General features: G+C 47.5%; 20 protein-coding genes, 10 long non-coding RNA genes, 1 other non-coding gene and 1 pseudogene across 79 annotated transcripts; 16 read left to right on the top strand and 16 right to left on the bottom strand.

The window, feature by feature from the left end:
* Window positions 1-17,531: 17,531 nt before the first annotated feature.
* Window positions 17,532-30,578, top strand: EPS8L3 (EPS8 signaling adaptor L3). 5 transcript variants are annotated; one of them, XM_072834894.1, is made up of 20 exons: window positions 17,532-17,662; window positions 18,190-18,433; window positions 20,988-21,051; window positions 21,195-21,259; window positions 22,615-22,773; window positions 23,019-23,168; window positions 23,290-23,345; window positions 23,738-23,880; window positions 23,962-24,077; window positions 24,305-24,425; window positions 24,516-24,577; window positions 24,828-24,902; window positions 25,239-25,387; window positions 27,610-27,691; window positions 27,944-27,978; window positions 28,588-28,687; window positions 28,878-29,006; window positions 29,303-29,376; window positions 29,845-29,977; window positions 30,252-30,578. In XM_072834894.1, exons 3-20 carry the CDS (start codon window positions 21,021-21,023, stop codon window positions 30,261-30,263), a joined length of 1,692 nt encoding a protein of 563 aa, XP_072690995.1. In that variant the 5' UTR covers window positions 17,532-17,662; window positions 18,190-18,433; window positions 20,988-21,020; the 3' UTR covers window positions 30,264-30,578. The 5 variants fall into 5 exon arrangements, with proteins under 5 accessions (XP_072690995.1, XP_072690993.1, XP_072690992.1 ...); XM_072834892.1 differs by having other exon boundaries at window positions 17,533-17,662; window positions 20,993-21,051; window positions 28,498-28,687; XM_072834891.1 differs by having other exon boundaries at window positions 17,533-17,662; window positions 28,498-28,687.
* Window positions 30,579-42,121: 11,543 nt separating this feature from the next.
* LOC140638126 (glutathione S-transferase Mu 3) lies at window positions 42,122-45,239 on the top strand. 2 transcript variants are annotated; one of them, XM_072834888.1, is made up of 8 exons: window positions 42,296-42,456; window positions 42,697-42,772; window positions 43,054-43,118; window positions 43,823-43,904; window positions 43,998-44,098; window positions 44,442-44,537; window positions 44,625-44,735; window positions 45,042-45,239. In XM_072834888.1, exons 1-8 carry the CDS (start codon window positions 42,406-42,408, stop codon window positions 45,138-45,140), a joined length of 681 nt encoding a protein of 226 aa, XP_072690989.1. In that variant the 5' UTR covers window positions 42,296-42,405; the 3' UTR covers window positions 45,141-45,239. The 2 variants fall into 2 exon arrangements, with proteins under 2 accessions (XP_072690988.1, XP_072690989.1); XM_072834887.1 differs by lacking the exon at window positions 43,054-43,118 and having other exon boundaries at window positions 42,122-42,456.
* Window positions 45,240-47,101: 1,862 nt separating this feature from the next.
* Window positions 47,102-61,872, bottom strand: LOC140638127 (glutathione S-transferase Mu 1). Of its 6 annotated transcripts, XR_012035309.1 has the most exons (12): window positions 61,713-61,871; window positions 61,358-61,433; window positions 60,847-60,911; window positions 60,479-60,560; window positions 60,278-60,378; window positions 59,336-59,431; window positions 59,139-59,249; window positions 56,954-57,107; window positions 55,744-55,933; window positions 50,297-50,380; window positions 48,349-48,563; window positions 47,102-47,319 (listed from the first exon to the last, which is right to left on the bottom strand). XR_012035309.1 is itself a non-coding variant. In XM_072834890.1 (8 exons), exons 1-8 carry the CDS (start codon window positions 61,746-61,748, stop codon window positions 55,889-55,891), a joined length of 612 nt encoding a protein of 203 aa, XP_072690991.1. In that variant the 5' UTR covers window positions 61,749-61,872; the 3' UTR covers window positions 55,674-55,888. The 6 variants fall into 6 exon arrangements, 2 of the variants coding, with proteins under 2 accessions (XP_072690991.1, XP_072690990.1); XR_012035308.1 differs by lacking the exon at window positions 50,297-50,380; XR_012035310.1 differs by lacking the exons at window positions 50,297-50,380; window positions 56,954-57,107 and having other exon boundaries at window positions 61,713-61,872.
* LOC140638129 (uncharacterized) lies at window positions 48,972-50,617 on the top strand. Its single transcript, XR_012035311.1, has 2 exons — window positions 48,972-50,058; window positions 50,159-50,617. It is a non-coding gene; the product is annotated as an uncharacterized lncRNA (long non-coding RNA).
* A 1,495-nt stretch (window positions 61,873-63,367) lies between the features above and the next one.
* LOC140638125 (uncharacterized) lies at window positions 63,368-78,685 on the bottom strand. Of its 4 annotated transcripts, none has more exons than XR_012035304.1 (6): window positions 78,551-78,685; window positions 73,998-75,492; window positions 73,351-73,528; window positions 69,194-69,262; window positions 65,553-65,712; window positions 63,368-64,743 (listed from the first exon to the last, which is right to left on the bottom strand). It is a non-coding gene; the product is annotated as an uncharacterized lncRNA (long non-coding RNA). The 4 variants fall into 4 exon arrangements; XR_012035306.1 differs by lacking the exon at window positions 63,368-64,743 and having other exon boundaries at window positions 65,012-65,712; window positions 73,998-74,081; window positions 74,662-75,492; XR_012035305.1 differs by lacking the exon at window positions 63,368-64,743 and having other exon boundaries at window positions 65,012-65,712; window positions 73,351-73,576.
* Window positions 78,686-78,753: 68 nt separating this feature from the next.
* On the top strand, window positions 78,754-80,623 carry LOC140637595 (uncharacterized). Its single transcript, XR_012034679.1, has 2 exons — window positions 78,754-78,904; window positions 79,903-80,623. It is a non-coding gene; the product is annotated as an uncharacterized lncRNA (long non-coding RNA).
* A 12,910-nt stretch (window positions 80,624-93,533) lies between these two features.
* Window positions 93,534-105,433, bottom strand: AMPD2 (adenosine monophosphate deaminase 2). 5 transcript variants are annotated; one of them, XM_072834884.1, is made up of 18 exons: window positions 105,017-105,433; window positions 99,903-100,033; window positions 99,539-99,669; window positions 98,895-98,963; window positions 98,686-98,797; window positions 98,262-98,448; window positions 97,884-98,025; window positions 97,665-97,754; window positions 97,310-97,439; window positions 96,974-97,168; window positions 96,750-96,881; window positions 96,456-96,619; window positions 96,076-96,202; window positions 95,812-95,975; window positions 95,448-95,568; window positions 95,005-95,178; window positions 94,670-94,780; window positions 93,534-94,541 (listed from the first exon to the last, which is right to left on the bottom strand). In XM_072834884.1, exons 1-18 carry the CDS (start codon window positions 105,024-105,026, stop codon window positions 94,332-94,334), a joined length of 2,400 nt encoding a protein of 799 aa, XP_072690985.1. In that variant the 5' UTR covers window positions 105,027-105,433; the 3' UTR covers window positions 93,534-94,331. The 5 variants fall into 5 exon arrangements, 4 of the variants coding, with proteins under 4 accessions (XP_072690985.1, XP_072690987.1, XP_072690986.1 ...); XM_072834886.1 differs by lacking the exon at window positions 105,017-105,433 and adding an exon at window positions 104,063-104,249; XM_072834885.1 differs by lacking the exon at window positions 105,017-105,433 and adding an exon at window positions 101,294-101,543.
* A 7,911-nt stretch (window positions 105,434-113,344) lies between these two features.
* GNAT2 (G protein subunit alpha transducin 2) lies at window positions 113,345-124,413 on the top strand. Its single transcript, XM_072834882.1, has 8 exons — window positions 113,345-113,523; window positions 115,167-115,209; window positions 115,501-115,642; window positions 116,540-116,697; window positions 118,611-118,739; window positions 118,946-119,075; window positions 120,902-121,055; window positions 121,601-124,413. Exons 1-8 carry the CDS (start codon window positions 113,406-113,408, stop codon window positions 121,789-121,791), a joined length of 1,065 nt encoding a protein of 354 aa, XP_072690983.1. The 5' UTR covers window positions 113,345-113,405; the 3' UTR covers window positions 121,792-124,413.
* Window positions 124,414-129,964: 5,551 nt separating this feature from the next.
* Window positions 129,965-170,297, bottom strand: GNAI3 (G protein subunit alpha i3). 3 transcript variants are annotated; one of them, XM_072834880.1, is made up of 9 exons: window positions 170,252-170,297; window positions 147,071-147,113; window positions 146,816-146,957; window positions 142,753-142,910; window positions 139,910-140,038; window positions 136,697-136,826; window positions 136,142-136,295; window positions 131,214-131,427; window positions 129,965-131,124 (listed from the first exon to the last, which is right to left on the bottom strand). In XM_072834880.1, the coding sequence occupies exons 1-8, from the start codon at window positions 170,280-170,282 to the stop codon at window positions 131,237-131,239; spliced, it is 978 nt and encodes a 325-aa protein (XP_072690981.1). In that variant the 5' UTR covers window positions 170,283-170,297; the 3' UTR covers window positions 129,965-131,124; window positions 131,214-131,236. The 3 variants fall into 3 exon arrangements, with proteins under 3 accessions (XP_072690981.1, XP_072690980.1, XP_072690982.1); XM_072834879.1 differs by lacking the exon at window positions 170,252-170,297 and adding an exon at window positions 168,611-168,871; XM_072834881.1 differs by lacking the exon at window positions 170,252-170,297 and adding an exon at window positions 168,323-168,393.
* A 1,102-nt stretch (window positions 170,298-171,399) lies between these two features.
* On the bottom strand, window positions 171,400-178,124 carry GPR61 (G protein-coupled receptor 61). Of its 3 annotated transcripts, none has more exons than XR_012035298.1 (4): window positions 177,967-178,124; window positions 175,065-175,248; window positions 172,585-174,825; window positions 171,400-171,922 (listed from the first exon to the last, which is right to left on the bottom strand). XR_012035298.1 is itself a non-coding variant. In XM_072834878.1 (3 exons), the coding sequence occupies exon 3, from the start codon at window positions 174,194-174,196 to the stop codon at window positions 172,841-172,843; it is 1,356 nt and encodes a 451-aa protein (XP_072690979.1). In that variant the 5' UTR covers window positions 174,197-174,825; window positions 175,065-175,248; window positions 177,967-178,124; the 3' UTR covers window positions 172,566-172,840. The 3 variants fall into 3 exon arrangements, 1 of the variants encoding a protein (XP_072690979.1); XR_012035299.1 differs by having other exon boundaries at window positions 175,065-175,151; window positions 177,967-178,075; XM_072834878.1 differs by lacking the exon at window positions 171,400-171,922 and having other exon boundaries at window positions 172,566-174,825.
* Window positions 178,125-186,297: 8,173 nt separating this feature from the next.
* LOC140637594 (uncharacterized) lies at window positions 186,298-192,103 on the top strand. The gene is made up of 3 exons (XR_012034678.1): window positions 186,298-186,977; window positions 187,309-187,380; window positions 191,615-192,103. It is a non-coding gene; the product is annotated as an uncharacterized lncRNA (long non-coding RNA).
* Window positions 192,104-204,628: 12,525 nt separating this feature from the next.
* Window positions 204,629-210,000, top strand: AMIGO1 (adhesion molecule with Ig like domain 1). The gene is made up of 2 exons (XM_072834875.1): window positions 204,629-204,781; window positions 205,180-210,000. The coding sequence occupies exon 2, from the start codon at window positions 205,243-205,245 to the stop codon at window positions 206,722-206,724; it is 1,482 nt and encodes a 493-aa protein (XP_072690976.1). The 5' UTR covers window positions 204,629-204,781; window positions 205,180-205,242; the 3' UTR covers window positions 206,725-210,000.
* Window positions 210,001-213,440: 3,440 nt separating this feature from the next.
* CYB561D1 (cytochrome b561 family member D1) lies at window positions 213,441-218,972 on the bottom strand. The gene is made up of 3 exons (XM_072834876.1): window positions 218,729-218,972; window positions 218,215-218,252; window positions 213,441-217,655 (listed from the first exon to the last, which is right to left on the bottom strand). The coding sequence occupies exons 1-3, from the start codon at window positions 218,874-218,876 to the stop codon at window positions 217,152-217,154; spliced, it is 690 nt and encodes a 229-aa protein (XP_072690977.1). The 5' UTR covers window positions 218,877-218,972; the 3' UTR covers window positions 213,441-217,151.
* Window positions 218,973-220,369: 1,397 nt separating this feature from the next.
* ATXN7L2 (ataxin 7 like 2) lies at window positions 220,370-229,279 on the bottom strand. 7 transcript variants are annotated; one of them, XM_072834872.1, is made up of 12 exons: window positions 229,118-229,279; window positions 227,102-227,167; window positions 226,625-226,729; window positions 225,965-226,175; window positions 225,376-225,662; window positions 224,681-224,763; window positions 224,084-224,334; window positions 223,061-223,259; window positions 222,796-222,917; window positions 221,519-222,314; window positions 221,132-221,195; window positions 220,370-220,517 (listed from the first exon to the last, which is right to left on the bottom strand). In XM_072834872.1, the coding sequence occupies exons 1-12, from the start codon at window positions 229,242-229,244 to the stop codon at window positions 220,513-220,515; spliced, it is 2,316 nt and encodes a 771-aa protein (XP_072690973.1). In that variant the 5' UTR covers window positions 229,245-229,279; the 3' UTR covers window positions 220,370-220,512. The 7 variants fall into 7 exon arrangements, 2 of the variants coding, with proteins under 2 accessions (XP_072690973.1, XP_072690975.1); XR_012035292.1 differs by having other exon boundaries at window positions 221,132-222,314; XR_012035293.1 differs by lacking the exon at window positions 221,132-221,195 and having other exon boundaries at window positions 221,352-222,314.
* Window positions 223,825-227,498, top strand: LOC140638119 (uncharacterized). Its single transcript, XR_012035297.1, has 2 exons — window positions 223,825-225,651; window positions 225,993-227,498. It is a non-coding gene; the product is annotated as an uncharacterized lncRNA (long non-coding RNA).
* Window positions 229,280-229,348: 69 nt separating the features above from the next.
* On the top strand, window positions 229,349-243,961 carry LOC140638114 (uncharacterized). 2 transcript variants are annotated; one of them, XR_012035290.1, is made up of 5 exons: window positions 229,349-229,699; window positions 230,218-233,736; window positions 237,830-237,915; window positions 242,393-242,662; window positions 242,974-243,961. It is a non-coding gene; the product is annotated as an uncharacterized lncRNA (long non-coding RNA). The 2 variants fall into 2 exon arrangements; XR_012035289.1 differs by having other exon boundaries at window positions 229,358-229,699; window positions 233,681-233,736.
* Window positions 230,925-244,759, bottom strand: SYPL2 (synaptophysin like 2). Of its 3 annotated transcripts, none has more exons than XM_072834867.1 (6): window positions 244,682-244,759; window positions 244,531-244,605; window positions 237,740-237,864; window positions 236,360-236,561; window positions 235,058-235,249; window positions 230,925-233,704 (listed from the first exon to the last, which is right to left on the bottom strand). In XM_072834867.1, exons 1-6 carry the CDS (start codon window positions 244,733-244,735, stop codon window positions 233,546-233,548), a joined length of 807 nt encoding a protein of 268 aa, XP_072690968.1. In that variant the 5' UTR covers window positions 244,736-244,759; the 3' UTR covers window positions 230,925-233,545. The 3 variants fall into 3 exon arrangements, with proteins under 3 accessions (XP_072690968.1, XP_072690971.1, XP_072690969.1); XM_072834870.1 differs by lacking the exons at window positions 244,531-244,605; window positions 244,682-244,759 and adding exons at window positions 238,586-238,792; window positions 238,874-244,362 and having other exon boundaries at window positions 237,778-237,864; XM_072834868.1 differs by lacking the exons at window positions 244,531-244,605; window positions 244,682-244,759 and adding an exon at window positions 238,586-244,362 and having other exon boundaries at window positions 237,778-237,864.
* Window positions 244,760-267,880: 23,121 nt separating this feature from the next.
* LOC140638115 (uncharacterized) lies at window positions 267,881-278,724 on the bottom strand. Its single transcript, XR_012035291.1, has 3 exons — window positions 278,487-278,724; window positions 274,190-274,298; window positions 267,881-273,833 (listed from the first exon to the last, which is right to left on the bottom strand). It is a non-coding gene; the product is annotated as an uncharacterized lncRNA (long non-coding RNA).
* LOC140638110 (farnesyl pyrophosphate synthase pseudogene) lies at window positions 274,692-279,009 on the bottom strand (annotated as a pseudogene).
* Window positions 279,010-279,039: 30 nt separating this feature from the next.
* On the top strand, window positions 279,040-302,882 carry PSMA5 (proteasome 20S subunit alpha 5). The gene is made up of 9 exons (XM_072834871.1): window positions 279,040-279,198; window positions 283,729-283,795; window positions 288,701-288,827; window positions 291,078-291,145; window positions 292,486-292,593; window positions 292,735-292,793; window positions 293,341-293,443; window positions 294,463-294,549; window positions 302,634-302,882. Exons 1-9 carry the CDS (start codon window positions 279,170-279,172, stop codon window positions 302,709-302,711), a joined length of 726 nt encoding a protein of 241 aa, XP_072690972.1. The 5' UTR covers window positions 279,040-279,169; the 3' UTR covers window positions 302,712-302,882.
* Window positions 302,751-306,585, bottom strand: LOC140638113 (uncharacterized). Of its 3 annotated transcripts, none has more exons than XR_012035286.1 (3): window positions 304,675-306,585; window positions 303,655-303,803; window positions 302,751-302,849 (listed from the first exon to the last, which is right to left on the bottom strand). It is a non-coding gene; the product is annotated as an uncharacterized lncRNA (long non-coding RNA). The 3 variants fall into 3 exon arrangements; XR_012035288.1 differs by having other exon boundaries at window positions 305,260-306,585; XR_012035287.1 differs by having other exon boundaries at window positions 305,872-306,584.
* Window positions 306,586-306,924: 339 nt separating this feature from the next.
* On the top strand, window positions 306,925-373,734 carry SORT1 (sortilin 1). 5 transcript variants are annotated; one of them, XM_072834863.1, is made up of 21 exons: window positions 306,925-307,230; window positions 329,293-329,352; window positions 331,000-331,073; window positions 337,802-337,867; window positions 340,121-340,223; window positions 340,743-340,907; window positions 344,507-344,580; window positions 347,959-348,008; window positions 349,222-349,349; window positions 352,324-352,468; window positions 353,658-353,813; window positions 355,785-355,891; window positions 358,499-358,601; window positions 358,927-359,095; window positions 359,658-359,848; window positions 362,408-362,597; window positions 366,082-366,198; window positions 366,791-366,899; window positions 368,374-368,480; window positions 368,767-368,890; window positions 369,107-373,734. In XM_072834863.1, exons 1-21 carry the CDS (start codon window positions 306,940-306,942, stop codon window positions 369,119-369,121), a joined length of 2,544 nt encoding a protein of 847 aa, XP_072690964.1. In that variant the 5' UTR covers window positions 306,925-306,939; the 3' UTR covers window positions 369,122-373,734. The 5 variants fall into 5 exon arrangements, with proteins under 5 accessions (XP_072690964.1, XP_072690963.1, XP_072690966.1 ...); XM_072834862.1 differs by having other exon boundaries at window positions 349,219-349,349; XM_072834866.1 differs by lacking the exon at window positions 306,925-307,230 and adding an exon at window positions 307,539-307,597 and having other exon boundaries at window positions 349,219-349,349.
* Window positions 373,735-376,037: 2,303 nt separating this feature from the next.
* On the top strand, window positions 376,038-390,378 carry MYBPHL (myosin binding protein H like). The gene is made up of 7 exons (XM_072834861.1): window positions 376,038-376,383; window positions 384,630-384,718; window positions 385,276-385,471; window positions 385,703-385,842; window positions 385,985-386,144; window positions 386,248-386,384; window positions 387,617-390,378. The coding sequence occupies exons 1-7, from the start codon at window positions 376,257-376,259 to the stop codon at window positions 387,986-387,988; spliced, it is 1,221 nt and encodes a 406-aa protein (XP_072690962.1). The 5' UTR covers window positions 376,038-376,256; the 3' UTR covers window positions 387,989-390,378.
* Window positions 390,379-393,991: 3,613 nt separating this feature from the next.
* Window positions 393,992-397,684, top strand: PSRC1 (proline and serine rich coiled-coil 1). 3 transcript variants are annotated; one of them, XM_072834857.1, is made up of 8 exons: window positions 393,994-394,120; window positions 394,483-394,540; window positions 394,632-394,689; window positions 395,159-395,603; window positions 395,981-396,095; window positions 396,186-396,434; window positions 396,731-396,824; window positions 397,023-397,684. In XM_072834857.1, exons 2-8 carry the CDS (start codon window positions 394,522-394,524, stop codon window positions 397,024-397,026), a joined length of 984 nt encoding a protein of 327 aa, XP_072690958.1. In that variant the 5' UTR covers window positions 393,994-394,120; window positions 394,483-394,521; the 3' UTR covers window positions 397,027-397,684. The 3 variants fall into 3 exon arrangements, with proteins under 3 accessions (XP_072690960.1, XP_072690958.1, XP_072690959.1); XM_072834858.1 differs by having other exon boundaries at window positions 394,087-394,196; window positions 397,023-397,162; XM_072834859.1 differs by lacking the exon at window positions 397,023-397,684 and having other exon boundaries at window positions 393,992-394,120; window positions 396,731-396,828.
* A 2,686-nt stretch (window positions 397,685-400,370) lies between these two features.
* On the bottom strand, window positions 400,371-426,130 carry CELSR2 (cadherin EGF LAG seven-pass G-type receptor 2). 5 transcript variants are annotated; one of them, XM_072834841.1, is made up of 34 exons: window positions 422,794-426,130; window positions 417,136-417,783; window positions 414,767-414,989; window positions 414,229-414,344; window positions 413,957-414,045; window positions 413,392-413,549; window positions 412,825-412,988; window positions 412,548-412,673; window positions 412,020-412,186; window positions 411,430-411,717; window positions 411,172-411,346; window positions 410,609-410,750; window positions 410,315-410,435; window positions 409,695-409,878; window positions 409,431-409,532; window positions 408,617-408,711; window positions 408,174-408,383; window positions 407,536-407,719; window positions 407,300-407,428; window positions 407,034-407,214; window positions 406,699-406,866; window positions 406,472-406,598; window positions 406,149-406,349; window positions 405,676-405,850; window positions 405,270-405,382; window positions 405,074-405,153; window positions 404,858-404,984; window positions 404,637-404,759; window positions 403,906-404,033; window positions 403,416-403,504; window positions 403,116-403,310; window positions 402,818-402,988; window positions 402,433-402,667; window positions 400,371-402,112 (listed from the first exon to the last, which is right to left on the bottom strand). In XM_072834841.1, exons 1-34 carry the CDS (start codon window positions 426,113-426,115, stop codon window positions 402,085-402,087), a joined length of 8,784 nt encoding a protein of 2,927 aa, XP_072690942.1. In that variant the 5' UTR covers window positions 426,116-426,130; the 3' UTR covers window positions 400,371-402,084. The 5 variants fall into 5 exon arrangements, with proteins under 5 accessions (XP_072690942.1, XP_072690943.1, XP_072690944.1 ...); XM_072834842.1 differs by having other exon boundaries at window positions 400,371-401,968; XM_072834843.1 differs by having other exon boundaries at window positions 400,371-401,965.
* On the top strand, window positions 414,213-418,164 carry LOC140638106 (uncharacterized). The gene is made up of 3 exons (XR_012035285.1): window positions 414,213-415,932; window positions 416,289-416,348; window positions 417,378-418,164. It is a non-coding gene; the product is annotated as an uncharacterized lncRNA (long non-coding RNA).
* Window positions 426,131-437,506: 11,376 nt separating the features above from the next.
* On the bottom strand, window positions 437,507-457,925 carry SARS1 (seryl-tRNA synthetase 1). 2 transcript variants are annotated; one of them, XM_072834854.1, is made up of 12 exons: window positions 457,688-457,891; window positions 454,588-454,723; window positions 450,403-450,473; window positions 446,925-447,002; window positions 445,595-445,753; window positions 444,472-444,615; window positions 443,569-443,724; window positions 440,461-440,682; window positions 439,760-439,889; window positions 439,298-439,455; window positions 438,485-438,614; window positions 437,507-437,895 (listed from the first exon to the last, which is right to left on the bottom strand). In XM_072834854.1, the coding sequence occupies exons 3-12, from the start codon at window positions 450,406-450,408 to the stop codon at window positions 437,738-437,740; spliced, it is 1,341 nt and encodes a 446-aa protein (XP_072690955.1). In that variant the 5' UTR covers window positions 450,409-450,473; window positions 454,588-454,723; window positions 457,688-457,891; the 3' UTR covers window positions 437,507-437,737. The 2 variants fall into 2 exon arrangements, with proteins under 2 accessions (XP_072690955.1, XP_072690953.1); XM_072834852.1 differs by lacking the exon at window positions 454,588-454,723 and having other exon boundaries at window positions 457,688-457,925.
* On the top strand, window positions 456,931-472,693 carry LOC140638105 (uncharacterized). Its single transcript, XR_012035284.1, has 2 exons — window positions 456,931-457,163; window positions 465,914-472,693. It is a non-coding gene; the product is annotated as an uncharacterized lncRNA (long non-coding RNA).
* Window positions 463,689-533,806, bottom strand: ELAPOR1 (endosome-lysosome associated apoptosis and autophagy regulator 1). Of its 6 annotated transcripts, none has more exons than XR_012035283.1 (24): window positions 533,446-533,806; window positions 499,666-499,786; window positions 496,762-496,954; window positions 490,955-491,102; window positions 490,390-490,470; window positions 489,714-489,819; window positions 489,431-489,580; window positions 482,855-482,943; window positions 479,273-479,450; window positions 478,188-478,316; window positions 477,721-477,811; window positions 475,669-475,774; window positions 475,260-475,397; window positions 474,445-474,708; window positions 472,575-472,748; window positions 470,849-471,029; window positions 470,446-470,542; window positions 469,872-469,973; window positions 468,626-468,752; window positions 468,369-468,547; window positions 467,645-467,810; window positions 467,338-467,393; window positions 465,925-466,560; window positions 463,689-465,793 (listed from the first exon to the last, which is right to left on the bottom strand). XR_012035283.1 is itself a non-coding variant. In XM_072834848.1 (24 exons), the coding sequence occupies exons 1-24, from the start codon at window positions 533,596-533,598 to the stop codon at window positions 466,496-466,498; spliced, it is 3,126 nt and encodes a 1,041-aa protein (XP_072690949.1). In that variant the 5' UTR covers window positions 533,599-533,806; the 3' UTR covers window positions 463,689-466,495. The 6 variants fall into 6 exon arrangements, 5 of the variants coding, with proteins under 5 accessions (XP_072690949.1, XP_072690948.1, XP_072690950.1 ...); XM_072834848.1 differs by adding an exon at window positions 466,628-466,690 and having other exon boundaries at window positions 463,689-466,529; XM_072834847.1 differs by having other exon boundaries at window positions 463,689-466,560.
* Window positions 533,807-533,934: 128 nt separating this feature from the next.
* CFAP276 (cilia and flagella associated protein 276) lies at window positions 533,935-544,532 on the top strand. Its single transcript, XM_072834855.1, has 5 exons — window positions 533,935-534,829; window positions 542,717-542,833; window positions 543,350-543,465; window positions 543,816-543,946; window positions 544,381-544,532. Exons 1-5 carry the CDS (start codon window positions 534,749-534,751, stop codon window positions 544,449-544,451), a joined length of 516 nt encoding a protein of 171 aa, XP_072690956.1. The 5' UTR covers window positions 533,935-534,748; the 3' UTR covers window positions 544,452-544,532.
* Window positions 544,533-546,233: 1,701 nt separating this feature from the next.
* Window positions 546,234-546,661, bottom strand: LOC140639251 (small Cajal body-specific RNA 2). Its single transcript, XR_012036043.1, has one exon.
* A 2,021-nt stretch (window positions 546,662-548,682) lies between these two features.
* TMEM167B (transmembrane protein 167B) lies at window positions 548,683-554,552 on the bottom strand. Its single transcript, XM_072834856.1, has 3 exons — window positions 554,416-554,552; window positions 552,042-552,173; window positions 548,683-551,149 (listed from the first exon to the last, which is right to left on the bottom strand). The coding sequence occupies exons 1-3, from the start codon at window positions 554,423-554,425 to the stop codon at window positions 551,067-551,069; spliced, it is 225 nt and encodes a 74-aa protein (XP_072690957.1). The 5' UTR covers window positions 554,426-554,552; the 3' UTR covers window positions 548,683-551,066.
* Between the last annotated feature and the right edge of the window lie 6,719 nt (window positions 554,553-561,271).

Here is a 561,271-nt window from a genome sequence, read left to right as displayed (position 1 = left end):
GTACTCACACTACAGCTTGAATACTCACACCACAGCCTGAGTACTCACACCACAGCCTGGGGACTCACAACACAGCCTGAGTACTCACACTACAGCTTGAATACTCACACCATAGCCTAGGGATTCACACCACAGCCTGGGGACCCAATGACAGCCTGAGTACTCACACCACAGCTTGAGAACTCACACCATAGACTAAGTAGTCACATCATAACCTGGGTACTCACATCATAGCCTGGGGACTTACACCACAGCCTGCATACGCACACCACAGCTTGAGGAATCCCGCCACAGCCTGGGGACCTGCACCCCTACTCATGCTTTCTGCACTGTGCTGCCAGGCCAAAGGTTCAGAGCCGTGGGAATCACACTTTGTGCTCCCTTTATCTCTGGGAGGGCCAGTCCCAACATAGAGAACAATCTTCTGGGCTGAGCTCAGCACATGCCTAAACGAATGAATCAAATAGAAGCCTTTCATTTCATGTGCAGCAGGAACATAAAAAAAATCCCCAATCACCGAAGAAATTGAGAAACCTTTCGATGGTGCCTTATCAAGAGCTGCGTTTGTCACATCTACCCCCAACACACACACACACACACACACACACACACACACACACACTGCCTTGGCAGTTCCAGGACACACACTGCCCCAATCAGGCCGGCTCTTGAAAAATAAGAGCCTTTTTGGACAAATGTTGTGTATGCACAACAGCGACTACTAGACACACACACACACACGCACACACACGCACACACAGGCACACCATTGACTTCAGCCACAAGTACATGTATCACAGACATATCCCATGTCAACTACAGTTAAGCGCCTCCTGTTTCACCTCCACCTGAGCCCCCTGCCTCCCTCATGGCCCAAGCCTTTCCTGCCTCCTCTCCCACCAAAACAGCTCTGTCCCAAGTCCTTGGCCTTGGCTTGCTCTTGAAACCCAGCTTGCTGAATGAAGCCCGGAGCCTGAGAGCTCAGGCGTGCTGCCAGTGGTAGAGACTATCACACTGGAGAGCCAGCAACTTCGTCTAATACGTGGGGGCGCTCAGTCTAGAATCAGACTCCGAGGGGCCCCGTGGGCAGGGCCTGGCTGGGGGAGGCAGAAGGGTGCGCCAGGGGTGACCTAATCCTCATGACTGACAGAGTCCTGGGTCCTGCTGGCCCTGGTTGAGATGTGGAACCAGCCCACAGAGCCAGCGCCAGGGCGCCAGGGCCAGGTTTGCTCCTGTCTGGCTCTGGGCCTGAAGACTTGCTCTTCACCAAGAGGTTCCACATGTCGTCGGTGGCTGTGACAGGAAGGACGGGGACAGAGATAGAGGAGATGGAAACTCATATACCCGTGCTGTACAAGGGAGTGCATTCAAACGTTGTCCCGGCACATGTGTGTTTGGAGAGAATCCTCTGGCAGACAGAAGCAGAAGCGTTGGAAGGAGGGGCAGCTCCTCCTCAGTGCCCCTGAGCTGTGGGATGACACTGAAGGAGGCCGTCACCCCCACCCCCTGCCATCTGCCTCTAAGTTGCCTCCCAGCCTGTTTCTAAGAGGAAGCCCAGCTGAGCAAGGTGTCGCCCCAGGGCCCCAGGTGCATTTCCCACCCCGAAACCAAGTGGCCTGTTCCCAGCCCCTGCTCCCAGCCCCTGCTCCTGGCCCTTGCTCCTGGCCCTTGCTCCTGGCCCTTGCTCCTGGCCCTTGCTTTGGCCCTTGCTCAGGCCCTTGCTCCAGCCCCTGCTCCAGCCCTTGCTCCAGCTCCCTCCTGCCTCATTGAGAGCAGCCCAGCCCTCACTCCCTGGAAGTCTGGAAGGCATTAGCTTCTCCGCACCTAAGCCCCGGGGGCGGCAGAGGGGAGTCCTCCTGGGCACCCACCACAGCATGGGGACCCTCAGGCATCGACCGAGAGCTCCTGCTGGCTCCCCCATCTCCCCTGGGGCTGTCCAGCTACCAGAGCCCATCCCAGAGCTGACCCAATCCCCCAGGAATGCCGCGGTCTCATAAAGTGGGCCCTGGGTTAAACAAACAACCAACCTGGCTTCTAAGTCAGCTGCTCTGCCCGGTTTCTGGCCTTTCTTCCTCTGCTCTGCTCACCGCCCTCCTGCCCCAACACACCTCAGAAGTACCAGGACACGAGGGCACCATGTCACCCATGTGAAACCACCTTTAGATTGGGGGGGTGCCCAGAAACCTGAGAACTACCTCCCCTTGCCCAGGCCTCCCCTCTCGACCTACTCCCACCCCCCACCCCCTGTCTCCCACTCCTCAGAACACAGAGGAGTACTTGGGGTCTCACTCTCCAACCTGAGACTCTGCAAGCCACCTCTCATTCTGCCCTGGGACCCTATACCCGTCCCCCCTCCCCCAATGGAATAGGACATTGTACTGGAGACATCTCCCCTAAGGAAGTAAGAGACCAGAGGGGTTGGGCCAGCAAGGAGGCTCTGGGAGCCCCAACCTGCCTGACTCCATCCCCTCTTCAATTCCCAGGACTCAGCACCAGCAAAGTCTCCCTGGGCCTGGCCTGAGGGTAGTAGATTCAGTCCAGCCTCAGGGACTTTTTGGTGAAGGGAAGGTGGAACCACATCCCTAAGTGCCTATAAACAAAGGAGAAAAAATGCATCCACTCCACCCACTCACCAGAAGAAAAGAATCCACAGCTGGACAGGAATGCACACAGGTGCAGACCACACTGCTGCTCTAGTGAACTGCATTAAAGGGGCCAAATCTGGAGCTGCTGCTCCCATTCTAGGGCCCCAAACTTCTAGAGTTTCTTAAGCCACTTAAAATATTTCAGAAAGCCAACGGACATCCTACATTTAGCCATGGAGAAGCTTCTAGGATTAACAAAAATTCCAAGGCTTTGCTTTTGGCTTGGGTTACACCAGCTGAATACAGAAATTCTGGCCATCTTGGGCTGTTAAACATTCTGAGGGTCCATGTACAAGGATCAGATTGAGAGAATGCAGTACGAAATAATAACAACTGCTGTTTAACAAATTTTCCCAAACATGGAGTTTGTAGTGGAGGAAATAATAAAATGGCCCTTAGATGCTCATTTCCTTAATATACAAAGAGCCCCTACAAATCAATGAGAAAAAAGTGAATAGCTTCCCCCCAAATAGTTGAAGGTCAATAACATGATATTCACCAAAAAAAAAAAAAAAGAAAGAAAGAAAGAAAGAAAGAAAGAAAGGAAGGAAGAAATTCATATAGCTAATAAAGATAGGAAAATATATCCAGCCTCCCTCCTAAAGGCATCTAAATTTTTGAAGTGAGATGTAATTTTTCACCTATCAAATCAGCAAAGACTTAAAAGATTGATAATACTGTATTGGTGCAGATGTAAGGGTATGAGAAATCCCATACATTGGCAGAACTGTAAATTGATACAGTGTTTTTGGAAGGCAATTTGGGAACATATATTCAAATTTAAACACACACTATATTAGTTAGCTGGCAACTAATCTACAAATACAGCTGTTTATCCCAGCACTGTTTGAAATGGCAAAAACCAGAAGCAGCCTAAATGTCAAGAAGAAACATCATCAAAGAAGAAACTGGTACCTCGTCTATAGAAAGAACTCTGTAGTCATTAAAAATATGATGGGTACATGGCACGGAGAAGATGTCAAAGATATGATGTGAGGTAAAAAAAAAAAAAGGAAGCTATAAGACAATATGGTTATAATATGGTCCCATTTGTATTTTCTTAAGATTTTATTTATTTGAGAGAAAGCCAGCATGCGGGAGGGGGCCTGGGGGTGCAGAGGGAGAGGCAGAAACAGGCTCCCCGCTGAATGCAGAGTCACTCCACACGGAGCTCGATCTCAGGACCCCGAGATCATGACCTGAGACAAACTTAGCTGCTTAACCGACTGAGCCACCCAGGCGCCCACCATTCATACTTTTTTTAAAGCGTATACAGGGACTTGCACTCTCTCTGTTTGCCTATAGAAAGACATGTCTTGGGGATAAACAAGAGCTCACTGGCTCCCTGCCGCAAAGGCCGCAGCGAGGGCCAAGAGGCGCAGAATGCCTTTAATTTGGATGTGCCCTTCTCTGTCATATTATTTACCATAATTTTTTTCTCGATTTTTTAAAAGCGATCCCTGGCAAGGACAGGATGAGAGTTCCAGTTTATAAGGACTGGACGCATCCCGAGGAGGGTGTGGGGATGGCTGCACTGAGGCCCAGAATGGGGAGGCTTGGAGGGTCCTCCGCAGAGAAAGGGAGCCCCGCAGGAGCAGGCTTCTCTCGCTGGAAGAGGAGGTCCCCTTGCACCTCCATCGCATCAGACAGGGGAGACAAACAGCGCGGGGAAGGAAGCCAAGGAGCATTGCCTGGCAGGCTGACTTGCCCTGACTTGAGCAGCCCTATCCCTTTCACCCCTCCTCAGGCCTCTTTCTCTTTCTCTTTCAACTGGGCCTGGACAAAATCTGTGACCCACAGAATGAAATCTGCACAGGATTTTTTCCCATAGGAAAAGAAAAAGTGACAAGTCTGACAGATAGATCGCTGTTCGAGAAGAGTCTTCTGAAGAGCCTAAGAGTCTGGCCAGAGATGCTGGGGCCAGCGGTGAGGTCCTAGAACAGAGGAGGACTTTTCTGGTTTTTGTGCGACCCTTCCTACCTACACACCCACCACCTTAACTCCAGTCCTCTGGAGACAGTGGGGTCACACCATCCTGACCGGGACATCAGCTTCTGAGCTTCTTACCAGGGCTGTCACTTTGCTTCCCTGACCTTCAGTTTCTTATCTGTAAAGTGTGGATCATGGTACCTTGAGGATTGACATGACAATTAGAAATGATATAAATAGGGGCAGCTGGGTGGTTCAGTGGTTGACTGTCTGCCCTCCACTCAGGTCAGGATCCTGGGTTCCCATAATCGAGTCCCACATCAGCGCCCCATAGTCCCACATCGGCCTCCCTGTGTGGAGTCTGCTTCTCCCTTTGCCTCTGTCTCTGCCTCTCTCTGTGTCTCTCATGAATAAATAAATAAAAATCTTTTTAAAAAAGGAATAATATAAATAAGTATGATAGTATGATGTCTGCCATACATCAAGCGGTCATTCAAAAGCAGATAGTTAAGGAACCTCACTGTGGTCATCATTTTGCAATATGCACACATGTCCATTCACTATGTTGTACACCTTAAATTTACACGGCGTTCCACATCAAACAGCTGGTGGAGGGTGGAAAGCAAATCTAACCATATCTGTTCATCGATATTCTCTAGACACAGCCTCGCTTCTGCACCTTTGCTCATGCTGGGTCCCTCTGTCCAGGATGGCTCTCCTCCTCCACCTGGCAGAACTTTACTCCTGTTCACAAGCCTGGCTGTGATGTCCTCTCCTTTGTCAAAACTCCTGCAGTGCCTGGCTGAGCGGAAGCTGCTCGGGTCCTCAGAGCTTCCGGGCACTCTGTTCATAGCCCTTGCGGCCCTGCAGGCTGAGTCACTGGAGGCCTGAATTCACCCTGTGCACTTGGGGTCCCAGCGCTGGGATACCCGCTCTCCCATCTTTAGCCCCCGGCCCTAGCAACAGCGGCCACGGGATAAATCTTTGTCAAACGCCCACATGAGTGGCTTCTCCTCAAACTGACAGCCTTCCCTCCTCCTCTTGAGGCACAGGAATGAGCCGAGAGGAATGGGACTTCTTTCTCCTCAAATTCCTGGATTAGGGTTGATTCCCAAGGAGCTAGGGTACCCTGAGGGCCCAATTCAGACCCCCCTTGACGCTGGGGCGCTCGCTGGGAAGGAGCAGCTGAGCATACGAAAGGCAAAGGGGCACAGTTGGAGAGCTAGGCTGGGGTTGGGGTCTACGCCCAGGAAGAGTGGGTGCCATCCCAGGGCTATCCTGTCAAGTCACCCGACCTGGCATTTTCAGTGACCATAAGCTGGCCTTTTGAGGCCTGCCCCTCCCGCCGCAGCTGTGCACAGCTGGCCTGTTCTCCCAGGGCCTGGTGTTGCTCCCTACCGCCAGAAGGGCCAACCCACTCCAGACCCGGACTAAGGGAATGTTGTGGATCGGTCCTGCCCCCTGCTGGCCACCATGGGGATGGCCCCTCAACTGGTGAAGTGGGGCGGGGTGCAGAGGGAGTTGGGCAGGAGGAGTGCCGGGGGGCTACCTGGCCGCTCTGCAAGAGACCATTCTAGAAGACAAAACCACCCCGGCCCCATTGTCCTGAGGGCCTCACCATTGGCCTTTACTAGCTCAAGTGGGTGTTACACAGAAAAGACACAAAATCCTGTCCTCAACATCTAGTGGAAGAAAAAAATCGCAATCTTCACCAATATCCTGCATGAAGGCTTCTGACAAGAGATGAAAAAAGAAGTGTGCCCTCTCAGCTCAGAACCCTGGACCAGCTGAGGGGAAGGCGAGTCCGGGAGGTTCCAGGCAAGAAAGGTGGGGAGACAGAAGGTGCAGCAAGGTCAAGGCTCTGGGTACCTCTGCGGCCAGGTCTGGGGTGGGAAGGGCGTGAAGCGGAGAGGAGGCCGAAGGCAGATCTCCAGTGCCATGGACGAATCTAGAGTTTGCTTTTTTCCTTAAAGCAGCGGGAGCAACTGGAGGATTTACAAGCAGAGGAGTGACTTGTGTAGATCTCAATTACAAAGATCGTGGGACAGAGGTGGGAGGGATCAGAAGGGGAATCCCAGGGGAGGACACCCTACATGAGAGGTTTGCAGGCTGTGGTGGACTAAGGGAGGAGCAATCTGAGTCAAGGCAGAACAGCAGAGAAGGGAGATCATGAAGAGATTCTGGAGAGCTGAAGAAGAAAAACCCAGGACTCTGTGGCCACCTGTGGGGAGTAGATGGTGGGACCACAGCCGGGATGGGGGCCAGGGGGAGGAGCAGGTGGGAGCTGGGGGAGGAGCTGGCTCAGTGTGAGGCACACCGAGCCTGAAATGTTTGAGGCTCAAATGTTTGAGGCTCAAATGTTTGAGGCTCACTGGCTGAGGGTGACCGAGACGGGCGTTAGCTGGGTCAGAGGTGCAAAGGGACTGGGGCTCAAGCCGTTGGCAGAGGCCTTTTCAGCTCTCGGACTGTGGCTAAAACTATGGGAGTGGACACGCTCATCCAGGAAGGGAGGTTGAGAGGCAACGATGTGCTCATTTTAGGGCTTGTGTAATTAATCTCTGGGGAGATGGGGAGGCTAGCACAACTGGAGGCAGAGCAGTTAGAGGCACTCACACCGCAGAACATGGGCTCGTATCCCAGCCCCTCCGGATGTGTAACCATATCTTTACCTTTTTTTTCCAGCTTCAGTTTTTCCATTCATGAAATGGCCCCAACAATACCTACTTTATTGTATCATTGAAAGCCCGTCACACAGCTCCTTACCCAGGGGAATGCAATAAATAAGAGCCACTATCATGACCGGCAAACTCAGAGAGGCTACAGAAGCTTCCAGAATTGTCCAAGTGTGCTAGTGTTATGGGCCAAAAGCTCCTTTGGGCCTCCACCTGAGAATTTTGTCACCAGCCGGATGAGCGAATCCAGGCAGGACATGGATGCCCCTGAAAGTGCCACTTATGTCCCTGAGAGGCACAGACTGGGACACCGGCTGCCTGTGCCTGTCTCTTTCCCCGGGATGGTGTTCTCTGCACGGATGGAGGACCTGGGAGGGGGGGGCGGGGAGGTCCCAACCCAGCGGCAACGCAGACAAGCTTCACCCCGTGAGCCGCCGCCCTCGGAGGCTTCCCCCGTGGAACAGCGGGCTCCCTCCTCCTCCTCCAGGCAGGCGCTTCGGGGCTCCCCCCTCCTCTGGGCAGGCCCCTCGGGGCTCCTCCCTCCTCCGGCAGGTGGGAGTGGGGTGCTCCTCCTCCGGGCAGTCCCCCGGCCTGGCCTTTCCCGTTTGCGATTCACCTGCCGTCCAGCAGAGGGAGCCGGCACCTCCCCGCAGCCTGGAGCCCGGGGGGCCAGAGCGCTCCTGGGGCAGCCGATGCCCCCCCCCCGCCCCCGCCCGGACCCCGCGTGCGGTCAGTGAGCAGCAGCCAGTTGTCTCCACTTCACAGATGAAGAAACTGAGGTGCCAAGAGTTCGCTCGAACCCGGCGGCTCGGGCGTTAGTGACGGCGTGGGCGGCTCTCAGGGTACCGTACTATTTCTAGGTATCTGAGCGACTTGCCTGAAAGGGGGGGCGCACACTGGGTAGATGCGGGCCTGACACGGGGGAGAATGTGATGGTCCGAGCGGGCGGCTGGGACGGGCCTTGGCTCCCCGGGGGGTCAGGACGCTAAGTCTAAGGCCACCTCCAGCCGAGGACCACATTCTGAGAGGAGGAGGGGCCAGGCACAGTGGGTGCCTGCCGAGTGACAGAGGCCACCGGCCCTCGGGGTCTCGGCCCTACTGGGGCCTCACTGCTGTCTGCACTCTCCCTGGAACTGTTCACCTCGGGGCTAGATAGGCCTGGTATTTTCTCTGGATCCCTGCCTCGGACCAAGGGGCACACCCCATTGGCTATGTCTCTCACCAAAGGCTTCCCAGGTAGGCCTCTAGGTGGCCGGGGCGGGGGGGGGGGGGGGGGGGGGGGGGGGGGGGGGCGGTCTTCGGTGGCCTGAATTCTGTGCTTGCTGTGTTCATGGGGCTAGTGATTCAGGAATGAGTTAGGGGCAGACTGGGCCAGGCAGGGAAAGGCCCCAAAGTCAGGCTCCTGCCCATCCCAAGGGAACAGAGATAAGACAGTAAAATCGGAAAAACAAACCTGGCTCCCTAACTCCAAATTGTTAGGGAGTAACCCCCTTTAATGGTTATTAGGCTCCCAGAAACCCCAGATGTAGAGAAATATTATGGAGGAGTATTAACCAGAGAGAAGGGAACCCGTGGTTTGTGCTCCTGATATTCACAAAAACATCTTGTTTGTTTCAAGTCCACCGAGTTCCTTCCAAGTATAGACAGGAAACTTACAAATCCCCCCCTGATACTGATGAGAAATTCCCCAAGGTCTCTGGTCTGTTTCCTAGAAAGATGGTTAAAGCCCTCCTGGGGAACCTTGGGTGGCGCAGCGGTTTGGCGCCTGCCTTTGGCCCAGGGGCGATCCTGGAGACCCTGGATCGAATCCCACGTCGGGCTCCCAGTGCATGGAGCCTGCTTCTCCCTCTGCCTGTGTCTCTGCCTCTCTCTCTCTCTCTCTCTCTCTCTCTCTGTGACTATCATAAATAAATTAAAAAATAAAATAAAATAAGTTAAAAAAAAAAAGCCCTCCTTAGCCACCGTTCCGATCCCTCTCAGGTTGAGAGCTTTCTCTGCTTAACAAATGTCTGTCTGTGGCTGTGGCTGTGCTCACTCTGTTGCCTGTGAGATTGGGTCTTCGGCTCTGTGAGACGAGAACCAAGCTGTCCCGTGTCACCATGGCCCCTCCAGCCTAAGGGCGTGGGCAGCGGAGCCGCAGGCAGGACCACCACTCGGGATCCAAGTTGGGGGCCCCCGGGCTCCTGGCCGCAGCTGCTGTCCACGTCCGAGCAGAGCACGCCGGACGGGCTTCTCTGAGGCGAGTCTGGCGCGAGCACGGCCCATGGGGCACACCCAGGGAGCCGAACAGGGAGACTGAGGGAGCCCAACGGAGTCTCTCGGGTTCAGGCTGGTCAGGCAGCAGCAGATCGGGGTGACACGCAGGGCAGAACAGGACCAACTGGAGGAAGGTAGAGCACTGCTCCCGTTGGAACCCCTGGGGAGAGTGTAAAAAACTGGATTCTGGGACTCCCTTCATGGAGTCTCCATTCTCAACCCAGTTTCCCAGGGATTCCCATGGAGCCAGCATCTGAGAAACTCCAGAGTGACCCACACGGCAGCCTGTGTGGCACCCTGCCCTCCTGGGGTGGCGGAGGGTACTGAGGAAAGCTTGCCGCATGGGGAGACACCTAGGAGGGATCCAGTCTAGTCCCAGCGGTTCTGCCAGGGTGCTGGGGGCAGCAGGAAGCACTTGTAGGAGGCCAACTTTGGGGAGCATTCATGGAGCTCCTCCCCTGCTCAGACATGTGACCCTGCTATTGCATAACCCTCACTGCCCTCCTTAGCCCCCTGGACAAATGATGAACCCGAAGCTCAGAGAGCTCAGATTCCAAGGCCACGCAGCTGCGAGCCAGGCCTGGGTTCAAACCAATTCTTTCTGACTCCAAGGTCCTTGCTCTGTCCTGTGTAGAGTCTCACACCACCTGCCCTGCTGGCAAGGTAACAAGCGCCTGGTCACCAAGAGAGTCCCAACGGCAGCGGGGAACCCGGCTTTAGGTGTAAACCAAACAGTGTGGGTTGGGAATGTGTGTGGTGGGCGTGTGAGGGCCCAGAAGTCAAGGGGAGGTTTTCAGACTCCTTGGCTGATTCTGTGCTCCCCCCCACCGACCTCCTCCCCCCCCCCCCACACACACACACCTCCCCGAGCCTCAAAGAAGCCTGACAGCCAGTCCAGTGCTAAACAGAGGAGGCCTGGCGCCAGCCCAAGACCTCAGTGGCCTTGGTGGGGTGGCCTGAGATTCTCAGGGGTACAGCACAGGTCTTTGGGACCCTCAACGGCCATGTGGGACAAAGGGGAAATCTGAGCCCTTCCACTGGCCTTCTCACTGGCTTTCCCAGGCTTCAGGCCACTGATCACACCCTTTAGCAGCCACCCCGGGGTGGACAGAGGTCCCAGGGCCCCAGGAGTGGCTTCCTGGGATTTGTTTGTCTTGTTTTGTTACTTTTTAAATTCCCAATTACTTTGTGTGTGGTGGAATGGGAGCAGAGAGGCATTGGTTACAAAAATAGCATGTTCTTTGGGAAGAAGTTGGAAAATGTATAAAAGCACAAAAAAGAGAGTGAAGCCACATAGAAGCACCCACACAGCTGGAGATAACTGATCTTGTTTCTTGTGGTGTCTTCTCAAGACCAGCCTCCTAGGTTCAGATCACAGGCCTATTGCTTGGTGCTGGGTGACCTGGGACTAATTACTTAACCTCTTTGACTGTTGGGCCTCAGTCTCTTTTTATGTAAATCGAAATGCAAATAACAGACTCTACCTTCCTGGGTTGCAGCAAGTGCTGCCTAAGTGTTCAGATTCACAGGGTGACCATTTTTTTCCTTGCTCAAGATTTCGTGATTACAATTTTTTTTTTTTTTACAAAATTGAGTGTTGCCATTTTGTAAGTAGGCTTTTTCATCTAGAGCTACGTGAACTTCCTTCCTTTCCTTTCCTTTCCTTTCCTTTCCTTTCCTTTCCTTTCCTTTCCTTTCCTTTCTTTCTTTCTTTCTTTCTTTCTTTCTTTCTTTCTTTCTTTCTTTCTTTCTTTCTTTCTTTCTTTTAGTTTTAGGTAATCTCCACATCCAACATGGGGCTCAAACTCAACAACCCTGAGGTGGAGTCACAAGCTCTACTGACTGAGCCAACCAGGCGCCCCTATCCTGAAGATTTTCTATGTGTAGACTTACATGATTGCACTGTTTTCTGTTTAGATTTACAGGATTCTAGGTTTTGTTGAGGTTCTTTCTGTTTCCATTGATAGGATTTCAGTTTATGTATTTGTTCATTGGTTTGTTTCATAAAATGAGATCACACAAAACTAGGATCTGCCATTCTGTAGCCTACCCTTTTCAGCTTATCCCCATCATGAACTTTCCCCCACATCCCGACCGGTCTTTTACACGCTGTTCTGAATGGCTGCATTGTAATCATCTTGGGCATCGAGCTGAAGTAGAGGCCAGAGCAGAAGTACACACTGGAAATGCTGGGGGGAGGCCCCTCCCAGCGCAGCCAGGGCAGCCGCTCCCCACAGGGCTGACTCAGGACACTGACCCCCTCCCAGAGGCAAGGCCTGAGCTGGGCCGGCCAGACCCCTCCCTTGAGATCGCAGAGGACACGCATGCCCTCCCCCACCTCCCAAGCCGCCCTTCCAGGCCTGCTTTCCTGAAACCCTGCTCTAAATCACAGTGCAAAGTCCAAGCCTCTGGTGAAGGGCTTTCCAGACAGAGGGCCTTTCCTCAGGGCTGTCAGGTGAAGGGTGCTGGGTGAATCCGGGCCTCTGGGACCACCTACACTCCTACCCCCTGGATGAGGGATAGGCCCCAGAATGCAAGGGAGGGAGGAGGAGACATGTGTGGGAGTGACCCAGTGGATGGAAGGCTGGAGAGAGGCGGCACCAAGTGAGCAGAAGCAGGGAGAGGAGTGCTGAGAAACCCCTAGAATGGCATCCTGCTGCCAGGGACATGTAGAGAAAGTAGGAGAAGTAAGACCTGAGTGCTGGCTTTGGGTTTGGGGGTTCAGGAGATTGAGGGACTGAGGGCAAGCTAGGTGAAGGGGGCTGGTCTGAGATTCCAATCCTGGTCTCCCAGTCCCTGGATGGGGAAGTTTCCTGGGGCACCTGGGGCCTGGCCTTCTCTCTGGAAAATTCAAGGCCGGGACACCACACTGCCTCTGGAGAATGGACCACATGCCCTGAAGTCACCCCTTCTCCCAGCCTCCTCCTGCTCCAGCCTCCTTGCCTTCCTCTGCCTGTCTGGGGAGTGGGGAGCACGGCGGAGTCTCCCCCAGCAACACCAGCCCCTCCATCTACGCTGGACCTCCTTCTTCCGCAGCTTCCTAAAGCTCCAGGCCTTTGCTGTCTCTGTTCTCTCACCAGTAGCTTCTCCCCAGCAGCAAGTATGCCAGAGTACCTCCCCCCTTAAACACATTTCTTTTTTAAGATTTTATTTAGTCATGAGACACACACGGAGAGGCAATGACACAGGCAGAGGGAGAAGCAGGCTCCTTGCGGGGAGCCCCATGCGGGACTCGATCTGGGTCTCCAGGATCACGCCCTGGGCCGAAGGCAGAGCTCAACCACTGAGCCACCCGGGTTCCCCGCCTCCTGAACACGTTTGAAAAGGTTACCATATGTCATCCCCTGACCCCACCACCCCATTCCCAGCAGAGCCTCTTGGAGGCGCCCACACTAACCCTCTCCAGCCAGCTCCGTCCACCATGGCTCCAGAGAACTGCCCTCCCCTCCCCCCCCCACCATGGCCTCCATGTGGACAAGGACACAGATTCTTCTCTCAGCACTTTTCCCCACCTGTGGGTCACACCTCAGCCAGGTGTCTACTCCTTCCTTCTAGAACCTCTGTCCCCTCCCAGCTCCCCTGAGAGCTCAAGGGCTCCTTAGAAGGCTCCTCTTCACCTTCCAGTCTCCTCATGTTGAGTGCCAGGGCTCAGCCTGAGGCCACTGCCCTTCATTCACAGTGGCCTTCTGTGGCCTCCTCCCCTGAGAACACTGGGCATCTGTGCACAACTGCCAGGTACCGGCCACCCTGCAGCAGCTCTTCCATCGAAGGCCGCGCCGCCAACGGCGCCCCAACACGGCTGAATGGTCTTGCCACCCAGTCTTGAATCAGGGTGCATCAGGGTCATCCCACCGTGCTTCCTACCTTCTCGATGCTTCCAGCAGAAGTCACAAAAGCCCTCCAAACTGTAGCCACCCAGCAGAACTGAATCTCCTCCCTCTGTGGGCTCCTCCTCCCCTGCGCCTTCCCCACCTCACCAAGAGCCACCACAGCCTCTCTGTCCAGCCCCCACCTGGAGTCCCCCCAGGCCCTCTCCTCCTCAACCCATCTCATCCCTAGTGCGCGTGGCCAGCCCCCCACGGCCCCGCGTCCTCCCTGTCACCGCAGAGCTGCCCCCACCGCAGCCTGCTCTCCCGGCCAGGGGAAGGTTGCACCTGAAACACAAATCAGATCACACCAGTCCACTCCAGACCCCCAGTGTCTCCCAATTGCCCTCGAAGTAAAAGCCACACTCCTGGCTGTGGTCCGCTGAGGCTGGTGCTCTGTGACTGCGGCCCATGCCTGCCTGTCCCGCCTCAGGCCACTTGGCAACACCTCTCTCTGCACTCCTTAGACTTCAGTCTCCCGGCTGCCTTTCCAGCTGCCACATCTCCGTCTTGCTGCTCCCTCCCATGGGCACTTCGTCCCACTGGCTCCTTCTGAACCCCTTATCGAAGCTCAAAGCTCCCGTCCTAGTCCTCGGAGATGTCTTCTCTGATAACATGCACCCAAAGTATCCTCCCACACCCATGCCCTCAGTTACACCACCCCTGCTGGTTTCCTTCCTGTCGCTTATCAGTGCTTGAGGTATCTGCTCATTTCTTCTACCTCTGGAATGTAAACTCCAAATGCAGGGATGAGATCTCTCATACACGCCTCTACCTGGCTCATAGAAGCCAACTGCCCGCCCCCCAGCCTCATGTGCCAGGACCAGATGCAGCAGTGGCACAGAGGAGGTCTGTTTCTGTGGCTCCCCGTAGCCCCAGGACCAGGCACCAGCGCCCAGCCAAGGCCATGACTCAGGCCCTGGCTCCTGATCCGAATCATCCATGCAGCCCACCAGCAAGAGCTCTGGCTCGACCCACCCTGGCAGCTGGCTCCATGAGCCTGAGGCGCTCTTAGCTGGCACTCTACCCCTTTCAGCCACAAGCAGGCCTCTGTCCCCAAATACCAGAGTCCTGCCCTACCTCCCTTACTGCCCTCTGTGAAAGTGGACCTCTTTCCTCCAGAGTTCCTCAGCACTGAGTAGGGCCTGGGACCTGCTCTGGAGTTTCTGAGAGGCCCAGGCCAGGGGAGCCTGGAGGGACTCCTTGGCCTCTTCGGCCCTAAACCTGTGCACCTAGGTCTGTCCCTACCCCCCCCCCCAACTCCTCAGCCACTGCTCTCTATGCCCTGAGAATCAGCAAATGGCAGGGCCTTCTGAGGAGGCAGCAGACCAGCAACATCGTCGCCACACCTTTGTCCAAAGCCACTCAGTGATTCCACTCACCACCAGGTGATGAGGACACACATATCCTCTGTCACCTGCCACCACCTCCCTGTTACACACGCACATACGTAGACACACACGGAGTTCATGCTCTGGCCATACACCACTTCTCACCACACCATTTCACCCACTTGTTCAGCAGGATTGCTACTCCCTCCACCTGGCATTCCCTTCCCACTTCACCCCGTGGCCAGACTCCTATTTGATTTTTAAAAGCCCACCCCAGCGTTCCCTCCTTTGGGAAGCCTTCCCTGATGCCCCAAACAGAGTATGGTCCTTTGTGCCTGGGATGCCACAGTCCATATATTTGTTGACAAAGTCCTTCTTTCCTCTAGACTGTGGCAAAAACTACCCTGGGTCCTCAGGAATCCTAGTCTGATGGGGACATGCCCCTCAGTGTGACATGTACAGTGATGGAGGGTCGTGTGTACCAGGGACCTGGGAGCCGAGGACCAGAGTCGCCACCAGTCCTGCGCAGTGGAAAACCTTCCAAAGGAGGCACAGCTTGGGTGTTGGCCTAAAGGCATAAAGGGATGAATGTTCCCAGCTGAGAAAGGCGAGGAGCCAGCTATAAAGGTGTGACTCCTCCAGATTCCCGGGTCACTCCAAGCTGAGTGTAAAGTGCAAGGGGCAGCGAGGTGGGGGATAAGACCGGGCTCAGAGGCAGGAGCCTCAAGTCTATGAAGCTTCTACTCTGTTCAGTAGGAAATGTGGCACCATCTGCATGCTTGGAGAAGAGTGAATACACATCTTTCGCCTGGCCTTGATTTCAGGTTCTACTGTGGACTAATTTATCAAGATAATAATTCAGGGGTGAAATGATGCCCAAAGTGCCCCCAAGCCCCAGTTTAATAAGGAATGTGATATTGAAAGCTTTTTAAGGGATTCTTTCTAAATCTTTTGAAATCTAATTCCCGAGACTTCTGGGTTTCCTAGAGTCCATCAGAATTTACCAATAAATTGTCAAATACCTTCAAAGTTTTAATTAATGTATGCATCTTTTCATGTAGGTGCATGATCAGGAGTTTGGATTGTATCCTGAGAGCATCAGGGAGCCAGTGATGGGTTTTAGACACAGAAGGATGGTCACCTTTCTGGGTGAGGATCATCCCCTATGTGCAGGGAGGAGGGAGGATGAATAAGAATATGTCTGGAACCAGGCATGGTCACAGGTGGCCAGTTTGATGCATCTGAGCTCAGGCCACAGCAGTGAGGTGGGGGGACAGGTGGATCTATCTGTGGAGACTCACAGGGTGGGGGAGGGGCTGGGTGTGGGGGCCAGGAGAAGATGGCCCTGGTCCCTGCTTGGATGCTTGGCTGGGTGTTGGTGGCTCCACTGAGCTGGGGACGTGGGTGGAGAGCCTGGGTTGTTTGGAGGGAGACACCGAAGTCAGGCTGAGTCCCAAGGTGTCTCCTAGCATCTAGCACAGGGCCAGGCCGATGGGAAGCCTTCCTTTTAGAGCCAGGGAGTGCATGAGTGAGTGGATGAGGTCCCAAGCCCACGTAGCCTCACAGTTCAAGGAGATGCCCTTTGAGTCCCAGCTCTCGATGCCCCAGCCAGGATTGCTTCGCTAAAGCACTTACTTTGTGGGATGCCCAGGTGGCTCACGGTTGAGCGCCTGCCTTCGGCCCAGGGTGTGATCCCGGTCCTGGGATTGAGTCCCACATCAGGCTCCCTGCATGGAGCCTGCTTCTCCCTCTGCCTGTGTCTCTGCCTCTGTGTGTGTGTGTGTGTGTGTCTCTCATGAATAAATAAATACAATCTTAAAAAAAGAAAAGAAAAGAAAAAAATAAAGAACTACTTTGGCACCGGGAGCTTTCTCTGTGTAGAATCCTCAGTTACGGCCCCCACATCCCCAGGGGTGTGTGGCCTGGCCTCTCCATCCCTCCTAATGCCCCCTCTTCCCTGGAGTGGCTCCACCCTGGCGGGTGTCCACAATGTCCGGCCCGGAAGAATCCCTGAGTCCAGCCTCCACCCCCCAGGGCACAAAGGGCTCCTGTCTGAGGACAGCCTTGCTGCTCCCAAGGGCACCCCTACAGGGACTGTGGAGTGCAAGAGCCCATCGTGCCAAGGGCTGCTCCGTATCTTTCTGCCCTGAGGTTCACGTGCATCTCTGCAGTGGGCTGTGCCCCCCCGCCCCCCCGCCCACTGTCTGCTGTGCGAGAGCCCACTGTGCTTGCGCTGATGTCAGGGGAGGCCTACGGCCTGTCCTGAGCTGGGTAGGAGCACAGGCTTAGGTGGGCCCCCGGCCTGAGCCAGAGGTGGAATGTGCCCACAGCCTTGATGAAGCTAGGCTGGGACTGGAGGAGGCAAGGTGACAGGCTGTCCTATCGGGAAAGAAGTGAGAAGCAAGAGGCCCCCTGGGAGGCCATGGCTAGAGGCTGGCCCAGCTGGCACCTCATCCCTGGGCCTCTAAAGCTGGCAGCCCTACAGACTCTCGCAGGGGGGCTGGCCGTGGCCAGGATGCAAACCCTGGCCTCCAGACCCTCAAGGGCAGTGGTGGCTGGGCCGGGGGCTGGGAGTCAACCAAGACCTCCCAGGATGGCCCCAGGAAGCCGAGGATGGACGTGCAGACGCAGGCCCCGCTCCCAGACCACGGGCCTCCCCGTGGATCCTAACACCTAGCAGGTCCTGACCTCCGCCCAGGAGATCTGCCACCAAATTGGACTCCCCTCCCCTCCCCTCCCCTCCCCTCCCCTCCCCTCCCCTCCTCTCCTCTCCTCTCCCCTGCTGCCTTGTTCCCTTTGATCTGTTTCCATGACCCCCTTGGACTTCAAGCTCCCAGAGGGCAGGCTGCCCAGCCCAGCCTGGGTGCCAAAGAAGTTTTTTAAGTAAAAGGAAGCAGAGGGACTGGGACATGAACAGGGACAAAGGCAACCTCCAGTCTCTCATCTTTCTCGAAGCCCGCCAGGTATGGAGCAGAGGTCCGAGGGCATAGGGCAGTGGGGAAGGAAAGTGAGTGGGGCACAAGAACTGGGGCTGACAGGTCCCCTGCGGGGTGGGAGGAGACAAGAAAGGACAGAATGGTGTGGCCCTGCCAGGAAGAGTCTCCACCCTCTGTAATGCCCGTGGTGGTCCCAGCCCCTGGTCCCCATCTGCTTTTCCGAGATCCAGGTCCTGCTCACAGGCACCACTGGGCACACGTAATCATGCATCCACACGTGCCGCACTACACCCGCTCGGGCACACGTGCCAGTCCATGGCCTCCCCAAAGCCTGGGGTCCACCTCTAGCCACCTGTCCCCGGACCACAGAAGCCAGACCTCCCTGGGCCAAGACAGTCCTCTCCTTTCGGCCCCAGCCTAGTGCCTGATGTGGACCTGGGGCCTCAGAGGGGGCACCAGGCGGCAGAGGGAGGAGAGGCCACGCCCTAAGCTGGAGGAAGGCAGAGGAGGAGGCTGCGCAGCAGGGTCCCTGGCTAAGCCTGGCGCTGCCACAGGTCCAGCTTCCTTGCTGAGCGGGTGGTGGCCTCCGAAGCCTCCACGCCCACCGGAGTCCAAAGAGCACAGGTGTGGCTGCCTCGTGGCCTCATCATCATAAGGCCCGCCTGCTCCCCAGGGCCCACGGCTCAAGGGCCCCTGTTCACAGCCGCTAACAGAGAAGCGCTGCCTTCCCACCCCCAGCACCAGACCACCAGCTCAAGCACCGGCCCCCTCAGGGGGACAAGCGCCTCTGGAACACAGGTAAGGGCCTGGCCCACAGGAAAATCGGGGCTCCGCCAGCTGCAGGTGATCCCAGGCCCAGGTCTCCAGCTCATTCCCTGCCGGGAAGAGCATGCCCCAGCAAGGCTTGGCACTTGGCTGCAGCTAGCTGGCTAGGAAGCAGGGGAGGGGGAGCCAGGGCTCCAGAAGAAACTCTGGGCTCCTTCTCCCAGTGTCTGCGATGCAGACACCCCTTCCCTGCTCCAAGCCCCTAAGTTAGGAGGATACATCTGGGAAACCAGCCTGCCACAGCTCTACTCCCCCAAGGGCAAGGCAGGCCAAAGCCAGCCGCCTCCCCTCTCCTGCTGTTTGGGATCTTGACAGTTCCCTGGACGTACCCACAGGAATCATGCTGGCATGGGGGAGGGCAGTAGGGCCAACCAAGGCAGAGTTCATTTTCTCTTCTTTCTCTTCCGGATCTAGAAGCAGGAAGTGTTGCAGCCTTGGGGGGTAGAGTAGGGAGGAGCAGGCTTCCAGCATCCTCCTCCCCTTGGAGGGGACAGAGCCAAATTCCCCTTAATTCAAGCTCCCAAACAAGGAAAATAGAGCCAACCATCTCCTCCACAATCCCTCAGTTGTTTCCTAGCAACTGATCTCCTCATCACTGACTCATCTTATCAGACCCACTGTTATTTTCATAACAGTCCTAATAAATGGGTGTGGGCTGCCTTCTTACACTTTGCCCGGGCTATTTCAGGGTTTCTGTATGACGCAGGCACATCATGGGGATGCATGGCACCCACAAACTTGACACCCTATTCATGAAGCATACACACGTCATTCAAATGACACTTACCCCCTGACTCACATGTTCAAGTCACTCCCACCCCACCCTGCACCTGTACACGCACTGCACTTACCTCCATTCCATTTCAACATGTGTGTGCATTCTGGACACACACATACACACACACACACACCCTGTGCCGGGAAGGCACTGGGGAGACAGTGGTAGCAAGACAAGTCTGTCCTTAGCATGTTGCAGCCCCGTAACAGAGACACATATACACAATTAAAGCATGGGGTTTGCAGCCAGACTGGGCTAGGCTCATTTTCCAGGAAATCCTCTCCGGTGACCTCAGGCTTGTTACCCTCTTTGAGCCTCAGAGGCCCCATCTGGTTAATGGAGCAATAACAGCACCCACTGGGTGAGGTTGTTTTGAGGATTAAATGAGCTGATGAGGGTGAAGTCCATAGAACAGTGTTCAACGTGTAGAGCCAAAGAAGTACGAGCAATGGTAGTGAAAATTAAATAGGATGTTTGTAAGGGGCACAGCCCCAGGCTCACACGCTAACCAGAGGGGCTATCTTTGTTAGAGATAAAACTACAAGGCTGGGTGTAGCATCAGGAAGGCACTCTGGGCAGGGGAGAGTGTGGTGGTCAAGGGGGGGCTTCACTGAAGAGGTGATCCTTGAGCTGGATTTAAAGAGCTGGGTAAGGGGCACCTGGGTGGCTCAGTGATTGAGCATCTACCTTTGACTCAGGTCATGATCCCAGGGTCCCGGGATCAAGTCCTACATCAGGCTCCCCTCAGGGAGCCTGCTTCTCCCTCTGCCTATGTCTCTGCCTTTCTCTGTGTCTCTCATAAATAAATAAATAAAATCTTTTAAAAATAATAAAACTTTAAAAAAGGCTGGGCAAGGGGGACCTGGGTGGCTCAGTCAGTTAGGTGTTTGCCTTCAGCTCAGGTCATAATTCCAGAGCCCTGGGATCGAGCCCCACATCAGGCTCCCTGCACAGTGGGAAGCCTGCTTCTCCTTCTTCCTCTGCTTGCCACTCCCCCTGCTTGTGTGCTCTCATTCTCTCTCTCTCTCTCTCTCTCTCTCTTTTTCTCAAATAAATAAATAGAACCTTTAAAAAAATAAAATAAAGGGCTGGGTAGAAAAGGGCTCTGAACAGAGGGTTCAGTGTATGGACAGATGAAGAGACAGGAGTCTTGATAAGACATTCAGGGAAGTGTAGATCATTGACAAACCCTATAGAGCCACATCATAAACATGCATTAACACGTGCATGCAAACAGATACACACACACAACACACACCCCTCCTGGGTAGGTCTGCAGCTTAAGAGGCAACATGGACCTCCTCCCAATTTGCAGAACTGAAACAGGCTTGGACAAAAGGTTTGCTTTGGCAAGAAAGGCTGTTGTACCTGACACTTTTCCTCCAGAAGCGAGGCATCTTCACATCCAGGCCCAAGACAGGATGTTTCCAGGTGCCTGTCCACAGAACTTTCCTAAGTCCACAGGAATGGGCTTTACTGAACAAATAATAATAAAATAAAGGAGGCCAGGAGCCTGCCTTGAGGCCTCCCAGGCCCAGCCAAAATGGGGCTCCTCAGAGGAAGGCAAGGCTGAATATGGTTCCAGAAAGGCCCCTGGAGCCAGGTTTGGGTTTGGTCCTGGAGGCCCCAAGTCAGAGTCTGGCCCAAGCCTCCGGCCTGGGTGAGTGATGAGCTGCAAGAGCAGTTCTCCTGCCAGGGTCTGTCCTGGTATTTTTCTCCCCAGCCCTGATGGCTGTCTCTTTGGTTCAGTGTAGATTCTCAGAGTCATCTAACAGTGCCAACATGTCCCGGCCCAGCAGCAGAGCCATTTACCGTAAGCTCCCCTTCTGGTCCCCTCTCCCCTTCCCTTCCTGAACCCCTTGCCAACGGGCATCTCCCTCCCCTCGCTGACCACCCCCTGTAATTGTGTCTCCCCGGCCTGTTCTGTCTCCATCCCCTTGCTCCGCACCCCTACAGTGCAGCGGAAGGAGTACTTGCAGAACATCTCCTCCGAGCCCACCTGTCTGCAGCACAGGGTGGAGGTGAGTGGGTCCAGCATGGCAGGAGGAAGGAACGTGTGAGGATAACCTTCCCTGCAAGCACTTGAACAGACCACTGTCTCAGAGGTGTCTGGGCTTGAGTTCCCAGGGCAGGCACGGGGCCGCTTGGGGGCTGGAATGAAGGCTCTGGCCCTGCCTGGGCAGACAACACCGCGAGCTCTGGTTGCCCAAAGGGCTGCTGACACCCCAGGGGAAGCACAGGCCGGAAGGGTGTTGTGGGGAAGAGCAGACACCTGATCAGGCTGGCACATCCAGGGTAGACACCAGCCCTGGGCAGCAGCCGATCCAGGCTCTCAGGGAGAAGAAGCAGAGGAGGACACAGGGCCAGTGGTCTGGAGGCTCACGGGGCAGCGGAGGCCAGGTTCCTCCAGCCAGCCGGCTTGGGGCCAGGAGTCCTGGGCCTCGCGGTAGAGGTGGGCGTGGGAGCCGGCTCCGTTTAGGCCTGGCAGGTGAAGTCAGGAGGAGATGTGTCCAGGATGCCAGGCATTTGCTCATGAGATCAGGGGCCCCTGAATATGTAAGCAGCGTGAACTCCCAGAGAGGCACTGAGGGCTGGGCTGAGAGCAGGGCAGGGGATCAAGGAGCAGGAGACAATGGGAGCCCCCCAACAAGGGCCTGGAGGGGGGGCAAGGGGGACTGTGGTGTGTGGGGGTGGAGTTTGGATGGGAAGAGGGAAGGGTCTTCTCAAGGAAGGAGAATAACAGCAAAAACCTGCCAGGGCGATGGGACTAGCAGCGGGCAAGGCTCTGAGCAAGACCGAGATGACCGTGGACCTCATCGGGCAAGAATCAGGGGCAGGGGGTTCTGGATCTTCCTGGGAGACTGGGAAGGGACAGACTAGCAGAAGTGGGAAAAGCATTCAGGGTATAGGGAACAGCATGAGCAAAGGCAAGGAGGCAGGAGTGCTGAGTCAGAGAAGAGAAGGACCAGGCTGGGGTGGTAGATTCCCAAAGGGGGCAAAGGCAGCCAGGGACAGAATTGGAGGGTCCTATATCCCGCCCAGAGGAGTTCAGACCATTTGTTGGGTTATTAGAACCCACATCTACCACCATCCAGCCCTGTCTAGTGACCTGGACTGTTAAGGGCCATGACATCCTTCCTCCAGGGTTCTAAACCCTCTAGTGCAGCTCATCAGACTCTGCCTCCAGGGCTCTATCCCAGCCCAACTGCTTCCAGCCCTCCCACTGGCCCAGAAAGGCTGCTGTGTGGGGATGGCCTGGGACCTCCTGAGCAACAAGGCTAAGAACGTGCCTTCCCCCTCTGCTGCTTTTCCCCCCACCCCTACCCCATCCCGCCACCACCTGTGGGCCCCTGATCCAAACCTCCTTTCCCCTCAGCACCTAATGACATGTAAGCTAGGATCTCAGAAGATCCAAGAACCCAAGGATGCGCTGAAGAAGCTGCAGGAGATGGATGCTCAGGGCCGGGTGTGGAGTCAGGACCTGTTCCTGCAGGTCAGAGACGGCTGGTTCCAACTGCTGGACATCGAGACGAAGGTCAGCCCCCCCTGAACTTGGCAATGGATAACAGCTAACGTGGGGTGTAGAAAAGCAAGCACCTGGCATGGGCTTCACCCTCCCTGCCCCAAAGAACAGCCTGTCCCAGTATACAATATACATTCAGGCCTAGGAAGAGAGGGGAGACAGAGGCACTGGGTCAGAGAAGGTGACACCCCTGCCCGAGGCCATGAGGAGCCACCATGACTCTCAGGGACCTCACCGCCAAACTCTGTGTGGCGCAGGAGGAGCTGGACTCTTACCGCCTGGACAGCATCCAGGCCATGGACGTGGTGCTCAGCATCGGCTCCTACAACGCTATCCTGTCCATCACGGTGCAGGAGTCCAGCCTGCCAGCCACCAGCACTCTGCTCTTCCACTGCCAGGAAGTGAGGGTGAGTGACTAGGGGTAGGGCTGGGAGCGAGAGAGGGTCCAACGCCCATCACTTCCCCCTAACATCCCTCACCCCCCAACATAAACACACACACAGCCTGCCTGACTCCTGCTTCCTCCAGGCAGAGCAGCTAAGGAACAGCCTGAAGAAGGCCCTGGAGGAGGAGCAACAGCAAAGGTAGGCAGTCTCTGCCCCAGCCCACCTGCAGGACCTCTGACCTGGGGCCTGGGTGGGCAAGGCCCTGGCCCCACTTCTGGGGGAGCCCAGAAGCATGTGACCCAACCAACCTGGGCCTGGAACTGGGGAGGGACCAGCCTGGGGCTAGGGTGCAGATGAGCGTGGGGGAGGAGCGGGGGCCAGGCCCAGGGAACACTGGAGACTGTCCCTGGAAACTAATATCGGACTGAGAGGGCCTACAGGGCAGGCACATGCGGTGGGGTGGAGTCCAGATGGAGACCAGGGAGCAGGGCAGGTGGATCTTCTAGAGAGGGATGGTAATACCCTTTGATCTGGGGCAGAGCCTCTGTCCCAAGAACCCTGTCAAAGCTGTGTCCCCATCATGTGCTCAGCAGACCCCACTCTAGAGCCCGTCACCCCAGCCAAGACAGATGGAGGGGGCCTTCTCCAGAGAGGTCATTCTCTAAGGAGCAAGTACCCCCACCAGAGCAGGGGCTCCCTCCAGAGCAGTCCTACTGGATGACCCCAGAGCACAGTAAGTTTGGGGCACGAGGGCAGGTGGAAAGGAAGGTTTGAATCAAAGATCAGAAAGGCTCATGGTCCCCCTACATTGTAGGTACACCGCCATCCCCAAGGCCCCTGCTATGCAACTCCAGTACCCAAGAATCAAGCACCCTCACTTTGCCTCCTCCAAGGCGGACCCCATCTCCCGAGAGCCCAGAGAGGGATGAGGTAACTGTAGATCATCCTAAGCTGGCTGAAGCTTTCCAGCCCAAGGGAAGACCGGGTCCCAGGATGGCCAAGGCAGGCCCGGGACTGAGGAGGGACAGGGAGGCTTGGTCAGACCCTGGGCTGGGCCTGAGGCTCTGGCTGGAGGTAGGGAAGGGTCGGGGGCAGGGTTGGGAGTTCCAGGGTGGACCCAACTGCCCACTCAAGGGCACGGGTTGTTTGGGGTCCAGGAGATACTAAGCCACATCCTTAGGGATATCGAGCTGTTTGTGGGCAAGCTGAAGGAGGCCCAGGCAAAGAGCAGTCATAAGAAGAAGAAACTAGGGAAGAAAAAAGGCAAGGATCAGTGGGGTGAGTGCTGAGGGCTGGGGGGGAGGGGGAGGATGTGGGGGTGTGGTCTTGGGATGATGAACAACCCCCCACTGTCCCCCTCCCCTATAGGAATGACACAGGCACAGTACATTGATTGCTTCCAGAAGATCAAGTACAGCTTCAACCTCCTAGTATGTGACTCCTCACCAGTTCACAGTCTTCCCCTCACCCCTCCCCAGCCACCGCTTCCTCTCTGGTCTCCTAGAACCCCAAGTCCTTTTCTTCTCCAGCTTCTCCCCCTGGAACCTCCCCTCCTCCACTTAGCACTTTTGGAGATCTCCAGGCTCCCAGCCAAGGCCCTGAACAATTATAGGGTCCTGGGGTCCTGGTGAAGGTGGGGAAGAATGATGGGTAGTAGCACATAATGCCCTGTGTCCCCAGGGCAAGCTGGCCATCTGGCTGCAGGAGAAGAACGCTCCCGAATTTGTGCACATCCTCTTCCAACTTCTAGACTCTGTGAGTTTGGGGTCGAGAGGGTGATAAAGAGGGACAGGCTGGAGTGAAGATGGAGCAGAGGCCAGGGTGGAAGGCAGGGGACAGGGAAGGTTGTGGGGTCTGCCCCTTGCTCATCACAATACAGCCTCCTCATTGACCCCAAGACACCATCCTTGCTGTCTACAGCACCTCTCAACAGACTAGAGGGGCTGGGGTTGGTCCGAGGACCCCAGGGATCTGAGGGAGACAGGAATGTGGCATTACAAGAGTTGGAAGCTCAGAATTCCGGGCCCCTTCCCACTCCTGTTTGGCCCTGGGAGACCTAGGTTGCCTGACGCCTTGCATTCCCTCCCCTAGATCCTGGCCCAGTGCCCTGAGCCTGGTCTAGCAGCCCGAGTGATTTCACCCCTCCTCACCCCCAAAGCCATCGACCTGCTGCAGTCCTGTCTCAGCCCGGCTGAGAGCAACTTCTGGAAGAGACTGGGTGCGGCCTGGACCACCAGCCGGTGAGTGAGGACAAGGCCTGAACTGCCCTGGGTCAGGACATTAGAGATGGTAGGCTCTGTTGTTGTCACAGACCAGAAATATCTCAAAACAAATTTCGGGGGGACCTCTCCGTGGAGTTCCCAACTTTTTATTAGACTAAGTACAAACAATTAAAAAACATTTTTTTAATTAAAAACCCCACCAGTCACCATCACTCACCACTGAAGGAAAAAAAGGACAGCTCTTTCCAAGAAAGTAGAGTTGGCTGCCTGCTATGAGAAATGTTCACATTTTGGTCAAGGACAAAGTGAAAACATTGTCTCACTCCAGCCAGAATTTAAGAATTACTGACATAAGAGATGCCGATGTAACATCAGTAAGACTTGGCAACCGGTCAAGGGGTTGAGGGAGAAAGAGATATTCCACGCAGTGTGATGGTGAGATAGGCCACAGCTGAGCTGGCTGATGGGAGCTGTGGGGAGCAAGTGAGGTGGGGTGGGGGGTGTGGACCAGTGGGGGTCGGCTGAGCTGAGGCGTCAGTGAGACGGTCCCCAGGTACAGGGGGACCCAGAACTCGGGAGAGAGTTCTGGCCTGCGGGTCTGAGAGAAGTGGGCACAGAAGTGGAGCACTCCAGAGGGAGCCCCAAGGACCCGCTTAACCAGCGAGGCCCCCTTGAGCCCACGGGATAGGAAGGGACACTTTCACGTGTAGGTAGCAAAGGGAGCAGAGGGTCAAGGAGGCAAAGAGGAATTCCAGAGAGTTCAAAGGAGCAACCAAAAAGCAAAGGCATGAAAACCAAGAGAGAAGAGGGTTTTAGGAAGAGAGAGAGGAGTCAACCAGGAAACAAGCCAGTTGGGCTAGCGAGTCCCTTGCCTACCGGGGTGCTCTTCTCAGTACAGACTCATTAAAATAATTTTTGTCCAATCCACCTGAAGATGTGGATTATGGTTCAATGTAATCTATTTATTTTGTTGTGGTAAAACATGCATAAGATAAAATTTGCCATTTTAAAGAGTAGAATTCCACAGCGTTAGGTACGTTCTCAGCGTTGTGCAACCGTCTCTACTGTTCATCTTCAGAACCTTTTTCATCGTGCCAAACAGAAACTCTGTACCCATGAAACAATGAACTAAACAGAACTCTGTACCCATTCCTCCCTCTCCCCAGCCCCTGATAATTTCTCTTCTCTTTTCTGTCCTAGTTTATTATTATTATTATTAAAGATTTTTTTTTATTTATTCATGAGAGACAGAGAGAGGCAGAGACACAGGCAGAGGGAGAAGCAGGCTCCCCACGGGGCCTGATGTGGGACTCGATCCCAGGACCCTGGGAGTACGCCCTGAGCCAAAGGCAGATGCCCAACCACTGAGCCCCCCAGGTGCCCCCTTGAGCATATTTTTAAGGTAAAGAAAGGGAACCAATTAAAAAGGTTCAGAAACGGAATGATTTCTTCGTTCCTGTTGAATAGATATTTATTAGCTGCTTCCAATATCCCACCCACTGCACTCAGGCTGCTGCTCTCAAGGGGCTCCCTAGAGTTAGAAATACAGACTCATGGGAAGCATGTGGGATACAGTGGGGGAGGAAAGTAATTGGGGTGATCCAAGAGGAAGGAAATGCCCCAGTGAAGAAAGAAAGGAACTTGCTCAAGGTGAGCAGGGGTTCCCTGGGACAGGCAAGCGGAGAAGATTCCCAGCAGAACAAGCCTGGACGCCACAAACAGCACTGCCCCTCCTGCAATAGGGGTGCAGCGGGCGATAGGGCGGGAGGCTGGGGAGCCAGGAGCAGCCCCCACTCCGGAGTCAACCACAACAGCTGCTGTGACCTCAAGCCGAGTTCCACCCATTAGTTAACTCAAAAGAAAGAGAGCTGCTGCCAAGAAGTGAAAATCAGGTCAGAAAAGCCCAGCCTGAGCCCCGGGAGGGTCTTCCAGCACTGACACTCTGTGCTTCCATCCTTTCGATCCAAACTCCCAGGGAGTGCAATAAAGTGTCCAACGTGTTCTTAGGGAGTGGATGCATCTTCACCTCACGCGCAGAGGTGAGGCTGGGCTCTAGAGACCCACGTGGACACATGCATTCTGCTTAACTGGGTGCCCCAGTAAGGGTGTCTGGGGCCTTTCATCTTTGCTCACGGGCCATGTCCTCCCTTGTAAGACGTCGAGGCCAGGGCCTGCCATCTCCTCCCTCTCCACATCCGACAGCCTGGCACCAAGTAGACTCAGCTTTGTTCTCTCCCCAGGGCCAACTGGACAGGCAGTGAGCCCCCACCGTACCAACCCACATTCTATGATGGTTGGCAGCTTCCAGAACCCTCCAACCAGGTAAGGGATGCTTAGCAAAGAGCCCTGCTCAAAGCCCTGGGCTCTGGCTATTTTCTGCCCTCCCCATCCACCATGGTCACATGACAGCTCTAAGTGGTAGGTGGGTTCAGGTAGGTCCCAGATCTGCGAGCTGGGCAGGCAGGGAGGGCGTGTGAGGCAGGCATGTGTGAGTGGGGCTGTGGTCTGATACGCCAGCTCCCATACCAGGCTGGCTGACTCCCTGCTCTTGCTCTCTCTGCTCTTTCCCCCCAGGCACCCTCGGGATACCAGAGCTCTACCTCTCTACGGTATGCCCTGGGCTTAGTCAGGACTCTATGATGGCGGGGGGGGGGGGGGGGGAGACTGACCCTATGGATCTGTGGATTCTACAACTCAGAGACCCTCTGAGCTCACTTTTGGCCAGTCACATGCCTGTACAGCACCTCCTCACCCCTACCTTGAATCGAAAAGTGGTTTTTTACCTTCCCAGTCTCCCATCCTGCTTCCTGTGATATGACCTACCATGCCTCTGATTTCCCAGAGCTCAGGTATAAAGCACTCAGAGGAGAGCTCAGACAGAGAAGAGTCCATTGCTAGCAGAGTCTTCAGAAATCAGTGACATTTCAGCCCCCTCCTGCCTACAGAAACCCCCACCCCAAGCCCTGCCTTACACTGACCTGCCATTAAATCCCAGTGGCAGCCGAAGGGTCACCACCAGATTCCAGGCAGGAGATCTCTGGGTCTCTGGGGCTGGGACAGGGACTCAGTCTCTGAGACTCCATTCTCCAGCCCTCCTGACTCTGTGTATGGTCGGGGTGGGGGGGAAGCCCTGGATTAGGGAGCACCTCCTACCTTGCCCAAGAGGAGACACACAACCATGGCCCTCAACCTGGGGACCCCAACCACGTGCCCTCCAGCTCCAGACCCATGAAGCCAGCCCTGAAAATGCAAGTCCTATACGAGTTTGAAGCCAGGAACCCACAGGAACTGACTGTAGCCCAGGGAGAGGTGCTGGAGGTGAGACTCGGGCTTGAGCCTAGAAAAAGAGGTGGTGGTGGGTGGGAGCTGTAGGCAGCCTGGCATTGGTGGTCTGGGTGTGGGGCTGCCTAGAGAGAAGGAGGGTGGGGAAGGGCAGGAAGGAAGAAAGCCGTGTTGGGGATTGGGCGTGGATAGAGGCTCCGGTGACTGAAGTAGGGACTCTTGGCAGGTCCTGGACCAGAGCAAGCGGTGGTGGCTGGTGAAGAATGAGAAGGGACAGAGTGGCTACATTCCCAGCAACATCCTAGAGCCCCTACAGTCAAGGGCCCCGGGGGACCAGAGCCAGTCGCCTTCTTGGGTACTATCCATCCTAGACCGTCCAGAAGCTACAGGCCGAGGGTGGGAGCAGGAGGGATTCAATGACAAGTGGAGGAGATAGTCTTGGTTCTATTTAATCGGCATCATCACAGGCTCCCTGTGTGCCAAGTTTATCCTGGGGCCTGAGCAGAGAACAAGGCCTTGTCTCCACCAGACAAGCAAACCGCAGAGTGAGATAAGTGATTTGATGGGAGTCCAGAGAAAGGGCCCAGATGTTGGGGACCGTGGGTAGAAATGAGATGAGACGGCCTCTTACCCGGGCTCCCCTGGTTCCAGGCTCCAGTGCTTCGACCTAGCTCGACGCCTGAGGAGGTGGCGGCCTGGCTACAGGCACAGAACTTCTCCACCACGTGAGTGTCCCGCCCTGCTGTGCTGGGAGCACTTGGGAGGGAGTCAGGTTACAGCCAAGGCAGCCCGGAGCCCCAGAACACCCAGAACATGCACCGCACAGAAGAGACCCGCAGGTGCCACCCTCTGCTGAGTTAGAGAGAGCGTGCTAGAGCACTGAATGGGGAGCCTCTGCCTCGGGGGGACAGTAGGATTCCAGGAAGCCCGAAAGAACTTCAGGTGCCAACCATCCCTTCCTGCCGCAAAATTCTCTTCCAGGGCATTCCTCTATTCAAACCCAAGAGTTCTGAAGTCGGTTTAAGCCAACATGCGTATCTTACTCCGTCACCTCCAGATACACTTTTCCCCAAATTCTGTAACCCCAGCGCCCAAGCCCAACAGCCCCTCATACTCCAAAATGTACCACGCCTCCAACACACAGGCCCCCGCCCTCCACTCCACCTGCCGACACCTCCTGTTTTTGTTCCCAGCACCGTGAAGAGCCTCAGGTTCCTCACAGGGAGCCAGCTGCTTCGCATGAGACCCGGGGAGCTCCAGATGCTGTGTCCACAGGAGGCCCCACGGGTCCTGGCGCAGTTAGAAAATGTCAGAAGGACGTTGGGGGTGAGGACACCCTGTGGCCCTGACCCTCACAGGGAGTGTGGGATGCTCCCTGGGTAGGAGGGAGAGTGCCAGGTGGACAAGCCCGCAGGCCCAGCCCTGGGCTAGGAGCGAGTGTGGCGGGTGCTGGGCACAGGACAGTCCCCTCAGAGGCCCGACTTCCCACGCGCAGCCAGGGTGCTCAAGCCTGCCATGAGGCTCCAAGCTGAGTGTTGACGTGAGCCCTGGGGATCCCTGGCCTGCCACCTTCCTCACCTCGATCCTTTTCTTTCCTCAGATGAGCCTTTAGGCACCAACCCAGACACCTCTGAGACCAAGACCCTCTCGCAAGCAGGATGGCAGATCTGATACTTTTTGGCATCCTGAGAAATCCACACTCACGTCCCCAGTTTGCAGTGAACCCCACGCCCCAGCTCACACAGCAAAGAGGATGAGCAAGCCCGGAGGCTGAGACAAACGGTGCCCCTTCTCGCTGTGTTGAGAGCCCTCCCCAGTGACCACCTATTTATTGTGTGTCTTTCCTAAGACTGGAGCACTTTGTGCTTGATTTGTCAGGACTCTCATTCAGCCCCCCTCCTCCCCAGTAAAAGCATCTGCGAGCTTAGCATGTGCCTCCCAGTGGCTTCTTCTGGGCCTGATGGGAGCCAAAGGCAGGGAGGCTGGAAGCAGTGGGATGCTGGCCGTGAAACAGTGGTAGCCCCACACCCACCACTGGGCCAGACTGTTTGAAGGTGAGTGGGAATTCCCGCCGCAAACCTGGAGCTGAGAGAATTTGAGAATAATGGCCCAAGCTCTCCTTAGTCTCTTTATAAACAAATTCTAAAATAAGGTGATGCCCACCACCTTCTACCTTCTGTGCACACTTCTCCCAGTATGTCCCAAGGCACCCAGGGCAGCTGAGGGTACAGCTCCTCAGAGAAGGAAAGAGTACTCAGGCTGACAGTAGTTGGTGTGGATCACACTGGCTGATGAGCCAGAGAAGCACTAGCAAGTGTGTCAGCTGCTCTAGGCTCTACTTGGCAACTTCCTATTTTATTTTAGTTTTCTAAAGATTTTATTTATTTATTGGACAGAGTCAAAGAGCACAAGCAGGGAGAGAAGCAGGCTGAGGGAGGGGGAGAGGCAGGCTCCCCACAGCCAGGGAGCTGGATGCCGGATCAGGAACCTGATGTGGGGCTGGATCCAAGGACCTGGGATCAGGACCTGAGCCAAAGGCAGACGTTTAACCATTTAACCGGTTAACTGACTGAGCACCACCCCCCCACCCCGCATCCCCGGGCCCCTGCAACTTTCACTTTCAATGCAACTGTTGTCCCCTCCTGTTGGGGGAGCCAACCATGAGCTCCCTCCTCAGCTTGTCTTTTAGTGGCAGAGCATAAGGAACATTGGACTAAAAGTTGACAGTCCACCAACTGGCTGTTGGAACCATAGCAAGTCACTTCACAGTCTGAATCCCTATTTTCTCAAAGGTGAAATGAGAAGTTTGGACTGTTTGTGGCTTCTAATATTTAGTATCCACAGCCTTTTCAAGTTTCATAAGCTGCCCTAGACTCTCCTCCCTACAGAACAGAGGTTATACTTTTATTGATTTTGTCTCCGAGAAGTGTTGTGCCTATGGATCAATGGCCCTGGAGGGTTCTTAAGATGTTCCCTTGAGTATCTCTTCTGTCTGGGCCCCAGATTACCCTATTTTTGGACTGCCTGTGCCATTCCCTTGAGTGCCTGGCCTCCAAAAATCACCTCTCTTAGCTGGTAACGCTGAATAGGGAAGTAAAAGCTTTTCTTCACAAAAGAGATAAATGGTGAGACTCTTAGAATCTGACTGTCAAGGGTCAGAGCCAACCCAGCAAAGTTAATTTCTTAGATGCGGAGAGACGATAGTAACCCACTGCCCTTTGGGGATTCAGAGAGCTGAAGGGGTCCTAGACACAGGAAAAGACTTCAGGGCCAGAAGGAAAAAAGGTGTTTTAGCCCAGGGCTCATCAGATTTCCCAGCAAAGACTGAGATAAGGTGAGGAGCTGCGGGGACACCCAAGCTTAGTGAACTGGCACAAGCTGTGCTGCCCGACAGACCTCGGTTTGGACCCCCGGCCACCCGTGGGAACTGAAGCTTAGAAAGGCAACTTAACCTCGCCAGGCATTGCTTATCTTCTAAAAAGTGGGCATAAAACCTATTTCACAAAATTGTTGTGAAGCTTAAAATGGAATTAATCAGCCAACCTATGGGAAACAGTTTTTTTTCTTTAAGATTTTATTTATTTGTTTGAGATAGAGAGAGAATGAGCAGGGGGAGGCGTAGAGGGAGAGGGAGAAGCAGGCTCCCCGCTCAGCAGGAGCCGAGCATGGGGCTCTTCCTGGGACCCTGGGATCATGACCTGAGCCAAAGGCAGACACTCAACTGACTGAGCCACCCAAGCACTGCAAAATACCTAGATTCTTGTCTGACATATCATAGGTGTTCAAAACATGTTTGCCTTTTTCCTCCGGTTAATTTGTGACTGGCCTTTTGTTACCTTGGAAGAGAAATGCAGGCATTTTAAGTCATCTGTCCCTATGCATTTGTACTTTTTTCCTTCTTCCTTTTAGTAAGGTGGCCTTTTAAGAAGTCTCAACCTTGGGGCACCTGGTCAGTGCGTGAGTGTCTGCCTTTGACTCAGGTGGTGATCCCAGGGTCCTAGGATCAAGTCCCACATCAAGCTTCCTGCTGGGAGCCTGCTTCTTCCTTTGCCTATGTCTCTGCCTCTTTTTCTCTGTGTCTCTTATGAATAAATAATATCTTAAAAGAAAGAAGAGAAATCCCAACCTTGCTTCAGCAAACTAAGGGGGAAATGTGATTTCCCACACCAGGGCTAGAGGGTTGGGAGCTCAGTGTCCTGACGAGCCACGCTGTGGAGGCCGGGCCAGAACCTTCTGCGTAAGCTGCCTTTCTACCATCCTCAATAACAATTCCTTGGTGGTCAGAGTCTCAGTCCCTCTGCCCATGACAACATGAACAAACTTTTTAGAATTGCAAAAAAAAAAAGTGGGGGGGGGCCTGGGTGGCCTCAGTTGGTTGAGATCATGACCTCAGGGTCCTGGGATGGAGCCCTGCATCAGGCTCCCTGCTCAGAGGGAAATCTGCTTCTCTCTCTCCCTCTGTCCCTCCCTCTGCTCATTCTCATCTTAGGCTTATTTACTTATTTTTAAAGATTTGATTTTATTTATTCTCAAGAGACAGAGAGAGAGAGGCAGAGACACAGGCAGAGGGAGAAGCAGGCTCCCCCTGCAGGGAGCCCGATCCTGGACCCCAGGATCACGCCCTGAGCTGAAGGCAGATGCTCAACTGCTCAGCCACTCAGCTGCCCCAATATCTTAGGCTTTTTACTATGTGCAAGGCTGCAGGATTCAGAGGTATGAGACAGAACTTAGGGAGACTTTTACTCTTATCTGTAGTTTGAAATATTTTTTTAGGTTATTTGCTAACGGACAACGTTTACTCAGGGCAGAGAGAGAACCCATGCTTTGAAGTTTGGTGAAGTCATTCTGACCTTGGTAAGAGTAGAGTTTCCCTGGGAGCCCAGGAGTAGGGCCACTGACACTGAAAGTTGAAAATTTCCTTTATCATTTCCCCCTTTTGATCACTAGTTTTTCCTCAGAAAACATTGAAAATCAACCTTATTTTATGTCTCTTGGTGCAAGGGTGACTGGCTCGTCTGCCCTGGGTGCATCAAGTCCCTCGTTGTTAGGTACGAAAATATATTTTTTTTCTCTCATGAAATAAATGAATAAAATCTTTTTTAAAAAAGGCAAAATTAAGTCCCTGATATCAGGAGGTTTTTTCTTAGGATAAAGAGAGGGGGCTATGGGCATGCTCCAAGAGCTGATGATATGGATGAGGTCTCTGGAAAGGAATGCAGAGCCTTGTTCATTCAGAGGCTGGAACCATATCAACTAACCTTGAGTCCAGGCTTCTACAGGAACAGCTAGTGAATTAGTGGGGTCTGAAAAGACACAATAGGGGGTTGGGAGAAATGGTTGTTTAAAAAACAAGTTTCAAACTTTTTGTTAGTTTTAACTTCATTAACCCCATGGGGCACAGTTGCAATTCTCCTGGGTTATGATCATTTCTCCATCTTGAAGAACTGAAATGATGAGCACTCTGGCCACTTCTTTTTCTTCAGGTGAAGTAGGTTTAGGGTAAAGAGCAGTCTTGGCAGATCTTATCTGTAACACGCCTATGTGCCGGGCTAAGCAGAAGTTTTTAACTTAAAAGCCATCGCAGCAAGGGAAATAGAAGCAACACGGGGTCGGGCATACTAAATTTTTTTCCAGTTGTAATTTCCCATTGTCAGTCTTTTGCTACATTTCTGTGGGATATGGGCAAAGATCCGTCTCCTGTAACTGCTTCAAGCTGAATCAGGGTGCAGTAGAGGCTTTGCAATGGAAGGAGTTGCCATGGTATAGGATGCCGCTCTCAGTCCCTTGTGGTAACAGAAACCAACTACCAGAAATAGTTCCTTATCTAAGAACTTGGATATTTTCCCACATAATTTGGTACTATATGACATCATTAATTTTATCCCCAGTATATTTTAAGGGAAAGTAATAGTACAGTTAAACCTACCCGTCCCTCTAAAATTGATAACAATGGGTATCCAAGAGAATAGATCAGTAAACCAGTCCCAGCCACCTTGGAGAGGGCTTCTTATAGCCAAGTGGCTTGGGCCTGCTTCTATCTATATGGACTCTTATTTCCCAGGAGGAGTTCATATAGGGGCAGCAAGTGGTATTAGCCATCATATAGACTCTGCCTTAGTTAGCAAGCAATCAAGTAATCAGGAAGAGGCATTTTTATGAAAACAAAAGTAAAAGGTTAATGGTTGGAGCAAATGATAAACCCAGCCTCTGAGTCTCAAATGCTGCCAGTGAGATTTTCAGATGTCAAGCTTGAAGCATCCTCAGATGGAGTGGGAATAGGCAGTGGAAATCAAATGGGTTTTTCCAGTTTATAATTCAAATGTCTCCCATGATCTTTTTTTTTTTTTTTTTTCTAAGATTTTATTTATTGGGCAGTCCGGGTGGCTCAGCCGTTTAGTGCCGCCTTCCGCCCAGGACCTGGTCCCAGAGACCAGGGATCAAGTCCCACGTTGGGCTCCCTGCATGGAGCCTGCTTCTCCCTCTGCCTGTGTCTCTGCCTCTCTCTCTTTTTAACTTAGTTAACTCTCTCTCTTTTTAACTAAGTTAAAAAAAAAAAAAGATTTTATTTATTTAATTGACAGAGCAAGAGCACAAACGGGGAGTGGCAGAGGGAGAAGCAGGCTCCCCGCTGAGCAGGAGTCTCCATCCCAGGACCCCAGGACCAAGCCAAAGGCAAACACTTAACAGACTGAGTCACGCAGGCGCCCCCTCATGATCTTTTTGAATGACCCATAGAGCAACAGGCACAAAGATTGTCTATGAATGAGTTTTGTGGCAGTTACTCTGAAGCTGACTTCAAGTTGTCCAGCATCAATTTTTAGGGCTTTAGGAAAAAAAGGCAGTTTTAGTTAGGAGAATGGAAGCAGACTAGAAACCTTAGCTTGGAGAGCCATAGCCAGATATTTGAGGAAACCAGAATTCAGGACTAGTCTAGTTTATAATAAATAGTATTAATATCTAATATCTACAAAGATGTGTTACTGAAACGCATTTTCTCTATATAGTCACCCTCAGTTTTAAACATAGCCAAATCAAAACTAATTTGTTTGTAATAAATTTTTTAATAAACTTGGCCTAATTATTTACTCAACAAGAGCAGTGACTGACCATGCAGATTCTTTTAAACTTGTGTTACTAGAACTTTTTTTTTTTTTTTTTTTTTTTTAACCAGGCTCCATGCCTAACGTAGGGCTTGTACTCATGATTTCCTTCGAAGGATCAAAAGTTGCATGCTTGGGACGCTTGGGTGGCTTCTCCTTCCCTCTGCTGCTCCCCCTGCTTGTGTTCTTTCTCTCTCTCTCTCTCTCTCTCAAATAAATAAATACAATCTTTTAAAATTTTTAAAAAGAAAAGGAGGGTTACGTGCTTTACTGACTAAGCCAACCAGATACTCCTAGAACTTTTCATAAGGCATCTCTAGATTGAACTTTAAGTAGCCTCTTGAGGCCAAAAGCCAAGCCAAATATTGCCATCAGACTTGCCTTGTGATACCTGTAGATTTGAGTGGATTCCTCTTCTCAAGGTCCCCAAAATATCCTGAGGTTCTTGCACCTGCTGGGAAGCAATATTCTTTACTTACCTGGTAAGACTGCTGAGAACCCTATAAACAAGGGAATCAGACCAACATTTCCAAGGGGCTGTATTGGCTGGCTTCAAAAAGTCAACCTTAATTCCTTAAAATTATCTGGTCGTATGAGTCTATGCATGTCTCTCTCAAATATGATATTTCTGTCAAAGCGTTGAAAATACAACCAGTGTTTCCAAGGTGTCCTCTTATACGGAGAACAGATTTTTATTGAACTTATGTAAATAATTATAGATGCCATGAAAGAAAGAACACTCACTGAGAGTTTCTGAATTTCAGAGGTTTCAGGTAGGGAGAAAAGTTAAATGTCTCAATTTGTTCTCAAAGGAATATTTTATTATATTTCTGTAGATCACGGATATAATTAAGAGAAGGCTTCCTTAATCTGAAAGAGCAAACATTAGAGAATCAACAATGTTTTAAATAAGAGTCATAAAAAACTATAATCATCTTTTTTGATCCATTTAGCCTCATGTTATTAATTCTTATTTTGTTTGAATGCAATTTTTTCTATTAGTTCTGGAAATTTTTATTCAGCTTACATTTATGATCTTAAAAATATTAAACAACTGTATTTGCCAAAAATTCCTTTTGTGAATCTCCTTGAAGACAAAACACATTTTGTAAGAGCATGAGAACAATAACTAGAAATGACAAAAGACTCAAAAATGAACATGAGGGATCCCTGGGTGGCGCAGCGGTTTGGCCCCTGCCTTTGGCCCAGGGCGCGATCCTGGAGACCCGGGATCAATTCCCACGTCGGGCTCCCGGTGCATGGAGCCTGCTTCTCTCTCTGCCTGTGTCTCTGCCTCTCTCTCTCTCTCTCACTGTGTGCCTATCATAAATAAACAAAAATTTAAAAAAAAATGAACATGATTAAAAATCTGATATGAGTTCATTATAATATAGCTGGCAAGGAAATCCAGTTATTTCTGATATATAACATTTCAAAAATCATAATATCAAGTGATGATCTAACCCAGGACATAGTAAAACTTTAGGAATTTCATATATCTTCTAGAACAGTTATAGCATTTATCCATAAACTATAACCTAAGATTTATCATTATTTGTTTGACAGTGCTTTCTAAGTAACTTAACATACCAAAAAGACTTCATTTAGGATTTGAATTTCTGGGAAGTGTATTTAAAAAAAAAAAAAAAACTAACCTCAGAATGTTTTAAAGCATGTGGCTTCATAGGATCATAGGTTATTACAAAATTTAATATTTAATTACTGCTTAACTAAGGTGGCCATAAGAGATTTTATGGAAGGATATATAGTTCTTTTTTTTTTTTTTTTAGGATATATAGTTCTTAGCAAAACTTAGCTCCTTTAATATTGAGAAGATTTAGTTTTGGGATTTTTTTTGTTTGGTTAGTTTTTTTTTTTTTTTTTTTTAGAAGATTTAGTTTTTTTTTTTTTAAATAAGCAAAGACCTGATAAAAACAACTATGGAAACCTTGTTTTTCTGGGCAAATAGGGAAGAAAAACCACCACCTTGTTTATAATTTCTTATCAAGAGCAGACCAATAATCCAAGAAACTTTTGTCTTTTTATTAACAGAGAGAAAAGCCAAATTTTAATTTTATATCAGGGTTTTTTTTAAGACTTTATTTTCTGACAAGGAGAGAGAGAGAGAGAGAGCGCGCGCGCGCATATACAAGCAGGCTCTACACTGAGCAGAGAGCCTTACTCAGGGCTTGATCCCAGGACCCCAGGATCATGACCTGACCTGAAGGCAGACACTTAACCGACTGAACCACCCAGGCTCCCCTTATCAGTATACTTTTAAAATTACTTTATTCCAATCTTAGTCCTGACCACACATAAAATTTTTTTTCAAGGATTCACCTTCACAAATCTTCTACAACTTTCTTTTTTATTTAGATTTCATCCTACATTTTACCTCTCTAAATAACCAGTCTCATTTCAGGATAAAATTATTTTCTTTTCCATCAACAAAAATGTTTTTTCATTCCTTATATATTCTAATATACCTCATATTTTCCTACATACAGAGTTGCTTTTTAAAATCATTTTCTAGTAGTCTCAGGCATATTTATCAGAATCCTAATTCTGGAAAACTTATTCTTCTGTGAAAACTAATTAGTAACAAATTGTGAGTCATGATCTCAGAATTCTTTAGATTGGCAAATTTATGAATATATTTTATAATTTCTCTAAACATTTTTTCTTTTCATAGTACAATCTTTCAATAAGGCACAAAGCATGTTTACCAACTAACTCGAATATCTTTAATTTCTCTAAATAAGAAGCCAAAAGCAGACAAACATATTCAGTGGTATTAGTATTTCATCTTATTTGGATAAGATTAGATATTCAACGAATTTAAACTTATCATTTAACTTAGCAAAACTTCAAAGTTTTGGGTAACCAATGATTTTTTGGAAGCTATTTTTTTTTAATGTTTTGTTTGGAAGCTATTTAAAAGTTTATCTGTAAACCTTTTTATTTATTTGACCTACTTATTCTTAACAATTAACCATAAAAACTTCATGACAAATACAAAATTAACAACATTTTAAGTCCTCTCCAGCTAAGAGATTGAAACAGAGATAACACAAACTTTAAAAAGTCAGGTAGAGGGCTCCTGGGTGACTGAGCAGTTGAGCATCTGTCTTTGGCTCAGGGTGTGATCCCAGAGTTCTGGGATCAAGTCCCACATTAGGCTCCCTGGGAGTAGCCTGCTTCTCCCTCTCCCTATGTCTCTGCTTTGTCTCTGTGTCTCTCATGAATAAATAAATAAAATCCTTTAAAATAAATAAATAAATAAATAAATAAATAAATAAATAAATAATAAATAAATTCAAGTAGAACAAAAGTGAGTTATATGTGTAATATTTGACATTGGTAACTCTAAAGGCATGTTTATTTTAGTTAAACCAACAGCCTTGGTTTAGCTTTAATACTGAATATATTACATCTGTATCCCCTGAAAAGTCAGTTTGTTTCCCAATGGTCAATTTCCTTTGGACTTCTGTGGGGAAATCTGAAGTGAGTGGTTTAGTTCAAGGGAGTCCTTGGGCTCCTTCATGTTGATTTGGGAGGTGTTTCAGTTTATTTTAGAATAGGAATCTTAGAATAAAACCCTTAAGGAGGTAGCCCAATAGCTTGGGATGCCTTTTCCTCCTTGATAGTGAGGGTAGGAGGAGAAGGTGGTAGAGGCACCAGGGATGGCATAGGAGCTGGCCAGGTGGGGTCCAGGGAACAGGAGGAGGCAGAGACAAAGGAAGCAGGGGTGCTGCTGGCAAGGCTGGAGGCAAATTTAAAGTTTTGGAATAACATTAAAAAAACAAATCTCCATCTCCTGCCTCGTTGCATTTCAGCCCTCTAGAAGAGATGGAGGAGCAGGCAGTGGATTGGGCACTGACGCTTGTGCTTGGAGAGCAGGGGTGGATTTAGAATGTCTAGTGGTGGCCTGTCTTCGTCCTCCTCATCCTCATTCAGAGAGGGGTCGTCTCACATTTTTGTTCATCCGTATGTCTTTGGATCATCAGTTAGGTCCCTTCCTGTGATGTGTCTTTATTGTGGAATAACATAAAAATTTGAATTTGGAGAATTTTATCCCAGATCATGTGAACTTGAAAAGCATTTGGGTGAGTTTTTATCCTTTGAGTTTTAGCATGCCCAATCTTTACAAGTGCTAGCCTTTAAACCAATTAAATCGAGCTCTTCCACAAATTAATTTTAGCAAACCATTGGAAGGTAGAGCAAATATCTTATGTTTACAATGCACATGGAAACCTGTACACAAACAATGATTCAAATGCTTTTAGTCTATGTTTCATTATTATTTGTGGAGAGGACATTAGAGACCCAATTTCCAAATATTCCCCTTTTATTAAAACCAACCTAATTATAAGGTGGCATTAAAACTTACAGATCTATTAATTAGTTATTTTCCACTTCCAATTAGAACAAGGTCGGTTGTGTACAAAGATACCAAAAGTTGTAACAACAGACAAACCAAATGAAGCCAGAGCACCTCTGTAATTGTTGGTTCCTCCCCAAAAGCCAGGGACTTCATTGACTGAACCAAATGACTTCCTAATTTCTGGTTATTAGTCTTATAGCTGGCTTTCTCTGTGCACACAAGAAACTAATTCAGACATGTCGAAAGAACCCTATTTGGGCCATGTGAGACTCAGATTATCCTTAAATTTTCCCTTTTAAGTACATACTTGCAAGTATAGGCTCATGTGTACTATACATATAGCCTGCCAGAGTTTCTGTGGGTGGCTGCTGGTTCTCTGGGAGTTGTTCTATCCTTTGAAGCACGGTTCTCCTATTTCTTTTAGTTTCAGCTTTATTGTTAGAATAAGGCTTGAATAAAATCTAAGGATATTAAGTGTGGTGGATCAAGAGGGTACTATTCATGGGGGGCACTTTCCCAACAGCTGTGATACACTCTTAGGTGTCTCAGTTTTTCCCAGCAAGCTCTAAGACCACCAAGAGGGATCTGGAGCAGTGGATGAGCAATCCTTCTGTCTGCTACCCCAGAGGAGCCATTACCTTACCAGATGGATGGGACCCTAACAGGGCTTGAGGAATATCCTCAGACACTTCTTCTAGTTATTCAGTCACCTGAAAGCAGGACTGGCTTTGGCTGGAAGGGACAAGTGTCCCTTCTCTTCAGAACTGAACGGTTTAGTCTCTCCTACTTCTAGCCAGAAAATTTATTCAAACTTTAATGATATTAGTATAAAGCCAAAGTGAAACAACCAACGCATGAACTCCCCCCCCACCCCGGGCTATTCCCGGCTACAGAACATTACCAGGTAGACTTTATTTTTTTTTATGATTTTATTTATTCAGAGAGAGAGAGAGGCAGACACAGGCAGAGGAAGAAGCAGGCTCCACGCAGGGAGCCCGACGTGGGACCCGATCTATGGTCTCCAGGATCACGCCCCCCCCCCCCCCCCCCCCCCCCCGGGCTGCAGGCGGCGCTAAACCGCTGCGCCACCGGGGCTGCCCTCCAGGTAGTCTTTAGCCACTAGAATAAAAGTCAGGAGCTTCAACTGATTGACGAGTCCGGATACCAGGAGACCTCGGCAGATACACCTGTGAGCACTGAAAAGTCAGAGGGGCAAGAGGGGCACAGGGGTCCGAGCATCGAGTTCCAGGAGGCCCCCACTGTTCTCAGATAAGTTTCTCTGATACTGTGCCTGCTACGCCAGGAACTGCCAACGCCTAACAACAAACCTTTTAGAACTGCTTAAAAAAAGAGAAAGGAAGGAAAGGAAAGGAAAGGAAAGGAAAGGAAAGGAAAGGAAAGGAAAGGAAAGGAAAGGAAAGGAAAGGAAAAGGGAAAGGAAAAAGGAAAGGAAAAAGGAAAGGAAAAAGGAAAGGGAAAAGGAAAGGGAAAGGAAAGGAAAGAGAAAAGGGGGCGGGGGGAGAGAGTTTTATTGGAGCCCAAGTCGGGACAGCGGCCCGGGATACACTATCTGCAGAGAGAAGAGAGTGCCCCTGAGAAGGAATGCTTACTACAGGGTTAGATGTGGTTTCTTGTTACATCAAGAGTCACAAAATCACCACGATGAAGGACATTTCAGAAAATCACAAACTTTATCTCAGGCTTTTACTGTGTGCAAGGTTGCAGGCTTCAGAGGTGTGAGAACAGAACGTAGGGAGATCCTTACTCTTATCTGTAGTTTGAAATGTTTCTTTTAGGTCACTTGCTAACAGACGGACAACGTGTGCTCGGGCGGAGAGGGAACCCGTGCTTCCAAGGCTGCTGAAGCCATCGTGACCCCGGTAAGAGCAGAGCTTCCCTGGGAGCGCGGAGCGGGGCCACCGACGCTGCAAGCTGAACCGTTCCTTTATCACCTCTCGGTGCTTGTCTACAGCGCCGAGCCCTCCGGCTGGAGGAGTGCTTATGGCCAGGCCGTCACCGTCCGGGGTTCACCAGGGCCCTCAGCCGGGCCGCCGGCCGCCCGCGCAGTCCCAGTCCGCGGAGCGCAGAGCCCGCTCCGGGGCGGCCCGCGGGCTCGCGGACCGAGCGGAGGCCGGCGGCGGAGGCGGGGTCAGAGCCGGCGGGGGCGGGGTCAGAGCCGCGGCGTTGGCCCCGCCCACTGGCGTCGGGTATAAAGCTCCGCCCGTTCGCTGGCGACTCCCAGTCGTCGAAGGAGTGGAGGCGCCGTCGCCATGTCGTTGTCCAAGTCGAACATGGTTCTGGGGTACTGGGATATTCGCGGGGTGAGTGCCGGCTCGACGGCCGAGCCGCTGGGTCGCGGAGGCAGGGGCCCCGCGACCGGACCTCAGGGTGGCGGCCCCCGAGCGGAGCTGAGGCAGCCGGCCGCCGAGGCGATGTCGGGACGGCGGCGGGCGGCCTAACGAGCGCCGCGGCGGCGTGCGAGGCGGGATGCCAGGCGGGCAGGGGACGTTGGGGGCGGGGCGGGGGCGCCGCGCAGGCGCTGACGGGGTCTTCTGCCCCAGCTGGCGCACGCCATCCGCATGCTCCTGGAGTTCACGGATACCTGCTATGAGGAGAGACGGTACACGTGCGGGGAAGGTAATGCGGCCCGCGCGAGCCCCCGCCCCCCGTCGCTGTGCCCAGAGGGGCCCCACGCCTGAGGCGGGTGCGAGGCGGCCCCAGTCACCCGGGAGCGCCGAGCCCCCCGCCGGACGCACAGATGCAGCCTCTTCCAAGCCGCGGTCCCACCGTGTGAGCGGCCCACCGAGTGGGCCCGGAGAGCAGAGGCCACCCTTGGGGGCCCAGGGTGCGAGGTGCTAGATCTCTCCACTCCCCTCAGGCGGGCTGCTAAGGAGGTTGGGCCCCGCATTCTCTTTCAGCTCCGGACTATGATAAAAGCCAATGGCTGGATGTGAAATTCAAGCTCGACCTGGACTTTCCTAACGTAGGTGGCCTCAGGAGAAGAGGGGTCAGACGGCAAGGCCGTCCAGTATAGCCGTGCCGCTTTCCTCTCTGGGCTAGGGACACCGAGAATGGGGGCTCGGAAGCTGGCTAAGAGAAGTAGAAAGCAAGGGTGCCCGAACTCGAATGGAGAGAAAAAGTTTTCATTAACAGTAACCACTAAAAAAGTTAACAATCCCTTCTATTGTGAATCTAGGTAATAAGTGACGATGCTGATTAGCCATGGCTGTGACTTTGTCACTAGTAGAAATTGAGTATTTTCATATCACATATGTGGCAGATACTGTGCAAAAATATTATTTACACGCATCATACTTTGAAATTATGATAGTTGTATGCCTTGCCTTGTTATTTAATGCAATAGGCACATATTACTTGATTATGATTTTGTTGCTTTGATGTTTTATAAATTTCGAAAGCATGTAATTTGCTTTATGCATTTAAAAATCTTATTCTGACAAAGGGTCTGTGGTATGCCCGTACACATGCACAGAGAGATTAAGAACTCTGGTCTAGAATCAGGTGGGGACCCAATTGCTACATTCCACATATTTTCTTCTTCCTCCTAGCACAGCATCTTCTCTCTACTTTTCACTTCCTGCAAGTCTCATGTTCCCCGAGAGAGAGAGAGAGGCAGGGAGGCAAGAGAGAGTTGGTTGTTCATCTGACATGTCATTTTCCTTCCAGCTGCCCTACCTCATGGATGGTAAGAACAAGATCACCCAGAGTAATGCTATCCTGCGCTACATCGCTCGCAAGCACAATATGTGTGAGTGGCGTAGGGCCAGGGAGGGAGGCCAGGCTGGCAGTTTTCCTGGAAGTGGATCATTCCAAATGTGATTTCTCATCTTTTGGCGTACAGGTGGTGAGACTGAAGAAGAAAGAATTCGAGTGGACATCATGGAGAACCAAATAATGGATTTCCGCATACAGCTGGTACAACTGTGCTACAGTCCTGACCTTGTGAGTTTCCTTAGCAAGCAGGCATTGAGGAGAAGGAGTGTTGAGAACCCAGGGGTTCATCCGCTGCTTCCTGCCACTTCTGCTTTCCCACCAACCCAGTCTGCAGATCTGCAGAATAGGAAAGAACTGTTTTATGGCAGGGAGGGGGGGGCTGGGGGGGTCCATTTGTTATAGGACTCTGGTGTTGGCCCCTCCCCCTTTCTGTCCTGCCACCCCTACTGCAGGCAGTAAGAGGGAGGCACACGGAGAAGGGACCACTGAGTGTCCCCCACTGGCCCATGCCCTGACTAGCTCTGAAGACGCTGACAGCTGTGCTCTTACTCTCTTTATCCTTCTCTCCCAGGAAAAACTGAAGCCTCGGTACTTGGAACAGCTACCTGGACAACTGAAACAGTTCTCCTTGTTCCTGGGGAAATTCTCCTGGTTTGCAGGAGAAAAGGTAGGAAGAAAGGAAAGAGGAAAGATGCCTTTCTATCTCCCAGGATTAAGGATCTCTGCAGACCTGACCATCTTACTGTTCTTCTAGCTCACCTTTGTGGATTTCCTCACTTATGATGTCTTGGATCAGAACCGTATGTTTGAGCCCAAGTGCCTGGATGAATTTCCAAATCTGAAGGCTTTCATGTGCCGTTTTGAGGTGATGCTCCCTACACTTTTCCTGTACAGAAACACTCGCAGGCTCTCCTGATTCCCAAGGGACCCCACTGTGGTAGATTCTCAACACCAGCGTTTGTGTAAAGGGATCAGTGGTGGTACACTTCTAAACCTACGAGTCTTGAGAAAAGGCCTCGGCTTCTACACCCTAAAGCACTGTCTACATGAAATGGTAGTGGAGGGAGGAAGGGGGGATGGTATAGAGGCAGGCAGTATGTGAGTGTCACTGGTTCGGCATGGGTCTTTTGGACTGGGTTAGAGTATCAGGTTTGGTGTGCTTTCCCTTCAGGCTTTGGAGAAGATAGCTAACTACATGCAGTCTGACCGCTTCCTGAAGATGCCCATCAACAACAAGATGGCCCTGTGGGGCAATAAGAGAATATGCTGAGCAGGAGGTGGACTTGATCTGCTTGTTTTATTCCATCCTGTGCCTAGGGAGCCTGTACTCTCTCTTCTCTGCTCTTTTCAATAAATAGCGTTTAGGCTACTGGTGTCTAGCTGGATTTCTCTTGGGACTAAAGGCCAGGGGAGAGTAAGGATATATGGAAAATGTCCAAGATGTGAATACAGTCACTGTAACACTGACAATCCCCCTATATCTCAGCTGTGTTCAAAGCTAGAGGTTCTTGTCCAAGCACTAAAAACAAATGTGATATTGTACAGTTGTAGAGGACAGATACATTAAATGGGACTGAAGCCCTATGAAGAGGTGGTGTAGATACCAAGCAAAACTATATGGAACTGTCGATTTTACAGAACTGAGTTCAGAAATGGATATTTTTACACGGGAATGTAGTATGATAAAGATGGACTTTCAAACTGGTGGACTAACCAATAAATGGGATTGTATCAGTTACCAATTAAAAATAATAGTGGGGAAAAAAATAATAATGGGGCATTGGGCTCCTGCATGGAGCCTGCTTCTCCCTCTTCCTGTGTCTCTGCCCGTCTCTCTGTGTGTCTCTCAGGAATAAATAAAATCTTTAAAAAAAAAAAAAGAGGGGGGGGATCCCTGGGTGGCTCAGCAGTTGAGCATCTCCTTTTGGCCCAGGGCCTGATCCTGGAGTCCTGGAATCAAGTCCCACGTCGGGCTCCTGCATGGAGCCTACTTCTCCCTCTGCCTGGGTCTCTGCCTCTCTCCCTCTGTCTGTGTCTCTCATGAATAAATAAAATCTTTTAAAAAAACAATAATGGGGCACCTGGGTGGCTCAGTTGGTTAGGCATCCAACTCTTGTTTTGACTCAGGTCATGATCTCCAGGTCATGGGATTGAGCCATATGTTGGGGCTTGTGCACTCTCGCTCGCTCACTAAAAATCTATAATAATAGAACCTTACCTCACACTATTCACTAAAACTAGCTCATCTACAACTTAAGGCCCAATATTAAAGCTGTAGAAGTATTAATGAAAACAGAATATTTGTGATTTTATGATAGGTTTCTCTAAATGAGACCTAAAAACAAAAAGCCATAGGTATACCTGGGTAGCTCAGTGGTTGAGCATCTGCCTTTGGCTCAGGTCGTGATCCGGGGTCCTGGGGTCGAGTCCTGCATCAGGCTCCCTATAGGGAGCCTGCTTCTCCCTCTGCCTATGTCTCTGCCTTTATATGTCTCTCATGAATAAATATTTTTTTAAAAGCCATGAAGGGAAAGATTTATAAGTTGAACAGTTAATCAGATTTAAGAATTTTCTAGTACAAAGGCACAAATACACAAAATTGAATGGCAAGATGGCAAACGAGACAAAAGGACAAAACTGACAAGAAGTCCCAACATAAAGACTATAGAAAGAACTCCCATAAATAATTAAGACTTATGGACAAACAAAAAGGAAAAAAAGAAAATGGACATGAACACATGATTTAGAGAAATAGTTATGGCCAAAAAAAATGTTAAACAGATGTTTATAATCCAAAAACTGCAGATTACAACAGCAAAAGACCATTTTCTATCTAGCAGGTGAACAAAAAGAAGTTTGTGAAGTGTTGGCATTTCCTGCCAGTGAGCTTATAAATCGGTATACTTACATTGGAGGACAGTTTGCTAATATCTTCTAAAAATCAAATCATGTCCTTTAACCCAACAATTTCTGTCCTGGTGAAAACTACCCCATGTACCTAAGCTATATAACTAAGATTGTGGTATTGTTTGTGAGACCAGGTGAAAATCCTGTCCGTGCCCATCAGTACTGTGGAATACCATAAAGCAACAAAAGAATGAGATTTAACTGTGTGAACTAATGTGGAAAGATCCAAGACACATTGGTGAATTTTCTGCAAATTAGATTGCAGATGAGCATGTACAGTAAAATACCTTTTATGTTTTAAAGAAGGAAACCACGAGGTAGGCATTTTCATCAGATACATTTATGTATTGAATGGCTAGAAAAACAACTGGAGGAGGTCTCCTGGGTGACACAGTTGATTAAGCATCCAATTTGTGGTTTCAGCTCAAGTTGTGACCTCGGGGTTGTGAGATCAAGCTCCGCATCCGGCTGTGCACCCAGCATAGAGTCTGCTTGAGATTTTCTCTCCCTCTCCCTCTGCCCCTCCTGCTTGTGCTCACTCTCTAGAAAGAAAAAAAGAGAAAGAAAAGAAAGAAAAAAAAGGAAAAGAAGAAAAAGAAAGAAACATCGATCAGTCGATCTGGGAGGACACACTGAACCATGCTTATTCAGGCAAATGGGAGAGAGGCCCAGGCTTCAGGATGAATGGGGATTTTAGAGATAGGGCTAAGGATTTCTCTCTATTTTTCTAGAACCATTGTGCACTGGGGACCATCTGTACTGAAATGTCCATTTTAAAAGGCTGAATTTCAGGGCGTCTGGGTGGCTCAGTGGTTGAATGTCTGCCTTTGGCTCAGGTTGTGATCCTGGGGTCCCAGATTGAGTCCCATATCAGGCTTCCCATAGGGAAGTCCACCTCCCTCTGTCTCTCACGAATAAATAAAATCTTTTTTAAAAAATGAGGGGAGTGTATTCAAGTATTTCTGTGTAAGAGAAACTAGCTTTAAGAAAAAGCAAACCAAAAAAAAAAAGAAAAGAAAAGAAAAAGCAAACCAAAAAAAAAAGAAAAGAAAAAGAAAAAGCAAACCAAGAGGAAGTGAACTCCTATGACTGAATTGGCACCAGCTCCATTTGCAGAGCTCCATTTGAGTAGTTTCCAGCCTTAAACAGGGACTTGAGGGCCAGATTGCTTTCCCCGGTAGACCAGAAGGCAAAGATCTCTCTAGGGAGGGAAAGACAGAGGATCTAAATGGCCAGGTGATATCAGGAGGACGACCTCAGAAGATATTAGACACAAAGTTTTAAGCAGGTGGTTCACCTGCCACGTGTTGCCACCCCTCGTGACAGTAGTTAGATATCTAGGGCCATATTTTGGGTATGGGGAGGCAACGGCCAGAAGAGGTACAAAGCTAGAGATTGTTTATTGCATGAATTTCAATAGTGTGAGTGAGTAAAGTGTGCCCTAGGGGAAGGAAAGGCTTTGTGGATTTAGGGAAGGCCAGAGGAGCTGAGAATGCCTCTCTAACTAGACAGAGGATGTGGCCAGAAGTCAGAAAGGGAATGTATGAGTTATTGCTGTGTAACAATCTTACCACCAATTTAGCAGCTTAAAACCACACACACTATCCCATAGTTTCTGTGGGTTAGGAGTCTGGGCACATCTCTTACAGGGTCTTCTGCTTCAGGGGCTCATCTGAAACCCACAGTCCATGTGTCAGCCAGGGCTATGATCTCATCCTAAGGCTCAACTGGAGAAAGATCTGCTTCTGAGACACAAGACTGCCAATAGAATTTAGTTCCTTGTGACCTGTTGGACAGAGAGAAGGCTTTAGGTTCTTGCTGGCTGTCAGCTGGGGCCACCCTCGGTTCCTTGAAAAGGGGGCTTCTTGCTTCATCAATACCAACAAAGGGGAAAGTCTCCTGGGGAGTCAGATACTACAGCCCTATGTAATGTAATCATGGAAAAACATCCCACCACCTTTGGGGTCCTCTATTAGAAGCAAATCACCAGTCCCACCCACACTCAAGGGGAGAGGATGGGATTATGGGGGACTGTCTGTTCACCACAGGGAAGAAGGCAAGAAAACAGGAAATTGGCCCTGCAGTCCTCTGAGAGAAAATTCCTGGGACAGAGAGATGACAGAAGACAGCAACGAGGAAGTCAGAAGGGAGGGATTTTTTTTTTCTAAAGATTGTATTTATTCATGAGAGACATGGAGAGAGACAGAGACCCAGGCAGAGGGAGAAGCAGGGTCCATGCAGGAAGTGCCATGCGGGACACGATCCCAGAACCCCAGGATCATGACCTGAGCCAAAGGCAGGCGCTCAGCTGCTGAGCCACTCAGGTGCCCCAGTCCGTGCTTTTTAAATCTCTCCCTTCTGGGGCCCCGGGTGGCTCAGCGGTTGAGTGCCTGCCTTCAGCTCAGGTCATGATCCTTGGAGTCCTGGGATCGAGTCCCGCATCGGGTTCCCTGCATGGACCCTGCTTCTCCCTCTGCCTGGGTCTCTGCCTCTCTCCGTGTCTCTCATGAATGAATAAATAAAATCTTAAAAAAAGAAAATAGAAGGAAATAGCTTATGTGATTAAAGAAAAATGAGTCATAGAATCATTTCATTGTTGGGCCGAGTGGACTAGGGGACATTGATGGGTATGGACATGGATCTGCCTTCAAAGCTAGCTTGAGGGCCTGTGAGAATGTCTGGACTTTGCACAGAAATTGCACATTCCTTATCCTTCATCTGCAGGACTGGGTGGATCAATGAGCCCCACGAACAACATGGATTTAGGGAGTTCAGATGGACAGTAAGGAAGAGAAAAGGAATTGACCATTAGCCAGTGATTTCTCTAATGCGGAAATGTGCTCACATCCCTCCCCTCCTTTAATTATCCTTCATAATCTCACCTCTGTTTCCTTTCCAGTGACATCTCTGGGCTTGTGCCTGCCCCTGCCCTGGAGCCCTGGGTGCCAGCCTTGCTGAATTCCCTAGGAAGTAGCACACCCTCTGGAGTCTGGAGGCTGCTTGGGTAGAGATCCTGGCTCTGCCCCAGTGCACTCTGGCCTCCTGTGCCTCAGTGCCTTCTCCCATCAATGAACCCTCCCTCACTGGGTTGTTATGAGAATTAACCCAATATTTCTAGAGCACTCAGAACAGACCAATGTTATATAAATGTGTAAATATGAATTATCCAAAAGTACCGTGTTCTCTTTTATCTTCATGCCTTTATACTTGCTGTTCCCTCTCTGCCTAGACTGCTTTTGCTCCAGCCCTGCCTGCCTAATCATGCCCATGCGTCTTCTAAGGTAAGCTCACAAGTCACTGCCTCTGGGAGGCCACAACTGATAACCCCCATGAAAATGGTTAGTGATGGTCACCAAAGATTTGTGATCATTTTCCTTTTAGGAAAGTTTCACCACCCTCTTGAAATTAAGTGCAGCTCCATGACTTGCTTTGGTCAATGAAACATGAGGAGAAATTACACCCATTTTCCAGGCAGAAGCGTTAAGAGCCAGGATGTGAGTTTCCATACCCACTTCCTACCATTGTGATGACTGTGAGCAGGTGTCAACCTGAGTCTCCACCAGTCAGACAGACTGCAAAACGCAGGGCTCCTGTTGACCACATCTGACATGAAGCATGAGTAAGAAATAAACATGTATAAACCACTGAGATTTAGCTTAGAACTGACATTTGTCCATCTCCCCCCAGGCAAATTTAAATGCATTTATTTTAAATCTTTATTCCCTTAGGATTAAATGTTTTCTTCCAAAAAAAAAAAATGTTTTCTTCCATCAACTTACTGCACTGAACTATTTGCTTGTTTAAATGTCTGTCTCTGCCACTAAACTATAAGTTGTCTGAGAGCAGGGACTGTGTCTTTTTTTTTTTTTTTTAAGATTTTATTTATTCATGAGAGACACAGAGAAAGAGGCAGAGACTCAGAAGTGGCAGTTCCCTACTCGGACCCCAGGATCATGCCCTGAGCCAAAGGCAGATGCTCAACCCCTGAGCCACCCAGGTGCCCCATCAGGAACTGTGTCTTTAAAAAAAAAAAAAAAAGATTTTATTTATTTATTCATGATATATTTATTTATATCAGAGAGAGAGGCAGAGACACAGGCAGAGGGGGGAACAGGCTCCATGCAGGGAGCCTGACATGGGACTCAATCCCGGGTCACCCTGGACTGAAGGCTGCCCAGGGATGGAGTCTTAAGCAAATTTTTATATCTAGTGCTTGTATAGAGCCCAGCACAAAGCAGGTACTCACTATTGCATTGATTCCACTTTGTTCTGATGAGAATTGGAAGGAGAAAAAGGGTTTGCTTCAAATAAGCGCTTAATGCTCTCGGAAAACTTTCTCAAATTCTCCTCTGTTTGGGAGATGGTTCAGGTAGAAGTGCTTAAAGTCAGGACAGAAGTTCAGGTTCAGGTCCAGGGAGGTCCTGAGGACCAACAAAGAACTCCGAGCATGCGGAGTGGGTTTTAGGATTTCGGAGTCTCGCTTGTTCCTTGCTTAGGCCAGTTTGGAATGGAACATTTCTAAAAGCCAACAGGGAGAGGCTGTCAGCATTCTTTTGGCATTTTCAATGGAAAGAATTACAGGTGGCTCACATGGGATTTAATCCAGAAGAAAAGATTAACTGAATATGTGTTTATTTGAATTTCAAGTGAATAGGTGCTGCCATGTTGCCCCACATGGAGACAGAGGGCCAACTGAAGGTTATTAGCAGGGAGTGTTTTCAGTGGTGCGGAGGATAGGATTAAAGGAAACAGGGTAACGTTCCGGTTGGTAGAGGCCTGAAGGACAATTAGAACAGGCCTGTATTTCATCTTCTATGGTATAATGTTTCCAAATTGCACTAACAGATTAAAAAAACAAAAAACAAAAAACTGTGACTGAAGGGGCACCCAGGTGGCTCAGTGGTTGAGCTTCTGCCTTCGGCTTAGGGCGTGATCCCAAGGTCCTGGGATCGAGTCCAGCATCAGGCTCCCCGCAGGGAACCTGGGTCTCTGCCTTTCTCTGTGTGTTGCGAATGAATGAATGAATGAATGAATGAATAAATAAATAAATAAATAAATAAAACCTTTAAAAAAAAGAAGAAAAAAAAAAAAAACTATGGCTGAAGCCATATCTGCTTCCTTCCAAAATTATGTTTCAAATGGGAAGAGAATGGGGAAGAACGTGGGAAACACAGGGTATGCGGACTCTGGGTGTTTTGGATGGAACTGTGCTTTTTTGGGAAATTGTTGGGGCTACCTCACAAAGTGAAGTCTGTTGGGAAAAGCCAGATCTGGTTAACTAGGAATGTAGCAATTAGCACTACAGGAAGAGTTGTTCTGGAACCCACAAGGATTGGCCCTTCTTATCCTCTGCTTCCCAGGTCTTGAGTCATGATGTAGCAGCCGGCTGGTCTCTGTGTATCTATCTGCCTTCAATAAAGATTTTGTTCATCATGTCACCTGAGTTAGGAAAATGTAGGCTAACAAAGTGGGATGACAGTGAACCTGGAAGTGTGGTTATCAGAGGGATGGAGACAGAAAAAGCCAATCGGGAATACCTCTACGCTGCTGATACCCAAGTATAAAAGCCTTATTATGCAACATCTCTTTGGAATCTCAACAAAGAAGGGCAATTAAATAAATGCAAGATATAAATAAGTGCAAAATGGCTTATCTGCAGATCTGAGTGCAGGTTACTTTCTACTACATTATTGAGTTCATCTCATTTCCCTTTTTCCTGCCTCCCATTCCTTTACTATTTTACATAGGGCGAATTGGAGGTCATTGGCATTACACTTCCGACCGTCATTTTCAAAATATCAGTGAACATTTCTCAGAGATCTCCAGCTTGGAACTGGATGCAGTACTTGATGATCCTGAGTTGTTCCTGTTTGGGGTAAAATGTGTTTTTGTTTGTATCAGGGATGGTTGCATTACGTTAGGCAGGAGCATTTTATGGTGGTGGCTATTGCTTGGAAATGCACATATGGAAAAGAAAGTGTTTATCTGGGACACCTGGGTGGCTCAGTGGTTGAGCATCTGCCTTCAGCTCAGGGTGTGATTCCAGGTTCCTGGGATCGAGTCCCTGCAAGGGGCTCCCCGCGGAGAGCCTGCTTCTCCCTCTGCCTGTGTCTCTGCCTCTCCCTCTGTGTCTCTCATGAATAAATGAATAAAATCTAAAAAAAAAAAAAAAAAGAGAAGAAGAAGAAAGAAGAAAGAAGGTGTTTATCTTAGGCACCTAGAGGTGGGGAATTTCTTATGTTTTAAGCCCTACCTCCCCAAAGTCGTGACTGCTAGTTCACTCTTGAGATCCATCTCCCCAGCTTCTGCTGTCACGACCCTCCGTGACTGCCGGGCACATTACTTCTCAGGCAAAAGATGTCATTTCCAATCTGATTAAATTCTGGCCAAGGAGGTATAAATGGAAGTGTTCTACTTTACTTCCATAAAGTTTCCTCAAGACGAAAAGAGAAACCCCCATTCCTCGTTCTTTCCCTTGCTGTTTGGAATGCAGATGTGATGGGGCTCTAGCAGTCACTTGGGGCCATGGTGACATAAAGAATGGGTACCGCATACTGAGAATGATGGAGCATAAAGTTAAACTAGGTCACTAAGGCTACCATGAAGCCAACGTTAACGAGTGTTTACCTCCAGGTCTTTTTTTCAATGAGAAATAAACATCTGCCCATTTAAGCCACTGTTACTATTTAGTTACATCCAGCAGAACTTAATCCTAATTAATCCAATTGTTTTTCCAGCCCCCTGAGGCTGAGGCACAGGCCTGTGACCCGGGCTCTGGTCATTGTGCACAGGAGTGCAAGACTTCAATTCTAAAAATCAGGCTCTGGGATTCCTGGGTGGCTCAGCGAGCGGTTGAGCTGTTGAGCGTCTGTCTCTGGCTCAGGGCATTATCCTGGAGTCCTGGGATCGAGGCCCACATTGGACTCAGCCTGCTTCTGTCTCTGTCTCTCTCTGTTTCTCATGAATAAACAAATAAAATCTTTTTTAAAATAAATAAAAAATAAAGAAGCAGGCTCTGAAAATTCCTTTTCTGGCAAGGACAGGAGTGGAAGGGATCGGGGTTTCGAGGCAGCAATGGTGAGAGGCATTGGCATCTGGTGCCACGTGGCAGGGGTAGGAGCTGTGGAGTCTGCGGCCCACAATGGCTGTGGGGCTTTCTCTAGAATGTTCTCACATGTGGTTAGCCACACCTCCTGGCCGCCCAGCTTCCAAGGCCAACTCACTGCTCCTCTCAGGGATTCCGTGAGCAACCTGATACCTCTAATAAATCATTTTCCTGTTTCTGCGGCAAGGAGCCTCAGGTTTATCAAAAATAAAGATTTTTTTTTTTTTTTTTTAAATAAAGATCTTGTGTTTCTTAGGACCTCAGCTAGATCCTAGTCACAGGAAGATCATCTTTTCTGGTTGCCTCAGTTTGAAGTACATACATTCTACTACTTCTACCCCCAGACTTTAAAATATACTATTTTACCTTTTATGATTTTGGCTACACGTTTAGAAAATTGTTTTTGTTTGCAATTATCTCTATCACATCGTCCCTCTATTCTTTGCTAATCACCCCTCTGTCCTTTCCTCCTCCCTCCCTCCCCATTCCCTCCCTCTATCCCTCCCTTCCTTCTTTCCTTCCTTTTCTTTCTAAACTCTGCCCCCAAAATGGGGCTTGGACTCATGACCCTGATATCAAGAGTCACATTTTCTTCCCACTAAGCTAGCCAGGTGCCCTGGTAATCACCTTTCTTATTTCAAATTTCACATTTAAACTTCCATATAGCTAATTTAAGCTTCTGGATCAGGAGTCAACTGTTTCTATAGAGAAGTTTGGAAACTATAGCCACCTGTTTTTGAATTTTCTTGGACTACATCCCCACTCACTCATTTCTGTATTGCCCATGGCTGCTTTTACACAGGGTTGGGGCAGTCATCCAGAAAATGTGGCCTCTGGTTGGCCCCTGACCTGGACCCCAGCAATCAGAATCTCCTCATTCCCTGTCCCTGGAAGGTACATTCCGTTGCTTTCCCTGCTCCCAAAAGCTGTCGCAAGGACAGAGTCTTCAGATAGTGATGTGATGTTGAGACCATCTGGACAGTACACATGACTGAACCCAGTTAAGGCCTCTATATAAACTTATGATTTGCCAGGCGGGTGTGCAGATCTACTCATCTTGCGGCCACCCAAGACAAGCCTCGTATGATCCGTTCCCATGCTTGGGTAACCTCCCACCTACCAAACTGGAGAGACCTGCCTCTTCTGTCCCTCCCTGCCCTCCTAGTACAGGGAAAGGGCTCAGATTACACCCAGGAAGCTTCCAAGGAGCTCGCAAACAGACTACAAAAGAACTGAGGTTAACTGTGACTGAGATGTGGCCCACAAAGCCAAAACTATGCACTATTTAGCACCTTACAGAAAACATGTGCCAACTCCTGTTCTAGATCTATTTTACTATGATCTAATATTTTTGTTCTGCTTATCTTTTAACTTAACGCCCCTCCTAGTTTCTATTACATCTTTCCTTTTTATTCTTAGCCCTTCTTATTCTATTGAGATATGTACGTTGACCACTGGCAGAGCTGAAATAAAGCAAAAGCACATATTTAGGGTCTCAGAATTGTAACTGAGGGAGCACAGATTTGGGTAGCAACCCAAACTGTGTTCCCCTAGAGAACAAAAGTCAAAGGTTTTAAAAGACACTTGTATCAGGGTGCCTGGGTGACTCAGTCGGTTGAGTATCTAGCTCCTGATTTTGGCTCAGGTCAAGATCTCATAGTGGTGAGATTGACCCCCTGTGGTTATGGGACCACACATGCTCAGCAGGGAGTCTGCTGCCCCTCTGCCCCTGCCCCAACTCGCACACGCACTCGTGCACACAAGCACACACACTCTACAATAAATAAATCATTAAAAAAGAAAAGATTTGTATGTATTGTTTACAAAGAATTGTGATTGGTGTTGGTGGCAGAAAACTAACCTTGGCCGAAAATAATTGGTTTGCTAAGGCTAATACTGAGCAAGATTTCTTAATTCAAGAAAGTTGCAGGTATTTCGGCAGAGTTCTTGGAATAGTTGCAATTTGTCCGGTTCAAAGTTCACGGTTTCATTAATGAGGATGAGCATTAGGTCCATCTCCTTAATAGCCTCCCGGCTGCTTTTGAAAACCCCTGAAAAGAAGTCATTACATTTCATTTCACTTTCCACAGTTATCTGAGCATGAAGGAAAGGTAGCCAAAGCAGGGAAAGCACCCAGGAAGGGGTGACAGTATGTCCTCTGCAGTGGACTCCTCAAGCCCCCAGGGCCCCCAGATCACGACACAGAGTGCTTTCTGCAAGCTTATAGGCGGCACCCCATGAATGCTGCATTAAGGAGGGACTCAGGCACAAAAGGGCCTCCCTCTTTCTATAAGACCCCAGGCTGAGGCTCAGCAGTGTATGAAGTGGGTAGAAATGAGCAAGAATCCTTAAAATCCTATGTGTCCCGGGCAGCCCCGGTGGCGCAGCGGTTTAGTGCCGCCTGCAGCCCAGGGCGTGATCCTGGAGACCCTGGATCGAGTCCCATGTCAGGCTCTCTGCACGGAGCCTGCTTCTCCCTCTGCCTGTGTCTCTGCCTCTCTCTCTCTCTCTCTCTCTCTCTCTCTCTGTGTCTCTATGAATAAATAAATTAAATCTTTAAAAAAAAAAAAAACCTATGTGTCCCCTTTCTTGGCACCACACACACATCCCAATCCACTGAGCTGATACAACAGACGCCAGAAAAGGGAACTCTCATGTTCCCAAACATGGTCAGTCCTGAATCCAAAGGCCAGAAAGGAAGAACACAAGCCAGGTCATAGTGCTCAAGGCTTTACTGGGGATTAGCAGGGCTGGGCAGGGACCACCCCAGGGGAGCAACATGGGCACACCAGGTCACACCAGGCTTCAGGGCAGTGCTCCAGAGCTCAGGGGCAGGCTCTGCAGGCCAGAAGTCCAGGCCAGTTCCTGCAAGTGGCACAAGCACCGAGGGAAGAATGATCTGGTTGGCTTTAGCGTAGGAGGGGTAACACTGGGGGAGGAGGAAAATTGCTGAAGTGGATAGCTGACGTCAAGGGCCATTGATGAAAATAGGGTTGGGAAGGAGAAAAAGGAGTCAATAGGTATTTCATGGGGACAAAAAAAAATGTAACAAAGGGGAAAAAGCAGGACACCTGTTCTGGTACATGGAGCAAGCACAGCTCCAGCTCCTTGCTGGCATCTCCTCCTATGCCCCCCCTACTTGTTGCCCCACATGGCAATCTTTAGAAACAGAGGGCCTGGGACGAAGCGGCTGGACTTCATGTAGGCAGATATGTTCTTCAAGCCCTGAGGGTGGAGAAAGACATGTCAGATTTCAGGTCTGCTGACCTACTGAGCAACCTGAGGTGAGGAATATTCCTTGTGACATCCGGTATTGAGATTACAGACAATCAACCTGGGGTCTGCAGATCTCCTAATTCACCTCTCCAGCAACCTCTAACTACTGTGACATCTCAAAGAGTTACCACATCTGGAGACTGTCCCTGCACTGGGTGCTTTCAATCCACCAGAGATGACAGTACAGGTAAAGGACCCCCATCAACCACCCTACAAGACAGGTCCTACTATCTCCCTACAGCAGAAGGCAAACAGGCACAGGGGCTGCAGCGGCCTCCTCAGGCTCCCAAGGCTAGCAGGTGGGAAGGGCTGGAGGGCAGCTGGCTCTCTTTCCAGAGCTGAGCTCTTTCTGCCTCCCCCCTCCTCCTCTCCCTCCTCCACCCTCTCAGGAGGCCCTATCCCTCCCTGTCATACAAACATCCCCAAGTGCAGAGGGAGGATCCTGGCATCTCAGGGTTTGACACACACGGAATCCCAGCAGAACAGGGGCGCTCAGAATGTGCCACACAGCTTGCAGGAGAGCCCAGACCTCACCCAGTGACTCAGCAAAATCTGGAGCAAAGAGGAGAGGCTGGGGAGCATGAAAACCAGCCCAGGCCAGACTCTATTTACGCCTCAGAAAGAAGAAGATCCAACTGCTTGGCCTGGTAGCTGAGGCCAATGTCATGGGCACCACTACCTCCTCCCTAGTGCTGCTGCAGCCAGTGGGCACAGGACACTCAGGGCTGTCTGAGGCCCTCCTTCCCAGCACACGGAGGGCCCAGTGGGTTCTAAAGGACTCAAGATCCTGGGACTGCCTGTACCCAGCAGGCCACACACTGCAGCCCATGGATGTCCTCTGTCCCTCCTGCCAGCCAGTCCCTGGAGCTCTGGCACAGTCCCCAAGGCCAGTCACCCAAGCCCAAGCCAGGGCTGATAAGGACCAGCTGAGAAAGCAGATCTCTGGATGAGGAATGGGGAAGAGACTCAGACTGCAGGCTGAAAGTCCTGCTGGACAAATGCCTCAAAGCCGCCCATGGCTCACAAAGCACACCCGAAGCCCTCCAGCCAGTGACATCGGGTGAGGTCCAGGCTGTGCTCCTCCAGCACCCAGCTGGCAGCACAGCACACACACCACACGGCGGGGTGCTCCTCTAGCTCTCCAAGTGCTCTGAGCCCCAGGATGGTGGCCCCAGGCCCGGCTCACCCTTGCATCCCCACTGTGCCTGGCACGGTGCCTCACACCCCAGGGGAAGATTGGATCGGCCAACAGGACTTAAAATAAACGGACTGCCCGCCTCTGACACGGAAGCTTCACTAATGGAAAAGAAGGGAAGGGAGTCAGGGAGGGAAGGAAGGTGCCCACCACAGAAGACGCAAGGTGGTCTCCTTCCACGGGGGCACCCACCTAGGCCTGCACATCCAGGACCAACTACATTCCTGGGGATCTCAGGGTGGCCCCCGACAGGGATCAGGTGGCTGCAAAGCTGCCTGGAGATGCAGAGTAAATGCCGTCTGTGTCCTTCCTACATAGTATCATCCCCACCATGGCTCTGCTCTACTAATGCCAGCTCCGTACACACCCCCGAACATCGGCTTCATTCAGGCCATCCTGAGCCGCAGAGCCCAGCATAAATAGATCCAAGGTGTACCAACTGGCCCAGGAAAGGGAAAGCCACTCACTGCTGCCCACCCCAACCAGCCGCTACCTGGGAGCCCAGGACAGCCTCACTGCCCCTGACACACTCTGCAAATGACTTAGCCTTTCTGCCTCATTGCTCTAATCTGTAGTATGCAGGCAATAATTCCTCTGCCGTGTAGAAATGTTGTAAAGACTGCATTTCATACACTATATGTAAGATGTGAGCATGGGTCCTGGCATAACCAAATCCTCTATAAATCCTACTTCTTTTTCTTTATTTTAGCTGTAAAGCTAAGAAAGCCTTAGAGAAAAGAGAGAAGACAAGAGACCCATAACTAGTAAAGAGGGTTGAGAATCACCTCAAAGCGAGCCATGAACTCCTTCAGGTTCGGGAACGCGTCCAGGGAAGTGGGCTCAAATATGCGGTGCAGGTCAAGGATGTCGTAAACCAGGAAATCCACGTAGGTGAGCTAAAGAAAGGCAAAGAAGGAATGAGCACCTAACTCTGAACCTGGGCAAAATGACGGCCTCCCATCGCCCATAGCCTTCCCCTTACCTTCTCCCCTGCAAACCAAGGCCTCTTCCCCAGAAACTGTGAGTAGAGCTTCATCTTGTCAGGGATTGCCTTCACGTACTCAGGCTTCAGTTTCTCCTGAGACACAGAACAGCCGTCACCACCTCAGACACAGGCCCCCCGGGCAGACAGGCCGGTCTCCCCTGGGCCGTGCATGACCCCAGCTGCCGGGGGTGAGCAGCTGTGTCCCCCCCACCAGAGCCGAGTCACTGTCCAGGCTATGATTTAGCGAAGCTGTGCTCAGCAGAGTCCTCCTGGGTCCCACCGCCCACCTGTGAGAGACTGTGGAAGGCAGAGAGCACCACCTCACTGTCCCTGAATCTGCCACAGCTCCTCTCCAAACGCCCTCCCAGAGGTCACACCCAGGTGTCTGTGAGAACCCAGCAGCGCTCTGCACTCAGATGGCGGGCAGAGGCAAAGAAGCACACAACTGAAATGGCCTAGGGAGACACGGTCTATCGCCTTCTACTTGGCAGGTGATAGGTAGGAGTGGACACTCGAGTAGTTTCTGGAAAGATGTAGAATTTGAGAGACTGAGAGGAAGGAGAGGGAGTACAAAGCCCTGGGTCTGCCCCTGTGCTGCCTGCTGGGCAAATGTGCTCAGGTCTGGGGGTGTCAGGAAGACATTGCTGAGCTAACAAGGTAAACACACTATCTAGGAACTGAATTTCCACCCTGGATACTGAGTCACAGTACTCATCTGATGCATTAAATTATATGGGTCAAAAAATAAGTAAATAAATAAAAATAAAAATAAATAAAAAATATATTATAAGGGTCATTCTGGTGAAAGTACAGAGAATGATTTGCAGAATCAGCAGCGCCTTGGGATTCAAATGGCAAAGGAGACCAAGGTAGATGGCACAAAAAGTCCACTCTCCCTAAAACACCCTGTCCATCTCAGCCCACAGGTAGGAGACTCACAAAATCAGGGCTGTAGCAGATCCTGGCAAAGTATATGCGGGTGTCCATAACCTCATTCTCCAAAATGTCCACACGAATCTTCTCCTCTTCCGTCTCCCCACCTGAGGCCCACATAACAAGAGACTCACCCTCTGCATCCCACCCAGGCATCCCCAGGGGCATGTCACCTGTTCCCCTGCATCCCCACCCAGCCCCACTCACAGAGGTTGTGTTTGCGAGCAATGTAGCGAAGGATGGCGTTGCTCTGGGTGATCTTGTGAGCCCCATCAATTAAGTAGGGCAGCTGCAGGGCAACAGGGGCAGGTGGGTAGGCCAGGGGCTCCCCTGCAACCCCTCCCCCCTTGAACAAGGGCACTTCCAGAGTCTGGCTCGTGTAGCCACTCAATCAGTACACTGTAAAATGACTGAATGAACTAGAACGTAGAGCATGGGGGACAGGCAGTGACAAGAACTAGAAGGCTGAGAGGCTGAGCAAAAGGCAGCAAATCCTGAAACCTCTGAGCTGGGAAAGCAGGTGGAGTAGACACCCCCCCACTTGCCCCCACATCACCCCCACCCCCTGCACCTACATTGGGGAAGTCCAGACCCAGCTTGAATTTTTCATTCAGCCACTGGCTTCTGTCATAGTCGGGAGCTGTGGTGGAGAAGATGGAGTGAAACAAACCTCCCCAGAGCCCACCCTCACTGGGCCTGGGGCGGAGGTAGGGCCGGGAACACCCCCCACCCCCCAAAGATCAGTGGCAAACCCCTGTACCAGTTGCATCTAGAATCTGGACCACCGAGTCTCACGTTCCAGGTCAGGGGACAGTGTAGGCTTACAGGGCTCTGGGACTTGCGTGAGTAAGCTTACAAAACGTTTAGAGCAGCCCTAAGGGGAACCCATCCCAGTTCCTGACGCCAACGTCCAGCAACTCCCTCTCCCGTCCCGCCTGGGGACCCTAAAAGGCGTTAGGGTAGCGCAGGCCCTGCTCCAGGTGGTGGTGGGTGACGGAGTCAAGCCGCATGTGGCTAAGGCAATGGCTGCTGGGGGACAAATCAGCAGCAGGTGGGCCAAAGCCAGAGGGCACGGGGCTGCGTTACCGTCCCCCATCGTGTACTTCTTCTCCTCGTAGTGCGAGTCCGTGTACTCCAGGAGCAGGCGGACGGCGTGCGCCAGCTGCAGGACGGGGTTCTGGCTTGGTGCTCGCCCGCGCGGGGAGCCTCGGCGGCCCCGGGACCCCGGCCGCGCGCGCGCCCACCTGCCCCCGCCGCACCCCCGCCCGCTCACACACACGCATGCGCGCGCGGAGTCAAGAACACGCCCCATGAGGACAGACTACGAGGAAGGACTGAGCTGCAGAAGCCCTGAAGCGGACTCTGGTACACACGGTCCCCAGGACGCAAGATTTCTCCCCAGGAGCCTCCATCCACCCAACCCGGCAGCCCCAGCGCTCACCCCGCGAATGTCCCAGTAACCGAAGATCATGACCATGGTGCCGGATTTTTGCGCTGAGTGGAGGGACTGGGCACAGCCGAGCTCGCAATTTATTGAGCTGATCTGCGGCGGGCCAGCCCCCGCCCCCGGCTCCGTCCCCGGCCCCTCCTCTCGGCTCCGCCCCCTCGGCTCCGGCCCGGCCCATCCTCTCGGCTCCGCCCCGCCCCGCCCCCTCGGCTCCGGCCCCCTCGGCTCCGGCCCCCTCGGCTCCGGCCCCCTCGGCTCCGGCCCCCTCGGCTCCGGCCCGGCCCATCCTCTCGGCTCCGCCCCCGCCCCGCCCCTCAGTCCCGCCCTCTCGGCTCCGCTCCGCCCCGCCCCCTCGGCTCCGGCCCGGCCCCTCCCCTCGGCTCCGCCCCCGCCCCGCCCCGCCCCCTCGGCTCCGGCCCCCTCGGCTCCGGCCCCCTCGGCTCCGGCCCCCTCGGCTCCGGCCCCCTCGGCTCCGGCCCCCTCGGCTCCGGCCCCCTCGGCTCCGGCCCCGGCCTGTCCGAGCCCCGCCCCAGCCTGCCGCGGAGGCGCGACGACCCGGCCGAGGTACGGCCCCGGGCCACTCGGGCTCTAGGTCCCCCAGCCGCCGGGGCCGGGCCGCCTCTGAAGGCGGGGGGCTGCGGGCGTCTGTGCTCCGGCTCCCCGCGGCTCCCCGCGCAAACCAGGGCTCTGTTTCTAGGTCTAGGACCTGACGGAACCCTCGGGACGCGCGGGGCCCCGGGATGCGCCCCCGCCCCCGCCCTGCACTTGGCTCCGCCCCGCGCTGCCCGGATCCCACCTGCGCTGCGCTCTCCGCCCAGGTGCAGAGCCGGGAGGGCGTCCTCCGTCGGGGTGCAGAGCGGCCCGGGGCGGGGGCCCAGGACTCAGACCCGCCCCAACGGCCCCCCCGGGACGGGTCTCCGGAACACGCGGTCCCTGCGTGGGAACTGCCGCCAGGACGACGTGGTCTCCGTGTTTGCTCCTTGGCCTGCGGAGGCCCCGGCCCTTCGGGCACGTGCCTGAGGGCCCTTGGCTCAGCTGGCAACGGAGCCATTACCATTAGGACCCAGGCTGCGAGTCGGAACCCAGAACCCAGCCGTCCCAGCAAAGGGCGGGGCTGTGGGGTGCAGCCCCAGAGATGTCGTCCATGTCCAGCACAGCGACAGGGAGTGTGGTGCTCACACACAGCACGGGGCTGAAGCGGCACGGGAGCCCTGACGGCCACAGAGGGCAGCGGGGGTGGGGGGGTGGGGGGGGAGGATGGGGGGAGAGCAGGAGGGTGGAGGGCGCCCCACAGGATGGCAGTCGGGCCGGCTGCGCTCCTCGGCTATGTGGGCCCACGCATTCCAGCCTGACCCTAGCTGGCGTCCACGTGTGCTCCCCTGTATGTCAGGGTGGCTCAGATGGCCTTTGAGGCTCTTCTGTGACCTCTGGCACGTGTGTGGCACGACGTCTACAACCACGGTGTCCTCCCTGCCACCTTTCTTCTTTGGAGGCAGAAGACTATTTCAGAACTAGGTGAGTAGGCCAGAGCTTGGCCTGTGCTCGTTTCCCTTTGGATAAAGGATATTGCAAGGTCTGGTGGGTATGTGAAAACAGAAGCAGGGACCTCTTTTTTTTTTTTAAGATTTTATGTATTTATTTGAGAGAGAGTGAGAGCAAGAGCAAGCACACGCAGGAGGTGCAGAGGGAGGGAGGTGCAGAATCCACACTGACGAAGAGCTGGCCCCGGGGCTCCATCCCAGGACCCTGAGATCATGACCTGAGCCCAAACCAAGACTGGACGCTTAACCAACTGCATCACCCAGAAGAAGGGAGCCTTAAAAAACAAATGGGGGGCACCTGGGTGGCTCAGTTGGTTAAGCATCTGCCTTTGGCTCAGGTCATGATCCCAGGGTCCCGGGATCGAGCCCTGCATCGGGGTCCTTGGTCACCGGTAGCTTGCTTCTCCCTCTGCCGCTGCCTGTGCTCCCCCTGCTTGTGTGCTCTCTCTGTCAAATACATAAATAAAATATTTAAAAAATAAATAAATAAAAATTTAAAACAACAAATGACTTCTTTTTTAAGATTTTATTTATTTACTCATGAGAGAGAGAGAGAGAGAGAGAGGCAGAGACACAGGCAGAGGGAGAAGCAGGCTCCACGCAGGGAGCCCGACTTGGGACTCCATCTCGAGGTCCAGGATCAGGCCCTGGCCTGAAGGCGGCGCTAAACCGCTGAGCCACCCGGGCGGCCCAACGAATGACTTTAAAACTCATTTAAAGCACAGAAAAATGCACTACAGAAAAATAAGCCCGAAATGACTTAACACTGTGTTAGGACAGCAAAGTGCGAACCCGGTGTTTGATAAGGATTTCAAAGCACCATGATCAAGTGTGGAGTGGGGAAAGAGGAGGACACAGAGGCTTCCCCTAGGGGCGCCTGGGTGGCTCAGTCAGTTAAGCATCTGCCTTCAGCTCAGGTCCTTATCACAGGTCCTGGGATCCAGCTGCGAGTTGGGGTCTCTGCTCTGTGGGGAGTCGGCTTGTCCCTCTCCCTCTGTCCCACCCCGGCTCATGCTCCTGCATGCTCTCTCCCTCTCAAATAAATAAATAAAATCTTTAAAAATAAATTAATTTTAAACATTTAACAGACAAAAACACCCACAGGCTTCCCCTGATTGATCAGCTATCGCAGAAGTCAGAGGTCTGTCCATCTGTGCTAGGCTGGGGAGCTGGGAGGGTGTGTCGCCTGAGGCCAGCAGAGCTCAGTCCCTGTTGCACGTGCTGCCCACCCATCCACCCCCAGCCAGTCCTCAGTGCTCCAGGGCTGGGTCCAGGCTCAGGAAGTAGCCCTTGGGGTCAAGGTGAATTCCAGGTAAGTCTGGCCACGGGGAGGTGATGGGGGCCAAGTGCAAACACACATGAGTGGCCCTCGACGTGGCTACACGTTCATCATACATTAAGGAGTTGTCCCTTTGACTTTTACACATCCTCAGCCTGGAACGGCAACATCACAAGATTCCACTGAGAAAGTTCTATTTTTGAAGCTAAGGATAAGCAGAGTAAGAACATGTAAGAGTGGGACAGATGTTGGTCCACTGGCACTCATCCCTGAGGTCACTCCTGTAGTGACCAAGAGTCACTGAGATGCTGTCACCAGGTGGGCACCGTGAATAAGATGATCCTGGCTGCGAATGCTGGGAGTCCCAGGGCACTGCCAGGGAGAGAGGTTTTCAACTGGGGGACACATTTCCCCTGTAAACACCAAGAGGCAGTGAGAGGCAGAGAGGAATCCAGGGAGGGATTCCTGGGGGGGGGGGGGGGGGGGCAGTGTGTGGCAGGAAAGGACACCGAGGCAGGCAACAACTGGAGATGGGCCCAGAGCTCCCATGGCGCCTCAGAAGAAACAGGGCAGTTCTGCAGGGGTGCAGGAGGAGGGCTGGCCTGGGTGCAGGGGCCCAGAGGGTCAGGGCGGGGATGCAGTGGGTGCAAGGAGAGGGGAGCAGAGGGCCGGGGAAGCGGGAGGCTGGGCTGAGGGGCGCCAGTGTGGCCAGCGGGTGCCAGGGCTTCCAGATTCATCCGGGTTCTCTCCTGTTTTTAGACCATTGACCAGTTCATATTGAAAAGCAAATTGTGTCAGATTTTGGCTAAGGGACTTTAATCTGACCTCTGGCTTGTATTCCATAACTCCTCCCAGCTCTATATTCTAAACCCTCAAGGTAAAAAATTTTAAATCTATGTAAAATATCCTCAGGATATAAAATGACATGTTAGAAATAAATACCAACAGTATAGTATTAAAGTTCCCATGTCCTGGTGATTTTTAAAATTCTTTTGAATATTATTTGAGGGGCACCTGGGAGACTCAGTGGTTGAGCATCTGCGTTCAGCTCAGGTCGTGACCCAGGTGTCCTGTGATCGAGTCCCACATCGGGGTCCCTGTGAGGAGCCTGCTTCTCCTGCTGCCTTTGTCTCTGCCTCTCTCTGTGGGATTCTCATGAATAAATAAATGACACCTTTAAAAAAAAAAAAAAAAAAAACAGACTTTCAGAAAATGACTCTTTAGATCCCCTTAAAAACATATTGTGGTAAAATACACAGAACATAAAATTCTCCATCTCTACCTAGACCACACTTTTGGGGGCCCCCATAGAATGGCTTTAAGAGAGCAGGGCTTAAAAAAAAAAAAAAAAAAAAAAAGAGAGCAGGGCTTTGGTATTTTGACAACCTGCCTGCTATGCTGGGAGACCTGGGGAAAATCTCTATGGGACTTGAGCCTTGAGCCCCTCTGACGTCAAAGCGAGCAAGCAGAAGGGATCAACAGCCCCTGGCTACTGTTTATTGCTCTTACAATAGGAACTCAAATGCCTGTGTGACCCTTCCCTTGGGCAAAAAAAGAATATCAAGTGTTTTAAGTCCTCCTGGCCTTTTTTGCGTTCCCATCAGAGAAGCAGGAGGAAGCTGTGGCTCTGAGGTCAGGAATAAGAGAGAACCAGGCCTCGCTGGCACCTGCGGCCCACAGGACCTGTGCTGAGGAAAGCACTAGGTCCTTCACCTCAGTGAGCTGCCCACAGGGTTCCAGGGAGGCCCAGAAACAGGTAACGGGCATTCCTCAAAGCCCGGGATGGATGGATCCCGGGATCATCCATGTTCCAGAAGATCTGCAACTTCAGGAGAGAGCAGGGCAGCAGGGCAGTGCACGCAGTAAAGGGGGCGGAGCCCTTGTGGCAGGGAGCCCCGTGATGTCCTCACATGGTCATTATGAGGCTCCAAGTACAGCTTGGTCCAGGAATGGAGTGGGGTAGGGGCCAGTCCTTATTGTGGTGGATCCTGAAACACTTCCTTGGAAGGATGTTGCAGTCCCTTGAAACCTGTCATGGGGTTTTCCCTTGTGGGCGGTATGGTTTGTATTCAGTACATTTAACCGGGATCCTGCAGGAAACATTCTTCTAAGGGGTCATTCCTGGAACAGGGCTGCTTTCTCCAAGCCACTGGTTCACATTTTTAATTTTTATAGGCACAGAGGTACATAACAAATTGTAATTCATTCTCGCCTTGAGCTCTAGACAAATCACAGCCAAATTTTATCATGTGGAAAGAACACGGGATCTCATGATATTCATTCTGTGTAAATCTGGCCTCTGACTCAGTGCTATTTCTTGTCTTTTTATTTCAGTTTTCCTCTGATTAACTCACTTTTTACAATTTTGAATATATTTTTATAAGACTTTTGTGGGGAGGGTGAGGAAACCAGAGTAGAAGACAGACAGTCATGGGCTCATGGACATCTGAGAAGTACAGTTATCGTAAAAGAAAGCAACAACCTTAACAATCACTGTCAGACCCGGCATTGCTTTAATATATGGATTTCCAAGAATCTTATTTTTTTAATTTAAATTCAACTAGCCAATATAAAGTGCACAGTTTCAGATGTAGTGTTCAATAACTCATCAGTTGCATGTAACACCCAGTGCTCATTCCAGCAGTGCCCTCCTTAATGCCCATCATCCAGTTACCGCATCCCACACCCTCTTCCCCTCCAGCAACTCTCAGTTTGTGTCCTAGAGTCAAGAGTCTCTCATGGTTTGTCTCCCTCTCTGATGATTTCCCATTCCATTTTCCCTCCCATCCCATGTGATCCTCTGCACTACTTCTTATATTCCACATATGAGCAAACCATATGATAACTGTCTTTCTCTGATTGACTTATTTCACTCAGCATAGGGCCAAGAATTTTAAATAACCGTGATGGACTCTGTCACTGTCCTCCAGCCAAAGACCACCAGGAACACAGAGAAGTAGAAATTGGGTTTGTTGGTCCTTGCAGCCAGGGAGAGTACACAGAGAACCAGAGTGTCTCAGGAACAGGGTGTGAGAAACACACTATCAGAGGGTTACAGTTCTGCTTGGGTGATTTGGGGGAGGGCCCCAGGAAGGGGGGCTCACTCTAGAATGGACGCTGTCAGAAAGCTGGGGAGAATTCTGTGGTTGGGTGTTTTTGTCACAGTGACCTTTTGTCTGTGATTAGGTAAAAGCATGAAGTGGTTTTGTTTTGTTTTGTTGTGGTCTCAGAGTAACTGGGAGATTGTTATTATGTGGGATTGCTTGTCCAATAGGGGAACAGAATGAAGAGGTACAAATTCCAGTTATAAAATAAGTATGTCGCAAGAATGAAAAGTACAGCATGGGGGAACACAGTAACATAATGATGTATGGTGACAGTTGGCAACTACGCTTATCATGGTGGACATTTCCTGATTGTGTTAAATGTCAAATCATTATGTTGTACCCCTGAAACTAATGTACTCTTGTATGTTGACTATACTTTAATTTTTAAAAATAAACAAACAAATAAGAGAACAGAGTCCAGCTGTATCAAAGGAACTTGCAGCAACACTGAAGCCTACACTCCATGCACTCTCTTCTGAGCCACCAGGGGCTACTTTCTCAGTCCCCCACACCCCACCTTTGGGCCAATGACAAAGTCAGACCCCAAGACAATAATTCATGAAATCCAGATTTCTTCTCCCAATGCTGAGATTTTCCTAAGGTCAGAAGAGTGTGCACGGAGCATAGTTTATACTTAAACCAGAGTTCATTTTTTCTTTTCCCTCAATTATGGGATGAGTCATTGAACTATCGAAGTGACAGTGGCTGTGCCAGTAACATTTAAGGGTACGATACACTGGCCAAGTGTAAAATAGGCAATTAACAGAAATAAAATGACTATTAGTCATGGTAATAGGTCTCCAAGTCAAAAGGTAAAGTGACAATTTCTTTTTCATGGAAATAATTTTTTAAAAGATTTTATTTATTTATTTATTTATTTCAGAGGGGGACATAGTGAGAGAGCACAAGCAGGGGAGAGGGAGAAGCAGGGATCCCTGGGATGATGACCTGAGCTAAAGGCAGATGCTTAAACCACTGAGCTACCCAGGCACCCCTGAAACGAAGTAATTAAGTTATCCTCTTTTTAATAGGATTGATGAGATTTCATTTTTCAATTGACATAAATTGAAACAGAATGTTAATCTCAATCTGAAGTCTTGAGCAGAAGCTGTTCACTTCTGAAATAGCATCTTCTAGAAGACTCCTAAGAATCTCAGTTTCAGGGATCCCTGGGTGGCGCAGTGATTTGGTGCCTGCCTTTGGCCCAGGGTGTGATCCTGGAGACCCAGGATTGAATCCCACATCGGGCTCCCGGTGCATGGAGCCTGCTTCTCCCTCTGCCTATGTCTCTGCCTCTCTCTCTCTCTCTCTCTCTCTCTCTCTCTGTGACTATCATAAATAAATAAAATTTTTTTTAAAAATCTTTAAAAAAAAAGAATCTCAGTTTCAGATTTCCAATAGCATGAACATCCAGTCCTCAGGAGGAAATGTTGTATATCTTTTGAGCTGGTATATATTACCCTAAGGATCAATACTTTACAATTCTGATGTTGGGTCAGTTAACAGGATATGTAAGCTCCTTTTCATCCAAGCTCAAGGGTAATTTACCTCAGGTGTCTTTTCCAGAGCATGAAATCTCCTCTTGTTAAGTGAGTGGTTTGGAAAGGCAGCTCAGACCTGTTAATGATAAAGCTAGAGTTATTGTATGAGTTCCTTGTAGAATATAATCATATTTCAATCATATCCTGTAATAGAATAGAATCTAACATTGGGGGTGGGATTTTCAAACACATGGACCAGCCTCTTATTAATTGATAAGAATATAACATTTGAGTCCCGGAGGGAATTCATCTTATATATGTTAAAACTAATGGTAATATTTTAGGCCATGGAAGTTTAAGGAAGCTTTGTTAATTTCAGCTTTTAGGATTCTACTAGTTTTTTGGTTTTTTTAGATTTTATTTATTCATGAGAGACACAGAGACAGAGAGGCAGAGACATAGGCAGAGGGAGAAGCAGGCTCCATGTGGGGAGCCCAGTGCAGGACTCCAGGAGCACGCCCTGAGCTGAAGGCAGATGCTCAACCACTGAGCCACCCAGGCATTTTTCCTAAAGGACTACAAAAATAAGTTAATGATAAAAGGATGACAATAATAGCAAAAGTTTGGGGGTAAAAGACAAACTTTATAGAGTTCCTTAATAACAGCACCAGTATAATGAGTGTTGTTATTAGAGAGACAAGCGGAAATTTCCTAGGATAGGAGATGAAATCAAGCAGATTTATTTTTTTCTTTTCCTACAATTAGAACCGTAGCTTCCTGGTAAGGAAAATCTTTAATATTCTCCGAGAAGAAAACAGAAAATAACCAAAACACATTTATAATCCATTGCAAGAGGCAACTGTATAAAGTCCATTAGCAAGTATGAAAGGCTCTCAAGACTTCAGTTCTTGTCCATATCCTACCTTTATGTTACACCAGGATCACATCATCAGCAGTGTGACATGTTTTAAAAACATCCTTGGCAATGCTTCTAAAGTATCCTACTGGGCAGCCCAGGTGGCTCAGCGGTTTAGCGCCGCCTTCAGCCCAGGGCATGATCCTGGAGACCCGGGATCCAGTCCCACGTCAGGCTCCCTGCATGGAGCCTGCTTCTTCCTCTGCCTGTGTCTCTGCCTCTCTCTCTCTCTGTCGTTTCTCCCTCTGCCTGTGTCTCTGCCTCTCTCTCTCTCTCTGTGTGTCTCTTGTGAATAAATAAATAAAATCTTAAAAAAAAAAATAAATAAAGTATCCTACTGATGTTGGCTCAAGATTGCTGCCGGTGTATCTCTGCTATTATGAGTAATAAGACGAAGCATCTCTGCTAAACTTCATTTAACATTATTTGAGGTTACGCATCAGCCACTGTGAGAACGCAAAATTCCTCTTTATGCAACTTCTGCTTCTGAATTTTTCCACTTTCCGGTTTTCCAAATCAGGGATTTGTCTATGACAGTTTAAAAATAGCCTCTTTGTGTTCTTCCAAGAGTTTCTTTTCACTGTGATTACTGGAACACTGTCTTGGGCAATGCTACTTGCAGAGCAAGAAGGTCAGCCACAGCACTACCGTGAGATCCCCGGTCTTAGTGTTGTGAATGATGTTCTACTTTTATTATAACTATTTCCTTAGGTAACAGCAAATCAGCTAATCACCCCCCCCCCTTTTTTTAACTTATCCAATCTTTATGGTTTTGTCAAAGTTAGAAAGCTCTTCCTAAAGCATTCCAAATTTGCAGGCTACCCCAAAAACATATCTGCTAATAGCACTGGTGCTTGCTCTTTTCCTTTTTAGCAGCTGGGAGGCCCAGGTAAGGATAATTATCTTAATCTTTGGAACTGATTTGGTTTCTGGAGAAGTCTATATTTCAAGTGTGAATTTAGGTCTGTGCTAGCATTTTTAAATATGAGCAAATACAGTGAGGTCAGGGCTATTCAAGGGAATTTCTAACAAAATGATTTAAGAGTGTGGGGAAAGCAGTAAAGGTTCTGAGAATCATTTGGTGAAGAAAAGGAACCTCTACTTATCTGTGTGTAGAAGCACATAAGCATTTTACATGAAGGACCCCAATATTAACTTTACTCATTAAGTGCATTATTTTTGTAAGAGATTATAGTAAAGGATCTACTAATATTTCATTTGTATGTATTCAGATACACAGGTACATAAACATACAATAAATATTACTTTAAAGATTTTGGCTATTGCTTTAAGTATCATTAACTTATCAGCATATTAAATAAAATAATAGGGATCCCTGGGTGGCGCAGCGGTTTGGCGCAGGCCTTTGGCCCAGGGCGCGATCCTGGAGACCCCGGATCGAATCCCACGTCGGGCTCCCGGTGCATGGAGCCTGCTTCTCCCTCTGCCTATGTCTCTGCCTCTCTCTCTCTGTGACTATCATAAATAAATAAATAAATAAAATAATATGTATCATATTAAATTCATCATTTGAATTAACTGTAATAATTTTTCTACATAAACAGAAAATCACATCCTATTTTATATAGATATATATACCTGTATCTCCGCCGTTACTATATCCAATACAATTAATCATCCACGCTAATTATTATCTTTAGAGTAACCAATCTTTTCTTTCTTTCTGCAGACACAAGAGAAACTCAAAGGGAAATAAGTTTAAAAACCATCCAGCAATTTTTTATGCATGTTTATCTCACATTATGTAAACCTTTTAAGAAGGCCAAAACAAATATACATGCATTATCATCCAAAGGCATTTTCATGTTTTGTTACTCTGCTGGCATTTTTAAAATAAGGACAAATTAAAATTAACTTTAGTAAACAGTGTTTTGTATCCACACCTTAAAAATCAACTTAGTTCAGTCTACCTGGAATCAGGAGATCCTGATGAATGATCCTTGGTCTTTGACCAAATCCCAGAGACACATGTCACATAGATGGTCACACTACAGGTCTCAACGGCACCCATCCCGGCCAAACACCTGCTTCCTTCGCTCTTGCTCCTATAATGTTAACACCTGTATATATCTTTCTAACTGGCAGAGTTCACCAGTGACAATTTGAAATTATACGGGCCACTTTGGGGGGACTTTGAGGTGGGCAAATTGTTCGTTTGAGCGGCAACTTAAAATGAAACAAAAGACTCCAAGTGTCCAAAAGCTGGCTTTCTTTCATTGGGTTTAGGAGGCACAGTTCAGACTCTGAAATTGCCTGAAATTTCTTTAGCATAAGTAATTACAAAACGTGAGAAACTGTCTCTCTAATCATCCACTTCACATGTGAGTCAGACCCTTTCTGCTTTTATTGTAGATGGTTTAATGCCAAAGCAAACAGAAAGTGACTGGCTTATCACTCCATTGCATGAAGTTCAGCATTCGATGAAGCATTTCCAAGAGAATTTGAGGCCCAAAAACAAAAGAAATGTCACCAGGAATTGTTCGTCCTGTTTGTCTGAAGATATCGTTTTGTATAACTACAGAAGCATCTTCTTCGTTTGCCTACTTCGGGGATTATTAAGTGCTCGCTTTTTAATCTTAGGGCTTTTTTTTAATTTTATTTATTTATTCATAGAGAGAGAGAGAGAGAGGGGCAGAGACACAGGCAGAGGGAGAGAGAGAAGCAGGCATCATACAGAGAGCCTGACACGGGACTCGATCCAGGGTCTCCAGGATCACGCCCCGGGCTGCAGGCGGCGCTAAACCGCTGCGCCACTGGGGCTGCCCAATCTTAGGGCTTTTGTATGTGCGTGTCCCAGGCTGGGTGAGGGCTTCAGAGCTAGGTGGGAATATTGCTCTCCAGTGCCTGCTTAGGTTCCCAACCTGAAACCTTGAGAAAAGTAATGGTGGACTGTCTGTCACACCTGCCCAATCTGACTCTTCTGGATCATACCTCCCTTGAAGGGGGGGAGTGGTAGAAGCTCTACAAGGGGGATATTCTCACTAACAGAGAGGATTGTCTCAGACTGGAAGAGAAGGATGGGGGATAGATGAAGTGAGGAGGGAGGGAGTTTGACCTGGAGTCTGAGGTTCAGGGAGCCCCCAAATCCATACTGATAAAGGCTGGATTCACATTTCCCATTCAGGGTCCTTTGGGAGTAATTGCCTGGGACCTTCAGCACCATTTTCACCTGTGGCTGTGGCTACTAACAGTAAACCCTGCCAGGAACACACGAGCTTTGTTAGCTTTGGTGCCTGGTACTGGGAAATTTGTTTCCTCATCTACAAAATGGAGATAACTGTACCTACCTCCCAGCATCACTGTGAGGATGAGGTGTGATGGAGCAATTGGAGGGGCCTGGCACACAGAGTTTGCTGTGAAGATGATAATGGTGATGGTGATGACGGTGATGATAATACCTTCCATCAGTCTCTCACTGGGAGGAAAGTCTTGTCAACTGCGTTCTACGGCTTTCAGTTCCAGGTGCTGAGGTAGAAACACAAGGCTGTCGACAATTGTCACCACAGAAGACAGCTGGGGAGCAGGGGGCACAGGTGAGACCAATACTCTGGGCAACAGCAGAAACAGTATAAATGATCTGGCCCTTGGGTCAAAGAGGGCTCCTGCTATGCAAACATTGGCATAAAAATGAAGTGTTATCAGAATGGGAATGGTATCTCAAGTAGTTTCGCACAGCAAAAGAAACAATCAACAAAATAAAAAGGCAACCTATGGAATGGAGAAAGTATTTGCAAATCATATAACTGATAAGAAGACAATATCCAAAATACATAGGAAACTCATACAATTCAAAGGGGTGGGACTTAATAATCTGATTTTTAAATGGGCAGAGGACCTGAATAGACCTTTTCTAGGGGCACCTGGGTGGCCCAGTTGGGTAGACATCTGCCTTTGGTTCAGGTCATGATTCTGGGGTCCTGGGGTTGAGACCTACCTTGGGCTGAGCTGGGAGCCTGCTTCTCCCTCTGCCTCTGCCCCTGCTTGTGCGCGCGCTCTCTCTCTCTCTCTCTTTCTCTGTCTCAAATAAGTAAATAGGTAAAATCTTTTTTTTAAACAAGACATTTTTCCAAAGAAGATATACAGATGGACAGCAGGTAAATGAAAAGATCACTCATCATCAGGAAAATGCAACTCAAAACCACAATGAACTATCACTTCATACCTGTCAGAATGGCTCATATCAAGAAGACAAGAAATAACAAGTGTTGGTGAGGATGTGGGGAGAAGGGAATCCTAGTGCACTACTGGAGGGGATGTAAATTGGTGCAGATACTGTGGACAATAGTATGGAGGTTCCTCAAAAAGTTAAATGTAGAGCTACTATATGATCCAGCAATCCCACTTCTGGTTATATATCTGAAGGAAATGAAATTTCTATCTCAAAGAGATGTCTACACTCCCATGTTTACTGCAGCATTATTCACAATAGCCAAGATATGGAAGCAACCTGTGTCTGTGGATGGATGAAGACATAAAGAAAATGTGGTGTATTTATATAATGGACTATTACTTAGTCATAAAAAAGAAGGAAATCTTGCCATTTGCAACAACATGGATGGACCCCGACCATTACACAAAATGAAATGTCAGACAAATACCATCTGATCTCATTCATGTGGAATCTGAAAACGCCACACTTGCAAGAATAGAGAACATACTGGAGGCTGCCAGGGGCTAGAAGGTGGGGGAAATGAGGAGATATTGGTTAAAGGATACAAACTTACAGCTCTATGATGAATAAATTCTAGGGGTGAGTGCACAGCATAGAGACTACAGTTAGCAAGAGAGCATTGTGCACTTGAAAATGGTTGGAGCTCCTGGGTGAGCTCAGTCAGCTGAGCATCTGACTCTTGATCTCAGCTCAGGTCTTGATCTCAGGGTCGTGAGTTTAAGCCCCACGTTGGGTTCCATGCTGGGCATGGAACCTACTTGAATAAATAAACAGTTTTTAAAAACTGCTAAAAGAGTGGATCTTAAATGTCACCAGGGGGCACCTAGGTGCCTCAGTCGGTTGTGTCTGACTCTTGATTTTGTCTCAGGTCATGATCTCAGGGTCATGGGATCAAGCCCTGAATCGGGCTCCATGCTTGGCATAGACCCTGCTTCTCCTTGTCCCTCTGCTCCTCATCCCCCACCCCACCTCCTGCCAAAATGTTCTCAGCATACACACAATAAAAATGGTAATACATGAGATGATGGAGGTGTTCATTTACCTTATTGTGGCAGCCATTTCACAATAAATACCTGTATCGAACCATCATGTTGTACACCTTTAAAGTCCACAATGTTTTACATCAATTACGTGGTGAAGCTGAGGGAAGAATCCCAAGTAGGCCTCCTGAGTGCATTAGTTCTTTCCACGGTATCAGCACTGTGATTCTAGACGCATCCTTTTATTTCTTCTTCATATAGCCCTAAGTTAAGGAAACCTAGCAACATCAGAGAGCAGCCCATCAACCAAGGCCATGCATCAGTAGTACCACTGGCTGTTACTGCAGATTCCTGGACTCGCCCAGACCTGCATCTTAGGTGCACGCAGTACAGGGCACTCGCACTTATTTCTTTCCAGCCCCAGAAGCACTGCCAATGGTGCAACCAGGGTGGAGAGCCTCAGACTGCAGCAAGTGTCCTGGGCTGGGCCAGGCACTGCCCAAGTCCTCCAGGTCTGGAATCTGGAAAGGAGCCTTTGGGGGTGAGGTGGGAGGGGAAATAGTGAGAAACAGGTGGAGGGGGAGGAGGGAAGATGGGGGAAGGGGGAAGCAGAGAGCAGAAGAGGACCTTAACTGAGGCAGAGACCAACACACTGGTGGCTTGTTCTTTTTCATTTCCTTCCAAATTTCTTGGACTTGGGGGCGGGCGGGGGGAGGGTGGGGTGGGAAGAACATGTTCAGACACCATCACCTCCTTCCTCACATCCTCACTAAACATGCAGAACATGCCTGGACAGCCTAGAAGGAGGACTTGAGCCTGCGTGTAAAGGCTTCCACCCACGAAACTGAGTTCCCTTTAACACCCTGGTCTTCATGAAGAACTAGAGTCTGAAGTACTTATAAACCAGACCCTTGAGGCACCTGAGTGGCTCAGTGGTTGAGCGTCTGCCTTTGGCTCAGGTCATGATCCCGGGGTCCTGAGATCGAGTCCCGCATCAGGTTCCCCGCAGGAAGCCTGCTTCTCCCTCTGCCTGTGTCTCTGCCTCTGTGTGTCTCTTACGAATAAATAAATAAAACCTTTTAAAAAATAACAGACCAGACCCTTTATTGCTATACTTTTTGTGAAATTGGGAACTTGATAGCAGATGGAGCCAAGGGCCCCAAAGGTATTTTGTCGGAGTTACACAAATGTCTACAGACAGCCAAGGTAGGAAGAACACACAAGAAGGAAAAGAAACTGGTCAAGCATTCAGTGAGAAGAGGTAGGAGGAAGACGGGCAATCTGGAGGCGGCTTCTCACTGTGGCCCGGGTTCGAATGCTGGCTTTGCCCTTTACCCTCCGGGGACTCTGGGGCGAGTTACTGAATCTCTGTGCACCAGAATCGCCTCCTCGGATTACAGTAGCCCATACATGCCCCTTAGGGTTTCAAATTTTTCTCAGGAATCTCACTAATGGGCTGGGCACTCTTGTGAAATTCAGTAGTGACCAAAATAGACAAAGTTCAGACTTTACAGAGCTTTCATTTAGTGGGAGTTGATCTACTAAGACGAGAGAAGCACTTGGAAGCGGTGCCTTGCACACAGTACATGGCCAACAAATGTGCAGCACCTCCCGTCCACGTGGGACTCCGCTGCCCTCCTGCTGGGGGGTCTCCAGCAGCTGTCAGCAGATTTGGGTGCATGGGTTCTCATCCAAGGTCCCATGAGGCTCCATTGTTCTCTGAGATTTGATCCCGCATTTGGCTCTGGGCCTTATATCTAATACCTCTGAGAACAACATCGCCTCGGCCCAGACAGAGGGCTCCACTTCTCAAACCAGCAGAGGTTGGAAATGGTCTTTCTCCTGCTTTTTGCCTTTAGTCCAGGACACTAGCACCACATGGCGGCCCCCTGTCCCCTGCCCCGTGCAATAGCCCCTTCCCCGCCTCTGCTTCCAGACGCCTCGAGGAGTGATAACTTTCTGGCAGCCAATTCAAGTGTGACAACGTTGTTTAGGAAAGAGCACTGTTTTCCTCTTTCAAGAAGTGGCACGTCTGCATTTACTAATAATCCCGGTCAATAGCCATTGAGCACCCATTGCACATCTACTACATATACTTTCTCATCGAATTCTTGAAACATCTCTTTGAATTACATATTTCTTCTCCCCTTTAATAGATGAGGAAGCTAAGGCCCAGATAAAGTAAGTAACCTGCCCAAAGACACACAGTAAATCAGAGAGGAGCATTTGGACGGCCTCTCCCGGGACACCACACTGCCTACAAGAGGCCGCAGAGTGAAACCACCGGACCGGAGGACCCAGCAACAATCCAGGACTATTTCCAAACCCTGTGCAAGCTGACACTAGACAAACTTGGCAAGTAAGCCAAAAGGTCCTCACATGCCAAGCACAGTGGATGTTTCTTAGATGGCTTTGTGTCCTTTGTATTCATTATCAGCAAGAAACTCAACTGCACTGGCCAGAATATTTCATTCTAATGTAGATCTTTTTATTTTTTTTTAAGATTTTATTTATTCTTGAGAGAGAGAGAGGCAGAGACACAGGCAGAGGGAGAAGCAGGCACTATGCAGGAGCCCGAGGTGGGACTCGATCCCAGGTCTCCAGGATCACGCCCTGGGCCAAAGGCAGGCGCCAAACCGCTGACCCACCCCGGGATCCCAATGTAGATCTTATAATCACTTCAAAGTGGTGTCAACACAGCAACAGATATGGCCAGAGAGAGACCATAAGCCAGAAAGCATGTGCTGGAAAGCTTCAGAACAGTTCACTGGGGATCAAAACCTCATTGAGCTACAAGAAGCCTCTTGTATTAAAACCTCTGGGCTTGGGCCCCTGAGTAGCTCAGTGGTGGAGTGTCTGCCTTTGGCTCACATCGTGATGCTGGGGTCCTGGGATCGAGTCCTGCATCAAACTCCCTGCAAGGAGCCTGCTTCTCCCTCTGCCTGTGTCTCTGTCTCTCTCTCTGTGTCTCTCATGAATAAATAAAATATTAAAAAAAAGAAAACCACACACACAACAAAAACCTCTGGGCTTTTGGATAACATGAGAAGATTAGTGGAGTTCTAAATACAAAGAAAGTATGCAGAGAAAGGGTGGGGCCAGGTGAGGGTGGCAATGAGCTGGATCCGGCCGGAGCCAGGCAGGTTACAGGCTGGGCCCCAGGACACTGGGGATGGCCTTGTGTGTGCTCACGAGGTCTGGCCTAGAGCAGGGAAGAAGCCGGGATCCCCGGGCACCGCGGTGGTGCTGGTGGTGTGGTCCAGGAGGTGCCGACCCTGTGGAGCATCGGGGCTTGGGGACTGCCCCGGAGTGGGGGCCAAGAGGGCTGGGTCTCACCGGGCAACGTGGGATTCCAGGCCGACCCCAGCCTGGCTGAGCAGAGCCCGTTAAACCGGAAGCCGAGGTCACGAGCTCTTGCCAAAGTGCGTGGGGGGTAAGGAAGGGCTGTGGCTTCGCAGCACAGAGGGATCAGGCCACACCTCGGATCCAGCCTGGGAGACCAGCCCCCCCCCCCCCCCCCCCGCCCCCCGGCTGCTGGCTCCGGAAGCTTCTCACGCTGGGCCTGCGTCTCGCGCTGGGCCGCTCGGAAGGCGAGGCAAGGCGAGGCCCTTGGTGCACTAGCGGGGGTGGCTGAGCCCAGTCGTCCGGTCGCCTGCTCGCCTCGGGAGCTCACCCCGTTCACCGCAGAAGGTGCAGTAACCCATTTACTCGGGAGGGGGTGCAGCCTGGAGAAGGATGGGAGAGGGGCGTGGAGGCATCGTCTGGCTTCGGGTAAGCGACGCGGAAGGCTGGGGGACCCCGCACATCCCCTGTGCAGCAGGCCCCACGGCCACCAAGAGGTTGCAAGTTGAAGTCTCCGCGTCCTCTGTAAGGCCAAGTCGTCCCGGGCCCGGGCCGCACGGGTCGGGCGGCGCCCCCTGCTGGCCGAACGCGCAGCTCCCGCGCAGAGAAAGGCCCGATTTGGCCCCGCGGCCCCGAACCTCCGACCGCTTGCTTGTCGGCGCCCCCGCCGCCCCCGCGCCCCCCCGCACACCCGCCGCCCCCGCACACCCGTGCCCCCGCCGCTCCCGCCGCCCCCGCACCCCCCGCACGGCCCCGCACACCCGCGCCCCCGCACGCCCCCGCACACCCACCGCCCCCGCACACACCCGCGCCCCCGCCGCCCCCGCACACCCTCCGCCCCCGCACACCCGCCGCCCCCGCCGCCCCCGCACACCCGCACGCCCCCCGCACACCCGCCGCCCCCGCCGCCCCCGCACACCCGCAACCCCCGCACACCCGCGCCCCCGCACACCCGCACGCCCCCCGCACACTCGCCGCCCCCGCACACCCGCACGCCCCCCGCACACCCGCCGCCCCCGCCGCCCCCGCACACCCGCAACCCCGCCGCCCCCGCACGCCCCCGCCGCCCCCGCACACCCGCCGCCCCCGCACACCCGCACGCCCCCCGCACACCCGCCGCCCCCGCCGCCCCCGCACACCCGCACGCCCCCCGCACACCCGCCGCCCCCGCACACCCGCGCCCCCGCACGTCCCCGCCGCCCCCGCACACCCGCCGCTCCCGCATAACTGGCGCGACCCGAGCCCGCGGCACCGCCGGTTCCCTCCCTGCCGACCCCACGAGCTGCGGGCAGGAGAACTGCTGGTTTCTCCTCACTCACTTGTTTTTTTTTCTGTTGCGGCGAAAGTGACATGAGTAAGAAGTTCATAACGTGAAACTTTTTGAAGTGAGCGATTCAGTGACAGCGAGTGAGCGCATTTACAGCGCTGTGCGACCGCCACCTCTAAGTAGTTCCAAAACATTTTCATTGCCCCAACAGGAACCCCCTAAAGGGGTTCACATCCATTAAAGGGTGAGTTGTTCCTCATTATCCCCCTTCCTGGCAACCCTGGCCACCCCCAACCTGCACTTCGTCTGTTTGAAGTCCCACATCTGGCTACTTCCTGCAGGTGGAGGCTGTGTGACCCGCCAGCCCGGCTTCTGCGCTTACACAGCGCGTTTGCGGTTCCTCCGCGGCGTGACCTGTGTCCGGGCTCCTCGTGGCGGAGTAATGTTCCCTGGTGTGGATGTACCGCGTTTTGTTTCTCCATCTGTTGACCGGCGTTTGGGCTATTTTCGCTTTCGGTTATTGTAAACAGTGCTGCTATGAACACTCACACTCATCTATTTATTTGAATAACAATTCTCACTTCTTTTCTTTTGTATCATAGGACTGGAATTGCTGGGTCAGATGGCAATCCTGTGTCTCACTTCCTGAGAAACCATCAAACCATTTCCCCACTGGTTGCACCATTTCACATGACCCCAGCACTGTATACGGGTTTCAGTTTCTCCGTGTCCTGGCTAGCGCCTGCGATTTTTTCTGTATCTTTTTAAAAAAATATTATTTTAAAAATTATGAAGTTGTACCATGGCTAATTTTTCAAAGCGAATTAACTTAATATTTAAAGAAAATATTAAGAAAATAATAGCATGGCATATACGGATAGGGCAGGTAAGACTGGCAAACCCAAAGCCTGCAGTTTGGAGGCAGGAAAACAGATGTAGGCCAGTGTGTCACTTTTCTCTGGCCCACACTACCTCCCCTCCAGCAACCCAAGCCAAACCCAAACCTGACTCTACAGGAGGCCGGCAAACATCCTCTATCTCCTTCATCAAGGTGAGCTCAGGATGAGGCAAATCTCTTCCAGGTCAGAGGGCCTTCCTTGGGTCTCCCATCTTCTTGCTGCAGAGCCCAAACCACCTCTGGAGGCCCTACTGTGGTCCTGTGCACCAGAACGCCCAGATTTGGATCACCAGAGCCCCCAGGCCAGGTCTGTGGGCTACCTGACTTCTCCCCATGATTTTGGTTTTTAACTTCATTTTAAAGTATAAAGTACAGGAGTTTTAAGCCTGCAATTTGTGTCGTTTCACAAAATCGACACTCTGGGTAGCCAGCCCCCAGATGAAACAGAACATTATCAATACCCCTGAGCATCCCCAGAGGTTCATACTAACCCAAGAGTAAGCACTAGTTCGGCTTTTTTCTTTTAAGATTTTATTTATTTATTCGTGAGAGACACAGAGAGAGAGGCAGAGACCCAGGCAGAGGGAGAAGCTAGGCCTTCTGTAAGGGGAACCCAATGTGGGACTCAATCCCAGGACCCCAGGATCACGACCTGAGCCAAAGGCAGACACTCAACCACTGAGCCACCCAGGTGCCCCCACTAGTCTAACTTTTAATGCCACAGCTGAGCTTTGCTTGCTTTGAAGCGTATATAAACGGGCTTACAGAGTGGATACTTTTGCGTCTGGCTTCTGCTGGTGGGAGAAGTGTTGCTGTCTGTGCAACACTTCTTCACTGGAGTGTGTGACCGCCCTTTGTTCATGTCCACTGCAGTCTGGCATCCCCATTGTGTGGCTGTGCCACATGTCTTTATGTGGTCTGCAGGGGGCATTGAGTGGTCTACAGCTTTGAGCTCTGTGCCCAGTGCTCCTGTGACATTCCACCTATGACCAGGGTACACAGGCCACCGTCCACCCATGTTCTGCTTTGACAGATGCAACCAGTTGTCTGTAGCTGTGCCAACTTACACTCTCACCAGATTGCACGAGAGCTCCAACTGCATGTCCTCACCAGCACTGGGCGTTATCAAGCTTTTTCCTTTGGATTATTTTGATGGGTTGTGTGGTCATAGTTGTTTGAGGTCTTAGTTAATATTTCCCTGATAGCAAATACAAATGAGCTCCTCTTCATGTGTGTACGGGTCGTTTGGATTTCCTTTGTGAAATGCCTGATCAAGCCTTCTGTTTTCTGTCAGTTGTCTCTTTCTTACTGATCTGTAGTTCTTTATTCTGCTCATAAGCCCTTTATTATCCACTCTCATTCTGTGGCTTTTGAGAAATAGAATTTCTTAATCTTAATACAATCTTTTGTTAAAAGATTTTATTTATTTATTCATGAGAGACCCAGAGAGAGAGGCAGAGACACAGGCAGAGGAAGAAGCAGGCTCCTTGTGAGGAGCCCGATGTGGGACTCGATCCCAGGACCCCAGGATCACGCCCTGAGCCAGAGGCAGATGCTCAACCACTGAGCCACCGAGGTGCCCCTTAATACAATCTAATTTATCATTTTTCCCCCATCATGCTTCGTGCTTTAAAAAAAAAAAAAAAAAAGATTTGTTTATTTACTCATGAGAGAAAGAGGCAGAGGCACAGGCAGAGGGAGAAGCAGGCTCCATGAAGGATCCCGGGTCTCCAGGATCGTGCTCTGGGCCAAAGGCAGGCGCTAAACCACTGAGCCACCCAGGGATCCCCGGAATACAGAGCTTTCTTAAACAGGATACAAAAAGCACTAAGTGGGCAGCCCCGGTGGCACAGCGGTTTAGTGCCGCCTGCAGCCCAGGGTGTGGTCCTGGCGACCTGGGATCGAGTCCCACAACGGGCTCCCTGCATGGAGCCTGCTTCTCCCTCTGCCCCCTCTCTCTCTCTCTCTGTCTATCGTGAATAAATAGATAAAATTAAAAAAAAAAGCTCTGGGAAAAAAAAAAAAAAAGCTCTGTATTCCAAGTTCATCAAGGTGTTCTTTTACATTGTCATCTAAAAGCAGATCTTTAAGACATTTGAAATTAACTTTTGTAATTGGTGTGAGGTTGGGCCTGGCATTATTTCCATGTGCATATCCAGTTGCCCCAGCACTAGTTATTGAAAAGGCTGTCCTTTCCTGACCCCATTTTGGGGTGAGTGATGATAGCAATTTCTCTTCGAGTGAAGGCAGGCGTGGATGTAAGGCATTTTGCTTTCTCTAAGTCTGGGAAGAGGGTTGCACTTAGGACTGTATCTGTCACAGCCACACAAATAGCAAATAGGCCCTAGGAGAAAAAGAGTCCTGCCCAGGAGCCAGGAGGCTGTCAGGAAATGAAGGAAAAGCCCCAGGGACTGACAGAGGTATATAAATGGGACATTCACAGGGAGTTCAGGGGATGGGGTTTTGGCTTGGCAAGTGCAAGACGGAAAATGCGGGCAAAGAATTGATTAACTTTGACCGGGTCCCAGAACCAGGGCTGCCCTAGAGTGCAGGAGCTGTGGACCAGGGCCCAGGGCTGCAATCACCATCAGGATGTCCCACCCATGGAAATCTACTGAGAGGAGCTGGTAAGGCCCAGGACATAGGCCAGCCTTCCCTTGTAGTGTGAGGGGTCAGCCCCCATCCTGCGCAACCATGATGGGCCCCAGACCACCTCATCCACAGAACCCAAAGGAAGAAGGTTGGGGCACAACCCGTGGAGCATTGCCTCTGGAGACAGACCTCCTGGATTGACATCCTGGATCCACCACTTGCTAGCTGTGTAAACATGGGAAGATGACTAAACCTCTCTGTGCCTTTGTTTCATTTTCTGTGAATGGCAGTAACAATAGTGCCTACTTCCCAGGGCTGATCTGAGGATTAAATTGGGCCTACTTGCATCTGCAAGTGCTCAATAAATGTCAGCCACTGTTATTACCTTGGACGGCTAAATTCAGCCTCCCCGCTGGTGCTTTTCCCTGAAAAAGGATCTTGAACAGCACGACCTAAGGGCCAGAATGTACGTCTCCAGCCTTGTCCAGGAGAAAGCGTGTCCACATCAGCTGGCCCCTGGGCACCTCTCCTGCCGGAGTCCTGGCTCAGGCTAAGGACTAACTGGGAGGACTCCTATGTGAGCCAGCCTGTGTACTGAGCCGGCCGGCCAGCCGGGGCCCCACTGGAGCCCAGCGCATGAGTTAGCAGGTGTGGGCGCCTGGAGAGGGTGCCCAGCCCCAGAGCCAGAAGCTGCAGCCTGCAGCCGAGGCCGGTGGAGGGTCTCAGTACCGCCACCCTGTGGGAAGGTGGACACTGCAAAGAGCTACCAGGCGGGAGCAAGTTCAGCAAGAAGCGGAGATCTGCCTGCGTTCTGCTCACCAAGGAACCGGCCCTGGCCCCGCCAGGACACCTGGACGGAGGGACACTCCCTTGGCTATCCAAAGATATCAGCAGTTCTGTGAGCTGTCAGGGTCATGTCTGCCCAGAGGGCCCACCTGTTCCTAACTCAAAGGTGACATTTCGGTGAGCATCAGTCCCGGGTTTGTGCATGACCCGGTTGCCCAGGCAGCCACAGCAGCTATCTGGCGCACAGGGACAGGACAGAGGGGGAGGGAGAGAGCCGTGCACCTGGATTATTCACAGTGGGGGCTTCAACCACACCTCCGGCAGGCTTCCCCAGGGACACGTTGGCATGATCTATGTACTCCCACAGCAGCGCTGAGGCCCCCACACAACTCTGTGGGCCCTGAGCCCACAGCTCCAGAACAGGATTGGAGGCGGAGCAGAGGTGGCTGGAGCCTCACCTAACATGTAAGCTTGTGCAGGGGGCTGCTCAAGTCCCAGACCCAGCTGGGGGACGTCTACCAGGAGCAGGTGCAAGAGCCGGAGGCCTCAGTGGTAATACAGCTGCATGCACACCCGCAGGCTGCAGGGGCCCAGGGACTTCAGGGCCAGGCTGCCACCTATGTCAGACAGGGTATGCATGGATAAGAGCCCGTGGTGCTTGGGGAGCCAAAGTAGCCTGTCCTCTGCTCACCAACCTGTGCTCCCCAGCATGAGGCTGTGTTGACCCAAGGAAGGGGCATCTTTTACACAAAGCCACTCAAGAAGCCAACACGGCTCTGCCCAGGGCACATGGGTGCAGACAAGGAGGCCCAAGGCCAACGAGCTATTCAAAACCCTGGTTCCAATTCACTGTTCACTGACTTTTGGGAAAAAAAGCTTATGCTTGGTGTTTTGATTCCCCTGTTGCAAGCTGGAAAGTAGCTTGCCTGGTCTGGTGTACATTTCCTGTGAGCTGGGTTAGTTCCTGTAGACTAGAGTCGGTTCCTGTGGACTGATCATCTCTAGGTGCTCAGACGGATTGAGCATCTAACCTGCAGGACCACCCCCCACCAGCAGCCTCTTGAATCCCGTGTCCATCTCCATCTTGACCTCTGCTAATATATTTATCCTCCTAAGGCCCTCAGTGAGTACCGTAAAGGATTCTCTCCTCCCTTCTCCTCCCCTCTTTCCACCACTTTCCCAGCACCAGCCTCCCTCCCAAGCAAATGTCTTTCCTGGGATGCCTGGGTGGTTCAGTGGTTAGCATCTGCCTTTGGCTGAGGGCATGATCCTGGGGTCCTGAGATCGAGTCCCACGTTAGGCTCCCTGCCTGGAGCCTGCTTCTCCTTCTGCCTAAGTTTCTGCCTCTCTGTGTGTCTCTCATGAATACATAAATAAAATCTTTTTAAAAAACAAAAATAAAATGTCTTTCCTGAGTCTGAGATGTGATGGTAATGGATACTATCCATTCTCCACCATGGATATGTAACATTTTTTTACTTCTATTTGGATCCTACCTTATTTCAAAATAATTTTAGGCTGCTGGTAGGAGTAAGCACACCCCTGTCCAAGTCATAAGACTGTTGTAAAAATTAAATGTGGAACATTATCAAACACAATACAAGTGTGATGTTGTTGCTATTTTCTCCAAAAGGACTTAGCCCACCCTAGTCTGCCCCCCTCCACTAGTAGAGTTGCCAATGGTAACCCCAAAACTTTCCAAGTTCTCTGAGCTGAACTCAGGCCTGATGCATGATTGCCTCCTCCTCCACCACCTTCCACTATGGCTTCAAAAGTTCCATAGATGCATTGAGGGTTTTCTGTGTGTTGGTCAATGTGCTAAGAGCTTTAAATGTAGCATTGAATGTCAACTTAGTAGACTTTTGTTGTCCCCATTTTTTTAAAAAAGATTTTATTATTTATTTGAGGGAGGGAGGCAGAGAGAGAGTGTGCACAGGCATAAGTCGGGGGAGGGGCAGAAGGAGAGAGAGGAGCAGACTCCCCACTAAGCAGGGAGCTCCATACGGGGCTCGAACCCAGGGCCCCTAGATCATAACCCAAGCCAAAGTCAGATGCTTAAGCAACTGAGCCACCCAGGTGCCCCATTCCTATTTTATAAATAAGAGGACTGAAGCTCATAATTCATATAATTTACCCATGATCTCGCAGGTAATAAGTGAAAGGGCTATCCCACGAAATGGTGATTTTATCCCCAGGAACACAACTCAGATGCCTCCCTGGCAATGTGTGGATTGGGCCAGGTGTAAGGCAAAAGGGAATGGGGGGTGCTCTAGGTGGCAACTGGAGCACACACCCACCTGGGGACATTCCCACTCTCGGTCTTTTGTCCAGCCATCTGACCATGACACTGTGGCCAGTTCTGCCCCCCTGTACCAAGGCTTATGCAAGTCCTGACTGCACCCTGCAAAAGCTGCTCTCTCCCTCCCCGCTGCCACCACCCAGGTCCTCATCACTCACACCTGGGATGCTGCAAAAGCCTCCTCCGTGGCCTTCCTGCCTCCAGCTTCTCCAGAGCCAGACAGCAGCCTTTCCCTGGGTACCCACTCCTACAGACACCAGCCCCACAAACACCCAGCACTCACTGGCCCACCCCACGGACCGTCATAGAATGGAAGGAACAAAGACTTTGCAGCCAGACGTTCAGGGTTCCAATATCAGCTCTGCTATTTGCTAGCTGGGTCACCTTGGATAAGTTCCTTAACCTCCCTGGCCCTCAATTTTCTCTAAGAGGAGCGTGAGGACAGTGGCATGCAGGTGCACTGACTGTGCTGCAGGAGAATGCATGGTGGACACAAAGCTGCCAACGGGTTGGTGCTCTCTCCCCTGGGAGCGTGGCTGCCCTCCCTGGGAAGTCAGAGGACTGCGGATTGGCCGCCTAACAGAGGAGCACTCAGCTCCCCACCCAGGGCAGCGTCCCACCTGTGAGACGGAGACCAAAACTCCAGCTACACGCAGTCTTGCGTTGACACAGAGAAGGTGTGCGTGTGGCAGGAGCAGGTGCTCTGGATCTGCGCGGCTTCCTCAGGGAGGCAGGAGGGCCCCCCAGCCCCCAGGCCCTGGGGAGGAGGGCTTTGCTCGCGGGCCGGTGCGCAGGGGGGCCCCCTCCAGACCCACAGGCCGCCCCACACAATACCCACCCCAGACTGCCCAGGGCTGCCCAATCTGGGCAGCTTTATTCTCATCTTTTTTTTTTTTTTTTTTAAGATTTTACTATTTATTTATTTACTTACTTATTTATTTATGAGCGAGAATGCAGGAGGGACAGGAACGGGCGGACACCATGGTGCGCTTGGAGCCCAGCACTGGGCTGGATCCCATGGCCCCAAGACCATGACCTGAGCCAAAATCAAGAGTAGGAGGCTCAACCAAGCCACCCAGGTGCCCCAACCTTATTCTCATCTTGAAAACAAAACGATTTGCCCAAAATTAGGTTAAATGTGATTTAATACTTAAGCCTTTTTTTTTTTTTAAGATTTTATTTATTTATTCATGAGAGACACAGAGAGGCAGAGGCACAGGCAGAGGGAGAAGCAGGCTCCATGTGGGGAGCCCGATGTGGGACTCCATCCCCTGAACCCAGGGATCATGACCTGAGCCAAAGGCAGATGCTAACCACTGAACCACCCAGGTGTCCCAATACTTAATGCTTTATTGGAGTTTCTGAGAAATGAATTTACAAATGAAGCAATACTTTGATGGAACGAATGTTCTGTTCTGATGTAGGGTTTGGAAATTAGGATGACTGTCATCCTAACCAAACCATACCACCCCATCCCATGTGGGGGCACAGCCAGGACCCTCCCCTCCCCTCCCAGAGGAGCCACAGGGAAGGTGAAAGTTCTGTGACTGGTCAGGAACAGTCTCCTGGTGAAGAATTCATTGAGGGCCTGCTCTGCAGGGCAGACTGGACAAGGTGGGGTATTGCACTGTGGGATATTTATTATTTTGGTGGGAGCCTTTTTAAAAACATTTTATTCATTCATGAGAGACACAGAGACATAGGCAGAGGGAGAAGAAGCAGGCTCCCCATGAGGAGCCCAATGCGGACTCGATCCTAGGACCCCAGGATCATGATGTAAGCCAAAGGCAGATGCTCAACCACTAAGCCACCAAGTGCTCCTAGTGGGAGCCTTTTAAAGCAGATCAGGTTTTTTTTCTTTTTTATATGCCCATCATGGGGCTCAAACTCATAACCCCGAGATCAAGAGTCACATGCTCTACCAACTGAGCCAGCAGCCATCCCTAAAGCATATATAATACATTTTTACTTAATAATTTATAAAATCTTGGATCCGATCATTTCATTCATGGGCATCTAGACTGACGGACTATCTATAAAGCATGTAAAGGTAATACTAGCTACTACTTATTGAGCACTTAGTATTTTATATCCAGAGATGGGATTGACTGAATGATTCCAAAATCAACCCTTGAAGACAGTGCTATTATCATCCCCATGAAATGGGTGAGGACCTAGACGCACAGAGAGGGGTATTAACTTGCCCAAGGTCACACAGCCAGAATAGCAGTGGAGCCAAAATGCAATCCCTGGGCGGTCTAACTCCAGAGTGAACACCATTAGCCATGACGTTAGGCCACAGTCATTCTCAAGAGAAGAGCTGTGATGATGAATTACGGTGAAGCATACCATGGGACGGTGAATAGTAATTAATATGTATACAGGCATACCTCGTTTTATTGTGTTTTGCTTAATTGCTCTTCACAGATCATGCGTTTTTTAAATAAACTAAGGGTCTGTGGTGACCGTGCCTCGAACAAGTCTATCAGTGCCATTTTTCCAAAAGCTTTTGCTCACTGGTGTCTGTGTCACATTTTGATATCTCTCGCAATTTTTCAGTTTTTTTTTTAAGAGAGAGCACGTATGACAGCAAGCGAGTACATCTGCAAAAGCCGGTGGGGAGGGACAGAGGGAGAGGGAGAGAGAGAATCTTAAGCAAGCTCTATGCACACCACAGAGCCCAACTCGGTCGATCTCAGGGCCCTGAGATCATGACCTGAGCTGAAACCAAGAGTCAACGCTTAACTGACTGCACCACCCAGGCATCCCTCAATTTTTTCATTATTTGTCATGGTGACCTGTGACCAGTGATTTTATGTCACTATTGTAATTGAGGGGCATCACAAACTGCATCCATATAAGGTGGCAAACTTAATAAATGTGCACACTCCGACTACTCCACCCACCAGCCTTTCCCATGGCTCTCCCTGGGCCTCCCTCCTCCGAGACACAACAATGTTGAAATGAGGCCAATTAATAACTCTACAAGGGCCTCTAAGTGTTCAAGTGAAAGAGTCTCACACTTTAAAGAAAAAGAAAGAGAGAGAGAGAGAGGGAGGGAGGGAGGGAGGAGGGGAGGAGAGGGGAGGGGAGGGGAGAGGAGAGGAGAACAGCCTTACTGCTGATATGGAGAAAGTTTTGGTGATCTGGATAGATGATCAAACCAGCCACCACGTTCGCTTCGGCCAAAGCCTCTTGTAGGGGCTAATGCAGCTGGCGACTTCACCTGGAAGTCGGTACGCCTGCACAGTGCAAAGGTCCTAGGGCCCTTGAGAATTGGGTTAAATCTACTCTGCCCGCGCTTTGTCAGTGGAGCAATGAAGCCTGGAGGACAGCACATCTGTTTACAACATGGTTTACTAAGTATTTTAAGCCCACATTTGAGACCTGCTGCTCAGGGAAAAAAAAAAAAATCCTTTCATAATATGACTGCTGACAATACACCTGGTCGCCCAAGAGCTCTGATGTCAAGATGTGCAAGGAGATGAATGCTGTTTCGTGCCTGCCAACACATCGACCCTGCAGCCCACAGATCAAGGAGTCATTTCAATTTTCATGTCCTACGACTTAATGAGAATTGCATGTCGTCAGGCTGTAGCTGCCTTGGCCAGTGACTCCTCTGATGGATCTAGGTAAAGCAAACTGAGAAGCTTCTGGAAAGGATTCACTCTTCTAGACGCCATCAAGAATATTTGTGACTTGTGGGAAGAGGTCAAAGATCATGAACAGGAGTTTGGAAGAAGTGGATTCCAGCCCTGATGGCTGACTTTGAGGGATTCCAGACCTCAGCGGAGGAAGTAACTGCAGATAAGGTGGACACAGCAAGAGAGCTAGAACTAGAAGAGGAGCCTGGCGATGAGGCTGAACTGCTGCAGATTCAGGAGACAGATGAGCTGCTTCTTAGGGAGTAAAGACAGTGGCTTCTTGCAGTGGCATCGACTCCTGAAGATGAGGTGACGGTTATTGAACTAACATCAGAGGATTTTGAACAGCATATAAACTTAGTTAATAAAGCAGCAGGAGGGGAGGGGGCACCTGGGTGGCTCAGTTGGTTAAGCGGTGGTGGACTCTTTATCTCAGCTCCAGTCATGATCCCGGGGTGGAGGCCTCAGGGCCAAGAGATCAAGCCCAGCATCGGGCTCTGGGCTCCGTGCTTGGCGTGGAGTCTGCTTGGGATTCTCTCCCTCCCTGCCCCTCCCCCTGCTCGTGCTCCCTCTCAATAAATACATTAAATTTTAAAAATAAGGGGATCCCTGGGTGGCGCAGCGGTTTAGCACCTGCCTTTGGCCCAGGGCGCGATCCTGGAGACCCGGGATCGAATCCCATGTCGGGCTCCTGGCGCATGGAGCCTGCTTCTCCCTCTGCCTATGTCTCTGCCTCTCTCTCTCTCTCTCTCTCTGTGTGTGTGACTATCATAAATAAATAAAAATTAAAAAAATTAAATTAAATTAAATTAAAAAGTAGCAGGGCTTGAGAGGACTGACTCCCAATTTTGTTTTTAGATATTTTATTTATTTGACAGAGAGAGAGAAAGCACAAGTAGGCAGAGTAGCAGGCGGAGGGAGAGGGAGAAGCAGGCTCCCGGCTCAGCGGGGCTCCATCCCAGGACCCTGGGATCAGACGCTTACCAACTGAGCCACCCTGGCGCCCCTTGACTCCCATTTCTGAAAGAAGTTCAACTGTAGGTAAAATGCTATCAAACAGCATCGCTAGCTACAGAGAAATTGTGAACTGCCACCGCCACCGGCCTTCAGTAAATACGAGCAGGATCAGTCGGCAGGCCTCAACACCCAGGCAGGACCCTCCACCAGGAAAGAGATTAGGACCTGCTGACAAGTTCAGGTGATGGCAAGCATTTTTGCAATAAGGCACTTTTCAATCAAGGTATGCATTGTTTTCTTATACATATGCCATTGTATTTTTTACATATTCTCTACATATGCTGCATTTTAGACAAAATGCTATTGCACACTTTACTACAGTATAGTGTAAACATAAGTTTTGTACACATTGGGAAATGAAAAATTAACTCCTCACTTTATTGTGATATTTGCTTTCTTGCAGTGGTCTGGAACCCAGCCTGCAACCTCCCTGAGGTATGCCTGTATTTATAAAGGGTATCTTAATGACATGTGGAAGGACTTATGTCAAAGTATCTTAGGAACGCAAAATTACACATATATGATCTCAACTCTAAAATGTCTTCTTAGAAAAGAGCTGAAAGGAATTTATACATGCATATTTAAGATATATAAAAGGGCACCTGGGTGGCTCAGCCAGGCACTGGACTCTTGATTTCAGCTCAGGTCATGATCTCAGGGTCATGGGATCCAGCCCCACATCAGGCTCCATTGCCGAGCGTGGATCCTGCTTAAAATTCTCTCTCTGGGTGACAAAGCATGAGAGACTCCTAACTCTGGGAATCGAACAAGGAATAGCGGAAGGGGAGGTGGGCGGGGGGATGGGGTGACTGGGTGGCAGGCACAGAGGGGAGCCCTTGACATGATGAGCCCTGGGTGTTATATGTTGGCAAATCGAACTCTAATAAAAAAATAAAAACGAAAAAAAAAAGCTTCTCTTCTTCTCCTTCTGCCCCTCCCCCAACCCCATTCTTGCATGTGCGCTTTTTCTAAAGAAAAAATACATAAGTAAAAATAAAATACTTAAATATATCTCAGACATGCAGATGATCAGCAAATAGTTATTGAACGTGGTAGACTCTTGAGTGGGCTTTTTTTTTTCCTTCTTCCCATTTTTCTCTAGTCTCCAAATTTCTCCAAAGAAAAACTATTTTCTTTTCAGAGAAAACTATTATGGCCTTGTGGTTTTGAAATTATTTGCTCTCAGTAAATGCTTAAAAGAAAAATTTCAGAGAAACTAAAAATCCAGAAGCGTTTTTTAAAAAGATTGAGAGGTTGTGAAGAAACTCTTCAAATTGGGAACACTAGGCCTTAGCACACCCCGAGAACATACAGAGAACGTGGAATGGATGGTTGGGCACACGAGGCCCAGGCGGGGCTGGGGGCCCTGGACCAGAAGCTCATGGCCTCCGACCCACGGCCTGCCACTCAGACCTCCCGGGCCTGTTTCACCAACCAGGAACCAGCCAGGGTGGCACAATCTCCGGGTTAGCGTTCTGCTCTCGGGTTTGGTTTTAGTATCTATCCACGAGTGGAACGAATTAGTACGTGATGCCTTCTGGAGGCCGACGGACCCCTGGTCTTGGCCAGGAGTGAGCCTGGTGGCCAGCGGCCCTCGGGAGAACTGCCCAGAGGTGCCTGGTGAGACGCAGAGGCGCTGTGCCCGGGAGAGGCCCGGGAGAGGCCAGTGCACAGGAGGGGACGAAGCCTGCCTCCTGCTGCCTCACCAGGCCAATTCCTCACGCTCCTGCTGTTCCAGGGCTAACAGCTGGTGAAGCGCCAGCCCACCTACCTCCCCACTCAGCAGCTGCAGCAGCATCCACAGGCTTCTGTCACCAACCCCAGACCGCAGACAGCACAGGGCACATTCCACTCTTCTTCTTTACTCGGGCAACACACCCCAGCAACTTCTAGGCCCAAGGAGGTAGTCGGAGACCGTGCATCAAACACGAAGCGAAGCTAAGCTGCTTAAGCCTGGATTCCAAAGGCACAGGGTTGCTCCAACCCTCGTAAGAGAGCGTGCAGGTGGAACTTGCGGGTGTCCACACCACACCTTCTGCCTCCGTCAGAACCTCTGAGAGGAGGACCCGGAAATGGCATCTTAAGCAAGTTCCCCGGAAAAGCCTGATGTCCCAAGTTTGAGAACCACTGGCCTCAGGTCTGCTTGTGAGGGCAGACTCCCACGGTTACCCGAGGCTGGCAGTGAGGAAGCAGGAGGCGGAAGGAGATGCTAGCCGACACGTGGGTCTGACGGCCGTGTGCCCCAGACCGGGGGCCAAGTGTCCACTTCAGAGGGCCTGGGGAGCAGACGCATCCCCCGCGGGCTTCTCCGCCCTCCCAGCTTCCTGAGTGAGTCTCCTGCGTGCACACTCCTCAGCCAAGCCCCGTCACCCCCAGAGCGGCTCTGCCTCTGTCCACATCGCTCCTGGATCCACCCTCAGCCACCCCCACTGCCAATGGCTCCCTCTCTCCCGACAGAGATCCCACCTGCCTCATTACTTAAATAATCTTTATTTCTCATGCACTAGAAAGATGGGATCGTATGAAACACTGCATTTCACAGCAAAGGCCTCTGACCAGAACACAACACAGGGGACCAGGTGGACTCAGGTCTGGTCAAAACTCGGGACCAGAGTGGGGATACCGCCCTCAGGGCTGCTGGCAGCTTCAGATGCCCCAGCTGCAGCGGCCCCGGACACAACACAGGGCAGCCGCCCCTCCCACAGAGGCACAGGGAGCTGACACCAGAGGAGCATGTGGACCAAAGAAGGGACAGGGGGGGCTGCTAGGCAGTGACTTGGTCAAGGCGGGGGTCTGGCACCTCCACGGCCCGAGTCGAGGGAGCCAGGGCTCTGCGCCCAGCTGTGCTCACCGCAGAGCCGCCGAAGGAGCTGTAGAGACCCCCCCGGCCCGTCTGCTCCTCAGCCACATACACAAGACAACATCTGCCCAGGCGGGACCCCAAAGGCTAGAGGGGCCAGCCCCCCTCAACCATCCCTAGCCCCTGCAGACACACTGACGCCCACAGGACAGCCAGACTTCGGAGGTTCCTGGGACAGGGCCACCGGTGTGGCAGCCAGCAGACCGGAGGCCATCGAGTAGCCGAACCAAGACCAGGGCAGGGCAGATTCGGGGCACCATTTTCACTGAGGTGGCATGGGAACAGAAACAGGTCGGAGACGTGCAGGACAGAACAGAGTAGAAAGGACACATGCAGACACAACAGGGTGGGAGGGGCCGGAGGCTAAAACGTGGTCAAGGTGCCGAGAGGCAGGGGACACGGTGGGCCGGCCTCACTGAGGCCCCGGGCTGGTGGTGACCCCGGCCTCCTCTGGGATGGTCTCCAGCATCTCACTCTGGACAGCCTGTGTGATGAGCGCCAGCTCCTGGCACAGAGTCTCGTAGCGGTAGCCCACACGGATGTCCGGCACGTTGGTACGGCGGATGTCATTGCCCTCGGGGCCCTCCTTGGTATAGTTGGGTCCCAGCCAGTGGCTCTTCACCTGCAGTGAGCACGGGTATCAGGCAGGGCTGCCGCTAGCTTTGAGGGGCCAGGGCCAGCATCCCTGGGACCCCCCCCGGATGCAGAGGGGAAGGCGGGCACCAGGCTGCAGGCAGGTGGGTGCAGTACCTTGTGGGAGAAGCCGCTCATGAGCACACTGTTGCGTGCCAGCTCACACATGTCGCAGGAGCTGAGCTTCCACACCTGGGTGGCAATGCTATACTCCTCCATCAGTGGTTCCTGCACAGGCCAGGTTCCCTCAGACAGTGCACGCGGACCTGCCACCCAGTCCCCACCTCGCATCCTGGTACCCATGCCTCCCCGCCGCCCCCTCCACCATGGGATTTGCCACAAGACTGCTGCCCTCCACCAGCAGGGGGCAGCACCAGCCCTGTGACCCAGGTGCCAGTGTGGCCTTAGAGTCCCAGAACCATCACGGACCTGGCCACCCTCTGAATTCTGACCTTGGTGAAGTGGAACTGCAGGGGATCATCCGTGGACAGCGAGACCATGAGACCACGGGACAGGTACTCAGGTAGTGGGTTCCGGTGGTAGCTGAGGAAAAGGCTGTTGTTGCTGAGCGGAGACATGGCGATGCCAATCTGGGCCAGGTAATACAGGTACTGCAGGACCGGGGCCTGTGTGGACGACAGTAGGGGAGGGCCTGTCAGGCAGCCTCAAGGCTGGGGAGGACACCTGGTTCTGGAGGGCACAGGATGCCGGGGGTGGGCAGGGAGTCTGGGCTCATGTACAGCCAAAATCAAGCTGAGGCCTCAGGGTGGAGGCTGGCGTGTGGCGGGACCCAAACTGGAGGTTTGGGGAGGAGAAGATAAGTTGCTGAAGAGGCTCAAAGGGTTGAGAGGAAGGTGAGCGATCGGGAGGGGAAGCTGTGGGTGCAGACCCTGACCTTGCGCAGAAGTAGCCCATGAGAAATGTTCTCCGCCAGCATGAAGGCTGACACCAGGTGGTGGATGGGCCCGGCTTCCCCACAGTGCGGCCTCAGTACAAACGTGTGGAAGCCCCTCTGCCTGGGGGCATAAAGACGGCCTTAGCTCCCGTGCCCGGGCTTCTCAGCCCCCCGCCCCCAGTGATTGTGCAGACCTGGGACAAAGGGCCAGGAGTGGACTCTTGGCTGTGAGGGGGTGAGCCGTGGAGCCCTGAGGGCACAGAAAGAACTTGCTGGGTCAGGGAGTGGGGGACAAGAGGTGGGTCAGGGCTCTGGGGCCCCCAGGGCAAGGTGGGTAGAGACATCACACTGATGGAACAGGCACCTGCGCAGGTGGTTCAGCATGGCCATGTTGGCAAAGGTGTAGTATAGGTAGTAGGCGTAGGGTGGGTTGTCCTCCTCCACCCAAGCCTCGGGGAGAGGGCTCTCCAGGTTGAAGACGTGATTCTCGGGCTTAGACTCATCATCCACGCTGTCAAAGCCATCCACCTGGCACAGGTCCCTGGGGTCAGGCCCAGAGCTGTGGCTGCGCCTGAGGCAGGCCACCCCTTCCCCCTGCCCCCCCTGGCCTGGTGCTAGCCCCCCTCACGTGTTCCAAGAAGAGGTGCAGCTCTGGGTGGCTGGCAGGGTGCACGGTGGCCTCAAACAGTGGCAGGAAGATGTTCTCCAGCATCTCCTGGAAGTTGGCCAGCTGGCCCTTGGTGCGGTACACGTCGCTGCAGCAAGATGTGTGCACATAGTATGTACAGGTCAGTTGGCGTGGGAGCTTGGCCCGAAATCACGGAGGGCACTGGACACTGGGTGGGCCAGGCTGGGCAGGTTCCACACGTGGAACCAGGGGGTTCTCGTCTACTCGGAGGGCTCGGCTGGGACCGGGGAGGATCCGCCACCCCAGGTGGGCAGAAGGTGGGGCTCTCCCCTCGAATTCCCCCCCGCCCCACGGGCACCCCTGCTCCAAGGGACACTCACAAGAGGCGGGGCACTTGCACGAGCCAGCGCACATTGGGAGAGTGTACTCGGTGCTTCACGGCCCAGCAGGCCAGCTTGTCCCACTCATCCCTAGAGCGCCCGTAGATGGAGAGCCGCAGCTCCGCATTCTGGTATTTGCTCTCCTCCAAATCTGACATCACCTCCTGAAAGACACACAGGGGGTGATGTCACACCCACCCAGCCACAGCACCAGACTCCCGTGCGGCCAGGGGGAGGGCTGCTCACGGCTCACGCTTCCCCTGCACGCGGGCCTGGGCAGTGACTCCTCCTCACCTTGATAATGTGGGCAAAGTACTTTCCAGAAACCCTGTTGTCAGTCTTGATGAAGATCTCTCGGAGGACAGACTCCCCAATGGGGTTGTATTTGGCATTGAACTTGTCAAAACGATGGAAGGTGTTCCTGTCCTGGGGAAGACGGACAAGCCCAGGTCACCCCTGCCCCCGGTGTACCCAATGACCCAGTCCCTCGGCCCCTCCCCTGTGCCACCAGGACAGACCGCGTGCATGTCCAGCGTGTCCACACTCAGGTCATAAGCAGTGAGATTCATGCTCTCGAACACCTCCCGCAACGTCTGCTCGCGGCCCTGCTCCACATGCACGATCTCCTCCAGGTGTCGCTTCATTGCCCGTTTGATGAAGCGCAGCAGGTGCTTCTGGTTCATGCAGGACGAGGCATGGATGTGTGTGTCCACCTGGGGCAGGACAGGGTGGGCGGTTGCTGGGTTCCCTGGAGACTGGGAGGGCCCAGGGCTCGGGCAGTGGGACGAGAGAGGAACCTTCCACAAGGGAGGCCAGGCAGGGGCGCAGGGCCGGATGCAAGAGAGAGGACCCACCTTCCGGATGTTGTAGAAATCTCGGTGTGGCACCTTCTTCTGGGCGGCCAGCTCCTTCATCTCGTTGAGCAGCACGTGCATCTGGAATTTGGAGCTCAGGTACTGTAGCCGGCGGTAGCAGAAGGACTTTCTGGGCAGGGAGAGAACAAAGGGGGGGGGGGCTCTGGGCCACACAGACACGCCTTGGGAGGGCCTGGGTAGCAAAGCAGAGGGGGGCAGGAGAGGGGTACACTGAGGCAACAGATGGAGGGAAAGTCTAGGACTTGGTGACCATGAAGGTGGTAGGAGGTGTCTGTGGCAGGGCTGGGGCTGGATGGGCCAGGAAGCCAAGTGTCTGGGACAGGCGGGGACTCACATAGGGCCATTGATTATCAGGGCCATCAACACATTGACATCTGCCACGAATTCCTGCAGGTCAGGGTACGGCAGCTCCACCTCTGAGCAACTGGCAGGTAAGCAGAGCTCGGTGAGGAGAGCAAGTCACGTCCCACAGACCCTGCTCAGCCAGTGCAGTCCCCACACAGCTCCCCTCTACACACCCTCCCAAGCCAGGGTACTCCCCACACCCGCTTACTGCTCATCGGCTTCCCTGCGGGTGTAGACATGCACCACGCCCTGCACCATGCGCAGACCCAAGCCCAGGTCCCCAGGCATGGTGCTTGGCTCACAGTACTCGTATGGGTGCTGCTCCAGCGCAGGGGGGTGCACCGGGGCATCTGCAGGATGGGGAGGGTGGAGTCAGGGCCAGGGATCTTCCAGGCCACCTGTTGCCTGGCCCAGAGGCCCCACGGAGGGTGGGAGTTCCTGCCCGTTTCCACCCACCATGTGCCGAGAGAGGTGGGAATAAGCCTGGGTGGGAAGCCGCAGGCACGGTGGAGGCTCCTGGGCACCAAAGCTCGGGGAGTCTGGGACAGCAGGGTACTTGGAGTAGGGCAAGGATGGGGGGTCCCACCAGCGGACACAGGGGTGTCAGGGCCCTGCTCGTAGGTCCGCGTCTCCAGGGGCTTCTCAGCCAGCTGCTGCAGGTACCGGCGGGTCGTGGGGCAGAAGCTCTGCAGCGACAGGGCCATGTACTTCTCCCGGATGAAGAGCGCCCGCACCACACTCTTGGCTGCGTCCAGCAGGTCAGTGAACGGCACCTGGAGACAAGGACACGGGGCTGCTTTCCTTGGTCTCAGCCCCAGACTAGGCTCACTTCTTCCCCCAAAGCCTGACCCTAGAAACCGTGTATCAACCAGTTCCCAGCCAGACCCTGTGCCCCTCCAGTTTTTGGAAAGAGAAATGCCTCCTCATTTAGCTGCACCCCATTCCCAGGCTAGGGGAGCCCACTGGTACACCGAGTCAAGGGGTGGTGGAGACCCAAGGCCCACACTGACCCCACACTTCTCCTCGCCAGAGATGGTGACCCGCTGAAATTCTCGCTCTAGCACCACGTCTCTTTCCCGTAGGCCCCGGTCGCCTTGCCCCTCACCCTTCTCCTTGTAGAGCCTATAGGAGGACAGTCCAAGGGAGGGGGCTGGAGCCAGCAGCAGGACAGGCCCCAACCCATCCCCCACCCCCCTCCGTGCCCCTCCGCCCTCCTCACTGGAGGTCTGAGTCACTGTCTGTCTTCAGGAAATCTTGCTTGGCCCGAAGCAGGATGTCTGGCTCCAGCCTAGAATTGAGAGGGGCAAGACGTCAGTCAGGTGACAAGGGATGGCCCCTATTCTCGGGGTCCTGCACCGTGCTGGCTGCTGAGCACATGTTGGTCCTCGTGGCTGCATGGGGTCACAGAACCCTGCACCCACCCTGCACTGTGGGTGCTCTCTTGCTCTACCTTAGAGATGAGAAAGCACATCCAGAAGGTGAGTGACATGTTTTAGGCCACACTGGTGGGTAGAAGACAGAACTGGAACTCAACAGCCTGACTCCAAAGCCTGCACTTCACACGACTGTTCTATGCTACCCAAAAGAGGGGGCAGGATGGGACAGGGACAGAGACACGGCTCTCAAAGTGCCCAGACAGAGACAGGCACTGGGCACTGTTCTGTGCCTCCTACCTGCCCCGCAGCCATCTGGCTGTGCCCCCTCCGTCCCACAGCTGCCCGGCCGTGCCCCCCCACCCCGCAGCCCTCTGGGTGCGCCCCCTCCGTCCCACGGCTGCCCGGCCGTGCCCCCCCACCCCGCAGCCGTCTGGCTGTGCCCCCTCCGTCCCACGGCTGCCTGTGGACTCGGGGGCTGGGGCCTTACTTGACATCCTGGCTGATCTGCCTCTCCAGGCGCTGCCTCCGCTCCTCCAGCTGCTCAATGGGGCTCTCCTCAGGGAACTCGTACGGGGCGCTGCGGAGCTCGCTCTCAGCCAGGGAGCGGCTGAACAGCTCCTGGGGGGGAGAAGGAAGGGTCAGTGTGCCAGGCACTCGGCCGCCAGGCCCTCCCTCGCAGAGTCTAGGGATGGGGTGAGGGCAGCAGGAGCCAGAGGTACCTGGGAGAGGCTAGGGATGAGGGCACAGCCAAGCGTGAAGTAAGGGGACGGCTGAGATGGAGGGGTGTGGGGAGCAGAGACAGGGCATGGGGACAGCAGTGGAGGGACACAGGGTGAGGTGTCAGGCGATACCTCAGCGATCTCCTTGCATTTGCCATCCATTGACGTGCGTAGGTCGAGTGGGAAGTGCTTGAGGCAGGGGGCAGGGCCTGGCAGGGACCGGGCAGACTGCAGCGGAGGGGCCCCCAGCCCACCCCGAGCCTCTGTGGAGACAGCGATGCCAGGGTCAAAGGGTGGAGGGCAGGGCCTGTGTGCACTGGGAGCCCTGGGCCCCTGCGTGCCCCAGGCCTGTCCCAGACAGAGGCTAGGGCCTAGAGAGTGGGCAGTCCCTCCTCGGAGGCTGAGGAGTGGGCCTGCACGTGGCTCCCAAAGGACCTCACCCTCACTGTCTGGCAAGGGGCCCCTCACCCCCTGCAGGCTCAGGAGTGGGGGTCCTGAGTCAGCCTCGAGGGCCAGTGGATTTGCTCACTCCAGAAGTAAGAATCTGAATCCTGGACTAGGGGCGCTGCCTCAGTGAGCAGGAGACCTCCTACAGGCAGACCCACGTGTACATGTTCGGGTGTGCGCACACACCGCACACACACCTTAGTGCTCACTAAGGACCTGGTGGCTGTGCCAGCAATGCCTAGGCCGCAGCTTCCAGGGCAGGCAGGCTGGCCGGCCAGGATTAGACCTGCTTCTGGCCCCAGCAAGCCTCCTCTCAGAAACCCAAGGCCTGTGCCCGACATCCCAGACCTGCAGAGACCTACACTGGCTGCCACTCGGCTCTGAGCTGAGTGCCAGCCCCCTGGGGCAGAGGAGGAGAGGAAGTGCAGGACCTGCCTGGCAGCAGGACGGCGACCTCCTCCCCAGGGGCGTGCCTCTCCCCCAGGACCCCAGGGCTGCCAACACCGGCCTGGCCCCAGCCTGCCCCTCCCACTGCTGGCTGCCCCTCCGAAGGGAGCTGCCACAAACAGTCTGCGCCACTCAGAGGCCCCAGGATCTGGGCCGGAGGCCCCAGGGAGGGCCTGGGGAAGGCAGGCAGTTTCGAAGCCAGGGTGTCCCCACAAGGAGGGCGGCACTCCTCAGCGGCACGACCAGGAGGCTGGCAGTAAAGGCCGTGCGGGTGAGGGTGCTAGTCTCGGCCGGTCCTGAGCTCCCAGCCACCGCAGACCCTCCCTGGGCTCCAGCCCCACCCTCCGGGCTAGGAAGCTCTCCACACCCAACTGGGCTCTCCCAGACTGCTCTGAAGGTACTCCCTTCCAGCACCCTCCTTTCCCCTCTCCGCCGGGTCTCGGGGCCAGGACTGGAGGCTCTGCCCAGGTGGCGTGCACCTTAAAGTCTGTGGGCTCACTTCACGACCCCCCCACCCCCGAGTTGGGTTACAAAGCTGGACAAAGGGAGGAGGAGGGGCCTGCCCTGGATCTAGGATCCAGGACCCAGCTCCCCCCACCCACTCTCCCTAGTGCCTGTCTGGATCCTACCTGCAGAGTTCGGGCGGCCCCAGCCAGCAGCCCAGGGCCCCCTGCCCTCCGGTTTGCTGAGTGAAGCTGTAGCCAGTCCCCCAGGACAGCTCAGGGGCCGGCACGGGCTGTACCAAGTGCAGCTGCATGCAGGGGAGACCCTAGGATGGCAGTGAGCAGGGGGCTAGGGAAGCCCAGGGGAGCCAGAAATCAAGGCAAGGAGTATCAGAGTTGGGAAATGAAAGGAATCTCAGAAGGGAACAGGGCCTTAACCTCTCCAGTACCAGAGTGGAGCCCCCAAGGGGGTGGAGCAGGGTAGGCCAATAAGGCCAGGGCAGTCTGGGGGGGGGTCAGGCCTCCTCCAAAAGCACTACCCTGGGGACTGGTGAGCGGGTAGGGCCAGGGTGGCCAAAGGATGGCGGGGAAGGAGGGGGGTGAGCAGCCCTCCTGTGTGTGCACAACACTCCCAGGCCAGCTTCCCCTGCCCGGGGGCCTTGTTTTGCTCACCACTGTCCCCTGGGGCTCGGACTACGGGGTCCCCTGGGACAAAGCATCTTCCAGGGTGAGAAGTTGGCTGGCAGTGAGGAAAGTGAGTCGGTCCAGATAGAGACCAGTTGCTGAGCTCCTCTGCTGCCCATGGGGGCTGACTCACGGCTCCCCAGGCCTCCAACCTCCTTTCTAAGCCTATCGCCAGGAACAAACTGTCCAGGAGGAGAAGTGTGGGAGATAAGGGACTAGAATTTGGAGGACTTGAGTCTGAGTCGGACTCTATACCCACCTACTAACGGGTCCCTGCCTCCCGGAGGCTTCAAGTCCTGTCTAGAGTAGGGTGATAAGCAGGTCCTGCCCTGCCTAGCCACAAACTGCCGTAAGGCTAATGGAGATACGGTCTCCAAGTGGTCCGTGAAACACCATATTCTGGGATTGTGAACTCCTGAGACCCTCCAAACACCACCTATAGTGCCACCTACCAGGGAGGATGGGAGGTTCTGCACCCCGTGCCGGCCAGCACAAGCCAGCAGTGAAGGGCAGGAAAGAGAACTTGACACAGGCAGAGATGGGGGGAGGAAGGTGACACTATCTCATACTCAGAAGAGGGCAGAGCAGGAAGAGAAAAGAAAGATGGGCACCTACTCCACACCCAGGGTATAAGCCAGAGCCCAAGGTCCTCACCTGCCCAAGAACCTTGACCCTACACAACTCCTGGCTGCTTCTAGACCCCGGCGGGGCGGGGGGGGGGGGGGGGGGGCATGGCCCACAGACTTCCATGGCTGGTCTCAGTCAGGTCAGCAGGAGTTGAATTGAGGGTCCTATTTTCAACCTCCTCTCTTAGCAGAGTGACCCAAGATCACAGAAACGCTGGGGTGACCTGGACAGGTTCCAGCAGCTGGAGCCATTCCTCCAGGCCCCTGCAAAGGGCTGCCGGGTTTCACTAGAGGTGATAGTAGTAGTAGTAGATAGGCAGTAGTCTCCACACTCCCTGAGGCCAGGCCTAGAACACCCAGCTTCCTGCCTGCTGCTCCCTTCCCCAGAATCTATGCCACTGCAACACACGCACGCACACACACGCACACACACACACACACAGGAGCCAGGGGAGACTGCTCCCTCCAACCAAGGTCTTGCCACCCCATCTACCCTCTCCCCAGGAGCCCCCCTCACCCACTGCCAGGACCACCTCAGGAGAGAGGCAGGGACGTGCCCAAGGCTTTGACCCATAAGTCTCAGATGCTCTCACTGGGTGACCACCCAAAGATGTACAGACCTAGCCCCAGGGGACACACTCTGGAGGGCTCAGACCTGGCACAGAAAACAGACCCTCAGGACAGTACTGACCTCTGGTCAGTATTTTCAACAGCAGAAGAAAATACAGGAGGAGGAGGATCTGGCTATAGGTATAGACAGCTGCTGAGGAGAGGGGGAGAAGACACTGGCTTGACCTGGTCACCAGAATGGAGGCGGTCCTTCCTTAGCCACGAGGCCTGGGGACAGCAGACAGCAGGTAGCTGGCCCTCAGCAAGCACACACTCCAGCACCCACCAGGCCCTCAGGCGGATGGACACAGCCCCACCATGCTGCCTGCTCCAAATGATGCAGACATGCCTCCCAGAGTGGGAGCCAAACCGAAGGGTGCAGGAGCACACACAGGCAGGCAGCCCACGGCCCGGCCTGAGCCCCTAAAGCAGGCCTGGCCCAAGGACACCCCGTACTGAGGAAGCCCACAAGCAAAACCATGAATAGCCAAACAGCAGATGATGGATACAGTTGAGCCCCCAGCCCCTGGATGCCTGGCAGCGGTGAGTGTGCCCTAACAGCAGACGCCCACCCCACCCCAGGAAGGGTTTTGGAGATCTGGGGTCTTAGGAAGAACGAAGCACAGGAGGACGCCTGAGCCTGCTGGGCAAAGACACAGCCGCCAGCAGTGTGACCAGCCCACGAGCCAGTCAGTCCCACACATCTCCCTCTCCATTCACACACGCTCCACATGCAAACAGTCTTAGCACATCCACACGCTGACACGTGTGCAAACACACCTCTTGCGGCACCCACACCTGCGCTCATTCCTCTCAGAGGCCAGCAGCCGCGTCGCTGAACCTGTCACCTCCCACTGTACCTCCGTGTCCAGAGCACCTCCCTAGCCAGCTGTCCCGGGCAGAGGACTAGGAGGGGCGCCGCCCCAGGCAGGGTGCCCCAGGCAGGGTGCAGGACAGGGGCGGCCCCTCCGTCAGGACCAGCGGCCCGGGGCCAGCCGCGGGGGGAGACCGGTGCCTGGGGCTGGGCAGCACTCACCTGGCACTGCAGAGGCGGCCTGCACGCTGGCCAGCTTCTTAAAGGGATATTTGGCCTTGGGGCTGCCGGGGCCGGGTGGGTTGGATGCCATGGCTCGCGCCGCGGGGACGGCGGGGGCACTCGGAGGCGCACGAGCGGGGCCCGGCCCTGCCACATCCAACCCCTTCCTCCGCCCCGCCCCCAGCGGGCCGACCGGTGCAGGAAGCAGAAGCCCCGCAGGCGGAAGAGGCCCTGGCCACGATTCCTGAGGTTGTCTAGGCAACCTCGGGAGGGGGCCTCCGTCGCCTCCCTGCGCCCTCCCTCGGCTCCGCAGAGCCCGGCGCGCCGCGACTGCCGGCAGGCGGGCGGGGGAGGCGGGGTGGAGAGGGGCAAACCGGGAGGGGCGGGCCGGCGCCCAGCACCGCCCCGAGCCCTCCGGGGCCCTTGCCCCTCGCCAGGCCCTGGCGCCCCGGGGTCCGAGTCCAGCTAGCTGGTCCGGCCGGCCTGGGAGAAGGAAGACCATAAACGGGAGGCCAGCGCGCGCCCCAAGCTCGGAGCGCACCGCTCGGAGCGGCGGGCCCGGGAAGCCAGGCCCTCGGGGGCGCCGGGCCCCTCGCTCCGCCAGCCTCCGGGCCCCAGGGCTGGTCCAGCTCCGCGGGAGGGGGAGAAGGGAGAGCCCCGGCCCCGTAGGGAGGAGCCTGTCTTGGGAAATTCCACTGGCCGGCAGAAGCTCGCCTCCAGGAGGGCAGGGAGGCCAGGGGCAGGGGCTCCTGGGGCGCTTGGAAACGGACCCCGGCGACGGCGACTCGCCCGTGTCTCGGCGCTCGGGCTCGGCTCTCCCAGGCCCGCCCGGGAGAGGGCGGCCGCCTTCCCCAGGCCCGCAGGCCGTGCGGAGACCCCCACCCCCGCGGCACCCAGGCCCGGCACTTCTCGGAGCCTGAGCCCCTCCCCCGACGCACGCGCGCGGACACTCACCTGAGGCCATGCTGCCCGGGGCCCGCGGGGTCGGGGGGCTGCCCCGGGGGGGCCGCGGTCGCCGGGGAGCGGGGCGGGCCCGGGACCCAGACCCCGGCCAGGTCGCTCCGAGGACCTCTGCCCTGGCGCCGAGATGGATGGACTAAGAGGGTCTCCCCAGATTGCCCGGAGGCGGGACGCAGACCCGGGCCCACCCGGCCTCGAAGACCCCCGACCCCCGCTCTGTTCTCAGAGGCGAGCAGCCCACGTGCTCCACAGAGAGCAGGACCCGGAACTCGTCTGGGCTTCGCCGCACGCTGCGGGTGTTCAGGGTCGGACGGCCGTCGCCGGGCCCTGGGGGAGGCACGCAACAGGTGCGACCCCACCGCGGGCTCTCGGCGCCCCGAGCCTCCCGCCGCCCCGGGCCTCGCCGCTCGGCAGCCCCGCCCCCACCGGGCAGGCCCCGCCCCGAAGGCCCCGCCCCCGCCGGGCAGGCCCCGCCCCCGCCGCGTTCCGCTTCCCCGCGCCACGTGGGCGTCCGCCCCTCCGCAGTTGGCCCCGCGGGTCTGGGCGAGTCCTGGGCGTCAGCTTCCTCCTCGGCGACCTGGGTGGGGCCATCGCGCTCCAGGGAGTCACTGTGAACGTGAAGTGTCAAGCACCTTTGCTCCGTGCCTGGCACAAAGTCGGTGGGCAATGAAAGAACTAGAATTGTCGCAAGATTCATTCACTTTTAGAAATCCTACCCTGGCATTCTCACTCTAGTTCCTGTTTTCTTCCGGCGGGAGCTGATAAGCAGGGTGTGCCCTGAACTCTGGCTCCCCTTCCCGCATTTACTTCTGTATTTATTGGTTAAAAGCTTAGACTCTATACCCAGAATGCCTGGGTTCAATTCCGTACTCCGCCTACTTTGTGATTGACTTGGGAAAGTTAACTGGACTCTGTGCTCTATCTCTTTTGGAAAATGACTGTAAGAGACCCTGCTTTGTATGGTGTTCGTTAAGACAAATGAGTTCATGTAAGTCTAGTGCTTACTGGGTATCTACCCCAAGGATACAAATATAGTGATCCGAAGGGGCACCTGCACCCCAATGTTTATAGCAGCAATGTTCTCAATAGCTAACTATGGAAAGAGCCCAGATCTCCATCAACAGATGAATGGATAAAGAACATGTGATACATATATATACACAATGGAATATTACTCAGCAAAAAAAAAAAGAAAAGAAAAGAAAAAAGAAATCTTGCCCATTCCCAATGAAGTGGCTGGAACTAGAGGATATCATGCTAAGCAAAATAAGTCAATCAGAGAAAGATAATTATCATATGATCGCACTCATGTGGAATTTAATAAATAAAGCAGGATCACGGGGAAGAGAGGAAAAAATAAAAGAAGATGAAATCAGAGAGGGAGACAAACGATAAGAGATAAGAGACTCTTAATCAACGGAAACAAACTGAGGGCTGCTGGAGGGGTGGGGGTGTGGGGTGATTGGGGTAACTGTGTGATGGGCTTTAAGGAGGCCTGACTATAATGAGCACTAGGTGTTATATAAGACTGATGATTATATACCTCTGAAACCAGTAACACATTATATGTTAATCAAATTTAAATAAAAATTTAAATGTAAGTGCTTAGAACAGTGCCCGGCCTGTAGTTACTACTCAGTTAATAATATCTGTGTCTTATTCTTGCTATGACCTTGGCCTTGGTTCCCTGCTGACAGCCTCCCGTGGTGATGATCCTCCTAGCACTTATAAAGAAGTGGAGCTGGGCTGTTTGGGGAGACTGTAGACACCCCACCCAGGCAGCACCCCCATTTCCAGGTGACAGTGAATCCTACCTAAAGGGAACTTGCAGGGGAGCCCTAAGACTTCCCTGAACATAATTAAGTGTATTAACAGCAATTAATCTTTTTTCTATTCCTCCACCTTGTGGGAGCCTTTTGTCCCCCACACCCAGTTGTACTAATGCTGTTTGTCCAGTTCCTCCCAGTTCTCACCACCCCCACAGCCAGATTCCTCCCCAAACTCTGCCTCCCCCACCTTTCCCCAAGCTGGATTCTGGACCCTGAACCCAATGATCCATGCGTATCTGGTGTCACCTCTATTGATCTCTGTTCCTCAGCTCTGGGCAAACTCAAAAAACCATGGCCTCCATACACATGGGGGTGGAGGAGTTCACCTCACAAAGAAGCAATAAAACCAGTCAGAGACCATGTTTACCCATCAAATTAGCAAAGATTAAAGGGAAAAAAATCCTAATGCAGGCAAGAGTGCGGTGAGATGGGACACATACACTACTGTTGGACACCAACAGCGACATAATCTTTCTGAAAGCCATTTGCTTCATAACTAATCAAGAGTCTTTAAAAAGTTCTTATTATTTGATCCTGTAATTCCACTTTCAGGAAACTGTTCTGCTAAAAAGAGCTGCCAGAAAAATATGCACAAATTTGTTCATTACTGCAATGTTTATCACATAGAAAGACTGGAAACATAAAGGTCCAACAATAGGAGGATGTTTAAATTTTGTCATATGCATGCAATGAAATACAACCATTAAAAATTGTTCTTGGAGAATTTCATGAGGTGGAAATGTTTACAATGTAAAGTTGGGTTTAAAAAAATGAATGTAAAAATCTGTACATACAGTATGGGCCTAAATATGTGACATATATGCATAGAAAACAAACACACCAAAAAGTTTACAAATGATTATCTGTGGGTGGTAGAATTGAGAATTATTATTATTTTATTTTTTAAAAAGATTTTATTTATTTATTTATTCATTCATGAGAGACACACAGAAAGAGAGACAGAGACATAGGCAGAGGGAGAAGCAGGCTCCATGCAGGAAGCCCGATGTGGGACTCGAACCTGGGTCTCCAGGATCACACCCTAGGCTGAAGGCAGAAGCTTAACCGCTGAGCCACCCAGGCGTCCCTTATTATTTTTTTTTAAAGATTTTAATTTATTTATTCATACAGACCGAGGGAGAGAGGCAGAGACACAGGCAGAGGGAGAAGCAGGCATCATATGGAAAGCCCCACGTGGGACTCGATCCAGAGCCTCCAGGATCACGCCCTGGGCTGCAGGCGGCGCTAAACCGCTGCGCCACGGGGGCTGCCTGAGAATTATTTTTTCTAAAGATTTTATTTATTTATTGGAGAGAGAGAGAGAGAGAGCACGCACACACACTCGAGAGACCACAAACAATGGAGAGGGAGAAGCAGGCTGCTCATTGTGCAGGAAGCCTGATGTGGGGCTCAATCCCAGGACCCTGGGATCATGACCTGAGTTGAAGGCAGTCACTTAACCCACTGAGCCACCCAGGTGGCCCAGAATTGGGAATTATATTTATTTCCTTCTTTATACTTATCTGCATTTTAAAAATTGCCTACAATCATATCCATTACTTTTATAATCAAGAGAATAGAAAAAAAAAAAAAACATCTGTAATAGGCTCCACCCCCCACCCCCAACAGACTCTCCTAGGTCTTAACCCCAAATTAAATGTCTTGGGATCTTTAGGAGTTTTGAAGCCATTGGGCTCTCAACAATGAATAACAGAAAATTAAAAATCAGGCAGTAGGTAACCATGTAGAATGTCATCTGCGTCCCGACAAAATGCAAATTTTGACATAGTTTTAAGGGGTGGTATTTAAGCACTGAGCCAAGTCTCATTAGGATTCCCCCATTCAGACCTACATACCTAACCAGCCCATAGGTGGCAATCCCTGCCCTCCACCTTACCCAGGCAAACCGGTTCACAAGTCCCTTCAAGCTCCTCCCTAGTCCCATCTGCAACACACCCTCCACCCAGTAACCCTCCCCTATTTCAGGCCACTTGGTACACCCTCCCTGCTAGGAAGTGTGTCCTGATTACAACAGCTACGCATCGATCTCCCCACCTACACAACACCAGCAAAAAAATCTCAGTGGGGTTCACTGTCGAGTAGAACAGTTTGGGAAATGAAAGAGTGAGTCATCCCCCTTGGCCTCCAGCGTCTTTCATGTTGGGTTCTAAATGTTTTCTTTGAGCCTCTGGGATCTTCCCTAGCTCTAAACTCAGCTTCCTCTCCTCCTACCATATTCACCAGATGGTTCCTTAAATGGCCCTCCCTGAACCCCAGGGCCCCAGTCAAGTGTGCTCCTTAATTCTCTGAAGAACGCTTGCTTCTATTAGCCTCTGGCCTGCAGCCCACGCTGAGGTCAGCCTCCCCCCCTGGGCCAGACTACTCTGCCCACACCGGACTGGGGAGGGAAGGCCGGCAGCCTCACCCAGATCCTCGGCCACAAGTTTCCCAAAGCATCCCCTATGCCTAGATCCTTCTGGAACCACACTGCCCAGCTCCCGTGCCTCAGCTCTTCCAAGCAGCCGCCCCGTCACCCCCGACCTATCTGCCAACTGTCTAGTCACACGCAGCTGTATCCACCTGTACTTATGTCTTCAAATGGTTTTAGCCACGCCGCCACCGAGGCCCTGGCTGGCTAGCCTCAATGCATTTGCTGTCCTCTCCCCGGGGCTCGGCTCGCATCCCGCATCCCGTTTCTCAGTCTTCCCTGAGCAGTTTGCGCCTCGGGCCTCCAAGCCTTCTCTCGGGCTTTCCTCTCCCCAAAATGCCTTACCCCCGTTTCTATTGTTGTTCTGCTTCTCTGTTGAAAGTCTGTTCATTTTAGTCGCTCCCTCCTTTCTTGTACAGAATTTTTCAGTCTGACAGTTAAATGTGTGTGTAATTGTCTTTTCTACCAGGGGTGGAGGTTAGGTTCTAAACAGCTCAGAATTCTCCAGCACAGTGTTCCTTTAATTAAACATTCTCTGTGAATTTGCCCCTCCTCTTCCTTTGCACTGGAAGGTCCTGAAGGCAGTTCCTCATTCATTTCACCCCCACTGCAGCCGGGATGAGGCATGAGGCGTTACCCACAGTCTCCAGCACTGAGGGGAGAACAGATCCTGAGATCTCCCCTCAGCTAGGCAGGCAGGACCAAATTTGTTGGGAAATGGTGAGTCTTCTGTCAAGCTGATTTGGCTATCAGGATTCCTGAGCTCTGGCTGATTCTGATACTAACCTGTTTCTTAGTGGGAGGATCATCTTTCTGAGCTGCTAAATGGGAACAGGACCTACATGTCTTCCCTATTCCACCAGGAACTCAAATGCAGTAACAAGGTACAACAGCTCAGGAAAAGCACAGGAGTTGAAGATGGAAGGCAAGAGGTCACTGGTGTCAAGATGGGTCAGCACACTTAGGGGCCAGGCGAGGGTCAGGAGCTCCCTTACTCAGCTTTAGTAGTGGGAGGGGGAGCCCAGCAAACTAGGAAACAAGTAGAAGCAGCCCTGAAGCTTGCAGAGGTGGTGGCTGAAAAAGGAACAGCTTGGGATCCCTGGGTGGCTTAGCGGTTTAGCGCCTGCCTTCGGCCCAGGGCATGATCCTGGAGTCCTGGGATCGAGTTCCGCATCGAGTCCCGCATCGGGCTCCCTGCATGGAGCCTGCTTCTCCCTCTGCCTGTGTCTCTGCCCCCCACCTCTCATTCTGTATCTCTCATGAATAAACAAATAAAATCTTAAAAAAAAAAAAAAAAAAAGGAACAGCTTGAACATTTTCCCCGTGTGTGGAACAAGTTAGTGGTTCCTTTAACAACGCAAGGGCTACTGTTAGCAAGGTCATGCATTTGACTTTTTTTGTCCAAGTATTCTTTACTGGCTGCTTATGTCCAGGTGAGAGAAAGAGCACCTGACTTGTCTGCTTATTATACTACATGACCTCGAACAAATTTCTGAACCCTCAAGTCTCAAGTTATCTGGTCTGTAAACTGGGGACAGAGTAGTTACCTTGAAGTTAGTGTGAGAATGAACTGAGAGGAGCCACATAACTTGTCTAGCAGTTCCTGGCAGTCCCCTGCTCTGAACAGAGGCAGCTTCGGCATAGCTCTGGCCTGCGTGTAGGCTACCAATATTGTGGGTAGGCTAGGGCAGGGCTGGGGAGGTATGATTACTCAAACTTTATAACGAAGATTCCAAGACAGTCACAATTTCAAAGACACTCTCCTGTTTTCTCTTAAGTCGAGAAGCACTTGCCAAGTTCTGATTGGGAAAAACATGATCACTATGGAAGGCACCTTGGTGGCTACCTATTTCTCCATCAGCCCTGAGAGGCTGGGCTCCAAGCCCAGAGGTTCTCAGCCAGATACTCAGATATGCAACTGAAAGGTGGTGGAAGGAAGAAGATGCTCAGCAGTGGCTCAGGCCACCTAGAAGGTAGGAGATCCAGGTGCTACTGCCCCCTTTCTCCATCCGAGTGTATATGGGCCACTGCAGCACATTTCTACTCGAAAAGGAAAGGAGCACATTAAACCCTTCGAACTCAAGTTAAATCCTCAAGTCTTTGGATACACATTAGAATCACCTGGGGAAATTTGGCTATCTTCATGTCCAGACTATATTCCAGACCAATTAGATCAGTAGGCTTTTTAAAGCTCCCTAGGTAAATTCCAAGTTACACCAAAAGTTGAGAACCACTATTCAAGATCTTTTCTTTTTTCAAACTTGCCACATGATGATAATCACCTATATTGGCTTAAAATAGCTTCTCAGTCTCTGAAATTAGCACCATTACCAGAACATAGTATTTCTAAAACACACCTCATTTTTTTTAAAGATTTTTATTTATTTATTCATGAGAGACAGAGAGAGAGAGAGAGAGAGAGAGGCAGAGGGAGAAGCAGGCTCCCTACAGGGAGCCCAACATGGGACTTGATCCTGGGTCTCCAGGATCACGCCCTGGGCTGCAGGCGGCACTAAACCGCTGAGCCACCCGGGCTGCCCTAAAACACACCTCTTTAAAAATATACAGGGTATCTTAGTATCTTTGAAATCTGAGTGATCTTCCAATCAGTGATATTGAAGATTTTATGACACACAGAAATCAGCATCTCAGGTGATCCTCACAATTAGGCAGGTTTGAGTAAAAAACAGTTCCCTCTACTTTCTAGAGAAGCACTTTGCAAATGTTAACATCCTTAGAGTCACCTGCAATCCTGTTACAACACAGGTTCTGAATCAGAAGGTCTAGGTTAAGGCTTAAGATCTTGCATTTCTAAGAAGTTCCTAGTTGATCTGTGCTGGGCCAAGACCATTTTGTGTCACATTTTGGGTAGCAAAGTTCTGAAATGTCTTCTTCTGAGGAGGCTCCACCAGCAACTCATTTAATTAAACTGAAATAACTGGTATAGAGAAATACGACCAATGGAGAGAGTCTTCGATAGGTCTGAGAGGCAACTGCTGGACTGCACTCTAGCATTTCTCCCCAGGAAGGGACAGCTGGGATGAGGACCAGAGCGAGGGCCATCCCGACGTTTGCAAAGCCAGAGTCCAAGTTCCCAAGGAAGCAGTTTGTTATATGAGGCAACATAGATCCCCACTCTAAATGCCAGCAGAAGTTCACTCACCAACTGAAATTGGGCCTTTAGGTGGCTTTAGTGGATTAAGGGGACGCAGCCCCATTCTCTGTACACATACCCCTTTTCCTTCATTTAGTCACCAAACCTTTACTGATGGTTCACTAACAAACTACAAGGTCTGAAGCATTCAAAGATGAATCAGATTTGGTCCCAGACCCGCAGGGGGAGGAATTCACCCTGGGGGAAACCCATTTGTAAAGTAAAGTACAGTATGAAGTTATAAGTGCTATTAACAGAAGAAGCACATACAAAGAGATGAGCCAAGAGAAAGGATGATAAGAGCTTCCTGGTGCAGCAGTCACTGGAGGAAACATTTATAATCTTTCCAGATAGGGCACCACCTTTAACAAAACCACCTTTGCCAGAACCAGCCTGGTATGATGGAGAGGGTGCTCTGATGCCTTGAAGCCCTTGAAACCAAGACCCTAAAATCTGGAATCTCAGGATGGGCAGAGCTTCCTGCATTTATGTCTTTAATCTCTAGTGCTAAGATGCAAGTGAATCCCAGGAAGGGATTTTTAGGGGATCAGCCCCTCAAAAGGATGGGTCAACTGTGATCTCATTCCAGAGAGCTTCAGTTTCCCGCATCCTATCCTCCTGTGTGAGAATCCAGCAGATCATTTTCCTAGTTACATAAATACAAGTCTCTGCCCTTTGTCATACTGAGCTCTTAATTGGCTTTGCTCCGTCACATTGCTAGATATAAAGCCTACAATCCCTAGACTAAGTAGACCTCCAGCTGGATAGGGAGTCTCGGCCAAGACAGGCAGGGTATAAGAACCTAGAGCCTGCTTCCTCACCGAGGCCCCTATAGACCAGCTTTTTAGGAGGACTACAAAAGGGATACTCATCCCATTTTATTTTTTCCTTATCTTCCATCTCACAGACAGGAAGCTCTAGAGAAGAAGCTTAAGGGCCAGAAGAAACAGCTGAGGAGGAGACAGCAAAAAGATGGGGAGTGGAGTCAGTGCTGAGGACAAAGAACTGGCCAAGAGGTCCAAGGAGTTAGAAAAGAAGCTGCAGGAGGATGCTGACAAGGAAGCCAAGACTGTCAAGCTGCTATTGCTGGGTGAGCAAGATGGGAAGATGAGCCAGAGAAGGAGAAGGTACTGCTCCTTCCTGCTTATCCTGGATGGTAGGTGGGTCTTAGCCCACCCATGGAGAGGGGAGGGATGGCAGGTCATTTTTCCTTTCCCCATCGGGTCTTGGTCTAGGGAATCAGGGCTCTAGGGCTGAGCACAGCCACCCCAAAGAGGTGCAGAATGCCAAAGCTACCCTGGAATTGTTCTGCTCTTCCTTGAACCAGAATTAGTGCAAGGGCTGGGGCAGACCTATCCATCTCTAAATCTAACCAAACCTAACAATTCACAGCTTGGCAAATACCGTGAACCCTAGGCTTGCAGACAGTTACTGAATCTCCAGTCAGAGCTCTGAGTCAAGGACTCAGAAGTCCTACCATATAATCAGTGCCATGTAGTCCCAGGGACAGGCCTACTGCTTCGTGCCAAGCAAACTGGTTCCTTCTCTTTGCTTCCAGTACACAATTCATATACATTTTAGAACTAAGGAGCCTGAGGGAGGAGGAATGGAGTCTTTACGGCGGTCCTTTCCTGGCTTTCTGTTGAGTAGTTGCCCTCAGAGCCCCTGCCAGATGGGAGGTCCATCAACATGATGAGCTCCTAAGCAGATCACAGGTCTGTGCTGAAAAAAGAAAAACACTTCTATTGGTCAGAGTAAGTGGTCACAGCTGTAAATAGAACCAAGACAATGAAGAGTTTGGGACACCTGGCTTAGAGGTAAAAACTCCAATGGTAGTACAAAGGTAGGCAAGTTGGAGCAGGTGGGGTCTGTGCAGCAGCAGATTAGCTGGCTCGGCTATTTTGAACCCATTGCACCTCCTCTTCCCCAGCTGATCTGTGAGCATACCACTATAAGCTGGAACCAGACTCCAAGGAGCCCAAGAACCTACAGAAGGGGAAAGAGATGGCAAGGCCACTGAGAGATCTTTTAAGCCTAAGCAGCTTTCTTCCACATACAGGATAAGCAGCTTAGAGGGAACAAGCAAGCACAGGTTAAGTGGGAGGGGGTTAACGTATCAGGGCAGTGCAGACAGGGGGAGAGGGTTGAAGGGCATATGGAGGGGGAGCGGAGTGTGAATGAGAGGATGGTAGGGCATTTTAGCCAATAAAGGAAAAAGCAAGATGATAAAAAAATAATATTTCAGTGAAATCTGCAATACTGCCCCAAGATCACTCTCCTGAGTAAAAATAGAAGAAAGGTATTAAAGGAATTCCCTTGAATCTATCAGTGGTTCTCAATGAAATTTTGCCATCACTCCCTGCACCTCCTTGGGACACTGGGAAATGTCTAGAGACGTTTTTAGTTGTCACAACTGGAAGGGAAGAGTGCTGCTAGCCTCCAGAGGCCGGGGAATGCTTGCTAAACACCCTACGATTCACAGGACAGTCCCCCACAAAAAAGAATTGCCCAGCCCAAAATGTCAACAGTCCCGAGGCTGAGAAACTCTGCTCTAAATCCATACTGAATGGCCTGAGCTCAAGGTGGTCAGAAATTGAGGGCAGCAATCAACCCTATGTGTTCTCCCCTAACAAGGCTCCCAAACAAGTTCTAGCTTGGACTTCTTACAGGCCGTCTACTGGAGGGTTGGGGAGAACTGGTGGAAATCTGAAGCATAAGCATTTCTCCCTGCAGGTGCTGGTGAGTCAGGAAAGAGCACTATCGTCAAACAGATGAAGTGAGTAGGAAAAAAGCCCCAGAGGACTGAGGTAGGGTGAAGTCAGAAGAGCCCATAGAAGCATGGAGGATGAAGGGCTCTTCGGCCTCAAGGAACCCAGATGTAAAGGATATAAAGAACCTGATCTCCAATGTCCCTCATCTATATGCCCTTTTCTCCTCACTCTTTACTTTGGGACAGCCATAGGCATAGAAATTGGGTTCTCATGACACTTTAAATCCTTCCAGATTCTCAATCCCTTAGGTCTGGTTATTCAGGTCCACTTAAGGGCTGGGTGTCTACTCCTTGCAGGATCATCCATCAGGATGGCTATTCACCAGAGGAGTGCCTGGAGTATAAGGCCATTATCTATGGGAATGTGCTGCAGTCCATTCTGGCTATCATCCGGGCCATGTCCACACTGGGTATTGACTATGCTGAACCAAGCTGTGCGGTAGGTGGTTAACAGTATGTGGTTAAGGGTGGGAGGAAAAGCTAATGAGAAGAAACAGCAGCCAACAAGCTATGAGGAAACATGGGCCAAAAAAAGTTTCATGTAACTAAATCCCACCTACTGAGCTTCCAGTTTTTACTTCAGTTCTGGAAAAGTGTGCAATCCCTACCTTACAACAAATTACAAAAATCTGCTTTCAGCTTCCTCTGCCTTTTTGTCTTATTTTACCATTTAAATTGCTCTCCTTGGGCTCCCTACCCTGGCCATGGAACTTTTACAAGCTAAATCCCTAGTTCCAGTATTGGCCTTTTCCTAAATTGGAACCACAGAGAGACCAAAGGTGGTTTCCTGTCTCCCATGTTGTCTATTTCATGGTCAATCTGGTTTTTATTTTTTATTTTTATTTATTTTTTTTATTTATGATAGTCACAGAGAGAGAGAGAGAGGCAGAGCCACAGGCAGAGGGAGAAGCAGGCTCCATGCACCGGGAGCCCGACGTGGGACTCGATCCCGGGTCTCCAGGATCGCGCCCTGGGCCAAAGGCAGGCGCCAAACCGCTGCGCCACCCAGGGATCCCTCAATCTGGTTTTTAAATTCCAACCTTACTGTAGCGGAAGACCCACTAAAGTGGCAGTACCCTTTTAGACTAAGGCTGGAAGGTAGAAACACCAAAGAGGAAGCCCCTGGAACCTCTGTTTTCCCCTAAGCATCCCAGGACTGGATAAATTACCACCTTCTATATACCCGAAGCACATTCAAAATTATCAGTGTTTTCTTAGCATCTCCATCTTAGGCTTCAGTAGCAATGCAAAATGCGTTCCTTTCAGCAGTAGTCCCAGGAGTCTCCTGGAAAGCCATTACTCCTGTGCAGTTCTCAGCCAGGTCTTTGCCTTACAGGATTCTGGGCGACAGCTCAACAACCTGGCTGACTCTATTGAGGAAGGCACCATGCCTCCCGAGCTGGTGGAGGTCATCGGGAAGTTGTGGAAGGATGGTGGGGTGCAAGCCTGCTTCGACCGAGCTGCAGAGTACCAGCTCAATGATTCAGCATCTTAGTAAGACTCTGGGGAAGGGGTGGGATGAGGCGTAAGCAACCAGGATTTTCAAGAGAAATCACACCCAGCCTAAAATTTCAGGCACTGAAAGCTGGAGTCCCAAGGACTGAATTCAGCCTGGACTCCTGTTTAGGCTTGAGCAGTGTTCTACTATGCTTTGAATGTGATGCCCTTAGATGGACACTGCCATAGCTGTCACACTCTGTATTGCTTTACGCTGGCTCACTGCAGCCTACAGAGCTGAAGACCCCCAAAATTCAATCGAAGGTGCTCTGTTTAGTAGCCGTCAGACTGCTGTCCTCTTCATTAATTCATACACATAGCCTGTCCTTTAGAACCATGAATGCGAAGACCGACCTGCAGTCCTGCCACATGTTCTCCCAGGAGGCGCATGATTCGTGATGGTCTTTCCAGGGTGGAATTTTCTAGCTGGTAATCTAGGCTCTACTTAGGCCACTAACCAGAAACTAAAGCCTCCTTCACCCACAGCATCTCATGTCAGGGGGCCAGGGCACGGGACAGACATTTTCCGGGCAAATGAAAGGAAGTCGGTCAGGGGATTGAAAAGAAGCAACTTTGCAAGGCTGGTTCCAAAATGATAAGGTACACAGATGCACGTCAAGTCTACCTCTAACAACGTGGTCTCTATCCTAGATGGGCAGGAACTTTGCAGTCAAACAGACTTGGATTCAACCCCTCTTCTGTCACCTAATTCTGTAGTACAGTGATCATCTACCACCCACAGAGCACTACTCACCAAGGCCAAGGCACCACCAGGTGCACTAGGTACACCATCTCATTTGGTCTGCACAGTGAACCTTTGAGATACAGTAATTATTAGTCCCATTTATAGATGAAAAACTGAGGTTCAGAGAGATTAATTAATTTGCCCAAAGTCATATTGATAGATGGCAGCAGCTGGATTTGAATCCAGTTCTATTTGACCACTAAGCTGAAGGCTTTTTACAATATATCACATTGCCTCTTGACCTTGGACAAGTCATTTAACTGTTCTGAATTTTCCTTCATCTGTAAAAGGGGATATGAAATTAGGAAAGTGTATGAGGTTAAATGACCATTTAAAGGTGCAAAAGCCTGACATACAGTAGGCACTTGTCAGTTTTCCTTCCCTTTTTCTGTCATCTCACTTCATATCTGCCTTCCTGTCTTTTTAAAATTTTTTATGGTAACTGTCAAACATATATGAAAGCAGAATATAGTGAATCACCTGGCTTCAACGGTTAACAACTCATGGCCATGCTTGTTTCATTGTACTTTCATCTCCCACTGGATTATTTTGAACGAAGTCCCAGATATCCTCTCATTACACCCTAAAAATTTCATTATGCATCTCAAAAAAAAAAAAAAAAAAAAAGAGGCCCGTTTAAAAAAAAAAACTGTAACATAATCATCACACCTGAATATTTAATAATTCCTTAATATCATCAAATATCCAAGCAAGTGCTAATTTAAGTTTCCCCAGTTATCTCAAATGTTTGCTCCCCAACTTGATTCAGGATATAAATTATGTTGATACATTGCACCAATTGACACCTCTTAATGTCTCTGATGTCTTTTAGTCTATTCTTAGGTCTTCACGGAACTTTTGGCACCCATTTAAACCACCAAATCTCACTGAGGGTCTAGAAAACCTTGTAGTCATGCAAAACTTAAGGAAAATTTACCTGAGTTGACTTATATGGGCTAGAACCCCATGCCTCTCAGCCCATCCCACACTCCCTTTTGTAAGGACACAAGGGGATCTGAAGGGAAGAACCCTAGGTTTAACAATATGGATTCTAGTCTTGATTCTATCACCAAGTTAGTTGTGTAGCTTTGGGTAAGACCCTCTACCTTTCTTGGCAGTGGCTGTGGAAAGTTTAATGTCATCAATTCCAAGCTCTCTTCTCTAGCTACCTGAACCAATTAGACCGGATTACAGCCCCTGACTACCTCCCTAATGAGCAAGATGTGCTTCGATCCAGAGTCAAAACAACAGGCATCATTGAGACCAAGTTTTCTGTCAAAGACTTGAATTTCAGGTGAGTACACAGTTCCCTAGGGCACTGCAGATACACACTTGGCTCCTGGGGACACCTCAGATACCAAAAAAGGGCAAGGGCATGCTTCCTGGCCTTCACTAAAGCCCAATCTGAATGACTATCCTATTTCTCCTCCTTTCCCATCTCACTGCCAAATGGCCCCAAAGTAGCCACCTCTCTAGAGCATGTGCTGTTTTTTCCCTCAGGATGTTTGACGTGGGAGGGCAAAGATCAGAGAGAAAGAAGTGGATACACTGCTTTGAGGGAGTCACTTGCATCATTTTCTGTGCAGCCCTCAGTGCCTATGATATGGTGCTAGTGGAAGACGACGAAGTAGTAAGTGGCCTTTGTACCAAGCAACTTTTGAGAGCTCCCCCGTGATCCTTCCTCTAAGCTTTATGTCACCAATTCTTCAACTTGGCTGCTTTCAAGACAGTCTAGCAGTCCTCTAGCACACAAATCAACGTCTCAGGCAGTAATTCTAGAAAAAACTCCTTTACAGGTTCCAGGTTAGCACTTTAGAGCTCCAAATTTACTGAGAGTGAGCTTGGTCTCAGATTTAGACATCCAAGAATAACTTGGACATCACAGAGCTTACAAGAGGAACTGAGTATTAAGGGGACAAGGAAACACAACTGGATTCGCAAAGCACAGGAGTTACACTTAGGACTTTCTCAGGCTGCCTACGGAAATAAAGGATAGGAGGTGAAAATGATAGAGCAGAAAAATAACGTATGATGTGTATCTTTGTGCAACAGGATAGAGGGGTTGGACTAACCTCACTTGGAAGCCTAAATATGTACTGTCAACAGGACTAAGGAGAAACTGGCAAACCAGATTTCTTACATGCCACTTAAATTGGCAGCTGGAAGACTACCTGAGACTGAGTCTCTTGAGCCTGCAGAGCTTAATCTGCATGCCAAGTGTCAGCCCAGCCAATTACCTTTGGAGTTTGAGACAGGGTATCAGGCATGGAAAAATGCTAATGGAGGCCCACAGCTCACCCACATCAAACAAAGCTACTACACTCCCATCTCTTGCTTCAGTTCTCCCTTCTCCCTGGTAGTTCAAGTTCACATTAGAGCTCTAAGAATATCTTCTAGCCAAATTTGATTTTTTCAAGATCTCTTCTGTCTTTAACCCCAAAGTCTACGAGGTTTTAAGGGGTTCTGCAGGAGTATTAGCAATGACAAAAGCCACAAAAAGTTGATTTCTTTCTTCATTAGATGAAAAGATTGAGCACAAGTCAACTAACAGAATACTTCAAACCCTCAAGGCCTGCTCCTTTTTTTTTTTTTAATTTTTTTTAAATTTATTTATTTATTTATGATAGTCACAGAGAGAGAAAGAGAGAGAGGCAGAGACACAGGCAGAGGGAGAAGCAGGCTCCATGCACCGGGAGCCCGATGTGGGATTCGATCCCGGGTCTCCAGGATCGCGCCCTGGGCCAAAGGCAGGCGCCAAACCGCTGCGCCACCCAGGGATCCCTCAAGGCCTGCTCCTTGAAAATAGGCTGGTCTGGGGCACTTGGCAACACCTAGACTCTCAGATACACAGCACCACTCCTCACTCACTCAAAAGTTCCAATCACATGAGGAAATAAGGCAGAAGTACTTGTGGTGCGGCACTGAGAAATTCTCTGGCCCTTACCATTTGACACCAAGGCAATAGTCCCTATTATGTTCCTGCCCAAACTGAGATCCAGGACTCTTTAACAGAAGCCTATCAAAATCATCCTGGAGACACATATGGGGACATGATAACTCAGGCCTAGTTTCAACCCTGTATCAGCAGGACTTACAGATGTCGAAGTCCCTCACAGTACCCCAGCAGCCTAAGATCAGCATAACAGTTACTGTACACCTATATGCCAACCACTGTCATGGACACTACATACTTGATCTCATTGAACTTCCATAATAACCCTAAGAGATAGGGAAACTGAAATTCAGAAAAGCTCAGTTATCTGTCCCAATGACAGAAAGAGGATTAGAAGAGCAGCTGTATCTCTTTGGTTCTATCCCACCCACCAAAAGGAGATAAGCTGTTCCCCAACATCCCTCTTACATTCAGAGCACTAATCTCTCCAAGGAGAAGAACAGGAAGTAGACACTACCCTGTTAGCTCAGTCTGAAATCTCTAATGGTGTTTCCTCCTACTAGAATCGTATGCATGAGTCATTGCACCTCTTCAACAGCATATGTAACCACAAGTTCTTTGCCGCCACTTCTATTGTCCTCTTTCTCAACAAGAAGGACCTCTTTGAGGAAAAAATCAAGAAAGTCCATCTCAGCATTTGTTTTCCAGAGTATGATGGTAAGTCTCAAGCCCCGGAGACAACGGTAATGCTTGCTTGGTAATGACTGGTGATTGCCTCATTTCCTATACCAAAGATACATAAAGGAACCTGTCTTTAAGAAGTACTAAGTGTATAACTCCTTTGCTTGGCTGGGTTGATGATCCCTTATCCCTTAATACTCAGTTCCTCTTATGAGCTTTGTGATGTCCAAGTGATACTTGGATGTCTAATCTGAGAAACCTGGGTATTTGGTCATAGGTTTAAATTCAGATGCCCCTGGAACAGAACAGATGTCAGATGCAGGAGAGCCACTGACTGTTCAAAGGATATCTACCAGAAATCAAGGGTGGGGACACAAAGATCCCTCTCCTCAATTTTGTCGCTCAACTCAAGTGATAAACACTGGAGTGCAAAAGAGGAGAGGATCCTCCCTCCAAAAACAGGCCCCGAACTGCAGCTGTCCAATACATTTTGAGGGTCAAAGTGGTCACCCAAAAAGTAAGTACGTAGCTAAGAAGGGTTAATTTATCCCACTTCTTCACTATTTTTTCTGGAAAACCAGGAAACAACTCTTTTGAAGATGCAGGGAATTACATCAAGAGTCAGTTCCTTGACCTCAACATGCGAAAAGATGTCAAAGAAATCTACAGTCACATGACCTGTGCTACAGACACACAGAATGTCAAATTTGTATTTGATGCAGTTACAGATATTATCATCAAAGAAAATCTCAAGGACTGCGGGCTCTTCTAATCCTCATCACTCCTCTTGTAAACATTCCATAAACAGGCTTGGAATCTGGCTAATTTCAAGCAGAAAAATCATAGGTCAGCATACCATGGCAGAAGAAAGATTCCATTCTCCCTTAGAGATGGACTTCTACATGATTGCAACTGTGTCCCATACATTCTTTTCAGAGTGGGATAGCTAGTGCAGTTTAAAGAACACAAGGCCAGAAGTCAAAGACCCAGTATAACTTACTAAAAGGTATAAATATTTCATTTCTCTGAGCCTTGAGTCACTCATCTATAAATGAAGATAACTTCTCTACTACTTCACAGGGTTACTCTAATGATCACAAACATAAACTGAAGGGAAGGAACATAAAAGCTGTGTGGTTAGAGTCACAGAAAGAAATCCTATATAAAAGCAGCCATTTATGAAATTCAAGACTAAGTTTTTAGATGAACTATCCTAAAGAAAGCAACAAACCTTCACGTTCTGCAAAAGAAAACAATTAAAAACAAGACCTCAGTAAATCTACCACTGTTTTTTACTAACAAACCTTAGCTCAGAGATCTGAATCACTGGATAGGAGATGTGAGTTTATGTTAATTTCTAAGGTACACATCCAAAACTGATCATCTTTATTAAGCAGACTATCGCTTTGCCCCCACAATTGCCATAAAGACTGAGTTTCCTAATTTATCTCTGTAAGTAACTGTATCAGGTATATAAGGCACTTTTTTTTTTAAGTAGGCTCCATGCCATGCATGGAGCCCAGTGTGGGGCTTGAACTCATGACCCTGAGATCCAGACCTGAGCTGAGATCAAGAGTCAGACACTTAACAGACTGAGCCACTCAGGTGCCCTTCAGATATATGACACTTTCTGAATAAACTTAAAGATTTCAACACACTTTCACTTGGAGTATTAATGATTTTATTGCTACCACTTCTCAATCACAGAATTTTTTTTTTGTTAAGTGTATTTATTTAAGCAATCTCTACACTTAACATGGGACTCAAACTCACAACCCCGAGATCGAGAGCTGCATGCTCTACCAACTGAGCCAGCCAGATACCCCTCAATCACAAAATTTAGAATAAGCAAAGCTAAAATTTGCATTTTAACTGCTACATGTTTCAGAACAAAAAAGGCAGCTGATCTTGCTTTAGGCACTAAAAATCTTTGCAGTTGAATCCATGGGAAGCCTGGCTGAAAACAACATCTCCCCCATACAGACAACAAGTAAAAATTATTTCTTTTAACTACTCTGAGGGGAAAAGAAGCTTCCATTTATCTTGACAGGAAGTGGTGAAGTCAAGTACAGATTTAGCACTTACAACTACTATGAGGAAACCTCGTGGCATCCAAGATTTAGTATTTAAAAGAAAGTGTCAATTAAAATGAAAATCTGTTCTTTGCCAGAAACGCACATTCACACTTAGGCTGCTACTAGCAATATTGATACTAGAGAGCCATATGAGCTTGAAATACACTTAAGAACAAATTTGCAGCTGTTAAAATTGGATTCATTTAATAGTCTTTGTGATTCCATGAAAAGAAATCAACTTGAGAGAATTACCAGAGAAATAAGGGAAAGTACTCTGACTACTGCTCATTAAAAATCTTCACCAAAGAAAAAACCTGGGCAAGATTTCATGCATCCAAGAGCTGTTCAGGGACTACATTCTAAATGGCATATTCCAATTACCACTAACCTGCTTGTTTAACTCACTATACAGGGGTTATAATTCTTTTTTTATCATGGATCCCTCTAACAGTCTGACAAAACCTATGGACCTCTTCTCAGAATATTTAAAAATGCATAAAATAAAATTCAGAGAATTACAAGGGAAACCAACATACAGGAATACAGCTTTATCTTTGGAGCCCGAAAGCCCCAGGTTAAGAATCCTCACTATAGCTAAGATCTTGTCTGTTCAGGCCCCAAAACTAACGTATCCACTTATTCCATCTTCTAATAGGATAACCCAACCTCCCCACAAATTGTACCAGATTGTTTGCTTTTTTCATTATCTTTTCCTTGATCTTTGACTCCAGGCAGGACTTGGTGATAGGCCAAAATATAAAAGCCCATCCCAGGCTTCTTGGTTATGGATGTTCATATAGAACCAGCCTTACAATCCTAGCACAAAAACAGTCAGCAAGTGGACCTGGTCTTCTGGCATTCTACTCACTCTTTTATTTTGTGCTTTTGTTTCATTTTAAATTTATACTATAGTGTCAATCTTATGCATCATCAGAAATTCTTTTTTGTAACAAGGTAGGTTAAGAAGCAGTTCAACCCTATTTTCATGAACCATAATCTTAATTCTTAGAATGATAAAACTCAAAGGAATTTTAAAATAGTTCAGACGCTGGACTATTCACTAGCAATTTATAGGTAAGAAACTGAGGCCCACGGAGGTGGAACGTCTTCATCAAGATCAAACTACTAGAGGGCAGCCCAGGTGGCTCAGCGGTTTAGTGCTGCCTTCAGCCCAGGGTGTGATCCTGGAGTCCTGGGATTGAGTCCCACATCGGGCTCCCTGCATGGAGCCTGCTTCTCCCTCTCCCTGTGTCTCTGCTTCTGCTGTGTGTGTGTGTGTGTCTCTCATGAATAAATAAATAAAATCTTAAAAAAAAAAATCAATATCAAACTGCTAGAAAGTAGGAGAATTAGAACTCCAAAACAGGTCTTCCAAATCGCACACCAGTGTTCTATATATGCACCATGCTACTTTAAGTCCACCATATACTATATAAAGTCCAAGTCAATTTTCTCATTTCCCTAAGCTCCTCCCATTCCCAAATTCTTGTTTTTAAATTATGCCATCTCTAAATCATAGATATTTAACAGTATTATCTCCAAAATGAATACAAATCAGTCTCAAATTTGAATGTGAATTTAGCATAAAACAAAAACATAAGCTTTAAGTTTGTTTGTTGAAGGTGTAATTAATTTTCTGTTCATATCTTCAGAGGGCAGAGATCTGAATGCAGTTCCCTTACAGTACATTAGACACTGATGACAGTATGCCAGATGTGAATTATGTTACACTTGTGAATCTGGTGACAATTATTCTTTTTTTTACAAAAGTACAGTATGATTAACACAAAAGGACAAATATTGTATGATTCTACTTATATGAGGTATCATATCACAGTAGTCAAATTTATGAAGACAAAGTAGAGTGATGGTTATCAGGACCGGGAGGAGGCGGAATGGGGAGTTAGTGTTTAATGGGTAGAGTTTCAGTTTGGAAAGGTGAAAAAAAGTTCTGGAGATAGATGGTGGGTGACGGCTGTGCCACAATGTGAATATACTTCAGACCACTGAACTATGTACTAAAAAATTATTAAGATGGTAAAGTTTATGTTATGTATGGTTTACCACAATAAAAAAAATAGTGGAGAAATACAATATAATTGGAAATGTGCTTTTATGTTCTGTTGATAAAAGCAGCAAAAAAAATTTAGTCTTAAAAGCAATATAAAAGACATTTACTTGTAACAGTTCCTACTTGGATAAAAATTTCACTTACATGTACCCCAAATAGTCCAAATCAGGGTAGCCCAATCCCCAAGGTAAAAAATAACAGCATTCAAAACCCACTCTATAATTGGAGATGTGCCGTAGACCATAGTGTGCCGGCCATGCTGGGTGGAGAAGGTGGTGAAGGGTGAAGAGCTCTTACCTCCCACTGCCCTCTCTACCCGGCACAGCCCCCGGAGCACAGATTCCAGTAGGACTTCAGTGTTGGCCCAGAGACTGCAAGTGTGCCACAGCCACTGGTGTTCCTGCTAGGTAAAAGGATGAGGACATTTCTGTGAGGTCAAACAGACGAAGTGCAGACTGCAGAAGGGAAAGTTTCTGCCTTTTGGTCAAACGAGAAAGTAAGCACTGGTATGAACAGAAATAACTGGATTTAAACACAAAACAAAGCAAAGACCTTTCTTTTCACCCAGCTTGACAAAATTTAGAGCCACTTATAGTTAAACTTCATTTCAGGTGTTCAAAATGAGTATGGGAAAAGTGATGCTGAGAACACAGCCCCCTACGATGAATACATCTCCTGGTATTATCTTAAAAGATGACTTGTTTTGCTGTAAAGTATAATCTTGAGTATCATAAAGGATATCTACAAAGCACTTTTAAATGTTATTTCAATTGGATCAGAACCAAAGCACATCATAGCTGGAAGGAATAATTTAGTGCACCTCTAGGTAACAGATGAGGATTTTAGAAGAAAAAGATTTCATAGCTGTTTGGAAGCAAGGAAAAGACGAGAACAAGGTGTGACAACTAGCTCTCCATAAGATTCTAAAAGGTCTCAGGACCTTTATACCCCATGAGCAAAGACGAAGAGTTAAAAAGAACAGGTAATTTCTCGTGTTTTGTTATGTCTGCTAGGAATCACTCTTACATTTAAACCAGCCTCTACGTAAAAAATATTTGGATAATCCAAAGGAATATGGGGGCAAGAGCCAGGTAGTAGAGAATAGGAGATAGATAAACCACATTGTACAGAATTTAATATTCCATCTGTCAAAGATCTTAAATCTGGATGCTAAAACATTGAGATGGTGTATCCCAACAGCGTATTTACTAGTACTGGATTATTTCTGCTACTACCTTGTTGATTCCCACTAAATTTCAGGAAAACATTAGCAGAGAGCACACAAAGATTTTTCTATTCAACTCCTCATTTGCCTTCCATACCCCTTCCCCAGCCTTTTCTCAAAAAGACTTCCCAGTCTGCTCTTTACCCACCAACTGTAAATGAATATTCATATTATTACATATATATAGTTAGACCTCTGTCACAGGATTTTATCTTTACTTTGATGTATCTTTCAATTTTCACTGAATAAATGCAGTAACACAAATGAACCAAATGTTTGGAAACTCTAAGTTTCTTGTTTTGTCTTAATTTATATAAAAACTAAATACTCTGTATCAGAAGCGTAGGAATGTTCTTTGACTAGACAGTTCTCATACTAATTTTTTTGGTGAAAGGCACTCTAAGGTCACATACAAAAGATGCTTCTTCTTTATTGGTAAATAAAATATGCCTCATTCACTAGTGACTTTATGGTTACATGTCTGTGTTGATCTTTTTTCTCTCAAAGATTTATTTATTTATTTATTTTCATTTATTTATTAAGGGGGGGGAGTATGAGTGGGAGGAGCAAAGGGGGTGAGAGAATCTCAGGCAGACTGAGAAGGGCTCAATCTCTGGACCCTGAGACCATGACCTGAGCTGAAACCAAGAGTCAGACACTTAAGACTGAGCCACCCAGGTGCCCCTATTTGTGTTGATTTTTAACACTAGGTCCTATTCAGTCATCTGCAAATGTTGGCCCAGGTTGGCTTCATCAGAACCACATAGGGAATTTATCTAAAATACATGTTCCCAGGATCTGTCTTCAACATCTCCATTTAGTACAGTTTAGCCAGGGGATCTATACATGTTAATCTTGCACCTCAGGTCTCTGCTGTTATTATAACCTACTGTATTCTCTCTCATTCCTAAGAAAACTTCAGTCAAGCCAGGTAGGTAAGCCTGACACAGTATCAGAAAAAAAACTGTCCTGTCCTAACTTTTCTGGAGTATGTTCTCCTAGCAGAGGTAACTCATATAAGTTATGAGGAAATGGGGGGAGGATAGTTAAAAACTAACCAAAGGTAAAGGAACAAAGATCTTGACCATCCAGGAAGTCTGTTCCCCAGTGCCTCACCTACACCTTTTACTTCCTGATAGATGACAGTAAAGCTAACTTTCAATTTCAGGCCTCAATGCAGCCTGGTGTTCTCTTGTGCTTAGATGACAATACAGCTATGTGGAGAGCCATGACTGGTCCAGGTGAGAACTCTGGCTTGTACTATGAAGCATGAAGAACACAAAGATGACCTAGTAGTACTGGGAAACTGAAGTTACTTTGTTCTTAAAATCGGTATAAGATATGAAAGATTTCACAAGCAGTAAGAATGAAGAAAATTTGTGCTTTGCTAGGTATGTTTAAATGAGTAGAAGATTGGTTTTTTGAACATCTGGAAAGGGAAAAAGATCAACCAAAGGGATGTTTTTAATTGGACTGAAAGACTAACTTTACCTTATATGTAGCAGCCAATACAGCAACTAGCTCTGCAAAAGGACACTCCAGAACTATGCTAAACAAATGTGTATATATATATATGAAGTAACTAGTCAGGCTAGGCAAGCAATGTCCAAATAGAGTCACAGCTACAAATCAGAGAACAGTGGCCAGGATATAAGAATATAAGGTGGGCAAATAAATTAGAAGAACCAGCAGTTATTTTTAAATGCTCTAAAATGTGCATGTAATAAAACACAAATAGAAGAACACATAAGAGTAAGAAACAAGGCAAGAAGATAGTTTTTTTAAATTTGGTCGATCTATTCTTAGAATGCAGCACCTTGTAAAAAATAACAATCCATTACTGGAAATAATAATAAAATGATACACTGAACTAAAGATTTAGAATTCAAACTATCCAAAATGAAACGTCACCCCAAAATCCACTATATAACTGTAAAAGTCCTTGGAATTTTCATACCAGGAGGTGAAATCTGTTACAAGTCTTGAACTTATATGCATAGTTGAGGAAGACTGGCTATTAAGAATACTTCCTCTTTACCTTTAGCCTAATGAATGGTATTTTTTTACGGCCCAAGATTTTAATCAGGTGGATGTGACTGTCAACAAAATAAAGCTATTGCTGCAGTCCTTCATGCTGGGGTCTATTTACTGTTCTTTATTCATTAAAATTTATTTTTCTTATATATGCTGGTTTCTTAGATGGTCCAGAGCCTGGCCACATGAATACTGAAATGTGGTCCATCACAAACCTCCAGCATTCTCCACAGAAAACACACAAGGCAAGTTTTAATTTCTTTGATTACAAATATCAATCCTTTTTCTCCAGGCTAGTACACGTTTCTTCACCCCCGCACGCTGACTCTCCTATTAGAAAACATCTTTTATTTCAAAATACAACAATGATTTGCAAAGCCGATAACCAGAATCACTTTTTAAAAATTATAGATCACTAGCCCACCAGCCAAGAGTTAATCGCTGAGATGGATCCTGATGATTTTGACTTAAGGCATATTTGAAAACCACTGACTTGAATTGTGTTCCTGTATCCTCAAAGACTGTGCATTTAAATAAGTTATATGGACTGTAGGGTAGAGGGTGATCTTCATGTAAATATAGAACAAAGGTAAATGGTATAAAGGCAGAATAGTGGAGAACTATTTTTCATTAACATTAAAAGCTAAAAAATGAACATATCAGACAGATGTATTCAAATGAAATTACAAAGTACATTTCAAAGTATAATTAACTTAGATTATTTGTTATTTTGGATTATCAAAACACCATCCTATTAGCCCTGACTATATAAAGACTATGGTTAAAACAATATTCCACTAGTTCTCATTTCCAGATGATCTTCTATCACAGGATACAGTAGGAAAAGATATATTCAAAGTGAACAGGAACTATCAACTTATGTGTGCATAAGTTAATCACCAATTGGAGCTGATCATTTTTAGATCCAATTTTCCCAACCCTAAAAAAAAAAGAACTGTTTAGATAATAACAGTTATACCATCTACATAGTTATACTTTCCCAAAAAAGAATAAAAATTCCAATAAAGGCACTGAACTGCTGTGGCTTGCTTTCTGAACCAGCTTTGATGATCAACTTTTTTTTTTTTTTTTAAACTAGTAAAAGGTCACTCAAAGAGGACACAGAATCCAATCCAAAAAGACTGGACCCCAAAAGGCACTGCTCAAACTGCTGATTTGGAATGTTCAAAATACATTCTCTTCATCTGCCATCCCCCAAAGGCCCATTCAATATTTAAGGACATTTGCTGTACATTATACAAAAGGACCTGCAGGCTGATGTGAATAAAAGCTCTCCACAAAACCAAAATGTAAACCTGGAAAATGGATTATGACTACATGTCACTTACACAGATGGGACATAAGACCCTCAGTCAGGCCATGATTCAACAATACTATTACACCAAAGACTAGCCTAGCCCTTCAGGGAACCCTCCACCTACACCCATTCTGAGACAAAGGCCAAAGCACATTTAGCAGGGACAAAAAGAAACAAGAAAATATTTCCAGAAAGGACTAGTTACAAACAGGAACAAACCTGGACTCTTTACTCACCATTTTAATACTGCTGCCAACTATAACAGATTAAAATCTGTATACACAACATAGTGGAAAAAGTCCCAAAATGCAATCATTTCGGCAAAAGAAGGTACTAAGGATTACTACAATTAACATTGCTACAATAAAAACAATGGCAAACAGGGATTTGGCACCACATTTACAAAGTAAAAGCATGCACTGTTAATACACTTTAGATGTTTCCCAACAAAAAAGGCCATGGAAGATGGAAAACAAGGGGCATCTTTTACAGAACTCCCTATGACTGAGACAAACAAGCAAGAACCAAAGTGGTCAATTTAGTAGATCTGTAGCAGCAAAGTCACTGTTTCTGTTTGGAATTTAGCAATTTGCATTTCTAATCAACAGCTGCCCTGGGTGTGTCTGTATCCAAGAAACTAACTTTACATACTACATCAGCATTTACCTAGTAATTTGGTAATCAGCATAAACCAGGTTAACCTTAAACCATAAGCTTAAACAAAACTTAGCTAGAATCTTATAGAACTCTCCAATGTGATTACCATTTAGAAAACATAATGGTACTTTGAGCAGGAGAGTAACATAAATTTCATCCAAAAAAGCTAAAATCATAGCCCCAATAACCATAAAGAATTAATTATGGAAGTATTATGTTCTGACCATACCAAAGTTAGAAACAAAGAGTTCCTACTAAGAGGAATATTTTCAAGATGATCTGGCCACATCATGTGCATAGTTAAGGTTGTGTTTTAATAAAGATTCTTTTGCAAACAAAGAAATAAAATTTAGTCACATTATTCTCTTGGATGAAAAAAAAAACCTTTAAAAATGAACTACTGGTGGTTTGTTAAGAAGGAAAAAAAGAGTAAGCTACATATTAAAGTTCTGGAATGCAGCACCTCAACTTCACATCGGCCCTAAACTTTTGAGATTATGAAATCCAAGTGATGTCTTGATGATCAAATCATACTTTACAGTTGCTCCAATTCCAATGTCTGACTTTAGCATCTCATGTCAATTAAGAGTTCCCTAATACAGAAGATTGTGCTAAAGAGTGCTAATATTCTGCATGCTGCTGCCATTCCCTGGTCCCGTTCATGCTTGTAGCTGCCCACTGAGACAGCAAAAGAAGTCTGGTCTCAACACTCCACACTGTAATAACTAGAAAAGAAGAACATTCTTAATTAGAAAAGCTTACAATGTCAAGAGACATCACTATAGAACTAGAACTAAATTGTCTCAAGTTTTACCTTTTATTAACATCCAACCCTCTTCAGTAAAGTCCACATTCCTTTAAGTTGTTTTTAATGATGACATCTGTAACAGCATCAAAAACAAACTGCACATTCTTGGTGTCTGTGGCACAGGTGAAGTGGGTATAGATCTCCTTGGTATCTTTTCTTCTGTTCAGATCTTCAAACTGGCACTGAATATAAGCAGCTGCTTCTTCATATGTATTGGAACCTGAAGCAGACAACCAATATTCTCAGTTCAAATCCTAACAGCTGCCTGAATTCAACTAAGTCAGGCCATCACCTAAGGGAATATAACCCAAATGAATATAAGACAGATTTCTTTATTTCTGTAATCATTAGGTTATTCTACAATCATCAGACTTTTCTTGAGAGCGGACTAAGTAAAACAAAATTATCACAAAAAAAGATCTTGGGAAACAAAACCTTTTCTTTTCCTCCTTTCATTTAGATTTTTCAGCTAAAAAACCTAGAATGCATAAAGGAGACTAGGGAAGTAGGAGGACACATTGCTAGAACACAATTGTTTAAAAGGTCAGAGAGGGATCCCTGGGTGGCGCAGCGGTTTAGCGCCTGCCTTTGGCCCAGGGCGCGATCCTGGAGACCCCAGGATCGAATCCCACATCGGGCTCCCGGTGCATGGAGCCTGCTTCTCCCTCTGCCTGTGTCTCTGCCTCTCTCTCTCTGTGTGTGTGACTATCATAAGTAAATAAAAAAAATTTTAAGAAAAAAATAATAAAAAAAAATAAAAGGTCAGAGAGCCCGTGCTCCTCCGAGTGATCTTCAAACAATTCAAAACAGTTAATCATGCTTCTTTTCAAAATCATACCAGTTTTAAGGGGGCTTTAAAAAAGGGGGCCAGGGCTTAGCTTCAGAGCCTTTCAGCAATAACTTAATGAAAGGTAAACCAGTACATGTAAAAGCGAAAGGGGCTTGAATTTACACACTTTAAAATGTATTTTTGTGACATATAAGTTACATCTCAATAAAGCTATTATTTTTTTATAAAGGGGGGAGAGACTCAAAAGTAAACTTTATTTTCAACATTTGTAATTAACACTCATTACCACATGCTTCCTACACCATCTCATCTACCTGTGAACCTTTAGAATAGCCCTAGAAACTGACTAGAACAGGAAACCTCAACAAATACAAGTCTTCACTCCTGTAAACTAGAGGCTGTTTTCAACAAATAACATCTATGAAATTAAGTGATATTAAGCATGACAACAAATGCCAAAAGCGAAGTGTTTAAAAAAAGACTAAACAAAGAAAAACTTAAGAAAGAAAGGAGTGTTATTTAAACAGAATACTTAGAGAAACAAAGGAAGATAGGTTGGTAGGTGCTTGAAATAGGTTTCTTGAGATGAGCAGAACTTCTGTAAATTCAAGGAAAAACAGCACTGAGAAGCGAATTCTGTCTGGCAGGAACAGACAGTGATCCTTGGGCAATGAGGACTGTTAAGACTTCTTAAAAGAAAAATGAAGTCAATGGAAAACAGGCTTGGAAGGTCGCCCCCTCTACTCCAAAAAAGGATATGACACTGAGGGCTCTTTGCTTTGTGGAAGATTCTCAGTCAGAACACTGGCAATCCTCTTAAGTAAGATTTCTCTCCGCTTTAAAACTTGGCTACTTTCTATGAACTCCCCTAATTCTCCCCTCCCTCCAGATTCTGGCCACACTGCCAACTTCCCTGAGAAAACAAGGGCCAGGGGCTTAAACTATACCTCGACTCTTGAGCCGACCACCTCACTTAGAAGTCACCTATATCCCCACATATTTCTACCTTTGGTCTTACAGTGGTCTTCCTTCCAGTTCAAAATTTAACTCCTCTACCAAGATTCTTTTAAGCTGAGGTGAAATTAATATAACATACAATTTTAACATGTACAATACAGTGGCATTTAGTGTATTCACAATGTTCTGCAACCACCACCTTTCTCTAGTTTCAAAACTTTTTCACCAACCCAGAAAAACACTCCATTCCCATTAAGTAATCATTCTTCATTCCTCTAATTCTATGCTCCCCCATCTCCCGCTAACCACCAACCAATCTGCTTTGTCTATGGATTTGCCTATTTGAGGTATATCATATAAAAGGAATCACATAAATGTGACCTTTTGTGTTTGGCTTCTTTTCACTTGGCATAATATTTATGAGGTTCATACAATGTATCAGTACTTTATTCCTTTTTATTATTCTATTGTATGGAATTCCACCTACTTACAAATCTTGCTCCATTAATTACATCTACTTTTTACAACTTCTCTTGTTATAAAATCTTACCTCTAAGCATATGAACATTCTTTTTTTTTTTTTTTAAATTCATAGAGACAGAGACAGAGAGAGAGAGGCAGAGGGAGAAGCAGGCATCATACAGAGAGCCTGACGTGGGACTGGATCCGGAGTCTCCAGGATCACGCCCTGGGCTGCAGGCGGCACTAAACCGCTGCGCCACCGGGGATGCTCACATATGAACATTCTTAAATCTTTCCTTCTCCTGTAATCCAAGCTGCTCAAGAGTAGGCTACACCGGTCTTCATTTCTTTACTTCCTACTCAAAAACTCACTGCCCTGGCTCTGCTCTCACTGACACTGCTCTCAATAACACTCACCATCTCCTGGACCACTAACTTCAGAGGGCATTTTTCAATGTGTATCTTACTTTGTCTGCACTAAACATTACTGACCACACTTCGCTTCTTAGTTTCTCAGTTTTTGATAATTTGGCTCTCCTGGTTCTTCTCTTTGTATCCAATATAAACCTTTCTTTCTCTCCTGCCAATAGTCTGGTATTCTCATTCTTTCTGTGGTCTTTTCTGTCCTCATTCTGTATCATCACCCCATGTCATTTCATCCATTTCCATGTTGTAGTTATACATGATCTCCAATCAATATATCTAAACCCCAATCTCTCATAAAAGCTCCAAGGCCACGTATGTATCTACCTATTAGATACCCCCATCTGGATTTTCCACAGATGCTTCAAAATCAAGATTCCTAAATATCAATTCAGATCATAGCACCAGCAGCCAATCAAGGCAGAATTCTACGAGTACTCTTCCCACTTCCTTACCCTAGTGACACTCTTCTACTTCATTACAGAAAGCCTTTACAGGGTCTGCTCAGCCAACATATGTTCTCCTTCCCTGAAAACACCCAACTCTGATCTAAAGGTTATAGTGGTGCAGCCCGGCATTCATATTTGTGTCCCTAACTTTGATTGAATGACTGGGCTAAGGATTTTTGCCTAAATTAATACTGGCCAGAATCTCTCTTCTAGAAATTTGAACTTGGGGCCAGCCACTATCAGTGTACCCTGGTCTTCTTTTTTTTTTTCTTTTTAAGATTTTATTTCCACATAATCTCTACACTCAATGTGCAGGGCTCAAATTTACAACATGAGACCAAGAGTCGCATGCTCTACTGATTAAGCCAGCCAAGTGCCCCTAACCTGGTGTTTTGAATACAGGAGAGATACTGTGGCAGGGCCATCTTGTATCACATAAAGTGAGTAGCACAGAAGGCTGGTAAACAGAGAGAAGAATAAAGATACACAGAGAGAAGGAGAAAAAAAAGAGACAGGGAAAAGGTGCTTCCAGAGTCCTTGACAGCTTTCTATTTCTTAGTTCTAAATGCATTCCTCTTTTTTAAAGGAAGAACTCCCTTTAAAAAAAAAAATTCATTTATTTGAGAGAGAGAACACACAGGAATAAGGGAGAGGGGCAGAGGGAGAAGCAGACTCCCCACTGAACAGGGAGCCCAAAATTGGGCTCAATCCCAGAATCCTGGAATCATGATCTGAGCTGAAGGCAGACACTTAACCAACTGAACTGCCCAGGTGCCCTCTAAATGATTTTTTTTTTAACATTTTATTTATTTATTCATGAAAGACACAGAGAGACAGAGACACAAGCAGAGGGAGAAGCAGGTTCCATGCAGGGAGCCCCATGTGGGACTCGATCCCAGGACTCCAGGATTACACCCTGGGCCGAAGGCAGGTGCTAAACTGCTGAGCCACCCAGGCATCCCCCTCTAAATGTATTCTTTTTTTTCCTAAATGTATTCTTAAGGTATGTCTGCATTCTTGCCCTTGGCTTCTAGGATATATCCCTGTATCTTCACCTAAAGTTTTTATTTGCATCCTAAGAGACTCCTTACTAATTCAACTCCCTACTATCTTTATTGCTATTTACTGCTTATCTTTCTAAAGCACAGTTTCCACTATATCATGTACCCCAATCAAAATCCTTCAATAGCGCCCCACCATCTCCATATGAGATACAAGGCCCTCCATGAGCATCTCTGCCTATCACTCTAATGACTCTTTCCCATCACATTAAACTCTGGCAATATCAAATTCTTTCTAGGTTCCAAAAACAAAAATTTTTTTTAACAAATTTACTTACTTTTATTAATAAATGCAGGGCCTGAACTCATGACCCTGAGATCAAGAACTGAGCTGAAATCAAGAGTCGGATGGTCAACCAACTGAGCCACCCAGGCACCCCTCATGACATTTTTTTTTACCTCCCTATTTTCATATACACTATTCCTTCTTCCTAAAAAGCTTTTAATTCTCTGTCTGCCTAGTGGTCTCTAATTCATCCTCTCATTATCTCACTCCAAATGTCATTTCCTCTAGAAAAAAGGAAACACACCAAATTTTTATTTTTATCTTTCTCTATTTTCTTCAAAAACTGAGGACAGAAATGTAATATACATAGTAAACTCAATTATATCTGGAATAGCACTTTAGACTTAAAGGGTCTTAATCACATGCTTAATGCTAATATCACTACCAGTGAACACTCTCCATAAGGACATACATACATTGTTCAAAATAAAAGACAAATTTAACAATGTCACTGAAGTGTTGATCTAAGATGTGTACCTCCAACAAAATCATTCAGGATCCCTTACCTGTGTATTCTGGATAACAGATAGTTAATGGACTCCTCTTTATTTTTTCCTCAAAAAGGTCTTTCTTGTTGAGGAAGAGAATGATTGAAGTGTCTGTAAACCATTTGTTGTTACAAATGCTGTCAAACAGTTTCATACTTTCATGCATTCGGTTCTGAGGGGGGAAAATGATGTCAGTAGCAAAAGGTAAAAGTGCATGAACTGTTCATGAAAAAAACAGACCAATAAGTTTTAGAAGAACTGAATGGCACTCATGGAAATAAGCTAGACACTGATAACACAAAAGCTAAGTCAATCCTCATTTTCGTAATCCCTGGAAGTTGGGAAGTGGGAAGAAGACTGGCTAACAAGAGGCCTTAATCCTGCCCACATACTCAATGTGCTGTCCTACCTCTTAAAGAATAAGAAGGGCATGGATCAATATTTTAAGTCTAATCTCACTGACAGGAAAAAAAAATTAAGGAATCAAGATTTGGTTCAATGAGCAAATGAATGCACATCTTCCTACGAATTATTTTCTACTTCCTGGCTACATTAAACAGAAGATCCACATACCATCTCCTCATCCTCAGCCAGAACAAGGTCATAATCACTGAGGGCCACACAGAAGATAATTGCTGTCACTCCCTCAAAACAGTGAATCCACTTTTTTCGTTCTGATCTTTGGCCACCTACATCAAACATCCTGAGTAAAGGGAAAGAATGCACAAATTCAGCAAGGTCACAAATACACCTCTCCCTAAACTGAAGTGGTTAGAGAACTTCCCACTAATGTATATTCAAAACTCCATTTATAATAGAAAAGACAAACAAGGAGCAGATAAAATGCAGTCAAACTAATACTGTGGTTAAAAGTAAAAGAGAACAACATGAGAAAATAAAATCTAGGAACAATCAAAATCCTCGTTTTAGGTAACTAGTTGCACTTCCTTTAAGTTTGTTATCAGGAGTGCCAAAAGTCAGCAGAAAAAGCACTGAAATGGACTAAAGGAAGGAGGGGGGAAAAGGACAGGAAAAATAAAGAGCTAAATAATACAACTTAAGATAATAGTAACAAAATATTAACATTTATTGTTTACCATGGTACCAAACATGATCCTAAACATCTTAAGTACACTAACTCCTTTGACCCTCACAACACTGCTGCTAGTACTATTGTTTCCAGTGCACAGATGAAGAAATTGAGGCACAGGTATGGTAAATAACTGGGTCTAGGGCACACTACTAGCAAATGGGGACTGGGACTCTGAACCCAGGCACTCTAACTGCAGCACCCAGGCTCTTAGCCGTAACACCATTCGACTCCCCAAAATGGTTTACCTCTTCAGTCAAAGAGAACAATAAAAAATAGAAATATCCAACTTGCATTCTGCTTCCAGAAAGTTTGTTTTCCTTACTTTTTAACTTTCTTTTTTTTTAACTGAGGTATGGCTGAGGTATGTTTTCCTTACTTTAAGGAAAAAATATTTCAGAGATTAATTACGGGGGGAAAGTAAACTGTTTTTCAGGGTAGGACTCTTAAGAGCCCAATATAACCACTATTTCCCAACTCTATGTCCTAGTTGAATCTAATCAATAATAACAAAGCCTCAGCTGTTCACAGATTTTATGTTCCACTCCTGATTAGTTTCAGTCCACCACTCCCTTCTGGGGGGCTTACTTGACATCCTGTCCCACCTACTGCACTTCTGTCAACAGTGTCCTCATCTACCTCCTACAGTAAGAGGAACACCTGCAGTGCTCTACCTCTAGCTAGTACCAGCATCTGAGGAGGTATGTATACAAATGATTAGATGCTCTGAAGATAGATGTTTAATGACAAGGACAAAATTTTAAAAGGTAAACTTTGCCAAGCTGGTTTAGTATGCCAGATCTAAAGTGACTCAATGTCTATTTCCAAAGACTTTTCCCCTGAAGATCAAGAGAAATAAGACATAACTGAGTTTACAACCCAGTCTTTTCTTGTGGTTGATCTAGCATAGGTTTTTTTCAGCCTTTGGACATGACACTTGGAATGATGCAATCACAAGTTGGCTTTAATACAAGATCATATAATAGGTTTTAGGAAAGCAAACATCACATATGCCACAGAAATCTTTCAAGGAGAGACACATGCTGGTACAGCAATAATTTCAGTTTATCCCTCTGTTGTCTTCTACAAAGTCCATAAAAGTTGCAGAATACCATGACGTCCCAAGGGTGGGCTTTTAGCACATATAACATTTACAATATAATTCACTAACAGATCAACATGTTATAAACATTACCTCATAACTGAGAGGCAAGTAAGCAATTACACAATGCCTTGCATATAGCAGATGCTCAATAAGTGTTTGAATAAATGGATAGTGGTTTTGCCTAGAGAGAAGAGGAAAAGGAAGAAGTGATAGTACTTCATAACAAGATCTCTATGCCAATAATAAAGTGGGTGTGGCATCTTAACTAGAGCTGGCTACTGATTCTGACACAAGACCAACAGGATTTACCCAACTAAAGATCAACCCATGTCAACATCAACAAGAATGTTTCCCACACTAAATAAAGTTCACCACATTTAATTATAAATGGATTACTGATCTTGTAGTACACAAAAAGACATCTCATTCTTATAGGTTGCACAGGTGATAAATTCATATGGCCTTTGCTACTCTAGTTAAATATATCAGTCCTAAAAAAATAAGCAGCTCTTCTATTCTACTAATATTCAGCTGAACTATTTTCCTGCACCATGTTTCAGATCTGTTTTGGTTTATTAAGATTTCAAGACCTCAAATGGTATCTAGTAATACCTGAACTCTGTAGATTTCACAAATCCTGTGAAGTAACTGTTTTCAGAGAGAAGAACATGGAGAAGCTCTCAGCTAGAAATTACAATTTTGTGCAAAAGTGATGATTATCACAGACTACATACAAGCATAATGAGGTAGCTGGAACAAACATCATATATTGAAGAGAAGTTTATTCCTAATCTTAAAGGTCACAAAAGCAGAAAACGGGAACCAAAAAGACAGTTATTTACAAAAGACCATTAACACAGAGACAAGATGAAGCCTATTTTAGAAAGACTAATGCTAATGAGAAAGTCCTTTGTATTCATGTACTAGAATTCTCTCTCTCTAAAACCACTTTTTATGTTATCATACTTTACCAAAATACCTCTATGTCTATATCAATTTTCCATTCATACTACATTAAGAACTTAGTTGTACATGACATTATGCACAAATCAGTCCAAGAGCCATGACAATATTAGCTCCATTCCATTAAACTTAAAGGGAAATGTGCTTTGGTAAGGAAAGATCAACACTGGTGAGTAAAGCATTTCTATTTTAATATCAAAATGGCAGAACAAAGCCACATCACTAAGTATCTATACTTAGTATTATTGTTACCCCTTCTAAACAACAAACATTCAATACCTGTTTTGACGATTCCAACAAAAAAGCAGCTGAAAAGACTAAAATTAAAAATAAAATAAATAGATAACCATGTGATTACTTTTATTGATATTTACAACTTAATTTTGAATTTAAATTTCTCAAATAGACAAAGGTATTTGATGCTATTTGGAGAAAGAAGAAAGGTTTGGGCCCTCATTCAGTTAAAATTCAAATACTGGCTGATGAATATGATGGTTGGTTAGTTGGTTGTTTTGATGATAGGTTTTTAAAGCAAAGAATATGGCCTGGAGAAATTTTACCCTGATTAAAGATACAAACTAAAGGAAAGATATTTGTAATTCGCACATCTAGCAAAATAATGACTTACTTGAAGTATAGGTCTTTGAAGGTGAAATGAGTTTCCACAATGCCTGTGGTCTTCACTCTTGTCCGCAAGACATCTTGCTGAGTTGGAATGTAGTTGGTTTGGGATATCCTATCCAAATCATTTAGGTAACTAAATAAAACACACATTTATTTTAACTTGGTGAAGCTAACCATGTACACACCAAATCAACAACCTAAACTAGTTCCTTGCCAAAAGTAGATTCTAAACCTGTCACTAAAGTGGCAGAACAAGGGATCCCTGGGTGGCTTAGCGGTTTGGTGCCGCCTTCGGCTCAGGGCATGACCCTGGAGATCTGGGATCGAGTCCCATGTCGGGCTCCCTGCATGGAGCCTGCTTCTCCCCCTGCCTGTGTCTCTGCCTCTCTCTCTCTCTCCCTCTCTCTCTGTCTCTCATGAATAAATAAATAAATAAAATCGTTTAAAAACATACAAAATAAAAAATAAAGTGGCAGAACAAAATCAGAGCTTCGGTATCACAGAAATGATGAGGAAAAAAATGTGAATCTAGCATAGGACAATTAATGTAGGTTTTATAAATGCCACACAAAGGGGGTTTTAATTCTACCACAATTAAGCTGTGAAGGCCAATTAGAAGGAAACAAATATGGAAATGTCATTCTTATTAAAAAAGATTTCTGGGGTGCCTGACTGGTTCAGTCAGTAGAGCATGTGACTCTTGATCTCAGGGTTTTAAGTTCAAGCCCCAATGTTGGGTGAAAAGATTACTTAAAAATAAAAAATTTTGGAAAAAAAAAATCGAGAAAAACCAAAACAAAAGCCTTCAGACATTTAAAGTTAATAGGTCATTTGTATGTTCTGACATTTGATGGGACATTAGAGAATGGTGTTTGAATTACTAAAATTAAAATGAGAACTATGTTCAATAAGAATATTTTCTGGTTTTATTCAGGAAAAAAAAAAGTTGTGGGTTTTTTAAAATCTAAGTCAAAAATATTGTAAATACTTCCAAGAAATTTATTCAGGGAATTAATTAAAAGACGGCTTCAAAGCTAAGTTAATTTTTTTTAAAGCTAAGTTAAATTTTTGGTAATTTCAGATTCCTAAAGAGTTTTTAGCTAGAAAACTAAAGAACAGGTAGCACTATTATAAGTGAATCATTAATGAGCCTCTATAAAACTAAGTACTACCATCAATGTTAAGGAATCAGGCAAGTCTCAATCAAATATTATGGAAAAAAAATTATTTACTTTTATATTTTTATTTAAAAGATTTTATTTATTCATTCATGAGAGACAGAGAGAGAGAGAGAGAGAGAGAGAGAGGAAGAGACACAGGCAGAGAGAGGGAGAAGCAGGCTCCATGCAGGGAGCCCCACGTGGGACTCGATCCCGGAACTCCAGGATCATGCCCTGGGCCGAAGGCAGGCGCCAAACCGCTGAGCCACCCAGGGATCCCCAGGAAAAAAAATTTATAAATCACATGTTCTCTGGTGTAGTTGAAGGATTTAGAGCTTAATGAACGTATGATAAAAAATAATAACAATCTAGCTTTCATGACTACTGGGAGAATTATTGAAACTACCAACATATGCAACTAAAAAATATTAAAAGGTGGGCAAGATTAGAAATGACAAATACCCACCATTTCTTCGACATGGATGGAATTGGAGGGTATTATGCTGAGTGAAATAATTCAATCAGAGAAGGACAAACATTATATGGTCCCATTCATTTGGGGAATATAAAAAATAGTGAAAGGGAATAAAAGGGAAAGGAGAGAAAATGAGTGAAAATATCAGTGAGGATGACAGAACATGAGAGACTCCTAACTCTGGGAAACGAACAAGGGGTGGTGGAAAGGTAGGTGGGGGGGGGGGGGGTGACTGGGTGACGGGCACTGAGGGGGGCACTTGCCGGGATGAACACTGGGTGATATGCTGTATATTGGCAAATTGAACTCCAATTTAAAAAAAAAAAAAAGAAAAAGAAAAACGAAGACAAAAACAAAAAAAAGGTGGGCAAGAATCCTGAAATTTTTCTAAGGTTAAGTTTTCATTTCAAGATAACTAAGTTTTTCAAATATAATTTAACTTCTTCCTACAACAACTTAAATAAGAATGAAAGATAGGAAAATGTGAATATTGGAGAAAATACCTTAATACTTAAAAGTGCCTCCAATTAGAACAGAGATAGATACAGGTACAAAGAACTCACCAAGTTCCCAAAAGGCACATTAAAAACCTACATTCAGAATATAGATCTTATATATACACATGTTGTATAAGAGGCAAAATCAAAGCCTCACACAAGTATTAATTACACATTCTCTCAAACTATTTAACACTTAACAGAATTCCCTTGACAAACAGATGCTTTGACTTCTTACTAAGACTCAACATTCTCTGTACAAAGTCTACTATTGTGATCTGGCCAAAGATTTATTAGTGGTGACTAGTACCAGAGAAATCCATAGTGCAGGCCAGCCACAGAGTTGGATGCATAAAAAGGGATATCACATTTCTAATTTCCCTCACTAGCTGGCAATTAATGCAAAGTCCTTATGCAGAAGGAACTGCATTGGAAGAGATCCAGGATCCAGCTGCAAAAGATTTCTCTCCTCTTTCACTTACTTATTATAAACTACCATGGAGCTACTTTTCATGGTACTAATTCTCCCATTTACATTCCAAGAGGCAATGTTGTTCTCCAAGTCATACAAAATGACAAAGGGCTTGTAATTACCCTAACCTGAAATCATGCAACAGACTTCTAAAAGTGTCTGTTACTTAAGGTTTTGTCAAGGACAGACTCTGAACTTTCTTAGTGTCACCAAATTATTTTCTATTATGGAAAAATTACTCACTATGAAGCAGAATCATTGAGCTGATACTCCCTGGATCTGCTGAAACAAGCTTGCACGCCACCGTCTCGCCATAACCGTTTAATCACTCCTGCTAGTTCTAGAGTCATGACTCCTTCTTCGGCACTGCCAGCCAAAACAAATAATTGCCGGGCATCATCCTGAAGAAAGAAGTTAAGAGACAGAATGCTTCTCCGCTCCTTAAAGAACTTGACACGCACATTATATGTTTCATTATTTTAAGAGAAGTATTGAAGAGATCTTTCCAGGCAGGGCTGTCTGAGAGAATTTACAATGAAGTCACTCCCCCTACTCATTCCACTGTAGTTAGAAGTGCAGAGCTGAGCTGAGGAATGATTTCAGTCCCCCCACCACATACCACTATCTCCTAAAAAGATCTCTTCTGAGTGGCTTACATATCTCCACCCTGCTTACTCATAGCTTTTTGACAGAAAAAACCTGGTCTGTGATATAAACACATGTAACACATTACCATTTTGTTAACAAACCTACAATAAAAATAGAAACAAAAAAACTAGCATGTAAGAGGTAAAGTCTAAACACTTCAGAGCGAGTAAAACATTAATGGAGTTTAAGGAAAGTGTTCTCTTCTTCCTCAGCTCAGACAGAGGAACAGGAAGAGGAGACTGAATTATTTAAGAAGTCTAGAAGCCTAGGGGGGAAAATAAATCCCTGGGGGCAAAATTCAGTTTGTAGATTCCCCAAGGAATAATAATCCTTCAAATAAGAGGGGGGGGGGAAAGAGCAAGAGGAAAAGAAAGTTACAAAGAGATGTGATCAAAACTCAGGAGTCAAAAAGCTTTATAAGTGGCTAACGTTTTTAAACCTAAAACATGAACTGTAAAGAGGACAGAAAAGGGCTATGAGAACTCTGATTATTTTGCTTTATTCTACCTACCCTTACTTGTCAAATAGTTTAAAAACAAACCCAGGTCTCAATCTTTAAAAACAAGATAGAAGAGAAAGGAACAGAACAGAACCTGGCGCCTGGCTGGCTCATTCAGAGCATGCGGCTTCTGATCTCAGGGTTGTGAGTTTCAGCCCAACACTGGAGATAGAGATTACTAAAATAAATAAATAAAATCTTTAAAAAACCCCATATACTGAAATCTCATGGGATGCTCTCCCCACCTCAAATCTCATATTTATCTGCCTTAGGAGAGTTCCAAATAACTATTAAGATGCAGATACTAAAAAAATACCCATACTTACTGGGTAAAGGAAAAGTAAAGAGGGAAAAGGAGCAATTGGTTGTATCGTAAGTGGTCATTAGGACAATAAACTAGCAAGCAAAAAGCATTTCAGACCAGAGGTGAAATCACAACCCAAAACTCCTAATACTTGTGTGTTTCCAAAACTCATGCACCCAAAAGTATGCAAAAAACAAGACTAACCATTGTGAACTCCAGTTAATACTGTCAAACTCAAGATCTTCAGCCAAGTAATAGCCCTCCTCTAGAAGCTGCCTTTCTTAATAATAACACTTTATGCCCATCCTTCTCTGAAACTTCATCTAACATCTATATTCCCCTCTTCTCTTTTCAAAGATAAAAATTTTAAATAAAGGAACAAATGACAGAGGAAAGTTGAAAAATTACACAAATTGGCAAACATACTCAATATTGAACATGTCCTTCTATGTCTAATGCTTTAACATGTGAAGACTTTACAGTCCATTCTGAAATTTGAACTATGCTCATACAGCTATTCAAAACCTCAATAAGCATTACATTTTACTAGTGCAATTCTAATTATAAAAACTTTAAAAGAGAGAGAGCTATTGCTACATATTTCTGCTGTCCTGCCTTTGTAAGGACAATTTTGAGCAGAATCACTTTCCCCTTACCACTTACATCTCCTCCACTGACCTACTCTTGCTTCTCCACAATAAACCCTCTTTAGGCCTTTAAGGAGGCCCCTCTTTACAATGAACTTCAAACCTCCACCTTTAAGCAGATATGAAAAAGCAACCTACCCCTCACCTGGCTCTATTCTTGTCCATTCACTCTCTAAACAGCCGTAAGAAACTAGATAAAGAGAAACTTCAAAAAATTACATAGGGTTGCAGATTAGGATGGGTAGATGGTGGAAAACTAAGTGATTCAGGAGGCCTAACAGGAATGAAGGAGATGTTGACCGCATCTGGTGACATAGGAGTGTTAGGACCCAAAGAGGAATGACACTCATTTGATAAAGGGAAGGAACGAAAGGAGAACAGATGCTGTGGTCTGAATGTTTGTGTCCTTCCAAAATTCATATGTTAAATTCCAATGCCCAAAGTCATAGTATTAGATGATGGGGCTTTGGGGAAGTACAACTACAGTCATGAGGGTGGAGGTCCCATGAATGGAATTAGTGCTCTGATAAAAGGGACTCCAGAGAGCTCCTTTCTCCTGCCATGTGAGGACATAGTGAGAAGTCTGCAACTGAAGAGGACCCTCACCAGACTTCCCATCTGACCTCAGACTTCCTGCCTCCCGAAGTGTGCGCAATAAATGACTGTTGTTGATAAGCTACTAAGTCTGTGGTGTTTTGTTACAACAGGACAAAGACAGAAAATGTCAACTGTATTGGTGACAAAGTAGTGTGAGGACCCAAACATTAATAACAACCAATTTGACAAGGGAGAGACAAGAAGGGAGAGGTTCATCAAGAGATATAAAAGAAGACAGTGAAAAATTAAAAAGGAAGGAATGAAGAGAAGACATAAAGAACTGAGATGGAGAAAAAGCCAACAAAGTGAGGGAAAGGACTAAATACAGTAGCATCGACCAGTTATAACGGATCTGGCAAACAAAACAGACACGCAGAGCTGGGTGACAGGAAGGGATAAGAAAAGGGAAGAAAATAATACTGGGGGGGGGGGGGTAGTGGCCAGAGGGAAGAAAAGAAAAGCAGGAGGCAGAGAAGGGACAGAAAGATGTAAGACAAAAATGCATTGTTCATTCTTACATTCACAATCCCATTTTCCCCTCAGATGCTTAGAAAAAGTCTCAGGATGTTATGCTATGACATCTTTTGTTACAAAAACATAAAAGTTGTGCCTCACATATTTCCTTGTCCCCTCTTCTGCTACTCTTCTTTCCAGTCATTTTACAAACTTAGCCCAGCTCCTCTTCCCTTAGGTCCACTTCTAGTATCCCTAATCGAATACCAACCAATTACAACTATCCTTTAGTGATTTTTTCCCATCAACAATTTCTCCACTTATTTACTGAATATTAATTTGCATTTATAATAGCTTGTTAATGGATAAATCAAGAGCAGCTAAGAGTTCCTAAGCTACTTCACGGACACACAGGCTTTGCCTTTCCAGGCAGCCTCCCCAAGTCACCCCCTTTTGTTGTCTATAGCACTCTGAACACAGCTGATGAGTCCTTTAGTTCTAGGAAATCATTCTTAGGATCAGCGTTCTCTCAGTGCAACTAGATATAAAAGATCTCCTGCCTTCATTTTGGCCCTCTTCCCATTGCAGCAAACATCCTAATTCACAAATGAGAACTTCATGGTGCACCACGTATTATGATTCATCAACACAACTTTTGAGTATCTGACATGTGCAAGAATTGTCCTAGGACATGCAATAATCCAATTGTATAGGTTACAGTCCAACATAGTACAGTGATATAGTATTTTTGAATACCTAAAAATTGTACCTAAAATTTTGACTTAGCATTCATGTCCTTCTCAAGTCTGATATTTGCCTTTTATCTTTACGCCACAGAAAGCAGATCTACCTCTTTTAGATTATTTTAATTTACTAGTATTTACTACTTTAATAAAACAGTGCTATAAAGAAGCAAATAAAAAAGATCTGTCACAGAAACCTACAGTATATCCACACAATTACATTTCTTCAATTCTTCTTTCTGGTGGTAATCTAGTATCTCCTAAAACAGATTGCTAATACTTTTCAAATGGGCACACAGTACTTTGCTCCATCTTATCTTGTTGCTTAAATTCATTTCCCTAAAACACGAAGAAAATTTTCCTTAACTGAATCTACTAAAAGAAAGCAAGTGAAGAGGAAATGAGAAACACTTACTGCTCTGGCAGCTTCCCCAAAGTCAATCTTTAGCCGTCCCATGGCTCTTATGATCGCAATGATGGACTGTATAGTATTGCTGTAGACAACTACTTTATATTGTTTACATTCTTCCTCTGAATAGCCATCCTCATGAATGATTCTTTAAAAAGAAAACCACAAATCATTACCACAGACCTAAAAAGAAAAAGATACTATGGGCTTTTGTGCATTACGAGGAACTGTAGTTTTACAAAAGGCCATGTTCCAACTTACTTCATCTGTTTCACAATGGTGCTTTTACCAGATTCTCCAGCACCTGAAAGAAAAGAAAATCAGACTTTGAATTCACCTGTAATCAAACACAAAGTATGAAATCAATGTGAGTGCTAATTCTAGATTAATGGAAACCAAGGTCCCAGGGAAAACTTAAGTGAGGCTATCTAGCAAGAAAAATTACTAAGCTTTGTTATCAGAGTTTTTCACTTTAGCGTAATTCAGCGACCAAATATAATTCCCTAAAAGTAGCCCAGACGCTACTTGATATCATTTGTGTCAAGCAGGCATACTTAAGGAGATATGGCAACATAAACACCTCTAGGAACTCATCCTCTACATGGAATACCATGATACAGAAACTGAACATAGGCAAAAATGAAATTATTTGTTCCTGGCCTATTTGCTTTTATTAATTCCTCTGTCAGTATCTTGTGGATCTGAGGAAATATTCCAAGAGTGATCCATCCTCTCAACCATGTGACTAGAATTCAAAATAGAAGCAGAGGAGGCGTCGTCCCCACTTTTTAACTATATATGCTCTCAGGACCACATTTCCCTTGTCTGTCAACTGGAATCACTTTAGTGGTCACCCATGTCAGATCAGCCCTCTAAGAATTCCTTAACATTTCACTGGCATTTCCTTAGTCAATTCCTTCTCCCACATTACAAGATGCCTATTTCACACCATTTCCTTTCTCTCTCAAACCTTACAAACTCCTTCGCACTTCTGACTTTCACCAGATCATCTTGCCTCTTTTATTGGAAAAATTAAAGCACTCAAAAAATGATCTCATTTTCCCATAACCAAATCTACCAATCTAACTGTACTCCCACTAATATTCTCTACCTTCATCAATGGGTGAAGGGTTCCTGCCAGCATCTAAGACTAATCTTTTCAATTGTGTCCTAAACCCACTGATTTTACCTATTCAAGGTCTTGGCTACTGCCACTATCCATGTCACTCACATATGAAGTTTTCTCTTCCCACTGGGGCACTCCCATCAGTATACAAACCTGTTGCACTTTTTTCCATTTTAAATCAACATATACTCCTACTCCAACCTTTCCTTGACTCCACACATATTCCTCTGCCACTCTAATTTCTCTCTTCCTCCAAGTAGAAAAACCCCTCTAGGTTGTTGATACTCATATTCTCCAGTTCTGTACCTCCAATTCTTCTCCTTAACCCACTCTTATCCACCACTCTAACTGAAACCACTTCTCATGTTTTCCAGCAACTTCCAATTTAACAAGCCCACTGATCAATTCTAGGTCTTTGAGCAGAAATGATCCAATGATGACTTCTCCCCTTGAAATATTTTCTTCACTAGGCAGGCTTCCAGACCCCACATCCTCCTGGTTTGACCCCTATGCTCACTCCTCAGTCTCCTCCCTCCTGTCTCTGAGTCTTAAGGTTTGTACAATTTGAGTACTCCTTCCCTGGGACCTTTTCTCCACCTACATTCATTCCCTAGGTCATCTCATCTAATCTCCTGGTCTTAAACACTATTCATAAACTGATAGTAATAGTTAATACCTAATGTGTACTGTGTGCCAGATGCTGTTCTAAGCACTTTGCTTTTATTAATTCATTTAATCCTCACAATAACCCAGTGAGGCAGACACTTATTACCTCCATTTTATAGATGAGGTAAATGAAACAGAGAGATGCCAAGTTAACTTGTCCACAATTAGTAACTGGCAAAGCTGAAATCTGCATTCACACAGTTTGGCTCCAAAGTTGTTATATACTGCCTGTATGCAAATGATTTCCAAATTTGTATCTCTAACTTTGGCTCCAGAGTCATGCATCTAAACCACCTACCTGATAACTCTCTTTAGATTTCTAACAGTCATCTCAAACTTAAAATGCCCAAAAGTGAGTTACTGTTTCCCCACTGTAAGGGTGGGGAAAACAAAACCTGCTCCACCCTGTTTTCTCATCTCAGTAAATACCAGCACTCACCTAGCTGCTTAGGCCAAAAATGGCAGGTCACAAACAAAATGTGGGTGCCAGTACCAATATATACATCAAATATTAGTAAAACTTAATTTTTAAAAAATAAGTATAAATATAGTTGTAACAGTTTCTTCCTGGATCATCATGAACACACTAAAAACCATAAGCCTAGATTACTATTAAAGCTTCCTGAATGGTCCACTGCTTGAGACCTTGCCTTTCCTACAGCCAGTTTTCCACTAATAGCTGGACTGAATTTTGTGAGATGTAAATCAAATTATTTCACAACTCTGCCCCCAGGTTTGGACTACATAGGTCCACTTATACATGATTATTAAAAAAAAAAAAAAACACAGTACAGTACTATAATATTTTTTCATAAATAGTTTCTTTTCTCTAGCTTACTTAACTGAAAAAATGCAGTATATAATATATATGGCAAAGTATGTGCTAAGTGACTATGTATTTTATCAGTAAGACTTCCAACCAACGGTAGGCTATTAATAGTAAATAGGTTATTAGTAGTTAAATTTTGGGAGGAGTCAAAAAGTTATATGTGGATTTTCAAGTATGTGGGGTGGGAGGGGGTGCTGGCACCCTTAACTCTATACTGTATGTCAACTGTACACTCAAAATAAAAATCCATGGGCAATAAAGGTCAAACATACTCCGGCCCCTGATGCTTACCACTTCCTACCACTTTACCCTCAATTCCTATCATTCTCCACTTCATTCTCTCCACTCTTGTCAGACCAGCTTTCTTGCCTTTTCTTCCAACATATCAAACTGGTTCTCAATGAGCTAGATCCTGACTCATGCTCTTTGCCATTTACTATTCCTTCTGCCTGGAGTAAGTTTTTACAAAATTTTCTTATTCCCTTAGAACAGCCTTCCCTGACTAATCTATTCCATCTTATTCTCTCTCCTCACTCTAGGTTATATTTTCACAAAGCACTTATCACTTCTTCACATTACAGATTTGTTCATTTCCTATCTCACTAAAATATAAACCCCATAAAGGATTATTCATCCCTGTATTCCCAGGGCCTACAACTGGGCGTGTCATAAATTAGCTAGGCAAATAAGTACTGTTGAACAGATACATTACTAATGCTTAGTTAAGCATGATCCCTTACTAAATATTTCTCAACTCTATCAACCAAAGCTGTTAGTTAAAATTCAAATAATTTAAAAATCCAGACAACTACATTTTTACACACTCAAAGAGGACATTTCTATTTGACTTTATTTCTGCACTTATCATCTAATGATAATCAGGAGTAGCACTAAATATTTACATAACACACAAGGAACTTTTAATGATATTGTTTCTCCAGGGGAGCCTGTGTAGCTCACCAGTTAGCTGAGTGGCCGACTCTTAATTTTAGCTCAAGTTCATGATCTCAGGGTCCTGGGACTGAGCCCTGCATCCCGTCAGGCTCTGTGCTCAGCAAGGAGTCTGCTTGAGGATTCTCTCCCTCTTCCTCTATCCCATCCTGCCACTGTCCCCCCAATCTCCTCACTTGCCTGCCTGTCTGCCTGCTTTCTCTCAAATAAACCTTCAAAACAAGAAGTGCTTTCTCCCATGCATATCTACAAAAAAAAAAAAAACCTTTTTTTATTCTGAAGGAAAGAATACAGAAATATAATACTAGCTTAAGTACTAGTTTAAAACAGAATTCCCAGATGATTCCATGTTAGCACCAGTTACTAAATTAACCAGGAAAAGCAAAGATTAATGAAGTAATGTGCACCATTCTTCTACATATTGCAAACAGGATTTCTACCACTTACATTGGACTAAATGAAATAATCAACGAGTCCATTATCCTCAGAATCAATTTCTACTCATCTCATCAAGTTCCATCCTATGAAGGTGATTTCAAAGGAGTATGTTGCCCTGTGTCTCTCAAGTTTTTTCAAGGTTCCCTGATAAGATGTCCTTCTCTTTATTTTCAACTACATCTATTTACCCAAGGTTTTACTAAGCATCCAGTTCCTCTCCTTACAAGCACCTCTTACGGACTACAGAACTAAATACAAATATAAGATTTATCTTATTAAGTGTTCCAGGGCATTGTACAGAAATAAAGAATGAAAAAAAGAAAAAAGAAAAAAGAAATAAAGAATTGGAAAAAAAAAAAAAAAAGAACTGCTTTATACCAAAAGTCTTTGACCCATTCAGCTTCCAGATCAGAAGAAAAGTGCCACCATCTTACCTTTCTTCCAAGTACGAAATCTAAGAATCATCTGGAACCCACTCACTCTTCTCTCCTTACATTAAGCTGTAACAAAATCTTTCTTCTTATTCTTTTCTCAAAGTAATCCTTTCTATTCCTCAAATGGCTGATGTTGTGCCTACTGTATGTTACTGCTGTAATTTTCTCAACTTATAGCTCAAAGCCCCTCTTCTTTCTTATCATTTCTAAATGGCACTAATAATTCTCTACCATTTTCTATAATCTTTTCTTATTAGGTCTGAATTCTTCATTTTTACTTCAATCCTATGTTTCATCTCCCACCCCCAATATATGTGATGTTTGGAACTTCCTAGTTTTGTTTACATCTTCTAAACTATCTTCCTTCAAAATTTATCACAAATTTAAGGAGAGATTCATTTGTCCATCTTCAATCTACCAGGGTAATAATACTAAGGAAACAAATAATGTAATGGATATAAAGGAATTGCAAAGAAACAACCTATGGTTAGGAGAGGAAGAAACTGAAGGTGACTCTAGGCAGGAGGGAAGGAAATGGGTGGGGGATAGGATTTTGAGAGGAAAAAAGTCTGAAAGTTCCCAACAACAGGAGGGGATGGAATCATCCCTAAAACAATATACATCTAAAGGATGTCTTATATAAAGAGGAAGAAAGGACTAAAGGGAAGCCACAGAGATTTTTGAGAGAAAAAGGAGAGAAAGAGCCAAGGCAGGCAATCTGCAGAGGATAAACAGGTAGAATTAATTTTGAAAATCTCTTATTAACAATCAAATAAAATGAGTAAGAAGTATGTGTGGCAGTTAAGTTTGATCAACCAACAAGGTCAGATGAAAAGTAATTCACCAGCACATACTCTACTGTAAAATCAGTATATTTACCTAAAAACATCCTAAGTTTTATTTTTAAGGAGCTCCTGGAAAGCAGGCACCATCACATGTTCCCTCTATTTCTTCCCATAACATATACTATATTATGGGTATGTAAAACGAGAGATGATGATAACGTCTTTGCAAAATTTTTATAGGCCAGTGAATTGGTAATCAAATAATTATCATGAGTAAACACATTCAACTCACACGATTTTAAGAATTAACTCTAAAAGATGGCTGATACTCAAAAACATTGTATCATCCAATAGTCTTCTCTTTTCTTTCACTTTGATTAAAAGAAAACTTAAAGCCAGTCTAAGGAAGTACATTATACCTGCGCCTTCAGGTACAATGAATTTCCTTATCTGCAAAAACAAGGGTCAACAGGAGATGCTTAGAACAATAGCTGGCATATAGTAGATATTCAATAAATGTTAACCAGCTGGCTATTATTTGGGAATGCTGTTTTCACTGTTTGGAATACCAACAAGTCATGTTAGGTCCCCCAAAGTTGGGGTACCTGGATGGCTCAGTGGTTGAGCATCTGCCTGAAGCTCAGGTCATGGTCCCTGGGATCAAGTCCCCCATCCAGCTCCCCACAGGGAGCCTGCTTCTCCCTCTGCCTGTGTCTCTACCTCTCTGTGTCTCTCATGAATAAATTTTTTTTAAATCTTTTTTTTTTTCCTAAATCTCTTTTTTTTTTAATTTTATTTATTATTTATGATAGTCACACAGAGAGAGAGAGAGAGAGGCAGAGACACAGGCAGAGGGAGAAGCAGGCTCCATGCACCGGGAGCCCGACGTGGGATTCGATCCCGGGTCTCCAGGATCACGCCCTGGGCCAAAGGCAGGCGCCAAACCGCTGCGCCACCCAGGGATCCCAATTTTTTTAAAATCTTAAAAAAAAGAAAAAGTCCCAAAAAGTTTAATAAAAACTCTTTGGATATTGATGTTGGTTCAAAATCCCAGCAGAAATGGTATAAATACTTATCAGCTAGTTCACAATAACAAAAATCTAGATGGAGTCTGGATTCACACACTAAAACAGCAACTTAGAACCTAAATGCCACAGCAAACTATGTCAAAGCATTAATCATTTTTTCCACCCCACCATGAGGAACAAAAACACTCTCTTCCTCAAATATATTTTCAGCCCCTAGATACTCCTAACTACCTCCTCTCCCACACTTCTCACCCATCTGTACGTTCCTTGAATGTTCTTCAAAGGTTTTTGTACCACTATCATGTATACTAGCAGTTATTCCAGTAGCAACTGAAACGTCTCCTTTTCCTTTTAAATACTAATTTCTGTGGAGAAATCTTGAAACTTGTAAAAGTGCACATTATAACTAGGACAAAGCCCTCTTTCTAGAGGTCTGCATAACTTAAGTCCCAGTTTAGCACTATTTTTAGATAATGCTCTAGCCAGGGTTAGACCAAAACACTCTTCTTGGTCTTTCTACAGCCCATCCTTCTCCCCCCACCCCTTCTCAGACACTTGGGCACATATGACTAAAACAGGCATAGACAGCCTTCCTCTCACAGCAGGTTAAAAGTTTGATCAGCATATATATTTGATTTTTCTAACTTCACTTAAAAAGATTTTCTTAGTTAATGATACCATATAGTAATAAATTCAATGGAAGAGTAGATTTTATTCCTAGCTTTACCATGACTAGCTGTGTGACTTGGGCAAGTCACCTAACTTCACAATGCCAACCCCCTAAATATAAAATATGAAAGACTTTGGCCTAGATGTGCTCTTTAACATCTCAGTTGCTAACATTCTATGACTACAATTATAAGGCTAAAAGCAGATTAAATCTCTACTCCTGACACACAGAGGCTTCAAATCAAACCATGAATCCGTATCTTCCTACTAACCCATTCATTCAAAATAGCTACCATAATATAATGACCAGCATGCTCTCCAATCATGCACTCCTGATCAACACAGAGAAGACAAAGAAGTAAAGAGTACCACACTGTAAGGAAGTAAGAGTTGTCAGGAAGCCAACCTTCTATATTCATGCTTGAGGGTATTCTATAATTACACAGTCTCAAACTAACAGAACATTCAAGTTAGATTGCTATTTTTTTTTTTTTTTTTTTTTTTAATTTATTTATGATAGGCACACAGTGAGAGAGAGAGAGGCAGACACACACACAGGCAGAGGGAGAAGCAGGCTCCATGCACCGGGAGCCCGATGTGGGATTCGATCCCGGGTCTCCAAGATCGTGCCCTGGGCCAAAGGCAGGCGCCAAACCGCTGCGCCACCCAGGGATCCCTAGATTGCTATTTTTAAGAAAAAATGTATCTCTAACAAAAGGTCACAGCAGCACAGTTTATGCTATTTCCAATAATAAGCTTATCTATTGCTCCTATTGATTTGTTTACTGACAGGCATAACTAACAGAGTAAAAATTCAGATTAAAGTTAAAATGACATTTCAAAAAAAAAAAATGACATTTCATTCAAAATGCTTTTCAAAGTACCAGACTTAATACAAAACCAGTTGCTCCCTAATTCAGTAAAAGAAAAGGTTAGCAGAATTATAGATGTGAAACACATATGGAGCAAATTAAAATTGTTATTAAAAAAAAAAGTCTCTTGTATGTATCTGGAACCGCTAGACACAAATACAAATAAGGAATGTGTGGTCTAATGATGATGTTAGATCTATTTTATGTGTGAAATTATCAAGTTTCCATAGCCTAAAATATCAGAACAATTGCTTCACCCAGCCCACTGCCTCTTTAAGCATGCCAAGTCTCTACATATGAACATCCTTGAAAACCTTATTTAACTCAAACATCAACTTCTTGCTGAAGCCTTCTTCATTTCCTCTCAGCGGAGATATTACTGCCACTCTGATGGCTAATACAGATTCTTCCCTTTCAGCCTAAATCCTAGAGATTAATTTCCAAAACTAAGTCCCAAATTGTCCTTCCCAGGCTCTTTTTATCTCTAGCCAGGTGTGGCTACTCTAAAAAGAACTTATTTGACTGTCTTCCAGATCCTAATCTTGCTTTACATAAACTGCTAACTGGTTTTCTTGATTTTGATTAAAATGGTAATGAAACTCTTTCTAGTATGATCTGAAAACCCTTCCACATCTGTGTACTTCTCCCTCAAGGGCATCCTGACAAGACTCAACTTGGCCCTATAGTTTAGTGTCAAACACCATCACACTAATACTTAGTCAAATTACTGTAATTACTTGGGTTTATACCTGTTTAGGACTCCATTAGTCCTAAACTCAAAAAAGCACACTCCTCGAAAGCACAAAACAGTGCCTTCTTTTTGTGTTTCTACTACCCCCACCCCCCGCCATATCTAGGACAGAGTGCCAAGCACATAATAACTGTGGGATGAATGATTTGAGTTTCTATGAGATTCAGTAGTTGCCTAATCACATTTTGTAAATGCCAGCTGCAATGAATGGAATTTTCAATGTGGGCAGTTAATAGATTTCCATTCCTCTGCTATCTTTACTCAGCCCCACATCCATTCCTGGCTAGGCCTTCAGCTCTCAACCCACAACCATACCTGTAAATTTGGACTCATTCACAAGTCTCCTATTCACCTTATTCCCCTCTAAACCTCTCAAACCCTGTCACAGCTCCCATGCAATTGCACCCACCACCTACTTCAGTGAAATAAACTACAAATTTGTCCTGAACATCCTGTATCCTAAAAGAGTACATGAAACATAATGAGTACTCAAATACCTGTTCAGTGAATGAATAAATGAATGAATATATTAAAGGTAAAAGATGGCAGTTAGTTGTGATTGACAGATTATGGGTCTCTTCTGTGAAAGAGTTTTCTTCTTTGGGGGGAGGAGCGGAGCAGGGGAGAGGAAGAGAGAGATCTCAAGCAGGCTACAGGCCATGTGGAGCCTGACTTGGGGCTGAATCTTACAATCTTGGTATCATGACCTGAGCCAAAACCAAGAGTTGGATGCTTAACCGACTAAGCCAATCAGATGCCCCTGAAAAAGATTTTTCTAGGAAGCAATCACATACCAACAACCAAAAAGGCTTAAGACACATATAACAAGTTTTTGATAAAACTTTGCTGATATACAGGTGCCTAGGTGGCTCAGTCAGTTAAGAGTCTGACTTTAGGGCAGCCCTGGTGGCACAGCGGTTTAGCACCGCCTGCAGCCCAGGGCATGATCCTGGAGACCCTGGATCAAGTCCCACGTCAGGCTCTCTGCATGGTGCCGGCTTCTCCCTCTGCCTGTGTCTCTGCCTCTCTCTCTCTCTGTGTGTCTCTATGAATAAATAAATAAAAAATATTAAAAAAAAAAAGACTGACTTTAGCTCATGCCATGATCTTGGGGGTCTGTGCTTAGAGGGGAGTCAGCGTCTCCCTCTGCCCCTCCCCCAGCTAGTGCTCTCACTCTCGCTGTCTCCCCTTCTCTAATAAATAAACAGAATCTTAAAAAATTATATTACACTGATACATTAAAATAATTAACTGATATATTAACTGTTTATATTAGACATAATTTCAGAATATATGTCTGCCCATAACCTCTAGAGAAATCCCTACTTCCTTTCCTCAGGGCAACTGCCTACTGAGCCACGCCCCTCTCTGTGATTGGATCAGGATACCTGACACAGGAATCACCCAGTCACAGGCTGACAGGGCCTACACCCTGTGTGACCTAGCTCCAAAAGATGGGTAAAAACATGCAGATTATCGAGGAATCTCCACTAGAAGATACAGAAAAAGTCTTAATAATTACAAGATCAAAATGTTTTAAATCCTAGATTAAGAGGGGGAGGGGGGAAGAGCAACTCACTTAGCCTCCTCCAAATGTTATCACTTGAGAATATGAAAAAGGTAACTTGAGTGTTGCTAAAGATCATGTGTACTCTTCTGGCAACTGGCCAATTAAGAGGGAGAAGCAGGGTTTCTTCTTCACCTTTGTGGAATATAAAAAGAATGCTTAAGGGAGCAGTCATTTGTGAGCAAGGAGGGAGATTATCCTCTGGGGGCCTCAATGTTCTAATTTTGGCCCCTGGTAAGTTTGCTTTTATGTCTTCAAAAGCAGGGCAACAAATAGCCATTTTGATGCTAACACTAAATTATATAGTATGTACATAGAACATGACTGAACACTATTTTTGCAAAGATGTGTTTCTTTCTAGCTCTGCCTCAAAATTTTCTTGTGAGACAGAAATGTAAAATACTCAGTTTTAACCCATACAAATAAATTTTTATATGCAACGGAGATGTCCTCCAAAGGTAACTGTAATGTTACATCCATTCACCAAAATCCATATATCCCCAAATTTTACACTTAAAGATGTTAGAAACAGGGCAGTCCCGGTGGCCCAGCGGTTTAGTGCCGCCTTCAGCCTGGGGTGTGATCCTGGAGACCCAGGATCGAGTCCTGCGTCGGGCTCTCTGCATGGAGCCTGCTTCTCCCTCTGCCTGTGCCTCTGCCTCTCTCTTTCTCTGTGTCTGTCATGAATAAATAAAATCTTAAAAAAAAAAAAGTTAAAATCATATCCCTAAGTCTCCCAAACACTGATGGCAGCACATAGCACTTTTCCACAGGTCTATTTAATTAAATGCAAATACCACATTTTGAAAATTCACAAATAGCAAAACATTATAAATTGAGTTGCCAGATCATAAGGATACCTACAATTTCAACTTCCCTTACCTTAGATATTCATCAATGCTGTAAGTCAAAACCCAGAAAGTTTGGGGTTCATACCTATATTTACTTTTACTAACCTTTTGTGACAGCATAAATTAGTATAGCAACTTAAAAAAGGCAGTTAAATACGAGGGAGGAGAATACAAAGTCCCCAGATGATTTCCCCCAAATTATATCTATATTTATCTCTGTCTGTAAACTAAAATAGGGCTGAAAAGACAGCTACTAAAAATTCAAATCAACACTCTCCAAATCCCGTGCACACCTTTCCAGCCTTATCTCCCACAGTCCTCCTATACCAACTCTTCATTTTAGGCCAATCTATTTGTTCATATTCCTGAGCCTTTATTCCCTGCCTGGATGCACTTTCTTTGTCTTTGTCTTAAGAGTTCTATTTATCCTTCAAGGTCCATCTCAAATGTTGTCTTCTCTGGGAAGACTTCCTGAGGTATTTCTTTCTCCTCCTCAAATTGGCTACTCCTGTAACCACATTCCACATACATTAGAATGCACCAATATTGTGCAGTGTTGACAAATATACCATAGCTATGTAAGATGTCAACACTAAGGGAAACCAGGTGAAGACTATACAGATACTCTATGTACTATCTCTGCAACTTTCTTATAAATGTGAAATTATTACAAAATAAAAAGCTTATCAAAAAACCTTGTAGGGGCACCTAGGTGGCTCAGGTCGTTAAAAGTCTGCCTTCGGCTCAGGTCATGATCCTGGGGTCCTTGGTTCAAGCCCTTTATCAGGTTCCCAGCTCAGCAAGGAGCCTGCTTCTCCCTCTCCCTCTGATGCTCCCCCTACTTGTACTCTCTTGTGCTGTCAAATAAATAAAATCTTTAAAAACAAAACATACGGGATCCCTGGGTGGCTCAGCGGGTTAGCGCCTGCCTTCAGCCCAGGGTGTGATCCTGGAGTCCCGGGATCGAGTCCCACGTCGGGCTCCCTGCATGGAGCCTGCTTCTCCCTCTGCCTGTGACTCTGCCTCTCTCTCTCTCTGTGTCTCTCATAAATAAATAAATCTCAAAACACACACACACACACACACACACACACACAAACTTGTAGGTAGTCTAGAAAAACTCAAAAAACTACAAATACTGAAGAGGATGTAAATTTTAGTTATAACCATAACAACAAAAATGCAAGGATAAGAAACATACTTCTCAGGGTGGCTGTGGCTCAGTTCCTTAAGCATCTGCCTCAGGCTCAGGTCATGATCCCAGATCCCTGGGATGGAGTCCCGCATGGAGCTCCCTGCTCAGTGGGGACTCTACTTCTCCCTCTCCCTCTGCCCCTCCCCCCACTTGTGTGCTCTCACTCACTCTCTCAAATAAATAAAATCATAAAAAAAAAAAAAGAAAAAAGAAATATACTTCTCCTCTGAGAAGTTGAGGAAGAGGGGTACCTGGGTGGCTCAGTTGGTTAAATGTCTGCCTTCAGCTCAAGTTATGATCCCAGAATCCTAGGATCAAGCCCCATACAGCGTGTCCTTGCTCAGCAGGGAGTCTGTTTTTCCCTCTGCTCTCCCTCAACTTTTGTTCTCTCTCTCAAATAAATAAATAAAATCTTAAAGAAAAAAAGGAACAGAGGAATGAAGGAAATTAGTTTTTAACAACCTGAAATGAACCAAAATATGTAAGTAATGCTGAAAAATGGTGAGAGAAATTTATGTTATTAAACTGAAGAATTCGGGATCCCTGGGTGGCGCAGCGGTTTGGCGCTTGCCCTTGACCCAGGATCGAATCCCACATCGGGCTCCCGGTGCATGGAGCCTGCTTCTCCCTCTGCCTGTGTCTCTGCCTCTCTCTCTCTGTGTGACTATCATAAATAAATAAATAAATAATTTAAAAAAAAAGTTTAAACTGAAGAATTCAATTTCTATTTTCAAAAATAGAGAACACTGAAATAACTTCCATGGAAAGTTTAAAACTGCATTATCCTAACACATACATCAGAACTACATTACATGTGTAAATCATGGTAGTGATTTTATCATTACATCAAACAGAACCTGGTTTGTTTGTTTGTTTGTTTTTTAAGATTTTATTTATTCATGACAGAGAGAGAGGCAGAGACACAGGCAGAGGGAGAAGCAGGCTTCCTGCATGGAGCCCAACATGGGACTCAATCCTGGGTCTCCAGGATCAGGCCCGGGGCCGAAGGCGGCACTAAACCGTTGAGCCACCGGGCAGCCCCCAAACCCTGTGTTGAAGTTACCAATTCTGATGTTCTAACTTCAGGAAATAGAGGGGAAAATGTTCTATCAGAAGTATGTCACTGTAAAACAATCCTATAATTTACAGTAATCTGTAATATGTAATTTCCAAGGTCCTAGGCAAAATCCATTTCCATACAACATTCTCCATTTAATAAAAAAGTATAAAAAATAGGGATATCAATACATGACTAAAACAAATCCAGATACAGTGTACCATTTCCATAATAAGCTCTTAGAGTTCTTTTTTTTTTTTTTTAAGATTTTATTTATTCATTCCTGAGACACAGAGAGAGAGAGAGGCAGACGCACAGGGAGAGGGAGAAGCAGGCTCCATGCAGGGAGCCCGATGTGGGACTCGATCCTGGGACTCCAGGATCATGCCCTGGGCCGAAGGCAGGAGCTAAACCGCTGAGCCATCCAGGGATCCCTAATAGTTGGATTTTAAAATTAAAATAGTATTCCATTAAACTCTAATAGCTTGGGCAGCCCGGGTGGCTCAGCGGTTTAGCTCCTGCCTTCAGCCCAGGGCATGATCCTGGAGTCCCGGGATCGAGTCCCACATCGGGCTCCCTGCATGGAGCCTGCTTCTCCCTCTCCCTGTGTCTCTGCCTCTCTCTCTCTCTCTCTCTCTGTGTGTGTGTGTGTGTCTCTGGAATGAATGAATAAAATCTTTAAAAAAATAAAATAAAATCCAACTATTACAGGAAATTATAAAATGACAAGAATCAAACTACCTTGCTAATTAATTTTAAAGAAGTCTTATTTATATGGTCCCCATATCACCAGAGTAATAACTATAAACAGCAGGCCACATAAACAAAAACAAGAGAGGAGCGCCTGGGTGGCTCAGTTGGTTAAGTATCTGCCTTTGGCTCAGGTCAAGATCTTGGGATCCTAGGATCAAGCCCCACATAGGGCTCCCTGTTCAGTGCAGAGGCTGCTTCTCTCTCCCCCTCTCCCCCACCCCCTGCTGTGCTCTAATAAATGAATATAATCTTAAAAAACAACAACAAAAAACAAAGTCACAAGATACAAGCACAATTTAAACACAAGAGTATGTTTTAATCATGATGAGACACACCTGACTAGACAGCTGTAGATTTAAACAAGCAACTAGAAAAAAATTTAGATTATCTACTTCAACAAAAATTTTTCAAGGTGTAAAACATTAACAATTACCAAAAAAACTCAGTCTTTTTATACAAATATTAAAAACATTTACCCATTGTGAATTAGACTTGGTGACAAAAAAAAAAAGACTTGGTGACAAAAAGAAGCCCATAACAGCAAAACAGTAATGGAACAATGAACATACTAATGTCTTCAATAGCCCTTAACAAATCTTAGACTTTTAAGTATCTTCCAAGTCCAACTTGAAAAATCAAAGGAAATCCACTAAAGACTATACCCTCTTGAAACTTGTTTCTAAGATTACCAGGCCGTTATTCAGGTACAAGTCAAACAAATTTGGTCATTCTAGTTCTTCTTATTCATTTGTTACAACTTACTAAATATCAAGACATGAAAAATAGGGAGAGCACTGTATCAAAACTGGGACAATTAAACAGTGCTCCAAAGACAATGTTATTCAGCTCAAGCAGCTTGAATTACAGATATGACACAGATGATTGCTAAGCAGGTAACAGAATAGCCTGGAGAGATAAAGGTTTAAAGATAAACTCTAACTTGCTAAACACTGAAAAAGAATTTTACTAAAATGAAGACAGTTGAAAATCAAACACTACAACAGTTTCTTTTCTTTTTATTCTCTTGAACATTTACATTATGGGCACTTTACAAATTTATGTCTTTCAAGCCTTTTAACTATCTTCCTAAACAGTTTTATTACATTACACTAATTTCAGCCAAACTAAAGAATAAGAGAAATAACAACACAAAAGCAGCCCTCTTTATAAACCCTGCTAAAATATTTCATCTGGTTGATAATATTAACATCATAGACAAGAGACCCCTGAAATCAGACTTCATTGTACAGATACACAAAAAATGAAGCTCAGAGATTAGAACAAATCCCCCAAGTTTCAGCATCTTTGCTCTTTAATCCTATACTACATGGGATCTCCTATTTACGAATTAAGTTACCAGTTCAAAGAACTGTCTTTCATTAGTGCTAGTCTACTACATTCTTTGACTAGAAAACAAGTTTTTTGTTGTTGTTGCTTTTTTTTTGTTTTGAGTTTTTTTTTTTTTTTAAGATTGTTTATTTATTCATGAGAGACAGAGAGGCAGAGACATAAGCAGAGGGAGAAGCAGGCTCCATGCAAGGAGCCTGATGGGGGACTCGATCCTGGGATTCCAGGATTGTACCCTGGGCCGAAGGGAGGAGCTAAACCGCTGAGCCACCCAGGAATCCCAGAAAACAAGTTTTAAAACAAACTTCAGTTACCTGAACAAATTTAGTATCCACTGCTCTAAATAATTCTTATAAGACCCATATTTTGGGGGATCCCTGGGTGGCTCAGCGGTTTAGCGCCGCCTTCAGCCCAGGGCGTGATCCTGGAGACCTGAGATCGAGTCCTGCCTCGGGCTCCCTGCATGGAGCCTGCTTCTCCATCTGTCTCTGCCTCTCTCTCTCTCTGTGTCTCTATGAATAAATAAAATCTTAAAAGAAAAAAAAAAAGACCCATATTTTTATTCTTTGGTCTTTACTGCTAATATTCTAGTTCCTGAGGACTTAAAACATCTTTTCCTCCCCACCTTCCCTGACAAGCCCATTCCCCAATAAAATAAAACTAAGCTAAACTAAGCTAACTAAATATAAGACAGAACATGGACAGCCGTAGGAATAATTAAAAGGTCACATGCTGGGCAGCCCAGGTGGCTCAGTGGTTTAGCGCCACCTTCAGCCCAGGGCCTGATCCTGGAGACCCGGGATCGAGTCCCATGTCAGGTTCCCTGCATGGAGTCTGCTTGTGTGTCTCTGCTGCTCTCTCTCTCTGTCTCATGAATAAATAAATAAAAATAAAAAAAAAAAAGGTCACATGCTTGTCAAATCTATTAATTACGAAGACCCTATTCTATGGTCATCTCTGTACTTCAGAATTAGCATACTTAGGGAAAATCGCAATATTGTAATTCCTGAAAAGGACCATATTTTCAGACTAAACAAGTAATGACATATATACATTTAAGAACAAAGAACAGTTAAGTGCAAATAAAAAACAAATCTATCTTTGAACTGTGACTTATTTTTTATGCCAGTTCATTTTCCCCCCAGACACAAGATGCATCTTCACAAGAAATCTAATAACTGCTTATGAATCTTCTGCCAAATAAATGGCAAACCTTAAAGAATATCATCCTATAAGAATTTAATTTAATCAATATAATAACAGTATTATTGTTATTACTAAGGCAAAATGAAAGCAATAGATTATAGGTATTATAAAAAAATCAAATTAAGAAGCTAGTATGGGCTAAATTAAAGGAAAAGTTAGGTATTATAACTCTAATTATCAAAAACTCTTATTTTTTTTTTAATTTTTATTTATTTATGATAGTCACAGAGAGAGAGAGAGAGAGGCAGAGACATAGGCAGAGGGAGAAGCAGGCTCCATGCACCGGGAGCCCAACATGGGATTCGATCCCGGGTCTCCAGGATCGCGCCCTGGGCCAAAGGCAGGCGCTAAACCACTGCGCCACCCCAGGGATCCCAAAAACTCTTATTTTCAATAATAAGCATATTCAGCCGGTAAATACTGATATTTATATATGAGTAATAAATTGTATAAGATTTTTTTTTTTAAGATTTTATTTATTCATTCATAGAGACAGAGAGAGGCAGAGACACAGGCAGAGGGAGAAGCAGGTTCCATGCAGGGAGCCCGACACAGGACCCGATCCCGGGTCTCAATCCCAGGTCTCCAGGACCACACCCCGGGCTGCAGGCGGTGCCAAACCGCTGCGCCATCAGAGCTACCCAAATAGTATAAGGTTTAAGTGAATTAGAGGATTCCAATCCTCTGCATGCAACTTAATTTTTGCCATACCACCACCACAAAATCCTAAAGAACAAAGCGTTAAAATTATTTTGTATAATAATGTTTTCTCAAGATCTCCTAAGGGGAATTATCAAGAAATAAAAATCTAAATATAGGGATCCCTATATCCCTATATAGATGTGGCGCAGCGGTTTGGCGCCTGCCTTTGGCCCAGGGCGCAATCCTGGAGACCCGGGATCGAATCCCACGTCGGGCTCCCGGTGCATGGAGCCTGCTTCTCCCTCTGCCTGTGTCTCTGCCTTTCTCTCTCTCTCTCTGTGAGACTATCATAAATAAATAAAAATTAAAAAAAAAATCTAAATATAGCACAGGAGTAAATCAATAACTTATAAAATTAAATTATAATATTTAATTCCTTGAGAATCTCTGAAAAGAATATATTATTTTATTTTTAAAGATTTTATTTATTTAAAAAAAAAAGATTTTATTTATTTGAGAGAGAAAGTATGAGTACACCTGCAAGCAGGAGGAAAGGAAAACACAGGCTCCCCGCTGAGCAGGCAGCCTGACATGGGGTTCCTCCACCCAAGGACCTTGAGATCATGACCTGAGCCTAAGGTAGATGCTTAATTGAGCTGCCCAGGATCCCCAAGAATATACTATTTTAAAAAATCAAATTACTGGTCAGCCCGGGTGGCTCAGCGGTTTAGCACCACCTTCGGCCCAGGGCATGATCCTGGAGACCGGGGATTGAGTCCCACGTTGGGCTCCATGCATGGAGCCTGCTTCTCCCTCTGCCGGTGTCTGCCTCTGTCTCTCTGTGTCTCTCATGAATAAATAAAGTCTTTAAAAAAAAATCAAATTACCTGTCTGAAACACCCTTGAAAAAAGTAGCTAAATGATAAGCTTTCACAGACATTATCATAATAAAAGAAATTACCAATACTGAATACTTGTTTGCTAAGCATTTTACATGTATTTTCTTATTGCAATATTATAAAATAAGCATCATCATGCCCACCTTATATATATGAAAAATTAAGATTCACTGGCTTAGTTATATGCTCTGGGTCTCACAGCTAGTAAGTGAAAGGGAACTGAATCTAGTTCTATGAGACTCTGAAAGCAGTGCTCTTATCCATTCATTAAACCAATGCTTCCCAATTTCTGTCACATGATGGCCACACTGAAAAATGATATTTGTAAGGCTTACTAAGGGAAGCTGGCAGGCTTGGTAAAAATAATATATATTTTCTTTATATCACAAAATTATGACATGAAAATAAGATACAAAGTATTGCAGATGATATTAAATACTAACTGGCATAAACCTTCCTAATAAAATATTTTCAACTACCATCTTCCCAAAGTTTAAAGAAATCGTACTAAAAGTGTTCAAATATCATTTCAACTGTTGCAAAATTTTGAAAAGTTATGAAAATGATTTAAAATCTCAAAAATATAGGGGTGCCTGGGTGGCTCAGTCAGTAAGCACCTGCCTTCAGCTTGTATCACAATCCCAGCGTCCTGGGATGGAACCCCTGCACCGACATCAGGCTCCCTGCTCAGTAAGGAGCCTGCTTCTCCCTCTCCCTCTGCAGCAACCCCTGCTTACGCTCTCTTGCTCTCTCTCAAATAAATAAATAAAAATCTTTAAAAAATAATAAAATTTCAAAACTACAAAAAAAATTTACAAACAGCATACTTGTATGCCATCCTATGCACTGCATTCTGGTTGGGAAGCTTTGCAATAATATAACTTTGTCTTTCCACCTACTATTGTGACTAAACATTACTTTGGCATTTTCAAGATCTTCTCAAAAACATACCTAAAGGAAATTCAAACCAAAGGTAATCAAAAAATTGTAACACATAAGTATTCCTTAACTAATTTATTTTTTTTAATGATTTTATTTATTTATTCATGAGAGAGAGAAAGGGGGGGGGGCAGAGACACAGGCAGAGGGAGAAGCAGGCTCCACGCAGGGAGCCCCATGCGGGACTCGATCCTGGGTCTCCAGGATCCCGCCCTGGGCTGAAGGCAGCGCTAAACCACTGAGCCACCAGGGCTGCCCTCCTTAACTAATTTAATTAGAATTTGAAACACTCTGACTTCATAGTCCACCTTGTTAATCACTATACTAAACTGCATCTCTCCAAAAGAGAAAATACAATACACCTATTGTGTGCCAGGAGAGACAAAGGTAACCAAATACATCCCAACTTAGACAAGTTGGTTAGTTCACAGAGATGAAGTAAAAACTTGCATGTACATCAAAGGACGTATTCTATAGCAAAAAAAAAGGTTATCTGTATATTGTGATGAGTGTGTTCTGCTTACTGAAAATAAGGGGTAACTTTAACTTCTGTGCATTATGATATGGTTCAAGCAAGAGCATCTGTGTTTGCAACTATTTATATTTGTTGACTTGCTCAAGAATATTAAAAAATCTTACTTAAAACAATGAAATTGATAAAAATTAAAAGCAAATGTCTTAGTACTTTGATTTTTACTTACTGTTTTTGAAGTTCGCTAAGTCATGTGTTTAATTTTGTTTTTAATTAAATGCACTATTTATAAAATCCCAAATAAAGATTTTTTTCCAGACATTTGCTTGCCTAAATTCTCCCTGCCAAATCCTGCCATTTGGAAGAAAACCTCACAGTTTACAACTGTACTACAATAGGCTAATGTCCTGAGGAGATCTCTGATGGTCAATGTAATTCAAAACATTTACAGAAAATGAAAATACACCTTTAATTTCATAACCAATCAATCAATACAGACATTAATGCCTTGAGTATTATATAATGGTTTGTATTAAGCATCCGAAAGAGCCCCAAGAGCAATGTCCAACATTAGGTGGTTCATGCTAGTAAATATGTAAGAAGCACCTACTATGTGCCATGGACCATGCTCATCCACAAATGATACTTGTTAAACAGAGAGTGGCAGTCTAGAACTACAATTCAAATTCTTGTGTTATGAATATCACGTTAGATATTCAAACCAAAAGCTCAAGCTCCAATGCATAACTTTCTTCCTATATCCAAAGAGTTATTCCTAGGGCTTCTGCAATCTACAAACCACTAAATATGCTAACATGAAGAGACTAGCATGGGCACCCAGCACAACCCGGAGTACAAAATAAGCCTTGGGTTATGGTGGTGTACTCTGTCCTCTGGAGCTTTACACCATGAAAATTTGGCACTTCTCCTAACGTGACTTGTTTTTCCCAAAAATTGTTTTAAAAAAGAAAAAAAAGGGGGGGGGCGCTTTGTTGCTTACAAAAACTATTACTCCTACATATTCTTCTCTAACAGAACTTTAGAAAATACTAATAGTAAAGAAACAGTGACAACTAATTAGTAAGCTGATGCCAGGGTACTTTATATGACTTACTGAGCCTCTAGAAACTGGTCTCAAAAATGCTTAAAAATCATGCTGAGTGGGACGCCCAGGTGGCTCACCGGTTGAGCGTCTGCCTTCGGCCCAGGCGGTGATCCCGGGGTTCTGGGATCGAGTCCCACGTCGGGCTCCCTGAATGGAGCCTGCTTCTCCCTCTGCCTGTGTCTCTGCCTCTCTGTGTGTGTGTCTCTCATGAATAAATACATAAAATCTTTGAAAAAAAATCATGCTGAGTAAAACGCATCTGACTGTACCTAAAAGCTGCTCATAAAGAATGTGGGGTAAAAAAAAAACAGTAATTTCTGAAGCCAATATTTTTAGTTTGGAGAGACAGCTCACCAGAAGTTTGTCACAGCTTTTATAGTGTGTCCAATTCCATAATCTATCCTAAGATAACTCCATTCCCACTGCACATCATCCCTAGCAACTATTCAGCAACTCCCAATATGTAATCTATTGTCCACTGTATCTTTGACCACAAACCTCAAACCAGCCAGTCCTTAAATTTCCTCGGCTCACAAAACCTCCCCCTTTATATAGACAAGAGGAGTTACAAAAACTTTCAGAGAGTAAAAGTGACATAAGGCGGTGAAAAAGTATACACAGCCCGTGCACGCAAGCTCTTCTCCTTTGTATCCAAGAACGTGTCATGGATCCCAATCACACACCTTCGCACTCCTGGTTAATCCAGGGTTCCTCTGCCTTATCAATAGTTGAAAACGCCCACGTGCTAATAAAGGAGAGTCCTTACACCTCCACTCAGTCTCAGACCCTGTTTACATTACTCATTCGCGCATCCCAACTCCATCCGGTCGAGGTATCGCTCCAACTCCTAAGCCATCACACGAGCCTCACCCACACTCTCCCGTCCTCTTCGCTATCAACACGCTCCAACTCCCTGCAAAGCCTTCCCTACCATCAGCTCTCCCTTCATGAGTCTTTCCCGGGTCCCCAACACAGCCTCCACGTCCTCCTGCCCAGCGCCGACTCCAGCACGGAGTCACGCCCTCCCCGCAGCCTTATTCCTACAACCCCAAACCCCACCCCTTCCTCGCGCCCGCCGGGCCTCCCGCCCCACGGCCGTCACGCCCCCAGATCCCTCCGGGGTCCTTCCAGCCGGCCGGGCCTCCCCCCTCAGGGCTGCCGAGCGCCGGGGCCTCCCGCCCCCCCGCCGGCTCCGCCAGCCCCGCCCTCAGCCCCTCACCAAGGAGCAGCAGCTTCACTTCTTTGGCCGCTTTCTCCCCGTCCTCCCGCAAGTTGCGGTCGATCATCTTGCTCCGCTCCACCGCCGCCTTGTCCTCGGCGCTCAACGTGCAGCCCATGGCGGCGGCAGGAGAGGGACCGAGGCCGGGCTCACTCACACACCGCAGAGACTGCGGCTCGGCGGGCGCAGACGGCGTCTACTGCTGGGCGGCGGCCCTCTCCGTCAGCTCCTTGAGCGCCCGAAGCAACCGGATATCCGGCGTGTACGACACTTCCGGCGACGCCCCACGGCGGTGACTGCTCCGCGTCTCCCGCTGGGGCCGAGGAGGAGCGATCGAAGGCGGAAGTGCGGTGCCCGGCGGGCGAGGCGTCGGCCAGCCCCGGGGACGCCGCTAGGCTTACAGCTTCTTCTCCTTCTCGGCTGCTTTATTTGGATAAATGTAGAAGAACCAGGGACTGGCTTCCCCAGTTCGTGGCGCCCTCCCGAGTCCCAGCCGGCCTTGGAGGGCGGCGGAGTTCCCAGGAAGAGTCCGCTCCCCGCACGGAAGTTCCTGCTGAGGGCTTCTCCCCGGCCTGGAAGCCCCTGTGGCCCCAGGCTGTGGGGAGCCCGAGCGCCCTCCCGAGGGTGCCCTGTCGAGCTGTGTCGGCCCGGCCGCGGTGGGAGCTCGCCGCGCACCCTACCCCCCGCGCCTGCGCCCCCCCGGGGCCCGCCGCTGCCCCGGTGGGACCGCCCTCCTGGACGATCCGGTGCTTGTGCTGCTGCTACCTGCGGCTTGCGCGGTGCCCGCGCCACGTCTCTCCAGTGTGAGCCAGTTGGGCGCGGATAGAGAGGATCCTGCGTTAGGCGCCTCGGACTCCTACCAAAATCAGTTAACCTCAGGCCCACGCCCCAAAACACACCAGCGCATCCTGTCAATCTCCCCGCTGAAATCTGTTGTAGTACCACACAAAAAGGGAAGTTCTGGTAGATTTGTCTTTCAGCTCCTGCGTCACCTGAAAACAAACCTCTATGAAAGCCCTCGACTTTTCACTCCTAGTTCTGAGTACTACCTTCAAAGTGACTCTGAATTACCTTGATGGCTAAATAGCTGCACAAATACCCTCCACCCTACATTCTAGAGATGAGAACTCTTGTGGTCCCCCAAACCTTTGCCTGGGATTAAAAATTATTTCCCTAATAGAATCTCAACCTTAGCGTATAAGATCCAAACAGAAAGGTCTATATGGCGATGATTCATTCATTAGAGGGATTTCTTGAGAGCCACCTTAAACAACTTCATCCCCTATAATTTAGTAATGCCAGTCCTTCAAAGTTTGAAGAGACTCCTACTCATTCCCAAATGACTGTTACAATAAGAATGATGGCTTTCCCGTAATCGGTACTTATGGGAGAGGAGGGCAAGAAGAAAGGGAAGAAAATCCAGTATGTATGGAGCACCTATTTGCCAGGTATGGCTAGGTGCTTCCACGTGCTCATCTCTTAACCCTCACAACAACCTGGGAGGTAGGTAATATCACCCCCATTTTTTTTCAATTGAAAAAATAGGCTCAGAAAATTAAGCATCTTTCCCGAGTTCACACAGTAAATAGAGGTCTGACTCCAAATTCACCCCTTTCCTGCCATGCCGCTGGAAGATGTTACCTGGGGAGACCTGACAACAGAAAGTCGTCATCCAGGCTTGAGAGCTACCGCCCAACACCACCAGGTGCAGGAAAAGTAACTAACAGGACGGCTGTCTCAACCTGTTGAGTCTTGCGCCCACTAGAGAGGTCAGATTTTATCCAGGAACAGCTTTCCCAGCCAAGGATTACATAGCAGACTCTACCAAGCGACCCTGATGACTAGAAAACAACTGGAAGGTGGTCACGGCAGAAACTATTGGGAGAATACTCAGCATAATAGAAATTTTTATTTCCTTCATGATCCCCGGCGGGGGGGTGGGGGGGGTGGGGGGGGTGGCAAATTGAACCAGCATGTGTCAGATTCTGTAATCAACGCCAGTGAGATCACAGTGTCAGGAAATTTCAGCCTGAATTAAAGATACCCTTGCACTTCAAATTTTCTTTTTTGATGTATGTGAAGGAAGGGTTGGAGGGCAAAGTCAAAGGAAAAGCAAAGTAAATGAACAAAATGGCTGCCAGGCAATGTTTCCAGTCCTCCCCTCTCCCCACTCCCTCTCCCCACCCCCAGGCGCGCACCTTTCCGGTTTCCACTGGACTCACGCTGCCACCTGCTGGCAATGCTTAGGGCCTACGAGCTGATCCGCGGTACTTGAGGAAGAGTTTCCCCTTACCTAAGAATGAGATGCCTCCCTTACGAGTTAAAAGGGAGGAGAGCAAGAAGAACATGTTTCTCAATCATGAAAAAGATTCTCCTTGGTAGATATACTAAGGGATTTCCTCAGTTTAATAGGTTCTAGACTAGAGTAAGTCTGATGGTAGGAAGACGGAAACCTATAAATTTCCCTAGATCTAAAGGGGGAAAGCTATTTGCCCAGTTTCAATTAACAAATTCTTTTCCTGGACTAGAGTTGCATCTAAGACCCTCACACTTTCCACAATCCCCAGAAAGCTTCCATGTAGGTATTGCTGCAATGGACTGAGCTCCAATATATTTCTCAAACATTCCTTAGTGCTTTACCAGATATAAATGCTCTGTAAAAATACAAGGTACCTGATCGAATTAGACAATTCCTCAAAGGCAGTGACTCTGTGTGGGCCCCGGAGAATACTAGGTCTTCAACTATTATGCACTGACTTGAACTGAAATAGTAAATGTTGATATCAGTATAACTTTTTATAATAAAAAGTATTTATTGGCCATTCAGAGGGAAACTATCCCACTCCCACCAACCCATCTTACCCTTTAATGTTCAATGAGCCAGGAATTTCTTCACATACAGATCAGAACACCCTCTGGTCCTGCCTCATCCCTTTAATATTACTTGATTCAATTGAGGGAAATGGATGGACAGGGAGTCCCAGATGGGTATCCTGTCCAGTTTGCAACTATTCCTCTTCCCTTGAAAATACCACCACTGATACCAACCATCAAATTCCTACAGCCTCAGTCAGTGAACAGCTGAACCCAATTCCTGTGCCCTCTCTCCACCCCAGGGCTGCAGATAGGAGAGAGATTTAAGTCTTTGTCACTGAAGCTAATTTTGAGAGCGATGAATGGGAGTAGGGAAGCATTTAATGGACCATGGAAACCCCACCCTTCCCATTCCCAACCTTAGTCTCTTGTACCCGATTGTCCAGGGGGCTGGAGGTGGGTCACTGCCATGAGGAGAGATTATCAGGGAGGCCAATCCTGGGAAGAAGAAGAAAAAAAAATTTACAGTGTTATTGGTCAAGGTGATCATCTGGCCTGGCCTCTGTATCCAACCATCTTAGCAATTCAAATGCTAACCCCACCTTCAGCCATCTAACCCCAATCTTTTCTACTTCTTCATTCTAAAAAATAAGGAGAAAGAGCCATCCTGTTGTATCCTTGCTTTACTGAGATCAAGCTTCCGGGAGAGAGACTGCAAAATAGAACAGAAGGGCTGTTCCCAGAGGGTGGGAGAGAGCTGCAGTCAGCTTTCCTGCCTTCTACTCTTTGTACCTTGCCTACTATTTCCCCTTGCTTCTGGCCAAACTCAGGAAAGGAATATACTCAACTGGCCCTCTCACTTTAAGGAAACATCATGTCTAAAACTAAAAAAGACCCATTAACCCAAATGGAAACACTTAGCTGTGTTTTATTTAGTTCTTTTTAAACCTAGCAAGGAAAGGAAAAAACACAGGTCATTTTCTTACCTTGCTTGGGTGCAGTTCCTGCCCTGAACAATTACACTGAAATGAAATATCCTAAAGGATCCCTGAGATAACTCCAGACCTGGCCTGCCGCTCTATATCCCCCAACTCCTACCCATAGAGTTTCCCTGCTTCCTGAGGCATGGAAGGTTCACTGGTTGAAAGGCATCATCTCACCTTCGTGACCCTTTATTCTCATTACCATTTCACCAGGTTCCCTCCCCCAGTAGTCAAGGATCAAAGCCACGTCCAAGGTTTGTGCCACACGTTCATCCCGTTGGCATCGTTCCTGATCCAGAAAACACTAAGCAAAAGCCATGTGCAGAGACCCCAGCCCCAGCCCCTGCTAGCCGGGAATAGGTGACCCCACAAGGTGTTCCTTCAGTCACAAGCAGCCCCGGCCCCATCTCCCTCCGGGTGTCCAGCAGCCCAGTCACGATTCCCGTCGAGGTGAGGGGGCCGGATGGAGGTAGCTGTCCGACATGATGATGTCGCTGGTGAGTTGCTGCTCCAAGAACTCAGAGGTCTCTTCAGCTATCTGGCCTGGAATTCTAAAGTCTACAGCAGGAGTCTCCTGCTTGGGGCTGGGGAGGGGTCGGGCAGCCCAGGACTCCGTGGGACAGCCGGTACCCTGGAGGAACTGCAGAAAGTTCTCCTCGATGGAGCCCTCCCGGCTGGGCAGCCTCAGCTCCTCCTCTGGAGCTGGCTTGAAGAAGCAGACAAACTGCTTGCTGAGCTCCCCCCTGATCTGTCGATTGAGACACCCATAAAAGAAAGGGTTGGAGGTGAAGCAGAAGTAGCCGATCCAGGTCACCACGTTCTCCACCTGCCCAGTGGAAATGGGCTGAGCACTGAGGGCAACGTAGAGGTGGAAAGAGAAGTAGGGCAGCCAACAGAGCAGGAACTGTCCCCCCACAGCCAGCAGGACCACTGCGGCCTTCCCTCCCCCGAACGTCCGGTGCGGGGTGGTCTGGGGAGCCCCGGAGCTGGTGACCATGGTGGAGCGGCTGCTGAGGGACTCCGAGCGTTGGCGGGGCGTCTCCATCCAGGTGGGCAGCGGGCCGCGCTGCAGGGCGGCCACCCGGGCCACCCGGAACATGCTGCAGTAGACCACGAGGATGAGGAGCAGAGGCAACAAGAAGTAAAGGACGGCGAAGACCACCACGAACAGCTGGCAGTAGGCGCCGCGGCTCCAGTGCAGCGAGCAGCCCGGGGGGAGGCCGGGGGCCCCCTCCTCCCGGGAGGCCCGGCCCAACACGGGCACGGAGGCCATGGCCAAGGCCTTCACCCACACCCCTACCAACACGGAGGCCACCAGCCCCAGCGTCATGCGCACTTCGTAGCGCATGGGGTGGACCACGTAATAGTAGCGCTCCACGTTGATGGCCGACACCGAGAGGATGGCCAGGCTAACGAAGCATATGCTCAGGAACAAGTAGAGGCGGCAGGCGACCTCCCCAAAGAGGTCGTGGTCGAAGAGGGCAGAGCTGGAGAGCATGGCCAGGGGCATGAGGGTCAGCGCGGCCAGCAGGTCCACCAGGCAGAGGTGGAAGACGAAGACAAATTTTCGGAGGGCGGGGGTCTTGGCAATAACGGCCATCACAGCGGCGTTGCCGGCCACGGCGATCAAGTCCAGCAGGAGCATAAAGAACAGGGCCACGGACTCTGAGGCCACGTCCTGCAGCCCCACCTCCGGCACCCCGCTGGCAGTAGAGGGACCTGGGGTCTGAGGGACCCTCCCCAGAGTGGAAGAGTTCCCTGATGACTGGGGGATGGGGGAGGACTCCATGGGGCCGAAAGAGGACACCCAGGGCACCTCCTGTCACAGGCCCATCCCCCATCCTAGTCCGGTGACCCTGGGATGGCCAGCCCAGGCCCAGGCTTGCCGAGTTCGAGTTCGTGCGTGGGGATGGGGGCAGGGGGTGCCTCCTGCTGGAGCCTGCCAGGCAGGCTCTAATCGCCAGCCTTCCAGGCCGGGCTGTGCATATAAGGGAACGGAGGGCTCAGCAGCTCATCTCTCCTCTCAGGCAGGAAGGAGGTGGCTCTGATCTGCCTTGGTGACCTCAAAGAAGGAGACGTGAGAGATGCCAGAGCCTCACCCACTCAACACTCCACCTTCCGAGTGGTCTCCAGCTCCTTCTTTTGCTTTTCCTTTCCACTGTCCTCCATGCCCTTCTCTTCTCTCAGGGACTGTTATCCAGAGATCCTAAATCCTCTGTCTCCCTCTCCTAGGGTCCCGCTGAGCTCCGGGATCGTGCCCCAGTTTTCAAGTAGCTTATGTAAATTTCTTGATTTCTTGTCTCAGAATGGCAGGAGCTGTTGGGGTGCAGAGGCGACACAAAATCTGGTTTCTAGTCCTAGGCCTGGGAATGATGGACTCTGTGACTCTGCTGGACTTCAGTTTCCTCATGAAGGCATCTGTAAAATGAAGGGAACAGCAGCCACTTCACAACTGTGTTTGGAGGAGCCTGTGAGACTTAATAACAATACCACCCATATGTAGTAACATGTTTAAAGATGCTTTCCAGGTGCCAAACCCCGTTCTAAGCACTGTACCTAAATATGCTCATTTTAGTGCTCACACAACCTATGAGTATTACTCTCATCCCCATTTTGCAGTTGGTGAAACTGAGGTCCAGAAAGATTAAATAACTTACCAAAGGCGGCAAGGTCCAGGTAGGTGCCCGTGTGGTCCGGCTCCAGGGTCAGTACTCCAGCCCACCTGATGGTGCCCTCTACAGCGACTGGAATGCAATAGGCATTCAATGGATAGTTGTTGCATCTGAATCATCTCCAAAAATGTCTATTAGTGCTCTGGGGCTACCATTGGGAAGAGATCACCTGAAAGAGGGAAGGACTGTGTTTGGTCTCCTGTGACATCACCACCCCCAAGATAAAGAGCTGCCATTTGGGGAGTGTTGAGGAGGAACCGTGAAAACAAAACATTCCAGCTGGAAGGAAACTGGGATGCTAGCCCATTCAGGCTCCACTGCCCCCCAAACCAGAAGGGCATAGGTCACTTGAAAGCTGCCCTTCTTTACCCACTCATTAGCTTTTCCAAGCCACCATACCCCTACAGGTGGGGGAGGAAGTGCCTAACCTTCCACTCCCGGGGTCCTCAGATCTCTGATCATTGGAGCAGATCCCCGGCCCAGAGTCCTCTTGATCCTGGACCATTAGCACATTCCAGAGCTAGGAGGGAGGAGTAGGTGTCTGGGGGGTGGGGGAGGAGTAGGTGTGAGAGTGAGTAGGTCACTGTGATGGTGGAAATGGGTGAGCATAAAGCAGAGAAGACAACTGGAAGGCATTGAGAGGGGAAGAAGTCTGGGGTTTCAGCGTCTCTCATTTCTCCCGGCCAAATGGCAGATCAAATGTTGTATGTGTCTCATTATCCACATTAAGTTTGCATATAGTTGAAATAATAATGCCTTTAAATTTTTTCATTTCCGGGATCCCTGGGTGGCGCAGCAGTTTAGTGCCTGCCTTTGGCTCAGGGCGCGATCCTGGAGACCCGGGATTGAGTCCCATGTCAGGCTCCCGGTGCATGGAGCCTGCTTCTCCCTCTGCCTATGTCTCTGCCTCTTCTCCCTCTCTGTGTGTGTGACTATCGTAAATAAATTTAAAAAAAAAATTCATTTCCATATCCTATTCTTGCAGTCCAGTTTCTCCCAGTATAATATAGAAAGGTATGCAAACTCAAGGCAAGCTATAGATACGCCAAGTCTGTAGCCAGGTCACAAGTTCTCTGGATCACGGTTTCCTCATCTGTAAAATGGGAAGATTGAACTGGACGACCTCCAAGATTCCCATCTCTGACAACATTTGATGACTCTGTGAGTTCCTGGGCTGCCAAGGGCTTGGTGGTGGCTGAATTTAAAAACCCATCATTTCTCTGACTGCAATGATGTGGACCACGTGGGGCAGACCGTTCCCATTCCCTCTCCGTAGTTACAGCCTTACAACCACCCTTGGGTTTTGGTAACCACCAATAGTGTATTCCTTTAACTTCAAGCATGCCATGCATGCAATGGGTGCTCAGTATAACTTTGTGAATTGTATCAAACTCAAACTGATCTGTTGAGTCCCTGCCCCTTAGTACCTGCCCCTGCCCCTTCGTACCTGCTCCAAGTACACTCAGTAGGGCAGCTGTGTGCCAGCCAGAGGACTCTGCTCTGGAAAGGGTAACCTGGTCTCCTGGACTTGGCACAGCCCTAACTTTGGACAATTGCCTAGGGATTTGCCTCTCCCCAGGGATAACAGGAAGCTCATTTCACAGTTAAAATGGCCACATTGACCCAGGGTCTATAGAGAAGGTAGGTGGAGATGGTTCCAAAGTGGAGACATCAGCTTCTCATAAGACACTACCAGGAAAAATGCAGAAAGCAACGCTAGGGAAGGCATCCTTGCCCCTTACTTTCCATGCCGGGCTTCATATCTTTCTCATCCCTTCTACCTGGGAGTGGAGGCCTGAAGATGTGGCTCTGAGGCCCCGGGAGCTAAAGGAGTGAATGCCCTCCATGTCTGCATGAACATCAAGAGTCTGCCAGCAAGGCCCACCCAGGGCCCCAGACCGAGGGAAGCAGACATGGTTTCCACGTGGAGATGGAGGGGGCACTGTGCAGCCATGACGGAGCCCTAGGCAAGAAGGCACTGGACGTTTCTCGTTTCCACAGCCCCCTCGGCCTGGGCAGGATCTCCACACTGACTCCTAAATGCCAGGATTCCAGTTTCTGTCCTAACAGATGGACCAACGTGCCTGCTCCCCAGCACTCCCTACTGATGGATGGGGGTCAGGGAGGGCAGGGTTGTGCATCACAGTGTCAGAGGGGAAGCCCAGAGAGCCTCACTCCACTCCTAGCTCACAGCATCATGCCTTCTCACTCGCTCTCATCTTGCCACTGCTTCCTGACAGCAAGCCCTCCCTCACCTCCAGGACCTCTCAGCACCTGGCAGGCTTTACCACCATAGGGGTCAAGGTCTGGCCCCCTGGCCAGGGCATCGTCAAGTTACAAATATCTTTGTTTCAGGATGCAAGATGTGCATAAGTGCCCACCCCAAGGCCACAGAGATGTTGCTGGGATTCGAATGCACCTGTTTCCTAAATACAGAGCTTCCAACCCAAGGACCCCAGCACGGCCTTCCTTCAAACAACAGTATGTCCCTCCTAAGCCAGGAGAGATTTCCAGGGGGCAACCACACCTCTTCCCAGCAGAGTTGCCCACGCCCAGGACGCAGAATTGCCCATCAGCCTACATGCCAAGGGACCCATTCCTAGGATGCGGGGGACCCATCTCTATGACATGGAGGAAGACAGATGGGGAACCCTGTCTGCCTGTAGGATGTGGGTACTCCCTCTGGCAGGAGATCAACCCCCATCTCTAGGCTTCAGAGGTGCCCACACCCCAATACCTGGGAGCCCATCCCTTGACGAAACTGCCCACCATAAGGTAGGGTGGGCTGGTCCTGGGGACGCAGAGCTACCCTCCTGCAGAGTACCTCAGCACTCACCATCAGGCCCTGGGACAGGCCCCTATTCCTGGCCTAGTCGACAACTCCTACCTTTGCTGAGCAGCTCCCGGCTCCCATGTGATAGCTCCTCTCAGCTGATGCTTCTCCAAGGCTGCTGAAGCCTGAACCACTGCAGTGAGTGGTGAGAGGCAGCAGGCAGAGCAGGATGCTCCAAGAGCTTCTGGGTCCTAATGGCCTCCTGCTTCCCACCCAGCCCCTTGGAGCCACTTCTGAAGCAAGGAGCCAGGCACCAGTGCCCCCACAGAAAATGCTCAGGGGTGGTTCCAACCCCCCTCACTTCTCTTGGATTGCTGGAGTGGCATCTCAAAACCTTCTTGGGGCAGTGACCATAGTCAGGGGAGACTCTCCTGGCCAGCCTGGTGAAGTATAAAGGCTACTCAGAATCAGAAAATCCCAGTTTAAGGGCTGGCTCTGGTACTTATGAGCTGTATGACCTAGGGCAAGTCACTTCCCATTTCTGGCCTTGATTTCCTATCTGTTCAAAGAGAATATAGGATAGATGATCCTGAGGCTCCTGACAGCCCTGCCATCGCATGCTTCTGTGTGACATCAGAACCAAGATGCTTTTGTAGCAGGTTGGTCAATGCAGACACAGAGTACCAGGTTAGGCCTGGCAGGGGCCAAGGTTCCAGGGTCAGCTGCCAAAAATGTACAGGGGATAGGTTCAGGAGTGGCATTCAGGTTCGACAGGGAGCTAAAGGCCTTTTCCTAACTCTGCATTATCCCTCAGGAGTCACATTACTATTGTTTTCTTAGATTGTATGTTTATTTGGTGTGGGCTTGTGAGAACCGATGGAGGTAGGGGGATCCATGAGCCACCATAGTGGTACCACCATAACACTGTTCCCTGAAGACAGAGTGGGCACCAGGAACTCAGGAAGGCTCAGATTGCTCTGGATCTGTAGGACTGGACTGAGCTGCAGGACACCATCCTTACAGCGTCCAAAGCCATGTGATGAGCCTTTGGAGGCGAGATGGAGGGGCATAGCCTCCCACTATAAAGAAACCCTGCTCCCCTAGGTACATGCCTGACACCCAAGGATAGGATCCTAACACTGCAGAGTTGAAACACACCCCACAGGCCAAACTACCCATGTTTCTGAGGCCCAGAGAGGTGAAGACATTGTCCAAAGCCACACATGGCAGAGCCATGAGCCTAGGTCAGGAATTCAGGCATGATACCTACTCCCGAGCCCTCTGCCCTGAGACTTGCCCATCCAGAAATTCTTTCTGCCTCCAAAAGGAAAGAAAGACCAGACTCAACTGAAAGAGCCATGAAAACACTGAGTTACCCAGAAAACCCAGAGAAGTCAAGGTCTGCCCTGTGCCCCAGGTTAACTGTGAAGAGGCCACTGACCAGCCCAAAGCGCAGAGTGATCACCAGTATCCCCAAACACATTTTCTTGAGCTCTTACAAGTGCCAAGTCCTTTATATACTGTACCTTCAATCCTCACATAAATTCTATGAGGCAGCCTTTATTCACCTTATTTTATGGATGAAAATATGGGAGCCAGAGATTAAGGGACTTTCCCGAGATCACACAGAGAGGAAGTGCCAGAGCCAATATTTGAACCCAGGCCTGTTTGAAGCTAAAGCATTTACTCCTTCCTCCATGCCCCCATGGCCTCTCTGGAGACCTGACATGGGACTCTGGGCTGAAGCCCTAAAGCCTATTCCACAGAAGTGGCCGTGGCTTTCCAGGAGACAGCCTGAAATAAAACACATATGTTACTTAGTACAGGGAAATCAAATTAAAATATCAAATGTAAACCTGTAAACACCATCCTTACAGCGTCCAAGGCCATGTGATGAGCCTTTGGAGGCGAGATGGAGGGGCATAGCCTCCCACTATAAAGAAACCCTGCTCCCCTAGGTACATGCCTGACACCCTGTAAACAGCAAAATGATTTTTTTCTTTTTCTTTTTTAAAGATTTATTTATTTATTTTATGATAGACACAGAGAGAGAGAGGCAGAGACACAGGCAGAGGGAGAAGCAGGCTCCATGCCGGGAGCCTGACGCAGGACTTGATCCGGGGACTCCAGGATCGCGCCCTGGGCCAAAGGCAGGCGCCAAACCACTGAGCCACCCAGGGATCCCAGCAAAATGATTTTTATTAAGCCCTGTGCTGACATGTTGGCAAGATCATCTTGAGATCGGCCAAACCCTCTGGGATCAGGTAAGGCATGATCAGCACCCGCATGCTTCCTGAAAGGAAGCCAATGGCCCCTTCCAAGGACTGAGAAAGAACCAGAGCACACACAGGCTCACCAGTACAGGATTATCCAAAGGGCACTGGATTGGGAGGAGAACCTTGGTTCTAGTTGGGCTCTACTCTACTGGTTGGTGGTAAGCCCTTGGCCTGTGAGTTGGCCATCTGTGCCTCAGTTTATCTACCTACTATAGTTTTTTCTATCTCTAAAATTGGCAAAGATTCACCCCTCAGTTTATCGAATAGGGATAGGAAGCCTGCAACCCAAATATAGTCTTATTTTCCGGCTTGGGGGAGCTCGTACAGTTTGCCCAAGCAACTGGCATGATGGCCAGTGGACCAAGTCTCCAGGTCCCAGAGAGCTGTTAGGAAAGGTGGCTCCAAGCAGCCAATGGATCCTGGCACGTCCTCCCAGTTGCTGGAAGACATTTTTGCTTGGGAACATGGAGTGAGAGAAAACCGCCTATCCTGGCCTGGCGGCAGCTGATAACAACCATGAACAATAAGGGCGCCTGGGTGGCTCAGTCGGTTAAGCATCCGACTCTTGCTTTCGGCTCAGGTCATGATCTCGGGATCCTGGGATCCACCACCATGTGGGGCTCCACACTCAGTGGAGAGTCTGCTTGAGGAGTCTCTCCCTCCTTTTCCCTCTGACACTCCCTCTGCTTGTTCTCTCTCTCTCTCTCTCTCTCTGTCTCTAATAAACAAAGAAATATTGTTTTTAAATAATAAAAACAGTACTGGAGATGATGCCAGTTTTTGAGTGCCTAGCCTGGGGAGGCACTTCTTACGCTGTATCTCGTTAAATGATCTCAGTCAGGGTTTGAAGTAGCTATTGGCACTACATTCCCCCCACCCGCTCTGCCAATCCCTCCTTTCAGACTTTAGTGCAATAGACGATGTGGGAGACGGAGGTAGAGAAACTGGGGTGGCCTCACAAGCCACATCAGAGGTGCACGGCCCACCATGCCGCGCGGAGCCCAGGAGGGGACTCCTGTCCACTGGGGCAGGGTGGCGGCCCTCCCTCAGTATCCTGGTGGGGCCCCTGGTGCTGAGGTCTGATATCTCCATCCTCAACTTGCTCCTCGAGGTGGCCCTGTCCCTCCCTTGCCCACCAGTGCCTCTTGACAGGGTCACGTCCACCCCCACCCAACCTCTCCCACCCCCTCAGGAGATCAGAGCTAACCAAGTTTATCTTCCATCCATCTGTCCGTCCATCCGTCCATCCATCCACTTATTCAATAAATATCTCTCTAATGCCTTTTAGGCTCCCACAGCACCCTCCCGGTAGCCCCTCACCTACTTAGTGGCACCCATTGCCCTCCTCTGTTGTCTCTGCCTCTGTCAAAACCTGCTGTCAAGGAAGAGGCTGATAAAGCCACTCGCGCGGGTAGCAGCTAATGTGTTCTGTCTCCCAGGGATGTTAACAATCTAACAGGGAACAAAGGGAAGAAGCTGAAGGCTGGGATTCCAGCATCCACCAGGGGTGTCCCTGAGATCCCACGACACAGACTGTGGGTTCAACCGTCGGCTCCCCCAGCCTGGGCTTGCCCCCAGGACGCCAGCATTGCATCCTCTGCACCCCCTACATCCGCATGGACACCCAGCTCTCCTCATGAGACAGCGGCCTCACAGCAGGGCCCTCCCCACCGCAGCCCCGGCTGTGCCAGCACTAGCCATGCCTGCTTCCAGGCCCCCACCCCCATGCTCCCCATCTGGGGGCCAGGCTGAGGGGCTGTGGAGGAAAGCAGGGGTGAGAGCCTTTCCATTCCCTTTATTCCCCCACAGTCTGGCCTACACCCCCTGCCAGGAGCCAAGATTCAACGGTATATTCAGCCTGCAGCTGCCACTGGTCATGTGAGCCCATTGCTAGGTTACAGGGACCCAAAAATAAATCCTTCCCAACCAGATTAGAAACTGGGGGCCTTGGATGAACCAGGCTCAAAAGAGTGGCAGGAACACCCACAGTGTGTGTGCAGGCCAGGCCTGCTATGAGACTGGGGAGCCTTCCCCACACAGCCCCCGCTTCATCCACCAGCTGGGGCTCCATGCCGGACCCCCAAAGAAAAATATAGAGAGCTCCAGGCTCCTTAACGCAATAAGTCAGTCTACAGGGGAATGGGCCTTCCTCACTAGCAGTAGGGGTTTGCTTGGGCAACAGCCCTCTCCGTCTTCTTCCCAGACACACTTCCCACCTTCAGCCTAGCCCTCGGAATGCCCCACCCCCAGTGCACCTGCAGAGCACTGTAACCCTTGGCCCTGGGGCCTGTGAAGCAATCTGTATCAATTCTCCTTTTGCAGACTCAGAAAGGGAGATCCAGCAGGAAGCACGGTACTGGGCACTTACACAGAGTTTCTCGACCATCTTCCAAGTAACCCCATTCACAAATATGGAAACTGGGGCTCAGAGAGGTTAAGTGATTTTCTTTGAGCCACACAGTTGAGCAGCTGGGCTCCGACTCCAAGATCTATATTTTATGAGTGCGGGGTTGTGGCAAGGAAGAGGACAGAGAAGCACAGCAAAGGAAGGGGAGTCCCTGAAAACCCTTCCCTGTGGTCTGATAACTGGCCACTTGACTTGCTCTGAATTGGGCACACTGTCTTCCACCGCCACCAACCTCTACAGCCTCTGAGTCAGGCCACAGCTGTGGGCTCTGTCACCTTCTCCGGGACTATCCAGGACTTAGGATCATTCCAGTGCTTAGGCCTAGTGGGAAAGAGGGCATGTACACCCTCCCCCCCCCCCATAATCAAAGGGTCACTGGAAGTCAGGTACCTATTTTACAGACGAAGAAGCCCAGAGAGGAGAAGCAACTTGCCCAAGGCCACCCAGCTGACCAGTGAAGGAGACCAGGATCCAAGCCTTTGGATTCCTACTCCCTTTTCTGCCTGTTATTAAGGATGCAGACAGTTGGGGTCCATCAGATCTGATGCTGTGGTCAACCTGTGGTCCCCTATCACCAATGCCTTTCTCTAACCCACCGCATCCCCAAGACCTGCCCTATTCTCCTCAGCAAAGTGCTCCTCTTCTCCACCAAGCGTCTGAGGGTGCCCAGACTCCCCCCTCACTTCCCCATATAGGTGCCTCCCCATTCTGAACACATTCTGATGGTCTCCTAAAGCTTCAGAGCACCCCATTCCTCAGCTCTCAGCAGCCCAAACAGCAAACTCCACTCCACCTAATACAAGAAATGCGTATTGAGCACCTACTATATGCAAAACTCTGTTTGGGGGGGGGTGTTAGAGAGAGAGGTATGAGGATGAAAGGAATACAAACCCTGACCTCTACAATCTAAGGTGTTTACAATCTAAGATGGGGATGAAGCAGGCTGTAAGCTTCAGCTTCCAGTCGTCGTGGAAGATTTAAAGGAAAAAAGGTGAACTTACTCCCTCAGGAAATCTGGGCAGGCTTCATGGAGGAAGCAGCATAGGTCTTAAAGGAAGGTAGAATTTTGACTGGCCATAAATGAAGGGGGTTGGGGAAGAGAAGAGTCAAGAAGGAAGAAGGTGGTCTGGAAAAAAACATGGAGACAGACAAGCTTAGGGAATATCAGGGCACTGTGACTTAATCCACGTGTAGGGAAAAAGAATAGAGAGGTAGGTTGGCAGGGCTGTGGGCAAGCCAGTCTGAAAAGCCAAAGCCAACACAGCAAAATGTTTTGGGGGGGGGGGGCGCGGATGAAGGGCCTCACTCCCGGGACCATCCCCTGTCTTCTGAGTGAGTCAGTCAATCAGTATTTACTGAACTCTCGAGTTCCAGAGTGAGAGGTTGAACTCCAGGCTGGGAGTTGTCCTTGTCACTCAGGCCTGGAGGGAGGAGGGAAAACATATAGGTCACCTCAAGGACGTAGCGTCTGTGAATATATGACAAAGTCAGCTCAGAGAAAAGGGGGGGTCAGAGAAAGCAATGAACCCATATGGCCCTTGTGCCCCGGGGGGCGTTCTCAGAGCCACCGGTGTGTCCATTCCACGGGGAAGAGGCAAAGGGTGGAGTGCTTAGGTCATTTGAGAGCCTGGAAACTCTCTCCTCGAGATTCACGATGTCCTAAGAAGTTGCCCGGCCTGATGTGCAGAGACGCAGCACCCTGGGCCACCTGGCCGTTCACACCTGTGGGAATGACATCCTCCGCTCTGGCCTGAGAACAAAGAGCTGGGCTGGATTTCCCGACTTGAGCTCCACAGAGCAGACCAACTGTGCCAGGTCTCTGGTCTGGGGTGGGCGCCCCGATTTACATTTCTGGGGCAATTCCATCTAAGAGAGGGGCCCTCACCCCACCAGCCCCCTTGAGGCCCCAGGCAGCCTTCCCTTCCTTCTGTAAGCGGGGCACAGAGATGCAGGCTCTGAGGCCTCTTTCCCAGACATTCTCTTTTCCTACAACGTCCTCCCCATGAATTTCTGATCCACCTAGACACAGGATCCTCCCCGCGTTCAAGTCTTACGCCCCTCAGTCCAAGGAAAGGCCAGGACTCCGCGGGGATTTGGAGAGATGGCTTCTAAGTGCCTCCCCAGAGGGGGTGACGCCCGCCTGAGGGCCCTCAGCGCTGTGACAGCTCCGTCTCCCCGAGGCCCAGGCTGGAAGGACAGCCCTGCGGCGGCTAAGTCGGGCCCGCCTGAGCCCGGTCCGGCGAGGGGGCACCGGCCGGGAAGAGGCCCCATCCCCAGGCCGCCCTGAAGGCTGGCGGCCGCAAGAGGGCAGTGTCGGCCACAGAGACCGGTCTCCGGAGGCCAGGCTTCTACTTGGGTCTCTCCTGCGGGACTCACTGTCCCGTGGGTCCCGATCTTTTCACCGATCTGACTTCCCACAATGTCTGCTGGGAGGTCCAGGCAGGAGCGCCAAGCCTCCAGGAGAAAATCCCTTCTACTCCTAGGAGATGCCGTGGGAGAGATGGACAGACTGGCGTCCTGGAAGGAGCTCCCAACTCGGGAGTCCAGGAGCTGCAGGTGCGCAAGTGAACAGCGCCCTTGGGGCTACCCTCGTAACGTCTCTGAACCTCAGTGTCAAAGGAGGGCTTGGGAGAAGCTTGTAGATGCCCAAGGTCCTCTGCAGCTCTAGACTGAGTCTGAATCTGCAGCCATCCCTGAGTGCGGCTTCTCTGGCCCGGGCCAGGACAGCTCGAAGGATTCAGGGCCCCAGGGCCAGCGGCAGTGGCCGGAAATAGCACTGGGCACTCCTACTCTCCACAAACCAGGCCATTCCTCCGGGAATCATAGTCAGGAAGAAATGCAGTGCTGGCACTGGGAAGGGGCACAGGAAGGCTGACCAGGGTCAGCTGGGCCCCAGAAAGACCCCTCCTCTAAGCAGGTCCAGCTGACGATTTGTACGTGACTGTGTGACTAGTAGGAAGGCTGGAGGCTGCCTGAACGATGTCACCTGCTTAGGCCCAGGCTACCCAAAAAGCCTTGGGGCAGATTGGGCTGCCTACAGTGGAGGCTGGAGAAAGCCTAGATCCCTCCCTCCCAGGCCTTTGCACACCACACTCCCCAGTAGTCACCTCCTCCCTCGCCGAAGTTGCTCTGACCTCTGCTTCCAGCTCCCTGCCCACACCTTCCCAGCCCCAGAAAGCAGAGCCCACAGCCTGGATTCTAGGGGAAGATCCTTGCCCAGCCCCAGACAAGCCCTGTTCCCTGTGCCTCTTTGACCCCAGCCATTCTCACAACGCCTGTAATTTCACACCAGGCACCTGGACGCAGGGACCAGACCAGCACCTGCCCTGATGGGGCATCTGATCTGGCACCTGGGGCCTGACTCCACCCAGTACAGGGTGTGTCCTGCTGCTTGGATCCCATCTCTTTTTTCCCCCATGGCCCCATTTCTCCCTTTTCTCTCTCTTATTTGGCTTCCCTCTTTTGATCTCTCTTGAGAGTTCACTCTCAGCTCTTAGGACTCTCCAAGTCCCAGGGCCTCTTCACCGTGGGCCTCACTGCCCACCTCTCTGTTGCTTTGCCTCAGTGAACACCTTTCCCTTTCCATCTCCCTCTCCACCCTCACTTCCTCCTCTGCAGTGAGCACATTGAGAATCTGATCCATCTTTCCCTGGACCCAGGGTATAAATAGCAGAGGGAGGCCAGGCCAGGAGCCAAACTTGCTCACAGCCTCTTCCTCACGGCCCCAGGGTTGGGCGATCAGCACCAGTAGTGGGGCGGGTCCCAGGCAGGATCTTGGGGGCAAGGGGCTGGAGGGTTGGGACTGAAGGGCACTGTACAGAGTGCCAGCCCCTGATGGAGAGGGGGTGTGACAGTACACTGGGAGTCCGGAGCTTCCCCTGCAGGCCCAGCTCTCCCCGCGGCGATCCACCCCCCCACACCTGACACGGTGAGAGAAGCTTCTCCTGCTAGAGAGGAGTCTGGGTCAGAAGACTTCCCAGGGCCACTGGAGGGCCCGGCCCCTCCTCCAGGGCGCAGATGCGCGGGGCCCTGGGGGGGGGGGGGGGGCAGGTGGCTGCCGGCAGCCAGCAGCTGGGGATGCAGTGGAAGTGGTGCCCTCAGGAAACAGGCCGCACTCTCACCCTAGCCAGCTCCCTGGCCTAATTAGACACCGGAACGGGCATTGATCGTCCCTGAGCTCATTATGTCACAGCTGGGGAACAGCTGGCCAGTTTTTTCCAGGCCATTAGCTGCACAAGGAGGGGGGCGCAAGCAGGATCAATACCCGGTCTGTCTGTGGGGGAAGCGGCCGGCGGCTGCCTCCGTTGGCACTCGCCTCGGCTCTCTCTCGGGGCTGGGCTGCCAGGGGCTGAGCTCCTTGGAATTCTCATACAAAGCTTGTCTCCTTCCTGCCTGGAGTGACAGACCCGTGGCTCCTGAGCTGACCCTGACCTGGCCCACAGGTACCCTCTGAGTCTTCTCTCCCAGGGCCTTAGTGGGGCAGGGAGGAGGTTCGGGTTACGGGCGTTGGTCTCAGAGGACACCTTCAAAGTCCAGCTTCTCTCCACCCCCACAGCAAGATGACACCTCGTGCAGCTGCTTCTGCTGGCCTCAGGCCCACCTCTCTGTGCCCCTGGGCTCAGCCAGCGTTTGGTTTCCCGGGAGGTGGGGAGATGGCAGGGGATGCTCTGATCCTTAGGGGATTGGGAGGGGATTGAGAGGGGGTGGGAGGAGGGAGGAAAGAGGTGATAGTTCTCATTCTCTTTCTCTCTCCTCCTGGCCCTGGGGAAGCAGGTCAACTGGGTGGCACCCAAGCAGGAGGAAAACTATCCACACTGCCTGACCCCAGGAGGCCCACTATCAGAGGTGAGTTCAGGGTGAAGTGAACTGGCTTTTTATTTATGGACTCATAGAGTGTCAAGTCTGGAAGAGACCTCCAAAATATCCTGAGCTACCCTCCAGAGGCAGGAAGCAAGCTCTAAAATGCCTTAAGGTCTACTATGCCTGGCTGACTGCTGACAAGTGGTGCTAGTCCCCTCGGTTCTTCTGTTTGTTCTATACTGTGCTCTAACCTACCCCAAGGTCTCTCTGGGCTTGTCCTCAGGCTACCGGTGGAGGCAGCACTCACCAGGAGAGTTGTGAAGACTGCTGGACTCTAGACTCCCCTCCACCCTGCCTCCACCCCTGCCCCTAGCCTCACCGCACCACCACACCCATCGCTGGAAGTCCTGTTGGGTCCAGATGCTGAGTTCCTGGGCAGTTTCCCTGCTCCACTCAACAGAGGCCAGGCAGTGCCTTCTGCTTCCTAAACATACCACAGTAGCCTTGCTTTCCAGAATTAGCAGTGAACAGAGCGTGAGAGTCAGAAGTTCTGATTTCCAGACCTGAGTTCCTTCCAGCCAGGCTCCAGCCCTGAAGAGCCTGCAGAATGATACTAACCAGAAATACTGAAAGGCCAAAAGGGCCCTTAAAATGTATTCCTCATGTTACAGATGAGGAAACTGTCCCAGTGTGGAAAAGTGATTTGCTCAAGGACGCCTCACTGGTTAAGGCAGATCTGAGACAGGTTTGCCAACTGCCAGGTGGTTGGTATTGGTTCCATTCCACCACAGGGCCTGGTCTCTAAGTTCCAAAAGTCACTGATCAAGGTCTAGTGGATCACCCATGACCCATCCAGCATGTCCCAAAAGCCCAACAAGTCTGTCTAACAAACCCAGAGTGCACCCTCTTTCTCAGGGCTCTCAGAACACAGAGGGCACCTGAGGCCCATCAGAATGCTCCTTGGTCACACCACCACCAACAGAAGTAGCCCTTTCTCCTGTGAGCCCCCATCAAGTCAGGAGCAGCTGCTACTCAAGGGATCAAGCAAAGACCAGCTGGGCTCTGCTGTGTCTGATGTTTGTCTGTCTGTCTGTCTCTCTGGGTCAGAGGACAGTGGGAGCCTAGAGATAATGTGGCATTGCTGGAACTTCCTCCAGCCTGAGTCACTGGGATGGAGTACATTAGAAGAAATGAAGTATTGCTCCTTCTGCTGGCACCGTGAGGAAAGAAATGTCTACATGGACTAGAAGATGATGCAGCAAGTGGCCTGGGAATCAGAGAGGGTGCGAGATGAGCTCCCGGGGACGGCTTCCCAAAGCCACTGGCAGGAGAGCCTCATCCTCACTCTCTTCTCTCTTGGCTCCAGATAGGGAGTGACATCCTTAAGCAGCAGGTGTAAAACCCTGAACCCTTGTGTTTCTAGCAAGGCCATGTGGGAAAGGAGATGGCCAGACGGCCTGGAGAGGAATTCTAGCATAGGATGCTTTGCATTGGCCCACCGTGGTAGCGAGCTCTGGGAGGCAGAGCAAGAGGAGAGCAGCGCCCGGAGGCAGGCCAGGGGTCATGGAAAGGGAGTGAGAGAGGTGCCAGCGACAGACCATCTCCAGTCCAAGTGTCATGGAAAGGAGGACAATAGTTAAAGTCCTGGCTTGATGTCCCATCAGTGTCATTCATTAGCTTTGTGGACTGGAGCCAGTCCTGGACTCCCGGACTGTCAGCTTTTCCTGATCTGTGAAAAGATACAGGGAGCAATTAGCTGTGCAGGTTGCTGTGGCTCCAAGGCCTACGTGAGGGAAGGTCAACGAGAGGCTTTGGGAAGGGTACAAACAGGAATGGTGATTTTTATTACCCCACGCTGCTGTCAGCTCATCGCAGTGCATGGCATAAGGACACTGATTCCCAAGCTGCCAGAGAATGGTTTGTATCGTAACATTGTGTGCACAAGCATTATTGTCAGGAGTGACAGAAGCAAAGGGGCTTTCCTTCTAGAAGGGACTTCCCAGGCCCCACTAGCAGATGTTTATGAATCTATAACAGCATTCATCAGTCCCCACAGGGTCTCTCTGCTCGCAGAGAAGGCGCCTAAAATTGAGGCTTCCAGGATGTGTATGCACACACACGCAAAGGATACAGACCCATGAATCATGTCAATCCCCGGTGGCTTTGTCATCAACTGTCCCCCTTCCTAGGTGCCAAGCCTCCTCGGTTCTCAGTCCATTAAAAGAGTAATCTTTTTGAGAATAACAATGTCCTGATGGTAACCAGATGAAGAACTGAAAGAGATACCAGGACTGAAGGGGTAGTTTTGCATTCGTTCGTTGTCGTTGGCCCAGGGAAAGAAGCTACCTCTCTAACAATTATATTTGGTATCATGTTTCCTGACTTTCAAAGGACTGTCATATATATTATTAAGCCACATGGCATTCTTAGGAGACACATACCATCGTCTGAGGCTTGTAGATGTGAAGTACCTTTTTCCAGATCACCCAACTGCTAGGTGACAATCTAGGTCATTTATCCCCAATCCTGTTTGCTTCCTGTGACACTTTACTACTTCTCACCTCCCGTGAACCCTCAACCCTCACCAGTGTCTCTTCTGCCCGAGACCAATAGCAGAGTGCTATGCTACTGCTACTGAACACCTACTACTAGAGTCTGTGATGTTTTTAACTTTTGGATTTGATATAGATTTTTTTTTAATTTTATTTATTTATGATAGTCATCACAGAGAGAGAGAGGCAGAGACATAGGCAGAGGGAGAAGCAGGCTCCATGCAGGGAACCTGATGTGGGATTCGATCCTGGGTCTCCAGGATCGCACCCTGGGCCAAAGGCAGGCGCCAAACTGCTGCGCCACCCAGGGATCCCTTGGATTTGAAATAATTGCAAACTTAGTGAAAAGTTGCAAGAAGGGTACAAAGGACTCTTCTATACCTTTCGCTGAGTTCCTCGATTTGTTTTCTGTTTCAATTTTACCACATTTGCTTCATTGCAGGTATGTCTCTTTCACTTCCCCTCTCTCCTCTCCCTCCGCCCCCCCCCATATATATATGTAAAATTTCTGATCCACTCAAGAGTGAGTTACAAGTATGGTGCCCCATTAGCTCTTAACACTTCAGTGTATATTTCCTAAAAACAAAGACATTCTCCCACATAACCGTAGTACAACAATTAGGATCAAGAAACTAACATGATACAAAACTACCATCTATTCCAGAGACCCCATTCAAATTTATCATTTGACATTTTAATGCCTTCCCTTCTCCCCATTTATATAATTATATCAACTCAACCATTCTTATCCAGTGAGTCACAACCTAATAATAAAATTATTTATTTTGATGCCTCAGTTGTCCCAGTCTTGGCCTGTAGATAACCCTTCAATCTGGATTCTGTGTATTTTTGACATGGTCCCGTCATTCTTTGAGCACATCCTTACTTTATAGCACAACCAGATGCTCCAGGCTCATCTAGTACTTTCCAGGCTGATCAGTCCTGGTTCCTTTTAGTGGAAAATGATATTTAGAAGCCAAGATCTGGGTGTTGGGTGCGCTCGCTGCTATTGGGTTATCATTGCTTCTAGGACCTCAAAACAGACAGAGCTAGAAATACATATGTGTGCACACACACACACCACTCTATATTAAAAACATGAGTTCAAAGTAGGCACCCCAATTCTGATCTAATACCATGGAGTGTATTCCCTTTCCATAATGTAACTCCTTTCACTAACTAATGTAATAAATTTCCTGGCCACATAGGCCATCTTCTCTGCCCTAGATTCACCAAATATGCCGGTTGGCCCAGCCAAATTTTGCCCCAACTCTTCTGACCACACTAGCTGTACTGGCTAAATCCTCCATCCAGATCAAAGGGAAAGAAGACAGGAAGGCGAATTTGCCATATTTTTTTTAAAGGATTGGATTTATTGAAGAGTTTGTCTTCATCACACATTGAAATCAATTTCACAATCATTCAAATACTTGTCATATACCCTAAATATACCTGTTCCAATAATAGAGCACTTTTAATATGTCTAATAGAGTTAAGGGCCAATTATTTATGAAGTTATTTCTGGATTAATCTGAAAAAACAGATTATAATGTGTGTGTATATGCTCATTCTGCATCTCTAAAACTTCTCATAATCTAATTTATATTCATGCTGACTTGTAGAAATGGCAATGCAGAAGCCCTTTGCCTGTACTGATAAGTTTGGAAACAAAAGTTCAAAGAAAGTATGTTTACCAAACCATTTTCTTTTACCTACTGCATGCATAGCTTGACTACATTTCCCAGCCTCCCCTGCAGCCAGATGTGGTCACGTGACTGAGTTGTGCCCAGTGGAATGTGGGCAAAATTGATGAACACCACTTCCAGACCTGGCTGGGAAAACTTTCCACACAATTCTGCACGCTCCCTGTCTCTTCCCCCATCTGCTGATTGAATACAGAGGATCCTAGTAGAAGATTCCAAAGCCTGTAGCAGTTAGCAGGGCCGCAAGATGGACAGTGCTGGGTACCTGAACCATCACATCAATTGAAGACCATCAACTGAATATCAGTATTAAATAGTCATGTGAGGGCAGCCCGGGTGGTTCAGTGGTTTAGCGCCACCTTCAGCCCAGGGTGTGATCCTGGAGACCCAGGATTGAGTCCCATGTCTGGCTCCCTGCATGGAGCCTGCTTCTCCCTCTGCCTGTGTGTCTACCTCTCTCTGTGTGTCTCTCATGAATAAATAAATAAAATCTTCAAAAAAATTTTTAAAAAATGGTCATGTAAGTGAGAATGTCAACTTCTATTGTGATAAGCCACTGAAACTTGGGGGTTATATCAGTTAGGTCACCCTAACCAATACAGCAAGTAAATGAATTATCCAAATTTACCCTTGGGATGCAATTAAGCATTGGGATACCTGGCTGGCTCAGTCATAGAGTGTGCAATGTTTGATCTCAGGGTTGTAAGTTTGAGCCCCACGTTGAGTGTGGAGATTACTTAAAAATAAATAAAAATAAAATCTTAAAAAAAAAAAAAAGACGGTGAAGCATAATGTTGAATGAAACCTTCTTATCCCTACCTGAGGGTTCCTCCCATCAGGTAAGACCATGTGGCATGCACTTGATACCTCAGGACACTGTAACTCTATCTTTCAGAATCTCTCAGTATTCTGAAAGTGACCTTTCCCTCCTTTGCCCAACTCTAAACTAGTGCCTCCCACTTCCTGCCCCTGCTTCTCCCTTTTCTTTTCCCAAGAGGACTGTGACCTGGAGTTTGCTCTTTCATGGGTTTATTTTTATCAGATGGAAACATCTGGTTTGTCTAACACCTGATCTCAGGCATAGAGAGTCTTACCTACCCTGTAGAGGTGAGTATCCCCAGTGAAAGGGGACAGCCCTTTCATTTCCTTTTCTTTTTTTAAGATTTCATTTATTCATCCATGAGACAGAGAGAGAGAGAGAGAGAAGCAGAGAGAGACACAGGCAGAGGGAGAAGCAGGCTCCATGTAGGGAGCCCAATGTGGGACTGGATCTCGGGACCCCAAGATCACACCCTGAGCCAAAGGCAGTCGCACCACCCCTGAGCCACCCCGGCATCCCAGCCCTTTCATTTCCTATAAGCAGATTCTGTGGTTGGTGTGGAGGTAGTGACAATACCTGTAGTCTCAGGATGAACCAAAATACGCGGAGGTGCAAGTTGATTTCTTCCTCTGAACACGGTAGGTCAATAGCAGTTACGGGTCATCTCCATATCCTGGCTTTTCATGGGCTGATAATTGGTTCAGCAAGTTAGCATAGCCCAGGCTGTTAGAAACTTACATCTTCCCAGAAAGGTTGTTCTTCACCCTTTTCCTTCTAGGCTAGACAAGTTTTCAAGTTTTGAGAGCACAAGAGAAGTCAAGTAAAGTGGGAGGGGAAGGTGGGGAACAGTGCAATTATAGGAAAGGAAAACAGCCTAGAAATGTGGACGTATGAGGTATTGAGAGCTTTCCTAATATCACAGTCCAAATTACAGAGTTAAAGTCACACGGTCCTATTTCTAGAGTTAGCCAAAGCCCTGAGAGTCGCCTCATCTTCGTTTCATAAAGAGGGAATCAAGGACCAGAGTGATGAAGGAGCAGGTCCACCGTCACAGAGGGAGTCAGGGGGAGGACTAGAACCCAGAACTCTCAAGTCCCAGACCAGCATTCTTTGCACTTTTCTTCTCTGCTTACAGGTCTGATGGGAACCACTCAGTTCTAACAGTTGGAGCAGCAGATGTAATTAGGATACTAAGTGCTGGAGAGTGTGCTCCCTGAGGACCTATCTCTCCATGACCTTGGCCAACCCCCAAGCCTCCCTGAAAGCCTTTCCCTGCTTCTACCAGGAGCCAGCTCCCATCACCCACCAGGGTCTGACACAAACAGCCTGTCTGGGGTGAGTCTCTCAATTCCAAGGTGAAGCTCGAGTGAGAACATCTCCACCCAGAGCTCCAGAGTATCTGGGAAGGGAAAGTCTCCAGACTGGAAAGGCATGGAAATTTCCTTGAACCCAGAAGCATGCTTGGAATAGTATCAACTGCCGCATCACCACTCCAGCCTGGCCTTGTTAGTGAGGCAAGCCACAATCAGGAGATAATTAGCTTGCTGTTATTTATTCCCTACACTAATCAGCAGCCCACTGCTTGCACAGCAGAGAGGGCTCCCCCACCCCCCCACCCTGAGCTGTGGGGGTTCTCAGGGACCTTTAGTTACCAGCCAGGAAACAAGTAGCAGACAAAGGGCTGGGGAGAGGGGGAGAGAGAGGAGGATCCCCCACCACAGGACCTGAGCACCAACCACAGGACCTGGGCGCCGCAGGCTTCCACACAGCACAGAGCTCCCTGGGGAGAGGCAGCCCTGGGATCACCAGGAGCCCCAGGCAGTGCAACACCCCTCTTCGTTTTGGTCTTGGGGTTGGGCTCTGGTCGATAAAGGGCAGCTGGCCTTCAGCTCCTTGTTCTGCCTCACTGCAGTCAAATTGCCTTTTTCCAAGGCGACTTTCAAAAAAAAAAAAAGATGACATTTATCAAAGCCTGCTGAGTGGTGACCTTGGTGGGAGGGAGAGAGGGCGGGTGTACTTTCTGTGGAAGCAGGCAAAGAAAATAAGAGAAACCTGGAGGGAAGGAAATGCTTTCAAACCTCAAAGTTTTTGGAACAATCACAGAGAGATGGCTGGAGGTTTGAGGATAGCCACTCCGTGCTCACCAGCACTCTGTCCTGCCTCCTTCCTCATCCTCACCAGCACATTCTCACTGGCAGTCCTGTCATTCCAGCCCAAATAGGAGACCAAAGGTGCTCCATTCAAATAACAATCTTGGGTAAGGGCTCAGATCTGTGACTTGATTGATAACTTCACGAGATACTGAAGCTTAGGTCAGTAGTAATTCCAAAATGTCTCTACAGCACAAGCTAGGAGGCTGCCATTTGGTTGGAAGGTAGAAGTAAGGGGAGGTGAAAGGCTTGCCCTGAAGCTATGTTTGTATAGCAAGCCCATCGGGGTTGTTTCCATATATTGTACATCTTTCTGGAATGGTGTAGATAAAGCCCTTTGATGCCACTTCTTGGCCCCATTGCCACCCAGAGGACTTTGGGGGACATCTGGTCAACCTCCACCCTTACACAGGAATCCCTACAAGTTTGCTTAATACTCTTCTCTGGCTTTCTAAGCCCTCTTTATACATGGGCTCATATATTACCTGTCACCATGTATCATGACCACCTGTGTCTCAGTTTCCTTCACCAAACCATGATACTTGAGAACAGAGACAGTTTCTTATGTGTCTACCTTCATATTGCCATTTTTCTACTCCTAAACACTCTCAGGACTTCTTGCTATATATGAATGAGGTGTGTGTAATAGAATGAATGAACAAACACGTGAAAGGACATCTATGCAAAGTAGTCATCCAGCCTCTGCTTGAATGCTTCCTGCAATGGGGAGATCATTACCTCAAGATGGAAAAGATCCATTACTGGACATTTGAAATGTCAGAAGATGTTTCTGTCCATGGGATAGAAATCTGCTTCTCTGACACTTCTACCCAGTAGCACACTTCTTCCCTTTAGAGGCCCAGAAGAACAGAGAAGTCCTCCACCTAGGATTCCACGGATGAGCCTTATGAGATCTCTGCCCCCAAGAAATGTGTGTAAAATTGTGTGTGCCCATGTGCTTAGGGGGAGGGAATCCACTGGTTTCACCAACGAGTCTGTGTTACCGAATTTTACAGCCACACTACATTTGTTTACTCCCTCTTCCCCATGAAAATGTATATTAGACAAACCAAGCAGCTTCAAAATGCTTGCTTTTGTAAATTTTTCCCTCCTTACTCTTCCAAAGAAAGCAGATCTGGGCTATGTGTCATGAGCAAAATTAACTCTGCTACTCTAACCACAGATGATTGGATGGGGATCAATTCACATATTCAAGTGGACCAGGTATGGGAGGGACACATAGGAGGCTGAAGGAAAGGGTTTGATAGGACTTCTGCTCCAAAGGGTTCTCCATACTGGATGGCAGCAATCTGGCTCATTCAAAGCCTCTTACTGGGGAAGCACACATCCTAGTGGTACCCACAGAAGGTAGGTACATCTGGGCCTACAAACCTCTTTCTGCCATTTCAGACCACTATTTCAGCTCTCCAAGTCTTAGAAACATTGTGTTCACAACTCCTATAGCTAATAAAGCACCTCCCTAGCTACAGTAAACCTCTCGGTGGGACCCTGCAAGCCACCTGTCTTCGGAGCACTATGAGGGGTAACTCTTCTATATGGTTCCAAAGATTCTGACTAATCCACAACCTTTCAACTTCCCGAAGTGGTTATTATGACGTCCTCCCAAAGTAGAAGGTCTCATTGTTAAAGCACCCTTCATACATGAACTACCAAAGGATTCACATGCATTCTCATTTAATCCTCATGAAACTCCTTTATTTTCTATTTTTTAAAAAAGATTTTATTTATTTATTAAGAGACAGAGAAAGGGGGGTGGGCAGAGGCAGAGGAAGAAGCAGGCTCTCCATGGAGCAGGGAGCCCAATGCGGAGCTTGAACCCAGGACCCGGGGGTCATGACCTGAGCCAAAGGCAGATGCTTAACTGACTGAACCACTCAGGTGCCCCACGGAACTCCTTTAACAGTGGTTTTCAAATTTAGGGGTACCAAGAATCACTGGGCTTCTTACAAACAGATTCCCAAGCCCCCATCCCCAGAAGTTCTAAGCAGGTCTAAAGTGGCCTCAAAATCCTCTTTTTAATCAAGTTCCTTGGAGATTTCTGGTGCAAACAGCCTGAGGCCCACCCAGGGAGAACATGACCCTAAAAGGTAATGTTTCCTAATTGTCCTGATGATCAAAATGCTTTCTAGACTCCTCCTCAAAGATTTCTAGTTCTGTGGCTCAGGGGCTCTGGAATTTGTACTTTTAACTGAATAGGTATTACAACTTCCATTCTATAGATGAGAAAGCCGAGGCTCAGAGTAATTTATCCATTGTCTTATAACTAGCTGATGACAAGGGTGAAATTAGAACCCAGCTCTCTTGACACTCAGTCCAATGCTCTTTCTACTAGGCCACAGAAGCCACCACCTATATAGAGACCTGAATGTAACAGCCAATAGATAGATGTTTGTTAAATTGAATAGAATCCACATATATACTTTCTAGGTCCTGGGGGAAAGAGATGATTTCTAAGGCATATTTGCATCCCACTCCACCCAGCCTCACCCCAAGGCATACAACACAGTGGTCTGCCCGAGGGGTTCCACAGATGTTTGTGAGAGAATGCATTATGATATGATTACTGGACTGTGTATCATTCCATCAGCTACCTCTGGCTGTGCTCCAGGCTGTAAATGAGCTGTCCAAAACTGAACCTGATATTCCTGCTCTGGTCTGGCCCTAACTGAGCATAGCAGGAGCTTCTTTGCCCATGGTTTTAAAGGAACTACTACTGCCTGTTCTGGGAAGTTGGGCCTTGCCCTTCTTGCGGGTCTAGTTCTGTGTGTCCTCACAGAACTAATAGGAACTGACTCCATTTTGCTAACCCTGGGCCCTCCTCAACATCTTCAGCTTCTACTATGAATCCTAATCCTAGCCTCCCACTCATTAACACATAGAATCCTGCTAGGCTCAAAGTCTGGGCCCGGAACCCCTGGAGAACCTGGGCCACAGATTCAGATTTCTCCTGTTTCTATTTGCTTTGCATTGTCCCAGGAAGTGGTATCATCAGAATCCCAAACAAGGATGAAGGATGCAGCCCACTCCTACCTCCTCACACTTATAGAGCACCTACTACATGTTAGAGACTATGTTAGGTACATGAACTCAGTGAATCCCCACAACAAATCCATTAGGTAGGGCATCTTACTGTACCCATTTTACAGGTTAAGTAATAGCTCAAGTCACACAGTGAGTAGCAGAGCTTGAATATGATCCCAAGAAGCCTGGCTCCAGAGACTATCTCTTAACCACAAAGCAAGACTCCCTCTCCAGGTTAACTCAGGCCTGGTGTGAACCAGCTTGTGAACTTGACTGCTAAGGTATCTTCTAGGCCTGGTAGTCTAAATGCCTGTCATTATGGGTATGGGCCAGACAGGCTAACATTATGATTATTAGCCTTAGAATCAGCTAAAAACAGTTTAAGTGGTTAAAGAGTAGAAACTTCAAGCATAAATGAATAGCTAAGGATACAAAAGGCATGATTAGAGGAAAAAGATTAACTCGGAGAGTTAGTCAAATGGTCTTAGATAAGGGAGAAAAACCCTCAGCAGTAAACTTAACGTAGTTTAACTATAAACCTTCCCCAAATTACAACAGCACTGACTTCCTAAACTAGAATATTAACTTCCCAAATATAATGCAAACTAATCAAGGATTCATATGATAAGAATTCAGTGATAAATCTCACATTAGTTAGAATTTAATTTTAGATATAAAGGCTTTAGAAATGCCTAGATGGTTCAGTGGTTAAGCATCTGCCTTTGGCTCAGGTCGTGATCCTGGGATCAAGCCCCGCATCAGGCTCTCTGCTCAGCGGGGAGTCTGCTTTTCCCTCTGTTCCTCTCCCCCCTCAACCCCCTCCCCCCGCCCCTGCCTTGTGTTCTCTCTCTCTCAAATAAATAAATAAATAAATAAATAAATAAATAAATAAACAAGCAAACAAATATCTTTAAAAAGGGGGGCACCTAGGTGGCTCAGCAGTTGAGCATCTGCCTTTGGCTTAGGTTGTGATCCTGGGGTCCTGGGATGGAGTCCCGGTCAGGCTCCCTGCAGGGAGCCTCTATCTCCCTCTGCCTGTGTTTCTGCTTCTCTCTCTGTGTCATTCATGAAAAAAATAAATAAAATCTTTTTTTAAAAAATCTTTAAAAAAAATAAAACCTTTAGAAATCCAGAGAGCGGGTTGTATGTACAGGAAAATAAAATATTTCTAGACTGATGGCAAAATTTCTTAATGAAAAAAATCCTAAACTCCCTTTAGAGGACCCCCTGGTTATCCAGGTTCACATGGCAGGAGCTCGGAGGAGTCTTATAACAATGCCTTGGAACAAAATCTTCCATCTCTGGGATGTCTGTCTGGTCAGCGGCAGGGTGAATGTGGTGGTGGAACCCCACCCGTAAAGGCGGAGATAACATTTTGTGCCATGAATTTATTTGTCAGCAATATTTCAAAGATGCATTTATTCTGATGACTCAGTGCTGGGCTATTTTGAGACATCCATATGTGAGTGTCAAGAGTCAAGAAAGTGTTCGTGATTTAGCCATCAGGAACGATCCTTCGCCTACGGAAGGAGAATAAAACCCTGACCAAGAGCACAAGCTGTAAATTGAATAAGGTGCTCTCAGATTTATTTGACAGACCTGAAAAGCCCAGGACACTCAAAGGTGTCTATGGCACCCCTCCACCTGCACCAACCATTCCTCTTTTGTCCATAGTTAATATTCCTATTCTTATGGCTTCTCCCGATCAAGTGGAGCCATGGTTGAGGTGGAAGTGGGTAAGGAATAGAAAGGCAGTCAATAGTGGGTGGGAATACTAATGGGCAATTGAAAAGGTTAAAAGAATCAGTGAAATGAGTGATAGTTTATGAAAGTGGGTGGGGGATGGCAACAGGAATCCTCCAAACTGAGCACCTTTAGGGAGAAACCACAAATGGTAACATGAGTGAACTGCTAGATACTGAAAGGGCTCAGCCCAATGCTAAGGGCTCACATTTTAGCCTTTTAAGCAATACTTCACAAAGGACTAATCGTTATTGCTACCCCTCCCAGAAATAGCTTCATCTTAGAGCCCCCCTCTTTTCGGAGATACTCCAAGAACTACAAAAATAGTGCTGATATTAGTAACACCACTGGGGTTCTGTACAAAATATAAGAATGTCTCAAATAATTTTTTAAGATTATTTATTTATTTGAGAAAGAGAGAGAGCGAGAGCACACGCACACTTGGGCAGGGGAGAGGATCAGAGGGAGAGGGAGAAGCAGACTCCCCGCTGAGTAGGGTGCCTGACATAGGGTTCAATCCACACAACTCTGGGATCCTGATCTGAACCGAAGGCAGACACTTAACTGTCTGAGCCATCCAGGTCCCTCAAGAATTAGGACAATGTAGTCTAATTTGCTGGGTGCACGTAGATTAATTTTTTTTTAATTTTTTAAGTTTAAAATTTTGTTTAAAATTTGTAAACATATCTAAATTGTAAAAGTTAAACCAGTGAAGGAGATCTTATAAATCTGAATGTATGCCCCAAATACGTGATACCTTGAATGTAAGAACAAGGCATATAATTGGGCAAGGTAATTTAAACACATGGTGACAGCAAGACCAAGGGATCTCCTAACTCTTACGGAGAAAACCGGGATTTTTTTTACAAAAGTAATACTTATAAATGATAAAGCACTTTCACAAAATAACCCTATGAAGTAAGCTCAGGTTCTGTTATTGTTCCCATTTTATAGATAATGGAATGAGATTTAGTAGAACAAAGTGAAATACCCAAAGTCACACAGCCTAAATACAGCTATGATTTGTCCAAGCCCAAATCCTATGCTTATCCTTACTTCTAAAGCAGGCACTGAGACTAACATATAATAAATGTACTAATTTAATGGAATTACTTATTAATGTTAATTCAACAAACATATTTTGAGCGCCTACTACTAGCCAGACCCAGGGCAAATCCCTCCTCTCAAGGAGCTTACAACTAAGCAGTCATGTAAACAGGCAAAATAGTAGGTGAGAAGTGCTATAAGGACATATACACAATGTGAAATGGATCAAAGAAAGGGACATCTACGTGCACCCAGCAAATTAGACTACATTGTCCTAAAGAAGAGTGGCCAGCCTCATGGAGTCTTTAAAACAGAGTCAAAGGTAGCTAGGGTGCTTTAATTCCTCCAGTATTCTCTAGTTTTGATTCTGATAGCCAGTATGTACTAGCTATTAAGAAAAGAAAAAAAAAACTACTTCTAGTGTAGAGAAAATTAATTCATCTAGTCCCATAACCTGGTAGACATATCCAACCTCTTTTGCTCAAATGCTGAGCTGCCCAAACAATCTTCCAAATTGTATTTAGGAACATTGGGTTGATCCCTTCCAGCAAGATGAAATAAATACTCACTATAAATAACCTGTTTATCCTATCAAGTTCTTCTTTTTATTGTGAATTAATAGATAGTTATTCTGGCCTAGAAAGCAGCTGTGGGAGAGTTAGCTTCAGTCAATTCTCTGAGCCAGTGCTATCCAATGGAACTTTCCACTATTCTATTCAATAGGGTAGCTAGCCACATGTGGCTATTGAACATTTGAAAGGCGTCTAGGGAAACTGAAGAGGTGATTTACAATGTTGTTTAATTTTAATTAATTTAAACGACCACATGTAGCTAGTGCCTACCGATTTGGACAGCACGGCTCTAGATCCTTGCTACTCAAACTGTGGTCTGTGAACTAGCAAGGTCTACGTCACCTTATTAGTTTGTTAGAAATACAGACTCTCCGGACACCTGGGTGGCTCAGAGGTTAAGTGTCTGCCTTTGGCTCAGGGCATGATCCTGGAGTTCCGGGATCGGGTCCCACATCGGGCTTCCTGCGTGGAGCCTGCTTCTCCCTCTGCCTGTGTCTCTGCCTCTCTCTCTGTGTCTCTCATGTGTAAATAAATAAAATCTAAAAAAAAAAAAAAAAAAAAAAAACAGACTCCCAGGTCCTACCCTAGGCCTCTTTGATTCAAAACTGTATGTTAGCAAGATCTGTATGCACAATAAAATTTGAAAATGGCATGGTTACTTCTGGATGAGCTGGATGAAAAAGGATTGACTGGGATCCCTGGGTGGCGCAGCGGTTTGGCGCCTGCCTTTGGCCCAGGGCGCGATCCTGGTGACCCAGGATCGAGTCCCACGTCGGGCTCCCGGTGCATGGAGCCTGCTTCTCTCTCTGCCTGTGTCTCTGCCTCTCCTTCTCTCTCTCTGTGTGACTATCATAAATAAATAAAGGAAAAAAAAAAAAAGTCTGCTAGTAAGCTTTAAAAAAAAAAAAAAAAAGAAAAGAAAAAGGATTGACTGAGGACCCTATCTGTGGTGACCTCTCTGAAATGCAGACATCCACACTTGAGACTGGTGTCCAGCATGAAGGGCCTTCTTTCTTTGTATCTGTCTCTCCTTGGGGAAACATGACCCCATGTTTCCCCATCCCTAGAACATGGGATCTAGGGAAAGTTAGTATAGAATATGCGGAGGGGGATGGAATGGGAAGAGCATGTGTTTCATGGGGATACCTATACATAATAAATGATATACAGAATAAATGATCCCTTGATAATGACTGAATATGGATGATGGGTATATGAGAGTTCATTGTACTATTTTCTCTACTCTGTGTATATTTGAAATTTTTCAAAATAAAAAAATAGATATGATTTCAAAGATGATGTGAGTGATAACCTCCAAGATGGCCCCCAATGATCCTCTCCTTCTGGTATCCATGCCTTTGCATAGTCTTCTTTCATATTGAATCAGGGCTGGTCCATATGACCAAGATGGAGATAGCAGGCCTGACTTTGGAGAGCTAGGTCATTGGGACTTCTGCCTTGCTCTCTGTTGGCTCTCTTTCTCTCTTTTAAGATCTATTAATTTATTTATTCATGAGAGACACAGAGAGAGAGCCAGAGACATAGGCAGAGGGAGAAGCAGGCTCCCAGCAGGGAGCCCAATGTGGGACCTGCTCCCCAGACCCAGGGCCACACCCTGAGCAGAAGGCAGACGCCCTACTGCTGAGCCACCCCGGCGTCCCTCTCTTGGATCTCTTGCTCTAAAGGCTGTCAGCTACCATGCTGTGAGGACACTCAAGCAGTCTTGTAGTGAGGCCTTTATGGAGAGGAGCCAAGGCCTCCTACCAACAGCCAGCTGCAAGAACGAGCCATGTAGCAAGCCTCCATGGAGTTGATTTTCTAGCCCCAGTCAAACCTTCCCATGACTGCAGTTCCATCTGACATATGACTGCAATTTCATGAGAGGCCTCCAGGCCAGAACTGCCTGCCAGGTTACACCTGAATCTCTGACCAACAGAAACTGTGAAAGGCACTGAATATATATAGTTGTATTAAGCCACTGAATTTTGGGGTAATTTGTTATGCAGCAATAGAGTACTGTTTCGACGTCATCTCAGTATTTCCTACTCCCTGAAAACTCTCTCCACCTTATCATCAATGCTTCCAATGAACAGGAAAAGACCTTTCACACTGTGCATATGTTAACGTGCTAATACCCCTTGAAGAGATAGTACATTCACTTAAATTCAATGTAAAACATATGTGACAAATATAAATTCTTTCTTTTTAAAACTTAGCAGGTTAATGTATTGAGACATTAATTTCAGTCTTGCTCCTGCTGTTGTAAGAGACTGGAAAGAATAAAAAGGTAATTTCTCAGGCTCTATCATCCCAAGAATAGCTATAGTCTTGAGTTATAAGGTCTAAGGTCTCCTTACATCTCCCTCAGTCCATGTCCACCCCCCCACCCCACCGCCACCCTACACTGATTATCAGCTTCTTGATCAGAGGGTCCTGGGATCCAGCCCCATCAGGGTCTCTGGTCAGCAGGGAGCCCGCTTCTTCCTCTCCCTCTGCCCCTCCACTCCACTCATTCTGTTTCTCTAATAAATAAAAAATCTTAAAAAGAAAACAGCTTCTTGGTGTTAAAGAAGACCACCACCCTGACCGCCCCCCCCACCCCCCCCACCCCCCACCCCCCACCCCCTCCACCCCCCCCCCCCCCCCCCCCCCCCGCCATCCCAGCTTTTCTTGGGGATTAGGTAATAAACAAACTATGTTAGAATTGCTCCATAAGGGGAGGGGAAAGAACTGGTCCTGGTTCAGGAAGAGGGCAAGCAGCCAGGCCAAAGGGATGAATGGCTTTCCCCGGCCAGCCGGAAAGGTTCTGGAATTTCCAGAAGTAGAAGGTTGTCCCTGGCTTGTAGGAAGTGTGTGTGTGTGTGTGTGTGTCAGGGATGCAGTAGGGATCGCTTCATGGGAAAACTGGGCACGTGGGATCGGGGGGCCTGGCCGTACACCAAAGACCGCACCTACCCCTTTACCTCCACTCCGGCCCACCTGCCCGGCCCGCTGTGCGAGCGTACCCGTCGGGGTACCCCGGGGGTGGGGGCATAGTAGCGAGACTGAGACACACACGGAAACAAGGCTCTTCCCAAACCTTTCCCCAAATCTTTGAGACTTCACAGCCCTAGAGAGAGAAGTGGGGGAACCTCAGAACGTGACTAATGAATCTCCCGCCAACACTGACAGGCGGGAGCCGAGCCAGATTTCTTTAATTTGTAGGATTCCAAGACGTGTGACGCTCCCTGCCCCGGAGTCCCCGGCAGCGAAGTCGCTCCGGCTCGACCCAGCTTGGCCGGGAGCGGCTCCGGTCGGGGCAGGGGGGGCGGGGGGCGAGCGGAGCAGGCGGCCGGACCCCCGCCCCCGCGCCCCCCCCCGCGCCCTGCGGCCCCCGCGCCCCCCGCGCCCCCCGCGCCCGGGGGAGGGGCACCGGCGCGCGGCCGCTCGGCTCCGACACAAACACACGCACGTGCGCCCCGCCCCCGCCGCGCACGCGCCCCGAGGCTCCGGCGGCGGCGACGGGCGCGCGCGCGGTGCTCGCTGCCCCCACGCCGCTCCTCGGCTCGGCTCGCGGCGCCTCCCGCTCCCGGCCGGCTGCCCGCTCGGCTCCACGCCGGCCCCGCGGCCCCGGAGGCGGGGGGTGGGGGGCGGCGGGCCCTGCGGGTGCAGCGGGCGAGGCGGCGCGGAGCCGGCCGGCGCCCGGAGGCGATGGGGCCGAGCGCGGGCCGCTGCGGGAGGCGGGCGCCGCGACAGGCCGGCGGGTGAGGCGCCGCGGGCGGAGGCCGCGACGGAGCTCCCGGACCCGCCATGGGCTGAGACGCGTCCTTGCGAGCAGGTGCGGTGACCAGCGGCCCCGGGGTGCCCGCCGCGCAGGCCCCGGGGACCCCAGCCCCGGGAGCGGCCCTCCCCGCCCAGCCGGCGCCCCGCGGACCCCTGACCCCGCTGACCCCGCGGTCGAGGCGCCCCCCCCGCCCCCCGCCCCGCAGCCCTGGGACCCCAGCCCGGAGGCCCGGCGCCCGCCTCTCGGCTCCGTTGGGAGCCCACCGCCTGCGCAGCGCTTGGGAGCCCCGCGGCTCCTTTCCCTTCGAGCCCCACGTAGAGGGGGAGGGGGAATGTGACGGGGGGGGGGGAGCGAGGGGGGGTCAGTGCTACCTTCGCGAGCCCTCGTGGCCCCACACCCGCCACTGTCTCCCTTAAGCCTGCAGTGAAAGTGACCCTTCCTTATCCCACCAGAACATGCCCGGGTGACTCTCCCAGATCTTCCTAGTGGCCTTCCTCGCCCTTCCCAGTGACACTATGCAACCCCAGCGTGACCCTCGAGGCCTCTGGCTCCTGCTGCTGTCCTTGTTCCCGCTCCTCTTTGAGGTGGCCAGGGCCGGCCGTCCTGTGGTTAGCTGTCCTGCTGCCTGCCTGTGCGCCAGCAACATCCTCAGCTGCTCCAAGCAGCAGCTGCCCAACGTTCCCCACTCCTTACCCAGCTACACCGCGCTGTTAGACCTCAGCCACAACAACCTGAGCCGCCTGCGGGCCGAGTGGACCCCCACACGCCTGATCCACCTGCAGTCCCTGCTCCTGAGCCACAACCACCTGAATTTCATCTCCTCCGAGGCCTTTTCCCCAGTGCCCAACCTGCGCTACCTGGACCTCTCCTCCAACCAGCTGCGAACACTGGACGAGTTCCTGTTCAGCGAACTGCAGGCGCTGGAGGTGCTGCTGCTCTACAATAACCACATCATGGCAGTGGACCGCTGCGCCTTCGATGACATGGCCCAGCTACAGAAACTCTACTTGAGCCAGAACCAGATTTCCCGCTTCCCTCTGGAACTGGTCAAGGAAGGAGCCAAGCTACCCAAACTAACTCTCCTGGACCTGTCCTCCAACAAGCTGAAGAACTTACCGTTGCCCGACCTGCAGAAGCTGCCCGCCTGGATCAAGAATGGGCTGTACCTCCATAACAACCCCCTGCACTGCGACTGTGAGCTCTACCAGCTGTTTTCACACTGGCAGTACCGGCAGCTGAGCTCCGTGATGGACTTCCAGGAGGACCTGTACTGCATGAGCTCCAAGAAGCTGCACAATGTCTTCAACCTGAGTTTTCTCAACTGCAGCGAGTACAAGGAGCGGGCCTGGGAAGCGCACCTGGGTGACACCTTGACCATCAAGTGTGACACCAAGCAGCAGGGGATGACCAAGGTGTGGGTGACACCAAGCAATGAACGGGTGTTAGATGAGGTGGCCAACAGCACAGTGACAGTGTCCAAGGATGGCAGTCTTCATTTCCAGCAGGTGCAGGTTGAGGATGGGGGTGTGTATACCTGCTACGCCATGGGGGAGGCTTTCAATGAGACACTGTCTGTGGAGTTGAAAGTGTATAATTTCACCCTGCACGGCCACCATGACACCCTCAACACAGCCTATACCACCCTAGTGGGCTGTATCCTCAGTGTGGTCCTGGTCCTCATATACCTGTACCTTACCCCTTGCCGATGCTGGTGCCGGGGTGTCGAGAAACCGTCCAGCCATCAAGGAGACAGCCTCAGTTCGTCCATGCTTAGTACCACACCCAACCACGATCCCATGGCTGGTGGGGACAAGGATGATGGTTTTGACCGGCGGGTGGCCTTCCTGGAACCTGCTGGTCCCGGACAGGGTCAAAACGGCAAGCTCAAGCCAGGCAACACCCTGCCTGTGCCCGAGGCAACAGGCAAGGGCCCTCGGAGGATGTCGGATCCGGAGTCGGTCAGCTCGGTCTTCTCTGATACACCCATTGTGGTGTGAGCAGGATGGGTTGGTGGGGAGATTCCGCCCCAGGAGAGGTAATGCACCCCTGAAGGATATGAGGGGATGGAAGAGAGAGCTGGCTGCCCAAGGGAGTGGGTTCCCCCGACCTTGAGGGAATTGGTCACGGGTACCATAGCTAGCAAGACCTCAACCACGGTGTGGCCGCCACGACTTTCCATATGGATATACTAATCCTCAGGCAAGTGCTACCCCCTTACCCAAAGCCCTGGGAATTCTCAACCTGGTAGAGGAAGAGGAGCATGTCTGAGTTGGGTGGGAATGAGGAAGGGGTGGGGGGAAGAGCAGATTCCCTAAACTTTTTCGAGGTCATCCTTAGCTCCTTAAGAGAAAATCATTTTGGGGGAAAAATTTTTTTTGCTATCTCTGCCCACCCACACCTGTGATGTGTGTGCTGGGGGGTGGATCTTCCACGGGAGCCACCCTGGGGAAGAGCTGTAGTATCTTCTTTGGCCAGGAAGTCACACTTCACAGCCGGGGAAATTGGAAAAGCCTTTGGCAAAATGAATCGGGAAAAGGCTGAGACCTCAATCAATAACGCTCCCCAAAGCTGTCGTGATTTCCCACCAATGCCTCTTTCCCAACGAGTCCTGGATGGATGGATCTTTGCGGGAGCCTGGCCTGTTGCCTATCAGATATGGCAACAATGTGAGGTGTGGTATCTGTGCCAAGCCCTGGAACCAGTGACCCAGAGGGAGACAGCATGAACTGAGGGGTCTATGTCACGGCATAGGTGCCAGCACAAAACTTGTAGATGGGGGATAAACTCCAGATTTGCTAATTCTCCGGTTGGTGAAATCCTTGGTTAGTTAGCATTTGGTTCCCAGCGCCTATGTGTCAGACCAGGGTGGGGGCTGCTGAAGGCAGAGCTTTTATGGATGCTTGCCTCAGACCCGGGATGTGGGGCCACGTCAGCAGTGGGAGGAGGAGGAGGGCAAATCAGCCTCTGTTATGTAGCGTCCAGCTGGGCCTACCAGATTCCCTGATGCCATCTCTTCTCTCAGCTTCTTAGCAAGCTCAGGTGGGATTGAGTTTTCCCTGATATGCTGCTCTGCAAATGGAGGAACCCTGGAAGGTCTGGCCCCAGCTGCGTTAGACTGGGCTTGGGGACGGAGGGGACCAGTTATGTGTCTTCTCTATGTTGGCAAAGCAGCCTTGGTCCCCTCTTAGGTCTCACCCTGCTGCAAAGCTGAAGCATGGGATTTCATCATCCAAGGGGTTGGAATTGGGTGGTGGTCTCTGCCCCAGCATGGCAAGTTGGAGTGCAGCTTAGAGCTCGGCCCCTCTCCACAAGGTTCCAGGCAGTCTTGTAGCAGAGACAGTGGCACTAAACTTTCAGAAGGGAAGTTCTGCTGCTGGCAGCCCTCTCAGCCAGAGGTTTGTGCTGTTGGGGTGGTCAGGCCAGAGGAGCTTAAGAACAGGCCCAACATTCCATTCCATCCAGGGTTGTGGAATACTCTGGGCACAGAGATGACTGCACCCTTTGACTATACCGCAGGTCCAGGGAGATACCTGGGTGCTCCAAGCTCTGGCAAGGGGATGAGAGGAGCAAAGGTGAAAATGTTCTCTGACGTTGGTCTTTTTCAGTGTCTCCCCTTCTCCCAACCAAGCTCCCTGTCCATTGGAAGTTCTCCAGATCTTCTAGCTTTCTGACCTGCTCTTTAAGGTTCCAAGAGGTGTCCTCTCCCTACAGGTGAGGGATGCTTGCTAGGAGGGCCTGACTCCCGCTGCCTATTAAGATTGGGAAAGGGGACTGGAACTCACCATCTTCCCTTGTCTGTTCCTGGGATGTCAAGACTGCTGTCCATCCTTTATTAGTAACCTCATTTGTCAAGAGGTGCAGCATTTCCCTCAAGTACTTGCATGCTCCTAGGTATGCATGCTTCTAGGTGTGCATGCACACTAGCACCTTGACTTCCATCAGGACAGTGACTCTTTAGTCCCCACTAATTTCCCCTGTCACAGTGGGTTCCATCTATGAGCACAGCTTTGTGCAGACAACTTTCTTGCCCTATAGGAGAGACAGTGACTACGCCAGGCTCCCCAGATACAAACTCTTGTACTTTTCGTTTCCAAACTCCCTGAAGCTTTACCTAGCATCTCCCTGGCACTGAATAACTTCTCTGCAAAGGCTGGAGTTAGGAGAACCACAGGTTGAAGACCTGAGGAAAAGGGATGATGGGGGACTGGCCAGGTCTTCAGACCCCTCAGAAACCTCCTTTGGATAGAAGGTAATATATATGAGAAATAAATGGAGAACTGGGTCAGTGATGGACCCAGAAGGAAACTGGCAGGGGAACAAGCAGCTAGAAGTTATTCTTCCTGTGTTAGCTGCCCTGGAAAGACAGGGGCATGAAGGAAAAGTTGTCTTGTTGTATATTCCAGAGACTTCTGAGGATTTGTCACTGGAGCTATAGTAACCAGGCCACCCTCCTCAGACTTACTAGGGAACCTGGGAAAATCTCATCTCTCTGTAGTTCCCCACTAGGCACCAGCTAGGGCTTTGACAATCTTTAAAATAAATGTCAAATGAAATTGGCCTTCTAGAACATTCGGAGCTCCTGAGGACTAGGAAGGCCTTTTTCTTCAGAAGTACTACCCAGTTCAGGGAATAAGAAAAGACCCTGAGGCTCTAAGTCTCCCTACTATATCCATGAAGTAGCCTCCTTGTTTGAAAGACTGGTAGATATGTCTGGCTGCCCCACCAAGAGACTGAACTGATTGGCCTCTTCCCATGGTTTCAGTTGGTAGAACCCAAAGGTAAGCTTTCCACATGGGGGATTAGGTACTCAGCCTATATAAGCTCACGAGAACGTTGTGTAGGAAACTGCCAGTTCTGGTTATAAGAGAAGGCTGAGAAATCACTCCCTCCCTTCTTCCACCCTGCACCCATAAACCAGACATGTCTCCCAGGAAGCAGGTGTCCCTGGAGACAGAATATGACAGGGCTCTACAATCTGTCTGTGTGATTATTTGTGATCTTTTTTTTCTTTGCCTGTATTTATGGGGCTCCTAGGAAGGGGCCTGGAGAGGGTACACCCCACCTGGGGACAGTAAAGCCAACTGATTCCAATTTTCTGTGTGTTCTTACCTCTGTACTTCCTTGTGGCCCTGCTGGCAAAGCAAGCAGGCCTTCCTGTGTCCAGGACCCTGCCCCTCGCACTTATGTACACCCAGGCTGGCAAATCTTGGAGCCTCTGGGCTCTGAAAACTAGACTATGATCATTAAACCTGGCTTGAGTCTCTGTTCTGGCAGTCTGTGACTGGTTTATCTTTCTTTTCAGCCTGTGGGTGGGGCTCGCTGTACCTCATAAGTGTGTGCCCTAAGGAGAGGATACTTAAATGCTGTTATAAAGGCAAGAGTAGAATCCACATCCAGGCATGAAAATAGACCAGGGTCAAGGAACTTTGACCTGAGAGTAAATACGGTAGGCTCTGCAGGCCATGAACACTCCGTTACAGCTGCTTAGCCGTGCCATGGGAGCAGGAAGGCTGCCCCAGACAGTATATAAACTGATGATTGTGGCCCTGTTCCAGTAAAACTTTATTTACAGACATTAAAATTCGAATTTCATATCATTTTAACATGGCTTTTGAGTTTTTTCAACAATTTAAAAATGTAAGAACTCTTATTAGCTCACAGACCATACAAAACCCAGCTGTGGGCTGGTTTTAACCAGCAAAGGATAGTTTCCCAACCTGATAGATTCTCAAAAGAAATGTTACTGATGCTGTAGCAGGAGAGAGTTTAGAAATTCCTTAACCTGTGGCTACTCCCTGTAGATAATGAAGTCTTTCTGGATCCCTGGGGAGGAAGATCTGCCTCCCCACAGAGTTCTCTTAAAAGTCTAGATGAAGCCTACTAACTGTGCTATGGAAAAACGCTTGCACTGGATTAAAAGAATTGGTGGAAAGTAGCTAGCTCAGTTTCAGTATTTTGATTATTACCTGTATTTTTATCATACTGTAAATGGTAACTATCTTAGTTTGGCTAAAAGCATATTCATTGAATAGGCAGGTTACTATTCATTGACACTTTAATGTGTCCTAGGCATTGCAAAGAAAGAAATGCAACCCCCCACCTTCTTGGTACAGACACAGCCTATCAGAAATTGGACTGGATTCTACTAAACTCTGAACATGCATATTCTTTGGCTACTGTCTTGGTACTTCTGGAAGGGGACTGTCATGGTAGATTCCAAGAGGGGAGAGGAAATGGTATAAGGAAAAAAAGAAAACCCAGAATTTGAATCATTACCTGATTTGCTAAATTGGTAAAATCTTGACCAAAGGGCAGCCCTCCTCTGTCTGGAAAAGTTTTGTTCTCTCTGTGAGGAACCACCAAAGTGGTGAGAGGATGGAGATACCTTACTCCAGACACATCAGACAGATCAACCTTAGCAGTCCGTGAAATCACAGATGTTGATGCCAGAGTGCCCCCATAGTCTTGTAGCAGTTTTTCATTTTTTCAAAGCAGCTTTTGCTGTGGCTGATGTTGGCCAAGAAGAGGATGCTGGCAAAGAGAATGGGTCTGGGAAGACTGCTGGTGTTTCTGCCATCATGGCCTGTGCCAAGCCCTGTCTCTCTGAGCCTGCAAAGTCCTCGTGCTCCTTTCTCCCATTACGCCGGAGAAGTGCATGGCTGCATCTCAGCCCCCAAACCACAAGAAGTTCTCTAAGATTCTGGTCAAGACATGCGATGTTGTCGGTCATGTCTCGCAGCTCTCTCCTTAGCTCCTCTTATGTGGCATTTTGGAGGACTGGAGGAGGCTGATCGTACTGTTTGTTGCCTTGTAGAACCGAAGTTGAGAGTTCAGTTGCACCGGCCAGCCTAGTCTCCCTCTTGACTTCTCACCTCCTTCCCCTCTGCAGTTGTACTTCTTATACCACTTACCTTGGTCTCCCAGGAAACCAAGCTCCTTTCCCCATCCAAATCATAGGGACAGTTCAGACCTTTGCCTTAGGAAGGTTGGCTTTTCTGGTCTGGCGGCAGTGAGCCCATGCTCCCCCTCCCGGGGCTCGAGAGGAAGGCTAAAAAGCAGCTGCCACATCAAGCCCCTTCATCAGGCTTCCATGCTGTTGGGCAGGAAATACCAAGTGGTAAAGATGCACAGACCAGCCCTGAGGTCTTCCAGTCTATGTCCAGTTACTGTCCCAGAAACTTAGAGGGTGTGGAACTGTGGCCTGAGAACCACCCTTCTGTGAGCCAGGACATGGAACCCTGCAGGGAGACTTCCTGGCACAGGCATACAGAAGGTGAGAGTCCTTGGCCCCAAAGTTAGGGGTGTGTGTATACACATGCATGTGTAGGTGTGCAAACATGCACATAGGGTGAGGAGTGCCATACCTGGGCAGAACTCCGTGCTGCTTTCCTCTCACTTTCCGCTGCTCCCTCCCTTGGCCAGTTTATTTTTGGTGGGGTCCAGCTGGAAAGGCCCAGCTCAGTCCTGGGCATCCTTAGAAAGCGTGCCAAGAGAACTCACTAGCTGCTTTAAAGAGAGGGGTGCTGGGGGCCCCTCATGTATACTCGGTGAGACCCAAGAGTTGAATCCTCTGGTACCACAGAATGGCCTGAAGTAGCTCTTTGATCTATAGCGGAGGTTAAAAAAAATCCTCTGGGAAATTCTGACAATAGCAGGAAGATTAAAAACTGGGGCTCTTAGTCCCCGCACACTGGTGACTAGCTAAGCTTTCTGGGTGGATGGGCAGAGGGAAGGCTGCCTTATTGGAGGTATTCTGGGTTTGCTTTAAGCTTAGCCCAGAGCTGGGAACTGTCTCCTTCAAGCCGCCCCTTAGGGCAGTTCTGGGGCCCTGTCGTTCCGTCTGTCACCTATGTCTTCTCTGTGCCCATGTTGGGGAGAAATGCCAGGCTATGCCCACAACAGCTGACTAATGTCTCGTTGCTGGATCCCAGGTTAGAAAAGAAACGATAAAAAACTGAATACCGAAGCCTCTGCACTGCTGTGCTACCTACCTCTCGGTGTGCACTCCGGGTGGGCTGCTGGCAGTTCTCAAATGGAATGGAAAGTATCCTTCCCCTAATTTAACATTTAAATAGAACTGTTTTCTTGGTGTGTGTGTGTGTGTGTTTTAATTCCAATGAAGTCCTTTAAGGAGGAAGGGACAGATCCTACTCCAAGGAGAGAAGCCTGTGAAGGAGCTGGGGGCCATGTGTCGCAGCTCTCCACCTCCAGTGCCTGGCATGAGGGCCCGATGCAGGCCTTGCTCAGCCTGAGGCTACAGGGGAAACCAGAGGGTCAGGGTGGCAGTGTTGTGTCCATTACTGTTGCTCCTGCCTTCCTGGCCTGTCTGCTCCACTTTTCCTTCCGAAGTGCAGAATTAGGTAGGAGAGATTTAGGCAGACTTGTGACCTGCTCCATGAACTTTGGGCTGGATGAAGGGACAACTGTGCTGATCTCCAGATTTATAATCAGCCCCATGCCTGGAAACCACTGGGTGGGCAGCACCCAGGGCTGGCTTCGCTAGGGTCATAACCTTGATGGCATTCCTAACAGTGAGTGACAGCTGACCTTGCATCTAGAAGGAGGAAGTGTGTGTTCTCTTACAACGGCCGACAACACAACCTCTCAGAGTTGGGTCCCCTCAGCATCATTTTCCGTAACTGTCGATTGCTTCCCTAAAAGAAGCGTCAAACCCAGAGCCACGCTGAGTAAAAGAGAGTCAAGGACAAGAACATACTTCTCAACACAGCTGTTTACATTTGTTTAATGCTTTGGACTCTGCAATCCCTTGTTAACATGCATTCTCTCCTCTGACCCTCACAACATCCCTGTGAGGTAGGTGGGTGGAGCAGTAAGTGGTTTGCCTTTGGCCACACCCTTGTGAGGAGCTGAACAAACCCAGGCTTCAGCTCTCCTGGCTCCCAGGACAATGCACTTTGTGCTGCCTGATTCACAGGCTCTTAGGTCAACCAGATACAAGGGTAACAGAGCACTAACCCAGAAGCCTCCCTGCTCCCTAAGCCTGCAAAGGGCCCCCAGAAATGCTGAGATTGGGGCATCAGGAGCAGGGGTGTCCTCTAGAAGTCAAGACAGGTAAGAGAAGGACAGCATGCTAGCGGTTCAGAGTCAACAGCTGCCACTGCTATTCTCAGTGGAGCCTACGCTTTGTTCCCCACGTCTTGACTTTTGTCAGGTGAAAAGACCTTAGTGATTTACTCAGAGGGTGCTCGGGCCCCACTCCCAGAGGACAGCAGCCTCAAGCCATGGCTAGGAAGTGAGCCTCCGACCCCCCTGCCCCTCCCCATTCTGTTACACTCCGGCGGGGGGGGGGGGGGGGGGGAGTGGCTGACTCAGCCTGCAAGTGCCTAGAGCTCTGGAACTGAAAGGCCCCTGTGCAGCTAATGATTATTATTAACTCTGAACAGGCCTTGGCACAGCAGCCAGCTGGCTCGGGGAGGATGCCTAGATCTCCCACAGTGAGGTTTGAAAAACAAGACCCAGAGCAGCCATGCACGGGGGTGGAAGGGTGAGGACAATGAGGAAGAAGGTACAGGCCAGTGTCGGGATGGGCTGGGCAGTCGGCCCCCTGGGGTGGCACGGAGAGGAGGAACGGGCCAGCAAGGGACCCGGTAACCGACCTTTGCTGCAGCGTAGCAGCCAAGAAGGTGAGGCTGGAAGACTTCCCCAGACACAGAGCTCCTGCCATTCAACACCAACCCCAGCTACGGTGGGGCTCAAGGCAAGGAGTGGTTCCGGGAAGATGGGGGGAGGGTCTGAACCCAGGACGATAATCCTGTTACCATTTGGATTTGGTTACAAAAAACATCTACATTTCTAATGTCCTCAAGGTTGAGTTTGAAACATAATCATATTTGGAATCAAGTCTTAGTGAGCCTGATATGCAAATCTGTGCAAATGACATGCAATTTTTTTTTTTTAATGTGAGCACCCCGGCCTTTTTTTTTTTTTTTTTAAAGGCAAAACAGGCTGACTACTAGCAGCTTTCCCTAGTCAGGGAACAAGGGCAAAAGGGCAGCCATTTGCTCCTTCACCCCAGAGCCTCTGCCTCACTGCTGAGGAGCCCAGCTAACATCCCAGATGGGGAGAGACAGGGAGGTGGGAACAGGGCGTAGGGAGGAGGAAACCACACAAGCCAGGGGCTGTGCAGCAGGCAGCCACCCAGATCCCAGCTGGAGGAAGAGTGCCCTGGCGCCAAGGTCTAATGGTTGTCCAGCTGCTGCCTCAGGATGGGAGGGCAGGTGGTGATGCAGGGAGAGACGCAGAGGAGGGGGGCGGGAAGTACCCCCCAGGCTGGCCGACCGGGAAGAAGGGCTCCTCCTGGTGACCTGCTCTGTCTACTGCAGTCAGACAGGCTCGGCAGAAGACCACCTGTGCCCCTCCTGGCCCTGTGCCCCTGCCCCCCAGGCCTCCCGGTCAGAGAGGTGACAGCTGGGGCCCCCTTCCTCCTGCAGAACATAAATGACGTCCCCCTTCCTCCCAGGGCTGGGAATAGACATCAGCTGGCACAGCCCACGCAAACCACCGGCTGTCAGCCCGCCGCCCGCCGCGGCCCCCGCACCACCTGGCAGCAGCCAACACCTCCGGCAGGCTGGGCTCTGTGGCGCTGGCTGCCCGGCTCGCAAAAGCTGGTGAACCTCACCCGGACCTGACGCCCTGCTGGAGACAGTGACACTCCCAGCACTGGCTGCAATGGGGGGGGGAGACGGGAGTCCCTGAGCAAAGTGACCCTGGATAAGAATGCCCTTCAGGCAGCCCCAGAAACTACCTCTCCCAAGTTTAGACCACACTGGGTAGCCTGAGAGCGGAGAGGTGACAGTGAGACAGGTGTAATCACCTGAAGAGCAGAGACCCCCTTTACATGCCCCTGGAAGATGCCATCTGACCCAGTGAGATCCACTCAGAGGATACTTCTGTCCTTGCAGTTCCCAGTGCCGGATTGTTAAACCATACCAACCTCCTGGTTTCTGAGCCACTCAGAGACGGAGGTCTTAAATCTTAGGAGGACCTAAGACATCGAAATTACTGCCACCTAGGAACACCTGCCCTGCTCCTGGGACCAGGAGCTCCAGCCCCAACACCCAGGCCTCCCAGAGCTTCCATTGAGCTGTCTACCTGCCTCAACACCAGCTTTCCTGGTGTGGCAGTCTTCAATCCTTGCCACAATCTACGGCAGTGCATCTCCCCAACCAAACCAGTCTGGCATCCAGCTCACCACTGAGGGCAGCTGGGGAACTACCTTCAGTTTGGAACAAGGAAGGGTCTCTGCAGGCAAGAGGGCCCAGCGCTTTTATTTTTTGCCAGCTGGCACCACACTTAGCCCCCTCCTGGGCCAAAGAGCTGAAAAGAGACAGCAACTGAGAAAAGCTTGGCTGAGAAGGGGAACCAGGGAGACTTTGTTTTTCCTCGATCAGAAAAGCCCTACCCCACTTCTTTAGCTTTTATTTTGTTCTAAAAGCTTTGGAATACCTCCACAGAGCTACGTGCTAAGGCAAGAGCCCGAGCCTAAGGATGGCTACGAGATGCTCAGGACTACTATGCAACCCAGAACACATGGCAGGGAAAGGCACCGCCCCATGTGCTGCAGTCCTCAAGTCCAGAATCTGAGGTGGGGCGAAGGAAGTTCTCAACTGAGCTGAGAAGCCCTGCCCGGAGCCACAGGCTTGCTGAGGCTAACGCCCTTCTGCTCCTTCAAAAGCTTTAAAGTGACTTTAGTGCCTTTATTAAAGTCTTGGAGTTCAAGAGAGCCTCATCTGGGACCCTTCTCTCCACAGTGCCTGACCCCCTGTGCCCTAGGTCCAGGAGCCCAATCAGCAGATTATTCCTGGAGGGCCATGAGGGACAGGGGGATAATGAATGTGACAATAACATCCTGAGTCTGCTTAGTGGTCCAGCCCATGGTCCAGAGCAGGAAGAGTGTTCTGTGGCATCCATCTGACAGACACTGAATGTTGGAGATTGTTTAGAAACACTCACCTGCGACACGGATGCAGAAACCGGTCCCAAGACATGTGACTTGCCTAAGGCTGCCCAGTAGAGCCTACAAGAACCATAACCCGTGGTCTCTCTCCATACTCTACCCAAAGTACTACTGCTATTGTTCATAAATTACTGGAACCCAACCGCCCATCAGCCACACAGGCAAGAAATGACTGCGAACACCCAACACTACCACCACCCGACACTTCTGTCTCCCAACAAGAGTAGAGGCTTCAGGAGCAAGCCCCCCCATCACCTTCTATGGGCACCCAGCAGATTTCCCCATCGGAGTCACCATCAGCAACAGCAGTTTGGGTTTCTGCAGCCCCTGGCCCAGCTAAGAGGTACAAAAACCCTACCACTTCTGAAGTGGATCCCCTGAAGCGCACCAATGGGAACCTTTAAGTCCAAGGCAAGTGTCCCACCTGCATTCAGAGTTTGGAGAAACTCACATTTCCATTTTCTTCTTTGGCAAGTAGGAGCTGGAGATCTGGTGCATGATCACCAGGGCAGGATAGAGGGGCAGTGCCAGGCACAGGTACCAGGCTGTACCTTTGATCTGGGCCTGGAACCACACTGAGTACATGCCCAGGAGCACCGTGACCGTAGCCGTCAGGTAGACCACCAGTCCACAAGTAAGATGGTAGAGTTTGAGGCGAGCCACCCTGGACACCCCGGCTGCTCGGGGACAGAGAAGGCAGGACCCGCACAGCGCCTGCCCACCCGTGGCCAGCAGCGTCACCACCCCCGCCCAGCTGTGCCAGGACGCCAGGTGGGGCAGCTCACTGCGGGCCCTGCTGAGGATGATGAAGCCCAGGCCCAGGGCCGCACAGAGGATGGCTAGGGTCTGTCCCGCCCAGTGGAGTCGGATCCGGGCCTTTCGGGAGCAGAAGAAGAACAGAGAGTGTTCAGGCGAGAAGAGCAGGATGGCCTCAGCCATGCAGAGGCAGAACTGTGAACACAGGAGAGGGCCAGTGAGTGCAGGCCCGGCCTGGAGGCCTAGGAGGAGGTCGTGCTTGCACTCCTCCACACTCCTCAGCAGGGAGCCTAAAGAACTCCCCCAGGACCTCCTGCCTCGGGTCAGGGTCAGCGTCTGAGCACAGGCAGGAATGGACAGCTGAGTGAGGTCCTCCTTCAGGCCACAGCCATGCCCACCTCCTCCACAGGCGGGGCTCCCATTTCCTGACCCATGTTAAGCAAATTTTTAGCAAGTGTTAAACCTCCTCCTGAACTTCGTGGGGCTGGAGTTGGGGGTGGGGGCAGGTGACTGGACACCACTTCTACTTCCTCCTTTCAGGTCTTAGAGGAGAAGAAACGTCTTCCAAGGCCTCCCAACTCCCCTCAGCCACGGACACTAACTACAGCCCAGCCTTCCATGTCTCCCAACCATAAGCTGCAGGGGAAGATGGGGCCCTCATCCTCTCCCCCTGGTCTCTGGGCCTTAGGAAGGCTGGATGCTTCCCTAGGGGCATACCAAGCAAATCAGGGGCAGAAAGGAAGCCCAAACTCACCGCCAAGGCCATGAATACAGGGTGCCAGGAGAAAAGACCTAGGAATCAAAGAGAACAGACTGACAGCCGGGCGCCAGGTTTCTGCCCTGCGGCTGGCGGGAGCCCGAGACTCCGGCTACGGGGAAGGTCGGCGCCCTGCTGCCGCCCCAATCAGCAACTCGTGCGAAGTGGAGCTGCCAGTGGGGCTTACGGTGAGCAACCAAGGGGGAACCATCCACCAGGTCTGGCCTGGGCTCCCCCTCCCGCAGCTCCAGCTCAGCTCGGCCCTACACTGGCCCTTGGCCTCCTTGTATCCTCCACGAGGGGCTCCGCTTCTGCTGAACCGGTGAGTTCGGGGGGCTCTGCCTCTGCGGCCCAGCACCCACAGCGCCCCGCCAGCTCGCGGGGCCCCGCCCCACCACGCCCTGAGCCCCGCCGGGCCCCTCCAGGGACCGAGGCGCCCGGCCCCGCCCCGGCCCCGCCCCCGGCCGCCAGGCCCCGCCCCCGGCCGCCAGGCCCCGCCCCGCGCACTCACTGGTGCCTGGCCGGGACAGCGCGGTCAGGAAGATGGTGAAGCCCAAAGCCACCAGGTGCGCCAAGATCCCACTGCCTCTCCGCAGCCAGAGGCTCAGTCTCGGCTCCCTCGCCGGAGCGGGAACCAGACCCACCTCCAGGGGCTGCATGGCCGGGCGGGCTCCCGCTCCCAGCCGCCGGGGCGCGTCTTCCGGGTTTGCGATCGCTGAGGCGGCGGCGGCGGCGGCGGCGGGAGAGGCCCCTCCCCCGGGCGCGGCGGCAGCACGGCGGCCTCGCCCACAGCGCCCCCTGGGGCCTGGGGGGAAAGCGCGCCGGCCCCAGGGCGCGGGGGGCTCCAGGGCGCCGGGGGCTCCAGGGCGCCGGACGGCAGGCGGCCCCTGCCTCACTGTACCTTCCTGCCCGCGAGGGCTTACGTCTCAAGTAGCCTATGGAAATGACACTTAGGGCAACTGATCCCACCCAAACCCCAATGACCGACTTCGTGCACTGAACCGAGAGTGTGAAACCAGTGCTTTTTGAACGGTCTTCTAGAAACTCTGAATTTCTCGGCTCACACCCTCCCCCCGCCGTCCCTTCTTCTGTCTTGTAAAGGGGGTAAGTGTCCTCCCTGCCGAAAAGCAAGGAGACTGAAAGGTAAGGACCAGGTCAAAAAATCGTGCTCGTGCCTGGTGAGCTCAGGTTTGGAGGAGAAGAAACCAGCTGGTGCTGGTGAGCTCAGGTTTGGAGGACCCAAGGAGGGAGATGCAACAACAGTCTCATCCCCTATCAGCACGCCAGTCGCCAGTGAGAGAAACGGAAGAACTAGGGCACCCCCAGGCCTTCCCACCTCCACACCATCTGCTCAGCCCTGGGGAGCCAGGTGATCCGGAGGGACCAGGACCTCCCACATTCCTGCTGCCTCCCACGCCAGAAGTTTTGTAAGCGATCATACCTTTCTCCTTCCTGCCTCCAGAAAGGTGTGGTGCAGCTTAAGGCCTACCTGGGAGGGACTCTCTACCCCTTCCTGAAGGGCAAACCCACAGGCCTCGGACAGAGACCAAAACAGGCTGTCCACGAAAATCATGGACATCCTTAGAGCGGTTACCAACTCCATTCGAGCTCCCCTAGTGGTTGAGAAAACAAAGCTGCTAGTGAGAGGTGGTTAGGGCAGCAACAGTGGAAGAGACTGAGGCAATGGGTTCAGAGATAGCACGGAGGCCCAGTGTTGCCGGAGGGCAAGAAGGCCCAGACTGATGCCCACAGACCCTCAGGGCAGAGACCTGAGAGTAGAGCCAGAGGTGTGCCCCCACCTCCCCACCCATCAAGTTTCCCTTCCCAGTGGGACCAGGGTCATTTCTGGGATAAAGATTCTCGTGAGCCTTGCTCACACAGAGCCATATGCCTCATCATCCTCTCTGGAGGGAAGACTCCCGCAGGACACAAATCCCAGCCATCCCCACACCATTTAAAAGGACAAAAATATATGAGCATAAGAGACTTCTGCAGGCAGGCGCTGGGAGCTGGAGTCTGGCTGCCTATCATCTTCGCCTCCTGGGGTGCGGATGGGGACAGCAAGGATACTCATTTTATTACATCTTTTCCTTCCTTTTCTATGTTTCTGTTTTTACATTTTCTTTAGCAGCAACAGAACAGGGAGACAGTCTTGAGGTATTTTAAAGAGTTTTTTTTCTTAAAAAAAATAATATAAAGTTATAAAAAGCGGCAGCAGCCTGGGGCCCGGATCTGGAGGGGAGGAGGTGCTGGCGGCTCCATCGCAGTGGGCAGGCACTTTCTTGTTAATGGGCTTTAGACTGCAGGAAGACAAGAGGCAAGAGACACCATCAGGCTGGGGGCCTACCAGTCCTCCTACCCAGTGGACTGTGGGCCATTAGAGCTAAAGCTTGCTTTCCTCCTGGCGGAGCTGATGATGACAGCTGGACGAGGGGACAGATGAAGGCCAGCCGAGCAGGGACAGCCTGAGAACATCCGCATGCACATGCGCACACATGTGGGGCACCGTCCGACTTGCTACTCATGCAGGTGCCCGAGGAGCGGGTATGCATCTGGCCCGTGCCTACACCAGAAGAGTATCCATCCCCTTCTCACTATCAGGAAGTCCCTCCAGGATGAGATCATACAGACAGCCCATAGCATGCTGCTCTGGGGCTCCCACCAGAAGAGGCACATAAACCTGGCTGCTGGCTTTACCAGAAACCCTGGAGGACTAGCCTGACACCTGAAATCCTGGAAGTGGGCACGTGTGCAAGGTGGGCACATAGGCATACGTGGACTTGGGTGGTGTCCCTGCCTTTCCAGGCCCTGATGCCCAGAAGCAGAACCAAGGAACAAGAGTGGCCCACCCACCCTGCCACCCAGCCTATCAGGCCATGGCTCGGGGACCCAAGTTCAACGCCCCTGCCCAAACCTTTCCCATCAGAGTTCATGAAGTCCAACTTCCTTTCCTTCGGGGACAGAGGGAGCTCCAGTTCCTGGTGTGAGGAACAGCCGATTCAAAAAGTGGCCCTTTCATTACAACAGAAGCAGATGTGGGGGCAGAGGAGAGGCAGCCTCTCCGTAGCTCAAGGGAGAGAGAGGGGAGGGCCCATCAAGCAAAAGCTGGGTCACCTTTCAAAGAGCTGACCTACCTCTGCCTAGAGAAGGCGGCCCAGGACTCTCTCAGCTTCCCCTTTCATCCCTTCCCCGCACAAACATTGCCTTAGCACCTTCTCTGCGCCAGGCTCCCACTGTGCGCTCTACCCTCGTCCATCCTCATCTCTCCCTGCCCATGCTCTCCAGGGAGCTGGGCTGGTACCTTCAGTGTGGAACACTTCTCCTCAAAGGCCACGGCAGGACCCGGCTTCTTGCGGCGCACGGGGCAGGCCGCATCGGCAGGGGTGCCGGCCTGGCAGTGCTTGGCCTTCACCGGCCGGCAGTAAGTGGCCAGGTTTTTCCGCTTCTTGGCTACCTCCTCCTCAGAGAGGCAATTGGTTGGCAGGGCCTTGGCTGGGTGTCCAGCCGCTCCCCGGTTGTCCAGCTGAGAAGCCTTGACGGGTGCAGGGGCCTGATGAGGGGAAGCCCGACAGTCCAGCGGCCCTGCCCGCTTCACTCTTGGCCCCACCGTCCCATTAAGCCCCACGCCCAGGGCTGTTTTAGTCTTGGCCGAGAGGCCTCGGCAGCCGGAGGGTTTGCCTTTGCCAGAGGGCTCCAGGATGCAGGTCCGTTTGAAAGTGGTGGGGCCTGGGGATAACTTTCGCTTTCGAGAAGGGGCCTCCGCCTCGGGCCCGTCCTTGCCTTTGGATGACTTGCTAGCCTTCGATGGTGGGAGTTTGCTGAAGGATGGGGACGGCGTGTTGGCAGGCAGTGGTGAGGTGATGGCCTGGCTCCCGCCCGTGCACTCTGCCTGGCTGCAGGCGGCTGCCACACTGGGGGAGCCGGCAGGGTAGCTGGGGACCAGGCTGTCCTTGGCGGGGGACGTGGAGGCTGGGCAGGCAGGTCTGGGGGGTGGGCCTGGGAGGCGGGGGCAGCTGCCCGTAGAGGATGGGCTCAGGGGAGCAGAGAGTGGGGAGCTGACAGGGTGGGATGGAGGTTCCGCTGCCGGTGGGATCTTCCTGCAGCAAAAAGAGCTCCGCTGTGACGCCACCCTGCAAACAAGAGGACCTCCCCACCAACCTCCGCCTCTGCCCCACCTAGAAATGGCCCACAGAGCCCCTGGCCTTGCTGCCATCTGCTGGGAGACCGTGGAACTGAGGGTCAGGAAGAAAGCACAGCGGGTAGGCAGGAATGGAGGGCTACAGAGACCCATTAAGAACCTCATTTCAAATTTCAGTTTGGCTGTCCCCTATGCCTAGTCACCCAGAAGGTACTGGAAGCGATGGGTAAGGGTCGGGATTCCCTCCCCCACCACCCACTCATGCCCTGCCTCAGCCCAGCCTCGGCCTGTCAGCTTCCCACCTCTCCTTCATTCTATCTGGGGTCTTGCCAAACAGCCAAACCGCATCTCTAGGTGTGTGAGAACGAGGGCTTCTGAAGCCCACGTACATCCGGGCCCCGGGGGACTAGGGAGGGTGGTTCTGGGCCGGAGAGACTCACTTCCACATGTGAGAGCTGAGGTGCCGCTCCAGCATGGAGCTCAGTGCTGAGCAGAACCGGTCCAGCCGGCGGCTAAACACGTAGCATCCTGGACTCACCAGCCGGCTCCCAAAGGTGCAGAACTAAAGGCAGAAGGAAGGTGCACGGTTAGTGGGGCCTGGGACGCAGGGAGGGCTCCTGTGCAGAGGATCTGACCTCCTCCCCACACTGTGGGCCAGGAGGGCTGGGCCACCCCCCGCCCCAGGTCCCTGCCCCAGGTCCTTACCGCCTGTGGCCGCGGGGGCCGGGTTGCATAATGGCAGTCAGGGGGGAGGTGGAGGTCCTCAGATGTCCCCTCCTCCTCACTCTCCTCGCTGGAGGCCTGGGCCCCACCCCGGGGCAGGGGAAAGGGGAACAGGCCTGGGTCCCCATCACCACCACAGGGGCCTTCATCATCCAACTCACTCTCAGAGGAGGCCCGGGACCTGGAAGGGCCAAAGGGGATGTGAGGGCGATGAGACGGGAGTGGGTCAGGGTGGGGGTGTCCCTGAACCCGCCAAGCTCAAAAAGCCAGGGCAGACACCCTGCTGGGCAGTGAGCCAGAGAGGAAGGATAGGAAGGAAGGGAACCACAGAGCTCACAGAGTAGGAGCCAGAAAGGTCAGGGGCCACGGCTCCCAAGGGATCCTCTCCCCAGCCCCTTCACTTCCCAGGCCCTGCCTCCTGAGGGGCGGGGAGGGGGTGGGAAATCTGCTCCAGATTCGCCTCCTCCAGAGCATCTTCTGAGTTTAACTGCACCCAGCTCTGGTCAGCCCAGTCAATTCTCTCAACCCCCTTCTTGCATCACATATTCCTGTGAGCCTGTCTGTGAGCTGAGCCTGTTTCGGGTCTGCCCCTTGTGTTACAGGCAGAGATGCGTGTGTGTCTCCTTCGGCCAGGCAGGCTCTCCCCGGGCTCCGGCGCAGCCTCTGCACACGAAGGGGCCAGTGAATGAATACGCGGTAGGACTGCCTCACCCAGGACCCTGACCCTTTCGGTTCCCCAGGTACGAGTGTTGGCCTGTGCGAAGCAGCTGGGCACATGGTTTTATCCCGGGTATGGGCACCGGCACCCTACGGAGAGCCTGAGGTACGGCGGTATGCTTGGTGAGGAGCAGCAGTCGCCCACCTCCGCGCCATGGCCAGGGGCCCCAGGTGTCACCCCCCCCCCCCCAGCCTGGGGCAGAGTGAGACTCCCTGGACCTCTCTCCCGGGGTCCCGGGTGGCTTGGGGCCAAGTGTCCCCAGGTGGGGGACTGGACTCTGGACGTACCTGGGCAGTGCACAGTACGGGTAGGTCTGCTTGGCACGAGCAGAGAAGGTGCTGCTGGGGGCGGCCGCTGCCACAGCCTGGCCTGAGGAGGGGTGCTCCTGGGAGGGGCGCTCAAGAGCCGGCTCCTTGCGCCCTGGGCTCTTCTCTTTGGGAGACTCCCCTTTGCGGGAATTGGCCTTCAGCTCTGCCACTAGCACGTCAAAGTCCTTGGCTCTGCCCTGGACCTCCCGGCGCTGGTGCACCGAGTGGATCTAGAATAGAGCAGGGTGAAGGGTAGGGAGGGTGTGTGAGCCGAGCAGTGTCGCGGGGCGGCAGTGCGCTCCCCTGGGCAAGCAGAGGGGCGTGTGCGCATGTTCCTGGGTGTATTCGTGTGTCTTTGTTTCACACCTGCACAGGCCCAGAACCTTCCTTTGGAGTGGGGCAATCTGCCTAAAGCTCCCATGCTGGGCCCCCTGGGGGGCACTTCCTCTCCTCTAGCCTCACCTGGAATTTACCCCCAGGCCCTGAGCCGAATCTTGGATAACACTGCAGTTTCTCTCCTTGCCCAGGGTCCGGGTCTCTGCTGTCCCCCTCACTGTGCAGTGGGACTCAGATTACCTTGCAGGTCAGCAGCCGGGTACAGATCTTTTTGGTCTCTGGGTTTATTACCCCACACTGCCTGTTGAGGTCGCACTCCTTCCCTGTGGGGAAAACAGTTCCCGTGACCCCCCAAGGCCATTTCCAGGAGGCCCGAGGGAGAAGAGCTGGGCCTAAGGCAGAAGAACCTCTGGCCTTCAAGTCCAGGGCTGCAGCCTTCTAGAGAAACTCCTCTGGGCATCAGACAGAAACTCTCTGCTGGACACAAGAACCATCCCCGTCCCCACTCCCAGCCTAGGCACTCCTGGCGAAGACACTCCAAGTCCACAACAGGGCAACACGTATCAATAAACAAAAGCAGCCATAGGCATCTGAGATGCCAGGGAAACCAGCTGTGGGAGGGGTCTGATGCCCTGGATCTAGCTGAGGACAGAGATAAAGGTCAACAGCCCAGGGTGAGAAAGAATACCTTCACCCACTTGGGCTTAAGGTCCCTTAGCTTTGAGCAGGACACCTGGGCTGGAGAGAAGCTTCCTAGACAGCAAGGAGTTCAAGTGTATGTCCACATCAAGCGGTGACCAGGGGCTCCTGCACCCTGGCAACCAGTGATGGCCAGGACCGCTCCTTCCTGAACCCCCTCCATCTAGTCCAAGGACTAAGCAGTCCAAAGGGGTCCCCACTCTACTTTCCTGACTCCCAAGACCAGGACTACTCACGGGCCATCTTCCGGTGGGTTTTGTGGGTCAGCCTGGCCCCACCAGGCTCCTTTTCAGGGGGGCTGCCTTCAGCCCGGTGACTGGGGCCCTCACTGGGGGTCATCTCGATGCTCTCTCTCCCAGGAGGTTCTTTAGAAGGGGGTGCCATGGGAGTTTTTCCAGGGGAGTCCTTGGTGAGGCCACCAGGCTGGCTGAGGAAAGCAGAGGGCGGGGCCACCCTGATTCCATGTCCATCGGGCTTCGGGAGACTGGACATCTTCTCCAGATTCACCACAGGCACGAAAAGGCTACACACGGAGAGAGGGTGTGGGCTGGGGGGCAGGGGGGCTGGGCCTGGGCCCTGGACTCTAGCCCAGAGCCATCTCCTTCCCAGCCCTTGAACTTGGGTGGGCTATAGCAGGGGTGCAGAACATGGGGAAAGGGGACCCCATATTCCTTGGAGCACCTGGAAGGGAGCTGCAGAGAGAATGGCTGCCTCCTGCTGTGAGCAGCCCCCACTGCCCCATGGCTGCCTCCATTTGTATTAACCCCTCCCTGGGCTAGGGTCAGGGTCAAGGTTGGTCTCAGGGAGTCTCCAGCCTCTCCTTACCAGAGGTTGTCCTTCTGTGTCTTCTCAGGAGGCTGGTGGCCACGGCTCCGGGACCCCTGGCCCTTCTCCCTGGAGGAGGTTTTGGTGGAACCTGGGGCCCTACAAGCTGGGCCCTGCCCATTCACTACATGGCATTTCTGAGAGCTGGCAGGGGCTGGAGGTGGGGGTGGGGCCCGGGCATAAAGCTTGCTGAGGGGCCCATGTCTTCTTTCTGTCACCAGGAGGTGGAGAGAGTAATCAAGGTGAGTGGTATCAAAACAAAAAAACAAACAAACAAAAAAAAGGTGAGTGGTATCAACTGGCTCCTCCCCCAACCTCCTAACCCTGGCCACAGACTCACGATACAAAGTCTGGAATTTCCCAAGCCTAAGATTTTAAATTTGCCCTCTTTCCCCTTGCATGAGCCTTCAAGACTCAAAATTCTAGGACTCACCTTGCTGAACCTCTTAGTTCTTCCACTAATTCCCCTAGATGCTACAACTTTGCTCAAACAAGCACCCTGACCCGCCACGATCCTCTGAAGCCACCCCCAGGACCTTCTGACCCCCCCCCCAAGGCCTCCCCGCGCTACCCACATGACCTCCCAACTGACCCTTTCCTCAGAGGCCCATGTTCCACCTTCCCCTGTCCCCTCTGTCTCCTCCCTAGGGCTCGCCTCACCGCAGTGCTTCTGGAAAGCTTGAGGCTTCACCACTTGGCTGCAGTGGTTACACACAACCAAATAGAAGTCGTCATGGGCAGGGCAGTGCCCGAAGATGGACATGTCTGCAATGAAGAAGCCCTCATCACTGGGGCTGGGGATCCCAGGGGTTTCCCTGTAAGGTCAGACAGCACTCCCACCCACCCCGCGCAGAAGACACCTCCCCCTCCCAGCTGACATGACAAGCTTTATGCTGCATGCTCTCAGCTTCTAGAGATTCATCTAAGAAGGAGCTGTTGGGTGAGTGAGCCCAATCACCTATGATTAGGATCTCCCACAACAGGTCACAGGCGGTAGGTGAATGGGCTGACTCAGATCTAGCAAAGTGAGGCTCCCCAGGCCTGCTGCTTCAAGCAGCTACCTCCTGGGATATGCTGGAAGAGAGGAAGGTGGTCCTGTCTGCCCTAGGCCCCAGCCTAATGTGTGTCAACTCCCACCTTCTTTAATGAGGGTCATGGCATCCAACTTCTTCGTGTTTTTGTTACTCTCCTCCAACTCAGCCCCTAGAGGAGAAACACAGCTCAGAAGGAACACCTCCACCCCAGAAGCCCCATCTCCTACCCAAGCGGCAGCGGCCTGGCAGCAGAGCAGCAGGAGCCCACAGTCCCTAACACGCTTCTGGTGCTCAGGATCTGGTGCTCAGGACCGCTTACAGTGCCTTTCAGCAGGTCATTCTCAAGTGCCCATTCTTCCTTCACCTGCTACCTCTGGAATGGCCTGACCCCATTAGGAAGGATCCTGTCACCTTTCTTATGGACCCTTCACTCCAAGGTGCGATTCCCAGCTCCACTGCAAACTACTGGGCGATTGTGAATAAATATGATCTCTTTTCTGGGCCCGCTTCCCCATTTAAATGGGAAACGATCCTTAACATATTTTACTACAAATCTCTAAGTCCCTTCTTTGGAGATTTCTCTGATGCGTCCTTTCTGCTACTCTGTGCCGTGCCAAACAGGTACCCTCCCAGGTCCCCATCCCCATGAATGCTATTCTGTTCCACCTGGGTTACCCTGGTACTGACAAAGTTACACCCAGCTTCTGAGGTCCTGTGCTGACAGGATGGTCACAGAGCATCCTGAGAAGAGAAACTGCTGTCTGGCTGGGGGGGTCCTCTGGCATCCTCAAAGTCCCTTTGGTCACCTATGCAAGCCCCTCCCCTCCTTAGGAGGGCTCTGGGCAAGGGTTGCCCTTCTACCTCAGTTTCTGGGTTGATGACAAAAACATCTTAGCTGTGCAAAGCAGCTCTTTCCCCCATCCCCCTACCTTACTCCTCTCCCCTCCCTCCTCTATGCCCCCTCCCTGTCCCTTGGAAAAAAAATCAATTCTGAGTCACCAAACCCGTCTGATTCCATTTCCGGTTCTCAAAGCACCCAGACCCTGACAATGGCCCCATCCTTGCCCACCCAGCATGGGGCAGTCCTGGGGTGGCCTGGGCTTCCACTGAGATGTGCTTCTAACACCTACCAACAGATTTGCCCCTTTCTAGGATGAGAAGATCACTGACAGTCTTACATAATCTCTGTATACGAGGGGTAGTGGGTTAGGCAGGCAAGAGACAAGGGGCAGCTCCCACTCTTAAGTCCCTTAAAATGCAGTGATGGGCAGAGCTGAGCTGGGAGTCGGATGTCTCAGAGGAGAACAAGTGTCATCAGAGACGGCTCCATGCGGTCTCCTCCTCCACCTCTTCTCACTTGCAAACTTCTTCAGGGCTGTGATGCCTGCTGTCACCCCAAAGGCCACGAGGCCAGGTGCCCCCTGGGGCCCAGGAGACAAAGATCAGCAGAAGGGGCTGTCAGCCAGCTTACCAAAGGCACTCGGGGGCCTAGAGAAGGTGGGTGTCAGGGGAGAGAGCCAAGAGGCAGGGCAAGAGGCCCGGGAGAGGACTGAGGGTTGGAGGCACAGAGGGATGGATGGACGAAAGGAGGGAGGAAGGGAGGATGGATAGATGGATGGACCGACGAACTAAAGCGGAGGGGGCGGGGGTCCAGTAGCACTGCAACCCGCAGGCCCAAACGCCGTAACGGAGCAGGAGGTGCGGGGCAGAAGGCGAAGGAACAAGGGGGGTGGGAGGGGGGCACAGAAGTGGGGTGCGTGGGAAACACGTGGAGAGGGCTGTTGCGGACGGGGAAAGCCCTGGGCAGGTGCAGGAGGGGCGGAAGCTAGAGGACAGCAGGCGAAGAGAGAGATAAAGGCAAGCAGACGTGGGGGCAGGTGCCGGGCACCGGTAGAGGCAGAGGTGGGCAGGGTGGGCTGCGGGCGGTGGGCCGGCGCTAGGACCCGGAGGCGCGAAGGTGATGAGCGGGCGGGCACTAGGACCCGGCGGGTCCTTTGTTTGGGGGGCCGCGGAGCCGGACGGCGGCTCCCGTCGGCGGCTCCCCTCTGCCGGCGGGGGCCCGGAGGGGGGGAGGGGAGACGGTGATGGGGTCCCCGGACTCGAGGGGGGCTTCACTCACCGTCGGCCGCGGGCAGGTCGGCCCGTTCCACCCACGAGCTCCAGCTCTGTCCCGCGAAGTCATCGAGACTCGGCACCCGCCGCTCCAGAGCGGCCATTGCTGCCGCCGCGCGTTCACGCACCGCCATCACCGCCGCGGACGCGCGCCCGCCCCGGCGCCTCCGCCGCGCGGCCCCCGCCCCCCCGCCCCGCCGCGGGCACGCCTCCCCTCCCCCTCCCCCCGCCAGCTCACGCTCTGCGCAAGCGCGCCACGGCTCGTCGGCCCCTCGCGCTCCCTCTCGTACAGCCTTCTGGGAAGTGTAGTCTTGGGGGGGCGCTGTTGCCTACCGAGCTTGCAGCCAGAGCCCCTCCAAAATGCACAACTGCGGGGGGCGAAGAGACCGAAGGCCCGGGACCCCCTCTCTTAACCCTTGTGCACCCACTCTCTGTGCTACCAGCCCGCTCCCGCAAGCTCCCTGCACCCCCAGCCCCAGCCCTCTCTCTGCCCGAGAGCCCTTCTGAGCCGTGCCTCCGCCAGCTGGCTGGCGCCCCTTCCCGGGCTGGCGGTCAAGAAGCGACTTCGCTCCCCCGTAGATCGAATAGGGTAGGTGCAGGGAGGTGGGCGCTGTGAATCAGAAGGGCAAGGGGAGGGAGTCTGTTGGATGTGCTGAAGGACACAAGGGTTGGAGTGGGGGAGGGTCCTCGGCTCCCGTGTTGTGCCTCCTCTGTGGGCCACCCACGGTGCCCTGATGCAGTCTAGAGGGCTGGGGTGGCGTTGTCTGGGTTTGGGAGGACCTAGATGAGCTGATCAGGATCACCTGTCAGGATGACAGAAGGCTGTCTCCGAGCCAGAGCCGGCCCCGAGGCTGCTGGTCTTTGCAGCATCTCTGCTGATCCTTCTCTCCTCCTGAGAACTGCGATCGATACCCTGTACCGCCTCTTCCCAAACCCTGGCTGGACCCTGACTCCATCCATCACTTTGGCTTCCTTTTTCTAATGAATATTTTCTCTGCTGGAAGGGCTGCTACCAGAGCCCAGGCATAGGGAGATTTCTCATCAGATCTGTCATTTTCCTTACTAAGGCCTGGAAAATACCTTAATCATCCTCTTTCTTCTTTTCAGCTGATAACATTTCTTCCCACCCTCCCACAACCAAGAGACAAAGCCTGTCCCCCCTATCACATCAGAAAAGAGATACTAGTCCTCTTTTCCCTCTTCAACCCTCACAGCTCACCCCAGATTCATTCCTTCAGCTAAAGGAAACCAAATTGGAGGCAAGTAAGTCAAGGTCTGTGACTTCAAGAACTCAGACTTTCTTTTCACTTTCACCCAGGGAATGTTTAAGTACTAGGAAGATAATCTCTGAGGGCAGAGATTCTTAACCCGAGAGCCACAGATTGTGGGGGGGGGGGGGTGTCCAGGAACTTGTTGAAATTGAATTTAACATTGTGTCCAAATGTGTTTTTTCTAGGGAATGTAAGGGTAGCCTGTAAGAAGGGCAAGGGATATAGAGGTGCAAGTTTGTTCAGAAAGAACCTTCATAGTTAAAAGGGCAAGGCATATGGCCCTCACCTCCTGACAGGAAGTTTAGAAGAGCAAATGGAAATAGCACTGTGGAAGCCACTGTCTCTTGCCTTTTGAGTTTGCTCAAATTTGCTAATGAGTCTACTTGCCTTGAACTAACTGGTGCCACCAAAAGAGGAAAAACTCAGACTCTACTGCTTGGGATGCAGAGTGGAGAGGAGTAGAATAATGTTTTGGTAGAAATGCTGACATTTGTCCAAGAACCTAAAGCAATGGTAGGAAGAGAAAAAAAAAAAAATCCCTGGAAGGGTTCTAGTCTTGGCTCCTTTATGGCAAATGCTTTGAAGCACTGTTTATTCAAATGTGTAATAACAAGCACCAGAAAACAACATGCAACATTCTCCCTCCCACCCCGATCCTCAATCCCAGAAGTAGGAGACCTATGATCATAATACTGGAGGGAACGCAAATTCAGAAAGGGTCCTTGGCGGGCACCCTGGCAGGGTCAGCATTTAGTAGGGCAGAGGGCATGTTCCCTGCCTGTTGGCCTCCTGTAATCTGGAGAAACCAGACTCAGTCCCCTACTCCAGGCCCCACCAGGCAATGCATTGGTGCCAGCCCTGACTGGAGGGGACATGAGTCCTATGAGAACAGCTCTGCCCTCAGCAGTTGGCCTAGCCCAGACATCTGGAGGTAATGAGGTGAAGTAGCCTTTCCTCTTTGGGTGGTCACGGAAAATGAGGCCATAGCCTAAATCAAGGCCCTTCTGGATGAGAACAAGCCGGCCTCTTGAGGAGGAGAAAGAACCTTCTCTGCTCTAGGAAGAGTTCTGGGCTAGGAGTCCTTGGCAGGAGTGCATACCCACCCCACCCCCCTTCCCCTAGCTCAAGGGCCAGTTGCTAACTTCAGCCCCCAAATCAGAACACTTTATCCATCACATTTCAAATAAATTATAAATACATATACAGAATCCAAACGAAGTTCCAGTAGAAGCTGCTCACAGACCCTCACAGGGGCCAGCTTAAGAAAAATGGTCACCTCTTTGTTCTCTGTGTCTCTGGAGCTGTAGGCAATACTGTTCCCCCCTCTTTCTTGAGTAACCATGGGGACAGCTCAGGACAGAGAGAGGTTCAGACTTAGAAACACTCTCAACCCCATCCCCTCTCTTCCCTCCTCAAATCCCTTCCCCCAAAATCTAAAAACAAAACAAAAAACTAATTCTTTCACTGAAGGGTTCTAGAGCATTTGAGGACGTAAATCTCACACTCCCCCTGTCCAGTGGGGAAACTCTGACCCAAAGAAGAAATGATTGGCCCAAAGTCAAAGACTCTGTCCTCTGGGGACCCTGGTAATCTGCACTGTGAATGGTGTTTAGGGAGGTGAGAAGGTTGGAGGGGTTGTCTCCGTCCTGAGGAGAAATTGGCACAGGGCACATTCACCTTTGGGATGATAAATCGGTTAATTGGCACTGGATTGGGAAATGGCTGGATTCTTCATCCTTCTTCATCCTTCCCTGAGCAGCCCGATGGCCAGGGCAGACTGAAGTGCTTCGAGTTGGGGAGGAGCTGGATGGCCTTTTCCCAGTCAGCATTGACTCTTAGGCCCTGGGGTTCAGAGAGGGACTGAAGGAGGTGTCAGAAAGAGGAGACACATCAAAGACAAATATGGAACTGGGTCCCAAAGTGAAGAAGCACCAATAGCATTGGCCTGCCCTGGACTGGGGTTGGGGTGGAGAGGGTTAGAGCCTGGGAGGGACAGAGGGCAAACCGAGAGGCCACATTCTTTCGTGAAGGTGAGACAAAGAAGTATGAAAGAGAGGCCAAAGAAGGAATTGTGGTTTGGGGGAAATGAGGAAGAAATGGGCCCATCCATCCATGTCCTGGGGCTCTGGGGCAACTTAGCCTCGTGATGGTCCTTTGGGCCCTTCCAAAGCCCTCTCTGGACCCACAGGAATGAAAGGAAGGCCTGGACAGACATGGAAAAGGATCTTGAATGCCTCAGACCCAAGAGGCTGGGGAAGGGAGATGGACGGAGCGGCTGGAGGAAGGGAGGGCTGAGATGGAGATGCTCCTAGACCCCTCATCTTGTGTCCGATATGGGAGACTAAGCCCAAGAAGGAGGACAGGGAGGAAGGTCAGGAGCTTCTAGTGTTGGTAGAAAGTGCCAGAGCCTGGAGGGGTGGGAGGATTGAGGGAATAGAAGAAACTGCTTCCCCAGACAGTTTCCTGGCTTCAGTTTCTTGAAGTTGCAAGCCAGTTGCAATATATCTGCTCCCCACTGAGTCCAGGCCTCATCAGGACCCTCTACAGAGCTGTTTTCTAGGCTAGTTGGCCTCTTGGGTTCCCACATGATAGGCTCTGTGGGTGAGCAGGGGCCAGAGGAAAAAGTAGGAGAGCTCCAACTGACAGGAGATCAGGGCAGAAACAAGGCTTAGATGACAGCCATTGAAGAGGGGCCACCAAACCACTGGTGGGCTCTTCATGCAAGAGACCAGGAAGAAGGCTGCCGGCCAATCCCCTCCCCCCCCTGACTTTTATTGAAGCCGACAGGTTGATAGAAGTGGCTGCTAGGAACCGGTCTCAGGACTCTGGTCTCCTGCCCCAAACTCTCCTGCAGTAGAGGCTCGTTCTCAGAGGCTGTAAAGGTACAAGTAAGATCCCAAGTAAGATGCTGAGGTCCAGGCAGTGGACAAGGAGCACTGAGCTCCTACCACCAGAGGCTTCAGTAAAAGGAGGGATAGGAAGCCACTGGGTGGGCTGCCCTGGGTTTCTGACAGCTGATGCCCATCCATCCACGATGACGTCTCAAAGCTCAAAGCCCAGAATGATGGGGGAAGGGGAGTTGGAGAAGGAAGAGGGAGGTCTTGGAAGCTGGAGGTTGTTGAAGAGGTGCTGTCCTGTTCAGGAGTAGCCAGATGGGGGGCTGCTTACTGCTTCTCCACCGCTCCCTGCTCAGCTGCGCTCTCCTGGCTAGGGCCCTGGCCCTGGTCCTGGCCCTGGCCCTGGCCCTGTCCATGCCATGGGGTCTCCTTGAACACAAACCAACAGTTCCCGGCCCACAGGAAGAAGTTGATAAAGCCGAAGAGCTGCAAAGACATCAGAGAAGTTTGTGAGAATGGTAAGGAAAGCATTGTGGGAACAGGGAGTTGTTCGTGTGGTGGGTGGGAGAAGAGCATAGAGGGCTAGGGAGACTGGACTTCAGGGGACGGGATGTAGAGGCCGGGTTCAATGCCAGTGCCCACTAGGGGTTCTCTGGTAAAAGTCTGTAACTGTCCACAGCATGCACCTGAGCTGTAGCTTGATCACTAGGAGAATCTGGCCCCTGGAGTGAAGCATCATGCAAAACAGAGCACGGAGCAAGGGCTCTAGTGGCGCTATCCACAGCACTGTTTTGAGGCCCTTTTCCAAGGGTGGGTGGGACCAGAGCTGTCCAAGGTGCTCCTTTCCTAGGGCCAGGGACCCAGGCAGGGCCATATTCAAATATTTATTCAAAAATACTTAAAAGCCTATCAGCAGGATGTATTCGGGTGGGAGTGTGCTGATGTCTGCAGTTAACTTCAAAATGCATTAAAAATAAGATGGTTTGATGGATGAAGAGAGGCAGATAGGTATGTGATAAAGCGAGTCTAGTAAAATGTTAATGGTACAGTTTGGGCGACGAGTGTGTGGGTGTTCATTGTAAAATTCTTTCAACTTTACTGTGTGTGTGAAAATTTTTACAATAAGCTCTTGGGGACTAAAATCTATCAGCAGGGTTCTAGCAAGGTCTAGAAGGCTCCCTGGTGTGCCAGCAATGAAACTCTTCAGTTGCTGGACCTTGGGGAGTTCCAGGTCATTTTCAGGGCAGGGCTAAGGTGAGGGCACATTTGAAAAGCTCGAGGGCTCAGCTATTTACCAACTGATATGGAAAAATTTCCACAATCTTAACAACTGGGGTGGCCAAACATGTGCGTACCAGCTGGACCCACCTCTGCCCAGAGCCTCTTTCCAGTCTGGAGGCCCGAGTGACAATGAACCCCTTTTCACTCCGGGTCTGCTCCCAGTCTTGAGCCCAGCCACACTCTGTGCTCCCCTTCACATGCTTGCACGCGCACAGAGACACACACACACACATATTGTAAAGAGGCAGGAGGAGTGGGAGGCAGTCGCAGAGAGCATGCCTGGACATGGGGAGAAGGGAAATGGGAAGACACTACAGGAGGAAAGAACAGGAGGCTACGTGGCTCTTAGGTTCCCCACCCCCCAAACCAAAATGTCTTCTCAGGGTCAACCAGCGACCAGCAGCCACTCTTAGGTGCAGGGGTCACCAGCTCCAGTTGCAGGGAATACCAGTGGAGAGATGGCCTGTCTGTTCCCCTCAGAACCTGCCACCGGGCGAGGCCCAGGTACCTGAGATAGCACTGCCTCCCCGACGCCCCTTCAGCGGTCACAGGTCTCACCACAGAGATGTTGGCCAGGCCCATGGAGGGCGTGGCGCCGGCACTGCACACTGCTTCCTCCCCGTGGCACACAGACATGGCTGCAGTCAGGCTGGATGGCCGCGTGGCCCCCTTGATGTCTGTCAAGCCCTTGCCCCAGGCAGCTGCAGCTACCAGCCAGAAGAAGGTGAAGGAGACAGTCACACAGAAGTCCTAGGAGGAGCAGAGGGACAGGAAACACACTCAGAAAGGGCCCCTCTCGTTGTCTACTTTTTTTCCTCTGGTCATAAGGTCATAATGCACTGGGATCTTGGGGTCCGGGACAGCTACCCCTTGCTATCCTACCCAACACCTGGAGCCTCAAAGAGCCCAGATCATCTTAAGGAATCTCTTCACTGCCACCAAAGGAACCCTGCCACCCAGGGCTACCCCTGCCCAGGCCCTCAGAACGAAGTCAGACAACAGTCTATCAAAACAGCTGCTAGGGATCCCTGGGTGGCGCAGCGGTTTGGCGCCTGCCTTTGGCCCAGGGCGCGATCCTGGAGACCCGGGATCGAGTCCCACATCGGGTTCCCGGTGCCTGGAGCCTGCTTCTCCCTCTGCCTATGTCTCTGCCTCTCTCTCTCTCTGTGTGACTATCATAAATAAATAAAAGACTAAAAAAAAAAAAAAACAGCTGCTAGTCACTGTCACCCCCAAACCTAGGTGGCCTAAACTCCCCACCCTCGCCTTCAAGCCTTTCCTCTGATCATCATTGCTCAGCTACAACTGAAGGCAGTGTGAAAGCAGACTGCAGGAGACAAATGGGGTTCTCTAAGGCACCCCTTCCACCCTGCATGCCTGGGATAGGAAGGTGGTAGAAGGGGAACAACATTAATGATAGCTAACGCTTATTGAAGCTAACTCTACACCAGATATTTTATATGCAGCTTCACTCACCTCCCCCAAACACTATGAGATAGGTATTATCTTATCCCCATTTTATATTGAGGAAACTGAGGTCTGGAGAGGAGAAGTGACTTGTCCAAGAGCACAGTTAGTAAAGACTGTCCTGGAATTTGAACCCAGGCAGTGTGACTCCAGAGCCTACTTCTTGATGCTATTATGCTTTCTGTGAGCACAGCAAATGATGGGAGGTTGGGAGAGGCAGCGTCCTTGGAGCCGTGGGAGCCACAGAACCCAAAGGGTATGAAGGGCAAAGAGCTGGTGGGAGACTCAGGAGGTTCCACATATGGATGTCCTCTCCCCCCCATGTGGCCTCAGTCCCAGAACGCATATCTCCTTAGTTTCCCCGCCCATCCCTTCTGGCCTGTGCCCACTCACCACCAGTGGGAAGCGCCTGTTCTCTGTGTAGAGGTTGTGAAAGCGCAGGTACAGGACCAGCGCAGCCATGGTGTAGAAGAAGGAAAAGATGCCCAGGGTCACAAAGAACTCAGCAGGAGCAGAGAAATCCCCCATCAGGTGCATGATCTTGGAGGTGGAGTCATCATCGCAGAGGGGCATCTCATACTGGACCCGGTTCAACCTGCAGGTGGCAGGGGATGCCATCCTGAGCTCGGGGCAGTCCTCTCCCAGTGGAGGCAGGGGACTGTCCCTGCTCTGGGAGTAGTCCTGTGCTACTTCCCACCCCGGGACTCTTACAGAACCAAGAAAAGGAGTGTGGGGGGAGGGTCGTTCCTGGAGGCAACCTTGTAGTCAAGACAGGAACATTCCCAGGGACGCCTGGGTGGCTCAGTGGTTGAGCAGCTGCCTTCAGATCAGGGCGTGACCCCGGGGTCCTGGGATTGAGTCCCGCATCGGGCTCCCCACAGAGAGCCTGCTTCTCCCTCTGCCTGTGTCTCTGCCTCTCTCTGTGTCTCTTATGAATAAATAAAAAAATCTTAAAAAAAAAAAAAGACAGGAACATCCCTGGAATTCTGGTCCAACTCTACCTCCCATTCAGCCACTACCCAACAGTCATCCACCTTGCCCAGATATGGTGACTGTTAAACCACCAGGGAGATCAGCTTCATTTTGCCCCTGGGAAAGCACAGGTCCACGGTGGCCAGGTTAAGGTTGGACTTGCCCATTCTCAGGCCTTATTTAGTGAACGCCCCCCACCCCCACCCCATGAGACTATATGGTACAAAATCAGGACAAAGAAAAAAAATCACTCTGTTATAAACAAAAGATAGTTAACCTAACTTAGCTGTTGGTACTAAAACTTTCTGAGAAAATGAGCCCTGTCCCCGATTCTCCTCTGAACAGTTGGGATTCCCCTCCCTAGGCTCAAGCTCCCTAACCTTCAAGGCAGGAAGAAGGTTGCTGGAGGTCAAGAAAGACCTGAACAACTAGCCCCGACTCCTGGAAACCTCCATCCCAAACTGCAAGGGTTCTTCCTGTAGGAACTATGTCACCTGCTAATGGTCATCTGTGGACTGGAACATTATTATAACAATGATCTATTTGAGTTTCCTTGATGTTTCCGTATGGCTAGTGTGTCTGAAATTCTGTGTGTGTGTGTGTGTGTGTGTGTGTGTGTGTGTGTGTGTGTGTGTCTGAGATTGTTAACGGGCAGGGAGGACCCAAGTCTTATAGTTCTATCTGAACCTGGAGTGGCACTCAGCAAAAAAGTCTTTAGGTTTCTGGAGGAAGAAGAGACCAAGCAGGTCCTGCCAAACCAGCGAGAGAGGCTGTGTGGGGTCGGAATCAGTTCCTGCTCACCTGAAGGGATAGCCGAACAAAACAATGATGGAGCTCACATCTTTGGCTTCGTTGTTGCAGCGAACTGTTGCTCCTGTCTCCCCGCTGTAGGAGCCGCAGGACCCGAAGGCGAAAATAGCAAAGAGCTGAGGGAGAGGGAAGCCACTTTGAGAGTCGGAAGCCCTCAACCAGCCAAGGTATATCCCATCAAAACCACCTTCTGACTCTCCGCAGGTGCAGTTATGGGGGTGGGGGAGGATTCCCTTTAATCAAGTCCCTCCTGGGCAGGGACTCGTGGCTTCCATTGGCCTTCCAGGCTCCAGATGCCGTGTTCACTGCACCTAAGTGCTGGACCAAATAGCCAAATGAATGAGGTTGACTTGGAAGGGAGATGTAGAGAGAGGAAATGGATACTTTCCACGTCTCCCCGGTGGATGTGACAGTGGAGCACAGGTAGTCTCCTTAAGAGGATGACCAACACAAAGCAAGTTAGACTTTTGGAAATATCTAGCATAAAGCTGGACTTGAACTTTCTCCCCAAGGGAGAGCCACCCTAGAAATAGGTTCCTCTGTGCCAGCTGAGATCAGGCGTGTGTTGGAATTCCTAATATTTCTCCTTTGAAGCTGTCGTTGAATCTTGTCATTACCTCGTTGCTACCTTCCAGTGGCTTCTTTCCTCACTGGAGGTATAGCTAGAAGGGACACCTGTCGCCAAGCCTTCGGAGGGGCCAGGCAGGGAGCTGCCGTCCCATGGTCTGGCAGCCCAACCCCTCTTCCCCCAAACATACTTTTCTCGCAGCAGCAGGGCTGGCTGCGTCTATGCTGACAGTCCTGGCTCAAGCCCAGAGAAAAGTACCTTCCACTTGCCTTATCGGCCTCCACTCTTTCTCCAGTGGTGTTGCCCTTTGTAATCTGCGGGTGCTGCCATCACTCAGTGTTAAGAACCCGAGGCATTTCAGATCACTTGAATTGTTTTCCTCTCCACCTTTCATCACATCTGACTAAACCTCCTGTCTTGAGTGAGATGAAATTTCCCCAACCTATGGTTTTCAGATTTCTTTCTGGGGAAACACACTGGTTAGAAAAGGAGGTGAGAAGCTGGAATCTCTGATCCTCCCACGTCATCTGCTCAGGCCCCATTTCCTGTGCACTTACCTCGTCCAGGCTTGCACATGATGTAATCATTCTTAATAAGCACAGAGCTTATTCTGTTAATGACCGTTTTCTGTATGTTTTTCCATGTCTTGGTGTCTTGGACATTAAGCACCTAGAAGACAGCTCATCTACATCCCAGCCTTGCACCCAGAGTTTAGAGTAGAGTTGTGTGCACAGGATTTTGCTAATGCTTGACAGTGTTACAGAGGGAAAAGAGACCTGGGTTAGGAGTTTGGAAATGTGGGTTCTAGTCCGGGTCCAGTCACTCATTAGCTGGATGAGCTCAAGTAAGTCACTCCACTTTGAGTCTCAGTTTTCTTGTCTGTAAAATGAGGGCTTTGGAGCAGGCAATCCAGAGGCCTTTCTCTCACTGGAAGAGAGTAATGCTATCAGAGTGCTCTTGGCTGGGCTTGCCAGCAGCTGTACTCTGCCCCTGGGTGGTGTCTGGTGCCACTGCCCTGCCTTGCATCGCCTGGCCTGGCAGCTCTTGTCCACGCTGGAGCTGCTCACCCCTCTCTAAAGGTCATAATGAGCACCTCTCTGTCTCCATGAGGTTTAGTTCAGACAAATGAGAATTGTCTTCATTTTTAAAAACATTCAGAAAAGGAGAGAGTATAGCTCTTTCCAATGCCTGAATAACCTCATCTGGCTTCATTTACAGAGGCTGAGATAGAGACCTGTTTGCTCATGTTGACAGAGCTGAAGAGAAGTTGCCCAAAGCTTCTGCATCATTACCTTTTATATACTCCAAGCCTCCTCACTGGCATAACAATGGTGCTCCTCTAGCTCTTTTGTCATAGGAATTCTGGAATTTATGTCAGCTTCTTACAAGTTTCTTTATCCCTCTTAGCCTCTGGCGCTGAGAACTGGACACACAATTAGAGTGTCACATTCTAGGAAGGGCAGCACAGTTGGACATATTTTTATCCGTTGGCAGTTAGCGCTATAGAGGTCCCCTAAGAAAATAGGTATTTCTAACTTGGGGCAATGAGTGGTCAATTGTGGAGCTTTCTCCTCACCAGCACTTCCTTGACAGGCACATCTACAGAAGGATGACACTGAGCATCTACTGTGTACCAGGCACTGTTTTAAGCACTATCATTTAGTAGTGAACAAAAGAGAAAAATCTCTGTCTTCATGGAACTCGTAATTTAGAGCTGGACTATCCACCATGGTAGCCACTAGCCAAGTGCGGCTATTTACACTCAAGTTCATTAAAATTAAATAAAATTAAAAATTCAGCTGTTGAGTCACAATAGCCACATTTCAATAGCTACATGTGACTAGCAGGTACCATATTGGACAACACAGGTTATAGAACTTTACCATCATTGTCCAAAGTTCTGCTAATGTCTAGATGGTAACCTAGAAGTTCTGAAAATCCTAAACCCTGCTCTATGATTCCTCAAAGAGTGAAATATACCACAAATAGCTGGAGTACTAACTGTTTCCTCTTCTATTTTGATTCTTTGAAAGTCAGGAATCCAGAAACACCTTACATAATTCTTTATCAATCAGAATACATAATTAAATCTGAATATCGGGCAGTCATGTGATGCCAGATAACATAAAGTTTGCTGTGTAAGTGGACAAAGGGAAAAATCTGAGGGGAACTTCATAGGTTCACAGGACATCAGAGCAAAAAAAGATCTCAGAGATCGTTACGCCCAGTGGTCTCACTTCACAGAGGTGGAAACTAAAGTCCCAAAAGATCAAGTAACTCTCCCAAGGTCACATTTAGTGATTGTGAGAGCTAGCCTTAGAATTCACATCTCCTCATTCCCTGTCCAGGGCTTTCTACTTCATTCACTCATCAACAAACAGTTATGAACCATCTGCTATGTGCCAAGTGCTGGTGACACAAAGATGAATGAATAAGACCCAGTACCTTCTCTTGACAGTTTATGTCAAGGAGAAAAAAAGTGTAATGTTCAAATAAACAAACTAAAATTCTGCATCACAAAGTTATTAAGGCCAAAAGAGAGCGAGAGCGAGAGCGAGCAACAGAGACAGAAAGAGAGGGAGAGGGAGAGGGGGGGAGAGAGAGAGAGAGAGATCTTTCCTATGTTCAGTGAAGATTATAAGGAGGCAGGGAGGAGCTCTGCACCTGGGATGCAGGTGGCAGAGAAAGACACCCTGACCCAGCCTCCTCCACCTTTTGGAACCAGAATGTGCCAGGTGACTGAGGCACAGAGAGGAGCAGGATAGAACTGAAACCATCCATATCACTGAACACAAGGGCCTGAGTTCAGCAAACTGCTCAAAAATAGCAGTAGCCAAGGAGTCACTGAGAGGGGAGAGGTGGGGAGGGAATCTCTAAGTCTCTAATGCCAACCAGCCTTCTTCCTCTTGGAACTGTATTGCTGGGGACAGTGATGGTCATACACTGCACTCCTGCTCGTCTCTGTATCTCTGATACAGGTGACAGGTGGCCAGAATCACCTTGCCAGTTTGGTGCTGACTTGCTGGATGGTGATGATCCTTTGAGAACCCCAGTTAGTGCAGGGCACAAGGAAGATGAGTTCTCCCCCTACTCTTACCTCTACAGTCATCTCAGTGGTTTTATGGACTCTGGTGGTATTCTTTCGCATTCCCCTACACCAGCTGAAATAGCTTATTTTCATTATAGAGATCCTGGAGCCAAGTAAGTGGCTTTGGCACCTCAAAGGTGAATTATTGATTAGGGATACACCCAGTTAATGATAATATGACTTACTATGGAAACAGTGACTGAGTAATCCAGGATTCCTTGATGCCTTACCCTCAAAATGAGGATCTGGTGGTGACATTTGAGTAATCTAATCAAAGGACAAATCTAGCTGACAGTCTGTATACAGAGGAAATTTAGGGGAAAGGGGAGGTCTATAAACAAAAGGAAGGGGAGCCAACACTTACTGAATATCTCCTGGATTTCTTGGATTGAATGCTTGGATGCTTTATAGAAGTCACCTCCTATAATAGATCTCCCCTCATTTACAGATAAGAAACCACGGCCCACAAAGATTTTACTTACCCCAGGTACCCTAGATTCCATGACTAGAAAGCAGAGGAGACTTAATGTAAACCAAAGCCCATTGACCTCACAATCTGCCTTTTTCTTTTTTTAAGAAACCAATTCTTTAATAATTGGTCTATACCTATGTCATTTCACTAGCTTTGTGAAGATTTAGTGAGACATCAGAATTGGAAATGAGGTGTGGCTTGGCGGTTTAGCGCCGCCTTCAGCCCAGGGTGTGATCCTGGAGACCAGGAATCGAGTCCCACGTCGGGCTCCCTGCATGGAGCCTTCTTCTCCCTCTGCCTGTGTCTCTGCCTCTCTCTGTGTTTCTCATGAATAAATAAATAAAATCTTAAAAAAAAAAGACACTCTAAGCCACACTCCTAATGAATAAAAGACTAACACTGCTTTCTTCTTACCAGGGTATCAGCAAACTGCTTTTGGAGAACAATAAAAACACAAGTTTTCAAGCATCATTACGATAAATGCAAGATTTGTGTTTTCTCTTTTTCCTTTTCCAGTCCAGGAACATTGGATCCCCCAAGCAGGAGATGAGTGAAAATCCAAAAGGATATTTTACTGTCATTTCTGGTGCTGGTTCCTGTGTACTTTCACATTAGCTCATCCTGGAGAGACTCAGGGCAAGTGAAACTCAAGCTCTGCTAGCACGGCAGCAAAAGCAAATCATGTCTCCCTTTGACGCTGTCCTTCGAATGAAGGCTGAGTTCAGAGTCTAGCCTGGGCCCCTGGATTTAGCACTGAGAGAAAGGCATCACCCCCTCTCTGAGAAGGTGAGGATCATAAAAGTCAAATGGGTCTTGACGTAGGCATCAGTGCTGGCCCTGGGAGGAGACTGGATCATTTTCCTAGGCATCGCTTTGCGCAGCCTTTACAGAAATGTGGGTATTGGGGTGGGGGGCATTCAGAAAAGGATAGAAGGACTGAAGAGGGAAGCTTTTCGGAATCCCCCCCCCCCACCAACGAAGATTCCATGGTCTAATAATGATCCTCATTGTTTCCCTCACCCCTTGACAGTCTTTGTCAAATTCCCCTTAGATCCATTTGTCTAGTTTAATGATAAAATTGTACTCTTATATTTCAGGTTCTGCTCCTCATAATGGCTCCCTTGTTCTGGATGGCAGTCACATGGAGCCTTAACATCATTCTTATATGGCCACCACTGGTACTGAGACCTTAATATCATTCTTATATGGCCACCACTCTAGTCCTGAAGGGAAGTGGGGGTGGGAGTATAAAAGAGCTCAGTCAGCAGTCCATCCAACTGCTCTTGAGGCAGTGAGGAGAATGGAAAGTCCCCACTAGGTCCCAGAGTTTGCACTTGGGAGCGCCTTGCCTGGCCTGTAGCCCCAGTCAAGGTCTCAGATATCTGGAGATAACCCTACATGCACTATTGCCACTGAATTCCAGATCTGATGATTCCCATCCAAAGGATGATTCAGGAATTGGTGACACAGCGCTAACTCCTATCTCCAGTGAGTTAAAAGCCCTTTAGAACTCCATCCTCTTCCGTATTAACGGTAACTTATTGCCTAGCTGAATTCTGTGCTGAAAGCACATAAATTAATTAAGTGAAAGCACAAATGGTGTGTGGATTGTCTAACTTAAATCTCTTCTGTTATAGTGCACTAAATGCTTCCAACAAGTTGTCATGATTTGAAAGACTGACCTGTCCACATTCCTGACTTACACTCAGGACGCCTTGGGCACTGGTAAGGACAGAGAACATACCTATATCTCCAAGTACCAGTCAGGCAAGGAGATGGTATTTCCCCTGGACCATTACAGAGGTAAACTGAGGCCACAGGCAAGTGATTTCTTCAAGGTCACAGGGTGAGTCTAATGGAGGGCAATATTCTAGCATACCAACCCGTTTAGAACAGAAGGGGACCCTAGGAATGGTGTGACTAACAGTTAACTAACGTGAGAAACTGAGGTCCAGGGAAGTGACTTGCCCAAGGTCACATAGCTGGAAAAGGCAGGTAGGTCCAGGTCTGAAACCCAGAGCTCCAGCTTCCCAACTCAATGTTTTACCTTATTTTACAAGCACATTTGGACACAGTGTGATGTTTATTGTCTTCATATTTTTTATTTAATCCTAGACCCATAGACTTCATTCATTCATCCATTCATTCATTCATTCATTCCCCCTTTCACTCAGTCACTTGAATCCAGATTATTCTGGCGACCTGGACAGGACAACTCCCAGCCAGGACCCTGTCCCCCGGAGCCCATTTTCAAGATCAGCCAGATCCTAGTGGGTTTGGGGGCAGGATGGTTTCCATCGCCCGCCTCCTTCCCTCCTCTGCCCTCCGTGGCTTTCCTCGTCCTCCTTGTCCTCCTCCCCCCTCTGCCACCGAGGAGTGGTATGTGCAGGATCAGAGTTCTGGAAAGGTTACACCCGGGTCCTGTCGCCCGGGTGAAATGTGAGCGCCCTGGGCAAGGGCTCCTTGCACATAGAAGGACCGAATCCCGGGCTCCGCGGGCCCCGCTCGCACCCCCCTGCCCCCGGCGCTGGAGGAGCAGCCCCGGCCCGCCCCTCCCCCGCCCACCTGTCGCCGCCCCCCGCTCCGGCCACATTGCTTCGGGCCGGCGTCACGGCCCAAGCTCCCGAAATAGCCCGCGGCCGGAGCCGACTCACCCACTGGAGAACTTTGATGAAGCCCAGCGGCTCCTCCAGCCGCTGCCAGCGCAGCCCCACCAGCAGGCGGTCCACCTGCGGAGACGGGCGGCGCTCAGGGAGGGTCCCGCCGACTCCCCGGGGAGGGGGCGACAGCCGGGGCGGGGAGTACCTGCTGGCGCGGCGACTTGTCCGCCGCGCGACTCGAGCCCTCGGTCGCAGACATGCCGGCGCGGCGGGGGCGGCGGGGGCGGCGGGGCGAGCGGGGACCGGCGGGGCTCGGCGGGCGGCGGGCGGCGGGGCTCGGGGGCTCGGCGGGCGGCGGGGGCGGCGGGGGCGGCGGGGGCGGCCGACGCGGGGACCGCGCGCTGCCGCTCCGGCTGCACCGAGCCGCCGGGGCCGATTCAAACTTCTGTCAAACTGGCGAGCGCACTTGGCCGCCGAGTCACGTGGCGAGCGCCCGCGCACCCTCCTCCCGCCCCCGGGCTCCGGGCCCGCTCGCGGGGCGCCTTAAAGGGACCCGTGGCCTCCGCGGGCGCCTGGGCGGCGACGGGCTCGGCTTCGGGGCGGGGAGCCGCGGGAGCCGCGGTCCCCAGGCGCACCCGCAGCCGGGCCGGGCCGAGGCCGGCGCTGGGCCGCACGCTCGGTCCCCAGCCCATCCCATCCCGCCCCGTGTGCCTTCGGCGCCGCGGTGCTCAGAATCCACAGGACTTGCATAAAGCATGATCCGTGTCGAAATAAGGTTCTAGACCCCACTTGAGTTAACAAACTGCTTGCTCCCAAGAATCTCCGGGGGCCACTACAGAGGGGAAGGGCAATACCAGGGAAGTCGCTCACTTTTTATTCCGTCTAGCTGGGCGTCCGCTTAATCTTTCAACAACAAAAGGCGTTCGTATGTTAGTGGCTGACAAGTTATTAACCTTTGCAAAGTATAAACTCATTCTCCCTTAAAATACGCAGCACTACTTAAATGAGAGCGAAAGAGTCTTTGAGGAATAGGGGGCTCGCAGAGTATTTGCATTGAGAAGTTGGCAGTTGCGTTCTGATCGGCCTTACATCGGTCCCTAGTTTTCAAAGCAGTGTTTGGCAGGAGGCCCGAGGGAGCAGTTATGAATGTGACACGTTCGGCCTCCTGGATTGTAAGTGTAAGTAGTGGAAGGTTAAGGGATTTGTCCAAGGTCACCGAGTGAGCCAGGGGGCTGCGGCCAGGAGGTGACACCCGCCTGTGCCTCTGTAGAACGGGCTCGCGGTATGTATCCCTCCCACCCCGTCACAAAGTCATTACTGGAGCGCTTTAGAATGACTACTTTTTAAACAAACATTTAGCTGGGTTTTTTTTTTTTTTTAAGATTTTATTTATTTGAGACAGAGAGAGAGAGAGAGGCGGGGACAAAGGCAGAGAGAGAAGCAGGCTCCACGCAGGGAGCCCGACGTGGGACTCGACCCCGAGTCTCCGGGATCACGCCCTGCGCTGAAGGCGGCGCTAAACCGCGGAGCCACCCGGCTGCCCTTTAGCTGTTATTAATACAATTCATACCCACATTGGGTAAAGTGACTTACCAAAGTTCGGGTAGGAGGGAATGGCTGCACTTGAACGAAACTTCTCCAACATATTTCCATGCAAATCTAGATGAAATAAGAAACAAGAGAGTCCCAATTTTTAAAAGGATTTTATTTATTCCTGAGAGACACAAAAAGAGGCAGAGACATAGGCAGAGGGAGAAGCAGGCTTCCTATGGGGAGTCTGATATGGGACTCGGTCCCAGGACCCGGGGATCACGCTCTCAGGGGCAGAGGCTCAACCACTGAGCCACCCAGGCTTCCCCCAATCCAATTCTTAATAAACTATTCTACAGTTTTAGGTTCCTTAACCATAGAATAGGAATAATAATGTCTGCCCTACTTACCCCAAAGGGGCGTCAAGAGGATTAAGTGCTGTGATGTGTGTAAATGCCCACACTACACAAATATGAAATACTTATTACCAATGTTTACAACGATATGCATACAGAATATAACACAACCATAAGATTCAGAATAATACAGCAAAAATCCCACATCTACCAAGTAGTCTTACTACTTGCTGGGGGGTTGACTATAAAAGGGCAAGAGGGAGCTTCTTGGAAAGATGGAAATCTGTATCTCAATCGTGGTGATGGTTACATGGTTTCATATATTTATCAAAACTCAAAGTTGAAATATTCACATCTTATGACCTAGCCTGCTCACTTTTAGGTATAGAGTGATGTTTATCAAACTGCTGTTAGAGAACCATTATTAGGAACCATTAAAGCAATTTAGCGTGTCTCCTCTATGGGGCATTTACCCTGAAACTAATTATGGTTAATCTTCGGGCTCCCTTACTTGCAAAACCTTCTTTCAAGGCCAGGTTACTAGTTCTGTATTCATAATTTTGTGTTCTTTTTCTGCAGGAGGGCCCCAAATTTTATAAATTTTAGGCAAATTTAGACAAAACCTAGATTGGCTCTGGATGGCCAGATTTTTTTTTAATGAAATGGAATAGAAAATAATGAGAATGTTTTATGAAATGTTTGTTTCAATTCATACAATGGGCGATGACTTAAAAATTTGTCTTTTACCAGGGATTGTGTCTAAGGGGAAAAAGAAGAAAGTTGGAAATTCAGGGCTATGTGGCGACGTATAGATGTATGTATATATTCAATGCAACACTTTGTAAAAGTAAATATTTGGAAAGAACCTAAATGTCCATAGATGTGAGAATAATTCAGTGGTTTATATATATGCTGTGGAATTCTATATAATTAAAATGAAGGGACTAAAGGCACATATATCAGGCTACATGACTCTAATAAACCCACTGTTAAGTATTAAAAAAAAAACCCCAGGGATCCCTGGGTGGCGCAGCGGTTTGGCGCCTGCCTTTGGCCCAGGGCGCGATCTGGAGACCCGGGATCAAATCCCACATCAGGCTCCCTGTGCATGGAGCCTGCTTCGTCCTCTGCCTGTGTCTCTGCCTCTCTCTCTCTCTCTCTGTGACTATCATAAATAAATAAATAAATAAAAATTAAAAAAAACCCCACAAGTTAAAGCCCAATATTTAAGTTAAGTTAAAAATCATGTGAGAGGGGATCCCTGGGTGGCTCAGAGGTTTGGCACCTGCCTTTGCCCCAGGGTGCGATCCTGGAGACGCAGGATCGAGTCCCGCATCAGGCTTCCTGTGTGGAGCCTGCTTCTCCCTCTGCCTGTGTCTCTGCCTCTCTCTCTCTATGTCTATCATGAATAAATAAATAAATCTTTAAAAAAAATCATGTGAGAAACAATAGAATAAGTCTGGTGAATTTTGATGTCTTGTTCATAGTTACAGTCATTCTACAGTACAAGTTTTAAAATACTTTAGTACAGAGCTAATAAAAAAATTCAGGATGGGACAGTGGTTACTTCTGGGGAGGAAAGAGAGGGGAGGGAACGGTATCAGGGTACACACAGGGCTTCGTTTTTATATACAATTTTTATTTTGTTAAAGAATGGATTTGAGGCAAGCAAGGAACTGTTAAAATTTAGTAAGACTACTTGGTAGAGTTATTTTTTATATAAGGTATGGGATTTAAGTTAGGGTTATTATTATTATTATTTTTAGCATGTAGATATCCAATTTTCCTAACACCAGTTTTTGAAAATATTATTCTTTGTCCATTTAATTGCTTTTGCACTTTTGTAAAAAAAATCAATTGGCCATATTTGTGCGAGTCTATTTGTGGACTTTCTATTCCATCTATGTGTCTGTACCTTTGCCAATACCAATACCACATTGGCTCAGATACTGTAGTTTTCTAGTAAATCTTAAAATAGGCTAAAATGAGTCCTCCAACTTTGGTCTTTTTCAAAATTGTTTTAGTTATCTAGTTCCTTTGACTTTCAAAATAAATTTTAGAATCAGCTTGTCTATATCTACAAAAAATTCTGCTGGGATAGTGATTAAAATTGCATTAAATCTATAGACCAATTTAGACAAAATTGACATCATTACTATGTTGCATTTTCCAATCCATGAACACTGAATGCCTCTCCATTTATTTAAGTCTTCTTTGATTTCTGTATCAGCATTTGCAGTTTTAGGCATACAGCACTCATGTACATGTTTGGTAGATTTATATTGGATTATTTAATTTTTTTGGAGCCACTCGTTTCCATTTGACAATTGCTAGAAACTGATGTTTTTCTATTGATCCATTATCCCATGACCTTTCAAGGCTCTTATTTTAGTTCTACGAGTTTTTTTGTAGATTCTTTTGGGTTTTCTGTATAGACAATTATGTTGTTTGCAAATTGGGACAAGTTTTCTTTCTCTCTTTACAATCGAATGCCTTTTATTTATCTTCCTTGCCTTAGTGCACTTGCTAGGACTTCCATCACAATGTTGAAGTGCATAGTGAGAGTGGACATCCTTGCCTCATTCTTCTTAAGAGAAACTGTTTAGTTTTTCACCATTTAGTATGATGTTAGCTCTAGGTATTTCATAGACTCCTCTTATCAGGTTAAAGATATTCCCCTCTATTCCCAGTTTGCTGACAGTTTTTTATCATGAATGGATGTTGAATTTTGTCAAAAATTTTTTGTATCAATAATGATCATGGACTTTTTTTTATTAATATGGTAGATTAAATTGATGTGTTTTTTATAATATTTAAAGATTCATATTATAATTAAATAATATACTATAATAATAATATAAAGTACATAATATTTAAAGATACATATTTCTCCCAGTCCTTGGCTTGTCTATATGTATATATAACTATACTTTATTTTTAGAGCAGTTTTAAATACACAGCAAAACTGGGCAGAAAGTATAGAAAATTCCTACTTCGCCTCCCCCTCTCCACACATAACCTCTCCCATCATCAACATCCTGAATCAGTATAGTTTATTATTTATTTATTTATTTATTTATTTATTTATTTATTTATTGTTTTATTTGTTTTATTGTTTTATTGGAGTTCAATTTGCCAACATATGGTATAACACCCAATGCTCATCTCATCAAGTGCCCCCCTCAGCACCAGTCCCCCTAGTCACCCCATCCCCCTGCTCACCTCCCCTTCCATTACCCCTTGTTCTTTTCCCAGAGTTAGAGTCTCTTATGGTTTGTCACCCTCTCTGATTTTTCCCACTCATTTTCTCTCCTTTCCCCTATAATTCCTTTCACTATTTCTTGTATTCCCTGGATGAGTGAAAATATAATGATTGTCCTTCTCCGATTGACTTACTTCACTCAGCATAATACCCTCCAGTTCCATCTACGTCAAAGCAAATGGTGGGTACTCGTCATTTCTAATGGTTGAGTAATATTCCATTGTATACATAGACCACATCTTCTTTATCCTTTCATCTTTCGATGGACACCGAGGCTCCTTCCACAGTTTGGCTATTGTGGACATTGCTGCTGTGAACATTGGGGTGCAGATATCCCGCCGTTTCACATCTTAGGGGTAAATCCCCAGCAGTGCAATTGCTGGGTATAGTACATTTATTTGTCACAGTCAGTGAGTCAACACTGACACATCATTATCAGCCAAAGACCATAGTTTATATTAGGGTTTACTCTTTATGTTATATATTCTGTGGGTTTTGACAAATGTATACTGACATATATTCACACATATAGTATCATAAAGGATAATTTCACTGCCCTGAAGATCCCTTATGTTTTACCTATTCATCTCTCACTCCCCCAACCCTCTGGCAACCACCAATCTTCTTCTTTTTTTAAGATTTTATTTATTTGAGAGAGAGAGCACAAGCAGGGAGAGTAGCAGAGGGAGAGGGAGAAGCTTCCACTGCAGGGAGCACGATGTGGGGCTCTATCCCAGGACCATGGGATCATGACCTGAGCTGAAGCAGGCCCTTAACCAACTGAGCCACCCAGACCCCCAACCACTAATCTTACTGCTTTCACAGTCTTGCCTTATCCAGAACACCATGTAGTTGGAATCATTCAGTTTGTAGCCTCTTCAGAATGCCTTCTTCACTTAGTAATATACCTTTAAGTTTCCTTTGTGTCTTTTCATGGCTTAATAGCTCATTATTTTTTAGTAATGAATGATATCCCCTTGCATGGATGTACCACAGTTTATGTATCTACTCACCTACTGTGGGACATCTTGTTGCTTCCAAGTTTTAGCAATTATGAATAAAGCTGCTATAAATATCCTTGTGCGGGTTTTTGTATAGACAAATGTTTTCAACTCATTTGAGTAAATACCAAGGAGTGTGATTGCTGTATTGTATGGTAAGAGTATGTTTAATTTTGTAAGAAACTGCCAAACTATATCTGAAAGTGGCTGCACCATTTTGCATTTCCATCAACAATGAATGAGAGCTTGTATTGCTCCACATCCTTGCCAGCATTCGTTGTTGTCAGTGTTTTGGATCTTAGCCATTCTAATAGGTAGTGATATCTCATTGTTTTAATTTGCAATTTCTTAATGAAATATGATGTTGAGCATCTTTTCATATGCTTATTTGCCATCTGTAAATCTTTGGTGAAGTGTCTGTTCAGATACTTTCTCTATTTTAATTGGGTTGTTCATTTTCTTTTTTTTTTTCTTTCTTCCTTTCTTTTATCTTTTTTGGTTGTTCATTTTCTTTTTGAGATTTAAAAGAATTCTTTTGTGTACTTTGGGTAACAGTCCTTTATCAGATAGATATGTATTTTGCAAATATTTTCTCCCAGCCTTGGCTTGTCAACTTATTCTATTGACAGTGTCTTTCACCTAGCAGAAGTTTATGATTTTATTTTTGTGGGTTTTTAAAAAGATTTTATTTATTTTTTGGAGAGAGACCACGAGCAAGGAGAGGGATAGAGGGAGAGGGAGAAGCAGACACTCCACTGAGTCTCAATCCCGGAACACTGGGACCATGACCTGAGCCGAAGGCAGATGCTTAATGGACTAAGCCACCCAGGTGCCTCAGATGTTTATAATTTTAATGAAGTCCAACTTTTATTTTTGTTTTTTTAAGATTTTATTTATTTATTCATGAGAGACACACACACACACAGAGGCAGAGACACAGGCAGAGGGAGAAGCAGGCTCCATGCAGGGAGCCCGATGTGGGACTCGAACCCGGGTCTCCAGGATCACACCCTGGGTCAAAGGCAGGCGCTAAACTGCTGAGCCACCCAGGGATCCCTTTTTTTTGTATCTAAAAAGTCATGACTAGGGGTATGTGGGTGGCTCAGTCAGTTAAAAGTCTTGACTCTTGGTTTTGTCTCAGGATGTAATCTCATGGGTTTTGGTATGGAGCTGCATCAGGCTCCGTGCTCAGCAGGGAGTCTTCTTGAAGATTCTCTTCCTATGCTGCACCCCCCACCCCCGCCCCATCTCTCTCCTTCTCAAATAAATAAATAAATAAATAAATAAATAAATAAATAAATCTTTTTTAAAAAAGTCATCACCAAGGGCAGCCCAGGTGGCTCAGCGGTTTAGCGCTGCCTTCCGCCCAGGGCGTGATCCTGGAGACCCAGGATCAGGTCCCGCGTCAGGCTCCCTGTGTGGAGCCTGCTTCTCCCTCTGCCTGTGTCTCTGCCTCTCTCTCTCTGTGTCTCTCATGAATAAATAAAATCTAAAAAAAAGAAAGTCATCACCAAACCTAAGGTCATTGAGATTTTCATATTATCTTCTAAGAGTTTCATAGCTTTGCATTTTAGATTTAGGTCTATAATCCATTCGAGTTAGTTTTCCTACAGAGTGTGAGGTCTGTGTCTAGATTAATTTTTTTCATGTGGATGTCCAGTTGTTCCAGCACTATCTGTTGAAAAGCCTGTCCTTTCTCCATTGAACTGCCTTTGTTCTTTTGTCAAAGATCAGTTGAATATATTTTTGTGGGTCTATTAACTGCTCATTGAATATTGAGCCATCTTGAATTTGTGGTCATGACATGTTATTCTTCATATTTTTTCTTTATATATTGGCTATATTTTTACATATTATATATATTGCTGAATTCAGTTTTCTAATATCTGTTGAGGAACTCTGCTTCTATGTTCATGCGGGTTATTGGTTTGTAGTTTTCTTTTTTGGATTGTCTTTATTATCAAGGTAATGATAGCCATCTAAAAGGAGTTGGAAAATGTTCTCATATATTCTGGAGATCTACTGCTTTTTAAAAAGCTGGCATCATATTTTAATTAAACCAATTGCATATTCAAAGTAACACCATTCTTCCAGCATTTTTTTAATCCATGAAACTATTACGTAGCAGATATTCATATTTTGAAAATTCTGCCTGTTAGGAGTAGAGCCACCCTACAAAAGGAGATTGACAGGTTGCTGAATCCCTGTCCTAATAGTTTTTTGCTTGTGTGTTTGTTTGTTTTAGATAACCTTAGGAAGCACTAAAAAATTCTTGGATTTTGGGGTGCGCCTGGGTGGCTCAGTCAGTTAAGTATCTGACTTTGGCTCAGGTCATGACCTCGGGGTACTGAGATTGAGCCCCAGGTCAGGCTTCCTGCTCAGCAGGAAGTCTGCTTGCCCCTCTCCCTCTGCCCCTTCCCCCCATGAGGCCACTCTTGCTCTCTTTCGGATGGATAAATAAAATCTTAAACAAAAAAAATTCTTGAGATTTTGGTAAAATTACTTTTACTATCTGGAATCCTAATTCTGTTGGATTGGTATTTATAAACAACTTGTAAAGGCCTAATATCAAAAACCTCTTAATCTTCATCCATGCCTCAGAAGAAAATAGTTTAAGGGAAAATACATATTTGAGAGTAAAAATCAATAGCTATTATTGTAATGAAAAATAGAAGTCATGGTATTATTGTGTAAAACAATGATTTAAAGTTGTTTTTCTTTTTTTTTCCTGGAGCTACTGACACAGAGAGAGCAATTTTACATAAATAAAAGCATAGAAGTGTGAACTATTGAGGGATATTGGTGATCAGCAAATCTTGCCCTGAAAATAGGACATTTGAAGGGGAGTAGTAGAAAATAAAATTGGAAAGGCAGTTAGAGGTAAAGACCTTGCATGATAAACCCTTAGACATCATTGACCACTTATTCTCAGGTTTTGAGCAGAACAGTTAATATAGAAGTGTTAAGGACCAAGCTTCCAAGTCAGCCAGATCTGAGTTCCCTACCTCGTTCTGCCATTTAGTAGCCTATGCTTTTTTTTTTTTTTTCCAAGAGATTTGATTTCTCTAAGCTTATCTTCTTATCTACAGAATAGGGTTAATGATAGTACCTACTACAAAGTTATTGTGAAAATTAAATAAGATGATATATGATGAGCCTGGTGCCTGGAACTTAGCAAATATCCAATAAATATTAGTGACTACCTAGTTAGAACTGTGCTTCAGGAATATTAATCTGGCAGCTGTGTGCATAAGTGGTATAAGCATATGGCTTTCCTTTTTTTTTTTTAAGATTTTATTTATTTGAGAGAGAGAGAATGCACATAAAAGAGCACAAGCAGGGGCAAGAGGGAGAAGCAGGTTCTTAGATGAGCAGGGAGCCCCATGCAGGGCTCTATCTGGGATCACCACCTGAGCTGAAGGCAGCCACACCAACTAAGCCACTTAGAAGACCCCAGGCTTCCTTTTTAAAACAGAACCTGGGCCTTCCAAGGTCTGTGCCAAGAATATTTCAGAAGTTAGAATCTCAGCGTGGAATTTCATGTCTCTAAAGTCAAATTAACAAGAGTTAGAGGCTACCCTGACTGAAGGTCAGAGAAGGAGTCATGATTACTGTTTTCTATATTCCAGTATTCTGGTGTACTGTACTATGTTTAAGCACTCAAATGGAGGTATTCTTGTACCATTTACATTTCTTGTACCATTCTACTACTATTGGTAGTGCAATACCATTATTTTGGACACTGGTCACCAGCTTCATTTACTCTTCTTAGGTCTCTGCAAACCCTCCTTCCTCTCTTACCCCACCCCCTCCTCATCACTGTCACCACAAGCATCCCCCCAACCCCTTTTAACCACCAGTTCCAGCAACTTCCCACCTCTTCCAAACTCCTTCATCCTCTACTACACTCTCACAGCAAAAATGCTGAGCAAGGAATAGGGAGGAGGAGGCTGCGAAGTAGGAAGTCTCCCCATAGGAGATGGGGAAGATCAGACCCAGTTCAGATCATGTCTCTTAGACTAATGGGGAGAAATCATTTTCAATCAGAGACAGTAGTCCTGAAAACTCCATGAGGAGCTAGACATCAGGAAAGCCTCAAAGCTCTTCCAAATCAGCTATATTAGAGATGATGATGGATGGATGTGGCAGGGAATAGGGGAGCAATGAAGTTGCAGAGAGCCACAATGCCAGGAGTGACCAGAAGGGTATTTTGTAATGTGTTTATAATAATTTTTGTTTTAAGATGTATTAAATAATACTTTGTTTCATTAGTTTTTTAAAAACTTTATGAATTCTGAACATATACAATTTAAAATCCAGTATTTTGGCTTTGCAGGAAATTAAAACAGAAACATTAATAACACAGTTTTGCCCTAGTATCATTAATACTCGCTGAAAGCAGCATCAAAGAAGTGTGAGAAACCCGGGCACCTGGGTGGCTCAGTCAGTTGAGTGTTGGCATTTGGTTCAGGATATCGCTTCTCGGCCTTTTGGCTAAGATCAAGTGCATTTGGTTCAGGTCATGATCCCAGGGGTCCTGGGATCAAGCCGTGGATTGGGCTCCTTGATCAGAGGAGAATCTGCTTCTCCCTCTACCCCTCTCCCTACTTGTGTGTGAGCGCACTCTCTCTAAAATGAACACATAAAATCTTACAAAGAAAAAAAAAAAGAAGAGTGAGAAACCATTGAGGACAGTTATAAAAATAAGGAATGTCACAGGATTATCAAACATTGTCCTGTACCATAGCATATTGTACTGTAAGATATGTCATAACTAGAGTCCCAAATTGTTTCATTGTTTCCTTCCTTCCTTCCTTCCTTCCTTCCTTCCTTCCTTCCTTCCTTCCTTCCTTCCTTCCTTTTTTAATTAGAGAGAGGGAGGGAGATTTTGTAGTTTTCATTTGCCTTCCTTTGATATCAGCACCAAGTACTAAAAACTGGACTTTAACTTCATTGTTTTGAATTTATAACGCATAAGCAAATTGGAGAAGCTGCTGCTAACTCACATGCCTTCAAGCAAAAACCTCTTCTATTGTTACTTCTAACTTGCTTGACCAGAAAACCAGATGAATTAGTTAAAACTCTTTCAGTGCAGACACTCAACTAGGCTTAAGGAAAAATGTATTGCCTCCAGCAACTGAAAAGTCTGAGTTTTAGTCATGACTGGTTCCAGGGGCACAAATTATAATATCAGAGCTGGGCTCCTCCTCTCTCTGTCTCTCCATCTCTTTGCTCTGATTTCCTTTATATTGATTTCATTTTCCAGCTGGATTCTTCCCATGATATCTCACATCAGTCTGACTTTACTACTACTACACTACTACTACTACTACTACTATTACTACTACTACTTCTTCTTTCTTCTTCTTCTTCTTCTTCTTCTTCTTCTTCTTCTTCTTCTTCTTCTTCTTCTTTCTTCTTCTTCTTTTTCTTCTTCTTCTTCTTCTTGTAGTAACATTATCCTATAGGATATAGTTCATACAAAAATGGACAATTTAATGAAGTAAAAGGTAAAAGTTGATACTATTGCTCAACCTTGGTAGAAATCTAAGGATTTGCAATTTGGGCAGGGAGGCTATGTAGGAACAAAGCTAGTCCTAAAGATAATTCTCAGTGTGTAAGGGGTTTGGGGGGCTGGACACTCATTCACAGCTGGTGAGGAACACATTTAGACAAGCTATGGCAGTATTTATTTTATTTGTAACAGAAACTAAGCTGAAACTAGTTTAAGCAAAAAAAGGGGGGGGGGATTTTCTGGCTTATGCATTGAGAAGTTCAAGGAATGGGAGTGGTTTATGCAAAGCTCGATTCCTTCTGTCTCTATTTCTGCCTCAGTCTTTTCATTGCCTCTGTGTGATGAAGAGATAGCTGCTGCAGACCCAAGTTTACATTGTCCTTACTGTTTACTGACTGGGTCAAGGGGATGGAGCTCTCTTACTGGCGAGGCCAGGTCACCATCTCAGCTCTGGAGCCTGGGAGATAGATCAGCTCCGCCTGAGCCATATGTTTGGGGTGAGATTACTATAGAATGGGAAGGGATTCTCCAAAGGTAGGAGAGCTGGGAAGGCAAATGTGTGTCCACAACAAGGACAACTTGGCAGTATGTACCCAAAGTCTTAAGAATATACATATCTCTGAGCTTAGCAAAACCAACCTTGGGACTTAATTCTAAAGAAAGAACCAGAAACAAACTTTTACTCCTGATGTGCCTGTGATGATGGGTAGGAAGCTGAGAAGGAGGCCAATCTGGCCTTACATCTTAACAGTCTAACAACCCCATAAGGGCTGTAGGCAAAATTGTGGGTAGGGCTCCTAATGGCCCAATTTGGGCTGCATTCCCATTTCAGAGTCAGTCTCTGTGGCCAAGGACTGGCCAGATCTTGGCCACATGCCCATTCTTGGACCTTGTGGGTAATATGAGTCCTATCAGACCCACAAAACTGAAAGTTAGAGAGACTCTAGTTTCCCCCAAAGCAAATCAGGGTGTTTTTGTCTAAAGAGGAAAGAATAGACAGTGAACAAGCAAAAGCAATAAACATACTACATCAGATAACTAAACCTTTAGAAATGCATCTAGAATCATGGCAAATTTGCTCTAAGTGAGGATCTGGGAATGTTTCCCAAAAGTTAAGTCCATCAACACTGGTATATAAATTTTGTGACATATATTTTGGAAGTTCCAAGTGGTTTTGCAGAGCTGAGGGCATATAGAGACACTCTTTTGCAGGATCATCTTCCTCTGTCAGCTCTTTAAGTGCAAGCATTTTTTAGGGTTTTATTCTCTGAATAATTAAGTTGTCACATAAACAAGCTCTGGAGAAGATGAACTGTACCATAATCTGACAAACCGTATTTCTCTCTTTCAGAATTGTACCAGCAAATCATTAGGTTTCCAAGAGAACCTTGCAGGATATTTAAGCCACCTGGAGAAGAGATAGTACAATTCCTTAGTGTAGAATTTAAGAACTAACAGAATCTGGGATTGCTTTCCAGAATGCAGCTAATTTTCAAAATGAAGAGTCAATTCAATAAATATCAACTGAACACTTTCATTATTGGTTGCTCCCACAGTATTAATACCCCCATTTTTCCAATGATAGTACCCGCATTTTGCTTAAGGCAAGCCATTCATGGCCAAATGGTTTGGGTATGATAGATCCCACTTCTGGCTTTAGAGGTAGGATCTAATTGACTTATGGCAACACCCCAGGTCATGATAATTCATTCAAGGATGGAAATGCCCCAATTCAAGCCAATTAACTCAATTCTTGGACACTGATTTGAATAAATAAGAATTTCTCTTTCTCTCTACCACCCCCCTCTAATTAGATATAAATTCACAAGCACATAACCTCAGGAAAAACTAGCAGTCATCCTTATCATCAGGAAGGGAGAGTTTGCCTGAGAATGAAGAAAATCTTGAGAAAAACTAAAAGAGAAAAACCTGGTCACATTGTTTGAGTTGCTGGATTTGAGTTGTGCTAGTCACATCAAGTTGCTGGATCATGCCATGCCTGAAGCAATATTGTTCACTTTTCAGTAATATGTACCAACAAATTCTTTTTACTTTTTAAAGTCAGCTTTTAAAAAAGATTTTATTTGACAGAGAGAGAGCACGAGCAGGGGGAGCAGCAGGTTGAGGGAGAAGCAGGCTCCCTACGGAGCAGGGAGTTCAACACAGGTCTCAATCCCAGGACCCTGGATCACAACCTGAGCTGAAGGCAGACGCTTAACTTACTGAGCCACCCAGGCACTGCTTAAAGACAGTTTGAGTAGAATTCTCTATTCTGATACCAACCTCAACTCCAAAACAATTCTGATGCTAACCGCCCAGAGTTAGTGTCAGACTTTGCAGGTGTAAGGGCACAACCCTCAGCAAGACTGCCCTTACTTCAGACATCAACTTACACTTTGGGAACCTCCAGGCCACCTACACTTTTGACCAATTAGTGAAAATTCAGGGGTTGTTATGACCTCCTTATATTCAGCAGTTCACAAGAATGACTCACAGAACTCTCTTAGGAAAGTGCTATACTTACAATTAGTTTTATTTTAAAAATACAAATCAGGGTCAGCCAAATGAAGAGACACAAGGCCAGGTCTGTGTCTTTTTTTTTTTTTTTTTTTTTTTTTTTTTTTTTTTTTTTTTTTAGAGGGAGAGAAGTCTTACGCAGACTCTGTGCTCTTCAGAGAACCCAATGTGGGGCTCAAATCCCGACCCTGAGATCAGGACCTGAGCAGAAACCAAGAGCCAGCCACTTAACCATTGTACTACCTAGGCATCCCATGGGAAGGTCTTAAACACAGAACTTCCATGCCTTCTCTCTGTGGAGTCCAGACATATCACCTTCCCAGCACACCCTATGCTCACTAACCAGGAACTTCTCTGAGCCACAGTATCCAGAGATTTTACTGGGATTTCATTATGTAGGCATGATTGTTTGGATCGTTGGCTGAACTCAATCTCCAGCTTTGTTAGAGATGTTTCTTCAAGCTCTCCCTCCAGTTCATCCTCTCTGTCTCTGTATTAGTTCAATCTTATCACTCATTTAGTTCCCACTCTCATTCTATGCCACATTCCCACAGTTTAGGCCTCACTCTATCAGCTTCCCTGCTTTGGTTAAGCCTCAGGGGGACTGGCTTATCCTGGAACAGCAGGGGTGGAATTTCTTTGAGCCTATTTAACCTGCAAAGTCTGAAGACATTCTTGAAGATTCTCATTACCTGAAACAGAGATGGTTAAACATTTAGGTTGTTTCTCATTACTCCTCCTTCTTGTAAAGTCTCTTGTTGAAGTTCATATCATTCATCCACTCATCTTTTCTCCCCTCTCAGTGCAATTATCTTCCAAACTCTTGGCCATTTTCCTCATTCTTTAACAAGCACCTGGTTCACAGCCTTCCTCCTCCCTCAACTTCTGCCATTCTTCTGGGCAATTTTAAGGTCCATATGGCTTCTTGGTTTCATGTTCTCATTATCTCCAATCCAATGAATTTCTTCTCAACTTCACATCATCCATAATCCTCTTCTCTTTTCATGCTACAATCTCTCCCTAAGCACTCTTATCAATTCTTACGGCTTTACACACAATCTGTGTGTTCACGACTCCCAGTTATTTTTCCAGCCCAGACCTCTCTTCTGAAATCCATACCTCTATCTATATTCAACCGAATTTTTGGCATATCCCTATACATGTCTCATATTCAGGCATCCTATACTTACCCTCTCAAAACTTACCCATTGCTCCTTTGACTCTCCTCTGGCAAATCTGCTTCATTTCAGCAAATGATCCCACCAGCCATTCAATTGTGCAATCTTCCTTCTCCATCCCATCATTTATTCTACCACTAAGTCCCATTTTACCTCTAAGATACCTCTTGAGGTACTTATTTATCTCTCACCATCCCCACTATATCAACCCAACCCAACCAATCATCACTTTTGCCTAGACCATTGCAATAATGTCCATCTGGTCTCTCTGCATTCATTCTTGCATCCTTTCAACCCATTCTTTACATAGCAAGCATCATGGCTAGGTTTTTAAAAATATATTTATTTATTTACTTTGGTTGGGCAGAGGAGTAGAGGGAGAGAGTCCTAAGCAGATTCTGTGCTCAGTGGGGCTTAATCTCACAACTCTGAGATAACAACATAAGCCAAAACCAAGAGTCAGCCACTTAACCGACTGTACCACCCAGGGGCCCTGCATCATGACTTTTTTATTTTTATTTATTTTTTATTTTATTTTTTAAATTTTTATTTATTTATGATAGTCACACACACACACACAGAGAGGCAGAGACATAGGCAGAGGGAGAAGCAGGCTCCATTCACCGGGAGCCCGACGTGGGATTCGATCCTGGGTCTCCAGGATAGCGCCCTGGGCCAAAGGCAGGTGCTAAACCGCTGTGCCACCCAGGGATCCCTCATCATCACTTTTTTAAATACAAATTTTGTCTTGTTGTTCCCCTACTTAAAACCTTTTAGAGGCTTCCTATTTCTCTTAGGATAATGTTTGAGATCCTTTGCATGTTCAACAGGGCCTTCCATGATGTGGTTTCCACAATCCAGCTTATTCTTCTGCCATAACTCCTCATTCACTGGGCCAGTCACACTGGCCTTTTCTTTTCTCTGAAGATGCCAAGCTCCCTATGTCTCAGAGTATTGGTACATACAATTCCTTCTACTTTGAACATTCTCCACGCCCTAATCCCACCTCCATATACTACTTACTATGTGACAAGAGCTATGCTCTGAGTAAAAGAACACCTCTCTTCCCTTAAGAAGTTCACAGTTTAATAAGAGACATACATATATGCAAAAAAATTCACCACTTTATAATAAATGCAATAGAAGTATGGCCACAGAAAGAAATATTTATCTATTTCTGAGAGTTAGGAGGGGCACTTAAATAGAAGAACCAGCAGCATGTCTTATAGACAGAGACAAGGACATGAGGAGATACAAGACGTTTGGTGCTATTGGAGAGTTATGGCAAGAAGGTGGCAGGAGGCACCTTGGGTGTTGTGTTAAGGGGCTTGAACTTTATTCAAAATGTAAAATGTAAAAGAAGGTGTCCCCTACAAAGAGTTTTATGTAGAGGCATTAATAGTGCTATCAAGTTGGTAGTAGTTTGGGGAAAAGGCTGGATAAAAGAAGGTGAAGGCAAAATGTCAAGTAGAATACTAAAATAGTCCTAGCAACTGATGATGACAACTGAATAAGTGCAAAGGTAGTGAGAATAGAGAGAAGGTGAACTGAAGATGTATTTAAGAGGTAGAATTTGGGACGCCTGGGTGGCTCAGCGATTAAGTGTCTGCCTTCTGGCTCAGGGCATGATCCTGGAGTACTGGGATGAGTCCCACATCAAGCTCCCGGCATGGAGCCTGCTTCTCCCTCTGCCTATGTCTCTGCCTCTCTCTCTGTCTCTCATGAATAAATAAAATATTTAGCAACAACAACAAAAGCAAAAAAAAAGAGAGGTAGAATTGACAGGACTTGGTGACTGAACAATACAGGTAACTTCCTTGTCCTTATGGAGCTTGCATTCTAGAATGGAAGGCAAATAATATGTCCAATAAACAAATGCATACATGATATGATCCCTGTAGTGTCACAGGCTGTAAAAGAAAATAGAGCAGAGTAAAAGCACAGCAAATGAAGGAGAGAGTTCTGGATAGGGTGGTCTCTGTGAGGAGGTGACATTTGAACAGAAAAGAAATGAGCCATGTGAATATCTGAAGAAAGATTATTTCAGGAAGAGAGAGTTATAAGTGCTAATGTCCAGAGATGGGATATGCTTGTCATATGTTTGAAGAATAACAATAAGACTAGAATGGCTAAAGTGCAGAAAAGAGGAAGGGGAGAGTAGAGTTAAAGTCAGAATTTATTTTTTTTTAATTTTTATTTATTTATGATAGTCACAGAGAGAGAGAGAGAGAGAGGCAGAGACACAGGCAGAGGGAGAAGCAGGCTCCATGCACCGGGAGCCCGATGTGGGATTCGATCCTGGGTCTCCAGGATCGCGCCCTAGGCCAAAGGCAGGCGCCAAACCGCTGCGCCACCTAGGGATCCCTTAAAGTCAGAATTTAGCAAGAGATCAGATGATGAGTGTCTCATAGATAATGAAAATAGCTTTGGATTTTATTTTAGTGTAATGCAAATCACTGGAAGGTTTTGAACAGGGGAATGGCATATTCCAACTTACACTGTGAAAGGGTCACTCTCAACAGATTATAGTGAGGGAAATGTGGAAGCTGGCTAGTCAGTTAGGAGGAAGGGATCTAGGTGAAAGATGGTTTGGACTAGAATAGAAGTGATCATGGTGGTGAGAGTTGGTCAGAATTGGGATATGTTTTGAAGGCAGTGCTGATGTAATGTGTTGATGGGTTGAATGAGGGTAGAGAGGAGTCAACAATGATCCCAACATTGCTGGCTTGAGCAACAGGCTGAATCATAGAGCCATTTACTGAGATGGAGAAGATTGAAGGGAATTAGGTTTGATAAATGCAAGAACTGTTTTAGACTTATTAAGTTTGGAATCCTGTTAGATGTCCAAGTAGAGTAGCTAGTAGAGATAGCACTCTGGAGTTAAAGGGAGAGGTTGAGTCTATAGATGTAATTTTTGGAATCATTAGCATTTAGATGGCATTTATGATGATAGCACTGGTTAAGATTTTCTAAGATGAAAGAAAGCAAAAACTAAATAGAAGTCCAAGGATGAAACACTAGAATACTCTAATACTTAAAGGTTGAGAGGAGAAAGACGATCCAACAAAGAAACTAAGAAAGAGTGGCTAGTGAGATGAGAAGAAAATTGTAGAGGGTGGAAGTCAGGTAAAGATAGTTTTTCAAGAAAGGGAAAATGGGGCAGCCCCGGTGGCTTAGCAGTTTGGCGCCACCTTCAGCCCAGGGCATGAACCTGGAGACCTGGGATCGAGTCCCATGTTGGGCTCCCTGCATGGAGACTGCTTCTTCCTCTGCCTGTGTCTCTGCCTCTCCCTCTCCCTGCGTCTCTCATGAATAAATAAATAAAATGTTTTAAAAAAGAAAGGGAAAACGGTCAACTGGCCAAGCTGCTATTGGGTCAAGTCAATTGAGAATTGGATTTGGCAATATGAAGTTTATCAGTGACCTTGATAAGAGAAGTCTCAGGAGAGTAACAAGGATAATAGGCTCATAAAGTATTTTATGTATCATAAAGGTTAAGATATGTAGAAAGAAAGTGAGAAGCACCACCATATAAAGGGAACAGAGAAGTAGTGCAGTAGCTGGAGAGACATACTATCAAGGGAGAGGTTTGTTGTTGTTGCTGTTGTTATTGTTATTTGAGAAGGGAAGGAAGATTGGTGATGCAGGAGAGAGGGGGAATATATAAGTGTGGAGGCAAAGTCCTTGAGTAGTTGAGTTCTCTAGACACTTGAATATTTAGGCCTAGAGCTGAAGAAGGAGATGGAGATTGGAGATACAGATTTTGAAATGATTAACGTATATGAAAGGGACAAATGTGGAAGTGAACAAGTTGTTTGGGAGAGTGAAAAGCCAGAAGCCAAAGACAGAACTCTGAGGTATCAAAAAATTTAAGGGAATAAGGAGAGAAGATCAAGTAAGGAAGACTGAGAAGAAATATCCTCTATTTTCCAGTTATTTTTATGTCCATAGCACACGGCACATAGTTTCATCTATCACGCCTGGAAAGCCTTCCCTTCCCTGGATTCATACCCATCTCTCATAGTACTTTATGCAAATCTTTATTAGCACTTATTTCACTGCATTTACATTTTATGTTGTCTTCTTCCATCAGCCTGAAGGGTCCTCCTGCCAAAAACTTTATTCATCTTTTTATCTACAGCTTGTAACATAATGCATAGTAGGTGCTAAATAAGTGATGCATAGAGCAGCGGGAAGCTAATCCACAAATAGAATGTGTAATATATATAAGCATTAGAAAGCGTCAATATGCATTTTATGACTTTCTAAAAGAAGTATACATGTTGGAAAGAGTTCACCAGTAAAGCCATCTGGAGTTTTCTTTGTAGAAAGATTTTAAATTATGAATTCAATTTCTTTAAAACATAAAATACAGAATTTTCTAATTATTAGTCTATTTCTAGTTTTAGTCTTCGTAAGTTTTGTTTCTCAATAAAATTTTCCCTTTTATCTATATTGCCAAAATTTTTTAAAAAAATATTTTATTTATTTATTCATAGACAGAGAGAGAGAGAGAGGCAGAGACACAGGCAGAGGGAGAAGCAGGCTCCATGCAAGGGAGCCCAATGTGGGACTCGATCCTGGGTCTCCAGGATCACACCCCAGGCTGCGGGCGGCACCAAACCGCTGCACCACCGGGGCTGCCCTATATTGCCAAATTTATTGGTAATAAGTTGTTTATAATATCCTCATATTTTTAATGTCTCTAGGACCTATGCTAATGTCCTCTTTTTTATTGCTGATATTGGTAATATGTTTTCTTGCATTCTTCCTTGATTAGTCTTGCTAGGAGTTGATTAATCTTTTCAGTCCTTTTGAAGATTAGTAAGCTTTGGCTTTGCCGACTCTGTTGATTAATGAGTGTTGGCTCTTGTATATCTGCTTTCTATTTCATTGATTTCTGATTTTATCTTGATTTCCTTTTTAAGCTTTCTTTGCGTAAACTTGCTGTATCTTTCTTTAAACTTCCCTGTGAGCTCTAAATCCCATGGGTAGTTCTCTAGCCAAAGTGGCGCATTAGTAGAATCCCAAGGCTCAAAGGAATGAGTCTGATTTATTAGCCCATGATGCTCAGTCATTAGCTAGAAATGGGTTGTGAGAAGAATGGCCTCAGTTGTGAACATATGGCAGATCCAGGTCAGTAGCTGGGGCTATCAATTAACTATGTTCTGCACAGAAGGGAATCCAGTGGCCCATTTTCAGAACCACCACAATTCAACCCTTTGCCTCATAGATCTATTTCTTCAGAGGGTGCCTGGGTGGCTCAGTCGGTTAAGCAGCCTACTCTTAATTTCAGCTCAGGTCATGATCTCAGGGTCCTGGAACTGAGCCCTGTGTAGGGCTCTGTGCTCCACATTTAGCAGGGAGTCTGCTTGAGGATTTCTCTCCCTCTCCCTCTCTCCTCCCACCTCCCCTCCCCCCACTAACACACACATTCTCTCTCTCAGATAAACAAATCTTTAAAAAAAATAATTATTTAAAAAAATCTATTTCTTCATTTGGATTTAAGAAGCTCTTCCATGGTTCCCACGGGCCTCTCTTCCTGATGGGAACTTAGAAAAGTAAGTTTAGTGGGATGAACTACAGCAATTGATATAGATGCCACAACTGACACTCATCCTATCCCTTTTCCACTATCCAGTCTAAATTCCCCTCACTCTCAGTTAGCATCTTAGCAGGTCTTGGTGGTTTTTGTGGTAACATAATCCAAAGCTTTATTCTTGGTCTGAGCTTTTGGTAACCATTCTCTCTTCTCAGGTCAGGGCTGCTGAATATGTTCACAGTTACAGTGGGGCAAGGGAGTATCAGATATCCAAGAGGGACCATATGAATTCGGTAAAAAGCAGTGCTACCTTTTCCTACTAAGCAGTTATCCTTGTCATGATCGTGACTCCTCTTTTTGCCTACAGGTCCTAGGAATAATGAGTCCGAAGTGCAGCAATCATAGCTTATAGTTCAAAGGGACACTCGTTGTGTCCTTTAATAGAAGTGTGAGCCCTTTGAGGACCAGCATCTTCAACCCTATAGATCCCATATTTGTGCGTATGGGAAGCACAAAATCCTCTAGTGGGTCATTGGTAGTAAAAGTAAATGGGGCTATTCCTGCACCCATTCGTTGGCTAGTGGACCCATGTTTTTTCTTAGTGGGGTCATAAAGACCTTTGATTTAATGTATATGACATATTCTGAATAATAGCACCCAATTTTTTCAGAATGTTACCCTTCAGGGGCACTTCACCTGTGCCTTTATAAAGTCATTCTAGCTCTCTATGAGGTCAGCTTTTTCTGGATTGTATGGTATCACCATAGGATTCTATGTCTGTAGTTCAGGCAGGCATTCCATAAGCCCCAATATAGTAATGTTGGCTAAGGATCTGTGGGTGGAAAGGAAATCCCATGCCCAGAATAGCCATCTATCTCTGTGAGAATAAACCACTGGCTCCTTCAAGATGGAAGGGACCCAATGCAGTCAACTTGTCACCAAGTAGCCAGTTGGTCTCCTTGAGTAATCGTGACATATTAGGGGCTCAGCATTGGTCTCTGTTGCTGGCAGGTTGGACATTAAGACATCAATAGCTATATTAGCCTTGGAAATTTGGGGTCTATGCTTTTGGGACCTGCACATAGTCTCCATCCCTGCCACTATGGCCACTCCATTTATGCACTTGTATTAGGTTCTTAGGGCTCCCTAAACAAAGTACCACACATTTGGTAATATAAACAACACACACTTACTGTCTTACAGTTCTAGAAGCTAGAAGTCAGAGTTCAAGGTGTCCGCTGGCTTGGTTCCTCTTGCGGGCTGTGAAAGAAAATCTGTCCCATGCTTTTCCCCTAGCTTGTGGTGGTTTGCTGGCAATTTTTGGCATTCTTTGGCTTCTGCTACATTACTCTGATCTCTTGTTTTTATTTTTACATGGTATTTTCTCTGTGTATCCCTGTCTTCACATGGCTGTCTGCTTATTAGAACACTGATCATATTGAATTAGGAGACCATCCTACTCCAGTATGATGTCTTCCTAACTAATTACATCCACAACAACCCTATTTCCAAATAAGGTCACATTTTAAGGTATTGGGGGTTAAATTTTCAACATGAGAATTTGAGAGGGGGGATAAAATATAACATATTTGAGAGGAGGGATAAAATATAACATAACAGTGCCTATAACAATCATGCTGGTTCCAAGGTAGCCAATGATTAAGGCTGGTAATGACAACTAGATGAGTCATTTTGTCTACTTGATTGCTTAGTGCCTCTTCCCTGGCGGATGCAAGATGTGATCAAACATCTTCACACTTCATGCCCACTTCTGTATATTCATTCACATGACTCTATCCCAGATCTCTTGGTCTTTGATCTTCTAGTCCTCCTTCTAGGTCTAGGTTCCTGGACAGGCCATTGACACCTGCCCAAGAATCTATATACATTCTTACTTCAGTCTGCATCTCCTTATACATAAAGCAGATGATCAGGGACGATCCTTGCAACTCTACCAACTGGGAAGATTTTCCCTCTTTGCTGTTTTTCAAGGACTCTCAAGAATATAACTATAATGCAGCTACTATTTAATTTTGGTTTGCACCCATATACTAAGCTGATTCATCCATAAGCCAAACTTTGGCTTTACCCTTCTTCCTTCAGCTGGTCATGGTATTGGTGCAGCTGTGGTGGGTTACATGGGGATCTGGGCAGCCTGATCATGCAGTTTACAAGTGCCCTAGTTGTGCTTGATCTCCATCCCATACGTACTATTTCCATCTTACAAAAGATGCTGCTGGGTCCATCTGAACCAATAGAACCCGGTCCATAACCAGTGGTTCTGGACACATGGTTACTTAGTGTACCGTGGTTAAGTGTTCTGTCTCCACCAAGGCTCAGTATTTGGTTCTCACTAGTAGCTGGTTCTTAAAATGTGTATAATTCTCTGTTGCAGATGGCATGACCTTGCTCCAGAGTCCTGGGGAATGTATTGTGATTTTTCCACTAGGGCTTACCATAAGCTCTTAGCTTGGGCTGCCAAAACAAAATACCATAGACAGGGTGGCTGAAACAACAAAAATTTATTTCCTCACAGTTCTGGAGGTCAGAGGTCTAAGATCAGAATGCCAGCATGATCAGGATCTGGTGAAAGCTCTCTTCCTGACTTGTAGACAGATTTACCTTCTCACTGTGTTCTTACAGGGTAGAGAAAGAGAGGAGTGGGGAGGGAGAAAGAAAGAGAAAGAGAGAGAGCGAGAGCGCTCTGTTGCCTCTTTATCATCACATTAGGGGTTAGGGCTTCAACATATGAATTGTAAGGGGGACACATTCAGTCCATAACATTCCACCCGTGGCCCCCTAAAATTCATGTCATCATTGCATGCGAAATACATTCATTCCATCTTCAAAGCCCCGAAGCTCTTATTAATTCATTCCAGTATCAACTCTAAAGTCTCATCTGAATATCATATAAATCAGATATAGTGAGACTGGGGGTATGATTCATCCTGAGGCAGCTGTGAATCTGATAAATCAGACAAGTTATGTGCTTTCAAAATATAATAGTGGGACAGGCCTAGGATAGACATTCTCATTCCAAATGGGAGAAGAAGGAAGGGATTCCAAATGGGAGAAGAAGGAAGGGATGATGGTCCCAAGCAAATTCAAAATTTAGCAAGGCAAAAATTCCGTTAGATTTTAAGGCTTGGGAATAATCCTCCTTGGTTTGATGCTCTGCCCTCCAGGTACAGTTGGTGGCAGTATCAGCCCCAAGGTTCTGCTGGGTAGTCCCACTCCCAAGGCTGTTGAAACTGAGGCAGTGGCCCTGATGATCTCTCAATCAATTTCAGGGTCATTTTTCCCCCTTTTTTTTAAATTTAAATATTTTATTTATTTATTCATGGAAGACACAGAGAGAGAGGCAGAGACATAGGCAGAGGGAGAAGCAGGCTCCCTGCAAGGGTCTCCAGGACCAAATCCTGGGCTGAAGGCAGTGCTAAATTGCTGAGCCACCCAGGCTGCCCCATTTTTTGGTTCCCTCTTCTTGAAGAATAATGCATGTTCACAGTTAAATAGCTCTATCATTCTGTCCTGTCAAATTCAGTAAGTCCAACAGCGTTCCTTCATTTGTTCTCATCTCCACCTCCTTCAGTTTAAACTGGCTGTGTTGCTGCTTATATAATCCCATAAACTCTATCAAGTGATAATCTAGTTGTGCCATTGGTGTTCTCTTTACATCATGCTTTCTCATTTTTTGCAATATGGATAGGCTGAGTATATTTGAAATCATCAAGTTCTGGTTCCTTTTTGCTTAACAATTCCTTCTTCTTCTTTCTTTCTTTCTTTATTTTAAATATATATATTTTATTTATTCACCACACACACACACACACACACACACACACACACAGGGGCAGAGACACAGGCAGAGGAAGAAGCAGGCTCCATCCAGGGAGCCTGACGTGGGACTCAATCCCGGGTCTCCAGGATCACACCCTGGGCTGAAGGCAGCGCCAAACCGCTGAGCCACCTGGGCTGCCCCCTTCTTCTTCTTTAAAAAATATTTTATTTATTCATGAGAGACACACACACACAGAGATATGGGCAGAGGGAGAAGCAGGCTCCCTGCAGAGCCTGATGCAGGACTCCATCCCAGGACTCCAGGATCAGGACTTGAGCCGAAGGCAGATGTTCAACCACTGAACCACCCAGGTGCTCCAATAATTCCTTCTTCAATTCACCTCTCTCCTTTTGCATTTTACTATAAGCAATCAGGAGGAACCAAGCCCCTCCTTCAATACTATGCTTAGAAATCTCCTCAGCTAAACATTCAGTTTCATTGCTCACAAATTCTGCTTTCCACAAAATACTAGAACACAGTTCAGCCAAGTTCTTTGCCACTTTATAACAAAGTTCACCTTACCTCCAGTTTCCAGTAACATGATCCGTATTTCTGACATCTCACCAGAATTGCCCTTAATGTCCATATCTCTAGCATGTACTGTAAAACTCTTCCAACTCCACCCATTATCCAGTTCCAAAGCTGCTTCCACATTTTCAGTTATTTGTTTCAGCTGCATTCCACTGGTGGTGTCAAGATCTATATTAGCCAGAGAACTCCAGAAAAACAGAGTCATTATAGTTATATGGATGTAGGTATAAGTACACATAGATTATACAGCAATAGCCATTGGCTTACTATAAAGAATTGATTCACATGATTATGGAGGCCAAGAAGTCCCAAGATCTGCAGTCATCAAACTGGAGACCCAGGAAAGCTGATGTGTAGTTCCAGTCTGAATCCAAAGGCCTGAGAACCAGGAGGGCCAATGGTATAATTTCCAGTCCGAAAGTTGGCAAGTTCAAGATCCAAAAAGAGCCGATGTTTTAGTCCAAGCCTGAAGTCTGGAAAAGACGAGCATTCTACCTATGCAATCAAGCAGGAGTTCCTTTTTATTCAGTCTTTTTGTTCTTTTTGTTTGTGGGACTCGATCCCGGGACTCCAGGATCGCACCCTGGGCCAAAGGCAGGCACTAAACCGCTGAGCCACCCAGGGATCCCCTTATATTCTGAGATGTTTAAGAGGTTTATTATTACAGAAGGCAGAGCTAACTGATCCTGAGGCAAAACTGTAAATGAATAATTATTTGTCCCACATGTATGTGAATCATTTCTGACGCTCTTCCCGGAAAATAATTCATTCAACAAATCACTGGCCACATATCACGTCCTGATGCCTTATTAATCTGCTCCAGTAATAAGACCATATCAAGCACAGCATGTGCAGTTGGGGCTGTTTCTTGCTGAAGCCTATGGCAGTCTAAAGTCATTCTCCAGAATCCACCTAGTTTTTGCAGTGGCCAGACAGACATTCCTTAGGTCTTTAATGGTAGCACTAACTTCCATCATGCCCCCTGTTATGTGATATGTTTGTTAATTTACCATGTTGGCCGGGTGGAAGGTCATTTTCAGATGTTTCTACTTGGCTTTCCCCATTGATAGCTGTCACTTCACACGGGTCAAGGATTTAACTTTGGTATTACTGCAGCTGCTAAGTATATCAATTCCAATTACATACTCGAGAACTGGAGAAATGATGTGGGTGGGCTGTAAGCTAGACTTTAGTCAGAACTCCATTTGCCTCCACTCTAATAAGAGGCCATGATAGTACTTTGGGCCTCAGCATATTGATGTAAACTCAGACCCTAAGTCCAATAGTTCTCAAATTCTCTGGTTACTCCTCTTCCCCACTGTGTAATCACTGAAGAAAGTGGCCATAGTTATCTTTTGGGAAAGGACCAGGGAATCATTACATTTATACTCCCTGCAGTGAAGCAGGATCTTCCACCTCTAAGTCAAGCTGTTTCAGATTGGGACACTGACAAGGGATAATGACTTTTTGGGTGAAATCACCCTCAGTATCCTGCTCCTCCATGTTGGTCTGTTTTTGGGTTATTGATGTTAATAGGCTTCCCATCTATTTCATCCCTACAGATGCCCACCTCTATATCCATCTCCACAACTCCCTGTGAGTCAAGTCCCTTTGGCTGCCACTCATTAGATGTTGCTGGTCTTTATAGTTGTGGCCTCCTCGCTTCTAGTGACTAAGTGCCACCATCTGGCCTCTACTACTTGGGGAAGGGGAACTTTATTTCCCTAGTTATTAATGAGCTCTAACTCTGTGACTGCTAGTATTAGCTCAGGACTGTAGAGAATTTCTTGGTGTTGTTGCCCCTTACCAGAGGATTTCTAATGGCCTTCTGGCTTATCTTCTGGGCTCTCCTATGAAGTGTAATCCTTTGATAGGATTATCAAAGGATTGGCCTCACCCATATCCATCCCAGCATGCCCACCTCCCCCAGTCTTTTAATTCACTCTCCTACCATATATGCCTGGGCAACTCTCATGTTTCTACTTTGCTCAGCGTTGGCCATCACTTTCTCTAGGTTTCTAAGAGCCCCCCCAACAGTGAGTTGTTTTATCTCCAAGATAAAACACCCTTACCAGGGTGTTAAGTCCTGACTCAAGAAAATGCTCCTAAGTCAATAAATTCTTGATTATCTAGTCTGATATTCCAGCCTCCATGATCAAACAACTTCAAAACTCAATTGTACTCTCCTGATTTGTGTGTGCTAGCTAATTCTTACAGCTCCTTTGTACATGATCTCTTTCCTCCTTTATCAGGTCAGGCATGTTTTCAGCTGGGTAATGCTAGGATTTGGTTCTGGTTATTAGCACAGCAGCCAGAGTAGGGGAAGCTCTGCATTGTCTTTCAGCATGGAGGAAGTACTAGTTCTTACTATGAAGGGACAGACCATCTCTTTGCAGAGAACTCTGAAAGTTTTTGAGGGTCTGTAGAGCTGATATCCTTACAGTTGTGCATTCATGCATCCAGATGTCCCAACCCTTGTTTCGGGGTTCAGGTTTCCTCAACCAGGGCCCTAACCTGCTCTGGCCATACATTTTAATGTTTCTGGGGCTCTGTGCCTCTATCATGTCCTGAATCTGTGGCATAGCTGTGTCAGCTCCTCCACTATAGGAGATAGAAGCCTCTTTGTAAGTTACTGAAGAGGTCCTCTGTCTCTCATACTTGGCCATTAACCTAGGGAGACCTTTGCTTTTTCTTTATCCCTCCTGAGTATCAATATAATTTAGCAGTAACCAGCCAACTCCATTCCTTGTGCTGGGAACTACCCATGGTCCTATCCTACTCAGGATAATATTGTCTCTTGCCCACCAGGTAGTGTGTGAGCTGGTCCTGAAACCTCATTTTATTATTCAGCTTTTGTTTTAGTTTTGGGTTTTTTGAACCTCTGCCGGTATCACTTGTATTAGTTAGGATCCTCTACTCAGAGTTGCCAAGGTGGAATTTGGCATGTGTATTAACTAGGGCTGCCATGACAAAATATCACGGGCTGGGTAGCTTAAACAACAGAAATTTATTTCTCACAGTTTTGGAACCTAGAAATTTATTTCTTACACTTCTGGAGCCTAGAAGCCCAAGATCAAGAGTTCCACAGATTTGGTTGCTTCTGAGGCCTCTCCTTCAGCTTGCAGATGGCCACCTTCTTGCTCTGTCCTCACATGGCCCTTAGTCAGCACCATACCCCTCCTGTCTCTCTGTGAGTCCAATCCTCTTTTGGAAAGATTGGGATTAGAGTTCACCCTAACAGCTTAGTTTTAACTTAATTGCCTCTTTAAAGGAGGCTGTATTTGAATAAATACAGTCTGAGTTACTGGGTGTTAGGGCTTCACCATATGAATTTCGGAGAGAACACAATTCAGCCCATAACATGCAGATTTCTTAGGGGAAATGTCTATGAAAGATAGAAGGGAAGGGGAGGAGAAGGTGGAAAAGTGTATACACTGTGATACAGATCTGACACCTATGAATGAGAGGGAAAAGAAATGACTGAGTAGACAGGGTCTCAGACTGCAGCATAGTTCTAAGAGTTTCAGCTAGACTGATAGGTGGTCCTCAAGGCAAAGCTACCCATTAGAGGAGTCCCAAATATTCCAACAATGAGGCTCCACTGGTACTCCTGCCATGCTCAGTCATTGGCCAGGACTAGCCAATTATTATTTAAGAGGCCTGCAAGAACCAAAGCCAGTTAAACCTCTCAATATCCTTGGTGAAAAATCTTTGCTTATTTAAAAATATTCCTACAAAATGACTGAAGTAAAAAAACAAAACAAAAAAAAACCCAAAACCCAAACAAGGTGAAGGAGCCAAATTTAAAATGTCCCTTTATGTAAATAATAAATTGTAGCTACTAAAGATAAAAGTAGATAGATAGATTTGGGGAATATGGTATCTAGGAAGAGCAAAGGGACCTAGATTATAAATTGATTTGAAATCACTTACAGGGCAGCCCTGGTGGCGCAGGGGTTTAGCGCCGTCTGCAGCCCAGGGCATGATCCTGAAGTCCCGGGATCCAGTCCCACGTCAGGCTCTCTGCATGGAGCCTGCTTCTCCCTCTGCCTGTGTCTCTGCCTCTCTCTCTCTCTCTGCATCTCTATGAATAAATAAAACCTTTTTTTTTTTTTTTTAAATAAAATCTTAAAAAAATAAAAAAAATAAAAAGAAATCACTTACAAAATTCTCCACATTAAGTATATTTTATGCCATTCACCCAGGAATATCTGACACAAAGTAATAATACAGGACATTTACTAACATATCTGAATATTTTCAATATTTGTTGGGCTATTAATTTTACCAAACTATTTCATTTACTTCCAGTGGAATGACAATGCTTCTAATCTGTAGATACTTAAATAGTTAAGACCTCTGTGTTTCATTTCTTAAAATGATTAAAGCAGCTTTCAATTAGGGGATCATTTTTATTTGAAAAAATGTGCAAAAACGTACCAAAATATCTGCGAGCTCTCATTCTGTGGGTGAATGCAGAACTTTCATTAATGTCCAAATGATCTGCATTTCTCTGGGAAGAAACAGTCCTCATTTCTCAGTATGTCACCTAAAAAAGTTGTGACCAACAAACTTCTGTCATGTTTATAAAAAAAACTACAACCAACCAAACAAAAAAAACTCCACAAAGGAAATAAAAGGAAAAGAAATATTAATGTTAAATTTTAGGGATCCCTGGGTGGCGCAGCGCGATCCTGGAGACCCGGGATCGAGTCCCACGTCGGGCTCCTGGTGTATGGAGCCTGCTTCTCCCTCTGCCTATGTCTCTGCCTCTCTTTCTCTCTCTCTCTCTCTCTGTGTGACTATCATAAATAAATTTTTTTTAAAAATTTAAAGAAAAATTTTTTTAAAGTGGCAATTTGAACTGAATTTTCTACTTACTCTAATTCTTCAAGTGACACACACTCACTCACACACACACACACACACACACACACACATATATTTTTAAGATTGGACAATTTATTGAAAGCCGCCCCACCCCATCCTCGCAGTCTCTAGGTCACTTTTTCCTCTGGTAGATGTTGTGCGCCAGCCCCAGGAAGATGGCTGGGGGCAGGGGCGAGGCACATTGCTCAATGAGGCTCATGAGGCGGCTATCGCTATCTTCCTCATACTTCGTGAAAACGGCTGGCAGGTTCAGCTCCTCATACAGTGCCTTCACCCGGGCCACATTCTCCGTCTCCTTCTGCCCATAATTCTCCTGAAGGACCTTGTGCTGCTCTGGAGATGCCTGCTGCAGACACTGAACCACCAGCCAGATGCACTTGTCCTGAATGTCTGTGCCAATCTTGCCTGTCACACTGGGGTCCCCAAAGAGATCCAGGAAATCAGCCTGAAACTGAAAGAACTCCCCCATCTCCAGCAGGATCTTCTTAGCATTGGCATGGTCTTTCTCCCCGTCGATGCCTGCCACATACATGGTGGCAACCACGGGAAGGTAGAATGAGTAGAAGGCCGTCTTATACTTGACAACGTACCTCTTGACTTGTACCTCTTGTCAGTGAACCTGCTGAGACCCACACTGCCCTGAGGGGCGGTGATGAGGTCCAAGGTCTGTCCAATCTCAGTTTGGTAGGAACTCTGGAGGAAAAGCTCAATCAGGTTCAGGTAATAGGGCTGCTCCCAGCAGTAGACTTCAGCAGGCGGTAGATACATGATTCCGGAAGCAAAGCGTCATTGATGGCATCCAAGCCTATGCCTGGATTCTGATACCAACAGATCTGCCCCCATCGGGTGAGGGTCAAGTCCATGATGTCATCTGATACCAGGAAGAAAGCCTGGAGCAGCTCCACACACCAGCCCACGCTCAGCGCCCGCCGCAGACTAGTAGCATCCTGCTACCTGGGCTCCACCAGCTCCTGAAATGCTATCAGCACCGTCAAACCCCGCTGGTACCTGCCTCCAACAGCTTTGTACTCCAAGACCTCCTTGAGCCGGGCAATGGCGTCTCCCATCTCGGGGTGGCCCATGTCATCCTCGGTCAGCATCTTGACAATCTAGGGGAAGTGCTGGATGAAATCCTGCCTTGCTTGGGCATAAGCATCCAATTTCTGGTCTCCATTCATTCTGAGGGAGGAGTAAAGTGCTCTGCTCCTGGATGCTGAAGTGACACATTTTTTTTTTTTTCTGCAGCTATCCAAAGTGACACATATATTAACCTCTATACAACTAGTATGTTTACAGCAATCCATCAATAATTGTCTATTTACTCAACAATCATTCTAGAGCATATAAGAGGTGCTAGGCTGAGTAAGACATAGTACTGGTCCTCAGAGAACTCATGTTTCAATTACTTTTCTTCTTAAAAAATATTTTTATTGTGGTAAAATACACATGAAATTTACTATTTTTTCCATTTTTAAGTGTACAGTTCAGTGCATGAAGTACATTCACACTGTTGTGCAACCATCACCACAATCCATCCCCAGAACTTTCCGTCATCATCCCGCACTGAAATTCTGTACCTATTAAACAATAATTCCTCAGCCCCTTTTCCCCCGGCCCCAGGTAACCACTAGTCTACTTTCCATCCCTAATGAATGTGACTATTCTAGATACCTTATATAAGTACAATAATACAATATCCATCCTTTCATGTCTGGCTTATTTTGTTTAGCATAATGTCTTCAACCTCCATCCAAGTTGTAGCATGTGTCAGAATTTCATTCCTTTTTAAGGCTAAAATAATATTGTTGTGCATATATACCACGTTTTGTTTATCTTTAGCTAGCTAATCTCTTAATTTCTTTCAAAAAGATATGACAATGCTTTTAAAATTACTGTTTTAAGCTAGAGTATGCAGCATCACAGTAGCTCCCCAGACGCCAGTTCCCTGATTTTGCTCTGACCAAAGAACAAGGTGCTCTCTTTCACGGTTTTAGTTTTGTTTTGTTTTTTTTTTTTAAAAAGACTTTATTTATTCATTCATGATAGTCACACAGAGAGAGAGAGAGAGAGAGAGGCAGAGACACAGGCAGAGGGAGAAGCAGGCTCCATGCAGGGAGCCCGACGTGGGATTCGATCCTGGGTCTCCAGGATCATGCGCCGGGCCAAAGGCAGGCACTAAACCACTGCGCCACCCAGGGATCCCCGGTTTTAGTTTTTGAAACAATTCCTGACACTTCTGTATTTCTCCTTAAAAGTACTTGGGACAGTTATACACTTTGAGGTGTCTTTTTTTACAGCAATATCTTCTAGTTTATGTAAAGTCAGAAGTATTTAAAAATTAGGCAATTTCAAGTACGTAAAGAATTCAGTTCGGGGATCAGTTCTTACTGGCGTCCTCATTTGGGGGCATCTCCAGTCCAGCTGGGGCTTATTTTGCCACAGTTCATTTTGCTCCAGGACCAATGTGCCTAGGTTCCCAATATATTTTCTGAATGTAGGGAGGATTTCTGAATGTAGCTCATTCTCTCATGTTTTATTACATTCATTTCTTTTTTGTCTTTAATGGCTCCATTATCATTTTTCTCAGAGGGATGCATGGTTCAACTTTTTTTTTTTTTAAGATTTTATTTATTTATTCATGAGAGACACAGAGAGAGAGACAGAGACACAGGCAGAGGGAAGAAGCAGGCTCTACACAGGGAGCCCGATGTGGGACTCGATCCCAGGATCTGGGATCACGCCCTGAGCCAAAGGCAGGAGCTCAACCGCTGAGCCACCCAGGGATCCCAAAATATTTTTTTAAAAAAAGAAACATTTATCGAATTGATCATGGTATGAAACTATACTAGGTGCTGGATTTTTAAAGCCAGGACGATCCATTTTCTTGGGAGAAAACAGGATTTCCCTGATTACGCACCATCAGCTACTGGCTCCCCTTCATTTATGATATACAGGGCACAGACACACTTACCCAGAAGAGATTCCACTTTCAAGTCGTTTTGCGAGACATTCACTGCCATACCTGAAACTAGTAGGGGCTGCAGAACACCTTGCATCCCTGAGTGTTCAGGAAATATTATTATGCTCAAGTACCTATATAGGTTTATAGGTAATACCTATGCAGGTGTATAGATAGTTACTATACATTAATTTTAACATAACTTTTAAAGTGCAGGCACAGTATATTTAACTGGCATTTTTCAATAGAAAGGTCACATTAATTGACCAGAAACCTAAAGGATACTCTCCTTTTCTCAGAAAACAGGTTTCTGAGGATTGCTACTTGAAACTTCTCGGTTTTATTAGTGTCAAACATCTGATTGGCCAGGGACCACAAAAACGATATCTCTGCTGAATTTATGAAGGCAGGAAATAAACGATGGGAAAAACAGATCTCATTACTCTAAAGGCTTATGTCTACATTCCCCCCCCCCCCGACTGAAATGCCTTGATTGTTTACAAACCTAATCTAGGACCAAATACGAACTTTTCTTGAGAGACACGGGGCCTGGGAAGCTAAGACTTGATCAGACTGACTGGAGTGGAACTGGTGTCTCCCTTTCAGTCATCTACCGCCCCCGCACAGGGCTTCTTAAGGGGCTGCCTCTCTTGAGCAAATCATTCACTTACAGCCTTTCTATGAAGCGTGAAGTTGCTCTCCTACCTTTACGGAAGGGAAGCACCAGAAGGCGGCACGGTCAGCTAAATTCTCATGAAGAACAGAAAAGGCAGCGAGCCATACGAATCCCGGATCCAAGGATGTGCGTTGGCCGACCTAAAACCCAGACTGGAGGGTGGGGGGCGGCGGGGAAGGGCAAAGAGCGGAAGGAAATGCTGCTAAGGTTACCTTGACCAGGTGACAACGTGGGAGACTCTTCCCGCTTAACGGAAACCCATCAATTTTTCTCAAACGGACCACGCAGTAGCGAGGGCAGAAGCGGATGGCCTAGGCCGCAGCGGCCCGCGCGCCTCGCCGCCGCCACGGGGAGCCCCGCGCCCCGCGCCTGGAACCCGGGAGCGCCAGAGCCGGAAGCGCGGGGATCCCGCCAGCGGCTGGGCGGGGGCACAGCGGAGGCAAAACGGGACCGACGTACCCTGGCGGGGATTCCGGGAGCCGGCAAGGAGCCTATTGAATCACAGTTCACACGGCCCAACCCTCGCAGCCGGGCTCCGGCTGCCAATCTGAGGGCGGCTCGCACCTCCTCCGGGGGAGGAACTCTCTCCACACGCCTCCGGCACCGAGCGCCCCTAGCAACCACCTGCGCTGCGAAGCGGAAGCTCGGCCCTGGTCCCGCCCTCCCCGAAACCAACCGCGGCCTGGCAGGGAGGCACGTTGGGCCAATCACGTCGGCGGGAACTACGACCAACCAATCGGAGGCCGTCACAGGCGGGCGGGCTGAAGGGGTCGCAGGCGCACGCGCGGTCGGGAGCAGGGCCTCGCGCTGTGGTGGTGCGGGCGAGCTGGGTGCCGGCGGGCTCGTGTTGGCTCTCAAAGACCCCGCGTAGCGGCTGCCGCCTTCTGCCCTCGCCATGTTCCTCACTCGGTCTGAGTACGACAGGTCTGTGCGTCGGGGTGGGGGGATGGGGCCGGGCTTCTGGGCGGGCAGGACCGGGGCCCGGCCCGGCCTGGGTTCTGCCGTGTCATGGGGCGCCCCGGGAACCCGAGTCTGGCCCGGCCCGGGGCATCTCTTGCCGTCCCCGGCCGCCCGGGGCGATTCCCCGAGCTAGACTCGCGCCGGGTCCTACGGCTGAGTCACTGCTGGGTCGCGACTGGGTGCGGAAGCGGGAAGCTGCGCTTTGTGCTCAGAGAGGCCGAGGGGCCGGGGCTCCGACCTTTAACCCGGAGGAGTCCAGGGGTCGCCGCCTCCCGCGTTCATCATGACTGCCTTTAAAAAAAAAAAAATGTGTACGTGTTGCCTGAAAGAAAAAGCAACTAGAGATTCTTTAATGGCTTTCATAATTTCAGCTCCCCTTTCCTTCTAGGGAAACAACCTCGTTTTGTTTCTTAGTCGTGGAAATACAGCGGCCTTTTCTTGAAATGTAGGAGGGCGTGCTGGGATGTGTACTTTTATGCAAAAGCGCCGAGGCATTCTCAGTTCTGCAGAGATAAAGAGTGTGGAGTCTGATTTTATAGGAACTGGAATTTAGAGTGGTTCTCAAGAGTTTCCTCATCACGCTGAGTCGACCAGACCTGGGCTTTTTTGACTTTTTAAGAAGCTTATAGCAAGCTAGTTGTGTGTTAGGGCCAGATCTGTTCTCGAAATTAAGGTTGTGAAATTGTTGTATTTATTTTAAAAAGCAACAGTTTTCAGGACTTGGAAGTACTAAATAATATTAAATTGTGCATATTTAAGCTGTAGACATTTTCACTTTCAGTTTTTGTTTTGGTCAGTTAGGTTTTCATCTACTATAGAAGGTTTTTTTTAAGCCCAGAAGGGCAGATTTTCCTTTCCTACTAGGTCCTTAGGAGCTGCATTTCTTGTGAAAGTATACGTTGACCCTGTCAAAATTTTAACACCTGGAACTACCACTTTTTTATTCTTTTACTGACTCTTAGAATAGATAATGTGAAGTTTAAAAACTGACAGCTTTTCCTACTGTCCTATAAAATGACTCTTAGTATGTATATCCCAGAGCATTAAAAGGAATCTTCTTTAGGTGATAGAATTTTGAGTTAGGGTGTACATGATAGAAATTGTTATCCTGATTTATCAGAAAACCTTTATCAAGATTTTGTGATCTTTAACATCTTCAGTGACTGCTTTGTGTTACTCATTTTTGTATCTTTCCAAGAATGCCTAAAATACAGCTTTTTAAAATTCTCTTAGCTAATATACTTGAATGCTTGCTGTGTACAAGGCACTGTTTAGTTGCTGGCCATACAGCAGTGAACAAAATCAAGATCCTTACTCTCATATGGGAGACTGTCTTTTAAAGAACTATCTACAAAAATAATTATAGTGTAAATTGGAAGTGTATTCATGTCATTAGAGAAATTCAAATCAAGTACTATAGGAGTTTTGTTGAGAGAGATTGCATTCAATATTAGAGGATTATTGAAAACTTTAAAAAGGAGCTGGTATTTAAACTGAGTCTTGAGAAAGAGGAAGATTTTAATAAATATGGACTGTAAAAGTCAGTAGTTTTTGAGGCCAAGAATATAGTATGAAAAAGGGAGGGCAGTGGGAAAGCACAGTTCATGTTTGGGAAAATTCTGTTCTGGGTGGCATGTATGATGCATGTATGTATGGGAATGGTGAACTATGGGAAAAACAGGATGGTGCTAGAATCTGAATGGTTTTTTTTTTTTTTTTTTTTATGTGTGGTTGAGTTCAGGTCTTACTCTTTGGGCAACCATATGCTATTAATTTTCCTGTTAAGAAGTTTTATAATTGTGTTTGCAGAGATTATTTGACTGAAATAGAGGAAAGAATGAATCAATACCTGTTAGAAGGCTATTATAATAGGTGAAAGGTAATGAGGGCGTTGAGACTGAAAGAAGAGTGTTGAGTTACTATGTGGGAGGAATTGATGTGACTTGGCATGTTGTTAATATGAGAGATGGAGAGAAATGGGTCAGATCATTCAGAACTTTCTAGCTTGGGGAACTGGGAGATTGGAGATGTTTTAAAATAGAAATGAAATAGGAATGGCAGGAGATGGAGCTGATTTTGCAAGGATGGCTGGATTTAAAGAGATATTTCTGGGATGCCTGGGTGGCTCAGTGATTAAGCGTTTGCCTTCGGCTCAGGGCATGATCCCGGAGTTCTGGGATCAAGTTCTGAGTCCTGCATCGGGCTCCCTGTGGGGAGTCTGCTTCTCCCTCTGCCTGTGTCTCTGCCTTCTCTCTGTGTCTCTCATGAATAAATAAATAAAATCTTAGAGAGAGAGAGATTTCATGTTGGAAAATGTTGAGTGTTTGGTGCTAATGGGATATCCTTTTAAAAATGCTTAGGAGGCATTTAAATTAGGAAAGAGGTCAAACTGGTAATAGAGATTTGAAAGTAGTTGGTGCTTAGTGTAAATAAAATGACCCAGGGAAACAGTAAAGTTTGAGTTAGAGGGCTAAGAGTAGAGCCCATGTTAGGATTTGGTAGTACCTCACTAGGGTGAAGTGCTTGAATTAGAGTAAAAATGCTATATTCACATAGTACTTTATACTTTACAAAGTTCTTTCATACTCTATGGAATTCAGTATTAATTATCTTGTAACAGATGCAGCATAGGTTTTGGTTTTTGCTTTTCATTTGAGGGAATTACAGCTAGTTGCAGAACTAGAACTTAAGTCCAGGTCTTCTGTCCTCGCTTTTCACTCAGTCATTTTTAAAAATTGTTCATTGGGTGCCTAGGTGGCTTAGTTGGTTAAGCCTCTGACCAGCTTGTCCTGATCTCAGGGTCCTGGGATCGAGTTCTGCATGGGGCTCCCCTCTCAACATGGAGTCAGCTTATCCCTCTCCCTCGGCTCCACCTTGTGCTTATGCTTTCTTTCTCTCTCAAATAAATAAATAAAATCTTTTTTAAAGAAGTTGTTCCTTAGAGGGGCACCTGGGTGGCTCAGTGGTTGAGCTTCTGCCTTTGGCTCAGGTCATGGTCCTGGGATCAAGTCCTCCATCCAGGGATGTTCCCTACAGGGAGCCTGCTTCTGCGAACTCTGCCTGTGTCTGCTCTCTATGTCTCTCATGAATAAATAAATAAAATCTTTTTTTTTTAAAAGTTGTTTCTTAGAGTTCTGAACTTTTTAAAAAATATTTTATTTATTCTCTGACAGAGAGCACAAGCAGGGGGAGTAGTAGACAGGCAGAAGCAGCAGGCACCCTGCTAAGCAGGTGTGGGGCCTGATCCCAGGACTGGATCATGATCTGAGTCTAAGGCAGTTGCTTAACCAACTGAGCCACCCAAGTGCCCCAGGTTCTGAACTTTTTAAATGACCTCTGGGAAAGGGGGATACTGGGATGGTGGGATTCTTCTTTCACTCCTCATTTAACCCAGAGTAATAATTCCCAGAGGTGGTATAGTGAAATAGCTAAAAGCTTGGACTCTGCAGTCACTTGTGTAAATTCTAATTCCACCTCTGCTGCTTATATGCTGAGGGACTTTGGGCAAATTAGGTAACTTCTATGTGTCTCAACTTTCTCATCTGTGAAATAGTATCTATCTCAAAATGCTACTTCGTAGGATTATTTTGAGGATTAAGTGAGGTAATCATTTAAAAGTTTATAACAATGCGAGGCATATAGTAGATATGCAGTTAAGTGTTAACTTGTATTATTACCTGTTTTATATTTGGGGGATATATATGAATTTTTTTTTTGAAGACAGTTTTTGATAAATTTGAAAATGCTGTATTACACATCATATTACATGTTATAAAATCAAAACTCCATAAACCAAGGATTGTAACTATTTTCATTCATTTGTTCAAGTATTTTTGAAGTGTCCATTGTGTCCTGAAAACTTCTGTAGCTAAGACCATGCCTGATGTGTCTTCTCTATAGTGATTTCCAAAAGACTGGAGCAAGGAAAGGTGGGGAAGTGTTTTGGAGAGAAAAAGAAGTCTGGCAAGAAATGGATATAAATCTATATGGAATAAATAAATTAGCTTAGGCTTTAGGAACTACACAGACCTCCGTCTGTTAAGATACTAATAGTAATTGCTACAAATAAATAAACGTGCTTATAGCTGACTTATACTAAAAAGTAAGATATTAACAGCAAATCCATGTAATGAGAAGAGGATAAGAATAAATACTTATTTTCTTGGGAATCGCCTGGTAGTTTTGGGGCATGAATTTATTGAAGGAATTACAGATTGATTGAGGGTTGAGGCAGAAGATCACCTGCTCTCATTTGATCAGTTTGAAGTCTCTGGGAATAGGACAGAAGTATTCCATACAGAAGTTCCATTTTCTTAAAAAGCTGTACAAAAGCTTTTACAAAAATGTACAAAAAATAGCTACAGATTGCTTTGGGTGAAAGAATAATGATATTTACATCTTGTAGCCATTTGAGCTAAATATCAAGGAACTTGAGTTTCATGTATCTATGCTTATTTTTTCTGCCAATTTTTAATACTTTTTTTTAAATTATAGGGGCGTGAATACTTTTTCTCCTGAAGGAAGATTATTTCAAGTGGAATATGCCATTGAAGCTATCAAGGTATACTATCAAGTGGCAAGTTTTTGAAATTTCATGGCAACCTAATGCTTTGCTGGCAAAATATTTGGAGTGAATGTGTATTAGCTATTTCTTTAGAAAATATTCTTTATCTCCCTTTAACCAAGAACTAACCATTCTAATAGCAATTTCAATATCATTCCTAAAACCTTTTGAACAGATAACTGCTTCATAATTCTATATTATGTAGCTTTTTCTCGTGGGGCTGAAGGGACACGTTTGTGTTCGTAATCTTCTTGGTCATACAGAGAGGGGTATAGAAGTCTAGAGTTAGCACCTGGGAGACATTTTGAACAAATCATTTAAATGATCACCTGTAAAAAATTAGTAAGTAAGCTATACTTAAAGTTAGTTATCACATGGGATTGCATTTGTTGAACTGTGGATAGTCTGAATTCTGATATAGACTGTCCAGGGTAAAGTCCAGGCATCAGTATTTTTAAGGACTCCCTCAGTGAATCTAATATCTAGCAAGGGTTGAGAATCCCTGATCTAGTCCAACCCTTCACTCTGTACTTCAATCAACTCTACATCCTCAAATATTTATAGAATCCTAGTCCCACCCAGATGTGCAAACCAAGAATAATCCTCAGTTTTGGAGGGTTTCTCCGTTAAGCTCCTTACTGTGATTTTCCAGATTGCTTAAAGATAGGTAGGTGGCATCCGATCCCTAGCCCTATGTTGGACTAAGAAATAGTGATGTGGCCTTTAATAGATGTGACTTAACCTGTGTGAAAATTCAGGCTTTTTGGTATTTAAACTACCTGGTATTTATTTATTTATTTTTATTTATTTATTTTTTTATATATATTTTAAATATTTTTATTTATTTATTCATAGAGATGCAGAGAGAGAGAGAGGCAGAGACACAGGCAGAGGGAGAAGTAGGCTTCATGCAGGGAGCCTGACGTGGGACTCGATCCACGGTCTCCAGGATCACGCCCTGGGCTGCAGGCGGCACTAAACCGCTGCGCCACCGGGGCTGCCCAACTACCTGATATTTAAACAATTTATGAGCTGCCAGTGAGAAAGCAATTTGATAACTTTAAATATTCAATAGTATGAAAGGAGCTGGAGAAATGACTAGGAATGGCTGACAAGTAGGAATTGTCATTTGAAGGTACTGTATGGATGGCATGAGTGAGATACAGCCAGCAGAAATGGAAAAAAATTGCCTTTGGAGTAGGTTTTTTTGGGGGGGGAATAATTTGTGGCAGTATCAAAATTAATGTATTATACTGAGGATCTGGACATTGGTTATAATTAAAATACTAAAGAAATAACTACGTAAAGTTAAATGTTCTCTCACTTTGCTTCTCCGTTTCCCCAGTTCCCATCAAGGGTTAGGGTGAAGTTTAGGCAGAACTTTAATATTGAAACATCTGGGGGTAAGTGTAAATGTTCAAAAGAAAATTATCTTGATTTTGATATATTTTATAAAGTAGACTGTCTTGAAACTATTAATCCTTTTTTGAGTGGAAGCTTAGGAAGTTATTTAAGTGGAGGCCAAATTGAATATGCTGAGAACTTATTCTTGTAATATGAGAATATTTCATCCACAAAATAATTATAGTACCCAGGGACTGACATTTTGCACCAGGTATTTCTTTGTTGGGGGACCATCCTGTGCAAGGTAGAATGTTTAGCAGGATCACTGGTCTCTACCCACTAGATGCCAGTAGCAATACATTTCCAACCATGACAACCAAAAATGTCTCAAGACTTTCCTCTCCAGATATATGTCCTCCAGAGAGTAAAATGGCCCCTGGTTGAGAACAACTTCGCTAGATAAAATTTAAAAGTAGGTATGAATTCTGTCCTCTTCTGTTCAGTTGGAGATTTAAGAGCAATACAGAATATATAAAACAACTAGAGAACAACTAAGTGCCAAATTAAATTCAACGATAATATTTTCTGATTAAAAATTTTATTAAGGTATAACTGTATGTAGTTTCAGAGTCAAAAGATAAAACAATTACAAAAACTTCTTTTTTTTTTTTTTTTTTTTTTTTTTTTTAATTACAAAAACTTCTTAAAAAACAGCAGTCCCTGAAGATTGTCCCCTTTATCTTCAGTTTCCCGAAAGCAACACTTTAAAATCTTTTTAGCTGATAATTTTCTTGGCATTAACTTCGTATTTCTAGCACAGACTTACATATTTTTGTTTTGTTTTGTTTAGGTATTATCCACAGACTTTATATTGTGGAGTGTGATAATTTCTGCCCCTAATGACACACAGACAGACAGATAGACATACACACAATTTCCTACTGTGGTGGGGGTAAGGTGACCCACTCAATATATATATCATATTTAGCATAATTTTGTAAGATCACTAGTCAACATTTTTATCTGTATGATTGTGTAAGTACTATTCACAGTAAGCCATTTTCCCATTTCTGCACAGTATTTTCCTGGGAGTTGAGTACTCTCTTCTTAAAAAAAAAAAATGTGCTTAATTTAATATTTATATATCACAAAATCACCCCAAAGTCTCTCAAAATACCCAGGCACTTAAAATAGCCTATTAAAGATTCTTAATCTTGGGGCTTGATCCCACCACCCTGAGATCATGATCTGAGCCAAAATCAAGAGTCGGATGCTTAACCAACTGAGCCACCCAGGCATCCCCTTTTTAAAGATTTTATTTATTTATTTGAGAGAAAGAGCAGAAGTGCTCAGAAGTTTGAAAATCACTGCTCTAGAGAAAACTGCCCCTTCTCATTTCATGCCTGAAGAGCGTTTCAACTAGTTTGTGAGAGCTGAACGGGGAAAGGCTGAGGTTCTTAACATTAAGCTTGTCAATTTTTACTTAATGCCCCTATTTTCACTGTAGTCTTTGACTGTGCTTAGTGTCCCCCAACCCAGAGACCACTCTATTTTACCCTCTCCAGAGTCTTCTACAGGAGTTAGGGTGAGGCCATTATCTAGCTTTACAGCACAGGGACAGGGATCTGGAAATCTGTTTCTTAGGTAGACATTGAACTGATCTTAATTTTTTTTAGCTCCTCTGTCTATTGCCAGAGGTCCTTGTTGCCACCATTTCCTTTTTTGGGGGGTTCTATGATATAAATCAGATAGTTTCTTGATTTTCTTTACCACTGGTTTAGGATTCAGAATTCACAGATCTGCTAAGTAATTTATCACTAACTCATCTTCTTTGAAATTTTGTTGCTTGTCTTTGCCCATTCTCTTTGTCCCAGTATATTTGTTTATCTCCCCCACCCCACCCCAGCCTTTAATCTTGTACTATTACCAGGCTGGGGAAAGGAGTAGAGCTAATGTGTGTGTTCAGTCTATACCTTTTAACTAGAAGTATGAATACTCATTTTTTTTACATAAAATTCTTTTATAGTTCATCTCCTAGAGTTATGCATGCAAACACTGATTAAGATATTATATAATAAGGGATCCCTGGGTGGCGCAGAGGTTTAGCGCCTGCCTTTGGCCCAGGGCGCAATCCTGGAGACCCGGGATCGAATCCCACGTCAGGCTCCCGGTGCATGGAGCCTGCTTCTCCCTCTGCCTGTGTCTCTGCCTCTCTCTCTCTCTCTCTGTGTGACTATCATAAATAAATGAAAAAAAAAAAAAGATATTATATAATAAAAAATTGGTATGTGCATTTAAAAACACTTAAAGTCACGACTTTACCCATTTGAAAAGTAGTACATCTATGTATGAGACATGATCAGTGTGCAAACATGTTAAACGTGTTATGCATAATGATTCGTGGAATTCTTTGGAATCCTTTGCAATAACAGTCTGGTGGCTTGCACTGGCAGGCATTGGTTTGTAGAACTAACTAAATAATAATGGTAATTCAGAGGAAAAAGCACATTTAGTCATGGAAGGCTTTATGAATGGTGGGTGGGATTTGGATAGTCAGAAGATTGTATTCAAGGGGAGAGACTGCATGAGCAGAAGTGCAAGGGTAGGAGATAATATAGCATGAGAAAATGGGTTAGGCTATACCTGGTGGATTTTTTTGGAGAATACTGAGTAATAAAGTTGGAAGAGAAGAGTGAGATTAGGTTTTGAGGGCTCTGGAAGCTTATTTGGATTTTATGTTACAGACAATATAGGGAGATGTTAATTCTTCAGAGAAGTATAATGAAAATAGCATTTATTAGATCAGTCAGGCCATACATGAAATATACATGAAGAGAAAGATTAAGTAGGGGAGCCTAAGTAGGAGACTATTGAAGTAATCTAGGCGTATAAGAAGAATGACTAAATTTATTATTCATTTATTAGGCACCAGGCACCATTTTAAGCCTTTTATATATTAATATGTTTATTCTTCTTGATGTATTTTGCAGATAAAGAAATATAGGAGGGTGGTGACTAGGATGGTGCCATGGAAATGGAGAGATGAAATTAAGCTATATTGTGAACTGCTAGTGACCTCAAAAGATTAAGTTAATATTTTTATGTTGGTAATGGGTGTTGCGATTTCTTTTTCTTCCTTTTTTTTTTTTTTTTTTCTTTTTAAAATACATTATTTTTCTGGAGGTCACGTAAATTTGAGAAATAATAGTGTTTGGGACAAGTCAAGATGGCAGAGGTGAAAAGAAAAACATTAGAGTTTTATTGTTTTTTTGCATGCATGTTTAGAACTTTAGAATCTGCTCCTCCAAAATATTGGCATTAGAGTTGATCCTTTCCCACATATTTTTAAGAACTTAGTGAACTTTCCCGTTAGAAGAACAAAATTCTGTAAATTAGTGCTCTTGCCATAGATAGGAATACTACATTACTTATTAGGGGTCTGCATACTAGATATGACTTGAAACTTCTGTCTTGTGAAGTTATTCAGAGAGATCCCTGGTGAGTATGTGAGACTGTTCTTTAACCTGTACATGATAACCATAACACGTTTCTTTTTAGCTTGGTTCTACAGCCATTGGGATCCAGACATCAGAGGGTGTGTGCCTAGCTGTGGAGAAGAGAATTACCTCCCCACTCATGGAGCCAAGCAGCATTGAGAAAATTGTAGAGATTGATGCTCACATAGGTAAGGAGTAGGGGAAAGCCGTTCTGTAGGATCTGGCTTGGGTTAGTCTTCTTTGGCTTTCCAAGGGAGGTGCATATTAGATGAATATCTTATTCCTTTGTTAGCTATGGTTTTTCAGGTAGTAGGCCAGTGTGCATAATATAATAGTAGGAAGCAGCTGTAGAGCTCACCTACTCCCAGAAGTTCCTTTCTCCTTCAAATTTAGACTTGGCATGTATGATGGTTGTTGAACTATGTAAAGGTTGAATCGGCCAGCTCCCTATGATTGGGTCTTCAGTGATGCATAATGTTAATCCTGATAGAAAACCATGAGAGTGATCATGTGGAAAACTAGAGATGTCCACTAAAAAGAGGAATTCTTAAAGCTCTTTAGGGTGACTAAGGTTCAGAGAGCATAAGAATATTTGAGCAGATCCGTCCTCTTCCTCTGTTTTCAGATTTATCTTTTTACTCTCTGTCACCCTCTACATCCCTCACCCACACCGCAGCACTTTTTTTTTTTTTTTTTTTTTTTTGGTCTCTGTTTAAATTCTCCTGCCTTAGCTTCTGGCATCATTATAGTATTACAGGGTGAGTAGTTCTGCTTATTTATAGCGTGGTATTTTAGTTGGCTGTCCAAATTTTCTTAACCTACTAGTCATCTTATTAATGAAACATCAGTAAAATCAGTAAAATAATTACTTGAAGGCCTTAGAACCAAATGCCCTGGTGACTCTGAGAGCTTGACATTATTTCTTTCATGGATATAGAAACTAAGATTTAATCTTTTAAGATTAGAACATTGTTTCTATTTTAACTCAAGTCACCTGTCTTTTGGAGATAGATCAGTGTCACTTTAGCAAATTGAGAACCTACCGTGTGCCAGATACATGCTAGTCATCAGGGATACAGAGAGAAATGAGACATAGTCCTTGTATTTCAGAAGCATACAGCCTAATGGTGAAGGTGGACATGTAAATAAGAATATGCAGTTGAGTGATATAAGGTATTAAGAAAGGCTATAGTATGTGCTCAGTAGGGGTACAAAGGAGGAAATAATTAGTTTTGTCTGGAGCCAGTGGTAGTGGGTGTTGAGAAAAGGATTCTATAAAGGTGAAGCTTGAGCTGAGTTGAATTGCAAAAGATCAGGAAGTGTTCAAGTGAACAAGTGTTTGGGTATAGCAAGGGAGAGCACTGTGGTTAGAGAGAATAGAAACCCTTGATGGTGTAAAATATGGAATACGTTGGCACAAACAGTTTGGTATAATTGGGAGGCAGACTATAGCAAGAAGTGAGCTTGGGATCAGATAGTTGGAAGTTCTTTTTATTATTATGCTAAAGAGATTGAACTTGATCCTTTGCATTGATGAGAAAGATTTTAAGCATTGAGGTAATATGATCAGATGAATATTTTAGAAAGGCCATTCTGATTAACAAGGTTGCATGGTAGAGTGAAGGGATTTGAGACTGGAAACAGGGAGACCACGTAAGAAATTTCCTTTAATCCACATGGAAATAATGAGGGCCTTAACCAAAGCAGTAGCCAGAGAATGGAGAAAGTAGGATTAATGCCAGACAGGTCAATTTGATAGAGATTGATAGAATTTGGGGTCTGATTGGTTGTGAGGGCCAAGGAGTCTAGAAGGGAAAGAACTTGATTTGAGTCAGTGGTACGTCCAAGGAGATATTAAGCTAGATTTGAAATGTGGGAATAAGGCTTAGGCTGGAGATACAGAGTTTGAGTCATGGCATATAAAGTAATAGCCATAACTTTGGCATCTTGGACCGTTAGGTAAACTTTCTCTCTAAACTATGTGGTTTGTATTTGGTCAGAAAGATGAAAAAGCTTTTGATTTTATCATAGGGTCTTTCACCATAGCTCATAGTGAGATGGTTATTTTTTTATCTTTATTTCTTCTGTTGGAATACTAGTGTTTGCTTATTTTGAAAGTGCATTGTGGTCACAAAGTGCTAAAGGGATGCTTAAGGATGTAATATGTGGAAAATCATGTTTGTTTGGCTGTTCTTTTCTGTCTTCTATCTTATTGGACTTCTGTGTTATTGTGGGTGGTTTTTTATTTATTTGTAATATAATTCTATTTGTGTTCAGTACAGATAATCAAATAATTTCCCATCTGTCTCTTGGGTATATTGCCATGGGATTGCTATATGGCTGCCATGATTCCATTTCAGTATTTCAGTTACTTCCTGAGTGGATGAAAGAGTCTGCAAGGATTTGGCCCCTGGGTCACTATTGCTTTTACATTGCAGGTTGTGCCATGAGTGGGCTAATTGCTGATGCTAAGACTTTAATTGATAAAGCCAGAGTGGAGACACAGGTAAAATTAGCATCATCTCTCTTTTTTACCATGATGCTTGAGTTCCTTGTTAATGACGATATAGCTGCCTGGGCTATCTTGCGGGTTATCTGTGTTAATATCAAATGTAGCTGTTGGGAGTGGTTTTGGATAGAATCCCTAGTTTATAACTTTCTGAGGCTTGGGGTCTAGCCATCCAACCATTGCAGCTTTAAGGAAGCTGACAAATAGTGCTGACAGTCTCTTGCTTCTTTTTGATTTGCCTTATATAAAGCAAGCTTTACACTGCCTTCTGTTCCCTAATTGACTTTTTGTGGGAGCACCATAGCAAGAAGTGGATGTAGCTAAAGAGCATTCTATCCCAACTGCTTTGGTGTTGGGCTTGCAAATAACAGCTCTCCTGTGGCAAGTAATATTATGGTTCCAGGTGACAGATACTGATCAGGAATACTGATATTTTCTGCTTGGAGAATAGACCAGTAAGAAAAAATCTGATTGGTAAAATTTTCTTTGCATTTATTTTCAACTTTGCTGTCAGACTTATATACAAGTAAGTCATTAATTTAAACGCCAGTGGGGCACTTGGGTGGCTCAGTTGGTTCAGCATCTGCCTGTGGCTCAGGTCATGATCCCAGGGTCCTGGGATTGATCCCCACGTGGGGCTCCCTGTTCAATGGGGAGTCTGCTACTCCCTTTCTCTCTCCTCTCTCCCCCACCCTGCCTTGCTCATCATGCATGCTCTCTCTCAAATAAATAAAAGCTTTAAAAAAAAATTTAAACACCAATAAACACAATGATGAGATAAGGTCTGTGAGGGAAAGTGGCACTTAACTGTTAGCATTCACTTTGTGCAAAGACTAAGTTTGGTTATATGAGGGGTTAACTGGTTTTCAATGGAGTCATCCTCTAGTCTGTCATTACTTAAGAGTCCTTTTGATCAGAGTTTATTTGCAGAGCTATTTCTCTTTCTCATGTAGTCCCAAGCATTTGAGTTTAGTGTTAAGGAAAACGAAATGGAGCTGAGCATTCAGTTTACAATCACAGTTCACAGGGATGTGTGTAGTGGGATGGTGGGCTGCTTTAATGCTTTTCTTATTTAAAAGGTAGACTGTTTTAGGGGCACCTGCGTGGTTCAATTGGTTAAGCGTCCAGCTCTTGATTTCAGCTCAGGTCATGATCTCAGTATTGTGGGAGTGAGCCCCACATCATGCTCTGTGCTCAGTAGGGAGTCTGCTTGAAATTCTCTTTCCCTCTCTGCCCTCCACCACATGTGCTCTCTCTCTCAAATAAATACATAAATCTTTAAACAAAAAAAAAAAGAAGAAGAAGAAGAGGTAGACCACATTTTGCTCTTCTTCTAGAACCATTGGTTCACCTACAATGAGACAATGACAGTGGAAAGTGTGACTCAAGCTGTGTCCAATCTAGCTCTACAGTTTGGTGAAGAAGATGCAGATCCAGGTGCCATGGTGAGTGTGGTGTTTGTGTCAAGTTTTCTTGCTGTTCTAAGGGATGCAGGATATTTGTCTTCTGAACATACCTTTCTCAGCCCCTCTGACCGCCTACTTCAATAGCCATTTATCTTAAGACCTCTTGTTTTTTGGTTCTAGTCTCGTCCCTTTGGAGTAGCACTGTTATTTGGAGGAGTTGATGAGAAAGGACCTCAGCTGTAAGAATAATTTGCCATTTTTTCCTGTTTCTTTTTTGGTAGAATTTTTAATTTGGGTTGGGGACTTGCTTAAATCAACTGAGAAGATTATTATAGAATTACAGAAAATGAGGGGCGTCTAACTCTAAAGTTCAGTGATTGTGTGCTCTTTATATAGAAAGACAAATTTGGGGATTCTATGAAAAACTATTGACACCACTGCTAATTCTGGGAAGAATTAAAAGTAACTTTGTTACTATGGTCAGGATGCATTTTAGAGCTTTGTTTTAGAACATTGATTTGCTCCTTATTCTCAAATATTATTTAGGTAAGCCTACTCAGGTGCAATATTTATATCATCTGTACTTCTGAATCTCTGAGGAATTTATTAAACGCTTTTTGAAAGATCTGGTTCTCTAGGCACAGAATGTCTTTGGACCTGTGCCTCAGTATTTTGGTGGTTTCCTGGCTGCAGAGCCAAGCATTTATATTCTTCAGTGAGATGTTTGTTTCTTAAAATGCCACCACGCTTCATTTTAACCACCCCTCCTTTGGGGGAGTTTTGTAGGTTTCATATGGACCCATCTGGAACCTTTGTACAGTGCGATGCTAGAGCAATTGGCTCTGCTTCAGAGGGTGCCCAGAGCTCCTTGCAAGAAGTTTACCACAAGGTAATTGAGCCTTCTCACAACTTTTATTATTATTTTTAAAATCAGGGTATAATTTACATATAATACAGTGGGCAGACCTTAAGAATTGAGTTCTAGGAGTTTGACGGTTATATATACCCTTGTAAGCACCACCTAAAACAAAATGTAGACTACTTCCCTCACTCCCTAAAATGCTTATCTCCTCTCCAGTCACTTTCTTCCTCCCTGGTAACCATGTTTACCACTATAGATGAGTTTTGTCTGTTCTTGTCATTTTTATAAATACACTCATATAGTTCGTATTTTGTGTTTGCTCTTTTTTGTTCAATATATTGTTTTTAGGATGCATTCACATTTTTGTACTTAACAGTAATTAATGCTGAGTGGTATACCATGGTGTAGGTTTACCACAGTTTATTCTTTATCTTTACAGCTTTACTTAATAATTATATTTCCTAGTCTGGCTCTTGAAGCAAGTAGGTATTTGGTACTTTTTATCTTGTAGGCTGGGAAAACTTGGTTTTGGAGGATTCATTGTTGTAGTTGAAGGCTGCCATACTCATTCATATGATTTACACAGGGGTGCCTGCTTCCATGAACCGCTGGTAGTTTTGATTTTATGTATGAAAAAGATTGGGTTCATGGGTTCAAAACAGTACAAGAGCAGATTTGCCAAATCAGTGGGCAACCTTTTTAGATTATTTGGGAATTCTCATTCATAGAATATTCCCAATATTATCTTGCTTCTGTATTAAAGAAGATAACTAGGGAAATGTAGCCCTTTCCACTTTTTCAAAGATCACGTAGATGAAAGTGGGTGACTTTGATCTGGTTCAAAATAAGATTTTTTTTTTTCCTTTGAATAAATGTATTAACGGTTTACTTGAATTCAAGAGATACTTGTCATGCACTGTACTTACTAAGCCACTTTATTTATTAATATTTGCCAAGTTATTTCTTCAGGGAGATACAGGGGAAATCTTTGAAGGAAAGTGGAATTAAATTATAATGGCTACTCTCCTTACCCTTTTTGTTTCAAGTCTATGACACTGAAAGAAGCTATCAAGTCTTCACTCATCATCCTCAAGCAAGTAATGGAGGAGAAGCTGAATGCAACTAATATAGAGGTATTTTTTGTTCCATTATTTTTATTCGGATATCATAGCTCCTGTTGCTAAAGGTTGAATGGATGGAGATCATTCATCCCTTCAAAAGTTATTACTATCCTTTGAGTAAGTGATAACAGCAGAAGCCAGAATTGGATGTGTTAAAGAGTAGAAGGGAGGTGGACAAAACAAAAGTGAGCTCCTTTCTCAAGGAGTTATTACTATCCGCAGAAGGCAGCATTAAAGAAAGGGATTTTTGTCTTTTTAAGCATGAGAAAAGACTTGAAAACAACTTTTATACACTGAGAAGAAACTAGTGTATAGAAGCATGCTAAAAGAAACAAAAGCAGAGGTTAGTGATGGAAAACTAAAAGAGGGAAGGCATATTACAAATGAAGGAATTGATTTAAAGATTAGAACTCATTGGGATCCCTGGGTGGCGCAGCGGTTTGGCCCGGGGCGCGATCCTGGAGACCCGGGATCTAGTCCCACGTCCGGTTCCCGATGCATGGAGCCTGCTTCTCCCTCTGCCTGTGTCTCTGCCTCTCTCTCTCTCTCTGTGACTATCATAAATAAATAAATTAATTAAAAAAAAAAGAACTCATTCAGCTTAATATTGAATAGCCATTATATGTCCAGTACTACACTAGATGCCAGGGATACAGACAGAAAATCCAGTTCCCCATTCTGGGAGTATACTGTATGATATAGGGGCCATATAGATAATAACAGTTTGAGACAATACTTCTATAATAGTAATAAGAATGGATTGTCACAAGAACATATGTCCTAATATACTAGGACATTAGGAAAGCTGGCTGGAAGAGGTGATGCTAAAGAATAGAAGAGAAGGGAGTCTAGGAAGATGGAGCAGCCATGGGCAAAGGCTCAAAGATGTGAAATAATATTGTATGTAAAAGGAAAAAACTTTTAAAGATTGATTGATTGATTTGAGAGCGTACTTGTGCAAGAGAACACAGTGTGGAGAGGGGCAAAGGGAGAGGGAGAGTCCTAAGCAGACTCCTCACTGAAGGGGGAGCCCAATGATGAAGGGCTCTATCTCACAACCCTGAGATCATGACCTAAGCTGAAACCAAGAGTTGGATCTTAACCCACTGAACCATCCAGGCCCCCCTTATAAAAGGAACTTTGAGGGTTTTCTGACTGTTGGGGTTCAAGATAAATGTAAGGTAGTGAGATGGTAAGGGTGACATGGGAGGGTTGTGGACCAGATTCTGACTGCCCTTATTTAGGATGCAAAGTGTAGATGGGAGAAAAAGGGGGTGGTAGTGAGTAAAGATCAAGTAGGTTTGCAGGTGAATTGGGAGAGGAGAGGTCCTGTATTTCCTTAGTGATTGTTACATTATCTGCTGAGGGTGGGTGAATGCAACAGTAGAATTTAGGAGAATGGGAACTATTTGGAAGAGTCATTATGAATAGGGAAAAGGAAGACCAGGATAAGTAAAAGGATTGCTGGGCTACATTAAAATACTAATAGAGGGTTTCTGGGTGGTTCAGTCAAGTGTCTGCCTTTGGCTCAGGTCATGATCCCAAGGTCCTGCCATCGAGCCCCACATCAATTGATCAAGCCCTCTGATCGAGCCACCATCAATTGGCTCCCTGCTCAGCAGGGAGTCTGCTTCTCCCTCTCCTGCTGCCCCCCCCATGCTTGCTCTCTCTCGTTCTCTCTCAAATAAATAAAATCTTTTAAAACATTTTTTCAAATTATTTTTTTGTCAATTTGTTTTTTTTTTTTTAAGATTTTTTTAAAAATTTATTTATTTATGATAGTCACAGAGAGAGAGAGGCAGAGACACAGGCAGAGGGAGAAGCAGGCTCCATGCACCGGGAGCCCGACGTGGGATTCGATCCCGGGTCTCCAGGATCACGCCCTGGGCCAAAGGCAGGCGCCAAACCGCTGCGCCACCCAGGGATCCCTAAAACATTATTAAAATACTAATGGAGGGCAGCCCGGGTGGCTCAGCGGTTTAGTGCCACCTTCATCCCAGGGCATGATCCTGGAGATCCCGGATCAAGTCCCACGTCAGGCTCCTTGTATGGAGCCTGCTTCTCCCTCTGCCTGTGTCTCTGCCTCTCTCTCTCTCTCATTAATAAATAAATAAAATTTCTTTAAAAAAATAATAAAATAAAATACTAATGGAGAAAAATAATTTTTTAAAATTAGCAGAAGGACACTTGGGTGGTTCAGTGGTTCGGCTCAGGGAGTGATCCTGGAGGGATCGAGTCCCACATCAGGCTCCCTGCATGGAGCCTGCTTCTCCCTCGGCGTGTGTCTCTGCCTCTCTTTCTCTCATATAAATAAATACAATCTTTAAAAAAATAAAAAACTAGGAGAAGCTGGAATCATCAAACAGATTATTATAAAAAGTCTGGATAGTAGGCATAGTATGTATGTATATTATATTTCAATTAGACAGAAATTTTAAAGGCAACTGCAGTTGTAATCACAAATCTGTAATTAAACCAATTAGCACTTACCACAGTATTTATCAGCGGTACTGAACATAGACTGAGATACTGTATGTTTGTATTAATCCCTGGTGCAGATTTGCTGGTTCAGGGCCTAAGGATGGCTTACCAATAGAGCCACTTCCACAGACTGAGTGAAAGTGGCAAACTTGGATGATGAAACAGAGGCTGGCCTAAAGGTGGGAAGGTCTGAGTGGAGTTGGAGAAAGGGGTTGGGGTTGGGGGGGGCGTTGCTCCTTGAGCAGTAATGGGGAAAGGAGGGCTTTGGAATGGAAATGGAAAATTTTACTATGTAAATACTGTTTTTCACTTTCTTAGCAAAGATCTTTAAATATTTACCCTTGCCAGTCTTTGAGATGATCAAGCACAGCAAATGCCATGATACCGCCTATCTTGACCCTTTAGGAGGGATTTTGTCATTTCCTTTCTAGTACTTTGTGTTGGTACTGAATGAGATAGGGTCTTAGCATTTCTGCTGAGAAAATCCCCTACCCCTCTCAGAGTAATTCGTAGGTAGCTCTGTTGATTTCACAATGAAAGTTCTGAGGCCTGGGACACCTTGGTGGCCTAGTGGTTGAGCGTCTGCCTTTGGCTCAGGGCATGATTCCGGAGTCCTGGGATTGAGTCCCACATCGGGCTTTCCGCAGGGAGCCACTTCTCCCTCTGCCTGTGTCTCTGCCTCTCTCTCTCTCTCTGTCTCTCATGAATGAATAAATAAAATCTTAAAAAAAACAAAAAAAAGTTTTGAGGCCTGCTTGGTTCAGTTGAAACTGCAAAGGTTTTTGGCTCATTCAATTTCAGTGTTGCTTTGTTTGTTTGTTTTTTAAATTTTTTTATTATTATTTATGATAGAGAGAGAGAGGCAGAGACATAGGCAGAGGGAGAAGCAGGCTCCATGTACCGGGAGACGTGGGATTCGATCCCGGGTCTCCAGGATCACGCCCTGGGCCAAAGGCAGGCGCCAAACCGCTGCGCCACCCAGGGATCCCTTCAGTGTTGCTTTGAAAAGAGCATCAGACGTGTCTCCTTCCTATCATTAACTGCATTAATACCTGACTGTGGTTTTTTTCACATTTAAGCAAAAGGGCACTTCGCTGTCCAAGACAATTTACTCCACCAGTACTGATGTTTCTAAATCTAACTGTCCATCAGTCTTTGGAAATGAGGCCCAGAAATCTGTATTTTGAAGTTGGGTGAGTGTGATGGTCAGTCTGAGAAAGTCGGACATTTGGGAGCCACTGCTCTAGAGCATTTCCTCCATCTCTTTTAGGTCCCTGCTCCATCAGTTGTCCCTTGGATCCCTAGCCTCTCCTCTACAAAAAAAATTTCCAAGTCACATATTTTTTAGAAAACAAAACAGGGGCACCTCAGTGGCTCAGTCAGTTAAGCGCCTGCCTTTGGCACAGGTCATGATCCTGGGGTCCTGGGCTCCATGCTCAGCTGGGAGCCTGCTTCTCTCTCTGCCCCTCCCCCACCTGTGCTGACATGTTCTCTCTCTTTCTGTCCCTCTCAAATAAATAAAATCTTTTAAAAAATAAAAGAGAACAAAACAAAATCCACTTTTGTTAACTCCTCCCCCTATCTATGTCCTGTCTTTAAAAAAAAAAAACAGAACCAACCTTGTGGAGATACAGTGTATGTACTATAAAATGCACTTATTTTAAGTGTACAGTTAAGTGAATTTTGACAAATACATAATCGCCACCTCAATTAGGGTATAGAACATTTCTATCATCCAAAAAGTTTTCTCATGTCCCTTTTTAGTCCATTTCTTCCCACTGATCTGCTTTTTGTCCCTATAGATTTGTTTTGGGTGTTCTAGAATTTCATGTAAATGGGTCACACAGTGTGTGCTCTTTGGTGTCTGACTTCTTTCACTCAGTATAATGATTTTGAGATCCATCCTGTGTGTTATCAATAGTCTGTTATATTTTATTGCTGAGAGCTATTCCATTCATCCTTTTTTGTAACCTTTATTGCTAGGTCTCTTTCCAGCAGAACTTTGTTCATTGCCTTCAGCGCTTTCCCCATCATTTGTTCCTCAGTTGCTACCATTTGTTTCTGTTCTTAATATTTCCCTCAGACTGCTTCTTGCTAAGATAACTCCTGTTGGTCAGATTTCATCGTCACATTTTAGACCTATTATTTGACCTTTCTGAAGCAGACTCCTCAAAATTTTGACAGTTCTAAAACTAAACATTATCTTTCCTGAAAACCATTTCATCTTCTCATCTTCCTAATTCTGGCAGATGACACCACTGGGGTACCTGTCATTCACAGCAGAAACCGAGACGACTCTGGCTTCCCCTTTCCCTTCACTGAATCATTCTCTTCACTGACTTTGCACATTTTTAAATAATTCTCATGTCTGTGCCCCCTCTCCCTCCCTACTTTCAAGTGCCTTCTTTTGTTCAGGAACTCCGTTTTCTCCTGCCCTGTATATTTTCAGAGGTTTCCTAACTAGTTTTCCTGCCTGTAGTCTTGCCATCCTTCATTTCATTACAGCCCCCATCATTGTGCTTCTGAAGTTGATTTTCTAAATTACACATCTAGTCTTGCTTGTTCTCCACTTAAAAACATTTTTATAACTCCTGACCACAAGATGAATTTGAAACTTCTTCCACAGTATGATGATTCACTATTCTTAAGTCATAATGTTTAATCTGTTAGGCACTTTGCTAAGCATTTTGTGTGCAATTATTTCTTTTAATCTTCACAGCAACTCTCCAAATGGGTATTCCCGTTTTACAAAAGAGGAAACTGAGGCTTTGAGAGGGTAGAATCATGCCCAAAATAACAGAATTGGTAAATGGTAAAGTCAAAATTCGAACCCACTGTGATTTTGAGGTCCTATACTTATAACCAGTAAATATACTGTCTTTCCTACTTTCCCTTCCCATTTTTATCTCATCCTGTAAGCAACCTCTGCTCCAGCCATTCAGAATCACTTTGTTTTGCAAATATATCATCTTGTTTCATGCTTTTATGCATTTGCACATTCAGTGTGCCCTTCTGCTCCTCCACTGTCTGACCCATTCTTGGAAAACTTTAAGACACAACTCAGCGGGCGCCTGAGTGGCTCAGTTGGTTAAGCATCTGAATCCTGATTTCAGCTCAGGTCATGATCTCAGGGTCTTAAGATTGAGTCCTACTTTGGGCTCCCCACTCAGCATGGAGTCTGCTTGGGATTCTCTCTCTTGCTGTCTAAAATAAATAAAATCTTAAAAAAAAAAAAAAACCTCAAAAGTTGCTTCTCTTTGAAACCTTCTTGACCTCCCTTAGGTCAATCTTTTGTGCCTCTACATATGCTTAGCTCTGTTGTAACACCTAACATTGAAAGTATTTGGCATCCAGCACCCTTAGTAAATAAGAGATTTTCTTCATTTGGATCCCTAGTGCCTAGTACAATTGTACTAGTACACACGTGCTTAATAATTATTATTCAATGAAAGAAAGTATGTTTTACCTATCTCACAGAGATTGGTCAGTTGGGTTTTTGTTTTTGTGGTGTTTTTTGGTGTTTTTCAGATTGGTTTGGTTCTTTAGATTTATTTTAGAAAGTGAGTGCACAGGGATGGGGAGACGGAGAAGAGAGAGAGAATCTTAAGTAGACTCCCAAATGATAGCAGAGCCCCACATAGGGCTTGATCCTACAACCCATGAAATCATGACCTGAGCCAAGACCAAGAGTTTGGACACTCATCTGATTGAGCCACCCAAGTGCCCCCTCACAACGGTTTTTGAAAGAATAAGAAAAATAGAAGAGTATCTTTCATATTATATAAATAAAATTATCATTATGCAAATCCAAGGGGTTCTTTTTATTCATCTAGTGATGAGTGATATTATATAAAGACTCGGTGGCTCAGTCCGTTCAGTGTTGGACTCTTGGTTTCAGCTCAGGTCATGATCTCAGGATCATGAGATCAAGCCCTGTGTTGGGCTTACAGGGTCTTCTGCTCCAGATAATCTCTCTCTCTCCTTCTGGCTCCCCCTCCCCCCACCCCCACTGTAAATAAATAGATAGATAAATAGATAAATAAATAAAATATATATTTTTTTAATGTGCAGTATTGGGCAGCCCTGGTGGCTCAGTGGTTTAGCGCTGCCTTCAGTCCAGGGCCTGATCCTGGAGACCTGGGATCGAGTCCCATGTCAGGCTCCCTGCATGGATCCTGTTTCTCCCTCTGCTTGTGTCTCTGCCTCTCTCTCTCTCTCTCTCTGTTTCTCATGAATAAATAAATAAAAAATATATTTTTTAATGTGCAGTATTCTGTTTTACCTTAGATGAGGCAGAAAATAATAAACATCCTGTAATTGGATGATGCTAATTCTGGCAGTTTTCAAATTATTTAAATATCAGTAATGAATATTACCAAAAATGCCCTAGTATATTTAATTTTAAAGTCTAAAGAAAAAGGCAATATGAGGAAATGACATCTACTGCTCAGTATTGCCCCCAAAACATGGGGAACTATGTTATCAGCAGAGGTAATGGAAAAGTTGGTAGTTTTAGTTAAATGTGAAACTAACTATCTTCTGACCTTGGTCTTTTATTGCTTAAGTAGATTATATCTGGATTGTTGGTTATTAGTAATATCTGCCAATCACAACTGATTTCCTGTTGTCAGTGTTAATGGAATCCTTTCATTTTCATTGCCAGTCCTTTTATTTTTTAATTTTAAAAATTTTTTTAAAGTTTCTTCTTTAAAAAAAAAGAAAAGATTTTTAATTTATTTGCTTGAGAGAGAAAGTGAGAGAGAGAGAGAGAGCGAGAAACAGCAGAGGAAGAAGCAGACTCCTTGCTGAGCAGGGAGCCAGAGCCAGAACCAGAGCTCAGCTGGATGTGAGGCTAGATCCCAGGACCCTGGGATCATGGCCTGACCTCAAGGCAGACAGACACTTAACTGACTGAGCAATCCAGGTGCCCCTCATGGCCAGTCCTTTTAAAAAACAAAAATTTGGTGGTTAAGTTGCCTTATGAACAATTTTAGAGAAGACAAAATATACTTAATATTTCGTACTTTTGTTTTTTATTTAGTACTTATTATAATGTTCTAGGCAGTGTTGTAAGCACTTTACATATGTTAACACATTTAATCTTCACAACTTCTGTATAAGTTAGGTGCTATTATTATCCCATTTTACTGATGGAAATTGAAACACTGAGTGGCCAAGAAACAGGTCACACAATACAAGCTTCACTTGCAAGTGGGTAAATACACTTTAAAAATATTTCTAAAAAAAAAAAATATATATATATATATATATTTCTAAAGGAATCGTTAACAGAAAAAAGTACTGATGCTATGCAATTTGCTGTTGCTTTTCTGATCCTTATTGAAGTAACTTCAAGAAATGACAATGACACCAGGCATTTGGTTAACTATTGTGTGGTAAGTTAACCTCAAAATAGAAAATTTGGTCAATAAGGATTTTAATTTGGGAGTCAGAGAGCTATTTTAGGAACCCACGGCTGGAAAGGATATCCCTGGGACAGCAGATCCCTTAGTTCCTAATGAACAGCTGCATCACTAACACAGCTTCTCCTGACCTAGTGCTATCTGCATGGTAATCAAGCCCAGCTCGTCAACCCTTCTCTGCTTTCTTTGCAGCTAGCCACGGTGCAGCCTGGCCAGAATTTCCACATGTTCACAAAGGAAGAACTCGAAGAGGTTATCAAGGACATTTAAAGAAGCATGATCCTCAGAACTTCTCTGGGACAATTTAAGTTCTCTTAAATGCTTTTAACTTTTAATTCCAGCTTCTGTTCCTTGGAAGAGATCCAGTGTATGTGCATTTTTTTATGATGTCTGTACATAAAGGCAGTTCTGAAATAAAGAAAAATTTCAAATTTGTTAATAGACCGTTCTCTTCTAATGCAGTCTTTTGTTAATATCCCTGTCCTATCAGAGTATCTGTTCTAAAATTGTTCTCGTGTCTGACTATCTCATGAATCCCTTGAAGTTGGCAAATGAACTCACACTAGTCCAGCTCCTCCCAATGGTTTAGAGATATTAATACCAATGTGAACCCATTTCAGTCCTGCAGTTTCTCTTGATTAAATAGGTACTTTGGCTGCTTTTCTTATATGAAGATGTTAACAAATTGACCATAAAAAACATGTTTTGAGGGTTGGAGTTAATTAAACCAGCTACAGTGTTGTCCCAGTTTTTCTATCTTAATAGATAATTTGGAGGGAGATTTTCGCTTTTAATGAAGTTAACTATAGAAGCCGCCATCTTTTGACCCATTGAGATTATTTAAAGAATCATCTGTTGGAGCCCCCCAAATAGCCATATGAAGTAGATATCATTATCATACTTTGACAGATGAAGAATCTAAGGCTGTGTGTCCATAGACACAGAAAATTAAACTGGGGATTTGAACTCAGATTTTCTGGTTTCATATATCAACTCTTGATTTTACAATGCCAGGTCCTTTGAGCCTACACCCCTATTGAGTGATAGGGAAAGGTCATAGAGATTTGTTTTTTTTTTTTTAATAAATTATTTTTTATTGGTGTTCAATTTACCAACATACAGAATAACACCCAGTGCTCATCCCGTCAAGTGCCCCCCTCAGTGCCCGTCACCCATTCACCCCCACCCCCGGTCATAGAGATTTGAAATATACCTGGACTATATACAACATGGCTAATCCATATGTGGATAATGCAGAATTGATTGCATGTTATCTTCATTGACATTTGTAGGATGTTGTAGTCCATGATGTCAAAATAAATGATGTTATTTGAGTAGGTTGAATTCATACTAAATTTCATACTGTGTTTCCAGGGAAAAAAAACAACAAAAAACTTGTGTTTATATACATTTGGAAATTGCAATGGCAGGAAACATTTGGAAGAAAATAATTTTGCCCTAGATACATACATAAGGAAAACAGGGAACTAGAGTTGTCACCAATGTTCTGGAGACTGTTTTGGTGACTTTAACCCTGTTATTAAATATTACATGATAGGGGTGCCTGGCTGGCTCAAAATAGAGCATGCAACTTTTGATCTCAGGTCCATGAGTTTGAGCCCCACATTGGGCACAGCAATTATTTTTAAAATAAATACAACACGATAATCATGAGATTCATTTCTCTCATGTTCACTTTAATTAGATCATAGTAGAAATGCCACTGAAAAGTCCTATCACAACTTCTATTTATTCAAATCTAACAAACTTACCGAGTACCTATCCACTATATGCCAAGCAATGTATTAGGCATTGGGGATAGAGTTGTGAAAATATTGGATATGGTCTGCTCCCACGGAGCCCTTAGTGGGGAGAACTAGACAGTACATTCCCTTTAACTATAGGTTCATGAACAAAGCATGTTCCTTTAGGGAGAGGTGGGAGTTGTGTCTCTGAATTATGGATATTATGTGGGGAAAAGCAGATCTTGGCATATCTCGCTTAGCCTCAGCTTCCACTGTTACTCCTCTCGCTGCCTGGGCAGTGTTATTTGTAGTTGGGACTATACAACTAGTGAAACAATAAATGTCATACTCTATAATTCAAACTTGATAATTCTTGAAAGAATAGAATTCCAGCATTCTTGAGAGAGAAGTTTGGTTTTCTGTAGAATTTTAAAACTTTCTACAACGTTTCTATTGTCCAATTTAAATGGGAGGAGAAATGGTCTCACTAGGAAAAGTGATGATTTTGTGATGTATAACTGCTTTCTATCGATACTTCTGCTATAGAATGGATCTTGGAGAAAAGTACAGTTTTGGGATCCCTGGGTGGCGCAGCGGTTTGGCGCCTGCCTTTGGCCCAGGGCGCGATCCTGGAGACCCGGGATCGAATCCCACGTCTGGCTCCCGGTGCATGGAGCCTGCTTCTCCCTCTGCCTGTGTCTGCCTCTCTCTCTCTCTCTGTCTGTGACTATAATAAATAAATAAATAATAAATAAATAAAATATTTTAAAAAGTACAGTTTTTAGTAATAGGTAATTGATATATTTTAGTCCTGCAAGTGAGGTAAGATCTTAACTGTAGTATTTCACAAGGGAGGTCTGACAGTGCAACTTTTGTATATAGTGCCTTTGTCAGATGAAAGTAAAATTCAAAAAGTTCATTCACTCAAAACATTTTCTCAGTGCCATATGCAAAGTACCATGTTCCTAGCAACTGGTCCAGTTTGAAGAAGGCAATATACATTCTGTAAGCATATGGTTGGTAACTAAAAGCAATATATTCAGAAGTGAAGGTACAGAGAACTGCAACAATACTTGTAAAGAAGTGCATTTGGTAATTTCTCCAGGAGATGGCACTGTTGAGTTGGCTTTTTTTCTTTTCCAGACAGACAATAGACCATTCATCTTTGTGTCACCCAAACAAAGAAATATTCCTCTGTAGCCCCTCTTCTTCCCCTAGCTAATCACATGCTACTGGAACTGACTGTCTTGTGATCTACTCCATAGTTGGCATAGATCAAAAAAATAATCTGTATTTAAAAAAATAATCTGACACATGGTAATTAATGGAAAGGTACAAATTGTACACCAGTTTTCAAGCTTTGTCATTTCAGCAGCTGAGAACCTGGAAGACTAGTCTAGTGATTTCAACACTCTGCTCAGATGCCATTCAAAAATATTTTTCATTCCTCAGTCTTACTGTGGTTGTTCTGGGGGAGGGGGGGAATGTAAATTTGTAAATCTTTTTGTTTGCAAATCTCTGTGAGTAGGATTTTAATGTAAACATCGGGTGGGTGCATTGCACCATTTTGCTCTACAGTGAATAATATAATCTCATTTGGGTTTACCTCCAGTTTATAGCTAAAAGTATCAGTGATCTTATTTGGGTGTAACGTTTTGCATATTTTGTCTCTTTCTATTTACTACCTTTTCTACTGAACAGCTTTTAGCATTCCGAAGGGTTGGAGTCCATAAAGTCAAGATTCAAAACTGGTTTTACCTGCGCTGCATGTTCTAAAAGTTAAGTCTGCGGTTTTCTGCGATAAAGGGAACAGCATGGGGGTTTTATTGATTAGAGGCAGAGCCCTTATTTGGTGGGCATCACATACGGAAAACCAAACTTGTGCAATGCACTGCCTGCGGGGTTAAGGCACATCGGTAAAGGCAGCATGCACCCATGAAATGATCGTGTCTGAAGTGGGCACTGGGGAATTCTCTGGCCCCTTTTACCCAGCCCTGATTTCTAAGCTACTTTGTTGAGTCCGGGGACACCAATGAGCCAGTCTATTCTGCCTCTGGCCTAACTCCCTGCAGGAGAGGAAGGTGAGCGAGACCCTAAGTGGTGGAGGGCTCCCGGGGCTTGCAGGAGTCACGGAGGTCCCGGTGTCCATCTGCCTCTGCAGGACCTGCCCACACAGCTCGCGTTGCCCCGTCCGGCAGCGAGGCGGCGGCTCCATCGCACAATGGGCGCTCCCTGCGCCGGGCTTGAGAACCCGAAGCACCGGTTCGTGACGAAGCCCCCTTTCCAGCAGAGCGAGCTGAGGGATTCCCTCGGGAGGCTCTCCCGGCGCCGCCGCAGCCCAGGGGCGGGGGCCGGGGAGTCTCGGCGGGCCCGACCCAGGGCGCCGCGGTGGGCAGCGGGGTCCGCGGCGGGGCGGGGCGGGGCGGGGCGGGGCAGCGCCCGCGGAACTCGGGCGGCCGGCGAGGCCGCGGGGCGAGCGGGATGACCTCAGCCGCCTCGGCCGCTCCAGCCAATCGGCCCCGCGTCCCGGCCTCGGAACGCAGGACCCCCGCAGCCGGAGGCGACGCGAGCCAATGAGGAGCGGCCGCCGAAGAAGGACAGGCGGCCCGCCTATGGGGCGGAGGGGCCGGGCCGCGCGTCCGCGGAGCGCCGGGCCGGCTCGGGGGTGTGGCGCGGCGCCGGCGGCGGGGGCGGGGGCGGGCGCGGGCGCGGGCGCGGGCGGCAGGTGGCGGCGGCGTCGGCATTCGGCGGCGATGGAGCGGCCCCGGGCAGCCGCGCACGGCCTCGGCCTCCCCCTCCTCCTCCTCGTCCAGCTGCTGCCGCCCGCCAGCCTCGGCCAGGACCGGCTGGACGCGCCGCCGCCGCCCGCCGCGCCGCTGTCGCGCTGGCCCGGGCCCGTCGGGGTGAGCTGGGGGCTGCGCGCCGCCGCGCCCGGGGGCCCCGGTCTCCGCGCCGGCCGCTGGCGCCGCAGCGCGCTCCAGGACGACCAGGACTGCGGCCGCGTCCGGGACGTCGTGGCCAAGCTGGCCAACAACACGCACCAGGTGAGCGGCCGCCGGGCCCCCCCGGCCCCCCCCCGATCCCCCCCGGCCCCCCGCCCCTCGCCGCGCGCCTGGCGTGTCCACCGGGGCCCGGGGGCGCAGGCCGCCCCCCCCCGCCCCCCGCCCCCCCCCCCCTCGCCGGGCCCCGGCTGCGGCGGCGAGTCCGGCCCGCGCGGCTGTGTCGTCACAGCGGAGGCAGCCTAGACTTCCACGGCATTCTTTTTTTTTTTTTTTTCTTTAAGTTGTCACAGTCTCTCGAGCGTCGTTGCTTTGCGTCGTGTCAGTAATGAGGCTCCCGTGGCCAGGACCCGCGGGGAGGCTGGAGGAAGGACTCCCCAAGCGCCGAGCAGTTGGGCTGCGCGAGGCGAAGGTGCGACCTCGCCGGCGGCCCTTCCCGGAGCGCGGCGGGGCTCGGGTCGCTGCGTGTCCGGACGTGGAGGCGCCGGCTTGCAGGGGGCTCACGGCCACCCACGCGCTCTCTCCTCCGCCTTCAGTTTGACCTTCTAGCCTGGCCTTGGCCTCGGACCGGGTTGTCTTCATCCTGCTGTAACAAGATTTCCAGCAGTCAGGACCCACATTGCGGATGGTCTCCTGTGCGCTGGGTTCTCCTTGGAAACTTCAAAAATTGTGGTAGCTCTGTCCCAGGGGACAGGCCCCTCGACCTTTGCACACTTACGGGCTTGACAAAGCCCATTGTTAAGAAGGTCCTGGCTCCTTGCTCTGGTGCAACACGGCATCTTCCTCATGTTTCTCAAGAACTAGAGCTTTAATTGTTGCCACCCGTATTTGCACAGTGTATTCTCAATTTGATATATTCTCTGTTACATCCCTTCCTCTTTCGGGAAGAGTTGCACAGAGGAATAAAGACAAGCGCTTAACTGCACTTGGCCCGGTATAACCACATCCCCTGCCTGCCCAATCTCAGTCTCTCCTTGAACTGCCCTTCTCCCTCTGCCTGGACTAGTTACCTGTGCAGAGTTCTCAGATGTGAGGTCCCCGGGGCAGCTGCAGTCAGAGCCCCGCCAGTCAGGGAGAGCCCCCACTTAAGGCCATACAGCCAACAGCTGCACCAACAGCCAAAGTAGTGCTGATGGGTGAGGACCAGTTGGGTACAGATAGGGTGGAATGAGTACCGGGGAGATAATGGTGTAGATTCCATCTCACAGTGGGGAGTTGAGAAAGGCTTTACAGCGCTGATGGTGAACTTACAACAGGATCACTTCCTTCCGGGAGTCAGCTGGACACAGAAATCTTACCCCACATTTTAGATTCTTCTCTTGCTGCTTGCCCTACCCTAGGACCTGCTGCTACTCCCGAATTATTCCCTGATTGGTTTGACTTGATATGTCTTTTGTAAACTATTGATTTCTGAAGCTAGAGGTTGAAAAAACTGGAACTTGTTCTTTTAGGTCCATATGAAAAGAAACTTCCCTCTATTTCTGTCATTTTATTTAGCTACTGTTTCCAATATATTCTTTGTGTGTGGCTTCCCCCCCCCTCAGTTTTCTTTCAGTGACCTATTTTTTTTTTTATTTTTATTTATTTTTATGATAGTCCCACACAGAGAGAGGCAGAGACATACATAGGCAGAGAGAGAAGCAGGCTCCATGCACCGGGAGCCCGATGTGGGACTCAATCCCGGGTCTCCAGGATCGCACCCTGAGCCAAAGGCAGGCACTAAACCACTGCGCCACCCAAGGATCCCCATCAGTGACCTAATTTTAAATAGCTCTTTTTGCACTTGTTAACCAGCCATGGTCTCTTCTTCAGAAATCCCATCCTGTTTATAACATGTATACATGGTGAAAGTGAAGCCGTTGTGAATAATCTTCACCTTACACATAGTTGAGTAAAGGAGTTCTTAGAGGTCCATCTCCTTAACCAGGAATTACGTAGTAGGCTGTTCTGCTTTTCGGTTCTTCATTTTTAGAAGTCCTGATAAATCATCCTGAACCGTACTGAAGAGATCTAGTATTTTGGGACCTTTCATAAGCAGTGTGAAATAAAAGTATCAGCGTGATAGAACAACTTTTTATCAGGGATATTATATACTTTTTAGAGTAGCCTTTCATAAGATGGCAGGATTCAGTTCCCAAGAAAATCAGAAGTTCTTGGTTCTCTTATTTGTTAAAACTTGCTGTTCATGTTAAGCCATGTTAATTCGTATAGTCAGTGTATGAGAATGGCCTCCAAATGTCCAAGATGTGCCGGATGCTGGGGGTGCTGAGATACAAAGAAAAGATAATTCAGACTGGACAGTGAAAAGCCTCAGAAGGTTTTAGCAGATCTCCTAGACTGTTGCTTGTTTGGCCTGTGAGAATATATTGGCATTTAATCTTTACAAAGCAAGGTAAAACTAAAGCACTCTTTTATATTCTTCTGGTTTTAAGAGATCTGTGCCCTAATGACCTATAACTTAGGCTCCTTCCCTCATGAAATTTGGCAGATATGTATGTGTATTTATAAATGCCCTTCTTTTATTTTTTATTTATTTATTTTTATTTATTTAAGATAGTCACAGAGAGAGAGAGAGAGGCAGAGACACAGGCAGAGGGAGAAGCAGGCTCCATGCACCGGAAGCCCGACGTGGGATTCGATCCTGGGTCTCCAGGATCGCGCCCTGGGCCAAAGGCAGGCGCCAAACCGCTGCGCCACCCAGGGATCCCAGTGCCCTTCTTTTAGACTCAAGAAATAACCTCCTTTTTTGCCTTTAACACAAAACTGTTTTCATGCCACACTTTTAATTGATTCTTTCCTTTAAGCGCTCGGAGTGTTTGTGACATGTATAGCCTTTGCACATGAGAGAAATTGAGCAAGCACAGAAGATTTTACTAATGTTGGTTGCTAAGTTGGATTGCTTCAAAACATTCCTCCTATAAGTACCCCTTTGAGGTTAGGCATGAAAACTGTCTTAAAGAAACAGATGAAATGCTTTGGCCAGAGTTGCAGTGGTTGCTGACATAATTTCCGTACTTTTCATTCCTCGGTTCTGACTGTTTGATAATTTCCTTAAAACTTTCAAAACTTACGATTAAAAGCCAGCAACTGCTCAGTCTCTGTCCTCCCTCTGCTCCTGTCATTAACTACTCCTTCACACAGAACTCCCCAACTTCTACCCCAACATCAAAGCATCTGGTTTCTTAAATAAACAGGCCCTGTAGAGAGACTGTGTTGTATGGCATGTGGGCTCTGAGAAGAATGTGCGTGTTTGTTTGCTGGTGCTGGCAAGGCTGAGTCCAGGCTGACAGGACTGAATGTGCCTGTTGGAGGTTCAGGGAGCTGCCGCTCCTAGCCAGTTGTGGATCTTTGTCACACCCGGAAATCTGAAGGGGTCAGTGCCTTTAACTGCCCTGGAACTTTCTAACTGCATTATTTATTACCACATCCAGCCTCTCCCCACGGTACTGTCCTCCCCAGCACTCCACAGCTCACCCTTGAGTTAATAGCTCGACCCCCCCCCCCCACCCTTGAGTTAATAGCTCGATTCTGTTCCACTCGTTTGTTTTACACCAAAGTCAAAGAAGAGGAATTCTGTTTCCTTCTTGGTCCTGGTTGAGCAGAAGGAGCAAAATCCTCGTGAGGGTTCTACACCCATGCAGTGTACTAATCAGACCTTTAACCCCTAAAGGACATTAAAATGACTTCTGCATTGGGGATTTCAGTTCCGAGTGTCAGCAGATTTGATGAAGTATATTTATATGGGGAAAGGTTAATCTTCATCTGTGGTTTGGTTGAGCTGAGGGTAGAAAGCTGTCCAGGCAGGACAAATGGCTCCGAGGGAATGCAGTGTAACAATTAGGTAAGTTCTCTGCTGACTCAAATATTTGGCTCTGTGTGTAGTGATTTTTAATTAGAAATCTGAATCTCCTGTTTGTGGAAATAATTGGAAGAAGGCTTATGTTCTGGTCAATTTCTAATGGTTATTTTCTTTCTGTAATGATAATAATAATAGGCTCTCCATCCTGCTGTTTTGATCTGATCTCTCATGTCAGGTTCACAGAGGCTATTAGCTTCTTCTGCACTCTGCTGATTTCCAATCAGCTCTTGCCAACAAGCATTGGATTCTCAGTGGGTGTCTGCAGAGACTCTGCTCCCCAACTTTGTCCTAGTTGGCCTGTTATCCTTGTGTGATCCTCACAAGAAGGGCAATGCTTAACACTGAGTGGTAACTTTCAGAGCAGGAGTGACGTCTGCTCACCTCTCTCCCTTTCTGTCCACCCCATCCCTCAAGTTGTTTTTTCTTTTTTAAAGATTTGAGAGAGAGAGAGAGCGCGCACATGAATAGGAGGCACAGAGAGAGAGGAGGAGAATCCCGAGCAGATTCCATGCTGAGTGCAGGAGCCCAACTCGAGGCTCAATCTCATGACTCTAAGATCATGATCTGAGTCGAAACCAAGAGTTGCATGCTTAACCAACTTTGCCGCCCAGGTGCCCTTCAAATTCTGTCTTTACAGAAAGTGAAATGTGTTTCAAGACTGGAGAAATGATGCTCAGATGTTTTATATGGTTAGAAGCTAATATTACGGTAGGCAAAACTATCAGATTTGACATGTAATTAAAAATACAGCTTTTCAGGGCACCTGGGTGGTTGAGATGGTTAAGCACCTGCCATCAGCTCAGGTCATGATCTGGAGTCCTGGGATGTAGTACTGCATGGGGATCCCCACAAGGAAAGAGCTTGCTTCTTCCTCTCTCCTTCTCTCCTACACTCATGGACTCTTTCTCTGAAATAAATAAATTAAATATTTAAATATATAAATATATAGCTTTTCTAGCAAAAGGCGTTGTGATAGTAGCTCTAAAAATATTATCAAATTGATAGTGCGTTTGTAAGTTTCCAAAATTTTTCAGTTACCTTCCTATCTCTTTGTAATAGTGTTTCTTTTGCATCTGTTACTATTTTAAAATTTTGGGAGAGATTTGTTCTTCCCATTGTCTAGGTAGCCTCAGGGATCTGTGTGTAGGTGGGTTTGAGGAGGAATGGCACTTGAGGAACATGCTGGTCAATTTCTAATCAAAGTCGGGTTAGTAATATGTGGCTGTGAGCTAGCTGGGTTGAATGAATCTTCCTAACAGACCCTTCAATCCTATAGAGGTTGTTAGGTGAAAGCCAGACACGTGGAGGGTTTTTCTGTTTTTTGTTTGTTTTTGTTTTTTTTTTTTCAAAGATTGAAGCTCTTTTCCCTGCTCTACCCCGAACCCTAGTCTCAGGAAACCACAGTGAAAACAGAATCTTCCATTCAGAGCCTGTGGTGTTTTGCTGAGGAAGTTTTCTGTGAATGCAGTTTATTTTCTGTTTTGCGTTTCGGAATCTAGCTCTCAGTTCCTCATCTACAACATGAGAAATTTTGGATTAAATTTAAAATGTCTAAAACAATTCTGACTCATATGGAGAGGGGGAGGCCAGAGGTTGTGATCACAAATGTTTATTGGTTGTTTCCAAATTTAGAAGCAAATTAAGGCTGTTCTGCTTCCCAGGTGAACTTGAACATAGCCTGGGATTTCACATCTGGGGGTAATTTGTTACCACCTCCAGAGCTTGCTTCACTGAAATACGAGTGTTCTTCAAGATAGCAGGATTGGGTTTTTTCATATAATTATGAAAGACACTTGACTCATTTGTTTTTTGAGTAATACTTTATCATTCTCTGTTGCCTGAAAAATCTAATGCTAAGCAAAGCTACTAGCTTGGATAGTCCAAAAGCAAACCCAGTAAACATGTAACAGTAAATTTTTTTTTCTTCCCTACAGTACTATGCCAAAACTGGGGCCTTTTTCTTTTTCTTTTTTCTTTTCTTTTTTTTTTTTTTTTCAGTCTTGGCTGCTTGTGTGTTTGAAAATACATGATCAACTTACCCATTAATATACTCAGCCCTGTGCTAGCTAGAATCATATGAGTGATTAATTGGCTTGATTTTTTTTTTTTTTGTCAGAAGAAAATGTGTGGGGTTTTTTTTTCCTTCTAGAGCTTGAATACTCTCTCTCTCATATTTGCTTTTGTTAAGAGTTTTGTTCTTTTCTTCTTGTGTGTTCTAAGAAACTAAGTTCTGATATTGTACTTAAGCCAGTTTGCAAGTCTGGTTCAACAGTAAGATCACTCTGAAGGACTAAGAGAATTTAACTGGGGAGGAAAATTTTGATTGACTTTGTACTTCCTAGACAAGATAGTTCAAATCAAATGTCGTATCTGGGGGTAGCCTCCGTGGCTCAGCGGTTTAGCGCCGCCTTCAGTTCAGGGCGTGATTCTGGGGACCTGGGATCAAGTCCCACATCGGGCTCCCTGCATGGAGCCTGCTTCTCCCTCTGCCTGTGTCTCTGCTTCTCTCTGTGTGTGTGTCTCTCATGAATAAATAAATAAAATCTTTAAAAAAAATGTCTATCTGGTACCTACTGTTTGTCAAAGGGATGCAAATGTTGTATACAAAATTCAAAAGAGAGATCTCAATACCCAGATTTGAGTCCTGGCTCTGCTGCTTTATAGCTGTGTGATCATGGACAATCACTTAACTTCTCTGATCTTTATAGTTTTTTAAACTAGAGAAGCAACTTTAGGATTATTTGGAGAGTGAAATAAAAATTTTACAAAATGTTTTGTTAAATGTATTATGTTCATGTAATTCACTTAAGCACTTAGTAAACTACATATAGTGGAGTCCAGGCCTTTTGACATCCAAGGTAAATGTTCAAGATATTCTCATCGGTGCTGCTTTAAGGATTAGGTGTTCAGAGACGGCTTGATGGAAATTTGGAAGAAGTTTTTAAAAAGGCAAGCCCACTATAATGCAGTGGTCTGGAAGACCTCTTGGATGCAGAGAGAATCAAAAGTATGGAAGTAATTCTTAAGGAGATCTGTAAAGGCATGATGGTAGGGAAATCTAGGATGTCCTCAGAGAATGGTTAATGGAAAGTTTCTGTGGAGCAGAAGGAGCTGATGAGTAGTATATCTAAGGTTTCCAGAAAAACATATAGAGAAGTCAAGAAAGGTAGGTCTTGGGCAGGGCGGGAGGAGGAAGGAGAGGGGAGGTCTGGGCAGGGAGTTGTACATTGGGACTTCCTAGGGAACATCTCTTAACAGGTAGTGCTGGACATGAAGCCAGAGCTGGAGAAAGCAGAGGTGGGAATGGGGAGCCAGGAAGAGTTGAGCGTTCAGAAGTTGGCCATTGCTGTGGTTTTGAAGAGTAGGTCTAACAGGAGGACAGAGTAGAGGGCAGGGCAGACCACCTTTTATACTTGAAGTGCTAAGGGTCCTAAGAAACACTCTTGGACTCCTGGATCTCATCAGGGGAGAATGGGAGCCAAGGCGTGAGAAACCCAAGAGCTCTGAGATGGTGAAGCCAGTGAACAGATTGCTCTTAATATTTGTGGGAAAGGATGAGGTTGAGTTCTTGCTGATAATGTGCTTAACAGTGTGAATCATAGATTGTTAGGCTGATTAGCTGCCCAGATCTCTTACTTTTACTGATGAGGCTAAATGATTTGTATGTGGGCCAAGAGCTGAGAGTAGAACACAGATGTCCCAACATGGTGCTACATTTGGAAGTGCTTCATAGAGATATTTTATTTTATTATTTGAGAGGGAGAGAGCACACAAGCAGGGGGGAGGGGCGGAGGGAGAAGGACAAGCCAACTCTCCGCTGAGCAGGGAGCTTGACTCAGGGCTCAATCCCAGGATTCCCTGGGTCATGACCCGAGCCAAAGGCAGACATGGAACCTACTGAACCACCCAGGTGCCCCTCATAGAGATGTTTTGAATTAATGCATTTGCTTTAGGGATAAGGCAAGGTTATAGACCCCAGCTATAAGTCATAGAATTGTGAATTCTCTGCTCCTTAAGGTCATTGAACCCTCAGCAGCGCTCAGTTAGCCTTTTTTTTTTTTTTTTTAAGATTTTATTTATTCATAGAGACAGAGAGAGGCAGAGACACAGGCAGAAGGAGAAGCAGGCTCCATACAGGAAGCCTGACGTGGGACTCGATCCCAGGTCTCCAGGATCACACCCCAGGCTGCAGGCCACAGGGGCTGCCCTCAGTTAGCCTTTTTAAGCCTTAGTTTCCCTTCATATAAAATGTAGCATCATCAGGGGCTTTGAAGAGAAAATGTCTTGAAAACCTTAAAGTATGACATATGTGTGATTTATGTCATTTCTTAATAAGCCTGTTGATCTGGCTGCTGATTCCATAAGGTCCAATTGTCAGCCAGATGATCCTGATAAATACCAACCCCAGAGGAACACATGCATAAGAGGAGATACATGAGATGAGGTGGTTTTATCACTTGGCAGAGTTGGGTGACAGGCTTGGGTGGGGGTGGCAAGAAGGAGGCTGAGTCAAGATTGGCAGCAATGTGAGAAGTGTATGTGTTCTTTTTTTAACCTTCATGATTACATCAAAATTTTAACTTGTTAATATGATTGGCAGTTCTTTGAAGCAGTGGATAGGAGGGAACATGATCTTAGATCAACCTGGCTGGAGTCAAACTTCAGTGGTGAGCATGGACACATTAATCTCAGTGAGCCTTGGTCTTTTCATCTATAAAATGGATATCCTAATATCTATGTCTTAGGGTCATTGTGAAGATTAAATGAGATGTGGGGTTTAATGTGTATCCATCCTTTATCTTACAATAATTCTTTCCACAAAGATTCTGATGCATTACCAGTTAGATGCCCAAGTATTTGTGTATGTACTTGAATTTTTTTTCATTGCTGTAATATTCCTAGAAAATCATCATGGATACTCAGAGAAACCAAATCTGGCTTAAGAAATATATACTACTTATGTCCTTGGACTTGGGATTTTACGAACAAGGGTATATAAAGTAAGAGAGAGATTAACTCAAGTAAGTGTCTTTTCCTGAAGCTATGGGAGATTCAGGAGAAATAATAATCCTACCATCATTTAGTTCTAGTAGTTTTCAGTATATATAGTTGTTTACTCATAGTTTTAAAGAATTTACGATGGTAAAAAATAAGACTACTTATCATTTGATAACTACTTCTGTTTCATTAAGCTGTAGTTTATTGGAGTTAGTGACTATGGTTTTAACAGCTCTGAAATGGCACGTTGCTGGCTTCACCCTCATTTGTTAACAGGCACCACTGTTAGATTTGCACGGTACTAACCTCTGTGAAGCTTTGAGAAATAGTAACAAGATGTGATAGGTGCTGCTCAGGAACTTTGCTTGGAAGCATAGCAGACCAGAATGTTAATGGAATTATTTTTTCTTAGGTGCATGTCTCTTCAGTCTAACATTTGACCATTTCCTGGCCTGTGTTAACCCTCTGTTCAGTTAGTGTGATCTGTCCACCAGTCCATTGAGCTGGTCATGTGCTATGTACTTCTCCATCTTTGTTCACATGGTTTTCCTCCTGTCTCAATGCCCTTCTAGCTCTAGTGGCTTTCTTTTTTCCTACAACATTTAATAGTGCCGCGTAATCTAGCATTTAACTGTATTATTCCATCTCATGTTCACTTTGGTTTATGAAACTTTTTTTTTTTTTAATTTTTATTTATTTATGATAGTCACAGAGAGAGAGAGAGAGGCGCAGAGACACAGGCAGAGGGAGAAGCAGGCTCCATGCACCGGGAGCCCGACGTGGGACTCGATCCCGGGTCTCCAGGATCGCGCCCTGGGCCAAAGGCAGGCACCAAACCGCTGCGCCACCCAGGGATCCCGGTTTATGAAACTTTTTTGCCTCGGATTATAATTTTATTAAAGGTGGGGGCCAGGCTTGTGCTATTCCTGCACCACTTTTGCCTCACACAGTGCTGGAGGGAAGAGTAGTCATTACACCTGTAGTCTGGAAGCAGGCAGGTAGGAGTTTGAATCATTGCACTGTCACCTACCAGCTGTGTAATTCTGCACAAAGTACTCGACCGCTCTGAGGCTGCTGCTTCACCTCTAGAAGGGTAGGGGTATGTCACCTGTCATAGGTGCTCAGTAAGAGTTCACTACCATTATTGGTATTCTTTATCTCAGCCGTTGCAGATTGCATACCTTCCAGATGTTGGACATTGTACTGGATCCTCAGTCCTGGAAACTGATGGTGGCACACGGCCGACAAGAGCCAACAGAAAACATGAACGTTAAACAAATATGTAGTCATAAATATACCCGGAAGAAGAAAAGTACCAGCAGGAGAATAATTGACAGAGGTCCTTTTAGTCAGGGGACATTAAGGACTCACTGAGAAATTATTCGAACTGAGACTTGAAGATGAATAGAATTTGATCAGTAGGAGTACCATGGGCAGAGAGAACCGCAGGTTCGAAGGCCTGGGGCTAGAAAGAGCTCGGTGTGCCCAAGGGTCTGGAGGAAGGCGGGTGTGGTTGCTGCAGAGGCAGTGAGGGCTTGGTCACCACCCCCAGTGGGTCAGTGGCTGCCAACTAGGGCCTATCCCTTATCACTTTTTCTTTGAAGTGGGACTAAGATTTGGAAATCCAGCTTTTATTGGGCATAAGGAGAACTGAGTTATCCCACAAAAGTGAACTTTGCAAAAACTAAGCCCACCCTTTCAAGTTCCAAAGGTTTTTTTGTGGTTGTTTAATGAGAATCTTTCTAAAATATTTCTCTGCCTTCTTAGTCAACAGTATGACGCTGGATCATTTAAGAAGAGATTAAATTATTTTAATCTGGCGTGGCATTCATGCCCTCAAGGCTGTTGAGATGTGTGGGGCCTGTTTGCTTGTTGGAGCTTACTTTTTTGTTCTGCAGAAATGACAGTCCCCTTGGAATATCCATCTCCTTCTTGCTGCTGACCCTGTCTTGAGACGTACTATCCCCCAGATTTTATTTGCTGCCTCTGTAAGCTAAGAAAATGGGTCACTAATTTTAGGCAGTTCTGACAAGTTTAGCAAATTGATCAGAGTGATGGTCTGTAGGTTTATCTTAGAAGTCAGATGCATAAATTTCTGCTACATGGATCCTGGCCCCAGAGGCCTCCCTTGCTTCCTTCCAGTGAGTGTGTGGGTCTTTGGGGTTTCTGCCTAAAGCAGGTTGCTGTTGCCCTCTCCTTTCAACACTGACGTATTGCAGAGCCGGCAGGCTTAGTTGGTTTTTTGTTTGTTTTAAACAAAGAGCACTGGAAAAGCAAACGGAGTGGTTAAATTATTGATGAGTCAGAATTTTAAAGTTCATAAGGAGTAGAAATGTTGGCATTCCATCCCCCTCACCTTGGCTGTGAAGTTAGATTGCACTGCTCAAGTTCACACAGCAGAGCTGGAAATAAAATTCAGATTGAATGTTAGCCCAGGGCTCTCCTCTGTATCGTCTTGCCTTGCAGAAAACTGAATAATTGAGTAGGTATGAAAACTTGTGTAATATTTTGTGTTTAGTGTTTTCATTTCTAAGAATAGTCTCCATGAGAACTGGAACATTTGTGATCTTATTTTTAGCTCATGTTTTATGATCCTAGCAGCGCCTTATTTAACGGAACTGAATTCTGTTAAGATGTTCTTCCTGCCTGCAAAAGCGTCACCTAGGTTGTTTCGCAGACCTCTTCTGCACAGCCCTGTGTCCCGTCTGTCCCTGTGTTCCCTAGTTGGGGTTAAGAAGCCTGAATCTTAAATTTCCAGCTTTTATGAGATCACCAGGGCCTTGCCTTTGTATGTTATTTCATTTGATTCCTATTATTCCAGTGAGTGAAGGAGCATAATTCAGTTTTACTTCTGAGGAAGTGGATTCCCAAGAGAGAAAATAATTTGAGCCTGTTTTTCCAACCAGCGAGTTACTGGTCTGGGCTTTCATACCTACTTTCATAGTTGTATTTTCGCTGTGACAGGCTGTCGTCTCTAGATTAAAGGTCTACTAGCATGGTTAGCCTTCATTTTTAGACTTCTGCAGGAAGTGTGTTTTGGGGTATAAATGCTCCATGAGCACGGAACATGTACTCTCACTGCTGTTTCCCCAGTGCTCCAAATAGGGCATGGCACGTGGTAGACAGAGGTACTTGTCAAAAGAAGGAATTTGTGCGAAGGATGCCGTCAAGGGATTCATTCCCTCGTTTACCAGCCAGAGAAGCCATTCCTGGTCTGGTCATCTGCAAGTGGATTCTCAGTTGGGGCCAACCCTGTGAAACTGACCCATGTTTGGTTGTGCCAGTGTTGGTTCTCTCAGTGTTTTACTTTCCATCAGGTGTGTAACTAAGACAGGCAGAAGTTTCTCATTACCACATTTTCTTTCCAAGCTACAGTGACTCTCAGGACCAACTTTAAGTTCTCTGAGCTACAGCAACAGTAATTTAATTAGGCTTCTGGCTTAATTGGATGTGAAGATAAAGTTATCCTGTGAAGGATGTTGTGTTTTGTGGCCTTTCTCATTTTCCAGATGGAGCTAGCAGTCGGCCACAGGACCACAGAAATGGACATTTGTGTTAATTCATGGTCTCTAAAATGTGTGGACCTCAGACTTTAAAATGGTAGGCAGTAAATGCATGGGTAAATCTTACCATCATCTGTCAAGGTGAATGTTTCAGAAAAGGTAGTACAAGCTGTCCCCTACTTCCTAACATAATGAGTCCCTGAAAACCAATTTGGTTATAAATGCCAGCCAATGATTCCCTGCTGCCCAGAGCTTCCCTACTGGGGGCAGCAGACGGCTGCCAGTGCCATCTGGGACGTTAGAAGTCACGGTTCAACAGGTGATGAACAAGAGACTGTGAGTTTATCAGAGAAGAATGATGTTGGGATGTGGTATTAGGAAGTCTACTTTAAATTGAGACCCACCCCTGTTAGTGTGGCTGGGAGGAGCGGGGCTCTCTGACCTGTCCTGTAACCTTCTCTTGCATCCCGCTAGCCAGTATAACAGAAGAATAAACTGATATGCTCTGTGTATACTTTTTATACCACTCACCACTCTTTTATATATCCTTTTTTTTTTTTTTTTTCAAAATAAAAAAATCTGGGATCCCTGGGTGGCGCAGCGGTTTAGCACCTGCCTTTGGCCCAGGGCGCGATCCTGGAGACCCGGGATCGAATCCCACGTCGGGCTCCCGGTGCATGGAGCCTGCTTCTCCCTCTGCCTATGTCTCTGCCTCTCTCTCTCTCTCTGTGACTACCATAAATAAATAAAAAATATTAAAAAAAATAAAAAAATAAAAAAATCTGTAGTTTTATTTTTATTTTTTAGGGAGGGACAGGGAGAGGGAGTGAGAATCTTTTTTTTTTTTTTTTAAGATTTTATTTATTTATTCATGACACACAGAGAGAGGCAGAGACACAGGCAGAGGGAGAAGCAGGCTCCATGCAGGGAGCCCGACGCGGGACTCGATCCCCGGTCTCCAGGATCACACCCTGGGCCGAAGGTGGTGCTAAACTGCTGAGCCACCCAGGCTGCCCTGTAGTTTTATTTTTAAACATGATTCCTGCTAGTTGGAGGTGGCATGGGGATTAATTCAGTCAATCCAGAAAAACTAAAAAGAAGAAAAAGTGTCACCATAAATTCTACCATATAGAGACAGGTGCTGTTAATTTTTTGAAGGCCCTCCCTCCAGGTAGCTTCTAACCAGAAGTACCCACACAAGATTTCACACACTGTCCTGTAACTTGCTTTACACGCACCGCACTGCAAGTATCTTCCAGCGTCAGTGAATACCTGAAACATTTTCAGCAGCACCCAGTATGTTTCATTGCGCATCATTGCATATTTAACGAGGCTTAATCCTTCACCTAGAATATACTGAGAGAGTGATATCTATGGCGTTGTTATATGGATTAGATGATAATGTGTTAAGATGCTTTCGCACAGTGGCCTATAGGGAGTGCCCAGTAGTTGTTAGCTGCAACATCCAGGTACGATCATCCTTTGTCAAGACGTGTAATAATCTCCCTGTGATAGATCCCGAGGGTGGGTTTGCTGGGTCGCATGGTATGGACATTTTCAGTTCCAATTCACATCAGTGAGCAGATCTCCAGAAAAGTGGTAGCAGTTGGTATGCTCCCACCCACAGGTGCTGGTCTCCCTGTCCTCCTCACTGGATATGTGCTGTCCAGCTTTTCTGGAAGGTGGAAGTGTCATTACATTATTTTTCTGTGACTTTCTTTGGATTACTAGTGAAATTGAATAGCTTTTCCCATGTTATTAGCCACTTCCTTGTCCTTTGTGAATTGCTTGTTTGTGTCTTCCTCCTAGTTTCTTTGGAGGTCTTTGTCTTTTTCTTATTGACTTGACAGCTATGATAGAAACCCTTTGTCTTGTTGCAAATAATTTTCCCAATTTTTTCAACTTGCCATTTTGTGTTTTTTTTTTTTAATAAATGAATCTTTTTTTATTATTTATTTATTCATAGAGACACAGAGAGAGAGAGAGAGGGGCAGAGACACAGGCAGAGGGAGAAGCAGGCCCCATGCAGAGAGCCTGACCTGGGACTCGATCCCAGGTCTCCAGGATCATGCCCTGGGCTGAAGGCAGCGCTAAACCACTACACCACTGGGGCTGCCCACCATTTTGTGTTTTGCCATTAAAATTCTTTTATATAGTCCAGGTAATCCCTACGTTATATTATGGGTTCCAGTTTCTGTATTATTTTTTGTAATTTCTCATTCTAAGATTATATCAATAGTCACTCATACTTTCAAGGGTTTTCAAGATTTGACTTTTTATATTTAAATCTTTGCTGTATGTGGAATTTATTTGGGAGTGGGGGTAAGAAAGGTTTTAAGGATCCAGCTTATTTTTTCCAAATAGCTAGTTTCCCCAATACTTCGACCACTAACTTGAAATGCCAGCTTCATCATAGGCTGAAAAAAACCTTGCCTGGTCTTGGACTTTGTTTTGTTCCATTGATCTATCTTGTCTTTTCTTGTACCAGTAACTGTGCTAGGAAATTAATAAATCTGTCTCTAGGAGTGGCAAGTTCCATGCTCATCTGCTTCTGATTGAATCAAGCTGAGGTTTTTCTTGTTTGTTTGTTTGTTTTTTTACGTAGTCTTAAACTGCTTGGTTTCTGAGCTTCCTACCATAGGGTATGATGAAGTAATCTGAATTACTGTATTTACCCTGTGGCCCCTCTGGATACTGGCTTTTGTACTGTTTGTTCATCATATAAACAGCATGTATACACGGTTTCCCTTAATTTTGGCCTGCTTCTGCAATGTGCATTTGGCTCACTGCTTAGCAATAGGAAGTGGCCAGATCATGTTCTCTTTGTGCTAAATAATCTACCTCTTAGGGATAGTACATTGGAGCAACACAGCCATTGTTTTCTGGAAATGAAACATGCGTCACCTCTCCCCACCTTCTCCATTTCAATTGTCACATATACCTCTAATACATAACATCGTTTTTGCAACACTGCTTGAGGTAGACACTCACTCTACCTTCTGTTGGCTGAACTCTTTGCCTCCCACATGTTTTTATATGTTCAGTATTTTAATATTGTGGCCTATTCATTGGTAATATTGTGCTGATGGTTTGGGGTTTTCTCCCCTTAAAGGGATTATTTTGCCTTTCAGTTCTTTCTAGCCACACAGCTTCGTTCTCTGCTCATATTTCTCTTATTCATCTTACTTTGCCTTGATTAGAACAGTTGAACCATAACTTATTGGTTGATTATGTTCAGCTGTATATATGATTGGAAACCATGCATATTCGAGAGTGATCCTGTGGCCTCATCTCCTTTTTTCTTTGTGCATGCAAGCAAATACTCTTCTTCTATACACTTTTCCTTTTCTGTATTTTTATTTTCCTTCTATTCCTACTACAACTTTTCTATCATTTTTAACAAGCACTTATAGCATCTGCTATATACTCAGCCCTTGACTGGTGGTGACATTAGTAGGTTACTTGTGTTATCCTTTGACATCTTTCAGAAGGCTTGCATGTATCCTCATGTTTGTTGTACCTGCACAGCCACCTTGTTATTGTTTGTGTCTGCTTCCACCTCTGGAAGTCCTGCCTAAATCTCAGTATGCAGATCACTATTCTTCGTACTCAAATGTGTGAACTTCTCTTCTGTACAGTCTTCCCCTGGCCTGTGTCTCCAAACACTTTGATGCAGGCAGGCCATCTTGACCAGTTTGGGCCATATGGAGCTGATGGTAAGTATAGTGGGAAGGAGGAGTGAGGTCACTATTATGTGTGTGGGCTAGTGTTAACAGTGTTCTGGCTGGCAGAAAGGCCATAGGAAGAATCCCTATTCAGCCATTATTTATGGAAATGTTGGTAACTATGCTAGAAGGAAGATGACACACAGGTCAGTAGTGTTGGTAGCAGGGGTTTGTGAATAGACTTCTACAGAGATATTTGTGGAGCTCTTAATGCATGTAAGACCTTGTACTAGGCCTGATAGGCGATACCAGAGCACAGTGCTTGCCATCTAAGAATTCCTAGCATTATCTGAGAGGTAGTCAAAGAGGCAAATAGTTATAGTACCAGCAACATCCATAAGTGCTGTGAGAATAATAGCTAAGAAGAGATCACGTGAGCTGTGTTAGGAACCAGAATGGTTGGTTCTACATGGTAAGTTGGAATTTCAGCTGTCTTTCAGATCTTTTGCACTGGTGTAGTCCCTCTCTTGTGGCTGTCAAAAAGTCATGCCCACCGTATAATACTGAGGGGCAATGAACAAGTTCAGAAGAACAGAGCTTTTCTTTTCTAAAGCCTGCATTTAACAACTATTTTCACTGGCCATAGAATTCTGTCTTTACAATTTCCCCCTAGTTCTTTAGAGATACCAATACACTGGCTTGCACTGTGACCAAGGAGAAGTCTGCTATGATTCTTTGTTTTTCTGTGTATGATGTTTTTGTTTCTCCTGGATGCTTTTAAGATTTTTATCACTGGTTTTAAACATTTTGAATGTGATGTGCTTCAGTGTAGTTTTCATTATGCTCCTTAAGCTTGGGATTTGTAAGCTTTTTAGCTCCCTGGGTTTATACTTTTCATTAAATCTGGGAAATTTGAGGCTCTTATTCCTTTCAATTTTTTTTCCTGTTCCCACCCCCCATCTTCCAGAGACTCCTATTACATATATATTAGGTTACTTGAAACTCTGTAGCCCAGTGATGCTCTGTTCATTTTTTCCTGTCTTTTTTGCTATGTCTCACGTGAATAGTTTCCATGGGTATGGCTTCAAGTCTATTAACGGCCTCTTCTGCAGTGCCTCCTCTCCTGTTAATGCTGTCCAGGGTAATTTTCATCCCAGACACTGTAATTCCCATCTCTAGAAGTCCAGTTTGAGTCTGTTTCCTATCTTCTGGGCCTTTATTTAGCATGCTCAATCTGCTCTCTAATTTCTTGAACCTGTGGAGTATAATTACAGCTGTCTTCACGTCTTTGTCTATTAGTTCTATTATCTGTGTTATTTCTGGGTCAGTTTGATTGATTTTTCTCTTCATTATGGTTCCTGTTTTCTTGCTTCTTTGGGCGCCTGGTTTTTTTTTTTTTTTTTTTTTTTTTTTTTTTTTGGGCGCCTGGTTTTTTGATTGAATGTTGGACATTGTGGATTTTATCTTCTCGAGTGCTAGATATTTTTATAGTCCTATAAATATCTTGAACTTTGGTCCGAGGCATAGTTAGGTTCCTTTTTTCTTTTTTTAAGATTTTATTTATTTATTCATGAGGGACACAGAAAGAGAGAGAGGCAGAGACATAGGCAGAGGCAGAAGCAGGCTCCATGCAGGGAGCCCGATGTGGGACTCGATCCAGGAACTCCAGGGTCACACCCTGGGCTGAAGGCAGGCGCTAAACCAGTGAGCCACCCAGGGATCCCCATAGTTAGGTTCCTTAGCAGTGAATTGGTCCTTTTTGTTTTTGTTGGGTTTTTTTTAAGCTTTTTAAGGTAAGACCATTATAGCATTTAGATGAGGGTTAATTTTTCTCCTGAGGTAAGGAGAAGTGAGGTAGTGAGGTAGAGCTTTTCTGAGTACTCTCTCCAATTACTGTGACATAAGAGGTTTTCTACTATGGTTGGGAACAGGAATTATTTCTGGACCCATGTGAGGCCTGGATATGGTCTCTTTCATTTCTTTCAGGTAGAACTTTCCTTGGTCTCAGGTAGCTTCCTTACACACATATGCTGATGAGGACTTAGTTGAAGGCTTGGCAGTTTGGTTGGAGAGCCTCTGGCTGTGGATCTCAAGTTCTCTTTCTGTACAGCTCTTGCCTTTCTAGTACTCTATTCTGTGAACCCCAACCTCCACCGCCTCCACAGACTACCACCTCATCTCTTCAACTGAGGAGACCTCTGGGCTCCACCCTGGGTTTCCCTTCCCTGCACTGTGGCCTAGAAATTCTCTCCAGACAGTAAGGTAGGGCAGATGGAGGCCCTCGTTTGTTTCCTGTCTCTCGGAGATCAGTGTCTTTCATTGCCTGAAGTCCAGTGCCTTGAAAACTATTATTGTTTTACATATGCTGTGGTCTTGGGGTTTTTTTTTTCAGGTGGGAAAGCACATCTGACCCTTGTTACTCCATCTTGGCTGGAGGCAGAAATCCTCTCAGAATAGAACTTTTACATGTCATACTCCGTTCTGTCATGGGGAAATTAAGTGGGTCTGGCCTTTCTACTTCATCATCTTCATTTTCAGAGCTTCACAAGTAGTTCATAAAGAAAATGAATTGAATATTTATGGAGTGCCATCCATGTGCTGTGCTATATATTAGTTCCTAAAATGAATAGGTTTTGTCTCTGCACTAGATGGACTTCAGGGCTAATGAGGGATGCAGCCAAGGTTCTTGTTGCTGTCATTAAAAGTAATACATATTTTGAAACATCTAAGATGCCACTGCGTTGTAGAGTGACACTTGTGTTGTACCGAGTATAATCGGTCACTAACCATTAGAATTGCTAGCCTTTTGCTGACGCTTGTGAATTCTGTCTCCTAACCATGCCTTGGTTGTCCACTCTTTCCTGAACATCCAAAATCCTTCTCCCACTGAAGGGGTAGGATTATATCCATGCTTTTAGTTCCCCAGTGTTTCTGGGTTTGTCTTCTTTCCATATGTCCTTTTCTTTTCATCTGAGGTTTGGACCATTGTTAGATCTGATTTCATTTTTCTCTTTAACTTTCACTAGTATAAGAATGGTAAAGACTGGAATATAAAAAGTTAATTGCATTTGCCATAGGTGAGTGGGTTTTTTCAGTGAGTTTGCTTTCAAAAGGAGAATGTACTTGGTTATTGGGAAGGGAAGGGGGCTTAGGGGTCGCAAAAGACCACAATTATAGTTAATAAATCTGGCCTCCATTTCCAGAGGAACTCTTTGAATGATAATGAGGTCCATAATGATCCTTTGAGTTGTTCAGGTGAAGCTAGGTGTTGCTAGCGATATCTAATGATCCTCCTCCTACTGTGACTGGGCAATAGGAAAATGTGAGTAATGCCAGTGTGCATTGACTGGGTCAGGTATGTAGGGCTTTGTCCGAAAAGCCAGAGTTGCAAATCCCGATTGGCTCAAGACTATATTGTGGCCTGATCAAGATAGCCAGGACTCCAGAGATACAGGTTATCTTTTATCCCAGTCAGTTGTGACCAGAGCCTTCCTTGGAAAGATAGCCTGTGTTTAGATGACTGTGAGCCCCTGTGGTCTGTCTGGTGCCTGTGGTAGCTCTGGATATTCCTGCTCCTCAAGGAGCTCATTGATGTAATTTCAGACACTATATCCTCACTCAAGAGAACAGGCCGTCTTGCTCTGTGTGGAATATCTTACAAGACACATGGCTGTGTCAGTCTTTAAGCTTCCGGTTCCAGATGTTTCTAGCAGCCCTACTTTTTCTCCAATGCTTAGCCAGCTCACATGTATGAATGGCCTTTCTGTCCCACAGGGCTGTGAGCAGCTCTGGCTGAGCGTTTGGTGGTTATCCAGCGTTTAGTGAGCAAGTCGTCCGTGAGGCCCTGCTTGGACCTCTTACAGAGGTTCTCCCAAGGCTTCTGCTGATCTAGAGGTACTTACGATCCGGGGAGGAGACAGCAGAGGTGAATTCAGAAACCCATTCGGGAGGACCATGAAAGAAGATAGAAGATCAGCAAAACAATTCATGTTTGAAGTCATAGTTCTACAGACTTCTCTCTTGGGGCAATGGCTCAAGTGACCACGTGGCGGGAGTCCCACCATTTATAGACATGTTCTATTTATGGTTTGGGAAGGATGTAGAATCATTGTCAACAAATGCTTAGTAAGTGTGTAAAGTAGCATGGTGGGCACAGAGAATACCAAGAAGTATAAAGTTGTAGCCTCTATTCTAAGGAACTGCTCAAACTCAGAAAGGCAGGGCCTGCTTAAGATTTAAAAACTTAAAAAAGAAAAGATTTAAAAACTTAAGAAGTTACAGTAAGTCTTTGTAGGTGAAAAGCATAATCGTCAACATTTAGCAGAAATCTATACTAAACTATTTTTTTTTTAAAGATTTTATTTATTTATTCATGATAGTCACACAGAGAGAGAGAGAGGCAGAGACATAGGCAGAGGGAGAAGCAGGCTCCATGCAGGGAGTCCGATGTGGGATTCGATCCCGGGTCTCCAGGATCGCGCCCTGGGCCAAAGGCAGGCGCCAAACCGCTGCGCCACCCAGGGATCCCTATACTAAACTATTAACTGCTCTCAGGGGAGTGGGGCTTGAGGTGGTGGGACGTGTGACGGGGAAAAGGAAAGCTCTTCACTTTTTCCTGTACATTTGACCCTTGAACAGTACAGGTTTGAGCTGCATGAGTCCACTTACATGGAGTGTTCTGTTTGTTTTATAAATGGAGTGCAGTACTCTAAGTGTATTTTCTCTTCCTTATGATTTTCTTTGTAACATTTTATTTCCGCTAGCTACTTTATTGCAAGAATACAGCCTGTAATACCTGTAACATACAAAATATGTGTTACTCTACTATTGATGATATTGGTAAGGCTCCCAGTCAACAGTAGCCGATTAGTAGTTAAGTTTTTAATGAGTTGTATGTCAAAAGTTATATGTGGATGTTTGACCATGCTGGGGTGTCAACACCCTTTACCCCCGTATACATTTGTGTATGGCTGGAAATTGTTACCAAGTGTCAGTATTGCCTTTTAGGAATTCTTTATCAGTTAAAAAATGGTAGAGACCAGGAGATTATACCCATAATGTTAGCCTTAAATAGCTCTGTGTGATAGGACTATAAATAATTTATATTTTCTTTATTATACCTCCCTAGTTTTTCTATTGTACCTACATTTTCTATAATGGGTATGTATTATTTTATAAATAGAGAAAGTATTTGAAAACCAAAACCCTAAAGAATCCATAATGATCATTATAACTACATTCCAACATGCTTAACATATCTTGGAAATAATATACCAGCTTTCCCTTTTCTTTCTCCTCACTCTTACCATGACTTTTAAGACTGTTCTGTCGTAATTCATCATGCTCATCATTACTATGTATTTATTTTTAAAGATTTATTTATTAGAGAGCAGGGGGAGGGAGAGGGGGAGAGGGGGAGAGGAAGAGAGAATCTCAAGCAGACTCTGCGCACTGAGCACGGAACCTGACATGGGGCTCGGTCTTGTGACCCTGAGATCATGACCTGAGCCAAAATCAAGAGCCAGATGCTTAATAGACTGAACCACCCAGGCACCATCATCACTATTTAAAGGTGAAGCAGGGCATCAGCTCTTGCTTCTGTCCCTTGTGATTTTGAGTGAGTGAGTTAGCCTAGGAGCAAAAGGAATCTGGCTAATAACTACTCAACTGTACTGTGAAGGCTGCCTAGAAAAATTCAAATTATGCCGATTGGGTTACAATTATATCTGTCAATGTGGGCTGTGATCTCTTGTTTTAAAGCATCCTAAGAATACTTTCTATATCTTTATATTTAGTTCTTTTGGAGAAAGCAATTAGATTATTCCATCTCCCCATCTGGTGCAGTAAGAAAACTCATCTGCTTGGCTTACTTCGTACGTGAGAGAATTAAAATGTCCAAGTTATTTGTAATTTGGGTTAAGTAGTTCAATCCTAGCTCTCCCAGATTTTTCTGGGAATCCGTATCCCCTTATAATAATGAAGTTAATTACTTTGAAAAGAATAGTGCTCTGAATTATTTAAGGAAACCGGAGATCGAAAGACAGATGACAATTCTAAATCAAATTTTTTTTTTCCCTTATAGCATGTGTTTGATGATCTCAGTGTCTCAGTATCCTTGTCCTGGGTTGGCGATGGCACTGGGGTAAGTAGCATTTTGAGTCTGTTAATTCAGTGCGGTGAGAAAAAGATGTTGATTGTAGGAGTTTAAACACTGAATGTTGTTACTTTCTGAAATGGTCTCCAACCTCCGTTGCAGAAAATAACATGTTTGCAGTACAGACTTTCAGGAAGCTGTGATTGGTTTGGTTTTGCTTTAGACCTGGGAACATCTGGTCACCTCCTTCTTCCATAATAGGAAGATAGACACCTTTTTAGTTTTTGGTAGCTGCTTGGCATCAAGATGAGCAAGAAGAAGAAAGAGGAGGAAGAGTGCCATGTGCCCAGACAAGAGCCTCACAATACTTGGGAAGACCCCTGTATAGAAGCAGAAAACTGCACGTCGCACATCTTGGCATTTTTTTTCCTCCAAACTGTTCCTGTGTCCTTTCCTGTGGTTAGCGTTGAAGGACTATGGCGCCCAGGGCTCATAGTTGTTCGACTCCATCTGTTGTCTCTTCTCCTGTCACAGAGGAGCCACTGCCAGGACTGGGGCCATGGAGAAAGAGTCCGTCAGCCCCTTATCCCTGCTGGTATATATGATTTCCCAGTAGGAGGGTGTGCTGAGGGTGGCCTCAGGTCTTGAATCAGGGCTTGGTGTTGCCCAGCTCTATGTCCTTCTGTCTGAACAAAGGCAGAGGAGGCCACAGCTCATACCCTCTGGTATTCTGGTAATGTATATATCCTGGCACTGGGGCACATAACTGCTGTATCAGGAACCAAAAGAAATAGAATTTTAGTGTTGAAAAGCAAGTTAGAAATTTCTTATTTTAATTAATTTTTAAACTTCTGGTAGAATGTCTTTAAACACATCTCCGGTTCTTCTACAATTTGAGTAGCATGCTAATTTCCAGAATGTATCCATTTATCTAAGATAGTTGGTATCTCTAAGGTTTCTTGTTATATGGCTACTTGAGATTCCCTCCCCTCTTATACTAAACTACTATCAGAATCTTTTCCTCATGCATATTTATGTCTAGAAAAATACTTATTTGAAAAATTAATTTCATGGGGAACTAACAGCAAGGAAAGGAAGAAAAGGATAAATATATGTGACATATTGACCTCTGTTAGAACACCCATACTGTTTAAACCTCTGTAAGCAGAAAAAGGGATGATCTTTGCCTGAGACTATCTTACAATTATAGAGATACAAAATAGTTGAACCCTTCCTTTATTATAATGTGTAGTTGATGAGCTCTGCCTCACTACTTCAAAAGTATGTGATGGAACCATTTCAACAAATTGAGTTGAGATCCTGTGTCATGGTGAACCCTAGTAACATGGTCCTTCTTGGTTTTCTTTTTCTTTTTTTAAGATTTTTATTTATTAATTAGATACAGAGAGCGAGAGAGAGAGAGAGAGAGGCAGAGACACAGGCAGAGGGAAAAGCAGCCTCCACGCAGGGAGCACGACGTGGGACTCCATCCCAGGTCTCTAGGATCAGGCCCTGGGCCAAAGGTGGCGCTAAACCACTGAACCACCCAGGCCGCCCCCTTCTTGGTTTTCTGACATTAGGCTACCACAGAACAGGGTTATTGACGATCTTTTAGATGTTGATTTAATCCCATCACATGCAAGCATGTAACTGGACTATCTTTCTTATTGACTGCATGCTTTTGTCTCTTCCCAGATCATTCTAGTCTTGACTACCTTCCATGTACCACTGGTAATTATGACTTTCGGACAGTCCAAGCTATATCGAAGGTGAGGTGCATAACATGTGGCTGGGGCATTGGCTGAGTAACACATTGTGAATGTAAGTTCCCTACTTTTATAGACATGACGGAGTCTAAAAGTTGATTTAAAGGATCTTCTAGCCATCTTAAATTTTCACCAGACTGTCACACTCAGCACACTGAGTGTCCGTTTAGCAACCTGAAGAAGTATGAAAAGGGATCTAGTTCCAAGGAAATTAGGCTGACCACACTGAGTGGCAAAACAAGAAAGGAAGATGAAGGAAGGTCTGTAGGGGTCTGTATCTCTTCATTTAAATGGGTATTTATTTGTGGGAGGGTAGTATAGAGTTTTAACCATCTTTGTATTTATTGTGAGTTTTTATATCCCTGAAATAACACAAATGGTTTTTATATCCCTGAAATAACAGTCCTTACTGTACCTCCAAATGAGTGTGATTTATCTTACAATAAAATGGATACGTATTTTGAGCCCTAAACAGATTGTTTCCAGGTCAGAAGGAAGTTCTCAGGTCAGACCTAACCCAAGTGCGTCATCATATTCACACTGGTAATGATGGTGGCAGTATGTTCAGGAACCATAATCTATACTGTGACATTCACAAAGTTTTAGAGTTGTCTTCTCAGAGGTACAGCTTGGTTAAATACTAGGTTCTTTCCCTTAATTGTAAGATTCGAGACCAGCTAATTCTCAGCAATTACTAATTGTCTTCTCAGTCATTTGTGCCTATCTCATTTTCCCCCCAAGGGACCTAGAGAAGTATGACATGCCAGCAGATGACATAGAAACTGCCTCCCAGGGCCAAGCGATCTCCCAAGAGCCACAATACTCTCTCAGAGTTCCTTCTTTGACTATTGGTCTTGGTCCAGAAGGGAGTGAGTCCATGTTGAAGCTCTCAGATGGATCAGCCTAACCCCCCTTCCCTAGTAGGTATGATCACTGGCTGCTGCTCCTGAGCCTGGATCCAATGCTCTCTGCCCTTCAACACAGCAATGTTGGTTTAAAAATTGGCCAAGAAGGAATTGCCATCTTGAAATTGCTGTATGCTCCATGAAAGCAAGGTTCTTGACTAACTTAGTTCTCCACCAACTGGCCAAACAGCTGACTCATAGCAGGCAGTACATAGTAATTGAATGAATGAATACCTTGGCTTCTCTATAATTTTTAGACTGATGGTATTTTTTATTTGTTTGATAAAGATTGACAATGCATGTAGAATCCCAGTGCTAGAAAGGGCTATAATCTATAGGTGATCTTGTTTTTTCAGATAGAACAGTATGTGAAGCATTTCAGACAAATGAAAAGTATCCTGTTTTGAGGAGGGGGAAAAATTGTTTTAAATTTGTAACTTCAGTAACTCTTTCCAGTGTTTAAAAAAACTTGCTGTCATAAAATCTTTCCTTATGATAGTTTTTCTTACCAGTTTACTTTTCATTATAAAAGCAAAACAACTGTATTACAAAACATTTGGAAATTTTAAAAGAAAGAAAAAAATCACCCTAAAAAAGTAAAATGTAATCTTAATTTATTTACACTTTATTATCTTGATTTTTCCCTTTTGTATTATTCATATAGCTACATAGTCTTGGGAAAGAAGCAGTGTGGTCCAGGGTAAAGTTGCCAGATTCTGTTGGCAAACAGGTCTGAGATTGAATCTCAGCACTGTCATTTGCAAGCAGAATGAATTCGAACAAGTCATTTAACCTCCCTAAGTTTTTTGTCATCTGTAGGAGAAAGATGGTAATAATGATCACCGTAGAGCTGTTGCAAGTTGTGCTTTGCAGTGGCTGGCATGGAGTGAGGGCTCAGTGGGGTTAGCGGCTGTCGGCACAACAGTCAGGGATGGCACGTAGCCAGCCTGTGCTGGCACTGCTGCATCAGTTGTTAAAATGAATTTGAAAGCCTTTGGTGCCAGTTGGTTAAAAACGATTGCCTGCCCCCACATGCTTCCATGGCTTCTGCAAATGCAAACATACCCTTGCCCCAGCAAATATTACTAACACCTGGTGTCACAACAGAATATGTCAAACCTATGTCTATTCTGTTTCGTGAGTGCTCGTATATTTTTCATAACCCCTCTACTAGTAACTCATTATTTTTGTTAGATTGACAGAACTTAATCACTATCCCCTTGAACACTTGGGTTGTAACTAATGTTTTCAGTATTCCTGATGCTGCTGTGGTAAATATCACACGTTTGTGTCACAGAAGCTGCCCTCCAATTTTTTAGTAGCAAATGAAAACCTCTTCTCTGATGGATCCCTCCCTGTATGTTGTGAAGGCTACTTGCTAAATTCTTCCCTCTCCAGGTTGAATTATCTTCTCTACCTATTGCCTTGGCCACTTGCTTGCTTGCTTTCTGAATTCACTGCCCCCCCCCCCCCGCCCCGCCCTCTACACCACTCTTTAAGCGTTTGGCTAGAACTGGACCTGGCAGGTTCATGAGTCATACCCAGGGGAAGTAGAATGTGTTTTCATGACTCTCTTTCCCATCCTTTTACTTCTCAATTTTGTGCTTTAAGATAGCCAAAAAACCAAAACAAAAGCAGTATCACTAAATGTTACTGTTGAAATAACCTACCAGCCCAAACATCCTATATTTCTCTAGTCTTGTGAGGAACCCTCAACACACACTTTACTAGAAAGCAATCCTATTTGCTTCTCACATGGTCTCAAGTGACTAAGGTTCTTCTGCTTCGTGTTGCACAGCGGGGTTTTTGTTTTGTTGTTTTTTGTTTTTTCCAAGGTCATTTTGAATATTATTTCCTCCCTGCTATGAAGTGAGACCTCTTCCAGAGTTCAGGTGGAAACTGCAAATAGGCCTCGTTGCTTTTCCAGCTGGGCTGGCCACTCTGAAGTGACTCATGGTGTGGAGCATGCCAGTAATGTGTGGCTTCAGAGGGGAGGGGGCAGTTTGATTAAGAGGAGTCATGGATATGGTGAGGTTGCCCAACTGAAAAATGAAATTAAAGCCTGTTGAATCTACTCTGAAGACTCTGTTTTTCACAGTTCTCACAATTATATTATTTATTGGATTATCTTTCTGTACTAAATCTTATGTGGCCAAAGGTTCATTTGGGATTAAAAGAAAAAGCACTTTATCACATGCCAGCTGCTCTGAGTAGTACAGCCCAGAGGCTCACAGGAATAAAACGAAGTTGTGTTTGTTAACTACACCAAGTTAGAAGGAAATATACCTTGATCTTTAGGTTATAAAAAAGAATTGTAGAAAGATTTGGGAAATAATAAATACAGTTCCTAGGCATTGATTAGGTAAAATCGAATAATATATTAATACCTTCAGTTTAAAGGAGTTATATTTAAATAGATGTAATTTTGATTCTCTGTTAAGCAATAATTTATGTAATTGTAAAGTACATTTCCTCTTTCAAATGCGAAGTTAAAAAGGAAATAAACTATATCTATGGTTAAGATAATGATTTGATTTTTGGCAACTGAAAAATGTTTTGCATGCTTTTGTCTGATGGCCTCTTGAGTAACTTTTCATTGTAAGATCAACTTAATCAAACACCACATGTAAGTATGATTCTATACCAAAATTCTGTACCCAGTTGCCATAAAACTATTTCAGGACACCTGGGTGGGTCAGTCAGTTAAGTGTGTGGATTTTGGCCTAGGTCGTGATCTCAGAGTCATGACACTGAGTCCTGTGTCAGGCTTCACGCTCAAAGGGGAGTCTACTTGAGATTCTCTCTCTCCTTCTGTGCCCTTCTTCACCAAATAAATAAATAAATAAATCTTTAAAAAAAACTGGTGCTATTTTATTTGTAATTTTTACTTTGTATCGGTAGTCAAACTTTTAGAAATTAGAGCATATTGTGAGTACTTAATTTCATATTAAATTTTATTCCAGTGTCAATGTAAATTTTTAAGGATGTTACTTGAGGTTAAAAAAAAAAAGTTAATGTAAAGGTATGTAACAGATATTAAAGCAAAACAGGGCAGCCCCGGTGGCGCAGCGGCTTAGCGCCGCCTGCAGCCCGGGGTGTGATCCTGGAGACCCGGGATCGAGTCCCAACGTCAGGCTCCCTGCGTACAGCCTGCTTCTCTCTCTGCCTGTGTCTCTGCCTCTCTTTCGCTCTCTCTGAATAAATAAATAAATAAATCTTTAAAAAAAAAATAAAGCAAAACATAGTGAACTGGCTTATCGGAGACATCTTGTATGACAGCCTTTTTAATGTTATGCTTAGTTCAGTTTTCACTGCAGTAGATTATTAATAATGATTGCATATTTTAGTTACAAGGTGAGCACAAATTACATTACAAAATATATTTTACTGTTTTTTTTTCTTAAAAAGTTTATTAAGATGTATGATGATGGCATTTTTACTACAGCTTCACTTTTATAAACTTAGGGCATATAAAAATCATGAAACTAGGTGATTTTCCTCATTTAGGAAATATTCCCATGAAAATGCCTAGTAGACTTGCCTTGTTAACCAAAGCAAAATAGAGATACCGGATACATACTCATGTTCCTTCTCATTAAAAGTTTCAGGATTTTATTCACAATGTCTTAGCCCTTTATTTTATTACTTGCATTTTCAAAACATCTACAGAAAACATGCATGCGTTTTTCGGTAAGATAAAACAGAATAAAATATTAAAATAAAAAGACATAAGGTAGCCTTAGACAGCTGGGGGTAAAATAAAAAAAGAGCTAGAGACTGAGGTATTGGGAGTTCAGCTTAATGTGAATTCAAATTCTACCCATTTTACTGACCAGTCCATGATGTTGGGTCTGCTGTTATGTTGCCACATTTTAATAAGCTACATTCTCCCTGTTGGTCTTTTAACTAGAAATTTCAGTACAGTTGATTTTCATTATTTTACAAAGTCTCCATGAATACTGAATTGGCGAATACTCAAACCATTGCTCCTACGGGAAAGAAAGATTTAGGCTCCTGCAGACCTCTGGTCACAACATTCATTTTTGTTAATTGATCGGTACATAATCTGGTTTTATGCACCTTTCTGTTGAAAGACACCTTATATAATGTATATTGTTGATTCATTAACATTGAGCTGATACCCGGAAGACACTAACTCACGTATTTTCTCCATAAGGCACATCAAAGCCTTCTTGTGCTCAGGAACACTAGCCCTTTAACGCTGTGCTTGGATGCTATTCTAAATAGCAGAATCACCAACAAAAAATGCAAAATGCATGGCACTAAATAGACTGTGAAGAAGATACTTAATGGCAGTATAAGAGCTGAAACAAGAAAGCAGAGGGTCCCCTTTTTGGACCTCAGCTGGAAAAGTGCGTGCTGGGTTACTCCCAATGTTCTTCAGTCTATGCGTGCTTGCAAATGATTGCAAAAGTGCCATAAGTATTGATTTTAGGGTTACAAATACATTTGAGTGAGTAGTCAAATTTGCAAATATGGAATCTAGAAACAATAAGGATCTACTGTATAAGCTTTGCTGATTAGTGAAAACTACAAAACAGTAGTTTGGGTTTTTTGTTTGTTGTCATCCTTGTTGCTTGTGTGTTGCAATTTCTAGCAACTTAATCATGGTAAAAATGAACTAAATAAACAGAAATGGTTAGGCCTGAAAGCCAACCAAACAAGGATATCTATACTTGTTGGGGTTTTGTTTTGTTTTGTTTTTAAGAGATAGTGAGCAGGGAGGGTTGAGGGGCAGAGGGAGAGTGATGTGTATTTTGTGCTGATAGAAAATAAACCCACTTTATTTTTTTAAAGATTTTTAAAATCTATGTATTTTAGAGCAAGCAAGCAGTGGGAGGGGCAAAGAGACAGGGACAGGAAGGGAGAAAGAATGTCACACAGTCTCCACATTGAGTGTAGAGTGTGATGCAGGGCTGCATCCCAGGGCTCTGAGATCATGACCTGAGCTGAAACCAAGAGTTGGATGCTTAACCAGCTGAGCCACCCAGGTGCCCTAAATAAAGCTACTTTAAAATCAGGTGTTAAGGGCAGCCCAGGTGGCTCAGCGGTTTAGTGCCGCCTTAAGTCCAGGGCCTGATCCTGGAGACCTAGGATCGAGTCCCACATCAGGCTCCCTGCATGGAGCCTGCTTCTCTCTCTGCCTGTGTCTCTGCCTCTCTCTCTGTCTGTCTCTGTCTCTCATGAATAAATAAAATCTTAAAATAAAAATTTTAAAAATCAGGTGTTCTATTAAAATATATTCCTTGGACTTATGTGGCCTTAACAGAACCCTACATAAATCCTAGCAGGTCACTACTAGTCCATTGTGTTCCAGTTTTTTTTTTTTGTAAGTGGCTAAAGTAGTGTTGTTGCAGATGATTTTTTTTCCCTCAGTGTTGCGCTCTTTTTCTGAAGGGCAGGGATGTGTTTGTTGTGCCAAGTTCTTAAAAAGCAAGCAGGCTTGCCAACAGGTCTGTGGAGGCTCCCTGGGGATGTCATGAAGGAGGGGAGATTTGTAAGCTGGTGATAAGCAAACCACTACGGTAACCCTATTAGATGGTTGGTTGTCTGAGCGCTGATGATATGTACATCATAGAGCCAGGGATTGTTTATGCATATCCCTTTGACCTGTTATCCAGAGGATAAGAACACTTCTTGTACTCCAAAGCCAAGGAAAGGGTAGTAAAGAATCAGTTGGGTAGTGTCTCATCCCTATTTTGTTTAGGTAGAGTAAGACAGCTTAAAGTTATGTGTATTTTACTCTACATACTGTCGAGGACCCAGGCAAATGCTCAGAGACTCTGCCTTCCTCTCTGTCTCCAGCTTCCTCTCAGCCCATCTTTACTGCCAGCCCACCAGCCCGGACAAGACTGTGGAGGTCTACACGTTGTAAGAGAAAAACTAGGGACACCCGGGTGGCTCAGCAGTTGAGTGCCTGCCTTCAGCCCAGGGCGGGATCCTGGAGACCTGGGATCGAGTCCCACATCGGGCTCCCTGCATGGAGCCTGCTTCTCCCTCTGCCTGGGTCTCTGCCTCTCTCTCTCCCTGTGTCTTTCATGAATAAATACATAAAACCTTTTAAAAAGAGAGAGAGAAGGACACCTGGGTGGCTCAGCGGTTAAGCATCTGCCTGCAGCCCAGGGGGTGATCCTGGAGACCAGGAATCGAGTCCCACGTCAGGCTCCCTGCAGGGAGCCTGCTTCTCCCTCTGCCTATGTCTCTGCCTCTCTTTCTGTGTCTCTCATAAATAAATAAATAAATAAATAAATAAATAAATAAATAAAATCTTAAAAAAGAGAGAGAGAGAGAAACTCCTCACAAATAATTAAAAGCTGCCTCTAGTATAGGACTGAGAGTTAAGAGACTTGCATTGTAGTTTCAATCTTGCCCTGAATTAACTGGTTGGCTTTTGACAAATAATTGCCTCCTCTTGAACCCTCATCTGTGAGATGAGGGAGTTGGACAAGATGTTCTCCTTAGTCCCTTGCATCTCTCGTGTTCTGCATTTCTGTGATTCTTTATTTGTTGAGGCCACTACCAAAATTGGTTAGGTCATATATATATTCTATCAGTGAAGACCCCTGAACATTACATTTATCACTTGGAACTAACTTGCACTATACAGTGGTCTACACTGATGAACATTTAGATTTATTTTTAAGATTTTACTTATGTATTCATGAGACACAGAGAGAGGCAGAGACATAGGCATCTGGAGAAGGAGGCTCCCCACAGGGAGCCTGATGCAGGACTTGATCCCAGGACCCCGGGGTCACGACCTGAAGGCAGACATTCAACCACCCAGGTAACTCTGAACATTTAGATTTAATGAATACTGAGGGTTTGCATTCTATGTCGTGTTTTAGCAGACTGCACACAGTATTAAACCCGTCAGAGGCAGATAGCTACTGACTTTTGCTTTTAGTTTTCAAAATCTAAACACGAAATTCTCTCAAAAATATTGTTGGAATGAACTTTTTGGGAAAAGCTTGGACTACCGAAGAGATGAGATTAATTTGTTTGTTTTCCTTAGCTGTGTTGTGTGCACGGCGAGCACTCGAGACCAGTGCCTGGTACAGCAACCTCTGGGAGTGGGGGTATTTTGGGACTCCTGCTCCTTAGCTTACAGCTTTATCATGAGTACTGTGCGTGAATAGATTAGTTAGGAGGCCTTGGGCTATATTTAGCAGACCTCCCAACCCAGACCAGCTTAAATAATAAGAGAATTAATGGCTCATAACTAAATACAGAAGAAGGATGGGCTTCAGCGTTGATTTAATCCAGTGTCAAAGGCTCTGCTTCTCCGGAATTCCAGAATTCCCTCAACAGTTCTCTCCACTTATGTTGGCTTATTTTTCAAGTTGTGCTCTTGTGTCAAAATGCCTGTAGTAATTTTTTGCTTTGTATTCACATATTATAGTGTTGAGGTTTCTCGACCTTTATATTACTGACATTTGGGGCCAGATAATTTTTTAATTTTTTTTCTTTTTTAAAGGTTTTATTTATTCATTTGAGACACAGGCAGAGGGAGAAGTAGGCTCCCTGCAGGGAGTCCAGTGTGGGACTCGATCCCCCCCGACCGGGATCACACCCTGACCCAAAGGCAGATGCTCAACCGCTGAGCCAGCCAGGCAGCCTCAGAGAATTTTTTTCTTATTGTGAAATCATCCTGTGCATTGTAGGATATTTAGCTGCATCCCTGGCCTTTACCCATTTGATGCCAGCAGCATCTTACCCCTGCGTTGTGATAATCATGAATGTCTCCAGACATTGCCAAACGTTTGTGGTCGGGTTGGGGGATGGCACACAAAAATGCACTGATTGAGAACCACTGGTCTAAAGGAAGATCATTTTGTTAGGTGTTTGTGTTTCCTCAAAGACCCCAGAATTCCCCTTATTGGCTCAACCTGGGCCACTCCCCATTTCTGACCCCATCACTGGGAAGGGGGTGGAATTTCCTTCAGACTAATCTGCCCACCACTGGAGCTAGAGATGAATCAACTCCTCTGAGGCAGGTAGCTGTTCAGAGGAGAGCAAGTGCCTCAGCAAAGCCAGTGGGAAGGGGTAACGGAAGCCAGGCAGGAGCCCAGGAGCGTCCTTGACCACTGCGTACTAAATGTGTCTTGCTTTTCTTCCTCTCAGTGAAGACTATGGAAAGAACTTTAAGGATATTACAAATCTCATCAATAACACCTTCATTCGGACTGAGTTTGGCATGGCTATTGGTCCTGAGAATTCTGGAAAGGTGAGACTCATTCATACGCATATGAAGCTGCACTTGATACCACATGCAGGGCTGTCATGACAATGTTGGAGTGATCCAGTTATATACAGTGATGGATTTAGTTTGCTATTAGTATGCTTTAAAATTAAACATAATTTAGTGTTGTTCACAAAAGAATGGAATTCAGCACACAGGTTCTTTTTTTTGGTCCCTGGCCAAGAGCCAGCTAAACTCTTTGTAATTATGTAGCAGTTGTTTGGCATCACAGCTCATAATCCGCAAGACAGCATTTTAGTCTTTGGGCAGCTAGCTCATCGCAAACTGAGCAGGCTATATTCGTGGTTATGACCCACTATTTCAATCTAGGATAATATTTGTTATAAGACTAATCCTTGAATAGTACAGTACACCAACTAATCTGTTTTTATGACTCTTCTTTTGGAAATTTTCTTAAACACATATCTTGTGAAAATGGTATAAGAACTTCCTGTGCTTTTATAGTATTATACTCTGAATCTGAACTTTTTTCTTCCTAATCAGGTGATTTTAACAGCAGAGGTATCTGGAGGAAGTCATGGAGGAAGAATCTTCAGATCATCAGATTTTGCAAAGAACTTTGTTCAGTCCAATCTCCCTTTCCATCCTCTGACTCAGATGATGTATAGTCCTCAGAATTCTGATTATCTTTTAGCTCTCAGCACTGAAGTAAGTATAGTTGAGGAACTTGTCTTGCTTTTTCTCATTTTTATAGGCTCAAATACACTGTTTTAAAAGAACCCTTTATGAAATGTCTTTATATTGGGCTGCTTTCTAGTGACTTCGTAAAGCATGAATTTTGTATTTTTTTGCATTTTTTTCCTGTTTATAAAGGGCACAATTTTCATGTGCTACCTCTTCTAGACAAGTATGATATCTAACTGTCGTTACATATTTTTTTTAAGTAAGTGGATATGGTGTGCTATCGGAGTAATAAACTAGAAAACAGTTGAGTGTAATCATTCTTGTGCTTCAAGATTGTCGGACTCTTGACGGTGGTTTTCCTTCCCTACAGCCAAACCACATCTTTGTAATTGTTCTTGTTAGTTCCCAGTATATAAAGCATATTGATTTCTGTCTTTGATACTCCTATATTAAATATCCAGAGTTTTAAATCTCTGCATCCCCTACCATATTCCTATACTGTCCCCAGAAATCTGTGTTGTCCCCCGCCCCCCAGCCCTCACACCTCTCCTCTGAAAGTTCTCTGGGGAGCACGTTTCACTTTTCCTTTCCTGGGGGACTAGTGTCCTTTACCATGGATTTTAAGGACCCAAAGTCGCTGAGTTGCTAAACTATGATAATCATAATTATACTTTACGCTTACATGGCTCTCTCTCACCTTATTTCTTAGGGCATGGTCTCCTGACCAGCAACATCAGAGAAACCCCTGGGAAACTGGTTTCATTTGCAGTTCATAGGCCCCAATCTAGACATGGTCCATCACTGACTTTCGGTTTTGGGGTGGTTAGTGTTTTTAACAACCTTCCCAGTGGAGTCTGCACACAGCAATTGGAGAGCCACTGCTGTGGTGACCATTGAGGGGACAGAAACTTGACCATCGATTTGGACAAGTCGGGCTGAGCAATGGGGTGACCCAGGAAGTGTGAAGTGCGCTGGAAGAGTGGTCTGGGTCTGGGCCTTCTGTGTGCAGATATTTGAGCAGAGGGAAGGCTGAAGACTCAAGGAAGGTCACAGTTAAGTTTAGCCAGAGGAGGCTAGAGGAAGGAAACTAGCCTGCCGGGTAGGCTTCAGATCTTGAAGCAACAATTCCAGGAAGCTGACCGCCAGCAGCTTGAGCTACAGGCCCTTCAAGGGTACAGAGACATCCTCTGAGGAATGGATAGAATCACCAACCCCCCTTTGACCACCCCATCGCCCTTACCTGTATGTTAAGATCATTGAAACATGTTCTCCTCAAGAAGAAGTAGCCTGGGCAGCCCAGGTGGCCCAGCAGTTTAGCGCCGCCTTTGGCCCAGGGCGTGATCCTGGAGACCTGGGATCGAGTCCCACATCGGGCTCCCTGCATGGAGCCTGCTTCTCCCTCTGCCTGTGTCTCTGCCCCTTTCTCTCTTTCTCTCTCTCATGAATAAATAAATAAAATCTTTAAAAAAAAAAAAAAAAGAGGTAGTCAGCCACAGTTGGCTTTTATACCTCAAGTTTCTTCCAGTTAAAGGCAAGTTGGAAGTAAAAATAATCAGGTTGGGGCACCTGGGTGGTTCAGTTGGTTAAGTGTCCCGCTCTTGGTTTCGGCTCAGGTCGTGATCTCAGGGTCGTGAGATCAAGCCCCTCATCAGGCTCTGTGCTGTGCATGGAATCTGCTTAAGATCCAATCTCTGTCTCTCTCTCTCCCCCCCCCACTTTCCCCCCTCCCTTCCTCCCTCTGCTCCTCCCTCCGCCCTGCACTTATGCTTACTCACTCTCCAATTCTTTAAAAAAAAAAAAAAAAAAAACAGTCCAGAAGACAGACCAATAGGTACTAAAGTGCAGATAGATGATACCAGACCCTTTCCTATTTCCAAGTAGAATTGGGTAAATCAGGAATGTGGGGAGGTGAGTATTACCAGAGGAGAAAGGAATTACAGAGGAAGAATGGTGGGTGAGAGTGGGGGAAGCACTGCCTAGATCAGTCCCGTTTAATCGCAGTTGTTCGGGGACACTTCTCTCCCGCCCCCGTGGGGTCTGGGCCCAGGAGGCTTGTGTTGCCAATGTAACTGACATTGTCTGTCTTTACCTAAGTCTCTGCTACATTGGAAAATGTTGACCAGTCTCTTCTTTTGGGAACTGGGCTTGCTTGGCCTCTGTGACCTCATTCCTTTGGTTCTTTCTTACCTTCTAACCTTTCCTTCCTGGTCTCTATCGTAAACTCCTGTCAACCTCTTCCACTCTGACCATTTGAACTGCCGTGGTTATATATAAGATCTATGTTTCTGACTTCCTTCTAGGGCTCCAGATTTGTCTTGCTGCTCCCCTGTTGTGCGCGTGCGTGCGCGTGTACACATACACACACATACACACTCATACACTCTGCCCTACAGCGGGGAGCTCCCAGTTCTACGGAATCTAGTTCCTAGATTCTTTCTGAGCCTATTCCTCATAGCTGTGGTTTAGGGCCTCACTAACTTTTTTTTTTTACATTTTATTTCTTTATGTGAGAGAGGCAGAGAGCGAGCATGAGCGGGGGGGGGGGGGGCAGAAGGAGAGGGAGAAGCAGCCTCCCTGCTGAGCAGGGAGCCCAACATGGGTCCATCCCAGGACCCTGAGATCATGATCTGAGCTGAAGGCAGACGCTTAACTGACTGAGCCACCCAGACCTCACTAACTCCTAATGAACTAATATAGAACCACTTTTTCACTACTTTTCCTGCCTCTGGTCTGAAATCCATTTTTCCCATTGCCATCCAAGTATTCTGCCTTTAAAAAAGTAAAACCAAGGGGCACCTGGGTTGCTCAGTCAATCCAACTCTTGATTTTTGACTCAGGTCATGAGCTCTCGGGCTCTTGAGATCGAGCCCTGTGTCAGGCTTGATGCTAGTCATGGAGCCTGCTTAAGATTCTCTCTCTCCCTCTGCTCTTCTCCTCCTTACCCCCCATTGCACATGTGCATGCTCTCTCTCTCTCTCTCAAAAAAAAAAAAAAGTAAAACTGAGGGCCAGTTCACAGAGCGGGCCCTTCTTTGCTCACCTTGGAATTTGTGCTGCATTGGTGTCTAAAAGCTTTTAGCTCCTTGCCCATGCTGTCATGTGTTCTCACCTCTCACCTTGGCTAGTACTACTGTGTATTCATGCAATAATATTTCATCTCCCCTATTTGCCTTCTTTTGGTTACACTCCTCATTATTTAATACTAGTTCCGCTGTCTTCACAAACCATCCAATGCAATGTCACCCGCTTCTTATTCCCACCCCAGCAACCATGTTTTCATAACTTACTACATAACTTACTACATCATATCAAACTACTTCTCCCCGCCCCTTGTTAAACCCAGAGCTCCTTGAGATCCTGGGTATATTTTGTCTTTGTATCCTCAGTGCAACATCTAAGACAGTGCCTGGCTAATAGTAGGCACTTTGTAAGTGTTTGTTCTTCTGAACTTCGAAAACCCTGAAGGGGTCCCCATCAGTGATGGGGGGAGGGTGCAGGCAGCTTGGAGGGAACTTCAGCGTGTGTTTCACTGCCCTGAATGATTAGATATGAATTATTAAAGGTCGTATAAGCAGCTGCACAGGACAAAGCTAGAATTCTGATAAATCCTTTATAATATTTCAGAATGGCCTGTGGGTGTCCAAGGATTTTGGGGGAAAATGGGAAGAAATCCACAAAGCAGTATGTTTGGCCAAATGGTGAGTAACAGAAGACTCTGTATGTGCAGAGCCCTAAACCTTTCCTGACAGTGCTGCCAAAAGTCACATGAATAAATATTGAGCACTTATTCTCTGCCAAGTACTCCTCAGGGTGCCATAAGGGATATAAGGGGAGGGGTATGACACAGATCTTGACCTGGAGGAGCTTCTAATTTTGCTGGGAAAGAATACTTAATCTCACTAAATGTTAGAATATAAAGCATAAAACTAGGCACGTGACGGAGTAGCTGCTGCCTGCAAAGGTTTATTCTCCATAAATGGTGACATCAGTTGGAGTAGCATAAAATACAGCTTTGATTTGGGGACTTACGTATTTCCCTGTACCCAGATTTATATTCCTTCATCTGAAGATCCATTTCAGTTGTGTGGAATGCAGCAGGGAATCAGGAAGAAAGCCCAGACAGCTTCCAGACCAGCAGAGTCACGCTGTCTGTGCACCAAAAATCCTTCACTTCTCTCAGTGGAACACCCCACCACCACCACCTGTGCAGTGGAGGGACTCTTACTTGGGAGTCAGGTCACCTTTGTTCTAAACTGGACAGTCAGTGGCTTAACATATCTGGGCTTTCATTGTTACCTTTTATGAAGAAAGATTTATTGGGAGAGTTTAGGAGTTGGTTGAGCAATAATTGAATTAAAAACTTTCATAGCCAAAATTCTGATTAGGCTCACACTCTTGTTTAGAGCCTCTTTCTTCTTTCTCTTTGACTAATTTTAGCACATTTGTTAGTCTAGTTTTCCTGTTGATAGCATATTGGTGCCAGAGGTTGGGTATGTGAGTGCTAACAACAAGCCCATGCCAGCATGAGAAACCTCTGCCTGGGAGCCTCGTGGAGGTGTAACTGTACAAGCAGAAACAGACTCTGATGGGATGTGATGATTTAATGCTAGACCAGGAGAGCACACGGACCTCAGTAACTTCTAATGGGAACACTGTGTTGTGGTTCCATATGGTTGATGCTCATGAATGTGACCCATAGTCCCAAGGAAGAATTTAATATTTAATGGCCTCTAATGGCCTCTACTTAGGGAGTCAGGGAGATGTGTAATACAGACATTGCCAAATATATCTCCTGAAATTAAAATACTAAAAAAATACTGCTTAGAGTAGCCTTTCCCCAGAAACTCTTGGTAAAATGAGGTCTGTGCTGCCCTGCTAGGATACACATGCTACATCTGCATTCATTCTGTGTATTTTAAGGAATGTGGTTTGTGCCTTATATGGTCTTATCAGGAAGGAAGGAATTTTAAGATTACTAAGTTAACAAATTACTTCACTCTCGATGGATCTAAAGTATATAGGGTGTGTTCAAGTAAGCCTAAAATAAATTTTGGTCATTAAAACTAACCTTGATATATATCACACTCCACAGTGTGCACTTTAAATGTTATATTTCAATTATACCACAATAAAGCCAAAAGAAACCAACAGAAAACTCATCTTTAAAACTAAACATTTAGGGATCCCTGGGTGGCGCAGTGGTTTGGCGCCTGCCTTTGGCCCAGGGCGTGATCCTGGAGACCCGGGATCGAATCCCACGTCGGGCTCCCGGTGCATGGAGCCTGCTTCTCCCTCTGCCTGTGTCTCTGCCTCTCTCTCTCTCTCTCTGTGACTATCATAAATAAATAAAGAAAAATAAAATAAAATAAAAAGGTAAAAAAAAAAAAAAACTAAACATTTAGGGCAGCCCAGGTGGCTCAGCGGTTTAGCACCACCTTCAGCCCAGGGCGTGATCATGGAGAAGACCTGGGATCGAGTCCTGCGTCGGGCTTCCTGCATGGAGCCTGCTTCTCCCTCTGCCTCTCTCTCTGTGTCTCTCATGAATGAATGAATGAATGAATGAATGAATAAATGAATGAATAAATCTATCTATCTATCTATCTGTCTGTCTGTCTATCTATCTATCTATCTATCTATCTAAACATTTAGAGGCGCCTGGCTGGTTCAGTCAGTAGAGCTGCAACGCTTGATCTCAGGGTTGTGGGTTCCAGTCCCACGTTGAGTGTAGAGATTACTTAAAAAATTTTTTAAATCTTTAAAAAAAACTAATGGTATTTTATTTTGTATCCAATATTTTTTTTTTAAAGATTTTATTTATTTATTCATGATAGTCACACAGAGAGAGACAGAGAGGCAGAGACACAGGCAGAGGGAGAAGCAGGCTCCATGCACCGGGAGCCCGACGTGGGATTCGATCCCGGGTCTCCAGGATCGTGCCCCGGGCCAAAGGCAGGCGCCAAACCGCTGCGCCACCCAGGGATCCCTTGTATCCAATATTAATTTTTTACTTTTATGATCCATTTCTTTGATTAGCATCTAAATGTAAGATAACTTGTAGATCTTTGATTTCTGGAATTGACAGCCTGAAGTGCTGAAAGAACATGCTCAGACCTGCACCTTGTGCTGGTGCTAATCCATAAGTACTATCAGAGTCTGAACCTGCTTTCCTGAAAACTCCCTTTCCAAGTTAGAATTTAAATTATTCAACATCTGACCTAGCTATCTATTCAAGATGAAAGAACTAATTTATTTAGCACATGCAAAGCATTGAACTAGGTTCTGAGGGGAAACAAATCCTAAAACTTCATACCTGTCCTGAAGAACCTAATAATGTAGAAGGAAAAGAAGTAAGCTGTTGGATTAAAATAATTAAATAGGAGACGGAGGAGTGCTGAGCGGCCGGTACAGAATGGCACAGTGCTCTGGAACAAGGTTTCTCAACCTTGGCACTAATGACATTTTGGACTGGACAATTCATTGTTGTGGGGGTGTTGCCCTCTGCATTGTAGGATGTTTAGCAGCATTTCTGGCCTCTTCCCACTATATACTAGCAACAACTCCCCATCCCCCAGCTGTGACAACCAGAAATGTCCCCTGGGGAGTAAAATCACCCCCAGTTGAGAATCACTGCTCTAGAAGTGTGTAGCAAAGAAGCTTTCCAATTGGAGTGCCAGGAAAAGTTTCATGAAAGAGCTAGATTTTAAGCTAGACCCTAAAGATTGTGAGGGTAAGATTTGGTTACATGAGAGAAAAAAAAGCATTTAAGCCGGAAACAGGAACAGCAAATGCAAGAGGCAGACTTGCAGAGAGTAAACAGACCAGTCTGCCCAGCTGGAAGAGTTCACGTGAAGAAGTAGTGAGCTGGAGGAAATCCTGGGGCCAGGCTGGGGGCGGTGGGGGGGGGCTTGACCAGTGAGGCTGGGAGAGTCTGGCGTACAGCATCCCATCCCAGAAGGCTGTTCCGGCTGGCCCCTGTGGATGGAGCTTATCATTAGCAGCATTGCTTGGAGCTTTGTGACTGCAGTTGATGTTCAGCTGTCTTGAACCCTGTCTTTTCTCTCTTTGTCTGTCTGTAGGGGTTCAGAAAACACCATCTTCTTTACCACCTATGCGAATGGCTCCTGCAGTAAGTAATATTTTAGTTCCAAATAAGAGTGTTCTGTTGTCCATTCATAGTAGAATGTTCTGGGTTATAAGAGATAGAAACATCAAAGATCCTTCCATTCTCTAGTAATTTTAATAGCTAAGATAACTGTCAAGGATTTTTTAAATTTGGAAGTACTGAACCTAGATCAAATAAAAATGCAAGCTATACATAGAGACAATGTACTTAATTTTACCAGCGTATTTAATAAAGTAAATATTAGGCTACAGACAATAACAAGTTGAAATGCATAGTGATTTCCGCAGAAGTGGATGGGGGTTGTGTTTGTGTCAGTGGATGTTGTTGGCTTTCCAATCTGTGACACCGTTTTAAAGCAGAAAGCATAATCTTTCATTTATTCATTCAACAAATTCATTTCATTTTTTCATTCATTGATTTTTCACACCTGCAGTAGTATGAATCACTGTTCTAAGGATGGAGAGAGGAAGGCACCGAAGCCCTTCTCTCTTGGGGCCTGAATTCCAGTAGGGGGTTAGATGATGAGCAAGAAAACAGAAAACTCAAACAATACTACTTAAAATAGAGTAAGATAAGTGTGTCGTGAAGAAAGCAAAAACAGGACGCTGTGGCTGTGATGTGTTTATGCAACACTGTATTTGAATTAAGTAAACTCTTACAGAAGGGGAGAGGGTGAGGGGTTAGAGTAACTGGGCAATGGGCACTGAGGAGGGCACTTGATGGGATGAGCACTGGGTGTTATACTATGTTAGCAAATTGAATTTAAATAAAATATTTTTTAAAAATTAAGTAAACTCTCTGTCCAGTGCAAAACCTTACATGTATAAAAATAAAACCCAAATTATGAATTCCCTATGTCTAATGTGTGGTATTTCCATGGTCACTTGACTAACATGCGTAGAATTAAAAATCCTTTAGCTGGGCAGCCTGGATGGTTCAGCAGTTTAGGGCCGCCTTCAGTCCAGGGCATGATCCCGGGCACCCAGGATCGAATCCTACATCAGGCTCCCTGCATGGAGTCTGCTTCTCCCTCTGCCTGTGTCTCTGCCTTTCTCTCTCTCTCTCTCTCTCTCTCTCTGTCTCTATGAATAAATAAATAAAATATTTTTTAAAAATCCTTTAGCTATAAAATTAAGAACATTCTAAAACAGTTATTTTGAACTAGAGATTCACCTGTATGTGAAATTTTAATTCATATTTTGTCTTGTTTAAGAAGCTGACCTTGGGGCACTGGAATTATGGAGAACTTCAGATTTGGGGAAAAGCTTCAAAACCATTGGTGTGAAAATCTACTCATTTGGTCTTGGGGGACGTTTCCTTTTTGCCTCTGTGATGGCTGATAAGGTGTGTATTGCCTCTCTTGGAGGTTCTGAAATTTCTCTAAGTATGTGTTAAATGGATCCCTATTATGACTAGTACTGACAGTTTCTTGCCTTTTTGCAACATTTAGTATCGCTAACATTTGGAGGTAATTCTTTTGAGAGGCTGATTGATTCTTCTGGGCTACTCTGCACTCCAGCCTGTTGTCACCACAGGAATTCTGATATCTGTTTTGTGACACTTAGTCCCAAAGTTTGGACTTCACTCAGACACAGACATCTGAAAAAAAGCAATCCACTTGCTCGTTATCCAATCTGATAATAGAAATAGGTAACATTAATTGGGTACCTGCTATATTCTAGGTACTGTTCTAGGCCCTAGGAATATAGCAGTGAACAAAATAGATAAAGGTCCTGCTCTCAGAGCTTATATTTAAATAAGGAATTAGATACTAAATGAATAAATATGACATTATATACAGTAATGATCCAATCTATAAAGAAACATAAAACCGAGTAAGGAAACAGAATGTGCTTGGAACTGGAGCAGTCCTGTTTTAGGTAGGGTGGTGTGGATGAGCTGTCTGAGACCCAGCTGGAGTGAGAGCTAGTTCTGTGTACATCTAGGCTGAAGGAACAGTAAGCGCAAAGCCCCTCAGACTGGAACATGTTTGAAATATTGAAGAAAAGTGAAAAGGACAGCATGGCTGGAGCACACTGAAGGGTGGTCCAAAGAGGGGGAGCCAGTGGTCAGATCAAACAAGACCTTTATAGGTCATGATTAAGACCTTGGCTTTAAAAAAAAAAAAAAAAAAAAGACCTTGGCTTTTATTCTTCATGTATTGGGAAGCTGTGAAAGGTGGTGAGCTGGGGACTGGCATAAGTTGGCTTCCCTTTTGACAGAGCAGGTAGGTGCAGAATAGCCTCCTGGGGGCAAGAATGGAAGCACCAGGCGCAGCTAGGAGTCCGTGACAGCAGTGAGAGATGGTAGATGGGACCAGGCTATTAATGTGAATGAGGGAAGAAGTGGTAAGATTTTGGATATATTTTTAACGTATTCCCAATAGGATTTGCTGATGAATTAGCTATGGTTTGCGAGGGAGTAAATGAGAGGAACCAAGGATAACTTTAGAGTCTTTGCCCTGAGCAACTGGGTGAATGGTAGTACCATTCACCGAGATGGCAAGAGAACCAAGTTTGTAGCAGGAAAATCAAGAATTAGGTATTGGGTATGAGATGCCTCTTAGATATCTAAGTGGAAATGTCGAGTGAGCATTTGGGCATGTGAGTCTCCCCAAATTATATGATACATGATATATGATTATATGGTATATGATATATGAAGAATTATAAGATGATATCTTCTGGAGGGCTGAGCACTCGCTGGAGCACCCTGACGACACTGAGGGGCTGGGAAGAGATGAGAATGTAGCAGAGAAGACTGAAGGAAGGAAAACCAAGTGGACTGAGCCACGAAAGCCAAATGGAGGAACTGCCTCAAGAAGGAGGTTGGCTACATGAAACTCAACAGAGATGCGGAGTTAAAGGAGTCCTGAGAATTATCCACTGGAGTTGGCAAAGTGGTGGTTGCCACTGCACCTGGTGCCAGGAGGCTATTCCTGCCCCCAGGAGGCTATTCTCCACCTACCTGCAGACCTTGACCTTGACGAGTGGAGTTTCATCGGAGGACTGGGGTTAGCAGGCTGATTACCGTGGGTTCAGAGAGAATGGGAGTGGAGAAGGGGAAGTAGTCACAGTAACCACACATAACTTCCTCCAGCAGTTTCATAAAATCTTCCCAGCAACCCTAGGAACAGGTCCTCTTGCCTCAATTTGTTTTTGAGGAAATTGAGTAAGTTGCTTACTACCCAAAGGTAGAACCATGGTCGAAAGCAGATTCCAGAGGTAGCCTCCAACAGTGTACTGCTACTATCTATAAAATCATCATCCTACTGTATGCTTTTGAATTCTAGTTTCTAAGTGTAATAATGGGTAAGATTGAAAGTAAACACCTAGGTATAAGTTAGAAAAATAAGTTAAATGTACTTGTCACTGAATTTTAAAAAGTATTTAACATAAGGAGGCCCTGGGACTAATTCTTGTGCCCTGGCCAACTGTGTTGAGCTGTTTATCAAAGAGGAGGTGTTAATTGCCTCCTTAACGGACTCCTTTTAGCAGATAACTACTCCCTGATCAGCTCCTTTATATTAATTTCTGCCTCTCCTTGGCCACTTCCCAGCCTGTGCATGTGACCTTCATTATGGCTGTTCATCGACACCTATTTCCGTAAAGAGGAGATACGTCACATCTTGACTTCCCTGTGATCTCCCAAGCATGGGTTTCATCTCCAATTTTTGGATTCTTAATTATTTAATTCTTTGGATTATGTCAGGACTATCTCAAAGGGATCAAACTTTTGTGCAGCAATTGTAATTTTATGAATTATCTGAGCAAGCATATGCAAATGGCTATAAAGCCAAACTAATGGTGGCTCCATCATACTCTTAGCTCAATTGAAGGAAATGGGAATGTCAGAGGTTGGAAAGATTCTGTCTTACAGGGCCATACTAGAATGAGGAAGCCAAAGAGGAGGCCAAGATAGCCTTACTTACAATAGAATGGATTGTTCCTTTGCCTGGAACTTTGCCGGGGGTTAGAAATTGCTTTGGTAATTGGTACTGGACCTGTCATTTACAGCAGTTATATGAGGAAATGGATGATACTCAGAATTATGAATAATAGTGTTCCTATTCATGTCCCTATACATGGCATCTTGGCTCAGCAGTTTAGCGCCTGCCTTTGGCCCAGAGCGTGATCCTGGAGTCCTGGGATTGAATCCTACATGGAGCCTGCTTGTCCCTCTGCCTGTGTCTCTGTCTCTCTGTCTCTGTCTCTGTCTCTCTCTCTCTCTCTCTCTCTCTGTGTCTCTCATGAATAAATAAATAAAATCTTAAAAAAAATAATAAAATTGAAAAGGTAAATATTGGCATTTGTTCCAGGATACAACAAGAAGGATTCATGTGTCGACAGATCAAGGGGACACGTGGAGCATGGCCCAGCTACCTTCTGTGGGGCAGGAGCAGTTCTACTCCATTCTAGCCGCTAATGATGACATGGTGTTCATGCATGTAGATGAACCTGGAGGTAAGAGCTTTTTTAGTGGCCCACCCTTGATGCATAGAGATTTAAGTTTCATGTTCTACTTTGAGCTTCCTTCTTACATGTTGACTTTTCCTCTTACCCGTAGGCATAGGCATTAATTAGTGAGTGTCCTACTGAATACACTATCTTACAGATAATACAGTCTCTGTTAAGAAGGCCCTTTGTTTTGATCCTGTAATATGGTTTACGTGTATGTCCAGGTATTCTAGAGCAGTGCTGCTTAAAGAATGGTCAGAGGACTGATACTGGTTTGCAAACTCTTTGTTACCAAGTAAGCACAGAAAGCAGTAGCAAGCACTGAGAAACATCTATAGCCATTTGTTTTTTTTTTTTTTTTTTTTTTTTTTCTATAGCCATTTGATAAAGTAATCTTATATCTGTTAAATGTAATAATTTAAAAGTAATGGATCATATTTCCTCTCTCTCTTGTATTTCACTCTTCTTGTGATTAATTTTTTTATATGTCACAGAGGACCAGTTTGTGCTAATAATAATAGAAATTTAAAAATTGATTCTTCAGGGCTGGCTCAGTCAGGAGCATGTTACTCTTGATCTTTGGGTTGTGAGTTCGAGCCCCACGCTAGGTACAGAGATTATTTAAATAAATAAAACTTAGGGGAATCCCTGGGTGGCTCAGTGGTTTAGGTCCTGCCTTTGGCCCAGGGCGTGATCCTGGAGCCCCGGGATCAAGTCCCACGTCAGGCTCCCTGCATGGAGCCTGCTTCTCCCTCTGCCTGTGTCTCTGCCTCTCTCTCTCTCTGTGTCTTTCATGAATGAATAAATAAATAAATAAAATCTTAAAAAAAAACTTAAGAAAAAATTAATCCTTCACCACAAATAGTTTGAGAAGAGTTGTTCTGGAATATAAAGATTTAGAGATATGTATGAAATGAATATAAGTGCATTGCCTCTGCCATCTGAATATACCTGGGAAGGGCTTTTCTGTAGCACCTAATTCATCCAACAAACAGCATCCACCATGCTGGGTGCTGGAGTTAAAGGTGGACATCACACTCATGAGTATCAAACCAGGACCTATTCTCAGGTCTGCATCCACATCATGAAGAGAGACAGTTGGCTAATGTATGCAGGCAGCCATGTGTACAGTTGGACTGTTGTTTTCTCTCTGTTCCCTCCCAAGACAGTGTTTTTGCTTGTTCACCTATTTCAGATACTGGATATGGCACAATCTTTACCTCAGACGATCGAGGCATTGTCTATTCCAAGTCCTTGGACCGACATCTCTACACCACTACAGGTGGCGAGACAGACTTTACCAATGTGACCTCCCTCCGTGGGGTCTACATAACCAGTGTGCTCTCAGAAGGTGAGTCTGGCCACAGCTGTCCTTCAGCCGAAAATGTTGGGAGTTGAGGTTTTGCGGGAGAAGAATGGTCCTGTCCCCCAGGAATGTTGCTTGCCTAGCCTACAAGCCTATCCATATAGATTCTGGTCCTTTATTTTACATAAGTCATGGTAAATAGAACTAAAAAAAGGCAAAACAATAGCAGGTAGAAAGAAAGACTTTTGGGGTTCCATGTTGTTTAGAGTAAGTGTTAAATTAAAATAAGTTTTCTATATTGAGAGGTTCAGGACTAGAGGAATGAGCTTGAGTTTGAACCACTGCCTGCTTTCCTCCTTGTAGAGGGCACAGCGGTAGCCAGCATTTCTCTTGTGTTATACTCGGTGGTTCTGCAGAGCTCACCTTCCCTCAGGCCCAGTTATACAAATAAACACGTCACTCTGAAGTACAGAACGACTCTTAAGGTTTTGTTCATATATGTATTTATTTTTTGGTAGGAGGTGGGGGTTTGTTTTTATTTGTAAAGATCTTGCAGCAGTCTGCAGGTCCTAAATGGTATTGGTCCCGTTTCCTCCCTGACCTCACCTCCCACCCCTCTCCCCTCTGCTGACCGCATTCTGGTCACTCCAGCCCTCTGCACACACGCGGGTTAGAAATTTGCGGGCACTGTTCTCTGTTCCCCAGACAGCTGTGAGGATGACACCATGCCCCTTCCCATCTCTGCTCATATGTCGCTTTCTGACTAGAACCTGCCCTGGCTATCCTGTTGGAAGCTTGTCTGCTCTCCCCTCCTCACAGACACATTCAGCCTCTCTTGAGCTGGGCAGGTTTTTCTCATAGCACTTACTATCTAACATACTATATAATTTGCCTATTTATAGCATCTGGTGTTCGTTGTCTGACCTCACTAGGATGTATGTTTCACAAAGTTTTTTCCTGTTTTGTTCACTGATAGAGTCCCAAAGGCTCACAACAGTCTTCATAGTAGGCACACAATAAATATTTATTGACTAAATGAATTGTCCTTCACTGGCCTTCTTGTTTGATTTTTCTTGGAAATCTCAACGCAAATTGTTTCTGAATTTAAACCTGCAGTAGGGCAGCCCGGGTGGCTCAGTGGTTTAGTGCTGCCTTCAGCCCAGGGCGTGATCCTGGAGACCCAGGATCGAGTCCCATGTCAGGCTCCCTGCGTGGAGCCTGCTTCTCCCTCTGCCTGTGTCTCTGCCTCTCTCTCTCTCTCTGTGTCTCTCATGAATAAATAAATTCTTTAAAAAAAATAAATAAATAAACCTAAAAAAAATAAATAAATAAACCTGCAGTAGTGTATGTCATTGATGAGACATGTAGAAAAAAGAAAAGGTATAAGAGAGGGTAGTGGACAGACCAAAACCAGGAATTATTATGCCAGACTTACACATATACATTCAAGTCTTGAGAGTCCCTAAAACAAGCCTGATATCCTGGCCTTATCTGAGGAAGGATTGGGATGCCTTCCCAGTGTCCATTTTACTTCTAAGGCAAGCAGGCAAGCAAGGAGAATGGACATCAGCCTGTTTGTGTTGGTGAGGAGATAAAAGGTATCTTTCAAGAGTATCAGTCTAGATGGTATCTGGAATCAGCTGGGTCCTACTGAAGTGGGAAATCTTCCTCAAGTATCCTGGAGTTCTGCTCACCAACACTGAGCCATATTTGTTGGATGTTGCAAGCTTGTGAGACTCCAGACTTTTAATGGTATTATATCGTCTCGAGAGAGAGAGATGCAATGATAAACAAATTTAAGAGGGGGCACCTGGGTAATTGAGTGGTTGAGTGTCTGCCTTTGGCTCAGGTCCTGCATCGGGCTCCCCACAGGGAGCCTTCCTCTCTCTCTGCCTGTGTTTCTCTTTCTCTCTCTCTCTCTCTCTCTCTCGAATAAATTAAATCTTTAAAAAGAAAAAAAAATTTAAGAGGATGCTTCTGGTGTTTCAGACTTAATATCATTATTTTCTCATTCAGATAATTCCATCCAGACTATGATCACTTTTGACCAAGGAGGAAGGTGGAAGCACCTGAGGAAGCCTGAAAACAGTGAATGTGATGCTACGGCAAAAAACAAGAATGAGGTTTGTTTTACCCCCAAGTGTCCTGTGAATTGGGAGCAAGGCAGCCATCCCATTCTGCTTTGATCAGTGTCAGGCCTTTGACTAATGAACATGATTAGGGGCCACAGCTACAAGTGGAAAGTTGGGAAATGAGAGTAATGAAAGTGACTTCGAATGTAGGAAAAGGAACTGCAAAGAAAAGCCCAAATACTATGGATTATTTGTCTTTTAAAGAAAAAACTGAAGGCTACAATTTTGTGTTTTACTATGCTGCTGAATGCAGAGTGGAAGACAGGCCAGGGATCAGTTAAGAATCAGTGTGGCAATGAATGAATGAATGAATGAATGAATGAATGAATCAGCGTGGCAGGGACTCCCGGTGGCTCAGCGTTTTAGCACCTGCCTTCCGCTCAGGGCGTGATCCTGGGGTCCTGGGATCCGGCTCCTGCATGGAGCCTGCTTCTACCTCTGCCTGTGTGTCTCTGCCCCTCTCTCTGTCTCTGTGTGTGTCTTTCATGAATAAATAAATAAAATCTTTTAAAAAAAAGTAAAAATTAAAAAAAATTTATTTCTTTTAGAGAGAAAGTTCACACGTGTGGGGGGAGGGGCAGAGGGAGGGAATCTTCAAGCAGACTCTCTGCTGAGCAAAGAGCCTGATGCAGGGCTCAATTCCAAGACCCATGAGATCATGACCTGAGCCGAAACCAAAAGTCAGAGGCTTAACCGACTGAGTCACCCCAGCGCCCCTCAGAAATCTCTCTTAAAGACAGGACTAGGTCTTACTTTTAATCACCACCACATCTTGTACAGTATCTAAACAACGTCAAGTGTTTATCAAGTTTATCTGTGTGGAATCAGGCTTTAAGTATTGATCAGAGGCTTTGTATAATGCAGGAATAAGATAAACTAAGACATTACACATAAGAAAATAATTACATAATTTGCTCCCAGATATATACTAATGCATTTGGAATCAAGAATATCCCACTGGAGGGCACCTGGGTGGCTCAGTGGTTGAGCCTCTGCCTTTGGCTCAGGGCATGATCCTGGGGTCCTGGGATTGTGTCCGCCATCAGGCTTCCTGTGGGGAGCCTGCTTCTCTCTGTCTATGTCTCTCTCTGTCTCTCATGAATAAATAAACAAAATCTTAGAAAATATATATCCCATTGGGACTATAACTCAACAACAACAACAAAAAAACCCAAATTAAAAAATGGTTAGGGATCCCTGGGTGGCGCAGCGGTTTGGCGCCTGCCTTTGGCCTAGGGCGCGATCCTGGAGACCCGGGATCGATTCCCACGTCGGGCTCCCGGTGCATGGAGCCTGCTTCTCTCTGCCTGTGTCTCTGCCTCTCTTTCTCTCTCTGTGACTATCATAAATAAATAAAAATTAAAAAAAAAGAAAAAAAAAAAAGAAAAGATTTAAAAAAAAATAAAACATAAATAAATAAATAAAAAATGGTTAAAGGACTCGAATAGGCATTTCTCAAGAAAATATACAAATGGCCAATAAGCACATGAAAAGATGCTTCATGGGCAGCCCCGGTGGCTCAGCGGTTTAGCGCCGCCTTCAGTCCAGGTCGTGATCCTGGAGACCCAGGATCCAGTCCCATGTCAGGCTCCCTGCGTGAAGCCTGCTTCTCCCTCTCTCTGCCTATGTCTCTGCCTCTGTGTGTGTGTGTGTCTCTCATGAATAAATAAAATCTTTTTTTTAAAAAAAGATGCTTTACATCACTAATTATTAAAGAAGTACAAATCAAAGCCACAGGGAGTGATCATCTCACACACACAAGAAAGGCTACTATCAAAAACAAAACAACCTGTGTTACTAAGGATGTGGAGAAATTAGAAACCTTGTGCACTGTTGGTGGGTATGAAAAATAGTGCAGTCGCTATGGAAAATGGTATAGTGGTTCCTCAAAAAATTAAACGTAGAACTACCATATCCAGCAATCCTACTTCTGGGTATATATCCAAAAGATTGAGAGCAGGGTCTCAAAGAGCTATTCGTGTGTCCATGTTCATAGCAGCATTGTTCACAATAGCTAAAAGGTAGAAACAAGCCAAGTGTCCATTGACATATGGATAGATAAGCAAAGTATGATTGATATATATATATATATATATGCAACGGAATAATATTCTATCTTAAAAAGGCAGGAAGTTCTGACACTTGTTACAACACGGATGAACCCTAAGGACATAACACTAAGTGAAATAAGCCTGTTGTAAAACAAATATGGTTCCACTTCTATAAGGTACCTAGAATAGTCAAATTCATAGAAACAGAAAGTAGAATGGTGGTTCTCATTCTGGGAGGTCTGGAGGTCTGGGGGGATCTGGGAATTATTGGTTAATGGGGAGTTTTAGTTTTGCAAGATGAAAAAGCTCTGGAGATGGTTGGTGGTGATGGTGGTACAATATTGTAAATGTACTTAATCCTAGTGAACTGTACACTTAAACATGCATGGTCAAGATGGTAAACTTTATGGTATGTGTATTTTATCACAGTTTTTTTAAGGGGTATCCCACTGAAGTCTGGATTAAGTTCAAAACTGCCATAGAAGGCTCTGAGATGAGTAAAAAATAGCACTTTGATTTTAATCTAAGCTTTGGTTTCTTTTCACAGTGCAGCCTTCATATTCATGCTTCCTACAGCATCTCCCAGAAGCTAAATGTTCCGATGGCCCCACTCTCAGAGCCTAAGGCCGTCGGCATAGTCATTGCCCACGGTAAGCAGCTCTCCCCTCATCTCCCTGGGAACTATCAGCTGAGCACACTGAGACTCAGTCCCAGCCTTGAATCCTATAACAAAACCACCATATGTGACTTTTATCATTCTTCGTAGAATTTCTTGCACAATAATGTTACTTTGGGTTTTTCCTAGAGAGAGAAACGTGACTTCTCCCTTTCCCAAATTTTGTGGCCCTTTTTTCTGTTACAAGAAGCACGATGGGAAATTATCAGAGAAAATTCATCGAAAATTATTCTCTCTGCAGTAAATCCCCTGTGTTTCGTTGCTGATCTTGGCTGATGAGATGGTGTATTGTGTTGCAGGTAGTGTAGGGGATGCCATCTCAGTGATGATCCCGGATGTGTACATCTCAGATGATGGGGGTTACTCCTGGGCGAAGATGCTGGAAGGACCCCACTATTACACCATCTTGGATTCCGGAGGCATCATTGTGGCCATTGAGCACAGCAGCCATCCTATCAATGTGATTAAGTATGCATGAGCTCCACTCCACCCACACTATCTGCATAGGGGGCAACTGTGGGGTGTTTTTTGGTTGTGGGGGTCAGAGTAGGCTGATTACTGACCCTGATTCAAATGGTGCATCCTGTGCAACTGTAGGGAACGTTCTTGAAGGGAATGCAACCCTTCAGTGGCTTTGCTTTTTCCTCTGACTTCTTCTAGCTAACACTTTGTCACTTTTTAAAAATATCCTTCTTTTTCTCCATGAGAATCTTACAGGAGTGTTTAAGCATTTGGGGTGGAAGATGACTCCTTAAGTATAAGTTATATAAAATAATTCCTGTTTTGTTTATTTATAAGCCCATTCTTCCCTATGAAAGAATTTTTATAAAGGCATTTTCCTCTGTACTCTTTGAATCCTTTTTATCTACCTTGTTAACTGTAGGCATTAAAAATTAACATAATTGTCAGTAAGACATAACCTAAAATATGAAGGGTTTTCTCTGGTTTGGGATCAAACAGCCAGAGTGGTTTCCTGGTACTCCAGAACATGTTGATGTCTGTCCCAACTGTTCTCTAATTGTGGTTTCAGGTTCTCCACGGATGAGGGTCAGTGTTGGCAGACCTATATGTTCACCAGGGAGCCCATCTACTTTACCGGCCTAGCTTCAGAACCTGGAGCTCGGTCCATGAATATCAGCATTTGGGGTTTCACAGAATCTTTCCTGACTCGCCAGTGGGTCTCCTACACCATTGATTTTAAAGATGTCCTTGAAAGGAACTGTGAGTATCTCCCTTGGCATTTTCTACCAGAAGCTTAGAAGCCCATTTTCCTAAATAACCAATTCAGTTTCATTTCTTTGAGCTGGAATAAGAAAATGAATAGGGGGATCCCTGGGTGGCGCAGCGGTTTAGCGCCTGCCTTTGGCCCAGGGCACGATCCTGGAGACCCGGGATCGAATCCCACATCGGGCTTCCGGTGCATGGAGCCTGCTTCTCCCTCTGCCTATGTCTCTGCCTCTCTCTCTCTCTCTCTCTCTGTGTGTGTGTGACTATCATAAATAAAAAAAAAATTTAAAAAAAAAAAAAAAAAAAAGAAAATGAATAGGGAAAAGGGTTGAAGGATGTCCCATGTAGGTAACCAGGCAATGGAATGGTATCAGAAATGCAGCTTCCCTCTTTGGACTAGCACTGTCCAAGAGAAATAAAACAAGGATCACATGTGCCATTTAAATTATTCTGTTGGCTGCACTATAGGAGCAAAAGAAGTGAAATCCACTTTAGTAATAATACAATCATCTAACATATCCAAAATATTATCATTTCAACATGTAAGGAGTATTAAGAATTATCAATGAGGGATCCCTGGGTGGCGCAGCGGTTTGGCGCCTGCCTTTGGCCCAGGGCGCGATCCTGGAGACCCGGGATCGAATCCCACGTCGGGCTCCCAGTGCATGGAGCCTGCTTCTCCCTCTGCCTGTGTCTCTGCCTCTCTCTCTCTCTCTCTCTCTCTCTCTGTGACTATCATAAATAAATAAGAATTAAAAAATAAAATCTTTAAAAAAAAAAAAGAATTATCAATGAAATGTTTTGTATTTTCTATTTCTTTTTTTTTTAAGATTTTATTTATTTATTCATGAGAGACACAGAAAGAGAGGCAGAGACACAAGCAGAGGGGGAAGCAGGCTCCATGCAGGGAGCCCAATGTTGGGACTTGATCCCAGGACTCTGGGACCACGCCCTGAGCCAAAGGCAGACCCTCAACCGCTGAGCCACCCAGGTGTCCATTTCTCTTCTAAAGCTTCAAAATCCAGTGTAAATTTGCCATTTAGCCTTATCGTAAATCTCAATTCAGACTGGCCATAAGTGGCGAAGGCTGTCATGTAGGAGAGCCTGGCTTCGCACTGGTAGAGTTCTGTAACATTCTATAGGACTTCCTTCTGCTTGTAAGGATGGTGCATGCTTGTGTTTATCTTAAATTACTTCATGACATTTCAGGGATTTTCACCCTTGATTGCAACAGAACTGTAGAGAGAAAGCTTTAGAGGGAAGTCTATTGCAAAGAGCATCTGACTGTGTCCCTTATTAAACATTGAATGAAAAAAATAAAAACATTGAAGTGGGCAAGTTTTCATGCAAAGAGTTTTGGCTTGAATATCCGTCACCAGTGAGGCTCTAGAATGGCTACTGGGCAAACACGAAGCCCACACTGACCATTTCAGAGTTCTGTGACTTCAGGCTGGAAGGCATGTTCAAGGGACAGGAAATGACTTCAGAAAAGGAGGTAAAATGTTCGTCGCAAGCTGTTGCTAAAGAATCACAAGCCAACCCAGGCCCCAGTACCCAAGATGCTGACATGCTACTGAAAGATATGGAGGATAAAAGAGAAAACTGGAGAAAAGGCCCCCACCCTGTGAACTCTGGGGTGTTATAATAAAAGACTTAAGGTTTTCAGGTCACTTTGGTTGAGTCCTGGTCTTGTTATTAGATTGTATGCTGGCTCTGTTTCCTCAGAATGTTAGTTCAGTGACCCCTGGAGGAAGCAGGAGCACTCGTTTGGACCTTACTTTTCTACAGGTGTTTAAATATGATTTAATATTCGAGAGTCATTATTATCCAGATTCATGAAATAGGCTGTAAAGGAGCCAGCTTACGAGTTTTCCTTCGTAAGGCAGCTCTACAGTTATCCCAAAAGTTTAACGCCATTAAAAGATTTGGTAAGCACCTGCTTCTTAAAAGGCTCTGTGCTGGTCTTCATATCCCAAAGGATAAAAACCTAATGCACAGTCTTCAGGCCATAGCCTTTGAGTCATTTTTCCAGTATGATAAGACTCACGAAACCAGATTGACTGTCACTGATTGGAAAGCCAGTTGACTAGAGTTAAAGGTCTAGAAAGACCTTGTCTCCTACTTGAGGCAAGCTAACCTAACGGTGAGATTGAACCCCTGCTTTGGGCTTGTCCTAAAAGGGAACACCTGGCCACTTACTAGTGGCAGCTCCTGCTGACCAAGAGCACAGGTGTACCAGACGTAGAGACAGCAGCCTCTCCACCTCAAAGGGAGCTTTGAGGTCCCCCATCCAGCTGCCCACTTTGAAACAAATAGGGTTTTTCCTAATACCCAGATGGACGGTGAGACATGAAGAGTCCTCTCCTGACATGAGTGATGCCAACTGCTAGCAGGCTTCAAGTCCTGCAACTTTCATCTGCAGTTCCAAAATGAGGCAGTAGGATGAGTCAGACACCCCCATTTCCCATCCGTGTTCTCCTCCCCGCCTGCAACCGCCTCTCGCATGTGGGTGTGGGGCCAGGCGGTCACCTGAACAGCCTGTGTTCTCTCTAGGTGAGGAGAAGGACTATACCATATGGCTGGCTCACTCCGCAGACCCCGGGGATTATGGAGATGGCTGCATCTTGGGTTACAAGGAACAGTATCTGCGGCTCCGCAAGTCGTCCGTCTGCCAGAACGGCCGGGACTATGTTGTGACCAAGCAGCCGTCCGTCTGTCCCTGCTCCCTGGAGGACTTCCTCTGGTATTGGCCCCCCTCACATCCCTGTTAGCCCCTTTGCTGGGCGGGAGGGGGCAAAAGGCAGTTGTCTTCGGGGGCTGTAAAGGATTTCAATCCTTCCTTCCCCGAGTGTGGCGAGCTGCTGCTGCTGCTGCTGCTGCTTATTGAGGAGCTGGAGGCACAGAGAAGGGATCCACAGTTACAGTCCTCAGACAGGTGATCTGTCACACCAGACAGCAAGGGAGAGAGGTGTATAAGGAGAAAGAGAACTCAAACCCAGAGAGGAACCGACAGTGTGGAAACCACCGGGAAGGGCAGTGCAGCAGCTGGGGGGAGGTTGGGCCTCCTGTGCTCACTAAATACCGACCGCCCGAGTGCAGCAGGTAGGGCGCTAGGTTTTGGATTGTCTGCACGCCTGAAGGCAAAGAGTGCTTCTGTCCTGAGACAGGAGGGGGCATCGGGGTGGTGATGTCCAGATGTCCCATCAGGGTCTAGAGGCCATCGTGGTGGACTCCCTCGAGTTCAGGACCACCAGGTACAGGGCTAGTGACACGGCCAGCGTGGAGTTAGCTGATTATCTAAGGGTGAGACAGGCCCCAGCTAGCCAAGCAGGGTAGCTTAGCACAAATGAGAGGGGCTGCATGCCGTCACAGCCAGTAACCTCATGGAACTCGTTTCTTGCAGAACATACTGGCAGGAAGGTAAGGTGAATCCTAAAGGATCTGGAAAGAGTGCAGGCAGATAGCAGTTGTGTCCTCCCGCATAGACATTTCTCTAGAACTGCGGGTGAGGGGAATGGGGGATGGAGCGAACCCCCGGTCTGACTGCTGTGGTCCTGCCTGTGTGGCTCACGTCTGTATGTGGAGCAGGCCAGGGGTGACCTGCTGTCCTTCCACAAGGAGTGGGATCCCTCAGATCACTGCGGTGTCCCTCTGGGGCTAGAGCTTGCTGACACTGATGCTCCAGCGGGCTGTCTTCATCACACAGACCAGGCTCTTAATTACCTGGCCTTCCCCTGCTTTCCAGACATGCTGTGCTCCGTCAAAGCTCCACACTGTTGTTTACGCAGCTTCCTCCACCCGTGAAGTCTTCCCATGCTCCCTGCGTGACCCCCAGGCTTGAGGAGGTCCTACTTGGCCTTTAATACATAGCGCCCTTCTTCTCCTCACGTGGGCTCCTGCAGGATGCCTGCTGCTAGGTTTTGGTTATTGTGCATGGATTGGTTCCACCGGTAAACTCCCGACTCCTTGAGGGCACATTAGATTTGATCATCTTGGAGTACACGCAGCCCCTGACGTCTACTGAGCACGGACCCGGTAGCCAACCCCATCCTGAGCAATTTACATTTAACCTCAGCAGCCTCTGAGATAGGGCCTGCTGCCATTTCCATCTCACCAAGAAAGAAGATTCAGAGAGGTCCCTACTAACTTGCAGCCCACACAGTGGCCCAGCCAGGAAGCAGAAGAGCTGGACTGTGCTCCTGACAGCCCCACTCCAGAGCCTGCACGCTTCCCTCCCATGCTTGAGAAATGTGTACTTTGTGAGCAGGAAGGACATTTTCCCTGACATGTGCGATTGGATACCTAAACTTTTTGCCAGAATTTTCCCCACTGTCAGAGGTCTGGTGTCTTGGCATCGCTTGTTCTCTTCTTACCCCGTTCCCTAAACATTTGTCAGAAACACCTTGAAGTACAAGCGCAGCATCAGTGCATTGCCTAAACGTCCATTGCATCCTTGCTGTGCTCAGGGTAGCACAAAGTGACAGTAAGTTTGTTGTTGATTGTCCTGGTCAGATGCACAGAATTATGCGGTGAAACAGTGCCTCGGGGATTTAGCGAAGGGAAAGGCCATTCCATCTAGAGCTGAAAGGCGGTGTGTCAAAGAAGGCTTTGTTGGGCAGCCCGGGTGGCTTGGCGGTTTAGCGCCGCCTTCAGCCCAGGGTGTGATCCTGGAGACCCAGGATCTAGTCCCGCGTCGGGCTCCCTGCGTGGAGCCTGCTTCTCCCTCTGCCTGTGTCTCTGCCACACACACCCCCTCTCTCTCATGAATAGATAAATTTAAAAATCTAAAAAAAAAAGGCTTTGTTGAGGAGGTAGCATTTGAGCTAGGCCCTGGCAAGCGGTAAGACTTGTCCTTGCACATCTGGGAAGAAACAAGTCCTTAAAGCCAGTGGACTGGTACAAGAGTAGATACCACCAGCATGCTCAGGAAGAGTGTGCTGGGAGATCGGCCATGAGGGGAAGTCCCCATGGCCACGATAAAGAAGCGAGTAGGGGGCAAATAGGGGATGCCCAGGCTGAATTTTCAGCTTAGATAATGGAAGGAAGGTAGCACCGTGGCAAACACAGAGAAGTGATGGGAGAGGCTGGCTTGAGAGAGAACACATGATGCGTTTTGGATGTTTTCATTTATTTGGGGTTCTGATTTAGGTGGTGATGTCCAGCAGGTACTGAGAATGGAGGCTCAGAGCTCTAGAGAGGTGAGACCTACAAGTTTTAGTTGCAACAAATAATTATGCTCAGACACAGGCTAAGAGAATGACTTGCCGACGCTGGAAAGTGTGTGCATTTCCAGGTTAGAAGATGGAAACCGAGAGAAACAGGCAAGCACAGCTGGCCAGGGGCTGGGGCAGGCAGTGTGTTAGGTGCCACAGCACAGGCCAGACCAGAGGGCCCCCCAGGGTTGCAGGCCTAGTGAGTCCTGGGGGCCTTAGAACTTTACCCCCAAAGTTGTAGAGGGTGCTAAAGCCAACATGCACAGAATGCAAAGTAAGAGTATAACAGAAAAAATCTAAAATATTATTTTAAGAAGAGAGAGAAGGAAGAGGAAACACATAGGCTAAGGAGAAGCCCCCAGCTGCACGGGCCTGGTGGTCCCTCTACACCCTCAGGGAAGCTAGGTCCCGGGACAGGAGGAAGGACGGACCAAGGATGCTCACATAAGGCGTCAGCCTCTGAGAGGGGGCAGTGTGTGAGTTCTTAGGGGAAAGGGCAGATGGGAAGTGCGGTGGAGAGATAGGGTAGGATGGAGGGCAGGACAGGGCATTCACACTGGAGACAGAGGGACAGAAATGAGGCAGGCAGAATCTGACCTACACCCTAGGGCACCCTGCCAGAGAACACAGTAACGAGTGATCAGGAGGGAAATAAAAAGATCACTAAGCGGCGTGGGTTTAGATCTGTCGCTGATGCGACAGTTTTTTGGTGTCGTGAGTCCCTGGCCTGTGCAGTTGGCCCCTGCCTGGAGCCAGTGCTGTCTGTGTGTGAGGGGGGGGGAGGCAGTTCCCGAGGCCCAAGCTCACCAGGCCTGCCCGTAAGCTGCCCGTGGCCCCCCAGTTTGGTCTTCTCCATGCCTGTTTCCCTAAGTACACCTTCTCTACAGATGACACTGAACTGCTTCCAAAGACTGGAATATTAATCTTCCACTGCTCCACACAAAACCTTCAGTACTAGTCACTTGACTGTCTTCCAGCAACTCTGAAAGATACTTTATTTGTTGACTCTTACAGTGATTTTGGCTACTTCCGTCCAGAAAATGACTCCAAGTGTGTGGAACAGCCAGAACTAAAGGGCCACGACCTGGAGTTTTGTCTGTACGGCAGAGAGGAGCACCTGACAACAAATGGGTGAGGCAGCTCTCCTCCAAAATCAGGGCAGACACGTCCTCAGCAGGCAGAGCGAGACCCCAGATCTCCACACAAACAGTGTTCGGAGCACGCTAGCCAAATACTGTCTGATGGAACATTCTGCGGTGCTGGGAAGGCCCTCTGATCTGCTGTGTCCGACATGGTAGCCACTAACCCTGTGTAGCAACTGAGGCACTGAGTTAATTTTAATTAGTTTAAATGTAAGTTGCCGCTGTACTAGGCAGGGCTGCTCTGGAGCAGACACAGTACCTCCCTCCCCTGCTAAACACTTCCCTTCCCCGTTTTATACCACATGTTAATGTGCTTTCCTTGGGTCACGGTTCTTTGGCCCCATCTCTTCAGGCAGAAAGGTAGGCATGCCCCTGCAGCAAGGCTGGGGATGCCTGGTCTTTTCAAGGCCTGAAACTACACAATATCCCCCAAACACTCCTGTGGCTCTCCCCTCAGGCCTAAAGGTGGTGTAAGCTTGAGAAGCTCTTCTGCAGCTTTTCATATCCTGTTTCCAGGAACGAGGCAAGAATCCAGGAATACATCCTAATGGTCTGATAACAAATGGTCTCTGCCTTTTCAGGTACCGAAAAATTCCAGGAGACAGATGCCAAGGTGGCGTGAATCCAGTTCGAGAAGTAAAAGACTTGAAAAAGAAATGCACAAGCAACTTTTTGAGTCCTGAAAAGCAGGTACATTAAAGTAGATCTGGTTTAAAGTAGATCTGCCTGGAACAAAGCAACAGCATTAAGAATTTTATTACTGAATACAGAGTGGTCAGACCACTTCCAGCAGGCCTCACTTTGCACAGGAAACCATTAGGATGGCGGATGGGTCACCCATGCAATGATAAACTCATCTACTAATGGGGGAATGAAAGTGGAACTCCATAAAGTTGAGCTGAGTCTTGGAAGCATTGGGTTGAGGACATTTCTGAGGCTAACAGTCATTGAGGAAAAAGGATTGAAGTCTGGCTATAAAGTGCTGGAGCCTTGCACATGTGAAAGAGAGGAGCCCTGGGCCATACATAGATCAGGTGGTCTCAGTGCCGAGTACGCTGAGTGCGTTCAGAGTGGACAACTGAACCATGATAGTAAGGAGTTTTTGATGTAGAAGCAAGTTATGGGTCTGATTACAGATCTGTAGGACTGAGCTGTCTGGCTGCGATGTGGGAAACGGTAAAGAGGAAACCTCTTGTTAAAGAAGCTCTGGACCAGCAGTGTGATTGGGGTAGTCAGCTGTGGGCCCCAGTTTCCTAATCCACAAAATGAGAGGTGGCCAATCTACAGTCACCTTCTTTCTGGCCTTCTAAGGATGAGGGCCTGACACGGGTGGAATTAGGAAGGTTGTGGGAGAAAAAAAAAAAAAAAAAAAGGAAGGTTGTGGGAGAGAAATGTGGCGGGGGGCGGTGTACTTGTCGGGGGGCAGGTTCCTCCTCTGCACCCCCACCCTGCACTCCTGGCGACTGTTCCCAGAGTATATGTGCCTGTGATTGCACAGGACTCCCTCCCACAGGGACACAAATTGTCCCAGAATCCGCAGCTCCACCTCCTCTTGGGTACACTGAAAACACGCTCCATGTCTCCCACCAGAAGCAGGTAGGTCTCGTCATAAATTTAAAAAAAAAAAAAAAATAGGTAGGTCACACGGTCACACTCTGACAATGATATGAAAAGGCTCATTTGTAAAAACATACCAAAAATTAAGTACAAACAAAAGTCTTAATGTCAGATGATGTCCTGCCTGATATGGCATCGGCACAGCTTCTTCCCGGGTGCCGGCCCTGTTCTAGATTCATTCAGCCCACTGTTCTCAGAGTCGTCCTTTCCCGCCATGCCCTTAAGTGCTCCACGACTCCTACACTGCTAGCGGGCAACAGCCACAATGGCTCTTTGACGCAGGTCGCTGCCAAGGCCCCCAGGGTAACCGGGACATTGAAGGCCGTACCGTTCAGGCCGCGCCGAGGCAGCCAGAGTTCTGCTCCCCCTCTGTGAGTGGTGTACTCTTCCAGTGGCATGGAGACGGACCGCCGGGGGGGCGCTGGGAAAGCACGAAGTGCCTAAAGATTGTAGATCGCTCACAGAGAAACAAAGGGGAAGGAACAGCCCCTTTGAATGCAGTCCTAGAATATGCACACCTGAAATTGTTGTGTTTTAATTTGTCCAGAATTCCAAGTCAAATTCTGTCCCAATCATCTTGGCCACCGTGGGATTGATGCTAGTCACAGTCGTAGCTGGGGTGCTCATCGTGAAGAAGTACGTCTGCGGGGGAAGGTAAGGAGCATGGATATCAGTCAGAGGTACTGAATTCAAACCACAGAGTCAGCCAGGGCCGTGTGGTTGAGTCTGCGCCTGGCGAAAACTGACTCATTGAGGTGATGTTCCTGAAGTGTCAGGCCCAGATCTTCTCAGAGCTTCTATTTGCCTTATGCCGACTATGGGCTGTGCTCCCTGTGTGTGTGACTCGTGCTGTAAGTGGATAAAACTCTGAAGGCCACAGCCCTGTAGGCAGTGCATCCCTCCTCACCGCGTGAGGGCTCACGGAGGTCTCCACCCACAGGTTTCTGGTGCATCGATACTCTGTGCTGCAACAGCACGCAGAGGCCAACGGCGTGGATGGTGTGGACGCCCTGGACACGGCCTCCCACACTCATAAGAGTGGTTATCATGACGACTCAGACGAGGTGAGACCATTTCTTCTCGAGGGGTGGTCCAGAAGTACAAAAAAGAATGTTTCTTTTCCTGTTCATGACCAAGATCCAATTGAGGCAAAAGAGGGTATATGCCAGACGCAGCAACTTGATGACTGTAAGAGCTGGCCAGCCCAGAAACTAGGTCATAACTTTCAAAATAGGAATGTTTTAGGGTGTAAATAATATGGTCTCTGTTTTTCTTCTCAGGACCTCCTGGAATAGCTCCTCAGAGGAGCTGGGCCCGAGCACGGATGATGGAACCGCAGTACCTCTCACACTCCCTGTGGCTCCGACTTGGGGGAATAAATTTCCCATTGCGAGAGACCCAGCTCTGTTTCTGCTGCTTCCACCAAAGCCAAAAGGACCTGCGCTAAAGAAATGCAGCCGGGGGGGGGGGGGGGGGGGACCCTAGGGGGGACCCTAAGCACTCATGATTGGCTCTGAGAAAGGGGGGGAAACTTTAAATTCTTGAACTTTTTGTTTCAAGTTCTGTCTTTTTGCAAAGTGTGGGTTCTTTTGGTTTTGTTTTTGTTTTGTAAGGGAAATGAAATGGGATTGGAAGGGACCGTTTCACTAACCCCCCTCTTGCATGTTTTGCATGGCGCCTGCCTCAGGGCACCTGCCAACCCCAGCATCAACTCTCACAAAGCACTCGGTGCTGTCCCTGGGCTCTGCTGGTGACCCGAAGCAGCTGCTGAGAGGGACTCGGGGGCTGCAATGACTGGCACAGCCTGGCGGCCTTTCCCTGGCCGGGGACAGCCCTGTCCTGAGAACGCCGCACACCGGCTCCTCACACACACCCGGCCTTTGCTTGCTTGCTTTTTTTGGGGACCATAGACTGCAGTGGTGTTTCTTCCCCCCTGTTTAATTAGGCAATACCCTCGTTAATTGCCCTTTGGCAACTGACTTAACCATGTGCTTCCAAAACACTAAATCAGGAAAACTGAAAGGGCAATATTTTTAACTTGGGGCAGGAAGTAGAGAGCAGCAGGGAATCGACTAGATTTAACACCTATTAAAGGACAAATTCTTGATTCTTCCAAGATCTCTCCAGCCGTGCTTCGTGTTTGTGCCAGTGGACTTGCTCAAGGATAGGCTTAGGGTCTGCCCCGGATGTCTGCCCAGGCCGAGTCGTCTCTCTGCTGGAGCCGAGGGAGGGTGCCTGGTGTGTCCCCTGAGGACTGAGCATCACAGTCTCCCATGTCCTCTGCCGCCCATTGGCACGGTGGTGAATCCTTAGGATGGCCACTTACTTGCTTGCTTCCTCTTAGATTGCCATTGTACACGGAGCCAGAACTAGACGTGTTTTCAGATTTGTAGGCTATTTTTTTAAAAATCAGGATTTTTATTACCAGGCTCTCCTCCTCACCCCTTTCCCCAGCTTTGCCAAGTAATTTGTGGGCATGAAACTTGTGGCTAAATCAACTGAAGACACACTTGCAGCACAGGTGATGTTTTAGGTGATGCATTCAGTTCATATTTTAAATTTCAGGAAGTTTTCCATTTGACATTTTTTCAAATCAAGTTAATAGTAGAATGTAGCGAGGTGGATTTTTGGTGGCTACATAGTACTGGAAACACTGCACTAAGTAGTTTTAATACAGCTTGACCATTTGCTATCCAGGAATATAGTATGGTACATTCTTGGTCTTGGTGTCCCTACTGTGCTGGCCACAGCTTCTCCCAGTAATTATGATTGGGACGTTCTTTGGTAACTGCCATTTTGCTGCTAGTTCATTTTATGGTGATAAAGTCACGAAAAAGTAAACGTGCCAAATCAACTTTTGTCAGAATGTGTGAGCAGATGGCTATGTTCTGTCCTCCCCAGAATGGATTAACAGCAGCAGGGAAAGTGGGAGAGGGGGTGGATGGAGAAGGTTAGAGACTTCGAAGCTGCAGCAGAATTAAATGAGTCAGAGAGCTTCAAGCTAGGGTGGTTTTGTGAAGAGAATTCATATTTGTTCGAGCCAGAGAGCACTGGTCTTTTAGGAAAAGCTCTTTCATTTTGCATAGTTTTTAAATTTGAAAAAAATTCCAAAGATAGACCAGCTCACAAATGATAAAGCATCGGTCTTTGTCCCGGTCACCCTCACCTGCCCAAAGTGAATCTGATGCCCAGAAAAGTCCCACTCCTGCTGCACACCTTCTCCACTGCAGCACACACCCGCTGGGGTAGATATGCCGGTATTTGGTAATTCTCTGATTCGTTTTAGGACGTAGGAAAGCTAATCTTCTCTAACCAAATAAGGTTAGAACTCTGTGCTTATAATAGTATCTGGGATTTCTTTAGAACTTAGCAATTTTCAGAGTACTTTCGCTTGGCATCATGTCATTGGAAGCTTACAACATTCTCAATGAGATTTCCTCCTTGAAGTCAGGGGCTTGTCATTCCCATTTTTCAGGAGACAGAGCTGAGATACAAAAGGAGTCCATCGTCCAGGGTCCCTGTGTGTATCGTGAGCCATGTTGGTTGGTCGTCTTCAGAGCTCTCGACCGTTTTTAGGCGTGCAGGTGTTGCCTACCTGGAGCAAGCTGGGCTCCTTTCTGATGGATGACTTGCTGTTCTCTAGGAGAGGGGTCAGTGGCATCTCTGCCAGAGCCAGTATGTGGCGCTTTTTTGCCACGGTGGTAAACAGAAAATTTTATTCTCCTGTTTTTCATGCCAAAAAACAAAAGTTAGTGGTCATTTTGAATATGTGTTTAGAATCTGTCCCTCACCTAGTCGTGGGAGTAGGCTCTCCCTTAATGAGCCACCCTTCTCCCATATTGTTTTTTTTTTTTTTTTCCTCATCCCTGGTTGGCTGGCTAGTGAGCCCCGTCATTTGGAGGACTGCTGATAAGCCTGGCTGACCCCCTTCATTGGCTAGTTAGCTTCCCATCTCAGCCTGCTCACCCACAAATGGATGCCCTCAGCCAGAAAGTCTAACAGCTAAAATCCATGGTAGCTTCGAAGAGAAAACAATTTCTAATTTGTTCTACTGATGTTAGGTTAGGAGCATTATCTTTGAAACTAAAGCGTAGCTTGTCCTTGTATAAAATCCCAGGTTTGATAGTAGCAGAAGAGATTATTTCTGGAGGTTTCAGCAATAGAAATTGAGCACTGCAAGATACGTTGGACATAGCAAACTGTCTAAAGTGGTCTGAGCTTTTAAATCCAGGTGGAGAACTCACCATCCCTCACCTGTGACTGGCATCTTGGACCTAAGGGGGCTTTTGGTGTTTATTGAGTCCAGAGACCAGGGGTGCATGCACCTAGGCTGGTAGTTGAATGGGGACACAATTTAGGAGAGAAATATCCAGAGTGTTCTGGCAGCTTCTAAGCTGGGCTCAGGAGATTGAATAGATTAGCTATAACTGAAATCTAGAACTTGCCATCTGCCTCTGAAAAGGCTTTCAGGTGCGTAACCCTAGTCCTAGGTTTGCCTCTGGGCCTCTCCGTGTCCACGCTGCCCTTTCATCCCTGACACATTAGTAGCAAGCTAGCCACCTGCAGCCCCTGCACTGGCTCTCTAAACTGTAGCTGGTTCCCCCAAGGCCTTGGTCACAGTACCAGGATACAGAGAGGAGTGCAGGCTGGCTGCACCCACCCCGGGGTGGCAAGGCCGGCCAGCGCTCTGTATTCTAGGCCAGTCCTCCTAGTAGAGAGGTCCTCTTTCCCTTCAGCAGAGCTCTCTAAAGAACCCTGCCTCCATATGCAGTGGTTTGGAGCTCTTCCACTCATCATTGGTACATCCTCCTCACCCCATATGAAGCCTGGATACTTGGCACTGCTAAAATAAGGAATTCAGCTTTTCAGCGTCGCTACTACCTGGCCTCAAGCAGGGAGATAAACATGGACTTAAATGTCCTTTGAACAAAACCAAAGTGTAAGATGAGCCGCATGAGGGAGTGCTTGGGAGGGCCAGACCTTCGGCACTGGCCCCGGGCAGGTGCCAGACTTTCTGTTGCACCTGCCACTCGTGTGCCCAGCAGCCCTGGGAGCATCGTCCTGCCCGAGGAGAGCCGGGCCTTGCCCTCGTGGAGGCTGACATAGCAGGAGCATGTTGATTCCTCCGTTATGTTGCATTATAACAATAAGAATCAGAACATTAATTTGAAACTGTCTAGAGCAACTTGCTGTGTGCATTTTTTCACACCAGTACATTCTTAAGCATCCTTGTTTATATAGAATAACAGAAACTAATCTGTACCTTTATATATATATGTACATATATACATGTATAAACTGTATAGTGTACATGGTAACGATCTATTGATACGTCCCACACCGTCACGCGGTTCTCAGCCTCCGCATGCCCTCACTTTGCGGTCGGGTAACTTGAATGTGCCCTGACGATTCTGCTCACCTCCGTGTTTGGACGTTTAGGGAAGGAGGGTTTTGGTCGTACCCTCCTTATCCTCACGCACAGAAATGCTCAGGGTCCCCATGTGCCTGCTGTTCACCCCTCTCTTGCGTCTCATTCCCTTTCTGAGCATGTGGCCCTTCCCGGTCCTGTAACCTCTCTGCCCCCTCCCCAGGCTGGGGGCAGCTGCCTTCCTCCTAACGTGTAAAGCAGTATTAACATCATTACTGCATGTGCGCTAAAAACCCAAGTCTTCTGTTCCTTGGGACAGAACGTTGCATGTGGGGTGGATGATCAAGTTTCTGTGACCCATGTCAGTTACACAGCAAAGCCAGACCCCATAGCAAAATCCCACAAAATGGAAATCAAACTTAAATTTCTTTATTAGCATTGTGTAAATAAATCTGGATGTGTTTAACTTTGTACTGGTAATTTTCTGTATATTTGCAATATTTGGGTTAGAAATAAAACAGACTGGACTTTGTTACCTGACCTACCAAAGTGCCTAAGCTAGTTTGTTAACATGACAGGTCTCCCAGTTTTCTAGCTTCAGAAATCAAACTCCAGCAACCAGAGAATAAGCCTGTCAAAGGGCCAGGACTGCCATGGTAGCCTGGGAGGGATTAGGTAAGTTATTGGGGAAAACTTAGGTGGTTCTTGTTCTTTTCGGCCCCAAGAGGTCTAGCTCTCACGGGTGTTTTAGGACCAGCTTTCCTGCTCTTACCCCACACACCATCTCAGGCTGTGACTGCTACCCACCTCCTCTGGACATGACAGCATAGACTGAGTGTTGCGAATTAGCTGTTCCTTCTGGCAACTTTGACAAACGACAGTACTGGAAGCTTCAGTATCTTCGCAGTTGCCTCCTTAGGTTTCTCTTGCTGCCCTTAACTCATAGTCCTGGCTGATCCATTTCATTTAAGGATCTTTCAAAGAATTGCAGCTTCCCTTTCTCCTCAAATATTTATTTTAGGAGAGGTTCCTGCCCACCCACCCCCACCCCACCCCTTGAGCCTTTAGCAGAGCCTGGAAGACTGCTGCTCAGCCTGCCATCCTGGGTGACAGTTCCAACGAGTACTTACTGTGACATCAAGATCTGAAGACCTAGCTCCTGAAGAGTGGGCTGTCTGGCTAAAGAGTTCCTCCCCCAGGAGATAACGCATGCTAGTTTTATTTTCAGGAAGTCTAGCTAACCTAGTGTCCAGAGACTTACTGTACCAGAATCACGGGGTTGCTTTTTCAAATGCAGATTCCTGGACTCAACCCAGACCCATTAAAATAGACTTTGTAATGGACAATCCCTAGGAGTCTGCGTTTTTAACTTGAGTCTTTTATACTTTTATTGCAACCAAGGGCTCAGACTGGAAGCCTAGGCCAATTTCGTACCACCTGATGTGGGCACTCTGTACTTCAAAGGGCTTTGGCTGGGTCAGGCTGAAATCGGGCAGAGGCCTTCATACTAGTCCTGATGTGGTCTGAGAGCAGCCTCAGAGGTCAAGCCCCGTAGGCCCCTCCTCAGCCGTAGTAGCTCCTGATAAACAGGCTCCTGGGCCGGAAGTGTGTCTGCAGACTGTCCTGGCCCTCAGCCCCTGTACAAGTTGCAAAGAGGAATTTCTACACCCCATAGTAGCACAGGTTCCTCAGATCCTATCCACTCTGCCTCCAAATTGAGGGCTAAAGGGGAAGGGGGGGTGGAATGAGTGTAAGGAGCCCATTCAAGCACACTCATTTTTTTTCCATAAGAGAAAAGGTCAGTGGGAAGGAGGAGAGGGTATGTGAGAACCTTGTACTTTCCACTCAAGTTTGCTATAAACCAACGCTGCTCTAAAAAGTAGTCACACATACACAGACACACACACACACGGAGGAGGGGTGCTGGTCCCTGGAGCTAGTAAATTGAGAGTATGATAGGAAGCCATCTCGATGCAGTGCACAGAACGTGAGGAATGATGGCTTGGTCATCAACACGGGTCATGGCATTGTCATCCCTGGTTTCAGAGCTCAGGGCCCTGAGGTTCAGAGTAAGTGATTTGCCCAGGGTCACCTAGCTAATGGGCAAGTAGAAGTAGCAGAGCCTGGGAACCCCAGGGGGCTCAGCGGTTTAGCGCTGCCTTCAGCCCAGGGCATGATCCTGGAGTCCTGGGATCGAGTCCCACGTCGGCTCCCTGCATGGAGCCTGCGTCTCCCTCTGCCTGTGTCTCTGCCTCTCTCTCTCTCTGATTCTATGAATAAATAAAATCTTTAAAAAAAAAAAGGTAGCCGAGCCAGAAGCCACCCCACCCCCCGCGGCCTCTTGCCCTCTGCCTCTGCTGGTGCTTCATCTCCGAGGCCCGACCTAAAGGTAGCTCGCACATACGGAGCACTTAGCTACATTCTGCTAAGCACTTTACACAGATTACCTCTTGTGATCCTCACGACAACCCTATGGTCATTATCCTCTCCGTTTCACAGGTGAGGACGCAGACCCAGGAGAGACAGGGATGTGTGGCAAGTCACGCAAACTAGCGGGTGATGGAGCCCAACAGGAGTCCGTGCTCAGGGCGCAGACTCTACCTTCCACTGCCACTAGGGGTGAGGTGGAGGGGACGGGGACAGACCCCGCAAAGGGTGAGTTGGCAAGACTGCAGCTCGCCGCGGAGCAGAGCGAGGAGGAGCCGCTAAGCCTGCTAAGCCGGGCTGTCGCCGGCCTGTGTGCCGGAGTGACCGCGGCTGCGGGCCAAGCCCCCCCCCCCCCCCCCCGCGTCCCCAGCTGCCGTGCGGGACTGTCAGCCCTCTCCCAGACCCGCCAGGCCACCTCGGTCCTCCCGCAGCTCTTCGGGGCTGGGCTGCCGTCTGACCTCCTCTCCTGGGCCCCTGCTCCAGCCTCCTGCCCAAGCGAGCTGCGAGCTGCGGGGAGGAGGCCAGGCCGCTCACATAAGCCTGTGGCGGCGGCCGGGCCAGAGCAGGTGCTCGGCCTGTCCCCCAGCACCAACAGCCGGGATCTCCCGCTGGAGCCCAGGCCTCGGCCGCCTGGCATGGAGGCGGCCGCGGGATCCACATGGAAGGGGGAGGAATCGAGCCCGGCCGGGGCTGAAGGGCACCCAGCTTCACCTCAACAAGAGCCCGGCAGCCCCCTTCCCCAGCTCCTGCCCCCTGTCGAAGGTGACCCGCAGGGGTGGGAAGGGGGGTGTCTGGGAGGCAGGAGTTGGGGAGGACATCCCAGCCGCTGGCTGCAGCTCCTTAGGTTTGTGCAGAGGTAAGCGCCCTCATGGGATTGGTACCTGGGATGGAGGAGCAACAGTTGGGCCCCTACCCTGTTCCTTGGTGGATTCTTTTTTGCTGCTCAAGTGTCTCTGCTGGGTTTGTGCTATTTAGCTGAGAGGTCAGTGAATGGTGTTTGTGGCACTTTACAGTGACTGTAAATGGCCTGTTTGTATTTGTACCTGTAATAAAATGTCTGTCCTGGGCACTGAGGGCCTGATCTACTGAAGCCAGCTAGGAAGGGAATGTGGGGTGAGGGAGATGGTGGCCGTCTGGAGTAGAAGGGGGAGATGAAAAGCTTCTAGCAGCTGAGAGGCTGGGTGGTGAACAGAGTATGTGACACCCTGGTTGTCCCTGGGCAGAGCCATGGGTCCAGGACCTACCCTACCACTCCTCCGGCTCCCAGGGAAACCCCAGCCTCCCAGACCTGCACTCCACGGAGGCAGGGCCCATCTAGGAGAAGCGCTGGCCTCCCTCCCCCACGGGCTTCTGTGAGCCCTCTCAGCAAAAAGGCACTTTGGAGCTGGGGGGGGGGGTCGGTGGGGCGGTGGGTGGCCCCTGTGGGGCCGCCCCCTCCCCAGCTACCCCTGGCTGAGGCCTCTGCAGCTAACAGGCCTGTGAGCCCCATGATGTTCCCTCGGGGTGTCACCCACTGTGCCAGGCTCAGCGGGCCAGAGACCAAAGGCAGGAGCCAGGCTTTTCCCTTCTACGCAGTAACTGGCAGAAGGAACCACGGGGGCTGCCTCAAACATTTAAGATAGTTACCTGCACAAAGTCCCTGCTCTTTGGCCTCTGGACATCTTGAGTGGAGGGCCATGCAAAGACCGCAAACAAAGAGCTCATGGAAGCCCAGGGTAGGAAGAGGTAGAACACCACGTCGTGATCTAGACTCTACCCTGTGCTGCTTGCCCTTGGACAAGCCAACCAGTGGCTCAGTTTCAGTTTCCTCTCTGTAAAATGGTAATTAATAACATCTACCTAGTAGGGCAGTTGAAAGGATTGTCGAGATGATCTGAAGTGCCTCGGAAGAGGCCAAACTAGGATGTAAATAGATAATATTTCCAAGTCAGGAGTGAAGACTAGGAGTTCTATCTGCAAATGGGGTGAAGTAGGGAAAGTTGGCTGCTTCTTCTCATCCTAATGGGAAACACTGGGTTTTCAGGAGCTATTTGAATGTCACAGGCAGCCCGCCAGCTGAGTTTGCTCCACTGAGAAGGAGGTCGGGGGAGTGGAAGTCATCGTGAGCATATCAGGCTGAGATGGTCTTGACACCGAAAACCAATTTCTTCCCCAAAAAGGTCCAGGGAACAAGCTACAGAGTGAGCATGAGAGCCGGGACTGGGGACTTCTGACTTGGCTGGTCTCCCCAAGGCCCTAGGGGAGGGCGTGCATCTCACCCACGCTCCTCCCTCTGGCTGCGAGTAGACACTGTGGGCCACGGGCTCTTGCTAGCTCCTGGCCAGCTCCCATGAGCAGCCTCAAGAGCCCTGGCCTTGGGTGTGGCAGCCCCCCTGGAGAGCAGGCCTCAGGGCCACCAGCGCCAGCAGCTCAACTCCTTAGCATCCCGGAGGTCAGTGAGAGTAAGCATTGCTTGGGATACTTTGCAAAGTATGTTTGCATCTGTTATCTGCTTAAAGACATGAGTTCAAATCCTAGCTCTGTTCTGTGACCCTAGGCAAGTAAGTGCACTTCTCTGGGCTTCCATTTTTTCATCTGTTTGTTTTTTTTGTTTTTTTTGTTTTTTTTATTGATAGTCACACAGAGAGAGAGAGGCAGAGACATAGGCAGAGGGAGAAGCAGGCTCCATGCACCGGGAGTCCGACATGGGATTCGATCCCGGGTCTCCAGGATCACGCCCTGGGCCAAGGCAGGCGCCAAACCGCTGCGCCACCCAGGGATCCCCTCCATTTTTTCATCTGCAAATTGAAGGATAACCTTTTGATGGCTATGGACCCCTAGGAAAATCTAATGAAATCTATGGAATCTTATCCCAGGAAAAATACTCAAAAAAGTTCTGGGAGCTCACAGAAACCCTGAAGCTCATTCAAAGGTCCTTCAGGATGCCATGGACCTGGCCTAAATGGCCCCTAGGTTCCTGTGAGCTCCAAGGCCTTTTTCTTCCTCTTAAGTCCTCCTCTACCTTATGGGGAGCACTGTGGGACCTGGAGGGGGCCCTGCAGAGAGCATGTGTGTGCATGCAAGCACCAGAGGCAGAAATTCATTTGTAACATCAAAATGAACTACATCTGGCCAACACTGAGCTTTTGGTCAAGAAAGCCTGCTACGTCACTTAACTAAGCAGAAGTAGGCAGCCGGCATTGGGAAACAAGTTCCTGTCTGCTCCCAGCACTACATGGAGGCACTGGGTCCCGGAGGCAGCATCTGGTGGGAGAAGACACCTTGAGACCCAGAGGAAGAGCCCATCTGCTGATTTCAGAATAACTGCATCTCCTGTCAATCCAAACTGTTCTGTGTCTCCCAGGCTTGGGAAGCTGGAGCCAATGCCTGGGAGTAACCTTCCTTCCTTTCTTCCTTCTTCCCTTCCTCCTTACTTTCCTATCCTCTTTCTTCCTTCTACAAATATTTATGTCTATTATGTGCCAGGCAGTGCTACAGAAATGAACAAAATAGGCAAAGATAACTCCCCTTGTGGAGATTACATTCTAATGTAAGGAGATAGACAATAAATAACCAACTAAGATATATATAATATGTCAGATGGTAAAAGATGTTGTGCTGAAAAATGAAGCAGAGGAGGACAGAAAGTGCCGGGGGTGGAAAACATGCTTGCTGTTTTCAACAGGATATTCAGTGAAGGTCTCATTAATAAGGTGCTATTTGAGCAGGTACTTAAAGGAGATGAGAGAACAATGTATGCAGATATTTGAGGGGATTGTTTTCCATGCCCAGATTACAGCCAATGCAAAGGCACCGAGGCAGGTGTGTGCCCTATGGGTTGGGGCCACTGTGCCTGTAGCAGTGTGAGGGAGAAAATGGTAGGTTTGGGGGCAGATAGGTAGCAGGACCATTGTGAAGACTGGCTCAACTCTGAGGCTGATGGGCAGCCTGGGCAGGGTTTTAAGTGAGAACTGACATGATCAGGTTTAGGTTTTAAGGCTTTTTCTTTTTTTTTTTTTTTTTTTTTTTTTTTAAGGCTTTTTCTGACCACTGAGTTAAGAATAGGCTATCAGGGCAGCCTGGGTGGCTCAGTGGTTTAGCGCTGCCTTCGGCCCAGGGTGTGATCCTGGAGACCCAGGATTGAGTCCCACATCAGGCTCCCTGCATGGAGCCTGCTTCTCCCTCTGCCTGTGTCTCTGCCTTTCTCTCTGTGTGTCTCTCATGAATAAATAAAATCTTAAAAAAAAAAAAAAAAAAAAAGAATAGGCTATCAGCGGGCCTGAGAAACTAGCAAGGTCCTCAACTGAGGATGAGGATGAGGGAGAAGGTAGGGAGGTTTTAGAAGAGGAAGGTGTACAGTTGTCACCCAGAATAGGAGGCTGAATGGACCTGGGAAGTCTAGATAAACTGCCAGGGGCCATTAGTAGTTAGTGGTCACTGTTGCAGTCAGCCTTGCTTGTGTTTTTCTCCAGTGTGTGGATGGGGCATTGAGTGGATGGAAAGCTTTTACCCGGGGTTGGCCTTGCTGGGAAAGTGCAGTGGAGTGACGGGATTAAGGGAGCTGAGTGGGAGCACAAGGGAATGAGTGTAATGACTGGATTCTTGAGTTGGGTGGAAAAGAGGGTGGTAGAGCAGAGAGGGTGACAGGGATCGCCGAAGGTGCTGAAGGATCGCTGGTACTGGAGCAGCAGAGCTCGAGCGGCAGAGACTGCGCTGTCAGGGAATGCCCATTGATGTAACAAACAGGCCTCAGAACTGAAGACCCAGAAACAATAGATGTTTATTTCTATTAAAAAGTTTCTATTTATTTCTATTAAAAATAGTTCTCCATGCAGTAATTCCACACCCCAGGCCTTTTCCCTCTTGTGGCTCTGCCACAGATTTTCTCAGACAAGCATTGCCCATTTCTATGTCCTTCGGGTTTTTCTGACCTTAGTTTCAGAGTCTCCAAGGAGGTGACACTCCTGTCCTTCACAAGGTGCTTTTCGGAGGTCACCTTTGCAATGACGCTCCTCCAGACAAGTTTCTGATAAGGCCAAGGCCACATCCTCTTTCTTTTCTTTTCTTTTCTTTTCTTTTCTTTTCTTTTCTTTTCTTTTCTTTTCTTTTCTTTTCTTTCTTTTCTTCTTTTCTTTTCTTCTTTTCTCTTTCTTTCTTTCTTTCTTTATTTCATTTTTTTTAAGATTTTATTTATTTATTCATGAGAGACACACACAGAGAGGCAGAGACACAGGCAGAGGGAGAAGCAGGCTCCATGCAGGGAGCCCGACGTGGGACTCGATCCCGGGTCTCCAGGATCAGGCCCTGGGCTGAAGGCGGCACTAAACCGCCAAGTCACCCGGGGTGCCCCAACCCACATCCTGTTTCAAAGCCATAGCTCACCTTGTGCATTTGCTCTTTGTGGATAGCTGCTCACGTACACAGGCACGTGTATGCATGCACATATGCTCACAGTCTCACACTTACCCACAGACATGCACACACTGTCGCACACTTGCACACGCTGGCACACACACTGTCTTCCACATATGTGCACGCACACACACACCCTTCATTCTTGCAGCGTGTCTGGTTCTTTCAGGCTCCAGGACATAAGTAATAACATCAACATGAACTGCATAGCCCTTAAGAAATTGCTAGAAAAAAGTCTTTAACCGTGGGAAGGAAAATTTTGAGAGAATGTGAACACTCATTTCCCATGAGCATAGAATAAGGAAATGGGCATAAACTTCAGCAGAATGAAATTAGGATCGAGTTAAGAGGGATTTTCTAATCCAGAGGAGTCAAGATCTTTGGATTCTAAGGGGTCTTCTCTGCTAATTTCAAAGAAAGCATTAGACAGCATTCTGTCTAAGAGAAAGAACAGTGCTGAGAGCAGCACAGTTCAGAACCCGATGTCTCTCAGAGGACTTTTCAAAATGCCTTTTCCCCAAGACTCTGTGAAGGGCATAAAAAACAAGCTGTGGCTTCTCAAACCTGGTCTCAGAAAACCCAGGTTGTGCTGTAGGGCTCCAGTCTCTGGTTCACACCCCTCCTGGCATCTGAGGAGCAGAAAGACCTTGGGCATCAGGCAAAAGCCACATTTCCCCAAGGTCAGTACAATTAACACCTCTCTTGACCGCAGATGTGTGAAAAGAGATGCCCCAAATGAGCCTCCGATTAACATTCTTAGCAAAGGGTCAGACTGCTTATTTGGGCAGACGGGAGAGCCTGAGTGGAGCTGAGGAAGAGCATTCTGCTGCCTGGGCCGCAGCTGCCAACTACTCTCCTGCCCGCCCCCCCACCTCTGTCAGCTGCTCTGGCCTCAAGCCCATCCTCTTTCCCCACACTGGGGGCTGGGAGCCTGCTGAGAGCAATCCTCACCTACTAATCCTCAGACGCAGAACATTCTACCAACGGTGAGCTTGTTCCCTGTCAGTTCATCATCTTGTCAGGGAATCTGGCTTATAAAAGCCAAGACCCGGCCGGGGAGCCCCCAGGGAGGGAGAGACCACCGCCGGGCAGCCAGCCCTTCGCTGTCTCTCTCTGCCCCCGCCCGGGGGGGGGGGGGGGTCTCGGGATCTCAGGCCGTTCTGTTCTCCTCCTAATGCCACCACCGTCATTCACGTGCCACATAAACCTAGTTCTCTAATTATTCTCTTCCGTTCAGGTGAAGCAACGCTGACATCTCCCGAGATTTTTCTAAGGAACCCTTCGGTGGGCACAAGTACAGGAGGCGGCTTGCACCCACCTACAGGAGCCCGCTGCCCACCGAGGCCTAGAGCCGGCCTGAGCACCGGGCTCCTCCCCTCTCCGCACCTGCTCACTCCCTGAGGCCATCCCTCTGCCTCGGCCTTTGCCTCCTCCTCCAAAGGGGGTCACTTATGCCGGGGCCCTGACCGCGCAGGGCAGGGCAGCTGCGCCACTTCACAGCCTCCCCTCCTGGGGCTCGATCCGGGGGCTCACGCGGGGCCCTCCTGGGTCCCACGGGCAGAGCCAGCCTCTCTCTGGCGAGGCTGAAGGGCCCTTCCCCACCGACAGTGCCGAACCGAGCCTGGCAAGATGAGGCCTTGGCTCTCCTTTTCTTCTTTCAGAAAACACGCGAGTCCTATCCGTTGTTCTCGGCTCCCTGGCCGCTGGCCAAGAGGCCACAGAGGAGGAACCCCCCGCACAGCCGTCTGTTCCGTGGCCCCCTGCACCCGCCCACGTCGGGGGAGGGCCCCGCCGCGGTGCCGCTCCTCCGGGGACAGCGGCCCTGAGCCGCCCCGGCCGCCGAGTTCCGGCTTCTGCTGGGCGAAAAGGGATCTCGGAGAGCGGGAGGGCGCCGGCTACGGAGGGAGCGCGGCTCTCTGAACGGCGGGCTGCGGATGAGGTGGAGGAGGAACGCTGGAAACTCCGTTTACTTTATGTTAAATTTCGCCATTTAAAAGTTTGCACTGTGTAATGCACATACTTAAACAATTCAACTTAGAAGTAAACACACATAGGCTGGGGCAGAATGTTCAGGAATGCTCTGGCACGGAAATGTTATCACACAGTTCGCAGTCCTCTGACAAACGGTTGCGCTGTTTGCCACGGTTGTGAACGGGGTGAAATTCTCCAACTGCTCTAATGAATTGTGGGGAGAGGCGGGGAAGGTGTGGCCACGCTCCCAAGGGAACCCGGCTGGGAGGTCTGCACTTTCTCAGCGGCGCCAGGCAGCCCGAGGCGCCAGGGGAGGAGAGAGCTCACACCTGCTCAGCCTCCACACCTTGCACTCAGCACTTCCCTGAGCATCTCCTGCTTCCATCCTGGAAGCCAATGGACAGAAACCAATCCCTCTTCTCGTTGGAACACGCCTGGGAGATCAAGGAGCGGGAGGAGCGAGCCCAGTCTCCCCCAGATTCTGTTCATACAAAGCGATCCTCCGTGAACTGGAAGAGCACTGCGCAGGCTCCCGAGCCGGCAGCCCAGCAGAGGAAGAGGCCCAGCTGCCAGCTCCCTCTGCAGTGATGTCCCTGCTGCCTGGATTGCTTTCTCCTTGAGTCCGGCATCAAACTGGGTAGCAGGGCTGACACTTGGAGGTCAAGACTAACATTGAAAGTGGCTTTGAGGAACGCCTGGGTGGCTCAGCAGTCTGCGGTCGGCTCAGGTCCCGGGGCCGGGGATGGAGTCCCATATCAGGCTCCTTGCAGGAGGCCTACCTTTTCCCTCTGCCTGTGTCTCTGCCTCTCTCTCTGTGTCTCTCGTGATTAAATAAATAAAATCTTTTTAAAAAAAGGATTTTATTTACTTATTCACGAGAGACAGAGGCAGAGACACAAGCAGAGGGAGAAGCAGGCTCCATGCAGGGAGCCTGATGAGGGACTCAATCTTGGGTCTCCAGTATCACTCCCTGGGCTGAAGGCGGGGCTAAACTGCTGAGCCACCTGGGCTGCCCAGTAAATAAAATCTTTAAAAAAAAGTGACTTTGATAAAAGGAGTGTTAAGAACAAATGTAGGGGCAGCCCCAGTGGCCTGGTGGTTTGGCGCCGCCTTCAGTCCAGGGTGTGATCCTGGAGACCTAGGATCAAGTCCCACATCAGGCTCCCTGCATGGAGCCTGCTTCTCCCTCTGCCTGTGTCTCTGCCTCTCTCTCTGTGTCTCTCATGAATAAATAAATAAAATCTTAAAAAAAAAATCTTAAAAAAAAGAACAAATGTAGAAAAGGGGTATAAAGACAAACCACACAGGCTAGACCAGTCTGTGCACAAACAGAAAGAAACCCCAGTTGATGAAAAGTCAGTAGTCAAGTTACACATTAAAAGAAGTAAGCATCAGGCTCACACTCCAGTGCTTTCTGCCAAGACTTGAATGCTCTCAAGAGGGTCTTTCAGCCAATCACTCTTCCCTAAATTTCAGCAAGACAATGGGAGCAATCTTCTCATTTCCTAGGAGAGGACTGATTTACTGAGTACCTGGGTCATCTGCCCATGGAGTACGGTCACATGCAGTGTCCACTTCCTCTGAGCTCTGCTCCTTCCACCACAGGAGGCTCACCACCAACTGTTCTCTTTCCTTCCATCACTCAGAGCACCCCAAGATCTGGCTACCTCGGACCCTGAGGCAGACATATATCCGGAAGGTCGGAGACACTGTGAACCTACTAATCCCATTCCAGGTGATCATGCTGTTCCCATGCTGGGTCCATGTTGGGTCCATGCTGGGACCAGGCCAGGGTTTTGATTTGGAAATAGATACTAAGAGTCTTGCTGGCACTGGGACAATCATCCTGGCCTGGAATGGAGGGGGCCATGTCACCAGAAGTCTGAAGCAGAAGGACCCTTCCATCTGTACTCCTAAGGTGGGGTTTGGGTTGGGCATGTCCCATGGACAAGCTGAGGCTAACCTATGTCCTTCGGTCAGCAGAGGTCTGGGAGCTCTTGGTTTGGAGGGCTCTTAGGAGTTTAGGCAGCTATTGTTAGTGCAGCTGCCCTGGGGTGACTAAACTCCCAGGAGGTGGGAGACTCAAAGCCAAACCCCTTCTTTTCCCATGATCCTTAGGCTGTTGATGAAAGACATGAGTCCCCTGAGACAGTCCACTGACTTCTAACTCAAGGCATTTGCAGTTGCAAGTCAAGTCACCATGTGGACCTGGGGTGGCTCTAACCCTCCACTGAGCAGGGAGGGTCATGGGGTCTCTTGGGGGCTGCTCACAGCCTTATTCCCATTTCTTAGGGCAAACCCAAACCTCGAGCCACCTGGACACATGACGGCTATGCCTTGGATGCCAGCCGTGTGAGTGTGCGGAATGGGGAGCAGGACTCCATCCTCTTCATCCGAGAAGCCCAACGTGCTGACTCGGGTCGCTACCAGCTCAGTGTGCAGCTGGGAGAGCTGGAGGCCACTGCTACCATTGACATCCTGGTTATCGGTACACTGCGGGGAGTGGGACAGAGGTGGTCATCAGGGGCTCCCTCTCCAGGCTAAAGAGGAGCCATTACAGAGAGCTAGGGAGGCCAGGGTGACTCCCCACACCAAGGGTGGGGCACAGTGGTGGGTGAGAGGAGGCACAGCTGAGCAGAGAAGAGGAAGGGCACCCCTGAAGTGATTTCCATGCATATGTGAGTTGCACCATGCCCACTGCCATGCTTGACCCTTTCAGAGAGGCCAGGCCCTCCTCAGAGTATCAAGTTGGTGGATGTTTGGGGCTCCAATGCTACTCTGGAGTGGACACCTCCCCAAGACACAGGCAACGCAGCACTCCTAGGATACACCGTACAGAAGGCTGACACAAAATCTGGGGTGAGGCCCAGATGGGAGGGAATGGGGAGAGAGGAGTAACACATTCTGGAATGGGGCTCTGGTAGCTCCACATGGTGGGCTGAGGTGGAGTGAGTCCACAAAACAGGGATCTCATTCAAGGCATCTTCTTTGGACCCCAAAGCTATGGTTCACAGTGCTGGAGCGTTATCACCACACCAGCTTCACGGTTTCCGACCTCATCGTGGGCAACTCCTACTCATTTCGAGTCTTTGCTGAGAACCAGTGTGGCCTCAGTGAGACAGCCCCCATCACTGCTGACCTTGCCCACATCCAGAAAGCAGGTAGGGCCCAGGGCCTGGGAGCTGGGAAGAGCTGAGGATGAAGAGTCAAAGCAAGGTGGGGGAATCTCAGGCACTACAGCACGGCCCTTCTTGGTCCTCTCAGCTACCATTTCTAAGACTGAGGGGTTTGCACAGCGAGATTTCTCTGAAGCCCCGAAGTTCACCCAGCCTTTGGCAGACTGCACCACAGTCACTGGCTATGACACCCAGCTCTTCTGCTGTGTCCGCGCCTCTCCCAAGGTGAGTGAGAGTTCTGTGGGCTGGCTGTGCCACACTGCTTCCTGCTCCTGCCCTAACCTTCACTATGTGGAAGAGCAGTCTAAGCCATCACCATCATCCACCCCTCCCACAGCAGGTTAGGTAAGTTCTGAACAGTCAGGGCACTTAGAGTCCAAGACAGGCTGGTGTGGATGATGTTTCCAGCTTCCGTTTTAGTGTCTGTTCCTCATATATGAAGATGTTACTTACTGATCTGCTAGCAATTGGGCATGAGCTTCAAGTTGTCTCTTGGCTGAGGTGATGGAGTCCCCTGGTTTCTCCTTAGTCACCCACTATGCCTCACCTGTTCAAGGCCATCTGCATGCCAGCTGTCTAGAGTTGAGGCCACAACCCCGAGCAAGTCTATTTCCAACTTAGTCACTGTACTTCTGTACGTTATACCACATAAAACACCACTACCAACCTTACCAAGCACCTTTTGCATAGGAGTCCGGAGCCAGACTACATGGAGAGAGAATATAGAAAGCCCACTCTACACACTACTTTCTAACCAGAGGGGGCAACAGTGACTCCCAAGCCGACAGTGGGAACAGAATACAAATGATTCAACAACATATATACAAAAAAGAGGAGATCCTGAGGCCCGGTACTTAGGATCCAGGAAGGGGCTGCTTGCACAGGATGGAGCAGGAGGTTCCACCTTTTTTCCAGTCAGGAATACTTGATGAATAAGGCAAGGTTTCAGGTGCTCTTTTAAACCAACAGAAGGAGCTTTAGAAGGTACTGGAAAGAGGGGTCCCTGGGTGGCGCAGCGGTTTGGTGCCTGCCTTTGGCCCAGGGCGCGATCCTGGAGACCCGGTATCAAATCCCACGTCGGGCTCCCTGCATGGAGCCTGCTTCTCCCTCTGCCTGTGTCTCTGCCTCTCTCTCTCTCTCTCTCTCTATCATGAATAAATAAATAAAATCTTTAAAAAGAAACTAGACCATTCTCTTAAAAAAAAAAAAAAAAGAAGAAGGTACTGGAAAGGGAACACACACAAACACACACACTGCCAATGTAAGGAACGGGGAGCTTTCCAGAAGACCATTATCTCTTCTAGATCCAGTACCACCTGTTCTTAAGGCACCCTACTCCTCTGACTTCTCTGGTCTGTGTGTTTCCAAACCTTATCAGCAAGGAGCCCAGGGATCGAGCACAGAAGGAACAATTGGCTCTCACCTCCCATGCTGCCTCCCTCATCTTTATCTTGCAGCCAAAGATCATCTGGCTGAAGAACAAGATGGATATTCAAGGCAACCCCAAGTACAGAGCTCTCAGTCACCTGGGAATCTGCTCTTTGGAAATCCGCAAGCCTGGTCCCTTTGACGGGGGTATCTACACCTGCAAGGCAGTTAACCCCCTGGGGGAGGCGTCTGTGGACTGCCGGGTGGATGTCAAAGGTGAGTGCAGAATGCATCCCCTCTCTCCACAGCTGAAAAATTCAGAGCCAAGCCACAAGCCTGCATGGAGCCAGGCTTGGCTGGCTCCCCTTGCAGGTGTTCTAGGCACTGTCATCATCAGGATGTATTTGGGGAGGCGCTTTAATTATCCAACATCTTATTTATCTCCCAACATAATTCTGTAATATAGAACGGCTAGTTCCATTCAGCAAAGGAGAGACCTGAAGCACTGGAAGCTGATCGGTTTACCCAAGTTTCCCAAAATTGATTGAGGACTTGGCACTGTGGTGGAAAGAGCCCAAGCCTCCTGGCCCTCACTCAGATTGTCTTGAAAGTATACAGTCTTTGATTTAGTCCAGGAAAGCTGCAGCTGTTAGGCTTTTAAACAAACCAGAGGGGCAAGTCCTCTGGTTTGTTAAAAGGGAGAATTGCACATCCTCTCTACCCTTTTAAAGTATTATTCATCCGTCCATTCCTGTCACCTTATTTGAATCTCCATCATTGCATTTAGCGTATTGTTATATAAGTGCCTATTTACTGATCTGTTTCTCCATTAAACCAAGAGTACTGCGAAGGCAGGGACAGTCTGACTTGCCTTTGTCCCCTCCCCCCAACCCAGTGTCAAGCCCAGTTTCTGACACACAGTGGGCACTCTCCGAGTGTGCATAGCATGAATCAGGAATGAACGGGCCATGACATGCCCTATTCTTCCCCATGTGGAGACTCCTAATTAGCACCACAGACTCTGGAGAAACCTGAGAAGTCTATCCCTTCCCAGTGCTCCACAAGAAGGCTTCCCAGAGATTTCTGAGATGTTAACTCTGAGAAATGTGTGAATTCTTGCAGCTCCTCACTGAGGCTCCCCAAGAGGATTAGGGCAACTCTGACAAAGGTAAGGAAAGAGGGACTGGGGTTCTGAATGGAGTATTCCATGCTTATGGCTAGTGTTGAGTCTGGGACAGATATGTATTCCTGAGCCTCTCAACCATGCACTCATGGGTGACTACTTTTCCTTTTAAACACTTTTTTTGGTAAGTTAATCCTATCATCTTCAAGGAAGGAATTTACCATAGACAGTACTACTTTTGTCACATCCTCTATCTATCTGTACTTGAGTTGATGATAGGTATTAAACCTAATGGTCCTCTGGAAAAGGAGTGATAGCATCTACCTAACTGTAAGGAGGTTCCATGGGAGGGAGGGGGCAGGTGCTATAAGAAAAGGCATCAAAGGAACAATCAGGAGTGGTGGATGGATGGGGGTCACCACCAGCAAGTGGCAGCAGCATGGAAAAAAAAAGACAGAAAGCCGCTCCTGTCAACTATTTCTACTTCAGTATCATGAACGTGGTGAGAAACAGATTCATTTGCTTGTTTTTCACTTTGAAGTTTATGGATTCCTTCCCTTCTGAGAGAAGAAACCACCATTACCATCATGTCAATTATAACAACATGTGGGTATGTGGTCCCATGCAGCACATACTGGCAAAGGGCAGCTCAGACCATCATTTAAAACTGGGTAACTCCTTGAGGTTCTTAATCACTCACGGTAGAAATGCTGTGTATGAACTGATGAGTAGGGTGAAAAAGCAGCTCGTGGGAGAACCAGGGAGACCTGGTTCCCAATGTCTCCTTGGATTTGCAGTTCCTGGCTGATGAAAATTGAGGATGAATACCATCCCAGAAGCCATTTATTTGAGTCCATCATTGATACACAGCAAATAAAACCCCTCAGGGATGCATTAAAGTACAGCCTTTTCAGGAGAGCTCTCCCTGTCAAGTGGCTTGCAAAGACAGTTCTCGGGCCATCCCGGGTTCCTTCTCTGTGTTAATGTCAGTGTTATGTTGGAGTCAGCCTTGTAAGGGGGACTTGCTCTGTTACCTCTCTCTCAGTCAGCACACAGAAACAAAGCTGGGTAAGTAGAGAACTGACAGCACAGGACCCCAGGACCGTGAAGAGGACTGCCTCAGCATCGTGGATGTGTGCTGGTTGTCTGCTTGTTACAGCCACAACATACCTTTTTTTTTTCTGTGCCTTTAGGAAGCCTGACTGTGGCGAGACTGTGTTCTTAAGGAGCTCCAGCACAGCATCTGGTTTGGACTAATCTAAATAAACGTGTGTGTCTTCAGGGCCTAAGTGTCCATCTGTTTGAGCCTTTCTATATGGGAAAACCATTTAGAAAGTTGGAATTCTTTAGCCAGATGGTACGGGATCTGCAGACCCTCAGACTCCTCTTTTTCCTTATACCCACATTCTCTTCCACAGAGATTCTAACACTGTCCTTTTGTCTAGAGTCTATGACAGAGCTGAATTCAACTCTATCTAGTGCCTGGTGCTGAAAGAGATTCTGAACATGACTTGCTCCCTTCCTCTGCACTTTCCAGTATAAACTGGAAAACAGGATGCACATCTATCACAGAGACAGAGACAGCAGAACACAGAAACATGTACATAGCTAATCAAAGACAGAGCACTAAGATTTGAGGGCTGGGAGATACTAACAAAACTGGCACAGTCTCATTAAGCCCTGGGGAAAGAAAAAAGGTGAGATGTCCTTGCTTACATGTTTGTTTTCATTCTTTCATTCTTATAATAGGTAAGATATTAAAGGCATTCTGTGATGGACTCTTCAAAAGATAGCAACAATTCCTCCCATCCTAGGTAGGATGGGCATGGTGCTCATCATGGTGCTCCACCAAGAGTTAGAGTCAATTTCCCTTCCCCTTGAACCTGGGCTGACCATGTGACGTGCTTTAACTAAAAGAATATAGTGGAGGGGATCCCTCGGTGGCTCAGCGGTTTAGCGCCTGCCTTCGGCCCAGGGCGCAATCCTGGAGTCGCAGGATCGAGTCCCACGTCGCGTTCCTTGCATGGAGCCTGCTTCTCCCTCTGCCTGTATCTCCACCTCTCTCTCTGTGTGTCTATCATGAATAAATAAATAAATCTTAAAAAAAAAAAAAAGAATATAGTGGAGGTGATGCTGTGCCAGTCTGGGCCTCGACCTCAAAAATTCTAGTAGTTTCTGCTTTTGCTTTTGAAGTCAGGTCCCATGTAAAGAATCTCAGGACGGATTACTGAATTATGAGAGGCCACATGCAGGACAACCAAACATCCCTGCCAACATGCACCACAGCCCTAGACATGTGTGGCCACCTGAGACCCTTCAGCCCTAGTCAAGCCCAATCTACTCCCTGTGGAGTAGAGACAGGTGGTCCTTGCACAAGCCTGCCCAAGTTGTAAAATCATGAGACGAATGGTTGCTGCTGTTTCAAGCCACCAAGTATTGGGGTGGTTTGTTACACAGTAATATGTAACTGAAACAACCTTCTCTGCATCAGATACTGAATGTCAGGCTTAATTTTTTTAAATGGGGAAGTTAAGTTTATCAACTGTTTCAAGTCATGCAGCTGGTAAGTAACAGAGCTAGGATTTGACCCAGGTGGCCTGACTTGAAGCCTTCCCTCTTTCCTCTCCTCTCTTTCATCCAGCGACCTTCACTGTGGTCTGGGTTGGGATCATGAATTTAAGAAAGAAAAGATTTCTATAGGAGGCAGTAAATCTTAGGCAAGATTTTGGCGGCGGGGGGAGGGGAGGGGTGGACTGAGAAGAGTGAGAACGGCTTTTCTGTTCACACTAAAGGTCTATTTTCAGTTGAGGCAAAGTGTCTATTCCAGCCTTTCTCAACTAGAGCACTATGAGAATTAAACCCCACTGCCTCCCAAGGCACCCACTGTATGTCATAAATTAACTCCTATGCATTCAGAACATTACTAGTTATGCAGCATCTTGGGAAAATTGAGAAAGTAGCCACACAAATTATTGGTGGGGTCTAATGCCCTTGCAGGCCCCCTGCTGAGAGTGCTGGACAGGGGAGAGAGAGAAGGGGACCAGAGTTCAGAGCCAGCTAGTCAGGTCCACGATGGCCACAAGGCCTCCCCTCAGCTGAAGCAGGGCTTAGGTCGGGAAGGAGTGGAATACTCCCAGCTATGATGCCTTCAGGATAAGTTAGACCTCTGGCCTCAGCCCACAGCTCCTTGCTGCCTTGCTGTCTGTTGAAGTACTCAAGGGCCATCCCTTATACTCTGAACAAGACTTCCGGTCATAGTTCATCTTTCCACGTTCCAGAAGGATTGTGCTGGCATCCTTAATTTTGTCATTTATCCATTCAACACTATGGAGTTCCTTCTGAACTAAGCCCTACCATGTGCATGGGAGCAGGTGTAATCTCTTTATTAATTCACGTATTCACTACCCTAGATCTTTTTTTTTTTCTTTGAGATTTTGTTTATTTATTCATGAGAGAGACAGAGAGAGAGTCAGAGGCAGAGGGAGAAGCAGGCTCCATGCCCGGAGCCCAACCAGGGACTTGATCCCGGATCCCAGGATCACGCCCTGCGCTGAAGGCAGATGCCCAACTGCTGAGCCAGCAGGCGTCCCTCACTACCCTAAATCTTAAACATCTCTTCATACATATCATTTTGAGGTTGAGCTGAGAGGGACAAATAATTCCCAGGGTAGAAACCTGAGGCTGAGGCTGAGTAAAGAACTCTTGTGCCTGAAACCTATATTTTCTGCTTCTGTTGTTATTCTGATGGAGGAGCAAGTAGTTCGATTGCTTTTTGTCTTGTACTGCAACAGCTTTCAAAATCATAATTTCGTGACAGGAAACTGAAGAGTTTCCTTAGGAGAAACCAACTTCCAATTTGCTAACACTGCCTGCGACGCTCATCCGAGGTTGGGGAAGCAGCAAGTGCTGGGTTTCCCTGCAAGGCAAGGCAGGAACGCAGGCTCCCAGCGCTTCTCTTCCTCCACGGGACTTTGCCACGACCTGCCCGGAGACAGGGAAGCTACTGGCTCCCGTCCTCCCACCTCCACAGAACCCGAGGCAGCCCCAGGGCCAGCAACTAGGCTTCCACCCGCACCAGCAGGCCTGCAGAAGACCAGGCCACCCTCTTCTCTCAGCTCTTCTTCACACAAGCCTCCCCACCCTTTCCCTCAGCACCGACCAACTCCCAGGCTCCTGCGCTCGCCGCGGCATTTATCCCAGCAACCGCTGACGCCTGCACACCTCAGGGGTCTAGGAAGTGGACCCCCAAAGCCCATAAATAGCCAAAATGATGGTTATCAACCCTGGAGACTAAGCTCGCCAGCCGGTCTTTTAAAAGTTTAGAACAGGGACCCCCGGTGCCTCAACGGTGGAGGTCGGCCTCCGGCTCAGGGCGTGACCCCGGGTCCGGATCGAGTCCCGCATCCGGCCTCCCGCAGGGAGCCTGCTTCTCCCTCGCCTGGGTCTATGCCTCTCTCTGTGTGTCCCTCATGAATAAATAAATAAAATCTTTAAAAACTAAAACAAAAAGATAAATGTTTAGAACTACTTCTAAAAAGCCCTGTCAGCTGGCGGCCCGGCCTATTCCCAGGCAACCCCTGGTAAACAACAAAGAGAAAATCTCGGAGGAGGGTTAAGCACCTCACAAACACAGCTCGCAGTGGGAGGCAGCAAGCTGCAAACACGCTCAAAAGCCCCCGAGGCACGCGGCAGAAAACTCGAGGCGGCAGCTCGAACCCCGAACCCCGAACCGACTGCCGCTCCGCATCCTCGCCCCGCAGAGAAGCCGGGGGTCAAGTACGCTCAAGCCCGCCCGCCTCCTGACACGGAGCCTCGCGGCAATCGGACTCAGACCTCCCCGTCCCGAAAGCCGATTCTCTTCACACCTCGGCTACCTCGGGTTCCGAATGCCCTCGCTTAAAGACGATGGAAGATGTACTGAGAGAACCTCAATACGCTAGAACAGCAATGTCCCGCTGCTTCCGTAACGTGTAAAAATCACAACCGACGAGACCTGGCAAACGCGGCGCTTGCACAAGGAGCAAACCTCCGGAAGCGAATTTCCTCAGGCGCAGCGCCAGTCTTCGGGCAGAAGGCTGAGCCGCGGCCCCACCGCCGGGGAGGGGGCGGGGAAGGGGAGGAGCTCGCCGGGCGCGAGGCCTACATTCATTGGTCAGGTCCGTCGCGCGCCGTCACGAGGCCCCGCCTCCTGGGGGGGGTCTTCCGGGCACGCGCGCGCGCTCGCGGCTTCCCGGCTTCAGCCCTCCGGATGAAGTCTTTCTTAGTACTGCTCTCCGCACGGCCCCCACCTGCAGACTTCCGGCCGGCGGCTTTTCGCCGCCCCGCCCCCGAGGGCGGGATGCTGGTATCCACCAATCACTGGGCGCAGGTGGTCGGAGGGGGTGGAGCCCGAGAGATTCGAAAGGAGCCCCACCCCCTCGGGGCTGTTTCCCGGGGCTAAGCGGTGGGAGGCGGGCGCCTTCTGCAAGAGGTGAGGCGGGGCGGAAAGTGAAGACGGAGGGTGGCCTGGAGGTGTGGTGTGGGTGCGGTGCCGTGGGAGTGGAGAGGTAATTTGGGGAGAGGAAGAAGCGGAGAATGGTGGCGGGGAAGGAGATAGGGCGTGCAGGCCGCCCCCGTTGAGGAGAGGCCAGCTCGTAGCGGGGCGGCTGGGCCGCCTGAGGAGGGAGGGTGGCGTGCTCTCCGCACCTTCCCCGGAGGTCGCAGGGGCAGGTGCTACTCCTGGGAACCCTGCTTTACCCCCAGCGTGATCCTCACCCCTGGTTTGCACCCTGCGTGCAGCTGGGAGCCTCGGGCAGGATGGAGACCTGAAGCAAGGGTGCATTTTCTCTCCAGCTCAGGTCTCAGCTGACTCGCGCTCCTGCCGGCGGGAACATGGAAGATTTGGAGGAAGGTAAGGAAAGGAAGAAGGGAAGAATGAGGCGCTGCGACCGAGAGCCGTGGCAGCGACCGGAGGCTGGCATTCATCCCTTCCTCCCCCACAGATGTGAAGTTTATAGCGGACGAGACCTTGGACTTTGGAGGGCTGTCGCCGTGTGACAGGTACCGTCCTCTAACCTCGTTGCTTTCCTCCAACTATACCTCTTTGTCTCCAACCCCTTACAGCTGAATTACCGGCTTCAGGGGTCTGGGTTGGTGATGTAGCCAGGCTGGGTGCGGTGGGGCTGCTGAGTGACTTGTTGACATGGGCCTCTGTGACAGTGCTGGGGGAAGGGAAACGGATAAGCTGGAATGAGGTTTCAGGATGTTAAGAAGCAGGGTAAGTGGATTTGTTGCATCTTCATCCTGGCATCATTTCCAATGTTGCCAAGTGCTCAAGGCATATTAGGCCCCCTAGAACCGGGTGTCTGTCTCATCACCTAGAGGCCAGATCTCACAGCCAGCATGGGCATCAGGGTTTGGGGCTGTCTCCCTGGCTTTGTAGTGGCGTGGGGAGGTTGCCCAGTCTCCTTTGCACAGTCTCCTGCTCTCATCTGCGTGGGCGTGGTGCCTGGTTTGTTCTCTGTCTCAGTCGTGAGGAGGAGGAGGACGTAGCAGTGTTGGTGACTCCAGAGAAACCCCTCCGAAGAGGACTCTCCAATCGAAGTGACCCAAATGCAGTGGCCCCAGCACCCCCAGGGGTGAGGCTCAGCTTAGGCCCCCTTAGTCCAGAGAAGCTGGAGGAGATTCTCCACGAGGCCAACCGGCTGGCAGCCCAGCTGGAGCAGTGTGCCCTGCAGGAGCAGGACAGCACAGGTGAGAGCCTGGGGCCTCGCAAGGTGAAGCCCAGCCCTCGACGGGAGACCTTTGTGCTGAAAGACAGTCCAGTCCGAGACCTGCTGCCCACTGTGAGTTCTTTGACTCGGAGCACCCCCTCCCCAAGCAGCCTGACACCTCGACTCCGGAGCAGCGATAAGAAGGGGTCAGTCAGGGCTCTTCGGGCAACATCTGGAAAGAGGCCTTCGAGTGTGAAGAGGGTGAGTTTGGAGGGTCTGGGTTGGACATATGCCCTCAGATACAGTGTGTGATTTGGTACAGCCAGAGTGGTTTCCTTGTTGGTAAAATGGAGATAGTAAAATTCTACCTCAGAATTGTTGGAATTAAGCAAAATACCATAAGCAAAGCACTTACTGTATCACAGTGACTGCACATATCTCTATAGTGTTTTTTTTTTTTTTCTATAGTGTTTATAATAAGCTCGTGATAAATGGTATTGGTGAGGATGATGATGTTGGCAAAAGTCTGCTCTTCCTTACTGGGATCTAGACAACTCTCCACCTCTTATTTCTCCAACAGCCAGCAGAACAGATTCTTTTTCCATTCTAGTCCTATTTTTTCTCTCTTTGTATTTCAGGAGTCACCCACTTGCAATCTGTTCCCTGGATCCAAAACCCCAGCGTCTTCTCCTCTTGCCCGATCCACTCCTCCAATCCGGAGCAAAGCTGGCCCCAGTGGGAGAGCAACAGCAAGTGAGAAGGCTTGGGCAGCAAAGCTGTGGGTGAATGTGAGGGGAAAGGATGTGAAGCTGATGCTAAAATTCCTCTACTCCTCTCCACCAGGTCCGCCTGCGCCTGTCAGGCCAGTCTTGGCCCCACAGCCTCCAACCGGCAACTCTCAGCGCCTCTCTCGGCCACAGGGAGCAGCTGCCAAGCCTTCCAGTCGACTGCCTGTTCCCTCGGCCATCCCCAGGCCTGCCAGCCGAATGCCACTCACCAGCCGGAGTGTACCACCTAGCAAAGGTGCCCTGCCTCCAGCCTCTCTGCCAACTCGGAAAGGACTTCCACGACCAAGCGCTGCAGGGCACAGAGGTGAGGAAGAGTGGACATAACAGTTGGAAATCAGGTGGAAGAATGCTTACCGTTGCCCAACTTGAATGCGCCGTCCCAGAGCTGGGCACAGTAACCACTTTCTCTGTCTGTCTTCATTACAACTCAATTTGAAGATGAGGATACTGAGTTAGAGAGAGGATGTGGGCCCGGGCAGAGTTTGAACCCTGGTTTTCAAATACATTATTATTTTTTTTTTTTTTACCTTGGGTGGCAAGAAACTCACTCTGAGAAGGTCACTTGAACTCTCTAACTCATTTCTTTTGTCAACCCTCAAGTTCCTGTTACCCAGAGACTGAATCTTCCTGTCTCTGGTGCCACTCGTAGCAATCTGCAGCCTCCCAAGAAAGTTGCAGTCCCAGGACCTACCAGGTAAGACTGGTTGAGATGCTCTCTCTCCCCTGTCATCTGGGCTCCAGAAATGTTATGCGCATGAGCCCTGAGTCTTGTGTGGCAAGATGGGGATGAGGAGGGGAGCCTGGAGGGGTAGGGAGTCCCATTTCTTCCTTCCCTGAGAAACTTGAACTCAGCCGGGACAATTTAAAGCAGCTCTTCCTTCTGACTCTTTAGGTAAAGAGATCAGGACAGCAAGCAAGAATTCAGTAGCAAACCACTACAGTCACTGCCTGGGCTCACCTATACTCAGCCTCGCAAGCCCTTCCGTGGAAGACAGGCCCTGACTCTAGCAGATTCTGGCCCAGAAGCAGGAGGAAGAGATGCCACTAGGGCTGGTGCCCCAGGAATAAAGAGATGGGAGATGGGGTGGATTAGGGTTGAGCTGGAGGGGAATCAAACCCTGTGGGTCCAAAGAGGATTAGGGAAAAGAGGTCACCTCCCAACAGTGAAATAACAAGCAGAAAATGAGAAATGCGGGAGAATAGTCTGTCCTCATCCACCCCCACTCTTGTGTTCAGTCCCAGAGAGTTTGATAATCTTCCCAGGCATTGGTTCACTGGACATTTACATGTGAATGGCCTCTGTAGCTGGCCTCTGTAGCTAACCTCCTTGCTCTCTGAGGAGTGGCCCTGAATCACATCCTCTACTGGACGCAGGCCTGTTTGGAGAGGCAGAGGCAGGCACCTGGCCTCCAGAACTTGTTTCCTGTGAATTCTATGACTCCTAAGAGGCCAGTTGACAATAAGCTTACATTGGTCTGCGTTTTTCTAAAATAAAGTGAATGTATTTTTCTAATCTCTGTATATGTGAAAGTAAATTCTCCAATTTCAAACAAATTTGTTGTAAACTATTATTCTGATGGGGGAGCCGGGATGAACTTCCCTGGCTAGGGACTAAATAGGCTGAAGGAGCTTTGTTGGCATTAGATGGGAATAAGCTGCTTTCTTCCAGGACTCATATGTTACCGAAAGGTCCAGATCAAGCTAAATATGTGAGTGAGGCTATCAAGGCAGGGTCTTGGTCAAATTATTATTTATATCTTAAGCTTGGGTGTCCTTTTCTGGCAAGAGCACGGAGCCTTCTGAGAATGCTTCAACATCTAGTCGACTGTACTGATGAGATGAGGGGACCCTTTGGTGGGTACCCTGGCATTCAGTTTTGCAGACTGCTTCAGCAGAAGACCCTGGAACACCTTGTCACGTTCTGCCTTATATCATTAGAATGGTTGGTCCTGGACCTGAGGGCTGACACTAGGTTTTATAAACCTCTGCTGTGCCTAATGTTATGATTTGTATGTGGTATAGAATTTCATTTGTTGAAAAATATTGGTGAGGGGTTGTTGAATGAATGACAGACTCATTTAACAGATTTCACTAAGGGTCTCCCTTATTCTCATAGCCATTGACTTGCAACCAGAACCAATTCCTTGGTTGTTGTTGCTTTTTTTTTTTTTTTTAAGATTTATTTATTTATTTATTTATGATAGAATGAGAGAGAGGCAGAGACACAGGAGGAGGGAGAGGCAGGCTCCATGCTGGGAGCCCCATGTGGGACTCGATCCCGGGACTCCAGGATCGTGCCCTGGGCCAAAGGCAGGCGCTAAACCACTGAGCCACCCAGGGATTCCCCCCCACTTTTTTTTAAAGATTTATTTATGCTTGGGATCCCTGGGTGGCTCAGCGATTTAGCACCTGCCTTCGGCCCAGGGCGTGATTCTGGGGTCCCGGGATCGAGTCCCATGTCGGGCTCCCCATGTGGAGCCTGCTTCTCCCTCTGCCTGTGTCTCTGCCTCTCTGTGTCTCTCATGAATAAATAAATAAAATCTTAAAAAAAATTTATTTATGCTAGAGAGAGAGAGCACCAGGGGGTGGAAGTAGGGGCAAAGGGACAAGGAAAGAGTCTTAAGTAGACTCTATATTAAGCATGGAGCCTGATGTGGGAGCTCGACATGAGGCTCGATCTCACGACCTGAACTGGAACCGAGTGAGATGCTTCACCGACTGAGCCACCCAGGTGCCCCTGATTTCTTCTGAGTTTTGAGAGAACTTCTCTCTTTGAAGGCCAGGTGATGACTTAAGGAAGCCAGTAGGCAACTGAGTAGAGGAAGTGGTGTGTCAGCTGAGGCCCCCCCCACCTCGCTGCCTCCCACATATATATGCCCATCAGCATCCTATGTAGGCACCGAAATGTCCTTCCCCAGACAGAGAGGCCTCCACTGCTGTCTTCTCGTTTGTGGCTAATCTTCGGGTTCACTGAACACATTCACCTGTATCACAGTGGCAGCCGCCTAGGCATGCACCCTCTCCCTGAGCCTCTTGCAACAACTCCTACAGCCTCCGGGATTCTAAGAATTGAGCTGGGGGAGGGGATGTGGAAACAAACAGTACTTGGCTCTGGAGAAATCCAGCAGAGGCAAGAAAACCTCAGGTGTGTTCTCCAGCTGAGACCTGCACTGGCGTCTGGTGAGGAGGGCCGGTCGTGACTCCCTGATGGGGTGCCCGCACGCCTAGGCAAGCCCTGAGGTGTGGCCAGCAGATGGCACATGTGTGGCTTGGGAGGCAAAATGAGTGGCAGACCCACAGGCTGTTGCCACCTGGTGGCCAGAAAGGACGAGGCATGTTCCTTTCCCCTTTTGGGTCAGTCTGGAATTTCGCAACCCCCACCTTGCCTGCCTGCACAGCTGCCCCCCTGGGCAGCTACCTGCTTACTTCCTGCCCTTCGGATCTGGCTGTTTTTCTCTTTATGCACTGTAGCCCTTCCCCCTCCCCCCAGTAGCAACAATGAGGGAAGCCAACATTCACTGGCCTCTTACTATGCACTGTGAACTGTTCTAAGCACTTTACGTGTGTTAACTCATTTAATTCTCATAAAAGCTCAATTAGGCGGTTGCTATTATCATACTCGTTTTGCAGGCAGAGAAACTAAGGCCCAGAGAGATTAAGTCACTCGGCCGTCTGGAGGTTTGTGCTCTTAATCACCACCCTCTACTGCCCCCATATTAACCCCCTAAATAGTTTGCTGAACAGACCTTTGAAAAACACAACACTTGGGAATAGGAGTAATGTTGCAGAACATATAGGTGGCTTGAGTGTGAACTGTCACTTCATTTCCAACGGTAGAACACACAAAATGGCCCAAGAGGAGTGGCGTCAGGAGATACCACGTCACTGAGCCACTCAGCCACTGACCTCTGCTCTCCCTGCCTCCTGAGTTCTGTCCCCAGGGCTCAGCCCTAAGGGGCTGCACTGAAAACCTGCCTGCTCTTTGCAGCCTCTCCAGGAACACAAGTCCCTCCAGTGCTGGGGAGAAAGAGCCTTTCCTGCCACCTGCCACATCCTCCTTGGACATGCTAGGACATGGGCTCTGTGCTGATGAGGCCATCCAGGGAGCACTGTTGGGATGTCAGTAGCAGGGCTAGCTCAGTGGCCGCTTGACATCCGAGGCCCCTGTCCCCCAGCCCTCCTAGGACCCTGGCTGCTCTTATTTTCCAGAGCACTGCACAGAAGCACATGATGACAGTGCTCAACCCGCACAGAACTAGAGTTTATTCAGTAGTATGGGGAAATGAAAAAACAAACACAAAACCCTACTGTATTTACAGTAACAATCAAACTGTACAATCTGATGGTTAGTATCAAGTTAGCATCCAGCATCTTTGTATTTTTTAAGTCAAGTCATCAGTAGTTAAAAACCAGTTAAATTTTTAACTCTTTGTAGGAATTGCTGAGGGGAGAGTTCGCGGGGAGAATCCATGGCAGAAAAGCCAGCAACCAGCCTTACAAATGAGAAATAGGTACTTTTTTTTCCACCCATAGCCTCTTTTTCTAGCCACCTGCTCCAGAGTAAAGTCAGTGACAAATCCGTAAAACATGCTCAGCGCAAATGGTACCTCAAACAGCGGTTGGCAAACTAAGACGGCGGCGGGAGGAGAGGAGGCGGGAGGTGACAGCCTAGGACAAGGGGAGGGCCTCAGGCCCCTCGCCAGGGCTGCTGGGCACACACCCAACCTGTCTCGGCCACATCAGACCCCTGGGACCGGACACAAACCCATCCCAACACAAAAAGCAAATAAATAAAAATATATATTAACTCTCTCTTCGCAGGGAGCTGGGAATGGGCGCCGGATGGGGGCAGAAAGAGGAACAGGACCCAGTCCTTTGAAGAAGAGAGCCCATTCCCAAAAGGGGTTAAAAATCAAACGTGTCTCAGAGGCCACAGCAGGTCAGACAAAGTGGCATTTGCCTGATCTTGGGCGGTGGGGGGGTGGGGTGGACAACAGCACCCAGACTTGAGACCTGTGCTCGAGACTTCTGGGGGGCAACCGAGCCAGCCCTGAATTTACTCTTCCTCCCCGTCCCACCCCCACCGCACAGCAAAGAAGCGCAACTGAACACATGACTGGCCTTCCCCGGGCGGGTCAGGCAGGGAAATGAAGCACTTTTGGGTCAGCAAACTGAGCAAACGCCTGGGCTGCAGCACGTGGCCAGAGTCCAGGAAAGGGAGAGGGACTGGGGTGGCCCGGCCTCCGCCCAGGGGCACGGGTTCCCCTCAAAATGTGTTCATGCAGCATTTGGGGGTTTGGGGGGCGCGGAGTCCTGCCCCCTTGCCAGACAGGGCCTTTTCAGTTCCTGGGCGGGACGGCACAGGCAGGGTGCGGCATGCCTTCGCCCTGGCCGCCCTCGCCATACTGAGGCCTGCAGGGGTGCAGCCCACAGGGCCCGATGCCCTGGGTGCGCGTGGCTTCGTCCTTTCCTTTTGGTGATGGCAAATGAGGGGCAGGCCCCCCACGAGTCCCTCTCCTCCCAGAGGCACAGCAGATGGGAAACCGAGGAGAGGCTGGGAAGTATCCTGGGAGGTCCTATCCTCTTTGGGAAGGGGAAGGGGAGTCAGTTTCCAGCATATAAAAAAAATTAATCCCTGAAGTCATGAAGAGTGGAGATCCTTTTTTAAATTCTTTTTTTCCTCTTTTCTGAAAAACTTTGTCTTGGAGATGTTGGCCCCAGGGTTCCAAAGTGCAGTGAAGGGGATGGTGGGGGAGGGAGTTGGCACTAGATGGCCTTAGGTGGGGTGCGACCCCTCCCGGCAAGGCCCGGGCTCCTCAGATGGACGTTTCATCGCTGCTGCGGGCAGGCGTTGGGGAGCAGGGGCAGGATAAAGCACAAGACAGGAGTAGGGGCATGAGTGCAGCTGGGGAAGGTAAGGGAGCCTCAGGGGTGTAGGAACCACCGGCCCAGGGTTAATGCAGGAAGTTAAAGAAGAGAAATCTGGAGAGGCAGGAAAGGAAAGTGACAGAAAAGGCAGACAGCGAATTAGTCAGAGCCGAGAAGACAGTGAGAAGCTTTCACCAGGAGGAGGAAACAGGAAAGCAACCCCAGCTCCCCACCCTCCCTCACTGTGCCTGCTGCAGGCCAAGCTGAGCCGGGCTCCACGGTTTGGGGGAAGGTCATGGTGGAGCTGGGCTACACCGGCCCATTCACCCCCCAACCGCCTGCCAGGGCAGCCCAGGGAGGCCCAGAAGCCGCTCTGAGCCCAGCCAGGGCCTCTGTGGGGCCGCACCCTGTCCCACCCAGCCAGACCCACTCACTCGGAGCCCGATGAGTCCTCATCCACCGTGCCCGCCTTGATGCTCATGGCGATGGGCATGACCCCATTCAGCTGCTCCTGGAGACTCTGCCGGGGTGGAGGGCGGGGAGGGGGCCCGCCCCGGCTGCCCTCGCTGGCTGAGGAGCCCCTAGAAGACCCTGTGCCTTGCTCCAGGGGTAGCCGTAAAAGGCTGCTCTTCTCACTGATGGTGGGCAGACACTTCTTCTTGAGGATGCCTGTGGGCCAGGGTGGGAGGGCGGAGGGGGCAGGTGCCATGAGGAGCAGGCGGTAGGATCATGGGGCTGCCCTAGAGAGCCCTACCAGCCACAGGACAAATGTGAGGTTGCTGGCCGGGGGAGCATGGCAGCCGGTCATGCCCCACTCACCTTTGTGAGGTTGGGCAGAGGGGCCTGGGAGGGGGCCAAGGGACCCCTCCCGAGGCAGGGCATCTCCATTCTCCCACGGGCGCTCCTCGGAGGCCCCATTGCCACTACTCTCCTTTGCTGTGGTCCCAAAGTCTCCCGGCCAGGGGGCCTTCCCCGGCCCTGAGCCCCCATCTGGTGGAGAAAGGAAGTCCATAAGGCCCAGAGAAGGCAGACAACTAGGAAAGTCACCACCCAGGGAATCCCTGGCTCTCTCCCCTCCCACTGCCCCTCAAAGGCCACGGCCCTGGCGCTGGCCCACCCTTGGGGGTACTGTGCAATGGCAGCCTCTCAGCGCCAGGCCCCAGCAGGCTGTCCCAGCCCGGCTCTCCAGGGAAGACGGCCTCCTCCTCCTCCTCCTCCTCCTCCTCCTCGCTGTCTGATGAGTGAGTAGAGGCATAGGAGCCACTCTGGTCATCTTCCAGGGACAGGTCGCTGTCAGAGTCTGTGTCAGGATCTGGGAGATGAGGGAGAGATCAGAGCTGACCCACCCACCTCTGCACACCCTCCACAAAAGCCAGGCAGCTGCCCCCCACTGGCCAGCAGGAGCTTCCTTTCTCACCATGCTGCTGGTCTTGACCTTCCAGGAATAGGCTGCCTGGGTCCCCCAGGCCAGGGGGCCCTTGGCCAGGGTTCAGTGTAGACTCTTCCCTGAGAAGACAAGACCATGCTGGAGGGGTCACCCATCACCTTGCCCGGTGTCCCATTCTCTTCTCTCTCCCTGATTTCCCAGTTCCCACCTGGTGCCCCTCCTGATTTTTTTTTTAAAGATTTATTTATTCATGAGAGGGGGGGAGAGAGGAATAGAGACACAGGCAGAGGGAGAAGCAGGCTCCTTGCAGGGAGCCCGACATGGGACTCGATCCCTGGTCCGCAGGATCAGGCCCCGGGCCGAAGGCGGCGCTAAACCGCTGAGCCACCCGGGCTGCCCCCTCCTGCTTCTAATGGAAGCTGCCACCCTATGAGCTAGTCAACTCCCAGCCTGGCCGGCCTGGCTTCCAACATGCGTGGGCTCTTCTCCCTCTGCTGGTGCTCCCAACACCAGGGCTCACCTCAGCAAGAAGGGGATGTAGCTGGGCTGACTCTTGCCCGAGCGGCTCGCGCTGTGCAGAGAGCCGGCTGAGTCTCCGTAGGGCTGGTACAGCCGCCCGTCCGCATAGGGGCTGGGGCAGTTGTAGGACTAGGCAGGGGACAGAGAGCTCAGTAAGCAGGGAAGTGGGACGGGGGAAGGGTGGCGAGTGGAGGGGCCGAGGGAGCTTGCCCTGAGGTCTACCTCCCACACGCCCAGGTCTAGAAGAGAGAAGCCCGTCTCTGCTGCCCCCTCCGTATAGGGCCCAGTAGTGGCTGTTGCTCAGCCATAACCGTGCCAGCCCTATGCGCCCCAAGTACTCCGGACTCGGCTATGAGGGCTTCCTGGTAAAAATGGTATAAGGAATTATCTCCCAAGAATGTGCTGGCAGACAGAAAGTTTACCAAGATTCGCCAAGTATTCTCAGATGCTGGGTATCCATGGCTGGATCCCATCTTGTCCACTTCCTCGCCTTATGCCTCCTAGTTCCATCCACTCCCATTTCTCCTGAGTCAAAATCCTCTTCCCCACCCCACCCGCCAGCCCTCTCTTCCCGGGCCTCACATACCATTTCACCACCCCTTCCTCCTTCCAGGAAAGGATGTAAGGAGGAAGATGAGGTGGGGCAAAGGCACAGACAAGGAGCTCCATGGGGCTCCTGCCTCTTCCTCCCCGCCTCAGACCCCTCCACCTCCCCGTCCCCAGCTCCCTCACCGAGGTCAGGGTGGACTTGGTGGTGAGTGCAGGATCAGGGCTGGGCTTGCGGCTACAGGCAAACTTGAGTGCTTTCCGGACCTCTTTGCTAAGCACCACGTAGGAGAGGAAGATGAAGGGGCCCTGGTGGACAAGAGGCGGCAGCAGCTAAGTGCGTGTGTGGCCCCCCCACAGCCGAGCCGCACCCCCTCCACCCATCTCCATGGGGCTGGGCCAGGTACCTGGACGCAATTGCAGGCAGCAAAGAGGTAGTGGAAAAGGAGGGTGTCGCTGTTGACAGAGAGCAGCGCCAGCAGCCACGTGGCGCTCAGCAGCAGGAGGACAGCAAAGGACGGCCTCAGGCCCGAGCTGGAGACAGACAGGCTGTGAGCCCAGTGGCCTCCTACACCCAGGCCTGCCCCCAGCCCGCTGCCCAGGCACCCGCCCCCTGTACTCACACAGGGCCTTTCTTCTCAAAGCCCTGCCGCTGGGCAGCACAGGAGGCACGGGCCGCCAGGATGTACAGGAAGACACTCATCTAGCAGGGGAGGGGGTGGGGGGAATCGTCAGGGGACAGGCAGCTTGTACCCACCCCACGGGGGCCCAGGTCCTAAGGACACATGCAGCCTGCTCACCCCACTTTCTAGCACCTACCGAGACAGCGAAGGCCACGGGGCCAGCAAAGCTCCAGATGAGCGTATCATAGATGGAGAGCCAGCAGAAGTCAGGGTTCCCATAGCCCTCAGGGTCCAGGCCCACAGCCAGACCTGGGGGTATGGTGACAACAGCAGGGGAAGGGGTGGTGGGGCCTTGGGAATTGGTCAGGTATCACGTGGGCTCACAGGGCCGGGGTGCCAAGGATTGAGGATTCCACCCACCATGTGTCAACACTGACCTCTCCAGGATGGGTGGGGGGAGCCCCAGCCCCTGGTGGGGAGCCTTGGGGGGCTGAGAGAACTCAGACCGGGGAATGGGGATGTGGGTGGGGAGAATAGGGCATGAAGGGAGACCCAAAGCCTAGAGATGTAGAACCTCAGGCCGAGGAAGGGGTGGGATGTACCTGTGATGAAGGCGGGCACGCCCCAGCCCAGCATGTAGTAGAAGCGCATGGGGCCAGCATTGACGTCACGCACTTCGGTGAGGGCCCGATAGAGGTGCAGGGCCTCCAGTAGGCCCCAGGAGAAGGTGCAGAGGTACAGGAAGTGCAGCAGGATGGCAATGACTGTGCAAGCAAACTGGGGGGCCCGGCCATGCCAGGTCAGTGACCAGGGTGCACCCAGAGCACGGATTCTATCTTGTTAGGCAGCGGGGAAAGTCGGAGTGTCAGGTGGTGCTTCGGGAGGTGTGGGCCAGAGGAAGGTACTTCTAGGGTGCCAGGGAAGTGAGGGGGAGCTGGAGAAGGGGAAACCATGGGCTGGGTGCCGGGCTGGGTTCTAGCAGAACCGGAGCAGGGACCAGGAGCAGGGAGCTGGGGAGGACTCCCGAGAGGACGGCAGGTTGTGGACAGCGTCTGGGTGAGGGGAGACAACTTACAGGGAGGTCAGCCTGGTTGATTCCTAGGAGGAAGACCAGCTGAGCCAGGCCCAGAGCAGCAGTTAGGTTCCGTCGGATGCCATGCTGGTTGGAGCGTAGGGCACGCAGGATGGTGAGGAAGAGGAAGGAGAGCAGCAGAGCGGCCAAGGTGACCCCTAGGGCCACGTATGTCAGTGTCTTCAGCGGCAGAATCTCTCCATTCTGCAGAGCGGGTGGCAGGAGGCCCAGAGAATTAGGAGGGGCGGGGCCTTAGCATCCAGCCCCGCACCCTGGGCTCCCACCCCTAGCTCCACAGCTGCCCCCTGCCCCGTGGTGGGTCCAACCTCCCGCCGGGACACATCCATGAGCACGGCAAAGCTCGTCATGTGGTTGCACTGGCAGCTGACATGGCTCTCATTGCGGAAGACGACCTCGCAGCCTCGGGCTGACCAGCCACCTGTGCCACTGACCCTGCGTGAGGAAGGCGGGATCAGGAGATAAGGAGGGTAAGGCACCCAGGGAGGCCTGGCTCTCCGCCCAAAGCCTTGGAGGTAGGGCAGTGCAGGCTCACAGGATGGAGTGGTTCCAGAAGACACAGATGGGCTTGGTGCGCTCCTCCGTCTCCAGCAGCCGGAACTGCACGGTGACCGGTTTGTCCAAGGCTCGGGGCAGAAGCTCCTCATCGTCATGGACACTGATACTCACCACGGGCGTGTTGATGACCGGGCGTTTGGGGACTCTGATGAGGAACAGGCAGGTATACAGTCACTATGGCAGTCTAGTGGCTGAAGGGACGCATCTCTGCATCACTCGGGGGTGCCTCCAACCCCTGGCCTCTCTCTAGGCTTCAGCACTCAGCCACCCAACCCACACGCCCACCCACCCTGCATCTCCCTAGCTGCTCACCTCAGGCTGCGCTTGTCCGGGTCATAGTTGTGGGGCAGCAGCCCGGCCAGAGTGCGGTAGATGATGACGCTGGCCACAGCCTCACCTTGGCTCAGCTCTGGGTGCCGCCGCTGACGCCGCGCCAGCTCCTCTGACTCTTGGGGCTCTCCAGGGCCCGCGGGCCTGACCACGGTGGGTGTTTCTGGGATCGGGACACTGTCCACTCAGCTGGGCCCTGCACAGATGCCCCAGCCTGACCCCGACCCACCCTTTAGCTTCCCACTGACCTCTGAAGACAGAATCAGGCAGGATGACCGTTGTCTCAAGGTCTGGGGGCCGCTCCCCCCGCAGCGCCTCATAGCGGGGCAGCTTGGCCCCAGCAAAGTTCCCTTTGTCCAAGCGAACTACAGAGATGACTAGGGAGAGGGTCACAGGTCAGACCCTGGGTCAAGCAGGTAGGCCCGCAGCATGGCCACCTTTGCCAGGGATTCTCTCTACAAACCCTTCCCTGACCCAGTCTCACCAATGTTGGGTGTGACAATGGTGAAGGGGTTCAGGTAGGTGTGCCGCATGTTCTGAGCCAGGGCGCTGGCATAGGCCTCGTAGTGCTGGAGAAGCCAGGCGGTGCCACCCTCCGTCTGCTGGATCAGCTCCCAGTGCCGCTTGTTGGCCGCATCCAGGAGGGCACTGCCCACCCGCAGCAGATTCTAGGGGGGGCACAGTCACGGTGTTGTAGCCCCACACCTTCTCATCCCCACCACCAGGCCTCACCTGTGCCGAGACCAGCCCCGGCTACCCACCCTAACCACAAACCTTCCCTCCTCATTCCCCAACTAAGAGCTTCCGGGTCCTGGGCCTGGACCCCCACATATGTACTAGATGCTGATTCTCCCCACCCTGGCACAGTGGGCAGGGCCTCTGCTCCAAGGAACCGGGTCACACCAGGCCCCCCACAAACATTCAGTTCTATTAGCACCTTACTAGGAAAAGGGCTGCAAAGAGATGCTCTAAGTTCCATGGCTCAAGGGAGCTCCTGGAGGCCTCATGCCAGCTAGGAAGTCCCTTCCTAAAGGTAGGGAAGGCCCCCAAGTGGCCCTGGCAATAGGCTCACTCACCATGACCCCCATTTAAGGTGCCAGCCCTGCCCCATCCAAGCCCCACCTCAGTGAAGTGCACGTCCTGTGTGGCGGACAGTCCAAAGCCCCGCTGGGCACTCTCGTGGGCCAGCAGCCGTGTGGCCAGCTGGTAGGCCACCTTGACATCACTGCCAAAGTAGCCGGCCGTGTGCTGGGTGGCGTTGCGCAGAAGCAGAGCCAGTCGCTGGGAGCGCCCAGAGTCCAGACCCGACTCGTTCCGCTGCAGCCGCTCAGCCTAGGATGGAGCCAGACAGGACAGGGAGCAAGGGAAATCAGCACAGGAGGGCGGCAGTGAGGTCCCCAGAGGGCAGACCTGGAACTCAGGAATAAAGGGGCCTCAGGAAAGGGGAGAAATGACCACTCCATGTGGAGGCCCCAGGAGGCAGGGCCTGGAATTCCAGAAGCCCCTTTCTCAAAGCTGGCAGCAGGGAGGGGAGAGAGGAGCTAGAGATGAGGAGGTTCACTTACAAAGCCCTTCAGCTCTGAGAAGGTGACTGATGTGCAGTTGAAAAGGTTTGGGGGGAGCCACCCCCTGTGCTCATCACAGTGGCGCACGGCAGTCCCTGGGGGAAGGAAGCCCAGAGGACAGGCCTCAGGAGAGACACAGGAGGCTTCAGGGACCTCTCTGAGTTTCTGGGGGCCAGCACCTCATAGGCCAGAGATAGAAGACAAGCACACAGGGGCCCTGCCTTCCTGTAGTCCAGGTGAGAAGAGGAAGACAGGTGCAGAGAACACTAGAGCCAAAGCCTCTGCATGATGGGCCTGAACAAGGACTATAGGAGTACGGGGCATATGTTCTCCTCAAGCCCCCAGACATGGTTACCCCTCTGCAGCCGCCCCTTGGTGCTCTCTGCCCCTCTCTGTTCATCATCAATCCAAGGACCAGCACCAGCCCCCATCCCAGCGCTGTGTCCCCTGGAAGAGCACCCAACACCCCCAACTCCCCTAACTGCCTTTCCAGTGGCATCACTGCCCTTCCAGGTGGTGAGTGGAGGATGGGAACCCTGTGTGATTCATCTTCGAATCTCTAGGACCCAGCCCTATGGCAGGCACACTGTGGGTCTTTCAGCATTTTTTGCTAAAAATTCAAGATATAGGTGCCCTTTATTCTGGCAACCTTGGGAGCAGAGAAACAGTGTGCCAAGGAAGAATGGGACATGGGGTCTCTAGGACCTGGACACCAGAGAGAGGTCCCAGGATTTGCAGTCAGGGGCTTCCCACCCTCGTCCCAGCGATGAGAGGCTGAGTCCACAATATTGCATTCGAGGCTTCCAGCACCTACCAAAGGAACCTCTGGGGCAGGGGGCAGCAGCAGGCAGCCCGAAGCGGGTACGGGGCCACCAGATCCCAGCCTCTATGGCCCGTGGGCAGCTGTCGTAATTCACTGCAGGGAAGCACACTGGGTCACCCAGGAGCAACTGTCCCCCGGGAGCTGTGCTTAGGCTCCCAGCCCTCCCTCAGCAGCCTCAGGCCTGCAACCAGCCCCCCATGCCTGGCCTCCCTGGCACACAGCGGGACAGCCACCAACCCACTACAGGAACCCCACCTTCACAGCCATTGGTGGTGACCTCAGCAAAAGGATTGTCACAACGGTCACACTGGCGCCCAATGACGCCTGGCTTGCATGGACACTGGCCGTCCTCAGGGTCACAGACGCGGGACAAAGAGCCCGTGGGGTAGCAGTCACAGAGGAGGCAGGTGGGGCTGCCAGGGGGCCGGTAGTGGTTCTCCTGAGAGGGAGGACAGAGGACGTGGGTCATTGGCTCAGGCTCTCTCTCCGGGATGCTCATGGGTTCTTTTGGTGGTGGTCCCTTTAGGGAGAGGCTCGCTGACTTCAGGTCTCCCCAGGAGTGGTATTCAAAATATTTAACTGGTAACGATTTGAGGTCACCAAATCGGTGCTCTGAGGGACATCCCAGAGACAGGCAGTGATCGATGAGCAGGCTACAAAAAAACAGTATAGCTGGCCTAGAGCTCACCGGTAACGTTATCGGTCCTGGGTGCCCTCAAACCACAGACACACAAGAGCCCATGGCCACCTGTTCCCCACCACCCACCATCAGAACAAGGGCACATAGCTTGGAGCTCTCTGCAGGAAGGCTCTCTCCACGGCCTCCCTGCAAGGGCCCAGGCACCCACTGCGAAGGCCCAGGTCAGAGCTATCACCTTGCAGTGGCACTCGCCGCTTGTCTTGTTGCAGTCTGGGTCGAAGCCTTTGCTGACGTCACAGTTGCACGGGCCGCACGTGGGGTGTCCCCACCAGCCTCGGGGGCATGGCTGGTCAATCCTGTGGAGAGGGCCCAGGAAGACATGAGTTCCTTCTGCCACCCCCATCTGCTATAGCCACATGTGGCCCTTCTGGCTGGCTGTAGCTCAGCCTGGTTCTCGGTGCTCCGAGGGACACCCCAGAGACAGGCAGTGGCTACTGGGGCCTGCTGCAGCATGCCCTGGTCCACTTACCTGGTCTCACAATATGGCCCAAGGTAATTTTGGGGACACTCGCAGGTGTAGCCGTGGGGGGCACTGGGCTTTCGGATACACACGGATTGATGTTCACATGGGTTCAGGTCACACACATTAGTACAGTTGTCACCATAGTAACCTGAAACCGTAAAGACAAGAGAGGCTCAATACCCACCCTGCCCTGGCACTCTAATTTTTTTTTTAATTTTATTTATTTATTCATGAGACACAGAGAGAGAGAGAGAGAGAGGCACAGACACAGGCTCCATTCCATGCAGGGAGCCTGATGTGGGACTTGATCCCGGGTCTCCAGGACCACCCCCAGGATGGAAGGCGGCGCTAAGCCACTGAGCCACCCAGGCTGTGCCCCCTGGCACTCTCTTTAAACTTGCCTTCAATCCACCTCCTTCCACTCGGAGAATCATACCAGCTGGCTATGGCTTTGCAGTGCAGGAGATGAGGCCCAGAGGTCGCATGACTGGCCTCAGGTCACACAGCAGAGCCGAAAGGAGTCCCTGGGCCCCCGCCAACCTGCCCATTTCCCTGGATCCCTGGCACACCTGGATCACAGCTGCAAGAATAGCTGTCCCAGTCATCACTGCAGTAGCTGTTGGCAGGACACGGATTCGAGTCACACGGGTCTGGCAGGCTACAGCCGGGCTCCACATTGACGCTTTCCCCGCGGCTAGGATCCAGACTGCTGACCCCCTCCGACGTCTCGCTTACCCTCACACCCTGGCGGGGACAGAAGCGATGTTGGCCCTCTGTGGCGCTGGCCTCCAGATGGTGAGGAGGGGAAGGCAGAGGAGGATGCTCACCTGCAAACAGCCCCGGAAGCCGCGGGCCACACCACTGGCTGGCCCAGGCACTCCCCCGACCGTGATGTTGCTCAGATGCAGCCCGTGCAGCCGAGGGCCTAGGTTGCCCTCTGCCCGCTGCTGCCCGTAGTCGAAGGACAGGATGGCGTGGCCGGGGCCCCCACTGGCTCCCAGCGCCAGCTGTGCATGGTGCCAGTCGCCATCATTGGCTCGGCCTGGCTCCAGCTGCAGAGACGAGGCCTGGAGCCCTGTGCCCTCCACACTCAGTACCACATGGCCTTCCCTCAGCTTTACCAGAAGAAAAGAAAAGAGGGTCAGCCGACTGCCTTAATTGGCTCCTGTAGCCCACCATCCTCCTTCCCAGACCACCACACCATCCTACTGGCCAGCCGAGGCTGGAGAGGGAAACCTATTATTTCTCTCAGGGCCGAGAGGTGGCAGCAGTGATCCAACAAACAGCTCTAGCTGCCTCTTCCTCCGGCAAAGGATAGACCCTGCCCAGCCATCTCTGGCCAGCCTCCTGGCCAGCCTCCGGGAAGCACTTCAGCCAGGGTCAGGGCCCGCCCGCCCCCCACCCCTCCTGGCATCACCTGCAGGGTGATGGTGCTGCGCCCTCTGGTGACAGCCTGCAGCAGGACACCGTTGGCCTGGCGCGTGCGGAACATGAGGCTGAGGTGCCAGGGCTGGGAGATGGGCAGCGAGAGGCCGTGCCAGGCCACCAGGCTGCTGCCCAGGAAGCGCTGTGGGTTGGCCATTTCTGGGGAGGCAGATAAAGGTAGACTGTGACGGGCGGAGCAGCCAAGTGCCCCGGGGGGTATGATGCTCAGAGGCGGTGGTTCCCCGGGGAGGCAGGGCAGGCCTCCTAGTGCCCACTCCCCTTGCAGGCCCCGCCCTCCAGAGCGTTTACCTGTCCTGGGCCCGCCCCACACTGTGCCCAGGCCTGCCACTGACTGGGCCCTTTGTCTCCTGTGCTCCCCTCTCAGGGCTCTGCCTAGACATGCTTTTCCACCCACAGCCCAGCGTGGTTGGGCCCTGCCCAGTGCCTGCCCCGACCCTGCCAGCGTTCCCAGCATTGTCGACAGCTCCCAGGCCTTGGCTTCTCTGGTTGCCTCCCCTACCCTGGGCACAGCTCTTGCCCCCGAAGCCCAGAGGACACTCGCAGCTGAACGCATCCCACTGGTTCACGCAGGTACCCCCGTTGTTGCAAGTACTGCTGTCACACACGTTCTTCTTGGCAGGGCAGCCTAGAAAGGAGAGCAGGGGGCTCGGTCGGGGCTCCAAACAGTAAACCTGTAGCGGAGGGGCCTCTGAACCCCCCAGCACGTCCCCACACCAGGCACAGCCCTCCCTTCTGCCCTGGGCTCCTGGCCTCGCCCCTGGCCCAGGCTCCCATACCAGGCACGGTGCCATTGTTGGCGACGAAGTCAGCCATGTCCACATGCCGGCTGTCCACCTGCAGATTCCTCATGCAGCCCACAAAGTGCCGCGTCCGGACAGGGAAGCTCTCGGGCAGGTCAGGTACCCCGCCCAGCAGCAGGGGCCCGGTCAGATCCAGAGACCTGGTGAAGCAAAAATGGTGGCCACATGAGCAAAAGTGGTGGCAGATGGGGGAGCTCCTGGCTCTTCCTTCTCCCCTCTCCCTGCCACCAGGCTAGAGTGGGGAAGGGCCGAGGCAGGAGCCCACGGGACCCTGAAGAACAGCACAGGGGAAGGGAGGCACCCCGACCTGGAGCCGCTCTCATCTGGTCCCCACCCTTCCCGGGACCACTCCACAAGACCCTGCTCAAGGCCCTAAATCTTGCCGCTTCCACCCCCAACCCTGACCCCTGCAGAAGGCTGAGGGAAGCACAATGAGGGAAGGCCCCCATCCGGACTGGTTTCCATTTCAGGGTCCCCTAAGGCCTACCCTCTCAACCCTCCCCCACTGCCACACCCCATGCCTCAGCCCCCTTCCCAGCTCACTTTTTGCTGCCACCCTGGGTGCCCTGGGCAGCACAGGAGTAGTTGCCCAGGACAGCTCCGAAACGCAGGGCCACCCCCGTGTCACAGCCATCCACGGTCACCACAGCTACCTTCTGCTCAGATGGGCCCTGCGGGAGCCCCGTCTGACCTAACAGTGGCTGTGGACAGGGAAGGGCAGAGAAGGGAAACGGTGAACAAGGAGCCCAGCAGGTCCATGGGCCAGGCACGAAAATGCCAGCACATGCTGACACTTCTTCGTACCACACATATACACATGCGTGTACACATACTCACTTGCACATACAGTGTGCTCACATGACACACATGCTCAGCTGCCTTCCTCAGCATCCACCAGACTTTGTGCTTGTTTATCAGGATGGGGAGCATCTAACGCTCTGGGGTGGTAGAAGCGGAACACCCCAGCAAAGTGGCAAGTCCCCACCCCCGTCCCTCCCTTTCTGCCAGAAGTGCCATGAGCAGCACCCCCTGGACGAAGCGCCCCCTACGTCTGAACACTGAGACAAGGACAGAACCTTCCAACTCCTTGACCCCCTCCTACACCCACCTTATTATAGTACTTCAGCTGTACTGTGTGCCACTGGCCGTCACTGACCCCTCCAGGCACGAATGGGGACACGGTGGTGGTCGACTCCCCTGGAGAAAGCACCCAGGTGAGCTGGGACACTGGATGAGGGCTGGGAATGGGGAGGGCATGCTCGTGGTTGGGACTGGACCCAGGTTTGGCTCGGGGAGGGGGAAGTGTGTGTCTTGGGGTCAGGGGCCAAGACACATAGGGCCTTCCTGAGATGGGCAAGGACATGGGGCAACCGGGGTCACCTGCAGAGAAGGTGAGCTGGACCTGCTCCTGGATCACCTCGAGGGCCACAAAGTCATGCTTCTCATTGAAGCGCCCGTTGTACAACAGCAGCCCATCACGCTCCTTGGTGGCAAACCTGAGCAGGGGTTGGGGATGGGGGTAGGGAATGGGCCACCTACCTAACCCCAACCCCCAGCCACCTAACTAGCCCCTGATCCTACCCAGGACCCTCCAGAGGGCTTACACCTTGGCTAAGGTGATGGACTGTGGAGCTAAAGTGTGGAAGATGAGCCCAAACCAGAACTAAAACCAGAGCCCCTGGCCCCTCGGGCTCCCCACCCTCAAGGGTAGGCAGGAGGAGTGATAAGGCAAGCCTGGTGGGTGAGGAAGGTCTGCTAGCCAAGTGCACAGGTAACTCTCAGTGCAGACCTGGCTCTGCCAACAACCTGCTCCAAGCACTTTTGCTGCCCTTTCTCTCACCTTGTCTGTAGAACGGGAGACACCCCAGGGGCCCACCACACTCCCCATACACCCCACCCCCAGTGTCCAGCCACTCACGAGAGGGCCAGAGTGAAGTGGAAGCGCTGGCGCAGGCCACGAAAGGTGATGAAGGAGTGGGCAGGGAAGCTGCGTGTGGTCACCTGGCAGTAGGGCTTCTCGAAGTCTCCAGATGGGCAGTCGCACTTGAAGCCACCCACCAACAGGTTGACACAGGTGCCACCATTCTTGCAGACACCTGGGGTGCAACGGCCTGAGCGGGCACTCACCTCGCAGTGCTCACCTGGGCAAGGAGAAAGGCAGAGTGAGCACCAAGTGCCTGAGGAGGTGGAGGGGAACTGGGATGCCTCCCCACCCAGCCATACCTCCTGGAACACTCCCAAATTCTCCCACACTGCCTTTCATGTCCTCACCTTCTCTGAGATCTAGGCAACCGGGGTGCTGTGCTTAGCCCACCGCACCATCCTCACCACCATCCCATTATACTGCTGCCCTGCAAGTCCCTGAAGCTCCCAGGCCCTTCTGTACTCCTGTTTGGGGCTCAAGCCACAAGCCTGCCAGGGCCCCTGATCTAAGGCCCAGGTCCTAGTTATCCTTTGGTGTCAAGGCTACTAAGAAAGCATGGGGGTGTTGTGTTCCCACAGGGGTGAATGTGCATGGAGGAAGGCACTGTAGGACAACACGAGGGCTGGTGCCAAACCCCCTCCCTCCCCACTCCCTCCTAACTGGTGCTTTTGTCTCTGTTAGGAGCCAAGATCAGTTTCCCTCTCCAGGGATGAGACCAGGCTCCCACTTGGATTGTCAGAATTATGGGTGGACACGGGTGTGTGTGTGGGGGGGAAGCTGGGGACTCCTGGGAATGGGGCAGAGAACTCCTACTCTCAGCCCTGGGGTCCAGACGGAGGCCCTCTGTGCACTTGGGAGATGCTGACAGCGTGGAGATGTGAGACTTGGGAGCAGACCAGGCTTTCAGTGGAGGAGATGAAAATTCCAACAACATCAGATGGGAAAATCCACTCCTCTCTCTCCCTCCCCATTCCCAGATTCTAGAGATAGGTTCTCAGCTCCTGTGCCTAGTGACTGGCTCTTGTTTCCATGGAAACTGTTGTTCGCCTACCCTAAGCCCCCCTCCCCATCCTCTTGGACAAAGACTCCCTTCCCATCCCCCAAGCCCTCCTCTCCCTCCCACCCCCACCCACAGCAGCAGCTGAGAGGAGTCAAGTCTGGCAAGTTCTGGGCGGCAGGGACGGCGGTGGGGGTCGGCTGCCACTGCTGGCAGGGCCAGTGGGCATGGCTGTGGAGGAGAGAGGAAGGCCTAACCTATCTGGCAAGGCAGGGCCCATGGAGGAGAGGGGAAGGGGGTGTTCTGAGGAGAAACAGGATCCTGCAGAGCACAAAGCGGAGGCAGTGAGCCTCCCAGAGAGGCTGGGGAGGGGATGCTGTGTCAAGACTCAGGTCACAGGCCAATGGGGAGGCCTGACCCTTTCTCCAGAACCTGGGCAGGGGTGAAGCTCTGGTGCTAGGGGTCACACAGGTACAATGACCTTCTGAAACAACCCTACCCCACACCCGAAACCTCCAGTGTCTTCTATGCCTTTCCTTCAATGCCTGGGAAGAACAGCACTGCCTATAGCCCGGAAAGGTAATTCCCTCGGTGTTGGGGGGTGGGGGAGGCCAGGTCCCAGGCCCAGCTTTGGAGCTAGTCAGGCTGTGAGGGGACACTCGGAACAAGTCACCTGATCCCAGTGGTCTCTTACATCACAGCCAACAGCTTCCAAAGCTAGCTCTTTACATGTATTAAGTTCATTATATTAATTCTTACAACCGTGCTATGACGTAAGTTGACGTGTTATCTCTGTTTGAAAATACTGAGACACAGAGAGGTTCAGGTGCCCAGGGTCGCACAGCCAGAACCCCGAGGGGCTGCCTCCCGAGCCGGCCCTGACCTCACTCACTGCGGCCCTGACCTCGCTCACTGCCCAGGCGGCCGCTGCTCCGGGAGGGGCTCGCACAGCTCCTCCCCACAGGCCCAGGCCTGTGGGGCTATGCTGGCCCCCAGAAGGGAACAGGCGCCCCCCTGCAGCCCCCGGGCTCATGCGTGGGGGCTCACCCGTGGGGCTCTCCCATGGGACTCACCCGGGGGGCTCACTGGGGGCTCTCCCATGGGGCCCTCCCGTGGGGCTCTCCTGTGGAGGCTCACCCGTGGGGCTCTCCTGTGGGGGCTCACCCGGGGGGCTCTCCCGTGGGGCTCTCCAGGGGGGCTCACCTGTGGAGGCTCACCTGGTAGGCTCACCTGGGGGGCTCACCCGTGGGACTCTCCCGTGGGGGCTCACTCGGGGGGCTCTCCCGTGGGGCTCACCGGGGGGTTCACCCGGGGGGGGGGGGCTCTCCCGTGGGGCTCTCCCGTGGGGCTCTCCCGGGAGGCTCACCCGTGTAGCCGTCGCGGCAGAGGCAGGTGTAGCCGCCCTCGCGGCTGCGGCAGCGCCCGTGGGGGCCGCAGGGCCGCGAGTAGCACAGGTCCACCTCGGTCTCGCAGTAGTCGCCCGTGAAGCCGGGCGGGCAGCGGCAGCGCAGGCCGCCGACCGGGTGGATGGGCCGGAAGAGCACGGAGGACGAGGCGATGAAGGGCGCCGAGGAGTCGAAGCGCAGCACCGACACGCAGCGCATGTAGTTCTCGCAGGGCTCGCGTAGGCAGATGTTGTCGTCGAAGGGCAGCACGCGCTGCGCCGAGATGGCCGCGAGCAGGCTGCGGTTGAGGTACAGGCGCTCCTGCAGGTCCTCGGAGGGCAGGAAGGGCGGCCCGCCCCCCGGCCCCGGCGGCCGGCCCACCGACAGGCTCACGTTGAGGATGTGGCCGCCCGGGGCGTCCGTGTCCCGCTGCACGTTGAAGACCACCACGTGGTCCGGCGGTGTGGCCAGCGTGGCGGCCACCGCCTGGATGAAGAGACCCAGCAGGGGGGACAGGAAGCGCTCCGGCGACATGTCCTCCAGGCGCAGGGTGATGCTGTGCGTGAGCATCTCGTCCGTGATGATGGTGACACGCAGGGCGCACTGGGCGGTCACGCTGTGCACGCCATCTGCGGGGAAGCGACACAGGTCGGGATGCGATGAGCGGGGCTGGAGGGTCAGGGCTGCCAGGCCACAGACCTAGCCCTCCCGAGCACCCGACAGGGGAGGGGGGACTGAGATCCGGCCCAGCACCCCTGCTCCGCCCAGATGCCACGATGGACTGACTCCCTTCACTAACTGGCAAAAAGTGCCCAAGGGATCCCTGGGTGGCGCAGCGGTTTGGCGCCTGCCTTTGGCCCAGGGCGCGATCCTGGAGACCCGGGATCGAATCCCACATCGGGCTCCCAGTGCATGGAGCCTGCTTCTCCCTCTGCCTGTGTCTCTGCCTCTCTCTCTCTCTGTGACTATCATAAATAAATAAAAATTTAAAAAAATAAAAATAAAAAAAAGTGCCCAAGAAACTACATGGACGTCACTTGTAGGCAAGTCACACCTTGAGGGACTAGCCCCCATAGACACTTAGGGCGATTTGATTTTCAGAGGCTCTCTTGGCATGCTTTCCCCAACACCGCCCGCCCCCCCCCCCCCCCCCCCCCCGTGCCCGCGATCACAACGTCTGAAGAATGGCACATGTTTGAATGTTCGTGCACCCTTCCCTGCCCAAGCGGAGGGTCTTGCTCTCTTAAACCGGAATCTCGGCTTCCCTGCACTAGAACCTGATTTTTCCTATTTCTTACCTTTCTACAGGGCCCAGAGCACCATGAGAAAGCCACAAAAATGATCATCCTGCCCCCTCAGCCTCTATATCTCAAGGCTCCCATACCCCTGACCCTGGCTGTGCTCTCTCCTCCCCGACCAAGGCAGAGTGGGGGTGGTGAACTGGGTCAGTGGGCCACCCAGTCCCCCTCCCACTGAGCCCCATAGCTGCTTGGGCGCAGGCCTGCTATCCCCATAGCAACACCCCACACAAAGCATTCTTCCTGCCCAACTCCAGGCTGCTGAAGATAGCCTGGTGGGGGCCTCACCCCAGGAAATCCAGCTGAGCCACCCTACCAGAGGCTGCACCACCCATTGCCCTGATGCTGTGAGAGATCTTGGGGGCAGAGATGGAAGGGCCTGGGCAGCTGGCCAATCCGAAACCCCAGAAGAGCCCCACGAGTCTGATCTCTCCTCTAGCCTTGGGCCTCTAGCTATCCATCGCCCACTTGGCTTACCACATTATACCCGAGTGCCTGCCACACCTGCAGGCCACACACTCACTTATTAACACCTAGGTGCTAACACACTCTAGTGTCTCACTCCACCCACACTCTAAGCCCAGAAATACCATACACACCTGAATGCACATACACATGGCCATGGGTTTTATTTAGCTCAGAAATGAAGGCTGGAGGCCAGTGGAGAGGGGTAAATGGCTCAGCAGGGCTCTAAAGGGTATTTGTATTTTTACTCACTATAATGTTCTACACAAAGTAGGTGTTCAGTAAATATTAAGATGTCTCCATAGTGAAGAAACGTCTTTATTTTTTTAAGATTTTATTTATTTATTTATTTATTTATTTATTTATTTATTTATTTATTTGAGACAGAGAGCGAGCATGAGGGGGGGAGGGCAGAAGGAGAAGCGGGCTCCCTGCTAAGCAGGGGGCTCAGCAGGGGACTTGGGGGCTGGATCCCAGGACCCGGTGATCATGACCTGAGCCGAAGGCAGACACTCGACCTATTGAGCCACCCAGGTGCCCCAAGAAATGGTCTTTAAAACACAGCAGGAGGGGCCCTGAGTTGATATGGAAAAGGACTCCCTAGCAGGAATGGGTCAGGAGTTGTGTTTCTGGGATGGGGTGGGAGGAGGAGGAGGAACCTGGGAATAGAATCTGTCTCCAGAATAGCCAGGCCTATTTGAGGTGGCTCACTACACCAGGTGGCTCAGTTGAGCCTGAAGGCTGAAGGCAGAGACCATCTCAGCCCTGTCCTTGGTCCACCTCCCCTCCAGCCTCATCACATGAGACCGCTGAAGCCCTCCTGCTCTCACCAGCATGCTTGCTCGTCATTACCCACTCCCTCTCCTCCTACTCTTGTCTATAGCCACTGAACATGCTGTGCCTTCCCACCTGGCCTACCCAGACACCAGCTCTCTGCCCTCCTACATTTCTCACCTGCCCTAAGCTCACCGACTCCAGGAAGCCTGCACAGATTTATGACCTCAGGCTCCACTTTCCTCCCTCTTTCAGGCGGAGCTGGCACAGGGCTCTTGTGTACTTGGTGCCTCTGCCCAGTGATTCCTCGATGGGACAGTCCCTCTAGGCAGAAAGTGGCCCGAGAGTCCACACAGTGCCTCTAACTTATTAGGGAGGGAAGGGGGCAAAGCCTGTGAGCAAGAGAAACCTCACCACCACTCAGCCCTGCGAACAAGCACTCCTCCCTGCACGCCCCCCCCCAGCAGCCCCAGGCCCCGCCCCTGCCCCTCACCCAATGTGTCTCTGTTGCTTCCCATCTGGTCTACCATCTGTGGCCACCTGCCCCTTCCTCTGTTGTCCCCCTCCCCAGCAATCAACCTACTGCACAAGCCTTCCTCTTTGTTCCTCTCCCCTGCCTTGACCTGGCTCACCCCTCCAGTGCCAGGGCAGGGTGGGAACAGGGGTCCCAGGCCCTGGACTGTGGCAGGATCAGACTCCAAGCCTCTCTTCCCCAGCAGGTGCGCTGGTGGGAGCTGTAGCCCCAGAGAGGGTCCCCCGCTCTGGGAGCTGACCAGACCACACACAGGAGCTCCTGTGTGTCCCAGCAGAGGAGGAAAGAGGCAGGGAGAATTGAGGCTTCAGGACAGCCCCCCAGCCCAAGCTGGGGCAGCTTCAGCCACGGGGAAAATGAGAGGGGGAAGTCAGAGAGGCAGGAACGCGGAGACTAAACAGGGGAAAACAAAGATCCAGGGAAAGACCCAGCAATGGAGAAAGTGGGGAAGGAGAGAGCCCCGCAGGAGATGGGGAGAGCGCCCTAGAGAGGGGCAGCACCAGAGGGCCCCGGTGGGCAGGGGCTGGGCAGGGGCGGGAAGAAAGAGAGACAAAGAACAAGAAAAGGAAAACAAAGGGGCAGTGGGAATCAATTCCCCCCCTCACCCCAGCCTCCCTGAACTTTGGGGTTGCCGTGGTGACTGTGTCCAAAGGTCAGGGCGGAGGGGACAGGATGGAGGGGACAGGATGGGGTCGGGCTAGAGGGCCAGCCTGAGGCCTTCCCTTCTGTTCTAGGGGAGCTGTGGTCAGGGGCTCCGCAGGTAGGAGCCTGAAGGCTGCGTGGGGCCTCCTCAGTGCCCTGCCACACTCACCTAGGACAGGCTGGGGGGAGGACACGAGGGAGAGCCCCTTCTTTCCCATCCCTCCCCACTGCTTGCTTCTCCCAGCACAGAGAAGGATACAGGATACAGGAACTCCAGCCCTTCCCTTCCTCCTGGAGAAAAACTGAAGCTTCGACAGGCACAGGGCCTTGCCGATGATCTCTAAAAGCTCACGTCAGGGCACCTGGGTGGCTCAGTGGTTGAGCATCTGCCTTCGGCTCAGGTCATGATCCTGGGGTCCTGGGATTGAGCCCCGCATCGGGCTCCTCGAAGGGAGCCTGCTTCTCCCTTTACCTGTGTCTCTGCCTCTCTCTGTGCCCCTCATGAATAAATAAATAAAATCTTAAAAGAATATTAATAAATAAATAAAAATAACGGCTCACATGTCCTGGCTCCCATGGCCACCCGAGGAGGGGAGGCATCTGTCCAGGAAGGACCCAGAGCGAGGAGGGGGCTAAAGCCACACCCTGCATCTCACATGCCTCTCGTTCCCCATCTCGTTCCAGTCCAAGCCCAGACTCCCTGGGGTGGCAGTAGAGGGGTGCCCGGCTCTTTTCCTCCTCCATGATGTGTCTGGAGTGGGGTACCGTGGCCCACCCATCCACAGGGTGCCCCTAACAAGGGGCCCTCAAGGGAGCACCAGTTGTTCCCCAGCTAGGGAAGGGCCTTAGCAACCTGGGGCTGGCCCCCTCCTATGCCACTGCCGATCACTCCCCACAGTTGACAGAGAAGACAGAAAGCGGCCCCCCTCAACTCTCCTCCCCCAGCCCTCTGTCCAGGGAGTCTGCAGGCTGAGCGCTTGGCCAAGCAGCAGGAATGTCCAGCCTGGGTCCCGGCCAGGCTCCCACGCCCCAGGACTCAGTTCTCTCCCCACCGGAGCAGGGGGCTGTACCCTCAAAGGCCACCGGTCCCCTGGCTCATCCTGGTTCCACACTCCATTCCTTGAGCCTGGGCTGGTCACAGGAAGGCCTAACATCCTAAGAAGAGCCCATAGGGTGGCAAGGGGGCCCAGGAGGCCTCAGCCTGCCCCTGGCTTCCCTGCAGCCCCTCCCCCAAGCTGGACCCCAAACCATGGCCTCTGACAGTGGGGTCTGTTTGGACAGAGACAATGAGCTCTGGCTTCACTTCCTGCGGGAGCTCTGAAGGGATAGCCAGGCCAGGCTCTTTCTGCCTGGAGGGAAAAGAATGCTCTAGACAAAGTCCCCCTCAGCCAGTCTGGGACTCAGCCGGGAGCCAGAAGGGGCCAGAAGAGGCCCAACTGCAGGGTCCTGACCCCTCGGCGGCAACCCTGTGCCCCGTGGCCCTCTGCTCTGTCAGAAGGCTGTTATGAGATCACAGGAATATCCTGCCGGGCGTGAAGGGGTGCTGAGGGGCCCGGCTCGCCTCTCCCCCCACACACACCACAGTCCTCTCTACCCCTCCCCCAGCTCTCCTGGTCCCCAGTCTTCCCCGCGCCTTTTTTCACAATCCTGGCAGCCATGGCCAGGGCAGCCTCGCAACACTTCCCCTGCCACGTCACAGGGTGGTAGGCAGGGGGCAGCCAACCGAAGCAGCCCAGCCCAGCCTGGGGCAGCAGGCGGGGCCTACACCAGCTGCCAGGATTCTGAGGGCTCCTTCCCAAGCTGCTTCTCGCCCCTCAACCTCTGCACCAGACACTGGGCAGAGAGGCGGGTCAGCGCTTCCTTGAACCTGTGCCCAGGCCCTCCCCCAAGGGCCACCCCCACCGGACGCCACCTGGGCCCTTCCTTACCTGACACTAGCACGCTCATGATGGCCTCCAGAGGACGGTTGTTGTCCAACGCCCGGCTCAGCCTCAGTTCGCCCGTCGAGGCATTGAGCAGGACCAGGCTGAGCTCATTCCCCCTCTCGAAGCTGTAGGTCAGGCTGTCTGAGACATCAGGGTCATGGGCAGGCACGCGGCCAATGGCACCCCCAGGGAAACTGCTTGAGCGGTTGGTGACATAGTTGTTGAAAAGGATCTCAAAGTTGCCCAGCACTGGTGGGTTGTCGTTGCGGTCAAGCAGGCGGACGTGGACGGTAGCCCGACTCACCAGGGGAGCTGACGTGGCCTGGATGACCAGGATGTATTCAGGCCGGTCCTCGTAGTCCAAGTCCACCAGGGCGGTCAACTCCCCAGAGAAGATGTCCAGTTGGAAGACCTCAGGAATGTTGCCCTCCACAATCTGGTACATGATCTGGGCATTGGTGCCTTCGTCGGGGTCAGTGGCTGTGACGCGGGCCACGGCCAGCCCAATGGGGCTGTTCTCTTCCACGAACACGTCAAACTCGTCCTGCTCAAAGACAGGTGGATTGTCGTTGACATCCAACACAGTGACTGTGACTTCCATGGGCGTGCGGGCTGGAGGCATCCCCTTGTCCACCGCATATGCCCGCAAAATGTATTGGGCCACGTTCTCGCGATCTAGCCTCCGAAGCGTTCTCACGATGCCCGACGTGGACTCCACGATAAAGTCACCATCTCCATCATCGCCCCCCTGGAAGGTGTAGAAGACTCTGCCGTTGAGGCCGGAGTCACGGTCAGTGGCTGAGATCTGCAGGACACTGGTGAAGGGAGGCACATCCTCATAGACGCTGCCCTGGTAGGAGTCACGCAGGAACTGAGGGGCATTGTCATTCACATCGTTCACCAGGATCTCTAGGTAGGTTGTGTCAGACTTCTGGGGAATGCCATTGTCCCGGGCAGTGATGGCCAGGGTATAGGACACTTGGTCCTCATAGTCTAGCTCAGCCTGGGTGGTGACAGCCCCTGTGTCTGCATCAATGCGGAACTGGGGGATGCTGTCCTCCATAAAGTAGGTGATGCGGGCATTCTCACCCGTGTCCTCGTCCGTGGCACTGATCAGCACCACCGTGGTGCCTGCTGGCCGGTCCTCGTTAACGTTCACCGTATAGTGGGAGCTCTGAAAGACTGGACGATGGGTGTTGGCATCAGTGACGTTCACTACCACCTGTGCTGTGTCCTGCCGAGTGCCATCGGAGGCAGTGACAGCTAGCACATATTGCCGCTCGAGTTTGTAGTCCAACGGCAGGGCGAGCGACACGAGCCCACCACCACTCTGGCTGGTGATGGAAAAGCGGTTGCGAGTGTTGCCGCTGGTGATCTGGTAGGTGATGACACTGTGGGCATCGCGGTCCACAGCCGACACTGTCACCACGCTGGTGCCCACAGCCGCATCCTCGTTGAGTCTCACTGTGTACTCCGGTTGGGTAAAGGTGGGGTTGTTGTCGTTGACATCCAGGATGGTCACACTGACGCTGGCTGAAGCAGTGAGCACTGGGGTGCCGTGGTCTCGGGCTTCTACCCCAAAGCTATAGAAATCAACCTCTTCCCGGTCCAGCTCAGCTGCCACAGAGATCCAGCCTGTGCCATTGTTGATGGCAAAGGGGAAGTCATGCCCAACCCCAGCAAGGCGGTATTCCAGGCGGGCATTATCACCAGCATCAGCATCGATGGCCTGGACATGGAGAACCAGGTAGCCTAAGGGGACACTCTCTAGCACAGTAGCCTGGAAGGGGGTGCTGACAAAGATGGGGGCGTTGTCGTTGATATCCAGGACTTGCACTGTCACCAAGCCAGAGACGTTGGAGAGTGGGGGGCGGCCACCATCCTGTGCCCGAACCCGGAGGGTATACTCCTTGGTCGTCTCATAGTCAAGAGGGCTCACCACGTCCAGAGCCCCGGTCTGGGCATCCAGGTAAAACTGTCCCCGAGCATTGCCACTCATGATGCTATAATGCACCAGGGCATTACTGCCCTTGTCTCTATCCGAGGCTGTGACCCGGAGTACCGGGGCCCCCGGGGTCACATCCTCACGCACCTGGACCACGTAGCGCTTCTCACTGAACTGAGGGGCGTTGTCATTGTCATCCTCCACAGACAGGAACACAGCAGCTGTGGCACTCCGTGGACCTGGGTCCCGACCCTGATCACTTGCCTCCACTGTCAACTGGTAGGATTCTACTTCTTCCCTATCCACGGGGCCACGGGTTCGGATGACCCCAGAGCGAGGGTCAATCTCAAAGATTTCAGAGGGGCTGCCGCCAGGCCCCTCCAATAGGCGGTACAGAATATTGGCATTGGGGGGGGCATCGCCATCTGTGGCTCTGACTGTGAGCACCTCATAGCCAACCTCCAGGTTCTCCCTGAGGCTCTCCTTGTACTCCTGCTGCTCGAAAACAGGGTCGTGATCATTGGTGTCAGTCACCAAGATGGTGAGTGTGGCCAAGGCACTGCGTCGGGGCATGCCATGATCCTGTGCCGTGACCCTGAAGACATGGGTGCTCTTGGTCTCACGATCCAGCTCCTCGGCTGTGGTCACGGCGCCCGTGATTGGGTCCAGAGAGAAGAACTGTTTGGAGCGGCTATCAAAGAGGGCATCCATGGTGTACTCAAGGCGGCCAGCCTCGCCCTCGTCTGGGTCAATGGCCCGCAGAGATGCCACAGGGGTACCTGCCGGCTGGTTCTCAGGCACTGTGGCCTGGTAACTGGGGGGCTGGAACTGGGGGGCTGTATTCACGTTCCTTTTCCGACGCCCGCCCATGGGCTCTTCTGTTGACCTTTCCCCTGCCCTGAGCACTGGGGTCTGCACCAGCTTGCAGGACTGGCATCTCAGCCGTGGGGCCTTTAAGCACGGGTGTTCCTGGGGTAGGGTGAGCTTGCCCTGTGGGGAAAGGTGGCCTCCAATGCCCAGGAGGCGACAGCTCCACGGGCAGCCTTCGGGGGCTGGCGGCAGAGGGATGAGGGCTCCGGATTCTGGGCACCAGACCCTCAGCCCGTCGTGGTGGGGCACCAGGTGGCCAGTCAGCTCTGTCCCTGCATCCCTGCAGCGGCTGGTGTACAGCCAGAGATTGGAGGCCGAGGCTGGGCAGAGCCAACCCACGGGGGCGCAGGCCCCTGAGGAGCCCCGGCCCCCGGGCCCCAGGGAACGACAGGGCCCCACTTGGTCTCCCAGCAGTGGCGGCGGCCGCAGCAGCAGCAGCAGCAGCAGCAGCAGCGGCGGCGGCGGCGGCGGCGGCGTTGGAAGGGGGGCGCGGGCCGCCCGGCTCTGCATCTCTCCCTGCTCCCGGCCGGCCGGGTCAACGGCGGCGGCGGCTCCCCCTCCGGCTCCAGCCGGCCCCGCCGCGCCTCATGCCCGGGCCGGGGCGCCGGTCCCCGGGGGCCCTCGTGCGCCCCGCGGGGCCTGCGCTTGGCTGTCTCGGCGGGGCCCGCGCTGAGCCCTGCGACGCAGCCGGGCTCGCAGCGCTCCCGGATCCCGGCCCGCGCCCGGGGCACCCGGCCGCCGCGGGCTGGCGCTGCGCCTCCACTCGCGCGCCCGTCTCCCGCCACCTGCGCCCGCGGGCCCCGCGCGCCCCTGGCCCTGCCGACTCCCCGAGCCCCGAGGTGCCCCTGCGCCGCCGCGGGGTGGCCCACCTGTGCCCGCCGATCCACGCACCCGGACCCCGGCCGTCCTCGACCGCCCCGCGCCGCCCGCTCGCGCCCCGCGTCCCCGCCGCGGCTGCCGCTGTCGCCGCGGCCACGGGCCCAGCCGCGCGATCCCTCGCCTCCCCGGCGGCCGGGCGAGCTCTGCAGAGCGGCGGCGGCGGCCGCGGCGGCGGCGGCTCATTACCATAGACCTGCTCGCGCCGCCGCCGCCTTAAAGCGGCGACGCCAGCCGCACCGAAGGAGGTGGGCCCACGCAGCGCCCTCCTCCGCACCGCCGTCCCGGGATTCCTGCGGGCCAGACCTCCACTCCGGATCCCCCCCAGGCCTGCCGCCAGGTGCCAGACCCCTGCCACAGGGTAGGGAGGAATTAGCCTTCAGAACCAGACAACGAATGAAGGTAATGGTGGTAGTATCCTAAGTATGCTTAGAGGTTTTCAGAAACATTTTGAAGGGCTCTCCGAGACCAAGGGCCCACCCCACCGCGCCTGCCTACCGTTGGCTGCTGATAAGAGCCCTCAGGTCCTGGGTCAACAGTATAAAGCCTCCTTCATACTCTAGAGAGACACCCCACCTCCCTCCCTGGCAACACACTTTGAAGTCCTAAACTCCCCCCACCACCCCTAATCCAGGTGGCAGTCTAACTAGGACCCCCTTGGGGTCCAACTGCTGGGCAGAATGACCCCAGGCTCATCTTGGACACCACCTGGACTCTTCAGGGGAGGGTGAGCTGAGAGCGTCAAAGTCAAAGCTAGCTGGTATAAACATACTAATATTACCAGGCTCTGAGGCCCAGAAAGGGTGAGACTTGTACAGGGTCACAAGGCCAGTTAGGGACAGAGCCAAACTTTAGGACCGGGGTTTCCTGGATCCTAGACCAGTGCATTTCTCTACCCTATGGGGCCTCCTGTCTGGAGAGATGACCTCTTGCCCCCTCCCTCCTTCCCCATCAGTGTCCAGCTGCTGTTCCCCTCCTTCTTCTCGCAGCTTTGTGATTAGCAAACAGCCCTGCCCAGTGCACAGTATAGGCCTGCAGACTGACTCTATCACTTGAAAGGGGTGTGCAGGATTCCAGAAGTCCTGGGGGTGGCCCAGGCCATGAAAACCAGACCATGAGGAAGAACCAGGCCGGGCTGGTGGAGGGTGATCCAGAAGGAGCTGCCCTCTTCCATACCCCACCCAGGGACCCCTATTCAGGGACAATGGGACCAACAGGGTGCAGTGCCAGGGGCCTGGTCAGCCTCCACCGCAACCCTCTGGCTGTGTGATCTTGGTGAAATTCCTGCATCTCAATTTCCCTTTTGTAAAATGAGGGGATTGAACAAGGCATATGGTTTCCAAAAGCTAGCAGTAGAATCTGTTTTTCAAATGAAATTTGAAGTAGAAGCCCAAAATATAAAACAGATAACAGCAGTGTTCCTGGGATGAAGGGCAGGTCAGGGCCTTGCCCTATCCCCGCTGTTCCACCAAACAGTACATCCCTGGGCCACCTTGTAGGGCTTATGCTCTGGAAGGAACCCAATTTGAAAAGCACTGAAGCACATGCTCTCTTCCAGCATGGTGGTGTTCTGGTCACATCAGAGGAGCCGAGAATGCTACCTCAGGGACCCTGGGCCCAGGGGTCACAGTATGACCATGCGTTGATACAACTGGATGTGATATCAGCTTTTCACTTTGTCCCCGGGGGAAAGGAAAGGAGATGGGCAAGACGGATTAGGATTAGACTATATTCTTGGCAGTGCTGGTGGAAAGGATGGGGAGAAGGAAGTGGGAGGAGGACCCATGGCTCATGGGAATGCTCTTGACTGAAGATGAGCTTTCTTCCTCCGGGCAAGGCCAAGGGCAGCTCCAGGAGCAGAGGGGTGGGTTAAGCAGCCTCTGCAGGGCTCTGCCTCCCTGGACTTGCTTTGACTCTGGTTTGGGAGGATCTAGGGGCTGCGTGGGCATTTTGCTCTTCACCTAATAGCCATGTGGCGCAGAGAATGCTCGGAAATTATACCATCTGTTAATTATCCTTTGAATCGGGGTTGGGTAATGAGACTCTCATTTCTGCCGAAGGCCTAAGCCGCCACATGGGGAAGCTGCAGCTCTCCATTCATCTCTTCCTTTGTACCCAAATCGGCTTTCTGGGTGGGACTGAGCCACCGCCTTGGCTCTGAATCACATGGGGATCCTGGTTCTGGAGCCTAGTACTGAGACAGGGGTTGGAAGGCATGGAAGGCACAGAACAGGAAACCCTCCTCCTCCAGACGAATTGGGGATCCAAGGAACCCCTCCTTCCATCTACAAGCACATTTGGCACATAGTCCTTAATCGTCTTCTTGTCCTGCCCCCAAGGGCACAGGACAGAGCTGCCTCTCCATGCTGTGTCACCTCCTCAGCTGCTTCTGCCTCCCAAAAGCTGGAAGGAAACTTCCAAGTCTTCGGTGCACCATGGTGTCTCAGTCTAGGGCTTGCCCTGGTGGTGTTTGTTAGTTTTTTTCCAAAGTGAACAGTGGAGAAATAAAAAAAACACCAGCAGAGCCAGGCAGTAGGTTCGAGAGTGCTTTTAATGGGGAGTGACTCGGAGAGGTGGCCAGAGTCAGGGAAGTCGCGCCCGGTTGGGGAGTGTGGGGGTTTTTAAGCCTTATTGGTTCCAGGTCTGGATCCGGGTGGGTCTCTTGCCAAATTAGGCAAGGGAACACCGTGTCCCTAGGTGACTGGCTGGGGGTGGGGATAGTACAGACGATGGGGGGTGGTCCCTGGATGGAAAGTCTCCGTTTCCCGTCTAGGCTTCCACTTACTGGAGATGATGTGGTGGTCATGGCTGCTTTGGCCAGAAGATCAGCCATTTTGACCCAATTTGAGATGTCCGCCATTTTGGGTGCCCGTCTCTCAGCCAGCCCAACAGTGTTCTCCTTGACCCCTAGAAGAAGGGCCGCCTATTTTGTGGAACTTTCCAGCTGTAGGGAACCTTCAGAACTTCCCCCTATGTGGGAGAAAACCAGGGTGCAGCAAGATGCTGGAGTCCGTTCAAAGGGAATTTACTGCTCGTTTAGGCCAAACCTCCGCTGGAAGGGAAAGTGACCTGCTAGGATAGCCCCAGGCTCTCCCCCAGCCCTAATGGGTCTTCCTCGCCCAGGCTGCTTCTTGATTGAGGGTCACCTATACAAATGGAGAATACATTTTTGCATAAGGCCTGGCCCTGGCTCTCAGCTGAATAGGAGAGCCTGGGTGGAGTGCTCCAGGAGCAACTGAGACACAAAAGGCTAAAGGAACTCAGAGGAGAGAGCAGTGAGGGTGGAGGAAATCCTCCAAGGCTTCCTGGAGGAGGTAGGAAATCAGAAATAGCATTCCTGGCCAGAGGAAGTCATGAGCAAATTCATTTAACCTGGTACACCGGGGTAAGGGTCTTCTCCAAGGTTACACAGCTCGTAAATGGCAGACCTGGGATTTGAACCCAGGCAACCTGGCTCCAGAGTCCATGCTCTTAAGCATTATACTTACGAATGAATGAGATGTGTTACCTTGGCTGAAGCCAAGATGGGGGTGGGTGTGTTGTGGCCCAGCACAGTGGAGGGGACAGACAAGGCCACATTTGGGAAGAAGCATCTTCTTCCCCTGTCATGGGAAGATGCTTGTGGGCTGAAATTCTAGGACCAGTGGGCTGCTTGACAGAAGGGGTATGGATGGAGGCGGTGGAAGGGAAGGGTCTAGTGACCTTTGCTGGGCAGGCAGGGCAGTTTCTAGCAGGAGAGAAAGGTGGGAAGATCCTGATCCCCCTGGGGCCTGATCCTGTTTCTGGGCTCAGTGTTGCTTTATAGAGGGCACAGAAATGGGAGGGGAGAGGCTGTCCGTGTGGAACTCCAGACTCTGCTCTTCTGGGACTATGGGGTGGGGTAGGACGGAGGGGATCAGGAGCCAAAAATTGGAGCAGGCCAAGACCTGAGTGTCTCCTGTCCACACTTGCCTTGTGTGCCCAGTCTGCTTCCCTGAACTTTTCTCCACAGCTGAGGCTGTGCTCCCTTGAGGGTGGACACTGTCCTTTCTGGGCCCCCCGCTCCATGCCTGGCACCGAGGGGCACTTGGCAGAGTCCTGGGGATACTTGGATTCTCACCTGGTTGCTTCCTCTCCAAACCAGTCTCCACTTAGCAGTCCAAGTAATTGTTTTTAAATCGATGAACATTTTTTAAAAAAGATTTTATGTATTTATTCATGAGAGAGACAGAGAGAGAGGCAGAGACACAGGCAGAGGGAGAAGCAGGCTCCATGCAGGGAGGCCGACGGAGGACTCGATCCCGGGACCCCAGGATCACGCCCTGGGCCGAAGGCAGGCATTAAACCGCTGAGCCACCCAGGGGTCCCCCTCGGTAAACATGTTTTAAAGATTTTTTTTTAAATGTATTCATGAGAGTCACAGAGAGAAAGGCAAAGACATTAGGGAGCCTGATGTGGGACTTGTTCCCAGACCCTGGGATCACAACCTGAGCCGAAGGCAGACACTCAACCACTGAGCCCCCCAGGTACCCACATTTTTTAGATTAAAAAAAAATGTCTCCAGATTTTTTTATTTTGGAAAACGGCAAGTGTTCAGAGAAATTGCCAGAATGGTAGAATGCATCCCCAGCTACCCTCTACCTAGATTCATTCACTGACACTATGTTTTTTTTCTCCAATTTTTAGAGAAAGTGAGGTGCAAACATCATGGCACCTGCGCCCCCACCCCTCAGTGTGCAGCTCCTCCTCGCCGGGTGCTCCCCCAGGCCCCGCTGGGTGGCTGCCACACTCAGAACACAAGTGATGATTCCTGGTTCCATTTAATACCCAGTCTAATCCAAATTCCTCGCTATTCCTCAGACGTCATTGATAGTGACTATTTTCAAACCAGAGGTTTATACATGTACCTAAGTGACACGAACCTCCCTTCTTTCCTTGCTTCCTATCCTCCCTCCCTCCTTCCTTGTGATGTTGACTGCTTGAAGAGTCCAGGCCAGTTTTCTTATTGGATGGGCCACATGCTGGATTTACCAGATCGAAAGACCTCTTGTGGTGTCTTTCACAGAGTAATGCTGCAAAGTCTGAATCTGAGCATGTTTCTCCCTTCCTGAAAACCTTGCAATGGGGCTCTTTGGATGTGCTTGAATAAAAGCCAACTTCCTCATACTGGTTCACAAAGCCCTGAGGGGCCTAGCCACCGCCCCCATCACTCTGTTCTGGACACCCTGGCTTCCTTCCAGCTGTTGAATATGTTAGTCTTAAATATACCCCTTTTCTTGGCACATATCACAAGTTGTAATTACATAAAGTATTTACTTGTTAATTTATTTGGTCGACATCTCTCTTTGCCACTAACAGTCAGCTCCAGGAACAGAGAGAACATGTGTCTTGAGTACTAGCACCTAACATGGTACTTGACACATAGTAGGCAGTCAGTAAATACTGGTTAGATGGATGGATGGCAGGCAGGCATAGAGGAGTGACCAGGTGTTTGTCCATTCGTGGAACCATCTGGGAGGCCAGCTGGGTGTCTGGGCTCCTCTGTGGACAGCCCTGAACTCATTCACTTTAACCACGAAACTGTATTCCCAAGGCCAAGAACAGCTAGGAGTTGTAGGCCCGATGTCCCAGCCAAGTTATACACACTTTCTTTGAGACTCATTAAAAGATGGCACTGGGTGTCTTAACCTAGCCATAGGTTCAACCCACTATTAGGTTGGTTAGTAATAGGTGCTACACTATTTGCTGAGGGTGGCTCAGTAGGTCCAGCATTCCATATGACTGAAGTACAGTCCGTCAAAGATCCAGCTGAGATCATTTTTGGCTCCTGAGCACAGAGGGGAAGAGATGGAGCCTGGGGCTGAGCTATGAGCAGCACATCCCAGAGCAACACCTGCAGTAAGCAAATTGTTAAGGAGAGAGCCCTAGCCGTGCTCCAGGAGCCGAGCCAGGTACACAAATGAACAAGACTCCAGCTCTGGCCTCAAGGAGCAACCTGTCTAATGTGGACAGAGACAGATGCGGTGGTAGAGCCGTATTCGTGAATATTTCTGTGTGGGGCTGGAAGAGTTAGGAAGGCTGCACAAAAGAGGTGGCATTTGAAGCACCTCAAAGGGGAAGGAGGGATTCCACAGAATGGCAGGAGGAAAAGACATCCGGGCAGAGGGAAGGGCAAGGCAGATACGGAAGGGTACAAGGCAGGGTCAGTGCTGGGAGAGGAGCGCAGTTGGCAAGGCTGGGGCTCCAAGCTCATGGTGGGATAAGAAGAGAAGAGCTCACTGACCTGAACTGTGGCCACCGTGTAAAGAACGTGGGCCCTGCGGGGGAAGTCTGGGCTTTATTAGGAAAGCGGAGAGAACCGTGAGGCACGTGGGCAGGGGCGGGCAGGGGTGGGCAGGTCTGTGGCAGCCCTGCTGGCCTGAGGAGCAGCCCCACCAAAGGAGGGACGGGGTTGCTGACCACAGGAGGCGCTGGTGACAACAGCCCAGGAGGAGAGCCCGAGCAGATGTGAGTGACCCAGAGACTCAGCGGCCACTGGCGACCACAAGGAGGTGGTCCAGCGTGACTGTCAGGTGTTTGCTTCGGGTGTCTGAATGTCCAGAGGAGGGAGGGGGTGGGGATCAGCGAGGGAATTAGGCTTTGAGGCCTGGGGGGAAGCCATATGTCTGTTAGGGGGTGGGGAAGGGCATCAAGCTGGAGATGCTTGAGGGGAGACCTGGAGATGCTTGGGGGGAGGCAGCAGCTTTGGGAAGGGAAGCAGGACGTGCAGGGCAGGCGTGGAGGCCAGGGTCCGGGGGAGCTGGCATTTGGTGGCAGGTACTATCTCCTTCCCCTGCCCTCCTCCACCCTCAACACCTCCTCTTCTCCACACTCAGGCTCCCCAGGCTTCCTTCTTCCTGCTCCCTCGTGTTTCTCCCTCCTCTGGAACGTTCCACCTTCCCTCTGAGGGGGTGGGGACGAGGAGGCCCAGGAATGTTGATGAGGAAGCTGGGCCTACAAGTGGCTGCTGTTTATCTTCCAGGACAGGAGCCAGATGGGATCTGATTTTGACAGCGGAGGCAGGGCGGCAGGGAGGCTGTTTTAAGATGGGAAACCAAGCAGGTCAGTACTGCGGGGAAATGGGAGAGGACATGGGTGAGGACGGGCCTGGAGACAGCTAGCCACGTGGGGGTGGCACCCGGGAGCACGCATAAGGGCTGGCTTCAGAGAAAGAGTAGAGAAAGAGAAACAAAAATTATAGGTATTTTTTCCTCCTGAAACAAGATGGAAGAAAAGGATGAACATTACTCTAAATGGAAGCTTAATTCTCCCTCTTCTTCAGGGTTTAAAAAACAAGGCTCCCAGAAGGGTCGCACCATCTTATTAGCAATTTACACCTCAATGAAAATAATTTTCCAGACCATTTCTAACAGCAGGTTTCAGCGGGGGAGGGCAGCCCCAGTCCGCGGAGGGGCCCAGGCTGCTCCCAAACGCAGGGCTCGCCAGCCACCCAATCGGAGCAGCGAGAGAGAGGCCTTCCCCTCGGGGAAGGGGCTTTGCCCAAAGCGGTAGAGGCTGGCGTCCCAGTCTCCCTGCCCGGGTCTGCGCGGAGCGGCGGCTCTGGGCTCCCGCAGCGGGAACCTGTCTGCGGCACCCCCCCCCACCCCCAGGGAGGGGGTGCTCTTAAAAGGGCAACGTCAGAGGCAGTGGTGTGGCTGCCCCCAGGACCTCCCCCAGGGCGCGGGGTTGACCCCCCCCTTCTGCGTGTATCTGGGAGGAGTTTGGAGCAACCCCTTGCTGGGAGTTGACTGGGGGAGTGGTGCAGGCCCCTCATTCTGGCACAGGCTCTGACACGCAGCTCGGTTCTCTGGGGCCCAGCCCAGCTCTGCCTGTCGGACTCATCCTGGGAGCGCAGCCAGGGCTGCCCCAGGCCCCCAGTGGGAGGCTTGGGGGAGGCAGAGGGGAGAGCAGACGTTCTTAGGACCCTGGGTAACCCGGAAAAGCTTCAGCGAAGGAAAAAGCAGGACAAGTCGCAAGGAAAGTGTCAGTTCCCAGGTGTGGCTTCTCACCACTGCAGCATCTGGCTCCCCAGTGGCTGATGAACTGAACCTCTGGGCGGTCTTCCCTCTCAGGCAGGCCCCTGGTCTCACACTGGGTCCACACACAGTTGCCTGGCTCTTTAGAATTTCTTTCTGAATGACTGGCTTCTAGTTGCCTCTATCTCTAGGTGGAGGGAGAGGCCAGGTGCCTCCTCTCTTGCCTGAAGCACCCAGACCTGCTCCTGGGCCCCGAATTCCTGGGTGTGGGAACTAAAGGTTGGTGAGGGACCCAGGGCTCTGACTCACTCCACCAGGCCTGTGGGGTTGTTTGCTAACTGAGCTAGTAACCTGGATAGCCGAGGTTGGAGATGGGGCAGGTCAGGGTGCCAGGGATGAGGGCATCAGCTGTGGGTTGTGGAGGCAACTGCCAGGGTGGAGTCAAGGTTATCTGGGACTGTTCCCAAGTGCTCAGCGTCTAGGCCTTCCCATCCTAAACAAGGCTTGCATCAGCCCCCTCCCACTGCTCCAGGGAGGAAAGGAGTCTGGTTTTTAGCTCACTCTGGAGGAAGAGGAAGGCAAACCATGCCTTTCCCAATGACTAGGAGTTCTTTGAGAGCAGGGACTGTGTCCCATTCTTTCTGTAAGCTCTACTTCTAATCACACCTGCCCACTGGCATGCTTTCATGTGAGCTGTAGGGAAGGACCTCGGACACAGGGTTATCCTTTCCTTCATGATTTTTTTCCTCCTCTGGCTCCATCAGTAAGAAAGGGGTACAGACCTTATGCTAACAGACCAGCTGGGCCACACACCAGCTTTCCAGGCCTAGGGCAGTCATTCCTTTTCACTAGGCAGGCTCGCAGGCCTGCACACAATGAGTGTGCAGACAGGGCAGGTAAGAGAGGGTTGGCACGGGAGCGGGGCTGCCAGCAGCACAGAGCCAGCAGCACAGAGCACAGCACAGGCTCTCTCTACATAAAGCTATAGGAGGGGATCCCTGGATGGCTCAGCGGTTTGGACCTGCCTTCGGCTCAGGGTGTGATCCTGGAGTCCCGGGATTGAGACCCACATCAGGCTCCCTGCATGGAGCCTGCTTCTCCCTTTGCCTGTGTCTCTGGCTCTGTGTGTCTCTCATGAATAAATAAATAATATCTTAAATAAACAAATAAATAAGCAAGCAAGCTGTAGGGAAGTCTAGGTTCCAGGGGCCAAAGACTCAGAAAACTGGTCAGGTGAGAAGGTATTTCAGCCAGTGTGTGTGGGGGGGGTGGTGGTGCTGGGGGAACCAGGAGCCAAGTCAGGCCCCTACAGGCTCAGAGCCCCAGCTTCTGCCCTCCTATGGTGCTTTGAGGGTCACAGAAAAAAGCAGTGCCTCCTGGTGGAAGGAAGGTCACAGGCACCAAGAGCAGAAGAGGGGAGCAGCGGGGAGCAGCAGGGAGCAGCAAGGAGCAAAGGTGGCAGCCAGAGGGACCTCTATGGCAAGTTGGGGGTATTTAGAGCCACTTGAAAGTTTCTAACCCTGAAGCCCAATGGCCTTTCCAAACTGGAAGAAGGGTGTGGTGGTGACCCAAACCATCCTCCGGACACCGTATAAACTGCCTTTCTTCACACCAAATAGTTGAGGCTATAGGAATGTGCATCTCTGGTCCTTCTGAGTACATGGGAACAACTTATTCTTTTGTCTTCTTACCCTGGCTTTGTCATCCCAGAGCGAGGGCAACAGGTTACAGTAGAGGCAGTATGGTTGAGCCTACCTGTGGTCATCCTTTCAGGTGGCCCAGGTTTGACAGGGCTTCCAGTAGCAAGATTAACAGGATCAGCCCCAAGTCCCCACTGAAGACCAAGCACACAGCTGCTTTCCTGGGTGCCAAGCTCTGACGGGCCTGGGGAAGTTGCTGCTTAAGGACTAAGGAAACAGGGGCAGCCCGGGTGGCTCAGCTGTTTGGTGCCACCTTCAGCCCAGGGTGTCACCCTGGAGACCCGGGATCGAGTCCCACGTCAGGCTTCCTGCATGGAGCCTGCTTCTCCCTCTGCCTGTGTCTCTGCCTCACTCTGTGTCTCTCATGAATAAATAAATAAAATCTTAAAAAAAAAAAGAAATATTAAAAAAAAAAAAAAGACTAAAAAGGACTAAGGAAACAGAGATGAAATAAAGCTCCTAAGTGACAGGCTAGTTTGGAGCCATGTCCTCATCTTCCAAAGAAACAAGCACTAAGCACTGCTGAGGAGAGGGGACTCCTGGCTCCCACCTGGCCATGGTGTCTCGTCTCCCTCACCTGCCTTGTAGCCTGTCTTCTGCATGACGGAAGAGGTATAATCATGTCACCACCCTCTCGTCTGGGACTGTCACAAAGATAAAAGAAAGAGATCAGCTATAGGAAGTATTTTTGGCTCCTAGAAGAGAAGCACTATACTAACATAAGGTGTTATTAAAGGAAAGTGTTTGTAGATTGCAGATGAAAGGCAGCAAGTAAACACAGAGCCTAACCATCAGCCTCCCCAGGGAAAGGGTGAACTGGCCATTAGGGCAACAGGGGCAGTGCCAGAGAAGGGAGAAAATATTCTTCCTCCCTCCCCTTTGCCCCGCTGCCTTGGTCTCCCACTTGGGGATGACTGGGCAAGAGAAGCAGCTGTTAATAAGGCCCCAACTTGTGCTCCTGAATCTGGGGTCCCACAGCTTCCTGCCCTTCCCACAGAGCCTTTCCTAGGGAATGGAAGCATTAGGTAGGAGGCTTTTTATGTCAGCTCTGCCTCTAAGCTTGGACTACCTAACTGCTTTTATGCAGGGGTGAATTTCCAGAGGAGGGTCTGGTCCTTGTCCTGCAAGCCTGTGTGTCTAAGACTCAAAGTTTTCATTCTCTTAAGCTTTTCCTAAATCTACCCCTGCCTTCACCTACCTTCTCAAAGGCTGGCTGACTTGCTAAATGGAATAGCCTTCTTTAGAGGAAAAGCAGAAGTGAATGTGGTTCCAGGGAGAACTGTCAGAGACAGGGTTTGAGCCCTGGGCAGAAGACCGTGGAAGAGTCCTAGTCTTCCTCAGAGATGCTTTATTACATGGTTTCATCAGTCATCAGAGAATGGATCCTATGCCCATGCAAGGAGACAGGAACATCGCGTTGTACATGGCAGACTGTTCCCCTTTTAGCAATGCAGTCAGATGGGGCGGGTGATGAGTGGGTGCCTGGCTTCCCTGCCCGTGGGCAGGCTCTGAGATCCCAGTGGACAGAAATGAAAGCCTGACAAACTGGGAGGAAGGAATGTTCAGGAATCAGTGACCTCCATGTTCTGCAGCTGGCTTTCTAGGGGGACGTCTCTTGATGCCCCTTTCTTTTTGCTGCCCTCATGCTGCTTCTTCTGCTTCTTTGATGGCTCCTGGTCAATGGGTGCAGGCTTTACAAAGGGAATCAGTTCTTGGAGACCTGGAGGGAGAGAGCCAACTAAATAATCTATCGTTTCTCAGGAGTCAAAGCCCAAAGACTTCTGGGGAGAGTTCCATGAGACAATGATCCCTATGAACAAAAGGGCACCCATGATGGGAACTGGTTTCATTAATTCTTTTCTTCCACAGTCTGAATCTTAGCTGCACTTAAACAGGATGTCATACCTCTAGTGGCTACTTTCTCAACTTTGCCCCTGTAATGCCCAGCACCAGAAGACAGGGAAAGTTTTGGGGACTGTTTCTTTCTTTTCTTTTTTTTTTTTTTTTTTAAGATTTTATTTTTTTATTCATGAGAGACAGAGAGAAAGAGAGAGAGAGCAAGAGAGAGAGACAGAGACATAGGCAGAGGGAGAAGCAGGCTTCATGCAGGAAGCCCGATGTGGGACTCGATCCCAGAGTCCTGGGATTACGCCTTGACCCAAAGGCAGACGCTCAACCACTGAGCCACCCAAGTGTCCCTGGGGACTGTTTCTGAACAAAAAAAGTTTATATATTCTGAAAGGGGGCTCGATATTTAGAGGATTATGAAGACAGAAGAAGAGGAAGATGGGCTAGACAGGCAGTTTTACCTGGTGGCATGAATTCCTTTAATTTCTCAGGCACGACGATGCCCTTCTCCGTCTGGTAGTTCTCCAGGATGGCGCAGATGGTGCGAGTGGTGGCGCACATTGTAGCGTTGAGCATATGGACAAACTCCACCTGCAAAGACAGGGTCCCCAGAAGGAGCATGGAACTCAATCTGGTCTCACTCATGACCAGGAACCAACCACTCAGCCAGACTCCCCCAACTGTAACTATCCAAATCCAAAGCATTATTGATCTTTCTCTAGACTGACATTCTGTTTAGTATTTATTGCCTATTACACAATTCCAGGAAGATTCCTCATACCTCCATGAGAGACTAGTAATAAGTCCTAGCAAACGGAGGAGAGTTGGGCCCTTTGAGGGCAGGAGGAAACTTCCATGGTGGCCTCTCCTTTTAACCCCTTTCAAGTCCCTACTTGGAAAAGATTAGGGCCTGAAAACTGGGTTTGAAGAGATAAACTTACAAACCCAGACCTTCTTGGGTGAGAGAGAAGATAGGGCCTTCAACTTGTCTTCTGTAGACAAATGGGGATTATTCTTTATCTGGAGTCAGAGAAAACAAAGCCTCAAAGAGAAGAGCTAGAATTACCTTGTAGAATAGAGCTAGATTCAGGTTTCTAGCTAAAAGGACTCAGTCCTGATGCAGTAGAAGTCATTTTCAGATTCCCTTTTTGGTCTAGACTGAGAAGTTCAGATTTTCCCATGATGCTGGGACATAATGTTCTCTAAGGACTGAGAAATAAGATGGACCTGTTCTACATGAGGCCCTATTTCCCATCTCCTGAGGGGTCACCTACCTTGTCCATCATCTTCTTGGTTTGCCCATATCGGATTCGGAGCCGGCGAGCCTGATAGTCTGTGCAGTTAGAACAGGACACTAACTCACGGAAGGCTCCTGAGCCCGGAAACCAGGCCTCCAGGTCAAGCTTCTTACTGGCAGCGTGATTCAAAGAACCTGTAAGGAAAAACCCCTAGAATTCATGAAGGAGGGATGGTATTTCAGAAGACTGACCTTAAAAAAAAAAAAAAAAAAAAAAGGAAGACTGACCTTTAGCAAACCTGAGGAATTCTTTAATTCTCATCCTATCCCCAGGAATGAAATCATGCCCAGATATTCTTATCACCAAATACTCCCAAGTGGCAAGAGTGTGATATTTTAATTAATGTGAACAATTAATTGGATTTGCAAGCTATTTCTTTGTGTGGCAGCTCACCCGGTGAGGGTAGTGTTCGTGGGACAAGGGAAAGGGAGTGGATACCTGAGACAATATTCACAATGTGGTAAGGGATCCCCAAAGACTGGTAGAAGTCTTCTGCGGTAGTAATCATCTCTTCGAACATCTCCCATGACTTGTTGTCATGTGGTGATGAGTAGACAAACTGTTCAATCTGCAGAGAGGGACCCAAGGAGACCGTGACAATGGGATGGGGCGAAAAAACTAAAGGGCTGAAATGGGAGATAGCCTTGCAGTGAAGACCTATTCCTACACCACTGGGAGTCAGGCAAGGCTGCCCACTCCCCGCCCGCCCCGGCCCAGAGATTGGTGCTGGACGCGGCTGCAAGAACAAAGCTCCACGGAGTTCCTACCACATACACGCCAGGTCCTATTCTAAGTACTTTATCCCACCAACTAGCTGAATCCTCACAGCAGGCCTAATGAGGCGGGAGCTATCATCCTCCTCTTTTTGTAGAGGAGGAAACTGAGTGCGGAGAGGTTAAGTAACTTGTTCAAGGTCACACAGCTAAGCGGCAGAACTGCCACTGGGACTCGGGCAGCCTGATTCAAGAGTTGTGCTCACAGCCATTCTAGCATGTGCTTCTCAGGTAGAAACAGAGGTAGGCGGCAAGAGGGAAGACGGAAACCAGAGTGGGTCTGAGCAACACAGAGCCTGCCTCTCCTCTAACCACCTAGGAGAGACTGAGAAGGGTCCTACTCCCCACCCCAACCTGACCACTCACCTTCTCAAACTGATGGACTCGAAAGATGCCGCGGGTGTCTCGGCCATGGGAGCCCACCTCCTGGCGAAAGCAAGTGGACAGACCGGCATACTTGATTGGCAAATCCTCCGGCCGGAGCCACTCGTCCCGGTGTAGAGCAGCAATGGGCTGCTCTGAGGTGGCAATCAGGTATTTCTCGTCATAGGAATTGTCATCAGACTTTTCACTGCCTTTGCCAATCACCTGTAGGAGGAGGGACCTCTACTAGTTAAGAGTGAGGGATGAGGACCTCAGCCAGAGCAAGAAAGCACAGGGAAGATTCCAGTGATGAGATGGGAAGAATTTCCTTTAATCTCTGCCTAGAAGCGAGCAGGGGATGCTAAAAAGACAAAGGAGGGAATGAGTCACTCCAAAAATGGGATCCCTACTAGGGATCAGAGAAATGCAAATTAATAGGAGATAAAATACTATAATAGTAGTTTTTTAGTTATCTAATAAATGAAGCATTTATAAATAATGTACAGTGGCCAATGATGGCAGTGCAATTAAACCTGAGCTGGTAGCAGTATAAATTAATCCACTCGGGATGCCTGAGTGGCTCAGTGGTTGAGTGTCTGCCTTCGGCTCAGGGCGTGATCCCAGAGTCCTGGGATTGAGTCCCATATTGGGCTTCCTATGGGGAGCCTGCTTCTCCCTCTGCCTATGTCTCTGCCTCTCTCTCTCTCTCTCTGTGTCTCTCATGAATAAATAAATAAAACCCTTAAAAAAAATTAATCCACTCAACAAATGTTTGTTAGGCATTTATTAAATGCCAAGTTTGCCAATGCTGGGCAAAAGGAGATAGTCTCTGCTTTCTTGGTGCTTATGAGTTAGTCTAGGGTTACACTCCTTGAAGAATCACTTTGGTGTTCAGCTAAAGAAAGTAACACAGAAGAAAAAAAGGTATAAACAGGACAAAGTTCACTGTAACATTACTTACTGATGGCAAAAAAAGAAGTCCCCTAAATATTTCAACAAGGGAAGAGTCGACTATCCTACATCCAGGCCAGGTAATATTATGTAACCATTTAAAAAATGTTGGTTATGAAGACTGTGAGGTAACACTGAAAAATGCTTCTGATATAATGCTGAGGCAATTTATACACATTGTGAGGGAAATACGAGAAAATGATATATATATATGAAAAAAAGCCCCCAAAGGGATATTAAAAATGACAACTATGAGGTAATGGAAAAGAAGATGATTTCCCCCATCATTTCCAAATTTTATCATGTGGTATTATTTTAATTTTTAAAAAAGGAGGGTAGAGGGGCACCTGGGTGGCTCAGTGCTTGAGTGTCTGCCTTCAGCTCAGGGCGTGATCCCAGAGTCCTGGGATCAAGTCCCAGTTGGGTTCCCTGCATGGAGCCTGCCTCTCCCTCTGCCTCTCCTCCTTCTCCCTATCTGCCTTTCTCTGTGTGTGTCTCTCATGAATAAATAAATAAAATAATAAAAAAAAAAAAAAGAAGGGAGGAAACTTCCTCTGGGTCAGCATTTGGGGACCTAGAAGACTATGTTGCTACTTGACTGGGGGAATTTAGCCACTAGCCACATTTCAAGTGCTTAACAGCCACATATGGCTGGTGCTGTCAACTAGACAGTAGATACAGAACATTCCCATTACTGGGAATGTAGTAGAGAGTTCTACTGGACAGCACTGCTCCAGAGAAGTCACAAGCTGAGATTATTAGGCAAGAAGTGCCAGCCCAAACTCTCACTATGGGGACCTGTGATTCTTCCCATATATGGATCCAAGAAGTATCTGGAGAAGAGATGGAAAATGCAGGAAACATAGGAGGTACCTACTACCTAGTGTCTCTCTCATAATCCTCCATGAGAAACCAAGTTTCTCTCTGATGTTCCCTGCAGGGTATCTTTCTAAAGCTCTGTAAGTGATTATCCAGTCTTGGGGTTGAAATGAGGAAAACAAGAAAAGAAGGCAGATTTTGGCCGATACATGAACATTCCCTTCTTCACTAAAAGAAAAGGAAAGGACTCCTGGGTGGCTCAGTCAGTTAAGTGTCTGACTCTTGATTTTGGCTCTGATCATGATCTCAGGGTCATGGGATCCAACCCTGCATTGGTCTCCATGCTCAATGCAGAGTCTGCTTGAGATTCTCTCTCCCCTGCTGGCCCTCCCGTCACGCATTCTTGCTTGCTATAAATGAATGAATGAATGAATGAATGAATGAATGAATGAATGAAATCTTATAGAAAGAAAGGGAAGAAGAGAGGGAGAATACCAAGGTTAGACTAATGCTCAGGGTTTACAGAGTATTTTGCTTCCCACTGTATCTTAAATGAAAACATAACTAGAACTCATCAATAGGACTCCTTGGGAAGAAGTTCTATTAAAGGTGAGTCAGGTGAGCCCAAGAGCATTGTCTAACTCCTGCCAATAAGAGCCAAGTCACTCCCTTCTGACAGAATGGTCTTGAAGGGGAGAGACAAGTGAAGAGTGGACTATGCTGTTGAGGGGCAGCCATTAGCAGAGACACTCTAGAAATTCTGAGTGCTAGGTATAGACTGGGGGCACCACAGCTGGTGTTGGAACCAGCTCGTCAGAATGACCTGACTCTCAACGTGAATCCTCTGGCTCTCCCTAAGATAGTCTGTGGCTGAGAAAGAGCCACAAACTGGAAGCCACATCCATCCCAAGGAAAATATGTCTCGCTGTCTAGAAACTTCCAGTTTGGGGATAGGAGGAGGAGGATAGGGGAAGATCAGCCACTTCTATAATAGTCTTCCATCCAAGCACTCAAAAAGTATGCTTCTTTTCAAAGCCCCTGGTGTTAAAGTATGCTCAATTTAGGAAAGTCATGTAGATTATCTGGGAAAGTCAAAACAGGCTCTATGTCTACATTGTCCAGTATGGTAGCCACTAGCCTTATGTGGCTATTTAAGTCAGAATTAATAAAAATAAAAATTTTACTTCCTCAGTTGTACTAGCTATATTTTAAGTGCTTGGCAGCCATGATACAGAGTATTTCCATCACCGCAGGAAGTTCTACTGGGCAGCACTGCTCTGTGTCCTTGAAGTTAAACTTCATAACTTAAGTCAGTCTGCTGTGTTGCCCCAGGCTACTCACCTTATAAAGTTCTTCGTCAAACTGGCTGAGCTGTGCCACTTCCTGCATGACCTCCTTCCTCATGAAAAAGGGGGTATAAATAGGAGTGTAGCCCCGACTCCCCAAGGTGCGAAGGGCGTACTGGATGAGCGCCTGTTCCAGGAACACCAGGACACCCTAAAGGAGCAGAGACAAGCACTGTGTGATTGGGTTCTGTTGCCATCGTGTTCATCTGCTAAAATTTACACTCAGAGGCAACTGGGGATATGCAGGAGGCCAGCAAAGACTGTGAACCCCAACACCTGACTCAAGAGAGTCTTTCTTAATACTAATGTCCAGCGTATCATCTAGGCACACTGTAAGGAAAAGCAAAGTGAAGAAAAAAGGATTATGTGCCCAGGCTGCGTGGGAGAGCTTTTTTGCACTAGTTCTTAAAACACTGGGTTTCCGTATATGTTAGAGCATACTTATGTATACGTATATATGTACAGTATCTCCAAAATTATTTTCCCATGCCTTTCGGGAAGTCTCCTCTGAATTCATTTGCCCCTTGTCCCAACTGATCTGGGTTTGCTGCCTCTGCCTACCTGTGCTCACAGCTCTCACACCACAGCACTCATCACAGTGGGTCCTGATTCTTTGTTACTTGTCTGACTGTCCAATTACACTAAGGCAGACTGTTCCGATTCAGTCAGGACAACATATATTCATTATGGAGGGTCATGTAGTGGCTCTTGTTCTAGGGAATCCTGAGCAGCACTCTCCTGGCTAAGAGAAGTGCACCTAATTGCCAGTACGTTTGCAGTAGAAAGGCTGAAAACAAGTGGCGGATTTGTAGGCCTTTTTAAATAGGTTATGTTTTCCACACATATTTTTTTTAGTTCTTTCTTTATAATCCCATCGCCACAGGTTCCTGACTCTTACCTTCAGGAAGTAACCTCGACTTCCAGCCACCACGGCCCCTTTTTCACCTTCAAAGCCATCTACCATTACCACCAGGTCCACATGAGAGTACTTCTTCCTGACTGTACAATCGCCCCAGATTCTCTCTACTTTGTTGTCAGCATCCTAAGGAAACAAGACCAGGAGAGAAAGATGCATGATCCCTGAATTCCACAACCTCAGTTTTCCAAACCCCATTCCAAGAACAACCTAGAGCTTTGCAGAACTACTGGTTAACTCAAACACCAGGTTTTGGTCATTGCGTATACAGACTAAGGAAGGGCATTTGCTAGAGCATTTGTGCTCAAAAGAGAAATAATAATTTACAAATTCTTAGTAGTGATTCTAGCCATGGAACTGAAATCATGAATTTCTAAGAGATCTGTTGTATTCTCACTTTTTTTTTTTTTACCCTTTTAAATGACTCCCTGAAAATCTAGCAACAGGACCCCCCACCCCCCATCAGCATTGCCTGGGGTACAGAGGAGAATGTAGATTTTTTTTTTTTCCAGGCTCTCATTGGTCCTGGGGCCGTATGAGGGCGGGCTCAGGGCCCTGACCTCCCGAGTCTCCCACCCTAGCTTGCAATGAGTTTAATGCTCGTTCACCAGGGAATGAATGAAAGAGGCACAGATGGGCCCAGCCATGGCTGGGGTGTCAGGGAACAAAGGCAGGGCTCAGAGCAGCTTTGTGCCGGGGAAGCTCCCACTCAGCAGGAAACTTTTATCATGCAGATTTCCCTTCAACCTGCAGCTTCTCTGCAGGGTGTGGGTGAGGGGTGAGGTTGGTTTAGCAGATCCCTCCCACAGGACTCACTGCTACCACGGGCAACACGCAGTGGAGGACAGCAGCCGGATTTAGACGAGATTTCTGTGCCAGGAGTCTCCTCCTACCTGCCGTCTCTGCTACTTGCCAATCAGGCAACAATCTGACTCTTTCAATTCTCAATTGGTGGGCAGAGCGAATATACAAAGAGCCTGGTTCTGACACAAGGCCTATTATACAGAGAGTGCCAGCATTTCCCTGTCCTCCTCCCACCCTGCTCCCTCCCCAACAGAGAGGAGCACCGGCTAGGCAGCAGCCTGCTGTGGCACCCCACACCTACCTCATCATTGCTGATGGGCACTGAGGGATGCAGAAGGTTCCCGATCTCTCGGAGGTTCTCAAACCGCTCTGCTTCCAGCTTTATCCGCTCAGCATCACATTTTAGGATGGCTTCATCGATGAGGAGTCGGACTTTTTTAATTTGTGAGACTTTCAGGTTCTGTAGATGAACAGGCCAGGACTTAAGCAACAGCAAGCCGAGGACAGAGTAGGAATAAGACTCTGTTGTCCTAACCTTGTTGTGCTCTAATGACAACCCTTGTGATAGCATTTTTCAAATCAGTAATGAAGGCTTTCAAAGAACTGAGATTTCACACACACATACACCAGTACACAGTTTTGCCCTTACAAATGCATTGGCATTTTCTTCTGGGGTACCTAAGGCAGAGATGGATCAATTCTGGCCATTCTTTCATTCCTACATATCTCAGGGGTTTTAACCCTCTAGCTCTTTTAAGAGCTCTTTCCCTTAACTTGTACTTTTTGATTTCCTGATTTAGCACTCTTATGTACTACATTTAATTGTTCCCTAGGAAGATTATAAATTTATTAGGAGTAAGAGACCCTGTCTTAAGCTATTTTGGATTCCTTCCTTTTTTTTTTTTTGGATTTTATTTATTCATAGAGACAGAGAGAGAGAGAGAGTGAGAGAGAGGCAGAGACACAGGCAGAGGGAGAAGCAGGCACCATACAGAGAGCCTGATGTGGGACTCGATCCCGGGTCTCCAGGATCACACCCTGGGCTGCAGGCGGCGCTAAACTGCTGCGCCACGCCACCAGGGCTGCCCTTGGATTCCTTCCTGCAAGTGTTTCAAACTATGATTTCCTGGGGACAGGAGAGCCCTTAGCAAGTGGGGCTGGACAGCAACAGCACCCCCAACTCAGCCCTTCAGGCACAGCAACTTTGTTTTTGTGTATTTATGCTCTCACTGTGCTTTTGTGTTATAGGTTTTAAGAATGGGTTTGGTGACCAAAAAACTTGAAAATTATTTTTTCTAGGTTCACTGTTGTGAATATTTACTGAATTATAATAAATTGAAAAATTCCTTGACTTTGTGAAAACAGATTTCTATAAACCAAACATAGCTTGGCTCCTTTTATCTTTTCTTCCTACTTTTGACTTTTCCACTTCATCCGTCCCCGGCTACTCGATCTAATAAATACTCAAGTATGGAGTCCAACGAGGGTGGAGGGGGACATTTCCCCACTGCACACATTCAAGGATGCCACAATGCTGTGTGGCGCCAAGTGTCAGCACTCACTTGTCTAGGAACAGAGTTACGATGGAAGAACAGAAATCCAGCCTAGAAAAGGGAAGGATAACAACTTACAGCTAAAGTGTCTGCAGTGAGGTCATCAAGATTTAATGCATCTTCTGGAATGGACTCATCTCCCACTGGCTCTTTTTTCTGCAAGGGGAAACAAAACAATACTACTAAATAAAAGAAAATTTCTGACATAGTTTTATAAGTACACCCCAGATTAATATATAAACAAACCTCAGAACTTGCTATATATCTGAAGGCTACAACACGTGAGAGAAAAAAATTAGTAAATTGGAAGCAAGAAAGTTTCGAGTCCTTATCCTGCTACTTTCTAGCTTTTTTGATCCTGGACAGATCAATTAATCCAGCGAGGTCAGAAAGCTGACATCAATAGGAACGTAAGAAGAATGACTGCCCTGGACATAGAGTAGTTATGGGCACCAAGAATGTGTGAAAAGGTTCACACTACTGTCCAGCTCTGGGGCAAGTGCCTGGGTGTGAATTTATGAAACCTTGTCCACACACTAAGAACAATTCCAGCACTGAGGCTAACAGGAAAAAATGGATAGGATAATAGAATATTAGGACGCTAAGGAACACAAAAATTTTGAGGAAAAAAGTCACAATCTGGAACTAACTTTAGAGCAATCAATGCAACTTGGCAAAACCATAGAACATACCCAGGGCTAGATTTTCTCCTCTCTGGTTTCTCTTCTCCTTCTTTATGATATTTTGTCAAATCATTTCCAATCCTTGCCCAGAGCCGTGAAGAAGATAATTTTAAGAGTCAGATTCTTCCCAAATTAAAAGGAATTAAAGAAAATTATCAAAGGCTATAATAACAAGATATGTAAGACCTCAGCAAAACTTGCATAAAAACAAGTTGAGGAAGTTCAGGGTCTGCTTTGCAAGACTAAATCACGTGCAATGTCCTAAAGATTTTTTTTTAATTCCATACATTTAACAATAGGCAATTATATTTATACAACCTCATATACCACTGCACAAAGCTGAGTCTTATAAAGAACTAAATCTTCTGAGGGTAAAGCATAGAAATTCTTTAGATTTATTATACACTCTCATATACTAAAGTGAGAAGTCAGGATGCTAACCATAACAAACTTACATCCTTCAGTGACTCAAGCAAAATCATCTTTAAAAACTGCAAAAGTCTGAAAATCTCAGAATGAGTCTTGTTAAGAATAAGCAGAGACAACTGAGGTTGAAATAAATGGCCTAAATCTCAAGATTTTCCATTTAGTAGCCAAGAGAGCTGAGGCCCCTCTGTTATCTGATAATCCCTCAGGGCAGCAAATTCAAGTTCCTGAGTTCAAGTTCTGACTCTACAACTAATTTATGTGATTTTAGGCAAGACCCTTAATTTCCTAAGCCTATTCTCTTGCCCTTTTAATAAGGTTGACAAATGTACTGTGCATATTCCAGGTTTGCAGCAAAGATCAAAACCACTAAAATAGGGCAGCCTGGGTGGCTCAGTGGTTTAGCACGCCTTCAGCCGAGGGTGTGATCCTGGAGACCTGGGATTGAGTCCCACGTCGGCTCCCTGCATGGAGTCTGCTTCTCCCTCTGCCTATGTCTCTACCTCTCTCTCTCTGTGTGTGTGTGTGTGTGTCTCTCATGAATAAATAAATAAATAAAATCTTAAAAAAAAAAAAAAAAAACTACCGAAATGAGATGTAAGCAGAAGAGTTTTTAATACTTTCAACTGCTATACAAATGAAAGCACTGCTAAAATCATTCTAGTTAAATATTTTATTTATTATGACAAACACAGAGAGAGAGAGAGAGAGGCAGAGACACAGGCAGAGGGAGAAGCAGGCTCCATGCAGGGAGCCTGACATGGGACTCGATCCCGGGTCTCCAGGATCACGCCCTGGGCTGAAGGCCACCGGGCTGCCCCTAAAACCATTCTAATGCATAGTAAGGGAGTAACTTAGTAGACAGTAAGTTAACACTGGTTGTGGAGCTACAATGAAGGGATATAAGAACGCTATTGCAAATGAAAACACTCCCATCTTCTTGCTAGGAAAATGCTAGGCTGGCATTATCTATATATGTGCTCCAAAGAATATACAGGCAGGAGTGCACGCTGGAATTAACATAATTATGGGGACTTTGACATGCAAATATTAAGCATCTTGAGTCCCAAAGGAAGAAAACTGTATGATTATTGGTATCAATTTCCACAGCCAATCACAAGCTGAAAGTGTAACAAAATACCGTTAAAGAGAAGGATTCAGACTATCTGTGAAGTGTAAGGTACTAGAATCCGGAGGGAGTCTTTCTATTATACTCTTTACTGGTTCAGGTTCCAAAATTTTATGATTTTGTGGTTTAGTTTAGAGGTTTACAACTTAAAAATGAGACAGGTTTGAGGGAGCAGTTAATATGTTTTTTTAAAAAATGACTAAGGGGCTAAGAGGATGTTTTTGAAGAAAGATTAAAAGCATAAACTATTCTGGATACCAAAGCAAGGCCAAACTAAAACTTAATATTCTTCAAGCACAGGAAGGATTTTTTGGATGAAGGCCAGAAACTACTTGCCCTCCGCTGTTACTTGCAATTGCAGAATAACTACAATGTTCTAGGCATTGTGCCAGGTTCTCCACATTTAAAAAATTTCGTTCTCACAATTCTGTTCTATGGTTAACTGTTAGTATTGTCATTTCACAGATGAGAAAACTGAAGCTCAGAGGTTAACTTGACTAAAGTCACACAGCCAACAATCCAGGATTTGGACTCCTTATATGTGCTCTTTCCATTAAAGAGCATGACTACAGTGAGACAGAAATCTCAAGTCCGCCCTAAGAAAACCTTTCTGGCACTGTAGATTACACTTAAGGAGTAATTGGATAAGAAAAAAAAAAAGGAATAATTGAATAAGATTGCTGGTGGAATTTATATTTATTATAAAAACAAAACAGGCAACGAATGAGCAATGTGGCAAGAATCTTACCTGGCTACATACAGACTCTGTGCCCCCCAAACTTACATGTTGAAACCTAATCCCCAATGTGCTGGCGGTTGGAGGTGGGGTCTTTCAGAGGAGATGAAGTCATGAGGACAGAGCCTTCATAAATGGTATTAGTGCCCTTATAAGAGACTCCAGAGAGCTCCCTTCTACCACGTAAGGACACAATGAGAAGGCAGCTGTCTATGAACCAGGAAGTGGGTCTTCACCAACACGAAATCTGTCAGCGCCTTGATTTTGGACTTCTCAGTCTTCTGAATGGTGAGAAATAAACTGCTCTTGTTTATATGCCGCCCAGTCTATGGTATTCTGTTACAACAACCCCAAGGCACTAAGACTTATCCAAAGACAGAAGATGGACTCCCCGATCCCTGAAAGTACTTCTTAGTTCCCTTGCCCACTACCTTTCTTTTTAAAGATCTGCCCCTTTGGGAAGAAATTCAGTGTCTCACAGAATTAGTTACACACTAGGTCAGAAACTATGTGAGTATTAACTAAGAGTAAGATGAAATACCTCTGGCTCAAGCTCTCAAGGCTGTTACCTAGTTCTCTTACCTTCATTTTCTCTCCAATTGTCTTGCTGCATAGGTTCTTCAGCTTGTTCAAGTTGTCTGCCCGAAATCTGCCTGAAGAATAAACAATCCAAGAATATATCAAAGATACGCACATAATTAAGAACAACACCCGTTCCCCCATCACAGCTCAACAGTCAGAGCTAAAGGATCTCATGAAGTTGTGAAATCTTACAGCTTTAGAGTCCCAAATTTAGTTGGCAAATATTGGTGACAATGGGGTTCCCCCAGTATTTGGTGACAAGGGAAATTACCTTCTGGGACTGAATTTGGGAAGTATCATAACCTGGATGATGCCACAGTTGAGTAACACATCTGAGAAACCTGGGAAAAACTCAAGTAACTGTAACCTGCTCAATCGTCTTAAAATCCATTAACAAAACTGTGTGGTAAGCACTGGAACCTGGAGTGAGAGCAGGCCTGTTTCTAGTCCCATGAACTTGGTGGCTGCATCTCTCTGCCAGAAATGGTTAATGTTACTCCCTTTGCTCGACAGAAATCTCACCCGGCATCCTGGAGAATAGTAAGTTTCTTATGCTTTAGTTTCTTTGGAGGGAAGACGGTGCACTAATCAGCCTACATGGGTATTCTGGCCCAAACTAATATGTTGGTATTATGGTTCATTAACCTAAGTCTAATTAGCAAAAGTAGAACCTCTTGAATCCAAGCTTGAGCACCAACATGGTAAACAGCAAGTTTTTGACAGGTGTAATTGATAGAAATGAGACAGCTCCTAGGCAGCTGTTTTTCAAGGTTTTGCCAAACTTGAACTAAACATTAGTACAAAATCATCTACTTTCTCATTACACTGATTAGAGAGATGGGAACAGAAACATAGTCACCAGGGCCTGGAGAGGAGAGGGGAGAGAGAATGGACTCCAAAGGGACAGTAAGCGGGATCTCTGTGATGATGGAACAGTCCTGTCTTTTTTTTTTTTTTTTTAAAGATTTTATTTATTTATTCATGATAGACATAGAGAGAGTGGGGGGTGCAGAGACACAGACAGAGGGAGAAGCAGGCTCCATGCTAGGAGCCCGACATGGGACTCGATCCCGGGACTCCAGGATCATGCCCTGGGCTGAAGGCAGCACTAAACCACTGAGCCACCCAGGGATCCCGGAATAGTCCTGTCTTGAATGTGACAGTGCTTACACAAATCTACACATGGGATAAAGTTGCATAGAACTACACACACACACACACACACACACACACACGAGTGCATGTGAAACTGGTGAAATCTGAATAAGGTTTGTGAATTGTAGCAATGTCAATTTCTTGGCTTTGATACTGTACCAGTTGTGTTAGACGTCATCAGTGGGAGAAACTGAGTGAAGGGTACACTGGACCTCCTTGTACTATTTTTGCAACTTCCTGTGAATCTATAACTATTTTGAAATTAAAAGTTTTTAAAAACTTTATTTAGTCCCTTCTATTTGCAAGGTCTCGTGTTAAGGGCTGGGAATAAAAAAGAAAACATCATGCTAGGTGCTGAAAAGAAAACAATTAAAAAATAATATAACTGCTATTTCAATCAATGAATATAGCATATTCCTTCATTATCTTTAATTTCTTTCAGCAATGTTTTACAGTTTTCAGTGTAGGCACCTTGAATGTCATTTACTAAATGTATTCTAGGCATCAGATGCTTTTTGTTATTTGTATGTACAAATATCATTGATTCTGTATATTGTATACAGTGACCTTGCTAAATTTAAGTAGTTCAGTTCTGCATACACAATCAAGTCATCTGCAAATAATGACAGCTTTACTTCTATACCAATCATTTTTTTTTTACTGAGGTATAACTAATATACAACATTGTATTAGTTTCAGGTGTACAACATAATGATTTGATATTTGTATACAAGGCAAAATGATCACCACAGTAAATCTAATTACCATCGGTCATCACACTCTACTCCAATCTTTCTTTTTTTTTTTTAAGTAGGCTCCACACCCAAAATGGGGCTCAAACTCACAGCCCTGAGATTGTGTCACATGCTCTACTGACTGAGCCGCCAGGAGCCCCTCCTTTTTTTTTTGCCTTATATCATACTGTCTAGAACCTCCAGCACAATGTAAATCAGAAGTGGTGGTAACAGATATACTTGTCTTGTTCCCAACTCAGGGGGAAAGCATTCAACATTCATCATTAAGAATGTTAGCTATAGGTTTTTTTGATAAATATCTATTATCAGATTAAGGTAGTTCCCTTCCATTCCTAGGTTCCTACATTTTATCATGAGCAATTGGAGCAACATGGGAAAAAAAATAAACTTCATCCCTATCTCACATCATATACCAAAATCAATGTGGAATGAATCATCCACCTAAATGTGATAGGCAAAGTAATAAAACTTCTAGAAAATATATTGGAAAAATCTCTTCAGGAACTTGGGAATGAAAAGATTTCCTAAACAAACACAGGCAGCAAAAACTACAAAGAAGAGAGCAATAAATTAGACTTCATTAAAATTAATGAACTCTTTAATTAATTAAAGAGAACTATTTAATTAATTAATTAACTCTTTAAAAAGAGTCAGACTCTTTTTTTTTTTTTTATATTTATTTATTTATGATAGACATAGAGAGAGAGAGAGGCAGAGACACAGGAGGAGGGAGAAGCAGGCCCATGCCGGGAGCTTGATGTGGGACTCAATCCCGGGACTCCAGGATCGCGCCCTGGGCCAAAGGCAGACACTGAACCGCTGAGCCACCCAGGGATCCTGAGTCAGACTCTTTTTAAAAAGAGATTTACTTATTTTAGTAAGAGAGAGAAAGAGAGCATGAGTGGGAGGAGGGGCAGAGGGAGAAGGAGAGAAATCTCAAGCAGACTCTCCACTGAGCTCAGAGCCCACCATGGGGCTTGATCCCAGGACCCTGGGATCATGACCTGAGCTGAAATCAAGAGTCAGATACTTGGGATCCCTGGGTGGCGCAGCGGTTTAGCGCCTGCCTTTGGCCCAGGGTGCAATCCTGGAGACCCGGGATCGAGTCCCACATTGGGCTCCTGGTGCATGGAGCCTGCTTCTCCCTCTCCCTGTGTCTCTGCCTCTCTCTCTCTCTCTCTCTGTGTGACTATCATAAATAAATAAAAATTAAAAAAAAAAAAAGTCAGGTACTTAACCGACTGAGCCACCCAGGCACCCCTAAAATTAATCATTTCTGTTCATTAAAAGACTGAAAGAGTAAGAAGCAAGTCACAGACTGGGAGAAAATATGTGCAATATAAATATCTGACAAGGTCTTATATCCAGAAGGGATAAAGAATACCTACAAATAAATAAGAAAAAGACAGGTAATCAAATAAAAACTGGTCAACATTCTTGAACAGACACTTCTCAAAATAGGCTATCCAAATACTAACAGGGATATGAACAGGTGCTCAATACCTTTACTCACCAGGATAATGCAAATTAAGACCACAAAGAGATACCACTACATATCCACCAGAATGGCTAAAATTGAATAGACTGCCAATATTTAGGACAAGGCTGTAGAAAAACTAGAACTCTTATTTTGCTGGTGAGAGTGTTGATTGCCATTAACTACTTAGGGTAACTATCTGGTAATACCTACTAAATCTAAACATGTATCTATCTACTTTATGATCCAGCAACTCCACCCATATATACCTAACAGAAATGAGTGCCTCCATATACCAAGACACACAAAGCAATATTCATAGCACTTTATTCATAATACCCTCAAATTGGTAACAATCAGAATGTCCATCAATAGAATTGATTGGTACATTTACATAATGGATAATTGGTATATTTACATAATGGAGTACTACATAGCAATGAAAATGAACCAGCCACGAAGCCACATGAAGATAGAATAATTTTATAGACATAATTCTGAGGGAAAGAATCCACATACAAAAATATCTACATAAGTCCATTTACATTAAGTTTAACATCAAGCAAAATTAATTTATGGTGACAGAGGGCAGAACACTGTTATTTTTGGAAGGGGCATGAGAGAGCATGCTGGGGTGCTGTAAATGTCTTCTTTGATCTTGACCTGGGTGGTGGTTAGATACATATACAGCTTTATAAAACCCATTAAGCTGCACATGAAAATCTGTACATTTTACTGAATACATCTCCATAAAAAATAAGTTTAAAAAGGTTGTATCTAAAAGCAGTATAGGGGCACCTGGTGGCTCGGTTGGTTAAGCATCTGCCTTCGGCTCAGGTCATGATCCCACATCAGGCTCCCTGCTCAGGGGGGAAACTGCTTCTCTTCCCTCTGCCACTCCCCCTGCTTGTATTCTCGCTTGTGCTCTCTCTCTCTGTCAAATAAATAAATAAATAATCTTAAAAAAAATAAAAGTAGTATAAATGTCACAACAAGATATATAATACGTGGAGAACACTCAACAAATGAGGTAGTGCTATGGGAGCAGAGTTAATTTCGCGAGGAGGCTGATGGGAATGGGGGCAGCAGCCTGATAAGGAATATCTAAGAAGAGGCAACAATCATGGACATGTGAAAGAGCAAACATGTAACATAACAAGTCTAGAACAAAGAGTGGAGGACAAATGTGGGAGAGTGACAGAAGGTGAGGCTAGGAAGACATGCAGGGCTTTGTAAACTGTCTTAACTAATTTGTATTTTTATGCTTTAGGGCTACACTGTCTGATATGGTAGCCACTAGGTAGGAAGCTATTGAGCATTTGAAACATGGAAGGGGAGGGGGAGAGGGAGAAGCTGACAAGCAGACACCCCACTGAGCAGGGAGCCCAACTTAGGACTCGATCCCAGGACACTGGGATCATGACTTGACCTAAAGTCAGAAGTCAGACACTTAACCAACTGAGCCACCCAGGGGCTCTCAGACAGCACTGCTTTAAGGTAAGAATATCAACTGCAAGACTTAAACCTGTAAAATGATTAGATTTGTATTCCAAAAAAAAAAAAAAAAATCACATGTCCTGGATGTGGCCTTGCGCTAGATGAGATCTCAGTAAAACTGAAGGCAGTGAGAAAGTGCTCGAAATGAGGACCCGGCTTAAGGAGTGTGCAATAAGGCAGTAAAGAAAATTTTCATTCACAATAGCACAGGCTAGATAGAATTCCTGTAACTACCAGATTTCAAGATACGTTGAAATCTAGCAGCTTTAAAAAAAGAAAAAAATCTAGCAGCTTTGTAAATAGTTGAGACAAATGCTTATTATATACCCAAATGTGCCCTTGCTATATTACTCTGAACTAAAAAGAAGAATCACAGTTTGAATCCTTGGAGTTAGAAGAGTTGTGGTAAACTTCAATGTGATACTACGACTCCAAGTTATAGGAGATGTCTGTGTTCCACACAGAGCCCTAGTGGCATGTTGCATGTCTATAGGTAGACAAATAGATATATGTGTGAAGCCTGCTCTGTCCTGTCAGGGAACATATGAGTTTTTGTTTTTTTTTCTTTTTATTTTTTTAAGATTTTATTTATTTATTCATGAGAGACATAGAGACAGAGAGAGGCAGAAACACAGGCAGAGGGAGAAGCAGGCTCCATGCAGGGAGCCTGATGTGGGACTCGATCCTGGGTCTCCAGGATCACACCCTAGGCCGAAGGCGGCATTAAACTGCTGAGCCACCCAGGCTGCCCAACATATGCGGCTCCGCGTTACACGTCCTTGTTGCAGCCAATGACAGAAGAACCTTGATATAAGATAAGATCTGTCAATGTCCAACAGGGGCAGCCCAGGACTTGGGAAAAAAAATCATTAATTCCTTTTGGCTGCAAAGAGAATATTGGGAAGGGACATTAGGTAGAAAAGAATCAAATCAACAAATGTGTTGAAAAGAACCTACATAAACTGTTTTTCATACAGAAGGCCAAAGTGCCCCCAGTACAGAAGATACTCGTGAATTCACTAAACCTTTGTCAAGCCCTTACCAAGCACCAGGTAGATACTGGGATGTTATTTATATACCCCCTGTATGTGTACGTATACCCTTGCTATTGGGACATACAGGCGAATAAAACACAAACCTGTCCCCAAAGAACTCCTCCTCTCACCACAAATCCACTCATTAAGCAAGCAACAAAACTTCCTGTGGATGTGTACATCTTACACAAGAGACTAACACATTCAAAGTCATTTAACAGCTGTACACAAAATCAAATACTTCTGACTTCCAATTCAGTAAAAGTGTCCAGTCTGGTTTTTTTTCCTTCCTTTAATTTAATTCCATTGCAACTCAAAAATTCAGATTGAGATTTAGGTGGTGGGATCTCATGGTCAAACAAATAACACATCTGAATGATTGAGACTACAGAATCAGCAGAAAACAGAAGTTAAACAAATACCCTCTATCCACCCAATACTCTGATAAATTTAGGAAAACCAATTTTCCTAATAAAACTGCACCGCACTCTTGGACAGCGAGGGCCTTTGCAGCGTGCTGTCATAAAACCTGGCTCCCAGTTGCTTACAGACCTATTGCATCAGACAAAAAAATGAATCACGTGTGCTTGACAGCTTCCGGCCAGTGACTACCCCGGGTCAACTCAGGCAGAAGCTGATAGGCGGTTCTGTGGTTTTATTTAGCTTCATGAAAGATGCCCGGATCAGTCCCAGGTTCTAGACCAACTCTGATAACGTCTTTTCAGGAAAACTTGCACAAATCACAATTAAACGGGATCCATGGTTACAAGGTTGTTCTCGCCCACCGCACTCCTCTCCCCGTATCTAGTCTCCTACGGAAAAGGCCTCCATCCATTCGTAAAGGTACGCCTGCAGGTCACAGGGATGACCTTCCCCAAAGCTCCCGGTTTTAGCCAGGGGCGGCTTCCGAAGTCCCCAAATACTTGCAATGTGGGTGGACCGAACTATTAGGCGGCAGATGCGAGTCGGTGTCAGGCTGGAGCCTTCGGTCCTATCAGATTAGAGGCGGACCGCTCGGGGGCCTCGCTGAAGACAGGAAGGGACGCAAGGGGCCCAGAGGGGAGTGTTAGGAGCCCCCCCCCCCGCCCCGTTCTTCTGGCTACTCGGGCGGCCCTGGCCGGACGGCCCCGGTGCGCACGCGCCCCGCTCCTCCGCGACACCACAGCCCGGCGCCGGCGCGCCAGGAGGGAAGAGATGGGACGGCCGGGCCGCACGCCGCCCTCTAGGGCCCAGCGAGGGCCTGGGCGTCACCGCCGCGGGGCAGGCCGCCGGGGAGGGCGCGGGGGAGGCCGCCGGGGAGGGCTGGGAGCGGTCGGGAGAGGCAGCGTGGACTGCGCCCGGGCTACCCCGCGCTTCCCGGTACTTACAGCGTCGCCACTCGCCGTCCGCCCTCACCAGCTGGTCCACGAGCCCCGGGTCCTTGAAGCGCTTCTCCTGCGTCTCTCGGATGAGGGCTGGGTCGCCTCCTTTATCCACCCGAAACAAATCCAGATCCAGCACCATGTTTCCTTGCCGCAGCCAACGCTGAGGGACGTGAGGAACGGAGCCCGGCACCGGCGGCCGCCGCACTGCGCCGGCGCTGACACGCCCTCCGCGCGCAGGCGCGGCCCGAGCAGCCCGAGCGCGCGGGCGCCCCCTCTCGGCCCGAAGCAGCGGCGCGGGGGGCGGCCCGCGGGGCCCGGGTGCGCGCGGCCCGCCGGGCGGCTGGGCCTGGTCCCGGGCTCGTGCGTCCTCCCCAGGGCCGCGCTCTGTGCGATCTCAGACTGTCCGGTAAAAGCGAGTGCCTGTCAGCATGGTCTCCGGCTTGGAAGCTAGAGCTTCCGATGGATGCCAGTCTTTGTCTTAACAGACGCGGTTCCTAAGGCTAGGCACTGTCCTTGAACCTCTGTTCCCTTCTCCATCTTCTTGTGGACAAGAATGACTACGGGCCTTAGTCCCTGGGTTACCTCAATTCGAGATTCCTGCTCTCCTGCCTTACAGCTAGAATACCTTTCTTAGCCTGATGATTGAGCAAATCAGATCGTCCTATTTCCAACCTTTAGAATCGCAGGATTGGAAAAGTGAGATTGAAATATTTTAGAGAGAGACATGAGATTTTTCCAAGGGCCTAGCAGATTTGAAGGCAGTATGAGGTATGGAAGTCACATCTAGGGTCTATTTAAAACTCCTTGAACAAAGATTTTACCATATTTTCATTTTATAATGTTTAGGGCTTTACAGTGGAATATTATGGTTGCATTTTGGAGCCAAGGTTATCAAAAAGTACTGCTGATAAGGAGATTATTTGGAGGATTAGGGAATAGATGATCTGTCCACCCCATCCTTCTAATTTACTGAGACTTTAGAGCCCCACCCCTAGTGCCCCACAGCTGGCTGTGCTAAGACCTTCTTGACCTTACAGCACTTGTATGGGTTCCTGTGATGAGGATATGGCATTGCTATCCCTGCTCCACAACAAGGAGTTACCAAGCCAACTTAGATGTAGTAGGGCGCTAAGGACAGTGGTAGAAGCTGACAGGTAGAGCACTGGAGGGAGGCTTGGGAAAGGGGGTTGTCTGGGTTTGCCTCCCTAGGTTCACTTTGCTTGGGATGCTAGATTTAAAACCAGTGGAAAGGACAGCTGCAGTCTCTGAAGAAAACATGCAAGAAAACTGTCTTCATAGTGTAAGGTTCCCCACAATCTTCTGAGGGCAAGGTCTGATAGGGGCTGACTGCTTCCATGTCAATGAAGGCACTGCCAAAGTGTGTAGTTTGCTAAGTTTCAGGACAGTGATGGGTGTTCCTGAGGCTACACTGGGGCCCAGGCCTAGGAGAGGAGGTTCACTGGGCCAATCCTATAAGGAGGTCATCAGTATAATTGGAAGGATGACCTTAAAATTCTGGCGGCTCCAAACTTTCTTAGGAATCAGAATGCCTGGGTGGCTCAGCGCTTGGGGGTCTGCCTTCAGCTCAGGGCCAGGATGGGATGGAGTCCCACATCGGGCTCCCTGCATGGAGCCTGCTTCACCCTTTGTCTATGCCTCTGCCTCTCTGTGTCTCTCATAAATTAAAAAGAAAAAAAAATTCCTTAGGAATTTTTGCCATTGGTCCGATCATTATATTATAGCCATCTTCTTTTAAAATGCTCATGTTACCTGATTAATAAACTAGCATAATAGCATACTTCATTCATCAGCTTAAAAATCATAAGATTTTTTAGAGCTGGAGGTGAATGTTAGCTAGCTACTAGACCAATAATTCTTTTATTTTTTTTAGACCAATAATTCTTAATCTTTTTTTTTTTCTTTTTAAATTTTTTTTTTTTTTTTTTTTTTTACGATTGTTACAGAGAGAGAGAGAGGCAGAGACACAGGCAGAGGGAGAAGCAGGCTCCATGCCCCGGGAGCCCGACATGGGATTCGATCCCGGGTCTCCATGGTTGCGCCCTGGGCCAAAGGCAGGCGCCAAACTGCTGCGCCACCCAGGGATCCCTAATTCTTAATCTTTTCATCACCTTGTCCCTCATGTTTTAAAATGTTTGTCTAACAAACGTATTACAAAATTCATTTTCCTTTCTTACTAATCAGATAGTAATTAGAATTTCTGATCTACAGAAAATAAAGTATTACTACACAATGTTACTTTTTGCTAACACAAAAGCAAATCAACATAATACTTTAGTGATGGAGTGATGATGTGAAACCCTACCATTTTTGGATGTGTGGTTTCTATTAGGTTTTATTACTGAGAATAGCTATATGTGCTACATCTGAGGACTCGGGCTCGAAGGTTCAAGGAAAACAACTAGGCCAACCCCTTTATCTTCTGTACAAGAACACTGAGGCCCAGGGAAATTAAGCAATAGAGCCAAAACCTGAATACTGGTAAGACACTAAGATAGTCTCATGTTTGGGTTTGTCTGTTAGCATTCCTTAAGCAGAAAACAGAGGCTTGAGGAACTTGCTAGAAAATGTGGCTTAATTGAACACCAATAAAAAAAATAAATTTATAAATAAATAAGTAAATAAATAAATAGAAAAGAAAGAAGAAAGAAAGAAAGAAGAGAAAGAAAGAAAGAAAAGAAAAGGAAAGGAAAGGAAAGGAAAGGAAAGGAAAGGAAAGGAAAGGAAAGGAAAGGAAAGGAAAGGAAAGGAAAAAGAGCGGCTTTTTCTCATAGGGCAGAGACTAGTTTTTGTATTTTTATTTCCACAGGACCTAGCATAGTGTCTTACACGTGGTAGGTGCTTATTATATCCTTATTGGGTGAGTGGGTTGCAGGGAATAGGCTGAGAGGTTAGAAGTTTGTTACAGGTTCAGGGAGTAGAGTCCTAGCTGCGATATTGCCTTGGGAGTCTGGGGTAGCTATTGGGCAGACTGAGGAGAATGGGTAGCTGTAGGGAGGGAGCAAGAAGTGAGGGAGCACCCAGCCACAGACGCCATCCTCAGATTTTACCAGTGCACATGCTTGGCAGTGTAGGAGGGCTCTCCTAGGCCTTGTTTTAGCACCTCTTTGCATTCCACTTTCTGTCTTGAGTCTAAGGGAGGATTTCTCAGTGTTGGACAAGCAAGCCCTATCCTCTCATTCCCAACTAGAAACCTTCAGTGACTACCTGTTGCCCTTGGGAGAACATCTCAACACAGCTTGCAAAGCCTTCCATGATCTGCCCTCTACCAAATTCTCTAAAATCTTCCCCTTATCTCTTGGCATTCCCTTCTCACATTCCCCATGCTGAGCTACTTGTAGCTCTCCTTTCTTGTCTCTGAGCCTTTATACAAACTGCTTCTACCTGGAACTCCCCTTCCCTCCTCTGATACTCCAAATGGGCTAATTCCTCCATCCTAGGGGAAGCTTTCTCTGATACACTATTCACCCCTCTCCCTGATTGGTGCAGCACCCCCCCCCCCTTCTAGGTTCCTACAGCCCAGTAGCATTTATCATACTGGTACAGAAGAAACTGACAACCCAACTTCCAGCTTGAGGCTGCCCACTCCCTTCTATCAGAGAGACACAATAACAAAAGAAGTTAATGTTGCTGTCCTTGGACAATGAAGGAGGAAACCATCTAAAAATAACATGGGCAGGGAAAGCTGCCAGGATCTGGGGCGACTTTGATCCTTACTCTCTCTCTGTTAGAATTGGAATGAGGTGTCCATTCTCCTACCACACTGTATGGTTTGGGGCATTACGTTTTATGTGGGATTGTTAACTTCACTGATACGGAGTTAGTTTATATTCCAAATTCTCCTTGAATAGCTCTTACACTAGCCATGATTTTTTTAAAAGATTTTATTTATCTATTCATAAGAGACAGAGACCCAGGCAGAGGAAGAAGCACGCTCCTCACAGGGAGCCCGATGCAGGACTCAATCCTAGGACCCCGAGATCACGACCTGAGCCAAAGGCAGATGCTCAACCACTGAGCCATCCAGGTGCCCCTAGCCATGAACTTTTATATATGCAGCCTTACATGAGTTTCTTTTTTTTTTTTTTTTAAAGATTTTATTTATTTATTCATGAGAGACACACAGAGAGAGAGGCAGAGAGAGAAGCAGGCTCCATGCAGGGAGCCCGATGTGGGACTTGATTCCAGGTCTCCAGGATCACTCCCTGGGCCAAAGGCAGGCACTTAACCACTGAGCCACCCAGGCGTCCCTTACATGAGTTTCTTTGTCTCTTCAACAGGCATTGTAGCTCTGTGGTTTTCTTTCTTTTTTTTTGTGGTTTTCAATTAATTGTCTTCTTTAAGGTTTAGACCAAGACATTAGTATCTTCTTGCCTGTTCAGCTGACAGTGTATTTCACTTCTTTGTCAGTGATTGGGAAATCTTTAAAATAATTCACATATCCCACCTCCCATCCCAACCAATTTCTTTTAAGATTTTATTTTTAAGTAATCTCTACACCCAACATGGGGCTCAAACTCAAAACCCTAAGATCAGAGCTGCATTCTCCATTGTTTGAGCCAGCCAGGTGCCCCTCCCGCAGTTTCTTTCTTTCTTTCTTTCTTTCTTTCTTTCTTTCTTTCTTTTTTTTCAAGATTTTATTCATTTATTCATGAGAGACACACAGAGAGAGAGAGAGGCAGAGACAGAAGCAGGCTCCATGCAAGGATCCCGATGTGGGACTTGATCCCGGGACTGCAGTATCACGCTTTGGGCCAAAGGCAGACGTCAAACTGCTGAGCCACCCAGGGATCCCCTCTCCCGCAGTTTCAAGCTTAGTCATGTCTGTTGTTTGTTTGTGACATTGGGACACTGTACAGTATATGGTTGAATCCATGTAAATTAACTATGGTACTCCCATGTCAGTGTTTCTTCACTATTGTGTCCGCAGTGGGTGAGCCAGGGTAAGTTTCACAGTGGGGTGATTTTGAAGGCTGGGTAGGGGTCAGTCGGGTGAAAAGGAAGGGGAGGGGCAAAGGCAGAGGCAGAGGCCGACACAGGGAGGCATGAAAGAGCTTATAAGTGAAGGATAGTCAAGTTGCTGGGACAGCAGGGTGTCTGACTTGCTCAGTAGAGCATGCAGCCGTTGATCTCAGGGTTGCAAGTTTTGAGCCCTACACTGGGCGTGGAGATTACTTAAAATCTTAAAAAAAGAAAAAAAAATCTTAAAAAAAGAAAAAACAACTTTAAAAAAATGTGGGTAGAGTAGAAGCAATTGTGGATAGAGAGGGGCAGGTATGCTATTAGGGACCTTCCATGCCACAGTACTCTGTTGGAGATGCAGTTTCTTAATCTATTACAATGAGGATAGTACCTGTCTCTAGTTTGGACCTTATACATAAGCAGGGGTGATATGTAAATATTAAGCCATCAGTACAACCAGGTACAACTCAGTCTGAGGGAAGCAACCAGCTGAGGGAAATCTTTTTATGGGGTTAAATGCTCTCAACTAGAGTGAAGGAAAAGTACTAATGCAGGAAAAGCCAGCTACCCCTGGAAATAATGGTAGGTCCCGATATCCCCTAGGATTTTCTCCACATCTCGTCTCTAAGAGTCCACCTCAGGCCCAAAGAATAGAATTTTACTTGTCTTTGTAGATACATTGTTATGTGGCTGGCCTCAGTGCCACCCCAGAGGAAACTAAACTGGAAAGGAAGGGAGGGAAGATGCTAAGTGATTTATATGAACTCTTTGATCCTCACCCAATTTGGGGAAGTGAGGCATCATTAGATGCATTTTATTACCTGGAAACAGGCTTTGCTTGTTGGCTGATCCCTCAACAGATGGTGAGAGGCTTTCTAGTCTAGGTCCCTTTTGCTCTGAAGCATGCTCTTTTCTCGGTTACTCTGGAGTTCCAAAATCCTCCTCACCTTCAGCTAAAGCTTCAATATCACTTCCATTTCTCACTCCCCCATCCAGCCGCCCGACCCATGTTCAAAAAAGCAACTTGAAACATATGTTTTTATTTGACAAAAAAAGAAAAGGGGAAAAATGTGACAAGCCATAGCCATCCCCTAACAAACTACAAACTCTTGGAATACAAAATAAAAAGGAAATCCAAGCAGTCTTGATGAGATGAAAATTTGGTTTCACAAAGCTGAAAAATCCGTTACAAAGTCTCTATTGTATAAATATAGTCAGTCTTATCTTTAATGTAGAGTCAGACCAAAAAAAAATGTGTTGGTATAAGAAATCGCCCAGTCCTTGAATATACCAAAATGCTCATTTGTCTTCCCAGCCAAATCAGGTGATGCTTACATGAGAATTACTTATGCCTTCCACTCTAGGTAACCAAATGGGATTTAAGTATTTTATCTCCCCCTGTGCAAACCATTATAGTCTTGGTTTAAGAGAGAAAGGCTTTTCCCATATAAAATCTAACATGTGTCTGTTCTAAAATTGATTATGGTGATTGCTGCACAATTCTGTGAATATACTAAAATCCATTGAATTGTACATTTTCAATGAGCCAATTGTATGGTATGTGAATTATATCTCAATAGGGCTGTTAAAAATATAAAATATGTCTAAGGAACAGGTGATTCCAATATTATAACTCAGGAGCTCCTGGCAGGACATAGGGAAGATCTGTAGAAGTCGGTACACTAAGGGATAGCAAAAGGGAGATGGTTAAAGCATTATGCCTAAATCAGTGGAGTCTGAGGTTAGTCTGGGGGCACTCAGTTTCAAGATGTCAGGATAAAGAAGTCAAGAGGGTATATACTTTTTTCTACTGCTTCCAGAGTCATCTAAGGACCTTGTATGGCTCTTGTCACCAAATAAATTTATTCAGTGGGAAAGGAGATGCTTTCTGGGTGTTGCTGAAGCTACAGAAAACTTTACACTAGAGTTCAGGAGCTAGGTATCTGCATCCATTGGGAGAAATTCCAATATCGCTACAGGATCTGAGAGCCTGACTCCCACGAGAGGAGGATACCCCCCAAAGCTTCTAGATTTATTGAACCAATGGGACTGCCTGCCTTCAGTGATGCTACTGATGACCAGAGGTCACAGCAGGGCCTGGTTCTCACTGACCCTTTTCTAAGGCCACTGCCAGGGCAGCCATGCCTCATCAGAACAGCAGACCCTTTTTTTTTTTTTTTTTTTTTAGCAGACCCTTTTTATGGCAGACAAACCACCCTGAATTGCCATCCCATGCTATACCTACACTGTGGGCACCAGGTGGCCACTCAGAAAAGGAGATAGGCACAGCCAAGGATAACTGGACCCTTGACCAAGGGATGGGCATGCCAGCCTGACAACATGGGAGGGAGGATCACCAGTAGTAAAAAGAAAATGGGAATTTTAAACTCTTGCACTGATTTTGCCATTGTAGTTACTTGAAGTCCATCAACTATACTGGGTATAAAAGTGGAGAAAAGAGGCACAGAGGACACTCACTTTACTCACCTTTAAGAAAGGATGCTGCCAGAAATTGGGACTAGAAGTCTTTTTAGTTTTTTTAGCACACAGAAGAAATGGGAACAGGAAACAGAGAAGGTTAGGGGCTTGAAAGCATGACATGTACCAGTTTGCCAAATATCTTGTTCAATTCCTCTAGTCTTTCCTCCATGAAGACTGATCTGGTCCTCTGGCTCAGGTATAGGCTGGGAGTCAATTCCCTTTTTTGGCCAGCCTAGAAAATGTTTATTCTGCAGCTGAGCAGATGGTTAAGCTTAGAAGCAGACATCCTAGCCACCTCGGGTCCTTCCCGTTGTGGGCCGGATCCTCCAAGACAGCCCCGTTAAAACCTTGGCTTCCTTATGTTCTTTCAAAATAAGATACCCCTGTTCCAATGATAAGGCTCAAATCTCTATGAATGGGGCCCTCAAGGACAGGAAATTTTCCTTACTGGTAAGGTTTGTCATCTCTGTGGGTCAAAGCAAGCAGAGAAGAAAGCTAGAACATCTGTGTTTGGGGCTTACCTGGCTGTCTTTAGTGTCCTAGGGAGATGGTGGGATGTTAAAAAAAAAAAAAAAAAAAAGTGTGTGTTGGGAGAATAGATCCACCAGGGCTTTCGGTATTTTCTTGGTGCACTTTTTCCTTTGGCTCCTGTGAGAATATTTATTGCTTACTGAGAAAAAGGGAGTAAAGTACCTAGTTTTAAAAATAAAACAAATAAAACTTTCCTTCTTGCCTCTCTTTGTGCTTATCGAGCCTTTTCTTCCCCAGGCCTTACTCACCTTGCCCTCAGCCTATGTGCACGAAATTCAATGTGAGCTGGTTATCCAGGAGAGACGAATCCAGGCTACCATGATGGTCCAGGAGGGAACGCCAACACCCTCCTTACCCAGCCTCTCTCCTCAAGAGATCATGAGCTGAAGGGCATATCATCGGACAAACCTCCAGCTGCTTCTGCCCTTAAATAAGGGGACAGAGGAAGTTGTTTCTATATTTAAGAAGAGAGAACTATTTTCATTCCAGAGCTATAAGAGTTATGAGCAGATGAAGCTATGACTCTGGCGGCTGGACCATTTTGGGAAACAAGATGCAAGCAAGGGAGTAATATACAAACAAAGTGTGGGTATATTTGACAGGTTTGAGGCAAGCAGAAAGGAGGGCTTGGGTATTCCATAAAAAACCTAATATCTGAAATTCAAACTTCTTCTGATAAGGCCACAATGAAGAGATTTCCAGCAGGAAGCTGGCACCCAAATTGCCACAGGCTTGCAAGGTGACGTGCCCAGGTGAGGAGGCAGGGGAGGCAGGACAGTGCCTCTCACAGGTCCATGTCTGGGCCTCCTGAGGATGTCTTCAGTGGCACGGAGTCAAATCCATCAGGAGTCCTCTGAAAGAGAGATGGTGACAGGAGCTGGCTGCTGCACGGGGGCAAGTTTGGGAAACAAAGGAGAGAAATGGAAAATAGGTGACAGAAGGAACCCTTACGGAATTCCTGCTTCCAGTAGCTTTGTGGAAACAGACATAAGATACCCTCTATTCTTCTTGGTCCTTTCAGTCAGTCAGAAGATAAGAAAAATCTTTAAGATCCCCTGCTTTGCATCTTTCCTGATTTCTAAAAACCCAGAAAGACTCAGGAGTCCCAGGGGAAGTTGTTGTCTCATTGATTAAATACATGCACGGGCACGCAATGCAGGTTCATGCAACGTCACCGTGATAGGTCAGCATAAAGGGAATGAGATTCAGCAATCTAAACACCCACCAGCCCTCCCCTCCCCATCCCTCCAGTCCACTCCTCTCTGTTACCACCCTCCCCACCCACACCTGTTTGATGAACTGGTTCAGGGCAGCAGTGAGGTATGGGTTCTGGCAGACTGGGGATGCAGAGGGCTGTGGCCCTGGAGGCGTTTCTTGGATGCTCTCTGCTCACCCCACACCCAGCGACAGTGTTGTCAGCATTGCATTTATGAGCTTCAAATTTGCTCACCCACCCACACATACACAGCCAACTATCCGGCCTCCACAATGCTCAGCCGTGAGCACCATGACTCAGCCCCCCAAGGAACCAGGGCCCAGACATCAGGGGACAGCACCCTCCACTGGTCAAAGGAGAGCCTTGCTTCTATCAGAAGTTGATCCTAGAGATCGCCTCTTCCCCACCCTCCAAAAAAAAAAAGGGGGGGGGGGATGATTCTTACAACGTGGATGGTTCAATACTCCTTCTGGAAGTTAAAAGGCCCAAACAGTCCATCAACTGGAGTGCATGTTGGGAGAGAAGGAGCCTGGTCAAGAGCAGCCTTGGGCCCCATGGGAAACAGTAATGGTGTGGAAATACTGAAGGTAGAAGCCAGGATTTTGAGGGTGGGGGGATAGAACAGTCGGGAGGGTGGGGAGTAGAGTAGTGAGTGGTCCCTGAACAGTGTGGGACCATTCAGTGTCCTAGGACTGGTGTCTTCTCCAGCCCTCCAGGCTGACCTCAGTAGGGGCGCTGGCCAGCCTCCCTACCTTGGAGGTAAATGATTTGATCTTCCCAAAGAGTGACTTCTTGCTGGTAAAGATGAGGTCATCCTCCACATCCTCGCCTTCCATGATGGCACAGCTGTCGGCTGCTGGCAGGTCACAGTCCTTGAGCGTAGCGTTCATCACCAGCTTAGAGTACTTGTACTCCAGTCTATGAGGCAGGGGGAATGGGAAAGAGAAAATAACAAATTGTGGAATAAGGGAGAGGGGAGGGAGAAGGACTGGGCCATAAGCAGGTAACCACAGGTAAGGAAACTGAAGCATAACAAAATGGTGTGAGGCCTGGGCATATAGCTAAGGAATCTTGATTTCCAGCTCAGCAATCTTTTTTGTTGTTGTTGTTGTTGTTGTTGTTGTTGTTGCTGTTGTTAAGGCTGGCTGTTGCTGTGTACCCAAAGCCTAATAGAAATATTGGAATCACAAAGTTATTATTTTAATTATTAATAATAACAACAAATTGAGGATACTATGCTTTTGAGCATCTAACAGTCATTTATAGACTGCCATGTGGTACTGTCCCTGTTCCTGAACAGGGTCAGGATAGCCAAGGTATACATTGGATAAGTGGCTCAACAAGTCTCTGGCCAGAGTCACAGGGTCTGTGGCGAACTCCAGAGAAAAGCCTCATGAATTTATTTATTGGCTATTCTCTTCCCGGTTCAATGATCCAATCCTGCCCATCCCCAAACTCCGATACCCCATCATGTACTTTTGATTCTTTTTCCAAAAGTAACAGGTCAAGACGGTGAGCAGGATGGCAGTACAGGTGCCTGCAGAGATGCCCACTTTCAGCCAGAAATCGATCGTTTTGCAGATGGTGACTCTCTGTTCAGGCAGGGAGATGCCACCCACGCATAGCTTTGGTTCTCGCCACACATAAGTAGTCTTCTATTGGGGAGAAAAACAAAGGAACTCAGAGATCACATTTCATCCTCTCCTGGGACATCCTCAAGCAGAGAAACCCACCTGGATCCCAGCCACGCAGCTGCTGACGATAGCGTGGTAGTCAGCAGGGGAACAGAGCGGACAAGCAGCCAGGCTCTCCCACAGGAAGTGGAAGTTACAGCCATCACAGGTCCCATCGGAGCATGTGCTAGCAAAGCAGAAAGGAGACTTGAGTTGCTTACTCGTTGGATGGTGGGAGTCCTGTCACCTGATAGCTAGCCTGTACCATCCTCTCCTTGCCAAACTGTTAGCCCCACCAGGGTCCTCCCAATTAGTCCTTAATACAGATTTTGCTCTCTGATTTCCCTGATGACAAGAGGCCTTTCAGCCTCCACTGGGCTGTCTACTCTATGCCTGTTTGTTTCTGCTAACGTAAGATGAGAGCTAGTGTCAGGTGTCTGAGCTATAGCATGGTTGCCCCAACCAACCCCTCAGAGGCCCCTGCTCTCCCCCATGGACTTGTGACATTTTGCCAAAGCCACTGTGATGCAGCTTCCTGGGGGATGGGTTTCAGGAATGAACTTCAGGCCATGGATATCTGTTAGGTACTTTACTGTGATGTTTACAACAGCAAGAACAGTGTCTTCTGCTTTGACAACACCGCTGAGCCAAAATAGCCTGCTTTGCTCCCTATCTCCCTGAGCAGCTGCTATTTAGAAGCAGCATTTTCCAAACCATCTTCCTCAAGACACCTGTGCTTCAAGATGTTAGTAGGGGTTATATGGGGTGGGGTGGGGTGCAGTGGGGGAGGAGTACTATAAGCAAATAGGTTCCAGAGTGCTCAATTTAGTGTACTCAGCTATTAAACTCAGAATTGGGTTTTTTGGTTGGGGAGAGATTCCTAGGATTCTTTAAACCATTACTTCTAATAATAGCTAGTACATGCCAGGGAATCGAAAGTCCACAAGTCTCACGGTCTCATTGAATCCCCACAACCACCCCCTGAGGGAACTTCTTCTTATCCTCATTTTACAGATATGGAACAAGAAGCCCAGGGAGGATAAGAAATGTATCCACAATAACATAGCTAGTAAGTGGAGGACATGAATCCAATAACCACTTGGCTATGCCACTGTCCCCATAATGGCATGAGAATGTGAGAGTAGCTTGGACTCTTCCTTCTGCCCCATTCTTGACATCTGAAGATTGAGAATTTGGAGCCATGCCTGTGTCCCCAAGAGCCCATCGATGGTTCTCAGATTGTTTTCTCTTTGGTTCTTGGGATGAAACGAATCCAAAGAAGCAAGACCTTGTCACACCCCTTTACCTTGGCAGTGACAGACTTCCAGGGGCGGGTTTCAGCGGACTGCATCTGACACGGATGGTGGTTGACCTCCCAAAACTACAGGACTGGGTCACATCGTTGGACCTGCAGAGAAAGCCAGCCCCCCGCAGGGGAACGAGTCACTCACCTGTTTCATTGGAGAGTCACTCACTGAGGTCAACATGGAATAATTCCCTTGCTGGGGAAATCAGGACTTGGGAGTGCACAGGCGTTGGTTTATACACCGAGAGAGTGGGGCTCAGGGAGATCCGGTCAAGGGGAAAGGCACTGGTCCAGGAAAGGTTAGCATATGCATAACACTGGAGTCTCCTAAGGCAGAAGGGAAGTCAGCCACAGATAAGCCCATGTTTCTCCCTGCCTCCGGGGCAGACCTGCCCCAATAGTACCCCAAAAGCTGGGATCAGTGAACTCCCAGCCTGTAGCTGTCATTGCTGGGTGAATCTGCTAGACATCGGACATGTTCTGGCTTGATAAGTAGGTGGCTGGAGAGAGGGATGCACCAGGAATTGTGGAGGGGCTAGGTTTCCCTTGCATCGGCCTGGTCTCTCATCTTCACCTATAAAAGAAGATCACGTCCGGTATTCCCAAGGACTCCGGGTGGAAAAGTTCAGCTGGGGAGGTGATTCCATCCAGAGTCATATCTGTTGTCACCCCTGCCAAATTAGAGCTCCTAATTAGTTGTCACTAGTAGCATGAGCCAGCAACCACTTCAATTCTTTCAATACCTGTCAACATCCAAACCTTCCTCCATCTCCTCACATCCCCGAATGGCTCATGAGAGGGCGAACCAAAGTTTGTCAGAGGCCCCAGGGGGCACTTGGCACCCCGGGAAGCAACAGAAGACAGAGATCAAGAGGTTGGGTCCCTCATCTGGGGCCTTTTTACCTCAGAGCCCGGTAGCCTCACTGTCTCATACACACATACACGCTCAACGAGGCTGGAGCGGCTGGGTTACTCACCAATAAGTCGGTCGGCGAGGCTGACAGGCTGCGAGGACACTCCAGCCTTGTAGCCTGTCACCTCTGGGGGGATGATGACCGCCTGGCAGACGTAAGCTGTGATGGATTTGGAGAAACCCGACTCACCCTCAGGAATCCGGAGGTCAGTGACATTGTCTGCACACACGGACATTTTCTTACCCTGGGTTGGGGGACGTTGGGGGGAAGGAGAGGGATGGAGTGAATGAATGGTCACAGAACTCCCAAAGTGGAGGAGGCCAGAGTGCTTGCACGTTTGAAATTTCAGCCTTCCAACAGTATGTCGGTATGTCGCAGTGGAATGATTCATCCCAGATCTAATTACAAGACGGATTTTTTTTTTTTTAAGCTAAAAATAAGACCTCCGTGTCCTAGTTACTGCAACTCTGGCCCAGGGTCGCAAGCCTTGTTTCCTTGAAGTCACATGGGAGCCTCATATGAGCAGGGTTGTGATGGTGGCAACTGATCTGGAGCTCTAATCTACCAACCCACCAGACAATGTATGATTTTCAATATTCTAAATTTTATTACAAATGAAGTTATGTCAGTTGCTAAATATGGTGATTCTTAGTTTATTTTTTAGCTTGTAAGATATAAAGAACATGAGAACAGAAAGAAACCTTACATTATGGTATAATAAAGAGTTATTTTGTCTTTGCACTGACAGTCTATGGTGTGACAGTACATAGTAAGAATTTCTGAAAAGAATAAAGGAGCAAAAACCAAAAAAGGCAATCTCTTCAAATTCCCCATTTTCATCTCTCTCCCAACTCACTGAATAACTTTGCTACATGGGTCTTGCTTTAATCAGTTTCAATTCCTGAGTTATCACTAACTCACTTCGGAAGCTTCATTTTAACTTATTCAAAGATTTTAAAAACAAGATAGAGACATGTATCTCTAATCTTCCATAGGTTAGTTTATTTCTTTTTTAAAATTGAGATATAATGGCCATGGAACATTGATTAGTTTATTTCTTGGCATGTTCTCTCTATAAACACAAATCAACTTTTTTTGCACACTACAGAAGGTGGTAGAGCTGTGCTGTGCAAAGGTCTCACGACCACACAGGGTCACAGACTAAAGACTCAAGGTGCCCTTTATTTTGTAACATTTGAAACTAACTCTCAAACTGCTAATCCTGGCTTGTTTGTAATTTAGTTAAGTGCAGAAGTGGTGTTATTACTCTACACTTCCGTCTTTGAATTTTGCATCCAAAAAATTTACAGCAGCATGAAATGGCTAAAGGTAACATTCTTTCCATATCCTATAACGCCTTTTACACTACTTTTTTTTTTTTAAACGGTCAGCAAAGGTTCTTAGAGATGAACTGCAAATAGTTTATTTTATCCAGCCTTTAGGAAACAAATGACAAGTGCCATGATTAGTGAACACTGCTTTTTAAAGGGAAAAAAAATCTTCCTCTGGCATTATTTCTATATATTCATTTTGATAGAGAGTAAAAGTCAAGTAGGAGTAAATGAGTATCTTATCTTAAACACCTTTATTTTCCTAAGTGTTTATAATCCAAATGAAATAATTTTAGATCCCAAGGTCCTCTGGAAGAATAACAATCACTTAGAAACCCTTGCGTTTTCTCAATGGCCTGCTGCCTGGTTTTTCGGGCTTTTGCTCCTGTGTCCGTCTCTGGCTCTGACCCACTGGTGTCCCCTTTCAATACGACACAATCGGTACCCACACAGCTTACCTGGTTTCCACACAGACTGAGGGTAAAGTGATGGAAATATTTCAGCCCTTTGGAAGTGAAGCTTGGCCCTCCGGCCAGAGAGACGGTGTTTGCCAAAGCCAAGAAGTTGTAGTCCAGAACCCTGGTGGGGGTGCCGATTGAGAAGGTGCAGTCATTGTAGCACAGAGAGTGGATCTGAGGGGAAAGGGCCCGTCAGGCTGGCTACTCAGGCAGCGCCCTAAGGGGACCGCGGTGGACAGGGGCTGCTAGTGTCCTCGCCTTGTCCAGCCCAGGGGTGGGACAAGTGGACGTAAGGATTGGGTCGCCATTAAAATAAGGGAAATGGGCGAGTGGGGGTTATGTACAGCCCATGGCTCACTTGGTAGCACATATGCGATGTACAAACCCAAGTCTACGATTTTTCAGTAAGGAATTCGGTCGGAGTTTTAGCCTTGTCCCTATGCCTACATGATCGAACTCTCTCTCTCTCTCTCTTTTTTTTTTTTTTTTTTGCTCGAACTCTCTTAAGACACAAGGTAGCGCGTCTTGCTTTTCAGCAGAAGACAGTGAGGTGCTAACAGGATGCAGAAGAGAAACTACAAGCCTTGCCTGTGCCCCATTTAAAACTCACTGAAGCCTACCTCCTCCCTCCCAGGTTCTCTACAGGACACTGAGTTTTGGGAGGGGATTTAGGGGCGCCTGGGTGGCTCAATGGGCTATGCGTCAGATTCTTGGTTTTGGGCGCAAGTTGTGATCCCATGGGTCCTAATCTCACGGGTCACGAGATTGAGCCCCACATTGGGCTCTGTGCTCAGAGGGGAGTCTGCTTCTTTCCCTCTGCCCCTTCCCTCCCTTGAGCAGTCTCTTTGGCATAAATAAATAAATCCTTAAAAGGGGGGGGGGGCGGTATTTATTTCCCATAAGTCCTATAGACCCCTTACTCCCATGTTAGGATCCTCATTCAGCAACTGTCATTCCCTCGCATAGCAGCAGAGGGAGCCCCAGGGGAGGAAGTTTGTGGCAAGGCTAAGGTGCCCAAAAGAGGTTGCCCAGGATCTGCAGAACGGTTGCATATACTGCCCAGCTAAACTGAGCGGCATTTATGTGACTGTATAAATGCCTTACAGATGTTTGTGTGTTCATGTGGTTGTGATAGGTAAAATCCAAGCTCATTTAAAAAGCATGAATGAATACCCAAGAGCTGGGCAGCCCTGGTGGCTCAGCAGGTTTAGCGCCCCCTCCAGCCCAGGGCGTGATCCCGGAGACCCAGGATCAAGTCCCACATCGGGCTCCCTGCATGGAGCTTGCTTCTCCCTCTGCCTCTCTCTCTCTCTGTGTCTCAATAAATAAGTAAAATGTTTAAAAAAAAAATACCCAGGAGCTTTTTGTCATGGTGCTTTCTTAGCCTCAGAAAGTACATGGGGGCAAGAACACTGTTTTTCTACTTTAGAAAAAACCTCTAGGATATAAGACAGCAATGCCAGTTAACTGTATGTTCCAGCAAAGGCAGCTGCCCTCCCAAGGGAGACTGGGCAAACGCTCATGATAATATGCTTGATTGAAGTAGGCTGAATGTGAGCCCAAGCTCTTATTCCTTCCCTTTAGGTCTCTACAGAGATCCAGATAACCCTCTGGACCAGATGGTCACAGACCTCCCTAATCCATCTCTTGAAGATGAGACTTCCCATGGTCCTGAAAACCAACCTCTACAGCTAAGAATTTGCCCTCCAGGATCACAGCCTGGGTGCGTGTTCTCAAAGACTCTCACCAGGGAGTAAGCTACAGAGCAGGCTTGGGTATGGCCCCTCAAGAACCCCACGCAGGTCCTGACACCCTCTGAGGTGGGCCATCCAAAGGAGCAAGGTGAAGATGCATGACACAATGCTGGCACCTTGTTGCTCTTGGTCCCTGGACCACAGGGTATGCAGGCCTGAATGCCGTAAGGCTGGTGGGCTTTCAAGATTGTGTTAGGGGGGCAGGAATGGCAGGTTCCTGAATCCCGATCAATGTAAAAGCCAGCAGGACAAGAGGTGCAGGAGGAGCCCATGTCAGAAGCTTCTAGGGCACAGGGACGGCAGTAGGAGGCCACCCCGTCCATGACGTTGGTGACATTGATGGAGTAGATTTTGGCGACGTCATTGGTGTACTTCCTGCCCTGGAAACAAGAGGAGAGAGGGCACAGGCCTGAGACACCGGCAGCAATTGAGTTCTCTAGGAATAGCATATGACTATTTAACACTCTTTATCCTATGATACTTGAGAAAAATCTTAGAAACATCCTAATCTTTTTACTCACTAAAGAGCAGTTCTTTGTTGTTGTTATTTTTTTTTAAGAGTAGCTCTTTGTGAACATTTTGTGTCACATTAAACCAAGACTAACCCATTCTAAATGTTGTATAAAAATATTAAGTGCCATAGGGGAAATATGCAGTAGATACCATCATATGAAAAAAAGCAGGTCTTTTCCTTGTGAAAGGGGAAAAAAATGTATTTGAACTTAGAGTGTCATTTTCCCTGGGGGTTGTTTGGATAAGGCTGGATGCTTCTCAGAAGCTGAAATAGGAGAGTTCTATGCTTGACTCCTTCAGATCCTTCTAACCCCTTGGGTTCTGAACCTCACATTCATACTTAAGCTAAGGCCAGGAATCATCCTGGCCCAGAGGTCTCTCCTGGGAGCCAGGAGTCTGGAGAAGGGGAGGAGCTTACTGTCTCATGAAAAGTGGTCCTCTGGAAGGCCCAGGTGAAGCTCATGGTAGCATTCTCCTCGATGATATAGGTGTAGGACTGTTTGCCTTTGGAACCTTTCCATGTCTCCACGGGAGTGTTGGTCCTAGAATTCACACCCTGAACCCAAGACAGACAAGTGAAGAAGACACAATGGCTGGGTGGCTGGTAGGGGACAGGGTTCCCCTACTGCTGCCAAGCCAGGGCCCATCACGGTTGGGCAGACTCATGTTAAACTGTGAAGTCCCTGATGGACAGTCTGGGCCCTTCCTCTGTGAAATCACTATAATTGGGGGTGTCAGTTATGTTGATACACCAAAGGGGCAGAGGGGGACCAACGCTCCCAACAGTCCCAGGAAGCCCCATAGCAGACAAAGAAAGCGAAACATACCACCATGAAGTAGAGCTCACAGTTCACAGAACAGATGGTCTCAAAGACAAATGTGATCCTGGCCACCTCTTTATTCTCTGTGTCTGCCATCACCGACTGTGGAGGTCTGTGGGGGCAGAAGCTGAAAATTAGTGTCAGGGACCAGGCAGCACTTACTGAAGAGCCCGGACGGCAACCAAATGTCTGCTGGGGGACAGGATTAAGTTCTGGGTATGCCGGAAAAAGCGTGGATTAGTCCAATTCTGCTACCTGGCTATGTGACCAAATTGTAGTTTCCTCATCGGTAAAATGAAGGTGATAATACCTTTCTTATCTACCTTCCATCGCTATGGTGAGATCCCAGGGCATAGCAGATGTGGGAGTGCTTGGTAAGATGCTATAGAATCTCACCAGCTGAGCAGGGTCCTCGGAGCTGCAGCATTGCCCTCACCTGAGCTGTTAGAGGCACAGAACCTCAGGCCTCCCCAGACCCACAGAATCAGAATCTGCACACTGACATGATTCCTAGGTGATGCATGAGCACATTAGGGTTTGACAAGCTCTACCACCATTAGGTGTAAATTACCTACGTTCACTTAGCAGCTCCCTCTCTCGGGTGGTAGGAGCTTTCCTTGGGTCGAGGGAGTAGATATTTCAGTTTGTCATCTCTTCAGCCAAGTTCTCAGGCTGGTCCTTCTTTTGGGAAAGAGAGAGCCATGCGGGGGTGGGGAGGATAGGGGGGTGTGAGTGGGGGAGGTGAGGAAGCACTTTACTACAGTAGTCAGCTTTGTAAATCGAAAAGTAGTTTTGGGAATGTTACTCCCCCCAAAGCCTAAAAAATTTGCTCACCTTGTAAACAAGATAAAACTGCTCACCTCTGAGTAGTGTAAATCAAGGAAAGGGAAATGAATACCTTTTGAGCAACTATACCGTGGGCTAAACACTGTGCCGGCGATGGAAAGGGGGAGCTTGAAGATGGTAATGGAGACACCAGACTGGCCATAGGGAAACCCATTCAGTGCTCCCATCTCATCTTGAAAGTGTATATCGGCAAAGATTTTGCTTTGGCTTTGGAAATCCATTTATAGCTTAGCTTTTCTTTTGGCTTTGGCCATTTGCTTGTATCCTAAAGACCACCAGTGCCAGTTCCCGTCTACACAGTTATGCCAACCACTGGACTAGAAGAATAATCTCAACCTGAGTTAGTCCAAAGTCACAGACTGTCAACCCACCTTGTTTTACAGATGAGAGCCTAAAGCCCAGAGGAGCACGGTGACTTTCCCAAGTTCACAAAGCCAGTAAGTGGCAAAGTTCAAGTTCCCTGTGTTCAGTCCAGTGTTCTTTCCACCTTACCACACTGTTTTATTTATTTGTTTGTTTGTTTATTTATTTATTTATTTTAAGATTTTATTTCTTTATTCATGAGAGACAGAGAGAGAGAGAGAGAGAGAGAGAGAGAGAGAGAGAGAAAGGCAGAGACACAGGCAGAGGGAGAAGCAGGCTCCCTGCAGGGGGCCCAATGCAGACCTTGATTCCAGGACCCCAGGATCAAGCCCTGGGCGCAAGGCGGCACTAAACCGCTGAGCCACCTGGGCTGCCTGTTTTGTTTTTGTTTTTGTTTTTTTAATTTTTATTTATTTATGATAGTCACACAGAGAGAGAGAGAGAGAGGCAGAGACATAGGCAGAGGGAGAAGCAGGCTCGATGCACCGGGAGCCCGACGTGGGACTCGATCCCGGGTCTCCAGGATCGCGCCCTGGGCCAAAGGCAGGCGCTAAACCGCTGCACCACCCAGGGATCCCCTGTTTTGGGGGTTTTTAAATAACATTTTATCTGGTGGCGTGAGGAAGAAGAATTCAAGTAGCATGTGGCTAATTAATGAGAGAAGCCAGATGAGAAAGAGCACCACCAGTGGGTCTGCCAGTGTGGGCAGCAACTAACTCTGTTAGACCATTGCCGTGCTCTCCTGTTCTGAGCTCATGCTTGCACATGCCGGAAGCTCTCTCCTCTACAACATTCCAAGCTCTGTGGGACAAGGTGGTGTGGGCTTCCCCTGAGCTTTGTATTCCTCACCTGAATCCTGGCACAACCAGAGTGAGAATCATGAAGTCATTGTCTGAGGCTCCAACAGCCGTGTAAATGTGATCACCAGCCACCTCCCAGCCTGGAAAAGGAGAGGGGAGAGTTAATGCCCCAGTGGTCACAAGTGCAGGGCAAACGTGCACCCAGATGATACCCTGAAAGAGAGAGAGAACACCATCCCTTGAAGCGACCAGAACCACTGCCAAAACCAAACCATATTATTTATCCTGCTACTTGGTCAAGGACTCTGAAATTCTCAGAGCAAGCCCTTTGAAGTGTGTGCACATTGTTTCTAGCTCTAGTTTGATCTCTAAAACTAAAGTTTGGCAGAATAAAGGTCCATGAGGAGTGGAACTTTCCAGAGAATGCATGGCATCACTGCTATGAAGAAATGCAAAGTGAGGGAGCTCCCCTTCCGCAGGGAGCCGACAGCTCCCAGGAGGTGAGGAGGCACTCACCAGTCATGCCCTTGTACTCAAAGTTGATCCCACTGAGAACGGTGGTTTCCATGTTTGAGGGCAGCGTGTTCCACCATTTGTATTCAAATCCCACGGCCGGCTCAGTCCCAGCTGGGCAGTGGCTGCAATCTGGGGGAACCACAAGACCCACACCTTCAGCAGGAAGGTTGCAGCCACCCTGGCTGAAGCCGCTGTCACAGAGACAAGTGGCAATAGGTGTGGGCAGCCAAAGGAGGGTAATACTGAGCACCATAGCACAGTTATACCAAGTTGACTCCCAAACATTCTGATAATATCTTTCACATATTCAGGACGTAAACACAGACCCTGAATTCCAAAACTCCAGCTATCCTACTTGCCCACCAAAGTGTTCATTTTATGAGTGGGAAATATCAGAGAGGGTGATGGAACATGAGAGATTCCTAACTCTGGGAAAGGAACAAGGGGTAGTTGGAAGGGGAGGTGGGTGGGCGGACGACGAGGTGACCTGGGTGACGGGCAGTGAGGGGGGCACTGGACAGGATGAGCACTGGGTGTTACACTACATGTTGGCAAATCAAACTCCAATAAAAAAATATACAACCCCCCCCCACAAAGTATTCATCTTAAAACTTGAGTGTGTCTTCTAGTCTGATGCATACAGTTCATATTATTGTCACATTATTATCAGTAAATGCATTTACATGAATATGTACACAAGTCCTCCCAACACCCTTCTGTGGCATGACTTATGGTTCTGATCGTGTAAGGCCGGCCATCCCAGCTCCCCAGACCTCCTGGTTAGCATCCCTGCTGCATGCTGGAAGTCTATGTTGTGAGGACTGGGTACTTTAGGCCGGAGTCACAATTGCAGTTGGAATAGGAATAGTTGGAATAAGGTAAGCAGTTCTCGACTGTGACTCTGACCTACGGACAGAGCCCCCACCCTGACCTCACTTCTCTTGAACTCAGTCCTCAGAGTGGCCTGGCCCTTACTGCCTCCCCTGGGAGGACAGAGTGCACATTTGGCTGACACTCTGTGTCCCCACGTGACCCACCCATCTGGGGTCACGTGGGTATGGACAGAATGCAGATAAAGAGGTTACCAGAGCCGTTGGAGTAAGAGCCATAAGGGCAGGGCTCGCAGGTGCTGTTGTTGGTTTTGAAAAAGCCTGGGTTGCAGGGTGGGCAGCGGGTCTTCACGCCAGAGGCAGGCAGCTTCACAGCCCCCTCGAGATCCTCACCACAGATTTTCGGCTGGGCCCATTTGTACATGAGCTGTGTCTGCAGAAATGGATTAAGAATGGCTCAGCCTGTGTAGGATTTAGCACATCTTTGGGAATTCATCCTGAGAGTGGAGGGAGAGGAGGGGACTCTGGGCTACAATGAAAGTTTCACCAGGGCAGGGAACTCGTTTGGTCACTCATTTGGTGTATCCCATGATCCTAGCCCAGAGCCTGACACATGGCTGTGCTCAATAAATATCTGTTGACTGCTGACTAGATGAAGAGGGATATACTTAGCGAGGGCATGTGTCACCGAGAGATGGGAAGGACCAGTTGTCTCCAGAGAGAGCTCTGATTCCAATGTAGACTCTTATTACTACCAAGATCACTTGGAAAAAGTAGCTGATGAAAACCCCAAGACATAAAAAGGGATGTCCCAATTTGTCTTCCAAGTATTTTCTTTGCTTTTTCACTTATTCACTAGACATTTATAGAAAGCCTAATACATCTGTGTGCCAGACCTGGTGGCTCAGAGATGAATGAGATGAATGGTCCCTGCCCTTAAGGAGCTCACTATCTAGCAAGGGCAACAATCACATAATAACTGCCCATGTGGGTGGATGGACACTGTGTTCTCTGGGACATTAAGGCAAAAGGGACATTGTAGGGGGGAAATGTGAAATGGAACAGTCATCCATCAGATCAGTGGACAAGGGAAACATTGTGTCTGTCACTCATTAGGGCCATCCCTACTCTTTTGATGGAAGCACTGGACACAGAAGAGGGGATGACCTGCAGGAGGCTCCTCATCTTAAAACTTGGCAGCTCAAGCCTCCTATGTGGCCCTTGGGCCAAGTCAGAGATGAAAGATGCTCTTATGAATTGCATTGAAGGGATGATGATCTGGGCAGCACTGCCATATGTGTGAAGTAGTGGATGAATAAGGCATCTGTTCATTTTATTCAGGATAAGAAATGACAAGTCTTAAGAGGAGTCTGTGCTGCCTTCACTGATGGGAGTCCCTGGGGCTTATCCTCTTCCTGTTCAGCATCACTGTGAAGAGATTCCTCCCTGTGAAGAGTAGCCAATGGCCAGAGCCCCAGGTTTGTGCTCTAACCTGGGTGCTCTCATCCAGCTAGTCCACTTAAGTCTCATGGAGAGAAGGGTCTGGGGGGGGGGCGGGGGGCGGGCGGGAAGATTGACTCGGACCATCTCTTAGAGCAGCACATGCAGCAGCCCCAGGGGAATGGCCAGCCTGGTCCCTGAGAAAGCACCAAGGCACAGCAAAGGCCACAAGGGCAATCATGGGAGTCAGCTCGAGTTATGATCCTTGATTTAAAAATACAGTTTATTTTATTTTATTTTATTTTTAATTTATTTATGATAGTCACAGAGAGAGAGAGAGAGAGAGAGGCCGAGACACAGGCAGAGGGAGAAGCAGGCTCCATGCACCAGGAGCCCGATGTGGGATTTGATCCCGGGTCTCCAGGATCGCGCCCTGGGCCAAAGGCAGGCGCCAAACCGCTACGCCACCCAGGGATCCCTAAAAATACAGTTTAGAAGACAAAGTGAAATCATGAGACTGAGCAGAACCAATGCAGGCGTGAGACACGAATCATGAGAGTTCTGTAAGGTGTTCCTGATGAATGCATATTCATGTGCACTCATGCTTCGGGGCCCCTCCCCTGAGCCTTGGCTGGGCTGCAAGAGGAGCACTGGCTCTGGACCGACTGAGCATCCAAAGGCAAAGGCCCCAGGGTGTTCAGGCAAGAGCAGACATCCAGGCTGGCAGGCAGCAGAGTTCACTACAAGAGGGCCTTGGCCTGAGGCTGCGAGGGGAGAGACTGGGGCAGAAGGACGCAGACAGCCATGCATTCATGTGTTACGCTGAGGAGGGAGAAGAGGAGCAGGATTACGTGTTCCCATTTAATTAGTGAGTCAACTGATGCCAAGAAAATGAAAATGATTTTTACAAGGTCATACAGAAGCCCAGACACTGCATGACTAAGTCTAAGGTAAAACTGATGAGAGGTGTAGCCATTTTCCCTTGGCTGCGGGGGAAGGGAATGATGTTTCAAATGATAGGGCCAGGGTGTGGAGGAGGCTGAAGAGTGAGAGCTAAGGATGAAAAACAATCACTGCTAAGGACCAGACTTTATCCCATGCTTATCTGGCAAAGGGAGAACTCATCCAGCCTTCCAACCAGCGAACCCTTATGCATCCTAATAGCCAAGCACATGCTTATACTGAATGCAGATGTCCCAACTTCTCTCTTCCTGAGAGGCTGTGGTTTAGGGGTACAGACAACTCATCCAGAATGTCTAATCTAAGACAAATCCCTCCACTTGTGTCCCTGAGCCATCCCAGCTCACTTCCTGCTGTTCCTGGAATTCACTGGGCACAAGACTGCCTCCTCCACACCTGCTGTGCGCTTGCCAGAAAGCACTGTGGTCACCACTTATGTCACTCAGGTCTCTGTTCAAATGTTAATGTTCTCAAGTGTCATCCCAACCCTCTCTAAAATAGCATCTCCACCCTCTGTCATTCTCTGTCTCTGAATCTTTTTTTAAATTTTTTTCTTCCCCTTACTGCCATCGGATATACTCTAATTTGTTGTTTATCTGTTGTCTCTCCACTTGTTCCCCGGCGAGAATTAAGCTCCAGGAAAGTAGCTGTCCCATCCATTCGGTTACCTGCTGGATGCAGAGGGCCTGGCACCTTAACTGACTGTGGAAATGAACACATGACCTCCCTCTGAAAGGCCTTCCTTGGCCCCCCACACCTCATTCACTCCTCTTCCAGCTTCCAGCTTCCCCCGGGCTCTTGCTTTGGTCAGGGCCTGGTTCTTCTCCCTCACCTGCCCTCACAGACTGTGGGCTCCCAAGGGCAGGAGCCTTGATCACCTCGGAGCCCCCAGCAGGAGCCCCATGCCCGCACAGCATTAATCCTTAGAACACCCTGCTGAATCAGAGGCGATGCACGCTACAAACGAACGTCCTTCTGAGGCAGAAAGCCTCTCCCTGGGAAGAGGGAACCAGCAGAGACTGAATGGTCAGCCCATTCTCCAGTGAGCCCAGAAGTAGGAATCCATTCCCTTTGCCCACAAAAGCAGCTCCTAGGAGACAGGTCTGATGAGCTCCAAGAGGAAATGAGTGCGCATGGACAGGCAGTCATTGCCCAGGGGGACTAAGCAAATGGATGAAACCAAGCAAAAGAAAACGAAATGGCTTCTTGCAACAGAGCATATGTGAATAAGCAGCAGAACAAATGCGGTGAAACAGTTTCTGACCTGAAAATGAATGAGGCCATCTTGTTTTGCCTCCCCTCACCCCCAACCCCCTCCCCACCCCTGGCTCTGGGGTCACTGTGGAGGTCTGTGTGGTCTTCTCCAAGGTAAATGTGGTAAAACCCAAGGAGTGGGCAAAGGAGCTATCTGGGGCAAAGGGGCTCCATGCTACCCACCTCTCCGTTGGCATCACAAGCTGTGTGAGTATAGAAGTAATCTTTGTCCGTGCAGGCTGGGCGCACTTTGCAGGAAGAGGATCCCTTTTCTAAATTGCAAAAGGACAATGTTGAAGTTACTTAAGAAAGCGGGTCTCTTGACCACTTGCTCATGACCCTCTGACATCCAGGACCCTGGAGTACACGCCACAGGGACTGCAGGAAGTAGAAAATTCTGCATACTCACCCTTCCCTTTACTTCACTGCCAATCCCTAAAGCCCCACTCAGATATCCCCTTTGCACCCTGGTGCTATGAGAAGCTACTGGGCCCATCCTGTGGGGAAGGGCATATGGAAGGGGACCAGCCAGTGGGTCAGTATGGAGGGTGGGTAGCCACTGGAAAGAGCATCTTGCAGGCTGACCACCACTAACTTGAGTTCTCAACACCTGCCACCTTCCAGGTGCTTCCCAATCCTGACTCTGTAGGTGGTTTTACTACTCCTGAAGGATTAAAGCAAAACACTGGAAAGCTTAGGACAGTGCCTTCATACTCTTATTTCAGTTCCTTCTCTGCAGTTTCTCTTACTGTCCACCTCTAATGAAGGCCTTCCACCTTTGGAATTTCCCCTTCTTCCTGCAACCATCCTACACAAATGTGATAATTTCCCCTGGGTCCACTTAAAGTGTAGAGTTCTTTCCACTTTCCCCACCCTCACGCATCCTGCTACTATTTCTAACCCTTGACCTGTTCCTAATAAGAAAAGGTATCAACTACCATTTTACTTATTCCACTCTCTGTACATTAGTTCTGCTTTAACCTCATGAATGCCTGGATAGGAAGTACTATTTCAGTGTCTCCCTCTTTAAAGTAATAGACTTTACCTTTTTTGAATTACAAACATTTTGAGAATTTGAAAAAAAAGACCTGTTTCCTCTCCTGAAAAATATACATAACTTATGCAAATACATTAAAAAATTTCCAAGGAATTTATTTTCTCCAAAATAAAAACCACTGCTTTATAGAATGCCAATACTACTACTACTACTACTACTACTACTACTACTACTACTACTACTGTCACTACCATTTCAGGTGACTACTGTGTCACCTGAAGGTAAGCACTTGATACGAATGAGCCTTCCTCTCTCTGTATACACCTGGCAGGCCATGTGATAGAGTGGAATGAGATTTTTTTTTTAAGATTTTATTTATTTATTCATGAGAAAGACAGAGAGAGAGAGAGAGAGAGGCAGAGGGAGAAGCAGGCTCCATGCATCCGGAGCCTGATGTGGGACTCATCCAGGGACTCCAGGATCACACCCTGAGCCAAAGGCAGACACTTAACCGCTGAGCCACCTAGGCGTCCCTGGAATGAGATTTTTTTTTTTTTAATTTATTTATGATAGTCACACAAAGAGAGAGAGAGAGGCAGAGACACAGGCAGAGGGAGAAGCAGGCTCCATGCACCCGGAGCCCGACGTGGGATTCGATCCTGGGTCTCCAGGATCATGCCCTGGGCCAAAGGCAGGTGCTAAACCACTGCGCCACCCAGGGATCCCTGGAATAAGATTTTTAAATCAGATAGATCTGGGTTTGGATCTTGCTTCATTCAGTAGCTGTGTCACTTTAGGCAAGTTACTGAACCTCTCTGAGTCTTAGTGCTCTTATCTGTAGAGCAGGAATAATTACATCTACCTTACTGAGGCCAGCACATCCCCTGGCTGCATTGTAAGAAGGGACTCACTAAATTCTGGTAACTCTTATTACCTGAGTTTGTGGGAATTATTTTTATTTGGTAACCATCTGTGGGAATTATTCTTATATGGTAACTGTCATGGGATTTTTTAAAAAAGACTTATTTATTTGAGAAAGAGAGTAAGCAAGCACACAGGGGAGAGGGAGAGAGAGAATCTCAAGCAGACTGTCTACTGAGCATGGAGCCCAACCTCATGACATTGAGATCATGACCTGGGCCAAAGTCAAGAGTCAGACACTCAACCAACTGAGCCTACCCAGGCCCCTCTGTCATGGTATGTTTTATTTTATTTTATTTTATTTTATTTTATTTTATTTTATTTTATTTTATTTTAAAGATTTTATTTATTTATTCATGAGACACACACAGAGAGGCAGAGACATAGGCAGAGAGAGAAGCAGGCTCCCTGTGGGGAACCCGATATGGGACTCGATCCCAGGAGTCCAGGATCACATTATAGGATTTTAAGTAAGGATTGAAAGTTTCTTTCTCTCCCTTCCAGTTAAGGCTTATTCCTCAACTGATCCTTTCTTGGATCTCCGAGGTACCAAAGGAGTCGCTAGAAAAGAGAATCTCTTAGTTTCAGCCTCGTCAGCCTATCCTGGGGAGCTCCCTCAACTGCACATTCCCACACCTCTTCTGTCCCAGTCTTATTATCCTGGGCAAGAGGGAGCTACTGCCTGGGAAACAGCTGGAGTCTTCTCAGCTCATTGACTTAGTTAACAAGCAGAATGCCTCATTCGCATAGAGGGATCCAGGGATTCCTGCTTTTGACAAGCTAAGGCCAAGAGGATTTTGGAAGGAGATGCTGAAAACACACCAATTTCCAAGAACCTCCATATATGGTCCAGCAAATTACAAGTTCCGTGTTAGGAAGTACATTCTGCACATGGACCTTTCTCTCCTTGTCAAATATTTGCTCGACCTGATACCCTAGCTCCAGGTTTCAACAAAAGTGGTCCAGCTGTTTACACACTGACAATTGCTAGCGTCGTTTATATCAATGATTAACCCAAACGCTGAGCCTGACCTCAGGTTTCATCAAAGTGTTGAAGTTGGGTACTGGTCAAGTTTGAAAGATCCGCCTAGATGTTTGGGGAGGGAGTGAAAAGTGATTCCTGTACCGTAGGCCCCAGGGTAAAACTGTGCGAAGATAAAGCTTATCACGGGGGTGGGGTGGGGGGGGTGTTCGGATTTCTTTTTCTGAGCCTTCTTCCTTTCAGGACCTTCTCCCCACCTCCAGGAGTACAATATTCTCTCATTCGGATCCATTTCATCAAAGGAAAACATTTCCCCTGAGGATTGAAGCACCTAATGAATGCTTGGTCCAGCTTAGATACCACCCCAGACTCCGGGCAAATCCCTCAACCTCTCTGCTCTGCCTCTTCTTTCTTCTCCTCCTCCTCCTCCTCCTCCTCCTCCTCCTCCTCCTCCTCCTCCTCCTCCTTCTTCTTCTTCTTCTTCTTCTTCTTCTAAGATTATTTATTTATTCATGAGAGACAGACAGAGAGAGAGAAAGAGAGAGAGAGGCAGAGGGAGAAGTAGGCTCCCTGCAGGGAGCCCCATGCGGGACTCCATCTCAGGACCCCAGGATCACACCCTGAGCCAAAGGCAGATGCTCAACCACTGAGCCACCCAGGTGCCCCCTTTATTTTTTTTTATAAACAGGGAGATCTCTCCTGCACTCTGTTGTGAGTAATAATCGAGAAAATGTTTGGTAAATTGTAAAGTACTATCCAAGTGACTCGTTATGGTTGTTACCTACGCTAAGAGTACTTTCATATTAAGAGAGGACAGCTGGGAACAAGCTTTATCGTAAAGGAACACATCTGACCCTTAAACCACACATGTTTGAACTGGGCGTGTCCATTTACATGCTGTTTTTTTTCTTTTATAAATACAGTATTGTAAATGTATTTTCTCTTCCTTATGCTTTTCTCTTTTTTGTTTTTTTTCTTATGCTTTTCTTAACAACATTTTCTTCTCTCTAGCTTCTTTTATTGTAAAAATACAATATATGATATATAAAACATACAAAATACGTGTTAATCAATTGTTTATGTTATCAGTAAAGCCATTAGGGTCATTAGTAGCTAAGTTTCTGGGGAGTCCAAAGTTATATGCTGGGGAGTGGGGAGGTGAGAGGGATGGGGGGCGGTGTTGGTACCTCTTGTCCCTGTATTGCTCAAGGTTCAGATGTGATAAAATTAGTGCTTACTAGATGCCAGGCACAATTCTAAATATTTTATGTGTAGTAGTTAATTGAGCCACACAAAACACTATGAAGTAGATATGATTATTGCCATTCCCATTTTATAGACAAGGAAACTGAGGCACAGATAAATGCCTTGCCCAAGATGGCAGAGCTAGTAAGTGGTGGAGTAGGGATCTGAACCTTAGTAATTTCGTCCTGGAGTCTGCGCTTTTAAACTCCATGCTGCTCTATTAGGAAATGAATCCCTAATATCGAATGTAACACAAAGGAATTCTTCTTAATGATCACATTTTAGGTATCAATAAGAAAGGTGCATTTAGTCAAGCCTTTGTCCTTAACGTCTGCAGTCCCAATAGCTCCATCTTCCTTAGTCTAGGTCCTGGATACCAGCAATGGTGTCTTGTGAAATCTCTAGACTGAGGCCTCTGCCTCCAGGTGTTTCCTTCCTCATCCATTTTCCAAATGGCAGGTAAGAGTGGTCTTTCAAAATCACAAGCCAGATCACGTCACTCCCCGGCTTAAAATTCTTGAATGGTCCCCACTGCTGATAGGATCAAATCCCAAATACTTAGCAATGGCACAGAAGGGCTGGTCCACTGTCTGTTCCCTGCCCATCTCTTAGCCTTGGATGCTAGTTCTTTTCAAGTCAACTCCTGCCATGCCGGGTTTTTCCAAGATCCCCAAGCCTTCTGGCTTTGCCTACACTCCTTCCAGAACATCCATCAAACCACCAATTCATCTTTCAAGTCCACAGCCACTGAAACCTTTTCTCCCTCCCCAGAGAGGACTGGCCACGCCCCTTCTTTACATCTACTGTCCACCACACTCAGAGCTCCTATCCCAGCAGCCGCCATATCGTGGAGTTACTATACACTTGGGTGTTCCTAGAACCAGTTCTCACTTTTCAAATTAAGCTGCAGGGCAGGCACCAGTTCCGAGTCTAGCACCAAGTCTAAGCCTTGGCACCTGGCAGGTGCCTGGGACTTCTTTGTAAATGGATGACTAAATGCTCACTGGGTCTTCAGTCACTCCCTTTAGGCACATTCCATCATGAGCTCTGATCAGATCTCCCCGCATTTTCCCAGCCTCCCACTGACCCTGTTTTCTGGAAGAGTCAAGTCACGGTAAAAACTCACTTTCCAGTCGAAGAGGTGGATTGAGTAATTGGTGGCAAAAGGAAAACCGACTCCAAGAACTCACACTTCTAAGCCGACACTTTCATAACAGCTCTCTGGATAACAATCAGTTTACATAGAGAGTTGATCAAAACATTCCCAGGAGGTTTTTTGAGAGCCACCTTGCCATTCAAACCCTTGTACGACTGCTGGGCTGGAATGGCAGCTGGAGACTCAGACGAACAGGGGCTGCCATTGATAGAGCAGGGAACGGGAATGAGAAATTCAAGTGGAAAAACAGGAATTTAGACTGATAGATTAAAGACTTCCCTCGAGATCTAAACATTCCTGTTCTCACTGGAAACTAGACTCACTTGGCAAGATCTGTGTCGATAAATAGGACTTTTGTTTTAGAAATAGTGTATAAATAAGCAGTTCACAAGGTCAATGGCTGGTCGTGGCTGAACAAACACATAGTGTAACACCTGCGTGAAGAACGGGTGTGTCTATGGACAGACTGGAGGGTCTGCTCTAGAGAGATCCTCGAGCTGGGTGTGTATGTGGTTCTGCGTAAGAAAAGAAAAATGGAACTGTTACGGGCTGCCTGAACAGAGTCCTCTGGGGGAATGCCACCTTACAGCAGAGTCCTGCTGCCCTGGGACTCCCTCAAATGGCCAGGCTCTGGGGCACCTGGGTGGTTCAGTGGTTGAGCATCTGCTTTTGGTGCAGGTCATGATCCCAGGGTCTTGGGATCAAGTCCTGCATTGGGCTCCCCATGGGGAGCCTGCTTCTCCCTCTGCCTATGTCTCTGCCTCTCTCTGTGTCTGTCATGAATAAATAAAATCTTAAAAATAAAATAAAAAATAAAATCTTTAAAAAATATATTTTGCTTATCAATATAGCCTCATGGCTCTTCTAACCTAGCTTTGATAAAATTATTATGAATTAAAATATATAAACATATACCTTTTGTTTACTGTATCTATTGTCTGTAGTTATAATCTTATATAAGGTTTCATTTTTACAAACTTCACTGCTTAGGGGGAAAAAAAAGACTGCAACCCCTTTCACTAGTTTTCCTAATCCCTCTAACCCTGAACTGCTTTTTATTTTTACCACAGCACCCTGCACATTTTACTGTCTACCATACTATAATTTATTAGATATTTATTATTGTCATTGTTTATTGTCTCTCTTCCCCCCACTACCAGAATGTAAATTCCATGAAGATAAGGAACTTTGTCTATTTTCTCCGCTAATATAGTCCAAACACCTAGAATAGGACCTGGTAGATAGTAGAAGCTCAATAATTACTTGCTGAATGATTTCATTTTTGTTTTCAGAGTGATCAGTGGAGTATAAATCAGCAGGGCTCTTCCCATGTCCAGAAAGTAAGGATTGAAGAAGGGTCGTTTTCAGCATGGCCAGAAGGATGGTTCTCCTTTCTGTTTCTCCCTGTGTTTATTGGCAGCCCCCCTACCAAACTCCACCCACCCTCAGAAACCTCACCTGAGTATTTGTCAGGGTCACACGGGTGGCAAGAAGTTTCTCCCTTGTTTGAATAAGAGTTGGCTGGGCAAAGTTCGCAAAAAGAAGAGCCCTGCTTGTCTGCATATGTGCCAGGTTTGCAGGGGAAGCATTCTGAAGTGTAGGCCACCCCTAAGGAGGAAGAACAACATAGAAAAGCAAGGGTTGAGCCTAGAGACTGAGCCCCTCCAGGGACTGGCTCCCACCCTCCCTGCAGAGTCAGGAAGTCAGCAACAGACCCCAGGCCCAGCTCCCCTCTCGGTACCTGTGATGGCGATGTTTCTCACCAGCACAGGCTTGGAGACTTTGGACCCCACTGAGAAGGCTGTGGTTCTCCAATAGAGGACATTATTGCCTCGGTTTAGCTCGACCTAAAAACCACAAACGGGAAGACGGCTATCCCTAATCCATCAGATTAGCCTCTTATGGGGGCCTGTCCCCTTAGAATCTAGGGGTCAACACCTTTTCTCATCTCCCACCTTGACTTCCTCAGCTTTGCCCTTCCTCCCAGCTCAGCTTAGCTCCTTTCTGCTTTGAAGCTTCCTCTTACCACCCTCTGATGGTCTCTCCCTCACCCACCAGGATCTCTAAAGTGAGATCCACAAAGGGGCCTGGAGGTATTGACAGAGGGTGAGTGGAGTTCCCTCCTTTATCTCTGGTTCTGTGTATCCACATCCCATTCCTAGAAGACCTGGCCCATAAAGCTGGCAAGCTGCTGATCCCTGGGGTCAAGCCATGGATGCAAGTCATCCACACCTCTCTTCAGTCAACTCAAGAGGAAACTTTGTTATCCTCACATATCAGACCCCTGGCCTTGAGGGTGGAAGCCTAGGGAAGGGTGGAAGCCCAGGCTGTGAAGAAGCTCTCCTTGGAGGAAATGCCCTTTGCCCCTTTGCTGGTCTTCCCAGGAAAGGCTCCAGGAAGGCTGGAGCGATACTCACACTGTGGAATTCCCATCCTTTCTCTGTGGTTTTCATCCACCTGGAGTCATCTACATTAGGCTGGCACTGGTCATTCTGAACCTGAGATGGCAGGAGTTTAGGAACAGAGTCTCAGCTTTCCAAGAAAATGGGTTCCTTTACCCCCTGTGCTGCCACAGCCTTCCAGAGGGCCCTTCTTATAGGAGAATAGTTGCCAATTTCCTTTAGGGATAGAGCCCAGAACACATGAGTCTTGAAGCAGGGCGGGAGCTCATCACACACACAAAACATCAGGGCATTAACACCAAGAAACAGCTTTAACTCAGAAGCCTTTACATGCACTTTCATGTCTGCATGGACAGAACACTTAGGGTCTCCTGGATCCTTCTCTTCCCCTTCAAAGCCCCCCAACCTCTGCCTTTCTCCTCGCCTCTCGAAGTCTTGGCTCATTTTGTCCACAGTTCTCTCCAGAGGGAAGACAACTGTGGAAAATCCCCAACCAGAAATATGCTTGTGATTCCTGTAAATGAATCTGACCCTTGGAGAGTCTTTTACCTCCCATCCTCCCCCATGGCCAGGGGCTTACAAAAAACTCAAAGATGATGCTGGAGTCTGGGTAATAGTATTCGAAGTTGACAGTGCCAGACTGCTTCAGGTTGACAGCGTACATCAGCGTGGCTGTGCATTCGTCCGTGTTGGAAGAGATGTAGTCACCCAGGGGAACCCACTTGGACCTGTGAGGGAATGGGAGCCAAGTTCACCGGCAGGGGCATGGCCCGTCATGCTTTGTATGAAGTACACGTTTCATGTCCTGCTGATTCTCTGAGGAACTTCAGATTTGTGATTCACAAGCGGGAATTGAGACATGAACATGCTCAGTGAAGAATGACCTGGATGATCAAGGAGCCTGGGGATACAGCTGACACAAGGCAGACAGGTAGGTGCCCCCCCGCACCACCACATTATACAGAACTATCCAGAAGATAGATGGCAGGTGAGGGGGAGCTGGGTAACATTAACTGGTTGTTTACTATCTCCCAGGTACTCAACTACATGTTCTGCATTCAGGACTTCTTTTCTTTCCCATTTAGTGGATGATGAAACTGAGGCTTGGCAAGTACCTTGCCCAGTGTCACGTAGCCAGCAAGTGGCAGGGCTGAGATTCAAACCCGGGTCTGCCTAACTCCAAAGCTATCAAAGAAAGTCAGCAGACACCACAGAACCCAGAAGTCCATCCGGTTTAGCCCACCTATTTTTCTGGAAATGCTCACTTTTAGATGCTGCATGTAACTGGTAACCAGGAAGAAGGAAGACCAGAGAACCTCAGAGACAATCAATCTAGTCTCGTGATTTCATTTTCTAAATATCTCTCAAATTGGTTCAACCCTGCCCCAGGGCTCTCCCTCCTCCTTGCACCCACCCACCCACCTCCCCAGTGCTGAACCAGCCCCTATCTCACCTCCTGTATCCAGTCCTGCCTCCTGCAATTCCTCCTCCACACTTGCTGAAGACCTCCTCCAGAACAAAAATCTGACCATGCCACTTCCCTGCTTCAAACCCATTGCCACCTGCTGCCCTTAGAATAGGGCAGAAATCCTCACCCATTCTCTAGACTCCAGCCAGCCAGCTTTTCTTTCACCTCCTCTGCCAAATTTCCCTCCTTCTGGGTGTTCCTACGTGCTGTTCTCTCTTCCTGGAACAAACTACCTCCTCCCTCCCTCCATTCATTCATTCATTTAGAGGAGGGGGAGAGGCTGAGGGACAGGGAGAGAGAGAATCTTAAGCAGGCTACAGGCCCAGTGCAGAGCCTGACACCGGGCTCAATCTCACAACTCTGAGATGATGACCTGAGATGAAATCAAGAGTCAGATGCTTAACCAACTGAGCCACCCAGGCATCCCTCCTTTCCTCTGTTTAATTCCTACTTGTGTCTATGTCACCTCATCTGAGAAGTCTTCCTTGACTCTACTGGCCTCTGCTATGTGAGCCCTGAGTTCTCATCAATTCTTTTCACCTAGCCACAATTCTCCTCTACTTCACTTACACATATTATGAAAGACTTAAGACCACCATCCTGTTTAAGAAATATAATACAGAGGGTGCCGGGTGAGTGTGTGTGTGGGGAGTCAGTTGGTCAAGCATCTGCCTTCGGCTTGGGACATGATACCAGGGTCCTGGAATTGAGCCCCATGTCGGGCTCCCTGCTCAACAGGGCGTCTGCTTCTTCCTCTCCCTCTGTTGCTCCCCCTGTTTGTCTTCTCTCTCTGTGTCAAATAAATAAATAAATAAATAAATAAATAAATAAATAAATAAATAAAATCTTTGAAAAAAAAAAAAAGAAATATAATACAGCGGAAGCCTTGGTGTTCACCCAGAGAATCTCAAGCCATTGACTATCAACTATTCTTTTCAGCCAAGTAACCAATCACTTTCTGGAATATGGTGCTTACCATCTCCACGTGGTTCTTTACCTTTTACTAATTATGCAGGTATTTCTAAACAACATGTCCTATGTGCTTTTGCATGCTTTTAAACCTTATGTAAATGGCATCATACTTACTGAAACTTGCTTTTTTTGTTTGTTTGTTTCACTATAATAATTGTGGGATACATTCATATCCACACATGAAGCTCTTTTTTCATTTTTTCATTTTTGCTACTATTCAGTTTTGCCTTGCGTGGTTCTACAGTATTATTTACCCATTACTCACTGATGGACTTTTAGATTGTTTCCAATTTTTTGCTATTATACACACTGTTAGAAACATTCTTGTTTCTCTCCTTGTATGTGTGTGTCTAAGGCGGACACCTGGGAGAACCTATGTTAGAGGGCATATGAACCTCTAACTTTACCAGCTCCTGCCACACTGTTCTCCAAAGTGGTTGCTACTGACTTACACCCACTGGCATGTGAGAAAGTTCCTGATGCTCCACATGCTCCCAAATTTGGCTGTAAAGTTGTTGCCAACGTGATACGGTAGGAGATGATGTCTCATTGGGCTTTAAATCTTACTTCCTTGTTTATTTTCAAGTTGGCTTCCTCTTCTGATCACATTCTAATTTCTCTTGAATGTATTTAATTCTCCTTTAATTATGTATCAAGCTGGCTTGATGGACGCTGTGAGGGCAGAGACCAAACTTACCTTGCTCAGTATTGTAGTCCTGACACCAAGCCCTGGGGGCCTGGCACATTAGGAAGGACTTGGGATAACACAGGTAAATGTGGAAAGTGGCGACCAAAGATAAGCCCACTATTTCATTGTTTTGCCTGAGACCAGCCCAGGCAATTACTAATATGGCCAGTGAAGGGGACCTTCAATTAGTCCACTAGTTTCCTGCTGCGTTTGTTAGAATATTAACGTGTACTTCCAGTTCTTTGATAGTGTTATTCTCAAATGGAAGCATATCCAAAATACCTAAACTGAGCTCACCCCAACACCCCAGCTAACCTAACGGTATTGATTTCTCCTGTTAAAAGAGACAACACTTAATGCCGATGTGCTCCATGGCATTATGTATAAATAACTCCTAAAGTGAGGTGAATAACTGAACAGATGCCATAAGTGGGCTATATTTAGACAAGGCATCAGGATTCTGGATTTGTCAGAGTTGTCTCTGGTGAAGATCAATTCACATTCAATAATTACAACATGTTTTGATTGATTTCTAGGGCCAGGCATTGCTCCAAATTCCTCACATGGATCATCTCATTTAATCCTTACCACAACCTATGAGAAAAATACCTTGTTTATCACTGTTGGTTTGGGTTTTTTTTTAGGACGAGGAAATTGAGGCACAGAAGTGATTAGCAAACTTAACTAATCACACAATTAATCACAGAGTAATTAGTCTGATAAGTGCCATAAGGAGAACTATAAGATGGTGCAAGAGTGGGAATCTAAGGGCTCAGGGCTGGCATCTCCAAGGAAGTGGCATTTAGGTAGACACCTGAGGATGAAGCAGGAGTCAGCCAGAAGAGCCTGAGAAGAGTGTCTCCAAAGACCAGGTGCTCCAGGAGAGGAGCACCTGGGTGGCTCAGTGAGTTAAGTGTCCAACTCTTGACTTTGGGTCACATCATGATCACAGGGTTGTGAGATGGAGCCCTACGTCACAGGCTCTGTGCTGGCTGCGAAGTCTGATTGAGATTCTCTCTCCCTCTCCCTCTGCCCCTCCCCCTGGTCCTCTCAAATGAATCAATAAATAAAATCTTTAAAAACAAAAACCAAAGACCCAGGAGGGAAGAAGCATGGTTGCCAGAATGGCTAGAGCCTAGTAGGCCAGAGGGATAATAACTTGAACAAAGCTGGAGAACTGGGCAGAAGCCAGAGGCCAGACCAGGCAGGGCCGTACAGGCTGTGGCAAGGTATTGGATCTTATTCCAAGAAAACAGGAATCCATGGAATCTGGAGCCTTGAGCAGGGAAGTACTGGAGTTAGACTTATGTTTTTTTTTGTTTTTTTTTTTTTTATGATAGTCACAGAGAGAGAGGCAGAGATACAGGCAGAGGGAGAAGCAGGCTCCATGCACCGGGAGCCCGACGTGGGATTCGATCCCGGGTCTCCAGGATCGCGCCCTGGGCCAAAGGCAGGCGCCAAACCGCTGCACCACCCAGGGATCCCCTGGACTTATGTTTTAAGAAGATCAGTCTGGCTGCTGGTGGCCAGTGGCTTGACAGAGGCTGGACTGGAAGCCAACATTGGCTGGGGGGCGCCAGAGCCAGAACAGGCTGGAGGTAGAAGGCATGGATTCAGGTAAATACACCGTTGAGCAGGAAAATCAGGAAATCAGTATCTTGGTACTAGCTCAATGATCACTTTTCTGAGGGCAGTGGGGAAGTCGCAAAGCCTCTCTAGGTGCCCATTTCCTCTCGGTTTCTTCAGAAGAGAAACATCCTTTCCTTCCTCCCACGGAGGTCTCGGGATGCCTTAAGATCCAGGCCCTGAAGCAGTTTGTGCTGTGCAAACACAAGTTGTCATTAACTGGCCCACATCCTGTCTTGCTGAGTGGTAATGATTTCTAGATGCTCAGTGAGGTCCCCAGAGAGAGAGAAACTTTCTTCCTGCGTGTGTGGGTAAGAATTGATTGAATGAGCCAGGCCTGCCCCTTGTTTGGGGTCAATCACAAGGTCTATTAGGACACAAATGAGCCCCTTTCAGCTTTAATTCTCTCCAGCTTTATCTCTGCTGCCAACGCTGTCACGCCAATGATTTGACACATAATATTAAACTCTAAAGTGACATTAAAATTGGACTATAAAATGCCTGTTGCCTGGCTCTGATATTGGTACTTCTTTTTTTTTTTTAAGGGAGGGGGAAGGGGAGAGGGAGAGAGTCTTAAGCAGGCTGCACACCCAGCACTGAGTCTGACATGGGGCTCCATCTTACAACCCTGAGATGATGACCTGAGCCGAAATCAAGTCAGATGCTTCACTAACTGAGCCCAGGTGGCTCTTCTCCCATCTTCTTTGTCAATACAACAAAGAGAAGTGGGTGATTATCTTTTATATGTGTGCATTCTTCCCCTATTCCTCCCTAAGGACCTGACATTGCCTTGCATACACTACGTGTTATTTGCGAGTGTCTGCATGCGGCAGTAGAAAGCTTGGGACTGGGTTTGAATTCCAATATCACCGGTTCTAGGCTGGATAAAAAAGGACAAGTCACTTAACCTATCTGAGCCTCCAGTTCCTCATTTTCATAACGGGAACAATAATACCAATTTCACAGGGTTCTTGAGAGGACTGTAGAAAGTAACACATGAAAAGCATCCAGAATAGCACCTGGAAGGCACATCATTTAATTCCGGTCCCTGGAATGAAATATCCAAATATATGATAAGGATAGCTTACTTACCAGTTCCCAAAGAATCTGGGGCTGAGCCTTTCAAGTACTGAAAAGATTCCCTTCTGAGCTGGAAAATTTTCTGGTCCCTGGGGTCTCGGGGGGTTTGGACTGCCACTGACCAAAGCTCTGGTCCTAGTCTATCCACTGCGCCCCCTCCCCAAACCTATAAACTCCATTTGGGCTGACCAGTTTTAGAAGTTAGCATCAAAGCCAGGAAGACACCAAACGCTTTGCACACTGTGTGGCAATCAAGTTGAGGAAGTTGATTGCTGATCCAAAATCCCATGGTGGAAATCCAGTTAGGTTTTAAGTGAACTGGGCCATTTAACCCTTAACCACGTTATTCACCTCCGCCCCCCCCCCGCCCCATTTTTCACCTCTCACAAATGCCTGTTGGTCACTGGTAAGTTTGGATCAGTAAGAGTGGGCTGAGGCAGGCGTCCAACAGTCCTGTGGAAAGTTGCTCCAGCCTCTCCTTGGCTGCTTGGCTCCCTCGTTTCCATCCTCCCCAGCCCAGTGTGGTAGGAGTGGGGGTGGGGGGCACACTCACGCAGTGCAGTTCTCCATGGACTCAGTGGTGCTGTCCTCAATCTCCATGTTAGTTGAGAGGCTGGCAAAGCCATGGGGCAGCTCATCCCACTCGTCGAACCGGATGCCTGTGCCGAGGGAGTAGCGGCCCTCAGCGCAAGGCTTACAGGACTGGTCCTTCATGTCCAGAAACTCCCCAGCTCTGCAGGAGAAGGCTGGAACACAGAGCAGGGATAAGACAGGGTGGTGAGGCTGCTGCCACCCCAGGAGAAGTGGGTGGCTCATGGGCACCCTACAAGGGGAAGCAGAGAATCGAGGTCTAGGAATTTGCTCCCCAAAGATTTAGAACCACAGCACATCTTGTATGATTCCGTTTTCTATGGAAATATCCAAAATAGGCAAATCTGCAGAGAGAGAAAGCAGATTTGTGGTGCCATGGACTTGGGGGAGGGAGCATGGGGAGAGATTGCACATGGACATGATGTTTCCTTTGGGGGTGATAAAAACATTGTAAGTTAGATAGTGGTGGTACAAATGTGGTCATTCGAGAAACCACTGGACTTTACACTTTCAGAGGGTGAATTTTATGACATACAAATTATGTGTCAATAAAGCTATTATTAAAAAAAAAATGAGTTAGGGCTGTGGCAGCCCTGCCTTGCTGAGGGACTTTGGGCTTGCAACTTCCTAAGGGAAAGTGTTGGACATGAGAGAGCTCTCCAGGAGAGGATACCATGATCTCTTGTGCTGACCCCTCTGAATGGTTCCCAGCCCTTCACCCATGAATTCCTCTCTCGAGCCTCTGGCCTCTGACTCCTTTCTGGTTTTGCTGCCACCAAACTGGTTGGGATTCTCGTGCCTATTAGCTCAACCGCTGAGGCGGTGTCCTCCTAACTAGTTCTCTGTGTCCTGTTTTGCTCATTCTGTGGTCAGAGGTATCTTTCTAAAACACTGAGATGTACTATTATTCCCGTTATTAAAAAAATCTTCAGGCACTCTTCCTTTGGCTATAGAATTAAGCTCTCGGCCAAGTATTCAAAGTCTTCCCTCAACCTAACTTTCTTTTTTTTTTAAAAAAAGATTTTATTTATTTATTCATGAGAAACACACAGAGAGGCAGAGACACAGGCAGAGGGAGAGTCAAGCTTCCTGCGGGCAGTCCGATGGGTGACTCAGTCCCAGGACCCTGGGATCACAACCTGAGCCAAAGGCAGACACTCCACTGCCTTTGAGCCAGCTTGAACCACTGCCTTTGAACCTTTGAACCACTGAGCCACCCAGGTGTCCCTCAACCTAACTTTCCAGCTTGATCTCCCACTACAGGCTTTTCTCCTCCACAGCCTGGTCCATCATCTCCCCGTGTTACATCTGCCCCAGACTACATGTTCTTCTGGAATGTGTCTGGTGTTCTCCCACCTGCAGACTTCTGCCCGAGTGGCTCCCCCAGCTATTCCTGATCCCTAAGCATCCATAACTCCCATTCTTCTTCATCTCATAGTAACACATCATGATGTGTGCCTTCCACCAGGCTCTGAGCTCCTCCAGGGACAGTGGCTCAGACATAGCTGGGGCTTCATAAAGGTTTGATGAAAAAAAAAAAAAAAAGAATGGATGAAAGAACAAATGTCTGCTTTTCCACCAGACTTTAAGAGTCTGATGGCAGAGAACGTGTCTTCTCTCTCTTTGTGGTTCATAGCACGAGCATGAACATGCTCAGCAGAGGAGGAGCTCTGCTGAGTCCTGAGTTACCCGAAGGTGGCTCATTTGTTAGCATAGTCACACCTCCATCCTGCTCAGATCTTAGCAATATCTGCTCATTATTTTAGCAGGCATTTATTTGCTCACAGAATAAACCAGGCACTCTGCAAGCTTCTTTTCTAAGAACTTAAGTGTCCCCATGGGACACCTGGGTGGCTCGGTGGTTGAGCGTCTCCCTTGGGCCCAGGTCGTGATCCCGGGGTCCTGGGATTGAGTCCCACATTGGGCTCCCTCTGCCTGTGTCTCTGCCTCTCTCTCAGTGTCTCTCATGAATAAGTAAATACAATCTTTAAAAAAAAAAAAAAGAATTTACATGTCCCCAATCTCCTTTCCAAAATTCAAATATTCCTTGATTCTACTCCCTGTTGTTATTCCTCCGCATTTCTAGAAAGGGCAAAGGAGGGATGTCTGGGTGGCTCAGGGCGTGACCCCAGGGTCCTGGGAGTCCTGCATCAGGCTCCCCGCAGGGAGCCTGCTTCTCTCTCTACCTATTTCTCTGCCTCTCTCTCTGTCTCTCATGAATGAATGAATGAATGAATGAATGAATGAATGAATAAAATCTTTTCAAAAATTATAGAAAGGGCAGTGGAAGGGGTAATAGCTGCCAGCTGTAGAAAAGTTGAGATTACAGAGTCACAGAGGTGGAGATGGAGCCACAGACAAGGCACCACCTTTCTGATTTGTGCAGGCAGCTCCACAGCCAGGGCAGATTCTTGTCCCTGAAATGATTGATGCCCAGTGCATTTTAAAGATCTGTTTCTGCAGAAATTCATCTTCTCTGGTTTCCTTTTCAAGAACAAGAGCAAATCACAGTCTTTCCTAATGACTGATTGTGGCTGCTGAGTGTAGATTGGAGAGATCTACAAGAGCCAATGGATGCAAACAGAAAAAAAAAAAAAAAAAAGACCTGAGTGGCAGGCAGCTGGAGTTATTCATACTTTATTCCTTGCTGGGATTTAAATTCAAAGAAAAATGACAATAAACGCAACTTTAGATATCCTGTTTGCATCCATGAAATAAAATTTCTTGCACCAAATCTCAAAGAGGTGGAGGGCTAACTGAGGGAAAGGTCTGATTCCTTAAAGTCAGCTGCACAGTCAGGGAGGGCCTAGCTTGGATGGCAGGAGGCTTGGGGCAGAGGCGAAGGGTGAGCAGCAAGATTGCTTACAGCACTCAGTGCCCTTGACAGGGTCGGGGAGGCTGGTGCACAGGCCCGGGGTGTGTGGTACAGCGACCCTCCACCTGGATCCCGTGCTGTCGCACGCCGTGTATTCGTAGTGGTACTCAGACTGCAGGAGAGACAACAGTGGGCAAAAGGTGCATTAGCGGTAACCAGACATTAACAGCTTTCTACCCACTTCCTGCCCCACAGGATGGCTACTGACATTTATGAAGGTGGTAGCACACCCACCCCTCATCCTTGACCCCTGCACCCCCCACACCTCCTCAGCCCCCCATCCTCTTCTACCCCTTTAAAACCCTTGCACCCCCTCCAACCACCCCCACCCCCACCCCACACCCAGCCCTTAGGGCAAAGAGCAAGGATCGTGGCACCCAAACACTTTTTCAGAAGCCTACAGGAGCCACAACGATTTGGGTCCTTCCTCTCCATCCAGCCATGGTCTAGTCCTTAGAAATCCCTTCTGTGCAGTGACTCTCTTTGCTGTTGTATATAGGTAGTGACCTGACAGACATAGTAATGTGAGAAGGTAACTACAGAATAGGCTAGAAATAGGTGCAGTTTTTCTTGTTTCAGACAGTAGAATTACGAGCAAAGTCTGGTCCATGAAAAGCCTGCAAAGGATGGTCACTGAGGCTGTATTGCCCTGTTCTTCAGACTCCCATCTGCCCAGAAAGACTCTGAATTCCCCCATCTTGCATTTTATGAAAACATCATTATTTTTGCCCAGGCAGCTCTCATCACCTGAATCTGTTCACGCCTAATTTCTCCGTGCACTGTGAAATTCACAGTTCAGTCGCTTTACTGAACTAAGAATAACCTAAATAACAGCCAAAAACAGCCAAATCAAGCATTAAATAGGAATATAGTAACAACAAAAATAATAAAAAGCACTATGTGGGAGGAAAAAAGACCACCATAGATGCATCCCATACACTTAAACACTCTTCCTCTTTTAAGTCTTGTAACAAATGACAGGCCACAGGACTAATGTAATTTTGGCTCTGACAAGTACTTTACAAGCCTTTACCTATTCCTATATTTAAGTGCCAAAGTACTTGGTACTATTACATCCATAAGAAAAATAGATTTAATGTCCCCTTTCAACCCACCTAAAAGTATAATTGCATACCATGTGTAATGCCAGGAGTGAAGACTAAAAACGAGACAGTTTTGAAGTTTGCTTTGAAGTTTGCTAATCTAAGAATGCATCAGAACCAAAAGGAGAAAGCTTTACTTTTTGGAAGAGGTAAACACACTGCACTTCATCTGTTCTAAGATGCATGTTTCTTTCACATTTTAACATCTGTGAAATCACAATCGACACAGTAAGAAAGCCCTGTCATATTTTAACTGATAAAAACAGATAATTTTTTCTCTCTTTGCAGTACACAAAAAATGGTTGGTCTTAGAAGCAAGGGTATCTCAGATTTTTGGAAATATGGTGAACATGTCGTTTCTCGAGCTGTAGTTTCAGAAACTTAAGATGTTAAGAGAACAATTTTATTTCGCTCTATTATTAATATTTGCCAGATATATGTTTTATGCCCAGCTATTAGAGTTAATAAGTGTTGTGTCCAGTATGGCTCAAGATGGCTGCAACACAAACTCAGCATTTCCATCCAGAGGGATAAGAGGCAGATTAAGGGGAAAATTGCAGTAACTGTGAGCCTAAATCTTCTGAGAATCTTTGGCTTTGGACTTAGATGTCAGGACATCAGGCTGGCAATTCTTTGTTTCCTCGGGCTACTATCTCCCTGGGTCTATTTCCCCCCATAATTCCAGTCTTTTCCTTATCTCAGAGAACCCTGAGATGAACAGAGCAACTACATAGATAGCAATTCCAGGTCTAAAAACTATACTCTCCAAAGGGTTTTATTGCAACAATGAGGGTTAAAATCCACAGTGTGTAAATTAAATGCAGAATTGAGTGAACCAGGCAGAAAGGATTTGATGATCTGCCTGTGTACATAATTATGCTGGTCGTCTGCATGGTGATTTTACAGTCCCCAACACAGTCTCATTTGATCTTCAAATTCCCCATAAGGCAAGCAGAGCGAGAGTGTTTCCCCCGTTGTCCAGATGAGAAAACACGCTCAATGGCGTGAAATGGCCTGTCCAAGCTCACACAGCTGCTAAGTCACTGAGCTAGAACCCTGGCCTTCCCACCAGAAATCCGCCACCCTTACGCATACAATCAAACACAAGCTCACCCTGGGCCAAATTTCACAGCCAAATCTAAAAATTAAATAAGATAGTGTTGGTTGTCTGCCAGCAGCTAGGCTCACTTCGGAGGCCTGAGAATTGGTGTTAAAATACCTAATCTGTTCGGGCAGATAATTTCAGTTTACTGGGACTGCATTTGTCTTTTTGGAGACACACGGGCCAAGTCCATTTCCTTTTGCTGCCTTTCATTTGGTGTCCCCTGAGTCCCACTTGGGTGGGAGGTTTGCTGGGGAAATGGTTGATTCCAAATCTTAGAAAATTTCCCTTTCAATATGTGCTAATTTACTTCATGCCATTTGGGGATATTTCCACCATCCAAGGTGGATGGGTCTGCTGCAGCTGTTTCATATCTGAACTACATTTTGAGATCTTACCATTCAAGACATAAGCTTAGACACACAGTTAAATCAGAGACATTAACTGGCAGCACTTCTTGACTATAGTCAGCATTCTACGAACAAATCAAGTTTACCCAGTGATCTGTCTTTGAAACCGTATAGTCTGCATAACATACAGATTGACAAAGGAGACACACAAACATATTTGGTAAGTATGTCCAGCACATAATTCCTTGCTCCCCACTGCACAGTGATAGGACACATATCCAAATCACAATTTTATTTTTATTATTTCTATTTTTTTAAGATTTCTTTTTATTTGAGTGGGGGCAGCGAGGGGCAGAAGGAGAATGAGAATCTCCAGCAGACTCCCCACAGAGCACAGAGCCAGCCATAGAGCTTGATTCCCACAACCCTGAAATCATGACCTGAGTCGAAATCAAGAGTTGGATGCTTAACGACTAAACCAGCCAGGCATCCTCCCAGATACAATTTTAAGTGGGGCATAGGAGGCAGTGGCTGCTGGCTGTCATCAGGAAAAGAAGGGTAGGGTTTGGAAATGAGGGTGGGCACCTTAGTCAATCTGCCTTCTCCTAAGTCATCCAGCCATATGTCATACTCCTGGGGAACATGAGAAAGAAGAAAAAATCCCAAAGTTGGAATTTCCTTGGTCAAATACCAAGCTATCTATTTGGCAAATGAAAATTATGCCAGGTGAATTAAGCCAGTCACAAAAGGACAAACACTGTATGATTCCACTTGGATGAGGTACCCACACTGGTCAGATTCACAGAGAAAAAGTAGAATAGTGGTTGCTGGAGGTTGGGCCCCTGAGTAGAGTTTTGGTTTTGCAAGATGAAAAGAGTTTTGTCAATGGTGGTAGTGAGGACTCCACATGTGAATGGACTTAATGCCTGACCTATACACTTAAAAATGGTCAAGATAATTTTATAGTAAAGATTTTTATTTGGGGTCCCTGGGTGGCTCAGTCAGTTAAGCATCTGCCTTTGGCTCAGGTCATGATCCCAGGGCTCTGCGGTAGAGCCTGGCCTCAGACTCCCTGCTCAGCAGAGTCTGCTTCTCCCTCTCCCTCTGCTGCTCCACCTGCTTGTGCTCTCTCTGTGTGTCAAATAAATATATAAAATCTTTATAAAAAGTAAAGAAAGATTTTATTTGTTTGAGAGAGAGAGAGAGCGAGCATGAGGGAGAGGGAGAGAGAATCTGAAGCTGACTCCATGCTGAGCACAGAGCCCCACACAGGACTCGATCCCACAATCCTGGGATCATGACCTAAGCTGAATCCAAGAGTTAGACGCTTAACCAACGGAGCCACCCAGGCACCCCAAAAATGGTCAAAATAATTTTATGCTATGTGTATTTCACTACAATTTAAAAAAAAAAAAAAGATTATGTTACAGGAACATGCCCAATCTCTGACTTATCCTTATATCTACACCAGAGAGTAGAAGCCTATGATCTGGTAGTGTGCATTCAAGAAATATCCTCAAAAGAAAATAATGTGTGTGTGTGTGTGTGTGTGTGTGTGTGTGTGTGTGTGTGTGTGTACCAAATTTAAAAGGCACAAGAGGGAGGAATGGATGAGCACCTGGGGGGTTCAGTCAGTTAAGCATCTGCTTTCAGCTCAGGTCATGATCCCAGGGTGCTGGGATTGAGTCCCAAGTCGGGCTCTCTGTTCAGCAGGGAGCCTGCTTCTCCCTCTCCCTCTACCCCTCCCCACTGCTCATGCTCGCTCGCTCTCTCTCTCTCAAATAAATAAATAAAATCTTCACACACACAGAAAAAGAGGGAGCAGTGGAGGAAGGAGTGGTAGACCACAGAGTGGACATCATGATAGTCTCACTAGATATGTCCATGGCAGTTCCCTGGTGCCTCTGTGTTTGCTACTGACAGCTGTTTGAAAGAATTATGTTGCAGTTGTGCAAAAATAGACATTAGGTGCCAAAAAATATTGTTTTTCAAACGTTCTGCTCTTTTCAAATTAAAATGTTGAAACTCTGGAAATACTGTTAACTTGGAACATGTCGGGTCTTCCATGTTCTAGGAAAATGGTGTCCACTCAATTCCACATCCAACAAGTAGTTCTTGAGAGTCTTTTCTGTGCTAGGTCCTGGTGAAGCAGTGGTGTCTGAAATGCAGTCACAGCTCTTAAGGAGTGTAGATGCCTATGTGGTGGGAAGTGCCCTGGCAGGGAGGAAGGTAGATCATGAACACGTATATAGGTAGGCTAACTTCAGGTCTTCCACTATTCTCTGTAATTATTTATCATTGCACATTCTTGCTTGCCCTCACTTTCCCCAGAAAGGGTTTTGATATCTGTTATGGACTGCATGTTTGTGTCCCCTCCAAATACACATGCTGAAGCCCTGATATGACAGTATTTGGAGGTGAGGCCTTTGGGAGATAATTGGACATGAGGCTGGAGCCCCCATGAAGGGATTAGTGTCCTTATAAGAAGAGGATCAGAGCCTCTTATAAGAGAGGATACAGTGAGGTTATCTGAAAACCAGGTAGATTGCTCTCACCTGACGCTGGATATGCCTACACCTTGATCTTGGACTTCCTAGCCTCCAGAACCATGAGTAAGAAATGTTTTAACTTTTTAAGCTCCCCAGTGTATAGTACTCTGTTACAGCAGCCCAAATGGACCAAGACCATGTCTAAGAATTCTGGCAAAGACTGTAACACGTCCCTGACCCCAGTGACACTAAACCATTGAACCACACTGTTTCGTTTTCCACTGATGGTGGTTTGAAAACCACGACAAGGCCAGGCACCACAAACATTAACCTCACTACTTAGAAGTAACCTCTGTGATGGCAGAGCCGAGGAGACAGAGATGGTCGGCCAGGGCTGTGGAGGGAGGCAGGGGATGGTCAGGTGGCAGCGAGGCCCATTGTTCCTCTAACCTTCTTCCTGCCAGGGCAGTTCCCCAGTCCAGCTGGCCACGGATGCTGGCAATAGGTGGCCCCGACTGGCTTAAAGGCTGCTCCCCCAGCGGGGCCTGCAGGGATGAATGCAGTAGGCCCAGGAGCCGGGCTGTAGAGGAAAGCCTGGGAAGGAAAGCGAGGGCTCCGAGCTGCACTAAAAGAAGCAGTCTGAGCAAATGCCTCTTCTGGGCCTCACTTGTAAACTGAGAAAGTTGAATTTAGGCCATTTCTAAGATTCTTTCCAGTTCCGATACCTTATTATTTTACTGCTGGAACCTGCTTGGGGAATTTGTTCTTTTTTTATTTATTCACGAGAGACACACACACACACAGAGAGGCAGAGACACAGAGAGAGGGAGAAGCAGGCTCCATGCAGGGAGCCCGACGTGGGACTCGATCCCAGGTCTCCAGGATCGTCCCCTGGGCTGAAGGCAGGTGCTAAAGCCCTGAGCCACCCAGGGCTGCCCAGAATTTGTTCTTTCTTCTGCCTGTTCCCCTGTTCCCCTTACTTCCTTCAAAACGGCACTGCTCAGTTTTTTAAATAATTGTGGGGAAGCCTGGGTGGCTCAGTGGTTGAGCACCTGCCTTTGGCTCAGGGCGTGATCCCGGGGTCTTCCAATCGAGTCCCACATCGGGCTCCCTGTGAGGAGCCTGCTTCTCCCTCTGCCTGTGTCTCTGTCTCTGTCACTCATGAATAAATAAGTAAAATCTTAAAATATAATAATTATCAAGGTAATCCATGCTCATTGTAGAAAAGATGAAAGTAGAGGCTACAATTAAAATGGCAATAAAAATCTACCACATGCCTAGCAAGCACAGATCACTACTTTTTTTATTTTTTTAAAGATTTTACCTGAGCTCAACCCTTGAGCCACCCAGGTGTCCCACAGATGACTACTTTAAATGTACGATTGTATTTCTTTCCAGATTCTTTTTCTATAGGTGAGCATGCATTTCTAAAAACAAAATGAAGATCATAGAGTTTGGAGTTTTGTACTTTTTTTTTTTTTAAACAATTTTGGTCACAAGCACTTAACCGTGTCTTTAATGGTTCCTTTAACATTGAGTTTTTTCCAACTTTTTCCTTATTTTAAAGTAGCACTACTCTAAAGCCTTCTGTGCATTCTCATTATTTGATTTGGATACATTCCCACAAGTGAAATTACTAGGGTAAAGAGTACAAGTTTCTTTAAGTTTCTACAAACATCTCTAAGTCCTTTTTCTTTCTTTCTTTTTTTACTTTTTATTGTCATAATGTCAAATATTTACTTTTTAAAACAGAATATAATGATCCCCACTCCCCAGTTTCTTTCTTTTTAAAAAAATGATTGTATTTATTTATTTGATAGTGAGAGAGAGAGAGCATGAGCCAGGGGGTTTGGGAGGGAGAGGCAGAGGGAGAAAGATTCCCCACCGAGCGGAGAGCCCGACCTGGGGGTGGGGGGGCCTCGATCCCAGGACCCCGAGATCATGACCTGAGCTGAAGGCAGATGCTCAACTGACTGAGCCACCCAGGTGCCCCCATCCCCCAGTCTTAATACTAAATATCTGCCACTCTTGTTCATCTACCTGCACCTACTCCCCTTTAACTTCCACCTATACCTCCCTTCTAAAAGCTGTTGTCATTTTTAATTTTTGGTAAAATTTATGCACATTGGAATGCACAAATCTTAACTGCTCAATTTGGATAAATGGCTACACTTGAGGAAAACACTGACAGGGCAAAGAATCACTGCCAGCAATTATGCGCGGGGCAGGGAGAAGGAGATACCTCCTCTGCCACAGGCAGGATAGACAGAGCCAAGTGGGGGGGGAGGGTCTCACTGTTGCATAAAGTCACAACCACCTACTGAAGCAGGACCATAAACATGACTTGGGTTTGTCTTGGCTGGGACAGGGCTGCATCAAGAAACAGGTTCTAAAGTAAACCCGGATTTTGACTCTAGGCCTTGGGGTCTGGAGGAGGCCACCTCCTGCTCTTCCCCCAACTGTAGGCTCATCCCCTTCTCTCACCGTCCCTAAAAAGCAGATCCTATGCTTGATAGGGCGGGATCAATAGGTATTTTTTTAAATTCAATTTGCCAACATTTAGTATAATACCCAGGGCTCATCCCATCAAGTGCCCTCCTTAGTGCCCGTCACCCAGCTACCCCATCCCCCTGCCCACCTCCCCTTCCACAACACTTTGTTTCCCAGAGTTAGGAATTTCTCATGGTTTGTCTCCCTCTCTAATTTTCCCCACTCAGTTCCCCTCCTTTCTCTTATAGTCCCTTTCACTATTTCTTATATTCCCCATATGAGTGAAACCATATGATGATCAATAGGTAGTTGTTGACTCAGTGGCAAATACTTCTTTGCTTGGAAACCACCTGACTCAGATGGGAGTAGATCCCATTAAGCAATCCTGACTATCAAGGAGACACTAACCTTTGCTGGGAGGGACAGCATACAGAATGTGGAAAACCGCAGGGAAATATCAGAATTTGAACATCAGGGTCCCAATGAAACTTTCTCTTTGGCCCAGCCCCAGCTGGATGAACTCCTGTTCTTTGTTCTATTTGCTTTGGAGTACCCTCATTCGGGTTTTGGGTGAACGCTCTGGCTGAGGCTCAGGGACGCAGTGACCTCAGTTTCCCAGTGTGAACACAGGATCTTTCCTATTGTTCTCCAACCTGTTAGACTGGGGAGGGCAGCAACACTTCTCTTTCTCTCCTACCTCCTCCTCACCCTCATAAGGACTGCTAACTCAGTAGCAGTGTCTCCTGAGCCCTAGGGCCTAGACCTACCACCTCCAGACCCCTGGTGCCCCCGTCTATCTGATCAACACAACTGCCTGGAGATTATGTTAAAAATACAGATTCCTGGGCTCCATCCCCAAGATTTTTATTTTCATTTAGATCTTTTTCCCCTTCCTCTCTCCCTCCTTCAAAACTCACTCTTCTATGCCTCAGGACTTAAGTATTTGTCCCATTTGGAAGTAAATGGTAAACAAATGTCCCATAAGACAGAGAATCTTAATCTACAGCCCAAGGACCACTTCCCCGATACAAGATGCAGAATTGCAGGTATGTGCATTTTCCTGCTCAGAGAGTGTACAGACTTCATCAGATCCTCAAAAGAGTCTGTGATCTACCAGCAGAAAACCATGAAAATCTGTCATAATGTATTAGCAATGTTAAAATAGATTAGGGGCACCTAGGTGGCTCAGTGGTTGAGTGTCTGCCTTTGGCTCAGAGTGTGATCCCAGGGTCCTGGGATCGAGTCCCACATCAGGCTCTCCCACAGGGATCCTGCTTCTCCCTCTGCCTGTGTCTCTGGCTCTCTCTCTGTGTCTCTCATTAGTAAATAAATAAAATCTTTTTTAAAAAATAGCTTAATATTTTGCCCCACAAAGGCTGTTCCATTTTTAACAGTGGGCTGAAATAACAGGGGGCCAAGGATTTTCAAATTATGGTCCAGAGTCTAGGCATTTACAAAGCCCTTTTGGAGGGGAGTGGGGATTCCCGGCTTGAACCAAGCAACGCTGTTTTTTTCTAAAATCTCTTTTACATATTTATTATTCTCAGTGAAGATTTTGTTGTAACCAAAAGTTTCACACCCAGGGAAGTTTCACACCCCAGACTGTGCTTGAAGGAGCATATGGCTCAAGGTGGAATTGCAGGCGTGAGGCAGATTCAGAGGCAAGGATGTCTTCCTGGCCTCCCTTTAATCACGCCAGCTGCTCGCCAGCTGCTCCGTAGTCAGGCACTTCCTCTCCGTGCAGGTGACACAGCCTCTCCACCGGAACAGCCACCAGACCCAGCGGTGGCCAAAGCGAACAGACCCCAGGCCGCAGGCCCCTGCTGGCTGTCCTCAAGCGCTTTGCTGTTGCCTAGCAACACGGGGCCGACGCCCTGGGGTCCCAGCCCAGGGAGTGTGGGGGAGCCCTGGCCTTACGCTGTCCCTTCTTTCAGCTTCTCTATTGACTCTGGGTTTTCAGCTTCCATTTTGATCCAAAACAGCAGGGACAGCGCTCAGTCACCCTGGCAGGACCTGCCCTGCTGGTCTGGTCGTGGACACGTTGCACAAAACTGAATTCTGGGCTTCACCGCCCGCTGGGCCAGCTTGGGCCGCCATGCCCCGGGCAGGTAGGCCCCTGACCCTGCTGTCCAACCTGTCTGGAACTTGAGCTGTCTGTCCATTTCGGGTACAGCCTTGGCTGGGGGGTGCTCCCGGGAGACGGAACCGGTGTGGTGAAGACAGCCACCACTAGTGAGCACCTATGAGCACCCCCTGCAATGGGCTCTGGGCTGGTCACTTCACGGGCATATCCCGTTTAGCCTCCACCAGCACCCCTGATGCTACCCCTAGGGCTGTGACCTCCCTATTTACAAATGCAATCCAATCCCCTCCACCCCACTGATCCTCGACTCCTGAGTGACTTCTTTTTTCCATGCACTTCCCACCTTCAAACACACTCTGTAACTTAGTTATTCATTATGTTTATTGTCTATTTCTGCCCCTGCCCTCACTCCAGATCAGATGCAAACTCTGTAAGAAGAGGCATCTTTGTTTTTGTTCACTGATGTAGCCCAAGTGCCCAGAATAGCGCCTGACACATAGTAGCTGTCAGTATTTGCTGCATGACTGAATGGGGGTGGGGGGGGTACAGTTCTCGAGCTGTGCAAGGTGCTCTTGATCAGAGCCCGAAGATCCAGACTCTCATCTTATGCTGCCACTCCGGCCTGCACAACTGTGGACCAGTTGTTAAATCTCCCTGTGATCATAAAACAGGGGTGACAATGCCCTGCTAAGATGATTTTTAAAAATTAACTAATTATTATTATTTATTTCTTAAAAGTAGACTCCACGCTGGGCCCAAACTCACAACCCTGAGATCAAGACCTGAGTTGAAGGCACCTGGGTGGCTCAGTTGGTTGGGTGTCTGCCATCAACTCAGGTCATGATCCCAGGATTCTGGGGTCAAGCCCTGTGGTGGGGGTGGGGTGGGGGTGTCCCTGTTTAGCAGGAGGTTTGCTTCTCTCTCTAACCCTGTTCCTTCTCTCTCTTGTTCACACACTATCTCTCTTCAAATAAATAAATGAAATCTTAAAAAAAAAAAAAAAAAGACCTGAGATGATATCAACAGTCAGACGCTCAAATGACCAAGCCACTTGGGCGTCCCACATTTTATTTTATTTGCTTGTTTGTTTTTAAGATGGTTAAATAGATCCCCACTCATCCACCTACTCAAACTGAGTAACATCAAATTCTCAAGACATTTAGGAGATTATGTTCAGGGAAGCTCTTTGTAAACTGGCTAACACAAGAAAAAAGGAAAGAAAGCCAGCTACTGCTATGACCCTGCCTGGAGAGAGCTCACAGAGGGGGTGCTGAGGCTCTTCATTCCCCTTTCTGGTAATAGGGCTGTGAGGAAGGAGACACTTGTGGCCTAACAGCAATGATGACAGTAGCAGTTAGACACCCCCTGGCTCTCCTTGCTGTTTACCACCCTCCCTGACTCACCCTCTGATCCTAGTCTGCTCATACATATGAAGTAACATCTGCCCTTTTTCCACTTTTTCTCCCCCACCAACTCCCCAAAGCTAATCTCTCCAAGAGAAAAAGGCTGGTTGCTGACATTTAGACACTTGGTACCTGCAGCCAGTCTGTCAGGTGCAGAGAGCCTTTCTGTATTGCTTGTAAATATCCCTAGGATTGAAATGGCTTTGTCGCCAGGAAACACAACGTCCCTTTATAAATTCCAATCCCTTTCTGCTAGGTGAGAGTTTGGTACACACAACTGTCTACAAGGCAGGGCTTTATGAGATTATATTTCAAAGATGTGCTTTTCTTATTTTTTTTAAATGAAATCAAAATGTTCCACTAAATTTGTTTCACCTGAACTTTTAATTATGTATGAAAAAAAAACAAGCCAACTAGGTATTGGCCTGTGTAAAACTCTCCTAGGACAGTTTAGTGTTCAGATGTGATAGATGTTTATGATGGAGAATTTGAACTTGGAGGTCAGACTTCTAGCCTGGAGAGCCAAGTCAACAGACAGGGCTTCTATAACTTCAATGGAGCAATCATCTCCAGACGGCTACAATAGCACAGTCTCCCAGAATAGGAGACTGTTTTCTTAAACTGAGGGTTAAGAGTCCTCAAACTCTTACCCATCAACAATCACTCTCCATCTTCCCCTACCCCAGCCCCTGGCACCAGTCTACTTTGTGTGTGTATGGATTTATCTATTTCTGACACTTCACATTAATGGAATTATACAATAGGTGGCTCTCTGTGTTTGTTTGTTTGTTTAAAGATTGTATTTATTTATTCATGAGAGACACAGAGAGAGGCAGAGGGAGAAGCAGGCTCCCCGCAGGGAGCCTGATGCAGGCAGGACTCAATCACAGGACCCCTGGATCACGACCTGAGCCAAAGGCAGACGCTCAACCACTGGCCACCCAGGTGTACCTTGTTTTATTTATTTATGTATTTATTTATGTATTTATGTATTTATTTAATTTTGTTTAAACGATCTCTACATCCAATGTGGGGCTTGGACTCATGACCCCGAGATCAAGAGCCTCATGCTCTATCAACTGAGCCAACCAGACATCCCCAATAGGCAGCTCTTTGTATCTGGGTTCTCTTAATTAGCATAGTGTTTTTGAGGTTCATCCATGTGGTAGCATGGATCAGTACTTAATTCCTTTTTACAAGCCAATAACACTCCATTGTATGAATATACCACATTTTATTTATTCATTCATCATTTGGACATTTGGGATGTTTCCACTTTTTGGCTATTGTGAATAATCCTGCTATGAACATTCACACAGTTTTGGTGTGAATGTATGTTTCCAGTTCTCTTGGAAATATACTTAGGAATGGAATTGCTCGGTCGTACGGTAACTCTATGTTTGACTTTTCAAGGAACTGCTGAACCACCTTCCATGGTGGCTGCACCGTTTTATATTCCTAGAGCATGAAGGTTTCAATTTCTCCACGTCCTCGTCAGCACTTGTCTGTTAACTGTCTTCACAGCCACACTAGCCGTCCACTTTATCTCTTAAGTGTATCGGACACTACCCCGGACAGAGCCCTCCGTTTCCATCAGGACCTGTGTCCAGCTCCCGCGAAGTTCACTTGCTCACAGCAGGGCCCACAGCTGATTGTGCTCATCCGTTCCCAGCCCCACTTGGTGCACTGATAGCTTGGTGCTGACTCTAGAGGGAGCATTTACACCCTGGAAGTCAGCAAACATGATAAACCAGGGTTTCCCCCCACCTCTAAAAGCAAGTTGTTAAACATTGACCAGCACACGGCTAACAGCATCCGTTTAGTCCTAATGCCACAGCGTTCTTTGCTTTGCTCTTTTCCTCGGCTTGTAAATCTATCCTCTTACATACGCATTTTCTAGTTCAATTAAAATCCCACCCTCTCCTAAAACTCAGTTCCAATCTCTCTCTCTTTTTAAAAATATTTATTTACTCATGAGAGACACAGAGAGAGGCAGAGACACAGGCAGAGGGAGAAGGCTCCCTGCGGGGAGCCCGATGTAGGACTCGATCCCAGGACTCCAGGATCACGGCCTGGGAGAAGGCAGACACTCAACCGCTGAGCCACTCAGGTGTCCCTCAGTTCAGATCTCCTACACAAAGCTATCTCCAAAGTTTCAATTGCCTTCGAGGACTGATGATTGCAAGTTTACACCTTGAGCTTAGACCTTACCCTGGAGCTCCTGATGCTGATCTCTAACTGCCTATGCAGGGTGTTCCTTAGGCACATCAGATCCAACATTTAAAAATAGTTCTCAACTACTCTTCCCTACTGGTGCTCCATACCTAACTGAGTGATGCCACCATCCAACTGTGGTGGCAATACTGGTCTTCAGAGTTTATGGAATAATACTTTTTTCTCATTAATTTTATCTGCTAACAATTTATATTGGAATGACAATAATGTTTATATTTTTATAAATGTACATTTTACTTGATGTAATATAGAAAGTGCATTTAAAAAGCTTATTTAGGGATCCCTGGGTGGCTCAGCGGTTGAGCATCTGCCTCCAGTCCAGGCCGTGATTCTGGGGTCCCAGGATCAAGTCCCACGTCGGGCTCCCCGTGTGAAGCCTGCTTCTCCCTCTGCCTGTGTCTCTGTCTCTCATGAATAAATAAATAAAATCTTTTTTTTTTAATGAAAAGCTTATTTAGTTTTACCTATTTCTTTAAAATATTTAATAAATTCCACTTAAAAAAAATAAATGCCAGTCTTGGCATGGTCTTCTTATTCAGTTATTGAAACTGCTACATTCAGCCCCTGCTCAAGCCAGGAAGTGTAGTCTCAAAACCTCTCTGTCTTAGGCCCCACATAATCAGCGAGACCTATTCGTTTTCTACCTCAAATCAGTCCACCTCTCTCCATCCACACTGCTACCAATGAAGTCAAAACACAGTTACTTCTTGCCTAGCAGAGTTTCCTTACTGGTCTCCCAGGCTTTGTCCCCCTCCTTTCCTCCAAGCCACTCTCCAGGGTGACCCATCTGAACTGCAGAACAAAATGTATCACTGCCCTACAGAGTAAGCACCAGACTCCCTGCAAGGTTCACTTTACTCTCTGGCCCATGCTTACTTCTACCATCTATCTCTCTATTCTGACCCTATACCCTTGCCATAATACTTTGAGATATTTTCCCACTGTAACTCAGCTAAAAATCTTTACTACAGATAGGGTAAGGAGATACAAATATGCTCAAGGTGGCCCTGGCATATATGGGCCCAGTACAGTTTTCATTTTATGGGATGAGAGAGGGAGAATCTGTTCCATGTTTCCCTCCTAGCTTCTGGTGATGACCAACGATCCTGGGATTTCCTTGGTTTGTGGCAGCATAACCCTAATATTTACAAGGCATTTTCCGTGTGTGTGTGTGTGTCTGAATTTTCTCTTTTTATAAGGACACTAGTCATATAGAAATGGGACCCACCCTAATGACCTCATCTTAACTTGACTACAGTCTGCAAAGACCCTATTTCCAAATAAGGTCACATTCTGAGGTGCTGGAGGACATAAGGGGTACACTAAGGTACATACGAATTTTTGGAGGACACAAACTGATAACAGTGCCCATACCTCGAATTTTCTTTTTTCTAAACTTCTTTTTAAGATTTTATTTATTTATTCATGAGAGACAGAGACAGAGAGAGAGAGAGAGAGAGGGAGAGAGAGAGGCAGAGACACAGGCAGAGGGAGAAGCAGGCTCCATGCAGGGAGCCCGACGTGGGACTTGATCCAGGGTCTCCAGGATTAGTCCCTGGGCCGAAGGCAGCGTCCACTGAGCCACCCGGGCTCCCCTCTAAATTTTTTTTTGAGGACTTTTTTGTTTTGTTTTGTTTTTGAGAGAGAGAGAGAGTGTGTGTGAACGGGGGTAAGGGACAGAGTGGGAGAGAGAGAGAGAGAGAATCTTAAGCAGACTCCATGCTCAGCACAGAGCTCAATGTGGGGCTTGTTCTCAGGACACTGAGACCATGACCTGGGCTGAAGTCAAGAGTCGGTTGCTTAACCGACTAAGCCACCCAGATGCTCCTTTACCTCAAATTGTCTATCTAGACAAAGAGAGAATCATAGCTCTAGGTCCCATGCTATAAAATTTGAGAATTTCTTTTTGGACCCTCCCTACCCCCCCCGACCACTCCCCCCCAAAAAAAAACTAAAAGCAGAACCATGTTACCTTCTATGAAGGAAATGAAGTGAATATTTATTAGACATCTCTCAGGGGCCTCAACCTTTGCAAGTTTTATCTTTTTAATCTTCACAACTACCCTAACTCCTTCACATCAAAGACAGTCTCACCCATTGTCAAGTCCCTGCTGCCCAACTTAGAACGTGCACTGCAATCCTGCAACAAGTATGTATGTGTTGGATCAATGACCTGTGGGGTAGATATTATTTACCCCATTTTCAGAATGAAGAATTAGTTCAGTGATGTTCAGGCACATGCCCCAAAGTCACATGGCTAGTGAGTAAGCTGCAGGTTTGGGATTCAAGACCAAACCCACCTGTCTTCAAGGCTCTTATCATTTCCATTACATTTAAACCAGTGGTTCTCAAAGTGTGGTCCTAATACCACCAGGCCCAATTAAGTTTGTGTTAGAAATGCAAAATCTTAGGCCTCTTCACTGACCTGCTGAATCAGAACCTCTAGGCCAGGGCCAACAATCTGGGTTGTAGGAAGCCTTCCACCAGAGGCTTAGACCAGCTGCAGTTGGGAGTTGGGAGCCCCCTACCCCCACTCCAAACCAGGCAGCTGGCCAGAAGAGGTCCAGGGTAGTCCAAAGTCGGTAGGGACTGAGAAACTGACTTGGTTTTTTTGGTCTTTCTTTCTTTCTTTTTTTTTTGAGTGCCCTATGCAGTTGCGAGATTTCCAAAAACCTTGCCTTCCAAGTGCAACCACTATCACTATTTTTTTATGCTGAAAAATGACATTACTCCAGTATTTTTAAAAAGGAAGGAGGAGAGAGAGTGCCTGAAGGCAATTACTTCAGTCCTGTTTCTTTCCTCTGCTGGAAATGATGAGACATGCCTGGGAGAAGCTCTAATAAAACACCCCCCTGAGGACTTTCCACCTAGAAAGGAGAACTGACAGTCCTCTCCAGGATAAAGTGGGCAAGATGCTTTTGAAAGTTGCCAAAAGGGCTTCCAAGTTGCATGAAGTAAGGATGAAGGTGGAACCAACTAGCTCTGTGGAATTTCATGGAGATACTCATGAAGAAAAGACCAGAGCAGGAGACCCAGCAGCCAACTGAATAGCTACCTGCTTCTTATCTGTAAACTGAGGAGATGGTAGTAGAGGCCACCTGTTCACTGGACAGAAGGCCAGGACTCAGCAATCCTTTGCAAAGATGATATTTTTTTTTAAGATTTTATATATTTATTCATGAGAGATACACAAAGAAAGGAGGAGAGACAGAGGCAGAGGGAGAAGCAGGCTCCCTGCAGGGAGCCCGATGGGGGACTTGATCCCAAGACCCTGGGATCACCACTTGAGCCAAAGGCAGATGCTCAACCACTGAGCCACCCAGGTGCCCCAAAGATGGCCTAGTTCTTAAAGGAAGTCACTTTTCTTTCTGAGGGTCTTGGTGGCAGCTGAGTATGGCAGCCAGATGCCAGCCTCCTGCAGGGGAGAGGCCCGGAGCCCCTTGAGGTGGAGAAGGCCTGCGAGAGGCCCAAACCAGAGTCCTGCGGCTGGGCTCTGCCTGGAGGAGGCTGTGAGGCTTTGCAGTGGAAAATCTGAAAACACCTGAAGCTAAAGCAAGGGGAGGAAACAGTGCCACTGACTGGCCTGCAATGCTTTGCTTTGGGCAATTGGAATACTGTCCATCGTGAGAAAAAGAGATGGGGCTGGGGGGAGGGGAGCCCCAAGAAAGAACAGAATCCAAAGCCGAATGTTCAAATTCAAGCCGTGTTGCCTGCATTCACTTTTTCGGATGGCTTCTGCTACAACAAGGTAGAAAATGAAAGCCTTCTTTACGTGTACTAAAATTGCCATTAGAGTTCCTCTTGCCCCTCCCACATCCCCCCCCCCCCGCCCCCCAGTCAGTCAGGCGAGGTTCTGCTGCCTGTGCATGCCGCAGTCTTGAAAGGTTTTCCTGGGACCAGCCTGTGGCACCGTCACTCAGAACTTGGTTCACATCAGCACCTCTTGCTTTGCCAAATAGAAATGGCTTGAGTCCAAGAGTGAAATTCAGTGGAAGAAATTAAAGCAGGATGCCATTCTCCCTAATTTTCAGGAAGGCCTCAGATGGTCCTCTGGCTTTTTAGCAGTCACAGGAGGAATCAGGACAAATCTCTCCTACTTCTTTATTTTTATACTTATTGATCAACAAGCAAGCCATCCTTGATTTTTCCTCCCACTCCCAGCAGTACCAGCCTCAAAAATGGTTAACAGATAGTCATGAAACAGCATATCCCCTGCTACTTCAATCTGAGGCCAAAGGAAATTACTCTGACTTAAAAAGAAGCTATATTCCATTTCTACTTCATATATATAGAGGAGACAAATAATAATCACTGGTCCCATAATAGTCTCCACAGATACTGGGAGATAATATCCACAGATACTATAGTTTCAGTAATTAAATTAACTGATCAGTGAACCTCTCTCCAATGTCTTCTTCTGATGTTCCTAATCTTTTCCATTCTCATGCCACAGCTTGCCCATCAGTACATCTTCCTATTGCATCTGCCTGCTAAATGATTTCCTCATTTAGCAGGCAAATGATGGGCTCTGAGCACTACATGTCCTGTAATGTTTTCATTTTTTACGTTGGCCACCAGGGAGCTCAGGGGCAAGTTTCCAGTACATTTGTTTATATAGTGTTCATATATTCATTTAATTATTCTTTTTGGGGGCACCCCCGGTGGCGCAGCGGTTTAGCGCCGCCTACAGCCCGGGGTCTGATCCTGGAGACCCAGGGTCGAGTCCCGCTTCAGGCTCCCTGCATGGAGCCCACTTCTCCCTCTGCCTGTGTCTCTGCCTCTCAGTCTCTCTCTCTCTCTGAATAAATAAATTTTAAAAAAAAATTATTCTTTTTGTATTGTCATTCTAGATTGTACTTTTTTCCAGCCATAATCTTATTTCATATTTGGATTTTACTAATTTGATGAAATATTTCCTGAAAATGGAAGTCCTTATAGGTGGAAGCACTATTAATTACTTAATGAGGGATGCCTGGGTGGCTCAGTCAGTTGAGTATCTGCCTTTGGCTCAAGTCATGATTCTGGAGTCCTGGGATCAAGTCCTGTATCAGGCTCCCTGCAGGGAGCCTGCTTCTCCCTCTGCCTATGTCTCTGCCTCTCTCTGTGTCTCTCATGAATTAAAAAAATTTTTTTAATTAATTAAAATAAGACCATTCATAGTTTGATTGCCTTCCTCTCCTACCTCATTTCTCACCGCGTTCTCCTTCTTTCCTTCTCTACTCCTCACACTACACTGGCCTTCTTTCAGTCTTCTGTACCTACTTCAGGGCCTTTATATGTGCTGATTCCTACCCCCTCATGGCTTATTACTCCTGGATATCCTTCAGGCCCCAGCTGGATTACTGCTACCCTAAGAGTTCTCTGAACCTCCTGCTTAAGTCAAACCCCCTAATAAGTGCTCTCAATGCACCTTGTACCTTCCTTTTGCAGCATTTGTCACAGTTGTAATTTTATCTGTAATGATTTCATATACATATATCCCACTAGACTATAAACAATGCCTGCACACAGTGGGTATGCTATAAACTTTGTTGAATGAATGAGTGAGTGAAGGAATGAGTTCATACATACAGATATACTGGTTTCCATGGTTCAGCTTTTTTCTATTCTTCAAAACCACCTATCTAAGCATTCACTACCCTCCAGAAAAAACCTCTCCAGTGTATTCATAATCAAGTTCAATTTTTCTCCCTAACACTATCTATTCTATAAGGGCCTCAAGGACTTGCCTCAATCCACCTTCCCATTCCCTTTCCTTCCTCTTCAATGAAAGCCACCTGGACAGCCTGAAATGCCCCCATAAGTAACTCTGCACATTCCCATCTCCTGGCCTAGAATGTTTCTCCCCACAGACGTGCCCTGCATCTACTCTATACCAAGAGGTGGCTAAGGTTAGGATGCTACCCTAGGTGCTCAGATGCCATTTACCCCTACAGTCTTTTCTGATTTCTGCATTTTCTCTCTTATAGTGCCAACCCAAATCCTTTTGTTTATATTCACTTTTATCTCTTATATAAATGCATTATATTTATTACACATTCCCTTTCCCACTGGACTGTAAACTCCTTGAAGGCAAGCACTGGGCCAATCCATTCTAAATCCCCAGCTGCAAGCACAGTGTCTGGCACACTGTGAGAAGTCAAAATGATTACTGTATTAATATATAATAATAATAATAGTAACATGGAGATGTAGGAACATCACATTTAGGAAAACTAGTCCAACAGCTAAAGGAATGGATGATTTCATGATATGCTGTGATGTGGTGGTTTTAAAATATGTCCATATATTCTTGGATGTTCCTCCCTCCAAAAGGAAGAGAGAGCTTAATGCTCCCCCTGAGTGTGTGCTGGACTCAGAGACTTGCTTCTAATGAAAAAAAGAATGTGGCTCAAGTGATGGTGTGTGACTCTTAGATTAGGTGGTAAAAGCGGCTGAGGCTTCTTTCTTGCCCTCTCTGATTACCTGCTCTGGAGGAAGCTGGCTGCCGTGTCATGAGGGCACTCAGGCAGCTCCATAGAGAGATCCAAGGCGAGGGTCTCATTCCTGCTAATAGCCACATGAGTGAATCATCTTCGAAGCTGATTCTCAAGTTCTAAACAAGCTTTTGAGGACTGCAACCCTGGTTGACATCTTGTCTGTAATCTCATGAGAGACTCTGAACCAGAATTTCCCAGCTAAGACACCCATAAATTCCTGACCTATAGAAACTGAGATCATGAATGTTTGGTTTTTTTTTAAACCACTAAGTTTTAGGGTAGCTTGTTATAAAGCAGTAGATAATAGATAATATATATGCTTATCCACTCAGAAAAAGATTATAGTTTTTGGACCAAAGGAGATTTCTGTCTCATTAATAGCTGATTTTACAAGGTTAATAATCCTTTTATTAAAATATTAATACACTGTTCTCCCCACCTGATAGATTCTCCTACACCTTCAGTCCTATTTTTTTTTCTTAAAAAAAGATTTATTCATGAGAGACACACAGAGAGAGGCAGAGACATAGGCAGAGGGAGAAGCAGGCTCCCTGAGGGGAGCCTGATACGGGACTTGATCCCAGGACCCAAGATCATGACCTGAGCCAAAAGCAGACGCTCAACCACTGAGCCACCCAGGTACCCCTACACCTCCAGTTCTTATCTAAATGTTACCACTTCTCTAGGGGGGCCCGGTTGGTTAAGCGTCCAATTCTTTTTTTTTTTTTTTAAGATTTTATTTATTTATTCACAAGAGACACAGAGAGAGAAAGAGGCAGAGACACAGGCAGAGGGAGAAGCAGGCTCCATGCAGGGAACTTAACGTGGAACTCGATCCCAGGTCTCCAAGATCACACCCTGGGCTGAAGGCGGCGCTAAACCACTGTGCCACCCGGGCTGCCCCACACATTCAACTCTTGATTCTGGCTCATCATGATCTCAGGGGGGCAGGGTTCCCCATTGAGTGAAGAGTCTGCTTGAGATTCTCTCTCTCTCCCTCTTCCCTTTCCCTGGCCCATGCGCACTCTATCTATATATAAAATAAATAAATAAATAAATCTTTTAAAAATAAATAAATGTTACCACTTCTCTAAAGCCCTGCTTGACTTTCTCACATCTTTTAAGAAGCTCTCTTAAAGAGAGCTTAAAAGAGCCCCTACTGAAATAACTTTTTTCTGTTCATTTGCACTTCGGCTCTTGATAACCATAATCACTTCAACTTATTGAGTACTTACTATATGCTGATGTAGCGGTTAAATAATGTCCCTCCAAAATTCACGTCCAGCCAAAGCCTCAGAAGATATGACCTTATTTGGAAATCAGGTCTTTGCAGATGTAATTAGTTAAGATAAGGACATACTGGAGTTGGGGGCGGGGGGGGTTCCCCCGAAATTCAGTAACTGATGTCCTTGTAAGAAGACCATGTGAAGACACAGAGACCTAGCAGGAGAAGGCCATGTGACAACGGAGCAGGGATTGAAGTGATGCAGCTACCGATCAAGGACTGCCAAGGATTGCTGGCAACCACCAGAAGCTAGGATAGAAGGGAAGATTCCTCTCTACAGCCATCAGAGAGAGCATGGCACCAAGGCACTTTGGATTTGAACTTCTTGCCTCCATAACTGAGAGAATAAATTTCTGTTGTTTTACAACACCCAGCTTGTGATACTTGGTTAGTGCAGCCCTAGCAAACGAATACGAGTCACTGTGCATATCTTGTGTCTCATTTCTACTTTCGCAAAAACCCTTCAAGTTAAATATGATTAGCTCCTTTGAAAAATGAGTCTGACAGCCAGTGAGACTTCACCAAGGATATGAACCTGGTCTCCAGAGGCTGTGCTCTGCCCAGTGCTCCTCCCTATCTGCCCTCATGCTCTCACGCGCTGATCTCTCTTTGTAACCGCTCGTTCCTTGAAAGGCCGAATGTGCCACCGCTGTCAGTTTCATGGCCTATCATTCTTCCATGTCTCTTTCAGTCCATGATGCTCAATAAATACTTGGCAAATGAATTATTTTAAATTTCAGAGGATTAAAAATATGAGAAAAAAAATAAGTATCTGGTAGGGAAAACTTGACAATGGCCCCTGATCTCTGGAGGAAATCTGTCATTAATGTTTTCAAACTGTGAGTAATCTGATGATACCAGTTCTCTGGGACCAGGTACCAATAGGGACAGTATCTGTCAATATTCCTTTTTTTTTTTTTTCTGTCAATATTCCTAAAAACAGAAAGGGTCTAGCGTGGAGGAAATGTCAGAAACAATGGAGCCATCAGGTGCCCAGTTATGCTGTCTCACCTTTACAAAGTTTAAAAAAGAGTACTTTTTACCCTAATTGTAGGGGTCCACTCCGTAAATAACGAGCTCTCATTATCCAGTGTAAAAAGTACCCTTTTTTTAAACATTTGTAATTATTAAGCAATATAACCTACCTGAGGGTAAACTCTCATTCTGCTATCTTAGGGAGCTGGTAAGGCTGCCTCCTGTCTGGATGGCTACTAAGATCCAGCTTAACACCAGCTTTTTGTGAGGTCACATATTTTATATCTCCCCAGAGTGAACCAACCTGTTGATCTCCTTGGTCCTCAGTTTCTGCAAGTATAAAATACATATTTTAATGGAGATGGGGTGATATCAATTATAATCAAAAGCAAAAAACCTGAGATTTTAGGTTATCTAAAAATCAAAAGGATTTCTCATCTTTCAGAGAAGCTCCTGAGAATGTTGTATATTCCCAGCGGTACAAGCTTTATCTGCTCATACTTATTCACGTCCACTCCCTTTGGTCACTCATCATCTGACTAAAATGATAATTGCAAAAAAAAAAATAATAAAATAAAATAAAATGGCAATTATATTAAAGACAATAAATAAAGCACACTGACCACGATCACACATTTTTCTGAAACCGTACCCAAATCTATCTCTACCCGAGAAAAACTAGCTGGTGAACATGAAAATCAGGAGTAGTCTTTTGGATAATCAAGACTAAAAATGCGGGATCCCTGGGTGGCGCAGCGGTTTGGCGCCTGCCTTTGGCCCAGGGCGCGGTCCTGGAGACCCGGGATTGAATCCCACATCAGGTTCCCGGTGTATGGAGCCTGCTTCTCCCTCTGCCTATGTCTCTGCGCCTCTCTCTCTGTGACTATCATAAATAAATAAAAATTAAAAAAAAAAGACTAAAAATGCTATGTATTCTTTTAAAAATGTGCCTCCCCCCGCATAGTTCTTTGTTTTCTTCTGACTGTCTACTAACCTGTTTCTTACTCTGTATTTGGTCATAGCGCCTTTTCTTGTACGGATGATTTATACAGCTCAATATTTGCAAATGGAAGCTCTAGCACTAATCTTTTTAAGAAATATTTTACAAGAAAAATAAGTTGATCCATTAATTCAAAATTCATGGAGCATCTCATCTGTGTCTAGCACAGGGCTTGCCGGGCACACCTGACTCCTCTGAAGTGCTGTCCTAAGCCAGTACCATCCTTATGAGACTTTGAACTAAGTCAGATGAACAGATATAACTGATGTTTCCTTTATCTTTTTTCTTGGTGGCTTACTAGCCACTCTTTTATTTTCATATGATTGAGGTTGGAGGGCAAAGTAATCAATTTCAAGCAGAAAATTCACCAATTTCAGTTTCCTTTCTTTTTTTTTTTTTAAGATTTTATTTATTTATTCATGAGAGACACACACACACACAGAGAAAGAGAAGCAGAAACACAGGCAGAGAGAGAGAAGCAGGTTCCATGCAGAGAGCCCGACATGGGACACGATCCTGGGTCCCTAGGATCACGCCCTGGGCTGAAGTCAGCGCTAAACTGCTGAGCCACCCGGGGTGCCCTTCAGTTTCCTTTCTAATTCAGAAACAGCTTTCCTTGACTATTGCGCATGGGATAAGGAGAAGAATGCTCCAATTAGCAAGCAGTCTGATCACATTAAAATCCAACTATTATCACTAGTTGTTGCATTTTATTTTGTATTATCAGTATGACTCCAATTTAGAAAATCATGTTCTAGGCCTGTGAGAGTCAGTTTATTTTTTCACTCTGCATAGTTCTATGGGTCTTTTTTTAAATGCCTTTAATAACACATGTCAAATTGAAGGAGAAGAATGGGTGATAACCTCATATTAGGGTTCTCAAGCTTAAAAAGATTTTGAAAAGCGCAGAGCTACAAAGTATGAAAAATATATTTTCTTTCGGCAGCTGTCAAGCACTAACTATAATTATCTGTTCTGTGCTTTATCTGGTATGACATAGAAGGAGAGCTTAAGAAAAAATTGTGACAAACGGCACAATTTTTATCACTTTACTAGAGGAATGATACAGACTGAGGAAGAGCTCTGAGTTGGACCAAATTATTTTCTGAAAATCTGGCAAAATTAGCCATCAGGCCCATCTGCCCTGACTGGGGAAAGCTGGCAGCTTGATAAAGCTGACAGGCTCTCCAGCCTGGCCCTCCCAGTCTCAGTGATTCCCAGGGGAGAATAAATTGGCGGCAGCCTTCCCAGACAAGGCCTCCTTCCTCCCTCTGACTGCAGATGGAGAAGGCTAATGCTATCTTTAAAAATCCATGCCCCCAACCTGACACACATCTATCGAAATGTTAAACACTTGGACTCTTTGACCCACTACGTCTACTTTTAAGAATTTATCTGACAGATAGACTCAAACAAGTACGCTTCAATACACACTGGAGGATATTCACTGCAGCACTATTACCATATAAATGACTGGAATTGACCTATTCATCAAATTTCTGTTTTAGTAAATCATGGCACATGCTTATCATGAATCACAATTTAGTTGTTAAAAATGACGATGTAGATCTATAGTAAGGAAAATAGTAAAATACAGAACAGGACAAATATTCTGATCTGATCTCTATAGAAAAAAAAGATTAGACAGATGTGCTTGTTTAGGCATGAAACACTTCAAGAAGAATATATTTAAGCGGGAGTTGACAGAGGTTAGCCTTTGGGGACTCGTGAGGGGGAGGGGAAACTTTTACTTCTCAGCTTATACCCTTTGCACAATTGGGGCTGACGTGCAGAAAATAGCACAGTGGTTAAGAGCCCAGCTGCCTGGATTCCTGCTCTCTTAGCACCCAAGTAACCTCTGGCAGGCTAATCTCTCTGTGGCAGGCACAGGGAATGTAGAAATGATTAAGATGGGCAAGAATACCAGCCCTCAAAGAGTTTACGTTCTAACCAGAAAATACGGACAATTAAAAAAGTATGTGGAAAATACCAGATGGTGGAGAGTGCTGTGGAAGACAGTGGAGCAGTCAAGAGGAGAGGGTTGGGATGGAATGGAGGTGGGGTAGTAACAGTACTTATTTCATAGAGTTCTTATAAGGAACAAATGAGTTAATGCCTGGAGGTCACTTAGGGCACTCAATAAATGTGAATTATTATTATGAGCATAGCTACCTTATGATGTAAAAGTAAATAACAATTTTTGAATAAACCCATGTCCCCCCAGGACTTCTGATTAAGATTTCATAGCTTCTTTTAATAGTCTTGAAATTTCAAAATGGGGATATGCATTTTTCATTTTGAAGTGTAAAATTATGTTGTCCGGCCACACTAGCCTTCTGTCTCCTAAGCACAGACTTTTTCCTGCCTTGCATTTATGTCTACTTCTCTTCACCCGCCAAACTTCTCCATGGCCTTCAATCAGCTCGCCACTTAAACCCACTCCTCAGAGAGGCCAGCTCTAACCTTCCTGATATACAGATCTAGGGTAGATCTATGATCTATGAATAGGTCTCCTTGTTATATCTTTGGCTTTTCTTTCATACCGCTTAGCCAAATTTGTAAGTCGACTGCATTGGTTATTTGGGAGTATCCAGTCAGCTTTCCAAGCCCGGTTCCTCCCCAGGACCATCTACGTGGGGAAACTGGGGAAACGTGAAAGAGAGCAGAGGGGAGCTAGACACAGTGTGACAGAGTTTTCACTCCCAGCTGGTAGAGAGAGAAGCAGCTAAGAAGCAACTTAGAACAAGATTGATGTATAGGGATTTGTTTGTTATAGAATGAGTTAAGATGCTGTTTCTCAGTTGCAGTAATGGCTTCCAGAAACACCCTGAGGCTAGGCTAGTTGGGAGCTCTAGATGGGGTCCTTTAGCAATGGACCTAGCTAAAACAAAAGTGTGTGTGTGTGTGTGTGTTGCCTACTGATTTGCCAAGTTTGAAGGGATTGACAGTATTGCCAGAGATATGAGAAAAGGTGAGGACATGCAAAGTTCATGGAAAATGAAATTCGTGTAATTTCCCCAAAAGAGAAATCAGATAATATGGTGCAATATAAGATTTATGTGTTCTTTGATCAAGAAATCTCCATTTCTAGGAATATAGCTTGAGGAGTTAACAGGATGACAACTGAGCAAATGTCTACAAACGTATATGCAAAAGCATTCATTTCAGTATTGTTGATAGTAATAGAATTTAGAAGCCATCTGAATTGGTTGGTTAAGTAGATTATATTATATACATGTTACAGAACTCTATGTAGATGAAGTTAGACCTATATTTATTAACAGATAGAGATGTCTTTTCCAAATTATACCATGAAAAAAAATGGGCTCTGATACAGCATGTGTGATATGATCCATGTATGGAGAATCATATATTTATATCTATACATTTAAGTATAAAAGTATAGAAAGTCTATAAGTATATAAAGAAGTCTGGAAATATGCAACAAAATCTCTATAGTGATTTTAGCCAATTAATGAAATTTTGGGTAAGGTTTGTGTCCCTGTTTGCATTCTATACTTCTTGATATTTTAGAATAAGAATGTACCACCGTTATAAAAATAATAAAGATATTTTAAAATTGTATTTAAATAGGCCAAAAGGGAATAAGGCAATCTGGAGTTCAATCCCATTCCTAAATTTTCAAAAAAGATATAAAACAGTAACAAGCACAACACTTATTAAGCACTGACTGACTATATGCTATGCATTTGGCAAAGCACTGTAAGCATTATTTTGCTTAGTCCTCTCACCAATCCATAAAAAGATAAAAACTACATTATCTCCATTTTCCAAGTGAAAAAACTGAGAAACAGGAGGGTACCTTACCCAAGACAATGTAGTTGAAATGATAGCTGGGATTAAATCACAGATGACAACTTGTATAGCCATCACTGGCAAGCCAACACTGACTGTCCCATAGAAACATAATGCAAGCCACGTACAAGATTTTTAAACCTCGGGGATCCCTGGGTGGCTCAACGGTTTGGCGCCTGCCTTTGGCCCAGGGCACGATCCCGGAGTCCCGGGATCAAGTCCCGCGTCGGGCTCCCGGTGCATGGAGTCTGCTTCTCCCTCTGCCTGTGTCTTTGCCTTTAAATAAATAAATCTTTAAAAAAAAAAAAGATTTTTAAATCTCCATTAGGCACATTTGAAAAAGCAGAGGCACAGGTGAAATTAAATTTTTTAGGTGAAATTAATTTTAATGATACATTTCAACACACAATCAGTATGCAACATTATTGAGATATTTTGCATTCATTTTTCTGTACTGTGTTCCAAATTTGGTATGTATGTTACACTTTACCATATGACTCAATTCAGATGCTAAATTTTCATCAAAATTCTGTGGTTCCTATTTAGATTTCATAAAATTTCTGGTTAAGAAAGTAGATGGGGACCCCTGGGTGGCTCAGCAGGTTGAGTGACTGACTCATGATCCCCATTCAGGTTGTGATATCAGGCCCCACTAGATGGAGCCCCCCCACCCCGCCCAGGGCTTCGCTGTCAGTGGGGAATCTGCCTCTCTCCCTCTCCCTCTGTTTCTCTCCCCATTTGCATCCCCATCTCTAAAATAAATAACTCTTAAAAAAAAAAAAAAAGTAAATGCACATATCCAAGTAGTTCCAAAGATAGCTAATAATTTTTCAATGACCGAATTGGGTGTACATTTTAACTTTAATTAAAATTAAATAACATTAAAAATTTATTTCCTCAGCTATACTAGCTTTATTTTCATTGCTTGGTGGTAGCCACACAGGGCCATAGCCACACGGGCTGGTGGGTACCATATCCAGAGAGCATAACTCCAGACCTTTGACTACTATGCTTTCTTCCCTCTTTGCCAAATTCTACCAGCTTTGTCCTCAGAACATCTTTCACATCTACTCTTTTTCCCTTTCCAACACTTTTACCACTGTTCAATTCTTACTAATTTTTTACTACTATAAGAACATATTAATCATAGCTCCACTAAAAATCTGCAACAGTTAACGTTTATTGAGTATTTGCTATGCACCAGGAACTGTTCTAAGTACTTTACATGTATTAACTCACTTAATTGTCATAATATAGTAATCAATAAAGTGGACTTTATTAATATTCCCATTGCAATGATGAAGAAGTTGAGGTGTAAGGAGATTAAGTGATTTCCCCCGGGTCATGCCATTACTGAGTGGAGGAGCTGGAAATTGAATCTATCCCACCCAGTATATCCAGACCCCACACTCTGTACCACTACTCTGCCTCCCTCTCACAAATACATACATTAAAAAATGATAGTTGGAGTGCTAGGAATATAGGTGATTTTTACTCTCTTCTTCTTACTTATCTATCCTTTCTCAAGTTGTCTGCAAATGAAATGTGTCACTTTTACAATTTTTAAGTTTTTCTTAATTTTTAATTTTTAAATTTAAATTTTTAAATTTTTTATTTTTAAAAGATTTTTATTTATTTATTTGAGAGAGAGAGAGAGCATGAGAGAGTGCAAGCAGGGGGAGGGGCAGAGGGAGAGGGAGAAAGAGATTCCCCACTGAGTTCAGAGCCCTACATGGGCTAATCCCAGGACCCCAAGATTATGACCTGAGCTAAAGTCAGATGCCTAGGCACCCCTAAAGTTTTTCCTTTAAAGTAAGTCAAATTGGGGTGCTTGGGCAGCTTGAGTAGCTCTAGGATGTATTTATTTATTTGGGGGCGGAGGGGCAGAAGGCAAAGGAGGGAATCTCAAGCAGACTCCGCACTGAGTGCAGAGCAAGATGCTGGGGCTCCGTCCCATGACCCTGAGATCATGACCCCAGCGGAAACCAAGAGCCAGAAGCTTAATGGACTAAGCCTATTAAGGTGCCCCTCAGGAGTCACTTTAGATTTTAGGCTTTCCGTAAAATATTTCCTGAAAGTTCAGGGGTCCTGAGTGTTTTCTCGATCTACTACTTTCCCTATGGAATTCAAACCTTGAATAACGAGTTAGAACCAAACACAGGAAAAAAAAAAAAAAAAGAACCAAACACAGGAGGAAATATAAAAACCCAGAAGCTATGATCATACAGTAAAGTATCATGCCAGGGTCTCAGGACTTTCTCCCTCCTGGGAGAGGGGCTGACCCCAGGGAAGTCAGAATTGTGAAAGGTCATCACTCTGCTCCTAAAGCTGTTCTTTCTGCATCTCCCACAGCTACTCTAAAACCCTGACCAAAACCTTTGGCTTGCCCCTCTCTTTCACTGTATACTTCAAGTCAGTTGTCAAACCCTCCAACCTCTACCTTCGGCATATTTTTCATATCTACACCTCTCCATGTGTCCCACTGCCACCAGCCAGTACAATCCCTCTGTTAGCCTGCTTCTTGACTGGTCTCCTTGCCCCCATCTTCCGCTCTCACCTTCTGGCCTACCTCATGTTTCTTTTAATTCAGGCTAATCCACTCTGAACACTCCACTATCTCTGCCAGAAATCCTTCAGGGATTCTCCACTTCGGCTTTCTAACTTTCCAACCTTGATTTCTATTGTCTCCCACACCTACTCCACATTCCAACCTTATCTCCTCCTGCACTCACATCTACTTCACATTTCATCCGCCTGGTCTACTAGCGGCCTTGGGAATCCCAGGATCCCTTGCATTTTCCTTGTGGACATTTCTGCAGGCTCCCTTTTCTACCTAATCCACCTCTGCCCATTGCGGTCCTACTGATTTTTCCAGAAGTAGGTCAAGTAAGTGCCAACTGTTCAAATATGTTTCCTTCTTCTCCTTTTCACCTCTGTATTGCCACTCCTGCGTGGTTTACCCCATGTTAACTTTGCATTATCATTTCTATATCCTTATTTGTGTACCTACCTTTTCTGCCTACCAATATTTCTTCAGCACCTGCGACATGTCAAGGGCATGCACTAGGCATTTTATATGTGTTATCTAACTTAATGTAATCCTAACAACAGCCTTGTGAGAGTAAGAACGATAATGAGTATTACCATCCCCATTTTACAGATCTGGAATTGAGGCCACGAGAAGTTAGTCAACTTGTTCAAAGTAGCATCCTTACTAAGTGCCAGAGTCATCATCACTCACTCATCCAATTCTATTACAATCCATGTATGCCGGGTTCCCAAGCCCGATGGACTCTTCAGTATAGACTGGGAAGTGTCCCTTGAGGGGCAATTAGCACTGGAGCCTCAGGGTAGAGCAGATCAGTTAAAGATTTCCTGCTCTTCTCTCATTTGATTCATATTTATTGTGCTATAGGAAATGCTCCTTTGGCTCTCAGTCAGCACTTGGCCCAGGCTGGCAGAGGGCTAAAGAAAGGATTCATGGGGCAGCCTAGGTGGCTCAGCGGTTTAGCGCCGCCTTCAGCCCAGGCCGTGATCCTGGAGACCCAGGATCGAGTCCCACGTCAGGTTCCCTGTGTGGAGCCTGCTTCTCCCTCTGCCTGTGTCTCTGCCTCTCTCTGTGTCTCTCATGAATAAATAAATAAAATCTTAAAAAAAAAGAGAAATGATTCATGAAAACAAATACCATACAGGATGCCTAGTTCCACTGGTCATCCGATTATTGTAAAACTGTGAGAGCAAAGGCCTGTCACCCCCCAGCACAGGTTTAGCAATCTAGAACTCCCATTCTCTGCCACCTCAGTGTAGGCCTCATGCTAAACCTCTATTTCCTGATTAGATCTGGGGGGGTACCTTAGATTCAGAAATGAGGCTGGAACAGCATTGCTGTCATATCTGGTTGGCCTGATAAGACTCCCTGCCAGTATACCCACCATGGACTCCCAAGAAATTCATATGCAGATTAAGAGAAGGGTTAGTCTACCCTGAATTGGTTTTTCATCTTTTAGGGATGGAAGCCCCCAAACTTGTTGAGTCAGTTCATATTGCCAAATGAAGACTGTTGTAACAATGGGTTTATTCTCTTCCTTATTATTTGGAGTCAAGGGTGTCTGGCAGCCACTGTTTGCTCAAGGAGAGTCTAAACAGGATTTGCTATGCCTGTGGCCAATGAGCACAACTCCTAAGTCACTTTGACTCTGGCATGAGGTATGGATCTAAGGGTAAGGAAGCTGAACAGGAAAGGGAGTTAGGCAACTCTAATTTGCACTTATTTTGTATTTTCTCTTTCAAGACGTAAAGTGATCCTTTTTGAGGTAGGTGTTACTGAAACACCCATTGTACAGATGCAAAAACTGTGTGGTAACAGGCAGGGACTAGAACCCTGGTATGTCCAGTTGCACAGATTTCCACTGTCCTGAGTTCATGCTCTGCAACAAGATCTTTTGCTTAGACAAATGTCAGCCGTTTAAAAAGGACTAAACAGGGCAGCCCGGGTGGCTCAGCGGTTTGGTGCCGCCTTCAGCCCAGGGCCTGATCCTGGAGACCTGGAATTGAGTCCCATGTCGGGCTCCTTGCATGGAGCCTGCTTCTCCCTCTGCCTGTGTCTCTGCCTCTCTCTCTCTCTCTCTCTGTGTGTGTCTCCCATGAATAAATAGATAAAATCTTTTAAAAATAAATAAATAAAAGGACTAAACACAAAATTTGTACCCCAGTTAGAGTTCTCAAGCATCAATATTCTTCCATCCCTCCCAACTGACACGATACAAAGTGTTTAACTTCTTTTTTTAAAAGATTTTATTGGGGATCCCTGGGTGGCTCAGCAGTTTAGCGCCGCCTTCAGCCCAGGGCCTGATCCTGGAGTCCCGGGATCGAGTCCCACGTCCGGCTCCCTGCATGGAGCCTGCTTCTCCCTCTGCCTCTGTCTCTGCCTCTGTGTGTGTGTGTGTGTGTGTCTCATGAATAAATAAAATCTTTTTAAAAATTTATTTATTTATTTGACACAGAGAGAGCAAGTACAAGTAGACAGAGTGGCAGGCAGAGGGAGATGGAGAAGCAGGCTGCCCACTGAGAACTGGAGCAGGGCTCAGTACCAGGACTCCGGGATCATGACCTGAGCCAAAGTCAGACGGTTAATGGACTGAGCTATCCAGGCACCCATAAAGTGTTTAATTTCTTAAATGTCTCACATTTTCCAGAGTTGACAAGATCTCACCAAGAAGTAGTAGTTGAACTGTATGATTCTTACCTTCCACTCAGGAAACTTGCATGGTGGATTCTTAGGCAAGTGCACTTGCTTGAACTAGTTATCTCAGTTGGTTAGACCACACACCACCAAGGCCAGTAAGCCACAGTCACTGAGAAAATCATCCTGTTCCTAGCCATCTTTAAAAAAGGTCATAAAGGGGTGCCTAGGTGGCTCAGTTGGTTAAACATCTGATTTCATCTCAGGGTCCTAGGATAGAGCCCCACGTCAGGGTCCTAGGATAGAGCCCCACGTCAGGCTCCCTGTTCAGCAGGAGCCTGCTTGTCCCTCCCCCTGCTCATGCCCCCTCTCTCTCTAATAAATAAATGAAATCTTAAAAACAACAACAACAACAAAACAGGTCCTAAAGTGGCTTAGTGGAAATGTAGATGGCCCAGGGCAGGTCATCATTGGAACTGTTAAAAGTTACCAAAAGTACCATTGACTGGGATCACTTGTGTCATCTTTATGAATGAAGTAAAAAATTCTCTCTCCTCTCCCCAACTTCCACTCCTTCATGACCTGTTATGTTGTAGACAGTCTACTGGATAGAGCACCTTCATAATAATGTATTTCCATATGGGAGGGGGTTGTTGTTATTAATCAGTTAATACTGACAACTTACAAAAAGTATTTCAGTCTCTCAAAACCCTAACCAAGTATGACATTGGAGATTTTTTTTACAGGGCTAGACTCCTGGTGTATTACAAAATCTTTCACGTTTCACAGAGATAATAGAACAACTCTTATTTTGCCTTCCCCAATGCAGTTCTTGTATTTTGTTGCTGCCTCTGCCATATGGTTAGAAAAGGTTACTCGGAGAACAACCAAATAATGTTACTTCAACACTGTAGAAACTACTGAGTTTTGTTACTCCTTAATACCTTTCTATATCCCTCCAAAAAGAATTCTCAAAGAATTTTTGGTTGGAAGACATTCACTACCTACTGTCTGAATTGTGTTGGCAACATTTTAGAAACACCTTGAAGAAAAAAACAAACAAACAAAAAAAAAAAACTTATGACATATGTCAGCGGAAGTCCAGAGAAGGAAAGTGGAGACGGGTGGAAAGCCAGATATTGCAGACTCAAAGTCTGGTCAGAGGTGGTCGTGTGCTGTCAGGTACATTAAACAAACGGAACTGGAGGAGGCAAAGTAATTAGCAGCTGCAAGGCAACTGGAGGTTTAACAAGGGGGAGGGAGAGGTGGCGGGTTCCTTCGGTCCCCTGGCACATCTCCCACCTTCACACTCCTTTTCTTGAAGCCATGATAAAACCACAAGGATTCCCACTTTGCTCCCCTACTTTCCTCTGGCCTTCCTAACTCCTTTCTTAACCCCGCTCTTTCCTCTCACTTTCTAATTTGCCCCTCTGTGCATAATCTTTTGTTTTCAACTACTTTTACGGTAATTTCACTGCAGCTGGAAAACAACCCGTATCTTCTTCCCTCATCCCCGAGCCCAGGGACCTGGGACCTTGCCCTCCGAGCTCAGCGGCTCAGGCTGTAAGGATGATCCGTTTAGTGAGTCCTCCAGTGGGCCGGCCTCTCCGTGACGCCAGTCGGCTCCTCTTCCCTCCCGCTCCCCCCTCCCCACGCCTCATCCCCAAAGAGATGTAAACTCCGTGGCCTCTGAAACTGTGTGTGCCTGGGTCCCCAAGGTCTCCGCCAGGATCTAAGATTTTTCTGACCAACGTGGGGTCGGGTCGGGGAAGACAGTACCTCCTTGCAGGCGTGAAGCTCCGGGCCCGCTCCCCGGGTCACCTGGACGGCGGTGCCAACCCAGAGCAGCAGCCGCAGGAGCCGGAGCGTGCGCCGCTCGGTTCTCCCGGTGCCCCCGGCAGAGGGATGGAGGCTGCGCCTCGGCTCTGCCATAGCGACGTCCTGGGCGACGGCAGCAGCGGCTCAGGTGCTGCGGCGGCTGCGGCTACTGCTGGCAGAAGGCGGAAAAATAGGGGAGGGAGGTTCTCAGGGGGAGGATGCAAGGGGCTGGGCTCGCTTCGGTCACCTCCCTGCGGCTACGCCGAGGCCGCCCATCCTTCCTCCTCCCTCCTTCCTCTTCGCCTCCTACCCACGTCGCCTTGGCAACCGCCTCCTCTCGCTGCGCGCGGGTGGGTCGGGGACCACGAGCCCCTCCGCCGCTCACCTGCCGGTCGCCATGGCAGCCGCCGCCGCGGGGGATGCGCGCGCCGGGGGTCCGCAACCGGCCCAACAGGCGGGCGCAGGGGGCGTGCGGAGAACGCGGTAGCAGCAGCGCCCGGGCCGCCGCCGGAGTCGCCGTTTCCTCTGCTCTTTCGGGCCGTGGGCCATTTGGGAGCATCTCTAATGTTTTGCAGACGTGGCGTTCGACAACACTTTGTGTGCAGCGATCGGAGGACGATTGGGGCCCCGTCTCACCTCCGGAGGTTACAGCCTTGGGAGCGTGGCTCCGGAAGGTGTCACCTGCTGCCGCAGCCGCCTCTGGAGATCCTGCTCCGTGCGGCCACATCCACCCGCGCCTCTCCAACCGGCTCCGTGCGAAGCCTTGAGGCTGGCCCCGTTAAACCGAGGTTAAGCAAGGAGTGTTTGCATTAGCCTGCAACTTTCCAAGCACGACGCCTGGGCTCTTCCGCCTCATTCTCTCACTGCTTTGAAAAATTCTTTTGTTAGATGCGACGGAGTGGCAAATCCCTGGGTCATCTTTTGGGGCTTCTTTGCTGGACGGAGGTGTGTTGCAGGACTGCTGCCCGGCGGAGGCCGACGTTTTCCCACTGAGGCCCCCGAGTGCACACGCAGGGCTCCCTGGTTCGCCGCCGGCGCTTTCGCCCTGCGTTCCCGGAGCTTCCTCCCGAGGGGTGTCTCCGCGCCGGACCGCCAGGTGGCGCCCTTCTCGAAGGGAATTCGCCTCAGTCACAGATGGCGGGGAGTTGCCTGGCAACCGAAACTGGGCGTTCCAAACAGTTGGGACCCGGGATCCTCCGCCTGCGTCGTGTGGGGCTGCGCGGGCTCCCGGCCCTCGCACCCGCGTCTCGCTCCGCCTTTTACCATGCCTTTCCCCCGAGACCCTCTCCAGCGCCCTACGTTGGAAAACGATGACTCCTACCTGGGGAAACTCCGGGCTTCCAAGGTACTGTGGTTTCTTGCTTAGATTCCCAGCAGGCTCGATGGCACGCTTCTTTCTGTTGGCTGATGGGTAGAGATGGTAACTTAGAGCACTCTGGTGAGGACACTGGGTCAGGTACCGGAGAAGTTTTTCTGCCCGCCTCCTTGGCTCCGTATTCAGGTCTGCTAACGTTTCAGAGGTGCCCTCGAGGAGAGGGAAGTAGAGCTCTAGCCCAAGGAACAGGGGCTCTTCTTCCCCAAAGCAATGCTCGGTATAATGTGGATTAAACGGGCCCAGGTTCCCACCAAGCCACCCTTTGCCCTGTTTGGAAAAGTGTTCTCTGAAGAGGTAGGAGATGTGGAATGGGAGAGAAGCCTCTGGAAGCCACCAGGTCATGCTTTTTATGCATCTACCCTCACACCATCTCTGTCTTTTGGCCAATGCTGGAATGTGTTCTTTGTATGGGTGTCAGTGATTTGGGAACTTAGATGATTCTTTTTTTCTGGTAGAAGTATTTGGGATGCTTGAAGTGTTGCAAAATGAGGTGAATTCAGTAGGAATTGTGGCTTGACAACAGTATCAAAGAGCTTCCTTTGATTTATTCAACATTTATCATTTACTATATGCCAAGCATTCTGCTCAACACTGAGGATGTATAGATGAGTTAGATAGGGCTCCTGCTTTAGAGGAACTCTATCTAGTAGAAAAGCTGACAACAGCAACAGCAAAAATGCCCAATAGCACATGTGTTGTGGCAGAGTTATACATCGTGTGTCACTTAAAGGAAAGCTTCCCAGAGCAGGTGAGTTTTCGCATCCACCTAGGAGTTACCTGGGCCAGGTGAGGGAGGAATGTGACTTAGAAAGAAGGAAACAAGAACCAGATATTCAAGGCACAGGGGGCAGCAGGTGCGCATACATGGAAAGGAGAGGAAGAGTGCCTCGTTTGGGGCCAAAGAGTCTAGAATGTTTGGAGCATCCATGTGAGATGGATGAGGGAAGAGAGCAGGAGCTGGAGTCACCTTGTTGGGCTGGGTGTGCTGTGTACACCATGCTACTGAGCTATGATTCCATCCTGGAGGCGCTGGGGAATCACGTCAGGATTTTAAGCACTAGAGTGACACAATCAATGGGTATTTTTGGAAAGCACGGTGGCTAGAACAGAAGTGGGGACAAGAGGAATCAGCAAGAAGGCAGGAGCCTCAGAAGGCAGAAACCTCCAGGAGGAATAAAAGATCTAAGGCAGGGGATGGCAATAAGGTGCAGATGTTAAAAAGTTGCCAAGGGCAGGACTGATGAAACTTTGTGGCTGGATGTGCACTCAAGAGAAGGAACAAGTCTAGGATAGCTCCTAGGTTTCTGAGGGCTTCATTGATATCATTTACTGAATGAGGCATCCAGGGGAAGCCGGTTTGGGGAGAAAGAAGTTCAGGTCAGTTAGGTAGATGTTGCTTTTGTGGTGCCTGTGGGACATTTAAGTGGAGTTGAATAGCAGGCCACATGGTTGAGAGTTCTAGGTTGAAGCTGTGCGTCTGGAAGCCACAGCATCCATGTGGTGGTCAAAGCCACAGGAAGGAATGAGCTCATCCAGTGAATGTGAGAATACAAAAAACAGAAATGAAACTCCTGGAGAATGCACTAAGGAGCAGAGAGAGAATGTAGAGCTGACAAGGGAGCTGAACAGTAACAACTAGAGGCAGGAGGAAAATCAGGAGGATCTGGCCCTACAGAGCATAGACGGAACATTCGAGGAAATCAGAATCATGGTGCCAGAAAATGCAGAAGCCAAATAAGATCAGGTCTGGAAAGGATCCACCTAACGTAGCTAAAGATAAAGATCAGTTTCAGTGCTTGCTTAAGAAAGAGGCCGGACTGCAGTGGCTAAAGAGAGTTTGGAAATGGGGAGGAAGTGGAGGTAGTAAATGTTGACTCTTGAAGAAGTCTAGTTCTGAAGGGAAAGTGATAGAGTGATAGCGAGACAGTGATGAAGGAATGAGAGAGGGGCTGGGTATAGGGGATGCCAAGATGGTACAGGTCTCTGAAGCACAAGGAAAGGTTAGTTTCAGGGAAGAAAGGTTCTTCATTTTTATTATTATTTTTGAAGTATAGACGACAAATACAGTGTTCCTATTCATTTCAGCTGTCCAGCATAGCGATTTGACAATCCTATACATTACTCAGTGTCTACCACAGTAAGTGTAGTCAACGCCTGTCACCATACAACATTATTACAGTATTACTGACTCTGTTTCCTATGGTGTACTTTTCATGCCCATGACTTATTTATTTTATAACTGGAAGTTTGTATGTCTTAATTTCTTCACCTGTTTCACCCATCTCTCCACCTACCTTCCTTCTGGCAACCATTAGTTTGTTCTCTGCATTTATGGGTCTGTTTCTGCTCTTGTTTGTTTAGTTTTGTTCTTCAGGTTGCACATATAAGTGAAATAATATGGTATTGGTCTCTCTTTGTCTGACTTATTTCATGTTGCAAATACCATCTATCTCCATCCATGTTGTGGAAAAGGGCAAGATTTTTCTTTTTTATGGCTGAGTAATATTCATTGTGGATAGATAGGTAGGTAGGTAGATGAATGGATAAACAATGAAGCTATATATAGATATACATATATAGATAGCACATTTTCTTCATCCTTTCATCTATTGATGGGAGCTTTTGTTGCTTCCACATCTTGGCTATTGTAAATAATGCTGCAGTAAACATAATGCATATATCCTTTTGGATTAAGTATTTTCATTTTCTTTGGGTAAATACCTAATATTGGGGTTACTGGATCATATGGATATTTATTTATTTATTTATTTATTTATTTATTTATTTATTTAAAATATTTTATTTACTTATTCTGAAAGACACACAGAGAGAGGCAGAGACATAGGCAGAAGGAGAAGCAGGCTCCATCAGGGAGCCCGATGTGGGACTCGATCCCGGGATTCCAGGATCACGGCCTGGGCGGAAGGCAGGCGCTCAACCGCTGAGCCACCCAGGGATCTCGGATTTCTATTTTTAATTTTTTCAGGAGCCTCTATACTGTTTTCCCCAATGGCTACACCAATTTACATGTTCCCTTTTCTCCACATTCTTGCCAACACTGTTACTTCTTGTCTTTTTCATACTAGTCATTCTGACTGGTGTGACGTGGTATCTCATTGTGGTTTTGGTTTGCATTTCCCTGATCATCAGTGATGTTAAGCATCTTTTCATAATCAGATTAGGTGTTTTGGTGTTGAGTTATGTATAAGCTCTTTATATATTTTGGATATTAATTCCTTATCAGATATATCATTTGCAAATATCTTCTCCCATCCGGTAGGTTCCCTTTTCATTTTGTTGATGGCTTCCTTTGTGCAAAAGCTTTTTATTTTGGTGTATTTCCAATAGTTTATTTTTGCTTTTGTTTCCCTTCCCTGAGGAGATATACCCACAAATATGTTGATAAGGCTAATACCTAAGAAATTATAGCCTATGTTTTCTTTTAGTGGTTTCAGTTCTCACATTTAGTCTTTAATCCATTTTCATTTTGTTTCTGTGTATGGTGTAAGAAAGTGCCCCGATTTTGTTGTTTTGCATGTAGCTGCCCAGTTTTCCCAGCACCATTTATCAAAGAAACTGTCTTCCCTATTGTATATTCTTGCATCCTTTTCCATAGATTAATTGACCATATAAGCATTGGGTTTATTTATGGGCTCTCTATCCTAGTTGATTGATCTATGTGTCTAATTTTGTGCCAGTACTGTAGGGTTTTTTTTTTTTTAAGCTTATTTGTTTTAGCAATCTCTACACTCAAGTAGGGCTCAAACTCATGACCCCAAAATCAAGAGTTGCATGCTTTTCTAAGCCAGAAAACACCCCAGGTACTATATTGTTTTAATTACTATAGCTTTGTAGTGTATCTGGAAATCTGGGATTGTGATACCTCCAGTTTTGTTCATTCTCAAGATTGCTCTGATGTTCAAAGTCTTTTGTGGTTCTATAAATTTTAGGATTATTTTTTTCTACTTCTGTGAAAAATGCTATTGGTATCTTGATATCTTGATGGGGATTGCACTGAATTTGTAGATTACTTTGAGTAGTATGGACATTTTAACAATATTAATTCTTCCAATCCATAAGAATGATATATCTTTCCATTTGTGCTATCTTCAATTTCTTTCACCAGTGTCTTATAATTTTCAAAGAATAGATCTTTCATTGACTGGGTTAAATTTATTCCTAGATATTTTATTATTTTTGGTGCAATTGTAAATAGAATTGTTTTCTAATTTGTCTTTCCACTTTTTCATTGATGTATAGAAACAACAGATTTCTTTACATTAATTTTGTATTCTGCAACTTTAGGGAACTCATTTATTAGTTCTAATAGTTTTTTAGTAGTCTGTAGGGTTTTCTATATATAGTATCATGTATGTGCAAATAATGACAGTTTTACTTCTTCCTTATCAATTTGGATGCCTTTTATTCCTTTTTCTTGTCTGATTGATGCAGCTAAGACTTTCAGTACTATGTTCAATAAAAGTGGTGATTGTGGACATCCTTGTTTTGTTCCTGACCTTAGAGGAAAATCTATCAGTTGTTCACCTTGAAATTGATGTTGGCTGCGGGTTTTCATATTTACCTTTATTGTGTTGAGATACATTCCCTCTAAATCTACTTGAGATTTTTTATAATAAACAGATGTTGTATTTTGTCAAATGCTTTTTCTGCATCTATTGAGATGATCATACAGTTTCTATCCTTCCTTGTTAATGTGATGTATCACGCTGATTTGTGAATACTGACCTACCCTTGCATCATTGGAATACATCCCATTTGATCATAGCGAATGATCCTTTAAATGTATTATTGAATTTGACTTACTAATATTTTATTGAAGATTTTTATGTCTGTGTTCACCAGAGATATAGGCTCGTAGTTTTCTTTCATTCGTAGTCTCTGTCTGATTTTGGTATCACGGTAATGCTGGCCTTGTAGAATGAATTTGGAAGACTTCCTTCCTCTTCTGTTTTTTAGAATGGTTTGAAGAGTGTTGGGGCAGCCCAGGTGGCTCAGCGGTTTAGCGCCACCTTCAGCCCAGGGCGTGATCCTGGAGACCTGGGATCGAGTCCCAAGGACTCCCTGCATGGAGCCTGCTTCTCCCTCTGCCTCTCTCTCTCATGAATAAATAAATAAAAATCTTTTTTTAAAAAATGAAAAGAGTGGGGATCCCTGGGTGGCTCAGCGGTTTCGCGCCTGCCTTTGGCCCAGGGCGCGATCTTGGAGTCCCGGGATCGAGTCCCGTGTCGGGCTCCCGGCATGGAGCCCGTTTCTCCCTCTGCCTGTGTCTCTGCCTCTCTCTCTCTCTCTCTCATAAATAAATAAAAATAAATCTTAAAAAAATAAATAAAATAAAAATAAAAAAATGAAAAGAGTGTTAACTCTTTTTAAATGTTTAACAGAATCCACTTGTGAAGCTATCTGGTCCTACACTTTTGTTTATTGGGTTTTTTTAATTATGATTTCAGTTTTATTACTAGTAATTCATCTGTTCAAATTTTCTATTTCTTTTTGATTTAGTTTAGGAAGATCCTATACATTTTTTCATGGTATTTTGCTATAATTCTCTGTGTTTCTGTGATGTTGGTTATTATTTCTCCTCCTTCATTTCTGATTTTATTTAAGTCCTTGCTCACTCTTTTTTTTCCTGAGGAGTCTGGCTCAAGGTTTATCAATTTTATGTTTTCCAAGAACCAGCTCTTGGTTTCATTTGGTTTCCTTGATCTGTGTGTGCGTGTGTGTGTATTAGTCTTCATTTATTTCTGCTCTGATCTTTATTATTTTCTTCTACTAATTTTGTTAGATTCTTTGTTAGGCTTTGTTCATTCTTTTTTTCTAATTTCTTTAGGTATAAGATTAGATTGTTTGGGATTTTTCTTGTTTCTTTTTCTTTTCTTGTTTCTTGACGTAGGCCTGTATTACTATAAAATTCCCTCTTACAACTCTCAAAGGCTTCAGACAGTGTGTTTCACTGTGTTTTCATTTTCTCTGTATTTTTTTATTTCCTCTGATTGCTTAGTTGACCCATTGGTTGTTTAGTAGCATGTTGCTTAGCCTCTCTGTATTTTTTCCAGTTTTTTTCTTTTCTGCTAATTAACTTCTAGTTTATACCACTGTGGTTGGAAAAGTTTCTTGATGTGATTTCGGTCTTCTTAAATTTATTGAGACTTGTTTTTTGGTTTGATGTGTGATCTCTCCTGGAGAATGCTCCGTAAGCTCTTGAAAAGAATATGTGGAATGTTGTGTATCTATGTGTCAGGTCCATCTGATCTGATTTTTTAAAAAAATGGTTCAAAGCCATCATTTCCTTGTTGGTTTCCTGTCTGGATGATCTATCCGTTGATGTAAGTGCATGTTAAAGCCCCATAATATGGGTGTATTACTGTCAGTTTCTGCCTTTATGTCTATTAAGGAAAAATTTGCTCTAAGTAGTTAGGTGCTCCTATTTTGGGTACATAGATATTCACAATTGGTTTTTTAAATTTTAAAAGATTTTACTTATTTATTCACAAGACAGAGAGAGAAGCAGAGACATAGGCAGAGAGAGGATAAGCAGGCTCCCTACAGGGAGCCCAATATGGGACTCCAGGATCACGCCCAGAGCCAAAGGCAGACGCTCAACCACCAAGCCACCCAGGCATCCGATCTTCCCAATTGTTATATCCTCTTGTTGAATTGGTCCCTTTATCACTATGTAATGCCTTTAATGTGATTCTTGGTATAGTCTTTGTTTTAAAGTTTATTTTGTTTAATATAAGTATTGCTGGTTTTTTTTTTTTTTGCTTCAATTTGAATGTAATATCTTTTTCCATTCATAAGGGTTATTCTTGAGTAAAAGGTATATCCCTTTCTTTGAGATAGGACAATGGATATGAGGATGGTATTCATGCTTGACAGTCTTACTTTCTCAGTGGAGGACAGTCTCATTCTTCTGCTGAATGAGGACATGATGAAGCTTATGTAGCCTTTGAGGAATTGGAGGAGAGCTGCCTATGCTTGCATCATGTATTTCTAGTTTTCTTGTTTCATTTATCATATTTTTTTTGTGACAGCACACTGTCTGGTACGTACTATTCAATTAATGCCTGACCCAAGTTACACAAGCACTTTGTCATATGTAGAGGAGGGTTCCAACACTGAATAGATTGAATTTGATTTCTACTAGGTTGAAGCTATACTCATTGGAATGCAGTCATTATTCAAACAATATTTCATTTTTGAATACCATGTGTTAGGTCACTGCGCTAGGTACTAAGGATGTGAACAATGTGGCATTTTACATTAAATGAAGAAATCAGTTGTGTGCTTTTCACATTGTTTATGAGGTTCTTTCCTGATTCTCCTGTTTCTGATTACCTTAGTATCTTTTCTCTCTCCTCCCCCTCCCCATTATAATATTGTGCAATCGTGAGCCCTTTTGGCCACAATCCTTTTTGCAGGCTTTAGCCACTACTTCATGTGGATGATCCCCAGACCTCTATTACTTGCTCTGAGCTCTCCTTCAAGTTTCAACTTCCCATGTTCCACGTGTTGACTGCATTCGGGCAACTTAACCTTTTCTTCAAACTCAGAGGACATCTAAACATGAGCTCATCTTCCTTCTTATCTTCTCTGCACTCACCACCCCGTCCCACTCCACCCTTTTTCCTGTATTCCTGGCCAACTTTTGTCAGTTCTAATATTGAAAACCTAAGAGCATCAAAAGCCTGGGAGTCTTGCCTCATATCGTTCTTCCCTTTGAAGAGACCCCCTGAGCTTCAGTTACACTAGGATGGAATAAGGAGATGGATGTCACTGAAGCTATCATATCAGCAAGGCCTCCTGTAACCAGGTCCTGCTGTGGTTTCTCTTTTGCAGAAACTGCCATATAAGAACCCAACTCACCTTGCTCAGCAACAGGAACCCTGGAGTCGGCTCAGCTCAACTCCCACAATCACCTCCACGAGGCGGGATATTTATTTTCTTGATCCTGAGGTACCCAGCATTGAAATACTATTTCTCTTCACACCTGCTTAAGATTCATATATATCTTTTTTGAAAGGTAGTCTGTCCTCAATGGCATCAGCATCTTTATTTTGTCCCTAGTCCAAGGTCCTACCAAACCTAAAGCCTAATATCAATTTATCTGGCCTCTGGGAAGTCGGAAGGCTTGTGTTTTGCTACAGTAGATTATCTGGAGCAAATCATTTTCTCACCAGACTTTTCATTCTTCTGATAACCATACATGACATAAGGCCCATTAAGCCCATGTGGAGGACAATATGATTTCCATATCTCCAGTGAGAGCTCACCCCCCCCCACCCCATTAGACCTATAACACAATTCTATATTGACAAGAGTCAAGATGCCTTTGATGTGTAAGGAGCTGGTGGACATCAAGCCCAAAAGGAGTTCACTCTGCTTTTGGGGAAAAAGTAAGCCCAACAGAACTTGACTAGAGTTGAGGTAAAGGTGGCAAGTTAACCCTGGGTGGATTGACTTCTTCTGTAGATACCAAAGGATGACCTGGATTTCCGCTTAGCAGCCTTGTACAACCACCACACAGGGACATTCAAGAACAAAAGTGAGATACTTTTACACCAGGAGACCACCCAGGATATCCATGGGTAAGTGGTGCAGGCAGGACTTCTCCACCCTAAGGACAATGCCACCCAGTCATGTAAGGTAAAGTGTCACCTGGGAAATAAGATAATCAATAGGTACTCATTTGTATACATTTTTTCTGTGCTTTTTACATCTATAATGCAATTTCTGTATTTTTATTAACTAAAGTGAATAGAGATCCTCCAGCATTTTGCTCATCTGTATAAACAAACAAAATATTCAGCTAATTCCCAGAGGATAAAGGTCTTTGGCTGCATTATTTTTGAGGCTGCATGCAACTTTCTTTCCCTCCTCACCTTTCTTCTTCTGATTGATTTCACTCTCCCCTGTTCTTCCCCATACCATCTTCTAGAATCATCAAGACCCAATTCCCTGGAGAACTTTTACCCCCTCCTCCGCCACCTTCCGTCACTTCCCGAGCTAACATCAGACACTGGATCAACCCTAAGAAGGAGTCTATCCACAGCATCCAGGGATCCATAGGTAAGGGTTAGAAGACTGGATGGGCAGATGGGTGGTACAAGAGCTTTTTTAAATTGACCCAGGAATCAGGGAATTGAGGTGATTGGTCATTAGAGAACTTCAAGGATAACTGAAGGTCTTAGAATAGCAGTGACTAAGTTGGTACTTTCTCAGATTAATACCAGAGGACATACTGCCTATAAACTAGAAGATGAATTTTCAGAGCCTTTAGCTCTGTCCCCTAAGTCTAGGGGACAAAATGTCTATCAAAGGACAGAAATCTGGGGGTGGAGGACCCTACAGCTATCTCCCATCAGTCCTCTATAGGCCAGTTTCCCCAGATGTTATAAGAACCTCCTCCACAGTACCCAGCAATGTATGGGTGATTACAGGTTCCCAGAAAAGGCAAAGGATTTGCAATTCACAGCCTACTCCCTCTTCTCTTTTCTCCACAGTGTCCCCTCACACTGCTGCCACCAATGGAGGCTACTCCCGAAAGAATGATGGTGGCTTCTTCTCTACTTAGTGTTGACAGGCTCCTGGACTAATTAATCATAGTGGAACATACTGCCGCTCACCTCCATTAAATAGATTTGTGCTGGATGAAGCCTGAAGTGCATTACCCATGGACTGAGAGTTGCCACTTAACTGCTTTTAAAATGTGGGAGGCGGGATCCCTGGGTGGCATAGTGGTTTGGCGCCTGCCTTTGGCCCAGGGCGCAATCCTGGAGACCCGGGATCAAATCCCATGTCGGGCTCCCGGTGCATGGAGCCTGCTTCTCCCTCTGCCTGTGTCTCTGCCTCTCTCTCTCTCTCTCTCTCTCTGTGTGTGTGACTATCATAAATAAATAAAGAAAAAAAATATTAAAAAAATAAAAAAATAAAAAAAAATAAAATGTGGGAGGGATGTTTCCCAACTTCTAGAAATTAGTCCTCGTGGACAGATTTGCAATTTGGAAAGTCATCTTGCTGAAAAGCTAAGGATTTAGAACTAAACAGCACATGGGTGCCTGCGTGGCTGTTAACTGTCTCAGTCTTGATCTCAGCTGAGGTCTTGGGTCTTAGGGTCTTGAGTTCAGGCCCCACATTGGGCTGGGTGTGGAGCCTACTTAAAACAAAAAAAGAAAAAAAAATCTTGTTTTCAGCAGGGGACAGGTATTCATATTTTGTAAAGTGGACTCATTCCAAACTTGTATGTCAGACACTGAGATAAATTTTGGGGAAACAAGAGTGGGCACAGCCCATTCTCTTAATGAGCTTACCAAACCATAATTCTGGAAGCTCTATGGAGAATTAGCGTTTATGCTGAGGTCATTCATACTTAACAGATGTCAGACCTTCCGAATTTAGTCATCTGCTGGACTCTACTTTACCATAAGGGTTCCATTTTCCTGGTCCTGGTTCCTTGCCATTGTTCATTCTCTAACTCTGCTCTCTTCTTGCCTGGGAGCCAATTCCCTTTTGTCAATTTGTGCTGTGAAATACAGTCCTTGATTCTTATAAACGTGATTCAACAACCTGGTGCTTGGGTTTGAAGGTACCTAAAAACTGATGCATTGATGTGGTTTCTAAAATTACAAGTCACTCAGGGGAACCTGATGTTAGATTAGGCAAGAAACTGCAGACCTTTCAGAATACCGTAGGATCAGTTCCTATTTCTAAGTTTGGACAGCATATGCATTGTTGCATAATTCAGATGAGAAAGCTGCTTCCTGTTACTCAGGTACAGGGTCCTTAAACCATCAAACTATCACAAGCCCTCTTCCAGAGACTCCAGCCTATTCAGATCACATCTGCTGCCAAGTGGCAATATGAAGTTTCAGTTCTCTCTCTAAGATCTTATTTATTTATTCATGAGAGACACACACAGAGAGAGGGAGAAGCAGGACCCCGTTTCCAGGATCTCACTGAGCCCCTGGGCCTCCCAGTTCTCACTGTTTAGACCTGATGAAAGTGGCAGAGAGGAAGGGCTCTGGGTAATCATCGCATGCAGGTTATTTGATACTGAATCTTTAAAAATTTATTATCGTGACCCCATACATCGAGGTTTAAAAAAGCCTCCCTGATAATTGTAATTCCGTAAAGCTGGGGCCAGTCCCCGCACTCCGGACCCTGCAAGCGCTCCACCCGTACACGCACGCCCGTAGACCTAACCTGCAGGGTCAGACGCCGTACAGAGGCCACCAGGGCCACCAGGGCCAGGCCTGCGGGGAAGGCAACGGGCGGAGGGAAACCGTGCAGCGCACACAAGCCCCCCGTGCCTGCGGCTGCACCCGGGGCCTCCGGCGGCCGCGCCCCGGGGCCGGGCTCAGATCAGAATCGCCTCGATAATCAGCGGCGCGGGACGGGCCCGGCCTCGTCTATCTGATCAATTCATCACTTCTGAGCGCCGGGCCCCGTCAGACCAGCGCCGGGGCCGCGGTGCTGCCGCCGCCCGCGGGCCTCGCCGCACAGCGCCCCGCGGAGGGGGCTTCGCAGGAGGGAGCTTTTCATCTCGGGCCGGCCCGGCGGGGCTGGGTCACAACCCGATCAAATAAGATCAAGGTGTAGACGGGGGGAGGGGCTCAGGGACGGCGCACACACGCTCGCCTTGCACGCCCCACGTGGACCCACCACACTCGCGCGCCCACTCACTCAGCCCACACGCGCCTTCCACGCGCCTTCCACGCGCCTTCCACGCACATCGCAGCACCACACACAGCACCGCCGCCCCAGGCCGCTCTCCCTCCGGGAAGGGCCGGAAGTCGGCACCCCCCTTTTAAAGGCCTCCGCCCCGGAGGATTCTGGGAGGAGCCACTGAGCGCAACGCCCTCGGCCGGGTGCGCCCTCGGTGCGCTCTGCTGCCCTCGCGTGGCTCGGAGGGGGAACCCGGGTCCCCGGGAAGGTTTGGACAAACAACTCCGGCAAGACTAGACCGCAAGATCGTGCTTGTCTTTTTTTCCCCCCTCTCTTTAAAGATTGTAGTTATTTATTCATCACAACACACACACACACACACACACACACACACACACACACACACACACACACGCGGGCCCCATGCAGGGAGCCCCACGTGGGACTCGGTTCCGAGTCTCCAGGATCACGCCCTGAGCTGCAGGCGGCGCTAAACCTCTGAGCCACGGGGGCTGCCCTGATCGTGCTTGCCTTACGCACGATCTTTGCCCAAGTACATATTTATATCCGTATCTATAGCTTTCCTTTGATCTTCGACCCACGTCTTTGATCCAAGTTCTGGATATAAGATGAGTCAGTCGCAGGAGATTTATAGATGATGACTGCTGTCCCATGGAGAAGGCAACCCTGGTCATTAACCAGGATCGGCGCCCCCAGGAGCTCCTTCTCCCAAGGGAAAAGGAAAACATTTTACCAAAGGGAAAAGTGAGAATAGATTATTTAAATCCAATGATTTAGGGACGCCTGCGTGGCTCAGCGGTTGAGCGCCTGCCTTCAGCTCAGGACCTGATCCCAGGGTCCCAGGATCGAGTCCCCATCCGGCTCCCTGCATGGAGCCTGCTTCTCCCTCTGCCTGTGTATCTGCCTCTCTCTCTGTCTCTCATGAATAAATAACAATCTTTAAAGAAATAATAAATCCAATGACTTAGCAGTCAGGCTGTGAAATGAATAAAAGCAGGAAGGCATATCCCTGTCATTTACAAGAGCCCTCTTACTACTGGGAGCTTGATTTTTTTTTTTTTTTTTAAGATTTTATTTATTCATGAGAGAGACAGAGAGAGAGGCAGAGACACCGGCAGAGGGAGAAGCGGGCTCCATGCAAGGAGCCCGACGCAGGACTCGATCCCAGGTCTCCAGGTTCATGCCCTGGGCCAAAGGCGGGGCTAAACCGCTGGGCCACCCGGGTGCCCGGGTATTGCTGAGCCTTCACTTACTGTCCATTAAAGCATGTCTTTCAAATTCCAGAATGAGTAGTGACTATATAATGAGAATTAGCTCCTTTCACATCAAGGGACACAATTTTTTACATGTCAGTTCCTTCTTTCTCCTTTTTCAACGAAAAACGTTTGTGTGTGGATAAGGTAAATCAGAAGAATTTTGTGGATTTATAATTTGTAACTGTGCCAGTTCCACTGTGCACTTGGAATAAACAAATAGGGGAAAACTATCCATTCATGTCAGAATCCCACTGGCTCAAGGATTTTCTGGGTGCATGGATGGTAAACCTGATAATCTCATGTTTCATTTTTTGGTTTTTTTTTTTTAAGATTTTACTTATTTATTCATGAGAGACACCCAGAGAGAGAGAGAGAGAGAGAGAGAGAGAGAGGCAGAGACACAGGCAGAGGGAGAAGCAGGCTCCATGCAGGGAGCCCGATTTGGGACTCCATCCTGGAACTCCAGGATCATGCCCTGAGCTCAACTGCCCTGCCACCCAGGCATCCCTGATAATCTCATTTGAATGAAGTTTATGACTGGTAATGACAGATATTTGTATTCCATTGCAGTGGTAGATAAAATGTATGGAGTGTTATCTGCCTTATTTAATATACTTTAAAACTTATTCATATATACATGCTTATATATAAGCTGATACATGTATCAGTTCCCTCAAAGGAGGAAACTACACCTTCATAAATTCTGAACTATATCGCATATTTGCTGACCATTACAAGGGATTAACAGGAATAAACTAATAGTTTATTAGTCACTAATAAACTAAAAAGGTATACTTGGGTAGAACCCAGGGGACTGTTGAACACTTAATGAATTCATCATGTGACAAATAAAATGGACAAAAATAGTAGGGAAAGAAATTTTATTTTCAAGGATTTGTGCATACAGTGGTGAATAAAAAATTGTATTTCAACTATAAAAGGCTGACTCCATCCCACCCTGGTATTCAGGGTTTATGGTGATGCCAGTTTGAATCTGAGGCAATATTGCTATCCCCCTGCTTCCACCCCTAAAAGACTCCCTCAGAGGAACAACTTCCTATAATTTTTAGTCAAAATATATATGACACATCAACCAAAGTAATGAGTTAAACAGCCGTCTGCTCATCTGCTTACATAAAGGCAAGAAATGAAATAAGCTGTGTATTTGTTTCTTGCTGTAAATTACCTTCATTTTGTGCACGTTTTTGGTACATTCTCGTATGAAAACATCTCAAAATATAACAATTTAGGTCAAGGTGACCCATCTGGGAGGTTGTAAAAATTGGTTTGAACTAGAACTGTGAAATGAAATATGAAGCAGCTCTACTCACCAAGCTTAGAGACATTAGCCCTATTGGAAAACAAGTCATTAAAGCTACAAAATAAGTGCAAAACATGCTAAACCTGTATTTCCAGGGAGTGACATTCCTGCTGGCCAACAGGTCCCAAACACACCTACAAGGTGTAACTCTTCCTTTCTATTCCAATAGATGTCCTTTCCCTCATGCGAAAGATCCTCAGAAGTGACAATGGAAAACACATTAATCATTGAAATTTACCCTGCAGGCCAATTCTGGAAGAGGCAAAAGCCACAACTCTGAGATGATTAGACATGTAGTGTTTACTTGAGGACTTTCTATACCTCTAGAAACCCTCAAAGCACTGAACTGCCTATTTTGGAACCTAAACTTCCTAGCAGCTTTTCTTTGGGGATAAGAAAAAAAAACAATTTCCTGCCACACAGGGGTCAACCACAGCTAACCTGTCCATAGTCAAGTTTTACTGTAATGGACAATCCAATTAGTTCCTATACTTTTGCTTGCTTTTTACAATAATTTAATTTTAGACCAACTCTCTTTTTTAAATGGGTCTTTTCTCAAATGTTGAGTCATCTAAAATGATTTGTGTAAGGTATCATATCCATGGAAAGGCCTATTAATCTCTATTGCAAACATCTGTTTTCCTTTACTTTAGAAAACACCCTCATTTTATCCATGGATTCTATGAACTGTCCCAACATGCCCGTGAATATCAACAACTTCTCTCACTCATTTGAATTTACCATGTTCTTATAATACAGACAGAGAGTTTCCAAGATACCTAAAGAGTACTGCAATATGAGGAAAACTAAGAGTTGCCCAAGAAAAACAAGCAATCAATTAAAAATTGCCATAATAACCCAGACTCAAACACAGAATAAGGCTGTGTCTTGGATAACATGACAAAACATCCATCTAACATCACAATAAATTCTTATACTAAATGACTTTACTAGTGTATGAATTATATACTAAATTTTACTCTAACTGCAAATATATTAAAAATTATTTCTTCAATACTTTCTCTTTTCCCTAGTAATGGCATTTAAGACTGAGTAACGCTATTTAGTACTCAGTAATTTAGAGTACATAAAAAGGTTTTAGGAAAATTACAACAGTGGATTCATTTTCTCTATACCATTTGATGGGATGAAGTCTCTTTTGGGGGATACTGGCGAACAGAACATTTTTCTCATCCCAAGTTACTGCTTTCTGGTCTCATCACAGACAGATAATTCCTAAATCTTATATAGGCCCAGATTTTCTTGGCAAACTCTTGAGCTACCAACACAGCACAGCTATTTCATCTCTCCTCTTTTTGCAGTGAGGACCATGCCTCTCTTTTCTGTTCCCAGATGGGTATATGAAAGAGAAATTTCCAAAGCTGAACATTTTTCTTGGTATTGTTTAACTCCTATTCCCCTCCTCCCCCCTCACCCACCTACCGCCCCCCCTACCACCCCCACCAATTTGCCAAATCCAAATCAAACAGTGGAGGGGGAAAAAGTCAAGTCTTGAAAATCCTCCTTCCAAGAGGTGTGAATATAGCCTATGTCCTTCCCTAACGAGGCTCGGTTTGAAAAGATCCTCAGGATGGGCTGAAGAACAAAATGGGTGACAGGTTTTGATGCAGGAGGTATGTAATCTTGTCACCGTGGGGTGTAATTTATCTGGACATTATATGCTCTCTGCTGAGGACTGATTCACACACAGGTCAAAGGAAGTTGGCCTTCTGGAGTCCCCTGAAGCATAAATAATGTTTGTAACCAGGAGGAATTTCCCCTATATACAGTAGGGGCAGATGCTGTGGCGTCATCTTGGGGACTTTGATGATTTTAGCTGAGCTCTCTTACACTGGGCCCAGGCCCCGGACAGTTTCTTCACCCTCATCCTCTTGGTTGGCAGCTGATGAGATGGATGCTTTGGAATTCATTTTACAAACAGGACGTAAAAGGCCATTACAACGCAGGCGATTGCCACAGCAGCATGCAGCCTGGTTCCAATCACAGCGGCTAGCAGACAAAAGTAAAAAGAGAAAAGAAATCACATCTGCCCTTCATGTAAGTCCTCAGTTTCAAGGTGAGCACTTAAGGTGCTATTGCCACAGCAGCATGCAGCCTGGTTCCAATCACAGAGGCTAGCAGACAAAAGGAAAAAGAGAAAAGAAATCACATCTGCCCTTCATGTAAGTCCTCACTTTCAAGGTGAGCACTTAATGCTATTAAGATATTTTGAAACCTGTAGTCACGATGAAGAGACCTATCAAGGTTCTCAAGAACCCACTCAGGAATGCATTTAAATACTATCTTTGGGGGCACCTGGGTGGCTCAGTGGTTGAGTGTCTGCCTTCTGCTTGGATCATGATCCCTGAGTCCTGGGATCAAGTCCCAAATCAGGCTCCCCACAGGGAGCCTGCTTCTCCCTCTGCCTGTGTCTCTGCTTCTCTCTGTGTCTCTCATGAATAAATACATTTTTAAAAATAATTAATTAATTAAAAAATATTAGACTTAAGCTCTAGGTTCTAGGTTAACATACTCTTTGTATTTTGCCCTGTTTTGACAAAAGATTTAGGTAGGTAGGATTTACCTATAATAAAAAGTGAAAAAGCATTTGAATTAATGAAACTTAAAAGAGAATCCAGTATATTCTTTCTAGAAATTCAGAAAAACTTTTCATTGAGAAAATATTACAACAATTCTAGTCCAGTCTAAAATGCTTTAATTTATATACTTTTACTACATGGAGGATATTAAAATTACCTTGATGCGAAAATAAATAGTTATATCGCAGTGGAACCAAATATAATGCCACAATAACCTATCCCACCTCCCCCACACGCACACTTTGTAGCACCTCACTGTCCAGAGATGGCAATCTCCTCTCCCTGTCCAGATAAGATCTTACCTTTGTAAAACACACCCCAAACTCCTTTCTTCTCTGATAGCAGCCAGGTTTTGAGACGAGGTACTTTCTTGAAGTAAGCACAGGTGCAAACAAAGAGCAAACCAAACACCAGAATTCCATCCAAGGAGTACACTATTATAGAAAGAAACACACACACACACCTTTGGTACTAATCTGGCTTGGAACAGGTGATCCCATTTGAGAATGCAAAGGAGAACAGAGTGATATCAAGACATTAAAATCAATTAGCAATGCCAACCCTTGACAAGAGGAAGCCTAAAATCCTGGGACTGACAAGGTTACTTCACTGTTCCTCAAATTGCTTGCAGACAGCCCTCTTACAAAGATTTCACTGCACCTTCTCCTCCTCTTTCAAGAGCTACAAGTCTCGGGGATCCCTGGGTGGCTCAGCGGTTAAGCGTCTGCCTTCTGGCTCAGGGTGTGAGGCTGGAGTCCTGGGGATCCAGTCCCACGTTAGGCTCCCTGCACTGAGCCTGCTTCTCCCTCTGCCTGTGTCTCTGCCTCTCTCTCTGTCTCTCATGAATAAATGAATAAAATCTTTAAAAAAAAAAAAAAAAGAGCTACAAGTCCTGAGAACACTGCATCACTTTACTGGAATCAGCCTCCCAGGAATGGCCAGTGTTGATAACAGTTTGAGAGAGGTGTGAGAATCCTTGGAGCATGAGCGGAGGAAAGTACACATGTTCCTATTATCAATCACTCATGTGATAAAGGAGAGCTAGATGTTTAGCCAAGTCTCTCAGATCTGCATTTGCTGAAGAATATGTTAAGGCAAAAAGTAAAGCTAAACGGATATAGCAACTTTCCTACGCTTATCTTACACTTTATGCATGATACTCTACTTACAAACCAAATTTCTGCTACAATAACAACACATTCTTGTTAAAAAAAAAAAAAAAGGCATCTGAGGCATTGACATAGAACAACTGTGGGGCACCTGGGTGGCTTAGTCCGTTAAGTGTCTGCCTTCAGCTCGGGTTATGATCCCAGGGTCCTGCATCCGCCCTACTTAGCTGGTAGTCGGCTTCTCCCACGCCCTGTGCCCCTCCCCACTGCTTGTGTGCGCTCTCTCAAATAAATAATCTTTGTTTTACAAAAAGGACAACTGCGGGAGCGGGGGGAAGCTTTGAACAACTGGTTCTACTTCTTCCATATGTTAACATGCTATTTCTTGTACGCGTACGCACAATGAAGCACCTAACTGCAAAAAAGAAAAAAAAATCAGAACAAAAGAGGAGGGAAAGTAACTAAAATTTGCTCAGTTATTATTATCTTTCAGACTGCTCTCTTATTTCTTGGTTCTGATTATCTCTTCCTCCCAGTGATGTCCCAGTACTGTGCCTCGGTAACCTTAGACCTGTGACCTGCCCAGGAAGCTCCTGAAGGATATTGTACATAATCAGTACCTGCGAGTTCCGGGCCACTCTATCTCCCTCTCTTCAGTAAAACTATCTCACAGCCAGTAAATTAACACATACACTAAATTCTTATGATGAATGATACTTCAACGTATTATACTTTAATTAAGTTCTTGCAGAAAATACCAAAATTCACAAGGTGAAGTTTGAGTCTCCACTGCCTGGCTCGTGGAGAAGGTACCTCTGGGAAATGCTTTCTTGTGCCCCTCAAATCATACTAAGAAGCCTTCTCTTCTTTCCAGTAAAGTTGACTCTAAAGACCATAAAGGTCCTGCCCCTGCACTTCCCTGGAATTCGGAAATCATGTCCAGAAAGTGTTCGGAGACGTTTGGAAACGTAGGTGGGATAAACGGTTGCAACCGCCACCTCGTCGGGAGAGGCAGTGTTTAAACCCGACCCGTGCAGCCCTGGGCGGGGTCTTCGGATGGGACCAGGCAGACAGGGCTTTAGAATCAAACAAGTGGAAGCTTTCCGGCATTTTTTCAAAACAAGGAGAACTTTAAGGGTCTACGTTCGCCTCCAAAAAGTGTGAGGCTTGACCCTGTAGTTTCTCGTCCTGCCCCCGAGGCTACAGTCCGGGAGTCTGAGAACGTAGGAGCCGAGAGAAGGATCCTCTTCCCCCTGGTGCTCAAGCAACAGTGCGGCCGGGCCCGGCCTGCCTGTCTTGCAAGGGCTAGAACGCACTTCTCGGAAGGCACGAGGGAAGCAAGGCCAGGGGCTGAGCACCGGTGCGGACGAGAGGCCCTGGCAGCCCAGGTGCGCACGGGACGGCGGGGCCGCCAAGGGGCCTGCGGACCAGCGGCAGCCGCCCCGAGAGGCCCCCGCGGGGCTGGCCTGCGAGGGGGCGGGAGACTCGCCACGTCAGGCCCGGGCCCGCCCGCCACGTTTCCCCGGGCCCGTTCCTCCCATTCTCCGCTCTGGGCGTTGGCTCTCACCGTTCGTCATGGCGGCTGGGCCCGGGCCTGGCTGGGGGCTCCGGGATCGGCTGTGCGCGGCCGCGGCCAAGACTGGGGAACCAGCTCCCGGTTGACACTTCCCGATCGGGGTCGCGGCGACGCGGGAGGCGAAGTACGCAGGCGCAAGGACAGACAGGCGAGCGCCGAACGCAACCAGGCGGGGCTAGCGGATTGCGGAGCCAGGGGACGCGGCTGGGCGGTGCCTGCTTACGCACGCGCGAGAAGAGCGGCGTCCGAGAGCCTCCCGGGTGGCCGCGGTGACCCGGCTTCTTCCGCGGGAACCTGCAGCGGGAGCGCTAGGCCTGGCCTGGCCTGCTCGCGGCCGTCTATTTGGATAGGTCAGGCTTGCAGCTTTGCGCTTTATTCTGCGCTGTGGCAGCTGCTGTGTGTGTGTGTGTGTGCGCGCCCAGCAACCTTCCTGCGAGGCATGGTGTGTGTGTGTGTGTGCGTGTGTGTGCGCGCCCATCAACCTTCCTGCGAGGCATGGTGTGTGTGTGTGTGTGTGTGCGTGTGTGCGCGCCCAGCAACCTTCCTGCGAGGCATGGTGTGTGTGTGTGTGCGTGCGTGCGTGTGCCCGCCCAGCAACCTTCCTGCGAGGCATGGTGTGTGTGTGTGTGCGCGCGCGCGCCCAGCAACCTTCCTGAGAGGCATGGTGTGTGTGTGTGTGTGTGCGCGTGTGCGCGCCCAGCAACCTTCCTGCGAGGCATGGTGTGTGTTTGTGTGTGCGTGCGCGCACACGCCCAGCAACCTTCCTGAGAGGCATGGTGTGTGTGTGTGTGTGTGTGTGCACGTGCGCGCCCAGCAACCTTCCTGCGAGGCATGGTGTGTGTGTGTGTGCGTGCGTGCGTGTGCCCGCCCAGCAACCTTCCTGCGAGGCATGGTGTGTGTGTGTGTGCGCGTGTGCGCGCCCAGCAACCTTCCTGCGAGGCATGGTGTGTGTTTGTGTGTGCGTGCGCGCACACGCCCAGCAACCTTCCTGAGAGGCATGGTGTGTGTGTGTGTGTGTGTGTGCACGTGCGCGCCCAGCAACCTTCCTGCGAGGCATGGTGTGTGTGTGTGTGCGTGCGTGCGTGTGCCCGCCCAGCAACCTTCCTGCGAGGCATGGTGTGTGTCTGTGTGTGCGCGCGCGCATGGCCAGCAACCTTCCTGCAAAGCATGGTGTGTGTGCGCGTGTGCGCGCCCAGCAACCTTCCTGCGAGGCATGGTGTGTGTGTGTGCGTGTGTGTGCGCGCCCAGCAACCTTCCTGCGAGGCATGGTGTGTGTGTGTGTGCGTGTGCGCGCCCAGCAACCTTCCTGCGAGGCATGGTGTGTGTGTGTGTGTGTGTGTGTGTGCGCACCCAGCAACCTTCCTGCGAGGCATGGTGTGTGTGTGTGTGTGTGTTTGTGTGTGCTCGCGCGCGCCCACAGCACCCTTTCTGCGAAGGCAAGGTCTCGGTCGGGGACTCCAGTCAGGAGAACCCTGACCCAGGGCTCAGGAGGCGGCCCCTGCAGCCTCGAGACCTGCTTTTACTGCACTGCCCCTTCTTTCTTGCCCTTTCCCCTTTCTTTCTACCTCCCTTTTTGCTATTGGGGTATTACCAGAATCACCACCCCCCGGTTTTATTGAGAAATAATTGACCTACATCACTTCTCTTACTCCTTATGGAAATCAGAATAGGCTCCGTCTGAACTCACAGAATGAAATAAGAAACATTATAACAGAAACAAGTCACATATTTCAGATCCTAAAGCTCCATTCTATCGGGAAACATTCAGATAGATGATTGCCTGTTTGTTTCTGTGGGTATTTCTTTAAACTTTCAGGAGACTCTCCATGATCTGTATTTGGTTAAATGCTGGAGTCACCTTGGCCACTTTAATCAGGAATGGAGGATATCAGGACAGAGCTTTTCACAACCCTTTCATGAGCTGAGGAAAGTTTAATGATGGAAGTAGAGTGGAGGAGACAAAGCCACAGGTCCCGTTTTGTAAATCGCAATCTTTAATTGTGCACAGTTAGACCTGCTTTATTAAAATGCAGGGAGAGGCGCCTGGATGGCTCTGGGGGTTAACTCTCCGACTCATGGTTTGGGCTCAGATCAAGTAAGGTCTGAGGGCCCGGGATGGAGCCTCGGGCGGGTGCCCTGCTGCAGGGAATCAGCTTCTCTCTCTTCTTCTGCCCCTCCCTCTGCTCATGCTTGCTCGCTCTCTCAAATATTTAAAAAAATAATAAACTGTGGCGACAGTGCAGCTCAATCTTCTGAAGCTGAAATTATGTGTAAGGTTACCAGTCGGCCGTGATTGACAGGGTCCTAAAAGAACTCTGTCCCCTCTTGCTGCAGTGCGATCTGCTGACTGCCTCCCGCTTCCTTACAGAAAAAAAAAGCTACCAAAATGCCTCCTTCTAAGAGCTGGAGTGGAGAAGCAAGCCAAAAGAAGCCTGATGCAGGACAGACTCCTTGTGAAAATATACATAAATGCCAGGGGGGAGGGGGCGGTGAGGGAAGACAAACAGGACAAAACCTAAGACAAGGCCAGATATATTTATGCACATACACACGCAAATCCCCCTGCCCAAATGAACTGCTCACGACCACTCAAAAACAACATAAAAATCCCTAATTGTCTTGGCCTTTAAACCTTTCATCAATTGTATCTAAAACATCATCAGCACTAATAACATCAGAGCAACTGTTAATTCCCTATAACTATAGAGCCCAAACCAGGTCCTAAATAAATTCATATTCACCAATTTGGATTGAATCATGTAGCTCAACTTCAATTAAAAAAAAATTCTCCTCTCTTTTGGATACTATTGAACTGTGCTACCCTCACTGACCTGCACCTAATCGTTGTCTTTATTCAGATTCTTCCACATAAATACAGATGTTCCTAAGAAACTACACCCTTTCTCTTTATTGACTCTCATTTGGCGACCTCTTCTGTTCATAGTTTCAACTACTACCTCTTTGCAGAGTTCTGAAGTTAATGTCTATCCAAGCTCCAGCCTTACATTTCTTTTTTTTTTTTTCCTTTAAGATTCTGTTTATTATTCATTTAGAGACTCACAGAGGCAGAGACATGGGCAGAGGGAGAAACAAGCTCTCTCTGGGGAGCCGGATGTGGGACTCCATCCCAGGACCCTGGGACCAAAGGCAAGATGCTCAACCACTGAGTTGCCCAGGCATCCCCAGTCCTACATTTCTGATAGATTTTCTGATATCTGAAATATTTAAAGTCAAATGCAATTTCTCTCTGATTTCCCAGTTTCTATGATGAATATTTCTTTCCCCCTAATTTCTAAAATTCAAATTTGTAAATTAGTGTTGAGTCAATAAACTTTTTTCAAAAGTCATTCAGATTGTTCCCTTTTCAATCCTGCAGCCATCATATTAATGATTTTACTATTTCAGTCTTCTTTATTTTTTTTAAGATTTTATTTATTTATTCATGAGAGATAGAGAGAGAAGCAGAGACACAGGCAGGAGAAGCAGGCTCCATGCAGGGAGCTCAATGTGCAACTAGATCCCAAATCGCGGGATCACACCCTGAGCCAAAGGCAGACGCCTAACCACTGAGCCACTCAGGCATCCCTATTTCAATCTTCTTTAAACATCAATTTTATCCTCCAGTAGTGAAAACTTACATTCATATAACATTTTGACATTTCCAAAGCCAACACACCTTGTCACATGATCCTATTTAATCCTTACAAGTGTCTTGTTACCCTATTTTGGAGATAAACTGAGATTTAGGGTAAAACAACCCAATGTCACACTCAAACAATAATTCTGGCCTTCTGAACTGAGTAGTAAAAAATTGTGCTCCAAATCACAATAACAACACAACTGTTGTTTCCTGTAACAGCAACTACTGACTGCTAAATACTGTTTAACTCCTTACCCTGTTACTCATGGCCTTCCTGCAGCACTTTCCACTGTTTGCCTAGGTAGACTAAGCTTCAGCTGTGAAAAGACTTCTGTTCTTCAAATGTACTCTTTGCTTTCACACTTTTTGCTCATGCTAATTACTCCTTTTGGTGATAACTTTATCTTACCGTTTTGTACTGATGGAAACCACTCCAATTTTTTTTTTTACAATTTATTTATTTATAGAGCATACAAGTAGGAGAGGGAGAGAATCTCAAGCAGACTTTGGACTCCCCATTGAGCACAGAGTCTCATGCAAGGCTCGCTCTCATCACCCTGAGATCATGATCTGAGCAGAAATCAAGAGAGGGCCCCTTAACTGACTGAGCTACTAGGTGCCCCACAGCCACTCCAATTTTAGCCACTCTCTAAAAGATAAGTGTTTTTTCCCAATCACTCTCAGAATTTAAGAATAAAGTTTAAGGACAAAGACATCACAGTTGGAGAGGCGAGAAGAGTGATTAGTTGGCTAATTACTATTTCAAAGGACAGTGATAAACCACAATATCTTACTATGATTAAGTAGTTATTTTATACTCTGCCCAGAATTTGCCCATTTCTAGTTTTTCTTTTTCCATATGTCTTTCTTCTTCCTACTCCTTCCCACTCCTACATTCTCTTACATTCATCTTTTCTCTCTCTACATTTTTTTCTCTAGGTTTTATAAGGTAGTTTATCTTTTTATTAAATAAAATGAATCATGGGGCACCTGGGTGGCTCAGTGGTTGAGCATCTGTCTTTGGGTCAGGTTGTGATCCTGGAGTGGGGATCGAGTCTAGCTAGCATCAGGCTCCCTACAGGGAGACTACTTCTCCCTCTGCCTCTCTCTGTGTGTCCCATGAATAAATAAATAAAATCTTAAAAAAAAAAAAGATGAATCTCACCAGATTTTTCTTTCTTTTTTTTTTTAAGATTTTATTTATTTATTTATGAGAGACAGAGAGAGAGAGAAGCAGACGGAAAAGCAGGCTCCACACAGGGAGCCTGATGCAGGACTCAATCTTGGAACCCCAGGATCATGCCCTGGGCCAAAGGCAGGCGCTAAACCGCTGAGCCACCCAGGGATCTCCCCAGATTTTTATTTCAAAATTTGTTATACCAAGAATTTTGTATTTAAAGCAATTGTGTTTTCTTTCTGTAAAATTGGGTTGTATTGGTTGCTCCTTTTTATGGTCTTTGAAGGACTAAATGAATTACTGTTTACAACAATACCTGGCATGCACTAAGCACTCCATAAATGCTAGTCATTACTATTGTTGTTGTTCATTTGTTTAAAAAATATTAACCAGTGTCTAATATGTGCTGAGCACTTTGCTAGATTTTGCAGGAATAGAGGCAGAAATGAGTCCCTGCCCTCAGGGAACAAACGGTATCAGAGAAGATAGATGAATGAATACATTTAATTGAGCACAGGCATTATGTATGTAAAGACATTATCTTTGATCTTCATAACTGTTCTGTAGAATATTTTTAAAATTAGAAATCTAAGATTCAAAGGAGGCACATGGGTAGCATCACATAAGTAGTTAGGATCCAAGCCCAGGTCTGTCTCACTTCAAAGCTTCCTTCCTCTTGCTTTTATACTGCAGTTTGGAATGCTTTCCCATGATACTGATCTTTGATGGTTTTGTTCCAAGCCTGTCACCCTGGAAAGCACCATAGCCTTACATTAGGCCAAAGCCTGGGCCACTGGCTCTTGCAGCCAAACTATGGGGGAATAAATAGAGCTTCCTCAGTTCATTTCAGCCTCCACTGGAAGACAGGCAGTTGTTGCCAAACATCTGTCAGTCAAGAACAGTGGCCTGTTTGTTCAGGTTGTTGTGGTCACTGCGGTAAACACTAATCTGTCATGGGGACTATGACTATGGCATTCTGGTTGAACCAAAGAATAAGTTCAGTCCCAAAGGCACAGCTTGCAACAATAGCTTCATTTGAATTATAACATATTTGAAAAGGGATGTCAAACAGGCATTAATTTATGCTACAAATATTTGTTCCAGGACTTCAGAGTCTAAGGAATGTGCTAGCCTTTGGGAGCTGAAAGATGAATGAGAAACAGACTCTGTTTTTAATAAGATTTAGAAGACAAGATGTGTGTATAAATTGCCAGAAAATGTAGTATAAAGTGAGAAGTGTTGAAGGGAAATGAAAATTACATGCTGTGGTAGAGAAAATGAGAAAGTACTTTCAGCTGGAGAGCCCAGGGGAGGTTTAGTGGAGGTGCAGACATTTTAGCTGGGCTGGAAAGGTGCGTGTAGCATTTCAACAAAAAAGAAAGGTGTTCTAGGGGCACCTGGGTGGCTCAGTGGTTGAGTGTCTGCCTTTGGCTCAGGTCGTGATCTTGGGATCCTGGGATCGAGTCCCGTAACGGGGGTTCCTTGCAAGGAGCCTGCTTCTCCCTCTGCCCACTCTCTGTCTCTCTGTGTCTCTCATGAATAAACAAAATATTTAAAAGAAAGAAAGGTATTCTAGTGGGAAAGGAGGAGAGTGATCAAAGCCATGGAGATGAGAAAGCACAGGATAAGTTTGGGGCACAGCACACTCTTGCCTTTCTCCTTCACTGGCTGGCTCCATTCATCCCTGAGGTCTCAGCTCAAACCTCACCTGTTCAAGGAAGGCACCTCTGAACTTCCTGGTTGCCTTCCCCCATCATAAACTATCAGAGCATACATATATATTCGGTTCATGTCCCCCTACTATCCTGTAAGGTTCATGGGCCTGGAACTGTGTATTTTCATTGTTTGTCATTTTATCCCCAGTCCCATACAAGTGCTGCACATCTTATAGATGCTTGTTAAATATTTGTTGCATGAATAATTGAATGTGGCCTTGTAGAACTAGAATGTAGAGTTCATAAAGGAGAACAGCAGAAGATGCTACTAAATAATAGGTTCTGGAATAAAAACAGCTGACACAGAATGCTTAC

Source organism: Canis lupus, chromosome 8 (genome assembly GCF_048164855.1).
Source record: "Canis lupus baileyi chromosome 8, mCanLup2.hap1, whole genome shotgun sequence".
Taxonomy (NCBI): domain Eukaryota; kingdom Metazoa; phylum Chordata; class Mammalia; order Carnivora; family Canidae; genus Canis; species Canis lupus.
This window is presented reverse-complemented; position numbering and strand designations above follow the sequence as displayed.

Excerpts from the sequence above, each read along its gene's own strand:
- LOC140638126 (XM_072834887.1), top strand. The coding sequence starts at position 42,137 with ATGGCCAGGCCGTCACCGTCCGGGGTTCACCAGGGCCCTCAGCCGGGC. Across the intron at positions 44,538-44,624 it reads CCTGGTTTGCAGGAGAAAAG|CTCACCTTTGTGGATTTCCT; the intron begins GTAGGAAGAAAG and ends CTGTTCTTCTAG. Across the intron at positions 44,736-45,041 it reads CTTTCATGTGCCGTTTTGAG|GCTTTGGAGAAGATAGCTAA; the intron begins GTGATGCTCCCT and ends CTTTCCCTTCAG.
- ATXN7L2 (XM_072834872.1), bottom strand. The coding sequence starts at position 229,244 with ATGGCGGTGCGTGAACGCGCGGCGGCAGCAATGGCCGCTCTGGAGCGG. Across the intron at positions 225,663-225,964 it reads ACACAGAAGGACAACCTCTG|CCTTTTCGTGCCTGTGGTGA; the intron begins GTAAGGAGAGGC and ends CTCCGTGTGTAG. Across the intron at positions 221,196-221,518 it reads AGAAGTGTTCCACACTGAAG|GAACTGGAGCTCCCTCTGTC; the intron begins GTACCAGCCCAG and ends TCCTCACACCAG.
- CELSR2 (XM_072834841.1), bottom strand. The coding sequence starts at position 426,115 with ATGCAGAGCCGGGCGGCCCGCGCCCCCCTTCCAACGCCGCCGCCGCCG. Across the intron at positions 412,674-412,824 it reads CAACAATGGCACCGTGCCTG|GCTGCCCTGCCAAGAAGAAC; the intron begins GTATGGGAGCCT and ends TCTCCTTTCTAG. Across the intron at positions 402,668-402,817 it reads CTCTGCCCAACCTCACAAAG|GCATCCTCAAGAAGAAGTGT; the intron begins GTGAGTGGGGCA and ends CCTGGCCCACAG.
- GPR61 (XM_072834878.1), bottom strand. The coding sequence starts at position 174,196 with ATGGAGTCCTCCCCCATCCCCCAGTCATCAGGGAACTCTTCCACTCTG.
- ELAPOR1 (XM_072834847.1), bottom strand. The coding sequence starts at position 533,598 with ATGGCAGAGCCGAGGCGCAGCCTCCATCCCTCTGCCGGGGGCACCGGG. Across the intron at positions 470,543-470,848 it reads CCTCGCCGACCGACTTATTG|GGGTGACAACAGATATGACT; the intron begins GTGAGTAACCCA and ends CTAATTTGGCAG. Across the intron at positions 467,394-467,644 it reads TCAAATCATTTACCTCCAAG|TTGATGGACTGTTTGGGCCT; the intron begins GTAGGGAGGCTG and ends CATGCACTCCAG.
- SYPL2 (XM_072834867.1), bottom strand. The coding sequence starts at position 244,735 with ATGTCTGCGACCGAGGGCTCGAGTCGCGCGGCGGACAAGTCGCCGCGC. Across the intron at positions 236,562-237,739 it reads TTGTTCGGCTATCCCTTCAG|GTTGAACCGGGTCCAGTATG; the intron begins GTGAGCAGGAAC and ends TGCCACCTGCAG. Across the intron at positions 235,250-236,359 it reads ACAGGCGCTTCCCACTGGTG|GACTTCTGTGTGACTGTCTC; the intron begins GTGAGTGGGCAC and ends TGCTCCTCCTAG.
- GNAT2 (XM_072834882.1), top strand. The coding sequence starts at position 113,406 with ATGGGGAGTGGAGTCAGTGCTGAGGACAAAGAACTGGCCAAGAGGTCC. Across the intron at positions 115,643-116,539 it reads ATGCTGAACCAAGCTGTGCG|GATTCTGGGCGACAGCTCAA; the intron begins GTAGGTGGTTAA and ends TTTGCCTTACAG. Across the intron at positions 119,076-120,901 it reads TAGTGGAAGACGACGAAGTA|AATCGTATGCATGAGTCATT; the intron begins GTAAGTGGCCTT and ends TCCTCCTACTAG.
- AMPD2 (XM_072834886.1), bottom strand. The coding sequence starts at position 104,153 with ATGGCATCCAACCCACCCGGCCCCGGCAGCCCCAAGGCCAAATATCCC. Across the intron at positions 98,449-98,685 it reads CTGGCGAGGAGAAGTGTGGG|GTGCCGTTCACTGACCTGCT; the intron begins GTCAGTGTGGGC and ends CCTTGTCTCCAG. Across the intron at positions 95,179-95,447 it reads ATGGGCTACTTCTGCGCAAG|GCCCCGGTCCTGCAGTACCT; the intron begins GTCAGGGTCTGC and ends TCGTCCACACAG.
- AMIGO1 (XM_072834875.1), top strand. The coding sequence starts at position 205,243 with ATGCAACCCCAGCGTGACCCTCGAGGCCTCTGGCTCCTGCTGCTGTCC.
- LOC140638127 (XM_072834889.1), bottom strand. The coding sequence starts at position 61,748 with ATGGTCATGATCTTCGGTTACTGGGACATTCGCGGG. Across the intron at positions 60,561-60,846 it reads TGGGTCTGGACTTCCCCAAT|CTGCCCTACTTAATTGATGG; the intron begins GTAGGTGCAGGG and ends GTTGCCCTGCAG. Across the intron at positions 59,250-59,335 it reads CTTGGTTTGCAGGGGAGAAG|CTCACCTACGTGGATTTCCT; the intron begins GTAAGGGGAAGG and ends GCCTTTCTTTAG.
- PSRC1 (XM_072834857.1), top strand. Across the intron at positions 394,690-395,158 it reads GGGCTGTCGCCGTGTGACAG|TCGTGAGGAGGAGGAGGACG; the intron begins GTACCGTCCTCT and ends TCTCTGTCTCAG. Across the intron at positions 396,096-396,185 it reads CAGTGGGAGAGCAACAGCAA|GTCCGCCTGCGCCTGTCAGG; the intron begins GTGAGAAGGCTT and ends CCTCTCCACCAG.
- GNAI3 (XM_072834879.1), bottom strand. The coding sequence starts at position 168,728 with ATGGGCTGCACGTTGAGCGCCGAGGACAAGGCGGCGGTGGAGCGGAGC. Across the intron at positions 147,114-168,610 it reads AGTGAAGCTGCTGCTCCTTG|GTGCTGGAGAATCTGGTAAA; the intron begins GTGAGGGGCTGA and ends CTTTTCTTTCAG. Across the intron at positions 146,958-147,070 it reads ACCATTGTGAAACAGATGAA|AATCATTCATGAGGATGGCT; the intron begins GTAAGTTGGAAC and ends TTCTTTTTAAAG.
- MYBPHL (XM_072834861.1), top strand. The coding sequence starts at position 376,257 with ATGGAGGCGGCCGCGGGATCCACATGGAAGGGGGAGGAATCGAGCCCG. Across the intron at positions 376,384-384,629 it reads GCTCCTGCCCCCTGTCGAAG|AGCACCCCAAGATCTGGCTA; the intron begins GTGACCCGCAGG and ends TCCATCACTCAG. Across the intron at positions 384,719-385,275 it reads ACCTACTAATCCCATTCCAG|GGCAAACCCAAACCTCGAGC; the intron begins GTGATCATGCTG and ends CCCATTTCTTAG.
- PSMA5 (XM_072834871.1), top strand. The coding sequence starts at position 279,170 with ATGTTCCTCACTCGGTCTGAGTACGACAG. Across the intron at positions 279,199-283,728 it reads ACTCGGTCTGAGTACGACAG|GGGCGTGAATACTTTTTCTC; the intron begins GTCTGTGCGTCG and ends TTTAAATTATAG. Across the intron at positions 288,828-291,077 it reads AGAGATTGATGCTCACATAG|GTTGTGCCATGAGTGGGCTA; the intron begins GTAAGGAGTAGG and ends TTTACATTGCAG.
- TMEM167B (XM_072834856.1), bottom strand. Across the intron at positions 551,150-552,041 it reads TTGGGGTGTGTTTTACAAAG|CCGCTGTGATTGGAACCAGG; the intron begins GTAAGATCTTAT and ends TTTGTCTGCTAG.
- SARS1 (XM_072834852.1), bottom strand. The coding sequence starts at position 457,823 with ATGGTGCTGGATCTGGATTTGTTTCGGGTGGATAAAGGAGGCGACCCA. Across the intron at positions 439,890-440,460 it reads GAGTCCATCAGTTTGAGAAG|ATTGAACAGTTTGTCTACTC; the intron begins GTGAGTGGTCAG and ends CCCTCTCTGCAG. Across the intron at positions 438,615-439,297 it reads CCAAGAAGATGATGGACAAG|GTGGAGTTTGTCCATATGCT; the intron begins GTAGGTGACCCC and ends CTGTCTTTGCAG.
- SORT1 (XM_072834862.1), top strand. The coding sequence starts at position 306,940 with ATGGAGCGGCCCCGGGCAGCCGCGCACGGCCTCGGCCTCCCCCTCCTC. Across the intron at positions 358,602-358,926 it reads CGGCATAGTCATTGCCCACG|GTAGTGTAGGGGATGCCATC; the intron begins GTAAGCAGCTCT and ends ATTGTGTTGCAG. Across the intron at positions 362,598-366,081 it reads TCCCTGGAGGACTTCCTCTG|TGATTTTGGCTACTTCCGTC; the intron begins GTATTGGCCCCC and ends TGACTCTTACAG.
- CFAP276 (XM_072834855.1), top strand. The coding sequence starts at position 534,749 with ATGCCTTTCCCCCGAGACCCTCTCCAGCGCCCTACGTTGGAAAACGAT. Across the intron at positions 534,830-542,716 it reads GGAAACTCCGGGCTTCCAAG|AAACTGCCATATAAGAACCC; the intron begins GTACTGTGGTTT and ends TCTCTTTTGCAG. Across the intron at positions 543,466-543,815 it reads ACCACCCAGGATATCCATGG|AATCATCAAGACCCAATTCC; the intron begins GTAAGTGGTGCA and ends ACCATCTTCTAG.
- EPS8L3 (XM_072834892.1), top strand. The coding sequence starts at position 21,021 with ATGTCCCGGCCCAGCAGCAGAGCCATTTACC. Across the intron at positions 21,260-22,614 it reads GTCTGCAGCACAGGGTGGAG|CACCTAATGACATGTAAGCT; the intron begins GTGAGTGGGTCC and ends CTTTCCCCTCAG. Across the intron at positions 29,007-29,302 it reads AGAGCCAGTCGCCTTCTTGG|GCTCCAGTGCTTCGACCTAG; the intron begins GTACTATCCATC and ends CCCTGGTTCCAG.
- CYB561D1 (XM_072834876.1), bottom strand. The coding sequence starts at position 218,876 with ATGCAGCCCCTGGAGGTGGGTCTGGTTCCCGCTCCGGCGAGGGAGCCG. Across the intron at positions 218,253-218,728 it reads GCTGTCCCGGCCAGGCACCA|GTCTTTTCTCCTGGCACCCT; the intron begins GTGAGTGCGCGG and ends TTTGATTCCTAG. Across the intron at positions 217,656-218,214 it reads CTGTATTCATGGCCTTGGCG|TTCTGCCTCTGCATGGCTGA; the intron begins GTGAGTTTGGGC and ends CTGTGTTCACAG.